This window comes from Gopherus flavomarginatus, chromosome 1, assembly GCF_025201925.1.
Source record: "Gopherus flavomarginatus isolate rGopFla2 chromosome 1, rGopFla2.mat.asm, whole genome shotgun sequence".
Taxonomy (NCBI): domain Eukaryota; kingdom Metazoa; phylum Chordata; order Testudines; family Testudinidae; genus Gopherus; species Gopherus flavomarginatus.
In genome coordinates this window covers 179,716,394-180,273,008 of record NC_066617.1, presented here as the reverse complement: position 1 = coordinate 180,273,008, position 556,615 = coordinate 179,716,394, and the positions used below count along the sequence as shown (strand labels likewise).

Sequence of the window (556,615 nt, the reverse complement as noted above, 5' to 3'; positions counted from 1 at the left end):
GCACTCGACTTTATACAATCTGTTTTACAAAACTGGTTTATGTAAAATCAGAATAATCCCATAGTGTAGACATACCCTTAGATTTATTATCTCATACTCTAAAGGAGTGGTTCTCAACCGGGGTCCACGGACTCTGCCTGAAGCGTCCATGAAAGACTGAAAACTGAACAGAATTCAACTATATATACAGAGAGTGTATTTCCAAAGGGGTCTGCAAATGAAAAAAGGTTGAAAACCACTGCTGTAAAGCTACAGCAAGCAGCATTATTGTTACTTCAAATCAGTTTGTGTACAATGATAGTGAATCACGTTAGCTAGACCCAGAACTCCCGGAGAACATATATAATCAGTGAGGCGGTTGACTCTAGTTCTTAGAGCAGGGAACTGGCAATCAAGACTCCTGGGTTTTGTTACCACCCCTAGCTCTAGCTCACTGAACCTGATCCAAAGTCCATTGCAGTAAGTGGGAGTCATCAGTGGCCTTTGGATCAAGCCCCAAGGGACCTCAGGCTAGTCATTTAAACCCTCTGTGCCTCCCTCCATGTAGGTAGACTCCTATTTGGGGCAAATTGCCAATGTTATTGTGATTGTGTGGTGGCAGTTTGGGTACAAGTGTTTCCTGTCAGCAGCCATGGTTGGTATTTTAGGTTACAGTTATGGGTGGGTTAGGGCTGTTGTTTTTAAGTCTGTAAAGCACCCAGATGTTAATGCCATGTTGGACACTAAAAAGTACCTTTTGAACAGCTAAACTGCCTACCTCACTGAGGGGTTTTGATGATGGATGAACGTTTTTAAAGTGCTCTCTGATCCTGAGATGTGAGGTGCGGTCATAATGCACAATGTTCTCTGTCTTTGCCACCCTAAGGTGTACGCCTCCCATCCCTTGCATTTGCCCTAAATAATCTCAAGGCCTTGCATAAAGACCGCCTGTCTTTTGACCAAGGATAAGCTGGATAGAGGTTTTAGTCTGTGCATTCTTTTGGGCACTTTTACCTTATGTTTTAAAAGTTGGGTTCTTCGAGCGATGTTCCTGTGGTTGCTCCACTCCAGGTGTTGGTGCATCCCTGCACCTTCACTTGGAGATTTTTACACCAGTACTCGTACCGGTCACGCACGCGCAGAGCCTGCCTCTGCCCCCTCCCCCCCTCGTGCTCTCAATGTACCTTAATGGTACGTGTGCCCGACCGGTCTCCTCAGTTCCTTCTCTACCATCCCTGGCCTGAGACGGAACTCAGCAGACTTGTTAGAGACTTTCTCTTCCTTTGTTCAAATTCCTTCCTAGTTAGTTTGTTACCAGTTGTACTTAGTTACCATTTCTCTCTCTCAATAAATAAATAAATACATAATTTTTTTTCTTTGTTCCTGTCAGCGGCAGCTGCTTCCGACATGTCTGGCTCCCCACGCTTTAAGCGCTGCTCTACCTGCAGTGATGCCATCCCTCTTTCAGATGGCCATTCAAAATACATAAAATGTTTGGAGGAGTCCCACATCCCCCCAAAATGCGCCCACTGCAGCAAGCTTAAATCCAGGGTACGGAAGGACAGGGAGCTGAGGCTAAAACTGCTTTTCTTTCAAAAATCCCTAAGATTAGCTTCAGACCTGAGTGCTGACTCTGCTGCACACCCCACCTCCACCCCTCCACCTCAAAGATTGAAAAACGGCACTTTCTCTCTCCCGCAAAGGGAACTTTGTGGGAGAAGACTTCCCCGGGCAGGTCTACAGCCTCCCTCCCAGCGCTTTCCCAGCTGGGCACTTTTGACACGCTGGGCTCCTCTGGCACTGCGCGAAACCCGCCAGCAGCGGTAACACAAAACTCCAGTGCCAAAGCTTCAGGCTTCCAGTTGCCTGCCTCTCATATGGCACTGTTCAGCACCACAAAGGAAGTGGGGCCGACACATTCTGACATGCCTGACCCCTCCTGCAGGCTGTTATTGCTCTCCCAGCACCGGCACCTGCTGAGCTGGCCAGCAGTGAAACAATGCTCAGGACACCAGTGCAGAGAAGCTTCACAGCAGATTCCTCTTGCACAGCCCTCACCTTACAGAGGAGCTCCAGCACCACAATTTAGACAGTCAAGGGACCGGCTGGTGTCACCTATCCTGCAGTCACCCCTACTTAATGCCTACTTCTCTCCAAATGCTTAGTCAGGGTCCGGACAGCCTTTCTCCAGTGATGAGGAAGCTGGACTGCAGGGAGAATTTTCACCATATCAAATCTCCCATCCTCAGACCCCAATCAATAGAGGTCATAGAAAAATTACTTCGTCCTACTCTCAGGATCCTGCCCCGTGGTGCGTAAACCCCTGGATGGCACCACCTATGCCCTTCCCAGCACAGTGGCAATATTGGGCTCCATGGGCATCTTATCTTTGAGACCACACTCGCTATGCCACCACAGCCAGGCATGACACCTGCCCGGCACCGCCAGCTGATGAACCTGCCTCCGATGTAATGCAACAGGCAGCACCGTCACAACTGCAGGATCAGTCACGACATGCCTCCAACCCAGTAGACCCACTTGTTATGCCTGATGAAGCCTTACTTCCTCCTCCCCTGACATCTTTGGATGACTTCTCAAAATTTCAAGACCTTTTCAAAGAGTTGCCAGTGAGTTAATTCTTAACTTGGAGGAGGTTCCTGGACAGCAGCATGAGTTAATGGACATCCTGCAGCCCTCTTCTAGGATTGCATTACTGATCAACGCAGCCCTTTTGGAACCTGCTACGGCCATCTGGCAGACTCCCACTGCAAGCCTACCTACCTGTAAACGAGAGGACGGCAAGTACTTCATCCCTTCCAAGGGCTCTGAATTCCTTTTCATTCATCCAGTGCCAGACTTGCTGGTGGTAGATGCAGTCAACCAAAAGACCAAACACCAGTTTCCCCGCTCCACCCCATCTGATTAGATCTGCTCGGACGTAAAGTATACGCATCTTCCATGTTACAATTTTGCATTGCTAATTAAACTGTCGTTCTGGCAAAATATGGCCACAAAAATTACAAAAAATTCATTGACTTTATTGATGACATTCCAGAAGAAAAGAGACAACAATTCATGGCACTAGTTTCCGAGGGACAAATCATTTCACATACCGCTCTTCAAGTGGCTCTCTATGCAGCCAGTACTGCAGCAAAATCCACTGCTACAGCAGTGGTCATTTGCCGAGGTTCATGGCTCTCCTCTTCTTCCTTTCCTTGAGAAGTCCAGAATACCATTGAAGATTTTCCCTTTGATGGCGACAAACTCTGCCTCTACAACGAATGACGTACTTCCATTCAATAAAGTACTCAAGGACAACTCTCCGGTCCTTAGTAATTCAAACCCCTACAACCAGAAAGCAACAATATAGATCTCAACCTTACCAGCGTCCACGCTACCCCGCATATACCCAGCACTTCCATAGATCACATGAGCAACAGCAACGCCAGAGACCCAGATACCAGTGTCGTCATCCCAATTGCTCAGCAGCATCTCAACCCCCTCCAACTAATAAGCAGATTTGAAGCCTTGGTCGAGGGTTTAGAAAACAACGTTCCCACTTCAGCACTTACACTGTATGTCCCTATTTTTGGACACTGCCTATGACCATTCTCCCATCAATGGCAGAACATTACCACCACCAAGTGGGTTATAGGGGTCATCACAATTGGTTATTCCATCCCTTTCCTATCCTTGCCTCCTTTCTACCCACCCACCCTCCCCTTCCCTCTTCAGGGATCTCTCTCACAAGCAACTGCTCCTCCAAGAATTACAACATCTTCTATTGGGAGCAGTGGAACTCGTGCTTGAACGACACAGAGGGAAGGGGTTTTACTCCCATTATTTCTTAACAGAAAAGAAAACCGGGGGATGGTGACTGATCCTTGACCTCAGGCAGCTCAACAAATTCATCAAAAAACAAAAGTTAAAAATGGTTACTCTCACCATCATAATACCAGCGCTGGAACAGGGCGATTGGTTTTCAGCCCTCGACCTAAAGGATGCATATTTTCGTGTGACTGTACATCTGGCCCACAGACGTTTCATTCGTTTTACCCTCGGCTTGACACATTTTCAATACAGGGTGCTACCCTTCAGCCTATCCACCACCCCCTATGTTTTTTCCAAGCTCCTACCCATAATCACTGCCTACCTCAGGAAACAAGGGGTCATAATATTTCCTTACCTCGATGATTGTCACCTCAACGCTCAAGGGAGAGCTTTGATTCACACAGCTCACTGTCACTTGCTTCCTATCCCTCCCCTACAAATAAAAACAATTCCACATTATCTCCTACCCAGCACCTGGAGTTCATAGAAGCACACCTCGACTCCCGGACTGGAATAGCATCTCTCTCGCCCGACTGCTTCAACAGCATAAAGCTATGGCAACGAAACTTCACAACAGTCCTCTGGTCACCTCTCAAGACTGTCACTAGGTCACATGGCTTCATGCACTTTCATGGTCCAAAATGTACAACTATACATGAGGTGCTTCCAAGCTTGGTTGGCTACAATTTACAGACTGAATATGCACACTCTAAACAAGCCTCTATCCATACCTTTCAGAGTCAAAGACTCTCTTCTATGGTGGACAGTTCCCTCCAACCTCTGCTCAGGAGTCCTCTTTCTCCAGGATGCTCCATCCCTCATAATGACTACTGATGCATCCCTCACAGAGTAGGGTGCACACATTTCCACCACACAGCCCAGGGGTTATGGTCTTCAATCGAAAACCTCCTTGCACATAAATGTCCTAGAACTTCGAACTATATGCAGTGCCTGCCATCACTTCCTCCTATTAATCCGCAACAAACGTATGGATAATGACAGACAACATCTCTTGCATGTTCTATGTAAACAGGCAGGGAGGAGCTCGCTCTCACTTGCTTTGCACAGAAGCTATGATGCTCTTGAATTGGTGCCCTGCGAACAACATCCAGATGTCAGCCACCTATCTTCCCAGAGCTATGAATACCACAGCGGCTGAATTAAGCAGACACTTTCCCTGGAATCATGAATGAGAGATAAATGAGACGATCATCTGCAACATACTCCACATTTGGGGCTACCCAACCATAGACCTTTTTGCAATTGCGAAAAACACTGAATGTCCCGAATTTTGCTCCAGAGTGGGACTGGGCAAACATTCCCTTGGTTGATGCATTTATGGTCCCATGGCATCAGGACTTACTTTATGCTTTTCCCCTGATACCTGCTCTCCACAGAGTTCTGACAAAGATAGGAACAGATCATGCTACGGTGATTCTGATTGCCCCGTCGTGGCCCAGACAACCGTGGTTTCCGTTCCTCCCCAGAATGTCACTTCACCAACCAATTTCATTGCCCCTCACTCCGAATCTCCTATCGCAGCAACACAGCCAATTTCTTCATCCCAGTCTGTCCATGCTTCATCTCAAAGCTTAGCTCCTATATGATTCTCCCAGAATGAACCAGCATGCTCTGAGCAGGTTCAAAGAGTGCTTCTACATAGGTGATGCTAGTAGATTTGTGTTCTGCTATCTCCGAAACTGGAAGCGATTCACAAAATGGTGTTCAGCTAAACAACTTCCTCCTACTTCTGCACCTCTTCCACTCATACTTGACTATCTATTAGACCTTAAGCAATCAGGCCTTTCCTTCAGCTCCATCAAAGTCCAGTTAGCCACTCTTACAACTTTTTGTGACAAGATCGACGATACCTCTGTTTTTGCTCATTCAGTCACCAAGCATTTTCTCAAACGACGCCAATCCTTATACCCAAACATTAGACCTCCTACCCTTCTGTGGGACCTTCACTTAGTATTAACCTGCTTAACTCAACAACCATTTGATCCCCTAGCCACTTGCTCCCTTTTACATCTCTCTATGAAAACAGCATTCTTAGTGGCAATCATCTCTGCCAGACGGGCAGGAGAAATAGCAGCTCTCGTGGTGGACCCACCATATACACTATTTTTTAAGGACAAGATTACCCTTCGATTACACCCCAAATTTCTTCCAAAGGTGCATTCGTCATTCCACATCAATGAGCAGATACACCTACCAACCGTCTTTCCTAAACCACATGCAAACTCTTTTGAATCCACAGTGCATATGTTAGACGTACGCAGGGCTTTGTGCTTCTACTTGGATAGAACCAAACCCTTTAGGAATGCTTCTAGATGTTTTGTCTCCATCACGGAGCGTTCCAAAGGGACACCTGTTTCTACTCAGAGACTTTCAAACTGGATTTCTGAGTGTATCTGACTGTGCTATCAGATAAAGAAAGTTACGCCTCCAGTCGGCATCAGAACTCACTCCGCTAGATCTGTGGCTACTTCCATGGCTTTTCTACGCAAAGTTCCCTTGGTTGACATCTGTAAAGTGGCCACTTGATCTTCTGAACACACATTTGTTAAGCACTGTACCCTTACTCACAGTCCTCTCTCTGATACACAATTAGGCAGAGCTGTATTATCTACTGCATTCCTACCAAATCCAAAGTCCCTACCTCCTTGAGGTACACTGATTTTAAGCCACCTGGAGTGGAGCACCCACAGGGACATCTCAAAGAAGAGGAGGTGGTTACTCACTTGGTGCAGTAACTGACATTCTTCGAGATGAGTGTCCCTGTGGGTGCTCCTCTATCCACCCTCCTCTCCTCTACTTCTGAGTTGGGGTAGCCTCCGTCGTAGAGAAGAAACTGAGGAGACTGGTCATGCACGCATACTATTAAGGTACACTCAGAGCGGGGGTGGGGGAAGGCTCTGCGCGTGCATGATCAGTATGAGTACTGTAAAAATCTCCGTGCAAAGGCATAGGGACGCACCAACACCTGGAGTGGAGCCCCCACAGGGGCGCTCATCTCGAGGAACGTCAGTTACTGCACAGAGTAACCTCTGTCTTATCCATGTACATTGTGAACTGTCCGTCTCTGTGAGCTGAGACTCTGTCTCCTTAGACCATGTGCATGCTGTGCTAACAGTACCAGCTTGCATGATTCTCAGCACATTGGCTTTGAATATGCAAGGTTGGATGTCACTGGAGCACTTCTTTTTGCAGCCCGTCAACATGGCTCCTTAGTTGTGTGGTGGGCTCACTGCAGAATGAAATAAAGTGCTAAGACTGTCTGAAAGCACAACAGCATAAGCAACTGCTTGGGGTCTCACTCTTTTGAGGTTCTTGCATCTCATGTGAGTACTGCAACTCGGCTGGCCATGTGCTACTTAGATAACTGGTGGGGTGGGGTGGGGAGTGGAAACAGAGGGGACATGGAGGTAACAACTTACCCCCTCCTCCTCCTCCTTTGGCAACTGAATCAGAGTAGTAGAAAAATCGTGACCTGATTTTTCTGACTTCTGGCAGATTGGGGTGCTGCAGAGTTCCCACACACAAACACACCCCAACATCAGGCCCCAGTACAGGGCAGGAAGAACTAGACATGACACGCAAACATCAATTTCCAGTGCAGAGCGCCAATTACAGGACCACTGGCTGGACTGCGCCAGCATGTAAAAGAATGAAATCAGGAAATGAATAGCTTGGAGTCAGAACTGTGTAATATTGGAAGACTTTTTAATAAAAGCTTGAATGACAGGTTTTAATGAGAAGATGGAATTATCTGAAATGATAGATTTATCTACTGTATTTTTAAATCCTTTTTGTTTTTAATGAAGTGCTTTTGGATTAAAAACAAAAAACAACGCTTTTTATTGGCTGAATTATTTCTCAACCAAAAGAATGATTCTATCATAATAAAGGAACTGGACAGTCAACAGCTGTCCTACCCAGCAGGATGTAGCAATATATACATTCCTTACTATTTGTTCTCTTTGAGGAGATGTTTTTCGAGGAATTGGGTAGCTCATGGGAATGGAATTGAGAAGTGGAGCCTCTTGCATCTAAAGCTATATCTGTACTTAAGGGAGCATGTAGAGTACAGGCACTACATGTGTTGCTACATGCTACAGTGAAAGACAGGCTGTGTCCACCTTTGTCACTGTGGTGTATAGCTACACATGACTGGAAAAGGCTCAGAGAGCAGGAAGGCAACAGGGCACTACCTTGTAAAAATAGTGTAGACATGGAGGGCACTCTGGGTGTGTAGAGAACCATGTTGGGTTTATACCTTGGGGGTTCAGGCATGGAGGGCATTCTGCTCACCTAAGCCATGTCTCCCCATCTGCACTGCTATTTATGCCCATGCTAGCTGGGCGTACAGTGTCAGTACTCTACACATCACCATAAATGTCGATACACTTTTAAATCTCTAGTTCAAATCTTGTCCAAAATTGGTAGAGATTAAAAATTGTTACCACCTGAAAGCTATTCAGTGGCCCATGTGAAATAATTTAGGGAACTAAGTTCATTTCCTTGTAGGCAGGTGGTCACATCGCTAAACCAGGTGCAACTAATTGGCCCCCTTGCTGCCTGTCTCAGCAGAGAAGCCAAAGATTGCATTGGCAGGAGGCTGAAGTCCCATCTCCATCGTAGGGGTGATTTCTCCCTCCAGAGTAACATTTGTAACACATTCTTGGGGCAGTGTGTTAAAACTGCCCTAGTCTGTGAGTATATCATTTGTAGTGCAACTGTGGTTTTGAAGCCCTCATTAAGGACCAGGATCTTACTGTGATAGGCGGTGTACAAATGCAATACAAAGACAGTGCCTGCCCCAGAGAGTTTAGGGCTTTGCTGCACTGGAGAGTTGCAGTGCTGTTGGTGGGCTTACAGTGCTGCAACTTACTCACCGTCCACACTTGCAAGGCACATACAGCACTGCATCTCCCTGGCTGTAGCGCTGGCTGTACTCCTGCTCTGCCTGGGGTATAACGATTGCAGCGCTGGTGATGCAGCGCTGCTCCGCCAGTGTGGCCACCAAAAGCGCTGTAATTGGCCTCCAGAGGTTTTAGGAGGTATCTCAGAATGCCTGTTCAGCCACTCCCAACAGTGCTGCAAATGTGGCCACACTGCAGCGCTGGTAGCTGTCAGTGTGGCCACACTACAGCGCTTTCCCTACACAGTTGTACGAAGACAGCTGTAACTCTCAGCGCTGTACAGCTGCAAGTGTAGCCATACCCTAAGACGAGACAACAGGTGAATATAGACAGAGACTGGGGAGCCCAAGGAAACAGTGAGCCAATACTGGTAAGTATGATAGGCAGAGGTCTCAACACATCAGCTGGCTAACTCTTGTCAAGTTTGTTGTGGGCATCGTGGCAAAGGGGAGCTTTAAGGAGGGATTTGAAGGAGAACAAGAATATAGTCTTGCAGGTGTTTATGGGGAGCTCCTCCCAAGCTTGAGGGGCAGCCTGGGAGAGAATATGAAAGTGCTTTTAAAAAATGTAACAAGTGGGTGATGAAGGCTGGCATCATTAGCAATGCAGAGGCAGGAGCCAACTCAACGGCGTATATGATAAGTAAGGTGAGGATTGGCTGGGAAGGGCTCTGAAAGTGAAGGTATGTAGTTTGTGCTCGATGAGATGGAGAAGGATGAGCCAATGGAGCGATAGAAAGGGATGATGTAGTCAGAGCAATGAGCCAGGCAAATTATCATTTCCAGCAGCATTTTGAATGGGTATAAGCAGCAAGAGCTCAGTCTCAGAGCATCAGCACTAATTTTCCAGTCAGAATTTAAAAAGAAGAGAAAAGGTATGAACATTAAAATACACAAGGACCAGCTCGGGACTGGAGATTCTGAGGTGTAGGGGGAAGTACTACTCCCTCTTTTATTTCTTCAGTTCTGGGTACTGCATGGTTAAGGTTTCCCTGAACTATATTTTTGCATTTTCAAAAAGGAATATAACTTTGGTTTCATTTCTTGTATTTTTTTAAAATATCCTTTTATCCTACTGAACCATACAGAGAACTGTAATGTAAGGAACCGTAAGCAGAGGCACTGGTGTGAATGACCTAAGCATCAGGATTGAAACACAACTTCCTCCAACCATACATTCAAATAGGGTGACCAGATGTCCCGATTTTATAGGGACAGTCCTGATTTTGGGGTCTTTTTTTTATATAGGTTCCTATTACCCCCCTACCTCCACCCCAGTCCCCATTTTTCACATTTGCCGTCAGATCACCCTACATTCAAATCACAATAGGGCTGAACCTGCCGTATCTCTTTTGGAAGTAGATAAATGGAGCTCCTTGCCCTTTACTGGGGAAGGGAGGACAATGAAATCTTACAAACCAAGGTCCTTTTTGTACTTTATGTGGACATGAAAGATTCCCTAGTAATTTTTGATAAAGTGAGGGTTGGAATATCCCATTTCTGGGCTGTCATACTGTGTGCTGGCTGCCATGTTCCACTTTGAAGGTGCTTGTATTTCAGTGGTGCTACATGTGTAATAGAAGTGGACCAGTATTGCCAAACTTTCTTCATAAACATTAGTTCAAATAAAAGCTACAGCTTTGCTCCAATGTTCTTGGTGACCCTTTTTATTAGTTTTCCACAAATATTTGTACATGTAATTTTTTTTTCTTACATGAATGTTGACAAAGTTTAAGTCCTAGGGAAACTTGTGCATGTGTTTCCATGGTCGTCATGAAATATTTTTGTTTTTCTTCCTCACTTATAAAATGCTCAGGCAATCAAAAGCAGAAACAAGACTGTACAAGTTAGATGTGCAATTGGACACCATAAATTGCAGAAGTGAACAGTTCACAATTAGCCTATAGGCTGAAATACGGTTGCATAAAGTGTTAAATGATTTTTAATAATGAACAAATGAGTTTTGGGATAATTTGAAAACAGGAAAAAAATATTACAATTCATCAAATTATTTCCTATGAGTAGATTGGCCCTCTACTGTATATTGCATGGTCTATTACTTTGGAAAGCACCCTGAGAAACAAATTTGTGTTTATCTTTGTGGGTTCTGTTAAGCTGGAATCCAGGTTTTCAGGATTTGGAGTTGGAACCCTTTGGGGCTTCTTGGATTTGAATAATCTAGTGCAGTTATCAGTCTTACCAACAACAAGCATTCAGGTCCCTACACTTAATGTGATTTGGCTTAAAAATAATAAATGGAGTGGGGGTATTTTTATTTGCTTCTGGTTTCTGAGCCCATGGGATCCTCTTGGGTCATGTTCAAGCTTTTCTCCACACCCATGAGGTCTACAAACGTACCTTTTTTTTTTTAATACAAGCTGCTCCTCACAAAAATCACCTGAGTCCAGGAACTGGGGTTTTGGGGGGTGGGGAACACAACTAAGAAGTTTGTGATAAAATGGTGAGTGTTGGGGTATGTCTACACTACGGGATTATTCCGATTTTACATAAACCGGTTTTGTAAAACAGATTGTATAAAGTCGAGTGCATGTGGCCACACTAAGCACATTAATTCAGCGGTGTGCGTCCAGGTACCGAGGCTAGTGTCGATTTCTGGAGCGCTGCACTGTGGGTTGCTATTCTGTAGCTATCCCATAGTTCCCACAGTCTCCCCCACCCCTTGGAATTCTGGGTTGAGACCCCAATGCATGATGGGGCAAAAATCATTGTCGCGGGTGGTTCTGGGTAAATGTCGTCACTAATTCCTTCCTCCAGGAAAGCAACGGCAGACAATCATTTCATGCCCTTTTTCCCTGGATTGCCCTGGCAGATGCCATAGCATGGCAACCATGGAGCCCGTTCAGCTTTTTTTTACTGTCGCTGTATGTGTACTGGATGCCGCTAACAGAGGCGATACTGCAGCACTACACAGCAGCATTCATTTGCCTTTGCATGACAGCAGAGACGGATATCAGTCATTCTGTACTGTCTGCTGCTGTCATGAGTGTCCCTGGCTAAGGTTGGCTGGGGGCGCAAAGACAAAAATGAGAATGACTCCCCGAGTCAATCCCTCCTTTATGGTATCTAAAAATAGAGTCAGTCCTGCCTAGAATATGGGGAAAGTGTATTAGAGAACCAGGGTGTCAAAGAACCAGAGAGCACAGCCTCTCCGTGTCAGATCCCACAGAAATGATAAGCTGCATGCTATTCACGGGGAGGGGTGCCCCTGCAACAACCCCACCCGTTGCTTCCCTCCTCCCCCAACCTTCCTGGGCTACCGTGGCAGTGTCCCCCCCATTTGTATCATGAAGTTATAAAGAATGCAGGAATAAGAAACACTGACTTGTTAGTGAGATAAAATGAGTGGGAGGCAGCCTCCAACTGCTATTTAGTCCAGGCAGGACATTAAGTGGTGTGGGGGAGAGGAGCCCAGCATCCTGCTGCTATGATAGTCCAGGCAGTACAGAATCTTTTCTTTACACATGAAAGGGAGGAGGCTGATGGAGCTCAGACCCTAGTTGCTATGATGAAGACGGTTACCAGCCATTCTGTACCATCTACTGGGAATAACCGGGAGTAATTCCTATTTTTACCCAGGCGCCCCGAGCCGACCTCACCTGAGGCCAGCCAGGAGCACTCAGCAGATAGCAAGCATATTGTACCGTCTGCCACCGGGGAGGGAAGAGGAGTGGATACTGCTCTTTACTGCTGCAGCATCACATCTACCAGCAGCATTCAGTAGACATAGGGTAACATTGAAAAAAGTCAAGAAACTATTTTTTCCCTTTTCTTTCATGGGGAGGGGGAGAGGGTAAATTGACGAGCTATACCCTGAACCACCCCGGACAATGTGTTTGACCCTACAGGTGTTGGGAGCTCAGCCAAGAATGCAAATACTTTTCGGAGACTGCTGGAGACTGTGGGATAGCTGAAGTCCTCAGAACCCCCTCCCTCCCTCCATGAGCGTCCATTTGATTCTTTGGTTTCCGTTATGCTTGTCACGCAGCACTGTGCTGTGGACTCTGTATCATAGCCTGGAGATTTTTTTCAAATGCTTTGGCATTTTGTCTTCTGTAATGGAGGTCTGATAGAACAGATTTGTTTCCCCATACAGCGATCAGATCCAGTATCTCCCGTATGGTCCATGCTGGAGCTCTTTTTGGATTTGGGACTGTATCGCCACCCATGCTGATCAGAGCTCCACGCTGGGCAAACAGGAAATTTAATTCAAAAGTTCGCGGGGCTTTTCCTGTCTACCTGGCCAGTGCATCTGAGTTGAGATTGCTGTCCAGAGCGGTCACAGTGGTGCACTGTGGGATACCACCCGGAGGCCAATACCGTTGATTTGTGGCCACACTAACCCTAATCCGATATGATAATACCGATTTTAGCACTACTCCTGGCGTCGGGGAGGAGTACAGAAACTGATTTAAAGAGCCCTTTATAGCGATATAAAGGGCCTCGTGTGGATAGATACAGCGTTATATCGGTCTAACGCTGCTAAAATCGGTTTAAACGTGTAGTGTAGACCAGGCCTTGGTGACATTATTCCTGAGATGTGTACTCCAATGTATGTATGTTCACTGGATCTTGGGCAGCTGGGCTGCCTTGTTTTCTACTTTCTCCTGGCTGAAATCTGCTGCTTGTGCTTAGCACTAGGCATTCGTCTTCCAAGCTGGAGAGAGAGAGGGAGTGAAAGCCTGCTGGGGGAAAGGATTTTCCTCGGTCAGCAGTAGGTATGCATCTTCCAAGCCATTGGGGGTTAGGGAGAGAGAGAAAGAGAGTGTTTGTGTGTGTGAAGTGCTTTCCTTGGTTAATGGAGAGAGAATGTGTTGGTGTTAGGCTGGTGGCTCGTAGGCCATGTCTACACTACAGTCTATAGCGGATGGAAGTTATGTGTCTGTACAGCTGCTGCTGTTGGTATTTTGCAGGGGTAGCCAACCTATCGAACGTGTGCCAAAGGTGGCACATGGACTGATTTTCAGTGGCACTCACACTGCCCGGGTCCTGGCCACCAGTCTGGGGGACTCTGCATTTTAATTTAATTTTAAATTAAGCTTCTTCTTCGAGTGCTTGCTCATATCCATTCCAAGTAGGTGTGTGTGCACCGCGTGCACATCCGTCGGAAGATTTTTACCCTAGCAACACTCGGTGGGTCAGCTGGGCACCCCCTGGCGCTGCTATGGCACCGAATATATTCCCCTGCCGACCCGTCCGCTCCTCAGTTCCTTCTTACCGCCCGTGTTGGTCGTTGGAACAGTGGAGTGCAGCTTAGCTGATCTCCACCTCCCTAGTTTTCACTCATTCTAATACTTACTGTGTATATAGTTTATTTTCTGTAGTTCTAGTTAATAGATTTTTGTAAATGTAGTTAGTGTATATAGTTTAGAGGGTCGGGGATTAGCCCTTTCCCTCTCCTGGTGCCCAGGCCCATGCCTGGCTCACCGGGTTTCAAACCATGTTCAACCTGCCGCCGGCCGATGCCCACGGGAGACCCCCACGTCTCTTGCCTCAAGTGCTTGGGGGAATCCCACCTTGCAAAGTGCCAGATCTGCAAATCGTTCAAGCCACGGACAAAAAAGGAGTGGGACTTTCGCCTTAAGCAGCTTCTAATGGAGGCAGCCCTCCTCCACCTTCAGCACCGCCTGCCGGACAGTCCGCGCCGGGGAGAAGTGCCTCATCGGCCACGGAGAGCACCAGCACTGCGAAGACAGCTCGTCACCAACCGGCACCAGTACAGAAACCAGCCCGGCACCGCTCTCTCTCCCCATGTGCCAAGAAGCTTAAAGCTCCTGCAGCCTCACTATCTGCACCGCAGTCTGAGCAGCAATCTAAGTCGAGCCGCCCGGCACCACTAACTGCCGAGGCACTGACAATCTCCACACCGTTGATTCTGGCCGTGCAAGAGCCATCGAGTCCGGTGCGTGACAGCTCCCTGGCGCATGCCTCGGTAGAGCTTCTCATTCCCACTACGCCAGAGACATTTGCTACGGCGAGGGAACTTATTGCCTTAACGGAGCCTGCTCTGCCTCAACCCCCGGTACCACCGGTGCGGGTTATTCAATCGACAGGCAAGCCGGCCATGGTAAGACCACCTTCCATCGGCACCTCAGGCAGACAGCACTCAAGATCGAGATCCCGTCAGCACTCTCGATCTCACCACCTCTCCAGATCCAGGCGCCGCTCACAGTCCCGGTACCGATCTCCTCCTCGGTACTGGTCGAACTCGCGGCACCACTCGAGGTCCCGCTCTCCGGACCAATATTCCAGGCTCTGCTCCAGCTCCCGGCACCGTTCGCACCGCAGCCGCTCTCATCACAGAGCGTCCAGATCCCGGTTGACCTCCGAGCACCGCGCCGGTCGCAGGTCCCGATCATGCTCTCGGTACCGATATGAATCCTGGTACCGCACCCTGGTGCGGCACGACATACAGTACCCTAGAGACAGGGCTTACCCTCAAACAGCCTCCGCTCCGCCATGGCCATCGAGGCACACGTCTGAGTCATCGCACGCGGATAGTGCTGCCTATCCTGATTCAGAGGCACACAGCTGGGTTCTCCATGAGGCTCAAGGTCCAGACCAAGATCCTCATCAGTGGTCCTTTTGGACGCCTTGGGCATATCACCAGCCCCAAGACAAGCCCATGGTACCATCACGTTCCGCCGTGTCGGAACATTGCGCACCAGAGGCCACTGTTAGCCACCCCCCTCCAGCGGGTACAGATCACTCCCCTCAGGTACCAGATCCTCAGGCTCTCCCGGACCCTGACATACCGGACCAAGAGTCCCTGCAGGAACCACTGGTACCGGGTCTGTCCTCCTCTTCGCCCGACAAAGCAGTGGCCGGTACATCCTCCTTGGGCCCGCCCCCTATCGACCTCCAAGCTCACCAGGACCTTTTACAGCGAGTCGCCTTAAATATCAATCTCCAGGTGGAGGAGGTCCCTGAGGTTGAGGACCCAGTGATAGACATACTGTCGGCGGATGCCCCAACCCGCGTAGCTTTGCCGTTTATACGCTCTATCCAAGTCAAAGCGGACACAATCTGGCAATCCCTGGTGTCTATCCCTCCTACGACCAGAGGGGTGGAAAGAAAGTACATGGTACCCTCCAAAGGGTATGAATACCTATATACACATCCTCCTCCATGCTCCCTGGTGGTTCAATCCGTCAATGAGCGAGAACGCCATGGCCAGCAAGCCCCCGCCCCAAAATCACGGGAGACTAGGCAGATGGACCTGTTGGGACGTAAAGTCTACTCTGCAGGGGGCCTCCAACTCAGGGTGGCGAACCAACAGGCCCTGCTCAGCAGATATAACTATAACACCTGGCAGTCGGTGGGTAAGTTAACTGAGCTGATCCCACCAGACTCCCGCCAGGAATTCCAAGCCCTTCTCGAGGAAGGAAAGAAGGTGGCGCGAACATCCCTGCAGGCCTCCCTCGATGCTGTGGATTCGGCGGCCAGAACCGTGGCCTCGGGAATTACTATGAGGAGGATCTCGTGGCTGCAAGTGTCAGGTCTACCTCCTGAACTGCAACACACCATCCAGGACCTGCCGTTTGAAGGCCAGGGCCTTTTTCTCCCAGAAAACGGACCCCAGGCTACAGAGTCTTAAAGACAATCAGGTGATCACGCGTTCCCTCGGGATGCACACCCCACAGACCCAACGCAGGTCCTTCCGTAGCCAACCCCAGCGCCCTTACCCCCTGCCCAGACTGTGTCAAGACTTTGGCAGGAGGCGCGGTCACGGGAACCGCAGGCAACAATCTGGGTCCCAAGGCGGACACAATACCGGTCCCGCCAAACCAGCGCCAGGCCCGAAAGCGAACTTTTGAAGGTGCACCCAAGAGCAGAGCACCAGTCCTTTCCCAGGATCCCCTTCAGTTTTCCAACCGCCTTTCCTCCTTCCTCCCTGCGTGGTCCCAGTTAACCGCGGATCACTGGGTCTTATGCACAGTGGAATTTGGATACCACCTCCAATTTATTTCACCTCCGCTCCCCGTCCCTCTTCAGGGACCCCTCTCACGAGCAATTCCTCTGGCAAGAGGTTCGCACGCTCCTCTCGATCGGAGCTATAGAGGAGGTACTGGAGGAATTAAGGGGCAGGGGATTTTACTCCAGATATTTCCTAATCCCCAAAGCAAAGGGAGGTCTTCGACCCATCCTGGACCTGCGAGGACTCAACATGTTTCTGAAGAAGTTGAAGTTCTGCATGGTATCCCTGGGGACCATTATCCCTTCCTTGGATCCCGGAGACTGGTACGCTGCTCTCGACATGAAGGACACATATTTCCATATCACTATTTACCTCCTGCACAGACGGTAGCTACAGTTTACGGTGCACCACCAGCATTTCCAGTTTGCGGTCCTTCCGTTTGGCCTCTCCACGGCCCCTCGTGTCTTTACAAAGTGCATGGCGGTAGTGGCCGCCTTCCTCCGTCGTCGGCGAATACATGTGTTTCCTTACCTAGACGACTGGCTTATTCAAGGCACCTATGAGGCCCAGGTCACCCGGCACGTAGCTATCATCACAGACCTATTCGAGAGACTGGGCCTGATGATCAATCGAGAGAAGTCCACTCTCGTATCCACTCAAAGAATAGAATTCACTGGGGCCATTCTGGACTCCAAACTTCCAAGAGCCTGCCTGCCACCGCCCCAGTTTCAGGCACTAGTCTCCGTTATAAAAAGCCTTCAAACCTTTCTGATGACCTCGGCTCGCACCTGTCTGAGCCTCCTTGGTCACATGGCCGCATGTACCTTTGTAACCAAGCATGCAAAACTATGCATGCGTCCCCTTCAAACCTGGCTTGCCTCAGTGTACCGTCCAGCCAGAGATACCATAGACATGGTGGTCACCATTCCTCAGAGCATCTTAGATTCCCTCAACTGGTGGCTCCCTCCCTGGTTTGTGTGGGACTGCCATTCCATCCAAGGCAGCCCTCGGTGTCCCTAATGACGGACGTGTCGTCTCTCGGCTGGGGGGCTCATCTAGACCATCGTCGCATGCAAGGCCTCTGGTCACCTCAAGAGCTAGCGTTGCACATAAACGTCTGGGAGCTGAGAGCAGTCCGCCTGGCGTGCCAGACATTCCTACAACACCTGCAAGGTCGTTGTGTTTCGGTGCTTACTGACAACACAATGGCCATGCACTACATCAACAAGCAGGGCGGGACTCAATCCTCCCCCCTTTGTCAGGAGGCGATCCAATTGTGGGAATTTTGCATAGCCCACTCAATAGACCTTGTAGCATTGTTCCTCCTGGGAGTTCAGAACACCCTGGCAGATCATCTCAGCAGATCCTTTCGGTCTCACGAGTGGTCGCTTTGCCCGGACGTCCTATATTCCATCTTCCAGAAGTAGGGCTTTCTCCATATAGACCTCTTCACTTCCCGTGACAATAGGAAGTGCCAGAAGTTCTGCTCCTTCCAAGGTCTAGCCCCGGGCTCGATATCGGATGCCTTCCAAATCTCATGGAAGGACCAGCTGCTGTATGCCTTTCCACCCTACCCACTGGTGCACAAGGTTCTTTTAAAGCTCTGCAGGGACAGGGCAGGGCTGCCCCGAGGATTCTGGGGGCCTGGGGCCGTTGGCGGCAGGCAGCTCCGGTGGACCTCCCGCAGGCGTGCCTGTGGAGGGTCCGCTGGTCCCGTGGCTCTGGTGGAGCATCTGCAGGTGTGCCTGTGGGTGGTCTACCAGAGCCGCGGGACCGGCAAGCGGCAGGGCGCCCCCTGCGCGGCGAAATGTCTAGAGCTGGCCCTGTTTGGCGGCGGAAGGCCCCTGCCGCGGGTCTTCGGGGCACTTCGGCAGTAGGTCCCGGAGAGGAAGGGCCCCCCGCTGCCGAATTACCGCCGAAGACCGGGTTGCACTTCAGCGGCAGGTCCCGCTTCGGCGGTAATTCACTGGTGGGGGTCCTTCTGCCCTGGAGCGGAAGGACCCCCCTGCCGGCAAAGACCGGGAGCGGAAGAAGCTCCAGGGCCCAGCCCTGCAAGAGTTTTCTGGGCCCCCTGGAGCGAGTGAAGGACCCCGCTGCAGAGGCCCCAAAAAACTTGTGGGGGCCCCTGCAGAGCCCGGGGCCTGGGACAAATTGCCCCTCTTGCCCCCCTCTCTGGGTGGCCCTGGGACAGGGCTCGCCTGATTCTGATCACCCCTGCGTGGGCCCGACAGCACTGGTACACCATGTTGCTGGACCACTCGATAGCCAACCCGATCCCTCTGCCCCTGCATCAGGATCTTATAACGCAGGACCACAGCAGGCTTCACCACCCAGACCTGCAATCCCTCCATCTCACAGTGTGGTTCCTGCATGGTCAACCCAGTCAGAGTTACGTTGCTCTGCCCCAGTGCAAGAAGTACTCCTGGGCAGCAGAAAACCTTCCACCGGATCTATATACTTGGCCAAGTGGAAGCGTTTTTCTTGCTGGTGTCAAGCACAAAATACATCACCCATGGAGGTTCCCATTCCCACTATATTGGACTACCTCTGGTACCTTAAACAACAAGGCCTCACTATCTCATCATTGCAAGTGCACTTGGTGGCTATTTCTACTTTCCATCCCGGAGAAGGTACTTACTCTGCCTTCTCCCACCCTATGGTCTCGAGGTTCTTCAAAGGTTTGGAGCGTCTATACCCCCTAGTACAACGCCCCGCCCCTTCCTGGGACCTCAACTTGGTCCTGACGAGACTTATGACTCCTCCATTTGAGCCACTGGCGACCTGCTCGCTCCTGTATTTGTCGTGGAAAACAGCCTTCCTTGTAGCCATCACGTCGGCTAGGAGAGTCTCTGAGCTTCGGGCTCTGATGGCGGACCCACCACACACGGTGTTCCACAAAGCCAAGGTGCAGTTATGTCCGCATCCAGTGTTCCTCCCTAAAGTAGTCTCGGCCTTCCATCTCAACCAGGACATATTCCTCCCGGTCTTCTTTCTCAAACCGCATACATCTCGTAGAGAACAGCAGTTGCATTCCCTCAACGTCCGTAGGGCGCTCGCCTTCTACATTGACCAGAGGAGACCCTTCCGCAAAATGCCCCAACTTTTTGTGGCAGTGGCAGATCGGATGAAAGGCCTACCCGTCTCTTCTCAGAGAATTTCGTCATGGGTAACGGCGTGCATCCGTCTAAGGGTTAATGTCTCTTTCACCTGAAGCACCTGACCAGAGGACCAATCAGGAAACCGGATTTTTTCAACTTTGGGTGGAGGGAATTTAGTGTCTGAGTCTTTTGTCTGCCTGCCTGCTTTCTCTGAGCTTTGGAGAAGTAGTTTCTACTTTCTAGTCTTCTGTTTCTAAGTGTAAGGACAAAGAGATCAGCTAGTAAGTTATATGGTTTCTTTTCTTTGATATTTGCATGAATATAAGTGCTGGAGTGCTTTGATTTGTATTCTTTTTGAATAAGGCTGTTTATTCCATATTCTTTTAAGCAATTGACCCTGTATTATATCATCTAAATACAGAGAGAACATTTGTATGTATTTTTCTTTCGTTTTATATAAAGCTTTCTTTTAAGATCTGTTGGAGTTTTTCTTTACTTCAGGGAAATTGAGTCTGTACTCACCAGGGAATTGGTGGGAGGAAGAAATCAAGGGGAGATCTGTGTGTTGGATTGCTAGCCTGATTTTGCATTCCCTCTGGGGGAATAGGAAAGTACTTTTTGTTTCCAGGATTGGGAACAGAGAGGGGGAGTCTCTCTGTGTAGTTTCACAGAGCTTGTGTCTGTGTATCTCTCCAGGAGCACCTGGAGGGGGGAAGGGAAAAAGGATTATTTCCCTTTGTTGTGAGACTCAAGGGATTTGGGTCTTGGGGTTCCCAGGGAAGGTTTTTCAGGGGGACCAGAGTGCCCCAAAACACTCTAATTTTTTGGGTGGTGGCAGCAGGTACCAGGTCCAAGCTGGTAACTAAGCTTGGAGGTTTTCATGCTAACCCCCATATTTTGGACGCTAAGGTCCAAATGTGGGACTAAGGTTATGATATGGTGTAGCAGCGGGTGGGATATAGACAGAATCCAGAAGCCAGTAGGAATATTATATTTTTCTTTTCTCTGCTAAGGGCTTTTTAGCAGAGAGAAACAGTTGGTTTTAAAGAGGGAACCAGAGAGAATTTTTTTTTTCTGCTCTCTCTGGCAGTTTGTGGCTTGCATGTTAAGCAAGAAGCCATTACCAGACTGTTAAGGGTCTTTTGTCATGCAATAGCCCTCCCATTAGGAGAGTCATTACCAGCACTATATGAATGCAAATAAAGTGGTTTTTCAGGTTTACTTAACATTGAAAATTAGCTAAAGGCACTGTTGCTAGGCAGACTTCAGGAGGCAACAGAGAACCTGCAGTTCAGAAGATAAACACCGGAGGGCACCCCAACACAAGAAAACAGGAACCATGACTTCTAAGGCAAAAATTGAGGCCGAAGAACAAATCAAAGAAGCTGAACACAGGCGAGAGATGGAAAAACACAAACAGGAACTAGAAATAAAACAAAAAGAGATGGAGCTGAAAGAAAAGGAAGAAAGCATCAAACTGGCAGCCTTCCAAAGAGAACAGGCAGCCAAAGAGGCAGCACACAAAAGAAAACTAGAAGAAGAAGAGGTGGCCCACCGCCGAGAAATGGAAAAACAACAAAAAGAAATGGAAAAACAACAAAAAGAGAATGAAGAGAAGGAAAAACAGAGAAAACATGAACTGGAGTTGGCAAAAGCTGGGCTGCATGTGCCAGCCAACCCTAACAACCCGGCGCCAATTATTGCTCCACAGCACAGGAAATTTCCCACCTACAAGGCAGGTGATGACACCGAGGCCTTCTTGGAAAATTTTGAAAGAGCCTGTCTTGGGTACAGCATTCCCGAAGACCAGTACATGGTAGAATTGAGGTCACAGCTCAGTGGACCTTTAGCAGAGGTGGCAGCTGAAATGCCTAAGCAGCAAATGAATGACTATAAACTTTTTCAAACCAAGGCCAGATACAGAATGGGGATAACCCCAGATCATGCCCGTCGGCGTTTCAGAACCCAAAAGTGGAAACCAGAGGTGTCATTTCCCAAACACGCCTACTACATTGCAAAAAACTATGAGGCCTGGATAACAGGAAACAACATTCAAACCTTGGAAGAACTGCACCTCCTCATACAAATGGAGCAGTTCTTGGATGGTGTTCCTGAAGACATCACACGGTACATACAAGATGGAAATCCCAAAGATATCGCTGAGGCGGGGGAAATTGGAGCCAAATGGATGGAACTGGTAGAAAGCAAGAAAGCTACTGTCAAGGGGAACGATTACCCCAGGGGGCACACAGACCATAAACCCTACAACCGAGGACAGCCAAAGACCCCACATACCACCCAAGTAAAGCCACAGATACCCTACCCTTCAACCTCACCAGTCTCCAATAACTCACCTCGGCCCAGTGACCCATCAGATGGAAGATGCTTTAAGTGTAATGAACTGGGACATATCAAGGCCAACTGTCCCAAGAACACCATGCGAGTGCAATTCATTACACCACCATCACCCCAAAGATCCCCAGGCCCGGATGCCTCTCAAATACCCTTGGAGCGAAGGGAAAATTTGAGAGTGGGCGGAAAGAAGGTTACTGCGTGGAGAGACACGGGGGCACAAGTGTCAGCTATCCACCAATCCTTCGTTGACCCCAAATTCATCAACCCAAAGGCCAAAGTTACAATTTACCCCTTCATGTCACAAGCTGTAGACTTGCCTACAGCTCAACTGCCTGTCCAGTACAAAGGCTGGTCAGGAATGTGGACTTTTGCAGTCTATGACAATTATCCTATCCCCATGCTACTGGGGGAAGACTTGGCCAACCAGGTGAGGCGGGCCAAGAGAGTGGGAATGGTTACACGTAGCCAAACCAGGCAAGCTTCCAGACCCATTCCTGTTCCTGAGCCGTCCACAGAGGCCCCGTCTGTGTTACCAGAGACCCAGACAGAGGTAGTGGACCCGGATTCCATGCCTACCACTGAAACAGCCACAGCATCTCCAGTCCCAGGCCCGGAACTGGAACAGCAACCAGCACCAGCAAGTGCAACCACATCTTCAAACTCAACGCCAGAGGGCGCCAGCGAGTCAGAACTGGCAGAAGCAAAAGACAGCCATACCCAAAAGGCTCAGCCAGAGCCTGAAATACCCTCAGGTGCACCAGCAACGGAAACAAACCCATCACCTACATCGCTTCCAGAGGGACCAAGCCCAAGTCCACAGTCTGAGGAAGAACTGGTGACCCCAGCCTCAAGGGAACAGTTCCAGACTGAGCAGGAAGCGGATGACAGCCTTCAGAAAGCTTGGGCGGCGGCACGGAGCACCCCACCGCCTCTCAGCTCTTCTAATCGATCCCGGTTTGTTATAGACCAAGGACTTTTATACAAGGAAATTCTTTCTGGTGGACACCGGGAAGAATGGCAGCCGCAAAAACAGTTGGTGGTCCCAACTAAGTACCGGGGGAAGCTCTTAAGCTTAGCCCATGATCATCCCAGTGGCCATGCTGGGGTGAACAGAACCAAGGACCGGTTGGGGAAGTCCTTCCACTGGGAGGGGATGGGCAAGGACGTTGCCAAGTATGTCCGGTCTTGTGAGGTATGCCAAAGAGTGGGAAAGCCTCAAGACCAGGTCAAGGCCCCTCTCCAGCCACTCCCCATAATTGAGGTCCCATTTCAGCGAGTAGCTGTGGATATTCTGGGCCCTTTCCCAAAAAAGACGCCCAGAGGAAAGCAGTACGTACTGACTTTAGTGGACTTTGCTACCCGATGGCCAGAAGCAGTAGCTCTAGGCAACACCAGGGCTAACACTGTGTGCCTGGCCTTAACAGACATCTTTGCCAGGGTAGGTTGGCCCTCCGACATCCTTACAGATTCAGGGTCTAATTTCCTGGCAGGGACCATGGAAAAACTGTGGGAAACTCATGGGGTGAATCACTTGGTTGCCACCCCATACCACCATCAAACCAATGGCCTGGTGGAAAGGTTCAATGGAACTTTGGGGGCCATGATACGAAAATTCATCAACGAATTCTCCAATAATTGGGACCTAGTGTTGCAGCAGTTGCTGTTTGCCTACAGGGCTGTACCACATCCCAGTTTAGGGTTTTCACCATTTGAACTTGTGTATGGTCACGAGGTTAAGGGGCCATTACAGTTGGTGAAGCAGCAATGGGAGGGGTTTACGCCTTCTCCAGGAACTAACATTCTGGACTTTGTAAGCAACCTACAAAGCACCCTCCGACACTCTTTAGCCCTTGCTAGAGAGAACCTAAAGGATGCTCAAGAAGAGCAAAAGGCCTGGTATGACAGACATGCCAGAGAACGTTCCTTCACGGTCGGAGACCAGGTTATGGTCTTGAAGGCGCAACAGGCCCATAAGATGGAAGCATCATGGGAAGGGCCATTCACGGTCCAAGAGCGCCTGGGAGCTGTAAACTACCTCATAGCATTTCCCAATTCCTCACTAAAGCCTAAAGTGTACCATGTTAATTCTCTCAAGCCTTTCTATTCCAGAGACTTACAGGTTTGTCAGTTTACAGTCCAGGGAGATGATGCTGAGTGGCCTGACGGTGTCTACTACGACGGGAAAAAAGACGGTGGCGTGGAAGAAGTGAACCTCTCAACCACCCTGGAACGTCTGCAGCGGCAACAAATCAAGGAACTGTGCACTAGCTTCGCCCCATTGTTCTCAGCCACCCCAGGACGGACTAAACGGGCATACCACTCCATTGATACAGGTAATGCTCACCCAATCAGAACCCCACCCTACCGAGTGTCTCCTCATGCCCAAGCTGCTATAGAACGGGAGATCCAGAACATGCTACAGATGGGTATAATCCGCCCATCTACCAGTGCATGGGCATCTCCAGTGGTTCTGGTACCCAAACCAGATGGGGAAATACGCTTTTGCGTGGACTACCGTAAGCTAAATGCGGTAACTCGTCCGGACAACTATCCAATGCCACGTACTGATGAGCTATTGGAAAAGTTGGGACGTGCCCAGTTCATCTCTACAATAGACTTAACCAAGGGGTACTGGCAAGTACCGCTAGATGAACCTGCCAAGGAGAGGTCAGCATTCGTCACCCATGCGGGGGTGTATGAATTCAATGTCCTTCCTTTCGGCCTTCGAAATGCACCCGCCACCTTCCAGAGGCTGGTAGATGGTCTACTAGCTGGACTGGGAGAATTTGCAGTTGCCTACCTCGATAATGTGGCCATTTTTTCAGACTCCTGGCCCGAACACCTACTACACCTGGAAAAGGTCTTTGAGAGCGTCAGGCAGGCAGGACTAACTGTTAAGGCCAAAAAGTGTCAAATAGGCCAAAACAGAGTGACTTACCTGGGTCACCAGGTGGGTCCAGGAACCATAAACCCCCTACAGGCCAAGGTGGATGCTATCCAAAAGTGGCCTGTCCCACGGTCCAAGAAGCAGGTCCAATCCTTCTTAGGCTTGGCTGGATACTACAGGCGATTTGTACCACACTACAGCCAAATCGCTGCCCCATTGACCGACCTGACCAAAAAGACCCAGCCAAATGCCGTTCAGTGGACTAATGAGTGTCAAAAGGCGTTTACCCAACTTAAGGCAACGCTCATGTCTGACCCTGTGCTAAGGGCCCCGGACTTTGACAAGCCATTCCTAGTAACCACAAATGCATCTGAGCGTGGTATACGAGCAGTGCTCATGCAGGAAGCAACAAATCACAACTTCCATCCTGTCGTGTTTCTCAGTAAGAAACTGTCTGAGAGGGAAAGTCACTGGTCAGTCAGTGAAAAGAAATGCTATGCCATTGTGTACGCCCTGGAAAAGCTACGCCCATATGTTTGGGGACGGCGGTTCCAACTACAAACTGACCATGCTGCACTAAAGTGGCTTCATACTGCCAAGGGGAACAACAAGAAACTTCTTCGTTGGAGTTTAGCTCTCCAAGATTTTAATTTTGAAATTCAACACATCACAGGAGCTTCTAACAAAGTTGCTGATGCTCTCTCCCGAGAGAGTTTCCCAGAATTCAGTAGTTAAAAAGTGTTCTTAAAATGTAAAAGTCTGTTAGTTATATACTTAGTAGTATATGTAAAGGTGCATGTGTTGTAGTAATCTGTTTATTTTAAAGTTCTAGAAGGAAATCGCCGCCAGTGAGCTTCCCCACTGTCTGCAATTTGGGGGGCGTGTCATAAACAGATAGCTAAGGGTTAATGTCTCTTTCACCTGAAGCACCTGACCAGAGGACCAATCAGGAAACCGGATTTTTTCAACTTTGGGTGGAGGGAATTTAGTGTCTGAGTCTTTTGTCTGCCTGCCTGCTTTCTCTGAGCTTTGGAGAAGTAGTTTCTACTTTCTAGTCTTCTGTTTCTAAGTGTAAGGACAAAGAGATCAGCTAGTAAGTTATATGGTTTCTTTTCTTTGATATTTGCATGAATATAAGTGCTGGAGTGCTTTGATTTGTATTCTTTTTGAATAAGGCTGTTTATTCCATATTCTTTTAAGCAATTGACCCTGTATTATATCATCTAAATACAGAGAGAACATTTGTATGTATTTTTCTTTCGTTTTATATAAAGCTTTCTTTTAAGATCTGTTGGAGTTTTTCTTTACTTCAGGGAAATTGAGTCTGTACTCACCAGGGAATTGGTGGGAGGAAGAAATCAAGGGGAGATCTGTGTGTTGGATTGCTAGCCTGATTTTGCATTCCCTCTGGGGGAATAGGAAAGTACTTTTTGTTTCCAGGATTGGGAACAGAGAGGGGGAGTCTCTCTGTGTAGTTTCACAGAGCTTGTGTCTGTGTATCTCTCCAGGAGCACCTGGAGGGGGGAAGGGAAAAAGGATTATTTCCCTTTGTTGTGAGACTCAAGGGATTTGGGTCTTGGGGTTCCCAGGGAAGGTTTTTCAGGGGGACCAGAGTGCCCCAAAACACTCTAATTTTTTGGGTGGTGGCAGCAGGTACCAGGTCCAAGCTGGTAACTAAGCTTGGAGGTTTTCATGCTAACCACCATATTTTGGACGCTAAGGTCCAAATGTGGGACTAAGGTTATGATAGCTCGCCTTCTACATTGACCAGAGGAGACCCTTCCGCAAAATGCCCCAACTTTTTGTGGCAGTGGCAGATCGGATGAAAGGCCTACCCGTCTCTTCTCAGAGAATTTCGTCATGGGTAACGGCGTGCATCCGTACATGCTATGACCTAGCTCATGCCTCTCTGGGGCATATTACTGCCCACTCCATCAGGGCTCAGGCCTCTTCGGACGCCTTCCTAGCTCGAGTTCACATCCAGGAGATATGTCAAGCAGCTATGTGGTCTTCAGTACATACCTTCACTTCCCATTATGCCCTGGTGCAAAAATCCAGAGAGGACGCAGCCTTCGGCTCTGCGGTTCTACACGCTGCAGTATCTCACACCGACCCCACTGCCTAGGTAAGGCTTGGGATTCACCTACTTGGAATGGATATGAGCAAGCACTCGAAGAAGAAAAGACGGTTACTCACCTTTGTAACTGTTGTTTTTCGAGATGTGTTGCTCATACCCATTCCAAAACCTGCCCTCTTTCCACACTGTCGGAGTAGCCGGCAAGAAGGAACTGAGGAGCGGACGGGTCGGCAGGGGTATATATTCGGTGCCATAGCGGTGCTACGCCAGGGGGCGCCCAGCCGACCCACCGCGTGTTGCTAGGGTAAAAATCTTCCGACGGACGTGCACATGGCGCACACACACCTACTTGGAATGGATATGAGCAACACATCTCGAAGAACAACAGTTACAAAGGTGAGTGACCGTCTTTTTAAAAACATTTTAAAAACCTTGTTTACTTTACATACAACAATAGTTTAGTTATATATTATAGACTTATAGAAAGAGACCTTCTAAAAACTTTACAATGTATTACTGGCACGCAAAACCTTAAATTAGGGTGACTAACTGAAGACTCCTGAAAGGCTGCTAACCCCTAGTATATTGTTTGGGCGCCTGTACACTTGGCTGCTTGCAGGGCCAGTGCAACCATTTAGGCGGACTCGGCGGTTGCCTAGGGCGCCGAGATTTGGGGGCCACAAAAAGCGCCCTCCAATTTTTTTTTAAATGGTTGAGCAGCTGCTGCTGCTGGGACAGAGAGGGAGTCTGAGCTGCCGGCAGCAGCTGACAGTCCAGGGTGTCCCCTGGGTCCGGGCGCCGCAGCGGCAGCCGGCAGCACAGGGTGTCCCCTGGGTCAGGACGCCGCTGGAGGGGGCGGCAGGCAGCTCCCGTGGAGCTCCCGCAGTGGTGCCTGTGGGCAGTCCGGTGCTCCGCAGCTCAGGTGGAGATGCCGCAGTCGTGCCTGCGGACGGTCGGCTGCTCGCGCGGCTCCAGTGGACCACCCGCAGACACCACTGCGGCAGCTCCACCGGAGCAGCGGGACCAGCGCGCGGGGCGGTGAAATTGCCGTCTGCCTAGGGCGCTCAAACCCCTAGCGCCGGTCCTGGCTGCTTGTGCTCCCTGGGGTGGTGGCGCTGAGAGCCATTGGACCCAACTGTCAGCCCTGGTATGCGATGGGAACCACCTCCAGGCAGCACCTGCAGCCCCTCCAGTTCCAGTGCCTGTGCCCAGGGGTCGGGATCCCAGCGAGCCGCGCGCCCCGCTCTGCTCACTCCCACTGGGGTCTGCTGCAGAGCAGACGGGCCCGCGTGGGTAGCAGCGCTGCAGCCCGGCCCCTGGCGGGTGAGGGGCGGGGCCAGGCCGTCGCTTGCGCGGCGCCTCCCGGGCGGCAGGGGGCGGAGCGGGGCCGAGCCGGGGCCGCTCTTGCCGCCGGCGAGGCGCGTTGGGGGGGGGCGGGGCCCAGGCGTCCGGGACCGGGCCGCGTTCCCTGCCGCGGGGCCGGAGGCTGGGCCGGCTCGCGGTTCCCGCGGCAGCAGCCGGGCATGGCGGCCCCCGGGAGCGGCCTGGAGCTGGGCTCGGCGCCCCGGCACGTCGGCACCGCGCAGCCCCCGGGCACGGGCTGGGAGCGGCTGCGGGAGCTCTGGCACCGCGAGTGAGTAACGCCGGGCCGGGCCTGCAAGGGCAGGGGTCAGGGCAGCCCGTCCCCTCCGCACGTGTGTGTGCGCGCGCCCCTCCGCGTACACTGCTGTGTGTGTGTGTGTGTGTGTGTCTGTCTGTGTCTGTGTCTGTGTCTGTGTCCCCTCCCCGACACACAGACACGGGCTCTGCTGTGGTTCTGTGTGTGTGTCTGTGTCTCCCCTCCCCGACACACAGACACGGGCTCTGCTGTGGTTCTGTGCGTGTGTCTGTGTCTGTGTCTCCCCTCCCCGACACACAGACACGGGCTCTGCTGTGGTTGTCTGTCCCCCCCTCTGTCTCTCTCTCCAGCCACACACTGCTGTGGTTGTCTGTTCCCTCTCCAGCACCGTGGTTATCTAGTCCCCCAACGCACACACCTTGTTGTAATTGTGCTTGTCTATGTCCCCCCCCCCCCCACATTCTGCTGTGGTTATCTATCCAGTCTTCCATCCATTCCCTCTCATCCAGTGCGCGCGCTCTTTCTCTCTCACTCTCACACACACACTCACACACACCCTATCTATCCATCTGCTCATCTCTCTCTCTCTCTCTCTCTCTCTCACACACACACACACTCACTCACTCTGCTGTGGTTACCTGGCCTTCTCATCCCAGTGCTCATCCTGCACAGCCATTCACACCTTTGCCTGATGCAACACCCGTTGGTGAATCGTTCACAGCCACATGGATGTGCACCCAGTCTGACCTGCTCACTCAAAAATTCATGCCTAGTGCATAAAGTAACACAGTTATAAGGGAAAATAGCACTGTTTCCATCAGGCAGGGAAACAACACTAGCAACCTGCTAATACTGATCTTGTTCCTCTCTGGGGTGAGCCTAACCTATGCTAACCCCTAGCACTGGAAAATCATGAGATTGACTTAAATACCATTTAATTTGCTGTCTGGATTCTGAGATTTTGGGGTGCATTTGAATCATGTTTTTGACCTTTTCTCCACAACCCGGAGGGCTAGAAACTTATCTTTTAAAAACAAAAGTGGAGATTCTCCTGTGATCACCTGACTCCAGGAACTGGGGCTTTAATAATAACACCCAATATCACAAAACTCACAATAAAATCATGATAACTGGCAACACTACCTTTGTGATATTCTGTATTGCCCTTTCATTCTAGGAGTGAGAAAGCACAGTTTCCAGGGTTCACTCAATCCTTAGCCTTTTTGCTGAGACTTCCCTTGAGTGACATTTGTTGTGGGTGTGGGTTTTTAAATATCCTTAGACCCACCAATTCATTTCACATAAATCTGCAGACAGCCATGCAATGGAATTTTGAACACTACTGATCTTGACTACAACAGAGCCTGTGAACAAAAGGTGAAAGACTCTGTGTCCCATTTGCTTTAGCTGTCCAGTTCTGTCTAAGAAGGATTTAAAAAAAGTATAAAGTTACCTGTTTGCTTAATGTTGATGGCAGATTATGAGTTAAATCTGTAAATGCAATAATTTTAAGAGTAGTGTCTGAAATGATACATTTTAGCCAGATTGACTCTTGTTAGGTTAGCAGTGCTCCCAAATGCTAAATCTCCCAGTAACATTGTTTCTTTGTGCTAGTGAACTACAGCACTACCCAGAAGAAACTCTCAACATTATCAAAGCTACGTTTTCAGCGGCTGTCATTGGCTGGATGTATGGAGGTTTGCCCGCTTTTCACCATGCAAAGACACAATATATTGAGCGGAGCCAAGCGGAGATTTTTCAGAACCGTCTGGATGCTGTGGTATGGACTAAAATCATGCATATTGGAACAAAACTGCTCCTATTTTGTAGAGCCTGTTTTCTGCAGCAAGGAGCCTGAAATAGAGGGATGCAGAGTGCAGCAGGGGGTTGGGATGTGGGTTCCAGCCCGGCGCTGCTTACCTGGAGCGGCTTCAGGGTGGCAGCAGGGCTAAGGAAGGCTCCCTGCCTGCCCTGGCCCCGCGCTGCTCCCGGAAGCGGCTGGCGGCCTCGGGAGGGTCAGAGGGCTCTGTGCACTGCCCTGTCCTGCAGGCACCTTGCCCTCCCCCTCTCAGCTTCCATTGCCTGCAGTTCCCTGTTCCCGGCAAGTGGGAGCTGCAGGGGCGGTGTCTGCAGGTCAGGGTAGTGCACAGAGCCCTCTGCCAGCCCCAGCTCCCCTAGGGGCCGCAGGGACATGGTGCCAGCTGCTTCCAGGAGTGGTGCAGGGCCAGGGCAGACAGGGAGGCTGCCTTAGCCCTGTGGCGCCATGGGAGTGGCAATTGCATGGGACAGATCCAAAGCCCTGAGGAGCTGGATCCGGCCTGCGGGCCGTAGTTTGCCCACCCTGCTGTACATGTTGGCTGTTAGTCAGGCCAACTTTTTCAGGTGACAGATTGACCTGCTGTGTTAGACCAAAATTTTAAAACTTGAAAGAAAAACATCCTTACTTAAATATGAATTTTTAGATTGGCACTGCTTGTGGTTGCAAATTTAACAAATTGGGCTGCTGCATCACTTACTGGGTGCTGCCATTGTAAAGTTATAGCATTGTACGGTACTTCTCATTTGGCTCTCTAGCGTACAACAGAGAATTCAGTTCCCATTAGCAAGATATTTTTAATACAGGTAAGTGTGCAAAATGTGAGTGTAATTACCTATATAATTTTCATGCACAGTTACTGTGATTGCATTTGAAAACTACCAAACTCTTTGATTTATATTCATAAATATATAGTTTGTGTAACCATCTGTGGTAACTATGTACCTCAATTAAGTGCTGAGTTATGCTCACATTCTGCATGCTTATGTACTCAAAGTTATATTTAAGCTATTAAATTAGGCAAAGTCTATTATTTCAAAAAATGACTTACAAAAATGTTGTCTCTAATTTCCAGTGTGTTTTATTGGCAACCAAGTTCTCTCATAATCTGCATCATGAGGCTGTCAGATTGGTAACTTCTCCTTTGCTTGTCAGCATTTTTTGTTTTATTTAACACTTGAATAATTGTAATTGTATTCTGTCATTACCTCCAGCTACAAAAAAGAACATTTTATATTTCACTGGATCATGCTTTTAAAAGGACTTTTTTTTTTTTGTTTTAAATCTTACCTATGTTAGTAATTTGGAAGTTAAAGTAGAAATGATTTCAACATACTTTTATTCATTTATAATATTTGTTTAGTTTTGGCATTTTGCTCAGCTGCCACAAAAAAACTAGAGCACCCAGTTTCTCTCTGTGTTTCTAGTCTGTTTCAGGCAATTATACGTTTGCACCCATGCTACAGCATGTGGGTTGCAGGCGCTGCAGAAGAGAGTGTTGGATTTAAGCAATCTTAATTGGAATGTTTTAAAATTTAATGAGATTTCTATTAATATTACATCTTGTAAAACCTAGTTTATATACAAAGCTTAAATGTTAGGCCTAAACCACACTGCTTGAGGGTCCTTAATGTTTAAGCCAAATGGTTATCATTTAGTTATTTAATGCTATTAACCCATAGTTAAAATCAGTTAGAAACTAGTTTCAAGTTTCTGTCCCAATAGGTTTCTGCACTGCCAGTGTCATAAAAGACATTACTTCTCTGAAAGATGGCTGCCTTCAGCTCAAGGATTGGAAATACCAATTGGAATTAAACATTTAAATTAGTTCTCAGGTTTCCTGTTGAATGGCTGAGAGAAATGGGGGCTGTTTCCCCTTAAGATGGAACCAGTGTATCAATTCCATCAGTTTGAGTACTATCAAGATGGGTAATCTTAATGGAATAGCCAGTGTCTCAAGTATCATTGTCAAAGTACTGCAAGTCTGTGTGCAGTGAAATGACAGTGAGTTTAAGACCTGTAACCTTCTCTCATTCTCCCCATAGCAATCTGCACATCGTGCTGCAATCAGGGGATTCATCCGTTACGGCTGGCGCTGGAGCTGGAGAATTGCTACTTTTGTGGCAATATTTAAGTAAGTTTTCCATATCTATGGTTGTGGGGAAACATCAGGATAAAAACCTGCAGAGATGTGTTTAGGTGGAAACAACAGCTGTAAGTGTTAAAGGGACTCTGTCATGTTGAAAATCATACTTTAAAAAAGCTTTTAAAAACAAATGTAATGTATTTTTCACCATTAGCACTCTGCTTTCTTTTGACTTCTCACTGAGCGTGGAAGATGAAAACAGAGTGGTTGGTTTCACTTCTGGGGCTAAATCCACAAAGAGGAATGTGGGCTCAAGATTGCAATGCCTAAATGTAGATGTTCTGCCACCTATTAGAATCCACAACTGCAAGTAAGGCCCGATGCACGGGGAGAGATAGGTGCCTAAAAGGGATATCTACAAAAGCCAGCAAGCTGAGTGGATTGTTGCCTAAGTTAGCCAATAGGAAAAGCTGAGGAGAGAGGTGTGGCCCAAGTCCCACTCCTCTCTGACTTTGGACTGGAGGAAGAGGTTTTTCTCAACTCAGGGTTCACAGCTGTGGTGCTTCAGCCAGGTCAATGCTTTTTCTCAAAAAATGGAGGTGGAGGTGGAGGTGACGGTGGTGGTGTCACCTCCTTTAGCCCTGAAGCCTCATGGTTAGAGCAGTCACCTGGCAGGTGGGAGATCTGCGGTAAGTTCCTGCTCCTCTCAGGCAGAAGTATGATTTGAACCTTGTTTCTGATGAAGCTGTTCCATTTTTCATGAAATAGTCAAGTAGTCATTGGAGCAGGAACTTGAACTTGACTTTCCCCCATGCCAGGTGAGTGCCCTAATCACTGGCTTATAGAGTCATTCTTCAGTCCAGTGAATATTGAATACAAAGTGGAACAGTTTCATCAGGAAAGATTGAAAGACCCACCTCACTAGTGTTTGCAGTTCCTCACAGTTTAGTACCATTTTCAGATTTAATTGATGTACTGTTTACTCCTTCTTCTGGAACTTTAATTGGGTTAACTATACTGGACCTAACACACATCCTTGTGGTTTCCCCACAGCTGTCTCCAGACATCTTCTGCACAACTTGAGACATTGCTCTTTTTCATTACCCCCTTGGATTTTTATTCTGTCGCCAGTTTTCACACTACATGACAGTGTCCACATGCAAACCATTTTATAGTCATTTTGGGAGTAAGTGTTTGAGATAATCAAATGCCTTCCTAAAATCCAAATACAGAATTTCTGCTGCATTCCTCCTTCCCACTAACTTTAAGCTTGACCAGCAATTACCTTCCTCACCCCTCCCCCCCCCAAAAAAAAAAACAACCAACAACTCACATTTGATGATTTTATCCTCACTCAGTAGCTAGAGACATAGGCTGCACTTTAGGAGTTGACTAGCCATGCTTGTGACTCCAACAAAATGTTCACGGTACACTGTCATGATTGACAGGTTCACTTTTGGGTCTAGCCTGCTTGCAGACTTCATATGGTTTTAAATTTATGCTTGGAAATGTTGGTTTAAAAAAATTACATAAAAAACCTTGGCGTTCTAGTGCTCTCCCACATCCTATAAGGGGATTGAGATCAATGCATTAGTGACTACCGTGTGTGTCCCAGACAGATCGGCTATAGGGAAGATGGGCTGGGCTGACTACTTAGCTCTCCCTTCTTTAGTGAAATCCTCTCTGATTTGGGTTCCATAGGGCTGTATTGTCGAGTGTGCTCTTTGTTCAGGTCTGCCTTCTGACTCTTTCTGTGCCCCACACTTGCAGCACAGTGAGCACTGGTCTGTCCGTGTACCGCAATAAAACCACCTTCAGTCACTTCGCTGCCGCAGGAGGTGAGAATACTTTATTTCTGTATTCTGTTCTGTTTGAGTGAGGAGATACTGTCTTTAATTTGAGACAGTGGGAGTCAGGGCTCCTGGCTTGTATTTCCTCTGCTGCCACTGACTCACTTTATGTGTGCCTGTTTCCCATTCCTAATACAGGGGTCATAAAACTTTCCTAATCCACTAGAGAGTTGCAAGGCTTAGTTAATGTTTGAAAGTTTGTTACCCTTCTTGAGTGAAAGGTGCTTGGGTAGTATAAGTGTGGCGGAACGGTGTATAATATCTCATCTCAAAAAATGAGAATTGAGCATTAGAAATCCATCAATGAGGGGGTGTGCATATTCTTTCCTTCTCTTCATAACAGCTTAATGCTGCTGCTTACAAATGTTTCCAAGGGAAAGATCATTTTTAAATTTGCTCTAGATACAGAACAGGGTCTCTTTCTGTATGTTATCTTTATACAAGCATATATTGCGGTTCCAGTTGGATATATTTTTCTTCACTTCCTGTTTTAAACTGTTAGGTAGTATTACTGGTTGTTGCTGAACAACTGCTGTGCTCCGTCAGAGGTCGCTCCATTTCCGTAGTGGGTGGGCTGGTTGTCCTCTCCAAGCATTTAGTTCTTACAGCTCTTTTGTGCTGTGTTTAGTGTTAGAGAAGTTACAGATTTTAAAAAAAGACGTATTAGGTTGCCACTCTCATCTTCCCTTCCAAATTGAATTGGAAATATGGCAACCGGGGCCAAAACGTGACTGTTGGGAGTGAAGCAGCTTTACTGAGTCATGTGACACCATATTGTGACATTCCCCCCAAAGTGGTGAACATAGAGTGCAGACTGTCACACATGTTCAGGCCCCTCAAGAGATTGGCAGAGCCACTGCTGGCTCAGTATTTGGTTTCTGTTCTCTTGAGACTGTCTTTTGGCATTCAGGGGATGGGGGTAGAACTGACAGAGCAGTTCCCTCAGTGTGTGTGTGATGCTAGGACTCTTTAGAGGCTCATGTCTGTGGCTTGTGTGTTTTAGCCTTTACAGGAGGCCTGTTCAGAATGCATTTGGGCCTGAGCAGAATGGCAGCTGGCAGTGTCTTTGGAGCAGCATTCGGGTAAGCTGCACACATACCAAATCAATAACCAGGGTCAGAATTATATTCTTTAGCTACTATATGTTGGATAATAACCTCCCAAGTCAAGACTTGAATCTTAGGAGGGGCTGCAGCCGACTTCCCAGACCTTCAGCAGCCTGCTGGATTTTCTGCATCCCTTTTTTGGACCATGATGATTTCTGTCTCCAGAAGTCCCCATCCAGTTTTTCCATACTTTATATTTCATTGTTCTTCCAGTGATGGCTGGATACATGGAGATTTCCCTTTCTCCTTAGAGCTGATCAGTGCTTGCGCCTTAAATGGCCATAGAAGATGCTAATTACCATTAAAACAGAAAAGTAACAATAGTGTTATGATCCTCTCTCCTCCTGCCCCTTCTCCCCATGTTTAATTTCTCTACTAATCAGCTATTCAGTTGGCTTCTCAGGACAATTAGCCAAAAGTAAAGAGGATTTAGCATTTTCTTGAGGAGCTGTGTTGTATACTGGTGACAGCAGGAGACTAGGAGCAAGGACTCCTGGATTTCCTTCCCAGCTTCACCACTGACTGCCCACATGCCCTTGGGCAAATAACTTAGCTTCTCTGTGCCTGTTTTCCCAGCTGTAAAATGTTAATAATACTGACCAACCTTGTCTGATAAGAGGCTTAATGAGTGCTTACAAAGCACATCAGACGGTTGTAGCAGGGGGATTTTGTTTCCGGATATGGGGAGTTGAGTTTCATGCAGTGATTGTCACAGCTAGTGAAAAGGAGGGTCTGAATATTGGAGATGGTTATGGATCACTGAACACGTAGTTGCCTCCACTCCCCCACACTCATTCCTTATTGCCAGTAAACTTCACTATTAGTGTCTTCCGATGGCTTATCTGTAACTTCCTCCTCCACCTCTTAGCATCCCTGCAGGAGGGCTATTGATGGCAGTGCAGAAGCTCTCTGGTGAGAGCATACAGGAGAAAAGACTACGTGAGAGAAGATTGCTGCATGAACAGAAGTTAGCAGAGTGGTAAGAAAAAATGTTGCACTATCTAAATTTGTGAATCTGTATCACTGATCATAAATGGCTGTAGTTCCGACTTTTTCATTTGGCAAACCAATTTGTAAGAGAGAGCATTGGATGGTACATTTCTGCTTCCAGACCCAGTTCCTCACTATTTGATTCTCAGGTCGTTTCAGGGATCAATCTAAGAACCACTGATCTAACCTCAGATTGCACCGTTTATTGTCCAGTGAAAGTCATTCTAGTCAATGCTGCAATTTGCTTATTTTGTAGTACAATAGTTTGAATTTATAGCTTGCCTCCCCTCAAGACTCTCCCAACATCTTCACTTCTCATGTGGCTGGGAAAGTAAACAGCAGATTTTAATATCTTTTAAAGAATGTGTGGACTTTACTGAGTCTTTTATTACAATATGCAGGCTGGGGTCGGGTGGAGTCAAACACGGTCACAGTTCTTCTCATGTAGCTTTCCATTTCCCTTTATTGGAAAAGGGATGCCAGAAGTCTTTGGAAGGAAGGCCTCCCCTAAAACTATTAATCTTTTGAAAACTGAACAGTATATATATTTATTATATTTTAAAAAAATCCCTAAAGATGGAAGAGAGCTATTAGTTCTTTGAGTGATTGCTCACCTGTATTCCACAATAGGTGTGTGTGCTCACCACGTGCACTGGTGTCAGAAGTTTTTCCCTTAGCAGTACCCGTAGGGGAGCACCCCAAGCAATCCCTGGAGTGGTGCCTCCATAGCGCGGTGTAAGGGGTGCTGCACGCTCACCCAACCCTCAGTTCCTTGTTGCCAGACAACTCCGACAGAGGGGAAGGAGGGATGTGGAATAGACATGAGCAACAATCTCGAAGAACACTAGTTACAGAAAAGATAACTCTTTTCTTCTTCGAGTGATTGCTCATGTGTATTCCACAATAGGTGATTCCAAGCTATATCTGTTGGAGGTGGGTAGGAGTTCACAAATTCTCAGGACAGAGCACAGCCCTGCTGAACCCGGCATCGTCCCTGATTTAGGAGACGATCGCATAATGCGAGGTGAATGTGTGAACTGAAGACCATGTGGCTGCCCTGCAAATGTCCTGAATGGGGACATGGGCTAAAAAGTCAGCCGACGAGGCTTGAGCCCTCATCAAGTGCACCTTCACAATTGGTGGTGGAGAGATTCCCACCACGTCCTAACAGGTACAGATGCACGAGATGATCCTGTTGGAGAGCTGCTGAGTGGAGATTGGCCAACCTTTCATGCGTTCGGCTGAGGCGATGAACAGCTTAGTCCACTCCAGGTAAAAAGTCAGAGACCGTCTCACATACAGCATGTGGAGGCAATGCTCCTCGCTGGATGCATGAGGCTTGGGGCAGAGGACAGGCAGGAAAATGTCCAGACCCATGTGGTAGGCAGAGACCACCTTCAGGAGGAATGAAGGATGTGGGAGGAGCTGGACCTTATCCTTATGGAACACTGTGTATGGGGGCTCAGGGGTCAGGGCCCTGAGTTCTGAGACCCGCCTAGCCGACGTGATTGCTACGAGGAAGGCCACCTTCCACGAGACCAGGAGCACTTAGCTAGCGGCTCAAACCGGGGACCTGTCAGCTGGGCCAGCACCAAGTTCAGGTCCCACTGCAGGACCGGGGGCCTAACGTACAGGAAGAGAAGATCCAATCCCTTAAGGAACCAGCCATGCATGGCATGGGAGAATACCATGTGCCCCTGCACTGGCAGATGGAAAGCCGATATGGGCTGCCAAGTGCACTCTGACGGATGAAGGCGCCAGGCCCTGGGCTGTAAGGTGAAGGAGGTAGTCCAAAATGAACTAGATCAGGGAAGCCATGGGGGAGACGCCTAGTTCAGCCACCCATCAGGAAAACCGAGACCACTTTGCCAAGTAGGCTCAGTATGTGGAGGGCTGCCTGCTTTTCAAGAGGACATACTGAGTCCCTTCCGAGCACGTCCTTTCCTCCTGGCCTAAAATTGTGATCATCTGATCAGACCTCCTGTATAGCCCAGGGTTCCCCAAAATAATTAGAGCTTTTAGAAAAATATCCAGTCTTGATTTTAAAACAATCAGTGATGAAGAGTCCATCACAACCCTTGGTAAATTGTTCCAATTTTTAATTACTGTAATCATTAAAAATTTACACCTTATTTCTAATCTGAATTTGTCTAGCTTCAACTTCCAGCCATTGGATCATGTTATATCTTTCTCTGCTAGACTGAAGAGCCCATTATTAAATATTTGTTTGCCATGTAGGTACTTATAGACTGTAATCCAGTCACCTCTTTACCTTTTCTTTGTTAGACTCCAGCAGCTCAATCTACTTATTTTATCACTAAAACATCAATTTGTAGAATAAGCAGATTACAAGCCCCAATGATAAATCCTCCATATGCAGTTTTTCACACGAATAGAGTAATTGAGACCACATCCATCTTTTATTGCAAAAGTAGTATCAGATTTTCATATCTATCAATTCATTCACTTACCATTTTTTCCCAAAACCTCACTCTTCATCTGCTGAATCTAAATTACATCCTCTAGATGTGAGAATATTGCCGTTACATTACATATAAAGAACTAACTCGTCATAACACTTCAAGACTTGTTATTGCTTACGGTAACAAACCAAAAGGGATGGCTATTTTTTTCAAAATGTGTATAGGATTGTATTAGAACTGTTCATGATATTAAGAAGATATCAAAATCAGAACTCACTCCACCAGACTACAAGTTGCATCAATAGCATGCCCAAGTCAAGTTCCAGCACTGGAAGTACGTAGAGCTCCTACTCTCTCTTCAGCTTATACACTTACAAAACAATATTCTTTACTCACTGCTTCAAGATCTGATGCCAACTTTGGAAGAGCAGTTTTGCAATCTCTTTCTAGATAACTCCTAGAGCTCACCATCTAGAAAGATGACTGCTGGCTAATCACCACAAGTTGGATCAACATGTGCAGTAACTGAAAGAAGAAAGATGGTTACTTACCTTATAAGAAACTAAGATTTGTTGAGATGTTCTGCACATCTGGACCCCATGACCCGTCCTCTGTTTCTGCAGCTCAGATGCTTATAAATAAGGATTCTAGGCAGCAAAGGAAGTTAGTGGTAGTTGATGTCACTCTGCCCTTTATCTACTTTGGGGAGGATGGGGGATTGAGGGCGTGCATGGCGCAGGTGTGACCCTGGTAGGGGAAATATTCCACACTCCTGTGCTGAGGCCCAATGGACATCATCAGTTGGATTCTTGTGTGTGGAACATCTCGAAGAATGACGGTTACTGTCATTAGTGTAAGGTAAGTAACCATTCCTTGTTCTTTTTTAATTCGAGCATTCATTTGACTGGCAGCTTGGGGAAGGAGTGTGTTCAAAGGGATAAGCCTGGTTCTTGTCAATGACACTGTTTGTGTGACTCATAAAAACTTACAAATAGTGACAAAACTAAACAGAGCCTAAAGTTTTGGGCTTTCAGGTTACTGGTGTTTGTTTTACCAATGAGCAGGAGGAGATAACTAAACTCTCGGGCTGCACGTTATATGCTTAGAGGGAGAGTACAGAAACTGAAATTATTTTATCTTTCCTCTCCCCTTTTAGGAAAGCTAGGCTTAATTTTACTGAGGCTGACTTGGAAGAAATTGTCAGTAACACTCAGGAAGGAACCATGGAGAGAGATATCGAGAAGATCCAAGAGTTGTTAAATCTTCCCAAGAACCCTTTGCCATCGAAAGATGGGAACTAGTCTGAGCTTTGACTTCAGTCAAGTCATCTTGGAAGACTGGCATGAATCTATTTCTGTATCCATTGTTTTCGGCAGCAGCAGTTTGACAACAATGTTGTGGATATGTATCATGATGGAGGGAGGGTTCAAGATCTTCAACTGAAGTAATGACCAGTGAGCTGTGTTTTGTGTGAGGGCAGCAACAGAACTCTTAGTGACTACTCCACACTTGAATGTCCTGGGCCACATCTTAATGCAATATACACAGAGAAAGGGGGGTTCATTAGTCCTGCAAGAGTGCACGTCCTTATGCCACTGTAGTGAGTGGCATGATGGCAGCATCTAGGAGCTACCACTCTCCCAAAGAAGCTTGTAATGACATTTTTATCCTTATTTGAAAACAGAATTCAGTTTTGGTGAAACTGGCTGCACTGATAGCACTGGAGTCCTGCCTATCCATTGGCCAGGTGCAGCATGGGCAATGCCCATGCTAGTTCCCTCCACTCTATTTCTTCAGCGTACTTCAACCCTGCTCCACTTGGAACAGTGCTACAGGCTGGAAGAGTTTGGTTACTGTGGCTTACTCAGGCTTTAGGCGTTTTGCAGAAATAAATGGTTCTCAGTTTTCCAAATGAGGCTTGTGACAGTGTCAGGATCACAAAGAACGTGCCTGACAAGGGCATACCTTGGGTTCCTCTAAAGTAGGGTGTCCTTCCGTGAGGAGGAGAGGGCTATAACAAGGATGACTGCATGTTGGCAGGAGAGCTTAGCGTTACAGACACATTTTAACCAAAAATTGTGATTGTGTTAAGTTACAAATTACAGGATCCTCTTGGAGGAAAACTATTGGAAATGCTATTTAACAGACATAACTGCTCACGTTGTCTAGACTGTTTTGTCTGGTAGAATTGCTTTCTCTGGTAAGAATATTGTAATTGAGCACACCAGCAAGATTGCTCCCAGAGACGAAGAGAGTTAAGTCTCGTGGCCCCATTCAGGCTCTTGAGACTGACAGCCCCAATTCTCAGAGCAAGAGCAAACAACTTTGTCATGAAAATCTAGGGCTGACTTTGAATTATAACAACCTGGGTTGAAATGGCTCTGTATCCCTTCACCACTTCATGCTGGGCTGAAACTAGTTTTCAGCAATGCTTGTAGTTTACTCCCTGTAACAGTGAGGTCATAGGTGCACGGCCTTGCTCCATGTTATGGAAGAAAGCTCCCAACAAGGTAAATACAGGAACCTGTTGACAAGTCATAACAAGAGCAGGGGCTAAGTATGTAGCTTCCATCCCCAGGGTTCAGCCAGGTACATGTCATTACATTCTGCCTAAATGCGTTGTTCTTCCACTTCCAGGTTGCTGTTAACATCTGCACAGCTCAGTCAGCAGAGCATGTACCACCCACCCAAACCCGGTTCCTCACACACTTGTTTAAATAAGGCACTGGTTTTCAGAAATGAGCATATTCTCTATCAACTATACTCTCGTTTTTCCATAGAAGGAAAAAAATGCATTGTTAGGGTGGACTTGTCTTGTTCCTTCACATACTACAAAGGGAGGAACGTGTACAGCCATGGCTCTGCTTTATTGTTGGCCTCACTCTTTCTCCACAGCTATGTGCAGGTCATCAGCAATGCTGCCGTGACCCCCTCTGCCCCCAACAAACGTGTGGGTTTGCCACTCTAGTTATGCTGAGTTGTTTTTCAGCCTTGCCCAGTTGTCAAATTCTTTCATGCTCATATACTTTCTTGCTTCCCCATTCCTTGTAAGCACCCCACACCATTGCAACTTTAATTATGAGCTATATGTTAATGTGGCTCATTGCTCCCTCTTCCTCTTTTAATAACTGTTCTGGGAGTGATGATTAATGAGACAACTTCTTGTGCACGGTGGAATGCGTGTTAGAAAAACCATCAGAGCAAAGCTAGTTTTATAGAGCTTTTTTGCAAAGTGAGGGTCAAATTCTGTGGTTTAGCATTAGAAGTTGATTCACTTGCTCTTTCAGAACCTTCCTTGATGCATTTCCTGCCCAGTCTGTTTTTCCGTGTACTTCCTCATTTTGTATAATCCCAGCCACTGCTTCAGTCATGGCTCAGAATGGGGAATGAGGTGTTGGTTCTGAACCGTGTCTTTTAAAAAGCATTTTTACTAGTGATAAGAACTGGCATGTTGCACAAAGACTGCAGGCCTTTAGTTATCAGACAGGTTTGAGGTGGAGGTGTGGGGGATGTGTGTGTGCGCTTAGCATACCTGTGGTGTGGCAATGCTTTCGTGGAGGGCCCATGGGCTCATAGTTGAAGGGGGATTAGGGAAGAGCCCTTCAGGCGGCTGCTGAGACTGTGCAAAGAGGCATCAGGTACCGCTGATGGAGTCTGTGCCTGCCAGCATGACTGACCTAGTCTTTTACTGCCTGGAATGCTGACAAAATGGGGGTTAACACATGCACGCTGGCTCTTGCCTGGTGAGAGGGGGTGCTGACCTGGCACAGGCCAAGTACTCTGGACTCCCACTGGCATTAGCATTGCACACACCTCGCAGGACTGGGCTTTAAGGTGCAGGCTCCCTTTCCAGCTCAGGCCCCTTTGGTTGAGGATTGTATTGGTGTAACTCACCAACCTTGCACATACTCTGTACTGTGGCAGCCAGCTGGCTAGAGCCTGACCTGACATAGGGCTAGAGCCACAAAAGGCTGCAGCACTGAACTTCCACTTTAAATCAAGTCCAACTGTTAGCGCCTCACAGCACTCACACAGCTACCACCTCACATGGTGCCTAAATTCCATGGGCACCAAAGCTTCTGCCAGTAACATCCTAATGCCACCACGTGGTTTGGTGCCTAAGCCCTGGCAAGCTCCTCACTAGCTCCGACCACTGGGCTAGTGGGAATAACAGAGAGGAGGGCTGGGGTAATGGCACCACTGCAGCCATGTTTTGCAGGAAAGGTTTGGCCTGGTACAAGTGCCTAGGGCTAGGAGACTGTTCATTGTTTGTGTAAGGCAGCACCTCCCTCTCCCCCAGGTGGCTCAGAGCTCACCGCTCGCAACTATTTCCTATTTACTAGCATAAATAGCTTCTGCTCAGCAGGCTGGATTTTGTGGAGCCCGTTCTTTGGTGCCTAACTCTGAGCCTGAATCCCCGTTGTAGAGCTAGACCGGAGCAGGTAAACTTTTTGGCCTGAGGGCTGCATTGAGTTTCCAAAATTGTATAGAGGGTTGGTTAGCGGAGGCTGTGCCTCTCCAAACAGCCAGGCGTGGCCCAACTCCACCCCCATCTGGCCCCCTCTAGCTTCTCATTCCCTGTCAGCCCCCCCAGGACTCCTGCCCCATCTAACCTTTCCTGTCCCCTGACAGCCCCCGGAACCCCTGCCCCTGACTGCCCCCTGCCACCCCATCTAACCTCTCCTCTCATTCCTTACCACCCGCGGGACCCCTGCCCCATCCAACCACCCCTGGAACTCTGCCCCTGACTGACCTCTGCTGCCCCATCCAACCCCTCATCTCATTCCTGCTTATGCCCCCCCCCCCGGGACTCCTGCCCCAATTCAACCCCCGTTACCTGCCCTCTGACTGCCCTGCCCCCTATCCACTCCCCTGACCACCATCCTGAATTCCCTGCCCTCTATCCAACCCCACCCCCACCCCCTGCTCCCTATCCCCTTACCGTGCTGCCTGGAGCACTGGTGGCTGGCAGTGCTACAGCCGTGCTGCCCAGAGCACCAGGATAGGCAGCCGCGCTGCCTGGCTGGAGCCACCCACACCACCACGCAGCACAGAGCAGTGGATCAGGCTGGGCTCTGCAGCTGCGCCGCCCCAGGAGCTCACAGCCCCACCACCCAGAGAATTGCGCTGGTGGCAGAGCGAGCTGAGGCAGCAGGGGAGGGGCCGGGGGCCAGCCTCCTAGGGCAGGAACTCAGGGGCCGAGCAGGAGGGTCCCATGGGCCAGATGTGGCCCGTGGGCTGTAGTTTGCCCATCTCTGACCTAGACCCTGGTGCTTACTCTGTGACTACATAGCGTTTAGCCAGCGTAGTAGCTAATGAGCTCCTGTAGTGTCCCAGCACATAGAGCAGATAGGTTTATTATTAAGAAAAGGAAACCAAATGCAGAATTTACTCTTTAATACAATTAAGGGGGGAAAAAAACCCCATAGAATATCTTAGCCAAAATTATGTTAAAACTGAAAGCAGTTCACCTGTTACATTGGGTCAGGTATTAAATAAGCTGAAAGGTCTCATGGAAACCATGTGCGTTTCACTGAAAACACCGTGAGACAGTAGAAAACATAAAACATGTTTTAGAGGGGGAAAAATCAAACCCTAAATGTCGGCATTTCTGTCAGTGTGAAATCCCTTCGCTCAGCTAGAAGGAATTAGTTACAGTGTCATAAGGGTATCTGGCGATTTACAAAAGCATGTGCCCAACAGAAAAACCCTGCCCCAGAGAGCTCACAGGTGTCAGTCAGGAGTGCACATTAAGTATAGAACAGCTGGAGGAAGAGGGTTGGAGGTAAGTACGGCACTTTTTGGTTTTGGTTTTATTTTAAACAGGAAAGCATTGTGGTACAGACACATTTCTAGGAGGCTTCGGAGGAGAGGGGGAAGTTACAGAGCAGTATGAAAGGAGAGACAAAGCTGAGAGTGGACAAGTAAGTACAGAGTAGCATAGCGGACAGTGGCCCAGTAGGCGAATGCAGTAGTTAAAGCTGGCAGTAGCAAGAGTACAGACTAGTTGCTGGGTAGTAGGAATGGGAAGAAAAGAAAAATGTGACACACCATTCCCACCATCCTAACTTACACTGGCTTCTCACCCAGAGCCTGAGCCTCCTTAAACTGCCTTTATTGGCTTGGTTTCCCTCCAGTAATTGATCTCATACACACCTATTTACCAGAAAGAGGAGTGTAGGCTTGGGGTGTCCCAGTGCTGCTTCCCAGCTGTGCACTCACTGGTGGGGGTCAGAGCATGGTTGCAATAATGTCAAAAAGTGACCAATGAGAACGCTGCAATGCACAACCAGTCTCCACAGTTAGTATCTATTGTGCACTGCTGCCGTGCGATTACTGGTTCCACGCCCCGAACAATGGCTGCAAAACAGGCTGAATGAAGCTGTAACTCTCAGAGCCTATAACCAGTTAGCTTTAAAGACAAAGCAGAAGAGATTGAGTAAGCAAGCAGGGGCAGAGTTATGTTAGTAAAGCCCATTGTGCAAGCAGCCTGTTGGGTTTTGGTTTTCCCCTCAAAATGAGAAATCGCGCTTTCCTACACAGTAGGCACTAAAACCATTCAGGCCAGATCTGGATAGGTCCTATCCAATGCTAGAGGCCAAGTCGGGCTCTTCCATGCTTCAGCTTCTGAATGGATACAGGGGACAGACTGAGAACAGCAGCCATAGACTGATCAACAGCATCCCAGGCCAAGGTAGTCCCATGCTGCCAAATTTCCTGCAAGAAACTAAAGACTCAGCCCACCCCAAGCCTTGTGGAGAAGCAATAGTAACAAGGGTGTTGTAGTCACACATCCCCACACACCATTAAGGGGAGCAGACCTGTGTTTTGGAGCTAGACATGATGAATTTTCTGTTTCTTCATGTTACATGCATGTAAGTTAGCTGCTGAGCAATCTGACCGCATGAGTGTTGACTAGGGGAAATACATATAAAAAGTACCAGTTGGGTGTGTCTGCATGCTGTCAGTTGGCTGGAATGTACAGATAGATGAGCTTTGGCATATCATCTTCCTCTTTGGGGTGAACTAGCAGAGCTGTATCTTTGATCCATTGGCTGGAGAGGTTTTTGGGACAAACAGGTCATGAGTGCTAGCATTAGTGCTGCAAACGAGGCATATAGCTGTATGCACATTAGTTAGCAAATGGCCAGGGTGTCAGTATATTGATGTCACTCCAGACTACACTAAATGTTATGGCTGCTGAAATAAGAATACAATGTATTTCCCCATTGCTGTTCAGTTCTTCCTTAAGGAGTGGCTGAACTTTGCATCCTTACTGGAAAAGGGACTTGAGACAGGAGACACCTGTGATTGTCAGGTCCTCAAATACATTCTTAATCCAAACTCTACTCCAAGAACTGTACTGGCAACATGCTCAAGCCCAAGGACCATGCATAGAATGAAACAGACTGCAGCTGCCCTCACCTGTAACAAAGAGGTGCAGCCTGTGCCTAGATCAAGATTGCACATTGGGACCTGTCATCTCCCAAGAGCTAGCCCCTCCTTATTAAAGATGGGCTACCTGGTAAAGCACCGGAGGCCACCTTTGCCTTAGAGACAATGTCAAAGCCAAACATCCCAAACTCTGAGGAGGCAGGTGGTGTACTGGAGCAACATTTCTTCTTGCAGCTCATCAGGAAAATGGAGCTTCCTTTGGGGTGGCATTGCAGACACAGGGCTCTGGTGTATTACTGTCCTAAAGCTTCGGTGGTGGTGGTTATTCACAAAACACCATCTTCCCAGTCCACTTGAGCAGATTTCTTGCCTGCTCCATCATCCTCTTCTGGAAGAGCCAAACAGTCTATGGAATAAGCCTTGGCCACAGAGGACAACGGGGACTGCAGTGCAGGGCATACGGGATACGAGATCTGAAGGGACACAAAGTTTAGATTTTTAACTCCTAAAACATCCATGAAAATGACTGTCAGAGACAACAGAAGCCATCTGCAGACCTCATGACGGCATCTAATCTAACAAGCAATAGCAGAGGGGTGCTTTGCCTGGGTGAGGGCAGGCACTGCAAGCCGCAAGCCACGCACCACTAGGGCATCAACTTGGGGTTGGAATCTGGGCCAGTCTTTGGTCCTTGTGAAAGCCTGCAGGTTGTCTGGAGAGAGGGTTTACTTTGTGCAGTAAGGATGCATCAACAGCAAACCAGACTATCTGACTTACAACAGGCTGTGGTTGGCACTACTTAGATAAACTGCATGTTAGTATAAGAGACTGTCTCAAGATCGGCAACAGATCTCAGCAGTTCTGACACCTGATTCCGGGTCTGCCCACTAGACAGTAGCTATTTCAAGCAACAGGAGTGAAAAACCAGGCATTTACAAAAAAGCCAGGAGGATTTTGAGAAAGAGGAATGCAGTGGAATGAATTTATTCAGTAGGGAAACTCCTACTATAGAATCTGTGCTGATAAACCCCCTCGGACTACTTGCTAACCAAGATTTAGTATCTGTTCCAGAAGGGGCCTTCCCCGTAGGACAGTGAGAGTGGGTGGCTGGGTTTGGACATGAGAGAAACTAACTATGATGATTTCCCCTTCCTTCATTCTCACGGCATGTCAAGTTGCGAGTCCATCCATTATCAGAACAGAAAAACAAACAAACGTGACCCCTAGGACTTCACAACTGTCACTATGCTGCACACACTGGCCACTGGGATAGCAGAGAGAGAACCCAGATCATTCCCCCCCAAATAATTATTCATTAATAATAATTAACTCTTATTGCACAGATCCTCTCTCCCCCTGTTCCTTCCCCTGACCTAAAGGAAAACCTTTGTTAGGAGAACAGGGTTTAAGATCCAAATGAGCAGTTCCAATTCCATCCCCAATCCCCAGGCATTTGGAAGCAGCATCTCAGCATCTCTTTTCCTCTGCTTTGATTCCTGTTTATCAGCCTGGGTCCTCCAGAGGAAGAGTCAGCTGTAAATCAAGTCAGGTATCAGGAAAAAGGAGAGAGACTCCCCAGTGCCCAAAGTCATTGTAGAAGTGTAACCAGAGTTTTTCCTCACTCTGTAATTACAGGGCAGTGACACACTTGTGCTTCCATTTTCTAACACCTCATTTCCATGCTGACCCTTCCCAGAAACAGCCCCAGCATCCTTCATTTGATCTATCAAAAATAAACAGCATTTTCAAGTCATCTACTTCCTGGGCTCCCAATGAAGCTATTTGATATCTCACACCCTGCCAGTCACCTCACTGCTCACATTGGAAATCCTCAGAGGGATAAATTCTCCTCAAGCTGCTGAAGAGGAGGGTTTGGAGGGAAGCCCTGGCTGGGATGATTTAGTTGGGGTTGGTCCTGCTTGAGCAGGGGGTTGGACTAGATGACCTCCTGAGGTCCCTTCCAACCCTAATCTTCTATGATTCTATAAGTGTCTCAAAGATGGACGAGCATTTAGGGTAGGTTGACTCAGCCCGCTGTGGTGAGCCTCCCAGCCCAGGTCGACAGACTCAGGCTTGCAGGGTTCATGCTACCATGCTAAAAATAGCCAGATAGATGTTGCAGCTCGGGGTCTGAAGTCTGGGGGGGCGGGTAGGGTAGGGTGGGCAGTCTGCACAGCTAGTTCTAGTGGGGTTGTGTGAGCCCCATGAGCCTGAGTCTGTCAACCTGGGCTGGGAAGCTCGCTGCTGGCAGCTGCGTAGCTAGACCTTAGGAGCCGATTATGAAAAATGGAGTTATTCACTCACAGTTGTGCCCTCCCTCAACACCTCTGGCCACTGCTCCTTCAGCTCTCCTCTCATCGTCCTTGTGGCCGTTATACGTAGCAGGAGAGGCACATGGTCTGTGTGCAGTTCACCAGAAATAGTTTCCAGGGGGCCAGGGTAGCACATGGGACTGGTGAGAGGTTGATTGCTGGTGAACAGGTCAAATCGGATTCAATTTAGTAGTGACTGAAAGACATTGCCCATGAGAGCTATTTGTTGGCCTGTTTGTGAAATGAACAAACCCATCTCTAAGGCAATAACCAGCCTCTTGGTCTCGAACCAAGAACTGTATTTATCAAAGAGCTTCTCTTTCGGCCCTACTGGTGTGAGCTCTGGAGGTGGAGCAAATTGGAGGGGTGGCAGGAAGGGAACTTACACTAATTATTATATTGCAAGAAGGACCAAGAGCCCTGAAGAAACTGAAGACCACTGGCCTCTTTCACCATTATTACATTCACTTTAAATGTAAACCAAAAAAAAACAAAAAAAAATCTCTGCAATTATCTGGCTGGGAGACACCCTCACTCCAGAAGACCATGTCATCTATCCAAATGTGAGTGGCCACAAAGCCCTACAGCCTTGACCCCAGAAAACAACAGAACACTTTGTGTGCTAATGTTACCAGCACATAGCATATGAGCATCTATTTTGCCATCAACAAACAGGAGAAAGTTACCTGCAAATATGGTGTAATCAGAAAGATGCTGCTTCTGATATTACTTCAGAGAGCTCAATGACACCTCTTACACCCTCTTTCATTTCAGTTCCCACTGCTGGATCTTGAGGGACAGGGTAGTGAGAGCACCGCAGTCGGTCGCAGCCTAAGGAAAGAAGACAATCTCTCTTAAGTGCTCCGAATTCCAGTGCACTCAACAGTACTGGATCCAAATGCTTCCTTCAGCCACATTTTGATCCCTTCAAATATGGTTACGGGTGGGGGTGGAATATCAGAGTATAAGCAAGGAAATCAGATGGAGAAGAGCTCTTACCTCTAGTGCCATCACTCACTTGGCAGGATTGTTCCCTTCAGCATGTTAGAGTGATTGTCTATAACCATATTTTCATTGGCTGATTTGGGCCTTTTAGGTGATGTCACAGATAAACATAGGGGTGAAAGTAACTTAAAGGATTTACTGGTACGCTGGAGTCCTGAGTGGGGGCGTGGCCACAACCAGAAGAGGTGAGGCCTTTCAAGATTTAAAGGCCTTGGAGCTCCAGCTGTGGTTGGGAGCCCCAGGGCCTTTAAATCCCGTCAGAGCTACCAGCTGCAGAGGCAACTGCTCGGGCGAATTAAAGGACCCGGGGCTCCAGCCGCCGTGGCGCTCCGGGCCCTTTAAATCACTGCAGGAACCCTGCCACTGCCACCCCGGGGCGGCAGGGCTCCGGCAGTGATTTAAAGGGCCCGGTGCTCTGCCACTGAGGGGAGCCCCAGGCCCTTGAAAATGCTGCTGGAGCCTTGCCATTGCTGGGGCTCTGGCAACTGGGCTCGGGCAGGAATTTAAAGGGCCCAATGCTCCTGCCACTGAGGGGAGCCCGAGGCCCTTTAAAACACACTGGCGCCCTCCTGCCGCTGGGGCTCTGGCAGCTGGGCTTGAGCGGGGATTTTAAGGGCCTGGTGCTCCCCACAGCGGCTGGAACCCTGGGCCCTTTAAATCACCGCCGGGGAAGCTGGTCCAGTCCAGCATGGCATACCGGCTTCTTGCCAGTACACCATACTGGACAGTACCAACTTACTTTCACCTCTGGATAAACACCAAATCTCATTGGTGCAGAACTAGGACTTCAGCACATGCAAAAAATTAACCCTAAATATGCTGAGAAAATTCAGTGTACATACACCCTTTATTGTAAGTTACAGGCCAATAAATGAGCCTAAGTTACACACCAAGCAGGCAGAAAGGTAGGGTCTTAGTAACACAGTTTCTTTTAAGGGTGTAGCAGGAGCAAGGTTCCCCATAGTTTTACACCCTATTAGTTGGTTTTCCTCCTATAGTCAATCAGTGTCCCCTTGGCATGCTACGCTAAATCAGGCTCACACCAAAGTCTCAGCATAAATCTGATGCTGCCATTTAAGTGAGCTCTGAATTTGGCCCATTCTGTTAAGTGGATTAACGAAAGCAGAGGAAAAATGTTTTGCTATCTTTCCCCACATCCTTTTTTTTCTTAAGCCTATTTTCCAGAACAGAGTTAGAGATTGTGTACTGTTAACACATAGCTAGGTGCAAAGGTTGCCCAGGCAGGCCTAGGATCGTGAGCTCCTCAGGGCAGGGAGGTCCCTTCTCAAATGTCTGGAGAGTGTCTGGCAAATTGCAAACACCGCCACAAACAACTAAAATCCTCAACCACCCACTCCAGCCCAACCCTCCCCTCCCCTCCCTTTTTCTGCTTGTTTTCACCCTGCTTCACCTTGAAGCAAAGCTTTTAAGCTAAGAAACTGGACTCCAAGGCTGGACCAGCTCCCAGTCCAGGTTTCCACCATAACATTGCACTTCTGAAGCATTTGCTGAGCTCTGAGAGGGAAGCAGCAATTTCCCTGTAGGAGCCCTGGCCTGAAGCACTTCACATTTCCCTTCTCACTGAGGTTTAACTCAACCTTAAACACTCGAAAGCTGGTTCGAGACTCCAGCATCAGCTTCTGAAAGTGAACTTCTAGTCTGATAAGTAACTAAAATAGCACCATCTTATTCAGCAACTCTGGTTCCTGGGGGGGGGGGGGGGATTCAGAGACATGTCTACTGACCTCAGGCTCAAAGCTAAGTTTTTACCCTTATTAGAATGACGGAGCTAAGAGTGTGAGCTGAACTCTGTTCCTTTGGGTTCAGCAACAGGATTGTTTACTACTGTACATTCCAAACAGCTGTGCACCCCGTTAAGCACTAGGGAGCTGAGCAGGTGCCACTGAGGTCATAAATTGAAGATAATAGGGGCTGTAGAGCTGAGAGCATAAGTTGCCTCGCAGAATCTCTCTCACTGGTGATGGTGCACAGTGGTGGATTAGCCACTGGGCCCATAGGGCCTCTGCCCAGCGGCCCCTACCAACTGGGAGGCCACTGGAAAAATTCTGCCACTGAAGCCACAGGATAGGGAAGCCCCCCCAGCAGCCCCCCGACCCTGTCCCAAGCCCGCTCTCCCTCCCCTGCAGTGGCCCCCAACTTTGTCCCTGGGCAAAGCCCCCCCCCCCAACCCCCCAGCGGCCCTGGGACTGGAAGAGCTCTCACTTCCTGCTGTGCCCCAGGGCTGTGGCATGGGGACAGAGCTTCTCCGGTCTTGGGGCTGTAGGAGGTGGGAGAGAAAGGAGAAAAAGAGGTTGCAGGGCTGCAATGAGGGGACAGAATGAGGAGTACCCTGGGTGGAACAGGGGTGGGCCCCTGGACCCCACCTCTGGGAAAGGGGCAGAATGGGGTGGGGCTGTGGGTGAGGTCACAGGCAGAAGGGGTGGGAAGGGACCCTCCCCCCCACTTGCTCTGGCCTAGGACCCCAGGAGACCTTAATCTGCTTCTGATGGTGCACCAGGAGGAAATAGCCTTGCTTGACTCTCAGAGCCTAGGCTGATTTTGCAGGGCAGGTGGATAGAAAACAAAACCCCAACTCCTCACTTGTAGACAGCACATTTGAAATTAGCTGAAGAAGCAGTGGTGCTCCCAAGCAAAATAAAGTTACAAATGCCCTTCAGGGATTTGGGTCCCAACTATGTTAGAAATAACCTCTCCCGCTGAGGGACAGCACTGCAACTCTGATCAGTTCAAACACGCAGGCCAACAGCGCTTGCTTTAAATAGGAGGGTGGCTACTGACAGCACATGTTCAAGGCGGGGTGATTCTGGACTCTGAAGCTCACTTCCCTTGTGCCCAAACCAGGGCCGTGTCCAGGGTTTTTGCTGCCCCAAGTGGTGGGGGGAAAAAAAAAAGCCGCGATCGCCACAGTGGCCGCCACTTTATCCTTCAGCGGCAATTCGGCAGCAGGTCCTTCCCTCCAAGAGGGACTGAGGGACCCGCTGCCAAATTGCGGCCGAAGAGCCCGACATGCCGTCCCTTTCCCTTGGCTGTCCCAAGCATCTGCTTGCTGCGATGTTGCCTGGAGCCAGCCCTGGACCGAACCCTACATTGTGCGATCCTTAGGACACACTGTAAGGCTCATATATTTTTCTTGGTCCTGATTTACAAAGGTATTTAGATACCTAGAGATGAAGAGAGGCTTCTAGGTGGATTTTCAAAAGTCCCCAAGACTGGTGCTTAACTCCTATTGACTTTCAATGGGAGTTAGATACCTACTCTGCTTTGGTAAATCCAACTAGGTACCTCTCTGCATCTTGAGGTGCCCAAGTAGCTGTGTAAGTCTGGCCCCAAGTTATTCTGGGGGAAGCAAGGGAATGGTGCAAATAGGAGCTTGCCGGTGGAGGGCTTGAGGATAAGCCTCATTTTGGGAGGTGGCAAGTCTTTTTAAATGGTAAAAACTCCACTGTATTTTGATAATTATACAGCAGTGACAGCCCTGGCAAAGGGCTCCTTTGTACACTTCAGTACATAAAAACAGGTCTGAACCAAACCGGCCCAGATCTAAAAATCATTCAACTTTGCAGAATTTTTGATCCTGACCCAAATGACTCAGTTGCTCCCTGCCTATAATGGACCAAACCAAAACCCTGAACCCACATAGCTGCCAACCTTTAGGAAAGTCCTGATATGAAACTATACTTTGTGACATTGGCTGTTACAATTAGTACAACTAGAGCATTGGATATTCTGCACTTCCCTCCACAATCTAGCAACAGAAGAGTTTCCAAATAGTACATTTTACCAAGTTTCCTATGAGGCATCAAAAAGCAGCCCATGAATGTGAGTCTCATTAAAGGAACTGTACTTACCATGACACCGGAAATATTTGAAAAGCAAGGCAATGGCCACAAGGAAGATGCAGATGAGAACCAAACTCGAGGCAATAATGACCCCCTGGGGCGAAGGTGTTGGAGAAGAAGGACATTCCTTTAGTTTTTCTGAGAAGAAAGGATTGACAAATATAACTGAAGGGCGCTTCACCATAGTGCCACCTTCACACAAGAGTGGGTGTGAGAATCCTGTTTTGTCCAAATTCTAATGCCAAGTAATGCCTTTTTTTTTGCCAGTAACATGCTTATTTGCAATATATTATCCAGCCACTCCTTATAGTTGCTGAACTATATGGAGTTCCAGGCAGGGTATGCTCCCTGGTACACAAAAGTGACAAAGCTGCAACTCAAGCTCTGAGGAAGCCTCCCATTCCCCAAGAGTATTTTTCTGGGTTTAAGATTTTTATGACATCTGTGTAGTTTTAAGTGCTGGATTTTCTTCCAGAACCGGGCATGGATGAACTGTGTTTCACATGAGTTCTGCAAGGCTGTGAACATCTAAAAGCAGATAGGCAAATTTGACATAAAGAGGTAATACACAGTAGCAACTAAGTATCATAACCTATCTGATTAACAGAGCAGGCACTGCCTGCCCTGAGGAGCCTCTGTTGGCCGTGGGTGTTTATGTGGGGAAGTAACAAAGCTCTTTCCCTGTAAGGAACAGTGGAGGTTGAGTGGGTAATTACGAGTCTGCATTTAGAGAAACTTCCCGTCATAGAGGCACTACTTGGGTTCTCTTGTTTCAGGCACATTTACACCTAAGCCAGGGTAGTATGTGTGCCTCCAAGTTTATACATAAAAGAGACCTCTGAATGCAAAAGGCATATTTGATCTATCATTCTCTGAGTAGGGGGCAAAGAGAGTGAGGGTCTGAAATTTTATTTCAGTGGAGTCAGATGCTCTTGCCATTCTCATCAGATGGTGGAAGTCCTGTCACTTAGAACATTGAAAAGACTAGACGTACTACCACTTCTGCAGTAAGGAGCTCTCCTGCTTTGGCAGGAAGATGGCCTAAATGTATGCTTCATCTCGTAGGGCTTTACCCTCGCTAATGGCTAGGAGTCTGAGATCGGGCTAAATTAAGCAGCGTTCAGCTTCCTGGACATTGGCTTTATTCTCCCCCATAATCTTGCCAGCTGCACATGTGAGCCCCGCTAGCCCGGAGCTGGGACTCCCAAGCATTTGTTGCTTTAAGGACTGTTCCCAACAAACTGAAGTGAAAGTGGCCACCCACTTTAAAAATCAAAAGGTGTTTTTTGTTCTTGTCACTGTTTTTTCCCCTCCCTGCCTTCAAAGAATCCATCATTACCTCAAGCTATGGTTTTATTATGATTATTTTGCTGGGATTTTTTTTCTCCTCTTCTATTCCACACAATATACTGTTGAGCCCTTCTCTTCATCCCTGTTTCCTCCTGGGGATGTAGCCATTCCAGCTATTAGCAATATTCTCTAAGGGCCAGGTTCGGAGCTCCTTTCTCAAGCTGAATGGTACCTTCACAAGTCCCATTGAGTTAGCAGGGCTATGATGAATAAGGCACTATTCACCTTGGATAAGGGTGGCCGAATCTCTCCTGAGCTTCCCTTGGAAATGCCTGGATCCATACAGTCAGAACAATGGGCATAGAAACGTTTTAAATGTTGCTTTTAATACAAAATGGGTTTTTTTTAACTCTCTGGCTTTAAGCGTCTTCTTGCAAGCTCCTTTGTGCTGTGAAGCACTTAGACTGTAACAGATACTTCATATTCAGTATACTGCCTTTCATCACTCTCCCTGTCTGTTTTCACTTGGCCCTTTCCAGGCACAGGCCCATTTATTGTATGATCCTCTATTTTGCACTGCACTGTGTACAGTCATGGTACATTACTACATACATATGTTAGGAATATTACTGAGTGTGGGAAGCTGGAATTTCTTCCTGATTATTGCAATCAGTAACAGACCTTGAGGCAGGAATGAGAGGGCTTGTAAATTTTTTGTTTGTGTAACTATGGACACTATTCTGACACGAGTAAATGCACCCTTCTTTCTGAGCTATGTACCTCAGCGAGTTCCACAAATTCGTTACACACTGCGTATGATTGGCAGAAACTTACTCAGAGTGTAGTTAGAGGACACTTTGTAGACATCATACTCAATGGTACACGTGAGGAAAATGTCTTCAGTCAGATTGAGCTGCAATTTGGCGGTGACATTATAGAGGCTGTCTTTTGAGTCAGATAAATTGGTTTGCCAGTCCACAGACATATTATTGAGGATCCCGGAGACTCTGGGCTCTGCAAAGCCACCATGAGAAGAACAGTTCACCATCACCTCAGTTGAGCCACAAGCATCTTTGGGTACATCCGCTGATATGACTGGCTTGCTGAAGTCAGCTAGAGCAAAGGTAGTGAGAGAGATTTAATTACCATTCTGTCAGATGAGGCAAAATTGCAGTCTTCCTGACCCCTTGTCATTAAAGAGCCCACAACACTTGGCATTCTAGTGCCTCCAAATTCCTTCTGAAGTTACAGGTGGACAGGGAATTCTAGTATTCACCTTCACTTCCTGGCCTAAACTATTGTGCAGTATTGCAGCGCACTGTTTCACCAGCTGCCACATTCAGTGTTGGTGCGCTGTCTCTCTAGCTATACGGTCATTTGTAAGGTGGTCTTCTTAATGGAAAGTGCTATAGAAATATAGGGTTTGTGGTTATTAACAGTCTATTGCATAAATGTGTAGAAAAGATAACATTGGCCTCTCTTCTGAGCCATCCAGCAAGGGAATGAATTAATTAATGATTTGTATTACGGTCATGTCTAGGGACCCACCTCCCCAAACAACTGCAGTTGGGATCCCATGATGCTGGGCTCTGTTCAGATGCATCGTTAGTGACAGTCCCTGCCCCAAAGAGCTTGCAATCTTAAGTAGACAAGAATCAAAGCATGGGAGAGGAAACTGAGGCATGGAAGGATGACGTGACTTGCCAAAGGTCACACAGCAGATCAGTGGCAGAAAGAGAAAGATCCCAGGCCACCTCAGTTCTATGCCAGCACCCTATCCACTGGGCCCCACTGCCTTAGTTAGCACAAAGGATTGTTTTGGAGACAGTCACTTCTAAACCAGAAACTGGACTGAAACCACTAGCTCATTTCACACAGGAGCATTGAGGAGTCATCACATGGTAACAACTTTCAGTCACTATTTTCCTAGTCAACTAGCAGCCTAGAAGTGAAAGTCTCCATATCCCATTACCAATCCTTCTATCCAAAAGGCCTGAAGCCCCCCACCAGCACCCAGCTGTTACAAAGGCTTGTTAGAATGCAGGGGGATGGGAGATGGCAGAATAGAAGAGAGCTGGGCTGTTTTTAGTGCTGTGCCACATTGCCCATTAAATTGATTTACCAGCCCTAGGATTATTCCTCTCCATAGGTGATGCACCCCACAAGAGGGGGTGTGGAGTGTTCTGGGAATACAGGAGGCAAGAAACTGGACAAGTCTCTTTTTTTACTTCAGTTCTCACTCTCTGATAGGGAGACAGTTCCTTCGGGGGAGGGGGGCTCCCTGCACACCAGGGGGTGTTATATACATGCTGCTGTAAGGCAGGCTGAGGACTAGTGATGGGAAAACCTCAGGAGAGATGCACATTCAAGATGTAGAAGATTCCAGTGCTTATTCATGGGCCTAGATAGAGGCTTCCCTGCAAGATCTCTGGGACTTTCTGCTGTCATATGGGTCAAAAAGAAATCAATGTCTACTCTCAGTTGAAACCAACTATCAGAGAGGCGGCCGTGCAAATGGAAAATGATGATGAGAATAGAATTTCTTCTAACTTCCACCAAAGGTTCAGATTCGTTTTGAGCAACGGCACTCCTGTTCCTCCACTAAACCATTTCCCTGGGGCAGTGCTTACAGTGCTCTGAAAAAGTATGTGTGTGTGGGGGAACAAGCATTTTCTACAGAAATGAAAGTGACATCATCAGCATCTGCCTGTCTCGCCTCCCCCGTGGCGCCACATCAATTTTGCTCTTTCCCAGTTTCATGTCTGTTCTTCCTGCAGCTCCTGGGGTTCTTCACTCCCCTCTCCCAGACCAAACGTGGCTGCAGTGATGTCCCCTCTCTCCTTTCCCATGCTGGTGTTGGAGGCAAGGGAGAGACCAGAGGCACCAGCCTGTCACCATTGTTCACAGGAGGAGCTGTGGGAGAAGGAGCAGGGCTATCCTGAGCTGCTGAGAATCATAGGGTAGAAAGGGACCTCAGGAGATCATCTAGTCCAACCCCCTGCTCAAAGCAGGACCAATCCCCAAATGGCCCCCTCAAGGATTGAACTCACAACCCTGGATTTAGCAGGCCAATGCTCAAAACACTGAGCTCTCCCTCTCCCTACTCCCCTCCTGGAAGAATAGGCTCATGAGGGGTGGGGAGTGGCAGAGGAAGAGCTCTGCCCATTCCCTGCATTAGCTCTGATTGGCTGCTTACACCCCAGCAGATGGAAAAGTAGCCAATCAAAAGGGGTTTTTCCCCATGCAGGGCTGACGTGCTCTCCTCAATGCCAGCTTGAATTATAGAATGTTTATTGGGTGGGTCTGGAACCCCTTTCAACCAGGTGCCATTTAAGCATGGGTCTGAGGTGAGGTTCATTTAACCCTTAGGGAATGGCGATGTCTGATCCCTAGAGAACTAGCCAGGCCCCTAGAATGTTGTGGAGCTCTCCAAGGGTGATGGGGCAAAACCAGGAAGGGCCTATGGCTGCTGAGAGGTGGGGCCTGGTCAGAAAGCAGTCTTCCCACCATACCATGCCTGCCCTTGCAGGGACCACTTCCTTCTGCCCTACGAGAGAGACCTGACTTCTCTGTGCCTCACTCTGGAAAGCAGCATGGGGCCAAATAGCTCAGAGCACAGACCAGTGATGGCACTTTCTGGAGTGGCTCCTGGAATAAACTCCATGCCAAAGAGACAACTAGCAGGCAAGGAAAGGGGGAGAGAGAGGAGACCCTCTTTCAATGCTTGAAGTAGTGTGGACAGGGCCAGATTTCCAATTAGGCACAGTTGACACGTGCCTAGGCACACCGGCATTCTAGGGGTGCCTAAAAGTTAAAAATGAGTTAAAAGTTAAAACATACACCAATGATTTTGAACCTGCAGCTCACGGGCTGCATCCAGCCCAATTAGCACACAGCTGCGGGTGGCCCAGCTGTGTGCTAAAACCAATTCAGTTTGCCACTCCAGTCCTGGCAACGGCGGGGCTGGCGGAGGGGGAGACGGCACCATGCAGCCATGCTGGAGAGCTCCTGCCAGCAAGAAAGGCAAAGCAGCCCCTGGTGGCAGGGGAAGGCTTCAGCAATGCAATGCAGGGGGCCCTGCTGGGCAAGTGGGTCCTGAAGGAGCCCGGCCTGGGCAGGTCTCACTCCTGCTCCAGCCTGGCTGATCGCGCCTCTCCTGAGGGTCCAGCGCAATCCCCGACTGGCCCTGGCTGTGCTGCCCATTCAGTCTGCTGGACACAGTCACCTCCCAGAGGGGCAGGTGAGTGTGGCCAGGGCGCAGGAGAGTGGATTTGTAGGGGGCTTGTGGGGGGGCTCTGGGCAGTGAGGAGTGCTAGGCCATGGCGGGTGCAGGAGGTCTGTGTGTGTTGGGGCGCTAGGCAGTGGGGTCTATGTGGGGCACTGGGCACTTGTGGAGGATTTGTGGAGGGGGGCGCTGGGCAGTGGGAGTCCGTAGGTTGGGACGGGTGCTGAAGATGCTGTGCCTAGGGGTGCGTAAGGTGTAAAATTGGCCCTAAGTGTGGACTGCCATGTAGCAGGATAGAGCTAATGAAGGGGGATGGCAGGTAATCCTATTGGAAATAGAATCCCAACGGCGAGTCTTGTCATGCTTACGCTTCTCAAGGATGCTATGGCCTGACTGTTCTGTGGTCACAGTGAATGGTACATCTAGTCGTCCATCTTAACCTCTTGGTCTTTGCATATTAATTAAAGGCTTCTGATGATTTGGGTCACACCACTTACCTACAACCACCAAAACCACACTCTTGGCACATGCACGCTTGTAAGCTCCGTTCTCTAGCACCTGAACTATGCATTCATATGTGTTGTTGTCTGATAGTTCCACTGGGGAGATCAACAGTGTGAGGTTCTGTAGGTCCATCTCTGTCCGGTTCACATACTTTGAATTGACTGGGACTGAGTCCGGGACTGGCTTCCCTGCTGAGTAAGCCTGTATTACTTCTGTTTGTATTGTTTGCCAATAAACACGGTAGTTATACAGGGACTCTGGGCTGGGTAGTTCATAGCAGCAGGGCAGGAGGGCACTTTCTCCCAGTTTGGCTTTGAACTCCTTTTTTTCCTTTGCAAAGACTGCAGGGAAGCAAAAAGGAAACAACAACATATGTCATGAAACAGTAAAGCCCATTCTGCCTACAACTCCATAACCCTTGATCACAACTCTGTGTACTCCCACTGACATGCCCCAGCTTTCCATTGTCCACTTTGCACTGAAAAATCCTCCCAGAAGGGACCTGTCTCGGTGATTGTTCTTGTGATGCTCCAATCTCATGTATGGATCTAAGTAACAGAAAATGGTTGCTAAGCATGTGGATTAATGAAAATGATCAGATGCATGGCAAGCAGGATAGGTCACAGTTTTCAAAACTCAGAGTAAGTAATCATCACTATTGTCATTGAAGGGGCGAGGTACGTTGTCATACCCATCAGGGACCAAAACATCTCCTCTTCTCTCTCTTCTTAGAGCTGTTTGTTTGCAAAATCCCTATAATTTTTCTGTGTGTTTCCCCAACCTCAAGCAAATGCAGCAATGCATCTTTTTTTGTAAAGGGAAGGGTGGGAGAACCAACCCAACACGCCCACAATCATAAGCAACCCTACAACAACAAGCCAGCATCATAGCCCAACATTCAGAAGCATCTCTACAATTACAAACCGAGACACACAGCCTATAGTTCATGAGCATCCCTGCAACAAATCTGGATACATACCCTGGTGCTCATAAGGAATTAAATCACTAAACCAAAACTGCTCATGAGTATCCCTATGATAACAAACCAGTGTCACAGCTTGGTGCTCATAAGCATCCCGTGACAATAAGCCAGCACACTTACGGAATTAAAAAAGAAAAGAAAAGAAAAGAAAAGAAAAGAAAAGAAAAGATCAGTATGGAAACAATGCACCTCTGTCCTGCAGTGGTTCCCCTGCTTTGCAATATCCCCTTTTGCACTCTGCTCCCGTGCTCAGTCCTGCAATGCAGCGCCACAGTAGCTCTGCTTCCCCGCCTCCATCTGGTCACACCATGGAGGTAGGACATCAGAGGCGATAGCAAGCTGGAAGGCTTGAGAAGACCCGTGACAGCAAAGCAGAGGCTAGCTGAGGACTGATTGGCCCAGACTGATGACAGATCAGTGTCTGGAGAGAAAGAATGATCTTGTGGTTAAAGCAAAATGTGGGCAGGTCTATTCACACCTCTGCCATGAGTTGCCGAGGAACTTTGAGCAAGTCATTTAACCTCTCTGTGGCCTAGTTTCCCAAAGTGGGATAATGATACTTACCAACCCAAAAGGGTCTCCTAAGGCTTAACTCGTTGCTTGTAAAGCTCTCTGAGATCCCCCGCGGAAGGTGCTAGAGAAGGAAAACAATCTTAGCCTGCCCTGGTGCTCCCTGATTTGCAGGAGGCATGCCTGCCATTAACCAGAGTTCACACTTCAGACACCAAACCAAACCAAAAGCATGAGATTTTATGATTCGAGTCTAAAATGCACAGGGAATCCATTGCCAGCGCACATGCCCCTGCTCCACCCACCTGCCTTATGGCAAATCAGTAGGAAACATATAGAAAAATGCCAGGGTCCGCAAATACAAAATTGTGTTTTCCATTTAATTGGGGAGCTCTTCTTTGACTCAGGCACTTCATTGCCCCCTCACTAGTGAGGGATCCCAAGGAGAGCTCTTTTTTATCAATCAGGTGTGTTACTCTGTGTAACACAGGCCACCTTAAGCTGCATGTCTTGCTGCTCCTCCTCTTTGTGTGTGTCTGTCTTCTTCCTGCTTGTGTCTCCTTCCAGCTCAGTTACTATCATTGCTAGACTTCCGATAACAACAACTGAAACTTTGGGATTCTGGCCGGATATCACCACCCAATGCTGCTGGTTGTTTTTTTTATTATAGAGAAGAGTGGGCGTAACTGTAAATGTCGACGAGACAACGCATCATGAGTTGCATGAGGTTCTCCACACTTTGCCACCAAGAGTCTCTTCTGCAACCAAAAGGAGAACAAAAACCTCCTGGGCAGTACATATGCAGAGGCTGGAAACTCCTGCTGATGTCACACCCGCCCTTAAAAGGCACTGCACCCATGAAACTGCAACCCGAACACTTTAAACCTGAAGCAGCCACAGACCAGGGAGAGTCATGCAACTCCACAAAAGTCCCCAGTTCATATGAGTTTACTTTAAAGGTGAATTGCAAAGCAAAAATGAAAACTGAATCCAATCCAGATTTACGTACCTAATGTTCTGTAGAAGGCATCTACTATGGAAAAAAGTTGTAATAGATCATCTAGACAAAAATTTCCTCCTCTTCCCAACCTGCCAATGAAATCCTCTTGGTTCTTGCTCTCTGTACCCAGAGTGGATACTTCATTTGACCCCATGGATGAAGGAGTCAGGAATAGAGGAAGGAATTTCAGTTCTCTCACTCGTCCCACAGAAGAGAGCAGGACACAGGGGTTTCTTTATTTGCTTCCTACAAAGGATACAGGAACTCCAACTCCATTTGCTTGGTGATTCCCACTCTACTACCTATTTGATCAGAGACACTGCTATGGTTAGATCTCTGCATGGGTCAGGAAGAAGGAGTAGAGTGCTGATCAGGAGAGGTGCTCTCAGCATAGCAAGGCAATGAGGAAGCATTAGCAGTAAGCTTGGCAGAATTCAATTTTTATATATATATACAATTTGAGTGGATAATATCAATGGTTATTTTTAAGCATTTTATTTTTTTTAAATTTAAAGTTTCTCAATTTTGCAAAATTATGGGTTCTAAGCATTTATTTTTTCTTTTTGTCTTTTTTTTAGCAGTTGTGGGGTCAGGAAATTGTTTAATGACAGCAGACCCTGAGGTTCAAAAAATTAAAGCTTTATAACCGTTAAATACAAACTGTCAACATCAGATATCAAAATATACAATACATATATCCTTAAGTCAACAAATCATACCTGTTTTTTACTATTCATTTGCTAGTCCATTTGTAATGCATCTACCTCTAAATTCTAAATCACTGGATTTCTCCAGTACCATTTTTCTTACTTTTGCCTATCTGTAAATTTCAGTTATCATCTATGGAAATATTTTTTCAGCAGTTTAAGTGTGTATGGCAAAATAGATGTTTACCGACATACACAAATCAAAATCTAATCCTTCCAAACCTAGTTATCAGGGATCAGGTTGGACTAGCTAAAGATGTCTCAATGAACCATTGCTTTCCCCTGGTTAGTGCATCTTGATTCCAGAATTTCAACTTGCATTGTGCATCTGCTGGTTGCTACTCCGCTGTTAAGGTTAAGTTTTGTTTTTGACTTAAAGCAGGGATTTGACCTCTTCACTTTATAGGAAAACTATGGCACATTCTCCCCAAAATTCTAGTACTTACTTCTTAAATACAAAGTGATTTTTCCAAGAATTTATGAATAAATTCAATAATTAGGTTTTGAATTAAAATTAGCTAAGTAGGTCTTTAAAGAAATTTGCACCTGCTTCATTATTTTCCTGTCCCAAATAATCTTAGCAATGGGATACAGATTTTTTTAAATTTCCATATAGTTCATATTGGGCATAGGCTATATTTCAGGAAATATGGTTGTATTTAAGAGGAATTACTGCTTTCCCTAATTGTTATGAGTATATTTGCTATGGAGACACTCCTGTCAACAGCTCAGGTAACTCTTAAGTGGAGTTGATGTGACATAGGAGGTAACTCAAGAAATCATCACCCTTCCTCTGCAGCTAATTTGCATGCAACAATTCTATTGGTTGTAGTGCCTCAGTGATATGAGGAAGACAGGGCATATGTGCTGAGAGTGGTCTGTATCAGATTTGGTCGAACCAGTAGTACGCTTTAAAGATTATGCAGCTATATAGTAGGTGGCTGGTTGCACATTAGCTTGGGCAAGCGTACTTGATGGGATTCCTATGGCACTTCTGTTTCAGTTCCACTGTGCACAGAGGCAGCACTGTACTGGGAAAATGAGGCAGGAGCACAGAGATACTGGACTCGGCAATGGGCTCTCCCTGAACCCCTTCACAAGTGTTGGAATCAGTAACAGAGCCCTGCACACCAATAAGACAATTGCAAATTAAGGGTCAGATTTGTGCTGCTGCTCTGAGAATGCAAAGCAGCTGTAAATCCAGCTCTTTATGACCAGGTACTCCTTGGTGGGCCAGGATCTCTTCTTACCACAGATGTGGTGGAGAGAAAGAAGACAGAAATAGAGCATCTCTTTAAAAAATAGATAGGTATTTAATTCACCAGCAGTTGTATTCAGTCCCATTTCCTTACATGTTTTCAGTGTATGTCAACTGTGCCCAAAGCAACCTTAATTCTACTCTATACTGATTCTATGAGGAAGAGAGGAAAGGTATGAAAGAAATCTAATTTGATTTAAAAACTCAATTTCCTCTAGTCTGAGACTGTACATGCAGATTCATAGATTCTAGGGCCAGAAGGGACCAGGATCATCTAGTCTGAACTCCTGTATAGCACAGGCCGCAGAACTTCCCTGATTTAATTCCTGTTTGAATGAAAGCACATCTTTTAGAAAAATATCCAATCTTGATTTAAAAATTGCCGATTGTGGAGAATCCACCTTGATCCTTGGTAAATTGTTCTAATGGTTAATTACTCTCACTGTTAAAAAAATGCACATTTTGTTTCTAGTCTGAATTTGTCTACTTCTAGCCACTGAACCTTATTATAACTTTTGTCTACTAGAAGTGTCCTTTACTATCAAATTTCCATACCGCACACAGATGTTTATAGACTGTGATCAAGTCATCCTTAATCGTCTCTTTGTTAAGATAAAAAGATTGAGGTAACTGTGTAGGACATGTATCGCTGTAGGACGTGTTTTCCAATCTAATCATTCTCAGGGCTCATTTCTGAACCTTCTACAATTGATCATCAACATCCTTCCTGAATTATGGGCACCAGAACTGGATGCAGTATTCGAGTAGCAGTCTCACCAGTCTCTATTACCAATATAGAGGTAAAATAATCCATCTACTCCTTCTCAGTATTCCCCTGGAATTCCAAGGATTTCATGAGCCCTTTTGGCCACAGCATTGCACTGGTAGCTCAGCTGATTATCCACCATAACCTCGAAGTCCTTTTCAGAGTCACTGCTTCCCAGAATAGAAGGGCCCAGCCTTTAAGTATGGCCTACATTCTTTGTTTGTAGATGTATAACTGTACACTTGACTGTATTAAAACACATAGTTTACTTGCACCCAGTTTACCAAGTGACCCAGATCAGTCTGTATCAGTAACCTGTCCTCTTCATTATTTACCACTCCCACAATCCTCGTGTCATCTACAAATTTTATCATTGATGTTTTATGTTTTCTTCCAGGTCACTGATCAAAATGTTAAATAGTAGAGGGACAAGAACAGAACCCCACTAAAAACTCACCCACTTGATGATGATTCCCTACATACAGTTAGCAGTTTTAATCCATTTAAAGCATGCCAGTGTTGATTTTCTTTCGTTCTAGTTTCTTAATGCCATGTGGTACCAAGACAAATGCCTTACAGAAATGGAAGTACAGTACATCAACACTATTGCCTTTATCAACCAAACTTCTAGTTTCATTAAAAAACTTATCCTTTTAGTTTGACAAGATCTATTTTCCAAAAAAACTATGTTGATTGGCATTAATTATATTACCCTACCTTAATTCTTTATTAATCACGTTCCATATCAGACATTCCACTACTTCGCCCAGGATTGATGTCAGGCTGACAGGCCTGTGGTTACCTAGATCGTCCTATTTATTCTTTTTAAATAGTGGCACTAATTAGCTTTCTTTAAATCCTCTAGAATTTCACTACTGTGCCAAGACTTATTGACAATCAACAGTAATGGTCTAGATCAGAGGTGGGCAAACTATGACCCGCGGGCCACATCCGTCCCACGCCCCCAAGCTCCTGGCCCTGGAGGCTAGCCCCCGGCCTCTCTCCTGCTGTCCACCCTCCTCCACAGCCTTAGCTTGCTCGCTGCACCACTGGTGCAATGCTCTGGGCTGCGGGGCTGTGAGCTCCTGAGGCAGTGCAGCTGCAGAGCCCAGCCTGACCCAGTCTCTGTGCTGCGCGATGGCAGCAGTGGCATGAGCCGGGTGGCATGGCTGTAGCACCACCAGCCACTGTCCTCCAGGCAGTGCAGTAAGGGGTCAGGGAGCAGGAGGGGTTGGATAGAGGGCAGGGGAGTTTGAGGTGGTGGTCAGGGGGCAAGGGGTGTGGACAGGGGGCAGGGTGGTTGGGGGGAAACGGGGTTGATAGGGGCAGAGATCTGTGGGGGGGGACAGTCAGGAAGGAGGAGGGGTTGGGGGGGCAGCATGGGGCAGTCAGTGACAGGGGTTCCGGGGGCAGTCAGGGGACAGGGAGAAGGAGTGGTTGGATGGAGCAGGGGTCCTGAGGATCAGAAATGAGAGGAAGGGCTGGATGGGGTGGCAGAGGTCCTGGGGCAGTCAAGGGACAGGGAGCAGGGTGTGTGTGGATGGGGTAGGGGTCCCAGAGGGACCGAAAGGAAACAGGGGGTTGGATGGGGCAGGAGTCTCGAAGGGGCAGATAGGAGGTGGGGGATGGGCCATGACCCCATCCCTTAACCAGCCCTCCATACACTTTACGAAACCCAATGCGGCCCTCTGGCCAAAAAGTTTGCCCGCCCCGGTCCAAATTGCTCCTCTGCAACTCTTTTAAAACTCTTGAATGAAAGTATTTGGACCTGCTGATTTTAAACTGTCTAACTTTAGTAGCTCATGTTTAACATCTCCAGTGATACTAGCGGAATGGAAAATATTTCATCAACACCACCACCACCACATCATATGACTACATCATCTAGCTTTTTCACTGAACACTTCTGCTGTTTCTGAATTGTAACTGACAATTCTACCACTTCCATCTAGTAAAGGACCATATCATTGTTAGGATTCTTTTTGTCCCTAAAATACTTGGACATCTCCTTAATGCCTTTCACATAATCACATGGCTCTGTCATGTCATCTCTATAAGGCAGAGTTAAGGTGGGTTGGAAGGTGCAAACTGTGCATTATTGCCTTACATTTGTATTTCTTTTAAGCATAACCTTAACCCTCAATTGCCTGGATTTAAAAGGCTTGGTTTGAAGACAATTACAACATCTTTACAATTTCTTTTATCCTTAAGTTACTCATACATACTCTCAATCTTAACACCATTTAAACTTTTTTCTTTTGGTTTAAATTTTTTTTTCATCTCTAGCCCTTATGATTATGAAGAAAGCCTGGAAAACATGAACCATGTGTAAGCGATGCACCGATGCTGAGCCTAAAAAACAGCATGAAGTCATAGATCTGGGAAGTGTGTATTACCTCTATTCATCTCAGTGGCATGCTAGCTCTGAAGCTTAATGATGGTAATTTAAATATCAACATTGTTCACTATGTTACTGATGATCAAAGCATGTCCAGCACCACGACTTCCCTCCCACCCAATTTAACCGAAGCCAGTCACAGGTAGTTCAAAGCAGAGCACATGGGGTGCCAATGAGCATGCTGTCCATTTTTGTAATTCTTACTCATCAAAAATTGGACTACAGTCATCTTGCTTTGCCTAAACTTGTTTGTGTCACTACAGTGAGCAGACATAACCCAAAGACTTGCAGTCAGGGAGCAGATACACTGAGTAAGAAGGGGGCATTTTTACTGACTTACTCATGTGACAATAACTTTGCTTATAAGAAAAACAGTTCAGCATTAGAAGTGCCTTGATCTTTAATTAGTAACTCCTAAGATGTGCCAGGGAAGCTTTAATAACCACGTAGTCCAGAGAGTGTCACCTTTGCAGCATCTCTAGCAACACAGTGACACCCCCACATCAGCACCATCATATTGGGGGCACACAAACATTGCCTTCTGAACTCCACTTCCCTGTGCAAGCCACCCATTAGGGTCTTCAAGTCCCAACTCTGCCTAGTTTACAAGATAAGAACGATCACAACTCACAACCCTCTAGCCAATATGTTACATCCAAACAAGAGTTGTGGGGACAAAACCCTGATGGTTTCTGCTTTCTTGGCTGCTGGGATCCAGGTGAAGACATTCAGACTGGATGAATGATTTTGTAAAGGTCTATTTGTCTTAAATTTTATTGTGCCCCTCCCCCTCGGGTTATTTTGAGACAGATGGAATATGTATACTGGGCAGGGGGCAGATTTCATGCATATCAGCAGAGCTGGGGTAGGATAGAAGGGGAGGGTTTTTTGTGAGGGGAGGCGAGGGAAGAGGGCGTGAGAGACCCACTGAAACCCTCTTCAAGCACTAGGAGCAGACAAACCAGGTTAGGATAAGAAAGGACAGAGTTGAACATTCACTCAGAATTCAAATCCAGACCTGGATCTTTTCTGAGGTTAGAGAAATGGTGGTTCCTTTAAAACAAAACCAACCCTCCACCCACCTCCAGACATTTCCTTAGCATTTTTGCACCTGCTGGTTTGGGGCAGGACCAGAAGTAAGAGTTGTGCAAGACCATTCAAGGGGGATGTGTGGAGCACAGAGATTTGGATGAATTTGTTAAGCTTTTTCAAGATTCATCTATCCCTGGTTGAAACCCAGTCCTGAATAGTATTTTCTAGTAGAATACTTTGCCCTTGTGTAGCACCTTCCAACTGAGAAGGTTCTCAAAGCATGTCTGTCACAAAACCCCGCCTGAGTATTATCCCCACTTTATAACTAGAGAAACTGAGGCACAAAGGTTAAGGCCCAAATTTTCAAGTGTCTACTAATTTTGGGTGCCTCAAGTTTTCAGATACCCATCCCAATTCTGATGTGAATAGATGCTGTTAAGTGCCCAGCACCTGTGAAAAGCAAGCACTACATGCCTCAGATTGCGTACCCCAAATTAGTGAACACTTTTGGTTTAAATGACTTCCCTAAAAATGCACAAATTAGTGATAGGGCAGGGAATAGAAACCCAGAGTCCTTACTCCAAGCCCTCAGCTCTAATGAGCACGTATTCACTACAGCACTGAGCTGGGAATCTTGGCAATAAGCCAAAATGTGAGGGATTGGTTGAGGAAATATTTTATTTATATATAGATAGATAGATTTAACCTAACAGGCTAAGTGATAAATAAAGAACATGATAGCATTCTATAAGTATATGAAAGGTATAAATACCAAGGATGGAGAGAACTTGTAGATGGCAGTCCCGAGGGAAAAAAGGTTAAGAGTATGAGTTGCTGAGAGGAACAAGGATGTTGACTCGCAAGCACTTTCTAACAGCGAGATCTCTTTAGACTGAAATAATTTCCCAAAGGAAGTGATGAACACCTCTTAGAACAGTCAAAGGTAGACAGGAGATCACACAGACTTCATAGAACAAGTTTGCAAGTTGCAGTGACAGAGTTTGACTAGATTATCTTTCCCACCTTTAATTTCTATTATCCAATGTTACGATACTGCAGAATCAGAGGAAAGTGAAATGTACTGTGTTCTGTATGTAGAAAACATCATCATTAGTCTCTGCCCAGCCAGCAGTCAGCACTTTCATTTTCAGTCAGGGAGTCCCCTGGGACCAATGAACTGAAGTGGTATTTGAAAAGGTAAGAGAGAAAAGCAGAAGCACAATCCGTGGTGGGTTCTGCATTTGGAACTATTTGCATATTCTCGAATGACCTTCTGAATCTCCCAGTGATGTTCCTCGGAGGGAATTGAATTATTACAACTAGATTTCTGCATCTTTGAGTTCTGAGGAGGCAGCAGCTCATCCAAAAAGGCAAAAGAGACCGGGGCGGCAGCAGCAAAAAGACAGAAACTGAATTTGCATGTCTTAGCCGCTTCGGCTGTGGCTGCTTCAGTGAAACATTTGCAATTTCCTCATTGCAGTCTGCCCCTGGTACAGCTCCTAGGCCTATTGGGAATGGCACCGAAACTGGCCACAAATGGACAGAGAGTCATTAGTAGCTGATGAAAACATTGCCAATGCCCACGGAGCATGCTACCCTTTTTTATTTTTAATCTCTCCTGCCACCCCCAATAGAAATCTAATAAAGGGCCAGCTCCTCCCTGAGCTGGCTATTGTCACATGCATTCGAGAGGGGATTCCCAGCTCTTGTTAGTGAGCAAACATTTTCTTTCATTGTTGAAGGAAGTGTATTTCCCCACCCTCCAATAACTCAAAAACGTTGCAGGGATTTTCCTCAAAACTTTCCAAAAAAATTCACCTCTGGACAGAGCCCATGAACCAGATCCTGAGCTTTGGCACCACTCCGGGCAGGCAAAGACGCTGCATAACCATATTAAAGGGGTAGTAGGAGCTTCTCCCAGCAAGTGAGAATAGCCACCTGGCCTAAGGCTGGCTCCATTGGCTCTATGTCACCTCCTCCTAGTCTTCACCAGTACCTGGGGTAGGCCAGGAGCACACTGAGATCTGGCAACCATTGGCTGGTATAAGAGCTGCTAAGGGTATGTCTAAACTGAAGCACAGAGCGAGCCTCCCAGCCTGAACTGACAGACTCAGGCTGCCTTGGCTCGAGTTCGTGTGCTAAAAATAGCAGTGTGGATGTTGCTGCACCAGTGGAGGCTTGGGTGGCTAATGCCCAGCTGCAGTGTGGACACACCCTAAGAGACTGTTACCAGCCAGCGTAACTTAGAATAGCTCTAAGATTACTCTAAGTCATACCAGGACTTGACGTGGTCCCAGGAAGCCCTGGGGAATTGAGGAAGCACAAAGATGGCTTGAAGCCACTTTTGCATCCCTTCCCTGCCCTATCCCAGGTCCTGTGCTGAGCGCAGCATGTTGGACCCTGAGAACTTGGACCCACGCATGAAAAATGTCAGCCACAAAGAAGAAATGTTCAGAAAGTTATGAGCATTTGGAAAGATAGAGTTAGAACGAAAGCCCTGAGGTTATGCTATCTATAGCAGTCACTAACGGTGACTATGTATATCTATATACTGTATCCACTATAGCCCTTAGCTTATGTGTGTGTGTGTGTGTGTGTGTGTGCGCGCACACACACAAGCTAATGGCTATAGTGGATACAGTAAATATTGCACCACAGGTTGAAGAGGAGAACAAAAATAGCTTCAGGAATTATTTCCCACTGGAGGTCATTTTATTCACCTCCCGGGGCAATAAACATACTTATTCAGATGGGTGATGCTGGTTTAAGTTTTATTATGCAACGTTCTGCTTCCTAAACATAGTGCAGTTTTAGTTAACCTCTGCAAAGGGTCCTTAATTTTACATCACAAGCTCAGAACAATTTTGTTCCATGTCATAGTAAAAGAATGACTGCCACAGGTTCTTCTAGGATGCCCATCATCATGGTATCTACCTGCTGTCATTTAGCCCTTAATCCATATGTCACAAAGTAGGGTATGTATCAAAACTTCTCTTTTGAAAAGGAGTTTGAAGCTCAAAAATAATCACTGATTTTGGGTGCCCAACTTGAGACACTTCAAGGTGCCTTGATTTGGGCATCCAAATTGAAGCAACTAAAAATCAGGCCACCTTTGAAAGTGTTGGCTTCAATGATTTGCTTAAAATCACCCAGCAGGTCAGTGGCAGAGCTGTTAAGAGAATCCTGGTCTCCCAGCCCTGTGCTATAGCCGCACTGCCTACCATACAGAAGGTCATGAATTTGGGATGCCCACCTTCCTAATGCTTGAGCTATGAGATCATCTGCTACGAGCCCCAAGGAAATCTTTAAAACCATGCCATGGTGTACGCTGTATAGGCTACGTAAGTATTTGTGGTACTGTAGCACTGAGGAACACCAGTGACAAACCAAGACCCCACTGTGCTAGGCACTGCACATACACACAGAACAAAAAGTATATATTGTACAGAAGAGTTAACAGAAGAATGTTCTAGAGAGATTTAAAAATGCAGATCTGTATTGTTTTCCATATTACTCTGCCTATAAATAATATAGGCTCCCTAATGCTATCTGAGTCCCACGGCTCAGAGAGGAGAAAAAATTATAACCAGTACATTTTAGAAAGCTCCAAAGCTTTTCTCTGCTTGTTATTGTCATAGCGTTCAAATGAGAATCTTGCAGTCTACCAGGATTAGAAACAAAAGCGCTGTTCCTTTGGAAAGGACAGTCCCTGGCTTTCTAATGGGATAAAGCTCCTGTTTCTATTGATCAGACCTTAAACCTGTCACTGGTGAAGGCCTGCATATTGTCTAGCTTGGGCCTATTATAGTTTTGGGGAGTAATATGGCCTTCTTGTGCACACATACATTTATACACATACACATGATGGTTTAGTGTGGCATCATTACAGCATGAGTGTGGATGGATGCATTACTCACAAATACATGTATTATGTTTATGACATATATTTAAATGCGTGGGTAGGAGGTTGGGAGAGGGAAAAGAGCCTTGAAAACGTGGTGGTTTGCTTTACAGGGGTCTGTGTGTTTAATTCCGTGTGAAATTCCCCAAGTTTTGCTTTGAGTTTCTGGTTTGAACAAACTCAGAATCTTAAAGTGAAACTCAGTGGAAATAACAAAGTTTTCCCCCATTTCATAATACTACCATGAAAAACTCAGAATTTTGAACAACTTTTGTGCAAAGCCACAATTCAGCACAGTTTGCTCTAAAGTGTCATTAACTCCACGGAAACTGTCAACAAGCCTGATACTTCCAATCTGTAAGGGATCCAAGCTCAGGAGAACTGTATGTGCTTTGAGCTTTTGGTGTTAACATTTCACACAGGTGTGACAACTGATCTCAAAAGCCTATTGAATTGAATGGGCCTTGCAGCAGACTCTTGGAGAGAGCGAGGGGACAGGATATATGATTCAGTCCCAAGACCAGTAATTTAAGCCTGCATTAGGGAAATTGTTGATTGTGTGATTTTGCAATGACCAGTTTAATGTACATTTCCCAGAGGAAAAATTACCTCTTTCTGTTTCTGCATTTCCTGAGAGCTTAGAAGCGTTTCTGTCACAGAAGCCCTGAATCAGCTTCTATCCTTGCAGTCAAGGGAAGACAGGACAGGGCAGAGCTCCCTTTAGGGCCTGTCAATGCTGGTGCTTCAATGACTGGAAAGAGCACTGCTGAGCAATGGGAGAACACCCACCCCTGCCTATCCTTGGGAGCACAGCTGGCTCTCAGCTTTGTGTGGCCCTATGAAAAGTAGTACTTGCATGGACCACCCCTCACACACACAGCCTTGGACCAGGCACTTTCCCACAAGTGTGTGTGTACTCATATCCCTTCCTGCCTGCCTTTGGTGCTCACTCCAGCTGTGGGGAGCCCTCACCCCTCACAATTTTCAGACTCAGCAGTCTTTAGTGACCCACTTGGCCTAGGAAGCCAAGAATGGAGCAGAAGTGCCACTTTCCAAACTGAGAGCAGACAAGGGTGTCTTGAGAATTCTCTCTCTGCTGTGGCCTGCACACACCACTCTGTTGGGGCCACGGCTATGGAATCGAAGATGCCCTTCTAGACAGCACCTCATGGGTGTGGGGAGTGGAGGGCCCAACACAAGCAAATAGGTCACACAAGCTTATGGTTGGCTCTGTCTAGAGGAGTGGGACCAGGATCAGAAATCCAGTTCTTGTGTGGAGTATTAACTACTCCCCCACCCCACCCCACCCCGGCCACCAGGGCTCTTCCCAGCACCCTGATATTTCTACTACATTTTAGCGACAGTGAAAAGCACCACCCTGGAAGCTGCAGTCCTCTCTCTGTCCCCATAACATGCAGCAGCAGTAGCTCCAGCACCCCAAGCTTCTGCCCCAATGCTCCTCACCGGCCTAGTGTGGGGAAAGAGGGAGTCAAAGCTCCTGAGATACAAAATGGAACGGAACTCGTCCACTTACCTAGACTAGTGAAGTGAAGCACAAAGAGCCCCCGCCAGAACCAATTCTTTAATGCCAGGCCAGACCACATCAGTTCAGCCCTGGCCACACACACCATTTTCTTAGAACTTCTCGGATAAAAAAAGACAGAGAAAAGAAAAGGAGTGAAACAAGAAGGAATTGATGAGTTAATAAATGAAGCCTTGAATTGACCAGAAATCTTGACTCTTTGGACAAGTGATACACTATGTAGTACTTCTACACTGTTGAGCATCCGGCAGGATCCTATAGCACAGTGATTCTCAAACAGGGGGTTGGGATCCCTCAGGGGGTCTCAAGGTTATTAAATGGGGGAGTTATGAGCTGTCAGCCTCCACCCCAAGCCCCGCTTTGCATCGAGCATTTATAATGGTGCTAAATATATAAAATAGTGTTTTTAATTTATAAGGGGGGGGGGTCGCAATCAGAAGCTTGCTATGTGAAAGCGGTCACCAGTACAGAAGTTTGAGAACCACTGCCATAGCACTTAACAAACGCTGGTTAATTAAGCCTCAGTATCAGTGCACTGTCCACTCTCCAGGAGTTTCATTCTGGACTGGGTGATCTGCTGTGCTTGGGAAATTCTAATGGCCTTTTCAAGGGTTAATTCTGGGTGCTATGGACGTTATTCTGAGGGAGCAGTTAAGTGACTTTCCCAAGGTCCTGGCCACTCATCAGTGGCAGAGTTGGCCATACAGCCCAGGAGTCCCAATTGCTAAAGCCTCTGCTCTATACATAAAACACACTGATCCCCATTCTCAGTGCACCAAGGCTCTGGCTGGTATAAAATCAGGAGGCTGGTTTTACACTATCTTATTGCCTCCCCCTATTATTCTGGAGTTGGCCAGGAGCCTAGAATAGCCTCCGGACTTCCCCAAACTGCACCCAGTGGCCTTGGCCATTCAGCATTTAGGAAGTGAATTCAGTGCGGAAGAACTGGTGGATTTACAGCTCAAGAAAAAGCTGTTTATTACAGAGGCACAGCACCAGCAACAGAGGGTCAGTTCCCTCCAAGCCTGCCTCCTCCCATCCTGCCTCAACTCATAACAGACGCCTTTTTGAAATCATCAGCTCAAGGTGTTCAGAGGTTTGTTTTCCAGCCCAGCAGGTTTCTGACCAATTTTAAGATGATACATTCTTGACCTCCAGCAGCCCACACAGCCCAACATTACCAGGCACATGCCATGCAGCCAGACAGTAGTGAACTGCTAGCAGAGGAAAGCAAAGGGCCAAACCACTCCAGTAGAGGTCCCCAGAGTCACCTGTCGCAAGGCAAAAACTGAGAGCACTCACTTGTGTTCCAGTGGCTTCTTCTCCCTCTTGCCGTAGGGTCTGAGTAGTCCTTAGCTGGCCACGTCCCCTGTGTTACGGAGCTCAAAGCAGCTCATTCTCAGTCAGCCGTGCACAACAAAAGAACAGAGCGTGTGCGTGTGGAGCTTAACTTTATACAGGCAAAAAGGATTGCCACCCCCACAACTTCCTCTTTTGCACTGATTAAGAATCTAAACCTTTCTGACCTTGATGTCCCCACGCTGCTTGGAAACAGTTGTTATGAAGGCTCTGGGACCAACTCGACAGGCTGTGTTGAGGGTTCCAACAGAGCAGCAGTCCCATACAGTTACATGGGGCAATTTCTCTGTGGCCACAAAAGAGAGGAAATATTGTTTCATAATGGTCTAAAATTGGACCAAAACATTGTTAATGCTCACGCTGTCCTGTAATCACTAGCCTTGCTTAATCTCATCCCATCACTTCCAATCCTAACCCATCTTCCCACTCCCACACACTGGTACCACCCAGACCTCTCACCCTACTGGTCCCTTCCTTTTTATCTGCCCCTCAGCCTTGCACCAGCCATTTTGCTTCCCCCTGCATTTGGAACATTCTTTCATGGCCTCTCCCAACACCCTTCGATGAATGCTTGGTACACTGGTCTAACATCATTGAGGTGTCTGTGCATTTTGCCTATTTTAGAGACCCGTCCTGCAAAGTGCTGAGCACTTTCTGAGAGGGTCTGAGCACACGACTCTAGGGCTGAGCACTTTTGTGTATGAACCTTTTTTCAGCAAAAAAAGTCCAAATTCAGTCACATCAAACTGTTTAGCAAATGCCTGTTGATTTTGCTAAATTGTTTTAACCAAGGGGGGAAAAAGTCAGAAAAAAGTTTTGTTTTGACTTTTTTCAAATGAACTGTTTTAATTTTTTTGGCTGAAAATGCGTTTTCATTTCAAAATTTCCTTTCCATTTATTAAAAAAAATGTAATGGTCAAAATTGAAACAAAACTTTCTGATGTGGTCAAAATGAAACATTCAACACCAAATCATTATTTTTTTTAACTTTTCAACGTGCCAAAATATTTGAAAAATATTGTTTTTGTTTTGACTTGCAATTGCTTTTTTTTTTTTCATTTTTCAGAATTCCCAGCAAACCACATTATTTTTTCACCCAGCTCTAGACAACTGCCATTAGCTCCAGTGACAGCTCAGGGCACCAGGCAGAGATGCTCAGTGCCTCACAGGATCAGATCTTCTTCAAGGCATGGATCTTCCCTCCTTATTTGTTTTGTTAAGTGGCCTGTATCTTTATATCCCAGTGGAAATAATGCCCTATCCATTAACCCACAATAACAATCGTTATAACACAAATGATTTAAGTATAAAATCACACCTGATTCATGACTGTGTTGCTCCAGTTTTAACTCTGTGTAACCCTTTGATTTCAATGGGCTTACAGTAGCATAGAACTGGAGTAAGACAAGGTGAATTGGATCCATTGTACTGTAAACAAATCAAAGTTCTATTTTGCTAGCTCATAGCTGGCCATATGCTAGCTCGTAAGGAAGTCAGATGTTCGCCTGGACACAATATACTATTATTCAGTTGAGGATTCAAGCAGCTGAAATGGTATGGAGGAGCTTGGCATCAAAGCAAACAACCACAAACTAAGAATTAATTAGGACTATTTATTTGGCTGTTGGTGGATTTCTAGCACATGTGTTTCATCAATTAGTTTCCTTTTCTTTTTCCCCCCTGTAAATTTGCATTCTACCTATGGATCATCAGCATAGTACATAAATACAGAGACTATTAGTAACAATAGATTTAAAGAACAGAAATTTGTTCATGGCACTTCAGAGGAAAAAAATAAAAATAAAACTTGGCTATCCTGAGTCCCAGTCTATTGCCCTAACCACAAAACTACCCTCTTTCCCTTTGTGTACCTAGTATGATCATACATGTCTATTAATGTTGTCTATTGTATAATATTGTCTATTATAGCCCTCCAGTATAATCACACACTATTTCATGTTTTATTGCCCTCAAGGCTTGAAGGCATCTCGGGTACAGTTTTCAGAAGTGCCTAAGCAGCTTAGGAGACAGTCTCATTTTGAAAAGCGACTTAGTGTTATGGTCACAGCATACACAGAGAAGAGTCAGATGTAGGGTTACCAACCCTCCAGTATTGCCCTGGTGTCTCCAGGAATTAAAGATTAATCTTTAATTAAAGATTATGTCATGTGATAAAACCTCCAGGAATATATCCAACCAAAATTAGCAACCCTAGTCAGATAGGAACATAAAATACTCTTGCTGGAAGGTTTCAACATAACTCTACTTTACTACTTAGAATTCAGAACGATAACACACAAGAACCCCAAACCAGAAAGCAACAAAGCAGGCTGCTCCCTGAAACAGAGTCACACATATTACCTCACCTTACTCTAGGTGTCTGTCTGCAGACTGACTGCTGATAGTGTGCTAAACCAGATCACTTCCTTTCCTAGGGAGCTCCCTAGCCTGCAAACAGCGCCAGGGAAAAAACGCTGACCATTTAAAGCGATAGTTTACAATTTTAATACAGTTTGCAATACACTACAGATAAAAGCCTAAATCTCATTGATTTTTAAGGGAGACCTAAGCTCCTAAGTCACTTAGGCACTTGAAACTTTGATTTTGAGACTAAACACACACCCTATATAGTAATATGGTACTGGCAAACCTTTTTGAGCTGTAAAGAATATTTTCTCACTTTCATTTTAAATTTAAATGATTAAAAAACAGTTTTGCTTTTACTATATTAAAGCTAAAAAGAAATTCCAGTCAATGAATGCAGATGTTGCGGTAGTTATTTAGGGCTCAAGGGTGCCCTGAGAAATGCAGAGTCGGTCTCCACCAGTCCCCAGAGAGGCTGACTTGTACTTGTGAAGCCATGACCCTCTTGTCACAATCCTGGAGGGCAGGATTGTTAGGTGCATAGGAGATGTAGTCACATTAAAATTGCAGCCCTGACAGTTTCACCTGGTGAACAGGTGTGGTATTAGGCGCTGTGCCTTTAATGGCTGAGCTTCCCAAACAGAAAGTCTAGGTGGGGCACTGAGAAGCCAGCTGGGACCAGACACTTGCAACTTCCTTGAGCACTGAGTGCTCACTGAACACTGCATGATCCCAGGAGTAAAGAGAACTAAGACAAGATCCTGAGTGGAAGGATGAAGCAGTTAAAAGCCCCATCCAACAGAGATGAAACTCTAGAAATGTGGAAGACAACTGGAAAAGGTTTAAACAGTGCTTCTCCCTGTATCTACAAGCAATGAGTGCTGGAAAATATAGACATAGGTGGAGGGTAGCCTTATTTCTGACAATAGCAGGTTCTGAAGCACTTGATGTGTTTAGAAGTTTTTAGTAAACTCAGGCAGAGAGGAGGCTAACTATGAAACTATTCCAGATACTTGAGGATTAACTGCACTCCACCTAAAAATGTTTAAAAACATCTCTCAGCTGTTTCAGAGAACAACAAGAAGGTGAAACCATAGCAGAGATTTTAGAGCTGAGTCCCTCATAAGAGACCAGCTTGCAATTGGAATCTGGAACAAAATGTCAGAAAGACACTACTGGGAGAGCCAGAATTAACCCTCGCTAAGGCCTAGTATACACTAAGGGGCAGGGTCGATGTAAGATATGCAAATTCTGCTACGTGAATAGCATAGCTGAAGTCGACATATCTTATTTTGACTTACCTCCCGTCCTCACGGCGCGGGATCGACGGCTGCGGGTCCTCCCGTCGACTCCGTTACCGCTGCTCGCTCTGATGGAGTTCCGGAGTCGACGGGAGCATGTTCGGGGATCGATATATCGCGTCTAGATGAGACACGATAGATCAATCCCCGATAAATCGATCGCTACCTGCCAATCCGGCGAGTAGTGTAGACATACCCTAAGGCAATTAGAATCTAGCAAGCACAGGAGGTGACCCACTCCAGACTGAAGCTCATGGAGGGTGGGCAGTGCCCTGATGCTGTAAACCAGATTGAGAACCCAAACTATCATAAGAAAATGAGATGAGAGGCAGAGAGACATATGGAACTTAAACTCGGAATCCACCAAAAGCAGCACATGGAGCTGCACATACTGTGGCAACCAACACAAGCCAGGACAAGGCCCAACATAGGGGAAAAGATGCAAGAGCTTAATGGATAACATCCCTTTGGAAGAGTATGCCAACAGCAGTGGAGTGGGCACAGTTTGGACAAAGAGCATGACAACAGCACTGCTGGCTCAGATGAATTCTTCCTGGGAAGAGTTGACAACATTGCAGTAGAAGATGATTGAACTATCAGCCTGAAAGCATTAATTTTCATTAATTTTAAGATGGACACTAGTGCACAAGCAAACAATGTTATTAATACTAAAAGAAAAGCTACAGGCACTGGCTATAAATGAGTAAAACTCAGGCTTACATTTGTGAGCTTATCCCTACTAAAGGTGTATGTGAACTAAACATATGGGTAAATAAACTGGAAAAGATACAATTTGTACTAGTGCCAGGGAGAAGTGCACCCATTATTGGGTTAAAAACAAATCACGCCCTGGTCTCATCAAGGAAGTGCATTCTTTGGAGGGGCAAGGGACCCAAACAATTAAGGAACAGTCTGAGGACATCTTCCACAGGATAGAGAAGCTCACAACAGCACACAGAATAGAGCTGAAAAAGCCCAACTGTCCCACAATTTATGCCCCAAGGAAAGTTTCCCTAGTCCTAAACCAGAGGTTAAAAGAGAAGCTGGATGGGCTCATTGCTTTGGGAATCACCCAGCTAGTAGAAGAACCAACCAAGTGGATAACACTTGTTGGTCATTGTGGAAAAGCAGACAGAACCCTTCACTTGTGCATAGACCCAAAGAATTCAGTATGTCAAAAGGGAACATTTTCCATTATCTACACATGGAGTAATTACTCAGAAGGAGGCCTGATGCATCAGCAGGGTTCTGGCAGGTGCCCTTAGAAAAACAGAGCACCTGTTTGTGCCTATTCAACACCTCCTTTGGGAGCCCTTGTTATTGCAGACGGCCATTTGGGTTTTGGTTTGGGCCCCCAGGTATTTCACCAGAAAATACCACAAAATGTGGTTGATATAGAGGGTACTAACTTACGGTTTGCATAAATTGCAGTATGATGTGGGGAAAAACAGTAGAGAAGCAACACTAGAGGCTCTGAGCTGCTTTGGAAAGAACCTCAGCTGCTGGGCTACAGCTAAACATACCAATGTAAATTCCATGTAACAGAAATAACGTAGCTGGGGACCAGTTAACACAGCAAGATGTACAGGTAGATTACGGTAAGGCTGAGACCATCACTAACATGCCTGCCCCACCAGATAAGGAAGGGTTACAAAGTTTCCTTAAAATGATGAGCTATATAGGGAAATTTGTGACTCAGCTGGCTGCCTGAACCAGCCACCTGCAAGTGCTACTGTGCAAAGACATGCCGTGGACATGCGATGCACATCTTAATGGAGAGTTTGGGGAACAGGAGGAGATAGTTAAAGAGGCCCCAGTCCAGAGGTACTGTGACAGTAAGTGCAAAACTAGGTTGCCCACAGACTCCTCTGACGAGGGTATTGGCTCAGTCTTCTTACAAAACTAGAGACCACTCATGACTACTGAGTGCCAATATGCTCAGATAGAGAAGGAGGCTTTGGCATTAGTCCATAGGTGTAAAAAGTTTCGTGTCTTTATTGGGGCGGGTGGAAAGGGGTGGCTGTGTCAACTGAAACTGACCAGAAGCCATTTATTGCCATCGCTGAAAGGGACCTGGCAGCCCTGTCCTGCAAGAATACAGAGATTATTTTTTCAGCTACTGCTATATGATTTGCAAATTGAATATAAACTTGGGAGACATTTGGTGGTCTCAGACATGCTCTCTAGAGCACTGGACAAAAGTGGACTGAAGCAAAGTCCAGAACTGGATTTTGTACCTGTCCATCTGATAAAAAAATATAGCTGGCCAATCTCAGATGAAATATGGACGGTGATGGCCAGAATTACTGCTGTGGATGAGACCTTGCAGAAAGTGATTAAGTCTATTAGTACTGGGTGTCTGGGACAGCATATTTCCAGCTCCAAGTATCATTTTAAGGGGGAGCACTAAGTACTAGATCAGATTTTGTTTAAAGACACCAGTGATGGTGAGTCTTAAGGTGTTACAGAAAAGTGTGTTAAAAAGATAATGATCACCTGAGGATTAAAAAAAAATCTAAGGACTAGAGACATTTTATACTGATCCCAAATGAACGGTGGCATTAAGGAAGCTGTCAGTGTGGGCTGTACATGTTAAAAACTCAGGCCAAGTCAAGTAAAAGAACTGATGCTGGTTGCTTAGGAAAAATTGCCCCCTTCCCCTGCCCCCCGAGAAAATAGACATTGATTTGTTTACATCTAGACTAATATTTTTACTTCCCTGAGATAGCCTTATTACAAGATACTACAGCTAAAGAGGAGATTGTGCAGAGTGAATCTACTTTGCTGGACATAGTATACCTGACAATGTGCCACAGTATAGTGAGCATGAGTTTAAGCAGCATGAAAACAACAAAGCGACCTATTGAAAAAGGTTGTGGAGTCAGACTTTGTTCTGTTTTTAGCATTGTTAAATTACAGAATGGCATCAGTGAAGCATGAGTTGTCACCAGCTGGCACTCTGTAAAACTGAAAACTCAACACAAGAACGTGTGCGCTGTTAGAGAGAGCTTCTGGAGGCTTGCAGATGGCTAAAGAGACAGAAAGACAAAACAAAACAAATCAATGGGACTTGGGGGTCACAAGAGCTGCCACCACTTCATGAAAATGACACTGCGTGACGGGAAACAATGGCCACAAACAGGACCAGGGTCACAAGTGGTAGCTCTGCGACTATATGAAGTTGTCATCCCAGACTGACATATACTATGGAGTAATAGGTGACACCTTTTCCAAATCCCAGAAGGGATGAAAATTAGGGGCGCTGAATCTGCTGCTTTGCCTAGGGGTCTCAAACAGGCAACAACCACAGAAGGTTGAGACAACAGAGCCCCAGGACACGAAACCACCAGAACAAGTGGACTTGTTCCCTCCTGACAGCAGTAGCGGTGAGGTTCCAGGGGAGCCCTGCAGGCCGAATGACAGCACAGCACACCTCCAAGACTAAATGAACACTGTCAGTGAATTTCATTATTGGTTTGGATGTAAGTGTAAATGTGTGGCACTAATGGGTTTTCAATGTTTTATTGCATTTTGGCTGGGAAGGGAAGATATGGTATTGGGACTGTGCCTTTAAGGGCTGAGCTTGCCAGACAAAGTCTAGGCAGGACACTGTGAAGCGCTTGTTCTGCACAGTCAGCAGGGGCGGCTCCAGGCCCCAGCACGCCAAGCGCCATGTATGGGGCGGTGAAATATCTAGAGCCGCCCCTGACAGTCAGTTGGAACCAGACTCAGAATAGAGCAGATCTACTGCAAGTTCCTTAAGCCTTGGCCCCTGTCTACAGAATACTGGAATGGCAGATCACAAGGAGCTTGCATTTAAAAGAAACAGCACAGCAAGTGCATTGCTTCACCTAGAGGCAAGAGTTATGATTCTAATTCACTTATAGCTTCTCTAACACACACACACATGACTTTGAAGCCCAGTGATTTAGTTCTTCACACATACACTAAGTTAGAGTGCATATATTAAAGCCCAAATTCAAAAAAGTACTTAAGTGCAGGCTCAATTTTAAGCATGTGCAAAAATCTAATTAGCTTAAGTGCATTCCTGAATCAGAGATTAAATGGGTAGAAGGAACACTGTAGTCTGAAAAGGAAATCTTATAATTTAATTAGAAAGAGTACATATAATTATACTAAAAACAATTGTCCGATAAAAAGAGGAAGATGCTGAAACATCAGATTTATCACAGTTTTTCCTCTTCATTTTCTTTTACATAATACAATAAGAAGAATGGAAAAGCCACTTCAACTTTGGCAAACTCAAGCACTTTGCAGAGGAATTTGATTTTACTGATCAGCACTTGTGGTGAGCATTAGAAATTCTTTGCGGCCCAAAGAGTGGTTGCTCACCTGGACTTCTAACAGAAATCTGTTGTATAGACATCATCAGCTTCTCCAGAACACAAGCTAACCAATGCACAAACAGAGTTTAAAACAGGGTTAAATCTTACTACTTTGCAAACACTGATTTAATGACTTCTCTTTTCATTTCTCAGAAAATACCTAATAGTAGACAAAGCCTGCAGGAAACAGAGCTGGGTGAATCCTGCAAAAGGTATTAGTGAAGCCTTGGAACTGTATTTAATTCATTTTGATCTTTTTTGTTTGTTTTATGAGAACACGCAACATTTTGTTCACAATACCATTCAGGCAAAGGGAAAGTGTTATGAATACTTGAGCTAATTTTTATTCTGACTAGTTTAATCATCTTGAAAGCTCTATGTTGATATAGTAATTAGCCAAATCAAGGAGCAGAAGCAATACCATAAGATATAAGGTAATATTTTCACAGGGCCTATTTTCAGTCTCTGACATCACTTGCTCCAAATGCTCTGTGTGTAATACGAGATGTGTTGGTGTATGAACTGAATATAAAAGCACAGACTCATCTGTCCCACCTGGAAAGTGATGCTTGCCTCCCAAAGTGTGTGTAGGGAAATAGTCCAAGTAATGGTGTTCCTATTGCTTGGAAGTTAGATGGCTTCACAGATTTCAGGCAAACAAATCAAAGATGACTCTTGAAGGTCCCAAGATCAAAGCACAGGCATGACAGGAAAGGGGAAAGTCCCAGGGTCTGAGATTACAGGAAATTACTTTCATTTAGGTTTAAAGGAGCAAAACAACCAACGCTCAGAACTGCAACTGAGCTGGTTCAGGTTCAAATTTTTCAGTTTCAGTTCTTTCATTTTTCCTCCCCAATGCACCCTCCCCCTTCACAATAGGAACCTGGCAGATTTTCCTGAAGTTTGAGGTTTCCGAGAGCAGAATTGCATCCTAGTGTTTTCTGTTTCCAGATAACAGAGGCGTTTCAGAAAACAAAGACATTTTTCACTTGTGCTAATTACTCTTACGGTCCTTCCTCCTGCTTTGGCCAACCACACCATATACCAGAGAAAGTTGGAATTTTCCCCCAGTCTCCAAGTTAGGTTCCCAAGTATAGACTCTTTTTCTCTAGTCCACTCTCCCTCCAACTCTTGGAATTAATTTAATCTTGGCCAACCTCAATAGATTCGGAGTTGGGTTGAAGTCTGGGGCAAAGTATCAAAGGAAAGTGCAAGTTTATTTTAACTCAATCCTTTTACCACTCAGTTGTGATGAAATCCTTAAATCCCCAGGGTTCTCCTACACTCAGTGGTCTCTGCAGAATCCCACAAATTATTTCCTTGTGCATCGGTGCAGAGATCTATTACAATGCTCAAGGTATTTCTCAAGTTAAACTCCAACTTCGAACAACTAAGGGTTACTTACATTAAGGCAAAGGGACAAATTCTGCTTCTCATGTGCAATTTGACTCACATTTATTTCAAAGGGAGCCATGTCTGTGGATGTATCAGTAAGTTCAGAATCTTTCAAAGTCAATGAATGTTATACCCAGCTGGTGCAACTCCCACTGAATACAGTGTTTTGTTGCACATATTGATCTGTGCACAGGCTAACAGCACACTTGATAACACTTTAAATTACTAATCAGCAGTGTTGAGTGTGCTGAAGTCTGCATTGTGTACAGTAAGAGAAATGAACAAAAACTAGCTCTAACATCTATGGTAATTTAGAAGCAGAGAGGGGCAAAAAGCTCCTGGCTGGGGGCAGGGGAAGAGGGTGTGGCAGCGGGGCAGGAGAGGAAGCGAAGGGTTGCTCAGGGTTTGTTGGGACAGGGGCTGAGAAAGGGGAAGGTTGATGATGTTTCACACATCTTTAGAGCTGGTCAGAAATGTATTTTGACACTTTTCAATAAAAAGGGACAAATTATTGAAAATAAAAGTCACAAAACCTGTTTTGTTTTTTCATTAGCTCTAGATGTTGCCATGCTTTTGGAATGTATCATGCATACGTTCCTGCTATGCTTATTTGCAGTGGTAAGACTGGATTTGGGGAATATTTTTTTTCCCCTTCGGTATCTGAGAATGGACCCTGGCCTTTAGCACCCTGCTAGTTCACACTAACAATTGGGAGACCCATCGTCTTTGATCCTGATCCTGCTGCTATCCATGGGAGTTTTGATGTTGCAGGCAGCAAGACTAGGGCCATAGTGAATTACTGAATGTATCGAATTAGAGAGTAAATGACAGAACATAATGAAAGAGAGAATGCACTTTCTTCACTCATTTGGACAAATGTAGCTTAGTTCTAATTCTCTGACAGAATTTCAGAATTCCCTGCTCTATGTAGCTTATTAAACCTTGTAAAAATAAAACACATTATCAATAACCTGGAACAAAGCTCCTAGAGCTGGGTGATCTAGTCACAGTAAATAATGTGTTAGATTCATTTAACCTTTTTGTTCTGTTATTATTTGTATCCCTGTAGTATCTACAAGCCCTAGTTATTGATCAAGACCCCACTGGGCTAGATGCTGTACAAGCACTGACTAAAAAGACAGTCCCTGCCCCCAAGGAACTTAGATTGTAAGAAAGAATCACCTGTGAATAAGATTCAGGTTTTTACATCTTTTCTGTTAATGTAGCCTATAGATTGCCTGAATGCCATTTGCCCCAATTTTTACTACACCACAACTCATTATTTATGCAATTTGTTTGGTTGACTTTGGGTAATATTTGCAAAAGGCTCCTAGGTCAGTGGCACTGGAACAGGGGAGCCAGGGTGCCCTAGTCCTCCCACTTCTTGAAAGTGGACAGGCCTGGCTCATCCACTTTTCACCACAGGCCCCACCTCTCCTCTTCCCCCTGAGGCCTCACCCCCAGGCCAAGCCAATACACCAGCAGCTGGAGCCCGGTTAGGGAGCCCTGGGCAGCTGTGGGAAGGGGGCCTGAGAGCAGCCCCCAGCCCTTGTCCCCACACCCCAAAATCCCTGGCCAGGGCAGATGGATGGTCTGTGGCTCCCTACAGCTGCCTGGATGGCTCTTACCATGGCTGGGCTGTGGCTCCAAGGCCCCACCCCTGGTAGGAGCTGAGCTGAGGTAGCTCTGGGGGCAGGGACATGGGCCAGGGGCTGCTTTCAGGTTCCTCCTGACAGGTGGAGATGCATGGACTCCTCGACCCCTGCTTGGCTGGGGGCGGGACCTCGGCGGGAAGAAGCAGGGAGGAGACAGGGCTACAGAGGAGCTTGGCCCTGGCCTTCCCACTTTTGGAAAGGCTCTGACGCCCCGTCCATTCATGCCAAGTCCCATTTTCAAAAGAGACTTGGGCCTAGTCTACACCTAAAAATTAGACCACCCTAGCTACGTTGCTTGGGGCTGTGAAAAATTTCACACCTTGTGATGTAGTTAGGTCAACCTAACCCCCACTGGAGCTGCAGCTAGATAGATGAAAAAATTATTTAATCGACCTAGCTACTTCGTCTCCAAGAGGTGGATTAACTACATCAGCAGAAAACCCCCTTCCGTTGACACAGGATACACCACGGGGAATTATGCACAGAAAAAAATATCAAAATCATGCAATTTTTTTTTACATATTAAATGAAATATAACACTATTTGAACCTTCTTTAGACATATATGCAGGTATTTTGTATTTATATAGCATATTTTATCACAGAATTTATGCTAGTGCTTTATCGTTCCTTGAAGAAAAAAAGTGACCCAGTAGGTGTGATTTTTAAAACTAAATAAAGTTGTTAAATAAGGACTTGTTCAACTGAGATTAGTTTTCCTAATTTTCAGCAAAATTACCCTTTTTCTGCAGTAGATTAGATGCTAATGTCTTTTCAAAGTCCAAGCGCAAAACAAAAAAACACTTAAAGCAAAGAATGCTTTGAGTCCTTGCAGTAGCTCAAGTACTGTGCAATGTAACACAATTAGTGTGCAGTTACACTGGGTTCTTCTTTCATACTGCTTATCAAAACACTAGTACAGTAAGTAAAAAAAATAAAATAAAGCATCAGTTCAACTAAACCAATGGATTTTTGATTAACATCAAGTCTTTTTACATTCCAAAATTGAAATAAAGGAACACAAGCTCTTTCAGTTTGTCTTCCAAAAGAGAATGCCTCTGGTTGGAAGATTATACAACGAGTTGCTGTGCTCACCATCAGCTGTGTTTGTTACAGTATTTATGGATCTGAAAGCTAATGTTTTCAAATTCAGAATATGGTTCGCTGTTGATGACCAAAACATGGCGATGTCAATTTCCCCTGACTGTAGAGTGCTCTTGATCACGTCGGGTGTCACCTTCCCTGTATATAACGCCAACTCCTTTGCCGAAATGTCACTGAAGCCAGGAATTGAAGCATGATTCTCCCTGGTATGAGACATTACAGGAACTCTTCTGGGGTTGGAAATCCTTATGCATTTCAGGAACTTAATTGCGGGCTGCCCACTCTCAATATCACAGATGTACTTCTTCAGCTTTTCAGCTGAATTGTCAACAGCAGAACAAAAGGGGTGCACCAACTTGCTATTTTCATCAGCTGTTACATTGTTGACATCTCCTGAGAAACCTTTTGAGTGGGTTGTTCCAAAAACTGAGTGCGTCTCTTCCATTTTCTCACCAGCCAAGAGAGTGCATGGTTTCGGACTTTCAAATGTAGCCATTAGGTCAATGATTGGCTTGCACATTTCATTGATAAAACACAATGCAATCTTTAGTGTTAAACACTGGCTTTCATCGGACAGCACTATTTCAAGTTCCTGCCATGAGTGTGGTGCTGAGCCACCATGCACACCCATTTCTTCTTCAACAAACCCATGATAATATTGAAAATGCTTTTCATGATACTGAACAGCAGCAAACCAGCTGTTCCATCTAGTTGCTACTAGGTCTGGTGCTATCGTTGTACTGGGAACTTTTTGCCTGAAGTAGTTTAAGTACCTCACCTTCCTGCCCCCTGCCATATGGAACATTTGAAAGAAAGCTTTTACCAGTGCAGTGACATCCTCGAATGGCTTACGAAACCTTTCCCCCACTAGATTGATTATGTGAATAAGGCCTGGATGCTAACAGGAAACAGTTCAGACAGTCCAGTTTTGTAAGTGTTTTTCATGTATGCGGTATTATCCATGTCAAAGACAACCACATTGTAGTAAGCAGTTTCATAACTTTGCACAGTATCTGACTGTTTGAGACACAGTGCTATGATTTGTTTTCTGCATGAACTGTGTGTCAGCAAAATAGAAGGACACCGTCCCAGTATGGTCTTTCACCAGCGGTGTGAGTAAATTGTTAAGTACAATAGTCATTTAATCAAATATAATTGACTTGTAGTTATCCTTCACTTTGTCCTTAAGTTTAGTTCTCTCAGTGTTGTGGACTTGCACCTTGAAGCTGGTAACCTCCTGGAATTGCATTATAATTCTTGACTCGAGTGTTTAGAAACTGGTGTTTGAAAGGATGGTCCATTTAGATAAAGGTATGTTTGTAGCGCACATGTTAAGACCCAGTCATGGAAACATGCGAACACTCATGTTGTGCTATTGTCGTTTTGCTGAAACACGTTGAAAGTATAAGCTGCATTTTTTGTGATTCTCCTTGCAATGTAGTTTCTCAATTTAAATGATTCTCTGATTTGGTTAGGTGGTTTGCAATTGTCAGTTTCCTCTGAGGGTCCAGAATTATATTGCACTTTTTACAAGACTTTTCAACCATCTTCAAATACCTGTCCAGGAAAATCTTTTACTCTCTCTTGCTGGTATATTTGCAATGTGGGACCTTTGATCGATTTTGATACAAATTGCCACAAAAATGTTCCCTTGACTCTCAGAGTGATACAACATTTCTCATGGTCTTTCTCTATTAAGGGATATTATGCAATATTATGCTACAATGTATGGTCATAAGTTTTATGCATAAAATTATGTGGGTGCATGTAGAGAGGTTAGCCGGGGCTCATCCGCAATGGCACAGCCTCGGGAAAACGGGTGGTATAATCAATGATGACCAGCACATACTGGAATCCCGCAGCACTTCTCGGGAGCAGGCCCACCAGGTCCATGGCCACCCGCTCAAATGGCATCTCTGCTATGGGCATAGGAACCAAAGGAGCCTTGGGTACCTGTGTGGGAGTCATTAATTGGCACTCCGGGCAGGAGCTACAATAGTTCCTCACCTCCTGGTGAACGCTGAGACAAATGAACTGTGTCAAAATCTGGGTGAGGGTTTTTTCATGGCCCTAGTGCCCTGTGGCAGGGGTGTCGTGTGCGAGCTTCATTACTGCTCATCAGTGGCACTGAGGCACCAGCAGCTGGATAGGTGGTTCTCCTGTGCGGGTATCCTGTTCCACCCAGTAAAGACAGTCATGGCATAACTCAAATTGGTGCCACCGATTTGCATGATGCAGGTCGATCATAGCCCCATCGACAGCGGCTAGTTGTCCATATGCCCGACTAAGGGTGGGGTCTGCTCTTTGATCGCAGCAGAACTCAGTGTTAAGTTGGGGTTTGATAACTGGCCCAGATGGGGGGGTCCTCTGGTTCCTCGGTCCCTCCGTAGGGGTATGGGGTGTCCTCCTCCTCCTCCTCTTATGGTCGGGCCTCAGGGCAATCTCCTTCCAGCACAGGGGTTGAGTGGACAGGGCCACCCAGAGGATTCAGGGGGCCTGGGCAAAGCAATTTTGGGGGCCCCTTCCATAAAAAAAGTAGCAATACTATAGAATACTATATTCCCATGAGCTTATTGCAGAATCTGGGATGGGCCTATGTTGTGAAAACTGAAATGCTCAAAATAGCACATACATGTGAATGGACACAAAATTAAATTAACCCAGGGGTTCTCAAACTGGGGGTTGGGACCCCTCAGGGGGTCACGAGGTTATTACTGGGGTCGTGAGCTGTCAGCCTCCACCTCAAACCTCGCTTTGCTCCAGCATTTATAATAGTGTTAAATATATTAAAAAGTGTTTTTAATTTATAAAGGGGGGGTGTCACACTCTGGTTTGCTATGTGAAAGGAGTCACCAGTACAAAAGTTTGAGAACCACTAAATTAACCCCTCTGGTGCCTCGGGGAATGCAGGGGATTGGGCGGGGGAGGTCTCCCTTGGTAGGGTTGGGAAGGAGGTAGGTGGTGTAGAATATTGCTCTTCTCATGTGATCCCTCCCCCCTGGCTCTCTTGACTCTATCACTGCTAATCTAAAGTGGCTAATTTTAAATGAAGCTATGTGCCCCTGACATGAATCTCCCTATGGCACTGAAATTAAATGTAGACTATAATTTGGCATTTGAGAAGTGAAAGGGATGGTAGCCCTAAGGCAGGCGTCAGCAACCTCTGGCACACGGCTCGCCAGGGTAAGCACCCTGGGGGGCTGGGCCAGTTTGTTTACCTGCTGCATCGGCAGGTTCAGCAGACCGCGGCTCCTACTGGCCATGATTCGCCATCCCAGGCCAATGGGGTGGTGGGAAGCCATGGCTAGCACATCCCTCACCTGCGCCGCTTCCCACCACCTCTATTGGCCTGGGACAGCAAACCATGGCCAGTGGAAATCGCAGTCCACCGAACCTGCCAAAGTGGCAGGTAAACTGGCCCAGCCCACCAGGGTGCTTACCCTGGTGAGCCGCATGCCGGAAGTTGCCAACCCCTTCCCTAAGAGAAAAGATAACTGCTTGGCTCTTTGTGTTAAATAACAGTCTGCAAGCCTCAAACTGCTGAATGAGCTTTAGGGTAGGGAAGGCTGTGCCTCCTAAACAGCCTGGCCCTGCCCCGTATCTGACCCCCATCCACTTCCTGCCCACCAACTGCCCCTCTCAGAATCCCCAACCCATCCTGTTCCTTGTCCCCTTACCACCCCCCCCCGAGACTCTCCCAACCACCACCCTGGGACCCACCCCCCATCCACTCCCCCTGCTCCCTGTCCCCTGACTGCCCTGACCCCGTCCACCCCCCTGCCGAGTCCTGACAGACCCCCAGAATGCCCACGAACTAACTCTCCATCCCCTGACCACCAACCCCAGAACCTCTGCCCCCTCCCTGACCCCTGACTGTCCCCAGGATTCCCTGCCCCTTATCCAACCTCCCCATCCCCGGCCCCAGCCCCCTTACCATGCTGCTTACCCCCACCTCCCCCCTCTCGCGGAGCCTCAACAAGCCGCATCCAGGAGCGGCCCTGGACAGCGCTGCAGCAACGTGGCTCCAGTGGGACCTGAGCTCCCGCCGCTCAGCTGCAGCTCACAGCCCTGTCCCCTTACCACACGGCTCCAAATGGCAGGAGCTCAGGGCCCACTGGAGCTACGCCGCTTTAGCTCCGTCCAGGGCTGCTCCTGGACACAGCGTGCTGAGGCACCAGTGGATGGGGGAAGGTGAAGGCGGAAGCAGGGGGGAGACTCAGAGATTCTCGTGGGGGCCCCTGTGGGGCCCGGGGCATGGGCAAATTGTCCCACTTGCCCCCCCGGTCACCCTGCCAGTGGAGGATCTCCTCGAAAGCAAGCCAGTCTCACCCCAGAATCACTGGGTAGGCTAGTTGAGGAACCAGGCCAATGACCATCCGTTGTGTGACCCTGGTCACCGTTAGTGGAACCCGGGCACTGGGATATGGCCGCATGTCACTGTGGTACATTGCAGCCAGATCGTCCCCAAGTGGGGGTTAGCCCAGGGCCCCAAGGTCTCACAGATTAGCGTCTGGTCACAGCCCGAATCGATCAGGGCCAGGGTTGGGTGGTCCCTGACAATTACCGGAACCATGATCTTGAGGACGAGGACTTGTAGCAGCAGGGCCCAGGTCTCTCCCACACAGACGTGGCCGAAGCTGCAGTCCATCTCAGTGCAGTCACGCTGTAAGTGTCCATATTTCCTGCATACAAAGCAAAGTCTGAGTTCTGGATAACCACCCTGGGTGGGCGCTCCCATCGGGCCCCTGGGGGTATTCCAACGGATCCTTGGGACACTCAGCACAGGGGGCACAGCTCCGTGTTGAGATGGGAGTTTGGGATGTCCAGCCCGAAGCCCTGAGTGAGCCTCTTGCCCGCGGGGGAGACTTCGCACTTTGGTCTGAGCCCCCCGCTTTCTTTTAGCAGTTAGGGCGCTCTGGTCCTGGGAGGTGGGCTTTGGTAGCTGGCTCCACTGGCGCTTTGGCCACGAGTAAGTCTTCCATCAAAGCGATGGTGGCAGCTAGCGTCGCTGGCCAATGGCGGAGCACCCAGGCCCTTCCTTGCATGGAAGGATGTGTACAAATTGTTCTAAAATAATTTGTTCTGTGACCTCATCCATGGTACTCCTCTCTGGCTGTAGCGACCACTTGCACACTTCCTTCAGCTCTTGGCCACCAACTGGGGTCTGGTGCCGGTGGGGTAGGTCTGGCTCCGGAACCACTGCCGAAAGGTTTCTGGGCTGATGTCCAGAATCACTGCTTTTACCTGGTTATAGTCCTGTGCATCTTCCATAGACAGCCCTCTGTATGCTGTTTGGGCTGTTCCGGTTAAGTACGGGGCCAAGAGAGTGGCCCATTGGTCAGAGGCCCACCCTGCAACCAGCATTACTCTTTAAAAAGTTACCAAAAAGGCTTTGGGGTCACCATCAGGTCCCATCTCGGTCAGCCGCACCGGCGCAGTGGTGCAGGGGGACCTGGCCGCATTTCCCAGCTGGGGCTCTGCGGGGCGCGGCAATACGTCGCCAGCTGCTGCAGGCATTGCTACTGTTGTTCCTGGTTCTGAACCCCCAGGTCCTGAATCAGCTGCTGTTGCTGTACTCCCAGCTCCTGGATGAGCTGCTGCTGCTGCTGGGGCTGGGCCGCATGCTGCCACTCCTGGTTCTTGGTCAGGAGCTTGATAAGTTGGTCCATATCCATGGCTCATTCTGGGGTACATTCTCCCCCAGATCCCTTCTCACAGGGGTCAAAGGATCGTGCCCACATTCTCCACCACAGAGGTTAGCCGGGGCTTGTCTCTCTCCGGGGCAGCAGGGAATCACACCGCCTCACTACCTTTTGGAATAGCTCTTGTGGAGAATTTGTCTGGCCACGGGAGTCTTCTTCTATGGCCTATGTGAAGGTAGAAATAAACACAGTGAGCCCAGGCCCTGGGTCACGGTGGGGAAATGGTGAGTCAGGGGCTGAGCAGTAACAGTATAAACACAGTGGGCCCAGGCCCTGGATCTGAAGTCCTGGGAGAGCGGGAGATGGTCACCAATGAGTTGGGTGGCAGGTGGGATGCAGGCCTTCCCACTCCACTGCGTCCCAGCCCGGGGCTCTAGCAGCAGCAGAAGACCCACTGCTGTGTCGGTGGGGATCCTGGCCGCAACACACTGACATCGGCTCTGGCAGTGCTGCAGCCAAACTAGGGTTGGCTGCCCCTGGGCTACTTCCTACCTCCCCCTCTTGAGGTACCTGGGTCAGGTGGTGTCCTCAGGAGCGTCCAGAATCATGGGTTCCTGGGGACAGCTGGCCAGGGGTAGACTCGGCAACTCCTCCAGGTAGCTGGTGTGGGGCAGGTCGGGCCAGTCCTCGGGTTTTCTGCACTGGGCCTGGGGGGAGGGGGCAAGTGGGACAATTTGCCCCAGGCCCCGGGTCTTGCAGGGCCCCCCACAACTAGAATATAGTATTCTATAGTATTACAACTTTTTTTTATGGAAGGGGCCCCTGAAATTGGTTTGCCCCAGGCCCCCTGAATCCTCTGGGCAGCCCTGCCTGGAACTTTCTACTTTCTTCATGAGTCTGTGATTTGTTTAGGGGAACCTTTAAGAGGCATTTCTGATTCATCTGCCTAGACTAGTCTGTGATGCTGTCTAACTTCCCTGGGAAAGGAACATCTTTACTTGGGCTGTTTCCTACCTGCATTTTGGGAGGCATCATTCACTTTCAAGGAAGGACAGATTAGTCTGTACTTTTGTATTCAGTTCATATACCAATACATCTCTTATTGGTAGGTGTTGCTTGTGGGCAAAGGTAAATGTGGTTGGCGCCGTAAGGCCTGAGCTTTCAATATACCTCTATAGTGTCACAAGGCCATGAGATGAGAGAAAGAAATCTGGCCAATTTACTGTGTGTGTTAACAAGACTGCTCTTTGGGCACCCCGTTCACCCTCAAAACTATACAAAATAAATGGCCTTTCTGAAGCCCAGATTCTGACTAAGGGCCTGATTTTTGGAAGTGCTGATGAGTGCCCACAACTCCAGTTGAACAGTGGGTGCTCTGCACCATTGAAACACGCGCCTGAAATGAATATCCCTCAGTGAGGCTTCCCCATGTGTCTGAGAGATAAAATGATGACTTCCCACAAAATTATTTCCTCCCTTGTGTCCTTTCTTCAGGCTCCCCAACTGAGCCCTGCACTCACTCTGGTGGTCAGACATCAGTCTACAGCCAAAGTTATTGTACCAGTTGGCTAGGTCATCAGTCCCTCAGTAGGCTGCCACATTTCCTTTCCTCCACGAGCATCACCTACCAAGTCTCACCTAAAGCACTGTATAGCCCTGGAACCTCAGTCTCTGCTTTCATCTCCCACTGCTGTATGGGGAGATTTTGGCAAACCAGTAAAGTGCCTGAAACCACTATGGCTTATTGTTAAAAGAAGCCTATTAGCAGTCTCAGCTTGACCAAGGCAGGAGGGGAGGAGGCGTTGGGGTACCACAGAAAGGGCAGCTTGACCTCGTGTCCTTCCTGATAAGAATTGTGTTAAGGTTGCTGATACATGCATTTTAAAAGAGCAGGATGTGCCCCAGGAATGTCTACTGGGGTCTCAAGGCTGCAAACTCCAGAAAAACCCACACCTGGTTAATCAATAATCAGAAAGAACCTCTTGCTTGACCATTGAAACTGCTTACTTAACAAGGTTTCTTTAAGGGACATGCCATTCTATTACTAATGTATAAATAAGAGGAAAAAGTTTGAGATAGATGGACTCTTTTTGGACTCTCCCTCTGGATACATCTTGCCGTCCCCATCAGCAGACGGAAGATTTGGCCACCAAAAGCCTGCTGCTGTGTCACCTGAGAACCACACTCAGCTTTGGTAATTATCAAGGGTTGGGGATGTTTTACTAATCTTGTTGCAGACGTGTGTAAGTGCTTGAGATTAGTAAAGTTTAGTTTTAAGTGAAAGCATTCTTGTGTTGTGCCAGCTGTCTATCGGTCGGACGGCCGTGTCTCCCCTGATTTATTTCCTGACACAGAGTAAAAGTTACCAAGAGCTTTGGGTTTAAAGGACCCCGGGTAACACTGCCTCTCCTGCATGTTGCAGAAACATGCACAGATCATCAATGGATTCCATGCTCCAGCAGTGTTATTTCTTGGTGGATGCACCTAAATCAACCCAAGTCTCTCTGCCGTGGTACAATATCAGGAAGCCAACAGAACATTAGCTATACATAGTCAGCATGTATCAAATACCGATACAGCAGCACTTCAGTAACAGTAATTGGAAAAGTAAAAAGTGGACGTATCCTGCCCTTGGAAGGCTCTGGAGACTGAGATGTGGAGCCTTTCACCTCTAGGGCATTGTCCCCATCCAGGTTTGATGGGATATGGCTAGGTGAGCAGGGAGGGGTTTGCAGGCACATGAATTGGGAAAACTCATAGATCGAGGCCCAAAGCTCCACAAATTGGTCTTGCAGTTTTCTAATCCAAGCTCTAAACTGCTCTGTGTCTTGAATTCCACACTGCACAGTACAGCAAAAATAGCCATGTAGGGAGCTGTTACTCTCATGCATGTTACAACCCTCCAGTTATTCCACAGAGAGGGGGCCGCTCCAACTGATAGTGAAACACGACACACTTCCCAAATTCAATTAACACACACTAAGGCATAATCTTAACGAGGAGCATATCCACGCACCACACCGGATGTCAGACAAGAAGTCACACCCCATGTCCACTGTTGACCTATGCTAACATGGCTGAGGGGGGAGGTAAGGTTTTTGAATTACAGCACAGGCAAGACAAGATGTGTGGATTGAAGGAATAAGGACTGTGCTGCATTAGCTGCTGGCAGCCGAAACTGTTTCCTTGTGGGAGTGTGCGTGTACAACAAGCAGCAGTCAGAGTATTGGAAACACCACATGAAGGGAAAAAGCCTTCTGGTTTCCAAGGTTTTGTACAGTTGGGTTTTGCCCTGGTTCACCCTTGACTGGATTTTAACAAGGTGTGCACAGAGACGGATTAAGGTCTCCAGGGCCCGTGGGCCAGAGCAAGAGGGGGGCCCTGGAGCCAGAATTGTGGCCCTGCCCACCCCCTTCCACCTGTGGCCCAGCCCGTTCCACCCCTTCTGCCTATGGCCCTGCCCACAGACCCACCCTGTTCTGACCTTCCCCTGTGGCCCTGCCCCAGTTCCACCCTCTCTCCTTTCTGCTCCCACCTCCTGCTGCAGCCCTGAGAATGGGGAAGCTTTGTACCCCCTGTCATGGCTCCAGGGCTGTGGCAGGGGCAAGAAGTCCTCCAAGGGCGTGGTGGGGGGAGATTTTTGCAGTGGTCCCAAATTGGCAGGGGCTCCTGGGCACAGGCTTCATGGATCTGTGCAGTAATCTGCCACTGGATGTGTGGTCTGGGATACAACACTGGGGGTTCCTAGAGTCCAAGGCCAGAAGGGACAATTGTGCTCATCTAGTCTGATCTCCTGTATAAAATGGGCCATAGAACTTCCCCAAAATAATTCCTGGAGCAGAGCTTTCAGAACAACACCCAATCCTGATTTTAAAATGGTCAGTGATCAAGAATCCACCACTGCCTTAGTAAATTGTGCCAGTGGTTAATTACCCCCCCAGTTAGAAATGTAAGCCTCATTTCCAGTCTGAATTTGTCTAGCTTCAGCGTCCAGCCATTTGATCATGTTATACCTTTTCCTGCTAGTATGATTATTCCCATTTTACAGATGGGGAAACTGAGAATTAAAGGGACTTATCACAGTCACCCAGCAGGCCAAGGGCACAGCTAGAAATAGCACCCAGGTCTCCTGAGTCATACGCCAATGCTATAGCCACCCGGTCATTCTGATCAGTTAGATTTGTTTAATTCTACACAAGTTTCCCCTGAAATTGTCACTATAGCCGTCTTATGCTCAGAGTGTCAATGACTGTGAATCCTCTCTGACCCAATGTAGAATATTTTTCTGGTGACAAAAGGGAGCTTTGGGTGACAGCTGCTTGTTCCTATCAGTGGCAAATGGCAGCAGTGCTAGGAGGGGAGAAAGCCTGTCTTTCAATCAACCATCCTTGTGGCATATTGAGAAGGCTTCATGCCCCTGTGAGCATGAACACCCTCGTGTGGAGAAAGGGGAAGGCTGTCAGAGGGTGTGAATGGTGTGCGGGGGATTTGGCAGTGAGTGAGCACACACTCCTCGTGGGAGAGCTGCTGTAGGCGTTAGGGTGGTGTCGTGGTTGAATAACATCAGACATAAATATGGAAGGGAAGCAGGAGGATATTTTTAGGGTTCTTTCAGATTGCTGGATAAAACGTACCCATACTATGACCCTGCTGCATTTGTTCCTCTTCTGATGCCAACCAGCACTTCCTAATTCTCTGAAATGCACATCATGGAGCATTCCGTCAAATACAGAAGTATCTGTTCAGGACTGCACCCTGCTCCCTTTTCCCTACTGCCCTTTATTTCCCAGGTGTTCCACCCTTTGGTGCCCCTTGGCTTCTGGTATAAGTCAAACCAACACGAAACACTCCCAGAATCAGAAGCATTTTACAATGAGCCAATCAAGGAAAAAAACAAAGGAACTCTGTCACTTAGAATATCAGGGTTGGAAGGGACTTCAGGAGGTCATCTAGTCCAACCCCCCTGCTCAGAGCAGGACCAGCCCCAGCTAAATCATTTCAGCCAGGGCTTTGTCAAGCCTGACCTTAAAAACCTCTAAGGAAGGAGATTCCACCAGCTCCTTAGGTAACCCATTCCAGTGCTTCACCACTCTCCGAGTGAAAAAGTTTTTCCTAATACCCAACCTAAACCTCCCCCACTGCAACTTGAGACCATTACTCCTTGTTCTGTCATCTGCTACCACTGAGAACAGTCTAGATCCATCCACTTTGGAACCCCCTTTCAGGTAGTTGAAAGCAGCTATCAAATCCCCCCTCATTCTTCTCTTCTGCAGTCTAAACAAACCCAGTTCCCTCAGCCTCTCCTTATAAGTCATGTGCTCCAGCCCCCTAATCATTTTGTTGCCCTCCACTGGACTCCTTCCAATTTTTCCACATCCTTCTTGTAGTGTGGGGCCCAAAACCGGACACAGAACTCCAGATGAGGCCTCACCAATTTCGAATAGAGGGGAATGATCACGTCCCTCGATCTGCTGGCAATGCCCCTACTTATACAGCCCCAAATGCCGTTAGCCTTCTTGGCAACAAGAGCACACTGTCGACTCATATCCAGCTTCTTGTCCACTGTAACCCATAGGTCCTTTTCTGCAGAACTGCTGCCTAGCGACTCGGCCCCTAGTCTGTAGCAGTGCATGGGATTCTTCCATCCTAAGTGCAGGACTCTGCACTTGTCCTTGTTGAACCTCATCAGATTTCTTTTGGCCCAATCCTCTAATTTGTCTAGGTCCCTCTGTATCTTATTCCTACCCTCCAGCGTATCTACCACTCCTCCCAGTTTAGTGTCATCTGCAAACTTGCTGAGGGTGCAGTCCACACCATCCTCCAGATCATTAATGAAAATCTTGAACAAAACCTGCCCCAGAACTGACTCTTGGGGCACTCCACTTGATACCAGCTGCCAACTAGACATGGAGCCATTGATCACTACCCATTGAGCATGACGATCTAGCCAGTTTTCTGTCCACCTTATAGTACATTCATCCAGCCCATACTCCTTTAACTTGCCGGCAAGATCATCAAGCTGGAGTGGAGGGACACGATCCCACAGTTGAGACTCACCTTCTGGATGATGTCATGGTATCTTCTTGAACTGAGGATATCCCTCCACGGCAGGGCCGGATTAACTTTTTGTGGGCCCCCAAGGGAATAATTGTAAAAGAGGCCAGGGGTAAAAGCACAGTGGGGCAGGAGCTAGGGAGGAGTCAGGGGTAAACTAAAAGCGCAGCAGGGCTGGGGAGGGGGTAAACAGGATCGCCCCTGCCCCTGCCCACATGGAGCGGGTACCTACCTAGTTCTAGCCCATTTAGCCCAGCCCCTAGCCCTCCGCCACCAGTGCGAGGTTGCTCTTGATTGCACTGCCTACCGATTGTCCAGTCTCAATATAAATGGCTCAAGATGTGGAAGACTGTCAGTCCTTACTTTGAAAAGAAACATTCCTAATGGTGGGGTCTAACATCCAGGCTAAGGTTCTGAGTTCTACTCCATTCCTCTCTGTTCTGTGCCCTGCCCCGCTCTAACCACTTCCTCTGCTGCTTGGTGCTTACATCCTTCAGATACTTGCAGATAGCTGGGCCAGCCCCACTTAGCTGTCACATAACCAAACTAGAAGTACTGAGCCAATTCCATGCCTATTTTTACTCCACGGATGTCAATGATGTTCCCCCTTTTAACTCTTTTATTCCTTCCTCAGAAGTCCACCCTGTTAATCATCTTTTTCTGTTGTGCCTCTCTGGATCCCTCTCAGCTGCCAGAGACCTTTGAGATGGCAGTGCTCACAACTGGTCCTTCCAGGCTGCATCTTTTTACATTGCCCTGAAAGCAGAAATTTAATGTGGTTAACATTTTGCAACATGCTTTCCCCCTAGTGTAGACAGACTCTAACACAATTGCACTAGCATGATATTAAATAACCACTTAACACTCAGTGTAGCCAGGGACAAGGTATGTTTAAAACATGTTAACTGATCATGTTTAAGACTTAACACCCTGTTAGTTAAGATGTTCTCCACCATGATGTTTGTCCCACAGTGTAGACAAGGCTGAAGAGACTCACAAGGTGTGGCCAAAGGGCATGACTTTAGCTCCTTTTCCAAGGGGCAGAAACAACTCCCATTTGTGTGTGTGTGTTAGGAGGCAGTGTCTTGACTTCTTTCCTCAAACTCAGTGAGATGGAAAGCCCTGCAGAATGCCACAACTACAAAGCATCTTAAATTAAAATGTCATTTTCTTTACATCATTTAATAAAGGGAAGGAGCTTGCTTGACAAATTCCCTCCATGGCTCGAACCCAAAGTCCATTGAAAGTCAACGGGAGTCTTTTCATTAACTTTGGGGAACTTTAGATCAGGCCTGGTAACTGCAGAAGAAGCTTCCCCTGTGAACCACCATACACATTGTAAACCTAATGGAAAAAGAGAGGAAGGATGTTTTTGTGGTCAAAGGCATCAAACTTGAATTGGGAGATCTGAGTTCAGTTCCTGATCCGTCACACACTTCCTGTGTGACCACAGGAAAGTGACAATTTCTCAATGCCCTGTTTCCCTAGCTGAATATCCTATAATAAGAGAGCTTTCTCCATGGTTCAGTACTTGTACTCCCCCCGTTTTGTTCTATACCAGCATGGAGGGGAGTTGTGTCTGCTTGAAATCTGTAGGCTTTTTCTTATAAGAACTAGAGAGGGGCCTGAATTCAGATACCAGAGCCAGGTTCACTCCTGAATTCATAGCTCAAACTAATTTCTATAAAGAACAGAATCCAACATTTGGGAAAGTTTGGATCCAGATTTCAGACACCCTGCAAGTTCAGGATATTTCAACCTACTGATTCAGGGAGGCACATCCTGGAGAGAGGAAGTTTGGGTCTATCTGGAATTTGATCCAAGACTTTCTTCATCAGTGTTATTTCAGTAAATACACCCTTTCCTCATTGAGTCACTTAATGTGCAGAGGACACACAGAGTCTGGGATTATACAGCAATACTTTGCACTTCCACAGAATCTTTCACTCACGTTGTTCAAAGCACTTTCTAAACATTAATCATTCAGTGTTGCCAAGTCTCATGATTTTATCACAAGGCTTGGGATATGTGGTGTTTTTTCTTAAAACCCCAGCTCCTGGAATCTGGTGATTATGAGAGAATCTCTGCTTCTATTTTTTTACAAATAATGTAAATTTCTAGCCTTTATGCTTGCAGAGAGAACTTGAAATTGTGACCCACAAAGGCTCCAAACCAGAAGGCAAATAAAAGAACCCCTAAATTGGTTATTTTTAAAATCTCAATTTTGAGGCCTAACTCATGATTTTTAAATGCTTGAGGCTGGCCAATACCACAAGCTTCATAATGTTCCATAAGGCAGGGTATAAATATCATCATTCTCATCCCTATTTTAAGAGATGGAGAAAACGAGACATAGAGAGCTGAAGTGACATGACCAGAGCGAAGGAATGTCAGAACCAGGAATAAAAAGCCAGTGCTGATTCTAAACTAAACTTCCCCAAAACTGCAGAGAGGTGCCTGGTCACATGGGGCTGCTTCTCTGTTTCCAGCTGCTAAACTGATCTGAATATCTAATTCTAGATATTCCCTCTGAGTAGTATTGATCAATTCACGGGTCGGCTTGTGCTAGAAATACTTTCATGATGTGTAAACGGCTAAAGAAAATAGTAAATTCTATTTAAGAGAAACCTTTTTTCAAAATACAAATAAATAAATAAATAAATAAATAAATAAATAAAAGTCCCCACTTGAGAGCTGCTGTGGGATGAAAAAGGAGCTCTTCCCTTTCAGTAATTGATATATGTGTATTAATAAATATGGACATGGAACAGAAAGGCTAATACCTTTGCCATGGGAAATGCTCCATTTTCTTCTGAGTTGCGAAGCACCCAGTGTCAGTACTTCTTGGAATAACACCCCATCTAAATTGTACTTACATCCAGATTTAAACCTGTCATTTGAAGAAAGTAGCGGTGACTGCTGTTCATTAGTATTATTATTATTTACTGGCCACCAAAAGAGGAAGCTACAACCCCTGCCTTACATGTAGGCTGCCAATATAGAGTTGGGGCAACCCCAGAAGTCTTCGCCTATTAAGAAACAAGAAAAAGTAATTGCATGTTATTTAAAAAGGTGTTATTAACTAATAGTACTGGAATTAGCACAAATCAAAATGAATTTGTAAGGCACACGCTGATGGGTTGAAGGTCCCTTGGAGGGTCAATTTTTAAACCTTGGGCCAAATTCAGAGGTGATAAATAAGGTGGTGAAAATTAAAACCCCTAATGGTCTCTTAAATTTCTTTCCACTAAGTTAGATCTACTCCCTGGCTATCTAAGGGGATCTAAATTGATGCTATTTGGATGCTTGAGATCCAGGAAAGGTACAAGTTAAAGTAGCTCCCAGCCTTCCAGCTCTTTAGCACGCAAATGACACCAACTTGGAAACTGGTGGAATTAAAGCAGTTCTAAGTGAGTCTGGGTTTCCTTCCCTCCAGCTGATGCAGCAGCTCAAGTATGGGGTGTGTTTGAAGAGAAAAGACCATTTCCTTTTAAGTAACACACCAGCTTGATCACACTTACAGAACTGCTCATCTAAAACTAATGATCATCTAAAAATAATGGCAGTGGGCACCAGCACCTCTGTTGCAATACAGGCGACTTCTTCTCCCACTGATGCTTCTGGTGGTGGTGACACATAGTGTGCCAGATGCCTCTAAAAACCCAACAAACAGAGATGCACAGACAAGCAGCACATCTTCAAGTGTGCAGTCAACATTAAACCACTGAAGTCCCAGGGGGCAGATGCCTGGCCCCTGTGCAGCACTCTCAGTTACCTTGAAATTCCCCAGGGACCATGTCCAACCCTGCATTCTTAGTTGCCCCAAAATTCCCCAGGGACTCTGCTCAGATCCACTGCTGAATTCTCAATTGCCCTGAAATTCCCCAGGGCTGCTGCCCAAAGCCACCACTGCATTCTCTAAGACAGGCAGGGGATTTTTAAATGTTATAGGTGCTGATACTGTCTCATGTGAATCTAGGCTCTCTTGGCATAAATAACCAATGGATGATGAAGGAGTCTTACTGGCCCTTTATTTGTACAATCAGGCAGAACCCCTCAGCCCTGGGTCATGTCCAACCCCATTGCACCTGAACCTGGCCTTATACCCCTATTTCCCTCCCTCTTTTGCCCATTCACCAGCCTCCATAGATTGAATCAATCATCATCATCATCTAACGTAGCTATTTATAGACTAATTATAAAACCTCTCACAGATGATGATAATGGCACTGGGCATGGAGCCACAATTTTAAAAAACAAGACAAAGCCAAAATAAGTCCAGAGGCACTGAATGGCCTGCGGGTAACAAGAGACAGAGCCTCTTCTCCAAGGATACTGACCTCAGCACAGCTCAGCATCGTGGTGGAGAGCGCTCACCATACAATGGCTGTTCAGAAACGCTAGCAGCACATGGGTGCTGCAGAAAACCAGAGACTGGAGGGAAAGATGAAGCCTTCAGGTAAGCACTGGAGACCAGGCAGATCCAGTTGGTGGTCTCAGCCCAGGTCACAGTGGATAAATGTCCAAAAAAAAAAAAAGAAAAAAGAAAGAAAGAAAGAAAAATGCACTGGTGCTAAATGACACACCGCTCTGTGATCTCAGCACCACAGCGCTTCCAGTCAGGGTTGAGAGTTGGTGAGGATGGAGGAGAGAGTTTCATTGGCCCAGCTTCTTCCATCTAAGGGAGCTTTGTTTCCTGGAGTTTTTAGGCTCTGCAGCAGCTTGGGGGGAAGAGAAAGGCATGTCAGAAAAGAAGGACACTCCCAAAGGCTGCTCCTGGGCAAAGGCAGGGACAAACCCTGCAGATGGAACAAGAGACAATATGGTCACTGGGTAGACAGGATTCCCCTAGTTATGCACATTGCCCAAAGATGATCTACTACAAGTTACTTCTTTCCCACGCTTCCCCAACAATATTTTACTACCCTTGCCTGGGAGTCCAGCAGTATTTGTAAACCAAGTTATCATGTACCATGGGCAGAATATCACACCATCTGGTGTGCACAGCGCTTTCTATAGAGTGAATAAAGGCATGGCCCCTGCCCCAAAGAGCTAAGCAGAGTATGGCAACATAGGTAAGGGAAATAGACAACAGACACAAGGGGGAAGGAGGAAGGAACATCCAGGAGAAGGTGATGGGATGCATAATACAGTGCACGTGTTAAGATTAATATGTACTGCCCCATTTTAAAAAAGTCACAGCTGCCAAAGTCTTTCAGTCATTGCCGTTAATCCCCACCTTAAGTGCCGTAATGCCAGTTTTAAAACATCTATGTACCAGTACAGATTGCAAGTTTCCTGAATTGCTTTGCTAACAAGAACCCAGGGCAAATTGTAATTTTATTCCAGCTGCAAGCTCAGTTTCATTTTAAATTGTCCTATTATGTCAGCCTTCCACTGGGAATCCCTGAAGCCATGGTATCTGCTCACCCATATGGATACGCAACTTCTGCTTTGGGGAGATATGCTAATCTGTCTCCTGATGAGATGTGTGAAGAGCTGTATCCAAGCTAAAGGATGACCATGATTACCACTTAGTCTTGTGCTTTAACCACAAGACCGGGAGTCAGGAGACCTGTATTCCAATCCCAGTTCTGATGCTGACTCACAGTGTGACTTGGGACAAACCTAGACAAAGATATAACCGTGGCCTCCTCTACTCAAAGAAGGGATTGATTACTATCAGTGGTCACTCTAAACTGCATCTGATGCCTCCTGATATTACCAATGCTGTTGAAAGTAGTTTAGTGATAACATAAGCAAGACAAAGTCATCTATAATATTGTTATAGGAAGCATGATTCACACCTACTGAGACCACTAGTCTGATACCACACTTTTCTTAACAGTGTTTTAAACAGTTTTGCCCCATCTACACTAGTAACTAGATCATTTTCACCAGAACTTCAGGGATCAGTGGAACCTGTTGCTGAAACCACAATCAGCAAGTCTTTTCATGCTCTTTGTGCCTCAGTTTCTCATTTGCGAATGAGAGATAATATATACCCAACCTGCTCAGGTGTGTGGTTGAAGTGAATTACTTTCCAATAGCCAATCACTATTGGTGCTAATATGTTATTATTTATTATTACAGAAGCACATAGGTGAGCCTGTCATGGACTAAGATCCCAGTGTGCTGGGTGCTGTACAAACAGCTGTCCCTGCCGCCAAACAGGCTTATGCTCCTGGCTCATGCTGGTCAGTGAGCTGGTCAGTTGTACAGGACAGATTGGTAGCAATTTCTTTGATGTTTTCAAAAGCAGAAGAGAAGCATAGAAATGCTGGGCTGGAAGGGCCTCTGAGAAGTCATCTAGTCCAGCCCCCTGCACTGAGGCAGGACCAGCTAAACCTAGACCATCCCTGACAGCTGTTTGTCCAACTGGTTCTTGACAGGACTTCCCCAGCCTCCCTTGGAAGCCTATTCCAGAATTTAACCATCCTCAGAGTTAGAAAATTTTCCTGGTATCTAACCTAAATCTCCCTTGCTGCAGCTGCTTTGAAAGCAATTCAGCTACAGGAAAAGGCTAGTGTCAGTTGGCACCAGTTAAAACCAGACTGACCTGCCTTGACATGAAGACACCCTGGTAGAACCCAGTCTGTCTTTGCAAGATGGAGAACTGCCTATTACTGCACTTGTCTGGATGGGGGATTTCACTGTTCTATAGCTCTAGACCTAGCTGTCCTTTGGATAGATGAATCAAAAAGAGACAGCCCAGAGTACATTCAACATACAAACCTCATAATTCCTTCCCAGTGTCTGGAAAGGAAGAGGAATTGCAAGGGGTCGCAGACCCAGCCCAAGCAATGTTTTTTAAAATCAAGCTGGGCACTGAAGGGTGCACTTTACCCGCTGTTGTAGCAAAGCTGCTGCTCCCAGCTTCATAGACCCACCACTTTTGTCACACCATTTTAATCACTGCTGAAGGCCACTATGCTCTGTCTTTTAGTTTAGTGGAGGCTGTGGAGCTGCACATCTCAAACCACACCTTCTGTTTGCTGTTCAAGAAAGCCGGGAGCAGAGGGAAGTATCACTGTTGGGTGCATTCAGCCTGAGTTTTAAAATCTATAAAATTATGAGCACACCACTATAAGTACTGCCCTCGCAACATTCACCCCTGGTATTACTGCCTGGGCAATCCCCTGTTCTACGTGGCTATAGTGAAGTCATCTGGGCAATCCTGCTGTGTGTGCTGTATACCGAAGTCATCATCAGTGCTCCGGGGAGACTTCCTCCCTTATCTCAAATTCATCGAGTCCTTAATGTTACTCCAAACGCTCACTAAGAAAACATCCTTCCACCCAGCTAGGAAGTTACAAGTAGCACTAGGGAAGAGACTCCCCCTAATGGAATATGCCTCCCGCATACCAATTTACCAGATGCTTTATGCGGAGACAGCTCAGCTACAACCGCGGTCAGCTGCTGCCTTCAGAAGCGGTTGCTGACAAAGGATTGGCTGCTTCATCTGCAAATCAAACCGAGAAGCTGCCGGAAGAAGGAACAGTCCGGTTCCGCGCGGGGGCTCGGCTGCAGAACTGCGAGTAATTCCTCCCTTTTAACCCCGTTCTTTGCAGCCTTTCTTACAACGGGACATAAGAGGTAGCTGCTGCATGCCCGTCTCTGCTGGCGCCAGAACGCCCCTGGCCTGCAGGTAGTTTGTAAACAAGCGATAGACGCTGAGGCTCGCTGTGGGCAGCCATCGCTCGCGAAAGGCACAGGCAGGGGGCCGTTTCTAATGGTTATCCGCGTCCTGACATTTAGGGATGGATGGATGAACCGGGGGGAAAAAATAGCACTCCCGCCTTCCACCCAATGCTGAGCACTTCGTACTTCTTCAGAGCACTTGCAAACATTAACTAAGCCCCACAATTCTCAGGATCTGCAACCTACAGCTGCACCCGCTAGTCCTCTGCCCGCCCTGCTGGATTCTGGGGCCTTCCTCTAACAAGGAGCTGAGTCTCCATGGCAAGGGGCCCTCTCTTTCGCTTAGGGTGACCAGACAGCAAGTGTGAAAAATCGGGACGGGGTGTGATAGGAGCCTATAAAAGAAAAAGACCCCAAAATTGGGACCTCTGGTCACCCTACGTCTCGCTGCCTCAAGCTGTTGCAATTAGATGGATTGTGCTGTGGCTAATACCTGCATCCTGGCCATCAGCCCCCAGCTTTAAAGAGACCCAGGGGACCCGCCCCCGCTTGTCACGCAATGCCTTTGCAAATCCCACAGCATTGCACCTGCCCAGCACTGGCTGATACTAGCAGGAGTTTCCCCATCCTGTCAGGCTTGCAGCCACTGGGCATGCTCCAGTTCAGAGGCGGATTAAGATTTATTGGGACCCTGTGCACAAAGAACATTTGGGCCCCCCACATCCTGGGGGCCCAGGGTGTCCAGAATCAGGGGAAGTAGGGGGCATCTCCCCCCTCCCTTTTAAAATTGAGAGGGCCATGCCTGCCCATTTTTTAACATAGGTGTAGAAGCCTCAGGCAGCACAAAGTGGTGGCTGCATGGGTGTAGTTTAGGGGAGGTGAAGGAGTGTTGCCCCCCAAACTGCAAGCCTCAGGCCAGAGGCGACAGGAGGAGTAATGCCGCATATGGTTGCTGCCTTGGGCATAAAGCCCAGGAGGCAGCAGTGGGGGCAGGCTGGCAGAAGGAGCCGGGCGCAGGCACTGGGTGGAGTGCAGCGGCCACGGAGGCTGGAGGAGCTCTCTGCCCAGCTCCTTGCTGCGTGTGACCTTCCCAGGGCTCCCTCCCTCCTTCCAGGCCAACTCAGGGCCTCCTTTCCCCGCAGAGCATGTCTGCAGGCCCTGGGGAGGGGGCAGGAGGCTGGACCAGAGCCCCTGCCCCATGGTCCCACCAGCAGCGGTGTGCCCCGGTGGGTGGGGATACAGGCTGGGGACTGCTCTTGGACACTCTGGCCCCCTGCTCAGTGCAGGTGCAGGGTCTCGGGCACCCCACAGTGGCCTGAGCTCCCTTGGCAGCTCTTACCACTGTCGGCTCCAGCTTCTGTCCTGGCCAGGGGGCAGGGCCTAAGGGAGGGAAGAGGAGGGGCAGGGACAGTTCCAGTGACAGTGGTGCCCCCCCCCCCTACACAGGTTCTGGCGCTCCTGCTCACGAATTGGCCAGGGCCCCTGGGCATGTGTTAATCCGCCACTGCCTGTAGATCAGCTACAATCGAACATAGCCAAAAATCCCATAGATGATTGTAAAACCAAAGACCCCATAGAAGAACTTGAACAAAACCAAAAGCTCAGTGGAAAAGCAGGTAAACAATGGAGCAGGTCAAAGCAGGCTTCCTGCTAGAATAGGGTTTGAAGTTCCCATCTGATAAATCACTTTCACGATTCAGTTTTATCACCGGAGCAACTGCGTATGCTTGATACAGATTGGTCCTTGCCTGCCCACTGTGATATGTGTGTGATATGCCAAACAGAGAGTTTCAGTTTTTCCTACAAGCTGCCATTTTTCCATCTTCATTTTACAGCATGATAAAAGCACTGCATGAAGATTTGCATGTCAAGTGGCTTAGCATGCTCATATCTTTCCGATTACACATACTGTCACATCTGGTGCTTGTTTGGGGATACAGAAGCTCAAAAATCAACATGGGTGACAGGTTTCAATGATGGGAAGAATATGCTAAAGTTAATGGCTGTCCATGGGAGGACCAAACAACTTCTGCAGTCACATGTGGCAGCTTTATAGTTTTGACCCTTCACAAGTATCAATGCATGTTTCGATAAACTAGCATCTGAAATATTAGGAAGTTGCAAGAAGTACTAAAAATATTGCATGACACAGTCAAAACTTTAGCTAATTTAGGTCCCCCTTTTCATGGCTTCTGTGAAGTATTGGAGAGCATCTGTTGTGGTATTTAGTTAATTATCGTGAAGCTACTTGCCTGACTTAATACAAAATTTGCCAGACATATCAATGACGCCAAGAGAATCAAATACTTGAGCAAGAAAATTACAGATGAACGTACGTCTTTTTGCTTCAGAAACCAGGAAGCACATACTTACTAGCTGCAAAGAAGCTAAGTTTTGTTTTTTACTGTTGTTGCAGATGCAAACATGTCGATCAAATGGCTTCATTTTTTTAATATTGATCATATCAAAGGAAAAGTAGATATAAAAGAGCATTTGTGGCAATAAGCGAGGCAGATGCTGCATCCATGTGTGACAAGTTAACTGAAGTTTTATTTGACAAGTATTGGATCAGACCCCAAATACATGTCTGGACAGGGTTCAAAAAGTAACTAGTTAAGTTCATGGAGGATAGATCCATGAATGGCTATTAGCCAGGATGGACAGGGATGGTATCCCTAGCGGCTGTTTGCCAGAAGCTGGGAATGGGTGACAGGGATGGATCACTTGATGTTTACCTGTTCTGTTCGTTCCCTCTGGGGCACCTGGCACTTGCCACTGTCGGAAGACAGAATACTGGGCTAGATGGACCTTTGGTCTGACCCAGTATGGGTGTGCTTATGTTCTTATGACAGGGATATGTTGGGGCCAGTGTTATGGCTGGTCCTCGTGGAGGAGTGCAAGGGAAAAAAGAGAGAATATCTTTCAGGCAAGGGAGGCAAAGTGTGTGCGCCATATATCCATTGCCTAGCACGTCAAATTAACCTAGTTTTGGTTCATGCTTCTGAAGATATGGCTAGTCCAGACCTGAAGATTTTCTTCACAGCTTTGCAGGAAATACATAAATATTTCACAGACTAGCCATCAGTGTGGAAAAACTAATGATTAAGTCTAAAAATAATCTTTATCTTCAAACTGTTGCTTGAGAGAGTACAGTTTTACAAAGAGAAGAGGAACTTGATGATGCACTTAAGGCCCCCGAGTAGCTGACAGGATTGATACAGCAGCTGAAATTGCACAGGCTTCTGAAGAATGAAGGAGACCCTTACATGTAACAGCATTCTGCAAGACTAGATGGGCAGCTCAAATGAAAGCCACTGAGGCAACTATAGTAAATTTTTTAGAGTATTATTGAATGCCAAGAAAATGAAACTGTGGCTGAATGCAGGAGTAGTGAGGACATACATTGAGCAAAAAGCAACATGTCTGATGGATTGGCTGTTCTACCTCAGTATGTTATGGTGGCATAGGATCTTTGTTATCATGGCTGCAGTCTCTGGAATCTTTTGGTCAAAGACTATTGACCTGATCCAAGTCCTCCAACACAGTGAATGAGCTCAGCAATCTCAGATCTGAAAAAAATTATGAGGAAAATAGTAAAAATCTCAGACCAGGTGGGAAGCAACGGGTTATGAAAATACAAACTATCCAAGCCACAGGAAGAGATGTGTACTCTGCGTGTATGATGCATTTGTACACAATTGTGTGTTAAAAGCAAAGGAGAACCATCGAAGGAAATACTTTGAGGTCTTGGATATGATGGGTGAACTAAAATCTCAGTGTGAGGGAATTCAAGAGGTAGCTGCTTGATTTGGTTTTATCTATCCCAGGTGACTTAAAAAAATATAACTTTGGCAGAGTCAAAGGAGAAAGTTCTTAAACTCATGGGGAAATACTCATTTTTCTTTAGACTTGGTTTACAAGATTGTAAAATTATTCATCTTGAAAAACAAAGGACACAGAGGTATTCAGTTTGTCCCTTGGAGTCCAGAGCTACTTGAATTTCATAGTGTCAAGTTATCCCGTTGATGTTTTTACCAGAAATGAAAATATTGTGTTGACTCTCACCCTACTAATTGGAGTGCCTAGCGCTGAATGTGAAATGAGCACATTAAGATGTGTCAAAAATTATGTGTGTTCAACACTGTCACAGACACGGTTGAGTGATCTTGTGCTCATTCCAATAGAGAAAGGCATGACAGTATCATCAAACAATTGGCAAAGGCATGACAGTATCATCAAACAATTGGCCAAGGAAAAGTATTGCCATTGGTGCAAGGTTCCAGTAATTGAAAATACGCAAGCCAGCACAGTTTGGGTGAGATTCCACTTATGTTTGAGCCTGTGATTTTTTTTTTAAACCTTTATATTCAAAAAAGCCTAAGGCGATGTGACTGTGCTGCATGTTGCTGACCATGTTCTGACCTTTAAATCTGCCCCTAAGTTTGGCCTATCCTGGTTCTCTAGTTTTGGATGGATTGTGGGTTTCATGTTGTGTTAAAGCACCTAAGGCTTGAGATGGGATTTTTTTTGTAATAAATCTAAAACCAAGTTTCTAAAAATCCCTTGACTCACTTAGAATGACTAACTCACAGAAGCTGATCTGATGCTGACTTCCTGTGTGATTTCTGCCAAATCGCCTAACTTCGCTGTCCTTGATCATAGACTGTCTTAGGTAAATTTTCCCCTAAATTGGTATTAAATTATACCAAGGCTTGGAGCACTAGTGCAGACAGACCACTGGTGTTTTAAGCAAAGAATTGTTTGACCATGCTCAGGGTAGATCTAGGCAACAGGCTGGTTAAAACCTCTGGGCCCTGTCTACACTACTGCTCTAGCCAATGCTTGACCTGCAATGGGAGGCTTGTCTAAAATTCCTGACACAGATGCAGCCTCTATGCTCCATCTGTAAGTTTTCCTACTTGTCCTCTTATTGCGTTTAAGCATCTTCAGTGATGTTGCACCTGTGCAACTGATTGGAACTAAGTATGCAAAGGCCTGATGTACACAAAGGAATAGGAGTCAGCTCACACTCTCAACTGGGCTGGTTCTGCAGGGATTGCAGAAGTGAAATGCAGCAAAAAGAAAGAGGTTGTCACTAAACTAACAGATCCAACTCTGAATACACACACAGGGTAGATCGAAGCAATAAGGTGATTTCTATAAAACTGAATGGCAAAAAACCTACATTCAGGCAGAGTTAGGGCTGCTTGGTGGCATGTCATCCCCTTGCAGAACGCTAAGTGGAGCAAAAGTCAAACTTCTAAAAACCAGGAAATATAGAATTAAGGTTGTCCATGCAACCTTAACTCTGCCCTCTATCAGCAATGCTCTAATATGCTCTGTTATCACACATACCTTTACTCTGCCAACCCCACAATTGCTGAAATGTTTAAACCTTTCACCTGCTTTTGCAACCCATGCACCTTCACCCACACGAATCCATCTAATGCTATTAAAGGACAAAAATGGAAAAAGTTGGATGAACACTCGCTCCATTAGATCCTAGCACTCACAGAGGGGGCAGTGAGAGGGATTCAGGTACCCCCAAAGCAACAGGGCCTCCCACACCTCAGCTCATGAGGGGAAAAGGTGGGGCTCAGCTCCCCCCCCCCCCGGGGCAAGAGCCCTTCAGATTTGGGAACACACACATGGAAGGGAAGAATGTGGGGCTGACAGGTGCCCATCGGTATTCTCCCCTAGTCCCATGCCACTCATCCCAACAAGCCAGTATCCCGCCCCTCCAATTCCCCTAACCCCCACACCTCCCTCAACTGCACCCCCAACCTCTCCTCCCTCCTGTATTACGCATTTCCAGCTATCCTTCTTCCCTTGCTGCAGTCCCAACCTCCTCTTCCCCCTCTGCTCTGCCCCTTAATGCCCATCCCTCCCAGGAAGCATTCATATGTTTAATTCCTCTCTCCCACTGTCATGGAGTGTATGTACCCCATGCTGCAACAACCAAGGGGTTAATCCAGGCACTGCTGATTAGCAGCCTCACAGCAGCTTGGAGGATAAAAGGGCTGGGAAGCAGAGGGGTGGGATGGCTAAAAGAAGAGTGAGCAGACTGGTGAAAGGAATTCCTGTCAGCAAACTGCTAGAGAGCTACCAAGCAACAATACCCCAGGAAGGATGGAACAGACCAACAGGCTAAAGAGCCTGCAGAGGCCTGGGGGAAGGTTGATGGTGCCTGTTAGGGGGCTTATTTTTTTACCCTTTTACTTCCCTGGTCCTTCTCGCAGGAACAGAGAGCAACAATACCCGAAGTTCGAAGGTGCAAACAATTCGATGTTTATTGGGGTGAACTTTCAGCAAACATGATTCCAGTTTCCTTCCTCAGTGTCCCCCTTCCCAGCTCTGACACCACAGAGCCTTGCCTGTGTCCCTGTTCCCATTCCTCCCCTTAGCAAAACATGATGCCAATTCCCCCACCCCCATTCCGTTCCCATTCCCCTCCTTACTTCCTGATTGACTGCACACTATATAGTAAAACTTAGTTTTGCTTAGCTATACCTTAACCAATCATTTTACTAAAATTTAACTAACCAATCCTAACACATTGTAACATAATTATTTAACCAATTATATCCCACCACCTTAATTGGTTTACACCCAACAAAATTAATTATACAGCAGAGAAAAACAATTACAAAACCAGACAGAGATTATACAGACAAATAATAGGAAAGTGGAGACTACAGTAATAAAAGAATACAGAAATGTGGATTTCACATCCCAGTTATTGATAAGTGAGCTCTTGCCAAACAGGATGCTATCAAACTAAGTTTCCTTTTACATCTTCTAGGCTCTTCCCTTTTTCTGGAGATGATAGGAATATCAGGACAGGAATGTATTCCTAACAGATCAATAGCACCTTATTTCAATGTAACTAGTTTGAAATGTAAGAATGTAACTGTTTGCTTCCCAGTTTATGCTGCCTCTGCTGCTTAGCCAAAGGCTTAGCCTAAAAACAGGGCCTCAGACTGTCACAGTAAAAAAGGTGCTTACACCACCAAACAGTAATTTTAATTCTCTTTTATACCCCTGTAACTAGCTAAGTGATAAAAATACACCTAAATTATTAAGGTTATAGGCCTTTGCAAACAGGCCTGAATATTTATATCCTAAAAGTGCCCTGAGCTCCTTCCTGAGTCAATGAACACTGATCCTGCTTGTCTAGCTTGAGGGCCCTGAGCTGGAACCTAGTGCAGTGGTGAGCGGGGATCCCGTACCAAGTCCTTGATGGCCTTGAGGACAGAGGGGTCTTTCAGATTCCTGGGCACTAGGAATTGGTAGAGTCCTGCTAATCTGCATGATCCAGTGCCACGTCCCACTTGGCCAGGAGAGGGCACTGTTGCACTGCTGCACTAACTCCACCTCCTCTCCACCCCCAAAATCTGCTACCCATGACTCTCAAATTGTAGCCACTCAGTCCAAACCTTTTGTTTTAGGTGGGGGTTTATGATTAACTTACTCTTAGTTATGTTAATTGAAGGGTGAATTCACAGCTCTTAGTCTCAATGAGATCTGTGATTCATCCAGTCATTAGTACCTCTCAGTTGAACAGTACAAGGCAGAAGGAAATCAGTTTTAGAAGGCGAGGGCTGTAACTTGGCAACCCCTTGGTCAAAAGATCCCAAGTATGGATCACTAACACTAGCCTGTGCCCCAAATTTCAAAGCAATCTGAGAAGCCGTTTGGATTTTAAAGCACTTACAAGCATCAGCCTTTAAAGCCTATAAACTGGAAGGAAAGGAAACACTCTGGTCATTTTTCTGTATTGGTGGGTGTGCACTGTAAACAATGTCCATTTTCTCAAATCCCGTCCTCAGTCTGTATCCCCCAAAGATTTAGTGGGTGTCCCCATTATCTTGGGTAAAACTGGACAGATTGAGACCATTTTGAACCGCCTCACATCAATAGTTTTATCTCTAGCTCTGTGCAAAAAGCCCCATCCTCATCAACAACACACAAAAACCAACCACAGATAGAAACTTTTTGAAAAATGGTTATTTTTTCAGGTCCTCAGTCTTCATAGCCCCTACCCTGCACTCTCTTGAGGCACACCAAATTTCAAAGGACTCCTACTAAGCATGTCAATTTTAGAAGACTTAGAAACGTTGGTCTTTAAATGGAAGATGTAATATAATCTTAACTCTTGGGCATTGCTGGACCACTATAATTACTCTTCAGAGTGCAGCTGGACTTCATTGTTGTTTTACATCACTTTCTTAATCTATAGCAATTGATTAATAAGTTAACCTTTCACTTTTGATATGGTTTTCTTTGTGCATTTTTCTCAATGAAAATAGACCAAACAATTTCATGTTATGGCTCTTAAGCATTTATCAAAATGCTACTATAACAAGGTGGCAAATCCTGCAGGGGGATAGATGTTGGCTGTTTTTTTAATAAAGAAATGTTGGGTTAGCTTTATTTAAGTACAGATTTAATACAAAACCAACTAGCCAACCAAGCTGAGGGTGTTATATGGAACACGCTTTAAAAAAAACAAAACAAAACCAAACAAACAATCTAAATTTTATATACTTACAAATAACTTTATTCTCAATTGCATCTGTAATTTACCTGGCCAGGATGGCAGCAGCTGAATATAGTTGGGAATGTGTATTTTGTCTGATCCTGAGAGAAACATGGTATAGCCCAAGGGTTGGCAACCTTTCAGAAGTGGTGTGCCGAGTCTTCATTTGTTCACTCTAATTTAAGGTTTTGCGTGCCAGTAATACATTTTAACATTTTTAGAAGGTCTCTTTCTATAAGTCTATAATATATAACTGAACTGTTGTTGTATGTAAAGTAAATAAGGCTTTTAAAATATTTAAGAAGCTTCATTTAAAATGCAGAGCCTCCCAGACTGGTGGCCAGGACCCAGGCAGTGTGAGTGCCACTGAAAATCAGCTCATGTGCTGCCTTCAGCACATGTGCCATAGGTTGCCTACCCCTGGTCTAGGCCTAGGCCTAAAGCTTGAGAGAACGCTGGTGTGGGATCTACTCTTGGTTCAGGATAGGGTTAGAATTTATATTTGTTTCCCAGTAGAACACCCACAGGCCATTCCCTACTGAGAAGCTAAACTAACTGTACGGATTGTGAGGCAAAGTGTGCAAATACTGGTGCCGAAAAGCTGAACGTTCCAGCTCTTAGGACTTTATGAGAGTGGCTCTTGCTTGACCAGATACACAGTGAAGCACCCTACCAAGCTAATAATACTCGTTTTCTTTTCAGAGTCCACGGAAGTGGAGCCACCCTGAGACACAGCATGAGTTCAGGTCTGATTGAGAACTACGTGGCAGCCATGGTGCTGAGTGCAGTTGGTGATACCTTGGGCTATTGCAATAGAAAATGGGAGTTCCTGCAGAATGGCCAGGAGATTCACAGGCAGCTTGCACAATTGGGGGGGCTGGGAAACATCAGTATAGCAGGCTGGAAAGTCAGCGATGACACAGTGATGCACTTGGCTACAGCGGAAGCTCTGGTAGCTGCTGGGAAACAACCAAGTTTTCCAGAGCTCTATTCCCTTATAGCAAAGCACTACAAGGACTGTATGGATGACATGGATGGCAGAGCTCCAGGTAATCCTTCTGAAATTGTATCTGTACCATACAAAACAATGTTTACTTCCTCTGTCTAATTTTCTCTATCTCATTCCCTCTTTAATTAAGGCTACCAGAGAGTGCCCCTGTTTTTAGTTGCTTATAACTTTACCAAACTAAGTGTTCAGGCTGAAATTTTCCATGTGAGTTGTCTGCATCGGACTGATTTTTCTGGAAAGTTTAAAATAAAACGGTTCTGCCATTTCCAAGAACAAGGTTAGGAAAAAGACATTGTTTTGCTAATATTCCTACAACAGTTTCTTTGAGAAGTTATAGCACCTCCATGTTTGGATCCGGGACTTGAAATTTGGCAGGGAGGTGACCTTTATGTTAGGGATGTGCCTTTGCAATTTCTGTGAAAAATATGCCCACATATGGCCCAGTTATAAGCCTTTGGAGGGAAAAATATCTCACTTTTACATATGCTCAGTAAAGACGTTGTAGAGTTTGGCAGCTAAATTCCCTGAAGATTGTATCTGCATTGAGCATGCTCCAGCCCAGGGTGGAAGGGACTAAACAGGATGTGACTGTCCCTGCTGGGGGGCCACTATAGGGCCTGGCACCAGACCTGAGAGCAGGAATCCTTTTTGTCCTGGGCTCTCAATGCCTCCCCATCCCTGCCCCACCGGCACCCTGGCAGTGTGGAGGAGAAGCAGCCTGATCCAAATGCAGAGTGGAAAAGAGCTGGATTGCGGAGAGGCAATGGAGGAAGTAGATTGGGACAAACTGCTCAGGACTGGGAAAAAAACTGGCTGGTAAATTGGCTGGATATAAGTAATACAATCGAAATAAAATATTTCAACATGATCAGTGACATTTTTGGAATTTCTGTTCCATGGGAAATTTCAGCTTTTCATTCTGATACAGAACTAGTAGGGTTGGGTTTTTTGGTTGTTTGTTTTGGTAATGTCTTGCGGAATTCCAATGTCCAGGCAGCTGTAGTGACCATGTAATTAAAGATAGTATGATATTTTATATGCACAAGGGGGCCAAAGTAAGGTTTCATGGGCAACTTTAATGCTGGCATTTCCTAACTTTTCAGTACTTGGCTTTGCATCCTTAACATTCTTTTAACATGCAGTAGAAACTCAGAATTACGAACTGACCAATCAGTCAATCACACCCCTGATTTGGAACCGGAATCACACTATCAGGCAGCAGCGGGGGAGGAGGGAAAGCTAATACAGTACAGTACTGTGTTAAATGTAAACTACTAAAGAATTAAGGGAATGCAACGTTTTTCTTCTGCACAGTAAAGTTTCAAAGCAGTATTAAGTCAATGTTCAGTTGTAAACTTTTGAAAAAACAATCATAACGTTTTGTTCAGAGTTATGAGCCACCTCCATTCCTGTAGTGTTTGTAACTCAGAGGCTCTACTGTAGTTTTTGGTCTGCAGTATACATCTTGTGCATACACATATACACAAAAATAAATATGCAGTGTTAAGGCTACAAAATTTACACAGATGGGATATAAAATTAAGCACAAGAAAAGAGATAAGCCACATCAAATATTTTTTAAAACCACAATGATCTTTATCGGTAACACCTTTAGTTTATTAAAATCTAAATCCCTTTGGACTAGTTCTGCTGTTTAATTTTCTGCATTTTTCCTCAGCTGGACAATGAAAGTACAGCAATCACAGTTTAGCCAGTTTTACTTAATAATTTTCCCACACTAGTACAATGCTGCAAAGTTTGGGTTGCAAACATTCCAGGGGAATATCTGGATGCTTGTGGAATGGGTAAATGGAGACATGAAATTAACCACGGATGATTTATACAATTCATGGAAACTTTGCAGTGTTAGGCTATAAATATTCTTTGGACCTAAACTGATGAACACTCATGACTCCAGGTAAGCCAAAGGAAACTGCAGGTGCTTAACAGCTTTGAAAATTAGGCCATCTCTGCTTAGGTAACAAAGTGTGGACTGACATACCTTATTTCAGGCATATTGACAGTTTTTGCCACTGTCCTAGGTGGTTAAGAGAGAGAGTCTCTCTGTAGTTACAGCTGTAGCTAGCTTTCTGTTACAAGACTGATTTTTTACCCTTATCTTACATGTTCAGAACTTCAGTCAAGCTATTTGAAATATGTCACATATATGCTCCTTTGCCAGAGAACAAGTTTTTAGGAGTTGTCTGACAAAATCTGTTGAGAGACAGAGTCTGGGGGTGATGGGGAAATCAAAAAGATTGTTTAACTTTTTTAAATTAGTTCTTTGCTTTCACACACTAAATTTGGCCTGGAAATGACAAATTTGTTTTATTTTGTTGGCCTTGACAAGGACTGAGACTTTGATGCTGTCTTATATATTACTTTTTCTCTCTCTCTCTCATGGGGGTTTTCTGAAGCTTTTTCATACTTTTTATAAATTAAGGATAGTGTGAGTGAGTTTGGTTTGGGATTATACAAGTTGTTTCAGCAGTTGAAGTCAAGGGAAGTCGAGACACATAAGTAAGAAAGGCAAATTAGGCTTTGACATGAAATTAGGAAAGGTATACGGGAAAGCACCTTCCCTTCCCTTCCCTGCTTATCCTCTGGCCTTCACCATTCCTCATTCTAAATGAACATTCTGGCCTATTGATCACGGCTTCCCTTTATTAGTCTGTTTCCTTCCTGCACAGGTTCTACCTGCGTTCAAAACGCACTGGGCCTGCAGCCAGACCAACCAGATGGCTGGAGGATTCCGTTTAACAAGCATGAGGGAGGATGTGGGGCTGCCATGCGGTCCATGTGCATTGGGCTGAGATTCTGTCATCCTGAGCAGTTGGACAGCTTGATTCAAGTCAGCATCGAGAGCGGTCGAATGACCCATCATCATCCAACTGGCTATCTAGGATCCCTGGCTTCTGCTCTCTTTACCGCCTATGCTGTGAATCGCAAGCCCCCTCACGAGTGGGGGAAGGGACTGATGGAAGTGCTGCCACAGGCTAAAGTCTACATCCAGAAGTATGGCTACTTTGTGAAGGAGAACCTGAAGCACTGGTGAGCCAGGCTGGGTTCTGCTGGTGAGATGACTGGAATTTGTATGCTCCCAAATGGCTGGTTACCAGTCTCTCCAGACTATCAAATGCAAGGCATTCAGCAACCTCAGCCACGGGGTCTCAACACCGTTCTTTGAAACGAGTCTGTTTCATGATCCCAACAAGGAGGGTTCACTTCATGGCCCCTTTACACTGCCTTTGTGTCAATTAGAATCAGGCCCTAGGATAGGAAAGGTTTCTACCCCATCCCACAGCTTTCCTCTGCATTGCCCACTCCTGCGTGTTCAGGCCTCCCTGCAGTCTTGTTGGAAGGTTATGAAAGTGCTTTACACACCCTAACGAACTAACGTTTCTAAACCCCTCGGTGAGGGAGGGAAGTATTGCTGTCCCTAGTGTTAGTGTGCAGGTGCTGGGGGCCTGAGAGATACAGATCAGGCTAGATGGTTTGGTGGTCACTTCTGGCCTTAAATGCTATGAATGTGACTTTACAGATGGAGAAAGAGGGGATTAAGCAAGCTGCCCTCCACCATACTTCAGTTCTCTAATGGGGCCAAAGAGAGAACCTAGCTCCCTGTATCTCAGCTACAAGACCATCCTTCCTCCCTAAAGCCTGAATGACGAGATTGGGGCTGTTACACTAAATATGGAGCACCTTAAATAGATCCAAGCCTAGCTCAACTCAAGACAAGTACTCAAGGGTTCTGATGTTTCTTTGCCAAAACCAAACGTAGAGTCTGCAAATCTTATGAGAGAACATGCTTCTCCATGAGCTTTCCACTGGACAACTTGCACAACAGCCTCTCTGTTCAAACTGTACCGCTGATGTCAGACAGAGCTAGGGAGCGTGGAGGTGATTGAAACAGAGAGGGAGGGAATTATTCATGCTTTTCAGAATCTAACAAGGTTCTTTCTAAAAAAGAGGTGGCTTTGGGAGGAGGAAGGGGATTTTAACTTTATCCAAGCTAGTTTGTTTATTCCTAATTAGCTTAAAAACACACTTGGGGTCAGTTCCTCAGCTGAAGCGATGCAGATTTACATCAGTTGAGGATGATCTTCAACAACAGCTCATTGAATACTAAAGTGATTTGTGAACATTTGTGACTAAGAAACAGCACGTTTGGTTCACTAGTCTTTGTGGAGTCATTCACTGGCTATTCAGATGGCTGACAACCATTTGTGAAAAAACCGTGTGAAATTTTCAAGAGTTGCATGCAATTTTTAACACCAATAATTATTCGTTATTCAGAAATTTCCTGTAATATTTGTCATCCAACTATGGAGCAGAGATACCATGACTACTACTGTGGCCAATCACACACCACCAATAAATTCTTGAGTGGACACTTCAAACAAACCGTAGGCTGAAATTTGGTTGCGTAAACTGGCAAATTCCAAATTGACAGTAATCAGGATTGGCTCATCAGTAATTCAGAAAGGGGAAAGGGGATGGGGGTGTTGAGCTCTATCTTTCATCACTAATAGGTTACCTCAGCTTGGAAGAAAGCCGTTCTGAGGCAGCAGGCAAATTTATTTTTAGAGCTGGGGCTGAGGTGGGAAGTACAGATACACATTGTGAAAGACCCCTCTGAGTTTCAGATGTTGATTTCTTTCCCTCAGCACATTAGGGCTTGGGGCAGGCAGCTAAAATATTCTGATCTGGATCCTGGTTTGGACTCTGAATCCATTCACACACAATTTGTGGAGATCTCTGAATGCAGGATTTTGGTTCTCTCTACTTACTTTCTGTCACTTTGAATCCCTTGCAATGTAATGGGTTATTTGTCCTTGTCAGTGCTCTATTGCCCTCTCCTGGACGGAAGAGACAAACGGTTAAGTTTTCCTCCCTTTGTGATTCTCATCCTCTCATAGCCTTTGTATTGTGATTCGTGCTGCTAATGTCTCCAATTAGACAGGAGAGGTTTGCTGTTTGGTTTAACAGTGGGGCTGAGTTCTCGCTCTCATGTTTTTTGCTAACAGCTGTGGTGTCCAACTATTTAACAAAAGTGCTGCTTACTGCTGCCCTCGGACTTTTGCTTACTTTTCTCTCCTGTTTTGTAGGTCCTACTTTGAAGAACAGTGGAAAAGATACCTGGAGTCCAGGGGAATTTCAGATGGAGTATCTGTTCCTACCTTCCCTCCCGTGTATGGTGTGAAAGAGCGAGATGAATTCTATGTCTCCCTGAGCTACTCTGGCTGGGGCGGCAGCAGCGGGCACGATGCTCCAATGATTGCCTACGATGCTATACTTGGCGCTGGGAACTCCTGGACAGAGCTCGCTCACCGGGCTTTTTTCCACGGTGGAGACTCCGATTCTACAGCGGCCATTGCCGCGTGCTGGTGGGGGGCCCGGTATGGCTTCAAAGGAGTAAATGTATCCCTTTACAGAGAACTGGAATACAGAGAGCGGCTGGAGAAAATAGCTAAGGCCTTGTATGAGGTCAGCCAGCCAGAGGGGTAGTCCAACTCCAAGCAGAGAGGTGGTTCTAGAATTCACAAGACAAAACTAAACTTTACAAAGTTTGTTGTATAGCTTGCAGGGCGAGGGGAGGGTTAGATTGATCTTGGACTGCACTTTACTGCCCATCTACCTATAGCTCCTGATCTACCCAGGAAATGCTTGTGCTTCAGCAGTCTATCTAGCCCCTGTTTAGAAGTAGAATAACAGGATTAAGGATGAAAGTGTGAGGGGGAAAGCTGGCATAGCAGCTGTGTTCACTCAGTCTTTTCTCCTAGCAATGGCAAAAAAAAAAAAAAAAAAAAAAAAACACTCGCAGAAGCACCAAAGAGCAATGCATGGTCAGCCAGGTTTGGATTTTGTTAGTAATAGTATAAGAATTTGGTACTGGGTTGAGTTTGAGTGAAATTTTATATTCCTCCACAGAACAGAACCAGCACAGAGTGCTAGTGCCAGTCTTCCCTTCTCTCACATCCCAGTGCACTCACCCCAGACACTTAGTGAGCACCTCGACAGCTGAGAGGGGAATACAGTCTGTAGGACCCTTTCAACCTTTGGTCCTAAGGATCAATTAGTGTGAAGCGTGAAGGTGGATTTTCACATCTTTAGTGTGGGGAGATGCATTTTTCTGCTTTAAGAACGGTCATTTGGCATCTGTTTAAAACCTAATTTCACAGTGTGTCTAACCAGTTGCAGAATTTCAAGACCTTTTATGATTAAATAAAAATGTCAGTGTTCTCTCTTGCCTACTGCTGTTAAGGGGGAAGTCAAATCCACATATAGGCTTAGAATTACCTTAAGTGATTGGTAACATTAGGGAGAGAATTTGCACCTTTCTTCATAATGAGATCCGGTTAGACGAAGTATTAGAACTAGGAAATGGCGCTTGCTACCATATCCCAATTAAGCGTCGAGACCTTTAGAGCTGCTGAAAGATGTTCTTTTCTTGAAATTTTATGTAACTGCTGATAACACCTTTGAAAGTTTCTTGCTTTTCTGTGCAAACAGCTGAATTCTGTGTGTCTTACTCCCACGATGGCAGCTTTCAAGCTGATCATCATTTATCCTATTTAAGATCCTTTACAAAAGAATAAAATTACTACAAAATGTAATCTGATAATGCCAAACAATTCTGTTCTATATGAAACAGTCTAGATTTGCAAATGAATAGAAGATAGTGGCTGCTTCTCCACATCAGAGTTTGACATTGTGCCTTTTGATGAATTTGCAGCAGATATCCAGGAAATGCTAGAAGCGTATGAACAAGTTTCCAAATAAGAGGGAAAAGAGACTTGCAGTTCTTTACCTTTTGCCTGGGGTGACCTCTGGTTTTTAGTGCTCTGCCTATAATTAAATAAAAGCATAGATTTGGCCAATGGAAGATAAAGCACATATTTCTCATATTAAACTGTTTATTGGTGTTCCATTTTGTCCTTTGTTCTCACATGAGGGAGAAGGAAGGAAGTTGTTGTATTCATCTCTGACCAAACCCAGTGCTCAGGTCACGGAGGGTACCTTTATTGTTCCCTCAAAGTGCTGCAAAGTAACACCAAGAGCTTTTGTGCTGGCTTTGATGAGACAGGACCACTGTGCCCAAAAGGACAAAGGTGAAGGCAAGGAGAAGATGGACAGATAGTGTTAGGAAAGTGACGGCCGCACAACATTGTTTATTAAGGAACTGTGCTGAAGTGACACAGAATATAAACTCAGAGCTGAGGTGTTTTGTTTTTGTAAGGATAGTGCAGATGTTCCCACCCCTGCACAAGTCTGGGCTCCCATCGCTATAGCAGTCATGGAAGAATGCATCTGCCCATTTATCAAATTCAGGACTTGGAAAACTGTTTCCTACCTCCCAAACAAGACTAAACTAGTACCCCAAGAGCAACATATCTTAGTACATATTCCCTCCTCTCCCGAGTCCTCAAGGTAACTGCTGAGGAAAACTTTAGTAGTGCACTTGGTCCATGGATCCAGAAGCCTTGCAAGTTTGCGTTTGCATTTACTCATCAAAATAATTTACCCTTAGGCCTAGTCTACACTAGGGGGGGTGGGGGTCAATGTAAGATATGCAACTTCAGCTATGGGAATAGCGTAGCTGAAGTCGACATATTTTATTTCGACTTACCTCCCATCCTCACGGCGCAGAATCGATGGCCGTGGCGCCCCCATTGACTCCCCTTCCGTCTCTTGCCCTGGTGGAGTTCTGGAGTCGATGGGAGCACGTTCGGGGACTGATTTATCACATCTAGACGAGATGTGATAAATCGATCCCTGATAGATCAATTGCTACCCACCGATCCAGCAGGTAGTGTGGATGTACCCTTAGCCTCCCCATCCCAAAAGAAAGCAAGGGGCTACTATCACTGGGAAAAGAGAATGACAAGAGAAGTCATGAGCCAGGGATGTATGGGGGAAGCCTCTGTCTTCTGAGAGATGCTTTATCCCAGTTACATAGTGGGTGGGGGTTAAACACATGCACAGGTGGAAAGCATACATTCAGCAGCTAGGCAACCTGGACCTCAGTGCCCCAACTCCCCCTGCCAAAGAACCTCAGGAGATGTGAGCAGGTCTGGCTGGAAAAAGCTAGTATTTCATCACCATTTTCTAAGAAAAAGTTTTGTTATAACTTGTGTTTTGTGTTGTTTTTTATACAAAAAAATGTAAGTTGTGTTACATTCTAACCTCCCAACCTAAACCCCCCTTTGTTTCAGTGTAAAAAACAAAATGAGTGTTTCTGCCAACAAAATGAAATTTAAAAACAAGCTTAGTTGAAAACCGAAACATCTCAACCAACATGAATTCATTTATTTATTTAGTGATAGAAGCCGTCATTTCTGACAAAAGCCCCCCCCCCTTTTTTTAAATTAAAAAAAGGTCTCTAGTCCTGAGTGTTTTAGGGGAAAGTAGCTGCACCAGGACCTCAGTATAGATCTCAATGGGCACATCCACAGTGTTCCAGGAGTAAGCAGGTCTCCAGGCCACATTGTGCAATTTGAGTACTGCCCAGCATAGAACTCCCACATGGTTTTCTGCTACACATTCAGCATCGCTGTTTATCCCACAGACTACTCCCCCTACATTTCAGTTGCCACCTCTTTTGAGCTGCAGTGGGAGACCCAACCCATGGGAATCTATCCCCATGGCCCTGCGCATACACCTGCCCATCTGTGCACGGCCTTCCTTCTGCAGATACTCAGTCCCTGTTTTAGAACATTCCATGCACTCCCCTCTCCTGCTTGGGTCCATTTAAGGAAACGTGGTGGGCTGAGGGAAGAGGAATTTGTATTCGTGCAAACTCCTGAAAATGTAATCCTTAAATGGGTGCTTCAGTTTCACCAGCCACAGAATGGAGGTGCTGACAAAGGAGTTTTACAAAAGGTTGGCCAGATTCTTGCACAGTCAATAAAAATGGTTTTAGTACTGAGGTGCCACCCATGTTCTTTCTGAGACTGCACACAAACACAGAACCAGGAACACAAGGCCCAAGAAATGGCTGGCTCCTTCCTGTTTTGAACTTTGATGAGATCTATAGGGGTGTGTTCTAAGGCAACCTCTGTATTAGCCAGCTCTCTGAGCAAGACAGGGCAAGTTATTCTGCCACATCACAGTGGCTCTGCACCCTGGGACCCAGAATGAGAGCATAGCTGTCAGCAGAAAACCTAAAGCCAGAACTCACCTAGAAGTGAGCAACTCTAGAAAGTTCTCGGAAGTCAACATTAGCCTTTCCTCTGACCCCATTATAGCTGCCACCCTCCTGGTTGCTTATTACATACTTTCCTCACCAAACTGCCAAGCACACGGTTAGAATCCAAAGGCCTGATGACATCTCGATTTGACACAGCTCAGATGCTATTCGGAAGCTCCCTCTTGGCTGGCAGTGTATGCGTATGTGTGCATGCATGAGAAAATAAAGCACATTGAAAACCCATATCACACAAAACCAGCAACAAACATTCATCACGATTTCAACACAGTTTACTACAGCTCTCAGGTGTGTTGTATAAAACATGTTTAGTGCAACATAGTACAAAGCTCTTTTTAAAAAAAAAAATCTCGAACAGTTTTCCACATCATGCATGGACAGGTTTTTCTCTTTGCTTCTTGGCTCTTTACAGAAAGTTAAAGCAGAGAAAAAGTTGTTTGAAAAACTTCATGATAAAAGTTGTTGCAGGAAGAGCCTAGTTTATAAAAAAAAAAGTGAGGCTGGGCAATATGTTGCCAGCACAACTGATAAGTCATATTCCAGGTAAACTTGTGTAACCACGAACGTTGCTTAGAGGGAAATCCCATCTAATGGCCCTCAGGAATGCATCTGCTTAAGAGAGCCAAGCAGTGGAAGGGAATGTTTCTGGCCACCGGAGGTCACTGTGGAACAGCTTTCCATGGAAAGAGAGAAGCAATGCTAGTCAGAAAGGATGGAGAGAGATGTAGAGGCTACTGGGTCAATACAGCAGATTTTCAGTGCAAAGCTGAGGAGCAATATTCTCTTACGGCAGGAAAGGCTCCTGTTGATGTCTTTTTTTTCCTTTTAAAACTGAAATGAGTTGCACTTCCTGCCCTGAAGCAGTATCTACAGGAGATTTTACATTTATAAAACAATACCCACTGGCTTTGGGGCTGCTGTTTGGGTTTTTTTGGTTGGTTCTTCATTTCCATTCTCTTTTCAATCCTCCCTTCTGAGCAGACCCTCTGGATATCCAAGGAAGAGGAGTGTCTGAGTGCATATTAGAGAGCAATATTATACATACAGAGGGGCTGCTAAGCAGTAACAATTTGATGGAGGGAGACACAGCAAGTTTCTTCCTCATAAGGAAAGGGATGTCTTAAAACTAACGTTAGGTGGACTCTCCCTCCAGTGGAGTGAGACTTTTATGCACATGTATGTAGTATAGACATACGCCCCCTCTCCTCCATCTATGGAGAGCTTCTACATTGTTTAGATTTCTGCAGGGGCTCTTCACCTGCACTGAAACATTAGAGCATCATGGTTTAACCTACTGGCCCTGCAGAATTCTCCGAGCAGGGCTGCTCTGTCATGGACCTGCCAGCTCCTTCTCTCTTGAGGAAGGAAGGTCCTATTGGCTTGGAGAGGGCAGAGGCTGCGGGAATGGCCCCCCACAGACACATGGGGATGGGGAAACAGGACGTGTGGTATATCCCCACTTGGATTTAGCCACTCCACAAAAGACAAATAACGGCCAGGTTTGCCAGGAAGACATCAAGGAAGACACTGAAAGGTCATTTTAGGCCATCACTCCACTCCTTCCCCCTGACATACGCCAAGGAGGTGTCAGAGGATGCCATTTCCTACACCAGATGTGCTGGGGTACTTGGCTTACTGGGTAGTGGAATTTGGGTGTTCCAATTATACAGAGCCCCCATTTGGTTTTTAACCGCTGTATCTTTCACGGAAAGAACAGCACTTACTACCCCAGCACTTGCTTCCAATGAAGATCAGGTAACTTTGGGGGGTTGCGGGGAAAAGGGTTGTTCTCCTAGAGAAATAAACCAAAATAACAGAAAATGGCACAAAAACACACAAGAGAAGGGAGAGAGGATTTGTTTCTTTCCAGTGGGCATAATAGCACCCAGGGAACAAATCCCTCCGGCAGCCTCTTTGCCTGGTTTCAACTTACATTGGTAATTAGTGCAAGTCCTTGAAAACAAAATGAAACCTGGTCATTAATTCCACACTCCCATTGCCCAGTGTGTGGCTGTAACATACCACCCTTGCAGAACCATTCAAATATAATGAATCCCAGTCAATGGAGCCTCCCTCTCCTCACTTCCTAAAGTCATTACTTTGGTCAAGTTGACGAGGTTGGATCCAGCTGTTTGGCCCCACGTGACGAGCTCACAGGCAGCCCAGCCTCAACCCTGCCACTTCTGAGAGAATGGCAGCACGGTTTAGTAAAACCAGGTGGGGGAGGCTTTTGTCCCTAGTAAGCTGGGCTATCTGGGGAGTCTTCTCCTTGCTAGTGGCAGGGCCAGAGCGTCCCATGCGCCCCAGGCACAAAAAGTCCTTTGGACCAAACCAGGCTGCTTTAGTCCTGACTGCAAGTTGCCTGAGTGTCCAATCCTGTCCAAGGGCAAGACGACGTCCACCAAATGAAGCCCTGCACACATGCTAAATCCTCAAAGAAAGGAGAAACATTTGGGATGCGGAAGTGGCTGAACTAGCCTCATCTTTGAGACGAATCTCGCCGAAACCCAGCTGCCCTCAAAGCGCAGTTCGGGTCCTGTTCACTTCAGAGTAGTGAGCAGCTGGCTCAGTTCACCTTGGGGAAAGATTTTGTTCACTACAACATGAAGTCCCAAGGAGGGGCAAACAAAATTGATTTCAGGAAATGAATACTTTTACTCCAAAAAGAGCCCCAGGACACCAGACCAGAGTGTCGAATGAAACTGCTCTTGGAACTGCTCATGGTGCGACGGGGAAGGGAAGACGACAGTCTTTGGGTAACAAAAGCACAGCCCAAAGGACAACTACTGATGAGAACACAATGAACCCAAGAGGAAAATCCACTATGTACAGCAAGCACGTGGACTGTCCATCCATCTCTGGACTAGTTTTGTCATCAGAGGTGCTTGAGGAAGACTCAGACCCTCCAATCCCACAGTTGGGGAACTCTGAAGGGCTCAGTTGTGGAGTTGAACAGATGCTGAAACAAACTAAACAAGACCATCAAAACCTCTCCATTCCTTTGGGTTCCAGGTGTGTTTTTGCCTCTGTCTCTCTCTCTGTGGGTCAGTCTCAGCCGCCCCCCTTTAGTCTATAGTTCCCGGGTGGATGCTGAGGACGGGTGGCTCCAGGCAGGTGGGAGAGTAGTTGAGGTGAGGCTCTTTGATCCACAGCAAAGGGACCCCATTTTTGCCCTCTGAGTTCTTGCTGGAGTTCCTGCTCTTGAATCGCACCAGTAGGATGGTGATGATCAGGATGCCGAAGATGGGGAAGGGGTAGAAGAACACGAAGTAGAAGAGGGCATCGTTGGAGCAGATGATGGACTGCAGAGTGGAGCCTGAAAGCAGAGACAAAGGAAAGAAAAAAACATGGAGCAATGAATCTTGGCCATTATCAGCATTAGCCAGAGAACTGCCAAAGGGACAGTGATAACAGACTAGTGTGGAGATGGGAAGGCATCAAGGTCAGAGTGGATTTTCAAATCTCTCCCTCCCCACAAAGGTGCTCTTTCCTTGCAGTAAATGTCAGCTGGAGGGGGCTTGTTTTCCTTGCCTGACACTTATTCCTTTATGTTAGACTCATATTCATCTCTGTACTTGAGAGGTGGGGTCAGGCCATATTTTACTCCTGATGTGCAACCATTCAAACCTAGAAACTTTTTTTTTTCTTTTTAAATGAAAGTTCAGATTCTCATCTAACGCCACAACTCTGGGTTCTGGGGCTTTAATAAAAACACCAAACGTTGCAAGACTCAGCATCACAAAGCAATATCATCTCAGGGAAAGTTTCACCTTTTATTCTGTTCTGAATAAAGTAGCTGAAGCCTGCAACTTTCATCAGGAGGACTCGCACCAAGCTAGCTTAGTATAAAGAGCCTCTGAGTTTGTGGATGATGGGGTTTGGCTGAAAGGGGACAGTGGTAGCTCTGCTCTCTCCAGCTCCAATCCCAAAGGCTGCATGCATCTACCTTCCAGATAGGGCTCAGATCCCACTCTACCACCTATTTTGGAAGAAGTTTCTGTTTAAAGGGACAGTGCTCCAATGCAATACAAAATCCTATTTATGGAGATTCCTATATGAGTCACACCCATGGCTGGGTGCTCTGCTTTGTTTTGCATGGCAGGGAGAGATGATGGAATAATGTGCAGGCACACCACAGCACACAATGCCACTGGCTCATAGCTGATATTCTAGCCTGATACTCTTAGCTCTGATTGAGCCAAACGATTTGGTGCATGAGGGGGTGATTTACCCACATTAGATATTTGTTGGTATATTTATATCCCATGTACTCCATGCCCAGGTGACAGCAATCCTCCTCAGGGTTAAATGGAGGGTTGGGGAAGGGAGACCGACTTCAAAGAGCGGTGCAGCCACATCTTAATTCTCCCTCCGCACCATACACATGCATTTAAGTCCCTTATTTGAAGAGAGAGACATGATATCTTCAGATCTTGGTCTCAGCGACACACAGGGTCACTGTGTGTCTCCCACCTACCACCTTCAGAAGTCAAGTGGCACCTTTTTTACTTCCCACTCCACCGGGAACAGAAAGGGCAGAGTGGCTCACTAGCGTGAGTGCCTAATATCCAGCCTCACTCATGCTTCCACCTCTGCAATCCATTCCCAGATCTTCAGTGGGCGTGTCCCTGGTGCCTCATTGCATTGCATATTCCAAAAGACAGGGATAGCTCGAACTGAGATTCCCCATCCTCAGCTCCGAAATGGGCCCTAGCTAGGAAAGCCAGCAGGGAAACCAGAAAGGATAGCTGGCATGCTCAAAGGGCCTCCCCTCTGTCCACCTGAAATGCCAGGAGTAACAAGAGAGCTGTCTGCAGCTCTAAGCACTGCAAAATCCACAGGACTTGCATCCAAAGCCAGTTTGCACCGTCTCACCCTGTGCATTGGGAAAGAAAACTGGAAATGCTGGACAGTTCAGCCTAGCACACACAAGGGGTCTCAGAATAGAAGAGAAGAAAGCAGCATGTGTGTCAAGCTCCTCAAAAGTTCCTGGCAAGTCAGTCAGGCACAAGTGTCTCCTCTATAGACAGTGAAGCCTCCCGCTGTGCAGCTGACCCTTAGGATGTTGGATTTCAGGCTGATGTCTCCACTGGGAGCGCCTTGGTCACTAGAGTTTGAGCAAGTGTCTCATCCTACACGCCTAGAGACATTAGCCCATGTCACATAGCCAGCCACCTCAATTCATTGCTTCTGGCTGTTACTTCTCAGGGATGCAGGAAGGGTCATGTGGGTCAGTGACAGATATTATGCTCCCAAGCTCCAGCACTACCTGACTTTTAATCGTGTTTCTGTCTTTTTTGGTTGTCAGCGAATACAGCGCTGGTGAAAGGCACCAGGGTTGGGCACTCTGATGAACAAGCCCCTCCTTACCCACTGGAAAGGCACAGCATGAGCCATTTCAACAGAACGGTTGCCTTGACTGCCTCACCCCTAACCTGAAGGAGCCTCTTGAAAGCAGGACAGGACTATTCAGTCTCCATGGCCCATTCAATCCTTGGCCTCTCTGCCTTGTTTGCCAACAAAGCGGGCCACTGGTGTCAAAGGTGGAAATGAGTCCCCAGGAACTAGGTTAAAACCCACCAACTCATGACATAGGGGACAACAGAAGAGAATGACTTTGGGTCACTCCACATCTCAGTCTATGGCAGAGGTGAAAGGCTCCATTATTAGTCCCTTAGCATGATGCCAGGAAGGTTGCAGGGCCTGGGGAAAACGGTCGCTTAGATACATTAACATCCACTTCTCCACACAGTCCCATGCCTCAGTCTCCCCAGTGGCCACTGCCCCACCTCCCCGTTGGAGCCATCTCACATCTTCTCACCTGTGTCTTGCACGTGAATAGTGACGGTGCCGGACTCCTCCTCAGCCAGCCTGTACCACACCCCCTTGGGGTCAGGCAGCCACTCCTCCACACGGCACGAGTAGTTACCAGCATCAGCAGCACCTGCCTGCAGCACTGTCAGTCGGTAGAGCACAGAGGAGAGCCTCTGGAAGCGCAATCTGCCTTCAAAACGACCTGCCTCCTGGCCAAACACTGCATCCAGGCCCACGCTTAGCAGGGCCTCCCTCTCCTCCTCTTCCTCCATGCCACGGCTAACCCGGCCTCCTCCCTCTTTCATTCTCTGGTTGTACCAGGTTACAGCGAAGCGGGACTCTTGGCTGGAGCGTGACAGAATGTTGCAGTCCAGAGGGAAGGACTCCTTTTCCAGCACCGTGAGGTTGGAGATGGCAGTATCTACCTGCAAGGTGGGATCTGACAGTTCAGAGACATTCATTAATGAAAGTGGAGAGAAAAACAGAACAAACACTGTCTGAAATAACTACCCCTTTCCAGCCCAAATGCACAGTCACGTTGGAGGTGGCTGAAGCACTGCCCACAGAGTAAACCAGCCTATCCATGGCCACTGTACCGTTTGTGGCCATCCTGTGCAAACATACCCCACGAACAATGCTCCACCTTGATCAGAGGGTTGAAATGGGAACTTTCCTACAGCACAGTTAGGCCTTGTTTGTGCTATCCGGACAGACCCTGACAGCAACCTTCCAGGAAGAAGTGCGCATGTGCATATACAGTCACATGGAAAAACTGTTACATCAGTGTAATTAATTTAGATGCATATAAAAATATGGAACTCCAAAAATTACAGTGCTCCTATAGTCACTCACATTGCGTATATTAACGAACAATACTGCTCCATCACTAATGTTGCAAATCAACTTACATTATAAGCCTGATTTTTTTCTCCTCAGCATTAAAATTTACGAAAGCCATCTATATTGGCCTCAGTACTGTTAAGTCTGATCTGGGGCCAAGGTTAATTTTTTCTGAAAAAGCACAAAGTGAACTGGACAATGGGTTCCTAAATCATGATGATCCCCTAAAAGAGTAGTGTTAAACACAGTTTCAAGATTCTCAGGGTTGTGGTTTTCTGGGTGGGAGTTGTTTTTTTTGGGTGCCACTTTGCAGCAAACAAAGGGGAGGGATAAACCTAGCTTGACCAGTTCAACTAGCTGAGATCCAGGGCCTAGGACCTAAATTTAGTTGATTAAAATCAGATTTCAAGAACAATTAACACTTGATTTAGTAACATCATCAGGGAACGTGGGCTCTCGAGAACCTACCACAGCACCTCATAGAGCTGCTGGAGATCTAAGTTTCCATTGAAAGATTTAAGAATGCAGTTCTAGCCCTTTTCTTTAAACATACTAAGTTCACAGTGAAACCAACTACAAGGGAATCTTTTCAATAGAAAAATAATTTATCCTCAAAAGCTTGGCAGGAGGTTCTACCTCATGCAGACCTCAGTGGGTTCAAAGGAAACAGAGGACTTCCCCTTTGATCTCTTCCTATGCCAAAACACACCCTTAAGCCCCACTCAGCTTTTCTACCCTGTAGACCACCTAAGTTCCATTCAAGGGAGCACTGCTCCTGCCTAGACCTCAGGAGGGTTTTTTGGCTGGCTCCTGGGATCAGGAGCTAATTTTGGATCATATTTAGTTGGGAGGCCTGTTACAGGTTGTGTGGGGATCTTCCTGGAACCTACCAAGGTCAGCAGAGAGCTCTGATGAGCAGCCGAAGGTCCATGGGATCAGGGAAAGCTCTGAGATTCCTAAAGGCCATGTCTACACTACAAAGTTAAGCCAAGTAGACATTGAACCTCCAATTTAAGCAAGTTGATCTTGCGTGTCCACACTATGCTCATTGCATCGGTGAAGTGCATCCTCACTAGCCGGGCTTGCATTGATGCACAGAGCACTGCATTGTGGGTAGCTATCCCACAACGCATGTAGCTGAGTGGAATTTTGGGTTGGGCTTGCAATGCCTTATGGGATTAAACATTTGCGCGGATGTTTATAGGAATAGGATGTTAGCCTTCCATGATGCACTTACCTCCCTCCCTCCCTGAAATCAGTCGCAAACAAACCAAGCCTTTTTCGCAGGTCTCGGTTACCTGTGCAGATGCCATAGCATGATAAACATGGACCCCGCTCAGCTGTACACTGTTGTTGTGAGCATTACAAAGCATGCCTTATCCTGCAGTATTTGCTCAGCCGAAACAGGAGCCACCGCATGGAACAATGAGATACCATGCAAGCAGCCCTGAAAGAAGACATACAGCGGAGCAATTCGCAACTGCTGGCAACAGTCACGCATCATCTTGACACAGTGGACTGACACTTCTGGGCCCAGGAAACAAGCACTGACCTGTGAGACTGTATGGTAATGTACCTGTGGGATGACTAGCAGTGGCTGCAGAACTTTCACATGCATAAGGCCAATTTCATGGAACTGTGTGAAGAGCTTTTCCCTGCCCTGGAGCACAGCAATACCAAAATGAGAGCTGCTCTGACAGTTGAAAAGTGAGTGGCGATAGCTCTGTGGAAGCTTGCAATGCCAGACTGCTACTGGTCAGTGGGGAATCAATTTGGAGTAGATAAATCTACTGTGGGATCTGTTGTGATCCAACCTTGCAGGGCCATGAACAGACTTCTGCTAAGAAGAGCAGTGACTCTCTGCAACGTGCAGGACATAGTGGATGGTTTTGCTGCAATGGGATTCTCTAACTGCAGTGGGGTGATAGAAGGAACACATATCCCTATTTTGGCACCAGACCACCTTGCCGAAGAGTACATAAGGGGTACTTCTCAGTGGTGCTGCAAGTGCTGGTGGATCATAGGGGCCGTTTCACCAACAAACGTGGGATGGTCAGGAAAGGTGCATGACGCACGTATCTTTAGGAACACAAGGCTGTTCAGAAAGCTGCAAGCAGGGACTTTCTTTCCAGACTGCAAAATAACCATTGGTGATGTTGAAATGCCAGTTATGATCCTGGCAGACCCAGCCTACCCCTTGCTCCCACGGCTCATGAAGCCGTACACAGGCAGCCTGGACAGCAGTAAGGACTGGTTCAGACATAGGGTGAGCAAGTGCAGAATGGTGGAGGAACGAGCCTTTGGACATTTAAAAGGTCGCTGGCGTTAGGCTGCTAACTAGGTTAGACCTCAGTGAAAGCAATATCCCCACTGTTATTACTGCCTGCTCTGTGCACCATAATATCTGTAAAACAAAGTGGGAAAAGTTTCTGGTGGGGTGGGGAGTTTAGGCAGATCACCTGGCAGTCAGTTTTGAGCAGCCAGACACCAGGGCAATAAGAAGAGCATACTGAGGGGCGCTGTGTCTTTGTGAGGCTTTGAAAACCAGTTTCAGCAATGAGCCAGAGTAATGTGACACTTATTTGTGTTGTTCCTTACCAAACTGTCCACTTCATTGCATTTTCTCCCTGTAAATTCCACCCCCACTAACCACTGTGTGTTGAATGAATAAAGAGCCTTTTCTCCTCAATTTGTTAAGTTTTATTATGTGCACAAACACACAGAGACAGCAAAGAAAAGTAAGATAACCTAGGGCAAAAGGGCTGATAACACTGTAGGGGGAGAAACAAGGACAGCTTGTTTACAGATGCACTGCAATAACAATCAAAGGTGCGGGAATGGGCACCTTCTGGTCCTTGTACCCTCCCCTGGTGTTGAGTGCAAGGCATAGCAAACTTTCCTCCCTCGCCTCATAGGACGTTTCGGAGAGGAGGATGTAGCACTGGGCGATGATGGCAGCAGGTTCATCATAGGCTGCAGAGGGACTCTGGCATCCAGCTGCCTTTCTTGAACCTCAACCAGATGCTTCAACATGTCTGATTGCTTCTTCATAATCCGCAGCAGCTCTTCCTGCTTGGCACGCTCTTGTTCCCTGCATGCTCGCCTGTCCTCCCTGTCCATGTCCAGATTCTCAGACTGCGTAGACCTCCATGCTCTGCACTCTGTCTTGTCACTCTCGAAGGCGCGCATTAACTCATTGAACATGTCCTCCCGAGTCTTCTTTTTCCGCCTTCTAATCTGAGAAAGTCTCTGTCCCAGTGTGGAAGATGTGCCGATGGACAAAGTTTCAGCTGCAAGCAAGACAAAGCACAAGGGTAGCATTGGCAGTGCATGTATTGTTTTGGTGCAAGGTTAATTTTTTTTTAAAATAAAAAAATACCCTTCAATGCACTTCCCTGCAAACCACAACATAATCACAACCACTGGCTACTGCAAGAGTCGGTTTGCTGCTCCAGCCATGGTGAGTAAGGTCACAAGGCATGGGCGAGAGGTCTTGTGCTGCAGCTTTTGTGAAGATATCCTTGGGATCACTCATTGGAACTTGAGAAAAGCCCCCTTGCCCCTAGCAACCTGGATGGTGTTTGAGGACAGGCCGCAGTGTAACCTCCCCCCAAATAGTTTGTTTTTTACAAAAGCAGCACTGGGTTGGAGGGGGGGCAGACAAATAGGAAGCTGCCCTCTCCCCCCTTTTAAAATACTGGTTGCAATACGCGGTGCTCCCTTTCAACCACAACCATGGTACGGCTGGCAAAGTGTGGTTGTATGACCCAGATTTCACTTGTTGGATTGTTTGCGGTTTAGGGGCTAGCGTTGAAAGCTTCCCCCATTTGCCCTAGGTGACCATATGCAATCACTCTCCTGAGGGTAACAGAGGCGGTAAGGGAGCAGATGCTGCAAGTGTCTGGGTACAGACCTGGTCCTAATGATGCCAGCAGAGTTAATACTGGAGTGCCGTGGGAAAGTGTCCTACTGTGGTGAACGAAATAAGGTAGCCCTTCCCAGAAACCTTCTGTGAAGGATTGCAGAGTACTTCCCTGAAAGCTTCCTAGAGATCTCCATGGAGGATTCCCGGGCCATCCCTGTGCACATAAACAATCTTTTATTTGCGTAGCTGGAGTGGTGATCGATACCCACTACACCTACCTTTTTGTTCAAATTAAACCTAAAAAATAATAGCATGTCACCCCTACAGTTTGATTGGAAATGTGTACTCACCAGAAGTGCCTTGCCCGGCATTACGTTCTGCCGCTGACAGGTCTGTGAAGGGATGGGCTCTAGGTTTAAAAACAGTTCTTGGCTGTCAGGGAGAATGGATCCTCCGCTTGCCTGCCTCACATTCTCCTCTTCAACAACATCCTCTCCATTGTTGCTTGAGGTTACTCGGGGCTCCTGGGAGGTATCCACAAAGTGTTTTGGGTAGTGGTGGGGTCACCACCGAGAATCGTATGTGGCTCCTCAGAAAGCAGCATGTCTCTGGGGCAGAACCAGATGACTGTTCACCTCCCTTGTCTTCTGGTATGCTTGCCAAAGCTCCTTTATTTTCATGCAGCACTGCTGCGTGTCCCTGGTGTAGCCCTTCTCCCCCATGCCCCGTGAGATCTTGGCATAGATGTCAATGTTTCTTCTGCTGGATAGGAACTCTGCCTGCACAGACACTTCTCCCACACAGCAATAAGATCCGCCACCTCCTGTGTACTCCATGCTGGAGCGTGTTTGCGACCTTGGGTCTTCATGATCAGTTGTGCTGACGAGCGCTCTATGCTGATCAAACAGGAAATGAAAATGTAAAAGTTCCCGGGGCTTTAACAGGGGAGCGACTGTTTCCTGCGTACCTGGCTGACGTGCACTGCAGTTGAAAGTGCTCTCCAGAGCAGTCACAGCGGAACACTGTGGGACACCTCCTGGAGGCCAATTCATTCGAATTCCACAACGCAGTGTCTACACTATCCCCATGTCGACCCATGGATGTTGAATCAAGTGCTATGCCTCTCGCAGAGCTGGAGTACGGAAGTTGACTTTACAGGCCACTTAGGTCGGTGGAATGGACTCAGTAGTGTAGACACATACATTACTAAATCGACCCAACGTGGTTTACGTAAACCTAAGTTTGTAGTGTAGACCAGGCCTAAGGCTGACAAGGGGGTGGAATAGGGAAGAAAGTCTTCACTCCCTGTGATCCCCTTCATGGACAATAGGGAGTAGCTGAAGTAGGAGGGACTTTTCGCCCCTCATTCTATCAACCCTCAAAGTCTTCTGAACCTGCATTTGCCTTGCCCCACTTCCTGCAGACGTTAAGTAGACAATAGGAATGTGGCTCTCCTACAACTCTCTACAGCTGTGGAGCCCCCATCCCAAGAGTCTAAAGAAGTTCACAGAAGTGGGACTCTTTTTTTGTGGACCTGAGGTCTGCAGCTTCAGGACTTCCTTCTAAAGGGCAGCAGGTGGTGTTTGCAGCTAGCAGGATCCCCTCCTCCAGGCCTCCCAAGCATTGCTGGATCAGAGCTCTTAGGGTTTGCAGGAACAGAACACCTTTCTAGCATTTCTTAGGTGTTTGAGATGGTCCTAAGGAAATTCCCATATAAGAAACTTCATGCAGGTGATATAAGACTGCAGATACAGGTCAATCGTTTGAGTTCATGTCCTTCAGGGAGGCCACAGGAGGAAATGGAGAAGACATGACTTGAGAGTCTTGATATTTCTAAGATAAACACAACCAAGGCAAATCCAGGCCTCCTCATAGAGCAGCAAATACAGGAAGGGCAAAAACCCAGTTTTCCTCCTTTTTGCAAGTTACCTACAAGATTACTTCAGACCATGCCCAGTGAGTATTTTCCGATTGCTCACAACTACTGATTCCCAAAACATAACAAAGATTATTTTTCATGGAAGAATGAGTGACACACTAAGTTTGGAGCTTTTGTTCAGCCATTTTTTAGTTACTTATGAGCAAAAAAAGTTGCTTTTCTTTAAACCTAAATCAGTGTAATCCTCTTCTGCTATCTCCCCCACCCATTCAATGCAAACACACACTTCCACAGCTTAAAAGGGGCTGAAGGGATTTCCTTCTACACTTTGCTAAATCATTCATCTCAGGGCTTAAGATCAGGTCTGGGAAGTTTCAGCCCAAGTGAAGATTTATATATAATCTTAGTTACAGTATGTGTAATCTACATTGTAATCACCTGGAGACATTAGGACCTTTCTGCTCAAGCCAGAACATTTGGAAAAGTTTCCCAAGCCAAGATTTCATGGACATGGTTTTCATAATCCCTGAGAGAGCATTTTCCCCCTGTAGGGCATAAACCCTCTCCACAGGGAATTACATCCCTGCTACAACCTTTCCAGTCTCCTGATATTATGCTAGCAGCATTGCACATCCCCAGGGAGAAGTCCCAATGAAATATCCTGGGGATCTGTGTAAAAACAATCAATGAATGTATTTCCCAGGGGCTTAAATCCAGAAGGGAATATCATGATGGGGGGAGGGATAGCTCAGGGGTTTGAGCATTGGCCTACTAAACCCAGGGTTGTGAGTTCAATCCCTGAGGGGGCCATTACGGGAACTGGGGTAAAAATCTGGGGATTGGTCCTGCTTGGAGCAGGGGGTTGGACTAGATGACCTCCTGAGGTCCCTTCCAACCCTAATAGTCTATGATTCTATGATTGTCCAGTCTGACCTTTTGTCTAGCACAGGCCAGACAATTTCAACCAGTGATTCTTTCATCAAGCTCAATAATTTCTGGCTGAATAGGAGCATTTCATTGGAAAGACATCCTGTCTTGATTCAAACACTTCAGAGGATGGAGAATCCACCACTTCCCTTGGTAAGTCGTTCATTATCCTCATTGTTCAAAATGTGTGTCTTATTTCCAGTCTGAATTTGTCTGGCTTCACTTTCCAGCCAAGGGCTCTTGTAATGAGTGAAAGGCTTCAGATATACACCTCCTGCAGAGCAGGCACAGCCTCTGGAAAGGTTCTGTTCCCACTGTCCCTTTGCTGTACACAGCACGAGCGTGCATTTGGCAGCAGCAGGGAACATAGAAACTGCTATAGCAGATCAGACCAGTGGCCCATCTAGCTCAGTACCCTGTCTCTGACAGCAGCCAGCACCAGGTGCTTCAGAAGAAGGTCCAAGAAGCCTCAAACGTGAGCAGTTATGAAATAATCTCCTCACAGGAGAAATTGCTTCCTAACCCCTTCATCAGGAAGAGGCCAGGAGTTCTGTTCCCAGACTGGACAGGTCACAATATTGCTGTGCTCCAGTTTCTCCATCTGTAGAACAGCGATGATCCATCTTGCTAAACAGCTTGGATAAAAGCTCTGATCTGAATGCCTGAAGAGGCTTTCAACCCATGTAATTATCTCTCATCAGATGCACATGCAAGACCATAAGGTCCCTTTAAACAGATCACGACGTCACACGAGGTCACATTTTAAACCAGAACATTAACAACGTGTAAAATATATGCAGCGCAAGTCATTGGAATGATTGAAATGAAAAAATATCTAGATATAAATTCCACGCTCTCCACCTTCATCCCCTGGCTGCACCTCGGGGTCAGGGTGGTGCTTGTGTTTTAAAAAAATTCATTGGCCCTCCAGCAATATCAGGGAGGAAGACAACCAATCCCCAAATCCTATTAGAGGACTGCTGTGTCTCTGGTACCTGTGTTCTCCCTCCAGATTAGCATGGTAGCAATAAAGGGACACAGAGACGTTAGCTCAAGCTGTTGCTGCTGCCAGCCATGCTCCCCTAGCTCAGCTGCAGCCCATGGGGAGAGGGAACAAAGCAGAGAAACAAGGAGGGAGCTGGCAACAGGCACGAAAGAGTCACACAGCAGCCATTCCCCTCCCTCCCTACCCATCATGCCCAAATCAGTCCTGAGCTGGTGGATGAACACGCAGGATGGCGTGAGATATGGCTCCCTCACATGCCTGCTGGAGATGGGGCTGCCAGGCTGTCATGTTTGAGGAGTGCTTTGAGATGGTTAATGTGCCATTATAACAATGAATAGTCAAGCACGCCGTTTCTCACTATGTGGGAGATTTCTGGTTTCAGGGGGGTGAGGAGAGGCCTGGCAAGCCAGGTTAGGACCCTCACAGTTTGGGAGGGAGAGGAAGGGTCTCTCTCTCTCTCTCCCTCTGATGCAGCCTCAGAGCCTGATGAATGTGCCCCAGAGGATCCAGTTACCTGGCTGTTTCACGGTGACAGTAGTCAGCCCAGAGAGGTCTTCTGCCCGTTTGTACCATTGGTTGCTGGGATCCAAGAGCCACTCCTCGACACGGCACTCATAGGCTCCGCTGTCTTGCACCATCACGTTCTGGAGGGTGAGCAGGTACAGGCCTGGGGAAGGGCTCTCCAAATGTAGCCTGCCCTTCAGGTCACTCAGTGTTGCCAGGTCTCCGTACTGCAGAGTGGCCTGGCGGTTCAGCCGTGCCACTGCCTCTTTCTCTGGGTGGCCAGATTTCCACACGTACCATTCCACCGAAAGCTGCGAAGCAGGGCTGGTCCGGTTCGTGACCGCACACTCCAGTGTCACCCACTGGTTCTCCAGAACTGTGAGGTTCTTCTGGGTCTGGTTCACCTGCAGACGATTGTCTGGGAGGGAGAAAACAGAGACCAAAAAAATAGCACAATGACATGACTGCAACAACCGCTGTCCTTCCTCACCCCAATCCCTTCCCAGCTGTGTGTGCCTCCCTACTCACATCTAATCTAAGCTTCTTATTTGTTCTGTGAACCATCTAACACAATTCTGAGTGTGGTAAAAAAGACAAGGCTAGGATTTTCAAAGGAGCCAAAGGAAGTTAGTTTGAATCCCTTTCAAATTTAATGGCATTTGGGCACCTGATTTTCTTAGGGCCCCTTTATTTCTCAGGTGAAATAAATACAAAGTCACCCAATCCCCATGGTGTGGGAGGCCAGAGAGGTACTGGAGACAAAGCAATCCTCTAACAAGATCTGGGGATTCAGAATGTGCCAACAAGACTATCTGGAACTGAAGGGGTCACACCTGGTGTCACTAGATTAGGATTTTCTCCTGCACCTGACCTACAACTTAATTGCCACCAATGGTGTCTGCAATCAGCTGTGCATGCACATAATGTGCGTATCCCAGACTCCTAGCAAGCTGCCAGTGCAAACCCTCAGAAAGGGCAGGGTTTGAGCTTCCCTGGTGCAGTAGATGCTCTGTCATGACAGAACAGAGATGGGTGCTAAAGGGTCTCATATAACACTTAGTGGCATAAGGTTTAGGGGTGCAAAGTTGATACTAGGTTACAACCCTCCTCCTCCCATCACACATAGGTCTCCAGGCATGTAACCCCTCTCAACCACCCTTTGAAATCTGTACATCTCTGGACCAGAGTCTGAGGATCCGTGCAGTGCTGTGAACAGCCGGGTCTGGTGACCAATTGGCCCTTGGGCCATGTACTTGAGTCTGTGGTGTTTCATGGCCTGGGTAAATAGACAAGGCAACACTTGACCTAGAGGTTGGAGACTGGCTGCACTACAGCTGTAGGATAACTGCTCTGTCCTGCCTAGGCCGAGACTGCTGAAACGCTGAAGGACTGTTTACCTGTCAAGTACTATGAGCTGAACCCCTCATCTGCAAGATATTATCCTTCTGCAGACCTGCCTCCCAGATAAGCTCTTCCCTCCTCCTCCCCTAGCCCTAGAGGGTATTCTTCCTCAGCTGCAGTGACCCCACAGGGTACTCTTCACATGAAGAGGAAGCTGGAGTCCTCTAGCTGTCTGGGCAAGGCAGATTCCTCCTCCAGGAGGAGGCCCCGATAATGTGTCTCTGGAATGAGACATGGATGGGGGAAGCTGTCAGCCTTTAAAGAGCCTCCCTCTCCCCACATATAAACAGCCCTCCTTCCCTGCATATTTATGGTTGATGACTGCTTTGGCAGAGAGGGGCAGGACCCTGATTAATTCAGTACATCCTTATTACCTCCATTTCCCATTTGTGCCAGTGACATCCTCTGCCATGGAAATCACCAGCAGAGCAGATTTCTCTCTCCCTGGCAGCCAGCTTCCCACCTCATTAAACTCATTACTCATCTCTCATGCAGAGTGCAAGAGAGCTGAGACACGCTCCCGTTGGGATATTGGCAGAGAGTAAAATCAAACTGGATATGAAAAAGCCCTGCATGCAGAGCTCTGCCAGGCACACACATGCCTGCCTCCTCTCATTAGGTCACTAGTAGTCATTCCAGCGGCAGGACACGGTCTCAAACAGGAGTTACACTGAAGGAGTTACATTCTTACTTAACATTGACATAGGAAGAGCCATCCTGTGTAGCTAAGCCCAGTCTCAACTTGACCACTTTTCCTTGTCAAGACAAAGCCATCGATAACTAAAGGCGTCTTCAACCCCTTTTCCAGAAAGATCCACCCCACGAGAGCTGCCGATCCCACCTCTCCTCCCCCCCAACATCGATCCTCTACTTTCAACACAATGTAAAATGCCCCAGCCTGTCCACACCTCCCTCTTCATGGCAGATCCCCTTCCGCTGTGTCCTCACTCAGACCCAATACAGCTTCTTCTCTCCCTAACCCTTCAGACATGTGCTCCCAATGCCAATGTCCATTTTGCTGGTTAATGACTCGACGGCTAAATCAAAACACACCAGTAGGGAGATGGGGTTGCATGGAGTGTGCAGGCTATGGACAGTGTGAGGTAGGGAATTGTGGAGACACGTCAGGTTAAGACGTGTACCAGGCAAGACTACTGCCCACCCCACTTCTGCAAACATTCCCCAACCCAGCATGGTGCCTCTTATCCAGTATCCTGCAAAACTCCATTTCCAGGTGCCAGCTATGTGGAAAATAGCCAGTTCTCAAAGGACTGCATGGAGACGAAAATCACACTTCCTTATTCCTGTGCAAGGCCCTGCTGTGGGAACAGGCAGGCTGCGTAATACCCTATACAGAGCTCTTTACCTCCTCCCTTTAAACACAACGTTAACGCTCATCCCCAGGTACATTCCTTATCCCAGCAGTCTGCTTCCATTCCTGAACCCCCTTGGGTTTTCCTTGTTTGTGTGTGGGGGGGAGGAGGCAGAGGGAAAACAGCCCTTGAGGACAGCGTCACCATTTGAAGGGGAAGCTTCCTGGAGGGGCTGGCCTGTGTCACTTCCTCATGGTAGGGAGGGCTGCAGAGCCCCACATGGCTTAGGGAGGAGACAGACATCACGAATGCGGATGATACAGATGAGAGTAAAGCAGACTCAGGCTGTGAACATGATACACAGGCACAAGCCCCGGGTGCTCCTGGGGACAACAGGAAGAGTGACAGCAGCTGTGAGCTTCAGCATGACAGAGCATGGCTGAGAGATTTTGCGGACTCTAGCCCAGCATGTATGTAACAGGCTCTCCGGAGCTGCCCAGGCCCAGTGGGGAATGAATGACCTTTATGCAGGAACACTTGTGCCGCTTGTTAACCACACATCACCGGAGCTGGAACAGAGGGACTTACCAGATTCCAGCACTCTGGCTGGGAGGGGAGGCACTTTCCAAGAGCAACAACAAGCAGGGGGATGATGTTTGGCAAAGTGGGAAGAGAAGCCTGGCTTCCAGTTTGGGGGCAAAGGCCCAGGCTGTGAAGTGAGGAAGGTGTGATTGAGTCCTGTTAGGGGACAAAGGCTTAGCGGGGGAGAGGGAGGAAGGGGAGAAGGATTTAACTCAACTGGGCAAAACTTGAGTGCGGACAAGATTTAGTTCAGCTGCAGTTCTTTGGCAAAGTTAACTGCTGGGGAGAGTCCATGTTACCTGGCTGCTTGACGGTGACCTCTGTTCGCCCAGACACCTCCTCCGCCAGCTTGTACCAGGCGTGGTTAGGGCTGAGCAGCCACTCCTCCACATGGCAGTAGTAGCTGCCGCTGTCACGGACCTCTGCTCGCTGGACAGTGAGGCTGAAGAGCCCGCCAGAGGAGGACCGCTCGAACTGCAGCCTCCCCCGTAGCCCCTCCTCCTCGGCGTAGGTGCCGTACTCGAAAGCAGAGCTGTGGGTTGTCTTCAGGATGAGCTTCCCATCGGCGTCGGCTGGCTTGTGGACATACCACAGCACAGCAAAGTGAGAGTCCGGGCTGGTCTGCGATTTCACGGAGCAGTTCAGTGGGATGGGCCTGTTCTCCACCAGGGTGATGCTCCGCTTTGATTTGCTGACCTGTAGCTTGGTCACTAGGAGGAAGGAGAGGAGAGGATGAGAAGTGGCAGGTCATTAACACAGGCAGGGGGGAGGAGAGAAAAAAAAAAAGACAACCCTCCCCCCACCTGCAGTCTCATCCATGATCTCCTTGCATAAGGCTAAATAGGACCCTTGATCAAAAGGCATTTAGAGAGCCCTGTATCAAATCTTCTTCCCAGTTTCCTCCTTCACCTCGGTGAACTCCTGAATCCTTCCCCCAGCTCTCTCAGCGAGAGGCTTGGTTTTTCACAGCTGCCTCAGGCCCCCTTAGAAGAATCCTGGATTAAGGCATCCAGTCTAGCAGGAGATTCACAGATATCATCCGTTCTCCAGGGACTTCAGATTCCTATGTCCCTAGAGCTGCACTCGTTAAATGAACACTTGTTTTTCCAACGCTTCCTGTGCAAACCTCCATGCTGCTGACCCAGCCCCCTAGAAAACCACCTCAGATAGAACGTACCCTGCCACGCCCCGTTCATCTTACTGAACTGAAAGCTTTTTAAAGGCTATTTGGTCTATATCAGATCAACAGGGACATTAAAACATGAGCAACATGAGAAACAGACACTCGGCTGGAATGGAAGAGGAGGGAAGCATAGTCTGGTTTGCAGTCAGAGCCCATGGCAGGGAATCGGGCGTTCTGCACCAAGTTTTGCCACATGCTTACTGTCTGACCGTGGGCAAATCAGAGAGACTGCAACTCTCTCAACTTCCCACCATTACCTTCACCAGGTCAGCTCCCCAAGTGGTAGTGAAGGCGGCTGCACTTGTGTATGCAAGGCACAGCACCCACTGCTATTTTAGCCACTGTGTTTAGACCCACTCTGAACAGGGTGACAATGGGTTTAAAACTTTGCTCCCCTCTCTATGCTGAAACAAGAATCATAGTGTCACAGTCTTTTTATTGTATGTGCATGGGCTATGTCTAATACGATAGGCCTTAACCCCTGACTGGTGCCCCTAGGAACTACTGTAACACAAACAAAGTAGTTCAATGTATTTACATTTGTATGAAGGTGCCCTTCTGCAATTTTGGGGTTGTCTGGGATTTGATATGCCCTAGATGACGATTTGAAGTGAGGAGCAGGGTCTGAGTAGACACACACCGAGGCCCGGGCAACTTGGACTCAGTCCATCTCCCTTCTTCCCTGGTCTAGGAAAGCGGGGCAGTTCCTCCCCAAGAAGTGCTGGCAGAGGAAATGGATTGGCATAAAGTAAGTACTGGTCAGGAGGATGTGGGAACCCAGACCTCATAGTTAGAAGTGCTTTACCCCAAATTTCAGCACAGAGGACACTACTGGATCTCATCACACCACACAAGCTAAACAAGATCAGACCCATAAGTACTCAGATAGGAGACCTCCAGATACTGCAGGGAGCGAGTGTTGGTGCTTCTGGAAGGTGGCATCTTTCCCTCTAAGTCAGCACTGAACTGGTTCCCCAGCATTCAGTTCTCTTTGCTACTGGAAATGCCATCAGATTTATAAATACTGCTCCTGATGCTTGTGAAAAGTGCCACTGGCTCTTTAATGGCCCTGAGAGTTGGAGTTTTAACTAACCCTGGTACCAAGGTCCAAATCAGGTAATTACAATCTTTACCTAAATTTCACCTGCAGTTTTTGTTGCCTAGTGATGATCTGCATGTCTTCTCCTGAATGGCTGTGTAGCACTGCTGTACAGCACTGCTGTACATGGTAATACCACTGCTGTGTTTCACTCCTGAAGCGGAAGCATTTTTGTGCTGGGAGAAGGGATTGCGTACACAGTTTGTAAATCTATTATTGCAGTTTACAAAGCATTCTGGGGACAAGAGGCACCACAGAAATATAGGACTGCAAGTCAGCACAGCTTCAAAGGAGTGCTGCAGATTTACACCAACTGAGGATCTGTCCCACAAGTTCTAGTTATTAGGATGCAATGCGGTCTCTTCTCACTGGGGCAATGGGTCTCTGTTTTGCATTACTTTTTACTTCACCAAACTACCACTGAATTCTATAGTCTCAATTGCCCTGTCAGCAGAGCCGAATGTGTGTGTGGAGGAGCCTGGGGGAGAGAAGGGTACATACAAACAGCATCAAATGGAAGAAAAAGGATCCCATGACAATGACACTTTTCTGCTCTAAGACAACATCTGAAGATATGCATCCTGGTAGCACAGAAAAGTTCCCCTGGAGCCTGTACTGCCTTTGGCTTTAATCAGTAAGCTAATAAAGACTAGATAACTCTGCTATGGAATGGCACACTGGGGGTGGGCGGAATAGCCCCCAGCTTTCCTCTCTGTGGACTGACTTAATGGCGAGGTTTAAGCTCATGCTGCTATGTTCTACCTAGTCCAATCCACCAAGCAGGTTGCACTGAGACCCACTTCACCTCCTTGTCTCATTCTAGATGGGAAAAGGTTACTTCAAGTCGCAACCAGTCCTCCAGTGCCTGGGATAAAAACCAATAGAAAAGAAAGGCAAATCTCAGCAGCTCTATTTCTCCCCCTTCAACCCCCTTTCCAACAGTTTATTTTTAATTGGTACGGCATTATTTTCTGCAACTGTTGCTAAGGAAACCTCAGTTGCTATAGCAACTGTATATGTTAAGTTGCTTGCTTATATCTATTAAAATGCACTATACGCACATGCTGTGTGTGTTGTAGGGGCATACAGTATCTGGGCATATACTGTACCTATATTTAGAAACATGAAAAATAGGAAAGAGATTTTAAAGAATCTCTCCTAATTTTTTTCCCACATTATAGCATTTCAAGGGGAGGGAAGCTGGAAGGACAAAGATGGGATATTTTTAAGCCTGGTGCTTCTGGGCAACAGACCCATGTCTCACATGGACATGATTTATTCCACTGATGTGGCAAAAGTGCACTCAGACCAAAATACATAGCGATTCTCAGCACACACACGTACACCCTGATGTTACAGAGCACCAGAGCAGCCCAGAGAGTGGATGTTCCTGCTTCCCTCAACACCTGGGAGTGTTGCCCAGCCATTGCCCTAGTTTTCAAAGCCTCTGGTCTGTTTCTTACTCCCCTCCCATAATCGAAAAGCCGTACACACTGCAGACTGGAGGGTATGCTTTGAGATGTGTGTCTGAAGGGCCAGACAAATAGTTCCACCATCAGGTAGAGAGCGAAGGAGGAGTCTGGTGCTATCCCTGACACAGGATGATAAATCCTCCACCCTACACCCTGGATAGAAAACAAAGTATTGTGGGGGTTTATTATGCTTATGTTACCAGGTGCAGAATTACTCTAATCATCTCCACTCCTGTCAGCCACCACCAGAGCAGCGCATAAGGCAACATTCGCAAGGCCCTTTTTGTACCCAGAAGGGCTTAAAATACTTTTTCTAGTGTTTAAATTATGCAATGGCTGACAGAGATGACAGAGAAGTGGTGGCACAGAGTACTCTGGGGTCCTGGCTCAGTCAGACAGGGGCAGGGAGATTGTTTCAATACAGATCTGGGCTTTGCTATTTCTTTTGTGGCTTTACGGTTCATCTTTAGATACGTTTGAGAGACACGGTAGTTGTATTGGCCTGAGATAGTTTTCACGTGGTTATGGCAACAGAACAGGAGTCTCAGGCACAGTATCCTCCATAGCCAAACCTCAAAGCCCTTAATTGGGCAGAACTCCCCACCCCTTCAATGTGAGATTGGCCTGAACAGAAAGACTGCAAAGAGTTTGACTTTACAATTCTCTCTCTACAATCTGGCTCTACAATTCCAGGTTCTACAACGCAGCCTATATGGGGCTATTCTGAGGGGTGTTGTGTGTGGGTGGAGGGGGTGGCTGCTGTACTGCACTGCAGAACATCATGGACAGTGGGAGCAGTGAAGTGGAGACTCACAGCTACACAACATTCTCTGCTAAGCTGTCAAGAGACCAAAGCTCTCTTAATAGGTCTCAAAACATCTGTTCGGGGAGCCCTGGGAAACAGGTGTGTGTTCTGGTGAAGATATCGTACAGATAAACTGCAAACCATAATTCAGTCTCCACTGTGTCTCTTGGATTCCCTGGAGGGAGGAAGGAAGTAAAGAGGATGGTAACTTCATGCACTGTTACTGGCTGTTGATACAACACTAACACATCATGTACACTGGCAATGAAACCATTCAAAATCAATCATTGTTAAATCTGGTTCTGCGAGCATTGCTTCCTAACCACCAATGACCAAGCACAACAGTGTAGTGTGTGTGAAGTGTGTGTTTAATTGACTTCTTGTGGCTGTGTTCTGTCAAACACAAGCCACTTAGCTCTGGGGTGGAACACAATTTAACAGCACAAAGCAGCACCACACACACCACGCACCCACCACACACACAAGTAACTTTATCCAACTGAAGCTGCAGAGGGAATTTAGGAAGGTTAAATGGGTAATTACCCAAGCTGGAATTTCAGCAGGGCACCAGGGTTTAACATCCCTCTTCTTGGGAAGAATATGGTAGAGGAATGTTGATAATCACAAGAGGCCAGCATTGCTCATGGCTCATGCAAGAGACACTCCTCCAGCCCCATGGTGCCCTTATATTACTGCCATACTGGGGCATTGCTTCAGCATCAACTCACAAGAAAGAGCATCATCTACTGAATCCTTTGCTACACTGGCGCTTTACAACGCTGCAACTTTCTCGCTCAGAGGTATGAAAAAACACCCCCTATAGCGCAGCAAGTTACAGCGCTGCAAAGCGCCAGTGTAAACAGTGCCCCAGAGCTGGGACTGCGGCTCCCAGCGCTGCAAGCTAATCCCCACAGGGAGGTGGAATACCTGCAGCGCTGGGAGAGCTCTCTCCCAGCGCTGGCGCTGCGATCACACTCACACTTCAAAGTGCTGCTGCGGGAGCGCTCCTCAGGCAGTGTACGGCTGCAAGAGTAGCCAAACCCTCAGTCACCAGCATAACTTCCTGCCGCACTCATCCTGCACTTTCCTTGAAGGTCTCCCAGCTCAGAGCTGCATGACCAGGCCTGACCCTCAGGGTCATACACAAGGTGATATGGCTGCAGATGTACAGCACGTACACACCACAGAAATGAAATCATTCTCTTTTCAGCTGAAGCCACTATGTAATGCATATAAACACAAATATACAAAAGGGAATGTATGTTTCAGGAGGCAATGAGTCTAGTAATTGCAGCAGGGAGTCTGGAAAAAGGACTGAATTGGCAGCTTTTTTTTTTTCCCCTACTGACTCGCTGTGTTAGTTCAGTCAGTTAATTTCTGTGCCTCAGTTTCCTTATCCTAAGAAATAAGAAGTTACCTACCTTTGTAAAGCACTTTGATAAATATGCTCCATAAAGGTGACCTATCAGCGCTGTTCTTTGTAAGGCTGTCTAAGACTCTCCTCTTGTAGAGCTCCCAAGAAAAATCAACACCAGAGTCCCACTGAGGACAGACGGGAGGCTTTGCTCTTCTATCAAAAATTCTAGGAACCAAACTAATTAACGTGGCTGAGAACGCTTCTGGCAGAGCGTTCTCTTTTAAAGAGGGGGGAGGGGAAAGTCAGCTAAGAAATGCAATGCTGCACTTCCTGAAAATTCACCACAAATGTGCAAGTACTGCCAAGGGCAGCTCAGGGAGTCCCAGGAGAGAGAGTGCTCATTTGCACAGGGAGGGGAGAGGAGTCAAGGGCTGCCTTGTTCCACTTTGAAGATTGTTACCCTTGAGGAGAGCTTCTGCAGAAACAGCTTCTCCTGGAGAGAACTTAAGAAATATTACTGAGTTTCCCAGCCAGTGCCCTAATTTTAAAAGCCTCTGATGGAATGTGGCTGTTTTGAGGTGAGCGGGGGAGAGTGTAGACTGGGAAACAAAAACAGAGGGCTTGTGCACAATATGCTACTAAAAGGTAGATCCACCAATGGGAGTGTGATTGCATGAGCTCATAGTTGATGCCCCATGGGGTCAAGATTTAATTCTTGCAAATAGGATGGGTTTAGGAGCTGCCTGTCCCCTTGGAGTGTTAGGCTCGCAGATCGTAAAGGGTGATTTACAGTCTGTGGACTACTGGAAAGGGTGGGAAGGAAAACGGGGCTGTGACTTGCCTCCCGATAAGATTCCCTGGCTAAGGGACAGGACAACTGAGCCGGTTCCACAAGAAGACTGTCACACATGATCTATGCCTCAGTTCCTGCAGCAGTGGGGCTCCCAGAACTGCAGCACCGTCCTGAGCAGTTGCTCAGGTGCTGTGTGTCATCCAAGGTGAACCCTGCAGAGTGGGCTGAGCCTCTTGCCTGAAGGAAGCCCTGTTCCCCCCCTCACTAGTGGCAGACAGGCACTCCCACTGGAATCCACCTCCTCCTGGTCAGTTCCTCCAGAGAGGAAGGACAGCTCAGCGGGCACTAGCCTGGGACTCGTGAGCCCTGGGTTCAGTTCCCTGCTTGGGCCAAGTCACTCACCTGTCTCTCTACCTCAGTTTCCTGTACGTAAAATGGGAATAACAGTCCCTCCCTACCTTATGAGGCACTCAGGTACTATGGTAGTGGGGGCCAGATAAGTACCTTAGACACTTCCTGACTCAGGACTGGCAGCAGGAAGATGAGTGGGTAAGGAGGATGTAAGTCCACTGAATTAGCTGGCAGGGAAGAAGGCAATTAAGAATAGATAAAAGAGACAGTAAAGGAAGGAAATGACAGCAGAAGGCGTAGTCAGGTTAGGGCGCTTACAGGACAAGGAAGGGGCCAGGAAGCAGGAGAGGTTCTCTAAGGGTTTAAACATTAAGTACAATCACAATGAAGCAGAGACAGAGTCTTCAACACTAGGGCCATCTGCCCAGAGATGCAAGGAATATGACAGCACAGCTCCTGCTACTGTTATTCTCTTTTAATAGAACACAATTCCTGCTGAAACTGGATTAGCAATGCTGCAAATTGCATTAGCCAACATGGGCGGCTGGCTGGGACGATGAGAGCATGAGAAGAGGAAATAGCATTAGGCTTTGCCTGCTATTATTACTGCCGTTATTAACTTGTCACTTTGCTCTAGTGTTCCTATAACAATGAATTATTGCCTGCAAACAGGCTGACACGATTGAATTACTGGGGAGAACAGCTCCACGGAAAGGTAAGGCAAGGCAGCCTCTTTCCCGAGGAGCTTTCAGTTGCTGCCCATTCTGCCGTCCAACACAAACATGATGCAGACAGAATAGCCACTGAAGGTAGCAGACTGGCCATTCGGACTTCAAGCAATGCTAGTTTCAGACCCATTCTCCTTACCACACAGAAGTTGGTTTAGTGTGTGCTGCGCTACATGCTGATCTCACTAAGATAAACACCTTATAGTTCCATGACCTTAACCACAGGGCAACAATGATTTGTTTTAATTCCAGTTTCGTTCCTCATGCAGCTAGCTGGTGCAGAGACAACTCAGATACTCAGAACTGGATCCTAAGACATGCCAAGCGCCCACAGCACCTGTTGCTGTAACATCAAAGGCTCTTGCAGAAGCCCAGTATTGCCTAGGTCCTGCTACATGATAAGCTGTCAACCAGCTCAAGCAGATAAATGAGGAATAAATAAGTAAGTGTCATGGGACAGTGGTAAAGAATGACAGAAAGAGCTGTTCTGTGTCCACTTCATTGAACATCTTCTGCCTAGAGTTTTCCTCTCATTCCTTCCTGCCTTGCTTGTTACTGATTTCAAGAAACAGCACACGTATCTTTGCCTCTGCCCTGATGCATACACAGTCTTCAAAACAAACAATTAGATATCCAGATACTTCACTGATGTGACCACTTGTCTAGAGAGAGATGGATTTTTTCTCCCCCCCGGCCTCCCAGATAGAGCCCTCTGTAGTTCAGAAATACGCTCTACTAACACCACTGTTCTCCACCATGAGTCTTCTCTCTCCTTGAGAGGCATTGGGACTGGCACCCTCCAGACTATGCTGCAAAGGAGGAATAGCCCCCTCTATCAATGGAATAGCACTGGTCCTCCATTTTCACCTAGTAGCATCCTAGGTTCCTCTATACATTTTACGAGGTCCCTCTCTATCGCCATGGTTGAATCAGAATGGCTGGGATTGGCTGTCTCTCCAGTAGCTCCTTGATTCACTTTACCTCTAACATTTCTTAAACCTTCAAGTTCACAATGCCTCTCCTCACAACACAACATTCCTGGATATGCAGCATAAACAATAACTGCGAGACCCAAGAGCAGCACAGCTGTGGCACTCCCATGGCCATGGGAAACACTCCTAGGATAGGATAGACAGGTGAGAATTGTGATCCATCCCACTTCCCTGAAAGAGAATTAATGACTGACAGACGCATACAACAGTGCCTGCCTCCAGCAGCATGTTACACTCTGCAACCCTCCTGCCTGCTCAATACAGCCAGTATGAGCCTAATACTTACATCCATATGTACCAAGCTCACCTAAATCCACAGCAAAACCCCAGCTATCCAAACATCTGCGTAAGCATCGATCTCAGCACTGGCAATTTTCCAGAAGTCAATTAATTAATATTATTTTTAGTGCCACGACAGTTTAGGCAATAACAGTTTAAACTCCTATGTTTCTCAATCTTTGCTGCAAAGTAAATATATCCTCTTCCTTCCTCCCCAAAACCCATCACATCTCAGAAGAATCCTGCTGAATCAGTGCACTCTTGACCACAGCTAATTTCTTGCATTAAGTGTGAATGTCACTTTGAAAGCAATCACAAACTGGGGGAAGGGTTCATTATTTGTATTACAGGATTCACCCTCTAGTTCCCCTCTGTTTCACCCCAGCCACACATCCCTTGGAATCCCAGTGTCTTGGACCATCCTTCCAGTCAGAGAAAGTTTGATGAAGCTCCTTCCGGAGCCCATGAGTATCACCCTTGAGTCAGCCAGAAGGATGCACTCAAGGGCTACAGAAGGCCCTCTTCTTCACTTGTCAAGGCTGAAAATGCTTTTGTGACTGACAGCAGATTTCAGCTAAAGGCTCATCAAGCCTCCATTAATGGCTGACCTGCTACCTTCCCCTACCACTCTGGGATTCTGCACAACTGCAACCCTGCCATAGGAGAATGAACAGATATTTAAGAGATTCCCATTGCTACATGGTAGAGGCTTGCAGTAACAGCTATAGTAAGGTTGCATATGATGTGGACTTCTGTCCCACTAGGAAATAGACTAAGACCCCAACTCGTTTCATACAGGTCACTGAACAGATATCAAATGTAAAAACTTTCAGCCACTGCCTGGGGACAGGTAAGAGTGAGTGACCAAGAAAGTTCCCCTCACCTCTTTGAAAGCCCTGTGTAATGAGGCACAAAGGAGGAGGCCATGTGTCCAGCTGATCAGCAGAAAAAACTGGGAACTAGAAGGCCCCAAGTTCCAATCCCTCTGACTGAGAAGTTACCTGATCTCTGTGTTCCCAGGCCAGTTTTGAAAAGCAAGGGCTTTATTAGATAAATGCTGAGCTTTCCTGGAGGAAACTAGTTGCAAAAATGTTAAAAGTTGAGGACAATTATAGTTTGAAAACTGCACATAATTTAACCCTCAGCCACTGAAAACAGAAGCCTTCATGTCATGTCAAAAAATGAAATAAACATAATATAAAGGCCATGGAAGAGGATTCCCAGCACTAGCTGTATCTGCCATCAGAACATAATATACGGCTCACTGATCATTTGTAAATTAAAATATGCAGATAGAAAAGCTGGAACAGAGAATCTGTAGCAAGCAGCAGACACAGCAGGTAAAACTCATACTGAGCAATTTAACCAATGCCCCATCAAAAAGGTTTCAAATTAATAGTACTGGCACAAAGAGAAAAACACTTAATTAAACTCTGCACAAAGAGCAAGTTACACACCCACACACCTGCCTATTTAATTTTGGAGATAGGTCATTAATGATCAGGGGCTCTGCTTGCATTGCACACACACAAACCAGGTAACTGGCTACCCGATTTGTGTACATTGTTATTTGATTTGCACACACCAATATATATGCGATTCAGAAACTTCTTTTGTGGCTTTACATGGCTTACAGATGGACTGACAAATAGAAGCTGGAATTTTGGTAGCGGTTAGAGAATTCTCCTCCCCACAATTAAGAAAGCAATTTACCATTATAGGAATAGCTTAGGAGTGGAGAGATCTAGGGCTATATCTGTGCCACACAGATGCTTCAGCAGCACAGCTGTAGCTATGTCACTGTAACACAGGTACTTCCTACATCCATAGAAAGGTTTTTCCCCCGTTGATGTAGGTAATCCACCTCCTCAAGAGGCAGTAGCTAGGTTGATGCTTCTACACTGGGGGTTAGGTCAACCTAACTATGGCACTCAGGGTGCAAAATTTTTCACACCCCTGAGCAACACAGCTACGTGGATCTAATTTTGGAGTGTAAACCAGGCCTAGAGGTTCCACCTAATAAGTCTGCAGGATTTCTAGTTCTGCCATCCTAGCAAGTTTCCTTGATTTTGTTGTCTTGGTAAATCATTTAATCAGGCATCTAGAACAGGAGTGGCCAACCTGAGCCTGAGAGGGAGCCAAAATTTACCAGTGTACATTGCCAAAGAGCCACAGTAATATGACAGCAGCCCTCCATCAGCTCCCCTCCCAGTGCCTCCTATCCACCGGCAGCCTCACCAATCAGTGCCTCCCCCTCACTCCCAGCACCTCTCGGTCAACTGTTTCGTGGCGTGCAGGAGGCTCTGGGGGAGAGGGGGAGGAGCAAGGGCAAGGCAGGCTCAGAGGAGAGGGCAGGAAGGGGTGGAGTGGGGGCAGGGCCCATGGCAGAGCCAGGGGTTGAGCAGTGAGCACCCCCTGGCACACTCCAGCCCCAGAGTCGGTGCCTATACAAGGAGCCACATACTAACTTCTGAAGAGCCGCATGCAGCTCTGGAGCCACAGGTTGGCCATCCCTGATCTAGAACATGTAACAAAACACTACAAATATGTAACTTCCCACAATACAGTTATCAGGAAAGTGTCATCCTAAAAGGGGACACATGGGACCACAGGAACAAACCAAAGGTCCATTGAATCAGGTACCCTGCTTTCCTGCTATATTATTTTCTAAATGGGTGCCTGAAATTATGCTTCTAGATTCATTTTTATGCACTTAAACATGGATTTGGGAGCCTAAACAGGTACCTATTTTGACAGATTGACAATATCCTGGAAAAACCTTATGGAATTAAGATAAGCTTTAACTAATAAGAGTTAATGTCTTTGGGTCCACTGAATAAAAAATGCAATTGTGTATGCATTATTGTGGAATTGTATGTCACTTCTCTAGAAGACTGACTAATGCAATCTCTGGAAAGTATTAGGAATTCCAAAGAACTGTTTGGGACAATACCTGTGAATTGGGAAATGTTAATTTTCCTTTCAAACCCAGCCTTTTGAAGCTATGACGTGGGAAGAGACACCCATTGTCTACTATTTACCTGCTCCTGCAAACTCCAGATCAAAGACACCCAAACTGTATAAAAAGGGACTAAACTGTTCATGAGGGTGCTAATTCTGAGCAGAGGATATGAACTTGTGACCACAAAAGAGAAGGAAAAGTGGGAGAAGACCCACCTGCCCAGTTGGAGACAGTTAGGGGAAATCTCTGGTAAACTGATTAGCATGTATGCAGGTTCTTTTAGTGTTTTTAATATGCTTTCTCTGTAATGCTTATACCTTAAGAATAAATAGGCTTGCATAGGAAGTGTTGCATAGTAACTTATAACTGTGACAAATGCACTGTTAACAGTCTCTGAGGAGAAAGGCAGAGCAGGCCTGCTTAGCTAGTCTGACTTTGCCGGTGAATTCACACCTTACAATCAGGGAGCTCTGCAACCTGGAAATATTCTGGTCAGGAGGGAGAGAGATGCATGTCTCCACCCAAAAGAGGTGAGGGTCCAGGGAGACAGAAGCCAGAGAATGGGTGCCCTTGCTGGACAAAAGAGGGGGAATATTGGTGCAGCTGTCCTGAACTGTGACACCTTTTTTTAAAAAAATTGGATCAGGTGCCACAACCAAATGGAGCAAAAATCCAGCTAGTCTAGTATCTAGCCTCTGACTGATGCCAGATGCTTCAGTAGAAAGTGAAAAAAAACAAAACAAAACCAGCCCTTTACACTTGATTATGAACCAATGCCCTGGAATAGCTTTAAAAGGAAAACTGCACTAATTTGGTTTACTCAGCACAGAGGTATTGAAGTTCACAGGGTAAAAAGAACTCGCTACTGGGAAAAACAGTGAATTACTTACTTTATTTACACAATTTTCCTTACAAGTGGTATTTCTGCACCTAGCATGGCAGGTAGCTGTCTGAGTGGAGAGTAAAGCCACCTGCAACGCTGCCAACTACATAAGCCCAGTAGAAAACATTGGAACGCAATGTGTTAAATCAATATTCAAGCAGACTGGAAACTGGTGTCACACTGCCAGGATGTTCAGCACCGACCTGAAGGAAAGGGTGGAAAGTACATTGACCATCTGTGCTGAAGAATAAAAGAGAGTAACAGAGGGGAACATTCAATGTGGCACAGTGATTAAAAAAGCAACTACAAATCTGCATTGCATATATAGGGGGAGCATACTAAGACAAGGGAAAAGACGGTTATTCACCTTTGTAACTGTTGTTCTTCAAGATGTGTTGCTCATATCCATTCCAAGTATGTGTGCGCGCGCTGCGTGCACGTTCATCGGAAGATTTTTACCCTAGCAACACTCGGTGGGTCGGCTGGGCGCCACCTGGCGTGGCGCCGCTATGGCACCGGGTATATACCCCTGCCGACCCATCCGCTCCTCAGTTCCTTCTTGCCAGATACTCCGACAGTGGGGAAGGAGGGCGGGTTTTGGAATGGGTATGAGCAACACATCTCGAAGAACAACAGTTACAAAGGTGAGTAACCGTCTTTTCTTCTTCGAGTGCTTGCTCATATCCATTCCAAGTAGGTGAATCCCAAGCCTTACCTAGGTGGTGGGGTCGGAGTGAGATACTGCAGAATGGAGAACTGCTGAGCCAAAGGCTGCATCATTTCTGGATTGTTGCACCAAGGCATAATGGGAAGCAAAGGTGTGCACTGAAGACCAAGTAGCTGTTCGACATATCTCCTGGATTAGGTACTCGAGCTAAGAAGGCGGCCGACGAGGCCTGAGCCCTGGTAGAATGTGCGGTAATATGACCCGGAGAAATATGAGCTAGATCATAGCAAGTACGGATGCACGCCATTACCCAGGACGAAATTCTCTGAGAAGAGACGGGTAGGCCTTTCATCCGATCTGCCACTGCCACAAAAAGTTGGGGCGTTTTGCGGAAGGGCTTCGTCTGGTCAATATAAAAGGCGAGCGCCCTACGGACGTTGAGGGAATGTAACTGCTGCTCCTGACGGGATGCATGCGGTTTAGGAAAGAAGACTGGGAGGAATATATCTTGATTGAGATGGAAGGCTGAAACTATTCTGGGGAGGAACGCTGGAGTGGACGCAACTGCACCTTGTCTTTGTGGAACACCGTATACGGTGGGTCCACCATCAGAGCCCGAAGCTCAGAGACTCTTCTAGCCGACGTGATTGCTACAAGGAAGGCTGTTTTCCATGACAGATATAGGAGCGAGCAGGTTGCCAATGGCTTGAATGGAGGAGACATAAGCCTCGTCAGGACCAGGTTGAGGTCCCAGGAAGGGGCGGGCGGCATACTAGGGAGTATAGACGCTCCAGACCCTTGAGGAACCTCAAAACCATAGGGTGGGAGAAGACAGAGTGACTACCTTCTCCTGGGTGGAAAGTAGAAATAGCCACTAAGTGCACTCGCAATGAAGAGGTAGTCAGACCTTGCTGTTTAAGATACCAGAGGTAGTCCAGTATAGTGAGGATGGGAACCTCCGTGGGTGTGGCATTCAGTGTTTGACATCAGCTGGAAAATCACTTCCACTTGGCCACGTATGTAGACCGAATGGAAGGTTTTCTGCTACCTAGGAGTACTTCTTGCACTGGGGCAGAGCAGCGTAACTCCGATTGGGTTAACCATGCAGGAGCCACGCTGTGAGATGAAGGGATTGCAGGTCTGGGTGGTGAAGCCTGCCGTGGTCTTAAATTATAAGATCTTGATGAAGAGGCAGGGAGATTGGGTCGGCTATCAAGAGGTTGAGCAACGTGATGTACCAGTGTTGTCAGGGCCACATAGGGGCGACCAGGATCAGGCGAGCCCTGTCCCTGCGGAGCTTTAGGAGAATCTTGTGCACCAGTGGAAGGGTAAAAAGGCGTAAAGCAGCTGGCTCTTCCATGGGATTAGGAAGGCGTCCGATATCGAGCCCGGGGCAAGACCTTGGAAGGAGCAGAACCTCTGGCATTTCCTGATCTTGCGAGAAGCGAAGAGGCCTATGTGGGGAAAGCCCCACTTCCGGAAAACAAAATGTACAATGTCCGGACGAATCGACCACTCATGAGACAGAAAAGATCTGCTGAGTTGATCTGCGAGAGTGTTCCGAACCCCTGGGAGAAAAGACGCCACAAGGTCTATTGAGTGGACTATGCAAAATTCCCACAGTTGGATCGCCTCCTGACAAAGGGGGGAGGATCAAGTCCCTCCCTGCTTATATATGTAGTGCATCGCTGTTGTGTTGTCCGTAAGCACTGAAACACAATGACCCTGCAGATGTTGCTGGAACGCCTGGCACGCCAGGTGGACTGCCCTCAGCTCTCGGACGTTTATGTGCAATGCCAGCTCTCGAGATGACCAGAGGCCTTGCGTGCGAAGATGGCCTAGGTGAGCCCCCCAGCCGAGAGATGATGCGTCCGTCGTTAGGGACACTGAGGGCTGCATCGGATGGAACGGCAGTCCTGCACACACCCGGGAGGGTGTTAGCCAGCAGTCGAGGGAGTGTAGAATGCTCTGAGGAATGGTGACCACCACGTCTATGGCATCTCTGCCCGGGCGGTAAACTGAGGCGAGCCAGGTTTGAAGGGGACGCAGGTGTAGTTTGGCGTGTTTGGTTACAAAGGTGCATGCGGCCATGTGACCGAGGTGAGACAGTTGCGAGGTGAGGTCATCGGAAAGCCTTGGAGGCTTTTTATAATTGAAACTATTGCCTGAAATTGGGGTAGTGGTAAGCAGGCTCTTGTGAGTCTGGAGTCTAGAATGGCCCCAATAAACTCTATTCTTTGTGTGGGCACCAGAGTAGATTTTTCTAGATTGATCATCAGGCCTAATTGGCTGAATAGGTCCTTGACGATGCCCACGTGCCTGGTGTTTGGGACTCGGAGGTCCTTCGAATAAGCCAGTCATCTAGGTAAGGAAAGACATGTATTCGACGACGATGGAGGGAGGCAGCCAGTACAGCCATACACTTTGTGAACACGCGAGGGGCTGTAGAGAGGCCAAATGGAAGGACTGCAAATTGAAAATGTTGGCGATTCATCATAAACCGTAGGTACCGTCTGTGCGGAGGGTAAATGGCGATGTGGAAATATGTGTCCTTCATGTCGAGGGCAGCGTACCAGTCTCCGGGATCCAGGGATGGGATGATGGTCCCCAGGGATACCATGCGGAACTTCAACTTTTTCATGAACATGTTGAGTCCTTGCAGGTCCAGGATAGGCCGGAGGCCTCCTTTTGCCTTGGGGATTAGGAAATATTGGGAATAAAAACCCTTGCCCCTTAATTCCTCCGGTACCTCCTCTATAGCTCCGATCGAGAGGAGCGTTCGAACCTCTTGCCAGAGGAATTGCTCGTGAGAGGGGTCCCTGAAGAGGGACGGGGAAGGGGGGTGGTGGGGAGGGGGCGAAATGAATTGGAGGTGGTATCCTAATTCTACCATGCGTAGGACCCAATGATCCGAGGTTAACTGGGTCCACGCAGGGAGGAAGGAGGAAAGGCAGTTGCAAAACTGAAAAGGATCCTGGGGAAGGACTGGTGCTCTGCTCTCGGGCGCACCTTCAAAAGTTTGGTTTGGGGCCCTTCGTTGGTTTGGCGGGACCGTTATTGTGGTCCCCTTGGGGTCCAGACTGCCGTCTGCGGTTACCAAGACCGCACCTTCTGCCAAAGTCTTGTCGTGGCCTGGGTGGGGGGTAAGGGCGCTGAGACTGGCTATGGAAGGATCTTCGCTAGGTCTGTGGGGTATGCATCCCGAGGGAACGCATAATCACCCGATTGTCCTTGAGACTCTGCAGCCTTGGGTCCGTTTTCTGAGAGAAGAGGCCCTGGCCTTCAAATGGCAGGTCTTGGATGGTGTGGTGCTGTTCAGGAGGTAGGCCTGACACTTGCAGCCACGATATCAGTCTCATTGTGATTCCGGAGGCCACAGTTCTGGCTGCTGAATAGGCAGCGTCGAGTGAGGCCTGGAGGGAGGTCCATGCAACTTTTGTTCCTTCCTCCAGAAGGGCCTGGAATTCCTGGCAGGAGTCCTGTGGGACCAGTTCAGTGAACTTGCCCACCGCCTGCCAGGTATTATAATTATATCTGCTAAGCAGGGCCTGTTGGTTCGCCACCCTGAGTTGGAGGCCCCTCGCAGAGTAGACTTTACGTCCCAACAGGTCCATATGTCTAGCCTCCCTTGCTTTTGGGGCAGGGGCTTGCTGGCCATGGCGTTCTCGCTCATTCACGGATTGGACCACCAGAGAGCACGGAGGAGGGTGGGTATATAAGTACTCATACCCCTTGGAGGGCACCATGTACTTTCGTTCCACCCCTCTGGCCGTGGGAGGGATAGACACCAGGGATTGCCAGATGGTGTCCGCTTTGGCTTGTATGGAGCGGATGAATGGTAAAGCCACATGAGTTGGCGCATCCGCTGACAGGATGTCTATCACAGAGTCTTCAACCTCTGGGACTTCCTCTACCTGTTGATTGATGTTTAAGGCGACTTGCCTCAGAAGGTCCTGGTGAGCTCGGAGGTCAATAGCGGGTGGACCCGATGAGGATGTCCCGGCTACCGCCTCATCTGGGGAAGAGGAAGATGATAGACCAGGGACGAGTGGCTCATGTATGGACTTGTGGTCAGGAGGCACGTCAGGGTCTGGGAGGATCTGAGGGTCTGGTGCCAAAGGAGATTCATTTGTACCCGCTGGAGGGGGGCGGCTAACAGTGGCCTCCGGTGCACGATGTTCCGACAGGACGGAGCGTGATGGTACCGTGGGTTCACCTTGGGCCTGGTGATATGCCCAAGGCGTCCAAAAGGACCACTGTTGAGGACCTTGGTCTGGACCTGGAGCCTCATGTAGAACTTGGCTGTGTATGTCCGAATCCCCGTAGGAGGCACTATTGGCGTGCAATGAGACAGACGCATGCCAAGATGGCCATGGCGGAGCGGAGACCGCTTGGGGAGGAGCCCTGCGTCCAGCGAACTGTTCTCCGTGCTGCATCGGAGAGTGGTACTGGGTTCCGTACCGGTACCAGGAGTAGGACCGGGACCTGCGACCGGCGCGGTGCCGGGAGGTCGACCGGGATCTTGAAGCTCTATGATGAGAGTGGCTGCGGCAGGAACGGTGCCGGGATCTGGATCGGCGGCTGGAGTATCGGGCTGGTGAGCGGGATCTCGAGTGGTGCCGCGAGTACAACCGGTACCGAGAAGGAGATCGGTACCGGGACTGCGAGCGGCGTCGGGAACAGGATCGGTGCTGAGATCAAGAACGCTGGCGGGACCTCGATCTTGAGTGGTGCCTCTCGGCAGTGCCGATCGAGGATGGTCTTACCATGGCAGGCTTGCCTGTTGATTGAATAACCCGCACCGGCAGTGCCGGGGGTTGAGGCAGGGTGGGCTCCGTTAACGCAATCTGTTCCCTCGCCGTAGAAAATGTCTCTGGCGTGGTGGGAACGATGAGCTCTACTGAGGTGTGTGCCGGGGAGCTGTCAGCCACCGGACTCGACGGCCCTTGCGAGGCCGGAATCAACGGTGCTGAGATTGTTGGTGCCGCGGCAGCTACTGGTGCTGGGCGGCTCGAATTAGGCTGCTGCTCAGAGTGCGATGCAGATAGTGAAGCCGCAGGAGCTTTCAGCTTCTTGGCTCGTGGGGAGAGGGAGTGGTGCCGGGCAGGTTTCTGGGCCGGCGCCGGCTGTCTTCGTGGTGCCGGCGCACCCCGGTGCCGACGAGGCACTTCTCCTCAGGGTGGTCTGACCGGCACCCAGTGCCGAAGGTGGAGGAATGAGGGCTGCCTCCATTAGGAGCTGCTTGAGGCGAAAGTCCCGCTCCTTTTTTGTCTGCGGCTTGAAGGATTTGCAGATCCGGCACTTGTCTGTGGGGTGGGATTCCCCCAAGCACTTGAGATAGGAGTCGTGAGGGTCTCCTGTGGGCGTCGGCCTGCGGAAAGCCGAGCACAGTTTGAAACCCGGTGAGCCAGGCATGGGCCTAGGCACCGGGTGAGGGAAAGGACTAATCCCCAACCCTCTGAAATATATACACTATGTTTACAAAAAAGTATTAAAAGTATTAACTAGAACTATAGAGAATAAACTATATACACAATAAGTATTAGAACGAGTGAATAGCTAGGGAGGTGGAGATCAGCTAAGCCGCGCTCCACTGTTCCAACGACCGACATGGGCGGTAAGAAGGAACTGAGGAGCGGATGGGTCGGCAGGGGTATATACTCGGTGCCATAGTGGCGCCACGCCAGGGGGCGCCCAGCCGACCCACCGAGTGTTGCTAGGGTAAAAATCTTCCGATGAACGTGCACGCGGTGCGCACACACCTAATTGGAATCAATATGAGCAAGCACTTGAAGAAGAAAAAGTTCTTTCCTTTTACACAGCATTGTTAGGTAACAGCTGGTGTTATCCTATTCAGCTTGTGAGTGGAAACCTTATAGCCTGCCTCATGTTTAAAACAAATGCCTGGGACTTAAGACTCAGACATTCTATTTCCTGTTCTGCCACTGCTTTAATGCATGTCATCTGGATAAATCACAACCTCTGTGGCTCAGTTTCCTCATCTGTAAAATGGATGTGAACTTTACCTCACAGTGGGTGGGGAGCTCTAAGGATTAATGTCTGTCAAAAACTTTGAAAATGGACAGTGCCAAGTATTTTGCGCACAATAATTTAGAAGTGATATGGGTGCTGACAGGGGAGAAATGAGGATGATAAAGCATAGGGAGGGAAGGAACACGAGAAGAGATTAGAGGAGTTAAGTATACACAGTCGGTAATGAAGGATGCCACAGGGGGATATGATTCTGGTTCCATATGTGCATGCTGTAGACAGGAGGGAGAAAAACTGCCCATTAGATAACAATAAGACGAAAAGACAATGATTTTAAATTAAGAAAGGAAAAAATCAATTTAAATAGCAGCCAAAAAAAAAAAAAGTCAATTTGAGAAAGGAAGCAAATTCTGGATTAAGTGTTAGAACTAGGGCTGTCAATTAATTGCAGTTAACTCAAGCGATTAACTCAAAAAAATTAATCGCGATTAATCGAACCATTAAACAATAGAATACCAACAGAAATTTATTAAATATTTTTGGATGTTTTTCTACATTTTCAAATATATTTGTATTCTGTGTTGTAACAGAAATCAAGTGTACAGTGCTTAATTAATATTTTTTATTACAAATATTTGCACTGTAAAAATGAAAAAGGAAATTGTACTTTTCAATTCTCCTCATACAAGTACCATAGTTCAATCTTTTTATCATGAAAGTGTAATTTACAAAATATAGATTTCTTTGTTGCGTAACTGCACTCAAAAACAAAACAATGTAAAACTTTAGAGCCTACAGGTCCACTCAGTCCTACTTCTCGTTCAGCCAATTGCTAAGAGAAATGTTTGTTTACATTTACAGGAGATAATGCTGCCTGCTTCTTATTTACAATATTACCTGAAAGTGAAAACAGGTGTTCTCATGGCACTGTTGTAGCTGGTATTGCAAGGTATTTATGCTCGTTAAAAAAATAATGTGTTAGTTAAATTTGTGACTGAACTCCTTGGGGGAGAATTGTATGTCTCCTGTTCTGTTTTACCACATTCTGCCATATATTTCATGTTATAAAGCAGTCTCGGATGATGACCTAGCACATGTTGTTTTAAGAACATTTCCAGCAGATTTGACAAAGGGCAAAGCTGGCACCAATGTGAGATTTCTAAAAATAGCTGCAGCGCCCAACCCAAGCTTTAAGAATTTGAAGTGCCTTCCAAAATCTGAGAGGGAGAAGGTGTGAAACATGTTTTCAGAAGTCTTAAAAGAGTAACACTCAGATGCAGAAATTACTGAACCCAAACCACCAAAAAAGAAAATCAACCTTCTGTTGGTGGCATCTGACTCAGATGATCAAATTGAACATGCGTCGGTCCGCTCTCCTTTGGATTGTTATTGAGCAGAACCCGTCATCAGCATGGACACATGTCTTCTGGAATGATGGTTGAAGCATGAAGGGGCATATGAAACTTTAGTGCATCTGGCACGTAAATATCTTGTGATGCCAGGCACAACAGTGCCATGTGAACACCTGTGCTCAGTTTGGAGGTGACATTGTAAGCATGAAGCGGGCAGCAGCATCTCCTGCAAATTGTAACCAAACTTGTTTGTCTGAGCGATTGGCTGAAGTAGGACTGAGTAGACTTGTAGACTCCAAAATTTTACACTGTTTTATTTTTGAATGCAGGTTTTTTTTGTACATCATTTTACATTTGTACGTTCAACTTACATGATAAAAAGATTGCATTACAGTCCCTGTATGAGGTGAATTGAAATATACTATTTCTTTTGTTTTTTATAGTGCAAATATTTGTAATAAAAAATAAATATGAAGTGAGCACTGTACACTGTGTATTCTGTGTTGCAATTGAAATCAATATATTCAAAAATGTAGAAAACATCTCAAATACTTAACAAAATGGTATTCTATTATTGTTTAATTGTGCAATTAAACACAATTAATTTTTTTAATCGCTTGACAGCCCTAGGAAGAGCCCAAGCCCCAGAAATCCTTAAGTCTTAGCCAGAGAAGCACCAGATGAGCTAGAGTTCCTGCAATAAGCCAAGCAGGACATGGACTTAAGTTACCCAGTACAGAGACTTTCTAGCCCCAAGAACTCCGATTCACTCAAAAAATATCCCAGATGCTTCCCAGACACTAAAGGACAAAATTTTGGCTCTCAGACTTCTAATGTGTTTTCTATACTCCCACTAAAATCAATGGAAGCCCCTCCCCCACTATTATTCTTATAAATAACTTTATTAATCCTGGCTCTTACAATGCTTTTTCATGATCAGATCTCGAAGTATTCCGCCAAGGAGATAAGTCATTATCCCCATTTTACAGATGGGGAAATTGATTGAGACAGAGATGTCTAGTTTGTCTGCACCATCCAGCAGGCCAGAGGAAGGAATAAAACAAGGTCTCCAGAATCCCAGGCCAGTGCCCTAAACCAGGGGTTCTCAAACTGAGGGTCGGGACCCCTCAGGGGGTCACGAGGTTATTACATGGGGGTCACGAGCTGTCAGCCTCCACCCCAAACCCCGCTTTGTCTCCAGCATTTATAATGGTGTTAAATATATAAAAAAACCTGTTTTTAACGTATAAGGGGGTCGCACTCAGAGTCTTACTGTGTAAAAGGGGTCACCACTACAAAAGTCTGAGAATCCCTGCCCTAGACACTTGACCACACTGGCTCTGCACAGATATCTGGAGGCAGAATTTGGGCCTGTATCTATAAACACAAAGTGAAGCCTGTGGATTATAGCGTATCCTACCAGCAGCATCTGTAGAAGAGAGAGGGCAAAGAGGAAAAAGGGCTCAACAGGTAAGTGGAAGAGAGAATGCCAGTAGAGGGGAGACAGGCAGGGGTGCAGAAAACAGGATTTGATGCATCATTCTGGGGATAGAGCGTCGGGTGTCGTAGGCCACGGAGAAGAGAAGTATCTCTGGAGGGAGAAGGGAGCCAGAGCAGGGAAGGTGCATATGTGAGCTGCATGGGAGGTACAACTCCCATCAGTAAATCTGCAGGTTTGGAGGGTGTCTCTGCTGCAGAAGAAGAGGGGTATGGAAAAAAAAGGAACCTCTTGTACTGTTGACAGAGAATGCAAGGCCACTGGTTTTGTTCTCTTAGAAATGGGCTGTGATAGAGCACAGTTGTGGGCTGCACAGAGGCTCAGTCACTAAATTTTGTTGTTAAATGTGAAAGTGACAGAGAAGTAGCAGCTCAGTGGCAGGACAGAAGGTTTTATCACTCCAGTGATGAAGGGAAAGGAGCAAGGCCCTGAGCATCCAGCAGAGAGAAGGCTATTCTACATCGCAGTTACAGTCACCATTAATCAGCCCCTTCCTGCTGTTTGGTGCCCTGGCATTCAGAAGTAGGGGTCTTCTAAAGCATCCTTTAACCCCTTCACCACTGAAGCACGTGCACTGCTGCATACAGCTTTTCAGAATAAATGAGTTAAAAATGACAGAGTAAAACTGCTTTAAGATCAAAGCAGCAGAATAAAGATTGTATCCAGTCATGATCTCAGTTATGGTAAGAGGGCTTTAGATCAGTGGTTCTCAAACTTTGGGTCAGGACTCCAAAGTGGGTTGCGACCTGATGTTAATGGAAGGCAACGTGCAGGGGGGGCAGGGGGTCATGGGATCATGTGCCCGCCACCCCCCCCCACCCCAATTTCTACCTTCCATTTAGCACAGAGGTTTTCAATCTGCGGAGGAGCACCCTCCTAGGGGAGCACACCCCACAGTTTGAAAACTGTCACCTCCTGCCAGGAGTGGGTGGATCAGAAGCTGGTGAGAGCTGCCTGGCCCACTTGGGCCCTTGGCTCTTTGCACTGTGGGAGCCGGGGTGCTGGCTAGCTGGCTGCCCAGCAGTCCTCCGTGCCCTGCTCCCCAAGCCAGGCCGCCTCTGCACAGCCATGCACTCCCCAGGCAGAGCGGGCAGCATAGCTTAGAGTTGAACCCCTGATGCGCTCTTGCCTCTCCCCCAAAGGATTCTCGTGCTGGCAGGCGAGGGGCCCCCTGAAGCTGGCCCCCGCCTGCAAAGCCCGGGGGCTGTGAGCGGCTCCCCGAGGCGCTGGCTCGCCACTGTCCTGGTGCTCCTGGCTCTATGGCTGCTCCTTATGACAGAAACGCAGTTCAAGTTAAGGGCTTTCAATTCTTCAGCTAAAATTAATCCTTTAAGCAAAAAAATATGTGCAAGTGACTTATTCTGTGGAAAGTTACAGCATTTAAACTGGAAACTCTATTTCACATTTGAAAATAATTGGCTATTTAAACAGAAATCATTATTGCACTGTTTTAAATAAAAGCTGTAGATGCTTACAGTCATTAATAAGTATTGATAAAATATAAGTGCCTTGTTTTTTCAGCTCAAAGGACCAATGATGAGCTACTAACGTGAAGTTCTACAGTGAGAATTAAGCTTGTCCTCAAGCGAATTACTATTTCTTGTTTAATTGCTAGGTATAAGGTCACACAAGCTGACTCATCCTCAGAAGTGATGCATGGAGAAGTTACGTGACCCCCCCACACACACACCTTTAAATTGTGCCTCCTCCCACTGAAAACACTGCCTCTGCGAGACACTCTATAGAAAGGCAAATGATTAGTACAGTAGCAGTGGGGAGTACTCAATACCAGTCTCAGGATCCTTGCCAAGACAAAGCATGGCTCATCACTGTGAAGCATGCTCTCAAAGTAACATTAATGGACTAGCTTCCCTTTTCTTTAGTTCAGCTCAGCAACCTCCCCTACCCATTGACAGGTTCATCCTGACAGCTCCTAATAAACTAAACTTAATGGAGCAGTCTCCTGAGAGCTCCTGGCCGCTAATGAAGAGCCTGGCTTTCTTGTTTGCTCAACAGCTCCCAGGTCAATTAATCTGCCAGGGCCAGGCTTGCGAAAGGGACTCCTGGAGACTGCTGGGGTATCATCTCCCTCCACCCCCCTTCCCCTCCCACATTCCTTGCTGTCAAAACCCAAGCAAAAGGGGGAATTTATAGAGGAGGAGCTCAATCACCCCATGTGCCTGCTTCAAGATTAGTCATGAAAAAACAGACAGGCACAGACAGGAGTACAGGAGGTGGGAGGGGGAATGGGAAGGGCAAGAGAGGACGGTAAAAATCAATCCACAGAAGCAGATGCTGCTGCACTTCTATTAGAAGCTAATGGCCCACACGTATTACACAGTCTCCATGTCCAATCCAGTGGTGAAAGGGGGCATGCGTCTGTCAGAAGGCAAAGGACACCGTTAATTGTTTTCAATTTCAATGACCCCTGTACACAGGACATAAAGAGCAATTGTGCTTCCTAGTCCATTTTGTTATGCAAGGTCACTGTGGTAAGAGGAAGAGGATGGATTGATAGCAAAGAGTTTTCTACCACTGGCATCCAGATACCAGTAGAGTCAAATGAAAGCCATGGGCATCAAGCAGTCCGAGCATAGTGGTGTGAGGGGAGGGTGCAGGAAGGCATAGGTCTCTTGAGCTCATGTTTGCTGGGACCAGATAAAAAGAGGATGTGTAGATAAGAGGAAGGGGAAGTCATTGGCCACCTCTGCAAACCAACCTCCTTCTTAAACCAGTTCCTGGTTAACGTTGTGGCCTTTGCCAGCCTTCCTACAATTCAGAGTTGCTAGCCTGGATGTCCCCACAGGATGCATTAATGTACTCACGTGCCCCTGGGCAGACCAAAATTCCCAGTGGCCCCCATTTCTTCCCTTTGGATGAAGGGGCTCTTACCCTGGCTGCTGTGCAGGCTCAGAACTTCCCTTCCTAGGAGGAGAGCAGAGGGCCTTTCCCCCTGTGTGCACACGCACTTGTGTGACTAAGGACAGGAGTGCTAGTAGGATTGCTACGACCTACAGCCCTGATTTGCATGGATCTGTAGCACAAAACACTTCCTGATACTCAAGTCCTCAGTATTCTCAAAACCAAAGGAACTCATCCTTCAGCCGCAGAGGAGAAAGTTAAGTAAGTGTGTTAATGCATACGAGGACTGTGGCAATTTAATGTCACCACAAGACTTTTGACAACCTTCTTGCCAGGAGTCATATTCAAATGTCCTAGACTGTACAGACTCCAACACAGCCACTCATTGCATACTGCACTGACAGAGATCACCCGCCATCCTTGTCTGATCCCATAGACATGTCGCATCTGCATGCTGCTCGGAAATGTCGCACTCTGAATCAACAGTTCCCTTTGCCAAAAACTTGGCAGAAAGAGGCACAGTTTGAAAAAGCAATGGGAATGGAGAGGAATCTCCTTGCATCTACTAGCCTTGCCCTCAAGTTCCACCTTGCCCGTCCCGAATCTCCTCTCTCATCCAGAAGTATATCCACCTCTCTCTCCTGCTCCTGAAAGCAGGAGGTTGGGTCTTGACAAACTTCACCTTCAAAGCCGCATAAAGAAGAGGGATTGGAATGGGGTAGGGCTCACTCATCTCGTCTCCTCAGCAAGTCTAGCTGGGCCAATACTCAGCCTGCATTGAGTGCCATGGAACTGCAGGAGGGTCACTGGGGTTCACAAGGAACCTTAAGACTCCTCTCTCCCACTCAAGCCAGAGAGATTCAAGTGTGACAAAGAAATACGGTGCCTGGGCTCTGTAGGGCTGACTCTGCCCTGAATGATCACTTGCTGGCCAGCCTGGCAGTGCTGTCAGAAGGGATCAGTCATCACCTCCTTCCAGCTGGAAAGGGGAGGAGGCACTGGAAGTGAGTGCATAAAGGAGAAGATGGAGTGGAGCAGGGAGAGAACACCTTAAGGGACCTGCCTTTGGGACAGAGAGAACACACGTTTCAATAGCAGGAGAGAGCCAGTAACAAGCGGAAAGTCCCATAGGAAGGGCACAAGTGAAGAGAAATCCCCATGTGCACAGTCAGGGCTTGTTTCAAGTTGGCAGGAGCGCTGCATGCTGTCTTCGGGGAAGGAGCTAGCCTGAGTTGTCTTGTTTTATTGTTCTTTCCCAACCATTGTACAGTGGGCTCATGCCACTGGAAAACAAAGGGAGCCTTGAGAACTGTGAGGAAATGAGTGGAGCATTTGCCATCATTGGCAACACAGCAATTGTCATAGTGGATTCACCCAGTGGGTCTGTCCTGTCTCTGACAGGAGCCAGAACCAGACTGATTTGAACTCTGGTCTGCAGTGGCAGGCCAGTGCTGAGACTGCTTTACATTACAGGACCTCCTCTTCTCAGAGAGGGATATTTAGTGTCTTAACCTGCTCACTTGACTTGCCTATATGCCAACTGGGAGAGAGTGCCTGCATGGGAGTGCAACCCTCCTGTTGCTTTAGATCTCAGAACAAGATTTCCTGTGCTGTGTCATTGCACTGAACCAGCCCAGCCCAGTGAAAGTAGCACAACATCCTGAATCTCTCACAATAGGCCTGTAGAAGCAGGCAGCCCATACAGATTAGTTAATGAGTTTCCACTCTACCTGGCAATGCACCCTAGAGCAGCGTTTCTCAAACTGGGGTCTGCAAGGGCACTCCAGGGGCTCCGTGGGCCCCACTGATCAACTCCTCTCCTTCCCTCTTTCAACTCCTCCCCCTCCCTCCCAGCACCCCCTGCACACCCTTCCCCGGTATGCAGGAGGTGCTGGGACAGAGGGGAGGAGGTGTGCTCAGGGGACAGGGCAGAGAGGTGGGGAAGAGGAGGGGCGGGTGGAGTGGGAAGAGGTGGGGTGAGGGGCTTTGGGGGAAGGGGTGGAATGGAGGCAGGGTCTGAGCGGGGGAGCTTTGGGGTCCACAAAAAAATTTAAATAAAAATGGGGGTCCTCGGGTTGCTAAAAAGTTTGAGAACTGCTGCTCTATAGTGCAGGTGTGCCAGTCAAGCTGGAGAGCCCTTAGCCTAAGCAGAATTAGTAACATGGGGCGGTACAAGCCCTTTAATACTGTTGCTGCCACTGACAATCCCTCAGCCACAAACAGAAGACTAGCATCACACTCTTCTATTAGTGATAACAACCTCCTCCACATACTCTCTCACACAGAGCCAGCAGGCCATCTCCCATACGGCCCACCTCTCTCATAGCCAACAAATCTGTACTACTGTCCCTCTCTTGAGGGCAGCCATACCGAACCAATACCTGGCCTCCTTGTGGCTGTGGGTCTTCATGCAAAGGGTGGTGCCTATGCTGCCATGGATAGCTAACTCTGGGTCCAATTTCACAACCTCTCTGTATGCAGGCCTCTCCTCCAGACCTCTGTTAATGCTGCCAATTATCTGCACCCACTCACCTGAACTCGCCCTCAAGAGCTGCCTGCATTGTTTCTGAAGCATTGCTAGTTCCTTCCAAAGAGTGAGATGTGGGTTAGTGTTTAAAGGCATTGGCCTCACCTCAGTAGATAGTTCAGTGTGTTATCTCTTGGCCACTTCAGACAGCTGCCTACCAATCACATGACATACATTTCATTGAAACATTCTGTAATGAAGCTGAGATACGCTCAGATAACCATGCTGCCATTTGTACAACCGTCCACGAAAATCAATTATTCCTGCAACATAAAGTCAGGGAAGCACCAAAAAAGCTGGAATAAGAACTGGACTATCAAGCTAACGTAAGAGAAAACGGTACCATCTGACCATAGTAGAGTACCACATGGATGCGTGCACTCTGCTTTCATTATTTAAATACACTGGCTGCTGCAAGCCACACTGAAGAGGTCTTGCATCTGGGAAGCGACAACTGCACAAAGCGATAACCTCCCTCATCTTCTTAGCTCTCATGAGGAAGCTGGGCTGGGCCCGGACACTAGCTGGTCTGGCACCATCCCAGGAACATTCAGAGCACTGCAGATTTAGTAGCTGGCATTCTTACCTCTGCCAGCAACAAACCAGTTCCCCAGTGTGCTGTTGGTAGGATCATCTTTAGGATAAGACACACATCCCCATCTCCCCAATGAAACAAAAAGTGAGATCCTGACCTCCTTTGGTCATTAAAGATACCACAGTCCCTTTCTACGCTAACTTTCCTACTCCTATTAATCACCCACATTAGACAGAACCCCAGGGCTGTCTTCCTGAATTTTCAGTTTGATACAGCATTCTTCACTTCATGGCCAACATTTCTGGAGTGATTCCATGCATCGATAAACAGCATCTGTTATACCTCTATATCCTTTATCTACCAACTCACATATTAACTGTTTAGAAAGTGTTTTGAAACTGCGCTGAATGGTAAAATTAAGGCCAGTTGTCAGTGGTTTAGCGTTGTTGACACTTGGCTTCTAAGAACTGAGCTGAGATCACTTTTAGTCACTAGTGGACTAGCTGGCTTGGATCTGAACTGATGACATGGAGATTAATTTCAATGTCACATTATTAAACTTCTGAGCCATCCTGGTTTTGCACTTCAAGTTTGTTTCCACTAGGCCAGCAGTCCTCAATCAGGAGTTCCTGTGCCCCTGGGAGCATGCAGTGGTCTTCCAGTGGGTATATCAACTCATCAAGGTATTTGTCTAGTTTTACAACAGGCTACATAAAAGGCACTAGCGAAGTCAGTACAAACTAAAATGTCATACAGACAAAATGGGAAAGTGAGCAATTTTTCAGTAATAGCTGCTGTGGCACTTTTGTATTTTTGTGTCTGATTTTGTAGACAAGTCATTTTTAAGTGAGGTGAAACTTAAGGGTAGGCAAGACAGATCAGCCTCCTGAAAGGGGCACAGTAGTCCGGAAAGGTTGAGACGCATTGCACTAGGCCAAGCAGCTCTGCTGTAAAAAAGCTGTTCCTCCATACGTGACCTGATGGTAACGAGCCATCCACAGCCACATCTCAAAGTGGAGAAACTGCCTGACATTGCCACATGCTTATGAATGGTTAACACTGCAGCCACACACAAGTTATCTGAGTCTGCCAAGACCTGAGCAGCAGCCAAATCCAAACAGCACATTGCCTAGCGTTTAGCTGTATTGCCTCAGGTGTACTCTGCTGATCTCTTGCCTTTCTATAGCACCCCACCTCAACACACTTGAGGGACTTATTTATATATTGTTCACAACTCCCATTACTGCAGACAGTCACTTTTGGGGAGGAATGCAGCCGCCATTTAGTTTAGGACACGAAATGATAAATAGGATTTATTTATTTTTAAATGTAAGGTCAGCTGGACAAATACAGAGCTGGAATGTTGTGATATCAGAAAACTAAAGTTCAAGATTAATGCACAAGCTGAAGGATCTTGGAAATACATACTAGCCAGATTTGCACATGACTCATAGATAAGACTTCAGTAAAAAGTGGCATTATATTTAAAAAAAGGATGGTATCCTGTTGAATTTAGGTAAACAGAATTATTTACTTGAGTTAGGATTTGTTCAGGGCACTGTGACTGATGCCCTCTCTCTTGTACATAAGTAGCCAGGGCTCTGTTTTACTGTTACCTGAAAGCCAGCAGCACCTCAGCAGTGCAGGTCTCACTAGCAGCAGGGTGAGACATTGGTTAAGAACTGACTGAAGGAAGAGGGCTACCTACTGAATCACGTGCCCCACCTGGGTTTTCTCTGGAGATCATCCAGCCAAAGAACCAGCAAGACCTGACCCTATTTAGCTGGTAAGAGCGAACAGAACCACAACACAAACAACTGTGGCTTCAGGTAGCAGTTAAGGAGGCAGCTTGTGTCTTGGAGGCTGCCTGAGGCACAGAAATGAAATGTATAAGAGAATGCAAGGTGACACCAGGAGCTCAGCAAGAGGAAATGGGAGAGAAGGGACACGCCCACCTTCCCTTTTTATTCCCCTATGGGCCATAAACCCACAAACATTACACAATGCTCGTTAGACCAGACTTACGACTTGCCTGGGGATGTTTGCCAAGCAGCGTTCCGGCTTCAATTAGGAGATGGGGTGCGGCACAGATCACAGGCACACATCTCATTCGCCCTATTAATGCACCATTAGAGCTCGAGCGCCGCAGTAAGGAGGTGGTGGTTCCATCATGCAAGGCCTCTAGCTGACCTTTAAATCTCCCCCTGTGCGTGCTGTGACGCGGGCTTCTCTTCCCAGATGGCATTACTAGGGATTCGCTAACACACAGCTGCATTACAGAGAGGTGTGTTACTTCAGGGAGTATCTCCAATCAAACTTGCTTCCCAGGAAAATGAACTAAGAAGATTAGAGTCCCCATCCTGACCTCCGGAGCACCCCTGACAATAAGACACTTACTACAAGGCAGGATAACAGTATGGGAGTCAAGACAAAAAAGGAAGGAATTACTTGCAAGCAGAGAGAGGGATAGTGAAGATGAGAGCAAAGGCACTGCAAAAGCAGACTCTCATACTGCAGAGTGTCTGCTGACTCTTCCATGGATAGCCACACGCGAGTCGCGGAGGAAGGAGGGAAAAAACCCCACAAGAGCAAGGCATCTGGCTGTAAAGGAGTCTACGGGAGAGGGTGAATGAGTGGAAAAAAATTTCCAGTGCAAGAAGAACCTGGGCCATGATTTTCAGAAGTGACTAGTGATTTTGAGTGGCCAAGATGAATGAGCCTGATTTTCAGAGGACAGGTGCCCAGCATTTTCTGAAAATCAGGCTGCTTTTTGACAAGGTAAAGCTGGCACCCCAAAACTGAAGTATTCCAAAGCAAGCATCACTTCTGAAAACACTGGCCCTGCTCTCTAGCAGAGCTTGGCTATAAATGTAACATGTAACCGGAAAAAGCTACAGCACATCACTCACTGAGAAGTGCATGCAGACAAGTCTTGGTGGGTGTGTATACATAACATTCATAATGTCTGACAGCATGACTATGATTAGTACAAGAATAGCCAGGATCAGGGCCCCACTGCACTAGAGTAAGATACAAGATGCAACAGGTGGGAACAAACAAACAGAGGGAGGAAGAGTAGCAGTGAGAGGAAGGCCGGGTTACACACACTGACAGTATGTAAAACGTGCAGTTCTGAGGTGCTTTTTCTTATACATGTAAAGAGACAGTAATGTTAGTAGTACTTGCTGGCAGCCATAGCTGTACCATCACATAGTTGTTAAAGGAGTTTAGAGCTAGGAGGTTCTTGTCTCTGCCCTTTGGGGAAGGAAAGAGGGCAGAATTTGAGTCCTGTCACTTTCATGAGTTCTAATCCTCCAGGACATTGACCATCAGGGCTCTTACCTGGCCGCAGGACTCGGATCTCTAGTAGGTTGGAGGTTCTGTCTGCCAGTCGTGTCCAACTGCTGTTGTAGTTCTTCCGCCACAACTCGGCCACACACTGGTACTTGCCGGCCTCAGTGTCACTGGCCCGGCTGATGCTGAGGCGCACGTTGTTGCTGGACTCTGCCTTTTCAATGGCAGTGCGGGTCCGGAAGCCCATGTACCTGTCTCCCCACTGGACCCCACCATCCCGAGTGAAGGTGACCAGGTCATGGAATTCTGTGCTGCCCGCTGGCTGGAAGCGCCATGTCACAGACACTGGGACCCAGGACGGATAGTGCGGTTTGATGATACACTGGAGGTCAAATGATTCATTGTAGGTCACTCCTGGGGTTCGGGATATAGCTGTGACAGCAAAACCAGCCTCTGCAGAAAGAGAGAGAAATGAGTGAGACTGAAGAGAGTTTGGAGAACTCTGTCAAATGAAGCTTGCCACAATGCTGTGAATGAGAAATGGCTACAGCAGTGGTTTTCCAATTACACTCCCTGGAAAGCTACTGGTGCTTCTTGTTTCCCCTTACTAAGTTACCTTAAAAGCACCTAAAACACTTCAAATACAGTACTTGCTCCACAGGAACTTTCCAGGTAAGCCACTGCTGCAGTGCGACAGGAATAGTATTTTATTTCCAACAGGAGGGGAGGTGGTTCCTGCAGCCCTGAATGGGAGGGGAGGTGTCTGTGAGAACCTCTCTTCTAACACATGGTCCACTTGCATACCAAGCAGCACACAGCTGTGGCCCATGTGGCATCCTCATGGCCATACAGGTAGTAAATATATTGTGTAGCCGTGGCCCACATAACACACAGAGAAGCTGCATATGCGGCCCACAATGGTAAATAGGTTGAGGACCACTGGTCCACACTATCGAAGTACTGAAGAAGACCTGGAACACCGAGCAAATACGGAGGAAGCTGGTAATCACAGAGAACCTTCACAACAGCCAGACCTACACTGTAGAAACTGGATGAAAGTTTGACCATTAATCTCACAGCATTCAGAGCTTGATTCAATACCCACCTCTTGGCCCAGATTTTCCTGCAATAGTAAAATTTTGTATTCATAATTTTTTCCCTGCCGCCAAATCCAAGCCTACCTCCTGGTGGCACTGAAGGGGTGACGGGAGGGGAAAGAGGGGACACCTTATTGGCATTTATACCCTTGAGAGGTGCCCATTGCTCTAGTATTTGAGCACCAATATAAAAACCTTGGATAGAGAACCCTTGAGTTAGAGTGAGGACTCTCTGGTTTTAGTCTTTATGTGACTCAGTCACCTAGGCCGTGACTCTCATTGTCTCTCAATTACAGCTATATTTGTATAAAATATATAGTGTGTGGATGGGTATATAAATGTATATAATACATATTTTCTGGATTACATTTTATAGAGTTTTTTGTTTTGTTTCAGGGTGTTTTAAAACTAACACAACATTAAGGTGTGAGGACATTATATTCTTAATTAACTGTGGTAAATTCAGAATTTAGAAATTTTATGAAGCCCTCAGTGTAGCTCTGATGATGCAGTTCCATGCATGGATCCAACCGAAGCAGAAATATCTGATATGTGAGAATAGATTATCAGCCTACTAAATTCTGTAAATTACTGCCAAAGAGAATTCTTCCTTGCCTTGAATGCAATATCAAGACAGATTACAAACCCATGGAAAACTGGCCAGGCAGCAAAAGGAGGGAATAGTCCTTGTATTCAGACTACTCAGGAGATGGTACCTTCTGACCTTCGGGTTAAACAGACATTAATTAACAATAGTAGGCAGATGGGACATTAATTGCAGTGAGCAGATTAAATTCCACATGCCAGCCTTGCCACAGAGCAGCCACTGAGATCTCTGCACACTTATAGCAAATGGGCTCAGGAATCCTAATAATCAAAAGACGTCACCATGGCAGGGTTCTGGGCCATGTAATTACTGCAAAAACAGGTCAGTCTTTGGGATTCAGGCTTTTAGAAATGTGTTTAGCGATTATCCAGGAGAAGAGGAAGAGGCCCAGTGAGCTGCCCGCATTGCAAGATCTTTGTATCTCATCACCACATGAAGCGTTGCAGCCACCCTACCCAGGGAAGTACATATCAGGCCCAGTTCAGAGCATAGCCAAGATGTCAGAGGTGCCAGAGACTGAAGGTGTAGAAAGCTGGTTTAATTTTTACAAGGTCATCTGGTCTTGTAAAATTAGGATTGGTCTGTATTTAAAAATTAAATGGACCAAACTTGGTCTCTAAGGGCTGTGAAAAACATTGTGAGCCATAGTTAGATTGGCCTAGCTCCCAGAATAGATGCAGCTACATTGAGAGAAGAATTTTGCTGTTGGCTCAGCTATCACCTTTCAGAGAGGTGGCAGAAAACCCCTTCCGTTGATGTAGGAAGTGTCTACATTACAACAGCACAGCTGCACTGCTGTCGTGGCAGCTGTAGTGCAGACATGCTCCTTTGCCTAGACTAAGGGTATTACGAAAGGATTTCTCGACTGCCATGCAGGAACCAGATCTGCATTCTCAGACTCTCAACTCTCATGTGTACATTACATCCAAGTTAACAAGCAAACAGCTTTTTTTTACAGCAACCAATTGCCCTGACAAAATACAAAAAGTGGGGACGGGGACGTGGGGCTTCCTTTAGTGCCATGTTTTCTCCTCCCATCAGTTCCTGACCCAATGAATGAGCTCTGTAGAAAGCAGTACACTTGATTTGTTCACTGACTTAGGATCAAGGAACTATGATCCTTGCTAAGCAGAGAGGAGACTTTTTTTAGTAACTAGGGGAAGACTGCCCCCACCACAATATCTCTCTCTCAGCAGATTTTGTGAAAGCTTTTCCCCTCTCCCCCACACTGATCTACCAAGAACACCTCAATAGTGGCCTGCAGCACACATGCTATTTCAAGCTCTGGGACTTCTCACAGCTTTCCCTGTGGCCCCTTAGCTCCAATATGCAGCATTCCTTATTATTCCAGCTCTAGGAGTACCCTTAACACAACTCTGCCCATGTACACATCATCAGAGGACAGCTATTCCCCAATGGCTTGCAGGGCCAAGATCCCTAGCACTCTGCAAAGTGGCAGGGCCCTCATGTGTTCAGAGGCTTTTAGTCTCTGGCTGTAGTAATAAAAAACACTACCCTCTTTAGCACATGCCATTCGAGTATCACAAAGCACATCACAAATATTAAGAGGGGGGGGAAATATCAGACTTAGCAAAAGGATGTCGGACATTTTCTCCTTCAAATTTTATTGGGCTGTAGTAGCACCTCTTGGTTATATAAATAGGAACTAGTTATGACCTGTCAAACTGAGATTTCTCTGGGAGAGGGAACTGCTGTGGAAGGTCAATTTATTAATTTTTAATTGCATTTTCTGGAACTACTGGGAAGTTTTACACAGCTAACTTTCAACAAGTAGAATGAATTAATGAACGTGACACTCACATTTTAGAACTAGGTCATTCCAATTACCATCTTGCTAACTTCCCCCTGCATCCCATTCCCGCTACTCTTCAATTCTGGCATGAAATTAGCTGCCAGCTTCACCAGACTACACAAAATAAAAATTAAGATCTTCAGCTGATTCTCAGCTATGCTGATTTACACCAGCTGAGAAACTGACCGTAATGCTTTATTACCCAGGATTCTTGCCAGCTTGTATAAGATCGAAAGCATTGATTTCTAGCTCTAGACAGAATAACTCTTAAGAACAGGTCAAAACTGAAGGGGAGGAGGGAAAAGCAAGATGCTAATCAAAATGTGACATGATTTTAAAGGTCTTCGTTAATACTGTATTGCACTGGAAAGCTGCGAATCCATCCCAACTTTCCAATCACAACATACAGCAATTGTTTATAGCCCTGGCATTTTTCAGGTTATCAGGCTTTCAAGAACAGTCACTAGTTCTTCAGACCTGCATGGCATTTTTGGCACTGGTCTGGCACTTAGTATAGCAAGATGTAGACAATACCAATGAGAGTCTACATCCATGCAGTTGCCAAAATACCCTTGGTGTGTTTTTTACTCTATTCAACACTCAGAGGGATTAGTTGTGAGAACAGGGCACTAGCAATCAGGACTTCTGGGTTCTAGTCCCACTTGGCTAAAACACTCAACTGTGTGGCCTTGGGCCAGTCGCTGAGGGCCTGATTTTCAGATGTGCAAAGGGCAGCTCCTGCCAACATCTGATGGAGTTGTAGGTGCTCAGAATTTCTGAGAGTCAGGCTCACAGTCTCCCTGCCCTTCACCTTCCTCATCTGGAGAATGGAGATAATATTTATCTAGTCCACAAAGAAGTCAGGAGGCTTAATGTTCACAAAGTGTTACAGAAGTGCCAAGTGCCATTAACCAGCCTATTTCCCACCCTGTCTCTCTAATGCCACACGCTGGAGTTCCTGGGTAATGTGACCTGCTGCACTCCTAGAGCGAAGCTGTCTACAGGTACATTGATTCCCACTCAGAAACAAGCTTCCCCCACCAGAAGCATGCCCCTCCCTCTAACTCTTAGCTCTGTAGCCACACAGCACAAGCCAGCAATGCCTGTGACCACCTCCTGACTCGCTGTAATCAAAACCCCATGAGGGTGAGGTGCTGGAAAGCATTGCACAGACACCACAGTGCCACTGGTACTCACCCAGAGCAGTGACGGACACGGGCATGCTAGCGTGCCGCTCCCCAATCATCTGCCACTCCCCATCTTGTGTCCGTGTCCACTCAGTCACATGGCACTCATAGTGGCCCTCATCTGCCTTGACACTGTTGAAGATCTCAAGGGTGAAGGAGCCAGGCCGCACCTGCTCCATCTGGATGCCCCCATAGCTGCTACGTTCTGAGTAAGAGGGACCCGGCTGCAGCGTGCCGTCTCGATCCAGCCGCACAACATCACTGCGCCTGTTCTGCTTGTCCACAAGTTGCCAGGTGACGGAGAGATGGCTTTGGGGCCCAAATCCCGAGCGCACACTGCAGCCAAAGCGCAGGCTCTCCCCCTCTAGGACATTGCTGGCATTGTTGGTCATCTCCACGGAGATGCTGGTCTCTAAAGAGACAGAAAAGAAATGTGTGCACATGGAAGAGATGATTATACTCATCCATTTGCCAATATTCAAGAAAGGTAGAGACTTGGGAAGGAGTTCTTCCAAACTTAGGTGCATGAAACCACACACACATTGGATCTGTGTGTGGCTAACGTGTGTGCGCAAATATCCAAAGCATGCACATGGGCAGTGACTTGCTATTGAGGGACTTGTGTGCCTAAGCTAGAGGAGGGCCAAACTTTGAAAATCTGTCCCATTATTGCCTGTGACGAGTCACAATGTCTTCTGATCACAGGTCCAGGACAAGACCGCAGAAGAGGAATGTGCTGAAAGCACGAGTGTTACTACTGGTACTGTAACTCCGGTTCTGCCAAAAGGCTTCCAATCCATTGATTTCCAACAATCACAGAATTCTGATCGTCATCTTGCCATTTCCAATTCCTACCCAGTTTTCACAGCCGTTCTCTCACAAACTACTAGAGCTCATTATCAATGCTTTATGCCATCAGAAAAGTGGGATCCTGAAGTTTCAAGAGATATAAAGAGGTATGGCATGATTTTCACAGGTGCCAAGTGCTGGTACACCCACTGCTTTTTGTGGGAGTTGCAGATGCTTAGCACCTTTGAAAAAAACATTAAGTCCTGTTAGTTTGTTTCTAGCACTGGTGGTTATCAAATCTCACATATGTAATCTGTTACAGTTCTAGTCTAGAAGTGCTACTTTTTAAGCATCAGTCCAATCCAGGACTTCTGGCTAGTGTAATTTTTAATCCCAAATGAATGAGAGTCTATGCTAAGAAAGTAAAGGACTACAATTGACCCTTACTTCAGGACAAATGGCTTCAGAATAAGCTGCATCTCACTACATGGTTAATAAATGGGAGGTAAAAATTACACAAAAGCCTTTTTCAGCTACTCCTTTGTTTGCTCAATATATATTGTTGGGTTAACTTTGATGATACTTGTGTGGCTTGTCAAAGTTATCTGAGTTGGAGAGAAAGAGCAAGACAAAGGAAACGAATGAATCAGAGGGCTAGCTCTTCTTGCCCTGTCATTTCTGTATTTATCACACCCCCTCCGACACAAACAAGGCGTTCAAACAGGGTCAGACAAGAATGTTTTCACTAGGCTGGCTGAGTGAAGCATCCAGTGACAGAGTTGGATCTTTGTGCTAAAGAGTGAACGGTGGCTTGGGAAGGATGCAATTGTTTCTGTTTCTTGGCCCAGGGCACATCCCCTCCGATCTGAGGAGCTGATGGGATCTCCTGCAAGAGCACCAAAGCAAGGGCATCTGAGCAGCAGGCACTAACATATTTCCAGTGGCTGGGCTGCATCCTGGATGAACTGGGAGCTGGTTTAGGAGCAGCAGAACTCCCAATTCAGCCTTTTAAGATGGGGCAACACCTTAAAGTTCCCATATTCCTGCTGGGAGATGGGAAGAGTAGGAGAATAAAGACAAGGTTTCCAGCAAAAATCCCAAACTCCCTTCTCTGCTATCAAAGAAAGAACTACAACCTGGGGCAAACACCAAGGCAAGGGCCAATTTTTCCATCCTAAGAACGTGAGTAGTGGATACCTCCCTCCCCAGCCTTTGAAGATCTTTCTAGCTGGGTTTCTAAGCCTCACCAAACAAACCTTCACTGTGCATGAACTTCTCCGGTTGAGGTCCCACCCCAAGTGACCAAAGCTAAGTTTCTCAGGCAGTCTGCTTTGCATGGGAGGGCACACAGAGACAGCACCATGCAGGAGCATGCCAATCTCTACTTACTGAGGGGCAAGACTGTGATGGGCGTGTTCTTCGGCCGCTTGCTCTCCTTATCAATGAAGTCCCCTGTCACCGTCTTCTCCCGCTCTGTCACCCGGCAGTTGTATTTGCCGCTGTCCTCCAGGCGGAGGCGGTAGATCTTTAGAACAAAGACATTGTCGCTCTCCTTGGCTACCTTGAGCTGCCCCAGCGCCTCGCGCTGGGCAAAGTCACTGTTGAGGACAGGCACAGCGTTGGGCCCTAGGCTGGCTATCAGGGAGCTGTTGAAGGCCCACGAGATGGAGAAGTAGCGTTCTGGGACGTTCTGTGCCTCCAAGATACACCGGAACTCCACAGGCTCACCCACTGTGTATGTCCGCTTCTCTGTATCCAACCGGACACTGAACTCCTTATCTGGAGACAGACAGACCAACGCGCAGCAGCGTCACTGCAGCATTGCACCTTTGGAGGGGACTCTCACCCAAGAGCCAGACTGGGTGGCAGGACACTTCCATGCTTCATTTTAACCCACTTCTCAGCGCCCCACTCCCACACCCCCATGTACACTGCTTTCATGCCCCTGCATCCCTCTCTGTTACCTCTGCCATTAACACACTGTCAACACAGTACTTAAGCAGAGGTGTACAGTGCATGCAGTTGCTACCTGGGAGAACACAGTTCATCTCACTCTCAGGAGGAGAAGCAGCCAGCTGCTTGGTGTGCAAAAGCTGCAAACACAGTCAAACCAGGAGCAGGGGAGAGGAGGAATAGCTCATTTCTTCTCAGCGTTTTTGTATTAGAAGTGCTTTTATGGTCAGAAGAATGACTCCAAAATATACTTTCTCAATTACCCTGACCCCTTATATAAAACTGTACAGACACCCCTTTGAAGTGAGTACTAGTTCTGTTTTTCAGAAACTGGGATCAGAGCAGGGGAGAGGGGGTTAGGACACGGGAGGGGGTGCAAGTTCCGGCCGACACTTATATCAGGCAGCTCCCGGAAGCAGCAGCATGTCCCCTCTCTAGCTCCTACGCAGAGGTGCGGCCAGATGGCTCTGCGTGCTACCCCATCTGCCGGCGCTATCCCCACAGCCCCCATTGGCCACAGTTCCCGGCCAATGGGAGGTGGAGAGCTGGCACTTGGGGTGGGTCCAGCACGCATAGCCCCCTGGCTGCCCCTAAACCTAGGAGCTGGAGAGGGGACATGCTGCTGTTTCCGGGAGCTGTACAGGGCCAGGGCAGGCAGGGAGCCTGCCGTAGCCCCTCTGTGCCACCAACCAGACTTTTAACGGCCCGGTCAGCAGTGCTGACCGGAGCCACGAGGGTCTCTCTTCAACTGGACGTTGTCATAAACAGATAGCTAAGGGTTAATGTCTCTTTCACCTGTAAAGGGTTAACAAACAGTGACCTGAAACACCTGACCAGAGGACCAATCAGGAAACAAGATACTTTCAAATCTGGGTGGAGGGAAGCCTTTGTTTGGGGGTTTTGGGTTTGTGAGTTGTTCTCTCTGGGCCCTGGACGGGACTAGAGGTGCAACCAGGTTTCTGACAATCTCCCTGCTACAGTCTCTTATCTATTCAGAATTGTGAGTAAGAAAAAAAAGCGGTTATAGTCTTTTAATTTGTTTTTCTTATTTGCAGATGTGTACTTGCTGGAAGTAGCTTAAATTGTGTTTCTGCTGGAGAAAGCTTCTTTCTATTGTCTATAAGCTATAAAAAACCCTGTAACTTTTTACTATCTAAATTGCAGAGATAGACCTTTTATTTTTTTCTTTCTTTTTATTAAAAGTTTTGCTTTTAAGACCTGTTTGATTTTTTTCTCCTAGTTAAGGCTCAAAGGAACTTAGTCTGTATATACCAGGGAATTGGTGGGGAAAAGAGAAAGAGAGCAGGGAGGGAAAGGTAAATTTCCTCTTTGCGTTAGATTCACAGAACTTGAATCTGTATTGCCTTTGGGAGAAGGGGGAGAGAAACCTGATCTCTCTGTGTTGTATTTCAAGGAGTTGAAGCAGGGTATCTCCTAGTGTACCCAGGCAGGAAAGATCTGGGAGGAGGTAAAGACGGGGGAGGTAATGGTTTATTTCCCTTTGTTGTGAGACTCAAGGAATTTGGGTCTTGGGGTCCCCAGGGAAGGTTTGGGGAGACCAGAGTTTATCAGGCGCTCTACTCTAAGTCCTGATTGATGGCAGCCTATCAGATCTAAGCCGGTAATTAAGCTTAGGGGAATTCATGCTAGTACCCATAATTTGGATGCTAAGGTCCAGATTTGGGAATTATACTATGACAGACGTTCCGGTCGAAAACCAAACACCTGCAACACTAGGATATTCTATAACTGAGAAATCCTGCAGAAGGGAACACTGGTGCAGACCCCAAGCCTCACTAGTGAGAGGAGTGCACTCCCGGGGAGAGGGAGGTCTCTGGACACTCCAAGGACATAGGCCAAAGAGATTAGCCACTTGCAGTAGGAAATGTAGCATGATAGGAGGCCTGTTTTTAGAGGCCTCTGTTTGCCAGAAGCTGGGTATGGGTGACAGGGAATGGAACACTATTACAGCACATCTATTGACATTTGTCCTTCCTACCAGCAACAAAGCTGTTTAGTGGCAGGACATTCTCAAGAGGGTCACCAGGTCACCTGAGGTTCCTCCCAGGAAACTGTTAAGGAGATCACCTCAGATGATTAAACACACTGTGACAAAGCACAGGGAGAGAGCTGGATTTTGAGGTAGCCAAGGCCCATAACATCCATGGCTTTCTCCTGTCTAGTGTTAAGAATGACTCTAGCAAGAGGGCTTTCATGACTTTCCTAAGGAGACTCTTCTGTAGTCAAACCAAACTTGCCTGATAGCAGCACACACAGGCAGCAAGGCAAGGAAGGCTGAGCTAGTCACCCACTGGCCTGCTCAATACTGAGAAGTCTCTTGTAAGTGGAACTCTCAGACATTCCCTGCTCTCTCCCTTATTGCAGCACTCACTGCTCCTCCTGATACCTGTCCAAGAGAAAGAAAACCCTGCAGATACCGACCAGTAGCTTGGATGTTGACGGTGGTGCCCTCAGAGCGCTTGCGGGTCATGGCGTACCAGGACTTGTCAGGGTCCTGGATCCACTCCGCTGCCTCGCAGTAGAACTCGCCCTGGTCCGATGGCTGGAGGTTGTAGACGGTGAGCCTGGAAGTGGTCTCTCCCACCTTGTCTAGGCGGACATTGCCGGTGGCCTGCCTCTGCGCGTAGGTGCTGCCTGCCCGCAGGACAAAGTCGCGGCTCAGGGAGATCACCTCCACTGGAGGCTCGCCCACTTTCTGGCGGTACCAGGAGATGGAAAGGTGACTGTGTTGAGCTGTACTCTTAGACACCTCGCATTTCAGCTCCAGAGAATCACGCTCCACTTTGTTTAGTGTCTGTGGAACTGAGGTCACTCGCAAGGAGTCTGGAATAACTGCAATAAAGAGAATGAAGACAGGGAGGAGATGAGAAAAAACAAATCTTTAGCGGTAGCAACATTAAGAAACCTCTGAGCCAAGGGAACGACTAAAGGCTGGATTCTTTAAATGAGCACTGCAAAGAAGGTTTCTATTTACAGTTCCAATGGACTCAGACATTAGAGATGCAAAGCCCTATTAGGCCACATCTAGTCCTCCCCAAAGCCCTCAGCCCATGCAGATTGTTACCGACAGCATATTTTCTGGTGCTTCGTTTAGTCTACTGCTAAATGCCCCCAAGCTACCATACGGGGGGCCTTCTATCACTTCCCTTGGGTTACTGTCACATAGCTTAATAGATCCTACTTACTGTCGAGGGCACTTATCAGATGCAGCCTACATTGTCCTCTTAATTCCATGCCTTCACTCTTTGTCATATACCTCTGGACCATCTTTAATAATCACTTCTACCTCTCAAAATATTTATAAGTCATTGCTAGGACCTTTGCCCCCTGTAAGTCATTGTTTGGCCAAGTAGACATATTTAAGATCTTTCAATTTTCCCTCTCAAAAGAAGTCAAGAGACAATTCTTCTCTCCCTTATTTAGGTCTGTCCACATTTTAACTCCCTCAGCAAAATGGTGTTACCGCATTTAGAGGACGCTGGCTCCTCTGAGGGCAGCAGTGCAACTACACAATAGTCAATTGCCTGTGTCCTCCTTGGACAGACAGACATCAGGGAATTGGCAATAAAGCTATTAGACACATGTCAAGTTGATTTAGCAAATGGACAGGAAATAAATGCCATGTATCCCATTAAGAAATAGGAGTCATTTCCCCACTGTTTATTTCTACAACAAAGATTAGCCATGAAAGCGAAACACAGGGAGAACCAGGAAGAGGGAAAGATAATTAACAAAACAGGCAAAGAGTCCAACTTGAGAGAGAAAAATCTGTTTGCACAGAACCCACATCTTCTGGCTACTTAACAGAATTTCTCCCACACCTCCCCTTGCCCTCCTTTCCCTTTATGCCGAAGGCATGGGTTGGGGATGGAGATGGGAGGAGACCACTGGATTTGAAGGGGCACCAATGCCAAGCCCAAAAGCACAAAAACATGTAGGGCAATGCAGGGGCACCGTATTAGTACTTACATCTACTTTTGAATTCATTTTTTAGAAACAGACTATTTCAAATTGACACGATCCTGTTTTAAAAAGGGAAAAGTTTCTAGACTGTCTGCAAAAGCAAAGTATCAAAGATGAACAAAAGGTAGAGTGGTAACAGAGTTATCTTCTGGAGCCTACAGATCGGCAGCACCAATGACTCTGCTGCTGCTCATAGCTTTCATAAGTACCAGCAGAGTTAAATTAACACGTCTCTGGCCAGTTCTACAGCCGATACTGTGAGTTGCAACCAGTCAGACACTGAAGTTATTTGTGGGTGAGGACTCAAATAATGAGAAAAGGGAGGGATTAGCAAGGACGTGGAGAAAATGAAGGAGAGAAAACTTCTCCTGTCCAGCAGGGAGAGGGGAGGTGCTTCCACAGTCATTAACTATTTACTAGCCAGAGACTTATGAAAATAGAATCCCCAAAAGTAGGGACAGTACTGTGGTAGAAATCCCTTTCTTACCAGATCACTGCCCCAGGATATCAGCAGCATATCTCCCATTATTTTCTCACACATTGCCCACTAGGTAGCAGGTGTGCAACAGATTTTTCAAGTCCTGTCCTACCCAGGTGTCTGAGAGTGAATTAGTCGGTTTCCCCTTGTCTTTGCCTTTAAGCTCAGCAATGGCCACTACAGGCAGCAACTAACTTATTCACCACACTTTCCTGATGAGATTTAAATTTCTCATTTAAAACTCATCTGAATAAATTTCCAGAGCAGCTCAGTTCCTCTCTTGTAACTGTTTTATATTATTAAATAAATTAAATCTGATTGTCGTCTTGCTCAAGTCTCCTTCCTGCTCTGCTGCCTCAAAGGAGGATAGCTTTGCACTGGCCTCCATGGGATACAGATCAAGAAGTGGAAATGGTTTGGAGAAAAAAGCTCATGACACTTCTACACTAACTGTGACCACTGCAGTACCTCATGACATCACTTTCCCGAGTCCTTCCTTTACCTAGGTATTTCCATATTTATAACATATCCATCACTGAGCTTTGAGGGCTCTGCATACCCCCCATTATGACATTCTTGAGTCCCCATACAACTTTGCCAATGCACCTCAATCCTGACCAGCTAAATACACTGCTGTTCCACTCCCTGCCTATGAGGGCTTGTCTACACTTACGACGCAGCTGCTTAGAGAAGACACTACCCCCGCTGATGCAGTCAGTGTGACCCCCACCTGCCTGCAAAGCAGTAGCTATGTTGATGGGAGAAGCCCTCCTGTTCACACAGCGCTGTCTACATGTTGCTTAGGGGTGGGGATTTTCCACATTCCTAAGTGACGTGCTTATACTGACAAATTTGTAGTGTGGACCATGGCTTAGTGAAAGCCACTGAAAGTCCTAACATACAGGAGTTGCTCAATCTGTGAAGTGAGCCAGATTACACTCAGTTAGGGTGCATGGGCTGGGCCTATAAAGTTTGGGTCATGCTCTCCTCATACACTACAGCAGATCTCCCACTGGAAAAAAAAAACCCAAGTGGTTTGTAAAAAAAGACGGATGCTAAACTTTTATATTAGTAGCCACACTTGAAGCTACTGTTGCATTCAACATCAGTGAGAAAAGGACAATACATGGCACTTCTAGGACCATGGGCGTCCTTTGTTTATTAAGCCAGAACAGCAATGGACCTGATTCCAACATGAATGCTGCAGTGAGGAACAATGGTGAGGGAATAAAGGCAGGACACAGCGACAAGGCAGCTGGGCAGCATATTAAGGGGAGCAGGGAGAATACAAGACCAGGTGGCCGGGCAGCATGCCCAGGAGAGAAAGGAAGCAGAAAATCATGTGCAAGGGGGGAGGACAAGGACCAGGCAAGAGAGGAAAGAGGGGCTAGGCAGCAGAGAAGTGTGTACAAAGGAGCATGGACAAAGAGATTAATCAAACTGATTGAGATCTCCTACTGCCATTCTGGAGCCAAAAGATACTTGGAATTGCTAGAGTTGAAAGTGTCAATTTTTTTATTGGAAAAAAAAGCAAGACAGCTAAAAATACAGGGCTCCTTAATATTTTCCATGCCAGTAGTTAACATCAGGAGGTATATAAACCACGGAGAGGAAGGGAGATGGTCCCTGAGGCACTCTCAAAGACACAGTCCATATTATGGAAAAGTTTGAAAACCAGTGTAATAATAGGAGCCGCCACTAGGTGGTGTCAAGATTTCTGCAAGAATTGTGTAGGCAAGAGATTCTGGTAAAGCCCCTCTGCCCGACTGATGAGGAGTGCTGCCGAGACAAATGCTTTAGCTTCTCTTGCATTTGGATAAAAATATCTATCTCTTCCCAATAAATCTGGAAACAAACTTCATTCACAAAAGCATCTAAACACTCCACAGAAGTGTAAATATTAGCCCACTGTGGGATAAAACATTAACCCTATTTCACAGCTAGGAAACTGAGCTACTGAGAGGTTAAGAGACTAGTTTAAGGTCTCACAACAAGTTAGTTGCAGAACTGGGATTACGTACGAGTTCCTGGCTCCACTGCCTGTGCTTAAATCACAAGACCATGGCATCTCTCGGATATTAATCTCAGAAGGGAAGAATATCATGTATTTTGCTACCAATCCCATCTGCAGCAGCGCCCCTCGTCCCATGCTGAGACATTGGCTCAGTACTGATAGAGCTATGGCCACCAGAATGGCCATTCTTCCACATTTTCGCTCATGACTCCACAAAAGATAAGTCATCTACAAAAGAGGTGTGATCATGTGATCTGCACACCAGAGGGAAACCGGGAATTCACCAACATTTTGCGGATTTAGGCAAATCAATAAACCTCAACTTCTCCCTCTGTAAAATGAGGATAATGCAACTCTAGAAGCAGCGTGGGTTGGTGGACGAGACACTGGACTTGGAGGCAGGTCAGAGGCAGAACCAGGTATCGAACCCATATTTCCTGTGGGTGACTGTGGGCAACTCCCTTCACCTCTCTGCAAATTCCATTTTCCCTCCCACACTTTGCTGTCCAGGGCAGGGACCTTCTCCTTACTGTGTGCATGCAGTGCCTAGCACACTGGGGGGGCCTGATCTCAGTTGGGGGTCTATGGGTGCTACTGTAATACAAATAAACTGACAACCACATCACCTCCTGTTTTCTGCAACATAATTACTTAACATTTTTACTAAACTTCAAGACCTTTGACAAACAGTGTAAAAGTGGTATGTACTCTAGGACACTATCCCAGGTCCATGGCTGCATATTCCATATAGCATGGATGGGTCTGAGTTAGCTAAGAGCTAAGCAAGGACTATTTAGCCAAAACATAACCCTCCTTCCCTACTCCTTGGAAACCACTCTCTGCCTGAGGAATACTAGGGAATTAACGTGAGTTCAGTTCCCATCTGGCCCATTACATCCTGCTGCCCCACAGCAATCCCATCTCAGATTTACTAACCTCCCCCCGATCTCTCAGGTTGTGCTAGCAAGACACAACCAAGCTGTTCAAGATGAACTGTAATTCAAACACCAATTTAGAGGGCACAGACATAGGCTGAGTCACTTTATTAACCACAGCATAATACAACTGGCACAAAGATTTAACATTTAGTTCTTAGCCCCCGAAAACTGCTCACCCTTCTGTGACCACCAGAGATGTCCCACAGTGCAACACTCTGTGACATCATGGATATCAGAAGAGTTTGCAATAGTATGAGAATAATTGGAAGGACACTATTCCTGGGGGCATTCTGTGCAGAAATCTGTGCTTACCTCTGCTCTGAAGCTAGCTTTACAGTTTGCCTTAATGGACTTCAGCAGCCCTCACCACTCTAAAATGAGAGCCATGAGGGATGATGTAGCTGCCTTATAATGGCAGAGAGGTTCAGAGGAGACAGGGCTCTGGCATTTGAAGTACCTCAAGGTAAGCAGCAGACATCAGATGCAGCTGCCTGCTCCTGCCTTTCTCAGACACAATCCATACATCCATGGTATTGACTTCCATTCTACACAGTTGTCATAAACAGATAGTTAAGGGTTAATGTCTCTTTTACCTGTAAAGGGTTAAGGAGTTCAGTAAACCCGGCTGACACTTGACCAGAGGACCAATAGGGGGACAAGATACTTTCAAATCTTGGTGGGGGGAAGTCTTTTGTTTGTGCTCTTTGTTTTGGGGGTTGTTCGCTCTTGGGACTAAGAGGGACCAGACGTCAGTCCAGGTTCTCCAAATCTTTCTGAATTAGTCTCTCATGTTTCAAACTTGTAAGCAATAGCCAGGCAAGGCGTGTTAGTCTTATTTTTGTTTTCACAACTTGTAAATGTTCCTTTTTTGCTGAAAGGATTTTACCTCTGTTTGCTGTAACTTTGAACCTAAAGCTAGAGGGGGTTCCTCTGGGCTATATGAATCTGATTATCTTGTAAAGTATTTTCCATCTTCATTTTACAGAGATGATTTTTACCTTTCTTTCTTTAATTAAAAGCTTTCTTTTTAAGAACCTGATTGATTTTTCCTTGTTTTAAAGATTCAAGGGGATTGGATCTGAACTCACCAGGGATTGGTGGGGGGAAAGGACGGGGGATGGTTAATTTCTCCTTGTTTTAAGATCCAAGGGGTTTGGATCTGTGTTCACCAGGGAATTGGTGAAGTCCCTCAAAGCAACCCAGGGAGGGGAAAGTTTTGGGGGGGACAGAGAATGCTCCAGACACTAAAATTCTGGATGGTGGCAGTGTACCAGATCTAAGTTAGTAATTAAGCTTAGAAGTGTCCATGCAGGTCCTCACATCTGTACCCTAAAGTTCAGAGTGGGGAAGGAACCTTGACAACAGTATCCAAAGACTTGCATACATGTAGGAGGGACAGTGAGGAGAGAGAGATACCTAGATTAGCATTGTAATCCTCTCAGCCCTTGTTTCTGGTAATTAGTTGTTTGCGTCAATCTATACCAGCTACAGCACAGCAGACAAAACTACTGCTCCCCCTCCCTAATCAATCAAAAGACATACGCAGTGAGGAAAACACAGCTGCTTACATGGAGAATGTGATAAACTCCCTAGAGGTCCCCACTGAGAGTGGACAAGATTGAGCAGAACATTCTACAGGGACATGCACCTGGATTGATTTTTTTGGTTTGTTTGTTTGCTTGTTTTTAAAAGTACGGCCCAACTAAAAAAAGATGGAACAGGAAAAGCTGGGCAGTTAAAAGAAAGCGTTGTTCCTATTTCTGATGCACTAAAGTAAAACTGTCTTCACATGCAACATGAGTCCCAGCTTAGCTTACGCTTCAGAACCCCATAATCCAGGCAAGGGAAAACTATGGCACGTGGGCTGGATCTGGCCCGTCAGGGCTCTCGATCCAGCCTGTGGGATTGCCAGCCCATGGCACAGGGAGTGCTAAGGCAGGCTCCCTGCCTGCTCTAGCCCTGCGCCGCTTCCGGAAGCGGCAGGCACCACGTCCCTGCAGCCTTGGGGAGGGAGGAGAAATAGAGGGATCCATGCACTGCCCTTGCCTCCAGGCACTGCCCCCGCAGCTCCCATTGGCCGGGAATGGGGAGCCGCAGCCAATGGGAGCTTCGGGGGTGGTACCTGCAGGCGAGGGTGGCACACAGTGGAGCCGCATACCCTACCCCACCCCCTGGAGCCCCTGCAGGACATGCTGGCCACTTCCAGGAGCGGCATGGGGCCAGGGCAGGCAGGGAGCCTGCCTTAGCTCCGCTGCACGCCGCTGCCATCCTGGAGCTGCTCGAGATAAGCGGAGCCAGGCCAGAGCCCGTACCCCAACGCTCTGCTCTGAGCCCGCTAATCCTCTGCCTTGAGCCCCCTGCCACATTCCTCCCTGCACTCCTGCCCTGAGCCCCCTCCTGCATTCTGCACCCCAACCACCTGCCTTGAGCCCCCTGCTGCACCCCGCACCTCTCCTGCACCCTAACCCGTTGCCCTGAGCCCCTTCCTGCACACCACATCCTCTCCCACACCCCAACCCCTACCCTGCATACAATTTCCCTACCTAGATATGGCCCTTAGGCCAAAAAGTTTGCCCACCCCTGCCATAATCCTCCTTCCCCAATCTGGTCTTCCAGAGTCTGGAAACACTGAAAAAAAGCTAATGCAGCAGAATATGGTAGGATTATACAATGTAAGAATTGTCACACCAAAACCACCGATTGTGCATTGAACTGACTACCCAGCCTCCTCATTGTACCAAAGCAGACCACCAGGCCATCAAGCCTAGTATTCTCTAACAGCATTGACACTGGACACTATTTTTTTTTAAACCCCTCACTTCTCTACAATGCTATTCCACGGGGTATAGGAGGGAGAATTTCTCCCCAATCTGGTAATTAGCTTAATACCTGAATGCAGATACATTTCATTTTATCCTAGCTATCACATTATATATTGTGAATATTGTGTATTTCCCTACACATATGCAAACCTAACTTTAGGAGTTAGGCTATTGAGACAATTAACCCTCAAGTAGATTAAATAACTACACAATTATTATATGGAACCCCTAAGCATGAAAAACTTGTATTGACCCGTTAAGGGATGTAAATATTCTATTAGCCTTATATTCATGATTCAGTGAACGATAAGGACATGTGAAAATTTACCTTGCAGGTCCCAACAGCCCTAACTTTGACTAGCAAATACATTTAGGAACTCTTTCAGTACATACATCACTAACATATGTGTAAGTTGGACTACATAACATAGTATTAATGATATAAATGCAGAGTCATAAGTATGTCTTGCGGGAGACTTAAGATTATTGGGGTGTTCAAGATGAATTATCATTAACTGAATGCATAAATAACAGAATATCTGTGTAAATTACCTTAAGTGATCATTTTGATCCTTTGGCCCTTAGGTTGCCAAAGAAATGAATATATCCCTTATGCATAAACTAAAGAACTATCAGCTTAAAAAAAACTAACTGTGCAAGTTTTCTGTCTAGGATTTCCTTCTTCTAATAAGTAAGGAACCCTGAAAAGCGGAAGTCTGGTTGGCACAGGGAAACGTACATGCTTGGTGCACAATTTTCTCTATAGCGATCAGTTCCCCTGTGCTGTGCAGCAGAGGCTTGCTGGATTGACATTCCGTACCCGTGCATTTTGGAGGTATGTAGCAGCAAGGCTGCCCTTCAGCACGCTGGCCTCCAAAGGCCAGAAGAACAGGAGCTCTACATTTTATGTGCCTCCCAAAGTGCACAAGAGGGAAGCCCTGCTGAGAGGTTTGCAGGACAGAAGCTCCCTTTCTTCACTTCTGAGGGGTTGTGTGCTGCTAAGCTGCCTACCTTGCGAAGCTGTTGGACCTGGGAGCTCTCCTGAATTGGTACCATCTCCTGCAAAACTCCCTCCTATCTGGCCCCAGGACCTACGTGTAAAATTTCACGATTGAGTTTTGGTAAGTAAAGTTTTATCCATCCATGTGTGACGACTGCCATTTTCTCTGTGACTGAGACAGAAATATTAATGAGGAGTAATGGGGTGAGTTTTGGAATATTTTGTTCATAAAAGCCCAACCTTATGCATGAGTTTTGCATAGAGCCAGAAGAGTGTTACAAAACAGTTCTTAGAAGTCTGAATGGAAAACAATGCAGCTTTTAAAACAAGCCAACCAAGCAAAAGAACCCTCCACCCTCACAAATACTCAATAGATTCACTTCAAACACTCACAAAAAGTTCAACTTCTATTTTAAGTGCAAGTGCTGTAATTTTGGTGATGGTCAAAAACTTTGTTTTCATTCCTAGCAAGGAAGGTTTAAACGAGGGGTCGGCAACTTTTCAGAAGTGGTGTGCTGAGTCTTCATTTATTCACTCTAATTTAAGGTTTTGTGTGCCGGTCATACATTTTAAATGTTTTTTAGAAGGCCTCTCTCTACAAGTCTATATATTATATAACTAAACTAGCGTTGTATTGTAAAATAAACAAGGTTTTCAAAATGTTTAAGAAGCTTCATTTAAAATTAAATTAAAATTCTGATCTTACGCCACCGGCCCACTCAGCCCGCTGCTGGTCTGGGGTTCTGTTCACCTAGGCCAGCAGTGGGCTGAGTGGGGCCTGCAGCCGGGACCCCAGCTGGGAAGGGTCTGGCAGCCAGAACCCCAGACCGGCAGCAGGCTGTGCGGGGCCAGCAGCTGGGACCCCAGACCAGCAGTGGGCTGAGCCGCTCAGCCCACTGCCACTCAGGGGTTCCATCCTCCGGCTCCTGCCAGCCGGGATCCCAGCTGCCGGACCCGCTCAGCCCGCTGCCAGTCTGGGGTCCCGGCCCTGCCCACATACAGTGGGTACCTACCTTCTCCCTGGTTCTGGCCCATTCTCTTCCTCTCTCTGCACTGAGCTGAGGGTGGGAGTGGACCGAGCACAGGGCTGGGGGTGAAGGGTCTGGCCAGGAGCTAGAATGAGGAAGGGGGCTCAGGGTTGGGGCAGGAGGTTTGGGTGTGGGGGCACTTACCTGGGCAGCTTCCATTTGGTGTGAGGGGTGCAGGTGGGAATGTGAGTGGGGGTGCAGGAGCTCCCGTTTGGTGCTCAGGGTGGGGGTGGGGATGTGCAGGGTGTATGGGATGGGGGGGCTAGGGATGGGGGGGTGCAAGAGTCAGGGCTGCGGTCATGGGGGGGTGAAGGAGTCAACAGAGGGCTGGGTGGTACAGGGCTCAGGGCAGGGGCCTGGGTGTGTGGGTGGGTGGGGGTCAGGGCTCGGGGCAGAGGGGTGGGTGACTGCCGCCCCCAGAACCCCCCCCGGCTCCTTGTCCCGATTACCCTCTCCTGGGACCCCACCCCCTATCTAAGCCTCCCTGCCCCTTGTCCCCTGACTGCCCCCCAGGACCCTACCCCCTACCTGTCCCCTGACTGCCCCAACCCTTATCCACACCCCCACACCCAGACCCCCTGAACTCCCATGCCTATCCAACCGCTTCCCACCCCCTGACAGGACCCCCAGAACTCTGGACCCATACAACCCCCCCGCTCTCTGCCTGCCCCAACCCCTCTCCACACCCCTGCCTCCTGACAGCCCCCCAAACTCCCAACTCATCCAATCTCCTCAGCTCCTTGTCCCCTGACCACCCCCTCCAGAGACACCCCCACCCTAACTGCCCCCCCCCAGACTCTCCTTGCTCCCTGTCCCCTGACGGCCCTGACCCCTATCCACACCCCCACCCCCTAACAGACCCCGGGACTCCCATGCTCCATTCAATCTCCCCCCCGCTCCCTGACTGCCCCCTCCAGAGACCCACGCCCCTAACCAGCCCCCAAGGTCCCTTCCCGCCATGGTCCCTGTCCCTTGACTGCCCCCACCCCTTACCCAACCCCCACGGCCCCGGACTCATTACCATGAGGCTCCTCGCTTATCTGGAGCTTTGGCGCCACGTGCGCACGCGTGAAGCCCCACCCCGCCCCGCCCCTCAGAGCGCTGTGTGCGAGACAGCAGGGCTCCGGATGAGCGGGGAGTGTCTTTCCCTTCCCACGGACCCAAACACTGCCCCACGGAAGCGTGCAGCCCCGGCCCCCAGAGCGCTGCGTGCGTGGTGGCAAGGCTTCAGGGGAAGGCGGTGGAGGGGCCGGTGGCTTGCTGCGCTCGGCCAGACACTCTGGCCCGGGCGCATGGACCCTGCAGCCTGCCGCGTCGGCAGGATTTTTAACGGCATGCGGAGTCCCAGCAGGCAGCCACGTGCCATTAAAAATTGGCACGCGTGCCATAGGTTGCCGACCCCTGCTTTAAATTTTGGCTCTAACTGAAACAGCTGAATTATGGATTCATTACCAATTCCTTCATTATGGCAAAAAAGGACTCCACTATTGGGGAACCACCATTACCACTTACAATCATGTTACTGCAGCATTCCATGGCAACAGTAAAATAATGCTGCAGTTTATTTTTTTATTTAAAGGGCAGGGCGTTACCTATTCAATTTCTGGCAAAGAGCAATGGGGATTGAAGAGTTAAGTGAGACAGCATGACAGTTGTTTCACAGCAGTAGTGATAAATCCTCAGATTACTATAGCATTGCTGTTTGTGCATTAATGACTGATTGGAATGTTTATCTCAATAGAAATGCATCAAAGCAACTGCATTATTCATACTGCCAGCAGGGAGGGAAACAGGAAAAAAGAGAGGAGGAAAGGACAAGTCAGTGACATTTTTTTAAAACAGAAAATTAGGTCAGCCTTTGACTCAAGGCCTGCACTCCTCCTCACATGATGCACAATCCCTTAGTCACGCACTCTACCTGATCTACACGCCTGTCAGAGACTGTTTCCTACACTCAGGGGATTCAACAGGAGACTGCATTGAACAGTCTGATCCAGCTCAAGAAATCAGAAGGTTCTTTGCTGAAGACAGGCCCATGAGCTGTGCACTCACCTGTTAACGGTCCAATGCTGTAACATAACAGATGCTCACCTGCCACCAGCAGGTCAGAACAATTCCTGCCAACACTTGGGTGGATGGAATGTGGATACACCTTTTTACAATCAATTGATATATTAGACTAGGAGAGCTTGCAGCAAGGACAGTGGAGAAACAATAAGCAATTAACAAAATTCTCACTGGCACTAGGGGCCCCAACTAAAACCAGAATCCTACTGGGTCCTGTGACAGGCACCATAAATACACACAGTAGGGAATAGTCCCTCCCTTAAAGAGCTTTCAGTCTAAACAGATCACACAGACAAAAGGAAGAAAAGTTTATAGTTGGCACTTCTCTCTCCCACATCCATGAATGGCAGGCACACCTTCCTAGAGAAATTTAGATAAAGCCAGTGCCCCCTTCTGGAGCAGTGCTAGTAATCCCAGCAGAACACCCATTGCTATCCGGCAGGAATACTCAGAGACCAGACAGGCAACTTATGCAAAGCCCAAGGGCTGTGTGTAAGCGTTTTTAATATGGAAATAAACCCACAAAGCCCTAACATCTTCCCTGACAGACTGGCAGGAGCTATTTGTTTCAGTTTCCACCAGATATAAACTTGCAATTGATCAGCTGCATTTGTACACTATGATCACGTGACAAGCTACACTGGATGCCCCATGAGCTGCATTTGGCTCATACTCTGGCTTCTCCTCTATTAGTATGACCACACAGCGCACTAATGCCCTGACAACACAAAGCCATGCGCGCGCTCCTGGGAAGTTTCTCCCACTGATGAGCGATGGCTGCATTCAAAGCTTTGCCCTACTTCCCTTGAATGCCTCCGACATATACTGCAGCAGGTGCTGGGAAGCAGGGGGTCAAAAGCAACATTTATGCTTGTCAGCAGCCAGAGCTTTTCCAGTTCACTTAACACAGCAGTATCTCACTCCCCTCTTCCCAGCTTAGGGAGCTATTATTCCACAAGGAGTCTCCTAGAGGGGGAAAGGACAAAACAAAAAACTTGTCCTTCCTTCTGCGCCCATGCCAAGGGCACAAAAAGAGCATGTCTGGTTATTAAGGGTCTAAGTTGGGCACAGCAGTTCAAGTGACCCAATAAAGAAATCTGGGGAAGGGGCCATGGCGAAGGGAGAATGTGGACTGGCAGAGGAATCTCTGAATCATCTCTTGCTGGCCTAGCAAAAATAAACAAACATTTGAGGAATTAACCCTGAGGCAGAAGCATCTAAATGATAAGAGATGCCTGGTAAGCAGAGATTGTCAAAGGGCAGGTGTGTCACCCATCCCTGGGGACACAATCCTATGAGAGGGGCAATGGCAGAGGTAGGGGTGTGTAAATAAAATTCACTTAACCCAGGGGTTCTCAAACTGGGAGTCGGAACCTCTCAGGGGGTCATAAAGCTATTACCTGGGGGGCTGTGAGCTGTTATTCTCCACCCTCAAGCCCTGCTTTGCCTCCAGCCAGCATATATAATGGTGTTAAGTCATATAAAAAGTGTTTTTAATGTATTTGGGGGTGGAGGGGTCGCACTCAGAAGCTTGCTGGTGAAATGGGTCACCAGTACAAAAGTTTTGAGAACCACTGACTTAACCCCTCTGAGCTGCACTGAACTGTGAACTAGACCCTCTGCAGCAGGACAGCATAGAAGCCAGCCTACTGTCAGGATGCATGCACATGTCTTTTAGAAGGGAAATGGCATACAGAGCATCAAGACCAAATCCTAAAAGGGGTATGATAGAATTAAATTAGCCAAGAAAAACAGTAGGCTGAATGACAAGGGAAGGGTTTGCTACCATAAGAGTTATAATGATCTCTCATGCTGACTGCATTATGGAAAGATGGTTTCTTCCCCAGAATAAAGGAAGAGACCTGCTTTTCATATAAGCCCTCTTCCCAAAACTCCTTAAAGAGAGTCCTTTGTGCTTCACATTTTGCATTTGTGCACTGTAGGAATAATTAATATACAGCTCTTAGACAGGCATGGCCTGAATAAAGGAATAACTAGATGAAATTCTAGGTCTCATGTTATACAGGAGGTCAGACTAGATCAGGGCTTCTCGAGCTTTTCAGGCTGACAACCCCTTATTTGCTGCAAACATTTTTTGCAACCCCCTTACGTTTGCTATGAAAGCAAAAGTAAAAACTGTCTCAGCAATAACAATGTTAAGCCTATATAATTTGTGTGCGCATTTCAAGGGGTTGCAAGAATGCTTGACCTTGAAGGATAAGGTATACAGGGAGTGGGGAAGCGAGATTCTTATGTTTTAGAATAAACATAATAAAATTGTCAATGTCTCACAACCTGTCACCCCTTATTACCTTATGTGAGCCCTTGAGGGTCACAACCACCATTTGAGAAACACTGGACAAGATGATCTAATGGCTCCTTTTGGCCTTAACAACCTATGAATCTATAGGGCATAACAGCAATTTTGCCTCAAAAACTGAAGGGAGAGCCAAGCTTGGGATACAGACTTTTATGAGCATTATTATTACTGATTATTTGTATTACAGCAGCACCCTGAGACTCCAACAGAGATCAGAGACCAATCATGGTAGGTGCTGAACAGATACAGAGGCTGCACCTAAGTGTTTCATTGTAATTTGACAAGAGACAAAAAAAAGATGAGAGGGAAACAGATACAAAAAAGGGCAAGGTGCTTGCCCCATGTCACTACACAGCTCAGTGGCAGAGCTGGGAAGCGAACCCATGTCTCCAGTGTCAAAATTCAAGGCCCTATCCACTGACCCATAATGCCTCCACAACAAGGCCAGTGCAAGGAGGTTTCGCGCCCTAGGTGGAACTTCCACCTTGCCCCCTCCCGAGGTGTCCCCCTTGCGGCAGCTCCCCACCCCCCACCCTCCGCCCTGAGGCACCCGCCTGCCCCAGCTCACCCCTGCTCTGCACACAAGCACCCTGAGCACGCCATCGCTGCTTCACTTCTTCTGCCTCTCAGGCTTGCGGTGCAAGAAGTGAAGCAGCCATGACGTGCTCGGGGAGGAGGCGGAGCAGGGGTGAGCTAGGGTAGGGAGTTCCCCTGCGTGCCACCCCCCATCTCCCGTACTTGCTGCAGGCGGCCCTCCCCGCACTCTCCTGCCCCAGCTCCCTCCACCTAAATGCCAGCAGTGACCGGGGTGGCCGAAGATCCGGCCGCCGCGGTCGCTGCAGAAGAAAATGGCGCCCCCCAAAATCCGAGTGCCCTAGGCAACCGCCTAGGTCTCCTAAATGGTTGCACCGGCCATGCGTCACAAGCAGCATCACAAAACTACTTTTCTATTGTTCACACAAGACTAGAGTCCTTTGGAATTTACTATGCGCCGCTACGTCTTTGGCAAAGACTGGGGAGCAAGCAACAACCAGCATCAACAGAGCTCATGAAAGGCAGCTGGAATTCTGCCAGGCCAGGGAGGGGAGAGAAGAACAGAGTTGAACCTGAACCTGTTTGTCTTTCAAATATCAGCTAAGGGTGGGTAACGTGAAAGTGATGGCAAAAATCTTTAAAACTGAAACACACACATGTACTGGGCATTTAGAAAGTATTTTACTTCCACGAATAGTTTTGTTTAAACCTTAAAAATGGTTTGTAACATAGGATTCCATGACCATATGTCTTCACAATGCAACATACCATTTTCTGAATGGCAAGGTCAGTGCTTGTTGACAGGTTTTCTTTTTTGTTCTGTTCCATCGGTGCCGATTTTGGCAGCTCAAAATTGTTGCTTTGAGCAAACTTCACTGCAATGAGCAAAGGGAAAAGTCAGAGATGACTCCGTGGCTCTCTCAGAATGGAGTTTGGGCTTTCTCAATCATAACGCGCACATGCTGTGCTACTGCATTAAAGAATTAGGATAAGTACAGCAATCTGACACAGTTTCTCAAATAACAGCACCAGACCAAACTAGTGTCAGCAGATGTAACCAGGTAATGTCCATCGGGACAAATATATTTTCATGAGCTTCTTTCTGTTGTTCTTCCAGGATTTCACCTTCCTTGACCAACTGATAACAGCCATACTCTTGGGGAAGTACTTCACACTCATTTTTCGACATACAAAATGCTCAGTACTTGAAAACCCTAATCTTGCTGCATTCTTACAGGCAGCAAGTTTGCAGTTCACAGCTGGTCGATTTTTTTAATGGATAGGTTGTTGAGAGCCTACTGGGCAGCCTTCATGTATACTCTGGCTGTTCCAAAGAATACTCCCGTCTCTCTCTGAGGTGTGACTTTCATTCTGACCTTTCTTGAGCTAATTGGATATAATCCCAAGGAACAGGCTTCCATCATCAACTTGTTTTCTTTGCAAAGGGTACAGCCCACAAAGTTTAAGCCACACCAATTCTGATGTTTTGTCAACTGTTTCACAGACATACTGGTATTAATTTCTTAATTTAGAAGACTAAGGAAAGAAGCTGCTCCCTTCATGAGTTTGTTAAAGATTGCAAACAATGGGATGGTTGTCCGATGGGAAAACAGATGGATCTCAGTCACAGGGGTTTGGAATGACTGAGACAGGCATGTGAAACAATCTGTTTTGTCACTGCTTGTAAAGTAGTAGCTCTTCAGAAAGTCATACTGGACGACAGCCCCCTCAACAGCAAGCTCAAAGCTTAGCCAGGACCCACTAATGTGTTTCAAGATTTAATTTTTTTTGTATTAGGAGTCAGAAAAAATTCTTAAATGCTCTTTTCAGTGAGTTCTTGCCAAATCAGTGGAATATGCCTATAGTGAAGTCTTCCTCACCAGACCCAGGGATGCTGGAGTAGCCTGGCAGCTGTTGTTATGGGGGGAGGACGACATAGTACAAATATTTAACATAAGAAACATGCTTCATTCTTATCCCGCATCCAGCTCTTCACTGAATTTAAGTGAACGCATACTGATGCTTGGTTTATCCACAGATAACCCAACCGAGTTCATAGACTCATAGACTTTAGGGTCAGAAGGGACCAATATGATCATCTAGTCTGACCTCCTGCACAAAGCAGGCCACAGAACCTTACCCATCCACTTCTATAACAAACCCCTAACCTATGTCCGAGTTATTGAAGTCTTCAAATTGTGGTTTGAAGACCTCAAGCTGCAGAGAATCCACCAGCAAGTGACCCACGCCCCACACTGCAGAGGAAGGCAAAAAACCTCCAGGGCCTCTGCCAATCTGCCCCGGAGGAAAATTCCTTCCCAACCCCAAATATGGCAATCAGCTAAATCCTGAGCATGTGGGCAAGACTCACCAGCCAGCACTCAGGAAAGAATTCTCTGCAGTAACTCAGATCCCATCCCATCTAACATCCCATCACAGACCACTGGGCATACTTATCTGCTGATAATCAAAGATCAATTGCCAAAATTAAGCTATCCCATCATACCATCCCTTCCATAAACTTATCAAGCTTAGTCTTAAAGCCAGATATGTCTTTTGCCCCCACTACTCCCCTTGGAAGGCTGTTCCAGAACTTCACTCCTCTAATGGTTAGAAACTTTCGTCTAATTTCAGGTCTAAACTTCCTACTGTCCAGTTTATACCCATTCGTTCTTGTGTCTACATTGGTACTAAGCTTAAATAATTCCTCTCCCTCCCTAATATTAATCCCTCTGATATATTTATAAAGAGCAAGCATATCCCCCCTCAGCCTTCTTTTGGCTAGGCTAAACAAGCCAAGCTCTTTGAGTCTCCTTTCATAAGGCAGGTTTTCCATTCCTCGGATCATCCTAGTAGCCCATCTCTGAACCTGTTCCAGTTTGAATTCATCCTTCTTAAACATGGGAGACCAGAACTGCACACAGTATTCCAGATGGGGTCTCACCAGTACCTTATATAACGGTACTAACACCTCCTTATCTTTGCTGGAAATACTTCGCCTGATGCATCCTAAAACTGCATTAGCTTTTTTAATGGCCATATCACATTGGCGGCTCATAGTCATCCTGTAATATGTTGTTATACTCAAGTGCTGCATCAATTTTAGAAAAATATTGACTCTGCTGTTCTAGCATTTGTCACTCGTCCATCCACTTGTCCCTTCCTCCCTGGTCTCCTGCTCACCAAAGGAAATGAGTGCCCTGATGAAGGCAGCAGAACAGTGGAAAGATAAAAGCTCCTTGCAAACATGGCCATCCAAAAGGGTCAGCAGGAGAGGTGCTCATATGCATGAGAGTTAAAGCTTGATATATTATTGAGTTAGATGTAAAAGCCAAATGCTTCAGTCACTTGCAAAATGCTGTAGAATGGTAGGTCTACTACGGACCTGGAGAGCCAGGATGCATGCAGACCTGTTCAGATGCAGGATACATACCTTCTGGAGCTTGCCTCCTAGTACCTGTTGTATATATTTCAAAAGTGCTAAAAACACATTCCAGATTAGAAAAACTCTTAAAATCAGTCATAAGTGAAAGTATTTATTCCTTTAATTTATTTGTAAAAATGTTATTAAAGTGATGCCACTCACATACTGGCAAATAGAAAGATTTATATGTTGTTAGAGCTACTCTGTTCACCAACATCAGCTACTGCAGAATCCAAGTTTTGTTTTTTTTAAAAGCCTTCAGAATACAAACCGTACGTCACTGATGCAACATCTTCGTGAGTCTGCAGACAATTCCAGTTGCTTCTGCTGCTGCTCATTTCAAAGTTGCATCAGAGCACAAAAGGACCAGAATTCTGTCAGCTTCAGATATGCTATCCAGAACGCTGGGGTCAACAGTGAAACTGACAAGCATCAAACATTCCAGTCCATTACTGCTTCTTGAGAAAGCTCAGTAGCGTGCGCAGTAGCAGTCTCTCCTTCACCGCGGCAGCCAGGAATCTGGGGTAGGCTGAGCGTAATGGAAACACTTGTGCACCCTCCTCAATTCAGAGAAGCCAGAAGGCTCTCGGATGGAAGAGAGGAAACTTCTTTTCAGCAGTCAGAGGTGCCTGGAAGCGTCAAATTTATTAGACACTTCCCAGATTAAAAAGTCAAACCGCACTGTGGTGGGTCTCCTAAGGAGTACTCAGGGAAGGCACACTAATGAGAATCCCAGCTGCTTGCCAGGGCACTGCTCCTTGCCTATGCCCCCCACACCTCCATGCTGTGCATTGGTCTCTGGCTGGTAGTTGGCACTCTGGTTAACATACAGCTGGTAAATGTTTCAAGCCCTGAGAGTGATTAATGTTTTGGGAGATTCAGGACTCGTGTGTTTCACTCCCAGCTCCGTTGTTGACTCTCTCTAGCAGTGGTTCTCAAACCCACGTCCTGGTGACCCCTTTCACACAGCAAGACTTGGAGTGCAACCCCCCACGTATAAATTAAAAACACTTAATTTTTATTTAACACCATTATAAATACTGGAGGCGAAGTGGGATTTGTGGTGGAAGCTGACTGCTCATGACCCCCCACATCATAACCTTGTGATTCCCTGAGGGGTCATGACCCCCAGTTTGAGAATCCCTGCTCTAATCCTTGGTTAAGTTGTAACTAATCTGTGCCTCAATTTCCCCTTCCCAACTACTGCACTAAGCTTACAAGCCTTACAGATGCCAGTTAAGTCCAAGATCTATGGCTGAAACCTAATGTAGATGCAGAGCATATTAGGATGCTGACAGGAGGCTCGTTCCCAGCCTCAGTCTGTACTGACCGCGGCTATGTCTACACTGCGAGCTAGGGGTGTGATTCCCATGCCTGTGCACACCAAGAGCTCCTGCAAGTATAAATGACAGTGCAGCCAAAGTAGCATAGACAGTACTTGAAACGATAGGGTATGTACTCGGCATGGCTCAGCTGTGCCTCTGCTGCTGCGATCTGTACTACTGTGGCCAGAGACCGCTATTTCTACTTGCACTTCACAGTTGCCATTGTTTGTTGAGGAAGTGCTATTAAAACTGTTGGTGTGATACTCACCTGCCACATATTAAATAATTAATAGTTTCCAGCCATTTGCCCCTGCTGCAGCTTGAAGCACTGGCACACACTGCCTTCTCTAAGGAGATGATCACTCAAAGTCACTAATAAGTCACCAAGCTGCAGACTTCCTGTATCGATTTCCAGAGGCAGTTCTCTTGACACAAAAGGCTGTGGCCTTGGCTACACTTGAGAGTTACAGCGCTGGTGGTGGCTTTACAGTGCTGTAACTCACTCCCCGTCCACACTGGCAAGGCACATATAGCAATGTATCTCCCTGGCTACAGCGCTGCATGCACTCCACCTGGACGAGAGGAATAAAGAGAACAGCACTGCAGTGTAAACAGTGATTAATCTTACTTCGCTGTAACTGACCTCCGAAAGCTTCCCATAATTCTTTTAAGTAAAGATAACACTTTTTGTTTTGTTGTGATGCCTCTGTTTGTTTTGTTGTGAACTCAGGGCTCCCGGAGCTGCTTATCTAAAAAACAAACACAGCTACTGTTTGCTCGAGCAGAGGCAGGTAGGGGGATCCCTTTGGACCGTCCACAGCTTGTGTTTGCTTGAGGAGAGAAGCAGCACGGTGGGGGGGAGGGGGGGGGGTTCGCTTCGGAGCAGCTTCTTGTCTGGTCTGTGAGGAAAAAAACAAAGAGGGCTATTTGCATTTAGTGAATGAGAGAGGGGTCAGGGAGGGGGTCGGAACTTGCAAGGCAGGGAGCTGACACAGTGTCAGCTCCAAAAATCCACTCTCTCTTTCTCCCCCATGCTCCCTGTCACACTCCATCCCACCCTCCTCTTTTGAAAAACATGTTGCAGCCACTTGAACACTGGGATAGCTGCCCATAATACACCACTCCCAACACCGCTGCAAATGCTGCAAATGTGGCCACACTGCAGCGCTGGTAGCTGTCAGTGTGGCCACACTGCAGTGCTTCCCCTACACAGCTGTACGAAGACAGCTGTAACTCCCAGCGCTGTACAGCTGCAAGTGTAGCCATACCCTGTGACTCAGACTGTCCTGAGAAGTTCTTCCCCCTAACCCCAAGGTCCTGCTCAGGCTACATCTACACTACAAGCGAGGGGTGTGATTCCCTGCTCATGTCCACATACTCATGCTAGCTGGTTGAGAGCTGTCAGAGATACCAGAAGGCTCCCAGCAACATGTGGGCATGCTCTGAAATGGAAGGATATTCACAGTCTCTGCTCTGAGCAGAGCTGCATAACGTTTAAAACGGCAGGGGCTGCATGGATCTCTGTCTACAGTTAGGCTCCCAAAACAATGGAGTTGAACTGGGGGAACCAACTCTAGTAAGTTTTGGTGGGGTTAAAAAGGCTAATGCAGCCATTGCTTAAAGGAAGGAAGACGCAGCCTATATGCTCATATATAGGGCCACTTTATACTTGGAAATCGGCTGACATGTGAATACAGTCTTAGAGACGTAAAATTCCACCTGTCCTGTAGACAGTCCTCCCCTCCTCCTCCGCCCCCCCCCCAAAAAAAACCCCTCAGTTATTTAGTATTCATATTACCATAGTGTACTGGTCAGGATTGGGAGTATTTATACTGAGCCCTCGTCCAGACTAACCCGCGGCATCGGCGGGTTAAAATCGATTGCTCGGGGATCGATATATCGCGTCTAGTCTGGACGCGGTGTATCGATCCCCGAGCGCGCTTACATCGATTCCGGAACTCCATCAATCCGAACGGAGTTCCGGAATCGACGCGGAGAGCCGCGGACATCGATGCCGCGCCGTCCAGACTGGTGAGTACCTCGATTTTAGAAATTCGACTTCAGCTACGTTATTCTCGTAGCTGAAGTTGCGTATCTAAAATCGATTTTAATTCCTAGTCTGGACGTGGCCTGAGGCATGTACAGTACATTTCCAGCTCTCACATTCCCATTGTTTTACCCCATATGCACTACTGGAACTTTAAATGACAATGAAAGGCAAATCACATTTTAGGCCTTACATTACAGTTACACTTCCTTAATAGCGACCTTCAAAAGGGGGGAGAGAAATGGGCGTGTGTCTTTTCCCACTTTCTGTTGTATAAAAGAGACATGAAAGATTGAGTTTTTTCCAAACCTTTTTTTCTTTTAAACGCATTAGAAATTCAGGTTCTTTTCTGCCCTAGCAGACTCAAGGGGGACTGAAGAACTAGTGGAATTATGACATCACAAGAGCCTGAGTAGAGGAATCAATAAGAGGAAGAGAGTTTTAGTCAGACTGTTAGAATGTAGTAGTCTTTGCTTGTTTTTATCAAAACTTACTAACACACACTTGGGAAAAAGACCTTTGTTAGAGACTGAACATCCCCAACTCTTTCAACTGAGATGTGAGACGATTCCCAGTATACATCTGATACCCCAAACAAATCTTCCAGCAAAGCCAGACTTGCCCTTCTGGGTACTATTACTACTGTAAAGAACAAGCAGAAAAAACCCCCACCTCTTAGAGAACTTTCAATCCCCTTTTCATCACAGAAAGACAGAGAGCACAAACCCATTTTTCTTAGAAATTCTTTGCTGATCACCTGAGGGCTTATTTCAGTATTTTAACATCTCACATGCCACAGATGTTCTGGATTCTCTAAAGGCTGGTGTATGCACAACACTAGCACTGGTTTAATGAAAATATGTTTTTAAGGTAATTTTATTTAGCCTGATGTGGACACTTAAAGTGGTTTATGACTGGCTTATATCATTTATCAAATAATGTTACATTGCTTATATACCAGTTGTGTCCATCAAGAAGTCTGCAACAGTTTAAAGTCACTTTAAAAAGAGACATTTGTTAAAATGGTGTAAAGAAGGCCTAAGCCTCACTGCATCACAAGATCTGACCTGCTCCAGTTTCTTGTAGAATTTTTGTATTGGTTAATTTACTTCATTTTTTAAAATGAATCACTCTCTGACTTTTAGGTCATCACTTCAAATCCATTCAGTGGCTACATGAAATGAGTTTGGGTAAACTCAATGCAATTCCTGGGAGAAGGACAAGTGTCTGCTATTATCTATTAAATTTCTGCGGTGGTAGAAATGGTTTGACACTGCACCCCATATTCTTCACAGTCATATTATGATTTGATTATTGCATAATCATGCTACATTTTGTACAAGATAGGTCATGTGAGGTGTCATTGGAAAAGTTATATTTGTTGAATATGATTATCCTATTTGTATGCAAGTATAATTTTTGTATCTAAAGTTAGAAATCTTGACTATATTTATATTTCAATCATGCTTACTCTGGGTGATACCCACAACTAGCCTTTCTGATACAACAATGAAGAAGTTAGAGAGCTCTGATGGCCCATCAGCAAAGACAATGGACCCTGGAAGAACTTAACTTTCCTGAAAACATTCCAGACAGTCTGTAAGTAATGGCAGCAAAGACTCATCAAGGTATGCAAGGGCATGTGACCAGGCCACATGACTCTGGACTCCATCTTGGGATGACATTGTTTTTCCAAATTAAGTTTGGGACAAAAGGGTTCCTGCCATATGTTAAAGCTATATAAGGCAGGGATTGACATCATCTGTGGTTCTTCACTCCCTACATAAGAGGACTCCTGAACTGGGCAAAGTGCTGGACCCAGGCTAAAGGGATTTCTAGCCCGTGTATGAAAACCTGGGGATTCCAAGCTCCAAAGCAAGTGCTGCTTGTGCCTTAAGAATCTGCAACCTGCTTGTGTTATCAGCCAGGGTGAGAATTTGCTAATTTAGATTGTATCTTTCTGGTATTTTAGGCTTAGTTTGCATTTTTGTTTATTTACTAGGTAATCTGCTTTGATCTGGTTGCTGTCACTTAAATCTATCTTTATATAATTAATAAATTTATTTTATGTTTTAATCTAAACCAGTGAGTTTGGAGTGAAGTGCTTGGGAATCTTGGCTCAGGGGCTGTAGCATTTCCTCTCCACATTGATGAGGAGGCGAATTGGATAATAAATTCATACTGGTGGGGTTTTGATCAGAGCGGGATGGTACAGCTCTGGGGTGCATGCCTGTTGAGCTCGGGTTTACCTTTGTTGGTAGCCTCTCTATTGTTGGTTCATGCAGCTGCTGGTCAGAAAGCCTGCATGTAACTGCATTTGGGTGTGTCCCTATCTGTGTGAGTGCTGGAAGTGTAGGACCAGGAGCGAGTCTGCAGTTTGTCATGCCAGCCTAGTGAGAGAGGGAGCCCAGGCTGGTGGGTCAGAGGGCTCAGGGGTACTCCAGTTCCAGGTGGCACCCCAGGGGGAACCCATCACAGTGGTATCTAACCACTTCTTGCCTTGTTAGCCTCCTAAATAATGAGGTCGGAGTTAAGTGGGCCAGAAAGATTGTTTCTTCAGAAAAAATTCCCTCTGGACAGAGATGAGAAGGCACATCAGTAGGCAAGGTGGGGGAAGCTTGCATTGCCACTGTCCATGCTTTACTTGGTCTGGGGATAAGATAGGAGACTTCAGTCCCCAGGCCTACCAGTTTGGCACATTCACTAGTTCTACATTCACACTTACTGCCATGTTTGACTGCAATTGGAGTAATTCCTTCCCCTTGTTTTTAAAGGAAATTGTTTGTTTCTAAGGGCTGGTCCACACTATGGGGGGGGGGGAGGAATCGATCTTAGATACGCAACTTCAGCTACGTGAATAACGTAGCTGAAGTCGAATATCTAAGATCGGATTACTCACCCGTCCACACCACGCGGGATCGATGTTCGCGGCTCTCCCTGTCGATTCCGGAACTCCGTTGGGGTTGATGGAGTTCCGGAATCGATATAAGCGCGCTCGGGGATCGATATATCGCATCTAGATTAGACACGATATATCGATCCCCGAGCAATCGATTTTAACCCGCCAATACAACGGGTAGTCTGGACGTGGCCTAAGTAAGAACACTGAAAGGTATAAAGTGGAGGTGGAAGCAGTTGTGATCTCAGTGTTTTATATTAATAAACCTCTCAAAGCAGCTTGAGAACCAGAATAAACTGACAGCCACATGGATATGACGTGAGTTTTTTTTTATTTTTATTTTTTTAAAAGCTTCCTCATATGTTCAGGATTGCCAAGCGTATGGGACCCCACCCAATATGCAGGCACATGGCCACATTCTCAGGATGGAGAAGCTATGCTTCCATCTGCTTCCGTTAAGCTGGGAGCAGGGGACAGACCAGCCACTACACACAGCCTGGGAACTGTCAATGGGCTGGAGAACAAATACAATGAGATCTGTTTAGGGAGGAGATGTGGCAGCAATATGCTTTAAAAACATACAGGGCCCAGGTCATTCCTAGTGCAACTCTTTTGAAGGTGATGGAGCTACACCAGGCTGGATCTGCCTCTTGTTATCTAATTAGAGCTCAAACGTAATGACCATCTTGAAAATTCCCTTCATTGGCACAGTCGTCTCCCAGCTCTTATTTATTTAAGAATAAGATCACAAGCAAGCAACCAGTCTTTGTGATTCAATTTTTCCCAGATAAGGAAGGAACTGCCGAGGATTTGTTCTCTGCACGAAGCATTCGTTATGCCAGATGGTCTCTTAATCCGGCCCTGGTCTGAACACAACAGTCTCGTACATTTATGCTGGGATTTTCAAATAAGGCTGGAGCACTGGACCCCCTTGAAAATACCTACTAGACATGCACAGAGATGCTTAGTGCACAACACTTCCCAGAGACTAATTCAGTATCACAGGACCTTGAAGTTTATCCTTCTCTCAAAATACAATAGCTGCTACTGGGGGGCAACTATTCAGAGTTGCCACTCTCTCTCTCTAACACAATGAACGTGATATTGGTGAATAGTGCTGCCAAAGTGACAGCTCTGTAGCCGCAGCATGGACCCCAAACACTGCCTTGTTAATATGTCACTGCCCTGCCAGGTGTGAGGGGAGTTTGGATTAGTCAGTCCCTCACCACTCTGCTAAGACAGCCAATAATGAGTCAATTAGTGCTGAAGGTCCCAGACAGCTGTCTGTTTCATGTTGGTCAGTGAAATGCTGTCTCTCTCTACTTGCCTAGGCCTGGATTGGATCTGGCAATTTAGGAGTGAAAGACTCTGTACCTTGTACCCAGCCTCTCAACATAAATTATTAATCTGCTGTCCCCTTCCACAGCAGTGATGTGCTACCAAGAAACTCTGCCACAATACTGTCCCCTACACTGAATTCCCGAGGCTGCATGCTTAAGGAGCAGAAGGTCTAGCTGGCTCCAGTTGCTGAAGAGAGCCCAGATAATCTCACTGCATCCAGACCTTTCAGATGAAGAAATGTGGTGTTCTCAGTATCAGTATAACCCTGCAGTTGAGACAAGACATCTTACACCATCCTCTGAAATCCACATGCCCTCTCTCTCTGAAATATACAAAGCAGGATGGACTTTGTCATAATATGCATTCTAAAGCACTTGAAAAGAGTGCAGAAATTGCTCTATTTTAGAGAGTTTTCAGTGCTTGTGCAATCTGGAAGGCAGCACTGGCTATGGGCTAAAGGGGGAGATCGAGCCAGAATTGAAACTAAGGGTATGTCTGCACTACGGGATTATTCCGATTTTACATAAACCGGTTTTGTAAAACAGATTGTATAAAGTCGAGTGCACGTGGCCACACTAAGCACATTAATTCGGCGGTGTGCATCCACCTACCGAGGCTAGCGTCGATTTCCGGAGCGTTGCACTGTGGGTAGCTATCCCATAGTTCCCGCAATCTCCCCGGCTCATTGGAATTCTGGGTTGAGATCCCAATGCAAAAACAGTGTCACGGGTGATTCTGGGTAAATGTCATCACTCAATCCTTCCTCCGTGAAAGCAACGGCAGACAATCGTTTCGCGCCCTTTTTCCCTGGATTGCCCTGGCAGATGCCATAGCATGGCAATCATGGATCCCGTTTTGCCTTGTCACTGTCACCATATGTGTACTGGATGCTGCTGACAGACGCGGTACTGCAGTGCTACACAGCAGCATTCATTTGCCTTTGCAAGGTAGCAGAGACTGTTACCTTCCCTATTGCACAGTCTGCCATTGTAAATTGGCGATGAGATGACGGTTATCAGTCGTTTTATATCATCTGCTGCTGTCATGGGTGCTCCTGGCTGACCTCACTGAGGTCAGCCGGGGGTGCATGGACTCCCCAGGTCATTCCATTCTTTATGTTTTGTCTAAAAATAGAATCAGTCCTGCCTAGAATATGTGGCAAGTATACTAAAGAACCAGAGAGCACAGCCGCTCCGTGTCAGAGCCCCAGAGATCCCGCAGAAATGATGAGCTGCATGCCATTCTAGGGGGTGCCCCTGCAACAACCCCAACCGTTGCTTCCCTCCTCCCCTAACCCTCCTGTGTTACCGTGGCTGTGTCCCCCCATTTGTGTGATGAAGTAATAAAGAATGCAAGTATAAGAAACACTGACTTTTTAGTGAGATAAAATGAGGGGGAGGAAGCCTCCAGCTGCTATGATAGTCCAAGCAAGACATTAAAGGGTGGTGGGAGGGAGAGGAGTGCAGCCTCCCACTGCTATGATAGTCCAGGCAGTACAGAATCTTTTCTTTAGACATGAAAGCGGGGGGGCTGATGGAGCTCAGCCTCCAGTTGCTATGATGAGGACGGTTACCAGCTGTTCTGTACCATTTGCCAAGAATGACCGGGAGTCATTCCCATTTTTACCCAGGCACCCCCGGCCGACCTCACCGAGGCCAGCCAGAAGCACTCACGAGCTGATGATGACGATGGATAACAGTCATATTGTACCATCTGCCACCGGGAAGGGGATGCTGGTGTTCAGCACTGCAGCACCCCATCTACCAGCAGCATGCAGTAGACATAGGGTGACATTGAAAAAAGGCGAGAAATGTTTTTTTCCCCCTTTTCTTTTTGGGGGGGAAGAAGGGTGTAAATTGACGACATATACCCTGAAACACCCAGGAAAATGTTTTTGACCCTTCAGGCATTGGGAGTTCAGCCAAGAATGCAAATGCTTTTCGGAGACTGCGGGGACTGTGGGATAGCTGGAGTCCTCAGTACCCCCTCCCTCCCTCCATGAGCGTCCATTTGATTCTTTGGCTTTCTGTTACGCTTGTCACACAGCACTGTGCTGTGGACTCTGTATCATAGCCTGGAGATCTTTTCAAATGCTTTGGCATTTTGTCATCTGTAACGGAGCTCTGATAAAACAGATTTGTCTCTCCATACAGCAATCAGATCCAGTATCTCCCGTACGGTCCATGCTGGAGCTCTTTTTGGATTTGGGACTGCATCGCCACCCGTGCTGATCAGAGCTCCACGCTGGGCAAACAGGAAATTAAATTCAAAAGTTCACAGGGCTTTTCCTCTCTACCTGGCCAGTACATCAGACTCCAGATTGCTTTCCAGAGCAGTCACAATGGTGCACTGTGGGATACTGCCCGAAGGCCAATACAGTCGATTTGCGGCCACACTAACCCTAATCCGACATGGCAATACCGATTTGAGCGCTACTCCCCTCGTCGGGGAGGAGTACAGAAATTGGTTTAAAGAGCCCTTTATATCGATATAAAGGGCTTCATTGTGTGGACGGGTGCAGGGTTAAATCGGTTTAACACTGCTAAATTCGGTTTAAACGCATAGTGTAGACCAGGCCTAATTTGCTGTATAGCCTTGCACAAGTCACTTAACCTCTGCCTCTTGGGTTTTCCTACCTATCAAATAAAATTAAAAAACAACAAACAACAACAAAACCTTACTTTTCTATATCACAGAAGATGCTCTATTTAATATCCGTAAAGGACTACATACATGCCAGCATTATTAGAGAGGAAGCGCTGAATCCCAAACTCACAACTGGGCAGACTAGCAAAGGAGGGACACATTCATACCTGTCAGCTTTACAAAAAGAACATGTAAGTAATTTATACCAGCCAAAAGAATTCAGGTCTGGAGACATCCTTCCAAAGCTAGCAAAAAAATCAGTGATAGTTTTCTGTGTGCATTTTAGAACACTCAATTCACCATTAAATTCTAGAAGTGGTTATCAAGTCACCTTCTACACAAAAACCCACCCATTCATTTCCCTTCTTTTCCTATTCTTTACTTTTCCTTCTATCTTGATGCCTCTTTTTTTCCTAGCGTTTCCCATGTCCCAATTGTAGAATAAGGACAAATGAACTTTTAGTAAGAGGTTTCTTTCTTCATTCCCCTTTCGTCAAGATGTTTCTCTTTCTTACTTCTGTGTTTCTTCTCACACCCCCTTCCAATTATTTTTACCTTCAACAATTTCCTTTTGGTCTCTCTGCTCTAATCTCTCCCACTATCCCTTCCATCTCTAACCCCTTTCATTCCTTTTCTTGTCCCCCAGCACTTCCAGTATTTGGCCTAATTAACTAATCAGATGTGCGGGAGATAGAAGCAGGAAATTTGGCATAGTCTTAGGGCATGACCTAATAAAGATTCAGATATGAGGCCAATCGCCAACTCATGCCATGTTGGGTGTGGCAGACATTTTAACAACATTGTCATAACACTGCTCTACAGCCAAAATGCTTCTGAAATAAATGTAGTCCAACTTTACTAATTCTGGGTCACTGAGAACGAAAATGATGCTTAAAATTGTTGATTGGCTCTAGTTTTCAAGATATGCTATTGGGTCAGTATATACAACCCTTGACTTGGGAATGGCAGAGGATAAGTGAGTTATAAAGGGAAGGGATCTCAATTTAAACCAGAAATGACTAAAATACATCTTTGACTGGATCTATGAATAAATCTATGACAGTTTGGACAGTACTTGCTTTTTAGGCAAAACAATGAATGATGCAATCTGAAGCTGGTATTGCATCATACATGATATGAATTGCATCGTTATTCCTAGAAGTCATGGATGATGCAATCATAAGGAAGCCTACATCACTCTGCTGAACAAATTGCCCTATATCAGCTCTAGAAATCATACAGTGTCGTGCTCTCTTATTTGTCAGTGTTTGATTTTGCAAAGGGACACATTTCTGTTTAGCCAAAGTGAGCAGAGATGCCTCGTACTTGTGTGAACAGTACAGATAACTTGGTGAAGTGACTTTTGCATCACAAAAGTGCAGTATAACCACTATGGTTAAGAAAGCCTATCACCTTTATTTTGGCTGCAAAATTGGAGATCAGGACAAGAGGTGGGCCCCACACATATGCTGCAACACTTGTGCAACAAATCTTCGCCAGTGGTTGAACAGGAAAAGGAAATCTATGCCTTTTGCAGTGCCAATGATTTGGAGAGAGCCAACAAATCATAGCAGCAATTGTTACTTCTGCATGGTGCCTCCAGTTGGGAAAGGTGTCTCAAAGAAGAAAAAGTGGACTGTGTATTATCCAAACATTCCATCAGCTATACGCCCAGTACCCCACGGAGAAGGACTGCCAGTTCCTGATGCACCAGAATCATTCTCACTTGAGTCAGACGAGGAAGAGGAAGAGGATGAAACTTCTGGTCCTGAACCATCAATGTCACAGGACCCACATTTTCTCCCCTCTTCCTCCTCTGAACCATACCTCATAACACAAGATGAACTGAATGACCTTGTCAGGGATTTGGAACTACCCAAGAGTAAGGCAGAGCTGTTGGGCTCCAGACTACAGCAGTGGAATCTCCTGGCAGGCTATCAGGGCAAATGGAGCCCATCAATGCTTGCAGACTATTGCTGGACAGTGACAAGAGATGCTCCATTTAATGAATACAAGAGACAAGCCAAGAAGTGCCGAGTAGACACTGAATAGGACTAAACTATGTACATAATAGTTTTTTGCCTTTTGTTTCATAATAAATTTTATTTATATAACCCTTTTGCTGATTTTTAAAGTGTTACATAAACAGGACAGGTGAAATATTATCATGTAAAGCAACCATAAACACATGAAAAGACCTAGGTTTACAATTTATGATTAAAACTCTACTATCTACACAATATACATAGACATAAAATGTAAAAACTTAAATATCTTAGAAACAGTAGCCAATCAGTTGTTTTAATTGTCATATTCGAATTCAGCACATCAAAATACATAATAAATATCACCTTTTCTCTCTGAAGCAGACGACTTCTCAAAAATTGTAGACCAGTGTAATCAGCAAGTAATGTTGTTTTACAGTTAGACATATATGGGATGTATTTCGGTTCTGCTTCAATGAGACCTTAAAATTGGTGTAAGGACACATTTTGCACTAACACACTGTTAATGTGGCCTTGGCAGAATTTAATCACATCTCTCTTTTTTTCTTTCAGATGCTACTTTGGATAAGTGACAGCTTCTTGGTGACTGGGTAATAATGCTGGATCCGGCTATCTAACTCTAGCAGAAAATATCAGACGGCTCCGTCAGCTGACTTCCCATACTCAGACATATGTAGATTAGAGGATGGTGATGGTATTGAAAAGACTTCAGATAGCGGGACATTTGTTCTGAGTGGCTCACAACTATGAGTGCCTACCTCAGGGCAGACTGTCAAAAACAGGGCAGACACTGCCCCCACTGGTGCTATGTTCTTTCATTAGATCTCACCAAGTCCGTAACAAATGTGAACTCCTGACCCATGCATCCATCTTACCATGGAGTCACAGTTAGTCCGTCAATACTCTCCACTCTATCTTGCTACCCAGACAAACTGGGCTTAGTCATAAATGGTCACTTTCATCAAAAAAATAAAAATAAAAATCACAAAATAAATATTCAGGTTGTTTCTGGTCCCAACAGAGGAGTCATCCCAGACCACTGGTACCCTAAATCTTACACCAAAGACAACATTCGTATCCAATCCTGTAATAAACTACCTAACCGTTTATTAACTAGGAGACAACAATATGAGAGTTGTTTGCAGGTTAGAGCACACAAACACACACAAATGAGTTACCATGTAAATCATAAGAGTTGCAGTGATCTGTCAATTCAAAGGGTCTTTCAGGGCAAACCCAGGGGTAACCTCTGGGGATCTCTGCCTCAGTTTAGAACCTCTGGCCCTATCAGAGTTCAAACAGCGACGAAAGAGATGGAAAATTTTCCCGTGACTTTGTTTTATTCCCTTCATTCTGCTTCCAAGTCCACATAGTTTCCTTGCACATAGCATTTCCAAGGCGCTATGATAAGGCCATTAACCAACCCTTTGTATTGCGATGTTCCTTAATGGCCCAGCTGATTCTGATAGTCCTTCTGAATAAGTGAGGGAGGAATAGCGAATGATTCTCTTGCCTGGGTTCACAAATTCAGAGCAAACATTCTCAAAAAGTTATAAAGAAAAACTTATAGTTTGTTATTGCATGGAATTACAGACATTACAAGCAAGATTCATGCATGCAGCAACTTACAAGCATTTCAGAGAGTCTGAACACTATATACATTCTTATAAGACTAATACATATTCTGAGCAAAACTAACGAAGGTGATCTGGTCCACTGTCCAGCTATGAGTCTGTCAGTTCTTAGATAATGCCTGGAGCCTGGGCAAGTGCCAGCAGATGCATCACAAGGCCTGCAAGCATCACAACAAGAACAATGGACCTTGGCACAAATCCTGCTACATGAAGTTTAACAGGACCAAACTTCAAAGGGCTGAGGAGAAAAAAGAACTGAGAAAACTGTGGATAATCCCGATGAACTAAAGAGGAAATACCCACATATAAGTGACCAATACAAAGGCCTTGGCTACACTTGTGAGTTATAGCACAATAAAGCCGCCCACATTGCTGTACCTCACTCCTCGTCCACACTGGCAAGGCACGTACAAAGCTGTATCTCTGTGGCTACAGCGCTGCTGGTACTCCACCTCCCTGAGAGGAATAAAAATTATTGCGCTGCTGCTGCTGCGCTGCGGCGCCAGTGTGGCTGCCCAATGTGCTCTGATTGCCCTCCAGAAGTATTCGGCAGTATCCCACAGTGCCTGTTCTAGCCACTCTGGTCATCAGTTCGAACTCTACTGCCCTGGCCTCAGGTGACCAACCATCAGACCCGCCCTTTATACTCCCTGGGAATTTTAAAAACCCTCTTGTTTGCTCAGCCAGGCGTGGAATGCTATCAGTGAATCTTTCCAGGTGACCATGTCTCCACATGCCAAGCGAGCCCCAGTATGGAGCAATGGTGAGTTGCTGGGCCTCATCAGTGTTTTGAGGGGGGAAAGCTGTTCAGTCTCAGCTGCACTCCAGCCGTAGGAATTATGATACCTTCGGGCAGATATCAAGGGCCATGACAAAAAGGGGCCATGACCGGGACGCGCTGTAGTGCAGGATTAAAGTGAAGGAGCTGCAGAATGCCTACCACAAAGCCCGCGAGGCAAACCGCCACTCTGGCGCTGACCCCACGACCTGCCGTTTCTATAAAGAGCTGAACGCAATACTTGGGGGTGACCCCACCTCCACTATGAGCACCACCATCGACACTTCAGAGCAAGGGGAGGAGGAGAAGGAAGGTCGGAGTGACGATGCTGGGGTGGTGGGAGACATCCCAGAATCCCTGGAGGCATGCAGCCAGGAGCTCTTCTCAAGCCAGGAAGAAGGTAGCCAGTCGCAGCAGCTGGTACTTGGTGGAGGACAAACAGAAGAGCAGGTTCCCGGTAAGCAGCTTTTTTTTCTTTTTCCGGGACAGAATTTTTTTGGTGCAGGCTCTTTGGGAGAGGAGGGTTAGGGCTGCATGCATGCTTAGATGCGGAATAGCGCATTGATGTGGTCTATCACATCGCGGTAATCGGCCTCGGTAATCTCTTTGAAAGTCTCACCTAGAACATGGAAAATGCACTTGCGCAGGTTTCTTGGGAGAGCCATTGTGGTCCTTGTCCCAGTCAGGCTAACATGTCCGTGCCACTGTGCCATGAGGGGCGGAGGGACCATTGATGCACACAGGTAAGCTACAGGTCACCCTCAGCAGCGAGATATCTTCCAGGACAAACTCCTGTGGAAAATGTTGGGACAGTGTTCAGTGTAGGTGCCCCCTGCAACTGTTGGCTCTCCCGAAGGCACAAAAACCCAGAGGACAGTATAGTCATGAAACAATCAGTCCCCCTTACTCACCATTTTGGGGCTCCTGTGCACTCTCTTTGGGACGGGAAAATTATGCTATTGTGTAGACTGCGTGCCCCCTCCTTAAATGCGGGGGAATCATCACTCTGTCTGGTATAAACAATGCTGCCTCTGTTAAGTGTTGCATTTTGCCTTTACAGATGCAACCTTGAGATCTAAACAGTCTGTGTTATCACCGGCTGAGAGATTGCAAAGACTCAGGAAGAGGCCGTGAAAAAGCAAAGAAGAGATGCTGCAAGAAGTGATGCATCAATCTCTTAAAGAGAATCAAAAAGCACAGGAGTGGAGGGACAGCAAAAGTAGGATCCACGAGGAAAATGCAGTGCACCGGCAGCGAAGCACGGAGCACCAGCAGCAAAGCACAGATTGGCTAATAAGCATCATAGAGTGCCAAGCGGACTCTATCCAGCCACTCGTAGCCATGCAGGCAGAGCACTACTGCCCGCCTGCCCGCAGCCCTTGTCCCAAAACTCTCTCTCTTGTGCCCCCATGTCACATCCAGCCCACTTTCCCCAACATCCGGGTTCTTACGGCCACCAGCTGCCTCCAACACCTGTATCTTCACCACCCAGCCCTGAAAACTACGACCCTTTCATCTGCACTCAAACCCGATCACCATGCATCCTGAAGTGCAGCAGTCATTGCGCAGCACTCCAGACAGGACATACGCAAATCTGTGATTGTACTGTTTCCCACCCCACCCCCTTCCCTTTCTGATTCCCAAGCAACTGTGTCTCTTTTCAATACATGAATTTTCTTTTCAATAAATGGATTCTTTGGCTTTGAAAACATTCTTTATTATTGCATAAAGTAAAAGATACCTTAGCCCAGGAAAGAAACAGGCACTGCAGATCAGCTTAGCAAACACAGATACCTACTAACATTGTAACCACTGCACTTCACTCCCGTACTGGGAACCTCTAATAGCCCTGCTCTCTGGCTGTGCAAATTCAGCCTCTAGGTGTTGAATCTCGGAGGTCCATGCCTGACTGAAGCTTTCACCTTTCCCTTCACAAACATTATGGAGGGTACAGCACGTGGACATAACTGCAGGGATGCTGTGTTTGGACAAGTTCAGCTTCCCATAAAGAGATCGCCAGCGGCCCTTTAAACGGCCAATAGCACACTCCACAGTCATTTGGCACTGGCTTAGCCTGTAGCTGAACCGTTCCTTGCTCCTGTCAAGACTTCCTGTGTAGAGTTTCATGAGCCACGACATTAACAGGTAAGCGGGGTCTCCAAGGATCACAATGGGCATTTTGACTTCCCCTACTATGATCTTCCGGTCTGGGAAAAAAGTCTCAGCCTGTAGCTTCCTGAACAGGCCAGTGTTCTGAAGGATGCGTGCATCATGCACCTTTCCGGGTCAGCCTGCATTAATGTCAATGAAACACCCACGGTGATCCACAAGCGCCTGGAGAACCATAGAGAAATACCCCTTCCGATTAACGTACTCAGATGCTAGGTGGGGTGCTGCCAGAATAGGAATATGCGTCCCATCTATTGCCCCTCCACAGTTAGGGCATCCACAATGTCCTGCACATTACCTGGAGTCACGGTTCTTCTGAGCAGGATGCGACTAATGGCCCTGCAAACTTGCATCAACATGATTCCAAAGGTCGACTTTCCCACTCCAAACTGGTTCACGACCGATCGGTAGCTGTCTGAAGTTGCCAGCTTCCAGACTGCAATAGCCACCTGCTTCTCCGCCGGCAGGGCAGCTCTCAATCTTGTGTCCTTGCACTGCAGGGTGGAGGCGAGCAACTCACCCAGTCACATGAAAGTGGCTTTTCTCATCTGAAAGTTCTGCAGCCACTGCTCATCATCCCAGACTTGCAGGACAATGTGATCCCATCACTCAGTGCTTGTTTCCCAAGCCCAAAAGCAGTGTTCCACTTTGCTGAGCATGTCTGTGAATGCCACAAGCAATTTTGTGTCACATGCATTACGCGACTCGATATCATCGTTGGACTCTTCACCGTCACTTTGGATTTTAAGGAATAGCTCAACTGCCAAACGTGACGTGCTGGTGAGACTAGTCAGCATACTCCTCAGCAGTTCGGGCTCCATTCCCACAGACTGAAACGGAACACAGATTGCACGCACAGAAACCGTTGAAAGATGGCGCCAAATGTGGACAGAAACACAGGGATTGCTGGGATGCAAAGCGATGCATCACGGGGCATTGGGACAGGACCCAGAATGCCCCCTCCCGCCCCCCTCCCACAACCCATGGCACCAGAACGGGAAGAGGTGCTCTGTGGGATAGCTGTGGGATAGCTCCCCATAATGCACCGCTCCCAATGCTGCTGCAAGTGCTGCAAATGTGGCCACAACAGTGCGCTGGTAGCCGTCAGTGTGGCCACACTGCAGCGCTTTCCCTACTCAGCTGTACGAAGGCAGCTTTAACTCACAGCGCTGTACAGCTGCAAGTGTAGCCATACCCGAAGTATCTCCAGAAAAAGCAGCGTGCTTTATTTGTGAAATGAACATACCATCAGAAGGCCTCCATGATGCTTCTACCCTTGGCCTCGATAGTTAAGTCTGCAAGTGTGCACTTCAGCTGCAAGACCAGAGCTTGCTTGCAAAACTAAGTACAAGGGACACAGTGGCACAAGAGGCGAAATATCATGCTAGATGTTTGGTCTCTCTCTACAACAAATTCAGGGAGAAAACAGCAAAGCAACATAGAGAGGATGTTGCATGGGACTGCTTTTGATGAACTAGCATACACAGTATTGCCAACTCCAAATGTTCCAATATCATGAGTCGGACTCACCAAAAATCATGAGATTGGCTTTAAAAATCACAAGACTATATAAAAATAATAGGTGTGGTGTTCTTTTATTTGTTTACTGCTTTTGAGACTTTAGGATGCAGTAGGGTCACATTTTGAAGCTTTCCCCACAGTTATTAGGGTTAGAAACTTACGTTTTCTCTAACAATGAAGGCTACTGAAATCATCACATATCCACTTGCCCACAGGAGCTGGGGCTTTAAAGGAAAACAGTAACTATCATGATACTCATGACACAAATTATGAGAAAATATCGGCAACTCTGCATACACTGACGAGACAAGACTGAATGAAGACATGGCTCCAGTCTTTAAAACTAGCAGACCCGACAAGGCTCTATACAGCTAGACAACAGCAGCAGGGGGTGACAGTGGCTGGGCACATTCACAGCACTGAACTAAAATCCCATATCCTTTCACATATTCCAGATCTCCCAGCACACAAAGAAGGACATGATGTGCTCATTGCCTTCAACCAGGATACTGGACCTGCCTGCCAAAAGCATGTGAGGAAGACCGTGACAAACAGCACTTCACTTGTCCCAACCAGCAAAGGGACATGTTTCAAATGAAAATACAGTTTACTGGATCATTTGACCCAGGATGCCCAGCAAAATCTGCGCTTGGCTCACTACTCATGATATTGGATGGTCCAAACATTAAAACTCAGTCTTGTCATCCAGCTACCCTTATTTTGGAAAAGAGATGACTAAGGGGGGATATGATAGAGGTCTATCAAATCATGATTGGTGTAGAGAAAGTAGATAAGGAAGTGTTATTTACTACATCTCATAAAACACAAGCACTAGGGGTCACCAAATGAAATTAATAGGCAGCGGGTTTAAAACAAAACAGAAAGATTTCTTCACACAATGCACAGTCAACCTGTGGAACTCTTTGCCAGAGGATGTTGTGAAGGCCAAGACTACAACAGGGTTTAAACAAAACACACTAGCTAAATTCATGGAGGATAAGTCCATCAGTGGCTATTAGAGGCTAGGGACACCACCCCTGCCCATCCTGGCTGTTTGCCAGAAGCTGGGAATGGGCGACAGGGGATGGATCACTTGATGATTTCTTCTGTTGATTCCCTCTGGGGCACCTGACATTGGCCACTGTCAGAAGACAGGATATTGGGCTAGATGGACCTTTGGTCTGACCCAGTATGAACATTCTTATGTTCTTAGTAATGAATTCTCCACTAGGCCCCAGTGAGATACCGCTGCTTGCCACTCATTCACTTCGGCCCATGGCCAGGAGATCAAGCCAAGCTTTATTGCAATTGAGTGCACACAACTGAACTGGGAGGCAGCTGGCAGAGCCATGAGGTTCTACTCTGATAAACTGACACAGTTTACCAAAGAGGTCAAGTATAAAAATTACCTTGAAACTTGATGTGCAGGACCAGCTGGCCAAGGTCTGACTCATTGGTCCAAAAGCAGCCATTCCTATTTACTACAGGCCCCAGGTGTTGGATGCCCATCGCTGCTCTACAGACACATTCAGTGTCACAAATCATCCAGCTTTGGAGGTGCATTGTTTTGTGCTGTAAGGCGCTCCTGTCACAGAGGTGACCACTATCACAGGTTGAGTCAAGACCAGATATCAGCTATAAGTAGATTGATAGTCATCCTCTGCTGGATTAATGCTAGCAAGTAGTGCTTGTGTCCTTGTTCTGTGTGGCAACTCTTACGTGGAGTCTGTTTGTTAGGAAAACTACTCATGCTTGTCACCAGCGGCTACCCCAACCCCCACTCTTCTACCAGGCAGTCCTGAAAGCAGTAATGCTGTTAACGTGGACACAACTCTTTTCAGCATCAGCTACGGGGAGGCCAAGAGGACCCGCTGCTGGCAATCATTGTTAGCAACAAGTTATTTCCTCACTGCCAACGGACCCTCACTGAGGAATATGTTCTGCCCCAAAGTCTGTGAGGATGTTCTAAGGGGCTAGACAGATCATCTCTCTCCTTAGAGAGACCTGCCTGGATTGTGAGATACCTGCCTTGAGCAGGCTCACCCACCAGGATCCTGAACTGTTCCTGTGAGCAGATCGACTCAAGAAGCCACCACATTTCCAGGAGAGAGCTGTGTCCTGTCGCAGAACACCTTTGATTCCAAGAGACAAGCACACTGTGTGTTGTGCCTACTGCCACTGCACAGTGCAGGGCAGCTCCACAAAGCTGCAACGCTTTAAGAGTGCCTTATTCCACCGCAGCCAGCTGGTATCTAGACTATCAGCCCCAGCTGCCCAGAGCCCCATTGTACATACTACAAATGGATTCCTGCTGTTCAAGTCTGGAAGGAAAGATTAACCTTGCATGCCTAACAGTTCCTGAGGCTGAGCGCCTTGGGGACATCTAATCATATAAACATTCTCTGTGCTCCCCAATACACAGGCCAAAACTCTGAGGCTCAGGAAGGCAGGCTCTTTGAACCAGACCAGCCTGACAGAAATACCATGGCTAGGGAGGAACAAAGCTGGAGGAAAATACTTTGCATATACATAGATCCTCTCAGAGCACATTGCAAACATCAATTTAATTCATGCCTACAGGAGGGGAGTAAGTATTATCTGCATTTTACAGATTGGGTATAGAGAGGCAGAGAAGTTAGGGACTTACCCAAAGTCAAGCCGTGAGTCAGTGGCAGAGCCAGGAATAGAATCCAGATCTCCTGATTCCCAGTGAGCTACTGCAGCCATTCTACAACAGTGCCTCAGCATCAGAGACTACAACAGGGCCGGGGGGGGGGGGGGGGGCAGGGAAAATAGGACGTTTTCCTCCGATTATGGGAAGAGCTGTACATTCAGGAGGGATCAGAGGAGGGCATGGGAGGCTGCTTAAGCACTGGCAAAGACTTCAGTTTTTGCAAAGCAAAGACAGCAGGAGAGAAGAATTTTTTACTTTTAGTTTTATAATCCAATGTAGCCGTTTGTCTATAATGTTTAGATTCCATTACAAATCCAGGAAGCCCCGGACAAAAGACGTGTAGATTACTGTAGAGGAACAAGCACACTTGCCATATCCTTTGGATGTTCCTAGAAGCCAGAGAGTGTAAGCAAGTTTTATTTTGTAACCAAATCAAATTTCACTCCATCCTGACTAGGTGGTATGCTGCTGGCAGTTAGTATGGTACCATGCCACAAGGGACTGTCTATTTGTAGCACGCCTATAGGAAAAGCAGGTGTTGCCAGCCCTATGGCAGAGACTGTAACCCATACATATGAATAGTTTTTAAAACAATTTGAATCCCTTTCCCCACTTCCTTTCCTTAGAAAAGAGTCACCTCATCAAATCTCAAAATGTTCTCTTGTTAAAGAGGAAAAAAAAATACACACCAGCGTCGCTCATGCAATTTTAATCAAACTAATGTCTGCAAAGGGGCCAGGGATGGAGGGAGGGAAGAGTGAGGGGAAAAGGGGAAGATTATGGTGCTGCTCATTCAAAGTGCTCCCATTTATTCCACATCTGTGATCCCTTTGTGCTCACAACAGCAGCAAGGAGTACAAAATGTACAAAGCGAACATGTCGAGCTGTCTCTTTATTTTAGTCACCGTCTGCTGCTAACGTCAGAGGGAGAATCTCCCGGGAGAAACACTTCGCTGGAAGCACCAGCTAATTACACACTGACAAAAGCACCAGGAAAAAATCCCATCCCACAGATAACTTTTCACTGGGCCAGGAGTGGGGGGGCTGAGAATCACCACCAGGACGATTCAGCAGAACAAGAGGGATATAAAAGGAAGGCAAATAGTTGCACTCTGAACTGGCTTTACATTTAGAGGTCTTAAGTGGGATGCAGAGGACAGAAGACAAGATGAAAGCAGTCTTCAAAAAGCTGGAAGCCCAAACAGCTGAATTTACTGGAACAGCAAAGCACAGGCACCTAAATGGTGGGGGGCAATGCTAGAAGGCACCTGTAGAGATCTGCACCTATGCTTGCTATAAAGAGACAGCAGCACTTTCTATACAAGTACCAAACCTAAACATTTTTTGGAACGCCAGACTAAAAGCTGGCACCCTAACATCAGGATAAAGTGAGGAGCTCTAGGTGTGGCAGTCATGTGCCAGCTATTCTAATGACCACCATTTTCTAAAAACTGACACACAAAGAGGAAATGAACTCCTAACAGCGTCTTTATACAAAAGGGGGAGAAAAACATGGCCTTTTGGTTAGAGCAGGGAAACAAGCAAGAATTCTGGGGCTTTATTCCTGTCTGTCATTGTCATTGCTGTGTGATTCTGCAAGTCACCACTTCTATGCCTCTGCTTCTCCACTCATAGACTGGGGGTAATGATACTCATCTACCTCACAGAGGGAATCCAAGGCTCTAATATTGTTTATAAAGCATTTCATTCATCAGACCACTCCCTGAAACACAGACACACACACACCTGGATCTCGAGCCTCACACGCACTCCACCAGCATACTGATTATCAGGAGACTGAAGGCACAGTGGTTTCTCACCATGGCTCAGGTATTAACCCAAAGCCACTGAGATGCATCAGGGAACTGGCTACGACTTCTAGAAAGGGATTAAGGCACACAAAATGAGAATTTCAAACAAGCAGCAGGGAAGCACATGTGCACACCCAGAGCAGCAAATAATCAGGTGCCAAGAAGATTAACTCCATGGTACTGGAGTTGACAAAGGAATAAGAGTAATTGCGTTTCAAGGGAGGTTGCTCCTAGACAAACAAATCCAACAAGCAGGAATGAGGGTACAATCTACGCAAACCTCCTCTAAAATACAAATGTTTATTCGCTAGGAATGAAAGTCTCTGCTTTTATGTAGTCCACAAAAATGGTGCAGACTTCCTGCTGCTGGCCCAGCAACAGCTGGCAAGATAACGGGGAGCCTGCTAGACTTCCTACAAAAGTATGGTCCCTGTACATTTACATTAGCTAGCAGTAGTTTTCTCGTGTATGTGAAGCTGCTCTTCCTCATTCCCTGCGGACCAGGGTCATTGAGCACCGAGGTGCCAGGCACTCTGCATAGAGCATGTTGGCAAAGTGCAGGTCACAAAAGCACCATACACTCATTGCACTGATACACATGCATCAGGCACAGCAGGAAGCACTCCAGTGAGTGCTCTCTGTGAGTGGAACACCAAACCACTGGGCAGGGACCATCATGCCACTGACAAGTGGGAAAATCAGTTCTGGTTCTGCATCGAAATTCCACAATTCAGTGCTGGTACTGCAGTGCCCAGGGGAATTAGAAGGGAATGCCCCTCAGCAGGTTGTTAAAACAGAACATGCCTGTCTCTAAGGACCAGTTCAGACGGAAGTTTTAAGCTGTCATGACACCTGTTTGGGATAGAAGAATAAGGGGGAACCCTGGGGTCTTGACCAACATTCACTCATTCAGTAAAAAAGCATGCTGAGTCTCAAGGCTGTGAGAGAGATACGGTCAAGTGCAGAATACCTTGTCCCTACTTTGCCAACACAGACGTTGCTGGTACTGTGACTGTAAAGACTTTTGCAGAAATATTTGAAAGAAGAGGCTCTCAGCAGAATCCATTTGCAGTCTAACGACTAAACGAGATTTTCACAGGAGCACATGGCAGAAGAGCTACATTCAGTGGAGAAAAAGCACATTGTGATGAGGTTTAAGTGATAAATCCTAATGCTAGTGCTGCTACAGTGCGAACAGTTCCCAGGTAAATGGCCTGCAGCAATTATCACCTCAGGATATGATAGTCAGATTTCTTACGCTTAATCAGGTTCAGCATAGGTCTGTATTCCTGGCTTTACTTGCAGGTCTCCTGCCAAGGAGTTTCAGGGAATGACAAGTGATTCAATAGGTGGTTCTCTTTTCTAGTACATCTGTATCTCATACTATTTCCCTCACATTGGTCACTTCAGCTAAGAAGCAATGGTTGTCTGGGGGGCTCAAGTGACTGGTGATGGGATAGGGTCACTGGTTCAAATCAAACACAGGTGGGTAGTGACCAAAAGCAGGTAATAATTGATACTTCTGCAGTAGATTATGAAAGAACATTTGAAGATTTCAGTCTAACTCCTAGTGTACAAGTGACCACATCAAAAGCCATCCCTGTAATGGGTACTATGCAGCTTGCTCGTTGCAGTCTTAACGGAAGCCCCAAGGACTGAATGGGCTATGGAAAACAGTCCCTCCTCTTGAACCCCTAAAGGTGGTCAATGATATAGCGACAAAGAGAAGCTTGCACTTGCCTGTTCCTTGGCTAGATAGGGAACCTCAGACTGGCACCTTTCACTAGGGTGACCAGACAGCACATGTGAAAAATCGGGATGGAGGTTGGGGGTAATAGGAGCCTATATAAGAAAAAGAACCAAAAATCGGGACATCTGGTCATCTTACCTTTCACCAGCAGTGAATTCACTTGACAGGAGAAGCCCTGGGAAGAGATAGGAGACCTCAATGGTGTCTTGCCAAGGTTCCACTCAATCCCCACACCACATCTATGAGCTTTTAAGTTCCATCCATCCTTTCATTTCATTCTTTGTTCAGCTACAATCCCATTATAGACCACGACAAAACACTGGAAAGAGTTAGATGGGACCTTTGGTAGGATCCTCTTGAAGTAGATGACATCTGACAAGCATCACATCTCTGAGGTGAAAGACATTGCACTGTCTGACCTAGCCACAAAAATAAGGTAGAAATCATCTAAATGAACTAAACTAGTACAGCGGTTCTCAAACTTCACTGCATCGCAACCCCCTTCTGACAACAAAAATTGCTACACGACCCCAGGAGGGAGGACCGAAGGACTTCAGCCTCAGACGGGGGGGCCGGTAACCTGAGGCCCCTGCCCCCATGCACACACTCAGTACTGAAGCCCTTGGGCTTCAGTCCCGGGCAGTGGGGCTTGGGCTTCAGCCCTGGTCCCCAGCAAGGCTAATGCTAGCCCTTGGCAACCCCATTAATACATGTGCACATTAAGGGGTAACCAAACGGCAAGAGACAGCATGGAGGTAATCACCCCACTCCCTCTATTCTAGCCCAGAGGATGGGCCTTGCCAAGCCTATTTGAAGTCTTGCTTTAATTATACCAGGTACAGAGTCCAGCTTTGGATAGTGATGCCTGGATACAAATTACCCCACCCACAAACCACTGTCTGAAGGGAGAACTGGTCCCATGGAAGTGGTTCCCAGGTGAGGATGTTCCGCCTCTCAGCCACCGTAGCCAACAGCATCCCCACCAGTGAGACAACTACTTCAGATGCAAATTCACTTCCAGTGCCCCACTAAGGAACTGCTGCTTCCTCCAGACCTACATGCAGGGGAGTTCTACTACTGGACAGGTTGACTAGAGCAGTGGTGTGCAAACTGGGGTGAGAGGCATTCTCTGAGGTGACACGAAGAAACGGGGATCCAGCAGATACTGCTGCCATAATAGCGAGATTAAAATAGACTGGGTATTGTGGGCAAGAGCGAGATTATTAAAAAAAAAAAAAAGTCCTCCCACTCTGCAGACAACATGAATGCTTCTGCCAGCAGCTGCCACTCTCTGGACGCCTACCTCTGAAGGCAGCACCGCTGCCAGCAGCAGTGCAGAAGTAAGAGCAGCAGCTGCTGCCTGGTGCATTCATGTTGTTTGTGGTACAGGAGAACCATTTTTTTAATCCCAATCCCATACTATCCACTCCCGCTGTGTTTGTTGAATTTTTATCCTGCTCCCGCTATTATGGCAGCAGGATCTCAGTCCCACTGAAGAGTAGAGCCCCTGGGGAAAAAAACAAGGCAAAACAGTTTCAGATTACAAGTACTGGAGGGGGCACAACAAATTCTGTGAATGGTAAAGGGATTGCTACTGTAAAAAGTTTATGCACCACTGCTCTAGCATGTGGCCCTTGGTATTACTTGTGATGCCTCCATAGTTTTATTTGTTAAACAAGCGCTGCGAGCACCAGTCCACAGCATTTGTTTGGACAAAGTCTTGCAACCGTTGTATGCAGATGGACCCAAAGTGGCATTGTTGTAAATCTGAACGATTCCTGGAAGCCCTAATGTTGCTACATCACTGATGCAATGGGTCCTCCCAGTCTTCTCAAAATGTCCCACATCACCCCTTCTGGTGACTCTTCTGTTCAAGGCTGTGCACTTTGCAGCCTATAGGCATCTCTGGCAGGCTGGTTCAATAGTTCCTGACATATATTATGGGCCTTCTGAGCCTCCAGCAACTATAGCTCATGTCTCTTTGCTAGCCTCTTCCTTCATGAGATCCATGTACTCTTGTGCAAGCTAGATAACCTTCAAGGAGCTGTGCTAGGAACTGTGGGATAAGCACCCACACTGCTGTGTTATGTCAAGGGTGTGCAGGTAATTGTTCAAGAACAGTTCTGAACAGCAGAAGAGTCATGCTAAGCTAGTAGAGGTTATTTATGTTTGCTCACATCCCTAAGGCAGTTTTTCTATAATGAAGTACATTGAAGAAGAGAAGGAAGAATAGGACAGGAGGGACTTAAAGTTGTTTCTTATAGACACACAGCAAGTTATGTGCTCTTGGAAAACAGATCTGAAAGATAAATAAGGTCATGCTTTGGGCTTCTTGCCCTCAGACATCCTGAAATATAAGAAACCCTGGGAACACTATTGAAGCAAATTTAGTAGAGAAAGATCAAGGGACCGTCCTTCGTATGGTTTGAAAAAAAAAAAAAGATAGATTTGAACAATCTTTCCTTCAACTTTCTGAAGACTGCCTGGCTTGCCTTCCTTTGTTCCATGTGGGCAGTGTAGGTGGCATGAAAGCCACAGTGAGTACCATCAGCTTTCAAGATGAAAGGCGTTCTGAAGTATCCAAAAGCACTTTTACAACATGTACATGTGCATGCACATACACAATGCACCACTGAAATGCAACCATGTCTAAGATGGAATGTGACAGGGCAGCTGTTCCAGTGTATGGTAACACCGCAGAAGAACAAACTGAGGACAGGCCCAACAAAGAAAGTAACAGAACGCCACAAGCAATCACCTTCAGCCCCCAACTAAAACCTCTCCAGCTCCTCATCAAGGATCTGCAACCTATCCTGAAGGATGATCCATCACTCTCACAAATCTTGGGAGACAGGCCAGTCCTCACTTACAGACAGCTCCCCAACCTGAAGCAAATACTCACCAGCAACCACACAACAAAAATACTAACCCAGGAACCTATCCTTGTAACAAAGTCCGTTGCCAACTCTGTCCACATATCTATTCAGGGGACACCAGAGGTCCTAATCACATCAGCCACATTATCAGAGGCTCGTTCACCTGCACAACTACCAATGACTTTCTGCCATGTACCTTGGCCAAACCGGACAGTCTCTACGTAAAAGAATAAATGGACACAAATCAGACATCAAGAATTATAACATTCAAAAACCAGTTGGAATATATATATATATATATATATATACAGACACACACACACACACACACACACACACACACACACACACAGAGGACATGAAAAAAATGGGTGTCGCCATACTAACTATAATGAGGGTAATCAGTTACAGTGGGCTAATATCAGCAGGAGGAAAAAAACCTTTGTAGTGATAATCAGGATGGCCCACGTCCAACAGTTGACAAGAAGGTGTGAGTAACAGTGGAGGGGAAAAGTGACTTCTATGGTCACTTGATTATAGACCTCAAAGTCACAATACTCTAACAAAAAAACTTCAGAAACAGACTCCAATGAGACACCGCGGAATTGGAATTAATTTGCAAACTTGACACCACTAAGTTAAGCTTGAATAAAGACTGGGAGTAGATGGGTCATTACACAAAGTAAAACCTATTTCCCCAAGCTAATTTCCCCCCCTACTGTTACTCACACCTTCTTGTCAACTGTTGGAAATGGGCCATCCTGATTATCACTACAAAGGTTTTTTTTTCCTCCTGCTGATATTAGCTCACCGTACTTGAGTACCCTCATTATAGTTAGTATGGCGACACCCATTTTTTTCATGTCCTCTGTGTGTGTGTGTGCACATTATATATATTGTGATGGGGCAAGGCCAGATGGCTACAGTAAAGTACTGAGGAACAGGTATGTTAGCCCCAGGCTAAACAAATCCCTAGGACCATGGTAACCAAATGGCAGTTGCTCCAGGTTAATCAAGGCACCTGGGGCCAATTAAGATCTTTCTAGAAGGCAGTGGAGATAGCTAGATTGATTAGAACACCTGCAGCCAATCAAGGCAGGCTAATCAGGGCACCTGAGTTTAAAAAGGAGCTCACTCCAGTCAGGTGGGGAGGAGCCAGAGGAGAGGAAGTGCCTGTGAGGAGCTGGGAGCAAGAGGCGCATGGAGCTGAGACTGAGAGGGTGTGCTACTGGAGGATTGAGGAATTATCAGACAATCAAGCATTATCAGACACCAGGAGGAAGGTCCTGTGGTGAGGATAAAGAAGGTGTTTGGAGGAGGCCATGGGGAAGTAGCCCAGGGAGGTGTAGCTGTCATGCAGCTGTTACAGGAGGCACTATAGACAGCTGCAATCCACAGGGCCCTGGACTGGAACCTGGAGTAGAGGGCGGGCCCAGATTCCCTCCAAACCTCGCAACTCCTGATCAGACACAGGAGGAGTTGACTCAGACTGTGGGTTCCACCAGAAGGGAAGATCACTGAGGTGAGCATATCCGCCAATAAGCGCGGGACCCACCAAGGTAAAGGAGGAACTTTGTCACTATATATATATTCCTACTGTATTTTCCAGTGCATGCATCTGATGAAGTGGGTTTTAGCCCACGAAAGCTTATGCTGAAATAAATTTGTTGGTCTCTAAGGTGCCACAAGTACTCCTGTTCTTTTTGCTGATACAGATTAACGCAGCATGCAGCTACCACTCTGAAAACTAAGGTGTGTAAGTGAAGAATACCATAGTGCAGGGGTCGGCAGCCTTTCAGAAGTGGTGTGCCGAGTCTTCATTTATTCACTTTGATTTAAGGTTTTGTGTGCCAGTAATACATTTTACCTTTTTAGAAGGTCTCTTTCTATAAGTCTATAATATATAACTACACTATTGTTGTATGTAAAGTAAACAAGGTTTTTAAAAATGTTTAAGAATCTTCATTTAAAATTAAATTAAAATGCAGAACCCCCCAGACCGGTGTCCAGGACTCGGGCAGTGTGGGTGCCACTGAAAATCAGCTCGCACGCTGCCTTTGGCATGCGTGCCATAGGTTGCCTACCCCTGCCATAGTAAGAAGTTTGGGGAAAAAATAATGTAATTACATCAAATGGCACTTGGCCAAGATACCACAGTTAAACCCTACTCTTAAGAAATGTACCATGTGATTACTAACAATCCTCTAAGTGGCCAGAGTACTTCAGCTTCACACTTCATCAAAAGACAGAACCTGCAGCAGCCAGGGCCGGCTCTAGCCATTTCGCCGCCCCAAGCACGCTCGCCGGTCCCGCGGCTCCGGTGGACCTCCCACAGGCGTGCCTGTGGATGCTCCACCGGAGCCGCAGGAGCAGCGGACCCTCCGCAGGAACGCCTGCAGGAGGTCCACCAGAGCCGCCTGCCGCCCTCCCGGCAACCGAAAGAGCGCCCCCCATGGCATGCCGCTCCAAGCACGCGCTTGGCGCGCTGGTTCCTGGAGCCGGCCCTGGCAGCAGCTTAGCACTTCTAACACTATACTAGGTCACTGGTTCACTAGTGAATTATAGGAGGGGACACCCCTACTGAAACATTATGCAGCACTTGAGTTTTTCTTGAGATCCTCCCTTCCACAATACCTCCAACTTATCAACAGATGGGTGACAGTATTACTAGTCAGCGTTTTGTGGAATGAGGTTACATTTATCCACATTGCTGCTTTTACTTTCTTTGGTCTACCCCAGATATCTCTTCCCTCCCTTAAGAACAGTCTAGAAAGCCATAATACCTTCATTTTTATCTAGATTCTATTTTTTTTAATAGTGTAAACAATTTACTTACAGCCAATGCAAAAAAAAATTAAATACAGTTAAACCCACTTAAAATAAATACTTTCTGAAGGAATATCAGCTGGAGACTGCTTGCCGACTTATTATAATCCACCATGCCCAGGGAAATCCTCTTAAACCTATATCAGATAAAGATTGTAAAACTGTTATAGGACTAAGCTGACTGGGCAGCCCCAGTATCAAGATGGAAAAATGTTTCCTCTTAGCCACTCAAAACCACAAGGCAGTTCGTTACTAACTCAGGTCTAGGTTTCTTTCTGAACACCTCCCCTCCTAGGATCATACGCTTCCTATATGAAGAGCCCAAGCTGTTCAGTATTTCAGGATCTATAGAAAACATCACAGGCTTGTTTGACAAAACAGGAGAAATAATGTTGTGAGCATTAATCATTCAAACTTCGTAAAGGTCTCAGAGATGCCACTGGTGAAAGGTGTCAGCATGTGCAGACACTTAAGCCTCAAAAAAGACCCTCTCCTTTTTAGACACTTTATTATTCCCACTTTTACAGATGGGAAGATTGAGGCATAGAGATATTAAGTGACTTGCACAAGGTGATAGCATGTCAGTGGCAGAGCCAGGAGCTCTTAAGTTACTGCTTCAGCCTCTTGATTTTGCTCTTCTCCATTACAAATCCCACAATTTCCCGTAAACCAACCTTATCACTCACTCCCTAAATCACCAGCAATTAGAAAAGTCATTTGAGTACTTGAATCAAATAACCTTGGGCAGAAGTCTCTTGATTACCGTACAAAACGGCAAGAAAACTTTTTCCCCAACCTCACCTTCTGACTTTCACACAACAGCCAATGTTTTGGATAGAAAGCATCATCCCCGTGAAGTAGAAAAAAAAACAAACAAAAAAAACCCCAACAGTTGCCCTAGGCTAGGACTTGAGAACCAAGAGTTGAAAATGACCCATTTAAGTTGGTTCTCCAAGTTTGAGTGATGTGGAAACAGTACAAACAGCATCAATCTAGAAAGTACATTAGATTTAAAAAATACATATATATAAAAAAAAAATCACACGCACAATCTGATGTATTATTAGAAACATGGTTAGAATTATTTGTTGCTGCAACTATTTCTAGAGTTTACGTGGTGCCCCTTTAAAAAAAAAGGCAGCAAAACTGTAGTCACTATTGAGAGGGAACACTGACTGGTGACCAGAAGGTATACACAAGCAGAGACACAGGCAGGCTAGCTTTACAATGGGCATTAAACTTCTCCTGCTATGCTGGGACGTGGTTCTTCCTTCGCATGGGGAGGGGATCAGACTTATTTTGTGCATCAAAGCTGGCAAAGAATAGCACTGGCATCAGCTGCAGAAACAGCTGCCCCTGCCTCTAAAGAGCAGACAGACAGACAGATGCAGAAAAACCAAACCTAAGAGACTGGAGATGAAGAAAGAATGAAGTAATCCTAGGCCATGTCTACATCTACAATTTTGCAGCGCTGGTTGTTACAGCTGTATTAGTACAGCTGTATAGGGCCAGCGCTGCAGAGTGGCCACACTTACAGCAACCAGTGCTGCAAGTGGTGTTAGATGTGGCCACACTGCAGCGCTGTTGGGCGGCTTCAAGGGCGGTTCCGGGAACGCGAGAGCAAACCGCGGCGAAGCTGGTCTTCTTTCCCGGTTTGCTCTCTCGTTCCCCGAACCCCAGAACAAGCAGGTCTCCTTCCCTGCGGTTTGCAGGGTGGTTCGGGGAACGCGAGAGCAAACCGCGGCGAAGCTGGTCTCCTTTCCCGGTTTGCTCTCTCGTTCCCCGAACCCCCGAACAAGCAGGTCTCCTTCCCTGCGGTTTGCTGGGTGGTTCGGGGAACGCGAGAGCAAACCGCGGCGAAGCTGGTCTCCTTTCCCCGGTTTGCTCTCGCGTTCCCCGAACAAGCAGGTTTCCTTCCCTGCGGTTTGCAGGGTGGTTCCGGGAAACGCGAGAGCAAACCGCGGCGAAGCTGGTCTCCTTTCCCCGGTTTGCTCTCGCGTTCCCCGAACAAGCAGGTTTCCTTCCCTGCGGTTTGCAGGGTGGTTCCGGGAAACGCGAGAGCAAACCGCGGCGAAGCTGGTCTCCTTTCCCGGTTTGCTCTCGCGTTCCCGGAACCACCCAGCAAACCTCAGGGAAGGAGACCTGCTTGCTCGGGGAACGCGACAGCAAACCGGGGAAGGAGACCAGCTTGATTACCAGAGGCTTCCTCAGGTATGCTGGGATACCTGCTTATTCCACGGAGGTCAAGAAAAGCGCTGGTAAGTGTCTATATTTGATTACCAGCACTGGATCACCAGCGCTGGATCCTCTACACCCGAGACAAAACGGGAGTACGGCCAGCGCTGCAAACAGGGAGTTGCAGCGCTGGTGGTGCCCTGCAGATGTGTACACCTCCTAAGTTGCAGCGCTGTAACTCCCTCACCAGCGCTGCAACTTTCTGATGTAGACAAGCCCCCAGAGGGAAAATGAATTAAAAAAAAGAAGAGTGGGAGGAAGGCAGAAACGTAGCAAAACATCCCCAAGAGAGGCAGCAGGAAAATTGGAGATGTGAAACGCGAAATTTTTGCTGGTAATAGAATAATGGCCTGCTCCATTATAGGATTTCTCAGAGCTGCATCTGGCTGGAGCTGCAGGGACTGTATTTCACTTTGAGTTCACTGAGCAATTGCTAAGGCAGGGGACGGGTGCCATATGTTAGCAGCTGCGCTCACAGTTACCACTTTCCCCATTTAATGCTGAGAGACTCTTTTGAAGTACAGAAGCGGAGAAACTGCTCTCCCCTGCCACTCATTATTCCAGCAAAGCAGCCAGAAACACCAACAAGGTCTGTCAGCAAGTCAAAAAACAGGTCCCAACAGAAGAATTGCCAAGCTGCTTTGACCAATCAACTCCTACTGCACCTGTCACTGGGAGACACAGAAGCAAAAGAGATGGATGCTTCTCTGCTGCCCTTTGGCAATGCAGCTATGGCTGCAGAAAGTTCAAGAAAAGGGACTCAAATGATTTCCCTCTGTCTGGAGACATCTCTATAAAAAGAGACTTGTATGCACATACCAAACTCTGTTCAATCTCAACATTAGCACCTACCTCACTCCACCACCTGCTAGCCCAGTCTTTCCAATCTTCTCTTGCTCTTTTTATATAACATCTTCTGTTTACAACTGTTAGAGTGCTGCACCAAAGTTTCCTGCATATAGCAAACAGGGCTTCATCTGAAAGAGCCCCCCCAATGTACGGAACTCAATTCACCTACCTAGGAAGGATAAAAGGATCAGTGCTGTGGTTCTAAGCAATCTAAGGGCTTAGACACTGAGACTTCGCATGCAGCAAGACAGGGTGTGAACGTACAGCACGCTAGCTTGGCCTGCACTAAGTGGCTACATGGACCCTGCCAGTGTGCGCGCGCGCACACATACACACACAGTTCTGCAGTGTGTTCTGACCATTTCAAACAGGAGTGTGTCAAAGCGCAGCATGAAACTTTTAGTGCATAAAAGGTACTGTATACACTAAAACATTTATTACATGAGGATTCCTATTAAGAGGTAAATGCAGAGCCATGGTGCATGAGAGATTAAAGAGGGACGATTCAATCAGCAAAGCAAAGGGAGCAGGCAAGGTGGCTGAACTAACTGCTTCTGCTCCAGAACCAAGGTCAGTGCAAGGCTGTGGCCAGCAGACAGCTCAGTCCCTCTGAACTGATACTTGTAAGGCAGATGGGCATGAAAGAAAAAGCTAGTCAATGTTCCCAACAGGCCGTTAGCAGCATGGACACCTGCAGGGAGCTATCAGCAGCTTGCAAAAGTCAAGCATCAGTGGAAGCAGTGACAGAGTTCAAGTTGATGCTTGTGAAAACAGCATCATGCTGAAGAGATTATTTTAGCATCAAAGAGGTATGTTTGAGCTGACCCACTGGTCTGGTTTCACTACCTAAACTGAACATGAAACAAACATGACAGAAGTCCTGCATGTTAAAGTCAGGTCCAGCATTTGGGCTTTGAGTTTCCTCCCTATGTCAGATAAAAAGCATCACAAATCAAACAAGTAGAAATTGGCAGAGGGCTTGTTATAAAGACTGAATTATGTTTGGAGGGGAATGTAACCTGAAAATCTTTTATTAATTTCTAAAAATGCACCTAACTATTACAGAAGTGTAAAAGTAGTACAGAGATGCACTCAAAAAAAATCCAAAGATCATAACATTAAAAACCTCCTCCACATGTTAGCTAAAACAAAAATTAGCCCTACCCCCATCAGGAAGAGTCCAGGATAATAAATGGAACTTTATAATGTGCTTTAGATGACTGTATCTCCAGGTTCACTGGGGTTGGGGAGAGGGACAAAAATAGATTAGTTCCACAACTGAGGTCCTCACACTGAAGAGGTCATACCACCAACCCCGCCCTCCTACACACACAGACAGACACACCACCACCTGCTTTCAGTGGAGTGGAGCAGGTGTGCCAGACTATTTGCTGTTAGGAACACGTTCTAGCTGAGGCATTCAACTTATTTAGTTTCCTATGTATATGTTGGGGTAGAGGAGGGATGTCAAATCCTACAATAATAAATAAGCCAGGCATGTAATTCCAATCTGATAGAATAGCAGATGGCATACTGCAACAAAAGGTGAACAATGGACTGTTTAAAGAGGAGATGAATAATAGAGACATGATAAAGATATACAAAATGAATGGAGCAGAGAAGGTAGGTCAGATGCTCCTATTTGCTCTCTCTCATAAAAAAAAAAAAAAAAAGCAAAAGGGATATCAAACTGAAATAGATACCTTTCAGTGTAAAACTGAAAGGAAGTACTTTAAAAAAAACCACACACGATGCACAATTAATCTGCGGAACTCTTTGCAGCAGGATATAATTCAAGTCAAGAGCTTAGCAGGATTCGAAATGATCAGCCATTTCAATAGATAATGAACATCTAGTTATGGCAACTGGAATTCTTTTAAGTTTGAAAGGGATATGAAACCCTCTTGCTTCAGAGCACCAGACATCTAAATGATGAGGACGAGGAGGAAACATCCTTTTCTAGAGTTATGTTATTCCACTGTTGTCCACTTTGGGGTTTCTTGCATCCTCCTCTAAAGCATCCAGTTCCAATTCCTATTGCCCTAATAATTTTAGAAAATATTAGAAGATGTTCTCAAGTGGTTATACAACAGTTTCAAGAAACTGGGAAACAGGCAAGTAGGACAAGAAGTTAATCTACGTTCAATATGATTTATCAGGGACAGCAGAAACTTAATATTCTGCTTCTTCTAACACCTTTCATTTGAAGATCCAAAGCTACTCTACAAACATTTAGTTCAAGTCCTTGTAACACACCTGTAGAGTATTATCTCCAATTTACTGATAATTGAAACAGTGGCAGATGAGAAGTGATTTACCTAAGCAAGTTCACGTAGCAAGTCAGTGGCAGAGACAGAAATGGAACCCAAGAGCCCTGTCCCCCAGCTTCCTCCACCAAAGTGCCAGAATCAGACCAAGAGCCCTCGTTTGCTGAGATGATTCTCACAACTGAACCCACTGCAGCTGAGACATAAACCCATTTGATGTATGCCACCTCTCACCTTTTCTAGACCCAGAAGGAACGAGGAACAAAAGATGAGGGTGGCATGTCAAATGTATTTACAAAACTATTAAAACACAATATGATTCTGTAAAGGAAGGAGGGTTGCAAAAAGGTCTTGGCATGGATACAAGGAAAGGAAGACGAAGAAGAAAAACACAGACTCCGAGGACTAGAGGAGACCAAGCATTAAAGTTCCCAGAGCTCTAATACCAGGACGACAGGGGCCATGTAAACTGATACATTATAGTAGATATTTTATTAGACCAATTATAAGGGAGTTTGAGAGCACAGGATGCTGCAACTCTGAGGGGACTAGCTACCCACACTGCTGTGGAGCAACAGATGTAGCCCAGTGAGCAAAGTGACCTAGAGAGCTCACTATCCCCTGGAAAGCAGAAATTCTAGCCTGATGAGAAGTAATTCCGGACCTGACTGTTACCCATCAGCTGCTTTGCCGGAAGAACCACACCTGGGTGTGTTGGGATAGTCAATAATGAAGTCTTCAGGACACCCCAAAAAGTCTGTTAAACTGAAGTCTAGGAGCCTCTCATTCTTCCCTTCTGTACGGAGGCTCTGTCTATACTACAAATTACTTCGGTATAACTCACATCACTCTGGGGTGTGAAAAATCCACACCCTGAGCAACGTAATTTACACCGACCTAAGCACCGGTGTGGACAGCGTTATGTCAGCAGGAGATCTTCTCCTGCTAACATAGCTACAGCTTCTTGGGGAGGCAGGAGTCAGGGCCATCCTTAGGCATACACAGCATACACAGCTGCGTAGGGCACCTGAAAATTTGGGGGAGCCCCTGGGTTTTAGTGTCCACCCTCCTCAGCCCATCTCTTTCTATCCCTGTTCTAATCTGACCCTCTCTGAGGGCTTGTCTACATCAGAAAGTTGCAGCGCTGGTGAGGGAGTTACAGCGCTGCAACTTTGAAGGTGTACACATCTGCAGGGCACCACCAGCGCTGCAACTCCCTGTTTGCAGCGCTGGCCGTACTCCCGTTTTGTCTCGGGTGTAGAGGATCCAGCGCTGGTGATCCAGCGCTGGTAATCCAATGTAGACACTTACCAGCGCTTTTCTTGACCTCCGTGGAAGGAGGAAGCCTCTGGTAATCAAGCTGGTCTCCTTTCCCGGTTTGCTCTCTCGTTCCCGGAGCCCAGAGCAAGCAGGTCTCCTTCCCTGCGGTTTGCTGGGTGGCTCCGGGAACGAGAGAGCAAACCGCGGCGAAGCGGGTCTCCTTTCCCGGTTTGCTCTCTCGTTCCCGGAGCCCCGAGCAAGCAGGTCTCCTTCCCTGCGGTTTGCTGGGTGGCTCCGGGAACGAGAGAGCAAACCGCGGCGAAGCGGGTCTCCTTTCCCGGTTTGCTCTCTCGTTCCCGGAGCCCAGAGCAAGCAGGACTCCTTCCCTGCGGTTTGCTGGGTGGCTCCGGGAACGCGAGAGCAAACCGGGAAAGGAGACCCGCTTCGCCGCGGTTTGCTCTCTCGTTCCCGGAGCCACCCAGCAAACCGCAGGGAAGGAGTCCTGCTTGCTCGGGGCTCCGGGAACGAGAGAGCAAACCGGGAAAGGAGACCCGCTTCGCCGCGGTTTGCTCTCTCGTTCCCGGAGCCACCCAGCAAACCGCAGGGAAGGAGACCTGCTTGCTCGGGGCTCCGGGAACGAGAGAGCAAACCGCGGCGAAGCGGGTCTCCTTTCCCGGTTTGCTCTCTCGTTCCCAGAGCCCAGAGCAAGCAGGTCTCCTTCCCTGCGGTTTGCTGGGTGGCTCCGGGAACGAGAGAGCAAACCGCGGCGAAGCTGGTCTCCTTTCCCGGTTTGCTCTCGCGTTCCCGGAACCCCCCTTGAAGCCGCCCAACAGCGCTGCAGTGTGGCCACATCTAACACCACTTGCAGCGCTGGTTGCTGTAAGTGTGGCCACTCTGCAGCGCTGGCCCTATACAGCTGTACTAATACAGCTGTAACAACCAGCGCTGCAAAACTTTAGATGTAGACATGGCCTGAGGCTCCAACAACAGCTGGCTGCTGCAGCCTGATGAGTCTTCCTCTGGAGGGGATCTAGTACTTAAAAACAAAAAAGCCTTCTAGCTTGCCAGACCTATTAGCACAATACTGAAACTGTTAAAGAGCCATTCAAGTGGTAATGAAGCCATTTAACAGGCATTTGCCAACCCCCAGGTACATACTGTCAGTTTCTGAATTTACTGACAAAAACAGCTGTGAATTAGGCCATGGCTACACTGGCACTTTACAGTGCAGCAACTTTCGCACTCAGGGGCGTGAAAAACACACACCCCTGAGCGCTGCAAGATACAGCGCTTTAAAGCCTCAGTGTAAACAGTGCCGCAGCGCTGGGAGCGTGGCTCCCAGCGCAGCAAGCTACACCCGTAGAGGATGTGGAGTACGTGCAGCGCTGGGAGAGCCATGGCAGCGCTTTGAAGTGCAAGTGTAGCCATACTCTTACTGTAATATTTACTCAGAACATGTTAGTCTACAGGACCTTATTTTAAAATTTGCTTTAAAATATTTCATTAGTGTGTTGCTGAAGACTATAAAATGACATCTCTAAAAAATCCTTGCATAGATTTTTAGATGTACAATCTGAATATTCATCTTTAGCCTTAGGGTATGGCTACACTGGCACTTTACAGCGCTACAACTTCCGTGCTCAGGGGTGTGAAAAAACACCCCCCTGAGCGCTGCAAGATACAGTGCTGTAAAGCCTCAGTGTAATCAGTGCTGCAACGCTGGGAGCACGGCTCCCAGTGCTGCAAGCTACACCTGTAGAGGATGTGGTTTACGTGCAGCACTGGGAGAGCTCTCTCCCAGCGCTGGCGCTCTGACCACACTCACACTTCAAAGCGCTGCCACGGCAGCGCTTTGAAATTTCAAGTGTAGCCATACCCTTACATTTGTGCAGCGCTGGGAGTTACAGCTGTGTTCGTATAGCTGCGTAGGGACAGCGCTGCAGTGTGGCCACACTGAAAGCTACCAGTGCTGCAGTGTGGCCACATTTGCAGCATTTGCAGCACTGTTGGGAGTGGTGCATTGTGGTCAGCTATCCCACAGAGCCATGGCATTAAGGGGTAAGCGGGGTCTCCAAGGATCACAATGGGCATTTCGACATCCCCTACTGTGATCTTGCGGTCTGGGAAAAAAGTCCCGGCCTGCAGCTTCCTGAACAGGGCACTGTTCTGAAAGATGCGTGCATCTCGTCCCATTTTGGTGCTGTGGGTTGTGGGAAGGGGACGGAAAGGTGCGGGTCATTCCGCTTCCTGTCCCAACGCCCCGTAGTGCATCGCTACAGATCCCAGCAGTTTGGCACCATTGTGAGTCTGCAGCGGGATTTCTGTTAGAAATGGAGCCCGAGCTGCTGAGGACCTTGCTGATGAATGTTGCCAGCACATCACGTTTGGCAGTGGAGCTATTCCTTCAGCTGCAAAGTGACAGTGAGGAGTCAGACGATGATATTGATTCGCCTGACGCGCAAGACACTAAATTGCTTGTGGCAGTAATGGACGTGCTCAGCACAGTGGAACGCCGCCTTTGGGCTCGGGAGACAAGCACTGAGTGGTGGGATCACATCGTCCTGCAAGTCTGGGATGACGAGCAGTGGCTGCAGAACTTTCAGATGAGAAAAGCTACTTTCATGGGACTGTGTGAGGAGCTCACCCCCACCCTGCGGCGCAAGGACACGAGATTGAGAGCTGCCCTGCCAGTGGAGAAGCGGGTGGCTATTGCAATCTGGAAGCTGGCAACTCCAGACAGCTACCAATCAGTCACGAACCAGTTTGGAGTGGGAAAGTCGACCGTTGGAATCATGTTGATGCAAGTTTGCAGGGCCATTAATCACATCCTGCTAAGAAGAACCGTGACTCTGGGGAACATGCAGGACATTCTGGATGGCTTTGCACAAATGGGTTTCCCTAACTGTGGGGGGGCAATAGATGGGACGCATATTCCTATTCTGGCACCACCCCACCTGGCATCCGAGTACATTAGTCGGAAGGGGTATTTCTCTGTGGTTCTCCAAGCGCTTGTGGATCACCGTGGGCGTTTCACTGACATTTACTCAGGATGGCCTGGAAAGGTGCATGATGCACGCATCTTTCAGAACAGTGCCCTGTTCAGGAAGCTGCAGGCCGGGACTTTTTTCCCAGACCACAAGATCACAGTAGGGGATGTTGAAATGCCCATTGTGATCCTTGGAGACCCCGCTTACCCCTTAATGCCATGGCTCATGAAACCGTATACAGGGAAGCTTGACAGGAGCAAGGACCGGTTCAACTACAGGCTGAGCCGGTGAGAATGACTGTGGAGTGTGCTTTCGGCCGTTTAAAGGGACGCTCGAGGTGTCTATATGGGAAGCTAGACTTGGGGGAAAGCAGCATCCCCGCTGTTATATCCGCGTGCTGTACCCTCCATAATATTTGTGAAGGGAAGGGTGAAAGATTCAATGAGGAATGGACCTCCGAGGTTCAACGCCTAGAGGCTGAATTTGCACAGCCAGAGAGCAGGGCTACTAGAGAGGCCCAGCACAGGGCTACAAGGATTAGGGATGCCTTAAGGGAGCAATTTGAGGCTGAAAGCCAACAGTAATGTTTGGTGCCTTGCACGGGAGTGAAGTGCAGTGCTTACAATGATTTGCAGTGCCTGTTTTTCCCTTGGTGTACAGTATTCTTCACTTTCTGCAATAATAAAAATTTTTTAAAAGCCAAGAAATCATTTATTCAAAATACAGTACATAAAAGTCAGGGGGTTAGGGTGGTGGACTGTACATTCAGAGGTTTGAATATGTCCTGCCTGGATTGCTGTGCAATGCCTGCTGCACTTCAGGATTAATATGCTGCATGGTGATGGGGGTTGAGTGCATAGGGTAAGGGTCGTAGTTCTCAGGGCTGGTAGGTGAACCTACAGGTGTTGGGGGCAGCTGGTGGTGGTAAGAACCAGGCTGCTGGAGAAAGGTGTTTTGAGCAAACACTGGGGCACAAGGGAGAGAGCTTTGGGAGGAGGGGGGGTTAGCACAGTACTGATCTGCCTGCATGGCTACGAGAGACTGCATACAGTCCGTTTGGCGCACCAGGAGGCTTATCAGCTGCTTTGTGCTTTTCTTGGTAGCCAATTCCTTTCTCTTGCTTTGTGTTTCCCTCCACTGATGCATTTTCTCTCTCCAGTCCTGCAGCCTCTTACTCTCTCTGGCATACTGATTCATAACTGCTTTCACCAAATCTTCTTTGCTTTTCCTTGGTTTACACCTCAAGTTCTGTAATTTTTCAGCAGGCTGTGATAGGGCCGGAGGATTCAAGGACACTGAAAAAAACAGAAATAGAAACATTTAATACAGAGGCTGCATTGTTTATTATCACAGTGAAGGAGTTTGTAGACTATTTGTAGCATCATTTACACATAGCAAACATAGCACAGAGAGGCCACAGCAGCGAAGACATGGTGAGTAATGGGGTGAGTGTTTCTGCTGCGACTCACCTGGGAAGAGGAGCTGCTTGAGTCAGGGCTCACTGGGGTTTCTGTGCATTGGGGAAAGCAGAGAGCAGCTGGGGGGGACCTGCACTGAACACTATCCCTACATTTTCAACAGGATTTTCTACTGCCAGATATGTCATTGCTGCGTGTTACCTGGAAAGAGAGGGAAGGTCTTCTACAGCAATGTGGATTCCGCCCTGGCCCCTATGCAGCTTGCCCGTGTGCAGCAATGGTCCCCCCCACCCCTCGCGTCACAGTGGCGCAGACGCGTTAGCCTGACTGGGACAAGGACCACGGTGGCTCTCCCTATAAACTTGCGCAAGCACATTGCTCACGCTCTGGCTGAAACTTTTGAAGAGATTACTGAGGCCGATTACAGAGACGTGATAGACCAAATCAATGGGCTATTCCCCATCTAGGCATGCATGCATGCAGCCATAACCCCCCCCCCTCCTCTCCCAAAACATTTCCATCCTTAAAATAAAATCTGCTTACCAGAAACCCGCTCCTCTGCTTCTTCCTCACCAACAAGTTCCAGCTGCTGCGACTGGCTAGCTTCCTCCTGGCTTGAGAAGAGCTCCTGGCTGCATGCCTCCTGGGACTCTGGGGTGTTTCCCTCCACCCCAGTAGCCTCGCTCTCCGCTTCCTCTACACCCTCCCCCACTTCCCCCTGCTCTGAACTCTCCATCGTGCTCCTCAGATTGGCAGTGGGGTCACATCCAAGTCTGACATCCAGCTCCTTGTAAAAACAGCAGGTCGTGGGGGCAGCTCCTGAGCGGCGATTTCCCTCACGGGCTTTGCAATAGGCACTGCGCAGCTCCTTTACTTTAACCCTGCACTGCAATGTATCCTGTTCATGGCCCCTTTGCAGCAAGGACTTTGATATCTGCCCATAGGTATCATAATTTCTACAGCTGGAGCGCAGCTGTGATTGCACAGCTTCCTCACCGCAAACACTGATGAGGTGCAGCAGCTCGGAAGTGTTCCATGCTGGAGCTTGATTGGGGCGTGGAGGCATGGTCACTGATTGATTGATTGATTGCACTCCACACCTGGCTGAGCAAACAGGAAGAGGATTTTTAAAATTCCCGGGGCATTTAAAGGGCTGGTCACCTGAGCCCAGGGCAGTGGAGTGCGAAACGATGAGCAGAGTGGCTGAACAGGTATGCTGGGATACCTCCTAAAAGCCTGGAGGCCAATAAAAGCGCTTTTGGTGGCCACACTTGATGACCAACGCTGCATCACCAGCGCTGGAATCGCTACACCCCAAGCAGAACAGGTGTACAGCCAGCACTGCAGCCAGGGAGTTGCAGCGCTGGCTGTGCTTTGCAAGTGTGGACACAGAGTGAGTTGCAGTGCTGTAACCCCATCACCAGCGCTGCAACTCTCCAGTGTAGCCAAGCCCTTAAATGCTTGGATCTTCAGATGTATTGAAGGATTTATTTAAAAAACAAAAGATCACTCTTATCTAAAATACGCATGTGAACCCAGGCTGCCGTCAGGCATAGGGACACCAGTTTAATAATACTGCATAGGGCCCCGTAAATCCTAAGGACAGCTCTGGCAGGAGTTAAGCCAACAGGAGAGCTCTCTCCCATCGGTTTAGAGCAGGGCAGATGTAATATAGACACAGCCTTAGAGATTTTTAGACAGAGTCCCCTGCCCACCCTAGTACCAAAAAACAGTGAGGATTTGGGGGGTGGGGGAGCTGGAGGAAAAAGCCTCCATTGTGTTAGCCTTGCTGAGGTCTCATTTTATGCAATTTTACAGCTTTCACTTTAAATAGCTAATTGTCACAAGCTCAGCAATATTTGTTTCATTTTGCTGGAGCCAATTGCACTGCCTCCTAGGCATCTGCCTCTCCCCTGAAAACTGGGGAAAAACTCCATTCTTGGAGGAATGGAAGCTTTTAAAAAGTCTGCAGGAACCATTCCTGTCCTCAATTGCACACCATGCTCCCCCCTCATTACCAGTCTGTGCAGGGCCGGCTTTAAGCCGATTTGGTCGATTCCGGGGAATCAGGCCCCGCGGCTAAGGCACCTTTTTAATTTTTTTTTTTTTTTTTTAAACTTACCCCGGTCCCCGGCTGTGATCTGCTCCTGGGTCTTCCATGGTCCCGCTCCTTTGCGCCGGTGGGAGCGCGGCGTGGCCCCGCTCTCTCAGCTACAGCTCCAGCCAGGGCGGCGGGGCTTGCTGCGCTCCGTCCGGGGCTCCAGCTGGGAGAGCGGGGCGGTGGGGCTTTGCAGCTCTCTGGCCGGGAGAGCGAGGCCGCGGGGCTTTGCGGTGCTCCGGCTGGGAGAGCGAGGCCGCGGGGCTTTGCGGCGCTCCGGCTGGGAGAGCAGCAAGCCCGGCGGCTCCGGCTGGAGCGCGGCAAGCCCCGCTCTCCCATCTGGAGCTCTGGCCAGAGCGTGGCAAGCCCCGCGACCCCGGCTGGAGCTCTGGGCCCTTTAAATAGCCCTCAGAGCCCTGGGGCAGTGAGGGGCTCCGGGGGCTATTTAAAGGGCCAGGGGCTCCAGCTGCCTCTGCCACCCCAGTCCTTTAAATAGCCACTGGAGCCCCGCCTCCCCCATGCATTCCCCAGCGCTCTCGCGGCTATTTAAAAGGTCCGGGGCGGGGTGGAAGGGGGTTTGGGGGCTACTTAAAGGGCTGGGGTTCCAGCTGCCTCTGCTGCACCCCCTGACCTGCCCACACCAGTCCAGCACCCCCTGCCTGCAGCCAACTCTGCACCCCGTGCCCACAGCCAGCCCCGCCAAACCCCCTGCCCTGTCTCCAGCCAGCCCCTGCCACACACCCCTGCAGCCCTGCCCAAAGCCAGCCAGCCCCCCACACACTGCTGCCCGCACCAGCCCTGCACACCCTGCCCAGCCCGCACCCCCTGCCCTGTCTCCAGTCAACCCCTGCTGCACCCCACTGCCTGAAGCCAGCCAGTCCCGCACTCCTCTGTCTCCAGCCCTGCAAACCCCTGCTGCACCCCCCTGCAGCCCTGCCTGAAGCTAGCCTTGTCATAAACAGATAGCTAAGGGTTAATGTCTCTTTCACCTGGAAAGGGGTAACAAACAACACCTGACCAGAGGACCAATCAGGAAACAAGACTTTTCCAAATCTGGGTGGAGGGAAGTTTTGGGTGTGAGTTTTTTGTTCTTGGTCTGTTCTCTTTCTGGGCTCTGAGAGTGACCACAGGAATGTCCAGGCTTTCTAATCTTCTGTTTCCAAGTTGTAAGTACAAGGATAGTAAGACAATAGGTTTATATTGTTTTTTTGTATTTACATGTGTGTAGTTGCTGGAATGTTTTAAATTGTATTCTTTTTGGATAAGGCTGTTTATTCATTTTTTCTTTTAAGCAATTGACTGTATATTGTCACCTTGATACAGAGACCATTTTATGTCTTTTTCTTTCTTTTTTATATAAAGCTTTCTTTTTAAGACCTGTTTGAGTGTTTTTCACTGGTTAAGGCTAAGAAACGAAGGGAGGGGGAAAATCTCTTTGTGTTAGATTTACTAAGCCTGACTTTGCATACCCTCTGGGTGAGGGGAGAGAGAGATTGATCTCTTGGTACTTGTGTTTCAAGGACTTGAAGCAGGGAATATCCTACAGTACCCAGGGCGGGGAAATCTGGGAGGAGGTAAAGAGGGAGAAGGGAAGTGGGTTATTTCCCTTTGTGGTGAGACTCAGGGAATCTGAGTCTTGGGGTTCCCCAGGGAAGGTTTTGGGGAGACCAGAGTGAGCCAGACACTGGAATTCTGGCTGGTGGCAGCGATATCAGATCCAAGCTGATAATTAAGTTTGGAGGTTTCATGCTAGCTTCTCATGTTCTGAACTCTAAGGTTCTGATCTGAGTAGGAGAGTTATGACAAGCCTGTCCCACACCCCCTGTCTCCAACAGCCCCACACCCCTTGCCCTGCCTGCAGCCAGACCCTACCTCCAGCCAGCCCCTGCCCTGCCTCCAGCCAGCCCCATGTCCACTGCTGCCCTGCAGTTTCCAGGGCAGTAACCCTGCACACCTGCTTCAATGAGGGGGGCAGGGAGCAGCTGGGACCAACACATGTGCACACCCCCAGGGAGTGGCGGGGACCCACACATGTGAAACGGCAGTCATTAATAGCCAATCAACAGCATATACGATGCAATGTATATAATATATAATTTTATTATTCATATAGTTATGGAAAGTAAATAATACATGACAGAAATGAAAGGCTTTTTTCTCCCCACTTTTTTTTTTTTAAGTCATCCCTGCCAGGGCCCCGCCAAAAATGTTCGAATTGGGCCCCGCACTTCCTAAAGCCGGCCCTGAGTCTGTGTTACAGTCCTCTCCAAGCTCTAAATCCCTCTGGAGTGAAGCCACCTGTGCCCCAGCTGACAGAATAAAATAAGAGCTACACAAGGTGACAAGACCCATTAGGGCATAGTGATTGCTCAGCCACATGTTAATGAGAAGCCAGGAGATATGAAGCAGGAATACAAGGGAGAGGCACGGTTTTTTCTTCTGCTTTGAGCACAGATTGTCCATGGTTGAACTTCTTGGAGGAGGAACAAGATAGAGGATGTCCATCAGAGAAATCCACCGTAGACAGATATGTTCTCTTCCTTTTTCTCCTCTGCCACAACACATTCCTCCCATCACTACCCCACTTTCACTTTGCTCTCTGTGTGAAGAACTTGCATGCCAAGCCAAGGAAAGAGGCCAACTCCCTTCTGTCTAAAACTGACTACAGATGTTTTTAGTGTTCAGTACAGAGGAAAATGCTAGATCCATGCAAAATGCAAGCACATGTAAAAAGTGTTTCCCCCTATTCCCAGCTCAGTCAATGCACCTTAATCCTGCTCCACACCTCTTATTTGAGTCCTGAGGCCCCCATACACAGGTCTGTCTCAGTCCAGATGGGGCAGGCATAAATCTTTAAAAAAAACCAACAGATTTTTAAAATATATTTTCATCAGCTGAAGCGATTCATCCCCCACAGTTCCTTAATCAAGTCCCAGCAGCAAGAAGAAAGGGATTGGCTTTGGTGCTGGCTGGCCAGGGGAACATGGCACAGAACATAGATTACGTGCCAATCTGCACAAGGTGAGGTAGGCTTACTTACACTGGACTGGCTGGGCAGGTATAACTGGGTTAAGAAAGCATATGAGGGGGCCACTAAATTGTAGTTAGCCCTATTCCAACCCTGCTAAATTTTTACCTAAACTTGCCCAGCCTCCCAGGAAGGAGAAGTCACCAACACTCCCAGTCTTAGCTCTCTTTAGCATGAACTAGCCAGGTACCTGGGGACTTTGCATTGCAGATTCTACATTGGAGACAACTGTGCTCAGTTGCTTTTCGTTTTTCAAGTCAGAACCAAGACACAATCTTCAGAATGCCCCTACAGTGCCATCACTTTCAGAGCAGCAAAAAAAACAAACCAGGATGAAACTAGAGGATGAAGGCAAGAAGAGTTCACATAACTCCTATGCTATAAGGCAGGGGTGGCCAACCTGTGGCTCCAGAGCCACATGCGGCTCTTCAAAAATTAATATGCGGCTCCTTGTACGGGCACCAACTCCGGGGCTGGAGCTACAGGTGCCAACTTTTCCCATCTCTAACTTCTATGAACTGGGGACTCGTGCTGCAGCCTGCCTGTTTTTCATAAATTCACAGCACCTGAAGATAAACGTCTCAAGGCATTTTAGGAGCACCTCATGTTGTGGGCGTCAGGAAATACCAAGGAAAGCTGAGGGCGGATCCAGCCCAAACCCAGATTCCCTATACACACAGAGGAACCCACATCATGCTGTGTATTGAGCTATAAAACAAAATATAAAACAAACAATGTCATGATTTTTATTAAATGGGGGAAGGAGTGACCCTTCAAGCGTGAGTGACGCGACTTTAAAAATATCAAATCAGTCCAACAGTTAGCAATTGAAGTGTCTTGGCTTCATAGCACAAGGCACCTGTTCCGAGTGGGAGAGAAAACAACCACCACAATAGCTCAGGGTGCAAACAGTGGCCAAAAGGAACAGGATACATTAGCACAGCAAGACGTCACTGTGCTGACAAGGAGTCAAACAGCAGCTATCAGAGGCAGGCTGCACTAGAATCCCACCTGACCTCAGAGACAGATGGCTCCAGAGCCCTCAGACCTGTTCAGAGAGCCTTCCCTGATCGCCAGGTCCCAGAGCCACCTTTTGTAACTAACAGGAACAGATTGTTCAGTTACCATTTACTATCAACCACAATAGCACTAAGTAATCCAAAAGTCCAGACAATGCAGTTTCTAAAACCTCTCCATGCCCCCCTGCGCACCCCCACCTGTCCCACATAGGTATTTTTAGCATCTCTATTCTCTCTCTCTCTCACCAGGCCTCTCTACCACCAAAAAGAGCTGTTCAACCTAATGAGGAATTTAAAAATTCATAACGTAATGAAAGGAAAAATGGTTGGTTCCACTTTGGAGAAAATGAGAACAGTAACTCACTCAAGGCTCAGCAGCTCTTCTTGAACAGATATGCTTTACTCCTGCATGGGTTAAAGGAAACAGAGGACACATGTGTGTGCTAACAAGAATCCAAGAGGAGGAAACCTGGCTGCAAACCTCACTCCCTCCAGTAACTAGAAGCATCCCTCACTCACCCACAAGGAGTCACTGCCCTGACTCACAGGAGGATTTCTCACGCTAGCTAACAGAATGCTCTGCAAGATGCCAGGAGAGACTATTGCATTTCAGGTGGAAAAACCACCATTGAGCAGAAGAAACAGTTGATTGCTCCACATGACCGCTACTTTGCCAGCTTCCTCCTTGGGCTCCATTCATGCAGTCGAGTCCCATACTGCCTCCCTCAGGAAGGGAGCTCAGGGCAAATTTGAACATGCTTTCCCCAAAAGGCAGGATGGGATGCAACTGCTGTTTAGTGGTGTTTAAAAGGAAGGCAGAGAGAAACAGCCAATGTTTGTTAGCCCCAGGTCAAAAGCGGTCAGGCAGGCAACACATCTAGGATTTTCAAGGCAGGTCATATCAGCTTCTCTAGGAGGAAGGGACAATTTTACAAAGCTCGTGCACATCTGCCACAAAAAAAAAAAAAAAAATTGCAAGCCACGTTTTCCTGTAGGAAAGCAACTTGCAGTCCCGGTTGCCTTTGAAAGCTTTTTCTCCTATTTGTCCCCTATCATTAACTTCTTAACTGGCCATCTCTCACCCTGCTTGGCCATTGTCAAGGTCCAAAGTATTTCAACAACATATCCCTTCCCTCTCTCATAACCACCAAGTGGAGGCCCTCATCCCAGGCAGAACCTGAACTCTGATCCCCCTTGCAACACACCCAACCCCCTGGGCAAGACGGCCCCAGTTCAAGGACTGGGGTACTTGGCCTAAGTGACTGACTGGAGCCAAGTCATCTCTTAGTTCTTCACCATCTGCCCCAATCTAGGAGACCCTCATCCTTTCCCCTCCAAAGAGATTACTTTCCACCCTCATAACCCACTTGCAACTGGTTCTCTTCCACCCCAACAGGCAGAATGTGTCCCACTCCACACCCATGCAACAGTACAGCAGACTTTGTCTTCCTTCATGGAGTCACCTGGCAGTCTCTTACTGATCTCTCCCCTTGACCAGATAGCCTCATGTCTCCATGACACAGCTTCTCCAGTTAGCCACCTTCAAACTTTAGAAACTGGCCAATCCACAAGGTGGTCATCCCTAACCCCAGCACACCATTAGACTGGCCTGCTAGAAAGAGTTTGCTAGTTCAAAAGCTTACAGTGCTCCCGGTGTGCAGCTCTCCGCTTTCTCCGAGAGATAACTCCCCTCTTCCCTACCAGCAGCTTTCTGCTTCCATCATCATTTCAGATGCACGAGTCATGCAGCTACTCAAAATTTCTTCTTCCACTCCATGGATCGCTCTGCTCCTCCACCTAGCTCTCCTACTCCAGACTCAGGAACCTCTGATATTTCTCACCCCCACAGTCACTATCCCCTCCCCTATCCACCATCTTCATGTTTAAAATAATTCAGGAATTAAAGTTGTTAAACTCCAGGTTAACATCCATAATCCTAAAGGGTTAAAAGCCTTCACAAGAGCTAGTGATTGCTCAGAGTTGGGAGAGGGAGACAAAATGATTTAGAAACCAGTCTATTTTCTGCATTTCTCTTCCCTTGTTACTTCAGCTTCTAGGGACAGTTTGTATTAAAAACCAAGATCTAGGTTTCTTAGGAGTCCATCTGCTCCTGCTATTTATATCCCCACCAGAGGTCAGAACCCTCTGTTTTACATGGTGACAACTGAGATGTCACAAATATGTCACAGGGAGATGAATGTGACTTCTTGTGAGGGAATAAATACCAGGGAAGATGCACTTATTTTCATATAAGATTTTGGTTATTTACAACTGCTCCTTAGACATTAAGGAAATGAGGAAAGACATGCACAGAAAACACAGAAGACAGCACTGTCCAAAGAGATTGATTTGCAATGATTCCCCAAGACACCTTTGAACACTTTCCTCCAAAAATTTAAGTTTGTAAGGAGAGAGAAAAGCCCAGTCAAAGCACTGTTGCATGATCTCTGACAAGTGGAATATGTAATTATTATATTATTATATTATTTCCCAAAAATATCAATCCCAAGTTGGTTTTTTCTAAGGATGAAGTCCTCTAAAATGCCAAACTCTGCACATTCAGCTATAGGGTGAATAAGCAGCAATGCTTTGCCATGCTACAGCACTTTTTGTCCCAGGATGTCAATAAGCACTTGATGTATATTAATTGATCTGCACGGTCCTGCAAGTTAAATCACTATTATCTTCATTTTACAGATGGGAAGACTGAGGCACAGAATTTAAAGTGCCTCATACACAGTCACAGGGCAGAGTCAGAAGGAGAACACCTTTGTCCTTGCTTCTAGGCTCATGCTCTTTAGCAGAGGACGTCGCACCACCTGCTCCAACCACAAAGCCATGCATATTCTGATATACCCAGGGTGGGTAAGAGTAGATCAAATCTCTACCCACAGCAACCCCCTAGTTGTTATTCCACTCACTTATTCTAAAAAGGGGGAGCATAGTGAGCTGATTATGGCATGGCACTTGGAATCAGGCATTCTGGAGTCTGCTCCCAGCTCTGTTTAAGATTCACTGAGACACTTCAGGCAAGGCATAATGTCTATGCCTGAGCTCCCTCATTTGTTAAATTGGGATACCACTGACCTAAACCTGACAGAAATGTGCAGAGGCTTTAATTAAAGTTTGAAAACAACTCAGAGATCCTTTCTCTGAAAGGTGCTAGGAAAATGCCAGAACAAAGCAGCTCTTTCTGATTTGTCTAGTACAAAGGAAAAGACAACCTCATCACCCTCACCACAGGAAGCTCATCCCACTCCTTGTTCATTTCAGGATCCATTTCAACATTTCCCCTTTGTTTCAGGCCTCATGAACCTTGCCTGTGATTGTCTTTATGCTTATCTAGCACTGGCTTTCTCTCTTCCCTGCCACACAGTTTTGCCCCCTTTGGCATGAAAGCTCTCTTCTCTGTACTGTCATCTGGAACAGGCTTCCTATTTTCTGCACACAAATCAATTCTATGTTCTGCTTTCAGCCAAGATTTGAAATGCCTTTCTCCCTTGCCTACACCTCTTGGTTTCTCTCCTCTTATAAAGTCTTATTACTGGAGTCTTAATTTATTCTCTTATGCTGTCTTTACACCATTGTTTCATATAATTTATACTATACACACATTCTCTTCTCTTGTACTTTTTCCTTAGTCAAGCATTTTGGGACACAGCATGCATGGGACATACCACACAAGGGGCTTAATAAATTCTAGCACATTTAACCCAGGATGAAGCCAATACTTAGCGATCCGGGTTCCAGACGACCGAGATAAAGCAAACGCCTTACCCATCAGTTTCATCTTGGCGCTGTAACTCCCAAAGTACCTCTCATCGGTGGTGGGTGTGTGGCACTCGTACTCGCCAGCGTCCCGGTCCTGGAGCTCCATGATGTGCAGCAGGACAGAGTCCCCCTGTACCCTCTCTACGTAGATCTCCCCACTCCGCACACGCTGGGTGTAGATGGCGTAAGGGAAGGAAGGATCCATGGTGCTGATAATCTGCACTTCCCGCTCTAGGGCAGATGGCAGGTAAATGGACCACTGGAAATTCTGCTCTGAGGGACCCTGGTAGCCAGTGACCTTGCACCAGATGGTGATGTGGGAGCCCTCAGTACGGTATAGAGGGCCTTCCTGAACAGTGACCTGACGCTGTGCCAAGGCCATGCCTGTAAAAGAGGAAGGGCAAAAAGTTACTCCAAAAAAATTAAAGAAGTAGTCCACAGACTTTGCTATTTAGCAAATTAATACCACACACATACACACTCCTTTCACTTAGATACCATTCAGTTTTCATGACAGCCTTAGGGGATGGTTAACCTAGTTACTAGAAGGGCACACAGATGAGTCATTTGCCCAAGGTCAAAAAGGAAGCCAGGAGCTGAGCTCTGAGTAGAATCCGGGCGCCTTGACAGCCAAATCACTGGACAGCACTCAATGTCCCACCCCAGTTAGCAATTTTCTTATGCCTGCACTCTGTAAATCGCTATTGATATGAAAATTGTTTGAGAGTCTGAATCAAAACACTTTGGCCTTTGCCAATGCATCCTCCTAGCTGCTTCACAGTTGCTGACCAAAAGTAAAGCATTTTAAGAGATTCGTTGAAAGAAGCTTTACGTTGGACTAAGACCTTTTCCTGCAGTGCTAAGAACCCAGACACAAGACTACTGTGCTAGCTCAATAAGAAACCAGATCGGAAAGTGAAATGGATTATGCCAGGGTTACCGTTCAAATGGGGTCAAAACCAAAAACTAACAACATCATCAGAGGCGAAAAGCTAGGATAATGATTTTTAAATTTTGGTTTTAAACATCTAAGGTGTTTATATAGGTGAGGGATATTTTTAGCATTGCTTTTTATCTCGGCAGTGTTGGGGTGGGGGGGAAGAGGACGGACAGACAAGGGGAGAAGAAATAACAGCATTTAGCATAATGAGACACATACACTGGGGCTAGTCACCCCTCGCTGCTTGGATCAAGATGGAGCAGTGCATGGTGGGACATGTGATCTCTGCAGGCTGTACCACTGTTGAGAATAGAGAGGATGACTGCAACCTGCTACATTTTATACCAATTATTTATGATCTGGCAGCCCCAGCATATGGATAGCACAGCCCTCAATGGGCCAGTGTTCAAGAGCTCCAAAATTACTGAAATCTGGTTTGTTTGCATCTACATCCAAGGTTCTGGGGTCTGCCAATCATAGTGGGTACTCAACAGTTATTGCGTTACCAGCAGTATGTACACATGGCGAGGTCAATCACCCTGGCTCCTGTTACTGTTTACTTGTGATCATAAAACAGCAATAAGCCGATTTAAAGCAGTCCAGCATAACCATATTTGCAAATGTTATTATTTTATTTTAAAAATGGATAATAATGATGATGCTGAATTCCAGAGGGGAATTTAATCTTTCCAAAAACTAACCACTGCAAGTGAAAGAGGCAGTTTGCCGTCTGAGGATTATTGACTCAAGCCCTCCCCTCCTTGAGGGCAGCACAGTCCAGATATGAAGTTTTCCCAGCAGAAACCTTGGAACGAATCCAGAAGAGATTGTTCTTACCAGCTCTAAAACAAATTGTGAAAAATGGCTCAGCATATCCATCAGGCCATGCAGCTGAACAGATGGAGTGCAATTCAAACTATTAACTTGGGCTCAGCTCACTGCTGCTCCAAATTATGTTTCTTTTTCCTCTTTATAAAATAATGTGATTTAAGAGGAAGAAAGGAATGGGATCAGGAAAAGCAGACACAAAGGCTCCTGTGCTGCTAGTCATGCCAGTATCTCCATCCCAATGGTGCCATAGCACAGGTTACACTGTTGCCAATGATAACAATACCCCAATTCCCTGCCCTGTGGAGTCTGAGGGATTTGCACACACAATGGGAGCTATGCCCTTTGACATGAAGAATTAAATGTCAAGTTCTATATTACATATTATATTAAAGATTGCAACACCAAACAAAAGTCTTGCAGGAAAAAAACAATGTGACCGTGTAATTAAAAACGGTATCATAATGCATACGCACAACGGGAGAAAACTAGTGTGGCCCAGACAGCCTAATTCTGGCACTTCCTAATTTCTTAGGAATGCATCACTTTATTATAAAGTTATTTTAATGCAGTGCATTTGTTGGTTCTATTTGTTTTAAAATGTAATTTTCTAGTTTGGTCGGTTTGTTTTAAACAAATTGAAAAACAAGTTTATTGTGTGTAAACCTTTTGACCCCCACATGGGTCCTCAGCAAAACTGGGAACTTTAGATCCATAGCACAGACCTCTGCCACCTGAACTAGAGAAGTAACTGCTAGCAGTAGTAGGCCATTATCACCTGTGGACCAGCACTAGAAGAGAATGACAGTGTCTGTTGTTAGCAAGTATTTGTGAAATCCATTGGCATATGAATGTGGGGGCTCAGGAATCTTGGTTTCTATTCTAGGGGTATGGCTACATTTGGAATTTCAAAGCGCTGCCCCGGCAGCGCTGCGGGAGCGCTGCCGCGGCAGCGCTTTGAAGTGTGAGTGTAGTCAGAGCAGCACGGAATAAGGGATAAGATAGGTCTGCAGACACATGTACCTTCATCTGGTTCTTGGTGCCCAGTCAGTCAGTCTTATTGTCCTGGAGGGATACCGTAAAACATGGCCATGGATACATTTAATAGGGATCTTCTCGGGTATCCACTCTGGGATATCCATTCTGGGACGAACATCTGGTCAGACACCACATCTATGATGGTTATAGCCTGTTCTCCCTCTACTTCAACTGGTATTGTGAATTGCTCTGGGCTTTTCCTCCCCAGTCCACACCTGCCCGAAGTTACACTCCCCAGAAGGGCAGTCTCGAAAATTGATGCCCCTGTTGTCCACAGGAATAACAGGTTATTCTGTCGGTCCTTTGTTTTCTAGTACCTGTGTCATCTTCTCTCTGGGTGTGTTCTTCGCTCCTGTGCAGGTTTGGAACAAGGAGTCAGTGGGGTGTTTAAGGGTGTGGATCTGTTGTAGTGGGGAAATCTTACCCCTTGGCCCTGAGGTGCACCCCTATCCCTTATGCTATCCATTGACTAGCTAGCTGCATGGGCTTTCTTGACATTTATCCAAGAGAGACCACCACTTTTGGGTCTCCAGCCCATCTCCTTCCCTAGTGTATCTGGAGCCATCATTTCCTCTTAGCAGGTCCCCGAATGACTTACATAGCCATTTAGTCCTCCATGAGGTGAGTGGCCTCAGCTAGGGTTCCCAGCCAGTGCCTACAAACCCAGTCTTGGCCAGCGAGTGGAAGGATCTGTATAAATTGTTTGAGGACTATGAGTTCAGCTGTCTGGGGTCCTGTTTGGGTCTCTGGGTTTAACAAATACCCACAGAAGTCCTTAAGCCTTTAGATGAGCACCTGGGGTCATGTTTTGGCGAGGGGAGGGAGGGGGGGAAGTACTCATAGCAAAAATGCTAACAGTAGGCTTCTTTGTCTAGGCCTAACCTCTCTAATATGGCTGCCTTCACTAGTCTTGGCCTACTATGTTGATGAGTCCCCAATATGCAGCTTGGGCTTCCCTCATGAGGAGTAGTGGTGACGCAGATCACCCACTGAGCCTGAGGCCAGTGCGAAGCTGTAGCTACCCTCTCAAAAGTTACTAGGAATGATTCTGGGTCATCATCTGTCACCTTAGGAATCACCAGGGCTGAAGCGTTTCCTTGAATGAAGGGGGAGGCATTTCCCGCAGGGGTGGGAATCTAAGGGGTAGCGGCTGCTACTAGCCCTGCTACTCATAACAACTGTGGGCTGCCATCTGTTCGAACAGCTGTTGTTGCCGGGTTTGAGAGTCTGCCAGCCATTGCAGGTGCTGATTCCCCTCCTAGTTCTGTGGCATATACGGGGGAGAAAGAAAAGAAAAGGGGTGGCAGGGGGAGTTGGGGTTTTGTTTGTGTGGTTTTGGTTTTTTGCTTCCCTTCTCTGCAGGGATGGTCTGCTGCACAAAATCCCATTTCAGGTACCACGCTGTCACCGGTCTCTGATGTAGTCTTTCGAGGGATCTCTACTGCCCCTGACTGTCTTCCTTTGGTTAGTCCCTGGTCAGGACAGTTTTGGGCCCTGGCCTCTAATTAGGCCTAGGGGTTTGCTCTAGTCTTTTTGGCTGTGTTTCAGGAGGTAACTTGGTGCAGGGGTGTTGCCCCTTCGCTGTCCCAGAACTTGCTGCCTCCTCTTCCTTCTCTCCTTTTATAATAAGTATTGTATCCCCCATTGGTTGCAGCTGGGGGTGCCTGCCTTCGTGATTGGCAGTTGTGTGTGTAGTCTGGAGAGGTTCCTCTCCCCCCTTCTGCTTCTGCTCGGTGGGGGGGGGGGGTTGTAGACCCCTTTGCAAGCTCACAGAGGGAGTTTTTCTAGAAAGCATTTGGAACAGTCAGGATTGGCATGTGGCTGATATTTCATTGGTACAGCTGGCATTTAATTGCAAATCCAGTATATTTTACGGACAATACCAGGACTGGTAAAGAAGAGGTAGAGGAAACAATGTAGTGCTTTAAAAAATAAAATAAAAAGAGGTTTGGGCAGCTGGTCTTCACTGGTCTAAGCTAACAACAGAAACAATTTCCATTCAGACAGCTTAAGGAGTTCAGTGTTGAAACGGGATTTTATGGTCTGTATTACAGCCATTTGATAGGCTATTCCCCTATACAAACAGCACTAAATTGTGAGCGTGTGCCTGTGTATATATCGGATTTAGCAACAACAGATTGGCATCTGCAGCAGACCACAGGCCCTGGCAGGAATTCTCCAGTAATTAAGACAATTAAGACATGAGAGCTAAAAAGCAGTTAAACTAAACACAGATTTGCAATGCCGAAAAGATGCCCTGGGCTCACATTACCCAACAGCAGGTGCTAGAGCCAAGTGAATAACCTACGATGCCTACCGCTCTTCCCCTTCAGAGCTGAGATTCATTCAGGGACTCTCATACAGGAAAGAATGGCATAGCAGCCAACCCCCAGCACCAGCCCATTAGATCCACTCTGCCACCCTCACCAACCACTCAGGGCTTTGTCTCAAGGCAAACTACAACAAAACCCCACAGGCGCCTCTGGCTTTACTGCCACAGACTGTAAGAGATCTGGAAGAAAAAATAAAGATAATATAGGCTGAAGGGGAGGAAAAGGCAACCCTGGGGAAAAGGCAGGAAATACTTATTGGTGTTAGAAAAATCAGTTTGCAGAGTCCATGATTTCTTTATATGGTTCTTACTTAGTGCCCCTCCCCCACAACAACACTATCCCTCCCCCAGCCAGCAAAAAATTAATGGGTCTGTTATAAACAGATAGTTAAGGGTTAATGTCTCTTATCTGTAAAGGGTTAACAAACAGGGACCCAAACACCTGACCAGAGGACCAATCAGGAAACAAGATACTTTCAAATCTGGGTGGAGGGAAGCCTTTGTTTGGGGGTTTTGGGTTTGTGCGTTGTTCTCTCTGGGTCCTGGACAGGACTGGAGGTGCAACCAGGTTTCTGCCAATCTCTCTGCTACAGTCTCTTATCTATTCAGAATAGTAAGTAAGTACAAAGGCAGTCATAGTCTTTTAACTTGTTTTTCTTTATTTGCAGATGTGTACTTACTGGAAGTAGCTTAAATTGTGGTTTTGCTGGAGAAAGCTTTTTTCTATTGTCTATAAGCTAAAAACCCTGTATATTTACCATCTTGATTACAGAGACAATTTTTATGTTTTTTCCTTCTTTATTAAAGTTTTCCTCTTTTTTAGAATCTAATTGATTTTTTGGGGTTATCTTTTGTAAGCAGAGGCGTAGCGAGCGCCCTCCGTACCCTCTGACCGGAGGGGGCCCCACAAGGAAGGGGGCCCCTAAAAGTGGCAAAAAAAATGTAAGGTATAACTAGGTAAGTGACATTTATTGATGCTATTGCACAATCCATGTCGGTTTTACTGACAAAACCGTGAAGTTATTATGATACATCATAATGCGATTGGCTACATCAGTTGTCTGTCGGTCAGTTTCTAATTTTAATTGGACTCATTCAAAGAATGTGTATTTGCGTTCATAATGGCGGTCGGCGGATAAATGTTATTAATTTAGTTGTTTAGTTTATCGTTTCCAATGCAGAAGCGTGCTTTGTGATGTCTAAGAGAATGTATAAGAGCGGAGCTAGTAAATGAAAGGCAGCAAAAGATGCCGAGAAGGAATTTGAGAAAATTCCAAAGTTGTCAACGTATTTTCCGCTGCAATCCAACATACAGGTACAGGCACATGAAACGGACAGCGCTAGCAGCGACGAATCATATCCAGAAGTATCCAGAAGTGCTTCAAGTGAGGTCGAAGGTGAAGCCAGTTGTTCTACCAAACAAACTGTGACAGATATTCCAGCTGCTGCCGGGAAAGAAGTATCTGAATCTGAACCACTGACTGATGATCCAGGAGATTGGCCGTCTATAATATCGGACAGACAAGTGTGTGACATTGTTGCACGTGGCCCGCCGCAGCAGAATGAAAGTTACGAATTTCCATTTAATGAGGAAAGACGGAGGTTCACAAGTACTCATTTCTATCGAACCATGGCAAATGACAAGAAAATAAGACGTTCATGGTTAATGTACTCAGTTCAGAAAGATGCCATTTTTGTTTTTGTTGTAAATTATTTGGCACTGGTGACATACCGCTACGTCGCGGAACATCTGCTTGGAAAGCACTGTCAGAAAGACTTCAGCAGCATGAAACAGGCAAAGGTCATCAAGACTGTATGGTGAAATGGTTTGACCTTCGGTCAGGCATAGTAAACCGTACATCTATTGACCAACTCGAATTGCAAGCTTTTCTGAAAGAAAGAGATTTCTGAAGAAATGTTGTCAAACGCATGGTTGATGTCGTTATTTTCATGTCCGAAAGAATACTTGGCATTTCAAGGAAGTACTGAAAAGCTCGGCGATCCTTCGAATGGCAACTTTTTGGGACTGTTTGACTTGCTTGCAAAGTACGATACTGTCCTCAGCAAACTTTTACAGAGGATTAAGAAGGCAGAGACACATGTTCAGTACCTCAGTCCACAGATCCAAAACGAGCTGATTCAACTTGTTGCCAGTAACATTCAAGAGGCCAACATAGCGCAGCTTAAAAAAGCAAAATATTATTTAGTTATTTTGGACTGTACTCCCGACGTGTCACATGAAGAACAGATGTCTGTGGTGTTACGCTTTGTTGAATGCAACGGTGAAGATGGTGTCAATATTCGTGAAGCGTTTGTTGGTTTTCTTAATGTTCATGATACAACTGGTGAGGGCTTATTGAAAGTGTTTCCTGAAGAGGCAAACAACTTAGGACTAGACATTGCTGACATGAGAGGCCAAGCTTATGATAATGGCGCAAATATGAGAGGAAAGAATAAAGGAGTTCAAGCCCGCATGCTAGAAATAAAATGACCGTGCCTTGTATGTACCATGTGGAGCTCACACTTGGAATCTTGTGATCTCAGACACGGCAAAGTCATCAAAATATGCCGTTGACGTTTTCAGTCTGATTAACAGAATATACGTTATCTTTTCTTCTTCACCTTCATGTTGGGATATACTTCAAGAACATATGCCAATATCTGTTAAAGGGTTATTGGACACTCGTTGGGAGTCGAGAATTGATGCTGCGAAGCCATTGCGTTATCACCTTGAAGAATTGTGCAATGCTTTGTCATCTTTGCGAGAATATGCGCTCGAAAAGAAAAATGGCAATACAGCAACAGAAGCCAGTGCGCTTTTAGACCATGTTACTACGTGGCCTTTTGTTCTGACTGTGTACACGTGGTACGATATACTATTTCACGTCAATAAAACTAGCAAATTAATTCTGTCACCAGATGTGTCAATTGACGTACTGCAGGCAGAAGTCGGTGCTACAATGAAGTTTTTGGAAGACTATCGAAATACAGGATATAACTCTGTGGTCACAAATGCACGTGAAATAGCAGAGCATATGGGTATTGAGCAGGTGTTTCAAGAAACCAGGGTGCGACGTAAGAAGAGAATGTTTGATTACGAATGTGCTGATGATTTGAATTTTTCTTCGGCAGAAAGATGACTCAAATCACAGTTCTTTCTTGTTCTCACAGATCAGGCCATATCTTCTGTTTCATCGCGATTTGACCAACTCGTGGAGTGGTATAAGTTGTTTGGATTTCTGTACAACGCTAACGGCCTGAAGCAGTGTCACAGAGAAAATGAACTGGAGAATCACAGCAAAAATTTTGAAAGAAAAATGGGATACATTGATGCCAACGAACTCATAATGGAATTGAATTGTTTTATTTATGTCATCGAGAAAGAGAGAGGACTTGTCACGGCAAACAATTTTTTAACGTACATATACAAGAACAGCCTTCAGGAGATACATCCGAATCTTTGCATTTGCATCAGAATTCTTCTGACCATGCCAGTTACTGTCGCTGGTGCTGAAAGGAGCTTCAGCAGAATGAAACTAGGGGCTTGTCTACATCACAAAGTTGCAGCGCTGGTGAGGGGGTTACAGCGCTGCAACTTAGGAGGTGTACACATCTGCAGGGCATCACCAGCGCTGCAACTCCCTGTTTGCAGCGCTGGCCGTACTCCCGTTTTGTCTCGGGTGTAGAGGATCCAGCGCTGGTGATCCAGCGCTGGTAATCAAGTGTAGACACTTACCAGCGCTTTTCTTGACCTCCGTGGAATAAGCAGGTATCCCAGCATACCTGAGGAAGCCTCTGGTAATCAAGCTGGTCTCCTTCCCCGGTTTGCTCTCGCATTCCCCGAACCCCCGAGCAAGCAGGTCTCCTTCCCTGCGGTTTGCAGGGGGGTTCGGGGAACGCGAGAGCAAACCGCGGCGAAGCTGGTCTCCTTCCCCGGTTTGCTCTCGCGTTCCCCGAACCCCGAGCAAGCAGGTCTCCTTCCCTGCGGTTTGCAGGGGGGTTCGGGGAACACGAGAGCAAACCGCGGCGAAGCTGGTCTCCTTCCCCGGTTTGCTCTCACGTTCCCCGAACCCCCGAGCAAGCAGGTCTCCTTCCCTGCGGTTTGCAGGGGGGTTCGGGGAACGCAAGAGCAAACCGCGGCGAAGCTGGTCTCCTTCCCCGGTTTGCTCTCGCGTTCCCCGAACCCCTGTGCAAGCAGGTCTCCTTCCCTGCGGTTTGCAGGGGGGTTCGGGGAACGCGAGAGCAAACCGCGGGGAAGCTGGTCTCCTTCCCCGGTTTGCTCTCGCGTTCCCCGAACCCCCCTTGAAGCCGCCCAACAGCGCTGCAGTGTGGCCACATCTAACACCACTTGCAACGCTGGTTGCTGTAAGTGTGGCCACTCTGCAGCGCTGGCCCTATACAGCTGTACTAATACAGCTGTAACAACCAGCGCTGCAAAATTGTAGATGTAGACATACCCTGATCAAGAATATCCTGCGCTCAACCATGACAGATGACAGGCTTTCTGCGCTTGCAGTTATCTCAATCGAAAACAAGATTGCCAGATCTCTGGATATGACGCATTGATTAACCAATTTGTGGAGAACAAGGCTCGAAAGAAGCGCTTTGCGTAAATACGAAACACATGTACACTGTAGGTCTATGTATACATAATATGAACCCTGTATATTGTATAAAATAAATATTGCATTCCAGTTTCTGCATTGTAAGGGGCCCCGGACATATGATCGGAGGGGGCCACGTTCTTTGTTGCTACAGCCCTGTTGTAAGACTACAGGGAAGGGAGTCTGCACTCACCAGGGAATTGGTGGGAGAAAGGAAAGGGAGGAGGGAAGAAAAACCTGCTCTCTGCGTTTATTTCTGTATCTCTCTGCGGGGAAGAAGGGAGGGGGAAGGGAACATTCCTTTCGGGTGGGGATTCAAGGAATTGAATCACGGTGGTCTCCTAGTGTACCCAGGGCGAGAAGGAGCAAGGGAAATGGTTTATTCCCCTTTGTTTTGAGACTCAAGGAATCTGGGTCTTGCGGGTCCCCAGGGAAGGGTTTGGGGGGACCAGAGGGTATCAGGCCCTGAAATTCCTGATTGGTGGCAGCACTACAGAATCTAAGCTGGTAATTAAGCTTAGAGGAATTCATGCTAGTACCCATATTTTGGACGCTAAGGTTCAGATTTGGGAATTATACTATGACAGGGTCAGTGTGGGGAAATCACACAACAAACCACATTGTTGAGGGTGTTGCGTGGGAAACGAAGGATCAGAGAAAAAGCTGGCTTGTTTTGGCCCCAGCAAAAGCGGTGTGTGCTCCTACTCGTGCAAATAAATGCGCAAAGGCAGGCTCATGAAGAGCTTGTCTTCACTTTCTTTAAAAAAAAAAAAAAAAGTGTTTACACCTAGGGGTTACTCATGTATGTGAGCTATCCTGAAGTAAAAAGGCAGAGCGAGCACCAAGCACCTGAGTTTTACCATGAGGTAAACTCACCTAGATCAGCACAATATCCCTGTCTAGAGCTGACATTGAGGTAAATTCACCACACAGTGAAACTAACGTTAACTGGTCTTTATTATTCTTTTTTTTTTAATTTCAGGATAGCTCACATGCATGAGTTACTCAGAGGTTTACAAAGGCAGATTTTTTGAGCAGTGAAAATCACCCATAAGTAAGCACTACACGGGGAACAATTAGACAATCTTTCCCAAGGGATTGTTGATCCCTGCCCAGTGTCTGTCAGAGTGTAAAGCCTGAAGCTGCAGCCTGGAGCAGCTTCTTCATCCCATTTGTATGAAAGGGGAAAGAATTCCAGGTCAGATTTAAAAATCTTGGCTTCTAGAATGACTAATTCTGGGCTTGCAAGAACCAATCTTCTCCATTCACATACAAATCCACCACAAAACAGTCATCTTCTTTTCTCTGCAAAATACTGAATTGTGTTATATGGGAGCCCTACTACTGTTGCAGGACAATACCAGAATGGAGACAAACCTCTGTAGCAATCCTGCATCTGCAATTCTCATGAACCTCCAATTAAGACAAAAATGAAAATGAGGCTTGAGCACAATTTTGGGATAAGTGAAATACACAGCAGGAACCGCCTCAAAACACATTAATCTGGTGGCAGGTTGCAAAGACAATGCCATAAAAATGAACACTTGGTACAAAACTCCATCTGCATTATTCTAGTCAGATACTTGATTATACCTGATGGCACCATTTGTATTTTGTCATGCCAAAACAGTTAATTGAATCAAAAAGCAGACTGAACCACCTGCAGGACAACTCTGCCCCTCTTCTACTTTTCTGCCCTTGTTTTTTAATTGCATTGCCTCTCCCTGCTTTATCATTAATTTCCAGCTCAATATCCCTATTTGTCTGCTCCTACCACAGTCACACTACTTTTTTCCAGGCCACTCTCCATACATGGAATACCCTCCCAGAACTGATCCTAGAGGCCATTAACTTCTCATTCAAATTCCTCCTTAGAGATAAGCTAACTGGGATGCTTAATAATAATCAGCATGGAAATATCAAAGCATGGCCTTGCAAAACAGGATCAACCCATGAAGTTCTTTGTTCTTCCAATTCAGCTCCTCTCAATTCACTCATCTCTGCTAGTTGCTCATTTTCACAGCAGATGTTTATGAATCCTTTACAAAAATGTTTCCACTTTGTGATCCATAAATATGAAAGAAGTGACATTTCTTTTAATCACTATAGTGTGTTCTTGCCTGTGACTGGCTTGCCAAATTCCAACTGTGGCAAAGGCCTTGCGCTTCTCTTATAGTTATGTATTCATTTTGACACATCTAATCTCTGCCAAGATCAGAGTTGCTTGTCATCCTTTCATTGTTTCTCAGATCTGGTAAAAAAGTATGCATGTCTGTTATACAGACGTTCCACTGTTGAGTTTCCATATTGTGATGTTGTTGCTCAGTAGTTGTATAGTGTTAAGTCCGATCATCTCGAGACAACAGCTTTTATGAGCAAGTCATTCACTATATGGATTTCACATTCTCCTAATCCATTTGCTTGAGGGTTACTAGGATTACACATGTTAAAATTGGTAAATTTTATAGGAATTTATTCTTGAACTGCAGCCTATTGTATGTTAGTCCTTGAATTTTCCTGACATGTAACTGGATTTAATGTATTTGATCACAGTTGATCCTGACCTACCTTCAATAGTAATTACTTTTGGTTTTAACCCATAAAGCCCTAAATGGCCTAAGATCATACTACCCAAGAGACCATCCCTCTCCCCTCTATACATTGCAATTGCTGTGGTCGGGGATGTGCTGATGAAAATATAATGGGTGGTGGGGAGGTGCTACTGGTAGGACATTTTCTGAAAGAACCTCAGAGCTCTGGAATGCCCTCTTGACCCTGGTCCAAAATAGTCCAGATTTGGCAACTTTCAGAATACACTGAAGGGCCTGTACATTTCACCTGGCCTTTGAAGAGAGGTAGGTGGACAGAGGTAATAGCTAATGTAGAAGATGGGTAATATTCAAGAACGTGCTGAGGCTTCGTAGAAGGAGTGTGCTGATGTAATACATTTTGGCTTTGTAATTTTTAACAAGTGGTAGAAGGCTCAGAGTCTGTGTATGGGCACTCTTTCTAGAAGAATTTCTAATTTTTGGAATAAAGTTGCTAAAGTAGTCCAGGACAAACATCAATTCTGACTCTGTTCATGTGGCATTAGATACTTCCCACTGTACATCTCTCTACTTTAGATAGGTTTCACACATGCTCATCACAACCACTTAATCAGAAGCCAGAACAGGCAATCTATTTTTAATACTTAGTTATGTCAAGATGCCCTTCATAAAGCCTTTCCAACATGACCCTTATCACTGTGGGATAGCTGCACAACAGCAGTTCATTGACAGCTTATGTTTATATTGGGAACATGCAGATGGAAAGCATGGATTTGTCCAGCCTTTACTTACAACTTGTATTACTCTTTGTGTCTGGAATGTTTCCTCTTCCCAACTCATTCCATGTTCCTGACAATACTGTAACATTGTGCTTCTATCATGTTTACATGTGCCATTACTAGAGTGGATAAAAATGCTTTGTTTTTTTATTTAAAATAACTTTTTAAAATTAAATTAAATACAGGTTTATTTAAAAAATAAACCTATTTAAAATTAAATTTACAATTGTCAAGGCCTAAACGTCTTATAATCATTAAAAATTAAATACAAAAAAGTATACTAAGCAGTATGTTTGCTGCCAGGTTTTAAAGAAAGTTCCAGCAGTTCAGTGATTCAAGTCACTGATTAAGCACCTGGAACCCGTGTTTGCTGAAATGCTAAACCAGCTTTTGACATCAGTAGCCTCTTCTGCAGGTGCAGAGAGACTATTTTCTTCATTTCAGTTCATTCAACTAATTCAGTTCAAAGCTGAGAAACCAGTTAGGTGTTGAAAACAGCAGGAAAGCTTGCTTTCCGCTTCCAATTTATGACTAGAAATTAGGGGAGAGGACGTGATCTACTAGTTCTAAAATCTTGACGGACGTGGTGACCAGAAACAATCACAATTCACTAACTACAGATAATACTTCTTTAGTTTAATAAATTAGTTTTAAATGCAACCCATGTTTTGATCAGAAAAAAATTCAAGATTATGTATCTAGCACATTTAAACAAAATTTTAAACTACTGTTTTTGTGCATTTTAAAATTGCATTTTTATCCATATAAATGTGACAAGCCCAAAAAAATGTTAACCTGGTAAGAACTACATCATTCACCATTTTCTTATATAAGAAATGTAAAAATTAAGAATCTGAATAAAGGTGCATTGATATTGTGCATCTTTCTGGTTAGGAAAATGAAGTATTAAACTGAGTGTGACTATTATATTTAATTGTAAATCAACGTGTTTTAATGGTTACTAACCAACAAGAATCATCCTTTCTTTAGGAAAATAAAGTACAAACACAAAACATGATTAAAATTGCCAATTTATTTTTCTGCTTGTTTAAATTAAAATCAGTGATTTAAAATCTGTGATTTAAATTGTTTTGATTTAAAAATCAATCCACTTGGCTGTTTCTGCTTGCCTCAGATCTGGCTGTGCATCATCAAGTAGAGCATAAGTTCTGACAGCACATCTGAAGTTACAAAGTGACATCCAGACTGGAACGAACCTGCAGCCTGCCGCTTCCTGTAGCTCCCATTGGCCGGGAATGGTGAACTGCAGCCACTGGGGGCTGCAGAGGGCCATATCTGCAAATGGTCAACATCAGTAAAATGTCTCACGGCCTGCAATCAGACTGCCCTAATGGGCCGCATGCAAGGGTACATCTACATTGCAATAAAAGACCTGCAGCACAGATCAGCTGGCTTGGGCTCAGACTGCAGAGCTATGAAATTGCTGTGTAGATGTCCAGGTTCAGGCTCCAGCCCAAGCCTCAACATTTACACCACTGTTCTCAACCAGGGACATGTGTACTCCTCAGAGTATGCAGAAGTCTTCCGTAAGTACATCAACTCATCTAGATATTTACCTAGTTTTACAACAGGCTACATAAAAAGCACTAGTGAAGTCAATACAATCTAAAATTTCATATGACTTGTTCATACTGCTCTATATGCTATACACTGAAATGTAAGTATTTTATAAAAAATATAATCAACTGGAATATAATTATATGGTAAAAATAAGCAATTTTTCAGTAACAGTTGCTGTGACACTTTGTATTTTTATGTCTGATTTTGTAAGCAAGAAGTTTTTAAGTGAGGTGAAACTTGGGGGTACACAAGACACAATTCAGACTCCTGACTGGGATACAGTTAGGGTGACCAGACAGCAAATGTGAAAAATTGGGAGGGGGGGTGTTAAAAGGAGTCTATATAAGAAAAAGACCCCAAAATTGGAACTGTCCCTATAAAATCGGGATATCTGGTCACCTTAGATACAGTAGTCTGGAAAGGATGAGAGCCACTGATCTATACTGCAGTTTTAGCCCCACAAGCTCAAGTCAATTGACCTGGGCTCTGAGACTCATTACTGCAGATCTTTTATTGTAGTGTAGGTGTACCCATAGCCTATGTTTGTTCTTTCCAAAGCCGTCACTGTGTCCATTCTTGGGTACTGTAGTCAAAGCTTGAGCTTTGAAACTATGGACCATAGAAAAAACTTGTAATACTTAGTATTTAACTATATGCCAAGTCTAGCAGATCTAATAATTTATGTATATATTCTCTGCTATCATGGCTCTTGCAGCATATGTTCAATCTTTCATCTCTAGGAGTACAGCTCCCAGACCTGCTTTCGAAGCACCTGTGGAGAACTTGATTTTTTAGTGGGTCAAAAAATTGCAACACCACTGCCAATGTCAGTATGTGCTTCAAATCCTTGAACTCTGATGCTGTGGTCCATGCTGTGTGAGAGAGAGAGAGAGAGAGAGAGAAAAAAAAAGAGAGGGGTGAGGGTTTTTTCTTTAGGCAAAGTTGTTAGAGCTGGATAGTTGGATATGAAATTTATAACATAATTCAATGTGCCCTACAGCCTCTGATTTTTTGTGGGAAGGGGAGTCCTACCTGTTCTGTATTGCCTCCATCTCACAACATTATTCAATTTATGGTCAATTTTCCTCTTCAGTAGATAATATCAGTTGTTTGACACTTGGCCTTGTTCATTTTCCGGCTGCTTCTTGCATTTTGCAGCATGCTCTGCAGCCACCCCTGATGTTAAATAGGAGGGCCTACCTAGAGTATTCCAGGTATATCAGTGCACACTTTCACTCAGGAGACACTGTTCAGCATGTGGGGCATTGTGCAGTGAAATATTCTTGATGCCGACCATATTCTGAAAGCAAGACTAAGGAAGCAGTATTTACTAACCAGTATATTAAAGGTGCAAGTCTTGGAGTTTTCTGGGTGATGGGAAGTCTACCAAAACATTGTTGATATAGGTAATATATTGAAGAATTTGGTTCCTGACATCTCAAACACTTTGTTCCTGAGGAAACTGAAATTGAAATGTTCCTGTTCTGCTCATTATAGGGAGGCAGGTTCGTCCTATGCCCGTTATACCCTCCACAACTGCTGAACAGCAAATCCAGTCTGTTGGTTCCTCTTTCTCTACTCATTACAGTTGCTATGCTGTTATAATTGGTTTCATGTTTTTACCACCTCTGTCATCTTTTTATTTTCTGTCAACTATGGTGTTTAGAAGTTATGTGCTCTGTGACGCTTTCTACGGCTTTTATTTGCATTTGTTTGTTCATTGGCGTGGCATATGGATATTGCCTTTTCAAATGTCCAGTCGAGAGTAGCCTTTTATGTACTTTTGAGTTGCTGCATCCCAAAATTATTTGCTCTTTAAATGAAAGAGACTTCGTATTCCAAAGCCACAAGATAGGCTTTTTAAAGTTTTAGAACTGTGAGATTCCTCTATTGTTTCCTCTCCTTTCTGCATCTTCACCTGGAAGAGATTTCTCATCAATTAGATATCCCAGCTCAGGACACAATCCTCAAGATTTTATTCATTATAACATTTAATTCTTACCTCCCAAACCTTAAATATGAAGTGCACTGTATACACTCAGTGCTTCAGCAATAGCTACTGTCACAAACAGTGCAATTTTTTGCTCTTCTTCCATTTACTAGCCCTTCCAACTTTCATACTGCTCAAAACTGCTATTTGAACCTCTCAAGTTATTTCAGCATTCCCCATGGGTTTTTAAGGGCGATGAGAGAGTTTCATTTTACAGAACCACAGTCTTTGTGGCAGTCATTTTGACTGTATCTTTCTTGTTTCAAACACTTGAAAGCAATGTTGACAGCAATCTGTTTTTTTTGTTGTTGTCCCCCCTGCCCAGGATTCACTGGGAATCAGCCTTTCCACTTCTGGTCACATGCCATATTTCAGCTTTAGGATAACATTTATTTGACTAACGACAAGAACCAATTTATAAAGGTGAACAGAGAACTGATATAGTGGAGCCTCAGAATTACAAACAGCAGAGTCACAAACTGACCAGTCAACCACACCCCTCATTTGGAAACAGATGTACACAGACAGCAGCAGAGCCAAACAGAAAAAAAAACAACAAAAACAAGACAAATACAGTATATTACTGTGTTAAACAAAACTACTAAAATATAAAGGGAAAGCAGAATTTTTCATTCAGTTGTAACTTTTAAAAGAACCACCATAGTGTTATGCCCAGAGTTACAAACATTTCAGAGTTACAAGCAACCTCCATTCCTGAGGTATTAGTACAGTAAAGCCTCAGAGTTAAGGTCCTAATCTAGGCTGGCTGTATTGTCACCTCCAATTCTGCAACCTGTTCCTGTCTCTGTGCATAAGCAAGTCTGCAAGAATAAACAAGAAGTGTAGCATTGTGTGCTGTTCTGCAAAATAATGTCAGTTTCTTCCAAGTTTAACTTGAGTTGTAGTATTTCTGATGAGAAGCCCAGAAAGGAAAGTAACTGAAATACTTCCCTGATAGGATAGGTTGTCCATTTAGAAAATACAATCTAATTCTAAATTACTGAGGGACAATCGTCATTCTGATATATTTTGCTTTCCATAACCAAGTCTCTGTACAACTTTTCATGAGTGATGTACCTGAATACTTGGATACTAATATTTAAAAACTGTATTCTTAAATTTATTCACCTAAATTTGGGTTATTGCTGATAATGTACTATATGTATCATGACTTTTAAAAACAAAACTTGTATTTGTTGATAATCTAGCATTATACCCAGATGCACACTTTTCTCAACCTGTGTATTATATAATTTTAACATTAGCTTTAATAAAATTTGTATTTCTGCAGCAAATTCCAGAAACCAAGGTAGCTTTTCCCATGCTCACCACTCACCCATGCACTGCACCCACAAATAGTCGCTCAGACTCCCATTGACAGGAAAGAGAAACGCTATCTCAACCACCCCGGGGCCACCAGAATGGGATCTTCCAATTTACGAGACAGTGACAAGGCAAAACCAAGACAAAGTGGATGCCTTCCCCACCATTGCCAAAGGGGTTCACAGTGGGAGCACTCTTCTAAGACACACCACAATTCCACAAGTCAATCCAGATAGCCAGAAGCAGAGGTATTAGAGGCACATTTCTCCAACCTTGCTCTAGGGGTTATGGGTAAAAACAATAAACAAAATACCAGCAACAGTAAACAATGAAAGTCCACAATAGCTTAGCTAAAGAGAGAGCCTGACATTGGCAGGAGTTCCATTTCAACTGAATCCTTAAAGTGAAGTAACTAAACAATTGCTTCTAGCCTTTGTCTCTGTTCTAGAGTTTCATCTCCCTGGGGAAAGATTCAACAAGATTTTCCCTTCTACGCTACCCTACATGATTCAGAGTCCACTTACACACAGAGATTGTGCCTGAAATAGGTCTAGAGCTATTTCTCACCCCCACTGCTACTGCCTCCTATTGTTAATTAAGATGAGTCCAGAGATACCACAAGACCTTGGCTCCTTGCAGAATGCAGCATGATTTATTAGCCTGCGTTATTAGAGAGATTTATAGAGATCATCGCTAGACAAGCATGGCTCCTATTTCGCATTATACAAATGCAGACCTCTGCTTTCTTTGTTAGGAGGAAAGGCTCAAGAAATGCAGAGGGGTTTACATTTAAGTAGCCGGTGTACTGACGATTTGGAAAAGAAGGTATACACCAAGACCCATAGTTTTACCTCACATTCAAATAATATTACCCAAGAATAAAGAAAAAATTGAGATGTGAAGATAGCCCTATGGGGTAACCTCTCTCACAGCTGTTACTTATGTTTTGCTAAGGCACAGATAAGCTGGGCACACAGAGAATGGGTACATGCCCCGCATTGCTATATGGCCTTTACTGTCGGAGTTTCCAGGATTAAAAGTGAAAAGGCAACTTTTCTGAGAATTTAGCAACATGACTGCTTATGGGGTTCTCCCTGATTGTAATAGGAGCTGCTGCCTCTGCCTGACATTCAGATTCTGGAGAAATTAAGAGATGGATTTGTAGGCCTCTGCTGCACTACTCCAGGCATATGGCCCAGCACCCATCAGCCTCCAGAAGCAACCCTTTCCTCTCCCTCTACTACACCTTATCTCTTGGAAATCTCATCCACAACCACAAATTCAAACAGCTCTATGCTTGGGACTCACAGATCTACCCGTTTCCTCTACACCTGTCTCCTTTTGTCTAAGCTAAAATCTCAGGCTTCTCTTGGACATATCATAGATATCTAGCCACCAGCTCAAGCTAAACATGGCTAAAACAGAGCTCCTAAATTCTCCCCCTCACTCCCCATCACCACCTCCCAAGTCCTTCCCACTGCCTCCTTTTTCAATCACTGTAGACTACACTACCATCCTGCCTATCACTGAAGCCTGTAAACAGGGCATCATCTTCAACTCAGTCTCTCGCTAGGTCCTCACATCCAGGCTATATCTAAATCTTGCTGATTTCTTTCTATACAAGATCTCTAAGGCCTGGGCTACACTATGCGTTTAAACCGATTTTAGCAGTGTTAAACTGATTTAATGCTGTACCCGTCCACACTACGAGGCCCTTTATATCGATATAAAGGGCTCTTTAAATCGGTTTCTGTACTCCTCACCGACGAGAGGAGTAGCGCTAAAATCGGTATTACTATATCGGATTAGGGTTAGTGTGGCCACAAATCGACAGTATTGGCCTCTGGGCGGTATTCCACAGTGCACCACTGTGACTGCTCTGGACAGCAATCTCAACTCGGATGCAGTGGCCAGGTAAACAGGAAAAGCCCCGCGAAATTTTGATTTTTATTTCCTGTTTGCCCAGCATGGAGCTCTGATCAGCACGGGTGGCAATGCAGTCCCAAATCCAAAAAGAGCTCCAGCATGGACCGTATGGGAAGTACTGGATCTGATCGCTGTATGAGGAAACAAATCTGTTCTATCAGAGCTCCGTTACAGAAGACGAAATGCCAAAGTGTTTGAAAAAAAAATCTACAGGCTATACAGTGGTGCGTGACAAGCGTAACGGGAAGCCAGAGACTCAAATGGACGCTCATGGAGGGAGGGAGGGGGTACTGAGGACTCCAGCTATCCCACAGTCCCCAGCAGTCTCCAAAAAGTATTTGCATTCTTGGCGGAGCTCCCAATGCCTGTAGGTTCAAACACATTGTCCAGCGTGGTTCAGGGTACAGCACGTCAATTTACTCCCTCCCCCCACCACGTGAAAGAAAAGGGAAAGAAATTGTTTGACTTTTTTCAATGTCACCCTATGTCTACTGAATGCTGCTGGTAGAAGCCATGCTGCAGCAGCAAAGAGCAGTATCCGCTCTTCTCCCCTCCCTGGTGGCAGACGGTACAATATGACTGTTATCCGTCTTCACCATCAGCCCGTGCTTGATAACTGCTGAATACCCCTGGCTGGCTTCAGGGGCACCTGGGTAAAAATAGGAATGATTCCTGGTCATTCCCAGTAGATGAGACAGAACAGCTGGTAACCATCTTCATCATAGCAACTGGGGGCTGAGCTCCATCAGCCCCCTCCCTTTCCTGTGTAAAGAAAAGATTCTGTACTGCCTGGACTATCATAGCAGCGGCATGCTGGGCTCCTCTCCTCCACACCGCTTAATTTCCTGCCTGGACTGTCATAGCACCGGGAGGCTGCCTCCCCCTCATTTTATCTCACTAACAAGTCACTGTTTGTTATTCCTGCATTCTTTATAACTTCATGACACAAATGGGGGGACACTGCCACGGTAGCCCAGGAAGGTTGGGGGAGGAGGTGTGAAAGTAAAATAAATTATATATTAAGAATAGAAAGGATTAAAGAAATGCTGTCTGTATCTGTAAGCAAAAATGTTGGAATGTTGCAACCAGGTGTCAGGAATACAGACATTAACATAGAACAATTGCACCGTTTAAGGGCAAATGGTGAAGCGTTAGCCTTAGATCGATAACAGTTAGTAAGGAAATAGGATATGCATGCTGTGCCCCAAATGAATTTTCCTGTTTTGCTTTCTTTGTTCCTTTGTCTAATTCCCGCTCTTTTATCTGTATAAATAAGACTGTTTGGGTCTTGCATGGCCACTCACATATTCTGAATGTTATTGGCGGAGCGCTGCGCTAATAAACAGAGTGGTCTGACAAATTGTGAGTCTTGATTCTAACTTTGACAATTTGGAGGTTCTACCGAGATGGCAACCGTCTTCACTGGGGCTGTGTGATTCCTGACCGTTTGTGTAGGACGACCGTGGCAGCCGGCACCTGGGCACTTGGCCCAAGCGGTCCTCCACTAAAACGGAAAGGCGCATGACCACAGTGAAGACTACGCCATCGAACCTGTTGGTTCCCACTCTGTTCTGGTAGGGATCCCGGGATCTGACATCAGGATTCTGGTCAGGTAATTATTTCTGTGTTCTGTCCGGACTGAGGACTGTCCTGTCTCTGTGTCTATCCATCCCCCCTGTGGAGTGTTTGAGTCTGGGTGCCGTCTCTATCTGGGGATCGGCCGACCAAGGGGTTCCCGTCCCTGCGGTCTGAGTGATGAAATCTGCACAATCGCAGCCGCACCACACCTTGGGTAAAACCCTTAGTGTGAAAGCAAGGGCGATTGAGGCAGTAGCCTGTGGGCTCCTTTTCTGTGTTGCACTGGGCATCGCTCTGACGAACCCTAATTTCCTTCTTGTGTGATTGGTGTGTGAAGTCCTCCTGTATGGGTAACCAGACGTCTAAGCCGGGGCAGTTCCCTAAAGGAACTCCGGCTCATTTTATGTATTTTAGGAAAGGTCTAGACTCCTGTAAGTTTCTGGAAAAATGGTCTAGGCTAACTCAGGGAGATCCCAAAACTCAGTGGCCACTGTTAGGATCTTGGGATAAGGATCGAGTAGACGTCTTAAAAGACAAGCTCGGCCAATCTAAAACTAAATTGGCAAAAGGAGAGGTCGATTGTTTCATGCAATGGTGGGAAGAGGCAAATCATAGATGGACAGAATCGAAACTCGCCTCTCTCAAAGATTCAAATGATAAGTTAAAATCTTTATTGGAAACCTCCTCTCCCACCACTAGACCGAGCGCTCCCCTTTACCCTGTTCTCCAAGCAGACCCCCCTTCATACTCCTGTCTCCGGGTGGGAAAAGACGAAGAAAACCCCTTGCTAGATTCCGGGGATGAGGATGAAGAAGACGCATTAATTGGCCTGGCAGCCTTGCGTCGAATCAATAGACGGCCACCCACGCCCCTAGCTCAGGAACAACTGTCACCAGATCTCCCAGATCAGGAACAATTCCCAGAGATCTCCAGTTCGAACCCGTCTGGACCATCTGGTAATGCCGAGGCCCATTCCTCTGGACTAATTCTGCCTCGTAAAAGTTCACGCTTAGGCCTTAAAAATATCCAGGCTCCCCTCCGAATCCTGCATACTGGGGGCCAGGACGGGGGTCCCACTTGGAGCTATAAACCCTGGACTCGAACTGAGCTCCTTTCAATTATAAAAGGCTTTCCAAAGCCCCGAGAAAATCCTACCAAATTTGCAGAGGAATTTTTGTTGGTGTGCGATACCTATGAACCCTCTGAGGCAGACCTCCTGCAGCTGTGCAAGCTACTTGTAACAGCCCCTAGTGAGCATGATAAATGGCTCACAGCAGCAGATTGGCCCGCTGCTGACCGCCACTCTACTTTGCCAGACACTGGTCCTACTGCTGAATACCGAAAAAAGTGTAAGGAACGAGCTAAAAATCTATTTGAAGCCATCCCTCGGGTATGGACTCCTAAAACCAACTGGACTGCCATAAATAGCTGTAAGCAACGACAGGGAGAAAACCCTGGCGACTATCGCACCCGGCTAACTGACATTTTTCTGCAACATTCTGGTATACAGCAACCAGATACAAATGGACAAGGTGCCCTGGCTAGTGCATTTGTTAATGGCCTCCTGCCTGCTATTGGCAATCTGCTAAAACGCATAAGTGTTGGATGGGAGACCGAAACCATGGACAAATTGCAAACAGTGGCAGAGCATTGCCAACGTACTTTAAAAGGAAAGGAAGAGCAATCAGCTCAGCAGTTAATGGCCTTGCAAATACAGCATTATTCAGGGCAGGGCAAACAGTACCGGGGACGGGGAAAATACCAGGGACGAGGACGGGGGGGACGTGGTCGCGGGAGGGAACAGGGAACTGGATTTTCGGGTTATGGGGATGTTTGTAATTACTGTAAACAGCCGGGACATTGGAAAAATGAGTGTCCAAGCCGGCCTGGTAACTCTGTGAACAACCAGTTAAACCCCCTGCCAGCACAGCCAGTCAGCCCCCAGCCTTACTTTGCCTCACAACAATGACGGGACACCGGGGAACCTCGGGAAATTTTAGCCCCTTTACTACCTCTCACTCCCACTGGTGAGTGTGTGTTAACTATCAATGATCTTTCTCTCCCTTTCCTTGTTGACACGGGAGCTTCGCTCTCTGCAGTTCGTACTACCGACCTGCCTGAGGTTCCCCGCTCCGGAAAAACCGTGTCCGCTGTGGGCATTACGGGAGTCCCAACCCCTTATCCCCTTTCAAAACCTCTACCGGTCCAGGTTGGTCCCCTTTCTGCAGATCATGCCTTCCTTCTCTCTGATTCCACTCCGGTAAACCTTTTGGGTCGGGATCTGTTATGTAAGCTTGGCTGCACCATATACTGTTCCCCGGATGGGGTCTATTTACAAATTCCCCAGTCTTCCCTGAGTGATTCTGTAGCCTCCCTGCTGTCTGAAACGTCCCTTTCTACTCCGGTCCCTTGTTGCCCACTGGTCCCGTCCCTTGAGCACCTAATTTCGCAGGTCCCATCCTCTCTGTGGCCAACCCATCCCTCTGAGGTGGGCCGCTTAAATACTGATCCTGTCTGCATTACTGTTGACTCTTCCAAACCCCTGCCTCGCCTATCTCAGTACCCTTTAAACCCTGAGGCAGAGGCTGGCATTGCTCCGGTCATAACTGCCCTGCAGGAGCAAGGCATTATTGTTCCCTGTTCCAGTCCCTGTAACACCCCTATCCTCCCTGTTCGAAAAGCTGATGGCAAATCATGGCGATTTGTTCAGGACCTTCGAGCCATTAATCGTATTGTCATACCTGTTTTTCCTGTTGTCCCAAACCCAGCAACGATCCTGGCTTCTATTCCACCAGCTGCAACTCATTTTACTGTTGTTGATTTGTGTTCTGCTTTCTTTTCTGTTCCGGTTCACCCTGATTCCCAATACCTCTTTGCCTTTTCCTACAGGGGACAGCAATATACATGGACCACACTCCCTCAGGGGTATACGGAAAGTCCATCTTATTTCTCCCAGGCATTAGCCCGAGACCTAGCTGACCTTGTTTTCCCATCTGGGTCCACTCTAGTCCAATATGTAGATGATCTGCTCCTCTGTTCCCCCTCGTTATCTGCCTCAGAAACTGATTCTTTAGTGCTCCTTACTGCCCTAGCAAACAAAGGTCACAAGGCTTCTCGCTCTAAACTACAGCTTTGTCAAACCTCTGTCACATACCTTGGTTTTCTCCTCTCCCAGGGTTCCCGTACACTTTCTCCCACCCGCGTCCAGGCTATTCTTAGCTTTCCCCGACCCTGCACTCCACGCCAGGTCCGAAAATTTTTAGGCATGACTGGATTTTGCAGGCAATGGATTCCCCAATACGCCTCCCTTGCAAAACCTCTACAGGAACTCACTCGACTCTCTGTGCCTAATCCCATGCCATGGTCACCTGAAGCAGACTCTGCCTTTGTTTCCCTCAAACAAGGTTTGGCTTCGGCCCCCGCTTTAGGGCTGCCAGACTATTCTAAGCCTTTTACCCTTTTCTGCCATGAACAATCTGGATGTGCACTTGGAGTTCTCACTCAGGTGCACGGAGGCAGGAATCGCCCAGTAGCTTATTTCTCTGCCACTTTGGACCCCGTGGCCCAAGGCCTGCCCCCCTGCCTGCGTGCTGTGGCTGCTGCAGCACGCTTAGTCGAAATGTCTGAATCCCTTGTCCTTCGCTCCCCCCTTACTCTCATGGTCCCTCACTCTGTAGAAACTCTGCTGTTACAACGCAATACAAGCCACCTCTCCTCCGCTCACCTTACCAGGTATGAACTTCTACTGCTGTCGGCCTCATATATCACTATAAAGCGCTGTTCTCAGTTAAATCCTGCCACTCTCCTTCCTTTGTCTAATGACGGTGATCCTCATGACTGCCTTGCTACTGTCTCTGCTATCACCGTCCCGCGCTCTGACCTTTCTGATGTCCCTCTCCCTAACTCTGACCTTGTTTTGTTTACTGATGGTTCCTGTTTTCGAGACAACCAAGGTTGTCTCCTTGCAGGATACGCTGTAGTGTCACTCTCTGAAACCCTAGAAGCTGCACCTTTACCTTCTGTAACCTCAGCACAGGTTGCTGAATTAGTTGCCCTCACCCGTGCCTGCTTTTTGGCTGAGGGACGCTCCGCCACCATTTACACTGACTCTCGCTATGCTTTTGGGGTTGTACATGACTTTGGTACCCTCTGGCAAGCTCGGGGTTTCCTTACATCTGCCGGTACCCCTATTAAGAACGGCCCCTATATCGCTGCTCTCCTGTATGCAGTTTTACTTCCCTCTGCCCTGGCTATTGTTAAGTGCCCTGGCCACTCGATGGCAGACACTGATGTTGCTAAGGGTAATGCGTTTGCTGATGCCTCTGCTAAACATGCTGCTGCGATAGAACCTTCCCCAGATGCATTTCTAGGTTCCCTCTCTGTTTCTATACCACCACCCTCCCTCACTGACCTCACCCTGCTCCAGGACTCTGCCCCAGAAACTGAAAAAGATTCCTGGGTTGCCCAGGGTTGCTCTCTACATCCTGATTCCCTTTGGCGTTCGCCTACTGGTACCTTCGTAGCCCCCTTTTCATTCTACCCATCGCTGGCCGCCCTGCTACACGGTGTTTCGCATGTCGGAAAGGAGGGAATGGTGTCTGCTCTAACTAAGGCGGGATGATGGGCTCCCCATTTCAGCTCTTTTGCAGCCCGCCACTGTGCCGCCTGCACCACTTGCCAAAGCCACAATATTGGTAAACCTGTAAAAGTGGCTCAGGGATTCCGGGGCTTGCCCCAAGCACCCTTCTTGCATTGGCAACTTGATTTTGTACAAATGCCTAAGTGTCAACGATTTGAATTTATTTTGGTTATGGTATGTTTATTTTCTGGTTGGATTGAAGCCTTTCCTTGTTGCAAGGCTGACTCACTGTCCGTTGCTAAATGTTTGTTAAACCATATTATGCCTGCCAAGGGAATTCCTGCCACTCTGTCCAGTGACCGGGGTACACACTTTACCGGACAAATTGTTCAACACCTGGATCGTATATTACATGTCACACACCTGCTGCACTGTCCCTACCACCCACAAAGTGCAGGTGCTGTGGAAAGGCGAAATGGTGTACTTAAGAATAAACTTGCTAAAATTTGTGACTCCACAGGGTTAAGCTGGTCAGCAGTTTTACCACTAGCCCTTATGGAAATGCGATCCACTCCATCCCAAAGGCATAAACTGAGTCCTTTTGAAATCGTTATGGGACGCCCTATGCGAACTGTGGCTACCATTACTCCAGTCCCAGACTTGAATTTGACTCACAGTACGCTCCTTCAATATTGCAAGGGATTAATGCAAGCTGTAAGTCACTTCCATTCACAGGTTCGAGCCGCCTGGCCGACGGAACCCACCTCTGACGCCTGCCACAACCTTGAACCAGGTGACTGGGTCTACGTACGGCATCACTATCGAAAACACGCCTTGGAACCTCGCTGGAAGGGTCCTCATCAGGTACTGCTTACTACCCAGACAGCTGTTAAGCTATCTGGCATTGCAGCATGGATACATGCTTCACAGTGTAAGAAGACACCCTCCCCGGCGAACCAATCAACACCTCAGGACTGCGCAGAGTCAGTTTTGACTCCAGAAGAAGACGTAGAGGAACAGCCTGCAATACCTTACAATCTACGCTCTCGTAAGGGTTGCCAGAAGCAGATGACGATCTAAAGCAAGGCCCAAGAAGCAGCAGCAGTGAGCCTAGCGCCTGCTGTCTGGTGGACATAAAACTGTGAGTGCAGTTCCCTCAGTTGAGGTTGTCAGAACCAGAAGGGCCTTGCCTCCAACATGCACCTCTGGTAGCGCCTGTTCCTCGGCTGCTGGTATCTTAAGGTCTGGGGTGCCCACAATGACAATTCTTTTATCCAGCAGCAAGTGTGGATAGCCCAGACCCTTAATATTTCTAAATGCTGGGTCTGCAGCCACATCCCAGCCCACTCTCAAGCTGGTGTTCCTGTCCTGGCTATCCCACTGAATTCCCCAGACCTTACTGGAGGACCTCGTCCATTTAACAAAACATGGAACAGCAATGACACTTGGGAAGCAGTGGGAATAAATGTATCTAAATGGATAAGTGTGGTGGAGGGGAAAGGTCATTGGTGTTGGGTGTGTAATGGGATAGGGCTGGATCTGGGAACAAGCCATTGCCTTCAGCATATTGTGGCAAATGGTGTATGGGATTATTCAAACAAAACTAAGAAGTGGCGGACTGGGTATGGGGATATGAATTTTTTCTCAACCTGGGATCAAACAGAAAAATCAATCTCATGTTCCCCCTACAGTAATCTTAGTAAAAATAATACAATCTTCCAATGCCATACAAATACTACCACTCTTCGTAAGGAGGATTACCCTGTGCCCTTTGGAGGATATTACTTCTCATTTGCAGATACCTATGTAACAAATGGATGCAATCGACCTTTCCCGGCCTTAATAGGCCATCATTGGGTTTGTGGAACCAAAGCTTATACTGTATTACCAGCTAACTGGTCAGGTATCTGTTATCCCGCCCAACTCTTCCCACAATTCCGGGTGCTAGAGTCCCTTCCACGAGAACGCCTCCGTAATTTCAGGCGAAAAAGAAGGGACTTACTAGATGCCCAATGGTATATACATAACATAAGCCCCTTAACTTGGGAAGAGGCCATTGGCACTTCCTTTATCCCACTTGGGGGAGTAATACACCACGCAAAAAGACTCCTAAGGTTACAAGCAGTGGTTGAAATAATGGCAAATGAAACCGGAGAAAGTTTAAAAACCCTGGCCAAAGAAACAGGGGTGATCAGACAGGTTGCCCTCCAAAACCGTCAAGCATTAGATATAGTGCTGGCGGCAAAAGGAGGAACCTGTGCTCTCATTGGAAAAGAATGTTGTGTGTTTATACCTGACAATACCAATGAGGTAATAGATCACGCTAGCCACTTAGAACAAATCGCATATCTTCCTCATGAAGAGCTGAGTTCTTTATGGAAGTGGCTAAGTAACCTGTTCAATTTCTCTGGCATAGGAAACTGGTTGTTTCAGGGAGCCCTAACTATCCTGTTTGGAATCTTAGTGATTTTTGTATGCTTTCAGTTAATCTCCTGTTGTATTCACAATTGTGTCACCCAGATGACTACCCCAAAACAGAGCGCTAACATGATGATTTTGAATATCGCTGATGAACTAAAAGATAAGGAACGGTTAATTTGTGGAACCCAGTAAGGGTTGGTCATGGCGTACGCCTGACCAAAAGGAGGGATTGTGAAAGTAAAATAAATTAAATATTAAGAATAGAAAGGATTAAAGAAATGCTGTCTGTATCTGTAAGCAAAAATGTTGGAATGTTGCAACCAGGTGTCAGGAATACAGACATTAACATAGAACAATTGCACCGTTTAAGGGCAAATGGTGAAGCGTTAGCCTTAGATCGATAACAGTTAGTAAGGAAATAGGATATGCATGCTGTGCCCCAAATGAATTTTCCTGTTTTGCTTTCTTTGTTCCTTTGTCTAATTCCCGCTCTTTTATCTGTATAAATAAGACTGTTTGGGTCTTGCATGGCCACTCACATATTCTGAATGTTATTGGCGGAGCGCTGCGCTAATAAACAGAGTGGTCTGACAAATTGTGAGTCTTGATTCTAACTTTGACAGAGGGAAGCAACGGGTGAGGTTGTTGCAGGGGCACCCCCCGTGAATGGCATGTAGCTCATCATTTCTGCGGGATCTGACACGGAGCAGCTGTGCTCTCTGTTACACTGCTTCTCTAGTACACTTGCCCCATATTCTAGGCAGGACTGACTATTTTTAGAAACCATAAAGGAGGGATTGACTCGGGGAGTCATTCCCAGTTTTGCTTTTGCGCCCCCGGCCTATCTCAGCCAGGGGCACCCATGATAGCAGCAGACAGCACAGAGGGACAGATAACCGTCATCTCATTGCCAAATTACACTGGCAGCAGATGGTACAGAACAACTGATAACCATCTCTGCTATCATGCAAAAGTAAATGAATGCTGCTGTGTAGCACTGGAGTACCGCCTCTGTCCGCGGCATCCAGTACACATACGGTGACTGCAAAAAAAAAGGCTGAACAGGCTCCATGGTTGCCGTGCTATGGCGTCTGCCAGGGCAATCCAGGGAAAAAGGGCGTGAAATGATTGTCTGCTGTTGCTTTCCCGGAGGAAGGAATGACTGACGACATTTACTCAGAACCACCCGCAACAATGATTTTTGCCCCATCAGCCACTGGGCTCTCAACCCAGAATTCCAAGGGGCAGGGGAGACTGTGGGAACTACGGGATAGCTACGGAATAGCTACCCACAGTGCAACGCCCCAGAAATCGACGCTAGCCTCGGACCATGGAGACACACTGCCGAATTAATGTGCTTAGTGTGGCAGCGTGCACTCGACTTTATACAATCTGTTTTATAAAACCGGTTTATGTAAAATCGGAATTATCCCATAGTGTAGACTTACCCTTTGATTCAGCCTGTCCTATGCTTCAACACAGCTAAAATGCCTGTCTCAATTATGGCTACATCCTTCCCTTTGGTTTTGACAAATGTACTCGTGTCCCCACTCATATCCATTCACCGGGCTACTGCACAGATCATTCTTCAAGTCCATCACTTTGACTAGGTCACCCCCTCTTTGAATTCTTCCACTGGATCTCCCTTCTCTATGGCATGAAACATAAGCCACTTGTCTTCACTTTCAAAGCCCTTCACAGTCAATCCCGACCCCACCTATCATCTCATTTTCTATCAAGCTGTCGATGCTCACATCTGATCGGCCTCCACTGCCCACTTGTTAAATTTTCAAACACCTTCATGCTTTCTCCAGTGCTCCCACACACACTTGTGAGAGGCACTACCCAAAGATACTTGCAAAACTACATCATTATCCATCTTCAAATACCTCCTCACCGCTCTGCTTTGCTGAAACACTGACAATTATGACATTGCTGATCTGCAGAGACATTTATGCCAATTATGCTGACCAGTACTCTCTCATTACTTCCTTGTACTCCCCTATCTGTCTGTATCTACCTGCTTTGTTTTATTACTTCAATTATAAATCACCATCTTTTTGTTCTGTGTTTGCAGAGTGCCTGTGGATGGTCTACACTGGCATAGTGTGAAAAATCTACACTTCTAAGAGATGTAGCTATGCCTACCTAATGCCCAGTGCAAACAGCGCTAGGTCAGTGGAAGAATTCTTCCACTGACCTAGCTACCACCTCTCAGGGAAGCGGATTACCTACACCAACAGGAGAACCTCTCCCCTTGTCACAGATAGTGTCTACACTGAAGCGCTGCAGCGGTGCTGTTGTCATGGCTTAAGTGCAGATATACCCTACCACAATAGAGTCCTGGTCCATGATCGAGGCTACTAGGCACTATGGGAAAGCAAATAATGCCCCCACGCCCAGGTCAGTCAATTTATCCTCTGAACCACTCCCAAACAAGTGAATGAGAATTTTGCCTCTCGCTGCAACAGGAGCAGGATCTGTCTTTCCACATGATTCCAGAGATATTCACAGGATTATGCTTCCTGCACACTCCTTGTTTTATGCAGATGGGAGATGCAATTAAATGGCAAATGGATTTCAGTTGTTTTTGTTTTGTTTTAGAGGAAGACACTTTCCCAATCAATTAAAAACCAAATTCAAAAGGGGAAACCCCACAACAAAACATTGATTGTTCTCTTGTCTAAACTCCCTGATCAAATCACGAATACACACGTTTTGATCTTCAGCGGTTTGCTTAGTATAGTCTAGTCCCTACTGATTAGAAGCTAAGGGAAGGGCTATGTAGCTAGCAGAAAGAGAGGCTTTTCTATTTATCTGATTTCAACATGCCTGAGTTATCAGACTCTAGAGGGATTCATTAATGAGAATAAAACTCTTGCTTGATGCAAGTCTGGAAGGTTCTTCTCTGTAAATATCTATGCTCCAGAGACTTTACACTGATTACATGCCTTAGTGCCGACTGAGTGACGCACATTAAACTGACACAGTCACCACACCAAAAAACTCCCCACGCTTATCAAGGCTGACAAATCCAGAAGTTAGTAGTACAAGATAGGAAGGGGGAGGGGGAAGGGCTTCACGCCCCTAAAAGGGAGACAAAGCCAAGGAGAGGACTAAGAGCACTAAAAGAACGCATGAGGTAGATGTTTCCCCCAACACTCGACTTGCCATAGCAACTCTGTTCAACAATTGACACTAGTGGAATGTAAAAAACCCACTATTACATCCTCACAGACACCCATACAAGGCGGGTGTGAGGTATTATCCACATTTCATAGATGGAGAAATGGAAGCAGAAAGCTTAAGTGACCTGGCCAAGGTCACACAGGAAGTCTGTGGCACAGCTGGGAACATAACTCTGCAGTTTGGCTGCTGAATCTGCTGTTGGTAACTCTTCCAGGGAGGGGGGAAAACATGCACAAAGCAGGCTTCTCTTCCAGAAGCTGCTGCCACCTTCCAGTGACAATCCATTGACAAGTTGCCAAGATCAGAGGGGTCCAGTCCAGATCCTTTCCAGACATCTGCTCTCCTTCTAGCCATAGTAATGCCGCTGCACACACCCTGCACTGGCATCTTCATTTCGAGCCCCATGCGCAGTATGCCACTCTGGCCACCAGTCTGACTTGGCCTCTCAGTGGGAGAAGCAGCCATATGGGAAGAAAGGAGGATGGCAGCAAAGCGAACAAACGTTCTGCCAGACCCACCAGCCACTGGATGTTGTGTTGTGCCATTAGATCTGTGAACGGTGACCTGGCCTACAAAGTTCATGTCACCCTCTCTGAGCTGCAACCTACAACCATCTATACACTTTTTGCATGTGGCTTTTCAATACATCTGCATAGGTTTCCATATTTGTCTCTGATGATCCTGTGCCTGAACAGTCCTCCCTCCAAGAGAAAACCTGTTTGTCATGGCTGTAAATGTCAAATGCTTTGAACTTTCCTTGGGAGAGGAAGGCTTCCTGGCAGCTGTTGAAGTGCCTCAATAAGAAGCTTCTATAGAAACCCCTATCTATATTCCCCTGAGTGTACCACCTTAAAGAATACAGTCCAGCCTTCCCACACAATGTTTGTGCAGTGCCCAGGGCTCCTCACCACCAAAGTGAGTGCAATAGGGAGGCTACTTTATTCCAGGAGTCTTCTTGCTTCTTAGTGTTCGTTTTGGGGAGAAGACTGTTTCTGGGATGCGAGTGCCTCTAATTGGTGTTGCCGTTAACAGCGCAAGCAGAAGTTGTCAAAGGAAATTATAGATGGTTTGCTTGGTTGCCTGGCTGGAGACCATAAACATTTTAATAAAAGCTGAAATGAATAAACATTGTATAAATCTCCTAGAGTGAGCACGGCATGGAAGCCTATGTTCTGAATTGCATTTCCCTTCATAGCAGGATTTAAAAATATATATATTTGTGCATGAATTTTGCAGTGGACTTTTCTGGGTTTCTATTGGCTATGGTGGTCGTTCTGCTTGCCCCTCTATTTCCTTAAAATGCCAACACCCCCTCTAAATAGCTATGGCAGTGCACTTCAGTCCTGACAGCAACACCACTGTTAATCTGGTCCTGGGCTCAACACGTTGCTCTGCTAACATGCACAGTCTTTTCTGCAACATCCCTTGGCGTTCAGTCCTGCCAGTGCCTCTCAGTCCTGACCTGCTGTTCTTATCCTGATAAGAGACTGGCAGTGGTACCAGTCTCTGGGTGACTTACGCTTCTCAACAAGATTGGAGTGAGGCAGCAACTCATAACCTAGGCCATTAAGGTAAACGTGACCATAAGGGTTTCTGCACTTCCACACAACACCAAATGAAGGGGAAAGGCTATTGCCCCTCTTGGCGTGGAGCAGCGGCTTCAGTTTTAGTTCTTACAGCTGTTTGTTCCGGGCTTGGCTATCTTGGGTGATTGTGCAGCTTCTGCAGTCCTGGCTTGAAAGCTCTTTGAAAATATATGGGGATGAGGTAAGAGCATGCTTTCCTCACCTCTTTGGTAAATTTGTGATGAAAGAATGGGGTGTGTTGGGGAAGAGGGAGCTACTCCTTGATTCTTGTGCCCTACAAATGATTCATATTGGTAATCCCCATTCCTCCTCCCATCCCTCTAACACTTTTTTTTGGGGGGGGGGGGGTGGCGCCGCGAGGGTAGGTAGTTACCTACTGGTTCATTTAGAGAGCTGATTTTTGCCTAGGAAATTTGTTCCTGCTTTCCTTTTATTATTCACTTTTTATCTTCCCCCTAACTCCACATTCCCAGTGGAGATTTCTAGTCTCCCCTTTAAAAGACAGTAAGGAATTTTCTTGCACTACGGAGAAAGATTCTAGCTCTTAAGAGAGCTCCTCTGTGATAACAGAAGGTTTCACGGCTGTTTTATCTCTCTGTGATGTGCCTGACCTCCTTGCCTTAATTTCTTCTCATGACAACTCTGTAGTTGTGTTCCAAGGATAATTTCCCTTGGCGCAGACTCCCCAGCCTGAGCACATCAGGCCTTGGAACACATTCCTTCCAAATGCTGCATGGTAGCACTGTTATTAATAGTGTGACCATATTTCCCAAAGGGAAAACAGGACACTGTGTGGGGCTAGTCCAAGCTCTCCCCTGCCCTGTGCAGGGCTAGCCCGAGCCGCTCTTCCAAGCCCTCCCTTCCCCACCGCATGGGGCTGGTATAAGCTGCTTGCTTGAGTCCTGCTTCTCCTACCCCCCACCCCCACAGGGGCTGGCATTGCCACTCACCCCCTACACACTGCTCCACATCCCACTTTGTTGACAAAAGTGGGCACTTGTCCCATTTGCTCTTGCCAACTGAGCAAACAGGACAAATGCCCACTTTTGCCAAAAAATGGGAGTGACCGGGACAGGACTTAAAAAAGGGACTGTCCCAGCCAAGATGGCATGTATGGTCACCCTAGTTATTAGGCAGCTACTGTCCATTATGCATCTTATACATTACAGCAGTGGTCCCCTAACTTTTTTGTCTGTACTCCTCCCTTACCTGGTCTGCCCCCCTTCCCCCAGGAGCCACAGTCGGGTGCTGCAGCTGGGGCATGCGAGGGCCGGAGTAGAGATGATGGCAGAGTGGTGCTGGATGGTGCTCCCTTCCTGTCTCCTGTAGGGGCTGGCCTGCGCCCTGCCATGCCCCACCCCCCCAAACATTCCTCCATGCCCCGGGGGGGTCATGCCCTCCAGTTTGGTGACCAATGCATTTGTGGGTTTTAAGTTGCACTCTTGGCCTGGATCTGGTTAAAATGCAGTATGGCAGGGGTATCAACTGACTAAGCAGTTGTGGCCTATTGAGTAACAAATATTTAGCAGAGATGGGCACTCATTCTTCCTGGCTGCTAATCATTATTCTTTGGTTATATGGCATATGAGCTGAAAGCCCTCAGGGGAAGGAGTTCTTGGAAAGGGGAGAACTTGACAAATAAAAGCATAGTGGGACTGGCACTCTTCTAGCCTCATGTTTCAAAGGGAATCAGCTGATTGCCCCCAGGGACCAGGAGGGAATTACTTCCCTTCCCCTCTGCCACAACATCCAGCATTGCACAATTGACCGTGTACTATGTCTCTTACCTTACAATGCATCAGATGAGGGCCACTCCTAGAAGAAACTGGCTCCCATCCCATCCAATCCAGGAATTCCTGACTCTTTAGTCCTATACATTGATAGTTCTCAAACCCAATCTCTATCAAAAGTGCAAACTGCTTAGTAACATGCCTCTTGTGCCTGCCCTGACACCAGAGACCAGGAAGTCTCGTGTCAGCATTTTCATCTCTGGTGAAAGATAGTTCTGCTTTAAGTGTATCTGTCCAACAAAACTGTCCTTGAACTAAAGGAGGAAAACTAGTCTCTGAGCTGCAAAACTTTATATACGCTGTTGTAGTTCTTAAAAGTAATCAGAGGTGCTTCTTTATTCAAGGGATTGTAAGATTCCTAGACTGTTTAATATATATTACACACACACACACCTACCCCTCTACCCCGATACAATGCAACCCGATATAACACGAATTCAGATACAATGTGGTAAAGCAGTGCTCCGGGGAGGTGGAGCTGCGCACTCCGGCAGATCAAAGCAAGTTCGATATAATGCGTTAAGTTTTTTTGGCTCCTGAAGACAGCATTATAACGGGGTAGAGGTGTGTGTATATATATAACAGCTGTTTCTTCTCCTCAAGGTGACATATTTACAGACTGTGGTTGCTACAGCTTTGATGAGATCAGCTAATAGGGTTGATGTTGGTAACTTGCCAAGCTCCAATCACAATGCCAGAATACAATTTGGGAGGACTAGGAAAGGCAAGATTTGAAAGCACTGTGTGTGCAAGAGAAAATCAACAACAGTACTTTGTAACCTGTGAGCAGAACCATTGAGTGTGTGAAAGTACTAATAAAAACCTTACTTTACTGCTCTTGACCTTTACTCCGTCCTCCAATAGATCATTCCACTTAACTCCGCATGCTTCTACCTTCCCTACCAACACTCCTCCCACCAACCCTTCTGTTTACACACGCAGATTCCTGCAATCTACTCTATCATGGTTACCTCTGCTACTTGTGCAATGTAAAATAAGAGCCAAAAGGTATGCTGTCTAGACAAATTGGGCCCAAATTTAAGTTTAGCCAAAAATAAAAAAAATTAAAAAAAAAAAAGTTTAGCTACAAGACTTGAGATCAATATAACTAGGGTCCTATCAAATTCATGGTCCATTTTGGTCAATTTCACGGTCATAGAATTTTAAAAACCTAAATTTCATGATTTCAGCTATTTCAATCTGAAGTTTTATGGTGTTGTAATTGTAGGGGTCCTGACCCAACAGAGTTGGGGGGGAAGAGGGCAGGGTCACGAGGTTATTGTAGTGGGGGCTGCAGTTCTGCTACCCTTACTTCTGCACTGTTGCTGGTGGTGGTGCTGCTTCAGAGCTGGGCAGCTACAGAGCGGCAGCTTTTGGCCAGGAGCCCAGCTCTGAAAGCAGAGCTGCTGCTAGCAGCAGCAGCACAGAAGGAAGGATAGCATGGTATGATCCTGCCACCCTTCCTTCTGTGCTGCTGCTTGTACAGCTGGGCCCTCAGCCAGCAGCCACCACTCTCCGGCAGCCCAGCTCGGAATGCAGCAGCACAGAAGTAAGGGTGGCATGGTATGGTAATAACACCCTTACTTCTGCGTGGCTGCTAGCGGGGCACTGCCTTTACAGCTGTACGCCCGGCCAACAGCCACCCTTCTCCACCGCCCAGCTCTGAAGCAGTGCAGAAGTAAGGTAGAAGAAGATACAATGACTTTCTTGCAATATTGCTACTGCAACCCTCCAATATAACCCTGTGACCTCCACCCTGCAACTCCCTTTTGGGTCAGAAACCCCAATTTGAGAAATGCTGGTCTCCCCCTTGAAATCTGTAGAGTATAGGTTAAAAGCACACAAAAGACCAGATTGCACAGGGGGAGACCAGATTTCACAGTCTGTGACGTGTTTTTCATGGCCATTAATTTGATAAGGCCCTAAATATAAATACCTCAGGGGGAATTCTGCACTACTCCAAGCTGCCATTTAAAGATGATCAGGATGTCCCATTCAAGGCTCCCCCAGCAAGCAAAAGGAATCCTCACTGGAAGCCATTAGAGAAGCCTTCATAGATTCATGTCTTCAGTGGCGCAAATCAATGAACTTTAAGAAGCCCATAGACACAAGCAGAACTATTCATCTTGAGTTTTTCACTAATGGAGTTGGGGGTTCTAGGAGGAGCAAAAAGTCTAGGACAGTCAAAAGAGTGATCTGGGAGGCAGGCAAAAGAGGTCGCCACATAAAGAAAGGGAAGGATTCAAAAGAGTGAGAGTGAAAGGGGCATGGTAGTAAAAGCTAATCAGAGAAACAGGAAAGGGTTAAACAACAAACAGGAAAAAGCAGACTTAGTTTACATTCTAATATGAACAGAATTATAAACAGTACATGCCAAGCCACCTCCCAATCGCTCTATTTACATTATATCCAGCCTTGCAAAAAAGTCTACCCTTCCAACTCATGCCAGGACAAGATGCTGGGGAGGAGGGGAACTTTTACCGTCACCAAACTAAAGGGCAGGTGAGTCGTTTTGTACCTGAAATGATGAATTTTCATACAATTTTGCAAGGCTAGTTCCATTCTTTCCCTTTTTGTCTCTAGAGACAAAATTTGCTAGGGCAGGGACCTGTCTCTGGAGATATCTAGAACACCATGTATACTTTGGGCACTAAATAAACAAAGACAATGGCTTTCTGGCCTGCCCTTGTTTCAAGGGAAGTTTTGCCTGGGCTTGTGCCAGCAAGTTTGAGAGTCTCTTTGCTCTGTCTGGCTAGTGGCTACTCAGGGGAAGAGACCTTGAAGAAAAAGATTCCTCTCTGCAGGAGTCAACTTATTCCCAAACATAGCATCCAGCATCTTTCTACAGTCACTGAAGACAGGAGGGGACTCGAGGAAAGATTTTATGGGAAAGGACCTGTGAGAAATACAAGGCAAGGGAGAGAAATGTGGGAAGGGAGGAGAACAAGAAATTGGATGAAAGACTGAACAGAACGAAGAGCGAAAAACAAGAGGAAAACTTTAAGGTTAGAAATCTGGGGTTAAATTTTTGTGCTCTCACACTGTGTCAGCAAGGACTATCCAAAGAGAGAGAGGCAAGGGTGCATCCACTAAGCCTGTAGGCAAGGGAGTTAGTCTATACTCCACCTGAGCCTTGGGTGTGAAACATAAGCTTCCATCAGCACACTCCTTCCCTGCTTTTCCCCCCAAAAATCCCACCTCTGCTTTTGATAGGTTATATCTTTTTTGTGTATGTTCATGTAGCACCTCAAGTACTTGAATGGAGAAGCACATTATGTGGACAAGTTCTCTCCTTAGAGGAAGGTCACCTTTTGCTAGGTTTCCCCCTCCGTGTTACTGCTCCTTCTCCCCAGTTCTTCCTTCCAACTTCCAATATATACATCTATATCTATACATCTCAGAGCTGGAAGGGACCCCAAAAGGTCATTGAGTCCAGCCCCCTCCCCTGCCTTCACTAGCAGGACCAAGTACTGATTTTGCCCCAGATTCCTACGTGGCCCCCTCAAGGATTGAACTCACAACCCTGGGTTTAGCAGGCCGATGCTTGTGAGGTCTTCTCTCCCCATGTTATTTCTGCAGCATATCCAACTCAGATGCTGAATGCCAATTACCTACAAGGCAACCAACTACAACAGTACTAAACACCTAGATTCGCTTTTTTAACATCAGTCTATTTACATTAGAAAAGTCAGTGATGTGGGGGTACAGCAACTTTCCTTAAATGATGCTGCTATTATACACTCTGGATTAGCACAGTCTCCCACAGCCCCTGGCACGAGACTGATTTGACACATTAGAATAGCTTCATATAGGCCAGCGATGCAGAGAAGGATGAGATCAATGATAATGGCTCCACATGAACTACAGATTAAAGCACCACACTTCTGTATATGAGCTATTCCCGTATAGGGGTGTGGGAAGGACAGGGCTACACCACATATACAGAGAAGCACCTTTGCATTGAATTATTCTGGGGTGCGTAACACTAGGAAGCAGGAAGTAAGATCAGTTTCACAGCTGGAATTAGAAAACAAGAAAAATCAGAGTACAAGAGCCTCCCTCACCCCACCTCTAGCCCACACCCCATCCACACACTATCTAACCCTTTAAAGAGTGTATTTTACAAGAGAAGGCAAAATATCAACCCTGACAATAATACAAATACTTCACACTTACATGGCACCTCTCATTCAAAAATCCCAAAGCACCCGTAATCATTAAGTCTGTAAGGCACTATCCCTATTTTAAGGAAATGGAAACACGTGAAGTGACTTGCCTAAGGTCAAGCAGAGCAAGGAATAAAACCCAGGAGTCCTCTCACACACACACACCCCTCCGATCACTGGACAACCTTTCAGGCACACAGGTTACACTAGGGTTGCCAACCCTTCCAGGACAGTCCTGGAGTCTCCAGGAACTAAAGATTTTTTTTTTTTTTAATTAAAAAGATGTCATCTGATGAAACCTGCAGGAATACATCCAACCAAAACTGGCAACCCTATGTTCTCAGATGTTGTCCGCAGACCACTGGCAGCCAGTGGGCGAACTGGCAGGTTGCATGGTGCTGGCTGCTCCTTGTTTCCAGCTACTTCTATAGGTGTCCAAGCTGCAAAGAGTTTTGGCACCTGTAAGAGGTGACAAGGAGCCAGCCTCCACCACGGACTAATGCTGCACAAGAGAAAAGGAGAGAAATCTCCAGAGAAACAGTCGGACAGAGCAGGCTAACCAAGAGGTGAAAAAGAAGCAGATGGCAGAGAAGTGTAAAGGGTGAGAGACAGGAACATAAAGGGCAGGAGAGAGGGATGAAGTAATGAGAAAGCAGAAAAAGAACACACTATTTCTTCTGAAAGAAACACTTACTGTATCAAGGAGAGCTAAATATACTCAGATACCTACCTAATAAATATTTTTCCTGCTAAGCAACTGCCATAGTTACTATAAGAATGGTGCATAATTGTAAATGGAATCATAATTAGGAGAGGAGATGCCCCACGGATTTATAGGGATGGGGGGAGGGAGAAGATGGCAAGGAAACCAATACGGTCCATGAGATATTTTATTAAAATGCAGTCCACAATGCAAACATGGGAGAAAAACTGCAGCAGACACGCAGCTAGACGTTTCAGTGAGAGCCACACACTGAAGTGTTAACAGCTTAGTTCTCAGAAGGGCATGAAAAATGCAGTTGGCCACTCACCCGGGGCAAGGGCCACCGGCTTCTGCAGTACCTATGCTTTCACTTATTTTTTTTAAAAACTAAGTCTCTAACCCTTGTCGGTGCAAAATGAGAGCTTTCCAAACGTGAGCAATACATAACTGATGCAGGGATGTCTGCCTGAGTCTGCAGTGACAGCTCCAGTGCCACTGCCTCCACCATTAGGGAAAGGACAGAACATAGCTGTCACCACCATTGAAGAGGCAGAGGAAGACTGGCAGCTGCTGCTGCTGCTGAGAGTAAGGTGTTGCAGATAGCTGCCACTCCCACCCGTTGAGCAGGGGGTCAGTGAGAAGGGGGTGCCAACACTTGAGGAAGGCTCTTCACATATGGGGTTTGTCTTCCCCAACCCTACAACACTACCCCATTACCCCAGCAGAGGGCTGCATGCCTCTGAGGGGGTGGGGTGATGGGGCAGGACAGAGATTTTTGTCTCTGGTCATCAGGCTGGCTGGGGACTCCTGCTGCTCCCCGTTTTGGGGCCAAGCTAGGATCCCACATTAGAAGGTGGCACAACTTCAGCCTCCGCAGAGGATCCTGCTTACTGGGGACCAGTGCAGATTGACTTATTGAGGGGATGGAGTTTCCAGACATTAATTGGTTAGGGGCCTAGCACTGGTCGAGTGCATATGTTTGCTGGAAGACAGCACTAAGTACAGGCGTGCCCATCTTCTCCGGGCTGAATTGTATTGGGACCAAGCGAGGGGGCACCAAACCTGTAAGAGACCAGGCATGGATGTGGGAGTTGGAAGAGAAGGGACATTTTTGGTTTGGTGTATAGCCCTACTCCTTGGGCTAGCAGGTACCGGGTAACTTTTCCAAGTCCTTTTCTTCAGTTAACATTAGTGCCTGGTTCAAGCAGTATGGTTTTCCAAAGCAGGACATTTCCTGCAATGGAACAAGCTATTGACTCTTGCAAAATGAAGTGTACTAGCTTTTATCCAGGGTCTAGATTTACGTTCTGTAGGGCCTTGAGCATTGGAGGGACGAGGAAGAGTCAGATCAGTTTCCTCCCCAGTCTGGTGATGCTACTGCATGGAAAGATCAAGACTTGTCCCAAGAACAAACTGTTCTCACACCCTACGTCATTAGAATGAAGCCTGCCACACACAACAGCTCCAATCTTGCTCCACATATCTGTCCTGGAAGTCTCTTTGTAACATATGTGCTGCCTTTAGTGATAAAGAGTTCACTTCTCTACCCTGACTAGAGTCTATTCTGCCTTGCATTTCAGAAGTTTCAACTCATACCTGATTGCAGAATCTCTATTGTTGGTGATATGAGAGACTGAAAAAGTATTGTGTGATTTTTCAAACCTCAAATAGAACTGAAAGCTCATTAGCTAGGTGTTTTGTTTTTTTTTTTGGGGGGGGGGAGGGAATCACTTGGCTGGAGTACATTGCTCTGGAATGATTGAGAGAATAGATATGAATTCCTACAATTCATTTCTCTCATACCCAGAGTCTATTTCATGACCTTAAACACAAGCCTTTACCAGCAGACCCAGGTCTTTTAATGAGCCAACACCTAGTTGCTGAAAGTTCTTGAGACCCCACCTTTTACCCTCCCACGACTCTTCCCCTTTTTGTTTAACCACCCAGCTTCTTTTATTTAGCATTCTACAACCTATCCAACACACCTCAGCAAGACTCCCCTACATCCTCTGCTGCCCTCCACTCTCCCACCTCCCTCCAAGACAGTGGTGCACCTGGAAACATCACAGAAACACGAGCCACAGATTCGAATTGAAAAAAAAAAAAAAACCGAAGAAGGTATAGACAATGGGTTCGAAAAGGGGGATTCAAAAAAAACAGAACAGCCTCTGTTAAAGCGACTAAAGCTAAGATTACCAAACACTGATCAGTTCTTAAGTCATTTCATTGCCTCTAGGCAAGGAAGAGGAATCACAGTGATTTTTCCAATGTGCCACAGTGCCAAGGCGCAATGTGGTAAGTCATGTCGTGAAAGGGCTTTTATCACCATTTGGCTGAAACAGTATTTTCAATTTCTTTTGGATTATTACTGAAGTTATATTTTCATAACTAGAAAGGCAAAAATTCCTTTTATGTCATCGTGTTGTTCCAATTAAACCTTCTAATGACGAAAACATGCTCACATCCATCATTCTGAAACATGGTCTCTGTGTATTGACGGAAATGGAGTGCTTGGTAAGGTTAGCAACAGGACAGAGACAGAGAAACAAGGTGGGTGAGGTAATACCTTTTATTGGACCAACTTCTGTTGGAGAGAGAGAGAAGTTTTCAAGCTATACAGAGCTTGTCTTCAGGTTTGGGAAAGGTATTAAGAGTGTCACAGCTAAATACAAGATCAAACAGATAGCACATATTCTAACTAAGTGACCATTCAAAGTAAAGTGACCTAGTAACACACTTATAGGACTAAAACAGGTGTTGTTGGGGTACAGTGTTGTAATAAGCCATAAATCCAGTGTCTTTATTAAGACCATGATTTTTAGTGTCTAGCAAAGTTATGAATTTAAGCTCCCTTGCTCCTCTTTTCAAAGTGTTGTACAGGTTTCTTCTAAGGATAACGACTGATAGGTCAGAAACAGAGTGATAGCTTTGTGAAAAAAAAAAGTGTTCACCCACAGGTGACAGAGTATTGCTGCCTTTTATCATTTTCCTGTTTGAGCTCATTTGAGAGTGTAGCAATTGTCTGGTTTCACCCACATAGTAGTTGTTGTTGGGGCATGTAGTGCACTGGATGAGGCACACCACATGTTGTGATGAGTATTTGTAGGACCCATGGATCTCGAAAGGTGTGTTGCAGGGAGTGTAGATCATTGTAGCAGTGGAAATATGTCTGCAGGTTCCGCATCTGTTGTTCTGGCGGTGCCTGGTGCCCCTTTGAGTTGGGCTGTCTTGGTCTGTGGGGAGTTTGCTTCCAATGATGAAGCGCTTGGAGAGGTTGGGGGGTTGTTTGAAGGCTAGAAGAAGGGGTTCAGGAAAGATTTTTAAGGATGAGGTCTCCATCAAATATGGGTTGTAGCTATTTGATGATACCCCATACAGGTTCCACTGTGGGGTGGCAGGTGACAACTGTGGGTGTGCAGTTGGAGGGGGCGGGGAATTATTTTTGTATTGAAGCATGTTCTCTCAGGGTATTTGGGTGGCCTGTTCCATGATGTGGTCTACTTCTCGATGGGGTGTCCTTGTTTGTGAGAGCAGATTTGAGTGCGTTTTATAGTAAATAACCTGGACTTTCTCCTTAGAGCATTTTCTGTGGTATGGTTGCCTGGCTGCAGATAACTGATTTCTTGGTGTGCTGGGGGTTACTGGATCTATGCAGGTAGGTGGGTGATGCATGGGTTTTTTGTATATAGTTGTCTATAGGGTTCCATTGCTGAAGCTAATTGTGATGTCCAGGAAGTTGATGCTACTGTGGGAAGCATTCCAGAGGGAGTTTAATGGATGTGGGTGGTTGTTGAAATTGTGGTGGAAACCCATGAAAGAGTTTAGGTTGCTCGTCCAGAGGATGAAAATATCAATGTATCTCAGGTACACCATTGGTTTGGGGTGCATTTGTCCAGAATATTTTCTTCAAGGTGGTTCATGAAGAGGTTGATATATTGGGGAGGCACGCTAGTATCCATGGCTATTCCCATAGTTTGTACAACGTGTTTGTTGTTGAATGTAAAATTGTTATGGGTGAGGATGAAATGGATGAGTTTGGCTATGTGTTTAGCATGGATATCTGAGAGTTGTCCATTGTCTTATAGATATTTGAGGCAGGCAGCTATGTCATCATTATGAGGCATGTTGGTATATAGGGAAGTGACATTCATGGTGGTGACAAGGCTGGTGTTCAGCAGGAAGTTGTTAATGTTGTAGAGTTTGTGGAGAAAGTTGGTTCCATCCTTGAGGAAGCTGGCCCTTTGTGAGGTGAGTGGTTTGTGAATGGTATCTCTTTACTGCTGCTAGGACCGCTACACAGTCACTGAAATCTAACCACCAGATATTGACCAAACCAGTGGACAAAAAAGGGCACCACTGTAGTCCTCAACCTTGATAACTACATTAATGAGTCCAACCGACAATTCTCCACCACCACCTACTATGAGGAACTCAAATAACACCCCACACCACAATTAACCCAGGAATTTATGGATATCATCAAATCCTTCTCCTAACAACTGCACGAGAAACTCCACAAACTCATCCCCCATGAACTCACCCCAGAGACCTTCACATCTTCCCAAGACACACAAAAGAACTCAGGAATACCCATCACATCTGGCCATGGCACTCTTACTGAAGGAATACTGGGACTCAGAAACCATTCTCAACCATTCACTGCAGCTGCAAAATGAATTTTAGATTCTATGAATCAAACACCTAACATCTCCAAACATTTAACCAGAGACCTATGCCTCAAGAGCATTGTATGGAGAAAGAGAGAGATAGAGAGAATGCCAATGTCAAAACAAACCTAACAAGTTTGTGCTAACAAAGGCATATTCAGCATTTTAAAAGCCAGGGGCAGTCATATGCATTGCAATTCATTCCAGACAATGACTTGAGGGCCTAAATGCCCTTGATGCAAACAGGCAAGTCAATCACATCAAAACAGTTGAGTCTGGAACGCTTTCCCCTTCCTCCCAGACAGCTTTCTGTATCAAGAAGTTATTGAGAAAGAGTTTGCAGATTAGAAATTACTCATCCAGCTAACGTCATTCATTCAGGGTATAGCATGGTTCGTGTCATATTGAGTTGCACTTCATTAGCTTACTACTAGCTTTTGTCATCTATCTCCAGGGCAACTATTTATACAGATTCTGTGATTTATTCTGTACATGCAGGAGAGGAGGGCCAGGAAAATTCTCCCTCTTCCCCCATCCAAACATTCAGAAACTTTCCAGACATGGAATGAATTCTCTCCCTCCCAGAACACACAAGCTCTATATTCCCCACACATCCCTTGCATTATTATTTATTTATTCAACCTTAAAATTTATATAATACATCTGTCAAAAGTGTTCTAGGTACATGAACAATTTACAATAAAATGTGATTTAATAAAGAAAGCTAACCTGACACAATGTCAACTAAATATCCAACCTGCAAAAACCAAAGCCCTCTGCATTAAAAGCTTAGCAAATAAGTAGGCTATGCAACATGCTTTTAAGTTCAACAAATTTCACAAAGACAAAGGGAGAAGGAGATTAGATTTCATAGTAGAAGTCCTTTTACCCAAAATGCATGCAAGAAATGGTCAATTCAGGTACCTCAACTACCAAGGTATAACACAATCAGCTTCCAAGAGAAATAAGGATTCGGATCATAAAAAAGCACTTTAGATACAAGGACTTCATCTGCCCTTGGAAACAAACTGGCAGCCGATGCTGTTCACAGGGCACTAGTATAATACGTTCACTGAGGGCAGGTCTACACTTAAATCTCTGCGGCTGTGCTGCTGTAGCGCTTCACTGAAGACATGACTACACTGATGGGAGAGCTTCTGTTGGCGCAGTTAATTCCACCTCCATGAGAGGCGGTAGCTATGTTAAAGGGAGAAGTCCTCTCGTCAACATAGGGCTGTCTACACTGCAGGGTTAGGCTGCAGGGTTAGGCTGATCTAACTACATCCTTCACACCACCGAGCAATGTAGTTATACCTGTTACCCTTTTGGAGTTTAGAAAGCATGGCCCCTTTAAATTTTTCCTAAGAGGTGAGGGGAAGCAGTAAGAGAAAGGAGGGAAACTCCAGGGTGTGGCTCTGGAGCTCCAGAGAGAAGGGCTGCAGCAGGCAGGTCCTCGCAAAGTGAAGCAGCAGAGAACCTGCCTGAAGCCTGGGAAGGACTGGATGGCCGATTGGGGACACCCCAGGACAGGAGCAGCACTGTGCCAGGGAGGAATCACCCGAGAAGGACAGGCCCTTGATGCAAACTGGACCCAGTATCACGGCTGCCCAGAGCTGCATGGGGCTGTAAGTACTGGGATTTGTGACTCTGCATTGGGAACAAGGAGTGAGACTGCTAGCTAGTTAAGTGGCGAGGTGGCTGCTCTGTGGGGCTTTGCCGAGAACAGCAGAAGAGGGCACCGGAAGGGTTTGTTGGAAAAAATTTATTGGCGCTAAAAATAACCATGAGCACCCAAGACTCACTGCCAAATTGAAACTTTGCTCAGGACTTCTGAACTCTGTGTGCAGACACATTGCTCGGTATCTGCCCTTTCAAATTGTGCTACCACTGGGCCTGTGAGGCCTTGGCTTGGATGCAGCCCTGTTTGACTGCTCCCCCTATATTTCCCCTTGTTGTTTTTCTTCTCTCATCCCTCTGTAAATAAATATCTCCCTTTCTTATATCTATTGTACTTTTCCTGTGGATGTTCACTCTGGGGGGTTTAAAACAAATGCCCCTGGGGTAAAAGTAATCTTTCCTGTTGCATTCCTGCATGTGCCTTCTCTTGGCCAGAGCTGCCTGCAGAGCGGACTCCATCTTGGCCACAAGGGTGCTAAAGTTATATACCCATGTAAGTTCGTAGTGTAGACCTTGCCTCTGAAAAGTTCCAAATAGGTACCCACAGCCTTTATTAGCTGAACCCCAAGCAGTATAAACCAATGCAGAGTGCACTGCAGTAATCCAGTCTGGAGGTGACAGAGGCACAAGTGACGGTGGCAAAATCAGTATCTAAGAGCAGTCACAGTTTTGGGGCCACTCACAAATGCAAAGAGCAAGCTCATAGACTCATCTGCTTCTGGATGTCTAGTTAGCAACAGTGACTGTCAAAAATCTTAGACTGCAAGCTTTGATAACAAGAAGTGGATGAACACCACCTCTGCTATTTTCTCTGGTTGCTTTCACTAACCAGAGAGAGCCCACTTATGTCCTGTCTAGATTTACTTTCAGCTACCTAGCTCTCCCCCAAGCCCCACTCTCAATCAAGCAATCCCAGCTAGCCAGCTCAGTTGAAAGAGAAGAGTGCAGTGTCAAGAGCATTCTGGTGCTATGCAAACCCAACAGTCTAAAGGAATGACAGAAAAGAAGCCTGCTCTATAAAAGGGCCTTTAAGGCAGATGAGCAATCATCCAATATTATCCTGCGAGTCCTCTTAGCATTATCATTGTTTGTTATATTGCAGCATGCTATTTACAATGATCTGAAGCAGAGGTTCTCAAACTGTGGCCCGTGAGCTCCATTGAGGTGGTCCGTGGATAGATCACTCTAAGGTGCATACCTGGGCAGCCACACATGAGAGAATGAAGGGCCTCCACCTAACTAGTGGAGCCGCGCAGGCATGGCTCCACTAATTAGGTGACTGGACCCTGGCAAAGACGCACATGTGAGGTGGTGGCCTTGGAGGAGGTGGTAGGGGGCAGTTGGGTGAGAAGAGGGGGTGAGGGGGAATTTGGGGTGTGCAGGCTGCAGTGGCCGGAGAAAAAGGCAACTTTCCCCAGTTCCAGGGCTGTGGCTGCCAGGGAAAGATGGCCCCCCTTCCCGGCCTCAGCTCTATGGCTGCTGTGGTGGGGGAGAGGTCCCCGTCCTTCCCAGCCCCAGCTCGGGGACTGCCACGGCAGGGGAGACCCCCATCCTTCCCAGCAGGGGCAGCTCTAAGTATTTTGCTACTTCAAGCACGGCAGGCAGGCTGCCTTCGGCGGCTTGGCTGTGGGAGGTCCCCGGTACCGCGGATTTGGCGGACCAGCGGACCCTCCGCAGGCATGCCGCCAAAGGCAACCTGCTTGCCGCCCTTGCAGCGACCGGCAGAGTGCCCCCCCGTGGCTTGCTGCCCCAGGCACGCGCTTGGTGTGCTGGTGCCTGGAGCTGCCCCTGCTGCCCCGGCCCAGATTGGGAACTCCCACAGCGGGGGAGAGAGGGCACATCCATAACATTAGAAAGGCAAGACTACTGATATTAAAATATGAGTGGTGTGCTTTTATTTGTAGAACAAAAAAATATTATTTTTTTCTATACAGCGCTTTTATTCAATTGAACAATAGTTAGCTAACGGTACAAACAACATTTGGGAAGATCATTAAGTAGTCTGAGACCCTCAGCAATTTTCAAGTAGTCCATGAAAGAAAAAAAAAAACAAACAAGAGTTTGAGAACTACTGATCTGAAGTTTCAGGACCTTTCTGTGGCTCCACTCCCCTCTAAGAATCAAAAATCACCCCTTATTATGTATGAATGAAGAGAAGATGTGTATATATCCCTACATGCATCTGGATATGTACATATACATATCTAATGTTTACAGCTCTCTGTGCAATTTACAGCTCTTTGTGTTCACTCACAGGTGGCATTGTTCATACTGCAGAAAGTCAAACGTAAGTAGGAAAAAAAAATACCTATTCATAGACCAGTGAGAATGAGTTTCGCATTCTGTAGACCCCTATTGTATTATGTTTCCTATATATTTATGTCTATAATGTAATAGTATCAGATTTTGCATCCCTGGAAGAGCAGGTAAATCTCATAACTACATACAAGATTAGTACTGCCTGGCAGAGGTATTAATAATCTTATTACTGCATGGGGATTATTTACAATACTTGCTCTGGTCCCCCATTTTATACTCAATGCGATGAAGTGCCACATGCTTAAAGCCTTGAAACTGAAATACTGCAGTAAAAGAAAAAAGCAGCAACTATCTCAGAGCGTGACACCCACATGCCAGCTGTGGGTTTTCAATCCTTTGTTCTGCGGAGTTATTCTGAATTTGTTAATATAAAATAGTAAATCAAGTACAAACTAGCTAAGTTGTCTTCAGCTTTTATCATAATCACCTCTCTTTTTACATTCTAATGGGTTTACAAATAGTAGAGCAATATGAACTACACTCCTTTTTAGTGAACATATCACCATAGTATCAGCACTATATATTATAGCACTAAAAACAAAAACAAAACAAAACAAAAATCACACTGAATCCTTATTTGGAAAGCCAATCAGAAGATTTCGGTTATAAAACAAGATAAGGCTTTTGACTCCCCACCCTCCTCCTTAGCAAGGCAAATCAAGTCTCTAGCTTTCAGAAACACTGCCCTAAAGAATTTTTGAGTAGCCTAGGCTTTCAGACAGAGCAGAAGCCTTCAAGGCACTGTCAGATCAGTTGTTGTTAAAAAACACCAGTTCAGCAAATATCATGCAAACAGTTTAAAGAATCTGAGAACCTAAACTCTAGTGATGCATGCCAAAATGGGACTAGCCAATTCCCCCCTCTAACTGTATTTTTTTTTTTAAAAGGAACATCTTACATGTATGCCTCTACTTGCACACAGAAAGATACTAAAATGCTTGACAAAACTAGACATGCACATAGGATTCTGATGCATACCATTGAAAAATAGCCCTTCTGAGATAGAAGGCAGCAGCTGTTTGATACCTTGGCAGCTTTTCTACACAACACTGACAGAAAATTAAGAACATTGGATCCAGTTTTAATTGGAGAAGTATAAAACATAATTCATGTTAACAGAAAGTAATTACCAAGCTGGAATTCAGCCAGGGCACTGAAGAGAACATCGAAACTCTTATATATGAGAAGAGTTGTCAAGATCTGTGTTTTATATATGATCCGAAAGACAGCTCCTCTAGCAACATAATGCCCCCTACTGCTATCCTGGGGTATCAGTTTAGTATGAACTTTGAAGGAAGAATAGACAGGCACCCATTCACTCCTTATTAGGAAAAGGTTATCAAGAACAATATTGTTCTTAATCCAAGCGGATTTAGTATTCAGGCATGTAAAGGTAACTCAATAAGCAGTTTCAATTCATTCATGTTGACTATCAGAATACAATAGATTCAGTTTGTAAATTATACAGCAGAGTAATCCAGGACAACCTTGGTTTCTAAGTGTTTTTCCAGAGAGTGAAGAGGAGGAGAAACCACCATTGTTTTTCAAAGTTTGAACCCTATCCAAAAAACAGTCCAAAGGTTCATCTCTCTCTCTCTTCCGGCAAAGGGAAGATAGCGTGAGAAACATGAAATCGGAGATGTGCTTGACTTGCACAGCCCTGCTTCTACAAGTGTTGTTTCGAAGCTATCCTGCACTTTCTTTGCCAGTTCTTATGACTAGACACAAAAGATGCTGCTAGCTCTGCTTCTTTTCCGCTAGTAGCTTAGAAATTAACTGAAAATCCTCACTTCTATAAGAGCAAAGGACGCTTCCACCATTGCAAAATATCTCCATTCACACATTTTTCTAGTGTGGAAACAGAGTCTGTGTTTTCACAAAGATACCAGTTTACTCAAAATGCATTTTGTTAACACTAGGTTAGATATATGGGCCATCACAAAGACACATGGGATGTTGCAACTAACTTGTATTCAGCCATTCTTGAAATTGTAAAGAGGTCTTGCATGCTACAGCATCTCTCTGCCAGAAAGATCCCAAAGCACTTTACAAGATATGTACATTCATCCACTGAGCTGAGACAGTCACTTGTGGGATGGAACACAACAGCTGTTCAACTGCACACACCACTTCTACAAGACACTTTAAGGCAGGAATTGAATAACACTGTACCCAACTGGAATGGTAGGAAGAATTCAGGGAGACAGAGTATACTTACACAAGTTGAAGTTTAACCAGGAAGCCACCTCTACTCTTGTAAAAATAGAGATTACATTACATTAATAAGAACCATAGGTGAGGAGGACTTTGCTTTTACGTTTTTTACATCCAGCAACACAGCCAAGACATCCCTTCTGTACTTACTAAGAGAAGTAAGTGCCACCTTACTGATTCACCAAAACTTAAGTTTCCATGAAGGTATCTCAGTCCAGTATTGACCAGGCTCAAATCAGCTTGTGAAATCTGACAAGCAAAGTTCAGAGCCAGAAACGGTACAGCTGTAGGCACAACAGAGAAGGACCATTAATTGTTTCCCTTCTCATGCACAGTTTGCAAGTTCTGAATGGATCCCAGTACACAGGCATCAGGGAACACCTTCCTGTTGTGTGTTTGTACAATGCCTAGCCCCATGGGGTCCTCACCCACGACAAGGATTCCTGGGTGCTATGTTAATATGAGTAAATAATATAATGAATCTGTTCAATGTTGAAAAGGCCTTGGGTATTTTTCTCCTTCAATTCCAGCAATAGCAGTTGCTACTGCATTTCTTTTGGAAGAGCACAGGGTATTATCTGACACTTGGAATCTATCCGGAAACTGAATGGGTGTGATACAGTCATATTCCATATAAAATGCATTACTAGAAAGAGAAATGGTCCGTCAAACTTTTAATAGACTATTGATATAGATAGGCAGCCACTTACCCAGCAATAGAAGAGATGTCAGCTCTTGCAGAGGGCACCTCATCTTTGTAAGAGAGTGAAGATAAAGGGGCAGCTCTCCTTCCCTTCCTCCCTCACCTATTCTTTTATCTTCAGCTGTCAGACACCAATTGGCTTATATTTCCAGAAAAATATTTTGTTGGGAGTGGAAGTACAGAGCAGAGTAGAGGGGAAGGGGAAGGGGGGGGGGGGGAAGAGAAGGAGGTGGGGTGGGGGAAGAAGGGAAAAATAAAGTGAGGGAAGGGCTTAGTGGGAGGCGTGAAAACGTCCTCAAATGCTAAATTATGTTCCCAAATTGATGCTACTGCCTTTCCAGATGCTGACACACACTGTGTCTCAATGTCCACTTTGATTTTTTTTTTTTCCAGGTCCAGTTTCACCAGTGGCTGCGTGTCCTTTCCTTTTAGATTAGTGCTCCAGGGAAGAGGAGAGAAAAGAGTAAGAGAAATCCTTTCATCTGCTCAGTCTGGTAATGCTAGATCCTCCTCCCAGCGAAAATGTGCCTCCAGAATAGTTCCCAAGAGTCAGTTCCCGGCTCCGCAGCTGAAGATATAATGGGGGTTCAAAACCTCTGGCGCCCAAGCTTGGCTGCTACATGACAAGAGAGCGTCCGGGTCGGTGTCTTTGCTTCTCCAGCTGTTTTCTTCCTTGGGAAGGGATGAGGGTGAGCGGTGTCCCGATCTCCTCCACCCGCCAGCGGGGCTGGGCTGGGCTGGGCTGGGCTCTGCCTGACGGTGCGCTGCTTCCGACCGTGCAACCGGAGCCGGGATCCTACCCCCTCCGCAGCTGCTCCCGCTCCGCCTGGGCTCGGTTCCTCGTTCAGCTCCTCGCTGCTTTCTGCTCCCCCTGAGAGCAAAGTTACCAAGGCGTGAGAGGCGGCCTCCTGCCCCCCTCGCCCCCAGCCCAGCCGGGCGCCCGCGGAGGGCAGCGCTCCGGCGAACCGAGCCCCAGGGCTGGGCAGACACGATGCCCGCGCCGCGAGCCCAGCCCGCTATTGTCTCACCCTGGCGGCTGTCCGGGTCTCCAGCGGGGCTAATGCAACGGGAGAAGGCGCCTCAGACGGGGCGCTCTGAGGGGTGGCCCCTGGCTCAAGGGGGCGAGCAGCAGCAGCCAGCCCCTGCCGGCTCCGCTGGCCCGGGGCGGGCTGCAGCAGCGGGCGAGCCGGGCGGCCCGTCCCCCGCGGAGGAGGGTCCAGGCGAGCGCTCCACCTGCCCTGGCAGAGCCCGCAGCCGGCGCACCCCGGGCACCGCCACACACAGCAGCCCGGCTCCAGCCGCGCACGGCGCCTCCCCGCCCCGGCTCCAGGTGTCCGCGCTCCCTCTGCGCATCGGTCCCAGGAGCCCCAGTTCCCCGCTCGCTCACCCGCCCCCCGGGTAACCTACCTGCCCCGCGCCCTCCAGCCCGCACCGCCTGGCTTCCATTCTCCGCTCAGAAAGCCAGGGGGAGGCCGGCGCTTCCTCTGCGCCGGGAAACTCCGCCCTGCGCTCCGCCCTCTGCCCCCGGGGCCTCCCGCTCCCCGCCCAGCCCCTCCGCTCCCTTCCTCACCTCTACCCCGGGCAAGCTGGCCTCAGGGTCCCGCCCGGGGCCGCGCCTGCTCCCGGGGAAGCAGGAAGGGGTGGGGTTCTCTCCTCCAAGAGGGAGGGAGGACGGGAGGCTGCAAAGGGTTAAACTGGACACAGCAGCATTTGCTTTTTGAACCGGGAGCCAGCTAGGATGACCAGATGTCCCGATTTTATATGTACAGTCCTGATATTTGGAGCTTTTTCTTATCTAGCCATCTAGTTCCCCCTACCCCGTCTTCATTTTTCACACTTGCTGTTTGGTCACTTTAGAGCTGGCTCATATTACAGCCAGGCTGAGATACTCTGGTTCCAGTTCCTAAGGCTGTAGATCAAGCTCTGTGGTCTGGAGAGCTAGCGAAGCTTCCCGTCCTAAGGCTCCTTTAAATCCTTATTGCTTATTTGTTACTCATGCAAGCAGGGGTACAGGAACAGTTTCTATAATGGGAGTGCTTAGAGCCATTGAACTAAACTGTAAACCCTGCATACGATGGAAATCACTTCAAGTCGGGGGCTGCAGCACCTGTGCATGCACGTGATGGTTGTATGTACAATCAAGGCTGCCACTTTTTGTCTTCGTGGGACAAAGGCAGGCCTTGTTCCGTCCCCTGTGATGTTTATTGTTATTGCAGCATGGCCCTGTGACATATTGGTGCCTGGCAATCTGGCATCAAGACAGCTTGGATGGGAAGTGATTTGGATACTTGTTATTAAGGCCAAATTGCCAGATATATGTCGTCCCACACTACACAGATTAGATGATCACGATGGTTCCTTCTGGTCTTAAAGTCTATGAATCTATAAATTTACGGATCAAGAGTTTGATTGGATCAAGCTGTCTCCAATGGGGCAGGATTAACTTTTTGTGGGCCAAGCGCCAAACATATTTGTGGGCCCCCATTGGGGAAATAGGGCATGTGATGGGGCGTGGTCCGCAGAGCAAGGGGCCAGTTGGGGGCAATGAGGTGCAGTGCAGCGGGAGTGGCCCCCACTCAGCCCAGCACAAGGGCACTGTTTACAAACCCACAACTGCTAGGCACACACTGGGAAGTGGGGGTCCAGCATGCGGCCAGTATGTCCTTCGGCCCACACCACTTCCAGCAGCTCCCATTGGCCTGGAACAGCGAACCGCAGCCACTGGGAGCTGCAATCAGCCAAACCTGAGGATGTGGCAGGTACACAAACCGGCCTGGCCCACCAAGGGCTTTCCCCGCACAAGCAGCGGAACAAGTTTGGGAACCACTGTACTAGATCATGCTGCTATGCACCTTAAGATAGGTTTGGGAGTATTCTCACTATGTACAGGTCCATATTGATATACACCAGAAAGGGCCAGCTTCATGTTTTTTGCCGCCCCAAGTAAAATAATTTCCCTGCCCTCCACTCAGCCGCCCAGCCCCGCCCCAACTCAGCCCCTTCCCCACCCCATTCCAGCCCCTTCCCCAAATCCCTGGCTCCGCCTCCTCCCCCAGGCACACCGCATTTCCCCTCCTACTGCTTCCTCCCAGGCAAGCTTGGGAGAGAGGGGGGAGAAGTGGAGCGGCAGCATACTTGGGGTAGGAGGCGGAGGTGAGCGGAGGGGGGAGCGGTTTCTCTGCCCCCCCAGAGTTACTTCCTGCAGCCCTCCCTGCGCCCCCCGCCGCCGCAGCTCACCTCCACTCCACCTGCTCCCCTGAGCACGCCACTGCTGCTCTGCTTCTCCCCCTTCCCTCCCAGGCTTGCTGCAAAACAGCTGATTCGCGTGGCAAGCCTGGGAGGGATGGGGGAGAAGCAGAGTGGCAGCGTGCTTGGGGGAGCAGGTGGCAGTGGAGTGGAGGTGACCTAGGGAGGGGAACAGTTCCTCTGCCGCCTCCCCCAAGGTTACTTCCTGCAGCCCTCCCCGCACCGCCCACCACTGTAGCTTACCTCCGCTGGGGCTGGCTTTCTGGGCCCCAAGAAAAAAAAAAAAAAAAGGAGCTGGAGTGCCGCCCCTTGGAAAGTGCTGCCCCAAGCACATGCTTGGAGTGCTGGTGCCTAGAGCTGGCCCTGACACCAGATGAAGTCTAAAGAAGCATAAAATTGTGTGCACTGCAAAATACCAGAGATTCACTGAGCTTTCACATCCTCCTTTTCTCAAAGCTCTTTCAAGGTATTACATTAATGCATAGTAACAATAGTATACATAAAGGGACCATGCAAATGACATTACAACATTATAAGATTAATCCTATTTTAGTCAAATTAGGTTATAATAAGCACTGTGTGCTAAAGACTATTAATGGGAACCTATGTTTCAAAAGTTTCACCATCTCTGTGCTTGGTTCTCCTCCTTGACCCCAATAATAAACATAGCTTCGCATTCATAATAGCTCTTTTCACTCTCAGATCGCTTTACTTAAATTTAAAAAATGTAAAAAAAAAAATAATAAAAAAATATTAATAACAAATATTCTGTGAGGAGAGCAAGAGTATTATCTCCATTTCTTAAATGGGGAAACTGAGGCCAAGAATAGTCAATTGACTTCCCCAAAGCTGTAGAGAGATTTGATGTTACAGCTAGATTACGGGGGTCATGGGTCAGCATTCACGTTGCACTCCCCGTCAGTACTTGGCCTGGTCTGGAGAAGCTAATGATCCAATCAGCAGATTAAATTTGATGATGAATCTTGGTCATGTGCCTGAGGCCTGTTGTGCATATACTAAGAAGCAGCAGCTAGATTACAACCCAATGATTCCTACTACTCCATTCTGGGCTGTGACAACTAGGCCACATCTCTGCCTACGGAAATATATTTGTAGGCATGGTTTATTCACATAACTTACATGATGACTTAAATAAATACATACATAGGCAAAATATCCTCAAGCCCCAGGTCAGTGCAATGTACCAGGCCAGCACTGGGCTGTGTGGAGCTCTGCACAGATCCACGTATCCATATTCACTTACCTTTTCTTCAGGAACTGCCAGACCACTTTGTTCATACCACCTGGTTGCATGGTTTGGTTGTGGGGTTGCCATATTAGCTGGAGGCTGGTGGGTGTCCCTCTGATGGTACCCACGCTGCTGCCCACAAGGTGGGGATTCACTCTGCCACTGCTGGTGCACTGCTCAGAACTGCTTTTTATTTTGCTCACCAGATCCTCCCGCATGTCTACATCTCTGCCCTCAGCAGGCAGAAGTGAGACAGTGCTGGTGGACCCCTGGCATGAGAGAGGGAATGATCCAGCTCACTGCAGTCCCCTGAAAAGCAACTGTGGCACTGAATCAGCTATTCCAACCAATTCCCATGTCTTCCCTAATGAACAGGATTGTACCTGTGAGACAATTCAGCAGAGTTCAGCATCAGGCTCCCCCAAGCCTTTGTGCAAGAAAAGGAAGTGAGACAAAGCAGTTGCTGCTTGGATTAGGACTATTAGCAGTGGCTCTGTTGCCAGGGATCCCTCGAAAGAGTGGTTATGTTTAAATAAAACACCTTCCACTAGTTTTCCCTGAAACAGCATCCTTTGCCAGAGGAAAGCAGAGCTAAGTGACACAGAAATTCAGTGATGTATGCAGTGTAGTTGTAGCCATGTCACTCCTAGAATGTTAGCGAGACACCCACCATGTCCCAGAACTCCCGCTCAGATAGGAATCTATTCCCGCCCTTAGAAAGTTCTGCCACTTTGCTGAGGCACAGAGGGTTATACAATGAGGTCAGGAGATCCCCTCTTGCGTACATATGGTGGATCTCAGCTCTGATATTCTACTCTTCCTACACACACAGGCCTCCTGCGTTCCACCAGGGCTGGCTCCAGGCACCAGCTCAGCAAGCAGGTGCTTGGGGTGGACAAGGTTAAGGAACGGCATGTCGGGCTTTTGGGGGGCAATTCGGCGGCCGGTCCCTTGGTCTGTCTTGGAGGAAGGACCTGCCACCGAATTGCCGCTGAAGAGGAAAGCGCCGCGATGGAACTGCTGCTGATCGCAGCTTTTTTTTTTTTCCCCACCACTTGGGGCAGCAAAAACCCTGGAGCCGGCCCTGTGTTCCACAGATGGAGGGAAAGAAGAATGTCAGACTGCTATCTAGTCCTGAGAGAAGACGTCTGAATGCATCTCGTCTATGTTCTGGCATAATAATTACATTACTTAGCCATTTCATCTTCAAAGTGCTTTACAAACCTTGAATCCAATTATCATCAGTTACTCTGTTCCTGTACTTGTTACACAATGGAGAGGGAGCAAAGGTGGCCTTAAACCAGCTCTGTTGTCCATATATCCTGGAGCAGGCAAGGTCCTGCCCAGCCCTGGTGTAAATTAGAATAGCCTCGGAGCTGCTCAAACTTACACATCACCTCCCTTTATAGGGGGAGAGAAGCACAGAATGGCCATAGAACAATGCATAGTCATAAAGCCCTTACACTACTTCCACCCCTTTAAGTCACCAAAGTTGCAATGGGGGCCACAGTGTAACTGAGAACCAGGCCCGTTATATTATCCTCACAACAATCCAGAGAACAATGTGAAGTAAGTACTATTATCCTTATTTTACAGGAGGGGAAACAGACATAGGGGGCCAAATTTGGCTCTACTTGAAATCAACCCAAATTGCTTCCTCTTACAGCAAAACTGAATCTGTGCCAGAAAGATTAAGACTCACATTTTTTATAAATGCCACTGATTCGGGGTGCCTTGGTTTTTGTGTGTCCAATTTACCATACCATAAGTACTCTAAATCAGGCAACCAAAAATTGCATCATCCAGCATGAGAGACCACTTTTGGAAATGTTATTCTATTGTGCAAGGCCCACACTCTGAAAACCAGTGAGTAGGGAGGGTCTCGGAGCCCAGACTCCAGCCCAAGCCCAAACGTCTACATCTTTAGCCCCATATGTGAGCTTGAGTCAGTTGACCCAGGCTCTGAGACTCACTGCTGAGGGTGTTTTTTGCTCTGAAGCCATACCCACAGTGAATCAGCAGAAGTGGCAAGATTAAGAATGTATGAAATTATTCTGACTCAGAAGTTCTCAACCAGGTGGTCACAAAAAGGTATCAGTGGATCACAGCCACTCTGCTTTTTCTTTCCACATTGCTAAACCTGAGGAGGGGTCACAGCTACATGGTAGCGGGGAGTGTTCACAGTATGGAAAAGAGAGATCCTCCTAAAAAACGTGGGTGATATGATCTACTATGCTACCTGCTACTGAAGAGTGGCCAAACTTCTTGCTTAAACATTCACAGACTTTTCTTAAGCTGAGAACTTCTACACATTAGTTTCACCCCGTGAGATTTTTTTATGGCCAAGGTTCAAGTCCATTTAAAATGGGAGTGAGAGGTTGTAATGGGAACCAAGACATAACCCTAACTGCTGTGGCTTGAACAGTGATGCTGTCATTGCAGGAAAGATGACATCTGTAATTAGTCCAAGTGTTCAGGTTTATTTATGCCTAGTGTGTGCCCTGGGGTCAGTATGCCAACCTGTGGCAGATGCATGCACTGAGATGATGCCTCAGCAGCATAGTTGATGCCAAAGAAGTTTGGTCCACACAACAGAGGATCAAACTGACGGAGTGTGTGGGAGGGAAACTATTGTAAGATAAAACAATGTTTTCAGATTTTCAGGGCATCTGTCAGTACCACACCATAAGGCAGCTAAATCCTTTTGCAGAACTTCTTTTAACCGTTGCTTGACAGGAAAGTGTGTCACTGGATGTGCAAACCCCGGATCATTCCCATGCTCACAGCCATACTCTACCTACGCTTGTGAATTGGTTGCAAGGAAGGCTATCACACTACTAGCACAGGAATGGCTAAACTAATGTTATGGAAAGATAATATGTGAATAAATGCCTGTGTTAAGCCTCTGCTACTGTGAACTAGAGGTTTCCAGAAGCCTAAGCATTTTCAGGCTCAGCTGGCTGCTTGAGCAATTAATGCTAGTGTCTTCTCTTCAACCAACCTGCCATCTGACTACCCATTCCGCCAGTCAGAAGTCAAACTCTAAACAGGTAGTGAGTGCGATCCAGAGACTCCTTGATACCACCTGGCAGAGGACACGGGGTGCATAGGATTGTACAGGGATCCCCTGGGTCAGATATCTTTACAATAGTTTATCAATGGCTGAGGTATCTCCTGAGAGACAGTTGCCCATTCATCAGCATAATCATTACAAAATGTATGTGAAGGTCATATTTAAGAAGTTATGTATCTATATTGAAAATTATGCTCTTAATGCCTTGGAGACTCCTTTGAGGCAGGAGGTAACTGACATCTATTGCCTTGTCTGGCCATTCGTGAATTATATGCCTCTGTAGTTGGCCAGCTCTCAGCCTGGGATCAGGCGTCATCTCTAAGTCTCTTGCCCCTTGGTCCTCTCTGGCAACCCTACTTCTGGGTAAGCTCTTGGTTCCCTGCAGGAGTGGAGCTCCCTTCCAGGGTCCTTTCTAAGGCTAATTACCTCCAGTCCCTGGCACTGCTCCTCAGGTCCAGCTACAGGGCACTGACTGACAGCAGACATCCAGAGTCCCTCTCAGGGCTGCAATATCTGTCTGCCCTAATCAGGGGCGGGGAGTGGGGTGTGGGGGAGAGGGAAGACTAGTCATTGCCTTGGGCTGGGCTCTCTAGCAGCCTCTCTTCTTGGGTAAACTTTTCCCCCAATCTGTGGCCAGCTTCACCTTTTTAAGCTCCCCATTCTCCTAGGAGACCATGCTCTTCAGGTACTGCCTGGGCACAGGGACACTTGTTAGACTTGCTGTCAGTGGAATGGGGGCATGTCCCATCAGCCTCACATTGTATGTCTATTTGTATACTGAGCTGGGTGTAAACTGTGAAACTGCAAAATCTACGAGAGAGGAAATCTACAGGAAGAAACGTACAGCAAAGGAATGTCCTGTTTTTGAATAAAGACAAAGGGTTGGTCTGGACAGCAAAGAGACACGCTGAAATCCTTTACCTCAGCATGCCTATATTATGAAAGAGGGTCATAGCCAGCCTGGCTGTAAATCAGTGCAAAGATTTTGGTGAGTAACGCTTAGACAGACATAAGAGTATCTTGTTAATTAAGTCTAGGCTCTAGAATTTGCTTTGTGATTTTATTTAATATGTAACCCTTTGCTTCCACCTCTTCTAATTGCTACTATTGAGTCTCTATGCTTTGTTAAATAAACTTATATGTGATTTCACTAAAAACATCTGTAAGTGCTGTGTGTAAAGCGGAGCAGTGATCTGCAGGGGAATTGGGAAGATGGGGAATACTGTTTCTTTGGAAGCAGTAAATGGATGAATACTGTGAGTGTTCACTGGAACAGGGGCTGGGTACTCCAGGGAGATACTTGGAGGGCCTGAGTGTTGAAGTGTGCCTATTGCTAACCTGTAGAGTGACAGTGGTGCCTGTGCGGCCTAGAGGGGAGTTCTTGTGCTGCCTGTGGCTGATGGAATCAGGGACCTGAGCCGTGGCAGGCACAGACAAGGCTTCCCCATACTAAAGGCAAGTGGTGGTGAGATGCCTCACAACCCTGGGTATCCCTGAGAAGTATCACAGTGAGTCTCTCAAGTGCATAGATGGGAGACCTCTAGGTATTCCTAAGTGACATGGGAAGTGTTAATCAATGGCTGGTGCTCCCACCTGTTGGTCAGTACTGAACAAGTGCCATGTTTCATATGAGATGTAAAACCAAAGTCTCTGAAGGCACTTTTCACAAGATGGGATAGTTAACCAAAATGTCCTGCCCAGATTCTGTCTCCTTAAGTTCTCCCTACAGTTGCAAGTGGATACAATAGTCTCCACTTTCCATATTAACCTGTTATGTAACTTTTGAGTTTTACCCCAGAGGCAGATAAGATGGTACTTGTGTGTAGCTCAGATTGCACTTTTGATTCCTTAAGCATGGAAGGAATTAGAATAACACAAAGGTTTATTTATTACAATTTTTAAAGTGCTAACCCAGTAGGATCCAGGGTTTGAGTGGACTAATCTGCCAGGGAGGTGTGATAGATAGATAGATACTCTCCTTCCTTACTGCCAAGGTGATATGTCTTGGTCCTGTGGATAAACAGAGGGTTTAGCTTTCCAGAACAACTTCTTACCAGCAAGCAACTTAATGGAGAAAAGAATATATATACATTTGGTTATACAGATAGGACTTTTGTCTGCATCTTGTTGTGTGTGTGTATGTTTCTTAGCAGGCCTGCCTGTTTCACTATCCTAAGATCAGCACTGGCATGCTTAAACAGGCTACTGATGGATCATCCTGATGAAAAACAGCAGAATTTGAGATAACGCTGCACTAATCTGGAATACCTGGCTGCAGCACTGATGCACAAAACCTGTTGCCTCCTTTGAGAGAACACAGAAGCAGAAGAGTCAGAAACAATGAGTCACTTACTGAGTAGCAGAAAAACCCAGTGCCTGTCTGGCTCACAACTTTAAACAGGTTGTGCTGCGTGCTCAGATTTTACGTCAGAAGAACAAAAACAAAACCTTCACTACCTGGCAAATGTCTGTTTAAATTTCATCAGACTCCTTTCAGCATTAGATAGCAAGACAGAAGTGAAAGATGAAACAGTGAGAGAAAAAGCATAACCCAAATGCATCTATGGCCTGGTCTACACTACGCGTTTATACCGAATTTAGCAGAGTTAAACCGATTTACCCTGCACCCGTCCACACAACAAAGCCCTTTATATCGATATAAAGGGCTCTTAAAACCGATTTCTGTACTCCTCCTCGACGAGGGGAGTAGCGCGCAAATTGGTATTGCCATGTCGGATTAGGGTTAGTGTGGCCGCAATTTGACGGTATTGGCCTCTGGACGATATCCCACAGTGCACCATTGTGACTGCTCTGGAAAGCCATCTGAACTGGGATGCACTGGCCAGGTAGACAGGAAAAGCCCCGTGAACTTTTGAATTTCATTTCCTGTTTGGTCAGGGTGGAGAGCTCACCAGCAAAGGTGACCAGGCAGAGCTCATCAGCACAGGTAACAATGCAGTCTCCAGAGAATCGAAAAAGAGACCCTATGAGTCTTCTGTGTTTTGTCGCAGATTCCACCTCTTGCTCCTAAGCCTAAGCTTTCATTAAAAAAAAAAAAAGGTTCTAGTCTTTTTGAAAAAAAAAAAACCCTTCTGAATGGGAGCTGATGCAGAGCTATGTTTCCATGTCTGCAAAAATCCAATAGTTCAGCGAGAGGTGTGAGCTGTTCCCATTCACTAAAACAGAGGTGTTAGCTCTGAAACCTAATGATAACATGCATATTGCTATCAAGTCTTTTACTGCTGCGCAGTTTAGCCCAGTCCTTACAAAGCAGATGTATATATTTTTTCCCATTAATTCTGTGCTGGTGAGAAGTCGTTCTGGAGAACAAAGCCCTGTATTTACTCACAGAACACACTCAGCACAAAGATTCCTTATCACACTGCCCTTCCCATGCATTCTCCATCCTCTAAGGTGGAAGGACCACTGTGGATGGGGTGAAAGGGAAGTTTATTCTCTAAGGCTCACTCAGTCCATACCATCTCCGCTGAGGCTACTAGCAAGGTGCCAATTAATGTCAGCTGAGGTGGTGATTTGGGACACAGACACCTCAAGTCTGATTCTCCTCTGCCTGGCTCCTCATGTTGTCATTCACACCAACCTGTGAAAAGTGCTACCAAGTCAGAGCCATTTTACATACACTTAGCACAGTGACTACACGAGGGGCCAGGGTAGTGGAGAATCAGGACTGAAGTCCAGATACAAAGAGACTAAGACACATAAATCCCAAATTTAGGCATACTGTGAGCCCCAAAACCTCTGCTCAGCTGCCTCCTAATTCTGTAGTTGCCTTAATTCACTCAGTTCCTATATTTGTGCAGTAAAAGTCCTCTAGACACCTAGGTTTCTGCCTCTGGGCATGCACACTGCTCCCTCAGGGAGGTACCCAGGTGCCTATCACAAGCCTAAGACCCAGCTGGATCCCCAAACCAGGTGAAGATAGGCAGGGCAACACCTATCTCACTTGTGGGCTTGATCTGGTAGGCATGCTCAGAGCACAGCTAACACATGCAGAATGGCTGGAGGGAAGGAGGAGGCAGTGACCTCTCTTATAACCTTTAGTCCAGTGATTGGGGTACTCACCTGAGAAGTGAGAGATCCTGCTTCGAATCCCTCTCCCTCTCCCAGATGAAGAGACGTAAGGAACCCCTGTTCAAATTCCTTTTCAGCTGAGTGCTCTAACCACTGGGCTATAAAGTGATTCCCACTCCCTTTCTCTGGCCCCAATTCATATTTAATACGATGTGGAACAACTTCAACTAGCAAGACTAGGATGACCAGATAGCAAGTGTGAAAAATTGGGATGGGGGTGGAGGGTAATAGGCACCTATACAAGACAAAGCCCGAATATCGGGACTGTCCCTATAAAATCAGGACATCTGGTCACCTTAAGCAAGAATCACATCAGAGCATCCCAGTGACTAGGGCACTCATGTGGGAAATGGAAACCTCTGTTCAAATATCTTCTCATCGGGCAGAGGAAGAAATTGAACTGGGGTCTCCAGTCCTCAGTAAGTACCTTAACTGTTGGGCTAAAGGCCACATGGGAGGCCATTGCTGCCACCACATCCTTGTCAAATTGTGTATGGAGTTGGGAAGGCACCTAACCAAGAGTAGGTTAGGTGGGGAGCTATGCTAGGTTTTGTGGATTCCAGTCTCAGGTACCTCTCTCCCCCAACATGGCGTATAGGAAGGGCTGCCAATTTTGGTTGGATGTATTCCTGGAGGTTTCATCACATGACATCCTGGAGGGTTGGCAACCCTATGTTCTTAGGTACCTTTCTCAGGGTTTGTGGTGATTTTTCAAGGTGCCTACAAGCAGGGCCAGCTCCAGGGTTTTTGCCGCCCCACGTGGTGAGGGGAGAAAAAAAAAAGCCACGATCATGATCAGGAAGCAGCTCCACCGCACCAATTTCTTCCTTCCTGCTGCCGAAGAGCTGGACATGCCACCCTTTCCCCTTGGCAGCCTCAAGCAACTGTTTGCTGGGCTGGTGCCTGGAGCCGGCCCTGCCTACAAGTTAGGCATTAGAACGCCTAAGTCCCTTTATGGATCCAGGCCTAAGACTCAAAACTCCTTTCACAGAGGCTGCTTCACAGCCATCAGAAGGTTACAGCTTTCATTCACTACCAATGTGAGCCAACTACATTGGCCATTTATCACCGATAGCAATCCAGATACTCCCACTCACAGTTAAATATGGCTTGAAACTGGGTTGTATGATTTGCGTGCACACAACACGATTTTTAAACCATGTTTCAGTACAACCATATGCCAGATTCACTTTCTAGTTCTGTTTGACAGATGAATTTTGACAGAGCTTGGTTTTCAGAGGGAGGGATAGGGGAGCTGCCACATCCCCTAAAATGGCTTCTGGCTCTGTAGCGGGGAAGCACTAACTTCTTTTGAGAAGTTTTTGCAAATACCCTTTAACCTCATTTGAAGAAAAACAATTCAAAATAGTCTTGCATTGCGGTAGTGCAGATAGAATTGAACAAAACATTTCATCTCGTGCCTAATTCCTGGGATAACAATAAGGAACATCACAATGAGATTGGAAGCGGTATTGGCTAGTGACAACAGGATGTCAGGATTCCTGGATTCTAAATCCAGTTTTGCCACTGACTTGCTTTTTGATATTGGCTTAGATATTAGACTCTCCATGCCTCAGTTTACCCATCTCTAAAGTGGGTAAAATAATACCTAATATGATGTTTAGAGAGCATTCATATCTCTGATTTGTCAAGAGTAGGTATCACATTTTCATTAATTGCACAAGCACTCAAATCAGTCTTTAATTAAAGTCTGAGAAGGTGCTTACTCCATGAATTCTAAGAAGTACTTCAGTAAAACCAGGAAAAAGCAGACTTGCTATTCTTGGTATTTCTGTGTCAGAAAATAAGCAGAAAATTTACTCAGGTGTAACCAACATACACTTTCTGCCAACACGTCACAGAACTATGCTACAGCCCTATACAGATCAGGGCAGAAGTATAATTTTGTAACAAGGTTCTAACCTAGTTTGATCCTGCTTAGAAAATCAAGACAAAACCGTATTATAACATCATAGTCAAAGTATCGTCACATTATAATCATCTTCTGACAGGGGATAGGCCTTTACATTTATAATCAGAACTTTCCTTGGAGTTGGAAAAGTTTTAAAATAACATTTTTCTTTAAATGAAACCTTCTGTTTTGAGAGAAAAAAGGAAAATTGACAGAAATGGCCTAAAAGGGCAAGATTCACATCTCCCCTTCTCCCAACCTGTTTATAATTTCTAACAGCCTGTTCAGAAACAACCCCTAACTAAGGACCTGATCCTGCAAAGACATACACACGTTTACCTTTAACCACATGAGTAGTCCCAAAGAGTTCACTGATACTATTCGTATGCTTACAGTTAAGCACGTGCATAAGTCTTGGCAGGATCAGGCCTAGATCATGATGTAGCCTGAGAGTAGCAAGATGAGTATTAAGAAAGACACATGGCATAGAATTTTCCCATTTGCAGTACAGACAAGACAGCCCTTTCTGACAGAAAGCAGCATAGCTGGTTAGAGACCCTCAGAAGGAAATTACAGTAAGAATAAATTTTTCTTTACAGGAAATCCAAGAAAGGTGAAGAAAAAAGAAGCCCTTTATCTATATTTATAAGATGGAGCTTTTTCTACATAAATAAACCTCTTCAGACATTTCCTGGGGACTGAGGTTATATATTTAATAGGTTTTTCTGGTACAATTTGAAAGTAGATCACCACCATGCAATGATGCCTGCTTCACTTTGCTCCCAGCAGCCTCACTAGCTTCCTTCACCCTCAGAAATTAGAGCTCCAGGTGTTACTCTCTCTATATTGAAAAAAGCAGATTCCGTCTCTCCTTACAGACTTTAGAGCTATTTCCTCCTATTTTGGTGTTCTGTCTTAGCAGATTGCTTGCTTTCAATTTGTTGCAACACAATGGAAAAAGAATCAGCTCAGAAGCTAAAGGAAAATGTAAGCCCCAATGAAACCATCCTCCAAACTCTTCGTTCAATACCTTGGGCGTGATTCTCTTGTCCATTCCATCCATGAGCTTGGGATAGGGATTGAGGAGCCGTGCAGGGACCAGGCCATACCTCAGTGTAAATGAAGCCAGCCTCAGGGCTGTTCTAATTTATGCTGCATATCCCATGGTCTGCGCTAGGCTCTGGAAATCAGAGAGCAGCCATAGCACAGTGTGCACTCCTGTCATACCCCTGAGCCACTCCATATGCCAGTGGCTGGGAACAGAGCCAATGTGGAGCCTTTATACACCAGTTCTTCCCTGGCTGTCTGCACATGGGGTACTTTCAGGGGAACATTTCCACTCACTTTAAGACCATTTTATGTTACGAGAGTGGCATAAAAAGACCACTGGCATCTTATATTCTCGTCAGTGTGGCTAATCCAGCACTTATACTGTAATTTATACTTTCTAGGGATTCACAGAGTGGTGGAACAGCAGATATCTTCCTCATTTCCCTTCCTGAGCTTTGCTCCTTTCTATCCTTTCTCCTACCCAGCCACTGCTAATGGGCAAGTATTCTCTTCTGCAGCTTTTGCCATCTGGAACAGCCCTTCCTGTGTGTTTTCCTCATCACTGGCTACTCATCCTGGTGCTCCATCACTTGGAACATTTAAAACGAGACTGACTGGACAAAATACTGATGAATATACTATAGAGGGCAAGCCTAGTCCCCAAGGTGATACAGTTGGCATGAAAGAACTATACTTTTTGATCACATTTGGCCTCTTGACCTTGACTACATGCCCCTCCAAGCCCCCTTCTTCCCCCTTCAGTGGTTTTCACATTCTTATGCAAAGCATGGGGCAATTCTGCCCTTGAATGCATGAAGAAGTTACCGGGAGCCCTGCATGTGTGTATCCAAAGATAGAAACTGGCTCTTGTGTTTAGGGCTTGCCCTTTGGGATTAACTGCTATGCTACCACTGTGTTCCTAATTTCCATGTTGTTGACTTATCTCACTTCCTTCACTTTTCCATTAACTATGGATGCAAGTTTCATTTTGTTTCTTATCATCTTTTACATCTATATTAGATACAATGAGTTAAAGCTACTGTATTTACAGCCATCTCCCAGGAGGAACCAACTGAATTATGGTAGTGTCACATCTACACTCCTTGCTTGTACCTGTGAGGAGATTAAGTATATGATGGCTCTCCTCTAGCTCTGGGGGAAATAAATATATTGTATTTATATAGCAACTTTCATCCAGAGACTGTTCAAATCACTTCTACCATTACAATAACAGCCAACTCTGGGGTTGAACATTGTGGCAGTTTAATAGCAGCACTACACAGTGGTGCAGAACTGGAAGTGAAGATACTATATCCAGCTGAAACTACCTGTGGAATTAAAGAGAGGCAGAATGTAATTCACCGATTTGGAATTTAGACAGAACACCAGGAAATCTTTAATGACCACAAGAAGTCAGAACGGTGTTTTTATATCTCATCCAAAAGACAGTACCTGCAGCACAACACTGGGAACTGCATACTAGAGTACAACTAACTTCCAGAAGCACCCGTGTATTCCTTGGAAGTCCTTTCATTCGTCTAGAGCCTAATCCTGCATCTGCTTGCTTGTGAAATCAGATAAGTTCGTTGGCAGAAATAGAATGGCTGCAGATGAAATAGAAAAAGTACTAGTCACTGCCCTTTCTCAAGACCCAAACATTCAGACCATACAGTATTAATTCATGTATTTCTTGAGTTGATGCATTCATATCACTGAGAACACTGTTGAGCCCATTCACTTTACTTATATTCTTTAGACGAGGCAGCCTGCACTCTGCTACCTGTGTGAAGATAAAGTGTGCTAGCTCTCCTCTAGCTAGAGGAAATAAATATCTTGTATTTATATAACAACTATGAATCCTCTCCCTCCCACGCCCCCAAACATCTCTCAGAAGGGGGAAAAACCCTACAGAACTACAGCTGTACCAAGGGTGGATCAGAGAACAGAGTATGACCAGAAGCACACTGAAGTTAGAAGTTCCTGTATTTGGTTCCTAGATACTACACTGATTAGCAAAATATAATTATGTGGTTAAGATAATACAGATAATTTGGATGTTCTGACTTTATGAACAGTCAGATGCAAACACCTTCTAGACTATCAGGAGTTGAAGGTCATACCACATAGCATTGGAAAGGTATATTTTGTTAAGGCTGCAACAATGTCTTTGATTGGATCTATTATATCGGAGGTGTTATTTTTATGCACACAGTATGGTGGACATTCAGACAAATGGGTGATTTTTTTAGTGCCACAGATTTGCTGGAATCATATATCCAACAAACAGAACTCAATCATTTCTGAGTTTTAATGAATTATCTGGGCCTCAGAAGTGGAACGTGCCAGCAATAACACTTACTGATCCTTTTGTGACCTGGGGGCAAAATATGCGTATGGCCTTAGCATTAAAATGGGCTTTCCAGCTCCCTGCTTTTCTAGTGGAGCATCTGGTGGCATTGACACTAATGATACAAGTATGCGATGTCAGCTCACTGTTCCGCCTGACAGCAATAGTGTAGTGGATCTCTTCACCATGACTACATTTAGAGCACTTTCCTGCCCAGCAACCCATGTGGTGCAATACCAAACACTTACTAGTATTGCTTAGTGGCAGCAGGAGAATGAGAAGATACCCTCTAAAATAGGTAGCAGGGGCACAAGCTCAAGGTCACTGACATCACCCAAGGTATCAAAGCTACACGGAGGATATGCACTATTAAAAACAGCGGTCCCAGTATTCTTCCCATTGAAGGCAATAGGAGTTTTGCCCTTGACTTCAGCTGGAGAAGAATTAGGCTCAGAAGATACAAACCATGCCTTCAGACCCTCTGCATCCCTCTTCATTATTTCTTCACTTGTAACTGTTTCACAGTGGGAAACTCTGATTGACCAAAAGATACTAGTCAGAAACGGAGTCTGACCAATTCATTATGCAGCACAAATCAAAATTAGAGTGAATGATTTAGATCTGGAGAACAAAGGCAAACATTCCTCCCTGACATCTGTAAGACACCAAACATTCTCATGGAAATGTATAATTCCAAGCTTGCAGCACATCTGTGAAATCTTTCTCATGTCCTCCCTTAGTTGCACTGTGACCCCCAATTGAGGGCTGGCAGCCAAAATGGAAAAAGTCTGACATAAATATTTAACTAATTTGAGATGTGTGTTTCTAATTACTAGCTAATTATTTTATGCCAGTCATAAAAGATTGTTTGGGTCTTTTCAGAGGGTTACATGAGGATAACGCAGTTCAGCCAAATAAATGGTAAGTGAAACAAGTCTCCGTGCTAATTAATGTTAATAAATGGATCAAGAACCAGCATCTCTTTGAAAATACAGGATCAACAGGACTCCAAGTGTGATTCATTACAATTAGTGCTGTGATGACAAACATTACAGATCTCCTAATGTTAATCCTCTATTTCATACAGCATCTCTGGGAAGTGCTCTCTTGTTGGAGGGAGAAGGGAAGGTGTAATCCTCCACAAGTTGTAACTAACAAGATGATGGTTCCAGAGAAATCAGCAGGTAGCTAGGTAGGCATAACTCTCTGAATGGCAATATACAAAAACCTGTAGGAGAACACTTCAACCTTCCTGGCCACACAAGAGCAAATTTTAAGGTAGCCATCCTACAGCAAAAAAACTTCAGGACCAGACTTCAAAGAGAAATTGCTGAACTTCAGTTCATTTTCAAATTTGACACCATCAGCTCAGGATTAAACAAAGACTGTGAATGGCTTGCCAACTACAAAACCAGTTTCTCCTCCCTTGGTGTTCACACCTCAACTACTAGAACAGGGCCTCATCCTCCCTGATTGAACTAACCTCGTTATCTGGCCTGCATATTTATACCTGCCTCTGGAAATTTCCATTACTTGCGTCTGATGAAGTGAGTATTCACCCAGGAAAGCTCATGCTACAATACATCTGTTAGTCTATAAGGTGCCACAGAACTCTTTGTTGCTCTCTGAGTTGGCGTTTTGTAGCGAGGCGCCCTGGCTCGCAGCTGCACCCGAGAGGGCCGAGCCACTGCAGCCGCCAAAGTAGGCGGAGCCACTGCCGCCAGTTCCCACACCCCGGAAGTCAAGGGGTGGGACAGGAAGTATAAAAGCCCAGACCCGGCGCTCACTGGGAGGCCGGTCGCTGAAGAGGACAGAAGCGGGTGGCTGAGCTCCCGCCTGGCCTGAGCTTCCCCGTGCCCGGTATCCTGAGGAGCTGCCTGAGCTTCCCCGTGCCTGGTATCCTGAGGAACCCATGGTCTGGGACCCACCGGAAGACGCCAGCGAGATGCAGGTACCCGGAGAGGGGGAGATCGGAAGTGGCCCAGAGGTAGCCGACCTGGTTTGGCTCCCGGAGAGCCTGAACCAATGTCAGTGTGTTGCGGCCAGGATCCCCACTGACAGCAGCGAGTCTTGGCCGCTGCTAGGGCCCCGGGCTGGAATGCAGTGGAGTGGGAGGGCCTGCGTTCCCCCTGCCACCCTGCCAAGGGTGGCAGACTCCCCCTCTCGCTGGCCTGAGGAGGCCTTTCTAGTGGGCTTATAGACTATTTGTTTGCTCAGCCCCTGCTGAAGGGTCTGAGCCCTGAACTGCTTAGTGCCCCGCCCTGACCCAGGGCCTGGGCATATAGACTATTTGTTTGTTCAACCCCTGCTGAAGGGTCTGAACCCTGACTTATTTGCCGTCGGCAGCTAGGCGCCCTGGCTCGCAGCTGCACCTGAGAGGGCCGAGCCCCAACGCTGGACGTCTACACATGGTGCCTTCTCTGAGAAGTTCCGCCCAGGATGTAGGCGCGAGCTCTCAACTCCGGTGAGAAGGGGGCTGGGGGAGAGAAAGTTCCCGCCCGGGAGATGGATCTGTGGCAGCTCCTTGCCCTCGAGACCGAGAATCAAGAGCGACAGCAGGCGGCCCAGTCGCGGCAGCAGCAGGAGCAGCAGGCCGCCCACCTCCAAAGCAACAGCAACTGGTCGAGCAGCTGGGAACCCAGCAGCACCAACTGCTCCAAGAGCTGATCGCCCAGCATCAGGAGTTCCACCGCCAATGCATCCAGCAGTTCGCAGTGGCTCAGTCCGCCCCAGAGCAGCCCCAGCCAGGGGGCACGGATGGGGCCCCGCAGCCCAGTCCCCTGATCTGGCCGACAAAGGTGGGCCCTGGCGACGACCCCGAAGCCTTCCTCGTCACATTCGAGCAGATGGCGGTCGTTGCAGGGTGGGCCCGTGACCAGTGGGGTGCCATCCTCGCCTCATACCTGACAGGGACCGCTCAGGCAGTCTATCGAGGCCTGTCTGCGGAGGAAGCCCAGGATTACGACCGAGTGAAGGCCGCGGTCCTAGACGCCCTCGATGTGAGTCCAGAAACGTTCCGACAGAGATTTAGAAGCCTGGCCTACCCCATCGGGGCCCGGCCCCATATGGTGGCCCAGGAACTCCGCGAGACCTGCATGTGCTGGTTGCAGCCAGAACGCCGAACGGCGGAGGAGATAACGGAGTAAGTGGTGCTTGAACAATTCACCCGCATCCTTCCTCCGCGGGGAAGGGCCTGGGTCCTCCACCATCGGCCTGTGACCCTGGCCACTGCCATTTCACAGATGGAGGACTTCCTCGTGGCTGAAGTACTGATGGGCCCGGCAGTTCGAGCAGCCCCACCGGGGGCAGAGCGCCCTAGCTCCGAGAAGAAGACGGCACTCTCCTGGGCTGATGGACGAGTTGCATATCGGGGGGCGGAGGCCCGTTCCCGTACCACGACAGCTCCTGGGCGACCCGCTTGGAACCCAACTCCAATGGTGTGGGGGGGGCCCCAGAACCCTCCAGGGGACAACCCCAGGGCCCGGCTGTGGTCCGGATGAGTGGACCTGGGGCACTGTTTTTCCTGCGAGGAGTATGGCCATCTACAGCGGGACTGCCCTCGACTCAAGTGCACCTTTGGCCAGGTCTGTTCAGGGGAAGCCTGTGCCCGTCGATCCCAGGCCGCCAAGATCACCGTGCCCGTGATGGTTAAGGGATACCCCACGACGGCCCTCCTCAACTCGGGCTTTGGACAGACGTTGATCTGGCAACGCTTGGGTCCACCAGTGGATGCCCGTCTGGGAAAAATCCGGCTACAATGCATCCACGGGGACATCCGACCTTACCCCAGCACCCGCACCCAACTGAGAGTTGACGGGGTCACCCGCTCGATGGTGGTGGGGCTAGCACCGCAGCTGGCATATCTGGTGATCCTGAGCCGGGACTGGCCCGACTTTCCCGCAGTCCTACGCTGCCACACAGGGGAGGGCCCGGAGCCCATGCCAGCCTTGGAAGGGGAGACCCCAGGAGCCGAGGAAGACGAGCCGGAAGCACTTGACCTTGCCGACTGGCCAGGAGGGTTGGGGGACATCTCCCCGGGAGCGGTGGAGGATCCCTCAGCCCCCACGGATTTTTGCAGAGACCAAAAGGCCTACCCTAGACTCAAGCCGGCATACGAACAACTGGCCACCGTGGATGGAACCATCCTCAATCCTGACCAGGCGGCGCAGTGGCCGCATTTTGAGCTGAGACGAGAACTCCTGTATTGGGTCAAGAGGGACCCACACACCGGGGAGCCCCAGACCCAGCTCCTCGTGCCCCGATGTCATCGGCAGGCAGTCTTGAAGCTGGCCCACAAAGTCCCAGCAGCCGGACACCTAGACCACAAAAAGACACTGGCCCGGATACTGAGGCACTTCTTTTGGCCGGGTATATATCAGAAAGTAAAACGCTACTGCAACTCCTGCCCCGAGTGCCAGCTGGCCGCCCCAGCAAGAACTCCCAAGGCGCCTCTAGTGCCCATGCCTGTAATCGAGACCCCCTTCGAGCGCGTGGCTATGGGTCTAGTAGGGCCTCTCCCCAAGAGCATTTCAGGGTTTCAGTACATCCTGGTCATGCTGGACTATGCCACCTGGTTCCCTGAGGCGATTCCCCTGTGAAACATCACAGCCCACACTATCGCAAACGAGGTGGTGAAGATCTTGGCCCTCGTCGGCCTGCCCTGGGAGATCCTCACAGACCAGGGGACCAATTTTACCTCGCGATTACTAGGCCAAGTGTGTGACCTCCTGGGGATCAAGCAGCAGCAGACGTCGGTATATCACCCCCAGACTGATGGATTGGTCGAAAGGTTCAATCGGACCCTAAAGGACATGCTGCGCAGATTCCCCCAGCAGGACCTCCGCCGACGGGACCAGCTACTCCCACTCTTGCTTTTAGTGGTATGAGATGTCCCCCAATCGTCGACCAAATTTTCACCCTTTGAACTGCTGTATGGCCAACGGCCCCGGGGCCTCTTGGACCTAATGTGGGAAACCTGGGAGCAAACCTCATCCCCTGCCCAAGGCCTTTTGAAGTACGTGATCCAGCTGCAGGAGCGACTTAGACAGGCGGGGGCCCTGGCCCAAGAGAATTTGAAAGCCACCCAAGAAACACAGGCCCAGAGCTATAATCGGGACGCACAGACCCGGGACTTTCAACCCAGCGACTGGGTCCTTCTCCTTCTTCCCTCCAAGTCCAAGCTCCTGGCTCGGTGGCAAGGACTGTATGAGGTGGTGAGAAAAGTAGGCCCAGTCACCTATGAGATCAACCAGCCCGACCAGCAAAAGAAGCTACAGCAATACCACATTAACCTTCTCAAGCCCTGGCAGGAACAAGAAGGTCTTTTGATAAACCTCTACCCACCAGAGCCTGAGCTAGGACCCCAGATAACCTACATCAAGGACCCAGAGGGGCCCCATCTTGGGGCGACACTGATGGAGGCACAGCTTAAGCAAACCCGGTGCCTCCTACAAGCCTTCTCTCGCACTTTCACAGCTCAACTGGGATACATCACACTGGTACACCATAGGATTCAGACGGAGCCTGGAGTGGTGGTGTGGGGCGCGATCCGGCCTCTGCCCTATCATAGGAGGCGTATCGTTGACAAGGAGGTACGAAATATGTTAGACTTGGGGGTGACTGAACCCTCGCACAGCGAGTGGCGTAGCCCTGTGGTGCTGGTCCCGAAGCCCGATGGCTCCCAACGATTCTGCATTGACTTCAGGTGCGTCAATGCCCTCTCCAAATTCGATGCATACCCCATGGCCCGGATAGACGAGCTGTTGGCCCGGCTAGGAGAGGCCCATTATATCACCACCCTGAATTTAAGCAAGAGTTACTGCAGATCCCCCTGGATCCAGCTTCCGGAGAGAAGACAGCCTTCGCCACCCCTATGGGCCTCTATCAATTTACCCGGATGCCCTTTGGCCTCCATGGGGCCCCGGCTACATTTCAGCGCCTGATGGACCGCCTCCTCCAACCACATCAGGCCTACGCTGCGGCCTATCTGGACAACATGGTCATCCACAGCCGCCACTGGGAGAGCCACTTAGAGCGGGTCACAGCCGTCCTGAAGTCCCTGCGGGCAGCCAGGTTAACGGCCAACCCTAAGAAGTGCCGCATCAGCTGGCAAGAAACCACCTACCTGGGGTACACCATCGGGAATGGACAGGTGAAACCCTTCATGAGCATGGTTCAGGCCGTTGCAGCCTGTCCCCTACCAGCCACAAAACGCCAAACCCGTCAGTTCTTGGGGCAGGCGGGGTATTTTCGACAGTTCATTCCCCAGTTCACAGCGATTGCCGCTCCCTTGACGGGGCTCCTAACCAAGGACAGCCCGCAACAAGTGAAATGGACCCCCGAGTGTGACGAGGCCTTTCAAACGCTTAAGGCAAGTCTCTGCTGTGAGCCTGTCCTGTATAGCCCCGATTTTGACCAGCCATTTATCCTGCAGGCGGATGCCTCGGAGGTGGGGCTCGGGGCTGTCCTCTCCCAAGAGGTGGACGGGAAGAGCATCCGGTCCTCTACATCAGCCGGAAACTGTTTCCCTGAGAGGAAAACTATGCGGTGGTTGAAAAGGAAGCCTTCATGGTGAAGTGGGCCTGCGATGTCCTGTGGTACTACCTCCTTGGGGCCCCGTTCACCTTGGTCACCGACCACGCCGCCCTCCAGTGGTTGGCATGCATGAAGGACCATAACATGTGGCTGCAGCGATGGTACCTGGCACTGCAGCCCAATGCCTTCACCGTTCGCCATAGGGCCGGGAAGGATCACGCAAACGCGGACTTCCTTTCCCACCTGGGGGGTATGGAAGGATCTGGCCCCGCTGCACGGGAGCCAGCCTTGAGGGGGGGACCATGTAGCAAGGCACCCTGGCTTGCAGCTGCACCTGAGAGGGCCGAGCCACTGCAGCAGCCAAAGTGGGCGGAGCCACTGCTGCCAGTTCCCGCCCCCCGGAAGTCAAGGGGCGGGACAAGAAGTATAAAAACCCAGCCCCAGCGCTCACTGGGAGGCCGACTGCCGAAGAGGACAGACGCGGGTGGCCAAGCTTCCCCGTGCCCGGTATCCTGAGGAGCTGCCTGAGCTTCCCCATGCCTGGCAGGACCGGCGCTAGTGTTTTTAGCGCCCTAGGCGCATGGCCATTTCACCGCCCCGTGTGCTGCTCCCGCAGGCACTACTGCAGCAGGTCCACCGGCGCCGCCTGCCGCCCCCCAATAATCCTGCCGCCCTAGGTGACTGCCTAGGCCGCCTAAATGGAAGCGCCGGCCCTGGTGCCTGGTATCCTGAGGAACCCATGGTCTGGGACCCACCGGAAGATGCCGGCGAGACACAGATACCCAAAGAGGGGGAGGTCGGAAATGGCCCGGGGGTAGCCGACCCTGGTTTGGCTCCTGGAGAGCTTGAACCAATGTCAGTGTGTTGCGGCCAGGATCCCCATTGACAGCAGTGAGTCTTGGCCGCTGCTAGGGCACCAGGCTGGAACGCAGCGGAGTGGGAAGGCCTGCATTCCCCCTGCCACCCTGCCAAGGGTGGCAGACTCCCCCTCTCGCTGACCTGAGGAGGCCTTTCTAGTGGGCTTATAGACTATTTGTTTGCTCAGCCCCCGCTGAAGGGTCTGAGCTCTGAACTGCTTAGGGCCCCGCCCTGACCCAGGGCCTGGGCTTATAGACTATTTGTTTGTTCAACCCCTGCTGAAGGGTCTGAACCCTGACCTATTTGCCATCGGTAGCGAGGCGCCCTGGCTCACAGCTGCGCCTGAGAGGGCTGAGCCCCAACGCCGGACGTCTACACGTTTAATAAATGATTAGATTGCTTTTGAGGGAGGTGTCTGTGTGAGTGCAAGTGTGCACATGCATAGCACCACCTCAGTTGATTTGTTTATCTAGTAAAAATGGTTGGACTGCAGTTGAAAAACCAAGTACTTCCCCTTCCTGACAACCCAGGCCTAGCTCCTTTTCCTCTAGCAATCTACACCTTTTTCAGATGGAACTGGCTGGCCAGTTTCGCTCCCAGTTCTGAATGATCCTGAGCAGTGTATCCTTTCTCTGTACCCAACAGCATTATTTCAGAGCTAAGACCAGTTTCTCACACTCCCATTCTGTCTCCTTGTCACTCCACCTCTTCCCCTGCTAGGATGACACAGCATAAGGGCCTGATTATGACCGTCAATGTATGTGAATGGGGTGTGGGGTGTGTGTGTGATAGACTCTACATCTAAGCAGGCAGGTGTGTTGTACTGCTGTGTAGCTGTTGCACAAGTGCCTCAGAGGGGAGGGCTGCAGGATTCACATTCCTCCCCATGGCTGTGCAGATCCTTGCTGCAGATACAGGTAGAGCAGGGCTTTAGCCCCAGATGTATACACACTGGGCCAAATTCTACCCTCTCTCTGTATAATCCTACTTAATTTGTTCCAGTGAGTTCTCTGGGTGCCCCATACAGGCTTTTCTGTCCATGTTCATAAGTGACTGGCCATCATCCAACATAAGCTAGAACTTCCTTCTGCGTCTTGAAAGGCAGCGAATATGGAGGTCTGGGTCTCCTACTCCACCACTGAAGTGTTCTCTTGCCTTCACCCAAGGCAGCTTCTCTTCCTGTGTCATCTGTTTTTCACCTGCCTGGTACTAGCTGATAAACATTTCCTTTTCTTTGCCAATCTTTCTTGGCTAGATCTTCTCATCCTAGAAGGCTTGTAATACACCATCTCTAGAAGGCTTGTCTCTGCTAGAGCTTTTTAATACTAATTAATTGATTGCCTATTAATTTGAGTTAGCTAACACATTTGTACATGCTAGTTTGGACACCACAAATACCTAGCGTTAACCACAAACATGGGTGTCCTGCCACAGATGTTGATGGAATGTTCAAACTACCATGTACAAATGTGTTAGAGAACACAAGTTAACTAGCAATCAACTAGAGTTAAAAATCTCTTGGGGAGACATACCCTTAGCTGCAGGATAAGGTCCCCTCTTTCCCTGTCAGACATGGAGCTGCTTCCTTCACAGTTTGTGCTAATAGCATGCCTGTCTTTTCCACATGGAATGTCTTTCTTACTTGTGACTTTAGACCAGGAGTGGGCATACTTTTTGGCCTGAGGGCCACATCAAGGTGTGAAACTGTATGGAAGGCTGGGTATGGAAGGCTGTGCCTCCTCCAACAGCCTTGGCTCCACCCCCTATCCACCTCTCCCACTTCCTGCCCCCTGACCGCCCCCGCCAGAACCCTGGACCCATTCAACCTCCCCTGCTCCTTGTCCCCATCTGCCCCCTGCCAGGACCCCCCACCCCAAACCACCCCCCCAGGACCCCACCTCCTATCCAACCCTCCCTGCTCCCTGTTCCCTATCCATACCTCTGCCCCCAACAGGCCCCCCAAGGACTCCACCCCCTATCCAACCCCCCCTGCTCCCTGTCCCCTGAGTGCCCCAACATCTATTCATACCCCACCCCGTGACAGGACCCCTGGGACTCCCACGCCTATTTAACCCCCCATTCCCTGTCCCTTGACTGCCCCGCCAACCTCTGCACCATCCAGCCCCACCCTGGTCCCTGTCCCCTGACTGCCTCCTGGAACCCCCTACCCCTTATCTAACCCACCACCCCCTCCTTACCATGCCACTCAGAGCAGCAGGAGCTCTCAGCCACGCCACCTGGCTGGAGCCAGCCATGCTGCTGGTGTGGCTGCGGGGGAGGGTGGACAGCAGGGGAGGGGCCAGGGCCTAGTCTCCCTGGATAGGAGCTCGGGAGCCGGGCAGGACGGTCCCGCAGGCTGGATGTGGCCTGAGGGCTGTAGTTTGCCCACCTCTGCTGTAGACTGTATCACACTGGCAAAAATGGAACCCCTCATTCACCACCAGTGCAGCTCCACCTGTTGTAACTGTGATACAGAGACCCCTTGGCAAAGGGTCCCCTGTTCTTTGCAAACAGCTCTCACCTCAGACCTGACAAACTTGTCACAATCCAATGGCCCTCTCCTCTTCGGGAATCCCCTGGAAAGGCAGAGCAACACTGTATATTGCTAACACTGTTGCAAGCATTGCAAAGCATTTTGGGGAGAGTCAAAGGTGTGTGAATGGCGAGTGGAAGTTTCCTTACACAGTTCGAGAGGCTGAAGGGGATGTGGGGGGGAAAGAAGAAGAAGGGGTTAACTCAACACTGTAGGTAGCAAGTTCAGTCTGAAGATAAGAGGCTGACTCCCACCCACAGCCAGTTGCTACCTGCCAAGACAGAAGTGGGGAAGCCCAACCTCCCCAACCGGCTATGAGAAGAGAATGAAATGCAGAGTTGCATAGATAACAATGAGAACAGTGAAAGCAAAAGCGGAGGCCAACAGAAGGGAAAACAGTCTCCAGAGCCGGGATGTTTTGGGAAACAGGGAAGGTGACAGCAAACCTGTATGGACTGGTACAAAGAGCACCAGACACAGAGGGCCTATATGACGACACTCCCAAAGGAATCCAGGACTTAAAACTCTCCCGAGAACTGGAGCAATTCAGAGATTACAGCAGATTCCCTGGATGACCTGGGACCAAGGCAAGAGCTCCTGTCCACCTGTCCCCCTCTTATGTTACACCCAGGCCTGGCCAGCCTCAGGTAGTGTGTGTGAGAGTATGAAAGTGGGTTAGGGCTTGGGACTCTAATGCTTTCTTTCTTCCCCTGTGTGACGTGGGAGTGTTCCCAGCACTCTCTGCTGTATTTTATTATTTTATTAATAAAGTTTTAAAATTTAGACACTTGGTGTGCCTCATCAGCTCCTCCCCAGAAAAGATCCTGTGGCCCAGCATGATCAACTGAGGCCCAGGCAGATTGGTAACAAAATTCTGTCACAAACTCACTACTCCAGACACGTCTTACAGGATTGCTATCCATAGAGAGTTACATGGATGGTATCTACAGAAAGCTCATTACTTGACAAGACTCATAATCATTGTGAGATGAATGTACAGGTAGTATTTAAGGAATAATGTATGCATACTGACAGCATGCTTTATGGACTTGGAGTAGAAGTTAGTCAGCAGGGGTGATGTGTTTCAGTGATGACCTATTCAAGCCAGAGGGAGTTGTCATCTCAGCCTAGTCAGCCAGCAAGGTAATGCAAGGTTCCATAGAAGTGGTCCCCAAACTTTTGAGGGTCATGCCCCCCCTTACCTCTGTCCGCACCTCCCTCTCCCCCAGAGCTGGGGCTGGGAGCGGGGATGCGGCTAGCTGGGGGTAAGGGGGATGCAGACAGGGGTAAAGGGGCCGAGGCTGGAGCTGCAGCTGGGGGTGGGTCTGGGGCCAGGAGTCGGACCGACGGCGGTAGGATCATCAGAGCTATATACAGGATTAGAGGACAGGGAAACAAAAATTCCTGAACCCTTTCTGCACTATAGTTGCAAGAACATTGTTAAAGCTTCCACCAGTGGTGAATTAAAAGTCCTATTTCCCCAGGTTGTGGGACGGTCCCAGAGAGCCTGAGCCCAAATATCTACACTGCAGTTTTATAGCCCCACAGCCCATGCCCTGTGAGCCTCAGTCAGTTGACTTGGGCCAGCCGCAGGTGTTTTATTGCAGTATAGATATACCCTTAGCTAAGTTTCCCCAGGGAAATAAATGGTGTACAAAAACAAACAGCACAGTTCGAATGATTTCTCCCCTTTCTACAATCCTGAGATTTTATAATTGCTCCCTTCATGGCCATTGTGCTTTGTAATAGGCAGAGTAAAGATTTCCATTATAGTTGTGTTTATTTAATCACTATCATTTTTTTTAAGTGAAGTTAGAGCTGGTGATAGTGCCAGGCTGCCCACACTAAAGAATTTAATCACAGAATAGTGATGTTGGAAAATTCCCCAGTACTATCCCTTGCCAGTGTATCTGAGTCCTGTTCTAGAGTGCTCAACTCTAGGGGTGAGAAAGATACTCACTATCTATGGTCCAGTCAGTCCTTGGCCCTACTTTTGATGTGGCTTGGCATGGGGCAATTACTCCGAACTTCAGAGGTGTTTTTTGTGATATGGAAACCTGTCCTCTTGGCACTGGACTGAGACCCATCAAATTTCAGGAGGACGATTAATGAGTCCAAAGTTATTTCCCAACAAGGTTATATTGAACATTCTCCTCATGAACTCCACAACATCCTGGCATGGATATTTAATCCTGCAGGGGAAATACAGATAGGTTTTTATTCCAGATGGTGGTGACTTTCAGACGCCCTGGTCCAGACTAGCTTTTGTGAATTAGAACTGAAAAGCTCCATATCCTACGCCCAACCTCCTGAGCCATCCAGTCCTTTTATTAACCTACATTTAGAATTTTCAAAGACCAAAGCCCTTAGCTTTTTTAAAAAGATCACAGGATGACTGGGACACAAGGAAGAAAGCAAAAGAAAGAAATGAAATATCACTGCATGAAGCTGGTAGAATGCAGAAACTTTCTCCCTACATATCATAGAATGATAGAATATCAGGGTTGGAAGAGACCTCAGGAGGTCATCTAGTCCAACTCCCTGCTCAAAGAAGGACCAAGCACCAACTAAATCATCCCAGACAGGGTTTTGTCAAGCCTGACCTTAAAAAACCTCTAAGGAAGGAGATTCCACCACTTCCCTAGGTAACCCATTCCAGTGCTTCACCACCCTCCTAGCGAAAAAGTTTTTTTCCTAATATCCAACCTAGACCTCCCCCAGTGCAACGTGAGACCATTACTCCTTGTTCTGTCATCTGCCACCACTGAGAACAGTCTAGATCCACAGCATCATCTTTCAAGAAAGGGGTCTGCCCTCAGAATATTCAAATAGTCTTCAGCATCAGCGTTCTCCTGATCTTTCACTGTTTCTGGGTGCCCAAACAGCCCTGACTGGGGGAAAGAAACCCAACCCCACACCCTTCCAAAAAACCCTGTGCCTCTTTTCCCTCTATGGATGACAAGATGACTGCACCCTTTTGAATTTGTTATAACCTTGACCATCATGATCCACACATTTTACACCTCCAGTCTTTGTTATTGTAATGCTCTGTATCTAGGAATAAAACTGATGCTATTTGTTTTTAAAAGCTACAGTTGGTTCAGTAAGCAGCAACTTATCTGCTTGCAACACAAGCCACCAAAAGTATATCACCTTGATGCTGCATTATCTTCACTGGCTTCCAACTGAATACTAGGTCAAAGTCAATAGTTTGGTCTCATCTTCAAGGCATGATATGGGCAGATACAAGTTACCTGGGGAATCACATCATCCTATGTGAACATGACCTCCATGACAGCGAAGCCTCACTAGAACAATGGAACTGTCAAGCTCCAAAATGCAACTTGTGTGTGCAGAAGATTGGCCAATGAATCTTGGTGATTGGCTAATGGATCTGGAACTCGTTTCACTCCCAGAACAGATGAGGTGGACCATGAACCTCAGCTTCACAGAGCAGAATACAAAGCCTCCTCCTACAAATTAACCTTTCCTGTAATAACCCAATCACTGTCACCACCAATAAGAACAAATGCCCGTGCAGAATGCAAGGAAGAGGGATTGAGAAACAGGAAATTATATGTGCACACTTTGTAATTTTGAGGCACCCTCAGATACCAAGATAATGGAACCTAGTGTGTGGAGAGAGGAAGAAGATCCTACATAGATAGGAAGACAAGGAACAAATAAGCTGATTGCTTTTGTATTATAAGGTGAGGCTTCTCTGCACCCCTTGTATAAATAACTATAACTCATTTCATACTTTATGCTGCTATGAATGTAATTTAGTCATTTCAGTAGGGCTGTCAGACACTGTGACTGGTCCCTGAGTTGACAGCTCCAAGTTTTATCCTCCTTCCCCAGCGGGAAAGATTCAGGATGCAGACAAGTTTAATACCTCTATTTGCAGAAACAAATCTGCATAATGTGAAGTTACGACAAATTTTAGTGAAGAAGTTTGCATTATGTGGTGTCGAAGGGAGAAGGGACGCAGGATGAATCCAACTTCATAGACACCGCTGCTGTGAAGTCAGGCTGGAGGATATTTGGATGGACATTGCGGGTACCCAGTTCTCATTTATAAAGTTACTGTGAGTAATAGAGATGTGTTTGGGAAAACTTGTGGGCAAAGACACATTTAGAATTAATACCTAGCACTTCTCTGCCTTTGCTCAGAGGATCTCAAAGTACTGTGCAAACATTAATTAAGCCTCTCCAACACATCTGTGAAGGGGGAGTAGCATTATCTAGAAATACAGCCCTTTTATTTTCTTCTGAATTAAATACTGGCTGAATGGTGCTGGACTGACAGCCCTGGAGCCTGCAGTTTTCTGTTTCTGTAGGAGAAACAGCAGTATAAGTTTCCTTCACATTGCCCTTGGAAGAGAGCCTGTAAAGATGAAAAGTTAGTTTATCATCCAGGCCCATTCAGTCATTGGCCTTTCAGGTGAGAGGGACAACGGGACCAGTTATCACCAGTTTGTAATGGTGGTTTTGGTGATGGGGACATCTGTCCATTTTGAACTAGATAAAGAACCATCAATACTTTTGACATAGACTATCACTCAGTCACCCCATGGAAACTTCTTTTAGTCATTTCTGTCAGAATATGAATTAGCTACCTGGAGTGGAAAGCCTGTTTATCTATTATCAAGCCTCTGTGCTATGCATTCCCCAACATGAGGTTTCAGGATGAGCCTAAAAGCTCCAATCCCTGATCTCAAATATGTTGGGCACATCACTACATGCAGAAAATGGCAGCTGCACATGTAGCCAGATAATGGTTTTATTTCCATTGACTTCAATGGGCTTTAACTCTAGCTCATATTTAAGATACAGCAGCAGTTCTGAGCCCTGAATGGGGAAGATCTCACCCTCCTCTTGTACTAGCTAGATACTCCCATGGCCCCTCCACCATAGTATGAGCCCTTCCCAAGTATTTACAAATAACCATAATCTCTCTTTTTTCCTTCTATCTCAGCCTGTAAGAGAATGAGCTCAAGCAGTTCATAGTGGGTGTTTCTGTAAGTTTGTTTGTGAGAGAGTGAGTGGCTGTGTGGCATGTCTCTATGTGTGAAGAAATTGCTGAGGGAAAGTTAAGTCAAGCAGAGGAGTTCTACATGGAGTTCTGAGTGTGGTGCGGTCCAGGGTCAGTCTAATTTCCTGCAGGAGTAAATTTCAGTCTAAACGCAGCTGCTGTGGTTTCATTATCCAGTGAAATGTGGTTGTCATGGGAAGTCACGGGTGGTGATGGAGAGATGACCACTTGGGTAGCTATGGCCAGTTCCATGAGTGGCTTTGAACTGATCCCGGTGGCCAGTGACAAGTCTGTGCAGATAGCGGAGCACTGGGATGCCATGTTCACAATGGCCAGTGCTGCTGAGCAGACAGACTGTTACATTTTGTACCAGATGGTGCTTTTTCAGGGTGTGTGGCTTCATGCAGGTGCAAGACAGACTTCAGACATCCCCAGGCACTGAACCCTTCAAAGAAACTGGATACGAGCACAGATTAAAGACAACTTTCGCTGCTATTGTTATGACTATAATAATTACCTGTCATATAGCATACCATTAGAAGATTGTATCAATATACTGGAGACTTGTCACAGGATAATGGTCTCCTGCTGCTACAGCAACACACAGGCCAAGTGTTAATAGTTGTTTGCAAAAGAGCAGACGCTGATCCTATGATGCCTTCTGACCCAACAACTTTCTCCATTACAATAATAGTGCTAACATCATTTTATCAGCTAGATGCATGTGCAATAGTGGTGGCAGGTGCTTACCTTATTGTGTGCATTCCAGTTGGATTAAATAACAGGTTGATTGGTTGCCTGAGCCAGTTACACACCAGATTGTCCAGCAGAGGGTACTTTTTAAAATAGTATATTCATAAAAGTAGAGTAATCAGCTTTCCCATTGGCTGAAATGCTATTTCTCTTATTCACTAAATAATAGAGATGAGCTCAACCCAAATGCCAACATCCAAACTCAGAATGTATTTTTGAGCTATTTATGGAGAGGGGGGAGGAAACAAAGGTTAGTCACAAGAGAAAGTGGTCTGGGGTTGTTTCTCACCATCTCATCAGTCAGAAAAGACTGAACACAATTGGCTTTCCAGAAATTGTTGCCTTTCCATAGAGCCCATGCATGGGAAATTTAAGCCACCAAGGAGAATTGAGAAAGCTACGAGTGAGTAAAAGCACAGGGATAAAATCAAAACTGATTTGCAACCTTCACTACAGCAACTGCAGCTGTGACTGGTAGAATACACATTCCAAAATTCAACAACAGGAACCCTTGTTTGAGTTCAGTGAAGTAATAGTGGTTATGCTTAGATATAGTCCTGGCCTACGTAATCGGTCCAGTCCGTCCAGCAGGATTGGTCTGGGGATGGATTACTCACTTCAGTACCATTTAAAGGAGAAGTAAACTCAGTGCCCCCTGCTGCTGCTTGGTATTTTGCCTTATTACATCTATAACACTGATGGACCAAGCTGTGCAGTTAAAACAGCCCAATAATGGAAATTAGAGAGTCATAAAACAAGCCTTCTGCTTCAGCTAACTGCTACCCCAGCTGTGAAAGCTGCTACTGTCCCAGTAGACCATTTGGGAAGATGTGCAGTTCTTGGTGGTTTTAATTCCCAGGAGTTTGTGACACAGACATTTATTTCAATCCATCTGGCTTTGTACACCACACAGCCAATGCAGAGCTAGCTTCAATACTGCTGCCAAACCACAGGGAAACCCTTGAGAATCGGGGCCTTGCCAAGGACAGGCTGGCTCCAGCACAGTGGAGTATGAACGGTACCCTTGCTCCAGCACAGTGGAGTATGAACGGCTTCGTGCTGACCAAGAGCTCTTCACAACTAATACTAGAGCCCTCTGGAGAATCAGGACATCTTCCTCTTTTATGGTGGCCCTGGCTAGGACATACTGCAGACTCCCCTCTCCTCCATCTCCAGTCATGAAACAGTTTCCAGTAAAGCTCATGCCAGCTCTGCGCATAGTCCCTGCTGCACCCAAGCTTGTTAGCAGAGCAGGGTGGGGCAAGTTGAGAGGTGGAAGAAAGTTGCACATGCAAGCCCAGATTCTCTGGCTAAGGCAGATCGGCAGGACAATTAAGCTAGTTCTGGAGCTAGGTCAGTCCCAAGTGTAAGTTAGAGCAACCTCCAGGCTGCTCTGACATACAGTCAGCTATCCATAGCCCCGAAAGACGGTTATGGGAACCAGGAACAACTGAATTGCATAGGCTCTGCCGCTACTCACCCTCTCCCTTAGCTGAACTCCTAACACCAAGGGTCGTGAGGGGGTAGCATAAAGCCACAATGCTGACCCTATGCCACCTAGGGATTCTCCCTTTGCTGATGGAATTCCCAGATAGCTAGCTAAATTGGCTTTGCAGCCCCTTTGTGGCACCAGAATGTCAAAAGGAAGCCATATCATAACAGAGAATCAAGGCTTTGTACTAGGGATGAAGAGGGCACAGTCCATGGATGTCACAGGAAGCCACCAGCTCCAATGTCCCCTCCCTCCAAGCTTCCCTTGGAGTTTCAGGAAGTTAAAACCCCAAATCTCCTTATGATAAATCTCAGGGTGACCAGCCCTTTGGAACAAGAAAGGGCTTTGCACACCTAAGAGATGTCTGAACACTAGAGGTTCTCCAGCATTCTTTCCCCAAGCCAGTTTTGGTACAGCAGACGTGGCCAAACAGTGTGCACAGGAGGAACCCAGAGGTAGTTGTCCTATGCTGTGAAAAGGGAATGCCAGTATTAGTAGTTTTATTCATTTATTTTTCACTAACACCCTTAACAGGAAGCTCTAGGGGTCCCCAGGGCCCCAGCATTGATCTGCCTCCTCCCCTCACTGTCTATGATGGTATAAACAGTTTTCTTCTCTTGTGTGTTACTAAGATGGAATCCAGCCTCTCAGGGGAGGAGAAATCAGTATCCTCAGACATGGACAGGATTTAAATAATCAGAGCAGGAAAATCTTATGGGGGTAGGGGGGCATAGCACCAGCCTGGTAAGGCAGTCATGGGGATAAAGTGTCATCTCGTTGGAACTCAAAATCAGGACTTGTGAGGAGGGAATGCTGCTGTTTAATGAACGCAGGTGTCAGACAGTAATAATATATCACCCTGAGGGCCCAATTCTTGAGTCTATTACATTTTTCTTGCACCACTCAGTCTCCACACAGGGGCCTAAAAGCCATCTTAATGGACTACCCAGGAACTCCCTGGCATGGCTTAGATTGACTGTAAACACCTTGGGGGACAGACTGTCCTTTTGTTCTGTTTGTACATCAATAACAACATAAGGGAAATGTACGAGTGGCACAGAGCTGTGATGGGTCTACACCCCACCCTCTCACATCCCCTGTTGACTGGGGAATAGGGGTATGGCAACAATTCATGGTGTTCAGAATGGCCGCTTGGAACTGTGGGCAAATGAGCATAATTGAAAGCAACCCCAAGGTCTTTTGGTTGCTCCGACTTACACTGGCAGCCGCAATGGCCCCTGAATCAGGAAGCCATGGAGGTGATATCAGAATCTCTCCACTTGTTGAGCACAGCTCACTCGGACCCAAGAATCAGGGTGTGCATCTCGAAATAAAATGCTGGCTGGTCAGGAACAGATGGAGTAGACAGGAAGACAAGCAGTGCAGGGTGACTGCACTGGGAGATGCAGACGTAGGAGGAGGACAGTGGTCAGAAGTCATCGCTCAGAGAAGAAGTAGCTAACTGCACACCCTAGACCAATAGAACTGCACACTGAATTCAGGAATTTAGTTCACATCATTTGCTTCACTCCATTTAATCTGACCAGACTTCAGTGAAGCAACTCACTAACGATTACCTCCCTGATCCAAATCCAGGTTCAAGTGCAGAGGAAACAGACAGAGGGTAAAGAAGATAACACAGCTCATTTACATATGTGAAAATCAGGAGCAGAGGTCAATGCAATATAAAACTGGTGCAAGTGAGATGAGAAGCAGGGCCAAAATGTGGAGTGTAGGTGTGACGTTGCACTCCATATGATTTTATGAAAATACGCTAATGAGTGTGAATATAATGTAACTGGAATATGCTTCATGCAACAGGTTTCTTGTAAGGTATCATTATAAAGTTTATAATCTACTGAGTGTGGTCATCCTATTTGTATAAATGTGTCACTCTTGTATCTGAAACTAGAAATATGGAATATAACTCTGATGTTCTATTGTAGTCATGCAAAGCATGGGCAATTAATGGTGGTTTGGAAATCTCGATGACTCCCATGAACTAGGACAATTGGTTGTAAATGGCTCTGTTTACTTGCACGCCTTCCTGTGAGTCAGGCCAGAAAGAATGAAGGCTTGGGGTCTCACGGTGCATGTGACCATGTCACCTGGTACTGGAATCCATCTTAAACTTGGTGCTTTTCCATTTAGAATGAGGGGTAAGGACCCAGAGAGACAAAAGATTCCCACCTTGTGCCAAAGCTATATAAGGGGATGGAACAGAACAAAGGGTGTTCCAGTCACGAGAAATCCCCTAGTTACCACCTGAGCTGGAGCTAACAAGAACTGTATTGGGGAAAGGATTGGGCCTAGACAAGGAAAGAGTCCAGTCTGTGAAAGAAGCTTATTGGAGCATCTCTGAGGGTGAGATTTTATCTGTAATCCTTTTCTTAATGGATTAGGCTTAGACTTGCATGTTTTGTTTCATTTTGCTTGGTAACTTACTTTGTTCTGTCTGTTATTACTTGGAACCATTTTAATTCTACTTTTTATACTTAATAAAATCACTTGTGCTTATTAACTAACCCAGAGTAAGTAATTAATACCTCTGGGAGCAAACAACTGTGCATCTCTCTCTATCAGTGTTAGAGAGGGCAGACAATTTTCGACTTTACCCTATATAAAGCTTTATACAGAGTAGAACAGATTTATTTGGGGTCTGGATCCCACTGGGAGCTGGGTGTCTGGGTGCTGGAGACAGGAGCACTTCCTAAGCTATTTTCAGTTAAGTTTGCAGCTTTGGGGCACATGGTTCAGACCCTGGGTCTGTGTTGGATCAGACTGGTGTGTCTGGCTCAACAGCACAGGGTTCTGAAGGCCCAAAGTGGTAGAGAAAATGGGCTCAGAAGTAGTCTCAGCACATCAGGTGACAATCCCAAGGGGGTCTCTGTGACCAAACCCGTCACAGTAGGAACATAGAAATTGCCACACTGGATCAGATCCATGGTCCATCTAGTCCAATTCCCTGTCTCCAGTCAGCATCAGATGTATCACAGGAAGATGCAAGAAATCCCACAATAGGCAGATGCGGGATAATCTGCCCCCTACAAAGATTTCATCCTAAACCCTAATAGCTAGAGACTGAATTAAACCCTGAAGCATGAGACTTTTTATCCCTTCCAAAAGTTTTGTTAGCATTAACTATTATAAATTCTGAATAATCTTGATATCCATATAAAAGTCCAATTCCTCTTTGAATCTTGCTAAATTCTTTACCTCAATGACCGCATGTGGCAATGAGCACTACCGTCTAATTATGTGCTGTGGGTACTTTTTAAAGCAAAAAGCAAAAAAGATTGTAGAAATCCTTTACCCTATAGGTTCTCAACTTGGGGGTCTCAAACCTCTCCAAGAGGGTCACAAATGATATCAGAGGATTTCAAAGATTCTGCCCTTCCCATCCTGCTAAATGGGGGTGGAGGAGTGGGGAGTGTCCTGGTATGGAAAAGGAACTGCTGTTTTTCCCTTTTAAGAATCACTAAAATCATTAGCACGTCACTTAGATTTCTACCCTGTAGGAAGTCACCCAAGGCTGTGCAGCTCCAGAATCAAGGCTTTGTAATAGCAATTAAAAGCATATTAGCCATCAAAGTGCTCTAGCCAGACAGGACACAGCACTAGCCTTGGCTATTATTTTAGCTTTCTGTTTCTTCATTTAGCAAACAGTCTTTGTAGTACTAGTCATAACTGACACCTGAATATTCTTGATTCCTTCCTATACTCCTCACAGATGCTCCTATTTAACTTTAGCCTGAATTCCTCTGAAGGAGAAGTGCTGTCTCATGCTGCCTCTCTGGTTCAGCCTGCAAGAGGAAGGTCATTCCTACACCAAGTCTATCCCTCTAACAGGTATTCAGTTAAGTAGGGTCCCACTGCATTTAATGACCTCTCCCCTTGTAATCTACTTAAGTACTTTCTATATACTCATCATGCTGGTAATCAAGTATCAGAGGGGTAACCGTGTTAGTCTGGATCTGTAAAAGTAGCAAAGAGTTCTGTGGCACCTTATAGACTAACAGACGTATTGGAGCATGAGTTTTGTGGGTGAATACCCACTTCATCGGATGCATGCACCTGCATGCTGGTAATATTTAAGTTGAATGATATCTGACAGCTGCTCCAAACAGCGTCATGTGGCTCCAGAGATTACAAGGAGGGTATAGAGCAAAACTCTGAGTTTCATGGTAGAGGGTAGTCCTCCAGGTACCAAGAAAAGAGTAGGACAGTTGAAATCCTAGGGATGGCAGACAGGGGAGAAGATCTGAAGTTCATTGGGTAGCATGAGGTGCCGCAGAAGGTCCTAGTTGCAGTTGGTTAACATCAGGAGCATTAATGTTTGTAGTCTGGCAGGGTAAAGGTAATCCAGTCAATTTATGATTTTTCAGGACTTCTTCATGCTACCCCCTATTGTCTGGGACTCCTTCTTCTTCCCCAGCACAGCCTGTAGCTACCATCTCTTTATTCAGATCCCTCCTTGAAAGTGACAGCTGCTGTGAGGTCCTAACATACCAAACCTACCTCAGACATGGTCACTGCTTCATTACTTTGCATTTTAAAATGGAGGTGCAAAGGTAGAATCGTCCTCTGAGCATCCCAATGAATTTCTGGGTTTGATCTTAGTCTATTTCTGCAGTACCAACTTGGGGCAGGGATGGTGTCTTCTTTGGTATCTTGCATAGAATGGTAGTGCTGAATAATAGTGAGGGTGTAGATTTATCACTGGAAGGGTCAGGAAGGAAATTCCCACATACTCAAACATTCACTTGGCCAGAGGTATTAATAGTTGTTTGTTGTTGGTCACCTTCCTGGGAAGCAACCAACACTGGTCTAGAATGGAAGGAGGATATTGGCAGGATATTCTATATGGTAATGACCTTGGGTGGTTCTGATGGTACCACGCACGACAGTTAATTGGTGTTTAACATTGTATATCTAAGAGTGTTATAAGGCTTCCCAGCTGACTATCGTCTATACTTGCAGAGGTCTGTAGGGTACATCACAGCAAAGGCAGGCTTTTCTACAGAGATGGTAGAACTGAGATGGAGAGAAGAGTGCAACAGCCAAATTTCAGAGAAATTAACTGAGGGCTGGAGGCAAGATCAGGGAGCATTTGTGATAGTGGTGAGAAAAGGCAAGGAGAGAGAGAGATGGGATCTGGAGAGCCAAGAGATAGGGGTAATGCAAGAGAAGGGTTTGCCACTCAGCAGGTGGGGGAAGGATGGGAACAGAGACAACAGCAGTATTTTAACCACCACCGTACGGAAGTGTTGGATCCATTGCCATGGAGATGAAAGCTCCTATTTATCTGCAGAACAGGTACAGTATAGGAAGTGGCAAGCCAGGCTTCCCTACACTGGCTCCCAAATATGCCTCAACCCTGACCTGACAATGACCAGCCCTAGGGATAAGGGAGTTCAGTCTTCATTGCCTAGTCAGTCCTGAACTCTCTTGCTGAAGCTTCCACAACAAGAGTGTGTCTAGACTAGGATCAAAGGTGGGTTTTCTAACCCTAGCATAGACAGCACGAGTTGTATTTTAATATGGTAGCCAGTGGACGTGACCCCTAGGTGGAACCTGTTATCTCCCCTAAAACACAGTGTATCCTAGTCTAGACGGGCTTTAAGAGGGATAAATAATGGCAATGTTTTATTTTTTATGTGAACATTGGTCTACTGGGTACTGCAGTGAGATCCCAGACTCCCTTCACGTGGGCCAACAGCACACAAATGGATCTCACCGGAAAGGACCTGTAGTCACTGACCTGGGTGGGAAGGCTCTGAATCTCATTATCAACATGCTGAGCTCTCTATGCCCCTGAGCCTGCCCTTTGGGGCTAGGCAGGGAACAGGTGGCAGGGCCACCCAGAGGAGGGGCAAGTGAGGCAATTTGCCCCAGGCTCCACAGGGGCCCCCACAAGAATATAGTATTCTATAATATTGCAACTTTTTTATGGAAGGGGCCCCCAAAATTGCTTTGCCCCAGGCCCTCTGAATCCTCTGGGCGGCCCTGACAGAAGCAGGATGGAGGAGGTGCAACGTGGGCACTGCAGAGCAGACTGTGTCTGCACAATGCATTCTGCTCAACTCCACACAGAAAAATCCCCTCATGACAGAGTAGGATACACAATCAGAAGGGCTGGGAGGAAATGTGCTGCCACCTTCCCCTTTAAAAACGGATCTATATTTAGAGGCAAATTGTGAACAAAGAAACAGTGAGGTGCTGGCTACAAATTATCCCATTGAATGGGATGCAGAGTGGCTAGAAGACGCTGAATGTGTCTCCCTCCAACGTTTGCCAGGTCCCCTCACCGTCCCCCGCAACCTCTCCCCCGCTCCACCTTCATAATCAGCCCAGGCAGCATGAATTGCAGTTTAGCAGATGGTTGCCATGGGTTACCTCGGTGCTCCATAAATATTCCCTTCAGAAATAGTAGCATGAATTGAAAATGGGGCCCCGAGATTGTCACTGCCAGGTTTGCTTCTACAGTAGGATCAGGTCCATCCCGGGTGAGACAGTCAAATCGTGGCAAGCCAATCGATATACTCATGAAAATGACTTATCACTTCTCCAGCCAAGATGCCACCTCTCTCAGAGGGGCAGCAGAGCTGGCTCTTGAGCTGATAACAGGGTTCAGTCTCTCACCCTAAATGCTGAGGGTGAAAACTAACCTGTTTTTGCTTAGTACTGTGGGCAGCCACAGCAGAGAAGCCTGACACTCAGCTGCACCTTAGGAAGAGAGCGGAGCAAGGAGAGTTGGGGGAAGGAAGTGGACTATATTCCCAGCAGTGGCAGTGCACAGCAAATCACTCTGGCTTGTTGTTCTTAGTATGATCTCTTCCCCCGCTTCAAGTTATAGGGTACATGCATTGCCTGGAATTCAGCCATGTCACACGGCACATCATGGCCCTGTGTCTTGTCACAGCTACCCACACCAACTTTCCCATTTCCAGCTTCCCTCACCCCCAGCTCCTTCTTCCCACTCCAAGCTAGAGCCTTTGCTCCCACTTCAGCTCCTCCAAAGGATTCTGATCCCCTTCTCCACCAGCCCTACATCCAGGCTCCTGCTAGCTAAAGTTGCTCAAAGCCCATTCCGACAACCTACTGTGTGGAGGAGTCAGAGAACACCTGAGCCATTTCATCACCTACTTGAAAGCATGGCCAAACACTTGATAACTATAATCTGAAATATGGCCTCATTACACAGGTCACCAATACAAATGCATAGCAAGGGACAGTCGCTACCCTCAAGCATTTGGAGTCTAAACAGACAAGATATACATTGCATAGGGGCAGCAGTGAGAAAGGCAGAGACAGATGAAGAGACTTGCCAAAGGTCACTGTATCAGGGCAATGCTCACCTCTATGGCGCCTCCTGCTGGCCTCCTGGGGAATTAGCTCACCAGCCTTCGGAACACCATCTGCAGGCTGGTGTCTCACCTTTTGCTGGCCCCCATGTCCCTCCAAGACCCTGGTGCCCCTTTCTCTTGGGGGATGCCCCCTGCCAATACCTTCACAATTTCTGGGTCTCCCCACCCAGGGGAACCTGCACCCACTATCCCCACCTCACCTCAGTTGTGGGCTACTGACAGTCACCATCTAGCCACTGTTCACTGAAGCAGACTGCAGTGTACAAGCCACTCATCACAGGCAAGGGGGTTTGGACCTGCTGCCTGTGCCTACCCTTGGGCTGCCCTCTGCAACCCCAGTACCCCTTCTAGCCTTTATCAAGGCCTGCAGCCTGGGGTTTTCCAGACCAGAGCTCCCCAACTCCTCTGACCTTCCCCCTAGCCCTGCTCCACTCTGGGTACCCTGTGAGCTCCTAAGCAGCCAGGCCCTTCCCTCTCTAGAGGCAGAGAGAGAGTGACCCTGTTCCTGGCCCACTGCCTTCTTACAAGGGCCAGCTAAGCCCTGACTGGGACGAGGCCACAGCTGAGCCTGCTTCCCCAATCAGCCTGGGAACTGCTTGCTCCCAGCCACAGCCCTTTACGGCTGGAGCGGGTGACCACCCCGCCACGGTCGCACAACTGGGAATTAGTCAGCATGCCTAACTCCTAGTCCAATGCCCTAGCCCCTACACCACACTTTCGCTAATGAAACAGCCCTTGAGAAATTTATTTAAAGTGGATTTTCAATGAGAACTGTTACACGGATAAAAAAAACTGGCTGAGTGACCCTAAGGCCAGAATCATGATGATTAGCAAGGCATTATATTAGGGGAGATATTTAATGGGGTGTCACTGGGATTAGTGGTAGGTTTCATCTTGTTTTAATCTACCCAAATACCTTGAAGAGGGAGCAATGAATGTGTTTGTTCAGAGATCCGGTTGCATAGGTCAGCCTGCCTAAAATTGTATCTTGACTCTTCTAGAATTCCTGGCTGAATCTTTAACTCCCCTCAGCCCCAAACCCTAGATCCTTTATATGAAAGGGTTTTACGTGCCTGGATGCTCTGCAGGGACGAGGCCCACACACACAGGTGAGTTAATTGGCTTTAATAAAGGTTAAGTGATACACCCACAACGGGGACTCCACGCATTGCTGCCACTGGCTTGGGGAATCCAACATCCGAACAGCTCGGTCAGGTGTGAAGTCCAAAGCGCAAGCTCCAGCCCTTAGCAATTATAGCATCATGCTAATATCATGCAAAGCAGCCTTTACATATGCAATGGGGGACTTTCCAGCAGCAATGGCCGCCTCCCCTGGCCTCGGGCCAGGGACTTTCTGCAGTTCCCCAAAACACCGGGGCTTCCCACACAAGGCAGTTCTAACCGGTTAGAAGCAGCGGCTGCTAGCAACTTCTGTCCGCTAATAACCTCTCCTTGAGAAAGCGCAAGCCCTAGCTAAACCGTAACAATATTTTCCGGGGTCCCCTACAGAGGGTCTCTTATTTTGTTTTGTGTTGTGGGTCACCGAGAGATCTGTTCATGGTCCATTTCCTCTCCCAGCAGCCCACTATCCCATTTCTGTAAAATCAACATGTTTCTACTCCGCAGACTGCTAGGAAGGTGTCCAGGAACCTCTCTTTAAACGCTCAAATTACTCTGGGCTTGTCTTGACGTAGCGCTTTAGTGAAGATACTACCACACTGGGAGAGCTTGTCCGCTCAGCGTAGATAATTCCCGAGGGGCAGTACAATAGTGCTGTCTATGTGGGGGGTTAAATTGGTATAACTATGTTGCTCAAGGATGTGACATAATTATACCAATATAAGGCTGTAGTGTAGACCTGGCCTCTAGTGGGCTGTTGAACAGTCATTCGGGTCCTTGCAGGGTTTCTTTTATGCTGCGCTTGCACAGAAATCCTCTTTAGTTCATTTGTGCTCAGAACATGCAAACCTGTCAACAGATTGAGAGCTAGAGAACTAGAACATTAGGGTAACAAAGTCATGTTGTGTAAAACAGTGCCATCACAAACATAACTACCTTTAACATTTGGGTGAGTCCCATTGCCACTAACCCAAAGCAAAACAACTTTGCAGTGCCATCTAATGAAGCCAAAAGGTAACAAAACTATGCTCTTGGAGTTTTTGCAGTAACTCAGTATTTTACTAGGTGGGGAAGACGCTAATGCCAGGGAGACAAACAGTAATATAAATAACAAAACATGATTCCACTTAGAGAAATGAAAAAAAAAACCCACCCTAGTGTTCTGGGAAAGAATAACCCAAAATAGTTATTGAATGTGCTTGATTCTCCCCACTCTTATGCCTTGTGTAGCACTCATACCAGGGCAAAGTGGGTGTAAAAATGGTACCGAATCCGCATGGGAGCACTTTGCACAGGTGTAAATGATTACACAAGACAGTGGAGAATCAGACCTTTGGAAAACAGTAATGCTTAAGTAAACCTAGGGTGATAGTGGACAGCAAATTGGAAAGGAGCATGTAATGCAATGTGGTATCACAAGAGTCAGTAGAATTTTGGACTTCATGTCACAGAATACAGGTTGATAATCCCTTTCTGAATGCACATAGGGTACCACCCACAGTCTGTGTATCACATTGTCAGAGCGATGTTAATACATTGGAGAACTGAGAGAAGGGTTTGATTTGGCTGAAATGAAAAGAACTAAATGTATACATTTTGGCTAAATGACATGGGATCCCAGCCTACAAGCATCTTTAAGATGCAAAGGCCAAGGAGGGACAGGAATGGTATAGAATGGTCCATGGGGATAGCACTAATGGGATAAAATCAAGTAACAGAACATGGAAGAGGAATATTAAGAAGAATTTCCTAACCATGAGATCTATTAGGCTATGGAATAATCTCCCAAGGTCAAGATAAAGGGTGAAGCCCCACTGCTTAGGACATGTAAAACTGGATTAGAGAAAGTGCTGTAGAGAACTGTCCTGAACTGGGGGGCAGACTAGATGTCAACTAGTAAGTCTTTTTCTCAATATCATTTCTCTGCTCCTTTGATCGCCTCTTTATTAAGGTAGCATTTTATTTTTATTTGCCATGATCATTGGCAAAACCAGAGCTGGATTTCCATGATTAGCTGGTGAGATACTGGACTGTGCATGTACCTGGCAGGCAGCTAGCAGATTTTAGGGAAAGTAGCCAGATCTGACAGTACAATATTGCAGCTGCATCAGTGGGACTCTTTCACTCGCTGGCAGATGCAGGAAGCACAGTTTGGAGCTGTGAGCAGAAGGGGTATTACCGGTCTGCCTGCTGGCTGGATAAGTGAGCGAGTCTTATTAACAAGGATTTATCAGGGCTGCTTTTAATAATTCAGGAAGCATTTGTCTCTGGGGATGCTCCACAGCAAAACTTACATTGCCTTTGTACTTCAAATACAGCCTCAGCTTGCAAGACAGGCTTCCACTCTGACAGAATGATTTGGTTACTTCAAATTAGATTTGTTAGGAGCTTTACCAGAAGATGGCTCCTGTCACAGTACAGGGATCCAGCCTGGAGCTTAGTGGGGCTTGCAGGGACCCTGATTTTGAAGCTGCTCTTAGGGTGTGTGTGATGTGACAATGGGTGGGGGAGGCAGGCTACCAATCTCTCACTGAGGCAGGGGGCACTCTGGATTGTCGTGGAGCGGGGTGTACCAGGTCTTGGTTTGCTAATGATTTCAGTACCTTCCAGCAGCAAATGGGACAGTGGTTTATAATCCCCTACCAAGCTGTACAGAGGTCCTAGTTTACAACCTCCTCTCCAGGAACATGAGAGTGGTCCAGGTTATTAGCCACAATCCTGGACTGCAGTCAAGCTAAGATGGAGAGAGTGGAATAAAGGCTGGTGTCTGTCCCCTTTGTGCCCCACCTACTCTGGGGCTGGCCAGGAACCAGTACGAACCCTGATGAAAGGACTCACCCAACAGCCATTCTTGCAGACAAAAATGGCAGAAGCTCAGTAGCTGCTCTGGCTCTGCCCCAGATCCCTACATTAAGGGTTGTGAGGGGGGAAGCACAGAGCTGTTTGGCCAGTTCTGTGTCATGCAGGAGATATCCTCCCAGGGGGCCACTTCCCCTTGCTCTGCAGTCTCTTTACATCAGTTCTGTCAGCATAAAAGGAGCTGCAGTTGGGGCCAGAATCGCTACATGCTTGAGACCATAGAGTTCTAGTCCATTAGCGGGGAGCAGGTTATAATCCCCCACTGGAGCACGCAAAGGCCTTGGTTTATAATTATAACCACCTATTACATACAGCGTGCGAGGTGGGGATTGATTTATAGCTTCATATTGGGACTTTCACATCACACAGTCTATACTATTGATCCACCTGGCTCTGGTCTATAATCTCCTATCCTGGTGGGTGGCTTGATGATTTTATTTAACATTTCTTCTTGCAACAACGAGCTAAAGAAAATGCTTCGCTTTCGAATCTCTAAGGAAGGAGAAGCCTTGAAAGTGGGCAGCCTGATAAGTGCAGCAGCAAATATCTGTCCTTCCATCACTGTAGGTTGTTCTCCATCCTGAACACTTTGGGTACTCACAGCAATATCATAAAGAATTAATTGCCTGGGGCTCTGCCAATGGCATGTGCAGCCCTTGGCGTTCTCTGGAAAGCATTAGGAAGGGGCATTAACTTTCAGCACAAACAGTATCCCCTCGTAAGAGAAAATGTTTCATGTCAAGTTAGATATCACCATCTCCTGGGAGGACTGAGAACTTTGGGAGATGCAAACAGGCCTGGGGTTTCTACGTGGCTGCATGGATGATCACGGGGCTGGGATCTAATCGTCCATGGGGAAGGGAAATCTGATTGTGCTGGCATTGCAGGATGGCGCTATCTCATTAGGGTGTGTGCACACCTGTGGTGTTTAAGGCAGAGAAGTGACCTAGTGCTAGGAATATTACAGACTCATAGAAAGCGGATTCTGCCATCATCAGCATGTGTAACCAGTTGCTGCTGCCAGTTCTTATCTAGATGGCCAAGTGGGTTAAATTTAAGATTCTCAGCATCTGCTTCCCCCTCCTTCCTTGATTGGAGCATACACCCCTTCCATCCACACCCTTCTCTCACTGCTCACAAGGCACATTTGAAAGAGGGGTTCTTAACACTGCATCCCACAACCTCACAGCTTAAGAAAGAGGAACGGATTCAGTTTAACCAACAGTTTGATTTATTCATTGACTGTAAGGTCCCGGGGCCTGCTCCATTTGATCCCTAGGTTCACCACTTGGTCCCTAGAGAGATCAGAACTCCCACACAGGCCTTTTGGATCTACAACCCTCACTGATGACTCATATGAGAAGGCCATGGATTGATTGGTTTCCTGTAGAGGGCCTGGAGGCTGAGTAATCATATGCCAACTTGGAGACACTACCCAGCAGATAGGGTTTCACAGGAGCTTTGCTCAGGGACCATACAACATTAGCCTATTCTCACTGGGCTGGGCAGCTCTCCAAAGCGGTGCACCTTCCCGCTCTTAACCTCTTATGAAGGTGTCAATGTTTGCTCCGGTGATACTGCAAAGCATCTATAGCCCTAGACCTGGGGTGGCCAACCTGAGCCTGAGAAGGAGCCAGAATTTACCAATGAACATTGTCAAAGAGCCACAGTAATATGCCAGCAGCCCCCTATCCGCTGTTTTAATGCATTCAAATTAAAATGCATTAAAACAGCCTCCAGCACCTCTCACCCACCCACAGCCCCGCCAATCAGCGCTTACCGTCCCTCTCCATGCCTCCCGCCCACCCCAATCAGCTGTTTTGCAGTGTGCAGGAGGGTCTGGTGGGAAGGGGGGAGGGGTGAGAACATGGCAGGCTCAGGGGAAGGGGCAGGGGCAGGGCCTGGGCCTTGGGGGAAGGGGTGGAAGGACTTGGGACAGAGCAGAGGGTTGAACAGTGAGCTCCCTACAGCACATTGGAATGTTAGCATCTGTAGCTCCAGCCTCAGAGTCAGTGTCTATGCAAGGAGCCGCATATTAACCTCTGAAGAGCCGCATGCAGCTCCAGAACCACAGGTTGGCCACCCCTGCCCTAGACCTTCAGAAGGAGAGGAGAGCATTCCTCAGAGTCCCTTCCTAGGCACTAAAGCTTTGGAGGATGGGAGACAGAGATGGAGCCCTATTCTACGACCCAGCCTCCAGTTACCTTCCTGCCACGGCTGTTTCACACAATGTTAGGTAGGAGTTGTCTAGGAGTCAGTAGTCACTAATTTGCTGTGTGGCATTAGATAGGTCACTTAGCCTCCAGACTTTATCCTTCCTCTCTTAAGGCACTTGCCTAGGACTTGGGATACCCAAGTTCAATTCCCTGTGTGCCCTTGGGCAGGTCCATATCTGTAACATGGAGATAACAGCACTGCCTCACCTCACAGGGGTGTGGTGAGGATAAATACATTAAAAATTGGGAGGCGCTCGCTCAGCTACTATGGAAATGTCTCACTTTATACAACCTATATGGCCCCTATTACCAAAGAAACAATGCCATCATACTTGACACTGGTGAGACCTCAGCTGGAATGCTGTGTACAACTCTAGTCACCCATGTTCATGACAGATGAATTTAAGCTGGAGCAGGCGCAGAAAAGAGCTACAGGGAGCTGAGGGCCTGTCTCTTGAGAGGACACTGAAACTTGAGCTGCGCAGCAGAAAATAAGGCAGAGAGCAGCAGCTGAGGCCAACTGGCTAAACAGGGACACCTGACCAAAAAGCGAAGTGCCATCACTAGAGGAGGTGCTTTTTCAGTTCTCCTCCTTGGGCCGCAACACTGCTTACCACAGAAAGCTCTCCTTGCTTTCACAGGTCTTCTCTGGGGAAGGCAGCCATGGGGGACTGCCAGTTATTAAACCAGAGAGATGCCCCTTCTTTGCTTTAGGAGCAACCTTGCCCTGCCTCTTTGTCTGTAAGCAGCAGTGGCCAGCAGCAGCCCTAGGTGAACATGCAGTCGGTGCCCCCCACCACCAAACCCCAAGGGCAGATCTAGGCTGAGGTGTTTGGTAAACTGGGGAACATTTTGCACCTTTTAATGTTTTTTAAGCTTTTTTTTTTTTTTTTTTTTTAAACAGAGGCTTAATTATTTGGTTTGTCCATCTGTCCGTCTGTCCAACCAATGTTTCAAAGATCAGATAAAACAGAGACACAAATTTTTCAGAATAGATTTGTACATGACAGCTAGATGATATTTCAGTCCAATTTCAAATAAAAATGCATTAAAACATTAATTATAATTTTTATTATTACAAATCCAAAATCATCCATTATGCTAGCCTGCTTTAACTGCCATTACCACCACATCCAATATAGAAAGAAATAAGAAAACTGTTCAGTGAACATTAACCTGACTCTAGCTGCTGCATCTGTTGAAATCTTTCGTCAACCGAGTGAATAGCAGTATCAAGGACTGAGAAGTAGAAATTCACTTTGAACCTTTGTTTTGGGTTCTGAATGGGTGTGTCTCATCCTTCATTCAAAAACTGCTGTTTCTTTTGCTGAATGTCAACTGGCTCTGGTTCAAATTCTGTCAGAAAGTCTATTTCTTCAGCAAGCTCAAGAGAATCTACCAGTGTTCTTTCAAACCCTTCATCACTTCTGAATTCCTCCAGAATATTTTTAGTTTGCTGTAGTTTTTGAATAGCAGAATGTATGTTCAAGTTCTTTTCCTGAAGCTGCTTACTAGTGAGGTTAATCTAAAAAAGGATATTATACCACAAAATGAATGAAGTCACAAATTTAAACTTGGAAAGGCCATTTGCAAGAGCTTCTGCATCTGAATGTGCTGTATTGCCAGATGATCCAGTAAAGGTATTTTTGAAAATTTCAATTAGGGCATCATAAATGTTTTCAAGTTCATAGCGAAGAGTCTTCAAAGCATCAGTGTGACTCTCCCATGTCTGACTAAGTGGTTTCCCAGTTAGAAAATTCACATGGCGAGTCAGAATCTCCCAATGGCATATTGAGCTTGAGAAAAACACATTGCACCGGGTCAAAGAGACTGCTTGCCCCCAAATAGCATCTAGCAGCATCATTGACAACCAAATTCAGAGAATGCGCACTGAAGAAAAGAGGCCCTAGGATTGATTTCCATCATTCTCCTTTGCACACCATTGTCTTTACCCTTTGTATTACTCCCATTATCATAGCCTTGGCCATGTAAGTTTTCAACAGATAATGACTTTGTTTCAAGCTCTTGTAGAATAGTTTCAGTCATAAATGTTCCAGCCATCTCCTTCAATGGTATGAAACCCCAAAAACGTTCCTTTATGAGCACTTCAACATTAATCTTCATCTGCAGACTTTTCCATAGCCACAAAATGAATGATCATCATCATTTGTTCAACATGACTCACATCTGGTGTACAATCCAGTATTATTGAAAAGTATTTTGCAGAATGGGCAGCTTCTACAATTTTCTTTTTAATGGCATTTGCTAGGATTTGAATCAGTTCATTCTACATATTTTTTCCTAAGTAATAAATCTGTATTTCTTGATCAGTTATTTTATGTAGATGCTCCTTCATGATTGGATCAAAAAAGGCTACATATTCCAACAAATTTTAAAAAGTTTCCATTACCTGGAGTGTATAATTTTTCATTTCTTTCATGGCTGTGGAATGCTAAATTTTGTCCACCGAGAACTCTCACTAAAGCAATCAGATGCTCTAATATCTGTTGGCAATATTCTTCTTTTTCCTTGATCACACGTGAATTTTCTTCATTGATAGTTTTTCCTTTTTTCAATCATAATTCAAGTTCTTTCCAATTTTGAAAACATTCCAAATGTTCCGTACTTCTTGCATGTGAAGAGAGAATTGAAGAGATGTTTTTCCAGTCCTTCAAACCATTTTCAGTAAGTGATGAACCAATTGCTTGATTTCTAAACTTGCAGCAAAAGCAAAACACAGAGTCCTTTGACACTAAATATTGTAACCAGTTTCGATGAATTTCTTCCTCATTAATGAGTTTCCTCTTGTAATGCTAAGCAGAGAATTTTCTTTTATTTCCATCCTTAGGGAAGGGAAATTCATGAACTTGTTCGGAGTCCATGTTCCATGAGAATTTGCCACACACTGTCATCACATCTCGGCCATGAAGCTGGGTCCCCATACTGTAACTTCCTCATCCTTTCTTCCTTCTACTTCATTTACTTCAATTTCTGCATGTCTCTCTGAAGGTGAATAAATTTTCTCCACTTCCATATCAGTCAGATGCTGTGAGCTGCCTTCATCTAGAAGTAAGTTTCCATCATCTTGAGTTTCCAAACTTCTTTTTTTGCGGATGCGAGCTACCCTCCTCTCGAAGTAATATACCTTCATCTTGATGTTCCAAACTGCTTCCATGCGGATGTGAGCTAACCTCCTCTCCAAGTAAAATTCCTTCATCTGGATGCTGGGAACTGCTTCCGTCTTTATTTGGATTAAAGAAGATATTTCAGGAAGGATCCTTGCTGTTCTGCTTGGTCCTTTTCCTTCTCAGCATTTAGTTTACGATACTCAGCTCCTGAGGGTTTTCTTTTTCCTCTTTCTGCCATGGGGCATCTGAATATTGTTATGTACTGTGCTCCCAACTGCAAGCATTATAGCATTAAAGATGTCTGACACACCACATGGTTGGTGATTTAAACCACATTACAGCCATCCCAATGTGTCTTTTCACTGCTTAAAGGTTCAGTGATTAGTAACATACACTCACTTATGTATGGGAACAGGCAGTTACAGTGTTTACATTGAAACAAAGTGACCTTTTTTAACGTTATAACCTGACACTGGTTGTTTGGAGAGTAATCCCCTTCCTCATGGTTACCCGCTTTGAGTGTGACATCACTTTCCTTGTCTATTAAGCGTTACTTTTCTTTTATAGACCTTATTTATTACATGTGAACCAGTTATAACAAAGAATAGTTCATAATTACACAGCCCAATAATAACACCAACATTTAATAATGTTTAAAGATACTCACATTTTGGATTTATAATGCTGAAAGATGTTATTCTTTATTCTTTGGCACCAAGAAACACAATTTTCCACAGTATTCACTCAATTCTTAACCATCTACCTGCAACCTGTGTTAAAATGACCTTTTGACATGTATCAACTCGCGATATCGCTGCTCTACATGAATTTCAGGCTACGCGACCTTGATGTATATTTGAGTTAGGTGTCATTACCGTTGGAGCTCTTGCTGCTGGCAGATGTGTTTCATTGTGGCTGAGTTATTGCTTATCAAAATTGCGGAGTGGGTCATTTTGACCCTATGTCGCAAATTGAAAATTTTTTTTGGCTAAAATATTATTTACACCTCTACCTCAATATAACATGACCCGATATAACACGAATTTAGATATAACGTGGTAAAGCAGTGCTCCGGGGGGGGCAGGGCCGTGCACACCGGTAGATCAAAGCAAGTTCACCTATAACCGCGGTTTCACCTATAACCCGGTAAGATTTTTTGGCTGCCAAGGACAGTGTTATATTGAGATAGAGGTGTATTTTTGCAGTAAATAAAAGATTTGACATATTAATACATTCTCAGAACTGTAGAGAAATTAATTATAATTCATATTACCTCCATTCACACACAGGAATTGAAATAATGACATCTTCGTTATTTTATTTGTATTTATTTTAATCTTTTTCATTTTTTTACATTTGATTTTTTCCCTCAAATTTGGCACGCCATTTAATTTAGCACCTTAGCTGACCGCCTAGTTCACCTATATAGACGGGCCTCCCCAGCAGAGGTGGCCCTCCCTATTTCATGCCTGATTCTACTCCCAGCCATTCTTTTTTTCCTCCAATATTGTATGCTCATTAAAATAAGAGGCTCCACTCCTGCGCTATTCCTTCACCACAGCCCTGCCAATATACCTCAATTCTGACCAGCCACATTCTTTGCTATTCCTGTCTTAAAACCCCCTCTCTCTCTCGGATTGCTCTACCAATACCCCAAAGTCAATCATCCCTAGTGCAGACACATTAAAAAAATCCCTACAGCAGCCAGGGACCCAAAGGCAATTTCTTTGCCATTCCAGTTAAAGTGAGGGGAGCATGGGATGGAGCAGCTCCAGGTAGAGCCTCTGGAAATCTAGAATTCAAAGCCTTGTATAAATCAGAGACAGCATGTAACAGAGAATAGACTCTTCCATGCTCGATACAGAGAGCTGGATTTATTGAGGGAGAGCTCAGAGACCCCAGTCAGAATAAAAGCCTGTTTGTGCTAAGACTTGACATCCACAGAAGCTTCTGCCAGCCCGGGGAAGAAGTGGGTTACACAAGTCTGAGCAGAGGCTTGAGAGCTAGAAATTCAGGGCCAGATCCCCAGCAGACATTAATTGACATAGCTCCAAATCAGTCTCACTGATTTCTACAGTTTCTTTTTCTGCTCAAGCTAGAGATATTCCCATAAGACCTCGTCTTTTGCAATAGCATTTCACCGCTCCAGGTTCTGGAACAAGGATTCATAGAGTCTAAGGCCAGAAGGGATCCCTGTGATCATTTAGTCTGCCCTCCTGCATAGCACAGGCCAGAGAACTTTCCCAAAACAATGCCTGTTTGAACTAGTGCATAGCCCTTAGAAAACCATTCAATCTCAATTTTAAAATTGCAGAACTGGTGAATCTACCATGACCCTTTATAAATTGTTCCAGACATTAAAATACCCTCACTGTTAAAACCTCATACCTCATAGCAAGTCTGAATTTGTCTAGTATCATCTTCCAACCATGTGCCAGGGCATCAGTGAAAATGGAAAAACAAAACAAAAACCAAGCCCTGGCCTGACCCTTCCTGCCCAAAAAAACCCACCAACCCAAAACACAACATAAAAGTGACCTAAAAATCTCAGAACCCTCCTGACAGTTCTAGGTTTCTTTGGATCCGGATACATGTAAAGGTTTGGAGGAAGGGTCTTGTTTTCCCTAAAACTGGTCTACTCTCCCTTACCAATGGAGTATTTCACAGCCCTTGAATTCAGTCACTTTTCAGGTCCCCGAAACAAAGTCAAATTTCCCCTGGGGACTTTCCAGGTCAGTGCCAGGAGGTGGATCCAACCTGCTTCCTGATTCAGTCAGGCCCTGGAATTCACCCTCTACACCAAACCATCTCCATGAAAGCAAAGCAGACTTCCCTGGGGAGTTTTCCAGGTAGTAGCAGGAGGTGAACTCTGCTGCTGCTACTGGACTCCACAACCACAACCTCTAGAGCAACCAGTGAGACAAAGCACAGGCAGTCTGCCCCGCCTAACGCCACTGCTGCTTGGAACCATACATGTGTCTTACAGAAACCAGATGCTGCAAGGCAAACAAAGCTCTCTAACATTTATTTTAAAGCTTGAGGGAACCTCTTGGGATAAACAGACTAAATTAAAGATAAAAGCATGGCGGGTTTACCAGCAGCATCCCCCTCGCTGGAGGATAAATCCTCGCCTGAGCCATATAGATGTTGAGCTGCTAAATTCCATGCATCCCTTCAGCAGATTTTAACACTGTCTGGGCAGTCTGAGCAGGGAGAGAAACCCACCTCTCTCCCGGCTCAGCTTCCTCTAAGCTCACCTGTTGCAGTGTTCCCCATTTTTAGAGTTGCCTGGGAGAATGTGAAATCCAGGCCAGTGCTGGTGGTATTTAAAGTGACTGAAACTCACATGGATTGGGCCATGGTCATAAGCTGAATTACATTCCAATTTAGCAGCAGGGATTAAGTCTCTGCATTTTAATTTATTAACTCAACCCAAGTGAGTTGAATTCTCTTATCACCATGCTGCTGAGCTCCAGCACAGGCGTGTGCATGGCTGCACAGGCAGGGGATGGGTGAGGCATGATCTCGGTCAGGTCAGGGGTGCACTGAAGCTATTGCCCATAGGCAGCAGGAACCCTAGTGAAATGGAAGAGCACAGAATGGATTTCACCCCACATTTTGCATTCCTTCCCTGTGGGGGGAAGACTTTCTGTGGGGGCAACAGACCCTCCCCTCCTCTCTGCTCCAGGCAACATGATGTGTGTGATAAATCATCACATTACACACACACTGCTCTGGCTGTGTAAAAGGGGCCTTTGAGTGCGTGAGTGGCTGTGCACACCCACCTGATGGCCCCTTTCCATTGCCATGTAAAAGGGTCATAGTGTAAATGAGACTAAGGCCCTAATTATCTCCCTCCTTGGAAGTCTCAGCAGAAATGCTAAGAAAGGGCTCATGGAGACTGAATTCCCCCATCCCTACCCCTCACCAGTGGTTTGGTACAGGTCTGGGGAGAGACACATTAGGAAGATTCTACATGTGGGATTGTCAGGCTGGAACCTTTCCGCAGCATAATATTCACCTGGTCACCCAAAGGCATCACCATCCCCTCCTTTATTGCAGGGGTTTCACCTCGGCCACTCCAGAGGTAGCTTGTTAAGCTACTGGCATCTTTGTGTTGGAATCTGACAGCGAAAAGGAGAGCGGTGCTGCCACACTCCTGCAAACGTCTCTCCATCTAATATTTTATGAAACCCCTATGTAACTGTCATGTCTTTTTCTGCATTTCCTTTCCTGGTGCTTCTGACTGCTAAGGTATCTGTGTATAAACAATCTGTTTCCACTCAGTTGCATCCTCTAGCCTAGGGCCTGGATTGTGATACCATTATTCAGGACAGTCCTGCTGAAACCAATGGGACTACTTGCATAGTAAGGATGAGGATGAATATCACAAGTTAGTCCCAAGAGATTGAGTGATGACAAAATCCAGAGTTTCTGACATCACATCCATGATGATGAACTCTGACATCACAGCCACAGTATGACAACCACACTTCCAGAGTGAGGAAATGACATCACGAGCCACATCACTCTCAAGTAAAGTTGCCAACCCTCCAGGACTGTCCTGGAGTCTCTGTAATTAAAGATTAAGCTTTAATTAAAAGATTATGTCTGGTGATGAAACCTCCAGGAATATGTCCAACCAAAATTGGCAACCCTACTCTCAAGTCTAGGGCATCACAATTCCTTCTTATCAGGGAAACACCACACTGGATTGTGGCATCATACTTCTTCCCTGCTGAACTGTCATGTCACAGATGCATCATATTTGCTCCTACAGTAATGAATTGTGACTAGAGTTGGTTGGAAAATTTTCCTGTGCCAAAATTTTGACTTTCCAGTTTAAAAAAAAAATGCAGCAAGCTGATGAAAACTAATGAAAAAAAATCAAAAGTTAGAGGAAAGCAGACACCTACAAAATGTGTATGCAGGAGGCAAAAAAACCAATTTTCCATTAAAAAGTTGGGGAAAATTTCCAACAAGCCCCAATTGTGACATCACAAATACTGTACTGTGAGAACATTGAATTATTCAGGCAGGAGAATGAAGAGGTGGCCAGTTAGGAAGGAACTGCTTTCGGATGGTGTTTTTGGCCATCTACCAACAGCAGTGCATGCTACCTCTTGCAGGTCCCAGATTGCTGTTTCTTTTTCTCGAACTAAGGAGGATGCAGAAATGTTGAGCTCTTTGCCCAGGAAAGGAAAGGAGGGATTCACATCACCTGCAAGGAGCTGTCTCCCTCCCTGAACTGAGAGTGCCATGGAAGGCAGTGCTCTGAGCCCAAGGAAAGGGACAAGGAGTACCTGGTATTGCTCTGTACCAAACCCTCTGTTCTTTGATCTCTAGGGCACAGGGACAGATGGACCTGTGAAAGCTGTGAACCTCTCTGCAGCAATCCTTCTAGTCTCTTGGGCCCAGATCTACAAATGTATTTATGTACCTAACTCCCAGTCCAGTGCTCCCTGGACTGAGTGGAATAAGGACTGTTGGAGGACAGGAAGGGAGTGCCTCAGGTCACCTCACAGCGACCCTTTCCACCAACCCAAGGAGAGAGTGCCCTAGGAGCTGTACCTACATCCCCCTCCACGCCCTCCCCCACACTCTGCAGGGTGGAGAACTCCTGCAATATGGAGCTTTTGTGTATGTATTTGTACAGCAGTTTAAAGAGAAACAGAACTAAGGAATGCCTGTGGAGGAAGAGCAGCTGTGCCCCTAGCACCTAGGAAGTGCTTTAAAGACTGAGTGGTCCCCATGTGGCTTCCATTCCCTTGGACTCTGATGGGAAGGCTCTGCATGCAGGTTTAACTCTACTGAACTGCAGAATCCCATTAAGGAGGAGGAAAGCTGGCACAGGCTAGTCCGCCTCTTCTTCCAAGTGCCTGGCATTCAGACACTCAGCATCTTTGACTCTCACAAAAATGATGGCAATCCCCTCCCCCACTAAGGTGATTTAACTTGGGCAAATGGATGGCTTGGGGAAAAGCAGGTGTATGGGACACAGACCTCTCATCTCTAGGTCATTGCTTCCAACCCTCTCTAGGGCCAATATAAAAGTCACTCATCTAATGGCTGTCCAGTGGGGCTGATGGAGCTGAGCGGGTGGTTCAATCTATTACCTGGTGGCAGTGCTTAATTTGCAATGAAAGAGGTGCTAGGGCACAAGCAATTTTTTTTTACATTCATAACGGATGCAGCAAGCCCAGAGGTGCCAGGGCTATGAACTGCCAAGTCCAGAGGTGCCGGGGCTCAGCCCTGGCAAGCTTCGGCACAAATTACGCACTGCCTAGTAGACACCCGCGCATGTCAGAAAACAGCCACCAGAGCAGAGACTAACCAGCTCCCTCGTTGACAGTCTCAGCTGAAGAATCAGTGTCCGAACTCTCTGCCATCTTCCTCCAGATTGTTGCTGCAGGGTCAGGGCTGAGCCACATGATCACGGCGTGGTCTGGGCTTTGGGCTGCTAGTCCTGCAGCTCCGCATGCTCTGATTAACTACAGAAATTCAGTCTCCATGACTGTCAATCTGGTATGTTTCATCAGCAGTAAATTTACTTAAGAAGAAAATGACTTAGCTAATCTTTGGTCACTCATCTTCAGTTCCTGCCACAACACAGCAGGAGGTACACACAGCCCAATCGCAATTGTTCTATTTAAGTGTATTGATTTTAGCCTAGATTGGAAGAAAACAAGCAGATAAAGGGTAGGAAATTCCCCCAGCTGTGAGAACCACACGAAGTGCTCGAAATCAGAGTTCAGCTAACAGATGAAAACAAAATAAAGTAATGAATCATTCTGCAACAGCCCACAGTTTTGGCCAAAATCCATACCCCACCGTTTTAGTCTAAGCAATGATTTGGAATATTAGTGGCCACTGTATTATTATTAATGACTACTATTTCTGTTGTGACAGTTCCTGATGGCTCTATGCTGGGATCGAGGCCCCATTGTGTTAGGTGATGTACAAATACAAAGTAAAATATGACTCCTGCCCCAAAGATCTCACTATCTAATTGAAGATAAAATTAAACGAGTGAGACAAAGGAGGAGAAAGGACAGATTTATCAGGAACAAGCTTATGTGGCTACATTTGCTAAGCACATGCAGAACGGGATGGTACTGAATCACTGAAGAACACTGGGAGATGAGGGCAGCCAGGGGTTGTTTTTGTTTTGCCTGTGACAACCAGCCATTATTAGCTGGCTAATTTCTGTTGGGCATCCAGTGATTGAAGTAGCTCAGGAGAGGTTTCCAACTATGTTGACTAAAACAATGAGGAGTCCTTGTAGCACCTTAGAGACTTAAGACATTTATTTGTGCATAAGCTGTCATGGGCTTATGCCCAAATAAATTTGTTAGTCTCTAAGGTGCCACAAGAACTCCTCATTGTTTTTGCCGATGCAGACTAACACAGCGACCACTCTGAAATTTTGTTGGCTGTTGTCATAGGTTTTGACATGTGTTAATGCAGCATTACATCATCTTGTGGAGACAGGACATTGCATGTGGAAGAGAATGAGGGATGAGAAGCAATGCACCAGAAGTGAGGTCATAGCCATAAAAATGCCTGTAGGTAGGAAAACAATTGTGTGCAGACAGTACATGGGGCTCACTCAGCCCTGGCCCTTCCCACTTCCATTTCTCCCAGAATGGAGAACCTGAACTGATGTAAAATAACACACAAATGGGGAGTCTTCTGTGGATTCATGAACTTCTGTGGAAATTTCTGAAGTACCCCAAAAAATTTCCTGTACTTGAGAAGATGCAAAGACATTTAAAAAGAGATTATATGCTACATGCATGTATCATTTGGTTTGGAGGGGTAGGGATGGGTGGGAGGTTTCCGTCCCCTCTCCCATTTGCAGTGGTGGGGAGGCAGCAGAAGTGGCGGGTAGGATAGCTTCCTGCAAAGGTGACTCCCAGCTGGGACTCCTCTTCTTTTTCCATTAAGCAAGAACTGTTACTCCTCCCTCCAAAAGGTAAGAAAGGCTGGCAGCACCAGCATAGCCAGGTGCCAGCCCCTGTTCCTTCTTCAGATTCTTTTGCATCATGAGTCCTAGTTTCTTCAGCTAGTGAGGAGATAGGAGGAGGTGGAGCTCCAGGAGACATAAGTTCCTCATGGAGATGGTTGTGCTTCCCTTTCCATTAACTAAGTAGGCACACAGCAGCGGTGGAGATTGGGGTGGAGAACCTTATAGTCTAGTCCAGTGAGGTGTTCCCTATGTAAGAGACAGCAAGAAATGGTTGTAGGAGAATCAGGTAGCTAAGGCTGGCACCATTGGCCAAGCAGACAGGGCAGGAGGGGCAATGTGGTAAGAGACTGGGACAGATAAATAGGGAGCAGCTCACTTGTGAAGGGCCTTGAAGGCAAGTGCCTGTTACATGCAGAGATAAAAGATCAGCATCTTGCAAGGACAGAAGGGATTCTCCCAGGCAAGGTCAATCAGCTCTAACATGCACCCATAAACATTCTTTACCTGCTGCCCAGGGAGCACTTGAAAGGGTCAAATTTGTTCCTTCTGTTGAAAACAAAGAAACATCAATCAATCTGACCCTTGCAACTGAAAGCCTCAGTGATCTATGTAAGCCTGGGGCAAACACACCAACGGACGGGCGCGCGCGCGCACACACACACACATACACACACACAAGCTTTGGGAAAGTGAGATCTGCTCTGTAGAGGGAGGTGATCACTACAAGCTGAGATCTGCCCGACCACATTCAACAATCTGTACCATGAACCATCAGAAGCAAAACTCCTTTGAGCCTATTTTAGGTACCAGACTAGGTTATTGCAAAGGTAATGCTGCCTAGATACGCAGCAGGGTCAGATAGTTGGCCATTTGAACTATTGGGAGAACTCACTGTTTGGAGGCATTAGCAATCCCTAGACAGGCAACAGAAAAAGAAAATCAGTTCGGTTCAGATTTGCTTGAGCTGTGTTTATTTTCAGAGATAGATTGTATGCTTCTTGGGGCAGGAACAAGTTCTTCCTCTGTGCTTGGAAAGTGCCTAGCACATTTTGGATGATACTGCAAATCCAAATAATAAACTCAAGTAGGGGGATCTCCTTAAAATGTTACATTTTAAAAATTAAGCCTCAATATTCATGCCCCAGGGGGAGATAAATAGCAGGTGCCATGCTTTTTAGCTATGTGTTAGAAAACCCATATGCTGCAATTTTTAAAAAGTATTTCCTTTAGGGAATTATTGATTTTTTTCCTGTTAAACTGCAGGTGAAAAGCATCTAGAAAAGCACCCTGTTGAGTCACAGAGGAGGCATCACATGGGCAGCAGGAGCGAGGGCTTCCAAATAAGCACTGTCCTGCCATTGTACCTTGTCACCTCTGGGGTTGAAAAGTCAGTTCACAGAGCATGGGGAATCTCCAACAATCATTTAACAGAGATTTGCCCAAATGTCATTTCTGATCCATATGGGTTCTCAACCTCCTGCATTTTGATCTGGGCCTAACTGAAAGCAAGACCCAGCTAGAACTGAAGTTTTACCTGGTTTTGAATCAAACCAACACTGAACTGCAAGTTTCCTGCAATTTCAGTGAAAAACACCATGATCCCAATCTCTACTGTAAGTCTTGCATGTTGGGAGTCTGGTTGCAACACTAATCCATTGATATGGTTAAAAACCAAAGTTCACACTTGAAGTGCCAGTTTGAAAGTTTCATTAAATAGGGGTATGGTTCTGTTAAGCTTCTCCCCTACACATCCACTTCCCCCCCCAAACAAAGACATAATGATGGTCTCATTTTCATAACTGCTGAGCACCCCCAACTCCAAATGAGTCAGTGAGAGCTGTACCATTCAGTCCCTCTAGAAAGTCAGGTCTCCAGGACTCTAGCAAGGGATTCAGCCAGTCTACACTGCAGCACCAAAGTGTTTCAACCATGTTAGGGGTCACTATCCTGTTGTAAATGGTTCCTCCGAAGTGTTAGAGTTTGTAAAAGATTTAAATCTTTCCAGTATTGGCTGAATCCAGGCCCAGGTCATGCACCTTAGCAGATCTTCAGGATAAACCATGGCCAAGTTTGACTTTTTAAAAGAACTAGCTGTTTTGTTTTAAATTTTGTTGATCTCACCCTTCAAGTTTGCTATTCAGACTTTGGCCATTCGGCAGAGATTGACAAAGGGTCAATTTGATGCCACCATGCTTAACTGTGAAAGATGTGACTGCTACTTAATAATGGGAAAGCACCAAAGCTATTTTAACATGTGCTGCTGCACAATGATATGGCACAATAGAAAACAGAGGGCCCAATTCTCATTTACACTAAGGACTTTTTACACTGCCAGAGCACCAGGCCCAGTGCCTGAAAGGGAATCATATCTGGAGCAGACAATTCTGAATTCAGCAATCTGATTAACCACTGCAGCACTCCCATTTGATGGTGGTGTAGCTTCAACTTTAGCGCCTCTGAAAAATCAGGCTCTATGTGTCTAAACACCCACAGCACCTGTTGAGTTCATCTGGAGTCGTGGATGCTCAGCACCTTTAAAAATAAAGCCCAAGGTGTCTCAAGTTGGGCACCCAAAGGTGTAATCATATCCGTCAGAGGCCACTTTAGATTCTAAGGGACAAAATTATCTTAAAGTCCAAGTTGTGACTTTTTAAAATCACTTTTCTTGGGTGTAGAAGCCAAAATTTTCTAGCGTCACTTCCAGGATATCTGCAGCAATAGCTTCATCAGTTAAGTATTTCTGTGTAGGAGTTTCACTGGGCTCTCAGCAGTCTGCTGAACTCTTCTGTGGGGAAAAACAGCTTTATCTTTACTAAGACCGCAAAGCGCAATTGAACTCTTCACAGTAGTCCAGATTTCAGATCATCAGGGAAAGCATCAGGTACTGACAAACTGACCATACTGGTTCTCCTGGGTCAAAAATGGGCAAAAGCAATCAGGTTTGCTGAACAGCAGTGAAGATCCCAGCAATTTAGCCCTCTCTCTTTCTCATTTACTTTCAAGTAATGTTGACATCAGCAATGGACAGTTTCCAAACACATTGCATAATGGTGGTGAGATCAAGAGAAATTTGCTACTGCTGACTCAGCCTGACTGGGCCATAACCAGCCAAGGTGGAGTCCACAGACTCATCCTACGGCAAGGCTGATGCAGCCAAAATTGATTCATTTGTCAGAGTGTTTCCAAAAAGCATGAACTCTACACCATACTGCCCCAGAATTTGGAATCTGCAGCATTTCCTGCTGCCTCTGGATCTTCCCAGACTCCTCATTGATACTGGACCCCAATTAACAACAGCTGCTAAAATAGTGTTTTCTCACCTTTCCCTGAAAGATATGGGCTTCCCCACAGCTATCCACAAAACAAAGCCTACCTGGGTTGGAACTCCAGGCACGGAAAACAAATCCAGCTGGTGCAGCACACAGCTGCTCAAATACTAAGCAACACAGTTTGCCATGAGCTCATCCCTCTAGAGCTCTGATCACTATGCTGGTGCGCCATTTGATACCAGATGAAGAAAAGGTTGAGAGGTCTTGATTCTTGAAGCCTTCAGTGGGTTAGTCTTACATTCGCTCTGGGCCTGTCTACACTGGGGAAATTGAAAATGTCCTAGTGTTGCTAGAACCAGTTCAGCTCCACTAGTGTTAATGTAACACTGATGCGCCGGGAGGGCGGGGGGGTCTTCAGCTGTGGGGACTGAACCCGAGACTCGTGGATCTTAATGGATGAGCCTCTGCTGCATGAGCTAAAAGAACCAACTCTTAAGCAGCAGGCTCATCCAGCTCTAGTTGGCCTACCCACCATTAGAGAGAGACAGTATTCCACACCAAGAAGGCATAGCTTACGTTTGCAAATTAGGCCCCTAAAGTAGAAGGCCCCTGGCTGTTGACACTGTTTTACAGAAGCCTACATGACCCCTCACTTGGAAGGGTCTCAGTAGACATCAGGATGTCTACTGCTGTTAGACACAGTACGAACATTTTTGAGAAAAAAAATAATCCCTGGTGTAGACAGAGCCTGGGCTAAACACATTTCCCTCCAGGACTTAAGATCTACAACAGTGGCTGCTTTACTAAGGAACAATGGACCTACCAAGGACTAGAATGAGACAAGCAGGAAACTGAACTTGCAGAGAATAGCCCACAGCCTGTGCAACTCCTTTGCATATGAGTCAAGACAGACCCTAAACCTTATTGTTATCATAATGATAGGTAATACCCAGCTGTTTGCCATGTCCTCCCCTCTGTTAAAGAGTGATCCCTACTCCCTCAAACAGACTCCAAAAATCCCTGCCTGTTCTTGGAAAGGTCGGCTAAAAATCAGCGACATAATCTATGTTTAGCCTACCCAGCTGGGTTTACATAACTCTGCAAGGCACTCGGATAGCACAATACTTCAGTGCAAGATAATTAGACAACATAATAGGAGGTATGACTTCCATGGCTTGTGCTTATTCTGTACAACTGTCAACTAGCAGAGCATGGAAACGTTGCATGAATAGAGTGGGGAAGGGCCAGTGAATAAGGAAAGTACCAGTGGCACTTGTCTAAACTGCTGTTTGTATTACAGTAATTCCTGAGATTGGGGCCCAGCCATTGTGCACATAGCCACAAGAGTTAGTCCCTGCCCTGAAGAGTTTGCAATCCAAAAGTCAAACCACCCTCATTTTACAGAAAGGGAAACTAAGGCATAGATTATTGCAATGTGCTTAAGTTACACAGGAAGTTGGTGACAGAGCCAGGAACCAGACCTAGATCATCTGAATTCCAGTCCAAGGCCTTAACCACAAGACCACCCTTCCTTATTCCTGTTTATAAACATGGCTGTATGCTAATGCATTGTTGAACAGCTGCCAGGTTTCCACCCAGAGGCAGCTGCATCTCAGTGACACATGAAACAATTTGTGAGTGCAGAGCTGGCTCTGGACAGCAACTTAAGGACATTCATACATGTGTTTAATATCCAGGGTTCCTGCCATGTTTATGAACGTAGTAGAAGTCTCATGGCACCCGGGTATATCTCTGCACATTTCCTTAGTGCCCAGCAAGAGCCAGCGTGGAGGGAACGACTTGGTAACTCACTGGTTACAGGCAGCACTGGACAGGCCTATTTTAAGAAGCAGTATATAGCTGGAGAGTCAGCAGAGGTGATTAGGCAGGAGCCTTGTGATCCAGGCTCTGTGGCTGGAGGAGGGAGACAGAGTAGCAAGCAGCAGCCTTGAGTACAGCTGATGGGTGAGGTGGGAGCAAGAAGACAGAGTCTATCCAGGGGAAGATAGCAATGGGCTGGGGAGTAGGGGAATCCAAGGAGATGAAGATTTACACTAGGCTGGGGGAGAGTCTGTCAAAGTAGCTCCAAGCCTTGTTTAGCTGCAACCAGGCCTGATACTCAGAGGGGAGGGATGGTTTTGATAATTTATGAGGTGGCCAGCAGCAAACTCGACTAGAGGAGAATTTATCCTCTAAGCTCGTTATCCTATCTAAGAAGGAGATGAGGTTAATTTAGGATGATTTGTCTGTGACCAACTCCTGTCTCTTACTATTTATCACCGCACATGATTACAAACTGATGGAGGCGAAACGAACCATCTCTGGGGCAAGAGGACTGGTGGCAGTGGGGTCAGGCAGGAAATACTTCCTGAAGGCACCACCTCCATGTTGAGGGAATCCTCATCCTTGGGGCCTTTCTAGAATGGCTTCTTAGCCCAGCTCTCACCACCAGCACGATCCATATATGCCCTGAAACTACACAACATTTTCATAGTTATCTGGAAGTAAATATAAAATCACTGCTGATAAAGTTTACAGACGACATAAAGCTTGTCAACATGATAAACGATGAGGCTGGGGCAGTCACACAAAGCGATCTGGATCACTTGGTAAACTGGACCCATTTAAACAATATGTATTTTATATGGGGAAATGAAAAGTTAGACATCTAGGAATAAGGAACGCAGACTATGCCTACAGAATGGGAGACTGTGTCCTGGAAAACAGTGATTCTGAAAAGGATCTAGGGGTCATAGAGGATCCTATACTGGACAAGCAATTGAACATGAGCTCCCTGTATGATGTTGCCGCAAAAAGAGCTAATTACTTCTGCGGATATAATAAACAGGAGTAATGAGTAGGGAGGCGATTTTACCTCCATTTATAATGTATTGGTGAGATTGATACTGGAATACTGCATCCATCCAGTTCTAGTGTCTACATGCTCGGTTGAGGAGGAGTGGAAGTGTGCTGAAAAGATCTAGAACTATTAAGGATGGAGTAAAGCCATCCAGCCCGCACTAGTATCTGTAGCAGGTGAATCTCATTTTCATCAGTGATTGCTCAGGTCCATTATGAGTTAGATGAACCTTAATCCTTTTCTTAAACTCATCCATAGACCTCTTTCATTGCTTATTTCAGAAGGTAATTTCAAATTTCAGTGCCTCTCTGGGAAAATAAGACCTTCCTTGTAATTAATCTGAACCTTAAAGTGCACTTATTGTCTGAAAAAAGTGAGCACAACTGGATAACTTGAACTCAACTCACACTTGGGTGATGTGCAGGGGAGGCTCTAGCTTTTTGCCACCCCAAGCCATGGGGCACCCTGCTGGTCCCTGCGAGGGCAACAGTCAGGCAGCCTTTGGCAGCTTGCCTGCAGGAGTTCCGCTGGTCCCGCGGCTTTGGCGTACCCCGCCGCCGAATTACTGGCAAAGCCGTGGGACCGACGGACCTCCCACAGGCAAGCTGCAGAAGACTGCCTGACTGCTGACCTCGCAGGGACTGGCAGGGCGCCCCCCGTGGCTTGCTGCCCCAGGCATGTGCTTGGAGCGCTGGTGTCTGGAGCTGCCGCTGGTGATATGCAAGGCAGGAGAGAGTTCATCTCCCCCTCCCGCAGCCACATTGGCTCTGTAGGGCTAGCAAAAGTCAAATCTTTACATTGTTAGCAAGGGAACGGAAGTTTCATCTTCCTGCCAGAGCAACATTGTTCCCTGCAGTACATTTTCTAGCATTTTGTCTCACTTCTTGTTACTGTATTAGGGTTGAGCAGATGTGACTCAAAGGAGCAGATGTGTATGACTGTTTAAAAACCAAATGCTAACTCCCAGTCATTCACACTTGCAGGCCCATCGTCCTGGGGTCTGAGAAGGTCTCTTACCAAATCTTGGTTTGTGTCATCCCCTTTAGACAATTATATAGTGTAAGAAGACATCTCAGCACATGTGCGTGCACACACACGCACACACACAGAGTGAATTTTTCCTCCAGGCTAAACAGTCAGTTGCTCTAGCAATTCCATGGCTGCTACACACTGCCTATTTTTCATCTACTTCTAATCCTCACCTTAAAACTGCATGGATTTGATGTTCATCAACTATTTCCCATGCTGTGTGTGCATAAACCTCACGGACACCAGGGAGGATTGACCTTGTGACCTGCTCATCCAAAAACCACAGGCCATAGTGTTTAACTACAAGATAGTGCCAAGCAACCACCATTTAGGACATAAATTAGGAATAACACTGCACCCAAATTAAATTACAGGGGCACATACAGAGGCAGGATAGAATTGTCCCAGTTGGAATCAGGCCATCAACATCACCACACTTCCTGTTGAGAAAGTGCATCTTTCGGTACCACAGATAGTCAGGACTTCAGTTTTACCTCCCATCTGAAGGATGACATTTCCAACCACAGAGTGGTCTTTAGCACTAGAATGGGGCATTGGTCCTGTTTTGATCCAGAGGTAAGAGTGCTACCTTTGAATTAACACTGCTTCCTATAGCAACCTGATACAGTAGAGATCTGTCTACATTGAATCTAGTGCTGTAGAATCTGTGCCTATAGAAATGGGCCTTAACTTTAGAGTTTGGATCTGAACTTCCATAACATTCAGATGTTCAGATCCAGGGGTTTAGTTTGTATTGATATCTTGGAACATGTCTACACAGCAAGCCAGCAAACCACATAGGAGCAAGTCTCAGAGCCTGGGTCCACAGATTCAGACTCGTGCTATGGTGCTAAAAATAACTGTCCACGTTCCTGCTTGAGCTAGAGCTTGATGCACCTTGGGTGACCCAGCGCAGCTTGTGACAGCGGAGCTTGTGATGGTCTGGCTGTAGATTGCATTCAGTGCTGGGCACAAAGGCTGTGTCCCAGTCCTGTGTGTCTGGGGTGTGTTGATAGCAAGGGGAGAAGATGAAGGTTGAAACATGGTGCGCAGGCCCAGGGGCAGCTATTAGCACAACAGACTGTTGTTGGGAGGAGGAATGACAAAGACGCTTATTGAGGATTCCAAAGGCGGGATGCCAACATCTGTGTCTTGTACCCCTGTGGATGTAACTCATCCTCACTCAGTCACATCCCATTACCCTTCTGTAATGAGTCACACGAATCCCCTATAGAAGAGTGTGACCAATGCTTGATGCTTTGGTGTTTCACTTCCTGTGAAACAGTTTTTGCCTTCCCTTCCCAAACGGAGGATAAAAACCAAGAGTGAGAGGATTTAGACCTGCTGGTCAGAGTGCCTATGACTAGGAGCAATGCAATGAGACCTCACAGTGAGATCTATTATGCTGTGAAATACACTCCCAAGGGAAGTGGTGATAGCCTCATCACTTGGGACATTTCAAAGCTGGATTGGACAAAGCAGCACATTGAGGGCTTTATATAGCCAGACAAAGTCAGCAGAACACATACATATGGCATCAAGGATAACAATCGGGACCTTCTGCTCCTAAACCCCCCACACCCTCTACCATTTGTGCTCATTATGCTCACATTTATTAGGGCTTTTAGCCTCCAGGGGCTTCCAGTCAATGAGCAACATGTACAAGTCACTAATCAGATGCATTGCAGCCACAGCTGATGGAACTAATAAGTGAAACTAGTAAGCTAATCAGGAGTCAGTAACCCTGTTACTGAAGCTCTCTAGCCCTATCCCACCCTGGCATGGCAGTGAGTTTGGTGTGGAATCCATGGAACAGGCCTGGTGAGTTCTGCTGCTTGATGACCTGCACTCACAAACCACTGAAAAAGTACAAGTCCCTGATATGATTATCTGTAATCTCCAAGGTGCCTTGTATATGCTTAGTTTTGCCTTAGACTTTTCAGAGCCCTGGAGGACAGAGTCTCTGCAAAGCAAGAATTAAATCCTTTAAAAAAAAAAAAAAAAAGTTTGCATGGGTTAGGCAGTGCCAGAGGTTATCACATCAGCCTTTCCCTTCGAGAGAAGGGAGTGACTCTAGCCAAATTATTGATGCCTACAGGGGGAGAGGATGTGGCGAGCCCCTTCAACAGCCCTGGCCTGGTGGCAGCTGGAATGTACCTGCCTGAGCTCCATGAGCACTGAAAGCAGTGGTCACTGTCACAAAAGGAATTTCAGATATCAGGGGGCTGTGAACACTCTCTGTTGGTAAGTGGTAGGGATCTCGGCTAGCCTGGGGGAAAGGGGTATGGAAAAGGTTGAGATCTACCATATTAGAAAGTTGGCTAAAGGTCTGCCCTAGGGAGAGAAAGTGCTCTCTCTTTTCCAGCTGTGAAGCTGGGGAAGCACACCTTACTGCTGAGAGCACTTAGGGCTAGAGATGCTACATCTGCTTCTCTACCACCAAGAGTAACACCTCCAGACAGCACTACTTGGGCAGGAGGCTTCTTTACCCTCCTCTAGGGTGACCAGATGTCCTGACTTTATAGTGACAGTCCTGATAGTCAGGGCTTTTTCTTATATAAGCGCCTATTACCCCTCATCCCCATCCCGATTTTTCGCACTTGCTGTCTGGTCACCCTACCTTCCTCACAGTGTGGCTCCAGTTCAGTGTCATAACTGAGCCTTCAGTATGAAATAGCAGACAAGCCTGAGCAGTCACACTTTCTATCTCTCTTATGCTGACAAAGCTTCTTAAGAGATGGGATTAAACATTTTGTAAAAACCAACTGCTAGACCCTCCCTAGCATCCTGGGTTTGGATTACTTGGAGCTCACAACGGGACATGGACAGATCTCTAGGGGTGAGAACTGAGTTACACCTGTTGCCTATTTTGTCCTGGGCCCCTTTGCACATACAGTCACCAAGTAAGCAGGGTGGTGTTTTTTGGATTGAGGATGCTTTTCCACTAGGAACTAGGTGGAGGAAACCTGACCCCGTTACACCACCACCATTGTCCAGTTAGAAATGGCCTGGGCTGGATTTTAGCCAATTACATAAAGAAACCAAAGAAAAATTCTATATATAGAAATATAGCCCTTATATTAGATTGTACAAAACACAAAGGTTTTAAAGCACACCTGTTGCTTCTGCGGCAGCAGCTACTATAAAACATACACATCCCATCATCGGAGCACTTCGGAACATGACTACAGACTGCCTGGGGGAAATATTAGGTGAGATGTGACAGGAAGTTGTTAATAAAAATCAGTTCACATTTGTTAATTTCAGCTCCATGCATTCTCAGGAATGAAAATCAAATGAGATTTTTTTAAGATGAGAAATAGAGACCATGTGAAAAGCAGCCAGGGGGCCGGCGTAAGGGGGAGCGAGACAGCTGGAGCCATTTGGAGGAAGACAATTTTCCAAACTTCTCAAAAAGTTTATAGACAAAGGAGAGTAAAATGAAGTTAAAAGCTGTAAAACAAATACCTTGGCAGGGCCTCACACACTGCTATGCTCTATGTCCTACTTTATCTCCATGACCATTAAGTGTTTAAATGACAAAAAAAAACATACAAGCCAGAGAGACAAGGCAATACGAGCTCCTTCCTACAAGAGCAGCACAGCTGCTGCTTAGCTCATTGCAGACAGTTGGACTCTATAACTCTCAGCAGGTCCTTGTATACCCACAGGAGCGGTGGTGCTGGAACAATTTGTATAGTTGGGGTGCTGAGAGCCATTGAATCCAACTGTAAACCCTATATTTGATGGACACAACTTCCAGCCAAGGGGTGTGGCAGCAGCCCAGGTTCCAGCACCGATGCGTAGGAGATGCCAAGTTCAGTGCCAGTGCAGCTCACACATGCAGCTCAGGTGTGTTCCTTCAGAGGAAGGGGAGGAGCAGCAGTTTAAACAGCATGCGTATAATCCTTCCATTATGGTAACAAGGAGTCACACATGCTCCGAGCCTGGAGCTCAAAACATGGGATTCAAGGGCAAGCTAGGGAGCCCTCCACCGGCCCATGTGCCTCAGAGCATCAAGCGGCCAGTGTGGAACAGTTGCAGAGCTGAGTTAGGAGACCGATTCCAAAAGTACCCAGCACCATCTGGCAGATTTATTGAGATGACTCTGCTCCCCAGACAGCTGCTTTGGTGGCAAGGTCCCCCTAGGACATGCCCTGGGGACTGACTGTACAGATGGATATTAATGGTCTCCAGTCTCCTTTTTTCTTCCAAGTCCTGTATCCTTTTGGTTTCTTTCTCCAGTGTGACTGATTTAACAATGTGTCTGGCATATCCTCCCTTCTGCACACACAGGCTGTAGTTTGCATTTTGGCATTTGTTTTGCTGGTCTAAATCTACCAGGGTTATTATTTCTTACCTTAGACCTTAGTCCATCCCGTGCTTTGCTGCACATTGGGCTACCCACATTTGCCATCCTTGTCTGTCAACTGCCCTTTTCTCCAAATCTTCCCCTTTCATGTTGAGGTGCTTGACGTCATTCAGAACTGTTCATTTCCATGTTATTTGCGGTCTTCCTCTCTTTCTTCTTGCATTTTCTAGCTTCCATTCAAGGGCAGTATTTGGTAAGCATTCTTTTTCCATTCTCAGCATATGTCCCAGCCACTGATGTCTTCTTTTGTAGATTATTTGTGAGAGGGTGCCTTGTCCAGTAATTTTTTTGCAAAAAGAACAGGAGTACTTGTGGCACCTTAGAGACTAACAAATGTATTTGAGCATAACAATAATTTTTCTGACTTCTTCATTTGTCTTCCTATCTCCATATGTTATTCCTAATATTCTTCTCAGACATTTGTGATGAAATGCATCCAGCTTTTGTGCATCTTTCTTGGTAAGTTGCCATGTCTCACTGCTATATGTTGTGATGGCAATAACAATTGCTTTGTACACATCCAATTTTGTCTTGAAGGAGATGTTTTTGAGTCTTCCAAAAGCAGCATTTGCCTTCCCAATTCTTCTTCTTATTTCCTCGGAACTAGTACCATCTTGGCTGATGGGACTTCCAAGAAACGTAAAATTGTCCACCTTCTTCAGTTTCTCCTCTTCAGTTTTGATTCTGTCCCCATAGTCCCCCATTAACATGACTTTACATTTCTTTGCATTGTATCTCAAACCTATCTTCTCCATTACTTCTTTTACTCGGTTTGTGCATTTCTGTAGTCCTTTGGCATCTTCACTGATAAGAGCGATGTCGTCAACGAAGTCTAGATCAAATAGCTTTGAATTGTTCCATTTTAGGCTATATGTATCACTGTCGCATTGTTTTAATCCATACTCAATGACTAGCATAAACAAAAAAAAAGGAGACAGGACGCATCCCTGCCTTACACCTGTCTTGATGCTGAATGGCTTACTCAATCAATTTTCCATTTTAGTTCACCATTTTGAGTTGGTGTAGAATATCTTCATAATGATAATTAATTTTGTTGGAATTCCATATTGTTCCACAATTTTCCACATTGTTTCTCTGTTTACACTATCAAATGCCTTTTGAAAGTCCACAAAATGATGGCAAGACTGCCTTGGAATTCAATCATGTTCTCAGTAATCTGCCTCAGGGTGAAAATAGTGTCTTTGCACAATCTCCCTTGTCTAAATCCAGATTGTTGTTCACGTAGGATGGTATGTCTCTTTCTTTTCATTCTGTTCAGGAGAACTGCTGAACAGTCTGCAAAACCGTAATTGCATGTAGTAATTTACAGACAGAGGGCAGGTCCCTGTCCCACAGAATTTACACTCTAAGGGCCAGATCTTACAGGATGCTGAGCACTTTCAACTTCCATTGACTTCTGTGGAAACAGAGTTATTAGCATCCTTGTGCAGGTACTCAGCATTTAGCAGGATTAGGAATAAATAGTAAGGGATGACTATAAACACCTTGTGAGGAAGGGAATGGGTATGGGATGAGTAGGGGTACAACAAGGGAAGGTCAGGAGATACAAAGTGGAGTCCTAAGTGCATGTTTTACAAATGAATCTATTAACACTTGGGGACAAAATCTGGAGATGAAGCTATTGATAGAGGACAGGATGAAAGCAGTGGTTTGCAGAGGAATTTCAAGGAAGAGCATCAAGTCATTTTATACACAAGAGGCCACAAAGATAAGGCTCAGAGCTGCGTGTTGGAGAAGGGGACAAAGGGAGCATCAAGATGGAAGAGCAAATAGGGCACCAACAGAGCAACATTTGGGTCAACTATTCTCCCTCATCCACCTACCTCTCTGCTGTCTCCACTGTATTTCTCAGTTGCTTGTATCTCCTCAGCTATTGTGTCTACTCTATCTATAGCTTAGTGGCCTAAGTTTCAAATACCTCCCAGAAGCACAGATTTGAATGCCTGTAGTGCTGATTCTTTTCTGTCACCATAACTTCAATTTCATGCAAGTCACTCTATATGGTTCTTTTAATGGAGACTCTAAAAAAAACTAGGTCCTCTGTGATCAAATAAAGATCCCAGAGAACTTTTCATAAGAGTAGGGGTTTGCCACAGTATCTCTATCCAAACCAAAGCTTCCCTCTTCTTCCCACTTGTGTGCAATACAGGGTCTGCCTGAGTGCGGCCCTCCTCCCTAGAACTGGCTGAATTTCAGCAGTGTTCTGTAGTTTGTGACACTGCTTCAAGATGGATTGTGGTCCACCAGGAAGAGCACAGGACTGGGCACTAGAATACTTGGACTTCTCAGAGTGGCTTCCTGTGTGATCATTGGGTAAATCACCTAACTGGTCTGGGCTTCAGCCCCCCTCCCTCATACAATGGATAAAGATTTGCCCTCCTTTACAAAGCACAGAGTTGCTGGGAAGAAGAATGATACATATTCAAAGAGGTTACAAGAGCATAAAATATTGTGTAGCTACCTATTTGATGAAGACAGAACATTTACCAGTGTTAGTTCAGCCAAGTGATTGCTGGTATTATAGATCTTATTCCAGATCCTCTGACAGGTGAATGGGTGTGCCTGTTTGACAGGATTCTGAAAAGGCATCTACATTTATCTAAGTGACACCTGCATCATCATCATCATCAGTGCTTATGTAGTATTTCTTCTCCATTGCTCTCAAGGTGCTCCCAAAGGCAGCAAAGCATTGTCATCTTCCTTTACAGTGGGTATGGTGAAGAAGTTAAAAGAGTTGCCTAGGCTCTGACAGCAAAGCAAGAGCACCTATGGTTGAGAGGTACCTCACCGGTCCCTGCCTTTAGCTTGCAGGGGTGTTCTCGGCCTGCTGCACATCAGTTCCCTGAAACCACCAGTCTCTGGAAGCATGAGCACTGCTTTTCAGGCCTTGCTTTCTCTGTACAGGTTAGCAATAGGCACACACCAATCCCCAAGTCCTCAGAGCATTTCCTGCAATGTCCAGCCACTTATCCACTGGACAGAATTACCAGGCTAACTGTTCCCACCGGAGTCCCTTACCCTAAATTCCTTGTTGCAAACAGTCCTCACATATTCCTGCATAGGTTCACCAGCACCATGTGTTTAATTTATTTACAGTGTGCTATAAAAATCTTTGTTCCCCCACAGCATAGGCCCTTTACCTTCTCCCTAGGCACAGGGGGAGAGAGATCCTTCCTGGGCTTCTCTGGCCTTTCCTTCTGTCCTTCCTCTCCTTCTTCCTTTGTCTTTAACTATCCTCAGCTGAAGCAATGAATCACCTTGCTAATTAGTTAATCATCCATCCTTAACCAATTATCTCCTCAGTTTGGGTCATGTGGGGACACTTGCCAAGTGCAGGGAGTGGTGAATCAGCCACTCACACACTGTCACAGAGTGACTTACAGAAACTGACAATTGCTTGGCCATAGGCCTTGTGAGATGAGGTGTGTCTGTTCTCCCAAGGGCTAATAAGATATTCAGAGTACACAGTTTAAGATCTTCCCATCTTTTGGCCACCCCTGCTGCATTAAAAGTTCATAAGGCAGCAAAAAGCTGCCTCTGCAGACATCCACCAGCTGTTCCTCTGCACACAGAAACTGTTCCAGCCTTCTGAATAACTCCAAAGGATAAATTTTTCAAAGCAGACCTTGGGTTTTATCCATCTCTCCCACATTAAAATCTGTGGGGCCTGCACAGCTAAACCATGACTCAGTAGGGTGACCAGATGTCCTGATTTTATAGGGACAGTCATGATATTTGGGGCTTTGTCTGATATAGGCACCTATTACCCCCCAGCCCCTGTCCTGATTTTTCACACTTGCTATCTGGTCACCCTATGATTCAGCACTTTGAAATGGTGCCCTATGGAGTTCTGCTGGTAAATCAGTGTGGGGATAGCAGTACTGCAGAGCAGGCATTGGGAGTGTCAGATGAAGTGCTGCTATGGGAACAGCTTCCTTATGAACTAGGGAATGAAACTGTTGCATGTGAACCTCTGCCTTTATGGCGAGCGCCATCTGCCTGCCCTCACACTCATTACCTGCACTCCCTGCTCTTGGCTCAGCAGAGTCTGCTCTCTTGAACAATGATCCCTCTTGCTCCTACGGATGGCAGAGAGGGAGATTGCAATCTGCTTAGACACCTCACCCTCTGCCCATTTTTGGCTCACACCAGCTTGCTTAGGGCAGGCCACAAACACCATCCCCTTGAGGCTTGATCCAAAACCTGTTGAAGTCAAGGGGTGTGTGTGTGTGTCTGTCTTTCTAGTGAATCCAATGGGCTTGATCAAGCCGCTGGGGAATAGGTTTGTGAATAGCCAAAAGTAGGAGACTTGCTGGGGATGGAAGCCTCTATATCCCCTGTCGTTTGAGTCCCTCAGTTACCACTGTGGGTCCGACTGCATGGCAAGAGTATCCCCACTTTGTCCAACCAAGGACCACATTAGCAAACTGCCAAGAGTAGGGCTGCAATTAGCATATAGAAAATGGAGCAGGTTGTGGCCACCTTCATCATGCCAACATACTGTGTTCTATCATGGTCAGAGCAGCTTGACCACCCTGCAGGCCAGGGCCTAGGATCTCATGGGCCACAGTTTTATCACCAATGGCTTATGGACCAGCAAATGCTGCGGAGATAGATAACTGCACGACTCATGGTTCCATTCTCCTCTGCACTGTCAGGACTCTGCAAGTTCTTGCTTGATAAAGAAAATGTAGCTCTTGGCAAGCCCTTGCTATTTCAGCTATGGCTCATCAACCATCCTTCTGTCATTATATGCCTTATTATGTGCAATTAATGGACTGACTGAGAGGAGCTACAAAGTCATTCTCTCTGTGAGCTGACTAAGGCAGCTGGGTTACTTCTAGTGACTTTTTAATGTTGCAGCTGGGTAAGTGAAAAGGGGAGGAAGGAAAGACTCAAAGCAAATGAGTTAGAGAATTCAGAAGTTATGCAAATGTGGCCTTTGTACACCTCCAGGGTGCAGTGAGACATGAAGCTTCTGCCTTCCCAAGTTTACATAACTTAAAGGGACACAAAATCTAGTCAATTTCAAAAACAAATTAAAATTCTTGAGGTTCTAGCCCCGACCCATTGCCAGTTTGTAGTTGTACCACTACTTTTCCTATTCAGGAAACTGATTCTACACAGGGAAAAACTGTGAAACTGACCATAGCGAGAGAGTTGTCAAATGTAGAAAGTAACAAAAAAGAGGTTTTTTTCCCCTTTCTGATCTTAGTCATCTTAGATATTACAAGTAATAGACCCATAAAATTTGTTTTAAAATATGGTTTAAGTTGGCATCCCTTTCTAACTTACCTTTACCTTAGCAATAAGCCACAAGAAGACTTGTATTAGTTATTGGTGCATATCCTGGATGCATAGTAAGTCCAGAAGCCAGGGGTCTTCAGTTGCCCAAGATGTGCACTGATCCCAAACTAAATGCAATGTTTGGATCAAGCAGTTTCTCTCACCCCACTGGTGGTTGCAGGTAAAATATAGTCCGTACTATACAGGCTTCCCCTTAAAGCCTGGGTCCAGTCTCCTCAGTTCAAGTCTGTCTTCCCAGCTTTCTTGTTGCTTCCAGCACAGGTGTGGGAGGAGAAAGGCAAAATCATGATGACACTGTCACTTATTTTATATTCTTAGTCTATGCCCCTGGAAAGAAACTAGCCCAGGCATGCCTGGCAGGCCTTGCTGAGTCACAGGGTTGAGCAATCCCCATTGTGAGGTGCTTCTCTTACGGCATTATAAATCCCTTGTCTATAACTCCCCTGCTGATTAATGGTCATTTTATGCCCACCTGGGTGTGGATCACCTCCTTTGTTGCCACTGAAGAACTAGCAAGGGATGGCTCTCAACTTTACAACATTTTTCCATAACAGCCATACCACAAAAATCTCATAATTTCATACACACTAATGATATACATATTTCGACAGAACAATCGGTTTCAGCAGCTTTCCTATATCTTACATGGCATACTTTGTACAAAACATATCATAAATTCATGACAATGGTGAATATGGGGGTTCCAAGGTGCTGCTTTGAGGTACAAAGTGCCACAGTAATGCTTTTTTTTAAAATGGTACCTAGCTTTCCCAGCATTCTCATCCATCCTTTCAGACCATTCCCACCACCACCACCGCCACCACCTCCTTGAGGCATCATTGCCCCAGCAGATACTCAACTGTTTCTTGGACTTTGCATGTGTTGCACAACCCCTCTCTGTGCTTGTTTAGTAAATATGAATCCCCATTCTGGTCACAGTGACCTGTTATCCCTCTACATATGGGTACTTCGCTTCTTCTATCATAGCTATTAAGCATACCATTATCCTCAAGTTTAAGACATATTTCATAGAACCTTTGCTCTTTTTTCCTCCTTGGTCCAGTTCTTGCCATTCCTTCTCAAGTTCTCTCTTAATCAAACTTTGGAAGTCCTGTTGACTCCAAGACATCTTTATGTCAACCTCCTTATCTATGAGGTATTTTTCACTGCTATATCTGCCAATTCATTGTCATTCATTTCTGATATGTGCTGGAATCCACACACACACACATATTATATATATATATATATATATATATATATATATATATATATATATATACATACACACACACACACACACACACACACATAGTGAAAAACAATGTTTCATTAAGTCATTCCTGCTTTCTGAGGCTCTGTTTCTAATTGCTGTTATACTCAATCAAGAGTCAGATAGGATAGCGGTCATAGTTGGATGTACATTTCTTATCCAAGTCAGTGCCAACACCATGCTCATCAATCCAGCAGTCAGAATGTCCACAAAATTGGATAGTTTGATATCCCTGAATTTGGAATTAAGATCTATGAAAGGCCATTCCCACTCTGTTGTGATCTCTAGAGCAGTCAGCATAGATTTAGCAATCCTGACTTCATTTGCCATTTATAAACTCATAAACCTTCATCACCATATTTGATGGTCCTGCTCTTCCTGTATCATTCCAAATCCACAACTGGAGAAACAATCATCAAACTATAGTTTGATTTCCAATGACTAAGTATTTTCACCCAAGTCTTTTACTCACCTTTGGCCTTGTCATAAACATACAGCAAAGGGTAGCATACAATCCCTCTTTACCCTGTAAAGGGTTAATTCCTCTTTTACCTGTAAAGGGTTAAGAAGCTCAGAGAACCTGAGTGGCACCTGACCAAAAGGACCAATAAGGGGAGAAGATGCTTTCAAATTTGTGGGGGAAGTTTTTCTGTCTGTGTCTCTCGGAGACAGCCAGGAAACAGGACAGGGAAATTACATCTCCTTAAGCGTATCTGAACTAAGCATCTAGTATTGCAGAAATAGTAAGCAATAGGAAAGAAATGCGTTAGGTTATCTCTTGTTTTAGCTTGTGAATTTTCCCTGTGCTAAGAGGGAGGTTTATCCCTGTTTTTGTAACTTTAAGTTTTGCCTAGAGGGGAAATCCTCTGTGTTCTTGAGTCTTTTGTTATTCTGTAAAGTATTACCATCCTGATTTTACAGAGGTGATTCTTTTACCTTATCTTTAATTAAAATTCTTCTTTTAAGAACCTGATTGATTTTTCATTGTTCTTAAGATCCAAGGGTTTGGGTCTGTGTTCACCTGTACCAATTGGTGAGGATATTATTCTCAAGCCTCCTCAGGAAAGGGGGTGTAGGGACTTGGAGCCCTACTTTCTGCAAATATCCCCCCAAGTGGCCCTCCCTGAATGTTTGTTTAAATCACTTGGTGGTGGCAGCGATACTAAGGCAAGGAAGGAGTTTGTGCCTTGGGGAAGTTTTTAACCTAAGCTGGTAAAAATAAGCTTAGGGCGTCTTTCATGTGGGTCCCCACATCTGTACCCCAGAGTTCAGAGTGGGGAAGGAACCTTGACAGGCTCTATTAGCATATAAGCATTTGCGGCGCCCAGTTACTTCTTGTCTACTTAATTCCCAATAGTTGACATATTTGTTTAGTACTCTTATCTTCACCATTTCCATTAACCTTAGCTCAAAAACTAAATCTAACAATCTCATTCTTAAGTTTATAGGCATTTCTCCAGTTGCTACCTGCAGCACATGCAACATTTATAATAGATTCATAGATTCACAGACTTAAGGTCAGAAGGGACCATTATGGTCATCTAGTCTGACCTCCTGCACAATGCAGGCCACAGAATCTCACCCACCCACTCCTGTAACAAACCCCAACCTATGTCTGAGTTATTGAAGTCTTTAAATTGTGGTTTAAAGACCTCAAGGTGCAGAGAATCCTCCAGCAAGTGACCCCATGCTGCAGAGGAAGGCGAAAAACCTCCAGGGCCTCTGCCAATCTGCCCTGGAGGAAAATTCCTTCCCAACCCCAAATATGGCAATCAGCCAGCAACGTATTATCGCCTAGGCCAACAAGGCCTAGGCCTAGGGTGGTAAATTTGCAGGGGCGGCAAATTTATATAGTAATAGCAGCATTTTTGAAATCATGGCATCAGTGATGCCGCGATTCTACCAATCACAGCGCGTATTCAAACCACCAATGACAGTGCAATGCCATTTAGTAAACACACTCGCCAGAATCCTAAACATTAATAGAAAACTAAAACACGTTAATGTGGGGCCAGGAGTGGCAATTATTTCAGGGCCTAGGGGTGGCAAAATCATTAATCCGCCACTGCAATCAGCTAAACCCTGAGAATGTGGGCAAGACTCACCAGCCAGCATCCAGGAAAGAATTCTCTGTAGTAACTCAGATCTCACCCCCATAATACTCACACTAGATGTGAATCGCAGAGCTTGGGTTCTCATTTTTTAAGTGTTGATTTAAAAGCTGAATTTAAAAACTTGGCATCCATAATCTATAACTGGTCTTATTAGTGCCCCACACAGCATGAGCAACATATTCTTATCTGCACTCTAGTTGTTCCTAGCAATACTTAAGTAGATGCATCCTATCTTTATAGGTGGTCTTGATATTATCTATATCAATGTTTCTCAAGCTTTTTGATAGCAGGGACCAGCTTGCTTTCCTAAACTGTGTCAGGGACATCTCAGGAATCAGCACCACTCCATGGACTAGAAATGTTGGTCTATATGATCCTTCCAAGTTAGTTTATCATCAAACATAACTGCTAAGAGTGTAAAATTTTGAGCTACCTGTATTTTTTCCTGTATAGAGATATAAGTTCCATTCTTCTCCAATCTTCCTTTTTGTGAAGATCATTCCCTTTGTTTTAGCAAGTGAGAATGTAAATCCTCAAGTACCTCCCCATTCTAAAATCCTCTTGAGCACCTGCTTGGTTCTCGACACAGTTATCTTAAATCTTGCATGTTTGGCCCATATAGCACAGACATCCACAACTAGAGCAAAACCTACTTCTATCCGTACACTCTCCCGGAGACCATTAATCAAAATGTTAATGGGCTGATAACACTCCCTTATGGAGTGCCATGAGTAAGTTTATAAATATATGACAAAGCCGCCCCCACCCTGACTTGTATGTTTTTAATCACTTAAAAAGTCTCTTGTCCACCAGAATATTCTTCCTCTTATTCCAACTATGGTTAGTTTATACAGAAAGCCTTCCCACCTTAGCATGTCATAAGCTTTATCAGTGTCCAGAAAGACAGCTATCAAAAAATCTCTGTTCCACATGTTCTGAGCTTTTTTGTATTTCTGTTTCTAATCTTTTAATATGATCAGCTGTGCATCTTCCTTTCCTGAAACCACTCTGTACACAGTTTACAATTTCATTTGTTCCCAAGTATGCTTTAATCTCTTATTTATCATTCTTTTCATAATTTTGTCCATACACGATGTAAGGGCAAAAGATCTACATGCATCAGGTCTTGCACATAATTTGCCAGGTTCTCCTGTTGGTGTAACCACCACTTGCTTCCATTCTGCTGGTGGTAGTACATTGCCCCCACATATTACGATATAATTTCAATACAACTCAAACTCCCTTCCGGTAGCTGCTGAAGCATTGCATTACATGTGCTATCTTTATCTGGGGGCTGTATTTTTACTTTTATCTATAGCTTTGAGTTCCTGTATACTGAAATTTTCATCCACTACGTCATCTTTATATTCTTACCAGCCATGTAAGAGCTCACAGTTTTCTTCAGCAGACACTTTATTTGGTCACAAAACTTTAATTTGATTTGTATCACTACTTTTTGGAATTAGGCTAAAATGGTCACTTTTCCTAAATTAGAACTTTCAACTTTATCATTTACTGTAAGAACAGATTGATTTTACTTCTTATCCCATTCATTCTTTTAACTTATTAATATCTCTCTGAAACCTTTCTCCAACTTTCTCAACCTTCTATGACAGACCCAGGCCAGTGGGGTACAGGAGTCTGGTAGAGGGCAAATATACTGGTCCTATTGGCATCTAGCGGGGGTGGGCGGGCGAAGCCCGCCCACTTCTAAAGGGCCTCCCCCCAGCCTAAGGGGAGGACCCACAGGTCTGGGACACCAAATAATTACGGGGGACAACTAATGAAAAAAACAGGATCGGGAGTGAGGTCATAGGGCTAAACAAAGGGAACCCGATGGGGACACCGAGCAGAGAACCCCGGACAACGCCCACTGCTCCTCGAAGGCGTCAAGGGAGCCAGTGGACGCCGCCCAGAGGAACTCTGCCCGGATGCGAGAGCAGACGGAGGAACGGAAATAGGCCCCACAGTCGCAGGAAATCCCGTCGGCCAACCTCCTCTCCCTGGTGTTGTAGATGGTCAGTTTGGCCAGGGCCAAGAGGAGGTTGAGAAGGAGATCCCGCGACTTCGTGGGGCCACGGATGGGGAGCGTGTAGATAAAAAGGTGAGGGGAAAAGTGCAACCAAAAACGCAGGAAAATATTCAGGAGGAGCCGGAACAGGGGCTGCAACCTGGCGCACTCCAAATAAACGTGCGCCAAGGTCTCCTTCTCACCACAGAAAGGGCAGGTGCTAGGGACAGATGTGAACCGCGCCAAGTACACGCCCGTGCTCACGGCTCCGTGAAGGAGCCGCCAACTGATATCCCCGGCGGGCCTCGGGACCAGGGCAGAGTACAAGCTGGCCCACCGGGGCTCCTCACCCTCGAGAGGCGGCAGGAGGTCCCGCCATTTGGTATCGGGGCGGGACGCGAGGGTGAGGTAGTGAAGGGTATGGAGCACGAGCGAGTACAGATGTTTCCGTGGCGCGGTCTGGAACAAAACCGGCTGCAGATCATGTAGCCGGCTGGCAGTGAAAGGGTGAGGGGGCCGATTGGGTCCACGGGGCAGGGGCCCGATAAAAATGTCCACGGGGCCTGGGGTGGAGGGTGGGCGGGGCGTGCCCTCTCGCAGGACCCGGTCGAGGTAAGCCCGAGCAGCGGGCAGTAAAGCGGCCTTCACCTCCTGAAGTACGCGCTGGGGATTACGAGGTCTGGAGAGCCCCATGCGCTGAGCGAGCGTCAGGGGATCCAGCCAGTCTCCCCGGTCGTAGTCCAGGAGGTCTCCGACCCTGGTGACTCCTGCTGAGACCAACCTCTGGCACACCGTTGGGGACTCCGCCACCTGCACACGAAGCTGGGGATTGTGTAGCAGGGGCTCCGCGAGGAGATCAACCCCCACGGTGGCCGCCACGGACCTGGTTATTGAAAAGAGCTTCCAGGTCCGGAGGAGGTCTTGGTAGAAGACCGGCAGCTTGGAGAGGTCTCGCGGAAGACCTCTCGGATGGAGGTAAAAGAGCTGCCGGTCGTATCGGAGCCCTCGGAAGCGGCGGAGGAAGGCGTGCGCCAATACGCTCCACGCCGGACTACCCGCACCAAACAGGAGCCTCTGCAGGGCCTGGAGGCGGAAGACATGGACCTGAGCGCGTAAGCACTTCAGGCCCTGCCCCCCCTCCTCCAGGGGCAGGTGGAGGACCCCTGCAGAGACCCAGTGCGTCCCCGGCCAAAAGAACTCCAGAATCACCGTCCGGAGGTTGGCCAGGAAACCCGGGGCCAGGACCAGGGTGTTGAGTCGGTACCAGAGCATGGACAGGACCAGTTGATTAAGCACCAGTGCCCTCCCCCGAAGGGAGAGGCACCGGAGTAGTCCTGTCCATTTCCGGAGCCGCTCCGTCACCCTGCCCTGCAAATCCTGCCAGTTCTCCGGCGGAGACGGATGCGTGGCAGAAAGGTAAACGCCGAGATAGAGCAGCGGACCCGCGCTCCACCGGATGGCCTGAAGCGCAGGTGGGAGGGAGCTCGCCTGCCACCCGTCCCCGACCACCAGGCCAGAGCTCTTGACCCAGTTGACCCGGGCGGAGGAGGCCGCCGAGTACACAGCCTGGCAAGCCTCCACCCGCGCCAAGTCGCCCGGGTCCTGGACCACGAGGAGCACATCGTCAGTGTATGCCGACAGGACCAGCCGCAGCCCCAGCTCCTGAAGCACCAACCCCGTCAACCTCTTGCGGAGGAGACAGAGGAAGGGCTCGATCGCCAGAGCATACAGCTGGCCCGAGAGGGGGCACCCCTGCCGCACTCCCCGCCCGAAGCTGACCGGCTCGGTCAGGGTCCAGTTGAGCCTGACCAGACACTCCGCAGAAGCGTACAGCACCTGCAGAAAACCCACAAACAGGGGTCCGAAGCCGAACGCTCGCAGAGTGCCCAGGAGATACCCGTGATCCATCCGGTCGAATGCCTTCTCCTGATCCAGGGACAGGAGGGCGAACGACAGACCATCCCTACACCCCAATTCCAGAAGGTCCTGGACCAGATACAAGTTATCAAAGATGGTGCGACCCGGGACGGTGTAGGTCTGGTCTGGATGGACCACGTCCGCCAGCACGGACCCTAGCCGCATCGAGATGGCCTTCGCAACAATTTTGTAGTCCGTGCTGAGGAGCGAGATGGGACGCCAATTCCGTAAGTCGTGGAGGTCCCCCCTCTTCGGCAATAAGGCCAGCACAGCTCGCCTGCACGAGAGAGGGAGGACCCCGCTATGCAAAGCCTCAGCCCAGACAGTGACCAGGTCTGGGCCGAGGACGTCCCAGAACACGCGGTAGAACTCCACGGTCAGCCCGTCCAAGCCCAGAGATTTATTGGTGGGCATGTGACGGAGGGCCTCCGAGAACTCGGCCAGAGTGAGAGGCAGCTCTAGCCGGTCCCGGTCGCCCGTGCTGACCGTCGGGAGCCCGTCCCAGAGCACTCTGCAAGCGTTAGGATCGGTCGGATCCGGGGAGAAAAGAGTGGCGTAGAAGGCCCTGGCCCTCTGGCACATCTCCGCCGGATCCGTGAGGGGGGTGCCGTCCTCCGCCAGGAGGCAGGTGACGTGCTTCTTGACCCCCCTCCTTTTCTCCAGGGCGTAGAAGAAGCAGGAGCCGCGATCCATCTCCTGAAGGAGGTGGATGCGGGATCGAACAAAAGCACCCCGGGCCCGATGGTCTTCGAGGGCCCGGAGCTCCTCCCACTTCTCCCAGCATGCTCCGCAGAGGGATGGATCCGTGGGGTTGACGGCCAGACGCCTCTCCAGCTCCAAGACCTCCCGCTCCAACTGCCCTATCGCCGCATCCCTCCGTCGGCTGGCACCCCGAGTGTAGTCACGGCAGAAGAGCCGGGCGCGCACCTTCCCCAGATCCCACCACCGCCGCGCCGAGGAAAAGGCACGCCTCTGCCCTCGCCAGGCCAGCCAGAACTCCCGGAAGGACGCCACGAAGCCCGCATCCTCCAGCAAACTATTATTAAAGTGCCAATAGGCCGGCCCCGGCCTCTCCGCGCAGAGAGAGGCCGTCACGGTGGCAAGGTGGTGATCCGAAAAGGGGGCCGGCCGAACGCTGGAGGAGTGGGCCCGTGAAAGGTGGAAACGTGACAGGTAAATACGGTCCAGCCGGGAGTGGCATGACCGATGGGCCTCCACCCGGACGAAGGTGAACGTCGAGACGTCGCCTGGGTGGTGGTCGCGCCAGACGTCCACCAGGGAGTGGCGGTCGACAATCTCCCGGAGGACGTCCGCAGCTGCCGGGCACTGCTCGGTCCCCAAGCGGTCCCATTCCTCGAGGGTGGTGTTAAAATCCCCTCCCAGGACCAGGCACTCACGAGGGTCCAGGGAGCCGAGGAAGGCGGATGCCTGCTGATAAAAACGTAGCCTCTCCGGGGCCGATGTCGGGGCGTAAACGTTGACGAGATGAACCACAAGCCCCTCCATGCGGACCCGGAGGTGCAGCAGGCGACCCGGCACAGCCTCGGCGACCCCTAGCACCTCGTGCCGTAGGTCGGGGGAGAACAGGGTCGCCACTCCAGCCGCGCAGACAGAGAAGTGGCTAAAGTAGGCCCCATCCCCCCACTCCAGCCGCCAGCTAGCTTCAGCGGCTGGATCCGTATGGGACTCCTGCAGGAAAACCACAGAGTACCCCCCCTCCCGGAGGAAGGAGAGCACCTGGCTCCTGCGGAGACCCATCCTACAGCCTCGGGTGTTTAAGGTGGCAAGGATGATCGGCGCCATGAGGAGGGCTGGGGGGGATCCTCGCTGGCAGACACGCCCACGGCCTCCGGCAGGCCGCGCAGCAATCCGTGACCAACCCCGAAGGTGAGTAAGGAGTCACGGAAGACACGGACCCGCCGGTAGGCCGCGGCGGCCTGCTTCCCGGTCCTCCTACCCTCCCCCATGAGGGCCCTCGTGGCCCGGAGGACCTGATGGAAATCCCCCCACCGCTGGAGCGCAAGATGGACTTTGTTCCGGGAGCCACGGACGTCCTCAAGGAACTCCCGCAGCTCCTCCCTCAGCGCATGGGGGGGTGGGGTCACTGATCGATGACTGGCCCCCAGTGGGGCCCCCGTCACAGCCCCGTGGCCCACCAAGGCGGGTAGGCAGGGGGCAGATCCCCAACGTGGCAGCAGATGGACCGACGCCACACGACCCGCCCCGCTCCCAGATTCAAGAAGGGGCGGTGGAAGGAGAACAGCAGCCCCTGGGGGGTCGGGACAGGAAAGAACTAGTGAACCCACTCCCTGGGAGGTATTGCCAGGGGCGGCACTGGCATCACAGGAAGTGGGGGGGACAAGGACAGAGCCAACAGGAGTAGGGCGGGGATCAGGGAGAGAATCCGGGAAGGAGGTAGAGGCAGGATCCGGAGCCTCCATAGGTGAGACGCCAGAAGGTGGCTCCTCCTGGCCAGGCTCAAGGAACTGGGAAGTGGGCAGGGGACCCCTAACGATGCCGGGCTCAGCCACTGTGGCACGTGCGGCAGCCTCGGCATCCAGAGAGAGATGGTGGTCAATGGGGTCCCCGCTGAGGAAGGAGGGCGGGTCCTCCACACCCAAGAGGGACACCCCCTGGGAAGCGGGTCTCGGCAGCGGGGCACTGGCCGTCGCCCCAAGGGGCTCGGCAGCTGCCAACAGAGTGCCACCCGCAGCCGAGTCGAGGGAAGATTCCAGGGGACCCTCAGAGGTGAGAGCAGAAACAGCAGGTAGGGGAAGGGAACCCAGGGACAGGGGGGATGTAGTGAGGTCGCCCAGATCGAGGCCCGCCGGCAGAGGGTCGTCCTCCCCCTGCGTGACCGGGGTCAAACCCAGGGCCTCGATTTCTGCGTAGATGGGAGGGAGATCACAGTCCACCACCCCAGGGCCTTCCCCGCCAGCACCCGAGGCGATACCCACCACGGCGCTCTCAGAGGCGCCAAGTGGGAAGGGGGCGAGAGAGGCTCCCTCGGGGGCATCCACGGGAAGGGACCCCGGAGGAGGGGCGGTGTCACCTTCCGGTGCTGCCACGGCATCCCCAGCCGGCACCACAAACTGGGAGTCATCAGGGGACAAGGCGGAAGACTCGACATCGGTGCCCCCCTTCCTGCTCTTCCGGGGGGCCTCCGAATCCGAAGTATGTAAAGAAACTCGAGCCTTCCGCTTGCCCCGCTTCCCCTGCACTAAGGACCAGCCCTCCATGGCATCATCCGGGGGCTGGCTAACAGGGGTCGGCTCGGGGGGCAAGGGCAATGGCTCAGGGACTCGAGGAGGCAGTGGTGGGACAGCAGAAACCGGGGAGGATTCCCCCTGGGACGAGCCCTCTCCCACGGCCGGCGGTAGCCCCGCCACACCCTCCTCCACAGAGGTGGACCGAGAAGGAGGAGGAGGGGCAGCTTCGGGTGCCGGGCAGCTAGGGGGACCGGCGATGACAGGGCCGGCGCCTTGCCGGGGCTCGGGGGTCCCGGACGCTCCTCCATGCTGGGCCAAGGGACAGTCCCTCCGGACGTGCCCCATCGCCCGGCAGAGGTAGCACCGGGCCTCCCCCGTTGAGTAATGCACCCGGTAGTGGGCTCCCTGGTAAGGGACCAGAAAGGACCCCTCGAGCGCCTCTCCGCCCCGCGCCGCCAGCGGCAGTTGAAGCTGCACTTGCCGGCGGAACGAGAGAACATGACGGAGGGCGGGGTCCTTGCAGCCCAAGGGGAGAGGGCTGATGACAGAGATGGGGCGTCCCAGGGCAGAAAGGGCGGGCAGCAGGGCGGCATTGGGCAGGAAGGGAGGGACGGAGGTCAAGATCAAGCGGACCCCCAGGTCTTCTAACGGCTCCAGGGGGACGAACACGCCCCCCACCGCCAGGCCCGTCTCTACCTCCTCCTGGGCGGCAGCCTCCGATGCCAGGAAGAAGACCACCTTCCCGTACGTTTTGGAGGCCACCACGATGGCCGTGGGCCCCACTACCCTGGCCAACGCCCGCACGTAGGTCTCCACGTGGGGCGAGGCGGGCACCAGGAGGCAACGGACGCCGTGCTTCCTGGTCAAAGCAGGAAAGGGGCCCCGGCCGCTGTAGATGTTGGCGGAATCGGCGGGCGGAGGAGCAGCGGCAGGCGGGGGGGCCGCCACCACCTGGGCGTACGCCCTGGGGGCCGGGGGAGGGGGACCTGCAGAGCTGGTGGAGGGAACAGCGGGGAGGGACGCCGCAGCCGGTAGCGGGGCTGCGGCAGCGGGGGCAGTCTCCGCCATGGAGGGCCTGGCCTTTCTAGCGGGGCCCTTACCCTTCTTCCCACCCCGACCCTTCCCACCGGCTGGGGGGGGCTCCCCCCGAATCAGAAGGGGCGAGAGACGTGGCAGCAACGGAGGTCTCCCCAGTACTCGCTGCTGCCAGTGCCCCAGCAGGGGCGGTGGTAGGTGGATCAGCAGCGGCGGTCGAGGTAGAGGCTTGGGCAGTGGACATGGGGGCAGGTGGAGGAGGGGTAGTGGGAGCATCGCGAGGGGTCTCCCCCGCCGCATCCCTGCCATAACGAGAGCGGGGAGGGGGACAAACAGCGAGGGGAGGGGAAGGAGAGGAGGCGGCCACCCCTCCCCGCTAGGCTGCAGGCGGGGGAGGAGGGCGCCAGAAGGGGAAGGCTAAAGGGGCGTAGGGAGCAACCAAGGACTACGGGTGGGATTGGTGCAGGGCACCAACGCAGAGGGGGGTTCCGGCTCCTCCAGTTGCACTAGGGGAGCGGGGGGGCAACGGCAGAGGGGGGAGTGCAGTGAACAAGGGGAAACCAAATGGGGAAGGGCACAAGCGCCTGAGAGGGGGCGTGGGCGCATGGGGGGGACCAATCAGGGCTGGGGAAGCACAGGGTGGGGGGAAAGGGCGAGCTGAGATTGGGGTAGAGGGACCACGGGGACAGCTACAGGGCCGGGGCAGAACTATCAGGCAGCAGAGGGAAATAGGTGGGGTGGACAAATGTGGCAAAGGGGAGGGGGTCAGTCCAGTATGAGGGGGGAGGTGATGCACCCACAGGCACTTGTGCCAAAAAGTCAATGGTTGGCTGCTGCTGCTGCAGGCCCAAATGGTGGAAGTGGGCGTGGTGAGCCAGGCGAGCAGCTCAGACCCAGAGGCAGGAGTCCAAAGCAGAAGGAAAACAGCCAGCGGGAGTGGTGGAGGGGGCAACGATGGTGGTGGGGGCGAAGGGGGACACGGATGGACTGGGGGCAGGCTCCACGCCACACCCCCGGAGCCCCAGCAGACACAGTCCAAACCCCCACCACAATAGCACAGTTTGAAAAAGACTCAGTCCAGAAAAGCCCCCTCCACAGTGGTCTTCATACTGTCTCCAGCAGCAGGTGGTCCTCTTCTCCTTCCTCTCCTCCTCCGGGCACCAACAGCTCCCCAGCAACAGCCACAGTAGCCCTAGCAGCTCCAGGTGGTGGTGGTCTGGCATCCAGGCAGGAGGGACCCCGCTCAGAGGGTGGTGTCCTTAGCAACAAGAGCTGGGGTCCCTCACTCCCCTCCTCTCTGGGAAGCAGGCCAGCACCCCCCCCAAGGGGCTGTAGGTGGAATAACAGCAGTAACTGAGGTGGGGGGGAACCACCAGCCAGCCAGCAAACAGACAGCAGAGAGAGGGGTAGGTGGTGGTGTCTAGCCCAGCCAGGGAAGCAGCAGGAACAGCAGCAGAAACAGCAGCAGCGAGGGCCCAGCGCCCAGCAGGAACAGCAGCAGCAGCAGCCCGCTCCCTCCTTCCTCTACAGCAGAGTGGCAGAAGAGAGATCTCTGGCCCCAGGAGAAGCAGGCTTCTGCTCCCTGAGTGACCAGAGCAGGGGCTGCACTAGAGTAATCAGGAACCTGCTAGAACCAATTAAGGTAGACAGGCTGATTAGAACACCTGCAGCCAATGAAGGCAGGCTAATCAGGGCACCTGGGTTTAAAAAGGAGCTCACTCCAGTCAGATGAGAGGGAGCCAGAGGAGAAAGAGAGTGCGTGTGAGGAGCTGGAAGCAAAAGGTGCAAGGAGCTGAGAGTGAGAGGGTGTGCTGCTGGAGGACTAAGGAGTACAAGTGTTATCAGACACCAGAAGGAAGGTCCTGTGGTGAGGATAAAGAAGGTGTTTGGAGGAGGCCATGGGGAAGTAGCCCAGGGAGTTGTAGCTGTCATGCAGCTGTTACAGGAGGCACTATAGACAGCTGCAATCCACAGGGCCCTGGGCTGGAACCCGGAGTAGAGGGTGGGCCCGGGTTCCCCCCAAACCACCTCACTCCTGATCAGACACAGAAGAAGTTGACTGAGACTGTGGGGAAGATCACTGAGGTGAGCAAATCTGCCAATAAGTGCAGGACCCACCAAGGTAGAGGAGGAACTTTGTCACACTACTTTCTCCAAACCTCTTTCTTTGACTTTAATAATTCTTTGTGCCACTGCTTTACATCTTTTACAGTTCATTAAGTCCTTGCTATTCATTTACTTTTTGCTTGTTTGTATGCCTTCTTTCTTTGCTGGTTTAGAATCTTCATTCCACCGGGGACCTGAACTTCTGACTTTGTGGCAATTCAATGTCTTATGCATAGCTAGGGCTGGCTGCTTCTACAACTCCCTTTCCTATATCATCATGAATTCCTCTAGGTTATCACTTATACAATTGGTACTTGGATACGCAGCACACTTACTCTTGAAGAGTCCCCAGTTTGCTTTTCTAAGACTCCAGGTAGGAATTCCTTCAGTGTTTTCAACATTACCTTGGCCTTGATATGTAATTAGCATAGGGAAGTGATCGCTTCTCATTCCGTCTTCTTTATAGATTTTCTAGTTGCAATTACTTGTTATAGTCCTTGTTGCAATTCCCAGATGTAAATATGAAATGGTTCCTTCCACCAAATTAAACCTAGTAGGTGCTCCAGTATTGAGCAATGCCAGTGCGTACAAGTCAATGAACTGTTCCAGGCATTTGCCATTACAAGGAGTTTTCCTGCTTTGCCATAATTCATTATAGCTATTAAAGTCTCCACAAATAATATATGGGCTTTTAACACCCTTATCTAACTCTACGAATTCTAGATTGTCTAGTTTTTTACATGGGTTGTAAACATAGATTTGTATAAACATACTCTAATTTTGCAGAAGAATCTCACTGTTGTACTCAAAACTTAAGTTTGGTGTATCTATTTCATCCATTGTATTATAAATATACAGACCCTTCCTCCTCTTATTTCTCTATCATGTCTGCTTACATCATATCCTGAAAGTCTAAACATGAGCTCTCACTACCCATGTTTCTTGTACACATCGCATCAGGTTTGTTTTCCATTTCAAAAACAATTTTCTTTAATTCCTGACCATGTGTCATTAAACTATGTGCATTCCAGGAAAAAAAGTTAGAAGCAGGTTATTAAACTACATTACCATCTTCATTTAAAATTGCATGAATGCAGTCTATCAAGAACTTGCCTATATACAAATACTTTTTTGCCACTTTTGTTATGTTTATTCTTTCAGTTTTCATCCCTGTCTGTGAAGTGCAATAACCTCCATCATAAATGCTATTAATCTCTGCCTACAAGCAATACATCTTCATCTATTCCGCTTATATTATCTCTCCTGCCTTGAGCTGCGTGTTGGTGTACCAGTACTCTCCCCTCACTGCTATTTTCTTCCTTGGCCACATTTCACTGTAAACCTCATTTAGTAAATTCTGCATAGGATATTTTATGGATAGTTAATTTTCTGTATCTCTCTAGGTTGTTCCACTGCTGCACACCCTTTGTATGCTGCACTATGCTTATCTCAGCAACTGCTGCATTTTACTGCTGTTCCTTCCATACAGTTCTTATTTGAGTGGTCTCTTCCATATTTACCACACCTCATCTTTCCTGTGTAGACAGCCATCAAATGCCCAAATCTTTGATATTCGTAAGATGTGAAAGGAGCCAAGATATAGTATATCAGCTCTTCTGGGTTAAACCATATATTAACCCCATCAGGTAACACTGACCTTTAAATGTTACTCAGATGGCTGTGCACAGTTTAGGTTCTCCCCCTCTCATGCTAATCAGTCGCTTAACAAACAACACACGGTCCTCACCTATTTCCCTCTTAATTTTGTGCTCAGTTGTGCCTAGTGGAACCCCATACGTTACCCCTCTTGCTTCTGTCAGACATTAGGTGGTAGTCAAATTACTTTTATTTTCCCTAAAATTGTACTTTTAAGAAGTTTTTTTTTAGCCTGTTCCTTATATGTACATTCTATTAAAAAGTCTCCACCCTGCATTCTTTTATCTCTTAGTATCTCTCTGATACTTCACCTAATCCATTCTGCTGTTTTCAAATGATTAACATCTTCTGCTCAAGATTTGATATAATTATATTAACAATTTCCCTTACTCTTTTCCATCCCTCTGCTCCCTCTTCCTCAGAGATATTTCTATTCCCTTTTTCTTCTCCCCAATCTGAAGCCATCTTTATCTCTTGCTTTTTTCCATCATTTTCCAGCATAACTTCCAGCCTCTCCCTCTTAGCCTGTATTTCCAGCTCTGTTCAGCGAGCCACCAGCCCAAACCACCCCCTGAGTTCCCAGCCCCAAATCTCAGTCCCGCCGGCCAGCTGAACCTGGCCCAGCCCCCACCCCTTCTGTTCTCAGCTTTATCCATTTGTACAGGCCCAACCTGCTGCTTCCCAGCTGAACTTCATCTTCCATTAGGCTTTACTGATCCCTGGCTCCACTCCAGGTGCAGCATGTGAGATTAATTGACCTAACAACCTGCTCTGCCTTGTTATGTTAGTTAAAATCATTGGGCCAAATTCATATAAATGGGTTTAAGCTCTCTGGAATGAAGGGCTTTGCGTTTGCTTACACTGGTGCTGGATTTGTACTAATGACTGCAACCCGGAAATCTGCCTTGCGGAACTAACCCCAGCCAACCAGCTGTTACCAGATTTGAAGCCAAAGGGAGACCACAGGAATCTGCCTAAAATAATCTGCACCCATCTCAACAGCGAAAAGGGTTTTGCGACTGGAGTTTTAACTAAAAGGTTGGTGGGGCCTGTCACGGCTGCAGGGCTAGCTGCACCCCAATCTGACTATGCCCCCTCAGGCATCAGGCTTCATGCTTTTGCTTCTCCTGGGGTGGAATTCCACAATTCTTCCACTCAGGCTGAGTGGAAGCGAGGCCTATGTCTACATTACATAGCTTTTAGCGACATGGCTATGTCACTACAACCATGCTGCTAAAAGTCACACAATGTAGCTGCTGTTTGTCGGCTCTCCTGCTGACAAAAAACTTCCACCCCCAACGAGCGGCGTTCATGTTGTCAGCAGGGGAGCGCTCCTGCCAACAGTGTGGTGTTCACACTGGCACTTGTCGCAGCAAAACTTTTTTGTTTTTCGGGGGGGGAGGGGGGGGAATTAACATCCCTGAAAGACAAAAGTTTTGTTGTTCAATTGCCAGTGTAGACATAGCCTTACACTAAGGGGTTTATGCTGCTATTGTTCGGTGACCCGTATAGTCTCCATAGTGCCGCCATAGCCTTAGATCAGGCCCTGTGCTACAGCACCTCGGGTATCAACTGAGTTTGCCCAGCAGGTTCGAGTTTGGACACCTGCAGTTCATATCTTTGGTCATCCATGACCAATGGTGTCCAGTGACAGACATCTTAAAAACACTGTATTGTTTATTGCAACAATAGGAACAAATCATTCAGGGAGAGGATTTTAAAAGCAAACAGTCTACATGCCCGTCTCTCTTATCCGAGGCTTGCCATCCCCTGATGATGATAAACTAGGCAGGCTTAACTTCTTCAGACCCTTCTGTGGGGGCTTGTGCCTTTTGTCTGGTTCTCCAGAACAATGACCTCCCTCCCCATCTCTCGAGAGAGGCCTGTCAGAGTTCCTGTGTTCTCCTGGGTTTTGGCCCTTCTGGACAAAACTAGAGTTGCACATTATCTGGGGAGAAGGTAAAGCCTTGAAAGTCAACAGTCCTAGCACTGTTCCTTAACCCCTCTCGCATTTGCTATGAGGCAGCGTATCTTGAATCATTCTTTCACTTTCTTATAGCTCCCTATTAAACTAAACAAACAAGTTTATACAGTAAGCATCCCAATAACCAGATCAACATACAGCATTCATAAGTATTACACAGCAGCTCCAAATCCATCACTGGATCCGTTCACAATTAATAGAAAAATATGGATTTATTTCCATGTTCGAGCCCAAGAATAGCTTCCTGTTACACAATGCAGAAGTGCTAGCATTACCAGTGCACAGAAGGGGTCAGAAGCTAATACAAACAGGTAGCATTCACAGAAAGGGAATGTATTCTCGTGGGTACAGAGCAGAATTAGAAGCTGGAAAGAAAAATCTCCCCTTCTTAAAACGCTTCTGTGCTCTCCGTACATTATTTTCCATTCAGAGTCTCATCCTATAGTCTAAATTCTTGCTGGATTTCAGAGTAGAAGCCTCAGGATAAGGTCTAAATGCTGCCTCTAGGTGAAAAATCCCTATGGAGTGATAAGTGCAACTGAGGAAGCCTCTCTGACCCACCTACCCCCCAAACATCACTTCAGCAAAGGTCCTCGGCAGGCTAGGATTTCCAAAGACTTTTAGGAGTATTTCAATGAAAGCATAATGGTTATATTCCATCTGAGGGCCAAATTCTGCTCTCAGTCACACAGGTGTAAATCCAGATTGATTCTACAGATGTCAATGGCGCTACTCCAGATTCACATCATTTCAACAGAGAGCAGAATTTGACCATAAGGTAAAGTTGCACAATGTCAGCCCTGTCTTTCCCCATCCTCATTCACAGCTTCTTTTTTCAGCTGAGGGGGATTTTTCAGTGCCAGACAGAAAGAAAAGCAAAAGCATCTGTCTTCACATTAACCCAAAGGAAAACTTGAGACAGAGTTTTCCACTTCAGCCAAGACATCTTCTTAATACTATTCAAGCTGGGAGCATCTTCAGGGCTTTGTTGTCTTAGTCAGAAAGAAATGCTCTAAAGGTTGAGTTTTAATATTAAAAAAAATTCTTTGAACTCCTAAGATTTCTTGGTGTGTGTGTGGCTCCTGATAGAGATACTTATTTGAAGAAGAAGAAGGAAAAAAAAATCTATTCCCTCTTGGTTTGTCTCACTGCTTGATTGCGCTGCAGTTTTACCAGGGAAATTATCGGTGGGGAAAGGGAGTTAGACAGCATTTCCCTGACAGCGGCTTGTCAGCCCTGTTCATTTAGTGTCAGGGAAAGAGCTGCATTTCATGTCTTCAAAGCACCATTCTGATACCCCAGAGGAAAAACACACACACACACACAAGCCCTACTTCCTCAGCACAGATACAGCTATACATCCACACAGCCTACTCTTAAACAACAAAAAAATACAACCACACACTCGCTACATGCACACCTACATCCTACTTCCTCACAAACACCTTCTGCACACAGCTGAGCAATTATAGAGCTAGAGAGTTCTTTAAACCAGTGTCCTCACTGAAAGCTCGTCAGTGGCAGCTCCCAGAGCTGTTATGCTTGAAGTAGGCAACATGCCCTACCAAACACTGGGGAAGTACACACAAAAGGGAGTAGTAGCAACAACTGTTGTAGGGTGCAACATATGCTCTCAACCTCCACAATCATTCAACATCATTGGTTGGTGCTGAGGTGTGGGGAAGTTGGGCATGGTTCTCACATATCCTTAACAAGTTATGTGTACTCTCAGTCCTTATAAATAGTAGACTTTTAAACAACTACTGACACCAAGAGGCTTACACACCACTTGAGTTCCACCTTTGTCTCTTTTGTTTGTCTGGAAAGCTAAAAAACACTAAGAGGCATTTAGTGGCTGAATAATGTACTGCAAGTGAATAACACAATTACGTACCCTGTACCCAGTCAGCCCCCTTGTGCATATACATTATTACACAGTCTTCAATTACATATCTCTTTGTCCCAATTTACTTCCCTTTCCTCTCAACATTTGAATCACGCAGCTCCTTCCTTCACATTGCCTGGGCCCAGCATGCAGGGTACTGAAAGCACAGGAGAGACAGGGTAGCTGCTCTCAGTTCTGGTACTTGACTCTGGTATGGCCTGCAGCAGCCCAGACTCCAATTGCAGAGAAAGTACTGCTGAGCCCCAGGTTGGAGTATGCTCCATGTGAATGGAATCTTTGGGGCAATATAGCTACACACTAATGAGTTTGTAATGAGGTGCTACTCCTGAGGGAATTCTGTGCCACTTTGCGTGCACAGAATTCATGTTCCATGTAGATTTCTTTGCTTCCTTGCAGAAAATGATGGGGAAGCAAAGGGAAGGTGCAAAAGCGGTCACATGCCTCTCCCCAGTAGTGTGGGCATGTCATTTCAGGTGCCAGGAGTAGTTGGCAGAGAAGTAAATAACTGCAAGGCAGCGCTGGGGACACCCCAGCTGGTGGCTCCTACCCTGTACCAGGCTCAGCTGCTAGTCCCAACTAGGCTGGGGGCAGGGGAGGACAAGACTTCCTCTACCTCTGCAAGGAGCAGCCGGGCCAGGGCTGGATCATCCCCCCACACACACACACAATGAAACCTCTCCAGCTGCAGAAAGCTCCACACTTCTCAGCTGCAGGGGGAGGAGTCACTGTACAGGGAGCTGCTCCACCATCTGCCCAACCCCCATGCATTTTGACCTCCCCATACCCAGACCCCCTCCCCAAACCCCTACCCCATCAAGTCTCACCCCCTGAATCCAGAGCCCCCCATATTCAGACTCCCTGTGAGCCCCACCACTCTGCATCCAGACCCCTCCATACCCAGACCCCCAACCCCTCACACCACTGAGCCATGTAGACCTGAACCCTCATCCCACCAAGCCTCATCCCCTTCATTTGGAACCTCCAGCAACCAGATCCTTCCCCACTGTGGAACCCCATCCCCAGATTCCCCTTGCATCCAGATCCCCACAGATGTAGCTAGACCACCCCTTGCTGAGCCCCCCACAATCAAACCCCTCCCCAACGAACCCCACCCCCTGCATCTGGACTACCCTTATGAACTCCTTGAACCCCCATTCCACTGACCCCAACCAGCTGCCCCCAGACCTCCACACTGCCATGCCCCACTCCAGCACCCAGACCCCCCTGCTGAGCTCCCCACACCTATATACCCCCTGCCAAGCCTCATCTCCCCATACCCAGACACCTCCCCTCCCCCTGCTGAGCCCCAACCACCCTCATCTGGACCCCCTGCAGAGTTCCATTCTCCCTGCACCCAGAACCCTACCATCCCAATGAGCCCCTGTGCATCCAAATCCCTCTGCAACCAGACCCCCAACCGAGCTGCCCACACCCAGATTGCCCCATACAGAACCCTCTCACCCGACCCATGAAATGCAGTCATTGCTATAGTGGAAGACAGCAAACCAGCATATTGCACAACGGCGGATGGGAGAATAGTTCTGCTGAGAACCCTGAGACAGTCTCTTTTTCTTGTGAGAAGGGCCATACTGGTTCCCTGACAGCTATTGATTGTGTCAGAGCAGAGCATTTTCCTGCACTCCTACCTTGCTTCTCAACTGCTGCCCTTCCCACACAACTCTACACTTGAGGACTTGGAGCTCCCCTTCAGAACCGTTTTCTTCTCAAGTGAAATAGCTGCTTCATCTTCAATACCTTTATTTTTATACCCACCCATTTCTCTCTCCCTCAAAATTAAGAACCAAGGAGAGACAAAGTGGGTGAGGTAACATCTTTTATTGGACCAACTTCCGTTGGTGAGAAAGACAAGCTCTCGAGCTTACGCAGACCTCAAGAAAAGTCCTGTGTAACCTTGAAAGCTAGTCTCCCTCACCAACCGAAGTTGGTTCAGTAAAAGGATATTACCTCACTCACCTTGTGTCTCCAATATCCTGGGATCAACACAGCTACAACACCATTGCATACATACACCCAAGGATCAGCATTTGTTCAAGACCTTTTAGGGCTGGTGGAGACAGGGACCCAGTGAGCAGCTGGATTCAGGTCACCATACACTGGGTTTCCCAGGCAACCAGGCAACCAGGATGCTTAAGGTCCAGGTGGCAGTTACAAGGAGTAATAGTTTTTGAAACCAAAAATATACATATTTTGTCAATTAGCATCAGGACTTCTCTTGAGAGAGATGGGTGGATCAAAAGGTAACTCTGTGGAGGGTTGATTAGTCTGTATGTAAACAAGGTAGGCTAGGGACTACGATGAACATACTCTGCTACTTGGGGACTTGCACTATTTTTCTAAGCTCTTATAATAATTTTTCTAGAACCATCTTTCATCTAGGACCTTAAAGGGGTATGCAAAAGAGTAATTAAGACACACAACACCCGAGGAGATGATCAGATATCACGGCAATAGGAAGGAAAGTAAATGGTGTCGGACCTACTCTACAATTGGGGAAACCGGAAGCAGGGGCACATGACTTCCCTCTGGCTATCCTGTGAGCAAATGGCAGATTGAAGATAAAGAGACACCCTGTAATTCAGAACTCTAGGATTCTAAACTGCTCAAACCAATAGATAATACTGATTCCCTGGCTAGTCTTTTCTGTAATGTTTTGTGGGTCTTATGGCCAAATTTATCCCTGTGCCAGAGTCAAGCTCAGCAGAGGGACAGAGGTGTGTGTGTGGTGACAGAGGGTTTACATCACCTTTGTGCCTCACCTATCATGGGCTGGCTGCCTTGTGCCCAGCTAGCACAATCCATAACAGCTCTTCTGGTAACCAGGAGTAACTAGGACATTGGATGATGCTGGCCATACCTCTCTGCCAACTCCCTTACCTCTGTCATCCCATGCTCCACCCCCCGAAGAGAAGGTTCCTACAGAAGGTGACCCAGAGCCAGTTATGCCTACCAGGGACTTCCTCGGGGTAAAAGTGAGCCTGTAGGGGCCAGTACTCCATACCAGTAAGAACCCACACCGGCACATACCCTGCCCACATTAAAGTGCTGCCGTGGCAACACTTTAATGTCTCAGTCCCTTTTACCTCCTCTGTCGGGGACCCTGCTGGTAGGGTCTGTACTGGCAGGGTCGCGGACGGGGGAGGTGGGGGGAGGAGGGGAAGGGGCAGCAACGTTAGGGTGCTTTAATGTTGCTATGCTCCCCCCTCCCCGTTGGCGGGGCTGCTGATGGGGGGGACAGCAACGTTAAAGTGCTGCTGCAGCAAAGGACCCTGCAGCGCTTTAATGTCCCTGCCCCTTTTGTCCCCCACAGCCCCTGATGGGTGGCGGGGGGCAAAGGGAGCAGCTGCCCTGCGGCTGGCAATTTAAAAGGGCCCAGGGCTCTGGACGCCATGCAGCAGCAGTCTCCGGAGCTCCAGGCCCTTTAAATCAACACAGGAGCCCTGGGAGGTGCAGGCCAAAGGCTGGCTGGGGGATGCTGACCCCACAGCCCCGTACCGGTAAGTGTCCAGTTACTTTCAGCCCTGGACTTCCTCCTAGGTCAGGAAAAAGGCTGTTTTCCAAAGTGAAATTTCCCTTCTATTCTCAAACAGTTACATGGGTGCAAAGATCCAACCTCTAAACAACACTGGCATAACAGGTTTACTCACTTCTTCCTGGAAGAGGAACAAAGGTGTGAGGTGTGTCTTACAAACCAGGAAGTTTTTAACACAGGCCTCTGAGACTTACAGACAAAGCATTGCTGCGGTGTGGGCCGAAGGTGGCTGTAGCAATCAAACATGTCCATGTTTATTCTCCTCCACCAATTTTTTGCCTCAGAGAAGCTGGACCATGGAGCTGTGCATGTTCATCTTCTCAAAATGGAACTTCTGCATTTTGTTTCACAGCAAAGTTGTTTGGAAATTGAATATTATATTATAATAAAAGGAAAAAAGTGAGAATTGGGAAAAAATGTTTTATGTGTTGATCAAATTGAAATGTTTCAATTAACATTAAAACAGCATTTTTGGAGTTTCATTTCATGGGAAAATGTAGAAGTTTTGTATGATCCAGAGTGAAGACAATTTTCAAAACATTTCCAATCAGAGATAGTTAAAATGCCTAGCATGTCAGAAAGCTGGCGGCGCTGAACATGTGAAGATGTAGCACTTTTGGACGTTGTCAGCCTCAGCAAGAAAGATAAACAGGCTCCGCACCCTGTTTGTTCTGCAAATAAACAGGAGCTGAAAGTAGGGATGGGGAAAGCAGTTGGGAAAGCAGTTTGGCAGACAGTAAGACTCCCCTTTAGCCTATTAAATACTTCACTGTGTAGTACCACTGGCAACAGCGGAGTCTGCAACTTCTCCTTGGAAACAACTGAGATAACTTTAACAGTCTCCATCAGAGAGGCTGTTCTCATGATATTTTGAGATGGTAATGAAGTGCCAGAATTCCCAACAAAAAGCCTGTTCTCCAGAGATTACATCCAACGTAGCTATAACGCTCTGAGCACACTTGGTTCTGGGACAGAAGAAGTTTGGACAGTTTGGAGGCACATCCCAACAATCTAAGATAAACTCTGAACAGGACCGGACTTAGGGAAAATAGCGCCATGAACCCAGCTGCCTCCCCACCCAGCCCTCATTGCCCCTGGCCCCCATTGCTTCCCATAGCCCCCCACCCATCCCCCATTGCCCAACATCCATCTCCCATTGCCCCTGGCTCCCATAGCAGTGCTTAATTTGTGCTGCGACTGAGTCCTGGCATCTCTAAGCTTGGCAGTTCATAGCCCCAGCACTTTGGGTTCCTGGCCAGTTGTTTGACTGCCCCCTGCCCCCATTGCCCTGAGCTTCCTTCCATGACCTCACACCCCAGGCCCATCCTGCTCATTGCCTCTTGACTATGGCACCCTCCTGACCACAGTGCCCTGGGTGGTTGCCCACATTGTCCAACCATAAGGCTGGCCTGACTCTGAACTTCTTGGGGTTCACCCATCACAAGCAGGAAGTGCTGCAGAGCTGAAGTGTTATAGTGCTAGGCGAGAGGTAGATAGCATTAGTGAACTTTGAAGAGAAAAGGACTCATTTATGGCTCCTCAACAAGATGGAAGTTTAATCCAGTGTGAGGCCAGTGACTGGAGCACAGTGAGGGACCCCAAGGGAAGCAAAGGGCACCTTCCCCCAACTGCTGGCAGCTATCCAGAAAAGTACATTAAAAGACCTTTGCAATGAGTCCAGGTGACCAGACCCTGGACAGGCACCTTAGTATCAGAGTAAGGACTAGAGAGATTTTTGTTAAGGGCATGCACCGTATTCCCACTGGAGAAGTGGAGTAGGATGGGAATGGATCAGGTGTTCAAGTCCCATATCCTGACAGCCGCTGCACAGATCACATCAAAGCCAGCAAACAACGTAGGAAGTGCAATCTCCTTAGAGCTAGGCCCCCCAGTTAGTAATTAGCTCCTACTTAGAAACACAGGCCTTAAAAAAGTCCTGTCACACCCAATTCTGAGCACCTGTACGACCCGATAACCATAACCTCACTTGAGCAGCTTCAGCAGAGTCAGGTGGCAAAGTAAATACCTCAGCAGCAGCAGAGGATGATCAGTCTCTCCCTTGGAGTTCAAACCATGGCATCAAGGCTGGAGGAGCTTTTTATAGAGGTTATTAAGTGAGAGTTCTGTAAGGATATGTCAACATTGCAATTAAACAGCTGCGGCTGGCCATGCCAGCTGCCTCGGGCTTGCTGGGCTCAAAGTTAGAGGCTGATTAATTAGGGTTCAGATGTCAGGGCTCAGGCTACAGCCTGAGCTCTAGGACCCTCCCGGAGTTCTGTAGCCCAGGCTCTCGCTCAAGCCTGAACATCTACACCACAATTACAGCCCCTTACTCCGAGTCCCATGGGCCAGCTGCTGGTATCTAACTGCAGTGTAGACACACCCTAAGTGAATCCAGACAGAATCTGAGTCCAAGCAAAGTGTCACAAACAGATACCATTTAGATAGCAAAGATTAAAACCAAGCGTGGACCAGGGTTGCATCAGCCTCCCCTGAAAAGCCTCTTATCAACAGCACCTTGTTCTTATCAATGTCAGGCTCCAATTAACAGTATGCATCAGTGATAGAGGGGTCTGCCATTTAGTTATTTTCTTCATGCCTTAGAAGTTAGGTCTGCACACAGCGATTTGTAGCACAGGACTAATAGTGATACATTGTGCTTCTTAGCCAAAGAACCATAAAAGTGCATGGCAAACATTAACTGTAACTGCAGCTACCACTGTAAAATATTATTACCCCGACTAACAGGTAGGCAAGTAGGCATGACCAGCTGAGATGGCATACCAGCTAGGGTTCCTCCACTCTAGTCACTAATATGCCCTATCACAAGTCTTAGTACCAAGGACATGGACCTGCTTTGTAATGTCTGAATACTATGTGACCTGGCTAACAGCATTGTTACTGCATGGTTATATAGTTATTGGGGTAGTTACTGTCTGAGTACATTGGGTGAAAATCAGCAGGGCTGCAAGGAAACAGGAAGGCAAAATAATGACTCTAGATAAGACACCTCCAAACAATGATGAGGGCTGTTACAGGACAGTGGGAGAGTCATTGGTGCTAAGGAGACCAGCTTAGCCTCCCTGTGAGCCCATCAAACTGGTTTGGACAAGCAGGGCAAAGAGGCCAGGAACCTCTACACTGCAATTAAAAACCTGCAGCTGGTCTGTGCCAGCTGATTTGGTCTCATTGGGCTCAGGCTACAGGGCTTTCTAATTGCAGTGTTGATAGGGTGACCAGACAGCAAATGTGAAAAATCAGAATGAGGGTGGGGGGTAATAGGAGCATATATAAGAAAAAGATCCAAAAATCAGGACTGTCCCTATAAAATTGGGACATCTGGTCACCCTAAGTGTAAATCTCTCGGCTCATGCTGGAGCACAGGCTCTAGGACCTTGGAAGGTGGGGCTGCAGCCTGAGCCTGGAAGTCTACACTGCAATTCAACAGCCCCTTAGCCCCAGCCCTGCTAGCCCGAGTCAGCTGGCACAGGCCAGCTGCAGGTTTTTAATTGCAGTGTAGGCATACACTGAGAAAACAAAGGAACTCTGGCTGGATACAAAAAGAAGGACTGTCAGCTGTGTTTATAGACCACAGTTCTGTTTAGAGGGGGAAAAGTATAAACAGCATTTACACAGATCATAAAAAGATTAGCTTACTTAGAACTTAAAAAACTCTTCAATCTGTGTTCACTCTAGGGAGGCTCAGGGCTGTGTTTCCCAAGTTTCCATGCTGATGCTGCAGAGTGGGACAGAGAGTAAGGGGAAAGGCTTGCTTGGCCACCGTTGGAGAAGCAAAGTGGAAGACAGGACTATTGAGTCCCTGGCAGGCAGGAAAAGAACTCACTGTGTGATCTCAGGCAAGTCACTTTGACACTCAGGCAATTTATTCCCATCTTATAGACGTGGACAATGATCCTTCCCTATCTCTGTGACGAACTCTGAGATCCAATTGAAAGGCACTGAAGAGGAGTTATTTTTATTATAACTCCTTCTGAGTCATGTTCTCCACTGGCACAGCAGAAGCAGTAGGTGGCATCAGCAGATTGCCCTCCTCCTGGTGTCTTCAGCCAAGGGATTACTGCCATTCTCCACCCTGAGTGGTCCCAGGGAAGATGGAGTGAGTACTCATTAGCCAATGTAAGGGAGCGAAGAAAGGAATCAGAACATTTCATTTACTGTTATCTCTAATCCTCGGCTGGTTTTCTTCAATAGGGCTTCACATTTTGAAGATTTCTTCTAATTCCTTCCCCATAAGAAACCGTTGTTATTTTTAGATCCCACGTATAGTGGCATTTTTAGATCATCCAGATTCCCACTCCTCAGTCCCTCTGTTTTTTCCCCAATCTCTTCCCTGCTTATGCTCTCCTCACCCCCGTAGTTAGGGGTGGGTGAGCTGCTTTGGATACAAGAAGCCTCCTGCCCCTTCATCTGCTTTTGGGCCCAGCTTCAGGTCAAACTTTGAGACTCAGAGAGAGCTTGCAGGGTTTGCAGCCTGGAGTGGAACCACAGGTGAGAAAGCACTATGGGCAAAGCTGGTCTCATGTTCACTATTTCCAATCACCTCCAGAGGGGGAGTTGAGGGAGAAGGAAAGAATGATCCTGCCAGGCTGCCTACTGACCATTCCCCGGAGAAGGGGAGCTGGCCTCCAAGACTGATTCCAGAATGGAGTGGAAGAGAGGCTCTCTAGGGCACCCCAAAAGGGGGAACTGTTTTTCCACAGACTGCTCCCTGAACAAACCTCAAGAAAGTAACAATAGCAAGCCAAGGGATCACAGGAACTGCCAAGGGGCAGGAGGGGCAATTCTTGGTGATTTGAATAGGCAGAGGTTCACCTAACTCTCATATGCCTCCCCCCAATCCCTCTCCAGTCATACTCTTCCTTTCTGCCTTTCCCAGGAAGTCTCTCTCTTCTCCCTATAACTTCTTCAGTCTGGTTTTTCCAACTGTCACTCATTCTCCTGCCATGATATGGCTGGTTGCTAGAAAGCCTATTCCCTTCCTTCCACTTCAGTTTTTTTCCTATGGTAGCATCTCCTCTTCCATCTTTGTGCTGCTTGTTGCGATAGCAGCAATCCACCTTCCTTCCCAGGGCACTTTGTTGCCATGGAAGCATCTTCTGTTCCCTTCTGCGACTAGCAAGTTGCTGTGGCTCATAAGACTACAATTGCCAAACTTCTCAGTTACAGCGTCCCGCTTCCCGTTGTCTCTTCGTCGTCTCAAACCACCCACAATGCTGCTTGCAGCATTCCTGTTCCCCAGCTCTTCTTCTCAGCCCTCCATGGCTGCTCTGCTCCCTCCCTCTCAAAATATTGGTGCCAAAGTGCCCACAAATGCTATGGCTAGTTTACACCTTATCTTCCACTGCCTGTCATGGTGTTAGACCAGCTGCCCTAAGCTAGATTTACTTGCTGCCTAGGTAAGAAGGAGTGACTCCACCTCGCATAGCGTGGTGGGTACACACATATTAGCCTCACCAACAGCAAAGGATGCTGATGGAGACACCCACCACTTTAATGGAAATGGTACAAAACTTTGGGTGCTTCCAGGGCATGTGCAGGGAGGAAAGGCCAGCCTTTCTGGAGCTTCTTGTCATCCTGGTCCCCACACATCTACTTCTGGCCAGTTGGCAAAATGCCCATGGGAAGCCACTTTCTGAAACAGGTTTGCAAAGGAAGGAAATACATTGCAGAACAGTGATGGTGGTGTAGAAGGACTCAATGCAGGCAGGCAAGAGGCAAGTGAACTCTGCAATACATGCAGTGCTGTTTGCCCAGGTAAAGAGTTTTCAAGGCATTTGCCCCCAGGAGTAACAGACCTTCACACAGAGTTCCTGCCAGCATGATGGCAACTGTGGGGATGGAGCTCTTGGTGTCCCTGCAGTGCAGTTTTACCAGTGACAGAAGACAGTGTTCTCTCTCTGCAGACTTAAGGCAGATTATAGTATGAATATCAACTGAATCAAAACTATACTTTTCTTTCGCTAGCTCATTTCTTCCAAGGATCGCAGAACACTTTATGCAATACTTGCAATGAAACTATTCTGGGTAGTCTACACTCTTATCTTATTGTATATGGCACCTAGATAGCGCCATGACTGGCATCCCAGAAACACACAGATAAATGTAAACATAAGAATTGCTATATCACATCTGACCAACAATGCATGTGGTCCAGCAGCCTGTCTGACAATAACCATTACCAGATGCCTCAGAGAAAAGTGCAAGCAACCCTATTATGGAAACTTTTTTTGTAACCCCATCGTGTAGCAATTGATTTATGTTCTGACACATGAGGGCAACAGGCACTATAGAAATACCTGAACGTTAAATTCTGTTTATTACCTTTGCTATTTGTTCTGTTGATCACAGAAACAAGATCTGGTAGCGGTGAGTTTCACAGGTTAGTTACGTATTGGGTTGTGGTGCATGGCTAGAAAGAGTTAAACATTCTGCAAAATAAATAACCCTCAAAAGACATGTGGAGAGATAATGTTTGTGTTTTTGTATATTTATATACATATGAGTAGGGTTCCACAATGTAATCTACGGTCCAGATCTATGCTGTATTCTGTTATTATTTAAATGAATTGTAAACACGGGATATCTCTGTATTTATCTCTCTTTGAAATGTGCTGTGAATGGTGGAGGAACAAGCAAATGGCCTTATGTTAATTCGTATAGCTAAGTACTGGTGATGGACCTCCTTCAAAGTCATTCTAATTACCTTTTGTTCCCTGAGGAAATCCCAACTTCTCAAAGAGGACATGAAATTGTATAAAAGATCCTTGGGCCCTGATGCTGTCATCTCAGATCCACTTAGACTTCATCAGGGGAAGTTTGAGTCGCAAGACTGAGGTCCCAGTTATGCTGGTACACCCTGAATAGGATATTTGGATATTGGACTTGACCTATGAACTGAATTCTAAAGGAACTCTTTGCAATCTCAAAGCTCACCATCTCTGCTATGAATCTGCTCCTCAATGAATTGAACTCATGTCAGTATGCATATAGATCTTTTAACCACTTAATACTCTCTCTCTTTTGTTTTTTAATAAATTTTAGTTTAGTTAATAAGAATTGGCTGTAGCATGTATTTGGATAAGATCTGAAACATTCATTAACCTGGGAGGTAACGTGTCCGATCCTTTGGGATTTGTAGAACTTTCCTTTCATATGATGAAATAAGCTTTACAGAAATGTTCATCATATTTGACATGGTACCTAGATGGAGGCCTGAGGCTGGATCACTTTAAGGGAACTGTGTTGTTTGGACTGCTGAATGAGGTAATAAAGAAGCTATCTATGCTGGCTTGGTAAATATTGGAATATCCAGCAGCTTTGTGGGGTCTGGCTGCATCATTCTTTGCAATTCACCCTAATTAAGTGACCACAGCTGGCTCCCCACTAGGACCACGGTCACACGGGTAAACTAATATTTCCTCCCCCCCTAGTTTTGTGGTATTAAGATGGTAAATAGTTGGCCCCTGATTTACCTTCTATCTTCCATTTATTTTGTTTAGCTCTATATCCCCTCAGTTTTCTTTCTAAACAGTCAGTCTTTTCGCTCTCTCTCTCTCTTTATATGGAAGTTTCTTCTTGCCTCATGTCATTTGTGAACCTCTGTTTATGAACTTCTGTTTCTGCTCTAAGACACTTCTGTTTCTGTTACTGTGCACAGTATCACAGATGGGAGCGAGGAAGGAAGGGAAGGCACCCCATCAATTTATGAAGTAGCAGGACAATATTTTCAGTATCATTTTCAGTCCCATTTCTTATACATCCTGCCATTTGTTTATTTTGAGCCAAAGTTTTCTCTGAATAGTCCACAAAGATGCCCAGGTCTTAATGAGTATATACAGTTAATTTGGATCCCAATGGAGGGGTCGTATCACTTGTGTATTTCCCTCCAAACGTGCCTTACTTTGTGACTGACAATACTGAATCTGCCACGATGGTGCCTATTAACTTAGCTTGGTTAGGTCATTTGAAATTCCTCCAATCTTCTCCGGTCTTGACTAACCTAAATAAATGGTTGCAGTGTTGTTGTAGCTGTGTTGGTCCCAGCATATTAGAGAGACCAACTTCGGCTGGTCTAGTAAAAGATATTCTCTCACCCACCTTGTTACCTACAAGTTTTGCAACCTCAGTGTTCCCCCTTTTCCTAAACAATATGTTAGACTCACTGTGGAAGCTTGGCCGCTCAGAAGTAAAGCCCTCCCCCCCATGTGGATTCACACAAAAAGGTTCCATCACCAGGGCACTTCAGAGTCTCCTCTTGTGCCAATTTTATAAACACATGAAGGAGGATCCGAGACTAGTGACATAGATGAGGTCATACAGGAAGTCTGGGGTAGAGTAAGGAATTGAACCCATATTTCCCCACTCCCAGGCTACCACCCTAGCTACTTGGCCATCCTTCCCGTCCCATAGTCAGTCTTCGCAGAAGGGTCTACTACCTCTCTAGTGAAACTGCTAACAAGAGGACCAAATAACAGCGGTGGCTTCTGATGTGCACATCCATCCACAAGTGGCTGGGTTGGTACCAACCAAGATCATTTCACATAGGCCAGCAGATATCAGAAGGCAATGCCTTTCGGTCATTACCAATCAAGTCTGGATTTGATCCTGAGAAACAAGCCAGTATATTCTTCTACCAGTCCCCTGAGCCATTTGGTCACTGCAGTGCTCACTCAGTTTCTCTTTTATATGACAGCTGACCCACTTCCCTCGTGCAGTCACCTGCCCTACTTTCAGAAGTGCCAGGAAGCAGCATGCTGGCTGGAACCCTCTTGCCTGACTTCAGACAGCTCATGGTTAATGAATTGAAGCCATTTCCAACGAGTTCTTTTACGTTCAGTCACCAACATACTGTGGCTGGCATGAGCAATAAGGGACTGGCCTGAAAGCTAGTGTATTATAAATGATTTATTGGTCTAATAAACAGTCTCAAATTATCCACCTCCTTCCCCTCCCCCTCACCCCAAGGACTAATACAGCTACTGTACAAACATTTTGTGTCTCACATTATGTAATGTTACAGAGAAGAAAAACAAGAATATGGCCCCCTCGAGATTTTCTAACGCTGACAAGTTCCCTTCCCCCATCCATCCAGCCTGCCTGCCAGTTAAACAACAGCGTTTGAAAGTATGGCAGACACATTTTAGGCAGATCTCAGACATGAACAGATTGCTCCATTCTCTATCAGGGAAAACATTTTGCAGCTATTCTCTTCTTGGTAATGCTTTTTCCTCAGGCATCACAGAGAACGCATTAATTACCTTCCTTCCACCCACTGCCCTCTCCTGGCCCTGCAGTTTTGCTCCTTTAGGGGTTAATTTGCCAGTTTCTCACTATGTCTTGCTTTGCAATAGCTAGAAACAAGGCAGACAGACAGTCTGAAAAATAGTCTCTCTGCATTCTAGAGCGCTTACTAGATGGCCATTCCTTGCCTGTAATACAGTGTCTCACTGGGGAACTTGCTGTTCACAGTTTGTTCCACTGTAGTGTTGCACTGGGGGTGAGGGGAAAGAGAAAGACATTGTCAGTTGTAGAATTTTGTCCTACTAGATAAGATTTGTGGGCCTAGTAGTCTCAAATCCTGCCTCCTACCCCACCAGAACAGATATTTGGTCCATCTAATCCAGACCCCCAGATGCCTCACCCTATTGGACAAGGCCTTTGATTAATCTAGTACAATATCCCATCACCCACTGTGCTGGATCAGATTATTGGTCTATCTAGTCCAGTAGCAACCCTCTTGTCTTCTGTTTTCTGTAATTCTCCACACTTCAGAAGAAGGCAAAACTTATTCCTAGGACAGCTATCCAAACAAGCAATCCTGTGCATGGACAGGGGCTAAAGTACCTTCCATCCTGACATACACTCATCTAATGACCTGAAACAGGTTTATGATTAGAAAGCAAGTATTCAGTGGTTAAATCACAGAAAATTCAGCAGAACTCCGTTCTCTTTCCAGGTACAGCACTGACTCACTTGAGCAAGTCACCATCTCTGTGCCCAAATTTCCCCACTTGTAAAATGAGAATAATAAACCTATTGCAGATGGTCTGAGAGAGTTACCTTATTACCATTTTTAGGTTGCTCTGAGAGCCTCAGGCCAGAGTACAATAGAAAAGCAGAGTACTATTACTAGAGATCTTTATCCTGAATGCTAAGAGGTATGATAAGGTGACCGGATACCAAGCTATGAGCTGCCCTAAATATGTGTCCCAGATTTAACCATTTTTGAGCTTTGAAAAAGAGCTCTGGTCACTTTGTTTCCTCCTCGCATTGTGCAGTCTAGCCTCAATTCAAACATTAGCACAAGTGCCAAAACACCAATACAGCCCATTCCCTGTTCTATTTCCAGCTCAGCCAGGCAGTTTGGGTAATGTCACCAGAAAGGCAGATGCTGGAGCTCATGAGTGCAGTTTGCTTACCAAAGAGGTTTGGGCAAGTGTGTGTGTGTCAAAATCTAAAGTCCAGGAAGTTTCTCCAACTCAGCCTTTGGAATAGGATCATCTTGTGACAATAGGACCAACAGATCCTGCTTACCTAGCTAAAAGGCGACTAATGTGTTTTGAGGTTTATGGACTAATGAACTCTTAGGGTTTGTGTACACTATGGAGTCTATGCTGGCATAGCTATGTTGGCATAGTCCCATAGGATAAACTCTGTGTACTCTGACAGAAACAAGTGTTCTAATGCTGTAAGAACACCACCTCCTCAAATGATGTTAGCTGTGTGGACAGAAGCACTCCTCCATCAACATAGCTGTGTCTGCAATGGGGCTTTTGTCAATGTAGCTGGGTGTGTGTTTTTTTCATACCCATGACCTATGTAGCTATGCCAACATAACTTTTAAGTTAGACCAAGCCTTACTATGGCAGAGTCCTGAACCACTTAGCCATTATGAAGAAAGGATCAAACATTCTTTTGTTTATACAGTCCTGCACTGTCTCAAGGTTGCTCTGTTTACAGACTAGTACTGCTTGAATGAATACAGTTACTGGAAAAACCTGGTAAAGATTCTTCTAAAACAGCCTGGAGTTTTCCCATGTATGAAGTGAAAAGTACAGAGACTAAAGGTGACTGCAAAGCGGTCTTCTACTTGGTGTGTGTTTCATACATGTCCACCCTTCACTCAGTAACCACATAATCTCAGGGATGTTTGTGACTTTTCACTTACCTTTGCTCTGAAGGGATTCAGCTGTGTGTCAGTTTCCCTTTCAGGGGTAGGAGTCTCTCTTTCCGGCTAAGCAAAGGACTCCACCTCCTTGGGCATAAGGAAAAATCCAAATAAAAGAAGAGTCCAAATGAGAGTTGAAAACCTTCATCCAGTTTCTTTTGGTGGGTCACCTCCTTCTCCAAATTATAACAGTCTTTCTTCTCCCACTTGCTACAGGGAAGCAGAGGGAAGCTCACTCTCAGGAGCTGAGACAAAAGTCCCAGGTCTTGGGCCCTCCCAAAAAGGAAACAAGCCCCTGATGTTCCCAAGTTCTTTACACCATCTCTTGCCCTGCTGCACATTTTGTCTCCCTTCAAGATCCTCTCACAAACAGCCTCAATAGCAACCTTTCATCCCTAGACTTTTCCTTTTCTAGCCACCCGGATCTCTATGAGACTCTTCCAGTAACTGGCCAGACTCCTCCTAGGGCTCTAACACTTTCCCCCCAAAACCCCTATAACAAAACACCACCTCTCATCTTAATCTCAACTAGGGAGGAAGGGGTTGCTTATATCCCCAGACATGCCTTCCCAGCATTCTTTCCTATCACCTCTAACTCCCTCATATGCCTTGAAACTGCAACTTCAGAAATGTTCCTGTTCTGGTCAGAAATCCTAGATCAGAATAGTGCTGAGTCTGTAGTCTGCCTTAAAGGGCCAGTACACCATGTTACCATGTAGCCCCTGCCCTTTCCCTTCCCCCTCGCCACTCATTCTACTTCCTTGTTACCCCCTTATTGCATCACCTCTGAAATCAGTTTGTAAATTCCTTGGGGCACGGACCATGACTTTTTATTTGAATTGGTTGGTGCTTAGCAGACATTTGGGCAAATTGTTAAAACAGGAATAGGTAGTGGTCTGCATTTCCCAGGTGGTTAAATCACCTGGCCCAATAACACCAATAAGAGTTGATTGCCCAGCCCAGGTACTCACTGCCTGCTTTGCCACGTTTACAAATGAAATTAGTGTAGTGAGAAGTGTTGGATTGGACCCAGAAGTATTCTGTTTATCCATAGAGCAGATACACCGAGTGGAGCCTTCTGCCGCCCATAGGCCTCAGTATAGGTGGAGTTCACCTGATTTGTTGGGACAGGGTGGGGGAGATGCTTAAATTCCACCTACCCTCAGAAACACCTTATTCCTTCCAGACCACAGACACTCTTACCTCAGTGCAGGCTTCAAGAGGATTCTTCCCTCAGGGAATGTAGACAGACAGGGGTGGGTTCCTTCTCTATTCACTCTAGAGCCCTGACCACCACTGCCTGTGCTCCTAGCTCTCATCTGCTATTGATATGTCAGCTCCTACCTCCGATCAGGCCATGACTACCCACTTGTTAAATTTTCAGATGAGCACCTTTATCCTTTCTCCCCTGCTGCCCTCACACATGGGAAGAGCTCCATGTAGATGTCCATAAAGCTAGTTCATTATCCATCTCCTTAAAACTCTTATTTTTCTTGATGATCCCAAAACAAGTTTCAAGTTTATGGGTGACTTAGAACAATGCTTCCTCAGTTCTCGTCCCCTAGCACCCCTCCTCTACTTGTGCTACATTGATGACATCTTCATCATATGGACCCATAGGAAGGAGGCCCTTGAAGAATTTCACCTGGATTTCAACAATTTCCACCCCACCATCAACCTCAGCCGACCAGTCCACACAAGAGATCCACCTCCTGGACACTACAGTGAAAATAAGTGATGGTCAAATAAACACCACCCTAAACCGGAAACCTACTGATGCTGTACTTATGTACGTGCCGCCAGCTTCCATCGAGGACACATTACAAGATCCATTGTCTACAGCCAAGCCTTATGATACAACCAGATTTGCTCCAGTCCCTCAGGCAGACACAAACACCTACAAGATCATTATCAAGCATTCTTAAAACTACAGTGCCCACCTGGGGAACTGAGGAAACAGATTGACAGAGCAAGATGGGTACCCAGAAGTCACCTACTACAGGAGAAGCCGAACAAGAAAAATAACAGAACACCCCTGGCCATCACATACAGCCCCCAGCTAAAACCTCTCCAGCATATCATCAACAATCTACAACCTATCCTGAAGGACAATCCCCCACTCTCACAGACCTCAGGAGGCAGGCCAGTCCTCGCTTACAGACAGCACCCCCAACCTGAAGCAAATACTCACCAGCAACTACACACCACACCATAGAAACACTAACCCAGGAACCAATCCCTGTAACAAACTCTATTGCTTGCTCTGTCCCCGTATCTACTCTAGCGACACCATCATAGGACCTAACCACATCAACCACACCATCAGGGGCTCATTCACCTGCACACCTACTAATGTGATGTATGCCATCATGTGTCAGCAATGCCCCTCTGCCATGTACATTGGCCAAACCAGTCTCTACGTTAAAGAATAAATGGATGCAAATCAGACATCAGGAATGGTAATATTCAAAAGCCAGTAGGAGGACACTTCAATCTCCCTGGACATTCAATAATAGATTTAAAAGTAGCCATCCTGCAACAAAGAAACCTTCAAAAACAGACTTCAAAGAGAAATTGCAGAGCTACAATTAATTTGCAAATTTAACACCATTAATTTGGGCTTGAATAGGGACTGGGAGTGGCTGGCTCACTACAAAAGTAATTTTCCCTCTCTAGGTATGGATATCTCCTCAACAGTTATTGGGAGTGGACCACGTCCACCCTGACTGAATTGGCCACGTCAACACTGGTTCTCCACTTGTAAGGTAACTCCCTTCTCTTCATGTGTCAGTATATTTATGCCTGCATCTGTAATTTTCACTCCGTGCATCTGAAGTGGGTTTTTTTACCTATGACAGACTTATGCCCAAATAAATCTTTTAGTCTTTAAGGTACTACCAGACTCCTCGTTGGTTTTCCAAAACAAGGTGACAACAATTAGCCAGCTGGTGTGCTGAGATCACTGCCTATCACGCTAACCAATATCGTCTCATTGACTCCTTTGTACTCCCCCAGCTGTCAGTCTGCAGACAGCCATTGTCTCTTGTCTTATAGTTAAATTGTAAGCCCTTTGGGGCAGGGACCATCTTTCTGTTCTGTACTTGTACAGCACCTAACAGAATGGGGTGCTGGTCCATGACTAGATCTCTGGGGCAATATGGTAATAGCCATTGATTAATAATAACTCACTCCTGTCCACTCTCTCTCCTGGCACTCCCGCATATTGTACTAAGTGGGGAAGGGTGGGGGAACAGCGTCGGAGGAATGAATACGGTGCCGCTGCTATTTAGTAGCCACAAGCACGGAGTCTAGTGGCCAGAGGACAAAATACAGCATGATAAAACTTTTTGACCCCTTCACTCCCTCTCATGGGAAGGGGAAAAGGAACTCAGTTGAAAGGCAGCTGGTTCCAGGGCCTCATTCACCCCTGCCCTGCAGTCTTTTACATTAGGGCAAAGAGACTGCTAAGTTGGTGCAAAATGCTACCAACCCAAGATGGCAGCATATTACCTTCTTGTTGTGCAGGTGTGTCAGCACCAGGTGCTGTAGCATCAGGCCTGAGAGCAAAGGCGAGACAGCACAGCACAGCAAGATGCTCCCACTTACAACAAATGTTCCTATCTAAACTAGAGGGACACTATACCCGCCAAGATCCACCACTGCTTCCAATAATAATGGCTAAGCCCATGAGCTGGATGTTTCAGCTACAATGATTAGCCGTGATGGATGTTGACATTTCTCTTCAAAGTCAACAGCACTTGAGGTGGATAGGCCAGTTCACACCTCTCAGTGCTATTGTTTCAGGCTATCTGCAGACTCAGGCATCCAAATCAACAACCTACAGGCAAACAGCCCTGAAAAGCCATTCTCATGCCTTCCCAGTAACCCCTATTGTGTCTTATTGTTTAATGACAGCCCTCTGGCAACTCTCATTAAGAGCTGGGGCTGTGGATGTGAAGCCCAAAATTGGAATGGGAGATTTTTATCTGAAACAATTTTAATTGGCACAACATTGAATAGCAGTTCTGTAAATAGATGCATAATGGAAGCTGCAGGATGGTTGTTATTATATGCACTTCTGTGTTTATGCTTTTACCAGGAGGGCATCTATCATATCATGCTCTCCTTGAAGTCCCTCCCACTTCACTAGCAAAGGAGTGTTCGCCTGTATTCATATTACCTAGTGTCACGCTGAATTATGTCACCTCCCGCAATGCTATTCGACATGCTGAACAGCAGCAGAACACAATGCAACGGACCCCCAACACAAAGGAACGTCATTCTTCACTGCACACATACGGCCAGATTTGCTACCCACAAGAGGCAGGTATTCCAGCTAATTGGTCTGTTTTGTGACAGCTGGAATCTTAATGCTCATTTTCCTTTACATAACTCATTCACTATGAAACCCTCTACAGCAGGCCTGGGAGAGCTCCTGCAAGCACTGATGCTAGTTTATTAGTATGATTGTTATTATTTATTTGTGTTATAGTAGTGCCCAGAGGCCCCGATCAGGATCAGAGTGCCATTGTGCAGAGTGTTGCACGCACATAGCATGGGATATTAGTTTTAATGGAAGCTGAGTGTCTAAACCCCTTAGTCAGCTGTGATACTCTCAGCCATGAATAAAAGCTAGTCTCTGGCCTCATGAGTTTACAATCTGACCCTCTGCCTTCTTTCGCTAAATTTCCACGGCTTACAGAAGGCACCTCTCTAAAGTGTGCCCACTCATTCCTGGAAGGGCTGCAGCTCTGAAGCCAAGTAGACAGTCCTTTATTTTCATTTAACCCCGCCTTTCGGGAGCTCCAAGAGATATTGGCCTTATATACACAGTCTCAGCATCAAAAGACAGCCTAGAAATCCTGGCGCTGGTTTAGGGAAACCCATCTCTAAATTAGTGGGAACTCTAAAACTGGAGCAGGCCTCAAGTTAATAGTTAGGCCCTGATTCTCCCCTGTGAGCCTCTCCTTTACATTGCTCCAGTAGCACCAAGAAGGCAGAAGGCTGGTGAACATGGATGCTGGGGAATATCCCCCTCTCGAGATCATCTTAAGTGTGCTAGGAGAGCCCACTGTCTGGCCCCAGCACAGAGGACATGTCAGGGAAGGGAGAGAGCATTCTGAGGGAATGGAGAGAGCATGCTGCCCTCTGGCTATTCTCTGCTTCCTGTGGCTCCCATAAGGGCCTTAGGAAGCAAAGCTGCAGCCCTGAGGTTGCTCTAATTTACACCAAGAAGATGCTGGGATCACTCAAGAATACCAGAAGCAAAATGTGATTGATTTAACAGCACACAACAGCACCACACTGGTTTAAGAAATGAGGGGACAAACACTGTTTTCCACTATCATTGTTCTTTATTATTTGTACAGCACCATTGGTGTGCAGGGCACTTTATAGCACATTGAGAAGGCAAGGTTCTGCCCTGAGGAGCTCAATGTCCAGTTCAGACATAAACAACAAGGATTACAGTAAACAGCACGGGTGTGGTATTGGATTGCACCTGAAATGGCAATGGGATTTGATGCAAATAGAATGTAATTACACAAATTAGAATTTGACATGGGCTAATACCATTATGCATCAAACATTTACTATGGGATTGTTAATGACCAGCAACATTTCCTGTGAGCTACTGCAGCGTGCCAGTAGCACAATGCCCCTACTAGGAGGCTGGGGCACTGATCAAAGGGAAGAGCCCCACCTACCGAATCACTAACAGAACATCCCATAGCAAACTGGCTTTTTCCTTGGCTGTCTCTCCCATCCAAATACTAACCCACCCCTGATTAGCTTATGAGAGCTAACGAGCTCATAGGCTGAGGTGAGAAACATTTGAATTTTGTGGCTTTTTTTTGCCATATGTAACCCAGACTATTTTGTGGTTCCTCCATCAATATGTAGAACTCCCCTCTACCTTTAAGAAGTCCAGTTGTGCCAGTGCAAGCAAATAAAGCTGATCTGGCTTCATTTCTAATGGCTGTCTGTATCATAAAAGTCCCATTTTGCACTCCCAGGGCATGCACTCTGGGACTAGTGTATACCTCTATAGTGCAGACCATTATGAAATGTTTAACACTGGGATCTACCAAGCAGGAAAAAAACACCACTGACCTGCTAGGGTCCTTGCAGGATGGACTTTGCAGGGCCGGGACATTCAAAGTGATCCAGCAGGAGAAGGACAAGCTGCTGGCACGGGGGGAAGGGAACCCAATATCCATCCAAACTGAGGTTTCCATAGCTTCCCCTGTCCATGAACCTTAGCTGGGACTGTGCATTCAGCTTTCAGCCAGCCAGTTTCAGCATGGACTAAATGAAGCTCACTGGATTCAAAGAGACATTCTCAAGGGTTTCGTTTAATCTCTTCCATGCTTGTTATGACCCCATAACAGTTTGTGAGCAGCATTTCTTTCCCCCTCAGGTGTTGCTCTTTTCTTTTCAGCAAGCATGGATTGCCACCCCCCTTGTTTCTCTAACGGAGCTTGAAATTATAACACAGTGATTCAGCTGCCGTCTGTGTCTGCCAGGATGTCAGTGGCACAGCACTGGGAATAGGGCTCACTAGTTAGCTTGTCTTTCCTCAGCTGGCTCTCCAGGAGCATATGTGCACTTACAAGGAAGGAGGTGACTGTACCACACTCTCTTTGGGCTTCCACAGTGGGAAAGGAGGGCTCATTTCCCATTCATGTTAGTGTACCTCATGTCATGCTGAATTATAGCTCCCTGGGTGATGCTATTCAACAAGCTGAATAGCGCCAGAACATAATGCAATGAACTACGAACACAAAAGAATGCTGTTCCTCATTGCTCACACACACACACACACACACGGATTTGCTACCCACAATAGGCAGGTCATTGGTCTAGTATTGAGATAAGTGGTATTGTATCACTCACTCTTCGTTGCATAGCCTGGTATAGTAATTGTAGCCAAGTTGTGGCAGGCCTAGAACCTGAACCCATCCCCTTCTGCCTCCTGAAGATCTCTACAATCACCAGGGATCTGTGCCCAGGAGGCTTGTAGCGCTGAAACCAAAATATTTTCAACCCTACATAAACAATGGTCAGTATTGTCTTTTATTGTCTTTTTAACGTTATAGTGAAAGGCTGGGGGGATGTTTCCATTACAAAATCTGAAGGAAATTCCTTATTCAGCTGAAAGGTCAGTCCTTTTCAAATGTTTGGTAATGAATGACAGTGTATTGTGTGCATGTGGAAAACTGTCCCAGCCTCTCCACCTCTGGGGCTCTGCACCTGACAATCTTCCCACCTCCTGCACTGCCCCTTCCCCCTTTCTATTCTCTTCCCTCTCAAAGTCCTGCTCCAGCTCCAAAAACCTCTCTCCCGATGCAGGACCGCCTAGCTCCCTTTCCTAACACTCACATGAGTCTAGTCCCCTCCCGCTGACATAGTAAACCTGTAGGAGAACACTTCAACCTCCCTGGCCACACTATAGCAGACCTTAAGGTGGCCATCCTGCAGCAAAAAAACGTCAGGACCAGACTTCAAAGAGAAACTGCTGAGCTTCAGTTCATCTGCAAATTTGACACCATCAGCTCAGGATTAAACAAAGACTGTGAATGGCTTGCCAATTACAGAACCAGTTTCTCCTCCCTTGGTTTCACACCTCAACTGCTAGAACAGGGCCTCATCCTCCCTGATTGAACTACCTCATTATCTCTAGCTTGCCTGCATATATATACCTGCCCCTGGAAATTTCCACTACATGCATCTGACGAAGTGGGTATTCACCCACGAAAGCTCATGCTCCAAAACGTCTGTTAGTCTATAAGGTGCCACAGGACTCTTTCCTGCTTTTATAGTGTCTGCTATGGCCCTTGGCTTCTCTCATTCCCTCAGAGGTGACATCTGTGTCTGCTCACTAATCCTGCTCCCTCTCCCTCCTCCTCTGTCCTATCACTCGTTCTTTTTATGATCGCTTGTCAATTGACTAGCTACTCTTAGCCATCTCCACCCCCCACTTCTATTGATTCGAAGGTCTATATGTGTCTGTGCCCCAACCATGCTCTCTCAGTGCTCTATGTGCCCTCTAGTTCCCAGTCTCGACTCCCTCCCCAGTTCCATTACCTTCATTCTCATCCAGGGCACCGTCGAAGGAAGCCTATGGTTAGCCACAGCATTTTTTTGTTGTTGCTTTTAAGCAGCTTAACTTCTCCTCATTACCTAACTCTTATGCTACCATCTCTTCTTTACCCTTGAGTCTCTTTGACTGACAAACCCTCACCTAAGCCCTACACCTCAGCTCAGATAGGTCCCCCTTAAAAAAAAAACAAAATGGCTACTACCATGAAGAAACCTCTTTTCCCATCCCTGCCTCTCTCCCAAAACTAATTCCACTCTTCCATCCTTGCCTCCTTCACCCTAAACTCAGATCCTGTGGTCTCCTTTCTAGATGACTCTGCTAAGCATCATCTCTTATCACCGTCTCTTCACATCTCTCTCTTTCTTCCAGCCCCTCCCTCTGCCTTACCTTTTGATGCTCTGGCTCCTTTCCCTTTGCCTACAAGTTTGCTCATGTCTCAGATCCTGAGAAAAGTTTTCTGTGCCCCCACTTGCCTCTCTAACCGCCATTTTAGCTCCCAGCTACCCTTCAGCTGCAGAATCCTAGAGTGTGTTGTCCACTCACACTCCTACCTATTCTATACTGCTAATTCTTGCTGTGCTCTCAAGAATAACTTCACAGAGAGAGGCACTGCTTCCTCTTCCCTCTCCCTCCTGAACGTTTTGAAACAGATGGGAGACACTCTGGCCTTTGGTCTTTCCAATGGTCTATAACTTAGGATGGTACATATTTGCTATGGGACGACTAGACAAGCCACCTTCATGCTTGCTTGCTTCACTGCAGTTCAGAGACACTTCCTTTTAGACCCCAGGCTGAATGGAAATTGTTAGGACTAGCCATGATAACTTCTGTTTATTGCCCATTTACTTTTAATGAGAGTTATGCCTGTCAGCGAGCGTGCAGTGCCATGAGCATGAATGGACAGGCAGTAGATGTGTGGCTATGATGGTCACCATCTTGGCTGACATAGGGCCTTGAAGCAGGGCCCACCAGAGCTGAAAGCATGAGCTTTCATGGCTTGAGCGAAAAAGTCAATGTCTTTAGCAGCAAGTTGTAATAGACTCAGACGCTGTGACTCAGGCACAGAGGGGGAAAGTAACGTACACTGGCCGGGGGATTAGCTGTGCATGTCTGTGTGCAATTGTGTGTGCACATGTACAGCAGTGAGCATGTATTTATGTCTGTGGCTATGCAATGGGGCACGAGTGAGGAGGCAGTGAGGGTGGTAACTCGAGGGTCTATCAACACGGCAGCAAACATGTGAGGGGACAATGAGGGTGGCTGTGCGTACTATGGCTTTATGCATTGCTCTGGAGTATTGCAGTGTGTGCATGTGCATGCTTAGCTCTGTGTGTGTATGTAGTTTGGCCTTTCAGGTTAATTGATTTAGGAAGTAATTAGGCTTTGCCTCCATTAGTGAGACAACAATTCTTCCCTAGGGCTTACCAAGGGACACTTTCCAGTAACTCTTCAGATAGTTCATGCATCATTTATTGCTAAAGTCACTACATCAATAAGTGGAGGTTGTATTATAAACTGCAGCTATATGAAGAAAGAAAACTGATTCATAAAAGCAGGCTCCTCCTTATTCAGTTAGCACGCGTCAGATTTCTTCAGTACAATTGGCATAGTTATGAAACAAGGGTAGTCACTCCATAGTTGCTACTGAGTGTCTGTTAAAAACCAGATTTTAATCCCCCCATTTGAAAGCCATAAAAGAGTTATATTGGCTTTAAAATGGATACCTCAGCTCAGGCATTGAGGTAGAATTTTTCTATCTGTAGTGGGTAGTATCCCTTTAAATAGTTTGTGAGACCTGTAGTGGTGCTCCCTGTGACCTGGGATCCGCCAGAAGCCTGCAGAGTAGCAGTGTATATGTAGCTAGGCCTTGGCTTAAAGTGAGTAAATTTGATCATGTGGACTCCTCAGTACATGGGTGGTTCCTTCATATTACATGGCTGAGTAAAGAGCAACACCCACACCACTATATCATTTGAAGTGAATCAGACAAGGGATCTGTAGTTATGAGACCCTAAAACTAGATTGGTTAAACGGAGATGCCAAGTCCTCTCAAGTTTTCTTTCCCTTTGTTATAGCAAAAGGAAAAAAACAAAAAAAGGAAAGTCTAATGCTTTCCCTGGACTCCCCTTGTTGAGCTCTAGGGCTGAAGCTCAACATCTCAGTCACTGGAAAGGAGGTTAGTGTAGATACTCGCATGGCTGCTGGAGACTGAATCCTCAACTGTTTGAGGGAGTTGCACCAGTTTAACTTTACTTATACCAGCATAAACTGCTCTGTGGTATACAGGAGCGGCGCCAGAGTTTCTGACGCCCTAGGCAGAATTCTGGAGGCGGCTTTTTGTGCGCTCCTCACGGGGCGCATGGGAGTTTCCAGTTCCACTCCCATCACGCCGCCGAAGAAGGACCCTCCGCCGAAATGCCGCAGGCGACAGCGGCAGTCATTGAGCTGCTCGATTATCTGCCGCTGTTTTCCGCGGCACGTTGGCAGAAGGTCCTTCTTTGATGGCGCGACGGGAGTGGAACCGGAAGCTCCCATGGGGAGCACACAAAATGCCGCCCCTTGAATCCTGGCACCCTAGGCAACCGCCTAGGGTCACCTAATGGAAGCGCCAGCCCTGGTGGTATACACAAATTGTCCATACATGGTTAGAGCTCTCTTCTTACATCAAAATCATCAGCTTGAGCACTCACCAGGTAATCTACCCCCTAGACTTCCCAATGGAAGCAAGAGAACCTTGCAACAAAAATGCTTGCAGGGCTGGGGTCTATTAGCCTCCCACAGTTCATGGAGACCTCTCCTGTCTTGCACAGCTCAGCAAGTCCTCAGGAAGGGCGAAATGCTCCCCGATCCCCAATGTTCCCTGTTCACCCAGTTCTGACCCAAACCCAGTCCTCTGAGGGCGGTAGGAAGAGAGTCCAGCTGCTCCAGATCTGAGGGGATCTGCAGGGAATGTGACTGGAAGCAGCAGGGGCTTTGTGGGGAAACCATGAGAGCAACCTGCTCCTTCCTGTGAGCCCACTGGGAAGGAGAACCCTCTGTTTCCCACTCACTGTGAAAGACTCATTGTTGGGTAGCATGTGCTATTGTGACAGCACAGATGCAGTCTCTCCTTCATACACCCTTTTCTCTCCTCCCACCTTTTCGCACTGCTGGGGCTTCCCTTCGGCCCCATCAACTGCTAGGACTGTCTGGTGTCCTCCCCAGTAAATGATAAGGAGCTGATCAACAGGTAAGTCGCTCAATCACAGTTCACCTCTTCCCCTGTTCCATTGCCTGTTGCCTTCTGACGACATTCCTTCCCTTTCTCTTCCTCTCTCATTCCCTAGTGCCATTGACATTGCCCCCTCCCTTCTTCCCCTCCTCTCCCAGGGTGCAAGTGTGGAGCGCTGGGGGGATTGGTTGTGACATCAGAAGAAAGCCCCCTCTTGACCAGCACTCCAGAAAATCTGATTGCTGATGCTTGATGCTTTTCCAGGTTCCACAGTGTTGACATGTTTTAGCCCCTGCCCACGTGGAGTGTTTCCATACTAAAGTGACAGGAGACCAGTTCTCATGGGTTTTTGGAGGTTCCTCCATAGAGAAACTGCTTACACTGTTTGGTGCTGCTGTTCTCTTTTACTCCACCTTGCACATGTCTGCTATACTCTAGTGAGTTTGCATTGCCCTGTACTAACTGGATTTTTATATTAGAAGACTGAAGGCCAGATTCTCAGGTGAAAAATTTGCCAGAACTCCACAGACTTCAGTGGAGCTAGGCTGCTCCATACCAGCTGAGGTTCTGGGCCTTTAGCCTTGTTGTAAATGTGGGATGATCTCCCAAGTCCCAGGCAAGCTTTGCTGAGACTCTCTCTGTGTACTGAAGGTCAGTGAGTGGCTTGTACATTTCCTATTCCTGACAACCCATAACACTATTGCCATTTAATCTTTAAATAATTTTTCATGCCTACAATGAATGTGGCAGTAGAAAGTGGGTGTGAAGCTATTGACCAATATATTACTACTCTCTGTGAATTTTTTACAGCGCGTTAGAGGTATATGTCAGATGAGATGAACTGAGACTAGCTCATGGAGAAGACATCCTTACCACGTAAGCAATTATTACTGAACCAGAACTAACTTTATAGTATGCTGTACTTATTGCTAGTCAAATAGAGTCTGCAATGGCAGAGGCTAAATTAATTTCTCAGGGGGCCTGCAGACTAGAGCGAGACAATAATGCACAGAAAGTATTTGTGAGCATTCATTTGACCAAGAAATATGGATTTGCTTTGATGATGTTCCCAGCCTTTTAATTACTTTTTGATGAATATTCAAAGGAGGTAGGTTTGTCTTTTTCACCAGCACGTTTGCAAAAGCAAAAGCAAAAGCCCCTGCTTGTGAGAATGTGGTCACCTGAAGGGGCGGGGCAGAAGAGTGGACAAAGGATGTTAAATTAGGGCACTGGCCTGGGACTCAGAAGACGTAGGTGAAATTCCATGCTGCGCCGTAGTCTCTCTGTGTGACTGTTGCCATGCTGGGGAGTAACTGAGGAACAATCTCTTCCTGAGCTTCCTCTGTGGCAAGGAGGCTTCTCACTAATCCCAATGCAGGGCTGGGGCCTGCAACATTCACTCTCCTGTGTGAAATCACAAGGCCAATGCTCATACACTTCCCTGAAGGCAATGAGGTTGCCTCAGTGTAACAGAAAGAATTTGGCCCATTGTCCCTGATGCTAATGCCCTGAGTGTTGGGCAACTGCAGTTCACCTCACCCTGTTTATGAACTGTTTTGCTCTGCTGACATTTGCTCTGCTGGAGGACAGGCATACCCAGCTGAACTGATGCTAGAGACCAGCTGTAGCATTTTGGCTTGAATCTACTTACAGCTCCTGCACTAGTTTAAGAGTGCCCAGCCAGCAGATGGCTTACGGTTGTGGCTTATTTGATGAAAGCAATCATTGAGCTTGGTTAGCCTCTTGCACTAATGTTGACGCCATCCATGCAGTTTTGTACTGTAAAACCTGGAACCCCATTCTTTCAATAGACCTTTTTATTGGTTGTTAATGGATGGTGTTCCTTCCATAGTTCCACAGAACAACACTGCTCATTTCATCTTGGCCTCCACGGGATGCATTGCGTCCGACACACAGGGCCATGAGATAGACTAAGATGGGGAGTGGCTTACATGCAACAAAAGTTCTGACAACTGCCTTTGTAACTAAAGCTGTGCCCAGGAGCTATAAAAACCTGAATCTGATAAAAAAGATGCAGTGTAATCCAGCACAACAGACTCTATAGGACACAGTTTAGCCAAAGCAAACGGCACACAAACCAGCTCTGTAACATGAACACTATCCAGAATTCCAGTTTGAGCTGCTTTTGTAAGAGTTTTGTGAACCCAGGTTGTATAAAATAGACTACATGGGGGATTGTAAAACTGGAACAGCTCACTTCAGACTGCAGAACTAAAAAAACCCTCTCCGCATATAAGTTACCAGTTGAGAAAAACTTGAAGTGCTAGATATATTGCACCTGTAAATCTGCCACAAAGGGGCAGTGTTCCTGATTCGCTTTTTGGACTAAACAAACTATGATGTTGTCTCATAAGCTACAAATGTCCCACAGCAAAATTAACTTGGACCACAGAAGTCTAGCATCATTATTTGTTTACATGGGCCAACATTTTCAAAAGTGGCCTCTCATTTTGGGTGCTTAACCTGAGACAACATGGGACTGTTTTTCAGACCTGCTGAGTGCCCACAACTCCAACTAAAGTCAATGGGCTCATCAGGTGCTCAGCACCACTGGACACCAAGCTTAATGGGCCTGGAACTGGGCATACAAAGCCAGAGGCCACTTTTGAAAATGCTGGCTGTAGTGCCAGAGTGTGCTAGTCTTTGTATGGACAAACAAGTAGACATAGTCCTTGCCACAAAGAAGGGCTTAGTGTCAGAACACAAAGAGCACCTATATGGACCAGGGATTAGATTATGTAGTCCAAGACTGTAAATGCCTAGGAACAGTCTGGCTGGATTACTGTATTCATGGTGCATTTACTGCATTAGGCTGCTTTAACCTTAGAAACAATGATTTTGGTAAATTGTAACTATATACTGATGGCTATTATTGTGCTAAGAACTGTTCTTTCAGTGAGGACAGATGTAAATTACATTGGGAGCTGGTTAGATGGCACTAAGCACTTAAGATGTCTGTTGCTATATTAGTGTGACTGTCTGGAGTACAGTCCTACTTATTAGTTACACATTCCTACCGTGAAGTAGATCTTTCAGCTATAAAGTGCTGTTATGCTATTTTAGACCTTGTCTGTATGATAAGTGTTTTGTAGTATAACCCCAGCTATGAATTTAAAGTGCTATATTTATACTGGTACATCCCATTGTATAAACAAACTTTTTCCAGAATAAAAGAGTGCCTTTTCTTTAGGTTAGGCTTTCCTTGCTTGGGAAGAGATTTAAGTTAAACAAAACACTGCTCTTATACCGGAATAAGAGCTCTTGGCAAATTTCAGTCACTATTATCATTGGTCTTCCTCATTTGCCCCTCTTCATTTCTGTCATCCTCTATTACAAGACTGTCTACCGAGTCATTGATTTGAGGTGCCGTACACAATGAAGGTTCCAGGGTACTGTGGGCTTGGAGGACAGAGAGCAGCTGAAAACCAGGAACTCCTGGGATCTATTCTAAGCTTTGTCACTGACTTCATGTGTGATCTTGGACAAGTGACTCAATATCCCCACCCATCCAGGGAAGAAAGTAATACTAACCTACCTCCCAGGGCTGTTGTGAGCGTTCAGTAACAACTGTACAGCGACACTGAACTGCTCAGCATTATCATCATAATTGTTTTACATTATACTCTTTGATGCCGTGTGAGATTTGACACTGAACCCCTGTTGCCGTGCCTAACAGAGTCCACCCACGGTCCCCTGCCAGAGTCGACTTTCAGGGGGCCAGCTGTCATTTGTTTTACATTCTTCCTTTCAAGAGGCAGATGTAACAGAGCATAGCAGCAAAGGCAAAAAAGGGCATCTGGAGAGATGGAGCAGTACCAAGGGAGCGAGGAATAGCAAGGGAGGAGAATTCTTCAAAGAGGAACATCAAAGCACCAGAGAGACAGGGAAAAGCTGGGAATGACAGATCTGGTTTAAAGAGTCATCTATCTCCCAGCTCTTGCTATGTAAATTACACTTGCTTGCCTGACTCCACCACTGCAGCAGTAATTGTGAATGTTTTTTGGAAGCAATTCCACACTGCCAGGGCGTTCGGCTCTTCCATGGACAGTGGTGGGAAGACAGGTTCCTTTGCCATGGGGATGGCACCTTGGCAGCCATGCATCTAGGGCTTTGGTGCTGGCACTCGGGCTGAGACTAATGGACAGTTAACCTGAGCAGACTACTCATTGCCCGTGATTTGATCCCCAAACCCCTTTCTCCTTCTGCCCCCTCCTGCATCCCAGCCTTCTCCCTAGACCCCTTTCCAGTCTGCTGGTCTCCTGTCCCCTTCACACAGCTCTCTTTTCAACTGTCCTCCCTCCTGCCCCCCCACTACCACCAGGCCCCTTCTACATCTCACTTCTTCCCCGGATCCACTGCCAGCCTGTCCCCTTCCCAAATTTTCTGTTCTGCTCTTTTTCTCTAGCCCGCTCTCCATCCTACCCTTCCCTCCCAGCCCCCTCTCCCCCAGGACCTTCGCCATCCCATTCCTCAGAAAATGCTACAGTGAACATGCAATTGTCAGGCACCAGGTCCTGCAGCAGAGTCAGTCTCCTGGCAATCCAGAAAGCACAGCTGGCCTGCAGCAAGCTACCTGAGGGACTGCACCATCTGATTGGTCAAGAAGGGCACCTGGCTGGCTTTTCAACCCAACAGCAGCTCTGCAGCTTTGTGCAATGTGTATCATGCTTGCAGCTGTGCTTGTCCTTGTTCCAGCCACTGCTCTGCTCCAGCTCTGGTTCCCCTTCAGCTCCTGCCTCTCTGGTACTGATCCTCAGCTCCACCCTGGCTTGCAACTCTGGTTGATCCTCTGTCTTTGGCAGTTGGCATCTGTGTCTCTAGTATTGATACCTGGCTCCGCCTCTGATCTATGACTTGGCTTCTGTCCCTCTGGCACTGAGCTTTGACTTGTTTCTGGACTCTGCCTACTCTGGACCCAGCTCTAACTGTTAGATGGAACTCTTGCTTTAATCACTAGACTAGACCGCCCACAGCAGTTCTCTAACAGCAATCTCATGCTAATTGGCGGGGTGATGGGGGCAGGGGAAGCAGGAAAGACTAACTAGCAAGTCCAGGTCCAACAGGATTGAGATGGAGAAGCCGGGGAAAAGACCCGCCACACTGTTTGGATTGACAGCTCTTGGGATCCAGTTAAAATGGAGGTGGAACATTGTGTTCCGTGTCAGTGCTGGATGTGATTTCAAACACTCAGCACTTTGGGATTTCTCAGCCAAGCTGCATTCCAAATGCCAGAGCCTCCTGCCCTCCACAGACAGCTTGGTGTCCTAGAAATGATGCTGCTTTGGAGTGAGAAGGCACCAGAAAGATCTCTTGTCCCTTCAAACACTGAGTGGGAGTAAACTCAGTTCTGGGCTAGTCTCTATTCCTTCCTGCAAAGATCAACACTGAGATTTCCCCTTCCATGTCTCTAGCATCCCCACAGACCCCATCGCCTGTGCTGAGCAGCCAAAAATCCCTCCCCATTCCCAGCTTCCCCAGCAGCCTAATGCCTGCACGCTCCCAGCACACCATGCCTTGGCCCCCTCCATGCCTGAAGCTGCTCTAGAATCAGTGTCGGTTCTTCCCAGATTGACCAGGATCTCTCCTCATACACCACTTAACCCTCTGCACCTGCTGGCTCTTGTCCCGAGGGAGAGCTCAAACCAGCAGTGAGGATAGCGAATGGAGAGCAGGGGAAGGGAGGGGTGCTTGCTGTAGAGGGCACTAGAAGCATTAGCCCTGATTTACCCAAGAGTCCTGACCCATCTGTGACAGTGTACCCCATAAGGTTTTATGGGGGGTGCTTATAAATGTATGTATGATATAACTGAAATAGAGTTTTGCTACATATGCCATCTAACACATCTATGTAAAGGTTATAATCTACTGGTTACGTTCATCCTAGTTGTATGCAGGTACCATTTGTGTGTTCAGAGTTATGAACATTGGCTGTATAATTGCTTGATTTCTAAGGGCTTGTCTACATCACAAAGTTGCAGCGCTGGTGAGGGGGTTACAGCGCTGCAACTTAGGAGGTGTACACATCTGCAGGGCATCACCAGCGCTGCAACTCCCTGTTTGCAGCGCTGGCCGTACTCCCGTTTTGTCTCGGGTGTAGAGGATCCAGCGCTGGTGATCCAGCGCTGGTAATCAAGTGTAGACACTTACCAGCGCTTTTCTTGACCTCCGTGGAATAAGCAGGTATCCCAGCATACCTGAGGAAGCCTCTCCTTCAAGCAGGTCTCTTTCCCTGCGGTTTGCAGGGGGGTCCGGGGAACGCGAGAGCAAACCGCGGGGAAGCTGTTCTCCTTCCCCGGTTTGCTCTCGCGTTCCCCGAACGCCCAGTGCAAGCAGGTCTCCTTCCCTGCGGTTTGCTCTCGCGTTCCCCGAACCCCTGTGCAAGCAGGTCTCCTTCCCTGCGGTTTGCAGGGGGGTTCGGGGAACGCGAGAGCAAACCGCGGGGAAGCTGGTCTCCTTCACCGGTTTGCTCTCGCATTCCCCGAACTCCCCTTGAAGCCGCTCAACAGCGCTGCAGTGTGGCCACATCTAACACCACTTGCAGCGCTGGTTGCTGTAAGTGTGGCCACTCTGCAGCGCTGGCCCTATACAGCTGTACTAATACAGCTGTAACAACCAGCGCTGCAAAATTGTAGATGTAGACATACCCTAAGTAGCCTTAGTTAGAACATTTGGTCACTTCTTGGGAAAGGAACGTGCAAGTTAAGTGCTCAGTCAGGAAGCACTTAACAGACAAAAGAGCTTGAAAGACTCCAATCCACATAAGAAGTTTACCTGAGCATGTTCAAAGTAGCATGTGGGTAATGGCTGCTACATGCAAGTCTTGAATCATGCATGGGCATGTGACTTGCCCATGTGATTCAGAATCTACATTTTGTGACTGGATTCTGCACAGGGGGAGGGAGGGGTGTCTACCCAGAAGAAAGAGTCTATTTAAACCCTGGGGAGACTCCTCCATTTTGTCTTCAGCTGGCTAAAGAGGGAGCCTCTCCACCTCCCAGGATACTTGAAAGGAACTGGAACAAAGGACAGTAACTACAGGGGGTGTGAGTGATTGCTGGACCCAGGCTAAAAGGAGATTAGCCTGTAAAAGGGAGCATTCTGGAATTGGTGAGGATCTTATCTGTATTCAGTTTGATTAGACATAGATTTGCGCATTTTATTTTATTTTGCCTGGTGACTTACTTTGTTCTGTCTGTTACTACTTGGAACCACTTAAATCCTACTTTCTGTATTTAATAAAATCACTTTTTACTTATTAACTCAGAGTATGTATTAATACCTGCGGGGGGGGGGGGGGGAGCAAACAGCTGTGCATATCTCTCTATCAGTGTTATACAGGGTGAACAATTTATGAGGTTACCCTGTATAAGCTTTAGACAGGGTAAAACGGATTTATTTGGGTTTAGATCCCATTGGGAGTTGGGCATCTGGGTGTTAAAGACAAGCACACTTCTGTGAGCTGCTTTCAGGTAAACCTGCAGTTTTAGAGCAAGTAATTCAGATCCTGGGTCTCTGTTGGAGACGACACGAGTGTCTGGCTCAGCAAGACAGGATACTGGAGTCCTGAGCTGCCAGGGAAAACAGGAGCAGAGGTAGTCTTGGCACATCAGTTGACAGCTCCCAGGGTGGTTTCTGTGGCCCAACCCATCACACAATCCCTGCTAGAAGAATGTCCCTCCTCCATCCAGTCCTCTAGGAAATTTAGCTACTTTGCAGACAACAGCCAGCTAAGGGTTAAAGTGTCACTATTTTTTTCACGCTCAGCTCACTCAGAAAAGAACAACCCTGAAATTCACCTTTTGGGCAGAAAAGCAGCATGGGAAATTGCAGCCCAAAGGGTGAATGTTTCAGTAATGTCTAAGTGCCTGAAGCCAGGGGCTCGGCGTAAGCCCTCGCAGCAGCAGTGCTGTAATCAAGGTGCTTTTCATGTAAGCGACCTATTTTCCAGAGAAGCCAGATCTCCAAGTGTGGAACTGGAAAATGACTAGTGCAAGAGTTTCTTTCTTTAATATGTTTCCATTCTCTGTGAGCAACAAGCAGCTACTGTACCTGGAGGACCGAGGACCTGTCTGCTTTCATCAAGGGAGCCTGCATCCTGGTACCCAGTTGCGACAGGACAGATGGAGGAAGGAGTGGCTGACTGGGTGGGGCTCTGCACAAACCCGCACCCGAGAGCTCTGAGGCAGAGATTTCCATAAATGCTCTGCTGGAAAAAAAAGATCTGCCTTTTGGTGCTTTTGCCAGTCGCCCCACAGCCCCCTGCTGTGTACCTGCTACAGACACTGCCAAGAGACTGTGCTAGGGCATGGTGACAAGGTGACTGCACTCACCGGCTGGGTCCCGAGCTGCACTGAGGGGAAGGAAGAGGCATGGCTGTACAGAGCCATGGGCATGCTGGCTGTGGGGAAGGTGGAGCAGAGTCCAGGTTGGGGTTCCTGAAGGGGTTGAGGGGATGGTTATGGTGGGGTGAAGGGGAGCAGGTTAGTGATGGCAGGTAAGGCAATACCCCTAAGAGGTCAGACAGAAATAGGTAGGTGCACTTTGAGTTCATTACATGTTTCAGTGCAGCACAAGCACCAGCTGTAGAGGGATGGGTCACAGGTGTTAAGTGAGTGCTCTGGGAGGAGGCCTTAATGAGCTCCCAGACACTGCATTGCTTACAGGGACACCAGAACATCAGACTACCACTGAAAAAGATTCTGAATGCTCCTTATTCAGAGGTAGCTGCCCCAGGGACTGAACTGTGAGGGCCACTTTCCAAAGGTACTGAACCCCTGCAGCTCCGCTGATTTCATGTGAAGGAATCTGAGGAATCAGCCCCTTGCTATCTACTTCTAAGTAAAATGACTCAGTAACAGTGGTATTGACCACGAACACCATGGACCCAATTCCTCCTGAGTGCAATTCCACTGAAGCTACACCAGGGATGAGTTTGGCATCTCTTGGTCAATGGCAGCAATTCCACATAATGCTCAAGTCAAGCAATTGTTCATAAAAAGTTAGCTAGTGAGAGACCCTGCTGGAGTCCCGATCCATTCCCACAGCCCTGAGAGGACTGCTACCAAGAGAAAGAGCTGTGTGAAACTGCACTGGAACAGAAAACACTTGGAATTCGCTCCTTTCAAGTGTGTCGCTTGCACGGTGTTGCTGTGAAAACCTTGCAGCATTTCTGCTTGGGATGTCCTCGGCCTCTGTGATACTTACAGTGAACGTGGCACAGCATTTTGTCACCGCCTGCTTGCTGCAGAAATGTCAGCTCAGCTTTTTGCAGTGCACTGTGGAGTTGCAAGCTGTGTGGATTGGGACGGGTCACATGGTTTAACTCACAAGCTATTGGTTCTGGTTCCCTGAATGGTCCAGTAGCTCCCATTTTGACTCTCTAGCTCTGAAGAAAACTCTATAGTTAGGCTGCTCCCTTTTGAGGCTCAAATTGGAAAAAATGTATTAGTGGTGCTCTCCTGAACATTGCCCACAACATATGTACCATGCCCTAGTGAGGCTGACATGGGAGATGCCATTTATAGCAGGTTGTGGAGATCATTTTTGATTATTCTCCTCCCTGGAGTGAAGGGTAACTACATTAACCCTCTGTAGGTCTGTGTCCCCTGCTAGTAGCTGGACTACATATAGAGATTTGTAAATCCACTAATGCCTCCAAGCAAAGGTTCTTTGGCTTAAGCAGCTGAAACAGCTGTTTTTTGATTCAGAAATCCCTGGTTCAGTCCCTGCAGAGGACCCAGCCAGGGACGTTGTTTCACTTTAAGCAGCAATGAAATCGTTAACAATCTTAACATTTTAATCCTCAACCTAAGGCTTCTGAGCACCTTCAAGATGAATGGGAGCAGTCAGAGCTCTCTCAGCAGCGCCATTTCAGGCTCTCTGCAGACAGCACTGCAGGGGTTACATGGTTCACATTTTGAAGGTTCTCTTTGCTAAAAATTGTATTAATATTGAAAGCGGAGATTCTGGCACGGAACGTGTCTCCTCTGAGGAGAAGTCCCAGATCACCGAGCTGCTGTGAGTCAGCCCACTCTGCCCCACGGCACTGAGAGAGATTAAAAACCATTAGAACAGGGGAAACGCAGTGCCAGGATAATCAAAATATCATGGGAGCAAATGATGATGATTGTTGTTAGACAGTATATTACAGTTTCTCTTTGTCCATCATTCTAGGGTCCATACTTGAGCAGCCTGTGACTGAGTGTTTGCTTTCTTGAGCCTGTACCATTAATACAGGCCTTATGGCTCTGTTATATGAGTGAGGCATGACTGGCCACATGCCTCATTTAATTCCCCTTGCATTTATTGCTTTGGTTTAATGTTGCTGATTTTTAGCCAGGCTGCTGATTGCAGCTTCCTCTATATGCTGATTTTCTTTTCTTGTATTTGCAATTCTAAATAAGCTGCATGTTTATTATTAGCCTGTCATTTCCTAAGGGAAAGAGTCTCCCTGAGCTGGAAAAGGTCTCTGCCTGGTTTTGCTGCAGTATCGGACATTCTTCGTGTCTTAAAGAGGGTCTCTAAAAACGGCAGCTTTAAAAGGCCAGAACTGGACTCGCTGGGCTGGGCCCAGAAGATGCAGTAGCTTCCTTAGCTTTGACTCCCTCCCAGCCAGGATGTTCTGCCTGCAGACCTAAACAGCGTCCACCCAAAAATATAGCTTTAATTCACACACATTTGCATAAGGACCAAGAAGGCAGGGAGGCACACAGAGCCAGAGGCCGGGTTGCAGGCAACCCTCAGAGAAAATGGTATATCTGCTGCTCCCAGAGACCTCTGCTGTGTCAGTTCACCTGGAAATACAAGAGCTTGCAGCCATGTGGTGATGAGGAGGAGGAGGAATAGGAACATAGTGTGGCCAGAAGGAAGCTACAAATGGAAGAAAATGTCTTACCCCAATCTACTGTGTCAAGACAAGCGCCTCCACTTCTCATCGGACAAAACAATCTGCTGCTGATACAGTTGTTGCTGCCTTGTAATCATGGACATTATGACATCAGTTAACAACATCAATGGAAGGAGTGCTCATTCTCTAGGCTGTGACTAAGGTGACTGCAGTGCACAGGTAGATACAGCAATTCTTTATTAACAGTGGGACCCTAATGTTGGATAAGGCCTGGTCATTTTTCTTCCACAGGGGAAAAGAGACTCCCTGAAATTCCAGGCTGGGATACCATGCCAGCAGAAGAGTTTGATCTCTGTAAGGAGATCCTGGCACTGAACCAAGTAGGCAATAAAATAACAGATTACCTGGAAAAGACCTTGGCATTGTCTAGCAGAGTACCTGTGAGAGAGCTCCAAAGATGGTTGAGGTAGCAGAGTGGGCTAAACCTGAATGCAGCCAGTGCTGAGACAGAATGCAGCATCAGCAGGCACATCCACTTATTTTTTGATCTGCAGGGAGGCCTTTCACAGGCGTGCAAACGTACCAGCTGGGAAGGAAAAACACAAGGCCCAATTACAAACCACTTTACATCCCTTTCCTCGGGGCTTGCTTTACTCAAGAACAGAGTATGTCAACTCAAATGCCTGGATAATGATAACCACCTCTGTGACTTCAGCCAGCGAGGCAGATAGGAGACATACCTTCCTCAGTCTAGCTTCTTTTGCACCAGATTTCCCTTTCCTTTTATAGCCCCATCCAGCCCAGTCATGTGACAGGCAGAAGACCAGTAACCCCTTACATGCCAGAGCACCTTTACATCTTGTCACAGCACCACAGGCTGTGGCCGGTATTCCTCAGCTTGGAAAGAAGCACATTGTATTCATTATATTTTCAATTCTGGTGTCTTAAAAAAAGCTTAACAATTAAAAAAAGATGGCTATTGCATGGGGTCAGAATGGATTGAGATAATTAAGACAGTTAAGACTACTGCAGAATTTAGGGGGTAATGTCATAGAACATAGAGGTTCTTGCCTCAGAATGCAGATCCCTACTGCCACCATGTACAAGAAGCTTTGTGTCTAAGCTGACACCAGGTGATGTGCTATCACCCTGTCCCGTGCAGATATGCTCTAACTGCCTATCTTGTCTTAGTGTCATCACCCTGAGGTGAGCTGGCACTCAACTGAAGACGGCTGTTGCCCCTAAAGCATAAAGGTGTCATGCGCATTGCTTCATGGAATGAGAGGCAGCAGAAAGAAATCAAACAGGACGATGGATCCCCGGGGGGGCTTGACTGCACCTAGCACCCTGCTGGCTTGGCTAAAGCTCTGCATGCTGAGTTACGCCATCCCACACACATCTTTCCTTGACGAGCAAAGCCCTCTGCACACTTCAGGGACTTGTCTCATGAAGCAAGTAGGTCATTCTCCTAATCTCTTCAGCCGCATATTAAAAAGCTCATCCAAATTTAAGCCTGGGGTGTGTCAGCCTTATTACTTCTACCAGCTTTGCTGTGCATCTCAGAGGCTAGATCCAAAGCCCATGGAAGTCAGTGGGAGCCTTTCAGTGACTTCAGTGGGTTTTGAATCAGACTCTAGGGACTCTCCTTCTAAGATGCATACAGAAAAGAACCAAACTGGCCCTGTAAAATGTGCTCAGAGCAAGAAATTCATGAGCTGTTTCATTTATTTCAGAGAACGTGGGTCACTATTTTCCTACAGTGCCTGGCACAATGGGGTCCTGGTCTATCACAAGCCAAATCAATAATAAACATAATTAATAATGATTGGAAGCAGGGGATCTCAGCCGAGGGTCACAACCGCATTGCCCTTCCCATGTTGCTAAGTGGGAGCAACATCTTGTCCCAGTCTGGAATGTATCTGAAGAGAAGACATTTACATTCAGGTGTAATGCTGACCCGTTACTGCAGTGGTCCCCAAACTTTTCAGGGCCACGCCCCCCCACTCTTGTCCATGCCCCCCACTGGAGCCAATGCCGGGAGAAGGGCTGTGGCTAGGGGTGGGGTGTGATGCAGACAGCGGTAAGGGGGCCAAGTAGGGTGACCAGAAGTCCTGTTTTGTTTTTTTTTTCCTTATATAGGCATCTATTACTCCCCACCCCCGTCCCAATTTTTTACATTTGCTGTCTGGTTACCCTAGGGCCAAGGCTGGGGCTTGGAGAGGGTCTGGGGCTGCAGCTAGGGACTGAGGCTGGGGGCAGGGCCAGGGCTGGGTGTGGCGCTGCGGCTGGGCCACAGCTGAGGGACGATGCTGGGGGCGGGGCCAGGAGCTAGGACCGCAACTTGGTGCAGGGCTAGGCGGGCGCTCCCTTCCCATCCTACCCCCTGTGAGGGCTGTCCTGGGCCCCATCATGCCCCCCTGAATGTTCTTCCACGCCCCTCACAGGTTGGGAACCTGTGCACTACGGCATGAGCTAAATGATACATATCTCTTAGCTAAGGCTGCAGCAGGCTCATCAATCTCCAGTTGGCCTGGAGGGGAAGATAGCGCCACTCCCAGCCGCAAGGGGTTACACAGGTGTGAAGCAGTCTGACCATACCATTGCCCTAGAGGCAGTATGTGCAAGAGGGGATACTCAGTGTTGGCCTACTAGCCTCTGGAGACCAAAGCCCATCAGCCAGAGATGAGTGAAGACGCTATCACAGAGTAAATGGAAGTTACTTGCTGTACACAAAGTAATAAGTATATCATAGGCTAAATAAACTCAGAGATTAAGGTTTCTATCACTGCACGATACCCTTATTAAAACTGAGTTAATAGAAAACAAACAAGTACCCTGAGATGTACTCTCTCACCCAGTTTCCTGACAGGGTACTATAAATCGCTCTGCTGCTAGCAGTGATTACCTCCCGAAATCCCCATCTATCTGCCCATGACAAACATGACTGTCTTGTCTGTTGACACCCCACCTCACATTGTCAGTCCACCTCAGATCTCTCACCTTCCCAACCCCCCAACACTTAACAGAGACCTGCAAAATAGGTAGCAAAAGCCAAAAATCATAGCGGCCATGTTTTGCCAAGCATATCTACAACTGGATGCTCACTCTCTCTCTCACACACGCACATTTTGTATATATGCTGCAGGCCACCAGACACTGTAAGTGACAAGCAGTTTTGTATTTCCAAAGAAGTTGCCCAGAAAATGGTTCTGGTGCTTTATTTTCTTATCATAAAGCTGATTTCCCGGATCTGTCATTTACAATGACACGGCGCTCAGCCTGGCTAACAATGGGTTCAGCCGCAGTAGAGGGAATTATGTAATCCAGTTATTCAAAAGTAAGTAGGTCAGCATCATTATCTCCCTTTAACAAAGAGGGGAATTGAGGCACAGGGCATGTATATGACTCGCCAAAGGCCACAGAGTGAGTCAGAGTCAGGATTAGAATTCCCAGCTTTCAGTTCACTAGACTGCACTGCATCTCTTGCTGCTTTTCAAAGTTCATTTTAAATGCATGATATCACTCAAGCAATTCATGCCCATTACAGGGAGTGCCTGATATTTCAGATGAAGACAGCCCAGAACATATTTCATGTTTCAGATTAACCCTTTAAGGTAAATATTGACTTGGACAATATACACATCTTTCTAACTACTGTCATTTGTCTCAACAATAGTACATATCTGTTTACTGAGCAGGTAGCTGTGCTCAGATGTAGAACCACTTTAAAAGCATTCAGACAGCAAGCCATTACCCTCTGATCCCACTGAGGGTTACCAAAAGAAACTATACCATCTGCTCAAGAAACTTCCTGAAAAAGCACAAGAGCAAATCTACGCAGACACACCCCTAGAACACTGAGCAGAGGTATTCTTTCTGCTACCCAAGATCCATAAACCTGGAAATCCTGGACGCCCTATCATCTCAGGCATTGGCATCCTGACAGCAGGATTGTCTGGCTATGTAGACTCCCTCCTCAGGCCCTACGCTACCAGCACTTCTAGTTATCTTCAAGACACCACTGACTTCCTGAGGAAAACTACAATCTATTGGAGATCTTCCTGAAAATACCATCCTAGCCACTATGGATGTAGAAGCCCTCTACACCAACTTTCCACACAAAGATGGACTACAAGCCATCAGGAATAGTATCCCCAATAATGTCACAGCAAACCTGGTGGCAGAACTTTGTGATTTTGTCCTCATCCATAACTATTTCACATTTGGGGACAATTTATACCTTCAAACCAGCAGCACTGCTATGGGTACCTGCATGGCCCCACAGTATGCCAACATTTTTATGGCTGACTTAGAACAACACTTCCTCAGCTCTCGTCTCCTAATGCCCCTACTCTACTTGCACTATATTGATGACATCGTCATCATCTGGACCCATGGAAAAGAAGCTCTTAAGAAATTCCACCAAGATTTCAACAATTTCCACCCCACCATCAACCTCAGCCTGGACCAGTCCACACAAGAGATCCACTTCCTGGACACTACTGTGCTAATAAGCGATGGTCACATAAACGTTACCCTATACTGGAAACCTGCTGACCGCTATACTTACCTACATGCCTCCAGCTTTCATCCAGACCACACCACACGATCCATTGTCTACAGCCAAGCTCTACGATACAGTCGCATTTGCTCCAACCCCTCAGACAGAGCCAAACACCTACAAGATCTCTATCAAGCGTTCTTACAACTACAGTACCCACCTGCTGAAGTGAAGAAACATATTGACAGAGCCAGGAGAGTATCCAGAAGTCACCTACTACAGGACAGACCCAACAAAGAAAGTAACAGAACACCACTAACCGTCACCTTCAGCCCCCAACTAAAACCTCTCCAGAGCATCATCAAGGATCTACAACCTGTCCTGAAGGATGATCCATCACTCTCACAGATCTTGGGAGACAGGCCAGTCCTTGCTTACAGACAGCCCCACAACCTGAAGCAAATACTCACCAGCAACCACAAACCACACAACAAAAACACTAACCCAGGAACCTATCCTTGCAACAAAGCTCGTTGCCAACTCTGTCCACATATCTATTCAGGGGATACCATCATAGGACCTAACCACATGAACCACACTATCAGAGGCTTGTTCACCTGCATGTCTACCAATGTGATATATGCCATCATGTGATAGTAATGCCCCTCTGCCATGTACATTGGCCAAACCGGACAGTCTCTACACAAAGGAATAAATGGACACAAATCAGACGTCAAGAATTATAACATTAAAAAAACAGTCAGAGAACACTTCAATCTCCCTAGTCACTAAATTACAGACCTAAAAGTCACAATATTACAACAAAAAAACTTCAAACACAGACTCCAACGAGACACTGCTGAATTGGAATTAATTTGCAAAATGGACACCATTAAATTAGACTTGAATAAAGACTGGGAGTGGTTGGGTCATTACACAAAGTAAAACTATTTCCACATGTTTATTTCCTCTTCCCCCGTCACTGTTCCTCACACCTTCTTGTCAACTGCTGCAAATAGACCATTTTGATTACCACTACAAAAAGTTTTTTTCTCTCCTGCTGGTAATAGCTCACCTTAACTGATCACTCTCATTATGGTAACACCCATTGTTTCATGTTCTCTGTGTATATATGTATATCTTCCTACTGTATTTTCCACTGACTGCATCCGATGAAGTGGGCTGTAGCCCACGAAAGCTTACGTTCAAATAAATGTGTTAGTCTCTAAGCTGCCACAAGTGCTCCTGTTCTTTCTGCTCCATTAGGGGCCAAAGCAAAACTCATCCTGTACGAACAGTTCTGCTCTTCTTATAAAGGAAGCAGAACCTCACTTCGCCCATTAGACACTTCAGCTTCCCACAAGATGCGGAATCATTGTGAGATTTACAGGAAAGGGATAGGCATGGAGATTGCTTAAGTGCTCTCTTACATTTAATTCTCCTCCACAACAGCTCAGGGGGGCAGGAACTATTTGTATAGCGGAGGTGCTGAGAGCCATTGAACTAAACTGTAAACCGTGCGTATGATGGACACCATTGTCTGTCCTATCTACCAGTTCCTAGAGTCAGAGAGTGAAAAAGGCAGTGGTGGGGCAGAGCCTTTCCCATCTGAATAGTCCTCTTACCAATCCCTGTCATGGTAGTGCCTTAACAGACATGTATCAGAAGGGTAGCCACAGGGCCGTCCTTACCCATACACAAAGTACGCAGCTATGTAGGGCACCAGGAAATTTGGGGCCTGCCTTGCACAGCTGCACGCTGCTCCAACCCCTTCTCCGGCTCTTCCCCATGGCACCCGCCCCTGCTCCATCCTGCCCTGCCTTTTCCCCACCTCCACTCCCCTGAGGACTCCAGAAGCAGTCGGGCCTGCACTCACCGATAAATGGAGCGAACCGGCCCCAGCCTGCTCCGCTCCTCTGGCTCCTAGCTGAGCCGCTGGCGAGTTCTTGGGGGCGGTTCTCCCCTCCCCCCAAGCCTGGGAGCCAAGGAGGCTGGGACTGGTTCACTCCACTTCCTGCAGGAAGTGACCAGCTCCCCTCCCCCTACACCTGATAGAGGCCTGGGGCAGGGCCCACATAGCCCCCTCGTGGAGGCCTGGGGCCACACACCCCCAACTCGTCCCCACAGAGGCCTGGGGCCCCAAATAGTTAGGGATGATCCTGGGTAGCCATGTTAGGCTGTATCCACAAAAACAACGAGGAGTCTGGTGGCACCTTAAAGTCTAACAGATTTATTAGGGCATGAGTTTTCATGGATTATTTACCCACAAAAGCTCATGCCCTAATAAATCTGTTAGTCTTTAAGGTGCCACCAGACTCCTCGTTGTTTTAACGGGCATGAGTTCTTGTTAGTTAGGGTTAGGAAACTAACTTGCAACAAGAAGATACAAATTTCAACAGTCTCTTCATTCTGTCCAGAGGAGCCCCGTACAGGCAGATCACTCATCACATGCACTACGGATGCTCTTTGTTAGACGATAGAGAGACAAGATGGGTGAGGTAATATCTTTTATTCAACCAATTTCTGTTGGCGAGAGAGAAGTTTTTGAGCTACATGGAGCTTTTCTTCAGGTTTGGGAAAGGTACTAACAGCGTCACAGCTAAATAAAAAGCGGAACAGACTGTTTAGCTTAAGTAGTTAATACATTTCAAGGGACCATTCAAGGTGAAGTGGCCCATTAACACCACACCTGGGGAGGAAAGGGAAAAAAAAGTTGTGGAGGGAAGCTGGGTTATAAATCGATGTAACAAGCCATATATCCAAGAATTCTTCTACCAACTCCATCTTTGAATTCTTTCACAACAATGATGACACCACCCACAATTACCATGTCCCCACTGACAGTCGTAAGAAGAAAGCTTAATCTGATTGAACACCCTACAGTGGACAAAACGACACTCTTGATTATTACATTATTTTCCTGATTCAATCAATTACCTGCGAAATCCTTAAACTCCACATCCACTACAATCTCTCCATCCCCAAGAGGACAGCTACACTGTGCCTGAAATCCAACCACCAGATAGTGATCGAACCATGGTAGTCCTCAACTGTGATGTGCACTGACCTCGTTAAAGCAATCAACTCTCTGAAGAACTCAAAGAAGCCCCCATACCACAATTTACCCATGAATTTAAGAGTTGTTGGGTGTGAGTGGGAGAAGTATGGAAAAGGGATTTTAGTTAGGGAGTACAAAAGCCTACCCCATGCCGCCCCTGACTGACCCCATGTGTCCCTACAGCCCCTACCCCCTCTCCCTCATGTTGCCCTGCAGCCCCCTAACCCCCATCCCCATGTGGCCCTGCAGCAGGGATGCTGGAACATGGAGGGCCATGCTTGCCCCTCCCCTCCCACTTTTTACCAACCATAAGGGCAAGTGACAGGGAGGAGAGGAGCAAGCAGGTGGCAGGGTCTTGGGGGAAGAGGCTGTGCGAGGGCAGGGTCTTAGGAAAGGGGGCAGCGTGAGGGTGGGGCTCAGGAAGAAGGGGCAGTGTGGGCTTGCGGGGGGCACAGTTTGTGCACCTGTGTCCCCCCCACACACTTTTAGAGTGCTTCTGCCCTCCCTTCCCTAGACAACTGCAAAAGAAACTCTACAACCTCATCCCCCAAGAACCCTCCCCAGGGTCCTTCTTCTACGCACTTCCCAATGTATACATACAAACAAAGGAACCCAGACAGACCAATCACATGTGGCCAAGGCATTCTGACGGAAGGAATATTGGGACTTGTAGATGCCATCCTCAAACCAGTCACCACACAAATGGCCAGTTTCCTGCAGGACACAATTGACATCCTCCAGAAACTTTGCAATGTTAACAATTTCCCTCAGAACACCATCTTTGCCAACATGGACGTCACTTCCCTAAATACCTATATCCCTCACAATGATGGCTTCTACAAGACAACAGACAACCCACAGATATCCACCCCAAACACATGGCCAAACTCATCCATTTCATCCTCATCCATAATTTTATATTCAACAACAAGCACTTTGTCCATACCACAGTGTCATAACATTTCTTCCCAGATCTGGACCTTAGCGTCCAAAATATGGGTGTTAGCATGAAAACCTCCAAGCTTAGTTACCAGCTTGGACCTGGTAATTGCTGCCACCAGCCAGAAATTATACAGTGCCTAGCTCACTGTGGTCTCCCCAAAACCTTCCCTGGGGGACCCCAAGACTCAGATTCCTTGAGTCTCACAACAAAGGGGAATAAACCATTTCCCTTCCCGCTCCTCCCCTCCAGGTGTTCCCTCCCTGGGTTCCTGGAGAGATATACAGACGCAAGCTCCGTGAATCTAAACAAAGGGATTCTACCCTCCCTGTTTCAAGTCCTTGAAACACAAGCACCGAGAGAGCTAATCTCTCTTCCCCCTCACCCAGAGGGTATGCAAAGTCAGGCTTAGTAAATCTAACACAAAGAGATTTTCCCCCTGACTTCTTCCCTCCCACCAATTCCCTGGTGAGCTGCAGACTCAATTCCCTGGAGTCCCCACTAAAGAAAAACTCCAACAGGTCTTAAAAAGAAAGCTTTATATAAAAAGAATGAAAAAAGGACATAACAGGATCTCTGTATTAAGGTGACAATATACAGGGTCAATTGCTTAAAGGAAAAAAATGAATAAACAGCCTTATCCAAAAAGAATACAATTTAAAACATTCCAGCAACTACACACATGTAAATACAAAAAAACAATATAAACCTATTGTCTTACTATCCTTGTACTTACAACTTGGAAACAGAAGATTAGAAAGCCAGGAGATAGAAAAATCACTCTCAGAGCCGAGAGGGTCAGACCCAAGACAAAGAACAAAGAACTCACGCCCAAAACTTCCCTCCACCCAGATCTGAAAAAGTCTTGTTTCCTGATTGGTCCTCTGGTCAGGTGTTTGGTTCCCTGTGTTAACCCTTTACAGGTAAAAGAACATTAACCCTTAGCTATCTGTTTATGACACACAGGAACAGCCATGGATACTAGGAGTGCTCCCCAATACACCAACCTTTTTATTGGCCACCTTGAAGAAGAATGTATTGACAAACGCACCACAAAACTAATCAGATACCTGAGATACATCAATAATATTTTCATCCTCTGGACTGGCAACCTAAACTCCCTCATAGACTTCCATCACAACATCAGCTACCACCACTCTTCCAGTAAACTCTTTTTAGAACACTCTCACACTCACATCAACTTTTTGGACACCATGATCAGCTTCAACAGATGACAACTATATTCAAGAAATCCTCAAATCACCCACCTCCCTTCATAGATGCAGTAACCATTCCCAGTACACCAAGAAATCTGTTATGTACAGCCAAGCAGTCATACCACAGAACTGGACATGCCAAACCTGTGAAAAAAAATGCAGAATTGGGCTTGTTTTTGGCTTAATTGGCTTGTGAGTTGCTTGTTGGCTAGTGTTTGGCTTGCAGCTTATTGCTTGTTTGGCTTGTAGCTTGTTGCTTTTTTTTTTTTTTTTTTTTTTTTAAATCAGCTCCCGGCAAGCAGGGGCAAGGGGCAAGCAGGGGGAGAGAGTCAGGGATGCACAGTGGGCCTACCACAGTCCCAGACTGCACACCAGGGGGATCTAGTCATGTAGAGTGTTGGGGTTCTTAGGGATTGGCTTGTTTTGGCCTTGTTTTGAAGTGGGATTAGCTTGATTTTTGGCTTATTGTGAAAGCCAGGGTGCTTATTTACTGAGTGAAAGTTGGCAACTGTGCACAGAACATGTTTGAGGAGAAAGTCCAGGATACACACCTTAACACAATTAAAATCACCTTCACAAACAAGGACACTCCACCAGAGAAGTAGATTGCACCATGGAACAGGCCACCCAAATACCCTAAGAGAACTTGTCTCACTACAGAAATAAAACACGCTGCACACTGCTAGTTGTTACCTACCACTCTATTCAGAAACCCATACAGGTTATCATCAAACAATTACAACCCATACCCAATGGGAACCCCATCCTGAAAGAAATCTTTCCTGAACCCTCTCTCCTAGCCTTCAGACAACCAAGTTCATTCCAAGATCATCATCAGAAGCAAGCTCCCCACAGACTAGGACACACCAACTTAAAATGGCATCAGATCCTGCCAAAACAACAGATGCAAAACCTATGGACAATCTCTGCAGCACACCTTTCAAGAGCTATGGGTCCTGCACATGTCTATCACAACACGTGGCGTGCCTCATCCAGCACATTAAATGCCCCAACAGTAACTACATGAGTAAGGCCAGACAATCACTATGCTCATGACCAAACTCTCACAGACAAATAATAAAACAAAAACACCCTCTCACCTGTGGGCAAATGCTTTTCACAAAGTAATCATTCTATATCTGACCTCTCAGTTCTCATCCTCAAAGGAAACCTGCACACCACCTTCAAAATAGAAAGCCTGGAAGCTTAAATTCATAACTTTATTAGACACTAAAAATCATGAACTGAACAGTGACACCAGATTTATGGCTTATTATAAACAATCTAAAATCCACTAACCCCTCCCCCCAGCTTTTTTTATTCCTTCCCTCCCTACGACTGGTGAAGTGTTAGTCGGTCATTTCACCTTGAAAGATCCCTTGAAATATGATTTAACTATTTTGCTAACCAATCTGTTCCACTTTGTATTAAGCTGTGACACTGAGTACATTTCCCAGACCTGAAGAAGACCTCTGTGTAGCTTGAAAACTTGTCTCTCTCACCAACAACAGTTGGTCCAATAAAAGTTATTACCTCACCCAACTTGTCTCTCTAATATCCTGGACCAATATAGCTACAACACCACTGCACAGAACTTCGTTAGATCTAACATTTTCCCTTTTTTACCGGTACAGACAATTTTAACATCCAGCTTGGCTTTCTCTGTGGATACTTACCTGCCCTCATTGTAGAGGATGAGTGTTATTAGATTTACTTTGTTAGTTTCGAGTGCTAATTTGGTAACCCAATTTGGTTATTTTAATTACATTTAAGCAGAGAGGCGTCATGCTCTGATTTTACTGCAGACCACAACTGAGTGTCTATCACTTGCTGAGTTGGGGAAACACCAGGCTGATAAGGCAGGCTCTTTTATTTTCCTAGCACACAATGTTTTTGAGGCACATGTCTCTAGGGGTCAAGCTTCTATTTAGCTAGGATGTGCTGCAAGATTGTGACCAAGGAGATGATTATTGTGTTGTCTGAATCTGGCCTTTGTTACTATGCAAAACTCAGTGGTGTGATGTGACATATTTAGTCAGGCATGCAATTCTACACTTGCCTGCAGAATAGTGTCCTCCAAGCAGTGTGACTTCACAAGTACAGTGCGTTCCAAGTCACACTGTGAAGAGGAGGGTATTTTGTTCCACAAAGTGGCACCCTCCATGTGCATTCGAAGACTGGATGGAATCATCCCACGGGTACCGGTGGTCCTGGTGCGTGCCATGCATGCCTTGCTTACACAGCCAGCACACCACTGCCAAAATCTCCTGCATTGAGCGTGTGCGATGAAGTAAAAATGTTTCAAGTGTAAAAAGTTCAGAGAAGAAAGAGGCTGGTGATTTAATGCATATGCACCTCATACAAACAGCCCTCAAGCTCATGGCAGAGTGTGTCACAACTGGCCAGCTCTGCTCAGGACGGGTCCAGGATAGAGCTAGCAGCGGTGTTATAGGGAAGCATCTAGGTGCCTTGGCTGATCTGTGGGTGTGGACAACCCCAGCCTGCAGTACGCCTGGCTGTGAGCAGCATCAAATCCCTCACAAAATCACACTAGCCCCTTGTACTCCAAGACCCAGCAGACTGGCATAGCTGATACAAAGAACTTAGAGCTGTTAGGATCTCAGAGGTCAGCCTCCATTGTATCTAGCGTAGTGTATCCCCTCCACTGTTCCCTGGAGCCTGTTAACTAATCTCCTTCTGAGCCTTTCCACTGACAGTGCCTCAACGCCCTCTCTTGGTGGCTAAATTTGCATTTCCACAGTTGATTTCTCTACCTTTAGGAACAAGAAATCCTTCTCCGTATAGCAGCCTCCGAGTAAATGGTTACTGCCTCTTTAATAATGTGTATGAGCTGGAACTAGAAGTTAGGCGTGTGTAAGTCCTGGCAAGAATCAGAGAGACAAGGATAAAAGTGCAGAGCAGTGATGTGGGGAGATGCAGGACTGTTTGCTGATGGCTGGTAGCTGAGTGGAAGCAAAGGGGGAAAACTGAGGGTTGATTCTCCACTGCCTGGCACCTTGGGCAAAACATATTCACCTGTGCATACTGGTTGTAAAATGCTACCATCCAAAAAAGGTAGCATTCAACCCACTTTGCCTAGGCTTCAAACACTGCAGTAAGTGAAAGGCAGTGGAGACCAAGTCCCTGGCTAAAGAGCATTGGAAACTGCAGCTGGAGGAACTTAGAGCAACAGGAAAGACTTTTATACCTTGTACGTAAAGGAAAAGTTTATCCGAGACTTGTTTGCTGCTTCCCCCAGTTAAAAGTTGATGAGTCACTGTCAAATAGGCTTGCACCAACCCACTGCAAGGGTCCGCAGTATAATGGAATCAAAATGTCATGCTGCCAGAGCCAATGCCTTTTTATGGTCCAGACTGCTGCATCCCGGCACTTCAAGAATACAGCAAAGTTCTTTTTATGGCTCTTGGTTTTCCCATAACATCTCTGAATAGAACTGGCTGGAAGCTGCCAGCAGACCTGTCTGTGAGAAGCATCAAAATCACTAGCCCTTTGTACTCCAAGACGTGGGGATATGACAATTCAGGGGTCACTTAGTTCATAGATTTCCTCTGCAATATAGATTCATTTTACGGGAAACTGTGCAGACATTCCACAGCATCTTCTTAACTGAGACTCAGGTAATTTAAGCAGAACCTAAGGAACCAAATAATTTGTATTAGCAGCAACAAACTTTCCTCTACTTTGATGGGTTAAGGCAGGTGGTTAAGCACTGGAATAAATTGCCCAGGGAGGTTGTGGAATCTCCATCATTGAAGATTGTTAAGAGCAGGTTGGACAAACTCCTGTCAGGGATGTTCTAGACTCTAGATGACACTTAGTTCTGCCATGAGTGCAGAGGACTAGACTAGATGACCCCCCATCCAGTCCTATGATTATATGAAATCTATCAGACCAGCCAGCTATTCAAATCAAAGTGATAGGAGTGGACTTGACTGACACAGGAGTAAGGCCCTGTGGTGAGAACTGCACTGCTCTTATCCTAGTTAGATTTCTTTCTCTGGTTACCTTGGGGTATATCTATGGGTTGGGGAATCATTTTGATAAAAGGGTGATTGTTGCTTGACAGTCCATGTGTTCTTGTTGCTCATTAACTCAGCTGGAGTCAGAATTCTCAGATATCAGTGTTATTTACCATGAACTGCAAGCGGGGAACTAGTAGAAAAATCCCTAAGGAACTAAATTTCATGGAAACAACCCCTTGTAATAAAGAATGAGGGAAGTGAAACAACAGTTTACTCATATAATATTTTTCATATCCACAGCCCTTTAATGGCATGCATGAGTTTGCAGCAGCCCTGGGATGGATTATCCTCATTTTACAGACATGAAAACAGAGAAATTAAGCGATCATCCCAAGACCGGAGAGGAAATTGGTATTAGAGCTCAGAAGTCTTTGTTCCCCTTCCTGTGGTCAGAGCGCTGTGCTACACTGCTCTCTAGATGAGCGGCAAAACCAGATTGTTTCCAAGCAGAATGTATAATCAACGTTCTTCTCTGCATAGACTGGGATTAGTAATGGCAGATAGAGCCGTTGTACTCAGCTCTTAGTGTAGCTCTGGCCTATGTGACATCCATTAAACTGGCAAACAGTTCTGAGACATGGATCCTGACTGCAGGGTACCTTTAGTCAATGCATTTGCTTTCTACTGTGTAATGCTTGTAACTTGATATCCTTGCTAGAGTGTTAAGTGGATGGATTTCTGTTTAAAAAGTAAAACTCCTATTTAAAGCACCCTGCCACTCTTTAGTCTGCTTGTGTGATTTAAATTAAGCTTCTTATTAACACAGTTAATTCTCCACTTTGCCTTCTGCTTCAATGTCTGTTACTCCAAATACCAACAGTAGTGAGTGCAAATTGTTACCATCGGATGCTGGCCATTGTGTGTGTGTGTGGAAATGAGTTGTGGAGGAGGGGACTTAATGCAGGTCCAGTGGGCAAGTGTCTTTGCAACACAACCATCCATCACAGCTGGCTCTAGTTTTTGCCAAGGATAGCTGTCTCTGCAGAACTCTAAATGGGCCATGAAGACTCCCCCTTACAGGTGGTGGCTTCTCTGGAACAGAGCCAGGCAGTACTGAGGGAGTCGCATTGCCATGTCCTAGTCCTTGATTACCTGGATTGCAAACTCACCCTGTGTATTTTGTAAAGCACTGTGTACAAATGATAATAATGAACAACGCTTTCACTTATCAAGGCTTGACTGTTGTTACTGTTATGCTGGTGGAAAGTCCTGTAACACCTATGAAGAAATTGCACTCCCCAGCTCCCTCCAAAATAAAATAAAGTTTCTCCACAGGATGTCAGCTCTCCTCAGCCTCTGTATAGCCTTAACCTGGCCATGACAATGCAGAACAGAATCGTTTTATTGCTGTTTGGATGTGGTGCTGTTCAGTTAGGAAATGCCTTTACCTTTTATAGCATGTGCAGTTTCCTCCCAGTAAATCTGCCATTCCCAGGGGCAGAACACAGTAATCGCTGCCTTTAATTCAGGCCTTCTCTGGAAAAAAAAATGGAGGAAAATATCAGGTTGGCAAGAAGGATGAGAAGTAATTGGGACCTCAGGCTGATTTGTAAACCATCTAACCTCTAGCAGGAGATTCTCCTGCACTCTGCACTCTCTCCAGCCTGTGTTTGGGGAAATCGCAGAAACTGCTGACTTACCTAAGAATCTCTAAACCACAGGATCTAGTATAGCAGCTGAGGAATTGCCGGCCATTTTTCGCCATCTGCCCTTACACCCCCCACACCTCCATATTACAAATATCTCTCATTGCCTGAAGGTTCCTTATTCTCATGCTGCTTCTGTGAGAGGGAAGCAAAAGCTGATCATTAGACATACAGATGTGCTTTCTGACCAGTATGTATGTAACCCTACTTCCAGGTGTGGTCAGCAGCAACAAGGGTTCAAATAGCCAGAGGTCCCTTTTAAAATTAACAGACACCATCATCTCAAGCCCACACCAAGGATTTCTGGGATCACTAAATACCATCCCTGGATGCCCTGAATAGGCAATACCTCCCCGCTCACAAGCATTGAATCTGTGTATGAAACAAGGGGAACTTTATTAGGGGTAAAGTGAACACAGCATCAGCTTGACAAAACACAGCAACACTATAGCTATAAGAATAATAAATAAAATACTCCCCACATAGTAACTTTGGCAATAGTCCTTTAACTCTGTTCCGCACCAGCCAATGTGAACAACCAATGGTTAAATGTCTCTTCACCACTTCACTTCCCTCTTCTCCATCCACTGCACCCCACTCACAATTTGGTGTCAGTGAGTAGCATAGTCCTAAGGTGCAGTGGGGAAACCTGTCTCCCATCCCCTGGGAAATGATGCCTGGTTCCATCATGAGGTTCTACCACCTACTCCACTTATACATCATACCAAATGGACTAAAGGTGAAAAATCCACTGCTATCTACATACTACACAGACCACAGTGAGAGATTATGCCATACTCTATCAAAGAAACTGAGGAACCACCTGATCAGCATCCTATACAGCAAACAGGAAAACATCAAAAAAGAGCTCTCCAACCTGGAGACTCTCATAAATAACCAAACTTCCATACAAACGGACTTCACTAAAATAAGACAGATCTACATTACTCACTTCACCTCTCTACAAAGGAAAAAGGAATGTAAGCTGTCTGAAATCCTACCTGCCACATGGGGCCACAACAGTGGTACCCCAACACACCCAGCAATATCGTCAATCTATCCAACTACACACTCAGCCCAGCACAAAAGTCTGTCCTCACTCGAGGACTCTCTTTCTGCCCTGCCACCCACACAAACATGATACAGTTCTGCGGTGATCTGGAAGCCTACTTTCGCCATCTCTGACTCAAAAAATACTTTCAGGAAACACTCAACAGCCGCTGATACACAGTTACCATCCCACCAACAGCACAAGAAGAAGAACTTCACATGGACTCCTCCTGAGGGTCGAAATGACAATCTGGACCTATACATAGAATGCTTCCACAGACATGCACAGGCAGAAATTGTAGAAAAACAACATCGCTTGCCTCATAACCTAAGTCGTGCAGAAATTAATGCCATCCACAGCCTCAGAAACCACCCTGACATTATCATCAAAGAGGCTGATAAAGGAGGCTGATAAAGGAGGTGCTGTTGTCATCATGAACAGGTTTGACTACCAAAAGGAGGCTGCCAGACAACTCTCCAATACCAAATTCTACAGGCCACTTCCCTTAGATCCCACTGAGGAATACACTAAGAAACTGCACCATCTACTCAGGACACTCCCTACACTAACACCGGAACTAATCAACATACCCTTAGAGCCCCAACCAGGGTTATTCTATCTACTACCCAAGAGCCACAAACCTGGAAACCCTGGACGTCCCATCATCTTGGGCATTGGCACTCTCATTGAAGGACTGTCTGGATATGTGGACTCTCTACTCAGACTCTAGGCCACCAGCACTCGCAACTATCTCCGTGACATCACTGATTTCCTGAGAAAATTACAATGCATTGGTGACCTTCCAGAAAACACCATCCTAGCCATCATGGATGTAGAGGGTCTACACAAACATCCCACACACAGATGGAATACAAGCTGTCAGGAACAGTATCCCTGATGATGCCACAGCACAACTGGTTGCTGAGCTCTGTGCCTTTATCCTCACACACTATTTCAAATTTGATGACAATACATACCTCCAGATCAGTGGCACCACTAGGGCACCAGCATGGCCCCACAATATGCCAACATTTTTATGGCTGACCTGGAACAACGCTTCCTCAGCTCTCATCCGCTCATGTCCCTTCTCTACCTACGCTACATTGATGACATCTTCATCATCTGGACCCATAGGAAGGAGACTCTGGAAAAATTCCACCACGATTTCAACAGCTTCCACCCCATCATCAACCTCAGCCTGGACCAATCTACACTGGAGGTCCACTTCCTAGACACCACAATGCAAATAAGTGATGGTCACGTTAACACCACTCTATAACAAAAACCTACCAACCGCTATGCCTACCTTCATGCCTCCAGCTTCCATCCCGGGCACACCACACGATCCATTGTCTACAGCCAAGCACTGAGGTACAACCACATCTGCTCCAATCCCTCAGACAGAGACCAACACCTACAAAACCTCCACCAAGCATTCTCAAAACTACAATACCAACACGAGGAAATAAGGAAACAGATCAACAGAGCCAGATGTGTACCCAGAAGCCTCCTACTGCAAGACAAACCCAAGAAAGAAACCAACAGAACTCCACTGGCCATCACATACAGTCCCCAGCTAAAACCTCTCCAAAGCATCATCAGGGATCTACAACCCATCCTGGACAATGATCCCACACTTTCACAGGCTTTGGGTGGCAGGACAGTCCTCGCCCACAGACAACCTGCCAACCTGAAGCATATTCTCACCAGTAACTGCACACTGCACCATAGTAACTCTAACTCAGGAACCAATCCGTGCAACAAACCTCGATGCCAACTCTGCCCACATATCTACACCAGCTACACCATCACAGGACCTAACCAGATCAACCACACCATCACCGGTTCATTCACCTGCACGTCCACCAATGTAATATATGCCATCATATGCCAGAAATGCCCCTCTGCTATCTACATTGGCCAAACCTGACAGTCCCTACGAAAAAGGATAAATGGACACAAATCAGATATTAGGAATGGCAATATACAAAAACCTGTAGGAGAACACTTCAATCTCCCTGGACATACAATAGCAGACTTAAAGGTAGCCATCCTGCAGCAAAAAAGCTTCAGGACCAGACTTCAAAGAGAAACTGCTGAGCTTCAGTTCATCTGCAAATTTGACACCATCAGCTCAGGATTAAACAAAGGCTGAATGGCTAGCCAACTACAAAAGCAGTTTCTCCTCCTTTGGTTTTCACACCTCAACTGCTAGATGGGGGCATCATCCTCCCTGATTGAACTAACCTTGTTGTCTCGAGCCTGCTTCTTGCTTGCATATATATACCTGCCCCTGGAAATTTCCACTACATGCATCCGACGAAGTGGGTATTCACCCACGAAAGCTCATGCTCCGGTACGTTTGTTAGTCTATAAGGTGCCACAGGACTCTTTGCTGCTTTTACAGATCCAGACTAACATGGCTACCTCTCTGATACTCCACTTATAGTGATTTCAGCTGTATTTAGGGAGCAGAAGGAGCCTCACCAGAGTTCACTCAGTTCTGCTGATGTCTGCTTCAGTTTCAACAGAGAACTGCATCGGTACCATTTCCTGTTGATGAGTCCTCCCAACAGCACAGGATCTTCAGTTGAGGAGAACCACTAGCAGAGAGGACCTTTGAGTAAAGTCTTTTACCGCTATAGATATACTCCTTACCATAAGATAGGAACCTTTTCTTCTTTGCTCCTCCCTCTTTCAGTTCATTTAACTACCCACTATATTCTGAGTTTGTGTACAGTTATGGTGACACTCAAAGTGTCACTGGAGGAATTTTGGGTAGAAAACTTGTACAAATGAAGCTCTTGCTGGAGCTATATATCCCCCTTGTTTACCAATAGATGGGGACAGAATGCTTCTTCCCTGTTGGAGGGTCTGTGCATCTGGAATTCTGGGTTGCTAGCCTGTGCAAATGAAGCAGCTTAATGGCCATTCCCCCCCCCCCCATTCACCAAGAGCAAACCTTACCCTCTAGATCTTCAGAGCACAGGGCTTACATGTACATTTATTATCAATAGGCTTGGCAGAATTCAGATTTTATTTTTTGATAATTTCAACAGATATTGATGTTTATTTTTAAGCATTTTTTTTATTTTTATCTATTTAAACTTTCACAGTTCCAGGAAATTATGGTGATGTCAGACAATTATTTAATAACAGTAAATGTTGTGATTCAAAAAGTTATAGCTTTGTTAAAACACAAATTGTCAATATCACGTGTCAAAATATACAAAGTAAATGTACTTAAACCAAACTTGAATAATTTCCTAAGCAGCATTTTCCTTACTCTGCCTATCTGTAAATTTGGATTATTATTGACAGAAATATTTTGTCTACAATTTGTATGTATGCAGTGAAATCAATATTTTCTGATAAAAATTGAATCCTTCCAACCTTTATTATAAAGCACACATGGCACACAGCTTTCCCCCAATCCTTTGTGGTGCCGGGTGGCATCAGCAATATCTGCGTAGGGATCCAGGAAGCACAGACAGTGCCCAATTCTTCTCACACACAAGTATTTTTGGAAACAAAGGCCCAAGGTGCCACCACCCATTGCACGAGAGTGTGATTTAGGAGTTGATTAACTTTACATAGGCAGCCAAGGCTTGGTTACAACATGCAATCAATCAGTCTTTCATCTTTTGCTTTTTCTCAAAGATATGAAATGCAAAGAACTGCTTTAATGCAACCGTGACGCGGGCTGACCAGGTGTCAGCTCATGCCAAGGCCATTGGGCCTCACTGAATACTGACAAATGCATAGCTGGAAACCACTCTGGCTTGCCTGTGTGTTAGCTTTGTTGAAACAGATATTAGAGTTATGAGAATGTGTTTAGGCTTTATGAAACATTGGTAGGATGCTGCATGTATTAAGCTTACTTATAATATCTGTATCCATGTAATAAGGTAATGTTTAAGTGTTTGCTCTGTAACTATAACATTTTTTGCTCAGACTGTAAACCTCACCCATGGCAGGGGAGAAGTATTACTAAGCGTTAAATCCTAGTTTACCACAAGAGGTGTTATCTCCTCCCCACAAAAGGAAGGCTTACAACTACCAGACAAGCCACTGTGGAACATCAGTAGACAAAAGACAGTTGCTTGCTTCCCCAACACCCCAGAAGAAGGCATGTGCACAACTCTTGTCCCATCATAGCTTGAGTGCTGGGGGAAGGGACTAAAACCCCCATTAAGGACACTTTGTTAGCCCTATGCCGCTTGAACTCCAAAAGAGAGAAAATTTCTAAGCATAAGCAAGAGGTCCCCAGCTGTTAGCTTGGGTTAGCCCTAAAGGTCATATAAAGCTTGCATATTATAGCAGCTACCATCGTCTTTTGGAATCGAAGACTGTAACTCATTTGTGTGTGCATGTTTATCTCCATTAACCTTGTAAATAACTCATTTCTTTTTCCTCATGAATACACCTTTAGTTAGTTAATTACAGATTGGCTACAAGCATTGTCTTTGCTGAGAGATCTAGGGCGCACTTAACCTGGGGTAAGTGACTGGTCCTTTGGGACTGGGAAGAATCCAAATATTGTGATTTTTGGTGTAAGGAACCATCTATTACAAAGGCAGGCTTGCCTGGGAGGCGAGCTAGATCAGAGTGCCGCAGGGGACTGTCTGTGACTCCATGTTAAAGCTTGAGGAGGTCACACTTGGTACTTGGTTAGTGAAATCTTATTACGGATTGTACAACCAGTGTGGGGTTTGTGCCCTGGTTTGTAACAGTCTGCTTTGAGGTTGGCACTTGTGGTTGTGGGCCACTCCAGACAGCAACATTACAGCTGCGATTCAAATAGCCCAAATTTCAAATGTAACTGAGCCATGGTGCCTAGTAACATAATAGCAAATATGGAACTAGAGCCAGACAGAAAAGGCCAGGTTCTCCAGCATGGGGCAGCCAATTCTACCCAACCATTAGCAGGTGCAGGCCCCAAAGCCAGCATATCCAGCCCCATTCAGATCGCTGCAGTGTTGGAGGAGTGTCTTCTGGTTTACCACTGGAATAGCCTCAGGTTGCTCTAATTTATGTAGGAACAGTGGGCTAGTACATAGCTAAACCAGGAAATGGGGGAGACAAAGGTGAGGTTTAGATCACCTTCATACCAATCATCCCAAACATGCCCTGTGTGCATCTCCATCATGGCTCTGGCCCAGAGGGAAGATAATTATGGGACATAACTATTTTTATTGCTAAGATGTGGGTTTGGACTCTGCCTCAAACACCCCCCTGCACATGGGGCTAATGATTTAGTCTCCCCAGCTGGGATTACACATGGCCAGGAAAATTCCCTTACCGTTTGCCTGCTTATGCTGAACTATGTCAAAGGCGAATATGAGAGTAAAACAGGTGTAGGACCACGTCTACCTCCCATACACTGGTCTATAGCAGAAAGAATTGGAGCTGCTCATGTTTCAGTGGCTGGAGGGCTACAAGGAGAACAGAATTAAGCCCAGGTAATAGTTCAGCTAATCGAAATTCACCAGCTAGGGACCTGTGCTTTGGGGCAAAAAGCGATGAGTTCTATTTTTCTTTCTGTCACATGCTTTCAGTTTATCTGGTGGCTAGTGTGTGGGTGTCTCTCCATGGCTCTTTTCACAGAGAGAGCTTATTAGGCAGCTGGCACAGTGACACTTTGACTCAAGCGTAGCTGATGGAATATTTATGTATTCATGGGGTGTTAAAAATATTTTGTAGAGCCTGCCCAGTTTGATGCTAAGTCGCAAACTGGAAATGTTGGCCAGCTGCTGTGAAAAAGAGGGAGAGTAAGAACCCAAGTTCCAGAGTGTGGGGAGAGTCTCTATTTACAACTATATTCATGTGACTCTAGCCAGATCATGGGTAAATCATTGGTCAGGCTTCCTTGAGGGATGCTGCTGCAAAAGAGCTGGAGAGAGACGGAGCCTTTCACCTCGAGGCAGCTGTTCCAGCTTGCCCATATTGAACATTACCAGGGAACAATTTGTGAGTCTCAGCCCAGTTCCTCCCAGATAAGCGTTCACATCCCAAAAACTGTGATCTCCTAAGTATTTCAGGGGTCTAGTACAGAGGTTTTTAACCTTCACTTGACAAGATCACAGAGACTGTATGGACTGAATGGGCTCTGGAAACCGAACTGCCCTCTGATTTCTAGAAGTGCCCTCCAAAATAGTGCGGAGGCACTCTGGAGCAGACTTTACAGGGGAAGCTTGCACCGGTCCGGGACTCCCAGTGCTGTACCATCACTGTATAGAAAGAGGACTCCATCCTGGTAGCTTTCTCACCAGCACTACATTCAATGAACTTGAAGCTAAGAACAAAATCTGACTACAATGCATCTAAACCCCTCACTAGTTCTTCCCAGTCTCTTGTGAGTAATTGCAACAGCTGAGGCTCAGACCTTCAGTGCAAGACTCTGACCCCATCCAGGCCTCCCAAACACCAGTGTAAATTTTGCTTATATGGCATCTGTCATGTGAGGCTCTCTGAAGTTTTTGAAAACATGAAATTCACACAGCACTCTCATAAGACACTAGTAAGTATTGGACATCTGAGACTGAAGCCACGGTCATAAAGTGAGTCAGTGGCAGAGCCAGAAAGCTGAAGCCTTGAATTTGCATCCACGCTTCTAAAAACACTGGGCCTCATTTACTTTGCTTTACAGCAGCTTAACACTGATGTAACTGCATTGATTTTAGGAGAGTTTCTCAAATCCATGGTTGTAAGAAGAAAAGCATCTGGCCCACTGTTTCTATATACAAACCAAAGGGAACGATGTGTTACATGTTTGAGCATATTCTTGAAGAGAAAGTTAGCAGCTACTGAACACCAGACCAGACCCTCAGCTGGTCTAAATCACTCTAAATCCATTGGGATTCTGAAATCCTTTAAGGTGACCACCAATGAAGTCAGTGCCGGAAAAAGCTTCCTTAGGCCAAGTAATCCCACTCATCCAGCTGGTGGTGCGGAAGAGAGAATTTGATAACACACTTAGAAGTCAGCCAGGCTCTGCTTTACAGCAAACATCTGGTTGGGTTTTGTCCAGTGACAAAAAATTACAGCCGTGGGTGTGAAGAGAGAGTAGTGCTGACTACTGTATAGTCCTTTGTTCAGGGGAGAGATCGCTCCCAGATGCTGCTACATACCCAGAGCAAGAGGATTGTAGGCCATTTTAAACTAATGCTTTCTCCTGATTAGCTTTCTCCAGCTACATCCCAGAGAGCAGTGCAGGATGTTGTTCTGGGGGCTATGCTCTTGTTCAAACAAACATTGTTTTGAGGAAGTTCTCTGGCCTGTGCTGTAGATGATCACAGTGGTCCCTTCTGGCCTTGGACTCTATGAATTTCTGATCTAGCAGCACATTGCGCCGTCTTCTGCAGCCCTGGCCTGACAAACCCTGTGGATAGGCCAGCACACACTGTGAGATTAACCGATAGTGACACAGGCAGTGCTCTCGGAGGGCAAGGCAGTTAGCCGAACCTGAACTGTCAGAAGCAGCAAGTGGGGACAGCTGCTCTTTAGCTCTGATGGTGGGAAAGTTACTTAGCAGAAAACAATGGCAAGGCAATCACTTGCTATACTGATGTGCCAAGCAAGACATCTGGCCACCACTTGATCTGCGTATGCTGAAAAGCAAGGAAGCATAGCATAAAAGCCAACAACTCCAGGGTCCTACACCCGCCCCCTATTTCTGCAGGACATGAGAAATTCTCAGGGAGTCATTCATAGGCTCCGACTTCCTCTGTTCCTGGGAGGAAGAGGGGATACTAGACCCCTATTCCGCCCCAGACCCTGCCCCCACCTCTTTCTGCCCCTTCTCCACCCCAGGCCCCGCCCTCACTCCACTCCTTCCCCCGAGCCCCGCCTCTTCCCGCCCCCTCTCCCACCTCTTCCTGCCCCTGCTCTTTCCCCTACCGTCCTGCACACCGCTGAAGCGCTGATTACAGTGGGTGGGAGGCGCTGATCCATGGGGCTGTCGGTGGGTGCTGAACACCCACTATTTTTTTTCCATGGATGCTCCAGCCCTGGAGCACCCATGCAGTCAGCGATTATGGACTCATTCATGTCCCAGGTGGGGAGATTTGGGCTCTTGCACTTTTAGGCCCAAGCCCCACTGCAATGCAGTTTTGTCACAGGTTAGAGCCACGTTCAGATTAACTGGTTATAAGAAACAGTTAACCTTGCATCTGCACAGTGGCTTTTGAGCATCACAGCTGTCATGGACACACTTAGAACTACGGTTAGGTAGCATGGTGGCAGTGCAGTCCGGGAAAATCTAAGCAGCTGCCCCACAGTGCTTCCACAGAAGACTGTCTGGAGCACAGGAGGAGAGATTTGCTCCAGTAGCAGCCCATGAGACAATAGAATCACAGAAATCAGGGTTGGAAGGGACCTCAGGAGATCATCTAGTCCAACTCCCTGCTTAAAGCAGGACAAATCCCCAACTAAATCATCCCAGCCAGGGCTTTGTCAAGCCTGACCTTAAAAACCTCTAAAGGGAAGATTCCATCACCTCCCCAGGTAACCCATTCCAGTGCTTCACCACCCTCCTTGTGAAAAAGTTTTCTAATATCCAACCTAGACCTCCCCCACTGCAACTTGAGACCATTACTCCTAGTTCTGTCATCTGCCACCACTGAGAACAGTCTAGATCTATCCTCTTTGGAACCCCCTTTCAAGTAGTTGAAAGCAGCTATCAAATCCCCCTTTATTCTTCTCTTCTGCAGACTAAACAATCCCAGTTTCCTCAGCCTCTCCTCATAAGTCATGTGCTCCAGCCCCCTAATCATTTTTGTTGCCCTCTGCTGGACTCTTTCCAAGTTTTCCACATCCTTCTTGTAGTGTGGGGCCCAAAACTGGACACAGTACTCCAGATGAGGCCTCACCAGTGTCAAACAGAGGGGAATGATCATGTCCCTCAATATGCTGGCAATGCCCCTACTTATACAGCCCAAAATGCCGTTAGCCTTCTTGGCAACAAGGGCACACTGTCGTCTCATATCCAGCTTCTCATCCACTGTAACCCCTAGGTCCTTTTCTGCAGAACTGCTGCCTAGCCATTTGGTCCCTAGTCTGTAGCAGTGCATGGGATTCTTCCATCCTAAGTGCAGGACTCTGCACTTGTCCTTGTTGAACCTCATCAGATTTCTTTTGGCCCAATCCTCTAATTTGTCTAGGTCCCATTGTATCCTATCCCTACCCTCCAGCGTATCTACCACTCCTCCCAGTTTAGTGTCATCTGCAAACTTGCTGAGAGTGCAGTCCATGCCATCCTCCAGATCATTAAGGAAGATGTTGAACAAAACCGGCCCCAGGACTGACCCTTGGGGCACTCCGCTTGATACCGGCTGCCAACTAGACATGGAGCCATTGATCACTACCTGTTGAGCCCGACGATCTGGCCAGCTTTCTATCCACCTTATAGTCCATTCATCCAGCCCATACTACTTTAACTTGCCGGCAAGGATACTGTGGGAGACCATATCAAAAGCTTTGCTAAAGTCAAGGAATAACACATCCACTACTCTCCCCTCATCCACAGAGCCAGTTATCTCCTCATAGAAGGCAATTAGGTTAGTCAGGCATGACTTGCCTTTGGTGAATCCATGCTGACTGTTCCTAATCACTTTTCTGGCCTCTACGTGCTTTAGAATTGATTCCTTGAGGACCTGCTCCATGATTTTTCCAGGGACTGAGGTGAGGCTGACTGGCCTGTAGTTTCCTGGCTCCTCCTCCTTCCCTTTTTTAAAGATGGGCACTACATTATCCTTTTTCCAGTCATCCGAGACCTCCTCCGATTGCCATGAGTTTTCAAAGATAACAGCCAATGGCTCTGCAATCACATCTGCCAACTCCTTTAGCACCTCCTCCCTATGCTGTGCTGCCCAGTGCAGGAGTCTGGGAGCTGACCTTGTTCGTGAAGACAGAGGCAAAAAAAAGCATTGAGTGCATTAGCTTTTCCACATCCGTTACTAGGTTGCCTCCCTCATTCAGTAAGGGGTCCACACTTTCCTTGACCTCCTCCTTGTTGCTAACAGACCTGAAGAATACTTTCTGGGAAGTCCTACTGCACAGAGAGTGGGGAGAAAGGATGACAGACCAAACCAGTTACATTTTAAAAATTCCTTTCCCCTTTGTTTTCTCTTCTTTCTGAAGGTGGGATCCAGCTAGTCTGGACACTGTGTCATGCTGTGGTGCAGGCTGGAGCCAAGAGCAGAGGGGATATGTGGTTTCAGAGCTAAGTGCTTTATCAATAACAACCTGGAAACAGAGTCTGGAGGTAGTGAGAGCTACAACGTGAATGGCCAGATCTGCAGAGGTTGAGAGCTACAGCTCTCGTTGATTTCAAAAGGAATCATTGGTGCTCAGTGCCTCAAAAATCAGGCCCTAATCCTTTCCCACACCTTCTAGCACAAAGTAGAATTTCTGGCATTGTCCCAGCTAAGCAGTAGCCTGCCATTTGTTGTTATTAGCTACTCTGGATCCCTAAAATACATCCCTCATGGATACCCTGATGGAGCATATGCCAAGTGGAATATACTCTGCGTTTGATCAGTAATATTGAGGAGTGGACAAAGCTGGGCGTGTTATGGTTCTGCAAAAACAATAGCTGTCAGATTTTGGGCATTGTAAAACCAAGACGTTATTCAGATCTAGGTCCCATTTTATCCAACCCCTAGAGTTCAAGAGGGTCCAGAGAACCGTTTCTGGTTATGCACCTACATGGGTTTACATATCAGCTAACCACAAACTCCACCTCTCTCTCTATGTAATATCCTAGCAGCTGAAATCAGGTGGGACACCGATGATGAAAAATGCTTCTTGCTCTGGACTTGCTGCTGTTCCCATCCAAGTCAATGAGAGATTTGCCATTGCCTTCTGATGGGTTCAGCATTCTGTGAAGGTACTGAGCCTCCACAGATGCTCCTTCTGAAATCAATGGGAATTGTGAGCACTCAGTGTATCTCAGGCTTGGACCCAGAGGGAATGGCACTGGACCCTCAATGGGTGACACTTTTCATTGTCCGATGCTATAGCAATGAACTTTCCTGCCCCTCTCTCTTTTCTGATATTTCTGTTCCACTGCATGCTATTCTTCCTCCCTGCTTACAGAAGACATTTGCAATCCTTTTAGCTTTGAGCTATGTCAGCTGAATATTGAAGCTGAAATGCTTTACACAGATGCAAGTTTTTTCTCCTCTGTATTAATTTTCTCTGGAATCTCCCAGGCCAATTGTTTGAGAGTATATTTTATAGTTGCACATGACAGTAAGCAGAGCAAATATGCTAATAAACTCTAAACAGCGAGAGGGAGAGAAACACGGCGCCTGACTACACAAGGTTTCAAAGAGCCAGCAGCCCAGTGCAGAAAATCAACTTTGTGCATGCAAGGAGGGCAGGTCACATTCCCTGTTCTGTGCTACGGCATGCTAGGGAGAACCAGCCTTGTTTTTTCTATGGCCTATCAAAACACCTGTTTCTCATTGAGGGGAAGGATGGTTTTATGATTAAGGCATTGGCCTGGGACATCTGGGTTCAATTCTCACTTCTGCCATAGCCCTGCCATATGACCTTGGCCAAGTCTTTTCATCTGTCTGTGCCTCAATTATCCAGCTGTAAAATGGGGACAACTGTGCTTCCTTTTCTCTCACCCTGTGTCTGCCTATTTAGATTACAAGTTGTTTGGGGAAGGGATTGTCTCTCAGCAGGTGTGAATGGTGCGTAGCACAGCAGACTCCCAATCTTAATCTTTCATAATAAAAATAGTAATTTAACACAACGGATTAAATTAGATCCTTCTGGGATTCCAGGCTTTTCAAGGAATGAATTTGGCCCTATGTATTTTAAAGGACACTGAGTGGGTAGTTGGTCTTATTTTAAATTGTTCTTTCTATTTGGTTTTATATACCCAGCCCTAGGATGCTGCAAGCAGGAAATTGTTTCCTTACTGAAATGCTTATAGGCCACCAAGAGGATGCCAGAGCTGCTTAGAATGGTTTCTGACTGCAGCGTTGGGCTAGGGAGATTGGTTCGGTTTTAGAAAATCCAATGCGATAGCATTTGTTTTGAAAATATAATTATTAATAAATTGCTAAATTACTAATAATGGACTTTAAGAAGAAATCAAAGAGCGCCCTGGGGTTCCCCTCTGATCAGGATGGGACACTATGTGCTATGATACGGGTGTCACAGGCCACACCTCCTTCAGAGAGGAAAGCGGAGCAGGTCACACATGTAGGCGCCCCTGTATTAGTTACCCCTAGTCAGCAATGAGCACATTTCACAGTGGACTGCAGCAAACCTGATTGCCTTGCTTGCATTACCCGGCGTTTCCCCCTGGCTTCGCTTAATGCACCGAGATCTCAGATTCCTAAGTGGTCTGCAGCTACCAGTCAGTTTTGCTCAATCTCTCTCTCATTATGGGCCAATTTCAACTTATAAATTGATTTATAAGCCAGTCCATTTGTGCAGTCAGTGCCACTAGAGACACAGCACTGCATCCTCTCTGACAAGCTCCCGGCCCCCATTACAGTTACTAATAAGAATGGTGGATTAGCGATGTCTGCAGTCTATTGCCTAAATGAAGTAAGGAGACCCTGCCAAAAGTAAGAAGAGACCTAAGTGCATAGTTTTCAACCATGGGTTCCTCCACTAGTCTCCATCTACTGCAGGACAAGGCAGTATGTCAGGCAGTTTCTTATTAGACAATGGCAGAGATTCCCACACCCCTGTGACAGATATCGGGGAAGGTCCCTCCTCTTTCCTTCAAAGTGAGGACAAGAGTCTAATTCAAGGAGCTGGAGATGAAAAGAAACCATGATGTATGTTTCTGCACCATTTTCTCTCACCCTCAGCTTGGTGTGGTTGATGCAAGCCCTCAGGGAAGGGGTGCTCCTAGAACTGAATTTGCTTATCTCAGTGTGTCTAGGTCTTTCAGTCTAGACCCTCCTTCCACAGCAGGGTAGCCCTGGGATAGGGAGACCAGGCGTTTCTCCAGTGATCGGAACATTTTTGAGTTTAGGCAGAAAGATGATTGAGGACAGACAGGTTCAGAGGGGTAGGAACAACTTGCTAGCATTATCCCAGTGCTAGCAGTAGATGGCACTTCATTTAGACTAGGAGGAAGATGTTAAGCACAGAATATAGGGGAAAGCAACACAAAGAGAAATAAGATTAACCAACTCATTTTCCCTGGGTGTGTTTGTCCATTACACTCCAAACCAAGGGTATTAGAATGATAGCCTTGGTGGAGCTGGGCAATCTACCATTCACCCCATCCTGTGTGATTACTAGGTTCAACGGGTGGAGCTCAACGAAACAATGGCAGGGCTGCCCCTTACCCTGAGGAGGGGGCCACTGAACCCAAACATCCACCAAGTATTGTGGTCATTTTAAATACTAGAAAATGCCACATTTCTAACTAGAAATGGGCCAAGATCTGTAAAGCACAGACTCAGAGTTGAACTTCCTTCAAGTTCAGAGAAGGTCATTGTCAGGATTTTTGCTTAGGGCCCATCTCCACTTCTGGAGCTGGATGGCTCAGGGGACTGTTAATGAGATCTGGTGCTTGCTGGCTCTACATCACCAGTTCACTTGCAGCCCTGCCAGGTAGAGCGCCTAAGTTGCTGCCATGGGCTGGGCTAGTGGAAATGCATTTTGGAGCTCAGTCCAAAGCACAAGGTGTCCACAGCACATAAACCACCACCCCAACTCATTGGCCTGATAACTTCAGGAGGATGAAATGGGCCATGAAGACCAAACTCTTTTCTGGTCCGTGGAAGTCAGGATTGAGGCCTGTTGGTGTGATTAGGAAGTTTGCATTGCTGGTGCATATACACTGTACCTGCTTTCTGTAAATAGAGGCTGTCAATCTCCTGGGCTGTCAGCCTTTCACCAGGAATAAATTGACCTGAAAAGAGAAAGATGAAAATAAAATAGAAAGGATGCTCCCAGTGGGTGTCAGGGAAAGCACTATCTGATTCTCAACTTTTTAAAATTTACCATAAAATATCCAGCAGATGGCACTGGACTGTCAGATAGAAACTCCACTGTTTCCAACTGCCTATTTAAACACCATTTTAGTACGTCTGAAAATACCTTGAGCATTTCCATCATGTGAGTTTGTCTTTCTCTTCCTGTTTAGGATGCATGGAAAGGAGGATTTTTCTTATATAACTTGTCCTTTTATTTTTAAAGCCCTTGAATTACTGAATCTTATAGCAGAATATTATTAGACTCAGAGAGATGAGAAAAACCAGATAGGTCATATATAGCCAATCCCCCTCAGCTAATACAGGACTGTTTCCAACAATATAGTGTAGTACTGGGTGTCCCTAGCAATGGATATTCTACCATTGCTCTTCACAGACAGAACTGGGCAATTTCTCCCAATCTTCAGAGTAATTTCATCCTATTATGCCAGAATAATCAGGACTATTTCCCTACCAAACATCAGCTGCAGAGCACCAGAAGAGGAAACATTTCAGAGCTGATAGCAAGTAAAAACAAAGTTAGAATGAAAACTACTCTTCACAGTTAGAGTGGGAGTGATCCCATTATAAAAAACTATGCATCTCTCATCTACGGATCTCAAAGTACTTCGCAAATATGAATTAACCCTCACAACACCACTTCGTTGTGAGGATTTTGCCCATTTTAGAGATGTGCAAACCAAGGAGGAGAGACGTTAATGCCCAAAATTTCAATAGCTTGCACAAGCTCGGGAAGCTATTTGAGTACCTGCTTATAGGCAGAAATCAGAGCTGGGTTTACTTGGGGATTTGAAAGGCAGGCGTGGGTATTAACCAAGTACCCTGCATATTCTGGATTGCCTGTGTTCCAAGGGGTGGGGCTGAGGCCTTGCTTTTGGGGAGGAGTGCTCCATTAGCATTTTCAAAAGCCATCAGAGTGCAGAGAGGCTGCTTCGGGTGCCCCAAACTTAGCCCTTGCCTCCTGACTCAGTCATGCCTCTGATTAGACTTAGGTATTTCAGCAGCAGCCCCTCACTGGCTGTGCCCCCTGAAAATGCTCCAGGCAGACTAGATTCCCTTCACCACTGCCAACAAACAACTGAGCCGGGTGAGCAAGGGATATATCCAGGTTTTGATAAGGGTCTGGGAAAGGCTGACAGGGATGGGGCACACACAGGTGCAGGAGAAAAGGGAGTGTTGGGGGTGTGGATTTGGGGCTGACAAAGCAGCTTGGGAAGTCTGGCATTATTGCATCCAGCCACACTGGGCTTGTATAGAACAAGGCAGTTTAGGGAGAGGCAGAGGCTGCAAGAGAAACAATCAGAGGAGACACCTGGACCCTCCTCACAGTTGAAGCAGTGTTCAGCAGCGGTTTGAATTGTCAGCAGCAGATGCGTAGCTATATAGATCTAACTTCCAGGCCACGGGAGGGCGGCGTCCTACTGTCCTGGGCCCATTAAATACAAAATGTCAGATCAACAGCTGGTGCCCTTGGAAGGTGCTGTATTAAGGGGGTCACAGCCAGCCAGTGCTCAGCATTTACCCCTACTAATCCTTTCTGGACCTGATTTACAGAGCAAAGTGTGCCCACAACTCCAGCTGAAGTCAGTCGGAGCTGGGGCTGCTCAGCAGCTTTGAAAGCAAGGCCACATTCACCTAGGGCTGGGACCGCTGGATCGCCCAACACACAAGTGCAATATGGGTTTGCCTCTTTTAGCTAGCAGAACGCTGTTGCTGCCTGGCACAGAGCCAGCTGCTCGGTCTAGCAGCCAGAGACATGCCTAGGTTTGGTCTGGAGTGCAAACCTTGTGGGCTTGCTTCTGGCCAGGAGCCTGGGGTTCACATTGGGCATTGCTAGCAGCAGAATCACCCCCTGAACCGTTGGAGACTCCCAGGGCATCAGCTGGCTGTGCACACTGAAGAAGCCCCCTAGATTTCTGACTTCACACACTGTTCTCAATCTAGCCCTGTGCTCTGAAATTCCCAGGACAGTCCACAGTCCCCACACCCTCTTGTGCCCAGCATACCCCTTCCTCTCTTCTGGCGCAGTGATCCAGGCATCATTCAACATGTCTCTCTACCTGCCAGCCCCTCCACGGCATGCCATGGAGACACCACCACCTCACAAGTGAGTGCCACTCCCTGGCATCGCAGTGGCACTGGGACATCCATAACCCTCTAGTTTGTTTGGCATTTCTGGGGCACGCGCCTGAATCTGCATCTCCCTCCTGAGGGCTGCTCAGGGTCTCTTGGTTCCCACATCAGGGGGAGTCTTGTTCCCTTTGGCCCCTCTCAGCTGACATGTCTCATCAAGGGCTCAGCTGCTGAAGCAGCCTCTCCGTGGTGTGCTGCACAGACCGTGTGTGCATATTAGTGCATTCAGTCGGCTCACCGGCATTAATCTGGCAGCAAGCAGACAGCGCCGGCAAGCATGGCATGGATAGCGCCCCAGCGGCATCCACAAGGCGTTAACAGTCACCCCGTGATCCCTCATGGAACCAACCTTAGACATATGCTGCTCTCTGAGGAGAGCTGAGGGCACAGTGCTAAGCCACTGCAGACATTCTGGCACGCTCAGAGCTGAGCATATGTGATCTCTCGACACGGAGTGATCCTCCAGCATGGGGACAGCTAGCAGACAGCGCTTTGCAGCAAACTTTGCTCTGGTCCCCCCATGGGCAACCAGGGAATTGCTGCAAATTATTACCTGGTGTCACATCTCCTTAGCACCTTCCAGACACGGATCTCAAAGCACTTTACAAACATTAGCTAATCAAGTTGCACAACATCCCTACATGCCATTATTATGTATTGATTGTATCGCAGTAGCTCCGGGGAGCCTGTAAACTGACTGTGCCTGCCCTGTTGTGTCCCCTGCTGGCGAAGCATGGCTCTGCGGCACCCTGCCTCAGTTTCCTCTCCACAGGAATAATCCATAGAGGCTTATGTTCAACAACTCCCCCTCCTTGTGGACTGGTTTACTAACATGAAACAAACCCAAACTAAGCCAAACCCAAAATCTCTTCTACCCCAGCTTCCCACTGCACAGAGCCCCTCCTCCTTGAGGTCTGCCTGGCTCCAAATCTCTCTGCTAGACTCAGTTATCAGCCTTTCTCCGGCTCTGCTCAGTCTTTCCTCTGAGGGCCAGGAGGTAGCACAGGCCCCCTCTTGGGCATGTATCTTAGGCCACTCCTCCAGCAGCTTCCCCAACTGTTTCCTTCCTCAGCCTTCTTGGCAGCTCTTCTCTCTGTAAGGCCCAGGTGCCTTCCCTTAAGCCCAATTGGGCAGCAACTAGTCAGCAACAGGCACACTGGGCCCCGCTCTTGAGATTAAAGGGCCCATTTTGAACATTGGAGCATAAATCGCACCTCCAAAATAGTCAGGGTAACCATGTGCTTGGTGTAACCATCAGATAACACTATGCCTAACTACAAATGTGTGCAGCTGCCCAGTCTGAATTCAAGTGCATGTTGTGTGAGAACAGTGAACACATACATCTCCTGGGGATGCAAATTAGACCCCACATCCAAAAATTGGGACTATGGGGACAGTTCATCAGCTGATGGAAATTGATGTGGTCCATTAATTTCAACCGAGCAACCTCAGATTACACCACCAGAATGTCAGGCCCATAGTAACAGAGGTACCTGACTTTATAGCCACAGAGGTACGGAAAAGAGTTAAGGGTTTAAAAAAACAACCTCTCCCCCTGACATTCCTGAAATAGTTTCCCTGTAACATACATGGTACAGAACCCTCCATGGTACGCTGGGACACAGGACTTAGTGACATGAGCTCAGGGCCGCCCAGAGGGGGGGGGCAAGAGGAGCAATTTGCCCCAGGCCCTGGGCTCCGCAGGGGCCCCCACAAGAATTTTTCGGGGCCCCTGAAGTGGGGTCCTTCACTTGCTCCAGGGGGCCCAGAAAACTCTTGCGGGGCCGGGCCCCAGAGCTTCTTCCGCTCCCAGTCTTTGCCGGCAGGGGGGTCCTTCTGCTCTGGGGGGAAGGACCCCCCCGCCAGCGAATTACCGCCGAAGCAGGACCTGCCGCTGAAGTGCAACCCTGTCTTTGGCGGTAATTCAGCGGTGGGGGGCCCCTCCGTTCCGGGACCGAAGAGCGGGCTGCACTTCGGCAGCAGGTCCCGCTTCGGCGGTAATTCGCTAGCGGAGGGCCCCTGCCACAGGTCTTCGGGGCACTTCGGTGGCGGGTCCCAGAACGGAAGGGCCCCCCACCGCCGAACAGGGCCAGCTCTAGAATTTCGGCGCACGGGGGGAGCCCTGCACTTGCCGGTCCCGCGGCTCTGGTGGACCTCCCGCAGGCATGCCTGCAGATGCTCCACCGGAGCCGCGGGACCAGTGGACCCTCCGCAGGCATGCCTGCAGGAGGTCCACCGGAACCCCCTGCTGCCGATGGCCCCAGGCCCCCGGAATCCTCTGGGCGGCCCTGCATGAGCTTGGGAGGAGCTGCCTAACTCAGGGTTTGGCTACACTTGCAGCTATACAGCGCTGGGAGTTAAATCTGTTTTTGTACAGCAGTGTGGCCACATTTGCAGCATTTGCAGTGGTGTTGGGAGTGGTGCATTGTGGGCAGCTATCCCACAGAACACCTCTTCCCATTCTGGCGCCGTGGGTTGTGGGAAGGAGGCAGAGGGTGCGGGTCATTCTGGTTCCTGTCCCAACGCCCCATGATGCATCGCTTTGCATCCCTGCAATCCCTGTGTTTCCATCCACATTTGGAGCCATCTTTCAACGGTTTCAGTGCAGCGTAATTCTGTGTTCTGTTTCGGTCTGTGGGAATGGAGCCTGAACTGCTGAGGACTATGCTGACGAGTCTTGCCAACACATCACGTTTGGCAGTTGTCAAGGGGGTTGAGTGCAGAGGGTAAGGGTCGTAGTTCTCAGGGCTGGTTGGTGAACGTACAGGTGTTGGAGGCAGCTGGTGGTGGTATGAACCCGGATGTTGGGGAAGGGGATTTGGAGCTGACATGGTGGCACAAGGGAAAGAGCTTTGGGACAAGGGGTACAGAGTGGGGACGAGGGTGGTAGTGCTCCACCTGCATAGCTACGAGCGCCTGGATAGAGTCCGCTTGGAGCTCCAGAATGCTTATCAGCCGCTCCGTGCTTTGCTTCCTGCGCGCTGCATTTTCCTTGTGGATCCTGCTTTCCCTCTCCTTCCACTCCTGCGCTTTTTGATTCTCTGTGAGAGATGGTGCACCACTTCGTGCAGCATGTCAGGGAGCCCCGAAATGGTGAGTAAGAGGGACTGATTGCTTCAGGGCTGTACTGTCCTCTGGGTTTCTGTGTGTTGGGGAGAGCAAACAGCTGCAGGGGGCACCTACACTGAACACTATCCCAACATTTTCCACAGGAGTTAATCCTGGAAGATATCTCGCTGCTGTGGGTCACCTGGAAAGCACAGGAGGGTCTCCTACTGCAATGCCGATTCCTCCCTGGTCCCTATGCAGCTTTCCTGTGTGCAGCAATGGTCCCCCCACCCCTCGCGGCACAGTAGCGCGGACACGTTAGCCTGACTGGGACAAGGACCACAGTGGTTCTCCCTATAAACTTGCGCAAGCGCATTGCACACACTCTGGATGAGACTTTTGAAGAGATTACCAAGGCCGATTACCACAATGTGATAGACCACATCAATGGGCTATTCCACATCTAGGCATGCATGCATGTAGCCCTAACCCTCCCTCCTCTCCTGAAAAATTTCCAGCCTGAAAATAAGAGCCGCTTACTGGGAACCCACTCCTCTGTTTGTCCTCCACCAAGTACCGGCTGCTGCGACTGGCTACCTTCCTCCTGGCTTGAGAAGAGCTCCTGGCTGCATGCCTCCTGGGACTCCAGAGTGTCTCCCTCCACTCCAGTACCCTGACTCTTGCTTTCCTCCTCCTCTCCCTTCCCCCATTCTGAAGTGTCCATGGTGGTCCTCAGAGTGGAGGTGAGGTCACCCCTAAGTATCGCATCCAGCTCTTTGTAGAAACGGCAGGTCGTGGGGGCAGCACCGGAGTGGCGGTTTCCCTCGCGGGCTTTGCAGTATGCACTCCACAGCGCCTTCACTTTAACCCTACACTGCAGTGCGTCTCGGTCATGGCCCCTTTCCATCATGGCCCTTGATACCTGCCCAAAGATATCGTAATTCCTATGGCTGGAGTGCAGCTGGGACTGGACAACTTTCTCCCCCAAACACTGATGAGGTCCAGCAACTCACCGTTGCTCCATGCTGGGGCTCGTTTGTCGCGTGGAGGCATGGTCACCTGGAAAGATTCACCGATTGCACTCCACACTTGGCTGAGCAAACAGGAAGGGAATTTTTAAAATTCCTGGGGAATTTAAAGGGCAGGTCTGATGGTTGGTCACCTGAGGCCAGGGCAGTAGAGTTCGAACTGATGAGCAGAGTGGCTAGAACAGGCATTCTGGGATACCTCTGAATACTTCTGGAAGCCAATAACAGCACTTTTGGTGGCCACACTGGCGGGGCAGTGCTGCATTAGCAGCACTATAGTCTATTCCTCTTGTCAAGGTGGAGTACAACCAGCGCTGCAGCCAGGGAGATACATTGCTGTATGTGCCTTGCCAGTGTGGACGGTGAGTGAGTTCAAGCACTGTAAAGCCACCACCAGCGCTGCAACTCTCCAGTGTAGCTAAGCCCTCACTCATGGCTTCACCACTCCTGAGAAGTGCACCCACCCCAAGTACATGTCAGTGAAGTCTTTATATCCCACACCAGGAGGGTGTCTGTGTACAACTTGACATTATAAATGAGCAGAGACAATACTTCCCATCAAGATACCCAGAGAGACTACAGTAGGTATCTACAGCATCTATAGTCCAGATTTATAAGGAAGATACACAATCAGTGTTGGCAAATATCTCTAACAGTTACAAGTGGTAAATGTTTTCAATAATTAACTGTTCTTTCCCTATTTCCACCACACACACACACGCACCCATTTCCTGGGACACAGGCCCCTTCAAGATGTTCCTTTCCCAGAGTCTTTCAGAATACTTCTTTTTACTCAGTCATCCCATAATAATGCCCTACTTACAGAGTTCAACAAAATCCCCAGCAAACCCCTCTCAGCCGGCTGACATACATTTAAAGGAAGGTGTTTCAGTGCATTTTGAAGTTTCCCACAGGGTCTGATGCCGGCTATTTCATGCTCTGAACAGGATCCCTGGGGCTAGGTGTGAAATGAGCAAAAGGGAAAAAAGGACAAAGAAAACAGCCTTCAGCAAAACAAACAAACAAACAATATATAAATAAAGCAGGGATCTAAGGGATTGACATAGAAGGAGAGACTGAGAGTACTGCTATTGTAACCAATTGTAATGGGGTTCATGCTGCGCTCCTGAGTATTCGGCCGCTCGGCCTCCCTCATCAGTGAGTCAGGGACACTTCAGTCTGGTGCAACACCCGTGCTTTTTATTCTCAGAAGGTTTCCCACCACCAGTTCCTAACTATATACAGGATTCACAGCTACTTTGCCTATAACAGGCCTGGCCAGCAACAGACTAGGCAGCTTCCACGTCCTTGTCTGCCTGGCCTTTCTCTTCTCTCTCCCCCTACCCATCTCTGGCTTCCCCCAGCCTTTATAGCTCCAGGCTAATAAGACTGGCAGGCGCGGCCAGTTACTAGGCAGGCACAGGGCTATTCAGTCAGCGCCAATCCATCCCCCTAGTTTGGGGCTGGAGTGGCAGGAGCTGATTATGGGCTTCTCCACCAGCACCCTGCCACACCAATCCATGCACCGAACATCTGTAATTGTCCAGCCTCCCTGGTGACTCAGACCTTCATGACAGTGGAATACAATTCAGGAAGGGATCTAGTGCAGACGGACCGAGAGGTGTCACAGACAAAGCAGGACAGCCTGCAGGTACATTAGCTTTTCTGCAGATTTCCTCTGGGGTGAGAAACCAAGGCCCAGCACAGAGTATACCCACCCTTCTGCTTCACATGCTGTGCTGAGTAATGACCCTGTGGTCTGGTCCTTGAAGGTTGTGTCTATAACGAGCACTTCCCTAAAACGTCCTAGTTGCTGTCCCACAGCTGCTAGCTGCGCAGTGCAAGACATGGCCAGCCACGCCAGGCTAAATGAAGTGGGATAAAAATGTAGGCTGCTGCCAGTGTTACAGCTGCACTCGCACCAGTGGGGCTACCCCAGGGGGGCAGAGGGGAAGAGTCCTAAACAAAAAATTCAGGGTAGATGCAGCATTGTGACCTCAGATTTTTAGATTGATCCTGGAATTGTTCAGCCTTCATCCCTCCCTTCTGCCCACCCTAGGAGTAATGGAGACTTCTACAGCCTGCAGACAATAACACTGTATTGATCTATACTTGTGCACATTTGGAGGGTTTCCTTTGCAGTCATGAGGGCCACAAACCTTTTCTATTTCAATGAACATGGAGAGATTATAGAATCTGACTGTCCCGGATGGGCCACATAAATAGATCCCCGTAGGCATCTAACATCACCGTGCTACTGGCTCCTCTGCAGCAAGCCGGAAAAGACTGTAAGATAACATTTACAACATGAGCACAGGAGGTACCTGGGACAGGTCTGCCACGTCTGATAACAGTACTTCACAATGCTACATCATCCTTCCTGAAGGACCTCCAAGCACTTTGACACACAGTTAGACTCAGCTTCTTTGTGAGGTGGGTATTTTTAGATCAATTTTGCAGCAGTGTCAATTGAAGCAGAAAGGTTAATGGGTCAAATTTGGACTTAGGGGCCTTTGGAAATTTTACACTAAATGACTTGCCCATGGTCACACTGAGTCAGTAGTGGAGCCAGGACCAGATACCCCCTGCCCCCAGCTCTGTACTCCCAGCTGCCTGGCCAAACCACTATACCACACAGCCTTCGTTTTTCTGAGTCCTTCTTATGGAACATCACCACTAGGTGGCAGCACAGCAACACATATCTTCTCTGAAGTCCCACAATCAACGCACAAGTGCTTCAACTTCATTCCTCTCCACGGTCATGCTGGCACTACAAATATCCAGAACAGACCATGATCTTTTCAGAACCAAACCAATGGGGCGGGGGATGAAGGGGGAGGAAAGGGGAGGGAATTGTTAGTGTCAGATGATTGAATTCTTCTTCACAAGAGGGGGATGCTCTAAAAACTGTCTCAGTCTTGATGCAAAGTGAGGAAGCCCTGCCTGCACCCTCTCCTGCTTGAGGGCTTTTATTTGTGTGAATTACAGAGTTGCTGTAGTAATTTGGATTCTCTGAGGTTGTGCTAGTTGCTCCAAGTAGAAGCGCTCCTTAGTATAAACCCTCTGACATTGACCCTGCTGAAGGCTGGTTTGGTTCATATGTATGTTTTGTTTTCAACCAGGGTCTGAAATATCCATCTTAAAACGGCTCTGCTTCCAGCAAATTACATGCTCCAGCATTAGAGACTGGAGGTGGGTGAGGTAATATCTTTTATTGGACCAACTTCTGTTAGTGAGACAGACAAGCTTTCATATTTCAGCAATGGTAACAGTAACACTGCATGCCCTAAAGTGAGTTCTCAACAGCAGAGATTGAACCTGAGATCTCTGCTTGAAGGGATGCCCTAAAAGCATGAGCCTCTACAGCCTGAGCTAAAAGACTCAGCCCTTCTGCAACCTTACTAACCACTATATGTGGGTCAGCCATCACTAGAGGGAGATGGAGCCACACTTGAGTTGCTACACAACTACCTACTCAACAGGTCTATCCCCCTCCTGGCTGCTGAAAACCAGTGAAGAATAACTATGGCTACTAATAACAAAAATCAATTGCGCCCACTGGAAAGCAAACCTGCCAGCCTCCTCGAAAAATGCAGTAGTCCACTCCTCAAAAAGCCAACACTCAGTGCAGGAAAAGGTACAGCTATTACTCCATAATTTGGTTATTAGGCTCGTGGAGCTCCTAACTTTCTTGGTCTGGAAGCTGTTTAGCTTGATACCTCTTGAACCAAACCTTCTATAACTGGAATTACCCATGTTGTTAACATACGCTAAAAAGCAACGACATTCACTGTTTTTTCCCCCCAGTGATTATGTCAATGACACTCTTGGATGGGGGCACTCACAGGGATGGAAACTAGAGCACCTTGATCTAAGAGCATGAAATGCTGCCACTTGAGCTAAAAGGACCAGATCCATCAGCTTGGAGGCAGTAGCAAAATCATACGCCTCTTACATGGTCCAGCCACTAGAGGGAGACAAAGATCCACACAATGCCAGCATGGATTACCCTCGGAATAATCAACTACTAATAATCTAGCTTGGACAACAGCCCAATCAAGACCAGGTTTTAAGATTCAGGGTATGGCACAGCTAGTGTGCTGCTGGCACAGCCAACATTTTGAGCAACACTAAAAACTTCTCAAAATAGAAAAAATTCTAACACGGATGTACAGTATTCCCCAACGTAGATGTTCATTACCTTAAAACTATAGAACTCTTCCCCCCAAAACAGTTGGTTTGATTCTTAGAGAGCTCAGTGAGAACATAACAAGTCAAGTTTAATACCTCTACATCCCTTGATCCATGTATTTGTTGTCCCCACATATGTGATTGGAACATATGGGAAAAACAAGATTAGTTCATGTCAAGAAAAATAATTAACTGTGCTTAATTTCTCCAGAATTTATGCTGAGACCAAGCATGGAAATTTTCAGCCAAAACTGAATTTGAGAAATTTACAAGCCACAGAAAAATTGGAGCTGGACTAGAAATTGAAACTCAACCTTATATTTATTGCAGTCTGCCCATGTATAGTGTAATAAAGGACCCAGGAATTCTAAATCAAACACATACAAAATATAAAGCTAGGAAAAAAAACAAACAGTTCAGTCTCATGAAGATGAAATGCCAATAAAAACAGCCAGGCTAGAAGAAGGGTAGCTGTTTAAATGTAGCAAAGGGGAGAGAAAGGATTTCTCAAGGCTTCAACAGTGACACAAAACTCCACTCACAAAAATAAATGCTCTTGCTATGGATTTTTGGGACAGCACAATCGCATATTCTACAGTATGTTCTTATAGTCTCACAGGTCAATAATCTGCATTTAACAAAGTCCCTTCAGTGTGTGATGGGCCATAATGCTGGCAAAACAGCTGCTACGTGCTGAAATAATAATCAAGGAAGCTGAGGGCAGAGCTGATAATTGACTGTGCTAATGTGCCAGTTGAGGCGTTGAGTTATTGATCTGCTGAATTTTAACGGCTCAGTGAGAGCTCACAGTCTGCTTTTGGAATTATTCACTTCATCGTTACTGAGATTGGGATCTTCCCCACTTCAGATTTCCACCTGCTACAGGTCTCTCTCTGCCCATCTCCTTCAGCTAGAGTCCTTGAGGACTACTAGCGCAAAGCAGCTCTCTGCATCTCTCGTTCATGACTGCTGGTTTCCTTCACATTGATGCCTGGAGGGATGGGGCCTGAGCCTTAGAACACCAGGAAAAGCTACACTTTCCTGCAGTGTATTCGCTTCAAGAATTTATTTCATCCTCATTCTTTCTTCTCTCCCCACAGCAAAAGCCTCAATCCCCTTCTGACTATTGATCCCTCCCTTCTTCTCCCCTCAGCCTCTATCTAAATGAAACTTCTCACCCTTCAGACCTTCTACGGCTCTCTTCCCCTCCTCCCTAGGCATCCTCTCCCCGCCCCCCCCGGCCCCGCAATCAAATCCTCTGGATTGGGAAACTGACAGCAGGGGAGTGGGAAATGTGGATGTGTCCAAGCATCATGCAGGCTTTCTGGAGATGAGGACACGGACTAAGAATATTTCCAATCTGTCCTTTGTCCCAGCTGCCCATGCCCACTTCTCTTCCCAACATTCAGCCAACATGGCATTTTTCCAAGCTCTTGATCATTTTTGTCCCCCTTCTTCAAACTCCTGCTAGCTCTGTAGCAGTCTTTTGAGCCGGGGTGTCCAGCACGGCATGCAGGATGCAGAGGAGGCTGCAGCACTGGTCTATATAATGCCATAATATGTTCTCTATTGGTTTCCATCCTATTCCTTAAGCTTCCTCACATCTTATTTGCAGTTTTGACCACACCTACAGACAGAGCAGAGATCTCCAGTAAGCTGTCCACTATGACATCCAGGTCCCTTTCCTGAGTTAAAGCACTTCATTTAGACCCTATGCCATGTGTGCATAGTAGTTCAATTCCCACCCCCCAGGTGCATTTATCAACATTAAACTACATTTGCCATCATATTGCCCATTCATGCAGCTTGTTTAAGTCTCTCTAGGTTGCTCACTCTCTAGATTTAAGTAACCTAAATTACTGTGTCGACTGCAAATTTTGCTGCCTCATGACTCCCCCCTTTCCTGGATCAGTAATAAACGGCTGACACCAGCCCTAGTAATCAGGACCCCCAACTCCAATCTCAAGGCCTCCACAGTTATCCCTTTGTCAAGATGAAAATTGACTATAGAAAAGGGAAATCAGAAGGGATCAAATGGATTTCAAAGAGCAAAATGCTAACGGTGTAAAACCAATTTGACTTACAAATTGACTCGTAACCAATTTTTGTTCCACGACAATACTTTGCCTCTCACTCCATGATTAACTTAGCTTCGTTAGTAGCCTCTTGTGCAGTACCCATCAAAAGCCTTTTGAATGTCTCAGTTATGTCTACTAGTTCTCCTTTATCCACTGCTTGGACATGTACAAAGAATTCTAAGAAATTATTGAGATGCATTTTTCCTTTGCAGAATCCATGCTGATCTTTTATTTTTAATCATTTCTACAAATTAGCCAGGTACAGATGTAGGTTTACTGATCTAATGTCTTGGATCACCCCAAGAGCCCTTCCTATAATATATGAACTATATTTGCTGCTTTCCAATCCTCTGGAACAATAGGGTTCTTTAAAAAAATGAGACGTATATTTTTGTTAGCAACTCAGCTGACTCACGCATCTGTTCCCTCAGAATTTTTGGATGTACCATCTGGACCTAGTAACCTACTGCTTTTTAAATGACCAATTTGCTCTAGTGCCCCTTCTTTTACCACCTCAGTCTCTGAGCAGATCTCATTTTTATTACCATAAAAGAGCAGATCCTGGGTAGATATCTCCCCACATCATCTGCAGTGAAGGTAGAGGTGAAGAAATAAATTTAGCTTCTCACTTATGTCCTTATCTGCTTAATTGTTCCTTTTTAATTGCTGGTGATCCAATGGACCCACTAATTCTTTCGCAGGCTTCCTGCTTCACTGTAGACTTAAAGAAGCTAGTTTGGTTTTACACTTTTAGTTTTTTATTCTTCGAAATCCATGTTGACCCTTCCGATTTCCCTTTTATATACTGCCTGCAATAGTCAAAAAGTGATTAGGGGGCTAAAAAAATCCTTCCAGTGAGACTTCAAGAGCTCAATCTGTTTAGCTTATCAAAAAGACAAAAAGTGACTTGATTACAATGTATAAGTACCTTCATTCGGAGAAAATACTGGGTTTCTAAAGGGCTTTTTGATTTAGAGGGAAAGAGCATAACAAGAACCAGTGACTGGAAGTTAAAGCCAGGCACATTCAAGTTCTCAGTAAGGCACACATTTTTAACAGTGAGTGTGACTGAGAACTGGAACAGACTGCCAAAGGAAATGGCAGATTCTCCATCTCCTGGTGTTTTCAGATCAAGACAGGATGCCTTTGTGGAAGAGTTGCTTTAGTCGGGCAACTTATTGGGCTCAATGCAGCAGGGGCTGGTGAAATTCTCAGGCCTCTGCTATACAGGAGGTCAAACTAAATGATCTAATGCCCCCTCTAGCCTTAAAATTCATGAATTCCAAACACAACTTCTACCCAACACACACCCATACTCACAAACAGCTGCTTCCGAGGTGTTATCCAAGTGGAGGCTGTCTGGTATTCTAAGGATTAGTGTAGAAATGTGATCTCTGCATAGCATCTAGCTATCCTGAAACAGCAAGAATGTCCCTAACCCATGTGCCTGCCCTGAACTCATGATTAATCAAGATTCACCGGTAAAAGCAGCAAAGAGTCCTGTGGCACCTTACAGACTAACAGACATTTTGGAGCATGAGCTTTCATGGGTGAATACCCACTTCGTCGGATGCATGTATTCACCCATGAAAGCTCATGCTCCAAAACGTCTGTTAGTCTATAAGGTGCTACAGGATTCTTTGCTGCTTTTACAGATCCAGACTAACACGGCTACTCCTCTGATACTTGACAAGCTTCACCGGTGTCACTCTTATCCTGGCCTCTGAATATCCAGCTGAAGGTGGCAGGCAATTCTCCACTGCTTCTCTCTCTGCTACTGGTACAGCTACACAGTCAACTCATGTTTGTGCTTATTGGAACTAAACAAGGGGGACGCTTCTTTCAGTCTTGCGTACCAGTCAGCCCCCAGAACTCCTTAGGACTAGATTTCTAAGAGGATGTGCATGTGCTATGAGCAAAAATCTACACACACACCCCTTCATGCACATTCAACAGAAGGTACAGTAAGTACATACTTGCACACACATAGCCAACACCAGCTTCCAAGCCAAAGGCAGAATCAGAGGGGACGTTAGTTGTTACCCATAGTGTTGTTCCAGTGTTTAATTGACAAAAAGCCACAGAGACATTGGGCACTTGCCCACTCAGAAACTATTAAGAGGTGACTAACAAAGCCATGGCATGTTGCCATGCATCTGCTGACAGAAGGGGTGGAAATAGTGCTGAATTTTTGAGCAAGTGACATTTGGAAACATGGCTTCTGCAATTCGGGTCTTGTGGTGACTGCAGCCATTCATTGTCTCATGCAGTGGTTTCCTGCTCTGCGTGCTACTTTGTGCCTCGATGTTAGCACACATGTCTGAGTGGCTGTGGTGGTTTTTCTGTTTGAAAAACATACTGCAGGCTTCATGAGAAAGTCAGCTCATTGGAAAGGTCACATGGTAAGAAGTTCTGATGTGACATAAATGCTCTAATGTGTTTGACATGAGAGATCTTAATGTAGCTGGGCTAGTCTAGAGATGCTGATTGGCAGCCACAGTTATACAGAACAACTAACATAGTTTGGAACAAGAGTAACACCAATAGCAAGGAGACAAGTCTGCATCCTACAAGTGCCATCTTGGTGTCCTGAGATCTTACCCAAACTCATATGTTAAGCAGGCTCAGATCTGGGCAAGACTTGGCTAGGAAAGTCCAGGAAGTGTGTGATTCAGCAAGTGAATCAACCTGAGCTGCATGCCATTCTAGGGGGTGCCCCTACAACTACCCCACCCCTGTACTTCCCTCCTCCCCCACCCCTCCCAGGCTACCTTGGCAGCTATCCCCCCATATGTGTGATGAATTAATAAAGAATGCATGAATTTGAAACAACAATGACTTTATTACCTCTGCAAGCGGAGATCAAAGGAGGGAGGGGTGGGTGGTTAGCTTACAGGGAAGTAGAGTGAACCAATGGGCCGGGTTTTCATCAAGGAAAAAAACCAGAAATTTCACACTGTAGCCTGGCCAGTCATGAAACTGGTTTTCAAAGCTTCTCTGATGCACAGTGTACCCTGCTGTGCTCTTCTAACCACCTTGGTTTCTGGCTGCATGTAATCAGCAGTTAGGTGATTTGCCTCAACCTCCCACCCCTCCATAAACATCTCCCCCTTACTCTCACAGAGATTGTGGTGCACACAGCAAGCAGTAATAACAATAAGAATATTGGTTTTGCTGAGGTCTAACTGAGTCAGTAAACTGTGCAAGCGAGCTTTTAAACATCCAAAGGCACATTCTGCTACCATTCTGCACTTGCTCAGCCTATAGTTGAACTGCTTCTTACTACTGTCCAGGCTTCATGGGCCATGGGAGCAGGGGTAGGCACGACCACACGGTGCTGTCAGCTAGGAGAGCAGCCTGAGGCAGAAGCCTCCAGCTTGCATGATATTCCAGGCAGGACTTAATCTCCATTAGACAAAACTTAAAGAAGAGAATGACCTGGAGTCATTCCCACTTTTGTCCAGACGCCCCTGACCAACCTCACAGAGGCCAGTTAGGAGCACTCATGTCTGCCCAGGTGCCCCCGACTAACCTAACCGAGGATGGCCAGGAGCACCCACAGGGCAACGACAACGGCTAGTAGTTGTATTGTACCGTCTGCAAGGCAAGGCAAGGGGATGCTGCTGTGTAGCACTGCAGCACCATGTCTGCCAGCAGCACCCAAGAGACATACGGTGACAGTGAGCTGAGTGGGCTCCATGCTTTCCATGGTATATGGTCTGCACGGGTAACCCAGGAAAAAAAGGCGAGGAACAATTTTTTGCCATTGCTTTCACGGGGGGTGGGGGGGGGGGGAGAGACGGGCACCTGATAACATGTACCCAGAACCACCTGCGACAATGTTTTTGCCCCATCAGGCATTGGGAGCTCAACCCAGAATTCCAATGGGCAGCAGAGACTGCGAGAACTGTGGGATACCTACCCACAGTGCAACACTCCGAAAGTCGACGTAGCCTCGATACTGTGGACACACACCGCCAACTTAATGTGCTTAGTGGGGACACGCACAATTGACTATCAAATTGAGTTCTAAAAAAATCGACTTCTATTAAATTGACCTAATTTCGTAGTGTAGACATACCCTTCAATGCTTCTCACCACAGACTGGTGGGTTGCCCTTCAGCCAGGCTCTCCCCTTTGATCAGCACTTCAGTTGCTTGGTGGTGATGTCTGTAGATGGAGGTGGAAGAGAGAGGAAGAGCATGGAAAATGACTCTCCCTTTTATCATATCCTTTCTTCCCTCTTGGCTTTGCCCCCCTCCACCATTCAGAGTCAAGTAAACACTATCTCATTGCAGTCCCAAACTGACTAAAGGAAGGGAGATGACTCACTCGAGAGTCCAATAGATCCTTTGTTGTTGCCTAGGCCAGTGTTCTTTGTTCCTGTGAGGTTGGGCTGGGTTTGTCCCATACATGCCCTGATGAGGTGTGAACTGCCACTCTGCTTCTGGAGAGTTTTTGCCTGGGCTTGCTTTACGCCATGAGGACACATTTTCAGCCTCATAACTATATACATGAAATTACAACCTATAACAAACTTTACTCTAACAATGATTACTAAAATATTACCATAACAACAACGCTCAGTACGTCATGAGCCTTCCAAAGACACCCGACATGACAAACTTTGCTTTAGATGCCACATAATCATATTATAAGGATAAATATGGGGGTGCTGGGAGTTTCCCCAAAGTACAGAACTTCACAAAAGAGCATTGGCTTTGGTGTCTAGGCCAAACTTAATAAAGATCAGTACATTCTGCTTCACTAGATTTCCTTTAAAGTTTCAGTTGGCTACCGTGTATATCTTCAGTTCATTTTAAACAGGACTTGAAGTTAACCAGATACTACTTCCCAGGAAAGGGGTACACAACAAGGTTCTGGCAGGGACAATACCATGGTTAGAAGCTAAGCCCCCTTTCCCATCCCTGGCTGTGGGGAGTTGGACCCCTGAGCCTGGTTTGAGGACTCCATCTTTATCACCCTCCTGTGGCTACTTGGTGTCTGATCCTATGAAACCTCCACCCCCTCTATCTGCTGGAAAAGAGAAGGTGCTTCAGTCTCTTCTCTCCCCTCCACAACTCGCTGGCTGCTACAAGATGGATGGAGTCTCCTTTCCATTACTCTAGCCCTCCTCCTTGCCTCCAATTTCTGTGTTCTTCTCTGCAGTAGATAGATCCAGTGCCAGATGTTGCTCTGCTTCCTGAGTCTGCAGCAAACCAGCTCTAGTGCCTGACTTTGCTGGTGCTCAGAGTTTTCACAAAAAAATGCTAAAATTAACATGGTTTTTGGCAGTGTTCCAGCTGCCCACAAGGATCTAGATAGTGGCTATTGAAACTAACCAGGCTCTTGTCAATTTCAGGCTTCAGTGGTTGGAAAGGTAATAAACAACTGGAAAGGCAGACCCAGGACTGGACTCAAGAAGATGACACTGTAAGGCTTGCTATGCACTCATAAAGGATACAGAATTGGGTGAGGGGCAATTAAATGAAAGCTTAGATTTTGAGGAAATGGATGGTTTAGGATCACACACATTCTGTAGAGGAAACTTCTCAGATGCCACTGCCAGTTGGAGAAATATTTTCCAGCCCAGTTCTAAACTTGCATAACACTGATGCATGCTAGTGAACCCTTCCTATGTTCCCATCTAAAAGGTGGTTGCATTTCACAGAAGGGTGACGCAATTCTTGTTTATACTCGCATGTCAGATTCTCAGCTACTGTAAACAAGCATAGTTCTGCTGACTTCAACAGAGATGTCGATTTACACAAGCTGAGGGTCTGGCCAACAATCTGTAACATAATGTGCTTTGAACCCCTTTAGGTTGAAAAGTGCAATATGAAACTTCAGTGGGCAGAGGTCTGCACCATCTCAGCACAGGCCTGTCACAACAGCAAGTGGCAACAAATGTCCTGTGCCACAAAAGTGAAACACCATTTTGTCACACACAGTGTTTCATACCAGGCACGCTTCTGCCAGTATTAAATATATGGGGATCTGGATTTAAGATTCCTGAGCCCATTCCTCACAGCTGATGCACCCTGATACTGGAGGGATTGCCCATAATGAGAGAATAACTCAGTGTGGACAAGAAACTAGTTTGGCATAAAAGCAGTACAGTTCCACTGATTGTTACCCCAGAATTCAGGGTGGGTGGGAGCAGACAGCACTGACTACAAGCTTCAGGAGTGGTAAGCCACAGCCAGGCCAATGCTGCAGCATGAGGCCTGGGGCTCAGTTTAATCAACAAGCCAGTTCCTCAGTGCTGGAGCCAAGGAGCCAGCTGCTGTCTGCTGTCCTGACCACAAGCTTATGAGACTTCCCTAAAAGTTGAAGGAACTTTTGAGTAATCGTAGATTCACACATTTTGATTCCCCCCGGTGCCTGGGTCAGCCAAGATTTTCCTGACCAATAGTGCGACTTACCTCATCCGCTGTCTGAGTACAGCTGTGCCTCTGATTCCCTTCCCTGGTCACTGTCTGCTCCGGGGCTGGTAGGCTGCCTGATTTAGCGCTCCAGCCAGTAGTTTCCCCAGGAATTAAAATTAGGGGGGATGTTCGAATTTACAGGGGTGTGTGTGTCAGGACTGATGAGATATATAAAAGAGATATGAATAAAATAAATGTTTTGTTAGGATAATTCAAATTTAACAAAGATAATGCAAGTTACACCAAAACACATAACAGGTCTAGATTTCTAAAAATATATAATTTAAAAAAATGTATGTAATTTAAATTGACTTTTGAAAAGTAAGCCATCATGGGATAAGAGGGAAGTCCTCTCATGGATCAGTTAAAAGATGGGAAACAAAGGGTAGGAATAAATTATCAATTTTCAGAATGGAGAGAGATAAGTAGTGGTATCTCTGAGGGGTCGGTACTGGGACCATTACTGTTCAACATACTCATAAATGATCTGGAAAAATGGGTAAACAGTGAGGTGGCAAAATTTGCAGATGATACAAAACTATTCAAGATAATTAAGTGCCAGGCAGACGGCAAAGAGTTACAAAGGGATCTCACAAAACTAGGTGATTGGGCAACAAAATGGCAGATGAAATTCAATGTTGATAAATGCAAAGTAATGCACATTGGAAAACGATCTCAACTATACATACAAAATGAAGGAGTCTGAATTAGCTGGTAACACTCAAGAAAGAGATCTTGGTGTCATTGTGGATAGTTCTCTGAAAACATCCACTCAATGTGGAGCAGCAGTCAAAAAAGCAAAAAAATGTTGGGAATCATTAAGAAAGGGATAGATAATAAGAAAATATCATATTGTCTCTATATAAATCCATGGTACGTGTACACCTTGAAAAGTGTGTGCAGATCTGATCACCCATCCTAAAAAAGACATACTGGAAATGCAAAAGGTACAGAGATGGGCAACTAAAATGATTAGGGGTATGAAACAGGAAAAGAAATTAAAGTGACTGGGAATTTTCAGCTAAGAAAAAAGACGAATAAGGGGGGATATGATAGAAGTCTATAAAATCTTGGCTGGTGTGAAGAAGGTGAATAAGGAAATGTTATTTAATCCTTCACATAACACAAGAACTAGCAGTCATCTAATGAAATTAATAGGCAGCAGATTTTAAAAAAACAAAAGGAATTACTTCTTCACACAACATAAAGTCAATCCGTGGAACTCTTTGCCAGAGGATGCTGTGAAGATCAAAATTATAACAGGATTAAAAAAAGAACTAGATAAATTCCTAGAGAATAGGTCCATCAGTGGCTATTAGCCAGAATGGGGAGGGATGCAACACCATGCTCTGAGTGTCCCTAGCCTGTTTGCCAGAAGCTGAGAATGGGCAACAGGGGATGGATCACTTGATGATTTCCTGTTCTATTCATTCCCTCTGAAGCACCTGGCCTTGACCACTGTTGGAAGACAGGATACTGGGCTATATGGACCATTGGTCTGACCCAGTATGACCATTATGATGTAAAAAATAATTATAATAATAAAAATGTTTAGTACAGAAACTCCCCAACATAATGATCTCTCAAGATAGCAACAATGTGAGATAACAACCTTGACAAATAATGCATTTTAAAAATCTTGGCCTACTAGGAAACATATTTATGTAAGTTTCCATTCCCAGTCACAGATCTAGCATTCTGGAGCAAAGTCACTAAAATATAGTCCAACAAACAAATGTTTATTTAACATGCCCCTCATTTTTCCCTCCACCGCACCCCACTCACCGGTGTTGTCCTTGGTCAGTGGAGACTCAGAGTTCAGAGGTGCTTTCACGTGAGTACACCTCCCAGGTAGGGGGCAAGAAGGCACCTTGCTCCTTCTTCCAGCTGCTCACTGTTCGCTCTGGCCACGGCTGTTTGTTGTGCCACCATTCACTCCACCACTCTGTTGCCAATGGCCCTGCACAGTCACCTTCTGCTGTCACCTGCCACTGTGACCTCTGCGAGTTGGTCTCTTGAGGTTCTACCCAGCTCTCAGTGATTTCAGCTGAGCCCTCAATGTGGGAACCTCGCTTCTAGTGTCTCTTACACAAAAACACTGTACCCACAGGAACACTGTCCCCACAGCAGGACTAAGCACTTAGACCTGATTGTCAGTGATTTCAGCTGCAGTGGTCACTTAGCAGAACAAAAGACTATCTATGGAGCCTAATCAGCTCTGTCTTTACACAGTGGAGAGGGACAGGTCCCCACCCTCTCTCGATGCCCTCAATCAGCACAAGCTAAGTACAGTTCTACTGCCCTTTACTCATACAATAAGAACTACATTTCATTCCCCTCCCCGCCCCACACACACAAGTGGTTTGTAACCGAACCCCAGCCAAAATCTATCACTTGGACAACACAGCTCTGTTTGCTGGATACCTAGGTAGATTAGGTGTGAATGTAAATACAGTCTGGTCCTGAAGCCTTTCCCGCCAGCCCCCAGCTCATAACTAGCTGTCAGGGACAGCTCATTTAGACTTTGCTTACAAATCATCATTTAAAATTATTAGGTTGGCCAACATCACCGAAATGAATGCACTGACATTGTCATAAAAAAATCAGCTGTATAAGGAAGCAGGGAAGCTAGTCTATGTTCATACTTTTCAAATCTATTATACTTCTTCAGATACACGTATTTTATCATATACTGTATATGCTTTTAAAGGGTATATTAATGTTTCAATTTCAATTCAGATTTCCAAACAGTCACTAAATTGGCATGTAACTAGTTCACAAAACTGGGGGGGTGGGGAGGTGTTGGGAAAATTCAGCAGGGGTGTAGGGAAATCACTGGCTCCAGCCAAACCAAAAAACTCCTGTGTTCAGCAAACAGATGTCCAAATACACCTCAAGGGCTTTTCACAATGAAATTAATCACCCTCCTTGGGCTATAACTCACTAGTCATGGCCCTAGCATGACCTTTCTCTCAGACAGTTCCTTGCTGTTTGACCATTTCCCCTCCAAGTTTTTGCCCTTGGTTGTGGGGGTTTCCATGCCACCCGTCAGTGGTGCGCTATAGGGAAGCCCATTCCTTCCCTCTGCTACAGGCCCAGGGACCTGAAACAGCAAAGCAACTGCCCAGCCCAAACTCTAAGCCACTTTGCTTCCCTTTTCCTCAGGGCCACTTCTTCTGCCGTAGAGCCAAGCCCCTGCCAGACTCCTTCCCCAGCACCTAATCAGCAGGGAACAAGGGTGGTCTTGGTATAGACCCCTGGTCACAGCCTTGAGAAAATGGCTTGGCTTTTATCCTGGTTCTCACTTCCCAACAGGCCTTGCTTTCAGCCTACCAAGGGGAAATCAGGCACAGGTGAGAGCTAGGGCCTGAGCTCCTCTCAAAGGCCCAGTTCATGCTGTGACACTGACCCTTGTCACATGTGGGCAAAACTCCCTCTGTATGTTGTTATCGTCTATCAAAACCCTGTTCAACTGCCACATTTTTAAATCTCCTGTCTCTCGTCATTCCTCATGGATGATCACCAAGATTACAGGTCTGTAGAGAGATGCTGTCTCCTTTAGAACTGTCCTTTGCCTGTCTGATCCATTCTGTGGGAGATCAGAGATGGAAAAGATCTCTCAGGACATCTGGCTCATTGGCTTCATTCAAAAAGAACATTTCATTTTTGTATGGTCCCTTTCCTGCCTCACAAGAGCTTTGCACACCATATGTACATCATCTCTGACACGGAGGGTAGCACCTAGCTGGTGCATGACATAATGTGGGAAAATAAATTTTGACCAAGGACACTGGATATTCTTCCAACAGGGGCTGGGGAACCTCAGGCCATGGCTACACTGTTCTGCAGTCCACATTATGGGTGTCAAGTATCAGAGAGGTAGCCGTGTTAGTCTGGATCTGTAAAAGCAGCAAAGAGTCCTGTGGCACCTTATAAACTAAGACAAACCCAAGAAAGAAACCAACAGGACTCCACCAGCTATCATACAGTCCCCAGCTAAAACCCCTCCAACGCATCATCAGGGATCTACAACCCATCCTGGACAATGATTCCACACGTTCACAGGCCTTGAGTGGCAGGCCAGTCCTTGCCCAGGCAGAAGACAACCTGCCAACCTGAAGCATATTCTCACCAGTAACTGCACACCGCACCATAGTAACTCTAGCTCAGGAACCAATCCATGCAACAAACCTCGATGCCAACTATGCCCTCATATCTACACCAGCGATACCATCACAAAACCTAATCAGATCAGCCACACCATCACCGGTTCATTCATCTGCACATCCACCAATGTAATATACGTTATCATATGCCAGCAATGCCCCTCTGCTATGTACATCGGCCAAACTGGACAGTCCCTACGGAAAGGATAAATGGACACAAATCAGATATTAGGAATGACAATATACAAAAACCTGTAGGAGAACACTTCAACCTCCCTGGCCACACAATAGCAGATCTTAAGGTGGCCATCCTGCAGCAGAAACACTTCAGGACCAGACTTCAAAGAGAAACTGCTGAGCTTCAGTTCATCTGCAAATTTGACACCATCAGCTCAGGATTAAACAAAGACTGTGAATGGCTTGCCAATTACAAAACCAGTTTCTCTTCCCTTGGTTTTCACACCTCAACTGCTAGAAGAGGGCCTCATCCTCCCTGATTGAACTAACCTCGTTATCTCTAGCCTGCTTCTTGCTCGCATATATATACCTGCCCCTGGAAATTTCCACTACATGCATCTGACAAAGTGGGTATTCACTCACGAAAGCTCATGCTCCAAAACGTCTGTTAGTCTATAAGGTGCCACAGGACTCTTTGCTACTATGGGTGTGTTAATGACAGAGTGCCGCAAAGTATTGTGCTGTCACTACCTGATGTGGGTGTGGCTGGCACAAAGTAAAAGGTAACTAGTTCAGGTTAGTGTAGACCTCTTTCGTTCAGGACTACATTAATAGGAACTAGTTACCTTGTAGTTCGCACCAGCAACATCCACAGAGGACAGTTGCAACACAACACTTTGGCGCTCTGCACTTCGCACCCCCATAGTCTGCAGTGCAGTGTAGACACACCCCTAGTATCTACTCAGAGCAGACAAGAACTTGCCCTATAGTATAATAATCCCCAGTGTTTCAATGCAAATGTAAATGTCTCAACTGATGGGATTTGACATTTCCAGCCATGACAGCTGAAATTCCTGCTGCTCCCACTCACGGGCTCCATTATTAGTGTTCCGTGATCATGTATGACTCTCAAGCCCATGTGGCTTTGATGCCCACAAGAATGGCTGCAGAGTACAGTGGTCATTTTTGTTGGAGTTGAGGGTGCTCAGCGACTTCCAGGATTAAAAACATGAAATCCAGGCTCAATATTTCCATAGAGACCTGAGCTTTGGTAGCAGTCCAACAAACTAGAGGTGCTACTTGCTCAATGAGCTCACAAAAGTCTTGGAACTTCCCAGCAAAGTAGACATGCTGAGCTGTTGACCTCACAGAGCCCTGCCCTTTGACATTAGCCCAGCACCTAGATTTGCTCAATATTTGTTATGAGTTGCTGGTGGTAAAGCAGAGGGAGACCCATCCTTTCCTCGGCCCCTCCCTCAGAACTCCCCCTCTACCAGCCTCTATTGGCTGCAGAAGTCAAGGCCCATCACACAGGGCCCATCACACAAGAGCAGCAGGAGATGGTACCTGGCTGGGGAATTTATGGCACTCCATTGTCTTCTCACAGGTCAGTGGAGCTGCACTGGCACCTGATGAGAGAAGAGCTGTCCAAGCTCAGAGGCCCCCTTTCTGCTGTTTGTCTTCTGCAGGAAGATTTGCCCACCTGCTGATTCCCCTCTTCTTCAGAGAGGGAAAGCAGAACTTGCCTCTTTCCCTCCCCAGAATGGCCCAATCAGTTCCCTTTTTCCTCTTGGCACACCACTGGGTGAGGAGGGTGTTTGGGTGCACAGAGGATATTCCCTTCCACAGCATCTCATTCTACACAGGCACATGCACTTACTTGTGCTTGGTTGGCTATGGGCCCGACTGTGGATCTGGACTTCTATGAAATACAGGGGACAGATTGGGAGGGAGGGAATGAATGTGCCATGTTGCATTGTGCTGCCTGAAGGGAAGTCCCATCACCACATGACTTCACTGCCCATAACAGCATCCAACCATTGGACTTGGCATGAGTCCTGGCCTGTTTCAGCCTACATAAACCACTGCTGACCTACCCAGGGTGCAGGAGTAGACAATAAGTCATCCTTCACCCCAGCACAGCCAGTGCACAGAGGAGGTGGCAGCAAAACAGCCCCATCAGCCAGCATTAGCAAAGGTGTAGTAAACAGCTCCCATATAGCAAAAATGGAGGCTTAAGCAACCAGGGAACTCAGAACATTTGGGGGTTAGTTCTGAAAAGTATCCAAAAGTTTAGGGCTGATCCAAATTGTCCCAATCTACAGGTCCTACAACCCTTCAGCAGGTCTGTGTGGTCCATGACTGGAGTTCACCAGGAAGTGATGCGCTCTGCAGCATTTTCTGGAGACAGGGCTGTCCTAAGCACATTTGGAAATAGCCTCCAACTGCTGTTCTGCATCCAGCCTCAAACCAGAGAGTACTTCAAGGACTCTCCAATCCAAACTCCCTGAAAATTCAAGGGGTGCAGATCTGAAGGTTTTTATTCCCAGGGCCAAATCTCCCCTTAGTGTTTGTACAGGGACAAATCACACTGACAGCCCTCAGCAAATTGTAACAATTGACATGGAGCTGGGAAGGTCTGATCCAGATCTCACTTGCCCCAATGGTTGGGGGAGTGTCAAAATCAGGTTTTTGGTGGAGATCCATCCCTAAATACTAACAAAAAAAGACCAGAGTGTCTTATCAGCTTGCTAGCAAGGCACAAAGGAAATGCTGCATGGATAAAATATGAATCCCCTTCATTGCCAGAAGTAAATTCAATTCTGGAAAGAAATGATGTTTTTAACTCTTAACATCTCATACTTGCTTGGTTACAGACTGCTGTTTTCCTCATTTAATAGGATTTTACCGGTGCTACCTACCTCATCAATATTTCACTCCATTTAAGCTGGGATTCCTAGACAATCCATCCCACTTCCACATACGGTAAGTCATTTTATCACAAACAACTCTGCATTTTCCCTCATGCTCTCCAGTGCGAACAACACTTTTAATCTGATCCCATAATATCAATTATCAGAGCAACACTTTACGGCAGGAACAGATGCCGCATTTCAAACAGTTAGCGGGAAACAGAACTAATTACAGAAAAATGGCTAAAAATAAGAGATCTCAGACTGTTAAAAATAGTTTTTCCTTACAGTGACTTAAATTTCTTATGCAAATAATAGGTCCTGTAAATTCAGGATGGAAATCTACCTGACTAGGAAACCATAAAATGATATCTGAGAATATATAGCCTACATAAAATCTTACACACAATCTCTTGAATCATGCCTACTTAGAGAAAGGAGTCTGCCCTCTCAGAATTTCAGAGTACAGGTTGTTTCTTGCAGATGTGGCTAAGGCTCTAAATGTAGATTACAATGATGGGCACTAATATCTGCCAGATATTTGGGGCCAGATTTTTATTCCCTTATTCATACTGAGTAGCAGACTTGGAAATAACCTTCATCTGCCATTTTGGATCTCATCCAGAATCACAGAGAGCACTTCTGCTCTGTGCCTTCCAATCTGAACAACCTGAAAATTCCAAATCTCATATCTTTTTTCATGTCGAGCTACATGAATAGTGCCCCTGATTTTAGTTCATCCACTTATGGGGTGGAGGTGCTACTCTAACTCAGCATGAGTAAGGGGATGAGAAGCCGGCCTTTGTCGAGTACTGTAATACTCACTGATAGAACTCTAAGGATTTATTGGGACACTGCAAGTAACAACTTCAGTACACACCAGTAAGCTTCACATTTACTACAAAAAACCCTTTTCTGATCATACAAGACAACATCACTAAAATAAAGATATAGCACCTCCTGTTGGTGGAGTTGCTGCCTACACTGATCATTATAACTCCCACCCCTCTAGTTAAATAAGAATTTAAAACAATAATGAAAGTTTTAATATTGTTGCAACTTCTAGAAATCTAGGTAATCTGCCATCCACACAGGTTTCCATTTTGGTCTGCTTACTTGAGTCCTATATTCAATCATGGAGCTATCACTTATAGTTGGATCTAGATTATCAATATATACAGGTTTCTTGTCCTCCAGGTTAGGCTTATCCAATTGTGGACAGACTTTCTGTTGAAGACTGCAGTGGGTTGAGGTGCCAGTGACACCCCAGCAATTCTTCATCCACAACTGGTATCCCACTATGAGCCAGTGGATTCTGCTCGGCTACCTCCAAATCTTCTTCTGCATCCCTCTGGGATGGCTGTTAAGCATCCTCTGTGGTTGCCCTCCCATTTCTTTCAGTGGATCTGTGCACTTGTTCTCAATGCACCAGAAAGGGAGGAGCTTTTGCTTTTTATATGAGCAAGGATACATTGTTTCTTTTCTTAAACTCTTTTGTAAGGTCCCCTCCAAAAAGGAGTAAGTTTGGGATTTTGTTTTTTTTAACCAGGCTGCTTTTTCCAGTTACGTAGCCACATCTTATTTCCTTCCTGGATGGGCACATAATTCTTGTTTTTCCTGGCATCCTATGCCTGGCATACTTGCTTCCAGCTCACTCTTACTCGACCCTTTGGAATGCTCTCCCCAGGTCACTGATGTAAGACTCCACTGCATTACCCACCTATGTAGGTACAGGAGGCCTAGTTGGGTCTTGCTTCCTGAAGATCAAGTCACAGAGAAGCATGGGTTTGCAGAGTCCAAAAATAATCTCACAGGGAAAGTAATGGAAGGCTGAGTGCCAGCTGGTGTATATGCAAAAATTACAACAAAAGATGTAGTCATAGCTGTGACGTTCCCCTCTGGTGTTATCCGAACCGGTGATCTGCTAGGTCACTCTAATTCTTGACTCTGGGAGCCAGCTTTACCTTGCTCTGCTGTGAGAACCCCCTTCCTGGGCTGTTCATGCACAGCCTCTGGCATGTAAGCTGCTCCCAGCTGCTTGCAGGTGAATGACGCTAGCCCATATCTCTGATCCCAGATATAACCCTAAGAACCTCCGTCTTGCAGTGTCCAGTTATGCTGCAAGCTTATATGAGTTCATAGATTTAACAAAGAAATTGATATGTACCAGTCTTTTTCTCCCAAGGGGAGCCTCTGACATGCTTCAGACCAAACACACTGCTTCAAATAGAATAAACAAACAGATTTATTAACTATAAAGATAGATTTTAAGTGATTATAAATCAAAGCATAACAAGTCAGAGTGATTACCAAAAGAAAAGAAAATATAAACACGCAGTCTAAACTCTCAACTCTATTAGACTGGACAGCAACTAGATAAAGCAGTTTTTCTCACCCCACTAGATATTGCAGTCCTTAATATACAAGTTTGTTCCTTAAATCTGGGTCAATCTCCTGTGCTAGAGTCTTGTTTTCTTGTCAGTGTCTTGGTTGCTTGCAGCAGAGGTGGGGACAGGAGAAGGGCCCAGTATGTCTCCACTCCGCCTGTTTTATACTCTCAGTCCATGTGCTTGGGGAGCACAAGTCCAGGCATGTCTAGTGGGCATTGCTGAGTCTCTCTAAGCAAGGTTGAGCAATTCCCCTGGTGGGGCCTCATGTAGGTGAATCATTGCATTGTATCTCCCTTGCTGGACAATGGCTGTTGATGGGTTGTTTGACACCCTGTCCAGGCGTTGGTTACTTTCCTTGCTGTTGCCTCTGGGAAGCTAATATCTGGCTGATTCTCCAACTTACAGCATGCTTTGGTGACCACCATACAACACCATTCTCATAACTTCATATGCATTAATGATATACATATATGGATAGAGAAATCACTTTCAGCAGATCATAACCTTTCCTCTGTTTCCTTATAAGGCATGCTTTATATGTGAGATCATGATTATAAGAAAAGAAGGAATATGGGGGTTACAGTACAGTACACTCCCCCAAGGGATAGAATGTCACAATAGCGCAGTTTTGTTTGCCTTTGCTGACTAAGGGCTTGTCTATGCTTGCACTGCTCCACCAGTGCAGCTCCACCACTGTAGCACTGACTTGTCTACGCTACACAGTTTTGTTGACAAAAGTCAGCTTTTGTCAACAGAACAGTGCAGGTGTACACACTGCAATGCTCCTCCCACCTGTGCAACTCCCCTGCTACACTGACATAATAGAACCACCTCAACGAGAGACATAAGGCTTATGTCGGTGCAGTTAACTCCTTACATTGGCTGTTGGCTGTCATTCTTGCCAATTTCATGGCTCCAGTGAAGATGGCTCCTGAGCTGGGCTGCTGTCCAGTCTCTGCTCCAGGCTGGGCTGTTGCCTAGGCTCCCGGCTGGGAGCCCTGCCCCCTTGCCTCTGGGGTCGCAGCTCCCCACTTCCCACTGGGGGCACGGCAGCCAACCAGACTCTGGGCTCAGATCTCACGCTGAAGGTGAGAAGCCCTGGGTGGCTGTCCTCTGCTGGGACTGTGGAGGTAAGAAAGCCTGGGGGGTGGGGGAGTGGGGACAGTAGAGCTCCCAGTGGAGAGCTGCGTGGAGTTGAGAGCCCTGGTTCTCAGCCCCCCACACTGCCCCTCTTCGATTGCTGGAAGTACTCCTGGTGAGTGGTGTGGATATCAGCCACCGCAGTAATTCATGTGGTGGCTTTAAGGCCTAGTCTACACTACGCATTTAAACCGATTTTAGCAGCGTTAAACCAATTTAACGCTGCACCCGTCCACACAACGAGGCCCTTTATATTGATATAAAGGGCTCTTTAAACCGGTTTCTTTACTCCTCCCCGACGAGAGTAGCGCTGAAATTGGTATTACCATATCGGATTAGGGTTAGTGTGGCCGCAAATCAATGGTATTGGCCTCCGGGTGGTATCCCACAGTGCACCATTGTGACTGCTCTGGACAGCAATCCGAACTCGGATGCACTGGCCGGGTAAACAGGAAAAGCCCCACGAACTTTTGAATTTCATTTCATGTTTGCCCAGCGTGGAGCTCTGATCAACATGGGTGGTGATGCAGTCCCAAATCCAAAAAGAGCTCCAGCATGGGCCGTACAGGAGATACTGGATCTGATCTCTGTATGGGGAGACAAATCTGTTCTATCACAGCTCCATTAGAGAAGACGAAATGAGAAAGCATTTGAAAAAATCTCCAGGCTATGATAAACAGAGGCCACAGCACAGTGCTGTGTGACAAGCATAACGGAAAGCCAAAGAATCTAATGGACGCTCATGGAGGGAGGGAGGGGGTACTGAGGACTCCAGCTATCCCACAGTCCCCGCAGTCTCCAAAAAGCATTTGCATTCTTGGCTGAGCTCCCAGTGCCTGTAGGGTCAAACACATTGTCCAGGGTGTTTCAGGGTATATGTCGTCAATTTACCCTCCCTCCCCCGCCATGGAAGAAAAGGGAAAAAATCGTTTCTTGACTTTTTTATATGTCACCCTATGTCTACTGCATGCTGCTGGTAGACGCGGTGCTGAGGCAATGAATAGCAGCATCGTCTCCCCTCCCCTCCCCGGTGGCAGACGATACCACACAAAAGGACTGATAGCTGTCATCATCCTGTGAGTGCTCCGGGCTGGCCTCAGATGAGGTTGGCTGGGGGCGCCTCGGTAAAAATAAGAATGACTTCCGGTCATTCCCAGTAGATGGTACAGAACAGCTGGTAACCATCCTCATCATAGCAACTGGGGGCTGAGCTCCATCAGCCCCTCCCCTTCATGTCTAAAGAAAAGATTCTGTACTGCCTGGACTATCATAGCAGCGGGATGCTGGGCTCCTCTACCCCTCATCGTTTAATGTCCTGTCTGGACTATCATAGCAGCTGGAGGCTGCCTCCCCCTCATTTTATCTCACTAAAAACTCAGTGTTTCTTATTCCTGCATTCTTTATTACTTCATCACACAAATGGGGGGACACTGCCACGATAGCCCAGGAAGCTTGGGGGAGGAGGGAAGCAACGGGTGGGGTTGTTGCAGGGGCACTCCCTAGAATGGCATGCAGCTCATCATTTCTGCGGGATCTGACACAGAGCGGCTGTGCTCTCTGGTTCTCTGATACACTGGTTCTCTAGTACACTTGCCCCATATTCTAGGCAAGACTGACTCTACTTTTAGATAAACCATAAAGGAGGAATTGACTCGGGGAGTCATTCCCATTTTTGTCTTTGCGCCCCTGACTGACCTCAGCAAAGGCCAGCCAGGAGCACCCCTGACAGCAGCAGATGGTACAGTACGACTGATAACCGTCATCTCATCGCCAATTTACAATGGCACAGCAGACGGTACAGAACGACCGGTAACCGTCTCTGCTACACCTTGCAATGGCAAAGGAATGCTTCTGCGTAGCACTGCAGTACCACCTCTGTCAGTGGCATCCAGTACACATATGGTGACAGTGACAAAAGGCAAAACGGGCTCCATGGTTGCCATGCTATGGCATCTGCCAGGGCAATCCAGGGAAAAAGGGCGCGAAATGATTGTCTGCCGTTGCTTTCACGGAGGAAGGAATGAGTAACGACATTTACCCAGAATCACCCGCGACACTGTTTTTGCACCATCATGCATTGGGATCTCAACCCAGAATTCCAATGGGCGGCGGAGACTGCGGGAACTATGGGATAGCTACAGGATAGCTACCCACAGTGCAACGCTTCAGAAATCGACGCTAGCCTCAGTACATGGATGCACACCACCAAATTATTGTGCTTTGTGTGGCCGTGTGCACTCAACTTTATACAATCTGTTTTACAAAAACAGTTTATGAAAAATCGGAATAATCCTGTAAGTCAACCTAACGTAGACATAGCCTGAGTGAAGACTCTACCTATGCAGATGGCTGTATGCTGATGTAAGTTAGGTTGACATAATTTTGTAGCTAGACATGGCCTTGGACTCTAAAGATGGAACCCCGCCCCTTTTAAAAACATAGCTACCAACAACTGACGCTATTTACATCTATTCATTCCAAAAGCGAGAGTCCAGGGAATGGGAGCAAGATGGTGCTGAAGTATTTTGAAGGCAGGAAAACAGGAGTCTAGGGACTGCTGTAGAGCAGGATCTTTTATAAACTTGAGTCCTAGAACACTGAAATCCTAACTAGGCCCGCGCTTTACTACTGGTCATGGCTCTGTGGCTCCCACGCCTGGTATGAGACTGCTACAATGGAGATCTGCAGAGGCAATTCAGGGGGAAGGAAAGTTCTGAGTGCTGAGTGACTGTCTGCAGGGTTGGTGAGCAGATGTATTAGTTTATTAAGGTAAGTTGCTCTTATAAACCAAACAGCAAGTTACTAGCAATCTCATTTTAAAAGATGATACAGCTTAAGCGCACTGTTTTACTGTCCTGCAATTTAATACTGGCCACTAGACAATGTCACCGTTTCTGTAAGCGTCATGCATAAAAAAAGCTTGTCTATGAGACAAAGGAACTCAGAGGTAGGAAATAGCTGGGATCAAGGGTAGCTGGATCCTGCATACATATAACCTTTTTCTACTCTTAGTATATCAAATGAAAATAAAACTCTGAGTCAGACCTTATTTGCCCTATTCATTCAGCTCGATATAAACCACAACAGAGGGGAAAAACAGGTCCTACTAGCTGAAACAAAACAATTATATACAGGCACATAGTCATAATAAAAGCAATTAGCATGCAAGATATTAAGAACCTATCCCATCTTAAAAAGTCTGTGGGCCATAAATAGAGATGCACAAAGGATAGATTAAGAGCAAATCTCAACCTCTTCTGCCATCAATTCTCAAGTTAATTATCTGATAATTACCACAGCGTACATTTGCAAAATAAACACCCCGTGTAAATTTAAATCTGCATGTAAATAGAGTAAGAGTTAATTAACGCAACGATCAAATACTCAATGATGTGAGCACTCCAGTGACTCTACTCCCCATTAAAGGGGAGAGTCTATTAGAACTTTGTGCTCAACTCCCTGATTGAACCACTCAGGCCTGTAGGGTTAGCAGCAAAGCACCAAGTAGCACCACAATGAACAGGGCGGCAAGTTGATCAGTGATCAGAATTCTCAAGCAATTTTAGGCCCGGATTTAGCAAAGCATTTAAAATCAGGCTTGGGTCTATCCCTATTTAGCAAAGCACTTTACACCTAGGCCTGGTCTACACTACGAGTTTATGTTGAATTTAGCAGCGTTAAATCGAATTAACCCTGCACCCATCCACACAACAAAGCCATTTTTGTCGACATAAAGGGCTCTTAAAATCGATTTCTGTACTCCTCCAGGATGAGGGGATTAGAGCTGAAATCGACATCACTGGGTCAAATTAGGGTTAGCATGGATGCAATTCAACGGTATTAGCCTCCGGGAGCTATCCCACAAAGCACCATTGTGACCATTCTGGACAGCACTCTGAACTCAGATGCACTGGCCAGGTAGACAGGAAAAGCCCGGCGAACTTTTACATTTCATTTCCCATTTGGCCAGTTTAGCGAGCTGATCAGCACAGGTGACCATGCAGATCTCATCAGTACAGGTGACCATGCAATCCCAGAATCGAAAAAAAGCTCCAGCATGGACTGTATGGGAGGCACTGGATCTGATCACTTTATAGGGAGATGAATCTGTGCTATCAGAACTCCGTTTCAAAAGATGAAATGTCAAAATATTTGAAAAAATCTCCAAGGCCATGATGGACAGAGGCCACACCAGGGACTCAACACAGTGCTGCGTGAAACTTAAGGAGCTGAAACAAGCGTACCAGAAAACCAAAGGATCAAATGGATGCTCTGGGAGAGAGCCGCAGACATGCCACTTCTACGCTGAGCTGCACGCAATTCTTTGGGGGCGGGGGGTCGCCACCATTCCCCCACCCCTGTTCGTGGACTCCAATGATTGGGTATTCTCATCAACATGCCTGAGGATTTTGCAGACAGGAAAGATGAGGAGAGCAAATAGCACACCGTTCTCCCCAACAGCCAGGATTTTTTTCTCACCCTGACTGAAATACCCTCCCAACCCTCCCAAGGCAGTATCCCAGACCATGAAGCCATAGAAGGGACCTCTGGTGAGTGTGCCTTTGTAAATATAAAACAGTTTAAAAGCAAGTGTTTTTTAATTATTAATTTTCCCCGAGGGCTTGGGATGCATTCGTGACCAGTACAGCTACTGGAAAAGTCTGTTAATGTGTCTGGGGATGGAGAGGAAATCCTCCAGGGACATCTCCATAAAGCTCTCTTGGATGTACTCCAAAAGCCTTTGCAGAAGATTTCTGGGGAGAGAAGCCTTATTCCATCCTCCATGGTAGGACACTTTACCACGCCAGGCCAGTGGCAAGTAATCTGGTATCATCGCATGACAAAGCCTGGCAGCGTATGGTGACGGTGTTTGCTGGCATTCAAGCAACATCCATTCTTTATCTCGCTGTGTTATCCTCAGGAGAGTGATATCGTTCATGGTAACCTGGTTGAAATATGGGAATTCAATTAAGGGGACATTCATAGGTGGCTGTTCCTAATGGGCTGTTTTCCTGTGGCTGAAAAGAAATCCTCCCCGCAGTTAGCCAAGCAGAGTGTGTGTGTGTGTGTGTGTGTGTGTGTGTGTGTGTGTGTGTGTGTGTGTGTGTGTGTGTGTGTGTGTGGAGGAGGGGCACTGGCACTGAGCTGTTTGCGTTTGGCTGTCAGGGATCTTCCCTGATACCAACCACACGGTTGGCGGAGGGTTAAAGAGATCATCCCAGAGAAAAGGATGAGGGGAGAGGGCTTCACGCTGAGCTGTTTGTGTTTGGCTAGCAGGGATCTTCCCTGATACCAGCCACGAGGTGCGGTGGGGGGAAGGTTAAAGTGATCATCCCAAAGAAAAGGAGGGGGGGGTTAGTTTGGTTTCTGCTGCTGCACGTTAACACACAAAACCGCAGCCCTAAATGGACAACTCAATGGGCTTTGCTCGGTATGGGAAAGGAGGTCGCTGCTGTTATGAAGGTTGCAGAAGCCTAAAGACTATGGCTTATCATGGCTGCCTGCAAGCCAAATTCTGTTGCCCAGCCCTGCGTCTGTGATCTCTAACACTAAAGCCGCAGGTACTCAACATAAGATGCAAAAAATGACCTTGTACCAAAATCACATGTGCTATGTAATGTGGATAGTGGTGTTCACCATGAAAGAGTGTATACCCATTGTTCTATAAAATGTATCTTTTTAAATATTTCTTTCCCTTTTTTCCTCCTGCAGCTGCAAATGTTTCAAGCCTCCCTCCTCCATCCCAAAGGCTATCTCAGATAAGACGGCGAAAAAAACGCACATGCGATGAAATGTTCTTTGAGCTCATGCAGGCATCCTGCACTGAAAGAGCTCAGCAGAACGTGTGGAGGGAAACAATAGCACGGTACAGGAAAGCGGCCAGTGAACGTGAGGCGAGGTGGTGGCAGGAGCATCAGAGGAAGCAGGATGCAATGCTGGGGCTACTGTGGGAACAAACGGACATGCTTTGGTTTCTGGTGGAGGTTCAGGAATGTCTGCAGGATTAGAGACTGCTGCTGCAGCCCGTTTAACCACCCTCCCTCCTCCCCAAGTTCCATAGCCAGCTCCTCACCCAGACGCCTAAGAACGCAGGGTGAGGGGAGCTCCAGGCACCCAACCACTCCACCCCCGTGGACTGCCCAAGCAACAGAAGGCTGTCATTCAACAAGTTTTTCACCTTTTTCTTCCCTCCTCCCACACCCAACCTGGGCTGATTGTATATTAAAGCAATTAGTTACCAGGATAAGCCACTTCTTCCTAAATTCATTTTAGATCCATCAGAAAGAGATTCCATTTGGTTCTCCCTGCTATGGCAGAGCTTTTTTTTTCTGCATCTTCTTTTAAGGTCTTCTGTAGCGAGGAGGAGGGATTCCTAGGTTCTTTGTCTAACTCTGCCACTGACTCATGGGTCTTTGGCAAGTCATGGTGTCTCAATCTCCCCATCTGAAAAATGGGGATAATATTCATCTGCCCCATCAGTGTACTGGGAAATTAAATAGCAGGTTGCAAAGCACCTTGAGATCCTAAAATGGAAGGTACTATAGAAAAGTGAAATATAATTCTCTCAGACCTTAATCTTGCCTAGTGATCTACAAACTATGATTCCTTACTTTATGCAAATAGGATTCATATTCAAATGAAACCTTTTAGAAAGGGAGACAGAGGGAGCTGATATACCACTGCCTTACACGGTGTGTAGTTATTTATGCCAGTACAAATCCAATGCAAAGTAGATGTAACACGCTACCCTGACCTTGCACAACAGCTCACAGGTCTATTCAAGACATTGTGTACTGCAGTAAAAAGGAATTGTAGCCTGATTCTAGCTCAGAGCCCCTAACAATGCAGAGTGTGATGTAAATACTTAGCTAGGCTGTCTAATACCCTACAATTCTGTCTTCATACAACTTGGACCTTTGCCTAAACAAAACGCAAAAAGGTTTCATCCACCCATCCTACAACATGTGGCTGAAACTTATCATGCCCTCAGAGCCCTGCATTTTGGTCTCTGTCTGGCTAGACATGCCAGACCCAGTCTGATGCAGCAGCAAAAATGACTCAGTAGCCACTGAATACCCCCTGAAGCCTGGGTAATCTGCTGTAATGCACACAGGCTTCCAGCAACCAGACACAGCTGCTTTCACCTTGTTCACATTTGAGTCCTAAGTCCCTGTTACCCTGCAGAAGTCTAATGAAGTGATCTAATTATTATAAGACTGCACCACCTGGCCTTTGCTGCCTAGACTTTGACATATGGGATCTCCTAGCATTGCGACAATTTCAATCAAAATAGTATAAATTGAACAGAAGGCACAAGGCTGCTGCTTGGTGAATGGCCTAGTATTGAGGGCAAGGGACAAGGCAGCAGCCAGACTGCCCACTCTCACTGTCGCCGGAACATTACTCTGCACCTTTCTTACTACGCTTAACAATCTAAGATCCATCCATTGGCAGAAGCTGACTCCACAGCATGTCCCTACTAATATTAGGAAAAGCATCTTGAAGGTTTATGAAAAACCAGCCCTACGTCCCAGGTGCCCAATGCCTTATCAGCTAGAAACAGAAGGCGAAAGCGTTCTTGGCTGGTGAACAACACATCTGGCAGACAAGGCATCTCAGTCTCAGGATAGGCAGTGCTGAGTGCTCAGTGCCATAGGGCACTTGTCTTTGGGGAAAGTCCAGAGCAGCCCTAAGTACCAGGACTATGGAGGCAAGGACCTGATTCACGAGGTGGCTGGCATTGCCTGCAATCCCCATGGTTGTTCCCTGAAACAAGGGGGAAATCTCGTTTCTCAGCTGGGACTGAATCCCCAGCCAGTCTCCTGCCAGCTATCCAACTTCACTGCAGGCAGGTTGAAATAGTGCTAAGCAGCGTTCATGCTCTGAGCCAGAAAAGCTGCATTGCCTCCCTCTGCTAACATATTGCAGCACAAACCGGTATCTGCATAATCAAGGATAAGGCAACAGGACCGTAAGCTCTGAGATTCGCCTCCGGCACAATGGGATTGACTTGGTGCACAGGAGTGAATTTTCAGAGTGGTGAGGGGGGATGTGTGTGACACAGCCCATGCTGATGCCAATTGGAGCTACACTGCAGAGTTCCCATCATTTCAGACCTTCAGTCATTCCTCTCTGGATTTCCTGCCTCTCATAACGTTATCTGACTGAAGTGTATATCTCACTTCATTAAGTCCATAAGCCAGTGGCTGGATGGTATCTGACTGACAACCGTTTGCAATTTAAAACGGACATTTGCCTCAGATCAAAGCAGCAGAAGCAGGAACAGCAATTAGAATCTCACAATCTCTCTTGCTCCAGTTTCATTGCCGCAGAGTGTCTCACTCATTGCTGGAGAAATGAGAAGTCTTACCGTTCAGCCTGGCGCGGCCTTTTATCCCATGGCCACTGCATGAGGCATTCTTGCCATGTTCCACACTGATTGGTCATGGCCCTTCTCTTTCAAATTCGACAGCATGCCTCTTGTTGCCATTACCACCATGTAAGGAGGACACAAAGAGTTGGTGCCCCCGGTATCTTTCCATACCGCTCTTGGTATTCACGGATTCGTTCCCATGAGCTTTTAAAGAAATAATACAACTCTACCCCACCTGTCAGTTTTCATGCTCTCTTGACACCCGTGGAAAAAGCAGTGCTTACTCTGTCTGCAGAACTGGTACAGAAAAGACAGTGCTGGCCCCATTCATCCACAGGACTCAATCCTGACCTGTGAATTCAGGCTACCTGGTCCATTCAGTCTCCCTGGTCCTGCAGAGAGAGTGCTGACAAGAGTTATAGCTTAGCCTCAGATATGGTGCTGGGGTATTTTCTTGTTATAAGAAATCCTGCCCACTAAGAATTGGACAGAACCCCACCAAATTCATTTCACAGGCCACTGAACAGCCATTAGATAATAACTTTTGGTCACTCACTGCCACCCTGGGCCACATCCAAAACTCTGAATACTTGGCGTTCTCTTCTGCCCTCCAGACCTGTGTACATTTGTGTTGAGCAAAATGGAAGCAGAGAAGCATTTCTTTCCTTCATAGTTTACAATTGATATGAGATTGCTGTTTTCCATTTGCATAATTCTGAACTGAATTTGGTGTTCATGAAATTGAGAGGCTAACAAAACTCTGGCAAGATCACACACATAGCTCCACACACACATAGCCTCACACACATAGCTCTATCAATGCACCGTTATCCTGAACTGCAACACATGCTGCCAAAAGCTGGGAATGGGCGACACTTGCTGATTGTCTGGTTCTGTTCATTCCCTCTGAAACACCTGGACAGGATACCGGGCTAGATGGACCATTGGTCTGACCCAGTATGGCCGCTCTTATGTTCTTATGCGATCCCAGGCCTTGGCCCTCACTCCAGCTGTGCCAGTGCCTCTCAGTAACTCCCACTAATTCAGGCCTGAGAATAATCATCACCCAGCTTTGTCAAATGGACATCAGTCCAACCTCACAGTATTCTCTGCTGTTCGAGTCCTTTTGAATTGTGCCAGCCAAAATACTGGGTTAGCTGGGCAATATTTTCAAATGAAGAGATTAAGGCCTGAGCACTAAACTCACTTCATGTGAGCTGAGGTCTCCAGGGGTGAAAGGAGAATATATAAGGCCCTTTGTGCCAGCAGCCCCTCTCCAAAAGACTTCTCCTTTTGGAGCGTCTCTGGCACAAAACGTGCTCCTGTCAGGTAACTGAAGTAACAAGCACATTGCCAGTTATGAACACACACTTGCATTACTTTCAATGAGGTTGCAAATGGAGATGAATGTTTTGCAATTGTTTGTACTGCTTGCCAGCACTCTCATCATCCCAGGGCTTTTGGGAAGGAGCTGGTTGTATCTGGAAAGGACCTTTCCCTCTGCAGTCATTTATAAATGTGTACATCTCCCTCACAATGTAAATGACAAGGTGTCAAGCAACCATCTAAGTTGTGCAAAGTATAAACAGATGCTCGTTGTCAAACTTCTCATTTGTGGTTTTGAGTTCCCTGTTTGGATTTCAGAAGCTTGTGCTGCCTGGCCTCAGAGTGGTTTTCCTGTTTGCACTTCTAGCTGGGAACCTTTGGGAGACTGAGACCTCTGAAGTGGTGGATTTTAGAATGTATTCAGTTAGAGCAGGGGTGGGCAAACTTTTTGACCTGAGGGCTACATCTGGCTTTGGAAATTGCATGGCGGGCCATGAATTCTCACAAAGTTAAGGGATGTTACCGAGGTGTGGCAAGAGGACTCATGGAGTGTGGCGCAGGGGTGGTGCCCTATAAGGATGTTACCAAGGTGGGGGGAGGGGGACTCATGGGGTGTGGCCCAGGGGGAGGGGTGGCTTTACGGGAGTGGTACTGGGGACTCCTAGGGGTCCTGCTGGTACCAGGCACCACCATGGACAGAGGCACCCTAGCTGGGAGGGATATGGCCCCTGGGCAGTTTCGAGATTCTCGAGGGTGGGGCCGTAGGAGACCTGGAGGGTCCAGGCTGTGGTGATGGGCTGATAAGGAATGAGGCATGTCTCTCAGAGGAGTGGGGCCTCAGGGATTGGTCGATTAAGTTTGCGGTTCCTAATTGAACTCTATTAGGGGCGGTATCCTGCAATTCTACTGCCTTGATCATTGGTTCGTTTGGGCGGAGGCTGGCTCTTCGGGGATTGGGCGCGGTGCTGGGTAGGGGCAGGGTTCCAACACAGAAACAGCACAGTGAAGTCTTGGTAAGTGGTGCCTGTCATGCCTGTGCAGTATGGCTCTGAGTGTGGGAAGATGGTGCTCATCTAGGAAGTGTGAGCCAGGGGCTGGGGAGCACTGGGCAAGTTCCTGACCCTGCTCCTTGGTGGGAGTTTGAGGGCTGGATTAAAAGGTGTGATGGGCTGGATGCACATCCCTGAGTTTGCCCACCCCTGAGTTAGAGGGCATTAGTCTAGAGATGCGGGGAGGCATCATAGGGTGGGGCAGAGTGAGAGCCTTTTCTGGTTTAGCTCCACCACCTTTCCAATGCCGGACATCTTCCCAACCACAACTAGTGGCAATGGCTCCTAACTCTGTTTACTTAAGAATCTGAACACTCCTGATGACAACTTTAAGTCTTCTGCCCAGCTGCTGTGGAACCAATGCCTGGTCGTTCAATAGGCCATGTCCTGATCTCACCAAGGTCAATGAGAGTTTTGCTACTGAGTTCAGTGAGACCAGCTAATGCAATGCCACAGGGAGATAGGCAAACAGAAATGAAAACATCACTGCACAAGTGTGCTAACCCAGTGTTTCTCCATGGCCAGTCCATGGACCGGTGCCAGCCCCTGAGTTCTCCCTACCACAGTTTAGGAAAGCAGCAAGCTGGTCTCTGGTATCGAAAAGGTTGAGACTTATTGTGCTAACCCACTCACAGTGCTGCTTGCTGGTACTCAGGATGGTGCAAGACAGGACAAAGGTCATAGGAAAATTGTCATTACCAAGCTGGCATGTAAGGAAAGATCAAATCATGTTCTTACCACCCTGAATGGACATGAATGTCATACATCAGAAACACATCACTTCTTTGACTCTGCCAATCTGCTCGCCCTGATCTATTGGGAACACAGGAGACTAGCAGCAGATCAAAATGCACCCATGATTTGGGCACTTCCAAATCCTGCCTCCTGTGAACCAGGAGAGCAACTAGTAGCAGCAGCAGGATTTCCTGTTGGACCAATAGGAGCCGGTATACTTGCACCAGGGCTGCTTTCAGGGACGGTCTGGAGAACTAGCAGCTGGAAAGGAGCCTAGGTCTCTGGTTAAGAGGGGGCGCTCAGCAGCCTCGGAGGGGAAGATAGGAGAGCTTGCTGTGGAGAGGGAAGGTAAGCACCTGTGGATTAGTATTCTCAGGACTGTAAAAGAAAATCAAATCAAAGGGATAGGAAACAAAAACGCCCCTTTCCCTCAGTTTTCCAGAGACCAATGCCAATGTGTATTGAAGCATCACAATGCTCCCATCAGGATTCCTTTGCCGTATACACCTGCCTTTTAGTCATCGCAGAGAGACAGGTTTGCAGGGAGCGACCCAGAGCTCTATGTTATCAGTTTCCACAAATAACTTCTCTCTGCTCAGGAGCACTTCTCAGCCCTCTCTGCTGAGGTGCAACACTATCACCACTTCATCTGTTTGCAGGCATTTCTAGCCAATAGGAATAATGTGCCTGGGCTGCAGTTAGGCCCCTGTGCACTATGTGAGATTATTTATTGGAAAAAGACACACTGCCAACAACATCATGGACAGCTTGGGAGCTTGAGCACAGCCACAAGGCAGTTATTTGCAGCTCATCTAGCCCTCTTAGGCTCTCACACTTGTGGCTGTGGCCTGTTCATTACTAGATACTTGAGCCCCACAGACATGGTCTCCTGACCTCTGTGTTGTTGATGCTTCATCTGACCAGCAATGGGAGGTGAGCCAGGAAAGAATTGACAATGGCTAGGTGGGTGGTGAGCTAGGACCTCCTGCGTGTTGTCAAAAACTAGGGTACTTTCCAGTCACTGCATCTTCTCCCCTCCTACCCTGTTTGTGTCCACTGGTTACATCTTGTCATACCCTAGATTGTGAGCTTGCAGAGGCAGGGACTGTCCTGTTACTGCATGTGCATAGAGTGCCCAGTGCAATGGTGCTCTAATCGGAGGAAAAACAAGAACATCAGCCGGGTTGGTAGGGCAAAGTGACAGAGAGTTGAAATAAGTTCTTTCTAATTCTCCTCCAGCAGCAGGGAGGAAGGGAGCAGCCCTTGCGAGGGGTTGAGGCATTGGTGGCCAAAAGAGTGTTGGAGTCTCAGGAAAGAATTTACTTGCCTTGGTGCTCCAAGGTCTAATAAACAGAAGGACTCACTGAACGACAGACCAGTGGGGGCTGAGGAAACCAAGCCCAGGATGTTGAAAGTCTGAGTAAGACCAAAGCAGACTCCAAACCATGCCCCTGTTTGTGATACTTTAGCTGCAGTTTAAAACATTTCATCACAGGAACGAAAACAAACCCTATTTCAAAATACCCAGAGAGCTGATGGGAAGGAACCAAGAGACCATACTTGGCCTAGGAGCTGAGACAGGCCCAGAGGGACACACTGCAAGGTGGGCAATAGGCAAACCCCTGGGACATTTCTGATAAGTACCTGAAGGTTCAGCAGTGTTGTATCAAGCAGGCAAGGTACTAACAAGCTTCGACAAGACTTTATTTACAGTGGAAACCCCTTTATCAAGCTGCTGCTGCACACTCTGTAACTCTCACTCAGCCTCCTCAACTCCTCCCCCCTCCTTCATGTTTCCTTTCCTTTCAGACCCCCAACAGCCAGTGCTTCCAGTTCTAATAATTACAAGCAACATCTAAAAACCACAAGCAGCTTTTCCAACAGCCCTGGGTCTGGCACTATCATGGAAGCATGCTGGTGACATTTTCACTGTTTCCTGAACGTGGCAGCAGTGCTGGTGCTCAGGGTCGGATTAACCTTTTATGGGCCTGGCGCCAAACATATTTGTGGGCCCCCATGGAGGCAATGGAGCATGGCACGTGGAGGTCAGTCCCCAGAGTGAAGGGCCAGCCAGAGGCAGTGCGGCCTGGCATGACAGGGGCGGCCCCACTTTTCCCAGTGCCAAGGCACTATTTACAAACTGGCAGTTGCCAGACACACAATGGCCTGCCCGGCCCTGTGTTGCCAGCATGCCCCTTTCCCTCAGGGGCAGACCCATGCCATACCACGTAGCTCCCCCTCCACTTAACACCCCTCAATTCCCTATGTCCAGCGCCCCCCCAGACCTACCCACAAACGCACAGCTCCCTGCACAACACCACCCCGCCCACAGCCCCACCACAACTGCCCAGCACCCCCCACAAAACCCCCACTGCCTAGTGACCCAACACACAGATCTTCCCTGCCCCTTCACGGCCCAGCCCCCTGCCCTAACCTCCAAGAGACCCACTCCCCTACACTCTGCCTTGTGGCCACACTCACCAGCCTTCTGGGAGGCAACTGTCTGCTGGGGTGAGCCAGCAGCACATCCAGAGCTGTCCCCAGGGCGGGGAATCGCTCCAGCCCCTTGGGAGTGGCGTGATAAACCAGGCCAGGTCCTGCCCTGGCCAGGCTCTCTCAAGACACACTTTCCTGGATGGGCCCAGCCAAGCCCCCACCATTGTCTTCTTGTCCCACCTCTGCCACCTCACTGAGACTGGCCAGGCTTCTGCACCAGTCCCAGGCAGCTCAGCTCCGGGGAGATGGGTGAGGACCCACAGGTGGTAGGAAGCAGAGACTGCCCAAAGCCAGAGTTGCACTGGGGTCCAGCCAGAGGGCTGAGAGGAGCAGGGGTGGGGCCAAGGGGCAGATAGGAGCCCTCTGCCCGGCAGGCAGGTCAAGAGGAGCAAGTGGTGGGCAGGGGGAGACAGCGCAGTCTCGGGTCGCAGTGCAAGCGGAGCAGGCCGGGGCCCCTACTGAGCATGGGCCCAGCTCCATGGAGCCACTGGAGCCATTGTAAACCTGTCACTGCCGGTGTTAGCCCATTAGGGCCCTAAGCAGGAACATTTTGCACTCCTCCCCTCAACACAGGAAAGTTCTTATAATAAAAAGCGAATGGGGGGTGGGGCTTGAGCTGCTGTAGGCCCTAAGCAATTGCTTAGAAATGATGCCTAGTGCCAGCTCTGTATGGCAGGGAAGCAAATACTGATCTATCAGCTCCAGGATGCACTACCTGCCTACCAACTCACCAACATGGCAAATTGCACCCAGCACTGCCCCTGCCAAGTGCATGACCCTCCCCATCTAACTCCTCAGGTTTACAGTCCAGGGCACCCAGTGCCCCTGTCATAAACAGATAGTTAAGAGTTAATAGAACAGAAGTGCTTCATATCTCTTTTGCCTGGAAAGGGTTAACAAGAACAGTGAGCCTGGCTGTCACCTGACCAGAGGACCAATTAGAGGACAGGATACTTTCAAATCTTGAGGGAGGGAAGTTTTTGTGTGTGCTGCTAGTGTTTGGTTGTTGTTCACTCTGGGGGCTCAGAGGGACCAGATGTGCAACCAGGTTTCCCTCCAATCTCCCTGATACAGGTTCTTATAGATCCAGACTAGTGAGTACGAGGTAGATAGAGTGAGTTAGGCTTATGGTTGTTTTCTTTATTTGCAAATGTGTATTTGGCTGAAAGGAGTTCAAATTGGTATTTGGCTGAAAAGATTTTAATTTGTACTTGTATACTTAGGCTGGGAGGGTATTCCCAGTGTCTGTAGCTGAAAGACCCTGTACCTATTCCATTTTTTTTTTTAATTTGCAAAGACAATTTTTACTGTTTTTTCTTTCTTTAATTAAAAGTTTTTCTTTTTTAACAACCTAATTTTTTTTTATTCTGGTGAGACTCCAGGGGACTGGGTCTGGATTCACCAGGGAATTGGTGGGGATAAAGGAGGGAAGTGGGAGAGAGAGGCTAATTTCTCTCTGTGTCAGGATTACTTTCTCTCAGGAAGAGTCTGGGAGGGGGAAAGAGAAGGAGGGAGGAAGGTAAATTTTCCTCTCTGTTTTTAAGATTCAAGGAGTTTGAATCACAGTGATCTTCCAGGGTAACCCAGGGAGGGGAAGCCTGGGAGAGGCAACGGCGAGGGAAAGGGTTTACTTTCCTTGTGTTAAGATCCAGAGGGTCTGGGTCTTGGGGGTCCCCGGGCAAGGTTTTGGGGGGACCAGAGTGTACCAGGCACTGGAATTCCTGGTTGGTGGCAGCACTACAGGTTCTAAGCTGGTAATTGAGCTTAGAGGAATTCATGCTGGTACCCCATCTTTTGGACGCTAAGGTTCAGAGTGGGGAATTGTACCATGACAGCCCCACAGCTCCTTTCTAACCCTCCGTGATCATCTGCCCCACCCTGAGAAAGATCCATTGGGGTAGCAGCATGTAAAGCTGATCTCCATTGTGGCATTTCTGCTTCTCTCCAAAGGCAGCTTGCCTCTAACAACTGTAACAAGGGAACGCAGCTTGCAAATCGTTAGCTGAACTTCAGGGTTGACCATTGAAGAGCTGGGTCTGTTTGTTTGATCCAAACTGGTTCTCTCCTTCCCACCACCATTTCCATCTCGCTTCCTTGGACATCCAAGCCCCCTTCCTCACACCCCAGGAAAGAGAGCTTAGAAACAGGGAATCGCTCACTGAAGAAAACCTTCCTTTGATTTCTTCCTTTTCTACCGACAGACAAGTCTAGAGATACAGGCTCACTTCCCATCTTGCTCTGATGAGCTTATTTCTATGGCAGCTTTGACGAACCTGACTAACAGCTGACTGATTTATTCTGGCCGCACTCTCCATCGCCTTCTAACATCCCCACTGTTATACTGCTTTGTGGTGTCAAAGGGTCATAAAGGCAGTAGATTGGCCCACCGTGTTATATCCCTAGCCCAGGGAATTCCCAAGGCAGGACAGAAAGCAAGGAGGGGCAGCAGCACTGTTACACTCTCCGATTATTCTTAGTTGCTGCAATGCTCCCTATGGGGCAGGTGCAGCTAAACATAAGTTAGAGAAGCCTGGAGGCTAATCTAAGTTACACCTGGGGCCAGAACAGAGGATACACAAAGTTGGCTCCTCCCCCATTTCCATTCCTGTGCTAAGTAGGTTTCTGGCAGCCCCCTGTCTCTTTCCTTCTCACACAGTGCTGGGCAAAAAGGTCACTTTAAAAACAGGAAAACTTGGGAGTTTTTTAGGAGTGATAAGTCAGTTCACTCATGGAAGAAAATCAAATGTGTTAAAATAAAGTCAAAGGTTTGGCTGAAACTCAGCAAAGCCAGGAAATTCAAAACAACAAGGTGCTGTGCTTCTCCAGCCCCACCTAATCAAGGCTCTCAGAGCACACTACAAGCTTTAATTAAGCCTCCCAACCCAGAGATGAAGGAAGTGCTGTAAGGATCGGCCTGTAGCTAGTCAGGCAACGGTGGGGCAGCAGGAGGAAGGGAATAATCCCCCCCTCCCCCGGAATAAACACTGATATACAAGGTGCAATCGGTTTTATTTTAGCAGATTTCAAAACATTTTCAACAAACATCTGGATGACAGCAAAGAAGCCCACCCAGCCTGGCTGTGGAATTCTCCAGGAGGCTACTGTGCCAATGGGATGTTAGGATCTGCTATTTAAACACCAATAAAAATGCAACAAGCTCAGTGGTCACGGGGCCTCTAATGCCCTCATGACCCTCCCATCAGAAACTGGAGACTGGAACCTATTTGTCTATAAAATAGGTATAAGCATGTGTAGCAGCAGGACAGGCTGCCCCCAGTACAATCCCCTGCTAATGTGCCTCACCCACTGGGACCCAATGCCAACCGAAGTTAACGCAAATTGTGATGAGGGGTTTGGGAAGCGGGCACACTTCTCCACTAACGACTGGACTGAAATCTCTCTCACACACACTCAGTTCCTAGCATCAATCAGATGGCAGAGACTTTCAATCGAGACCAAATGGATCTGGATTGGAGCCAGCAACCTAGAGAAAAAAGGCTGCATATTCCATTAGTACCAGCCCCCTGAGCCAACCAATCCTTATTTGGTTTTAATGCTTATTTGAGTGTATGATTTGAAAAATATAATTGTAAGGCAAATATAACAACTCATTTGTTCATTTTTAATAAGAATTAACACTAACTGCGGGGAATCAGGGCATAGGTGATACTGCAGGAGAAGAGAAATCAGTGATCACATATACACGGATAGTGTTCCAAGACCGTAGTTCTGTGGGTCCGTCTGTCCATTCAGTGTAAAGAGCAGAGACATATTCTCTAGATTTAGGTTAGAACCTCTGGGATCTCTCACTTCCTTGTGCTGACGGGCTCTGAGGCATGCCCGACTGGCTCTGAAAACTGCTGTCCAAAGAACCAGTGCAGCCTGGTGGGAGGGGCCATGTGGTAGCAGAATCACAGTTGAAACACTACCACACAGCTCTGGGATCTCCCAATTTCCCACTTACGTATTAGTTATGTGCGCAGTCCCTGCCATAAGCAGCTTACAGGCTAGTCTGGACACATACAGTGCATTGCACTGAAAGAACTGGAGATGAATTTTGCCAAAGTCATTGCTGAAAGGTGCTGCATCATCCCAGCCGTCCTGCCAGCCATGGAGAGTTAGATTCAGCTTTCTCCAGAGTCAACCAATAAAAGGATGGAAATAGAAAGTGCCACATCAAAGGGATTACTTGAGTGACACTGAGCTAGCCTGGCAGCTGCTGTTTCTGTGATCCCCAGCTCCATATAACTCCCTTGCTGGGACAATAAGACCTTTTCTTGGAAACCTTTCCAAGGTGCTTGGTGTTTTCCACATGGACATCTTTTCAGTATCAGCCAGCAGTCCCCTAATATAGAGCCTATCAGCTCTGTTCCATGCCATAGCTGGTGCAACTGGGGTTTAAATTAGCAGGTGGAGCAGGGTAGTCAGGTCATGTTTTGCACTATGACTAGCGGAATGAGTGGTATTCATAGCATGCATTGGACAGAGGTGTTCTAGTAAAGTTGAGGGTGGGATGGGCTGGGAAATAGAGGGGCTTTTTACATTTACGTTTTTGGAATGAAGTTAATGCTGGTGAAATACACTAGATGGACAGCATTGGAGAGTGAAGGCCTCTACTTATGCACTGCAGAGGCCCAGCAATAGGAGCGACTCTAGATTCTACCCACCACCACCACCACCACCGGTCTGCCACTGTGCCTCCCTCCTGCCCTTGAGGGACCACTCTCTGAAAGGGGAGGGGAGTCCAGTCACCAGGACCCACTCAGATACCATTGCCAACAAGAAGGCCAACTGGTGCCAGCTGGAGTTGTGATTATTGACGTGAGAACTCCTTTCCCCTGAGAACTGGATTAAGATCCACCAACTCATCTCTCATAGACCATTCAAGAAGAAGTTGTTAATGACTTTTGGCCACTAGCCACTGACCACTACACCAGAGCCAGCCAATGTAAGATGAAAGTTGGCTAAGGCACTGGACTAGGACTTGGGAGATGTGGGTTCAGGTCGCAGTTCTACCACAGCCCTCCTGTTGGACCTTGGCCAAGTCCCTTAGGCTGAGATTTTCAAAGTTGCATCTTGAATTTAGATGCCTTATTCCCATTAAAGTTAACAGGAATTAGATGTCCAAATCCCTTTGAAATCTCAGCCTTAATCTCTCAGTCTCAACACTCCATCTGTCAAATGGGCATAGTACTTTCCTTTTTCACAGGGCTTTTGTAAGGATAAACTGATTAATATTATCAAGGCCTCGGAAACTACCATTATGGGAGGAGAGCCACAGAGGCACCTATGCAAGTAGAAAGGCAAGAAAGCTCCAGTCCCAATTACCTTAGCCTTCCAATCTGTCTCTTATCACTTTCTTACTTTGCCACGTTAAGGTGACTGAAGGAAAATGCACATTTTCAAAGTTCAGAGCATGTGATGCTGAACAGCAGCACACGGTTCCTTCCCCACGCATGCCGCCTGAGCATTCAGTCCATCTATTCCTCCTTCAGATTCTTCATCTCTTCCTCCACATTATTATGGTCAGAATAAGTGGGCTCAACATCTCCAGCCCCTTTAAAATCCACCCACAGCTCTTTTCCTTTCCTTTGATAGATCGATTCCTTGTGGGCTTGCCTGTTCTTGACATACAAGTAGAGGAGAGCAGCTGTCAGGCCAAGGAACAGAATCAAGGGGTAGATTAGGATGAAGTGGAGCAGTGATGGAGATGAACAGACCCTGGAAGAAATTGTTGACTCTGCAAAAAACAGAAAACAATTGAACACAGCAGCTAATTGTACTTACACCTCCTGCTGTTCAGTATTCACAGCACTAATGGGAGATTATAGCTAATAGCCCAGTGGTTATGGCACTCACCTGGGATGCACAAGACATGGGAGAACTACATTCATGTCCCTGTTTTTCCTTATTCAGAGCAGGGGCTTGAATGTAGGTCTCCCACATCCCAGATCAACCAATCGGGTGAGTCTCTCTTTCCCACTCACAATCTTAACAATAAACTTTCAAGTTTGGCAAATCAGCAGTTTCCAACGTCCTGCATAACACAGGCCACAGAAATGTCACCTCTGGCCCGCTTTAGCACAGATGATCAGAATGGTCCCTTTGGTATATTCTAAGTATCTTTGTTTGTTTCCTTTAGTTTTCCCCTTTATCCTATAAACACCCAGGCATGCTGCTATAGGGTTGTTCATGAGTTTGGGGCTGTATATGTTGGTTTTTTGATTTAGGATTTTTCGGGAAGTGATTAGCCTGGAAGCCCATGAGGTCTAGTGAGTTAAGCAGGACCTAGGAGTCAAGCAACCTGATGTCAAGTCTTGGTTCTGACATTGACTTTCCGTGTTTCACTGGGAAAATCACTTCATCACTCTGAGGCTCAATTCTCCCATCTGTAAAATGGGAGGAATTTACCCTACCTCGTAAAAGTAAAAGTACTATGTAAGAATTCTTCAGGCCAGGGAGTGTTAGCAGAGGGTCTAGAATTTAAGATATCCTGGCTCATTCCTCTAGATCACACATCCTGTGGGATGCAACCTCACCAGTATACACACATTTTTCAAGTGAGTGTCACTTCCAAGTCTGTGCGCTTCTCTGTGAAAAATATCCAGTCTCTTGTAATTTTGTGGAAATCAAAACAGTGAGGATGCAAAACTACTTGGCAAAAATACATAAGCAAATTCCATGGCAATTTTTCAGCAATTACTATTTCACTCAGCAACAGCGACGGTTAATAAATAATACATACAAAGGAATAGCTAGTGAAATAAACATCCTAGTACAACAGAAAGCTAGCATCCAGTTACAAGGATGACTGAGGATCCTAACCACAGACGGGTGATGCATTTTACAAATCTTCAGCACCTCCCTAAACAAGTTTGAAATCTTTGGTTCTGTTTATTCAGTTTCATTGCTGCAGAATCCCTCTGCGTTTCTGAATTTTATCCAGGCCTTGAACACACTCCATTTTACCAGGGCCACCAAGAGGAGGGGGCAAATGGGGCAATTTGCCCCAAGCCCTGGGCCCCCACAAGAATATAATATTCTATAGTTTTGCAACTTTTTTTTTATGGAAAGGGCCACCAAAATTGCTTTGCCCCAGGCCCCCTGAATCCTCTGGGGGGCCTTGCAGTTTACTCCCCAAAGGAAGGTTGTTCTCATAGTTGGCCTCACTGGAAACAGACAGAACTGGAGGCATCACCAAGAAAGCCTGTTCCCAGGGGATTTCCAGGGGCTTTTTACAATCTCTAGAGATTCAAATGACCACCCAAGAGTTCATCCAAATGGAATGAAAGCCCTGGTTTTTCTGATTTTTTCCAAAAGACTGAGCCTAATGAGAACCCAGGTTCAAACTCCAAGATTCAAGTTAGGACTGTGAGGGCCTGATTTCACAAGGCACGAAGCGGTCGGTCCCAATCCAGCAAAACACTTAAGCACAAGAATAGTCCCTTGGAAGTCAGTGGGGTTGTTCACATGCTTCAAGCTCAGCATGTGCTTAAGTGTTTTGCTGGATTGTAGTCAGTGCTCAGCACCTTGCAGGCCAAACCCCGAAATCCCCTCCCTTCCAGAGTCTGCGCTACCCAGCTCCTACGTACCAGCCAGCAGTACTCCATGCACTTCTTAGCCTAGCTCCCTTCCCTGCAGCAGGCTATTCCTGCAACAGACAGCACAACTGATACTTAACTTGCAGTCATCTCTGCTATTCCAGTTGTGCTCCCCTTTCTCGACCCTGCAGCGACCCTGGCTGCATGGGAATGTTGCAGAGACGCAGCAAATGTTTGCTGAGATGGGGAACGTCATATGCAGGGGAACTGGGAATGTCCCGGGGGGTGGGGAGCGTTACCTGGAGGCAGCGCAGTGAGCCTCGTGTACCCTGACAGTTCTGATGCCCAATGAACCCAAGCGCCACTGCTATCCTGGTGCCACTCCTGCACCTGGCAGCAGTACACCCCAGTGTCGCCTGGCTCCACGCTCCGCAGTGTCAGGCTGAAGTCACCGGAGGATGTGCGGAGAAAGTGCAGCCTGTCTACCATCTCCTCCTCAGCATATTCCACCATGCCACTGGTGTGCACTTTCACCAGGGTTTTCATCCCAGAATGTTCCAAACCATGGAACCAGATGGCAGAGAAGAGAGAGGCTGGTTGGGAGGGGCCCTGCAGGAGGCAGCTCAGGGTCACGTCCTCATTCCCAGTGGCTGTGATGCTGCGGTTTGTTTTTTCAACATGGAGCTTGTTTTCTGGTGTGGGAGGCAAGCAGAAAAGGCCTACATTTAGGGGCTGTGTTCCACAGCTCGAAGACACACACACAGGCTTGTTCGAGGCTGATCTGGGTCTCCATACAGTACGTGTGTGGAGGGGAGGGGCGTCAGTGTGGATGCCTGTTAAAGGGCCCCCATTTCTTTTCAGGGTTGATGGGAAGTCACGTGACCTGCTCCTGTGTGAGGCGCTTGGGGCTCCTCCTACCATACATCCTAACTCCCGCCCATAGTGCTCAGCCAGGGCTCCAGCCCCTGCCTCCATAGCCCCACCTGCTCCCTTGGGCAGGTGACTCCTGCACCACAGTGTTCCTAATAGCTGGCTCAGGGCTCCAGCCTGCAGGACACACCAGGCCAGGGAGAGGACATGATGGAGGTTGGAAGAAGCAATCCCTGCGTAATTGATCAAGGAAGGCCTCCCACCGCAGCCGTGTCAAGCATGAGCTCAGTGCAGCTGGGGAGCCAGCCTTTGCTTCTTATGGCCATACATGCTATGATAAATGAAAGCCGAGTTCATGCTTCAGGGATCCGTTCTGGGACAGCATATTTACCTGAAACCTTGAACTCCAGCATCGTCTTTCCTGATTCCTTCTTTCCAAGATTGTACCAGCCACGGTCTGCTGACCACAGCCACTCCTCTACCAGGCAGTAATACCTGCCACGGTCACCATGATTCACAGACAGAATACGCAGCCAGAACAGGTTGCTGGAGACCCTCTCGCTGTGGAATTTAGATTTCTGCATAGCAGAGCTGAACTCTGCCCCGTAGTCCAGGATGTTGCTGTAGTTGGTCCTCACAATTTGCAGTGGGGCTGCATCAGCTGGAGAAGGCGGTAGGAAATACCAAGTAATGGCTAACTGAGAATCCCTCTGGGTCAGTGATATGACATTGCATTCGATTTCTGTGTCTGCGCTACCAGAGATCTCCAGGGATCTATCTTCTGTGTTTACTCTTAGCTTGCTCTCTAAATCAAGAGGGGAAAAAAAAAGAAGTTACTATGGTAGCTACCAGTACTAGAACACCAGCAGGAAAGGGAAATATTTCCTGAAATGATGGCTTACGAAGCCAGGGGGAACAAGTCTGAAATTACACATAAAAGGCTCTGTTCAGGTGTTAGAAATCCCACATTCTGAAAGACGCCCAGCCCCAATTCCAATCTCCTTTCTTTTAGAGTCCTTGCAATGTTTAGGTAGTTGTTTAAAAAAATCTTTGAACTTGCTTTTCCTTTGCAAAGCTGTCATACACCTAGTCCCAGATTTGGACCTTAGCGTCCAAAATATGGGGGTTAGCATGAAAACCTCCAAGCTTAGTTACCAGCTTGGACCTGGTAAAGCTGCCACCACCCAAAAAATTAGAGTGTTTTGAGGCACTCTGGTCCCCACAAAAACCTTCCCTGGGGACCCCAAGACCCAAATCCCTTGAGTCTCACAACAAAGGGAAATAAACCTTTTCCCTTCCCCCCTCCAGGTGTTCCTGGAGAGATACACAGAAGCAAACTCTGTGAATCTAAGCAGAGGGATTTCACCCTCCCCCGTTTCCAGCCTGGAAACACAAGCACTTCCCTCTTCACCCAGAGGGAATGCAAAGTCAGGCTAGTAAATCTAACACACACAGATTTCCCCCTGACTTCTTCCTCCCACCAATTCCCTGGTGTGCTGCAGACTCAATTCCCTGGAGTTCCCCACTAAAGAAAAACTCCAACAGGGTCTTAAAAGAAAGCTTTATATAAAAAGAAAGAAAAATACATAAAAATGGTCTCTCTGTATTAAGGTGACAAATACAGGGTCATTTGCTTAAAAGAATATTGAATAAACAGCCTTATTCAAAAAGAATACAATTCAAAGCACTCCAGCAACTATAGACATGTAAATACAAAAAAAACATATAAATCACTATCTGATCTTTTGTACTTACAACTGGGAAACAGAAGATTAGAAAGCAGGAAACAGAAATCACTTCTCATAGCTGAGAGAGAGTAGGCAGAAGACCAAGAACAAAGGACTCACACACAAACTTCCCTCCACCCAGAGTTGAAAAAATCCTGTTTCCTGATTGGGGTCCTCTGGTCAGGTGCTTCAGATACTTATTTCCAGGTGAAAGAGACGTTAACCCTTAGCTATCTGTTTATGACAAAAGCCCTCATAAGCAACCTTACAATAACAAAGCTGTGTGTCCAACTCAGCCTTCAGAAGCAACCCTACAAGAACAAGCCTGTGTACACACATTGAAGCACGAGCAATCCTACAGCAAACCAATCTGCACAGACCTACCTATCCGACCACCAGGGCTAAAAGAATGCCCCAGTGAGAGTCACAGGTCAGAGACAGAAGAGCTCCATGGTCACTGTCAAAGGACTTGCCTGACTTGCAGCACCTCCTGCTGGCCAAGTGTGGCTCTGCAGTACCCTGCTTCTGTTCTTTCAGACCAGATCAGTCAGTTACCCAGCCTAGAGGAGTTTAAACGTTTGTGGAAGCTATTTTATTAACTCATTCTACAGAGGGCAACTTCTTTAGTTGCTTAAGTTCACACCCACTCTGGGCTCATGTAAGTGTCCTGGAGGGCAGTTTTTTCCCTGCTCAGAAGGCCCTTGCCCTTGTCCCAGAGCTGGCTTGTACTTCAGATTCTGTCTCTCTCTCCCCTTAAAACAGGAGCTGGAGTTATAACTGAGGCCAGCTGTAGAGCCACAGCCAGCTTCTCCTCCAGCTGGCCCTTCCCCAAGTCAGTCCCTTTATCCGCAGACTAGGAGAGTTCATCAGGCACTACCTTCTGACCTTGGTAGAAACTGAACATATCCAGTCCTCTTCCAAGAGCGCGTCCCAGTTCAATGGGAAAGAGCAGAGCCCTGCCTCGCCCACTCCGTAAGGCTCCTGGTCCGAGGCCCTTAAAGAAACAAAAACCTGGGTTTTCCCTAAGCCTTAACTATTGTCCTGGGATCATCTTCCTTCTTCCAACCGCTAGCTCTGTAGAGTGGATGAAGATCTAGGGAAAACAAAGTCCCAGAACTTAAAGGTCATACCACTGAAGAGGTGTTGACTGATCACTACAGTCCTTACTACCCTTAAAGGGACAGTCACCCTGTTACAGTCACCCAGCCATCTCCCTGCCCAGGCAGGATTGTTCCTTTTCAGGCATATTTCCCATACTTTCATCACGCCAATTTTCTCAAGCGATGGGGCTTCCAGTCCTTCCCTTGGGAGACTGTTCAGCTATCTCACTGTCTGTAAATTTCCCCAGCTAGTCAATCCCATTACTTCTAGTTAGACCCCTGTGTACCATCCCAAACAATTCATCTGCCTTCTTGATGTTTATTCCCTTCACACAGTGGTAGGTGGGCCCTCCAGGTGGCATTGCTGGCATAGGACTGATGCCACAAGCTGAAAATGGAGGGGGACAAACAGGGAATGAAGATCCCCACTGGTGCCCGTTGTCTTTGGTGGAGCAGTGGGGTGGGGATGAGAAGATAAATTAACACAAAAGCGCAGCTTTGGAAACTGAACAATGAGGGCCTTTCATCTCAGACAAACTAAAGAGCCAGCATGGGTTTCACTAACACTTCCTGCCTCATCTGTCTGCCTTGGTTAATAACTAGAAATGTGGTAATGTGTTTCTGAATGTCCCTAGTCATTATACCTGGTAATTGTTCAATTAAGTGCTGAATGGCTCTAGTGCCGACAAAAGAAACATCTTAATGCCTTTTCAATTCTGCAACCGTCTCCGGTTGGAATGATACTGAGGTGTATCCTACTAAAGCAGTCTCTGTTTATGGGGCTTAGTTCTGATTGCATCACCTGTTGCTAAATCAATTGGGAAAGCAATAAAATGCAGTCTCTCGTGTAGTCCTCCCATCCTCCTTGCAAACATACCCCACTGTCATAAAATATTCTGGGTCCTTTCCCAAAAAAGACGCCCAGAGGAAAGCAGTACGTACTGACTTTCGTGGACTTTGCTACCCGATGGCCGGAAGCTGTAGCTCTAGGCAACACCAGGGCTAACACTGTGTGCCTGGCCCTAACAGACATTTTTGCCAGGGTAGGTTGGCCCTCCGACATCCTTACAGATTCAGGATCTAATTTCCTGGCAGGGACCATGGAAAAACTGTGGGAAACTCATGGGGTGAACCACTTGGTTGCCACCCCGTACCACCATCAAACCAATGGCCTGGTGGAAAGGTTTAATGGAACTTTGGGGGCCATGATACGTAAATTTGTCAATGAACACTCCAGTAATTGGGACCTAGTGTTGCAGCAGTTGCTGTTTGCCGACAGGGCTGTACCACATCCCAGTTTAGGGTTTTCACCATTTGAACTTGTGTATGGTCACGAGGTTAAGGGGCCATTACAGTTGGTAAAGCAGCAATGGGAGGGGTTTACGCCTTCTCCAGGAACTAACATTCTGGACTTTGTAAGCAACCTACAAAGCACCCTCCGACACTCCTTAGCCCTTGCTAAAGAGAACCTAAAGGATGCTCAGGAAGAGCAAAAGGCCTGGTATGACAAACATACCAGAGAACGTTCCTTCAAGGTAGGAGACCAGGTTATGGTCTTGAAGGCGCAACAGGCCCATAAGATGGAAGCATCATGGGAAGGGCCATTCACGGTCCAAGAGCGCCTGGGAACTGTGAACTATCTCATAGCATTTCCCAATTCCTCACTAAAGCCCAGAGTGTACCATGTTAATTCTCTCAAGCCTTTCTATTCCAGAGACTTACAGGTTTGTCAGTTTACAGTCCAGGGAGATGATGCTGAGTGGCCTGACGGTGTCTACTATGACGGGAAAAAAGACGGTGGCGTGGAAGAGGTGAACCTCTCAACCACCCTGGAACGTCTGCAGCGGCGACAAATCAAGGAGCTGTGCACTAGCTTCACCCCATTGTTCTCAGCCACCCCAGGACGGACTGAATGGGCATACCACTCCATTGACACGGGTAATGCTCATCCCATTAGAACCCCACCCTACCGGGTGTCTCCTCATGCCCAAGCTGCTATAGAACGGGAAATCCAGAACATGCTACAGATGGGTATAATCCGCTCATCTACCAGTGCATGGGCATCTCCAGTGGTTCTGGTACCCAAACCAGATGGGGAAATACGCTTTTGTGTGGACTACCGTAAGCTAAATGCGGTAACTCGTCCGGACAACTATCCAATGCCACACACCGATGAGCTATTGGAGAAGCTGGGACGTGCCCAGTTCATCTCTACAATAGACTTAACCAAGGGGTACTGGCAAGTACCGCTAGATGAACCTGACAAGGAGAGGTCAGCATTCGTCACCCATGCAGGGGTGTATGAATTTAATGTCCTTCCTTTCGGGCTACAAAATGCACCCGCCACCTTCCAGAGGCTGGTAAATGGTCTACTAGCAGGACTGGGAGAATATGCAGTTGCCTACCTCAATAATGTGGCCATTTTTTCGAACTCCTGGCCCAAACACCTACTACACCTGAAAAAGGTCTTTGAGCGCATCAGGCAGGCCGGACTAACTGTTAAGGCCAAAAAGTGTCAAATAGGCCAAAACAGAGTGACTTACCTGGGGCACCAGGTAGGTCGAGGAACCATAAACCCCCTACAGGCCAAGGTGAATGCTATCCAAAAGTGGCCTGTCCCAAAGTCAAAGAAACAGGTCCAATCCTTCTTAGGCTTGGCCGGGTACTACAGGCGATTTGTACCACACTACAGCCAAATCGCTGCCCCACTGACCGACCTGACCAAAAAGACCCAGCCAAATGCAGTTAACTGAACTCATAAGTGTCAAAAGGCCTTTACCCAGCTTAAGGTGACGCTCATGTCTGACCCTGTGCTCAGGGCCCCGGACTTTAACAAGCCATTCCTAATAACCACGGATGCATCTGAGCGTGGAATAGAAGCAGTACTCATGCAGGAAGCAACGAATCACAACTTCCATCCTGTCGTGTTTCTCAGCAAGAAACTGTCTGAAAGGAAAAGTCACTGGTCAGTCAGTAAAAAGGAATGCTACGCCATTGTGTACGCCCTGGAAAAGCTACGCCCATATGTTTGGGGACGACAGTTCCAGCTACAAACTGACCATGCTGCACTAAAGTGGCTTCATACTGCCAAGGGGAACAACAAGAAACTTCTTCGTTGAAGTTTAGCTCTACAAGATTTTAATTTTGAAATTCAGCACATCTCAGGAGCTTCTAACAAAGTAGCTGATGCACTCTCCCGTGAGAGTTTCCCAAAATCCAGTAGTTAAAAAGTGTTCTTAAAATGTAAAAGTCTGTTAGTTATATACTTAGTGGTATATGTAAAGGTGTATGTGTTGTATTAATCTGTTTATTTTAAAGTTCTAGAAGGAAATCGCCGCCAGTGAGCTTCCCCACTGTCTGCAATTTGGGGGGCATGTCATAAACAGATAGCTAAGGGTTAACGTCTCTTTCACCTGGAAAGAAGTAATCTGAAACACCTGACCAGAGGACCAATCAGGAAACAGGACTTTTTCAAATCTGGGTGGAGGGAAGTTTGTGTGTGAGTCCTTTTATTCTTGGTCTTGTGCCTATCTCCCTCTCGGCTATGGGAAGGATTTCTCTATTTCCTGCTTTCTAATCTTCTGTTTCCAAGTTGTGAGTACAGAGACCATAATACAATAGGAGTTATTGTTTTTTTCTTTTGTATTTACATGGTATAGTTGCTGGAGTGTTTTGAATTGTATTCTTTTTGAATAAGGCTGTTTATTCATATTTCTTTTAAGCAATTGACCCTGTATTTGTCACCTTAATACAGAGAGACCATTTCTTATGTATTTTTCTTTCTTTTTACATAAAGCTTTCTTTTTAAGACCTGTTGGAGTTTTTCTTTAGTGGGGAACTCCAGGGAATTGAGTCTGTGCTCACCAGGGAATTGGTGGGAGGAAGAAGTCAGGGGGAAATCTGTGTGTGTTAAATTTACTAGCCTGACTTTGCATTCCCTCTGGGTGGGGGGGGGGGGGAAGAGAGATTAGCTCTCGGTACTTCTGTTTTCCAAGGCTGGAAACGGGGAGGGTGGAATCCCTCTGTTTAGATTCCCGGAGTTTGCTTCTGTGTATCTCTCCAGGAACACCTGGAGGGGGGAAGGGAAAAGGTTTATTTCCCTTTGTTGTGAGACTCAAGGGATTTGTGTCTTGGGGTCCCCAGGGAAGGTTTTTGTGGGGACCAGAGTGCCCCAAAACACTAATTTTTTGGGTGGTGGCAGCTTTACCAGGTCCAAGCTGGTAACTAAGCTTGGAGGTTTTCATGCTAACCCCCATATTTTGGACGCTAAGGTCCAAATCTGGGACTAGGTTATGACACCCACACACCCACATTCTGCTTTCTAAAGGACTGTTTACTTGAGATAGGGAAAGCAGCAAAGAGTCCTGTGGCACCTTATAGACTAACAGACGTTTTGGAGCATGAGCTTTTGTGGGTGAATACCCACTTCGTCGGATGCATGTAGTGGAAATTTCCTGGGGCAGGTATATATATGCAAGCAAGAAGCAGGCTAGAGATAACGAGGTTAGTTCAATCAGGGAGGATGAGGCCCTGTTCTAGCAGCTGAGGTGTGAAAACCAAGGGAGGAGAAACTGGTTTTGTAGTTGGATGTTTTTACAGATCCAGACTAACACGGCTACCCCTCTGATACTTGAGATAAGGAGACTAGCCACAAAGCAGGATCTTTGGGGACTTTTCTCCTTCCCTTATTTCCCTTTTCAGGCTCTCATTCACTCTCTTAGACAGCAGGTGCCAAGGATATAGAGAAACTATCCCATCCCAGAAGCTGTGGGGCTGGACTGGGGAGCTGTTGCCTTATGGCTGGGATCTGATAGTCATTTTGGGGTGGGATAGAGGAGCTGGCAAGGGAGAATCTGTTGTCCGTATAGATGGTTCCTGCATCCTGTCCTAGAGCACCTCCCACCCCCGATAGCAAGGATGAAAAAATCAGGAAGGGGGTGGGGAGTAATTGGCACCTGTATAAGACAAAGCCCCAAATATCAGGACTGTCCCTATAAAATTGGGACATCTGGTCACCCAACCCCGCCCCCCATACATTCAACTGGGACAGCTGTACTCTTTGCTGGCCACCATAGCAGAGAAAGCTGAATGGCATTGCCATATTTTGAACATACAGAGGACTGGGGAGGATGGAAATCAGCTCTAGGATCTTTAATCCCAGCTATGATGGTCAGGAGAAGCTCAGGTAGGCAGAAGCATTTGTCTGTGAAGATGTAGATTCAACATCCTGCCATCCAGGGAACAGGACAATTTTACAAACACACATGCACGCACTTCAGTGAGAGTCAGGAAGGGGTGCATCAAGGAACTTAATTCATTAGGTAAGAATTATGGCTCTGATCACATGAAGCACTGTGTGTCCTCAGCTCCCACTGATGTTATTGGGAGGTGTGGGAGCTTGGCACCTCCCCCTATTCCTCAGAAGCAAGGCCTTTGGCCTCAAGGCCTGCTCCTGCATCCTCCCTTCCTTCCCCACTGCCCTGAAGGCTCCTCTAATATCCTTCTCTACATGTGGTGTCCCCCACAGCCTATATTCTCCCAGAAGTCCCTCACCATTCAGAGCCCCACACACACATTTCCTCTTTCCTTTGGGGATCCCCTTAGCACCTCTATTCCTTCTCAGAACCTCATGGACATTCCTTGTCTCCAGAGGTCCCCTCACATATGCCAGCACCTCATGTTTCCCCTCCTCCTCCCCTTCCCTCCCAGAGTTCCTCTGAATGTCTGCCAGTGCCCCACAGAGCCTCCCATTCCCCCTAGCCCCACCGTTGTGTGCCTCCTCCTTCTAAACCTAGGTGCTATAGCCCCTCAATTCTGCAGCCAGAGAGGAATGTCTCCCTTCAGAGCTCATTGTTGCTGCTCCTCGACTCAAATATTCTTCCTAACCCCTTTTGGGGCTTGGGTAGTGCCTCTGCCTCTCTCTCACATCTGCCAGCCAAGTCTCTCTCTCCCTTATCCCTGTCTTCCTTTCCCTATTCAATGCATCTGCATCCCCCTCGTGCGGCACACGAGCTGATTTTCAGTGGTACTCACACTGCCTGAGTACTGGCCACCAGTCTGGGGGGCTCTGCATTTAATTTTAAATGAAGCTTCTTAAACATTTTAAAAACCTTATTTACTTTACATACAACAATAGTTTAGTTATATAGTATAGACTTATAGGAAGAGACCTTCTAAAAACTTTACAATGTATTACTGGCACACAGAACCTTAAATTAGAGTGAATAAATGAAGACTCGACACACCACTTCTGAACGGTTGCTGACCCCTGTATTATTCTATATTTCTTACACTCCTGTGCCCCCGCCTCCCATCTCAAATCCCACTGGAGACATTAGCACATGTCGCTCTGAAATTGAAAACGCAATCCACCGGGATTGGCCTCATAAATGTTTCAGGCAGGTGGAAATGGCACATTCCGCAGCCTGGCTCTTTGCAGGCTGCCACGTGACAGTGAGAACAGCAGCGAGGATTTGGGTCCTACTGCAACAAGAGTCATGAAGGAGTGATGGAAAGAAAGAAGACAGCTGCTTTAAATGGGGTGGCAGGATGTTTTGCTGCTCTGTATTTCCCAGCAGATGACATCTGTGCTTTGAAGGTACTACATGGGCTGTGAACACAGGGACAGTTCTAGGGGCAGGCAAGCAGGGCAACTGCTCTGGGGGTGCCAGCTTCCAGACCTATCTCTAGCCTTCTCCCCCCGCCACCCCGACTGGCTGACCATTTTAACTCTGACTTTTTTGGCTCGACTGCTGGCGGGGGTAGGGGTTGGGGAAGGGGGAAGATAGATTGTTGCCAAAACACATTTTCCACCCTGTCCAGCAAAATGGCTAGGGCTGCTCCTGTGTGAATGCATGGAATGGCTAGGCAGTGAAGAGGAGCAAGTGAATTTCTGTCCCAAGGGTCACCCGCTTTAGTCCTCTGTTCTGCTGCCTTGCACCCCCCTCTGACTGTTCCACATCAGATCCCACGGGCTAAGCAGAGCTGAGCAAGGGCAGGACTTGGATTTGACTTCATTTCTTTATTTCTCCATCCTTAAAAATGCACCCGTCAGAGCCAGCTCTGAGTATTAGCACAAATCTAATGCAACATATATTAGCTCTTCATAACCTAAAACAGATTCAACCCCAGAACCTAACTGCTAAATATAACTAAAATGGCACCTGCCTCCAGTCCAGATCCAGAAATCTTATTCTGTGCCCTAAAGGCCAACACAGACTCTGCCTCCGTCTGACTAAAAGTGGAAGGAAATTCCAGGGTTAAGAGAATACCTTACCAGCAGGCTTTTAAATCTAGACTTGAGCACCAATGGATCTCAGCTCTTATGGCAGAGCAGAGGGAAGGTGTTGCTTCCTGAGGCAGCTAGGACCCAAACCATAGGGCTTTCAAAATTATGCCGGTGTCAATGGCATGAGAACACCTGGATATCAGAGGAAGTGATGTGATGGCTTAATAGAGAGTGCTGTTCAATACTGAGCTAATCCCCTTAATCTCAGAGTAGTGAGCCATTTCTTAGATGAGACAAAGGCAAAGGCCATGATATCACTTGTGTTCATTAAAGATACTGGGCTTCCTTATTCGAATAAGGCTATGAATTCCAGACTCCTAGCCTAGTTATACAATCGCATTCTGATTCCCTCCATTTCCACCTCCACTTTCAAAGGGTTACACTAATTGTTGTAATTTCTTTTCCTGAAAGGCTGCAACTTTTGTATCCTGCTGGCCCATGTGTTGTGTCCCGTGCTTTGTCTGATCCACAGAAGATACAGGCCCATTACCATTCTCAGCTTGAGAGGCAGCCTCTTTAGCTCAAACTATAACAACTCATGGTTAGCACCGAAGGTCCCTGGCTCAATCCCCTGTGATGGCCACCATAGCTGTGGTCTCATAAGAGTAGGCTCATCATCTGAGATTCAAACTGTTAGTCTCTAAGGCTATGTCTACACTACAGGATAAATTCGAATTAGCTTAAACCGATTTTATAAAACAGATATTATAAAGTCGATTGTGCGCGTCCACACTAGGCACATTAATTCGGTAGTGTGCGTCCATGGTCCAAGGCTAGCGTTGATTTCTGGAGCAGTGCACTTTGGGTAGCTACTGTAAAATAATGAGGCCAATAACTTCAATTTGCGTCCACACTAACCCTAATCCGATATAGTAATATCGATTTTAGCATTACTCCTCTCGTTTTGTAGGAGTACAGAAATCGATTTAAAGAGCCCTTTAAATCGATATAAAGAGCAGTGTAGTGTGGACAGGTGCAGCATTAAATCGATTTAACGCTGTTAAAATCAGTTTAACAGTGTAGTGTAGACCAGGCCTAAGATGCCACAAGTACTCCTGTTCTTCCTCTAGATGGCAGCCTTGAGCATGGTAAAACAGCTGCCTGTGACCCACACCAGAGGGAAAGCTATTGCAGTAGTGGCAAATCGACTGTTGCATACAATTTGCAATGCACTCTGAGACCTTTGGAGACAAAGAGCTATAGCAAGGTCAATCATTTTAACTGAAAGAAGGAAAAAGGTGCACCACGCTGTAACACAAATTCACGCTAACCTGCATGGTGGCCTCATGGGTTTCCAGATGAACTCATGAAAACTGTGACCTTTCCCCCCCAAAAAAAAGTCAGGATGGGTTGTTAGTCCTAGCTAGCATTACAGCAACCTGAGACGGGGAGGGGACCTCACTTTAGTGTGTGTGGCTTGGCAGTCTCCTTCCAGGAAATGTTCCAGAGAAACTGATGTGGGTCAGCAGAGCTCACAGGGGCAGAGCTCACAAGGGGAATGAGCTCACATAGCCTGCTATTAACAAGGGACGCTTGATTCCCATGAGAGGAATTTTTGTTGCAACTTCTCTAAAGATCATCCCCAAGAGGAAGTACAGTGCTTGCTAAAGCCCCACCCCTTTTGCTTTAAACTTCTGTCTCTCACCACCACACTGCTAAAGTTCAAATACTCTGAAAAGCAGACAGGCCACTTCCTTCTACAGAAAGATATGAAAGCAAAAACAGAACCAATTTTAATTTAATTAACTAAGCAGAATCTCCCATTGACTGTCTCGCTTTGAACCCTATCTGCTGACAATGCACTTTCTGCTTTGACAAGCTGGAGAACAGCTGGAGTATGCAAAAGAACCTACCTGCTCTCTCTCACTCTCTCTCTCTCTCTCTCTCTCTCACACACACACTCACGCTGCAGCACCAGAAGGACATCTCTCGGGGTTCTGGAAGTATCGATTTGGGCAAGTGCTAGAAAGGAGCTTTATCCTTTTCTCCAGTACAATGTTAAGGTGCATTATGGGTAGATTTAAACTTCTTCTGAAGCAATGGGTATTGGCCACCCTAGGAAAGTAGGATGCTGAACAGTCAGGGCCTAAGTCAGATATGGAAGTGATCTGTTATCTTATAATCGAGCCTCCTCCTGCAAAGGAATGATTGTTTCTTAGGGCTTGGCTACACTCGAAACTTCAAAGCGCTGCCGCGGGAGTGCTGCCGTGGCAGTGCTTTGAAGTGTGAGTGTGGTCGCAGCGCCAGCGCTGGGAGAGAGCTCTCCCAGCGCTGCATGTACTCCACCTCCCTATGGGAGCGCTCCCAGCGCTGCGGCACTGTTTACACTGGCGTTTTGCAGTGCTGTATCTTCCAGCGCTCAGGGGGGGTGTTTTTTTCACACCCCTGAGCGAGAAAGTTGCAGCGCTGTAAAGCGCCTGTGTAGCCAAGGCCTTAGCCTACATTTTCTAGCTAGTTTTGCCCAGTCTCCTTTTAAAGTGTCCCAAACAAGTCTCCCACCTGACAATATTACTTAGCCTAGTAGTTTTCATTGTCAAAATTTTTCCTGATTTGCAGCCTAATTTTTCTGTTACTCAATTTCATTCCATTATTTCTAAGTTCATTTCCCTTCCCCAAACCCCTGTACCATCCTCTCTGGGACTTTTGTCCACCAGATAGAATCATAAGCCTATGACCTTCTTACCAAAACAGTACATAGCTACCTTTCCAATCAATCCCGCCATCCCCCTGATCATTTTTGTTCTCTCAACTTTAGTATCTTTCCAGTACTGCAGTTTCCAGGAATGAATACAACATCCTGGGGGCATACAGAGCAAGCCTAGCCTCTTTCAGCTCCATGACCAAGATATGTCTACCTAACTAACCTTCAGCCTCCCACTGGTGTTTTTGGCTGCCATTTTAGATTAAAAATTTAAGTTTGCTGTTCACTGTCACCCCTTGTTCCCCTTCAATGTTACTGCTTCCCAGGGTCCTCACGCTTACTGAAAGGCTGTATTCCAGATGCAAACCAGAGTGTCACAATGGCCAATCCTCGGGGAAAGGAAAGCAGCAATGATGGATGGTGTCCCTAGCCTCTGTTTGCCAGAAGCTAGGAATGGGCAACAGGGGATGGATCACTTAAAGATTTCCTGTTCTGTTCATTCCCTCTGGGGCACCTGGAATTGGCCATTGTTGGAAGCAGAGCCATCCCTTGGGTATGGCAAATCAGGGCAATCGCCCTAGGGTCTGCACTTTAGGGGCCCCTGTGCTTCGGTAAAATTGGTAAAATATTGAGGAGGCAGGCGGGGAGGTGAGGCAGGCAGGCAGGCGAGCAGGGTGAGAAGGCGAACAGGGAGGCAAGCAGCAGGCAGACAGGCAGGAAGGGGGTGAGAAGGCAGGCGGATAGCAAGGAGGAGAGCAGCAATTGGGCAGGGGGGAGGGCGAGGAGGTGAGCAGTGGCCACTGGCAGCCCCCCTACCAGAACCTTCCCATCCCCTCAGTGCCTCCTGGCCACTGTCAGGCCCTGCTGATCAGCACCTCCCCCTCCTTCTCAGCACCTACCGCCTGCCATGCATCAGATGTTTTGCAGCATCAGGAGGTGATGGGGGGGAGGGGAGAGAAGCAAGGGCACAGTGCACTTGGGGGAGGAGGCAGAACTGGGCAGGAAGAGGTGGGGTGAGAAGAAGCAGGGCAAGGGTGGGGCCTTGGAGGAAAGAGTGGAATGGGGGCAGGGCCTGGGTGGAGCCAGGGTGGGGGGGGAGCACCCCCTGGCAGATTAGAAACTCAGTGCCTATGTCCTGGGCCCAGCACCCTCCTAGGAATGACCCTTGTCAGAAGACAGGATACTGGGCTAAATGGACCTTTGGTCTGACCTAGTATGGCTGTTCTTGTGTTTTAAGGAGTGATGGACCTATAGAGAGTCATGGCAGTGGGGCTGAACAGGAGGGGACATACACTACAGCAAGCCCATCACTTATGGCCGCAGAAAGCTCAAGGTTTCAGTTTTGGGGACTGCATTCCCTATAAACCAAAGACCAGGTCTACACTAAAAAGTTGGGTTGACCCAGATATGTTGCTTAGGGGTGTGAAAAATCCACACTCCTGAGGGACGTAATTAAGCTGACCCTACCCCCTGTGTAGACAACACTAGGTTGACCAAAGAAGTTTTCCATCGACCTAGCTACTGCCTCTAAGGGAGGTGGAATAACTGTAGCGATGGGAGAATCCCTCCTATCCTCACTAAAACACTACAGTGGTGCAACTGCAACGTTGTAGCTGTGCTGCTGTAGCAGTTTAAGTGTAGACACAGCCTTAGGTTAAGTGGAAAAACTGGAAATATATCATACAAAAAAAGACTGATTTTTCATGAACAGAACTGGTACTGGGAAAGCCCCATGGCAATAGGGACACAGTCCTAGGCTTGTGCTTCAATGGCCTAGTGGCTCAGGCCTGGACAGTCACCATGGATTCTCAAGGGGCCAGATAATTAGCTGCTGTAAATTCCTGTAGCTCTATCCATTTCAATGGAGTTACACTGACCAGCTGAGGATCTGCGCCAGGAATTAAATTCATTAACAACGTTGTATAGTCCCATATGGGGAATTTCAGTCTGTGACTCCCTACAAGATACTGGGAGACTCTTGAGAGATACAACACAGATTACAGATCCCCATCAAAGTCCTGGTTACTGACAGAGAATCAGATATACAAATGTTGTTTAATTCAGGATGTACCATGCCTCAGAGGGATCCTTCCCAGCCACAGGAGTCAGAAGGGTAGAGAGTACCAGAAACAAACCCGCAAACACACTCAGCTTCTTTTTCACAAGCCATGACTCCTCCCAAGTAGGCTATATTGGCCTCTAGTGTATATAGGCTGGTAAGAAGAGAAGAACGTGTTGTTGATACATTGGACAAGTGGACACTGAAAGACTCAAGGGATTGGTAATAGGGAATGGAGCTTTTTACATCCAAGTCACTGGTTCCTGTCCAACCCAGGGCAGTAGTGACCGTATGGTAGCCATTTGGGGGCCTAGTATAGATATGTAGCCTGGAAGGAACCTCAACAGGTCATCTAGTCCAGTCCCCTGCACTGAGGCAGCACTAAGTGTTTTCTAGTGAAATAAGGGGGTATTCATGTCTCAGACACTCCTCCACTGGCCCCATTTTGTAACAGTGTGAGCAGAGAAGCTAAAGACCGAACAGGCCACAGAATGAACTCCCACTTTGACCCAGAGGTTAGGGTTAAAGCCCACCAGCAAGCCTAGGGGGTGGTGGTCGGAAATCTTCAACAGCCATTCCCCACATTGTACTTATTCAATGGACAATCAGAGGCCTGCACTCGCCAGCACTAAGTTCACTTTAAAAACCATGCGTAACAGCCACGCTGGATGAGGCAGAATTAATACAAGCAGTGCCTGCTGCTGTGGCCTTGGTGCATGATCCAGCCCGGAGAGGTTCTAGCAGTTTTAGGATCATGGAGACAAACTAACTGCTAATTACATTCTTTTTGGATTTATGCAAGTCACACAGCAAGAAGCTGCTCCTGAGAAAAGCATTTGCTGCAGCTCACCTGGTGGATTGACCTTTATCTCCACAACGTTAGACTTCACAGAAGCAGCTGCTGCCATAGCTGGGTGTTGTGCTTGCTGGGAGCTTCTCCTCCAGACCTCCACCTCACACCTGTACCTGCCTGCATCCTGCTCTGTGGCACTGTGGATTAGAAGTTGAGAGGAAGATGCAGCTTGTGTGACTCTGGTCTTCCTCTGAAAGTGAGGTTGAGCAGCCCCCCACTCGATGGTACCACCGGGCATGATTTTGATCAGCTTTTGATAGCCACTAGTCCCTAAGATGGGCTGGAATTGCCAAGTTACTGATATTGGCACTGAAGTGATGAGATAGGGGACAGAGACCTGGCAGAACAGTTCAAAATCCTGAGTAAATTTGACATTTGCTGTTCGACTTATCAGCATGGCTCTCAAATCCAAACCTGTTAAGAAGGAAGCACATCATTGGTACTGGGTTTGTAAGGTTATAACAGAGATTGTACAACCAAATCATTCTCCGAGCTTTTATCCCTTCACATGCAGCACTATCCTCCCCTGCCGGGAGCTGTTCCCACACTGATTGGATGATTTGGGGGTTAGCTGTTTATTTTACAAGTGAACTTTAGGCTCGTAATATCAGGGAAATAATAGCACGCTCCTGATCATTATGCAGGAAGCGTTGACCCAGCTTCCCTGCCACTCCACAGCTCTAATAACATACCTTGCTCCTTCCTTACCCCTCAATGCTATTTCAATCTGGGCTGCTCCGCTCTGTCAGTGTGCCTCCATCATGACACAGAGCCCCCAGGCTATTCTGGATCATACAAACATTGCCAATACAATTCAGTCCTGATTAAAGTCATCCATCCCCTGCTCTCCCATTCCTGTGCCCCTCAGTTCTGTGAATGCATCTCGCTTCTGACGTGTACCCTGTTATTCCACTCCTGATTCCATGCTCAGCTCTGGCATTGTGCGTAAATCCTGAGCTACAGCATCTCCTGCTATTCCAGACTCAGGCCTGAGCTGCACTTTTATACTGGCATAGCTGTGTGGATCAGGATGTGAAAAACCATACCCCTTAGTGACAGAGCTACACAAACAAACCCCCAGAGTAGACACAGCTACTTCAACAGAGGAAGGCTCCTGTCAGCACAACTACCATAATAGGGAGATGGTATTCCTGCACCAGTAGAAAAACTCTGTCAGCATACACTGCCTCTACACTAGGGGGTTCTGCCAGCACAGGCTCTGCAATGTAGATAAAGCCTTAGGTCCCCAATACAGCTCTGCCAACACCAGACCTCAATCCTGCCCTGCAGCACAGTCTGGAATTCCACCACGGCTCTACTAATGGAAGGGTCTGTTTTTGGTTAACGACAGGTGCTTCATTTTGCCAAGCACGCTTGGTCCCACTGATCAGCTGCAATATTTATTTACGTATTTATTTCACTTTTTAAAATACAGTGGCCCATCCAGTGCTACAAGCGCCTATCCCATAAACTAAAAGTCACAACGTGGACAGAAAGAAAGGTGCCTAAATATATCCACTTCAACCCACACCCTCCTCAACAGCCAAACGGGAAAAAAGAAAAGGGACTTGCCTGGAAGAGTTAACCAAGCTAGGCTCTAGTGGGTAAAGAGTGTTCCAAAATCAAGGACCCCTCTCTGAGAATTCTTGTAGTACAACTCAGCAAGACCTTTTGTTCAGTTTCATTTCCATAAACAATTGTGGCAATAGATTAATCACTTCATGTTTCAAGAAGCTGAGGATCCAAAAGGATTCCTGCTAAGTACTAATTGGTATTTACACAGTGCCTGGCATTCAGGGATCTTGGAGCACTTTACCAGTTTTCATTGATAACTTCTCAAAACAGACTGCATGGCAGTCAGGTTGTATTCCCCCCATTTTACAAGCGGGGAAACTGAGGCACACAGCTGTTAAGCGATTTCTCTAAGGTCACATAGTAAGTCAATGGCAGAGCTTGGAGCAGAACCCAGATCTCTTCCTTCTCAGGCCCAAGCATAATGTAAGGAAGGGATTCTATCAACTTACTGAGAGAGCTAATGGCTACTGATGTTTCCTGTGCCTGTTTCCAGCTCCTGTCCATGGACCACTCTGTCACTTCACATTTGTAACACCCTCCATCATTGGTGGCTGAAGTGTTGTAGATCGCCAGGGTGAATGTGGTAGAATTAATCTTCTCTAGTCGGAGGTCCCTATTAGCGCTGCGTTCCTGGTAGGAGGGGCCCGGCCTCAGCATGCCATCCCGTTCCATCCCAACTATGTGCTCCAGTTGATCTCCGCTCTTTTGCAGATGCCACCAATTCACAGACAGCGGGCGTGTTGCTCCACTCACCTTACAGTGAAGGATCAAGGTGTCTCCTTCCACTATCTGCCTTTCGCTGCTGAGCACAGACACTTGCATTTGGCTTTCTGTGAAAAACAACAACAGCAATTACCTTTCCACGCTAGCCAGGCATATTCTTCTGTTACACAACGTGACAAGGTAAATCTCAACATAAAAGGTAGGGGGAATTGTCCTGAAATTTGGAGCCATCTTTTCAGTACCCTGAAGTGCATTTCTTTCTGCCAGTGGCCTTCCTGGAGCCATCGCATTAGGGAATGTTTCAATGAACACACTCAACTGGCAGACTCTGACTTTCACTCTGCCTGCTGCATTGAGACAGGAGAATTCCAGGCTCCAGTGTGGAAACATCTCTTGTCACCTCTTCAGAGCTGAGCCAGATGCATTTAACTTTCATTTTAAAAGGGTTTTTTTTTAAAGTCACAAGAAGAGTTATGACAAATATATTCAAGAAAACAAATTATTCTCTTTAGGTTCTTGTACTGTGCCCGTCACCCTGGCATTTGAGCACCTATGGTATTAAATAGAGTATATGAGCTGTCATGGCTACAAGAGACCTGCAGTAAAACACGTACTCCACACGCCAGTCAGATACCTATTTTCACCTAGCACAGTTGCAAAATTCACACAGCATCATTACATGAACAAAGCCAAGTCAATACAGAAACAGCAAGTACTCATCCAGCTTGGATATTTTTCTAGAGTAGACTCCTGACTTATATGTGCATGGTCTTCATTATTATTTGTGTTCCAGTGGTACTAGAAGCCTCAACTAAGACAGGGGCTTCATTGTGCTAGGCACTGTGTGTACGTACACACGCACATGCACACACAGCATAAGAGACAGCCCCTGCCCCAAAGAGCTTCCAATCTAAACAGGCAGACACAGGATGGAAAGAGTAGTATTTATTGTCCCCATTTCACAGAGAGATTAAAGTCACTGTGGCAGGGCTGGGAATTGAATCCAGATCTCCTGAGCCCCAATCCAATGTTGTAACCATCCCTGACAGTTTATTCACAGGTACACCATGGTGATGGTTGTCGGCCTTTGCAATGTTGGGTAGAACAGCATGTCATGGTAGGAGAAGTCATTGGGAGTGTCGGTAAAGCTCTTTTAGCCATCCTGGCCTTAAAACAAATAATACTGCAGTTTTCTACAATAATAGCCCCGAACACAGCAGTATTAATACTGGAAGCTGTCAGACTTTGGACCATTACCACATAGGCTATTGTAGCCAAAAGCTTCAAGTGGTCTGAAAAAAGTATGTGTGTGAGGTGGGGGGAATGGAGTAGCTCATAATCTGGGAGCAGCATCTTTGGTAAGACAGTGCTTAAAGTCCATCTCTCAACAACCAAGCTTGACTTGAACTTTTTTAGGGGGGTGGGGGAATCTGCCCCTCCCTCCCCCTGCATCTCCCCACATTTTAAGCACTGATTGCACCATGCATAAGCATAGGCAATAAAAAGGGCAATAAGTAGAGAGCCTTGATGAAATTGAGAATGATCCTATCAAACGTAGGATCCCAGTCACTAGGTGTGCACAGGCAGCTGCCTCAGACAAGGGGGTGGAAACTGCAAGAGGGATTGTAGGTGAGAGGCAAAAGACTCTTATGCCTACTGGAGAGAGGATGCAGTTCATCAGGACACACTGTGGGGTGGCTCGGTGAATTATGGTGCACACTTCCCTTGCTGCAGTAGAAGTGTTATGTGTGCCTTCGTGAATTCCTTGGTTTGTACCACTGTACCAACCACTGCATCCCTCCTGCCCCTTTTGGGGGAAGCTTTCTTGTGCCAAGGCAGGAGGCCAAATAGCAACGGAACCCAGACCAGGGACCTTTTTCAGATTTCATTTAGAAGAAAGGGCATTTAATTTCACTGACCTATTGGCTTCATGTTGACATCAATGCCTGATGACATCTTGGACTGGATGATGGAAAAACCTGCAGAAGCCTTCTCCATCTCTGAAACCTCACAGCTGTATGTTCCTTTGTCTTTCAGCCCCACCTGGTATACTTTGAGGATACACATCTCATTGCTTTTCTTCACCACTTGGAGCTGTCCCAAGGCAGCTCTCTCTTCATACTCCTTCTTCAAGGCCAGTACCCCATGTGGGTCAATCCTAGCTACTTCTACTCCTTTGAAGAGCCAAACCACTTGGAACCATCGGTTCTGGGTATTCTGGGCTTTCACAGAGCAATTTACCTGCAAGGGCTTCCCTTCTGCAAGGGAACTTTCAACAGCAGCAATATTAGCTTGGAAATCTCTGTCTGTGGAAAAACAAAAGCAAGGTAAGTGTATGTCAAGAAGCCCTGGTTCAATTATCCCTTCCTATTACTAGCTTCATTAGAGTCAGGAGGGACCTCTATCAAATGGGTCCTTTAGTTTATTTCCTCTAGATAAGATTCTCCCTTCTTGTAGGGAGAAGTATTTTTAGGTCTAATACAACATAGACTAACTTCCACCCTTGCTGAGGCATCAGCCAGGCATTCTCAGATTTGAAACAAAGCCCAAAAGGTGATTCAGAACAAGATTTTAATAGAAACTGGTCACTGCAGAGTGAGCCGGAAATATGGTCCCCTACCAAACTCCCATGCATGGAACTCACGAAAACAATGAGAATTCTGCGCAAAAATGAAACGCAGAAAATCTCTGTCTGTACACAGGTCGCATTTTTACATGACCATTGCGTTGACTATTTAGATCAATACTACACAGACAATGCCTAGCTCCAAGGAAAATACCATACACTATTCTCCAAAGGTAAAATACAGTAACTCCTGAGATTTACAGCTGCTTTAAGTATTTATTGCAAATAAGTTATGCTATGGTTTTAAATGTTTGGCTCATAAACAGTTCAAGAAGAAACATCCTGATTCCTGCACATATGCTTGGTATTCCCAAATATTGGCTGAATTGTTTATAGGAATAATCAGGGCTAGCTTTAGGCCTATTCCATCAATTCCCCCGAATCAGGTCTCACGCCTAAAAGGGCCCCACGCCCAGTGAGAATCCCTTCCCTGGCTAGAGGCGCTTTTTAATTTTTACTCATCTGGTGGCTCTTTGAGTCTTCAGCGGCACTTCAGCAGCTGTTCCTTCACTCTCTCCGGGTCTTCAATGGCACTTCAGCGGCAGGTTCTTCGTTTACTCTGGGTCTCCGGCAACACTTCGGCAGTGGGTCCTTCAGTGCTGCTGAAGACCGAGAGCGACTGAAGGACCCACCGCCAAAGTGTCGCCAAAGACTCAAAGCACTGCACGGTGAATACAAGCCCCATGTGTTATGCTACATGTGTTGTTTTTTTTCTTTACGTCATCCCTGCCAGGGCCCCATCAAAATTGTTTGAATTGAGCCCCGCACTTCCTAAAGCCGGCCCAACCCTTAGGAACTCTAACTCTAGGGCGGGAAGCCCTACCCATAGGAACCCTAAACCGAGCTCCAAGTACTCTACTCATAGGAACCCTAACCCTAGGGCGGGAAGCCCTACTCATACAAACCATAACCCTAGCTCCAAGTGCCCTACCCAGAGAAACCCTAACTCTAGGGCAGGATGCTGTACCCACAGGAACCCTAACCCTGGCTCCAAGTGCCCTACCCATAGGAACCCAAACCATACGGCGGGGCACACTACCCATAGGAACCCTAACACTAGCTCCAAGTGCCCTGCCCTTAGGAACCCTAACCCTAGGGCGGGACGCCGTGCCCACAGTAACCCTAACTGTAGCTCCAAGTGCCTTGCCCTTAGGAACCCTAAACCTAGGGCGGGACGCCGTACCCACAGGAACCCTAACTGTAGCTCCAAGTGCCTTGCCCTTAGGAACCCTAACCCTAGGGGAGGAAGCCCTACACTTAGGAACCCTAACCGTAGCTCCAAGTGTCTTACTCGTAGGAACCCTAACTCTAGCTCCAAGTGCCCTACGCAGATGAACCGTAACCCTAGGGCAGGGTGCCCTATCCATAGGAATCCTAAGCCTAGCTCCAAGTGCCCTACCCATAGGAACTCTAACTCTAGCTCCAAGTGCCCTACCCTTAGGAACCATAACTGTAGGGTGGGAAACGCTACCCATATGAACCCTCACCCTAGCTCCAAGTGCCCTGTCCATAGGAACCCTAACCCCAGCTCCAAGTGCCCTAGCCTTAAGAACTCTAACCCTTAGGGTGAGAAGCCCTACCCATATTAACCCAAATTCTAGCTCCAGGTGCCCTACCAATAGGAACCCTAACCCTAGGCCGGGAAGCCCTACTCATAGGACTCCTAACAGTAGCTCTAAGTGCCCTACCCTTACAAATCCTAACCCCAGCTCTAAGAGACCTACATTAAGGAACCCTAACACTAGGGCGGGAAGCCCTACCTATAGCAACCCTAACCCTAGCTCCCAGTGCCCTATCCTTATGAACCCTAACCCTTAGAGCAAGAAGCCCTACCCATATTAACCCGAACCCTAGCTCCAAGTACCCATAGAAACCCTAACGTTAGATCCAAGTGCCCTACCCATAGAAACCTAAACCCTAGGGCCGGAAGCCCTACCTATAGGAACCAGAACCCTAACTCCAATTGCCCTACTCATAGGAACCCTTACTCTAGGGCTGGGCGCCTTACCCATAGGAACGCTAACCCTAGCTCCCAGTGCCCTACCCTAAGGAACCATTACCCTAGCTCCAAATGCCCTACCATTAGAAAGCTTAACCTTTGGGCAGGAATCCCTACCCATAGGAACTCTAACCCTAGCTCCAAGTGCCTTACCCATAGAAACACTAAACCTAGAGTGGGATGCCCTACCCATAGGAACCCTAACCCTAGCTCCAAGTGCCCTACCATTAGGAACCCTAACCCTATGGCAGGAAACTCTACCCATAGGAACACTAACTCTAGCTCCAAGAGCCCTACCCATAGGAAGCCTAACCCTAGGGCACAGTGCCCTACCCATAAGAACACTAACCCCAGCTCCAAGAGCCCTACCCTTAGGAACCTCAACCCTAGCTCCAAGTGCCCTACCCATAGGAACCCTAACCCTAGCTCCAAGTGCCCTGCCCATAGGAACCCTAACCCTAGGGCAGGGTGCCCAACCCATAGGAAATCTAACCCTAGCTCCAGGTGCCCTACACATAGGAACCCTAACCGTAGCTCCAATTGCCCTCCCCATAGGAACCCTAACCGTAACTACATGTGCCCTACCCTTATGAACCCTAACCATAGCTCCAAGTGCCCTACTCTCTCACTAGGGCGGCACGCCCTTCCCGTAGGAATCTTAACCCTAGTTCAAAGTGCCCTACTCTTAGGAATCATAACTGTAGGGCGAGGCGCCCATCCCGTAGGAACCCTAACGTTAGATCCAAGTGCCCTACCCATAGCAACCCTAACCCTAGGGCAGGAAGCCCAACCCATAGGAACTCTAATCCTAGCTCCAAGTGCCCTACCCATAGGAACCGTAACCCTGTGGCGTACCTGTTTGAAACCTAACCGTAGGAAGCGAAGTTCTACCCATAGGAACCCTAACCTTAGCTCTAAGTGCCCTGGCCGTCGGATCTCTAACCCTGGGGTAGGGTTCCCTACCCATAGGAACCCTAACCCTAGGGCAGGGCACCCTACCCATAGGAACTCTAACTATATATCTAAGTTCCCTGCTCTTAGGAAACCTAACCCTAGCGCGAGAAGCCCTACCTATAGTAACCCTAACCCTAGCTCCAAAAGCCCTACCCATAGGAACCCTAACACTAGCTCCAGGTGCCCTACCCATAGGAATCCTAACCTTGGGCCAGGAAGCCATACCCATAGGAATTCTAACCCTAACTCTAAGTGTCCTACCCTTAAAAACCCTAACCCTTAGGGCGGGAAGCCCTACCCATAGTAAAACAATCCCAAGTTCTAAGTGTCATACCCATAGGAACCCTCACCCTAGCTGCAAGTGCCCTAACCATAGGAACCCTAACCCTAGGGAGAGTTCCCCTACCCATCAGAACCTTAACCCTAGCTCCAAGTGCCCTACCCTTAGGTACCCTAACCTTAGGGTGGGAAGCTGTACCTATAGGAACCCTAAACCTAGCTCCATGTGCCCTACCCTTATGAACCCTAATTCTAGGTCCAAGTTCCCTACCCTTAGGAACCCTAATCCTAGATCCAAGTTCCTTACCCTTAAGAACCCTAAACATTGGGCGGGGCGCCCTTCCCGTAGGAACCATAATGGCATGACGCCCTACCCATACAAACTCTCCCCCTAGCTCCAAGTGCCCTACCCATACGAACCCTAACACTAGGGCGGGAAGCCCTACCCATAGGAACCCTAACCCCAGGGTGGGGCGCCCTACCCATAGCAACCCTAACTGTAGCTCCGAGTGCCCTACTCATAGAACCCTAAACCTAGCTCCAAGTGACTTACCCTCAGGAACCCTAACTCTAGGGCGGGAAGCCCTACCTATAGGAACCATAACCCTACCTCCAATTGCCCTACCTATAGGAACCCTAAACATACCATGGGGCACCCTTCCTGTAGAAACTTGAACCCTAGCTCCAAGTGCCCTAACCATAGGAAACCTAACTCTAGGGTGGGGTGCCTTAACCATGGGAACCCAAAGCCCAGCTCCAAGTGGCCTACCATTAGGAATCCTAACCCTAGGGCAGGGCGCCTTTCCCATAGGAACCCTAACTCTAATTCCAAGTGCCCTACCCTTAGGAACCCTAAACATAGGGCAGGGGGCCCTTCCCTTAGGAACCCTAAGCCTAACTCCAAATGCTCTATGAATAGGAACCCTAAACCTAGGGCAGGAAGCCCTACCCATAGGAAACCTAACCCTAGGAGAGGGTGCCCTACCTATATGAACTCTCACCCTAGCTCCAAGTGCCCTACCCATAGGAACCCTAACCATAGGGTGGGGTTTCCTACCCATAGGAACCCTAACCCTAGCTCCAAGCTCCCTACCCTTAGGAGCTGTAACCCTAGCTCTACGTGCCCTACCCTTAGAACCCTAACCCTTGCTCCAAGGCCCTACGCATAGGAACCCTAACCCTATCTAAGTGCCCTATTCATAGGAAACCTAACCCTAGTGCGGGGTGCCTTTCCCATAGGAACCATCACCCTACCTCCAAGTCCCCTACCCGTAGGTACCCTTTCCCTAGATCCAAATGCCCTACCCTTAGGAACCCTAACCCTAGGGCTGGAAGCCCTACATATAGGAACCCTAACCCTAGCTCAATGTGCCCTACCCTTAGGAACTCTAACCCTAGGGCGGGAAGCTCTACCCATAGGAATCCTAGCCCTAGCTCCAAGTAATGGGTCCTGGTAATGGGTCCACACCTCCATTAGAAATGTTTTAGGTGTTTGCAAATGAAAAAAAAGGTAGAAACACACTGATTTAGCTATTTGTTTCTTTGGTTTCCTGTTCTGTATCAGGGTCTTTACCAGATACCAGCTTCCGTTACCACACACACTAAAACTGGATATTTCCTGCCCACCCAGGCCATTAACTTTTTCCCAAACCATGGTCATTTCTCACTTCAACACCCTCTATTCCTCACTCTCAACACCATCAACACCCTCCTTTCTTCTGGCTGCCTTACATCTCAAATCAGCCCCCCTTTTCCAAAATATTTCTGTGATAACCTTCCTTGTGCATGGTTCCCACCTCATCACTTCCATAGTCAGACTTCTTCACTGCATTCCCCAGCAAGCTCCAGCTCTTTGTCCTCACCTTCAAGGGCCTGTATCCTCCATTAAGCTCCTTTTCCTTTCTGCTTTAGCTTCCCCACCCCACCCCAGGCCTAACCTTCTGCCTTTGCTCCCTTCCCACCTTCCTCCATGCTACCTCTGTGCTTGCCATAATCCTCTTTGTCTTGAGGAACAATGCCTCAATGCTGTACCCACTGCAGTCAATGGGAGCATTGCCTTCACTTGTATCTGGGAAGGTGTTGGTGTTGCCATCTCTCACAATTTTATGAAAAAAGTCTCACAATATTGGGTGTTTTCAGTGGAATCAAGTGATTATATGAGAATCTCAGCTTTCAATTTAAAAAAGAAAAGTATTTCTAGCCCTCATGGTTGCAGAGAAAAGTTTGGCCTCTCTGCTCACACTGTCACAAAACGGGGCCAGTGGAGGAGCATCGGAGACATGAACACCTCCTTATTTCACTAGAAAATATTTAGTGCTGCCTCAGAGGAGGAGACTGGACTAGATGACCTATTGAAGTTCCTTCCAGGCTACATATCTATATGGGGCCCCCGAATGGCTACCATATGGTCACTACTGCCCTGGGTTGGACAGGAACCAGTGACTTGGATGTAAAAAGCTCCATTCCCTACTACCAATCCCTTGAAAGTTTGAAAACTTGAACTCTAAAGGCTCAGATGCCCAAAGGCAAATAACCCAAAGTTTGTTTTAAAAGGTCATGATTTTTAAGCTGATCTTAAAATTTGTCAGGGATTAACTCATGATGTGTGATTTGGGGTAGGCAATATTGAGTCATCCCTCCCCCTCACTCAAGCACTTCTGATCAGCAAACATAGGATTTTTGTACATCCGGAGCCATTCTGTCTCCTGCCTAGAGCATCGGTCAATCAAATGTGACAGGACCTAGAACTTCAGAATTTTCATTCACGTTAATGCTGTTGTGTAAAGTGACATTTTGCGCAGAGGCTTAATGACTGGGTGGGTGAAGAGGCTTTAGAGACACACAACAGGCCTGACTCATTTAGAAAGGGTAAGCACATGAGTTAGGATCCCTCTGCAGCCCCTCAGATGGGAGCTGTGGTATTTTATAATGATAGTGCATCTCACCGATGGGCTATGGGCATCTTACCTTGGCTTCTGACAGTCAGCAATGTCTTTTCTGTTTGTTTCCGAGTTATATCTTTCCAAGACCCACCAGGATCCTGAATCCACTCAACCGCCTCACAATACACTTGGCCCTGGTCAGAGGGCTGCACTTTGCCAATAGACAGCTTGTATGTGGTGTCCCCAACCTTGTCCAGCCGGACATCTGATAAAAACCTCTGCATGTAGGAGGAGCCAGGAGTCAAGACGAAATCCTTGGACAGGGAAAGGATCACTGTGGCCTGAGGATCTTCTGCTCCCTGGAGATGGTACCAGGCAACAGAAAGGTGGGTGTGTTGAGCTGTGGATTTTGACACCTCACAGGTGAGCTCTAGTGGATCTCCTTCCACTAGGGTGAGGGCCTGAGGTGTCATGGTGGCAGAGAGTGTGTCGGGGATCACTAAACACAAAAAAAAACACAGCCATGTTGGTCACAAGAGGAACAACTCTCTGTCTAGACATAGCTACCCTGCTTATCAGCCACACCCTCTCCTCCTGGTGCAGGAATTTCCACTCTGTGGCATTAGCAGCTTTGTCTACTGATTGCTACCGACACAGCAAAGGAGACAAGCTCTGCCCACCCAGGTGCTGAGCCCCTTTGTGTAATGCTCTCTTGAGCCCTCTTCAGTCAACCTGGGCCAGTGTTAACTGACTCCAAAGAGAATCAGGTGTAGGCGAAAGAGTATGGGCTGGTACACCACAAGGATAAAGGGAAAACATGTGGAGGGGGGGTACCCCAGAGGCCCCACCAAAGTTACCACAGAGCAGCTCTCTCCAGGGAATGCTGCACCGTCATTTACATAGGAAAGTGCAGAATAAGGCATTTTCCTTTGCATCTCCCATCCAGTCATGCTTCTACCTCCTAACTCTCCCCCTTCCCAAAGATGTCCCTTAGGATGGTCACCCTTTCCAGAATGTCAATGGGTATCCCACATGTGTCAGAGTGACCCTGTGTCCTATAGACCTGGCCTAAAGGATGCTAAGCATCAGTTTTGAGGGCCTTTGTACCCATGGAGATATTTTGATGTGATCTGCTAGAGCTCTATCATGACTAGGGGTTCAAGAAATGAGGCGTGGAGAACACAGCTCCTCTTCCTCAATGAAGAGCAGAATGGCAGCTTCCCTTTCTTTCTCCTTTTCTGGCTCGGGGGAGGGGGACTGGGACTCAGCTCCTCCTCCCTAGTGGAAGTGAAGGTTCACCAGGAAAGGAACATGAAGTGGGAGCCACTGGAGGGGTTTGTGTCTGGCTGAGGCCCTCCCAGCCTTCTCATCACTTGGTGGAGCAGCAACAAAAGCCCCAGATGAGGAAGAAGAGAAGGCCCAGCTAAAGGCCCTATTCACCTCCTCTCCCAGCTACCACACCATCTGCCCCTTCCCTCCAAGAGAGAAGACACCTATCCCCACCATCTCTCTCTCTACAGAGGGAGCAGCCATCTGATGTCCCTGTGCTTTTTAGACACTGCACTTCACTGGCCTCTCCCTTCACTAAATGGGATGCTGACATCAGGGGCAGCGCTATGTATTTTGCTGCCCCAAGCACAGCAGTCAGGCAGCTTTCAGCGGCATGCCTGCGGGAGGTCCCACGGTCCCGCGCCTTTGACGTACCTGCCACCAAATTGCCACCGAAACCACAAGACCGGCAGACCTCCTGCAGGCAGGCTGCCTTTGCCCTCACAGCAACCGGCAGGCAGCCTCAGGCACGCATTTGGTGTGCTGGTGCCTGGAGCCACCCCTGGCTGACATACAGGGTTTCACTGCCAACATGGGACCACCACAGCTGGACAGCATCAACAGCAAAAGAAAAGCCAAACCTGAACCATCCTATCTGGCCACCCTCACCCAGTGCCTCAGAGCAGCCGACGGAAGCTGGCTGAATGGCAAGTGTGAGGCTAGCAACCTTCTCTAGCTCTTACCTGAGAGGTTCATCTTGGCACTGTAACTCCCAAAGTACTTCTCGTCAGTTGTGGGTGTGTGGCATTCGTATTCACCAGCGTCCTGGTCCTGGAGCTTCGTGATGTGCAGCAGGGCAGAGTCCCTCTGTACCCTCTCTATGTAGATCTCCCCACTCCGCACACGTTGGGTGTAGATGGCGTAAGGGAAGGAGGAATCCATGGTGCTGATCATCTGCAGTTCCCGCTCTGGGGCAGATGGCAAGTAAATGGACCACTGGAAATTCTGTTGTGAGGACCCCTGGTAGCCACTGACATTGCACCAGATGGTGATGTGATAACCTCTAGCCCGGTAAAGACGTCCTTTCTGAACCAACACTATTCTCTGGCCAACGCAGAGGCCTGCTTATAAATAATGAAACAGCAGTAAAGTTATGTGGCAATGCAAGTTCTTCTAGAGGCACATCCAAAAAGGGGAGATTTGGATTTTAAAAATACATGGAATTTGAGTTGCAGAAGTGGGGTGCTTGCAGTCACAGGCTTACTTCACTTGTGCATTTACCTGATTTGCTCTCACAATTGTGGTATCAGCACAACTGTCATTTACATGTGCTGATACCCAGGTGGCACATATAGCTGCAGTAACTGCATGTTCAAACCGAGAGCCTCGCATTTTAAGGATCAGTGTCCTTTTAATAATTATTCTGCCCTCCTTGGTGCTGCTTAGACCTCTGTTTGGAGGGGAAGAGCAGAGCAACAGGGTGTTGAGATGGATGCCCCACAGTTCTAACGAGGTATGAAGAGGTTAAGAGAACTGGGCATGATTAGCCTGTAGATAACACAGCTGGGGTGAGTGGATATCAGAATTGACTATCAGTATGATAAGGGATGTTAGAAAGAGGGCAGAGAAAACTAATCTCACTAGCCAGCATGGACAGTTGATAGGCTGCAAGTGCAGTGGGGGATAAGGCTGGTTTGCCATTAGAAAAACAGCTATAGGAACATGTCAGCTGATGCGATGTGCCAAAGGAAGTCTCATCAGAGCAGGCAGATAAGGACATCCTTGCAGAGGTGAATAGCCTGCAAGGGCAGTTCACCTCTCAGCTGCACGGCCCATCCCCCTTCTGTCTGCATGTGGCCTGGTGTGGGAAAGGGAAGCAACAGGGTTGTCTACTCAGCAGGCAGTTTTTCTCCCCTCATTACAAGTGGAGTTCTCAGAGCAAGTTGTTTTACTCTATGTTTTATTTGAGAGTCCCAAAAAGGGATTGTCTATACAGGGACATTGACAAGAATGGCCATTCCAGAGTAGCTCCCTGTGTGGACGCTATGCTAGAAGAAGAGTGCCTTCTTCTGGTTGGACTTTGGAAGTAGATTACACTAACCCAGAGAAAGGCGTTTGTATTCTGGAACACAGTGTCCACCTGGGGAATTACATCAGTGTAACTACAGCCCTTATAGCCACACCTTGCGCTACACTGGAATAGCTTCCCTTGATAGCCTTTAGTCTCCTGAGTAAAGTACAAACAGCAACATAAGCAAAACGACCACTAACAGCAGGTACAGCTCCCTAGGGAGGCTGTGGGCCAAATTAAGTTGGGATGGAATTTTTGGTGCAACATGCAGGTCCAGTGTAAGCGCGTGATAAATGAGGGTATGCAGCAAGGTCACATACCACGTGACCGTCAGACATTCAGGGGTTGTACAAAATGAGTCAAATCCGGCCCCACTGAAACAGACAGGAGTTTTGCCATTTATTTTGGAGAGATCATCATATTAATCAAGGCCAACCAGGAACAAAGCCCCAATGAGCTAGGCACTGCACAGAGAGTAGTAGGGGGTCCTGCCCTGGAGCACTTCCGAGCCAAATAGCCAAGACAGGGCAGGGGAAGGGCTGTCACACACAAGCAGTGTGAATGATGGGATGGCAGCAAATGTCACATTAGTGCCACAAGTTTTTGTTTTTGCTTTTTCAGTCAGGAGAGGACCAGGCAAATGGACAGAAAAGGGAAGGGAGCAGGAACTTTGAAGGGGGAGATCAGGAGTACCTCAGCGAGGAGAGCATAGCAAGAGGAAGCAACTAAGGAGAGTGACAGAAAGCAGCCCCATCTGTCCATGCTCACGTACCTCCACAGTGCTGTCAGCACCCCTATGGCCATGCTAAGCCCCTGAGAGGGGGAATCTCTGTCCATTACTGAGCCCTAGTGCACCTCATTGCCAGCTGTAGTGGCCAGTGCGACAGAGAACCCCAGACACACCCAGAATCCCAGGGGCCAAGCTCTCTCCCTGAGAGGAGCCAAAGGAGTGGGTGAGTTTGACAAAAATCAGCGAAGGGGGCTGGATGGCTTGCACTTCTAAGCCCTCCCTTTGGCCTTTACTTACACCCCTTCTACTACCCACCCACCCACCCACAACTGCTGAACGGAGAAGAAAACCAACAAGCTCCATGACACTCACCGAGGATGAAGAGAAGCAAAGCGGCTGAGCGCTCGATGGACCCCATTACAAACAGGGGCAGACAGGTCCTTCCCCTGCAGGTGGCAGGAAGTTCTCCTCAGACAACTGCAGCCACCAAGCCACCAAGCCCTGCAAGAGCCACCGGATGGAAGGCGGCCGGCTCACGATGTGGTTTCCCTTTTTTCAAAGGGTGGGGGGGCAGGGGCAGAAAGAGGCTGGCAAAGTGACTTATTTCAGAGCTGCAAAGGCAGGGTCCCAGTGCACAGCCACAAAACCAAGATGTTGCGTGCCAGACACCCCCACTACCTCGCCCTGCTTTGGTTGCATCTCACTCAGTGCTGAGGTGCAGCCTGCTTAGACTGTATGCCTCTCAGTGCAAGGACTGTGGTTTCTCTGCTGTTCCTACAGCACCTAGTGTGCTCTGCAACGGATGATAGAGATCACCCCCCTCCTTTGTCACTGTGGCCGCCATTAAAATGCCTACCCTACAGCCCCATGTGCCCAACACTGGGGTTCACACCACTGTGTTTGATTTTGTTATTAAATAAAAACAAAACCTAAAAAGAGACCCCAAATCAACCAACCAAAACAGGCTCCTCCACACACACACACACCAGCAGAGGGAGAAGAACCAGCGATTCCATAGACCACTTCGGGATTTGGATACTGCCCCTCTATTGTGCACGGAAGGTGCTGAGGAGCAATACAAAACCCTTACCTAGATCCACTGGGATTTACATGACCACGTGTGGCCAAGAGCTTGGCATCACATCTTACACAACAGGCAGCATGGCACCTCCATTACAGTGTAGAGGCACAGACTCCACGCTGGCTCCATTTGATTGAGTCACCAACACCACTCTTGGCAACCTCATTTTCCTCATGGGAGAAAGGAATCTCTCTCATATCCAGATGCTGAGTAGGCCCAACCTGTGCGGCTTATTAGCACTCACAGGATTGCAGCCCCCTTAGTGGGACAGCTGAAGGTCTGCTGATGTGATAATCTCCACCATCAGCCCCACTCCGCTTTAAATCTCAACACAGATGTCGTTTCATGGCTTCCGGGGCCTCATTGATGAGGGATTTCTTGAAAGCCTCCCCTCCACTTATCTGCCCCGCAGCTAGGAAACAGCTGCTCCCCCACAGCTCCCTTTAACACCATGAGGCAGGTTAATGGGAGAGGAGAGCACCTGCCCCACAGTTCTCTATGACATCATTAAAGGCTGCATGCCAAAAGCGGGTGTTTGCTTCAATTAACTTTAATGGCCAGGTATTGGAAAGCCCTGAACAGGCCTCCTGCTTCCAAAGCTTCTGGGATCCCTTTCTGCAGTTGCTGAGGAAATGGTGTCCACAGAGTAAAATGAGCTTCCGCCCCACCGCTCAGCAGTCTGCACACACCCACGAAATGCACCTGAGCAAAGCAAGGCTGGTGGAAAGGCAGCCGCATGCAAGAGGCTCAGCAAAACCCATGGCATCGGCAAACATTTGAAGAGACCCAGAGAGGGGTCTGGGGGGGGGGGAGTGCACTGGAAATTGAGACTCCTGGTTTTTGGAGCTGTGGCAGCAAGGTTCAACATACAGTTACAGAGGGGAGCACTGCTGCTTCTCTTTCCTTCTGTGAGAGAGAGGCAAAAAGTTGCATACTGGCCAGTGCTGCTTTCCCATTCATTTCAATGGGATGGTTTGGAACACCATGACCTCTCTGGCTTTCAGCTTCAAGCTGCCCCCTACAGGGCATCCTGGGGGCTGTCCACACCATCTCTATGCACACCTGGAATGTTGCAGGAGAGCAACTGCCCAGGGGAAATCCAGCCCCCTCAGGCATCTGGCTAACCCACAGAAAATGGTTTGAATTAGGGGGACTTTCTGAAAGGAGTTTTCCGTAGGAAGGATGTTGACACAACATGGTTAGTCGAGAGTTGTGTAGCTCCCCATAGCACTGCTGGGGTAGCAGCTGAAATAGAAGATTGGTTCAGGGACATGCCATTGGAATGCCGATTGTAAAACAAACGCTGTTAGCGTGATCCCACCAGAGTGAGAGAGGGAGCAAGGTTCATTTAAAGAACAAAACCAAACATAAGATCTCTATTTTCTCCTTTTAACAAATTGATTCATATGACACAGCCTGCTCTGGGAGATAAAGACAAAGACTGCTTGCTGCAAGACTCGGTACGTTATTAGCTCCTACTCAGGCTGCTTGTTAGCCTGCTTGAATGATTTCAGTACAGACAAGCAGCCTCAGCTACAGAGACCAGCCTCGGTCCTTGGTGACACACCCATCAGAGCTCCCCACCAGGATGTTGCCTGCCTCCTATGTGCAACCATATAAAAGCAGTGTGTGCTTTCAGGGATCTGGAGGAGTAATTTTGCCTTCTGTTTCCACAAATGGCAGGAAGTAGAAAGTGGCTGATCATGACAAGCAGCAGCGTGTCTCTCTATAGGTATATGTATATAGGGAGAGGGGATAAGCTCTGTGGGATGTTCCCCAATTGCCCTTCCTCACAAAGCTGCAAAAGCCCCTCCATTGTGACAAAGCATCATGGGAGATGACTGGCAAGGTGTGAGAGTCAAGCAAATGGCTGAAGCCCATGGCATTGTTCCTGGACTAGGTCAGTCCTTAACACATCTGCTTTAGCTTACCTTAGTTCTTCCACTCCAGCATGAAACCCCCTTGGGCAGGGGTTAAGGTGCATTCCGGGAGCATTCTACTGCCATGGCTCTCTGTAGATGACTCTGGCCTCCAGGGGTGGATTAACCTTTTGTAGGCCCGACTCCAAACATACTTGTGGGCCCCCATGGGGCAATGGAGCATGGCGCAGGGAGTTCAGTCCCTGGAGCGACGGGCCAGCCAGGGGCAATGGGGCATGACATGGGGCAGCCCAGCATGAGTCAAACCAGCAGTTGCCAGATGCACAATGGCTCACCTCGCCCTGTGCTGCTAGCATACCCCTTCCCCTTGGGGTGGGCCCATCTCATGCCCCCACCGCCCCGATTCCCTATGGCCAAAGCCCCTCCCGGACCCGCTATGCCCAGCCCCCTGCCACACCCTGCCACTAATGTACAGCGCCCTGCACAACACAACTGTCCAGTACCCCTTACAGAACCCCATTCCATGGTGCCTCAATACACAGATCTTCCTTCCCCCTTCACAGCCCAGCATCCCCCCAGGCCCTCCACAGACCCACTCCCCCGCACCCTGCCTCCTGGCCCCACTCACCAGCCCTGCTGGGAGGTGACTCTCTGCTGGGCTGAGCTGTCAGCGTCCTGGGGCACGGAATCACTCTGGCCCCTCTGGAGTGGCATGATCAGCCAGGGCCTGCACAGCCCGGGCTCCCTCAAGACCCACGTGCCTGGAAGGGCCCAGACAAGCCCCCCTGCCCTCCTCACAACTGGCCAAGACTGGCCTGGCTTCTGCATCAGTCCCAGGAGGCTCAGCTCTAGGGACACAGGTGGGGCCCCACAGGTGGTGGGAAGCAGAGACTGCCTGGAGCTGGCAGTGCACTGGGGTCCAGCCAGGAGGCAGAGAGAAACCAGCGGGTGAGGCCAAGGGGTGGAGCCCTCAGCTGGCTGACGGGCAGGCTGAGAGGAGCAATGGTGGGCTGGGGGGTGGAGGGAGCCAGCAGGCTGGTGGGGTCTCAGGGCACAGAGCAAACAGAGCAGGCCAGGACCTTCTGAGCATGGGCCCGGCTCCACGGTGCCCCTGGCACCATTGTAAACCCAGCACTGCTGGCCTCACTTACTTGAAGATTCCAGGTCAAACAATTCCCCTACTAGGTCCGTGGAAGAGCAAACTGCCATTGCTACCCCAACAGAGCAATGAAAAGAAAAACAGAGGTCAGACTCATGGAGTTTCCTTCAGTCAGGGTGGAAATAATATACACAGAGGGACAATCTGGCTTTGAGTCTATAAGGCAAATGATGTGTTAACTGACCTTTGCATTTGCAAAAGAAAAGAAAAACAGGATACACTTGCTTTATCCAGCCACATAGGTGTGTGTATAGAGCTCTCTAAACAAAGGGCTTGTCTACATCACAAAGTTGCAGCGCTGGTGAGGGGGTTACAGCGCTGCAACTTAGGAGGTGTACACATCTGCAGGGCATCACCAGCGCTGCAACTCCCTGTTTGCAGCGCTGGCCGTACTCCCGTTTTGTTTCGGGTGTAGAGGATCCAGCGCTGGTGATCCAGCGCTGGTAATCAAGTGTAGACACTTACCAGCGCTTTTCTTGACCTCCGTGGAATAAGCAGGTATCCCAGCATACCTGAGGAAGCCTCTCTGGTAATCAAGCAGGTCTCCTTCCCCGGTTTGCTCTCGCGTTCCCCGAACCCCCATGCAAGCAGGTCTCCTTCCCTGCAGTTTGCAGGGGGGTTCGGGGAACGCGAGAGCAAACCGCGGGGAAGCTGGTCTCCTTCCCCGGTTTGCTCTCGCGTTCCCCGAACCCCCGAGCAAGCAGGTCTCCTTCCCTGCGGTTTGCAGGGGGGTTCGGGGAAAGCGAGAGCAAACCGCAGGGAAGCTAGTCTCCTTCCTCGGTTTGCTCTCGCGTTCCCCGAACCCCCCTTGAAGCCGCCCAACAGCGCTGCAGTGTGGCCACATCTAACACCACTTGCAGCGCTGGTTGCTGTAAGTGTGGCCACTCTGCAGCGCTGGCCCTATACAGCTGTACTAATACAGCTGTAACAACCAGCGCTGCAAAACTGTAGATGTAGACATACCCTAAAAGAGAAACAACAGCTCCCAGCCTGGAGGAATTTGCAGTCTTTAAAAACACGTCTCCTCTGAGGGAAAATGCTAAAAGGGGAGGGCTAGCAAAGGCACAAAGCAGAAAGAATCAGAGTCCTTTAAAAAGCTGGTTAAAAGTTGCCAGTTCTGTTAAAAACCATTTCAGTGAAAACAGATCAGTGGAGAGAGATTGAGCGATTCTATCTTCCAGGTAACTGAACAAAAAAGGAGGGATGGGGAGAGAGAGAGAGAGTGCGGAAAATGAAATAAACTAATCCAAGACCAGGATAATACATAGACCAGCTATGCACTAGCTCCCAGGGAATTGATTAGATATGAAATTAGAGCTGGGGAAAAAAATTAGGGCACAAGTAGATACTTACTTGTACCTTGAATGATGTGTTACAAGTGTTACTCTAGCACCCTCTGGGGACAGATGATGTTACCTCTCACCATTTTCTCAAAGGAAGCCTGATCAATGTAAGATTTGGAATAGTGGAGGCTTTTTTAATCTATAAATACCCATGTAACACACACAATATGTTAAAAGAACATTAAGGTTTCATATTCTTACTTGAGTGCTTGACATTGCCACAATAAAAGCTGTCGTTACAATCTTCATTCAGCCCCCTTGTGCACGTGCATTATAATACAGTTTTTAATCACATGAGCACATACTTCCCTCCCCACCCCCATCCAATGCCTCTTCTTTACTCTCCTTGGAAATGGCTGAACAATTTTGGCTGAAATTTTCCAGAAAAAAATTGCCAGAGAGAAAGTTCAGCCAGAACAGTTAAAGCTTGGTAAAGCAACTGAAAGCAGG

At 47.0% G+C, this 556,615-nt stretch overlaps 5 protein-coding genes and 1 long non-coding RNA gene across 17 annotated transcripts; 2 read left to right on the top strand and 4 right to left on the bottom strand.

Annotated features, from left to right (window-relative positions):
* The first annotated feature begins 28,540 nt into the window (after nucleotides 1-28,540).
* Nucleotides 28,541-41,144, top strand: TIMMDC1 (translocase of inner mitochondrial membrane domain containing 1). Of its 2 annotated transcripts, none has more exons than XM_050961478.1 (7): nucleotides 28,541-28,720; nucleotides 30,320-30,485; nucleotides 32,567-32,655; nucleotides 34,309-34,445; nucleotides 35,461-35,539; nucleotides 36,432-36,542; nucleotides 40,133-41,144. In XM_050961478.1, the coding sequence occupies exons 1-7, from the start codon at nucleotides 28,611-28,613 to the stop codon at nucleotides 40,275-40,277; spliced, it is 837 nt and encodes a 278-aa protein (XP_050817435.1). In that variant the 5' UTR covers nucleotides 28,541-28,610; the 3' UTR covers nucleotides 40,278-41,144. The 2 variants fall into 2 exon arrangements, with proteins under 2 accessions (XP_050817435.1, XP_050817443.1); XM_050961486.1 differs by having other exon boundaries at nucleotides 28,545-28,720; nucleotides 34,378-34,445.
* An 8,182-nt stretch (nucleotides 41,145-49,326) lies between these two features.
* CD80 (CD80 molecule) lies at nucleotides 49,327-75,061 on the bottom strand. The gene is made up of 6 exons (XM_050960934.1): nucleotides 74,967-75,061; nucleotides 73,656-73,762; nucleotides 59,561-59,908; nucleotides 55,673-55,951; nucleotides 53,558-53,686; nucleotides 49,327-49,514 (listed from the first exon to the last, which is right to left on the bottom strand). Exons 2-6 carry the CDS (start codon nucleotides 73,750-73,752, stop codon nucleotides 49,387-49,389), a joined length of 981 nt encoding a protein of 326 aa, XP_050816891.1. The 5' UTR covers nucleotides 73,753-73,762; nucleotides 74,967-75,061; the 3' UTR covers nucleotides 49,327-49,386.
* A 24,425-nt stretch (nucleotides 75,062-99,486) lies between these two features.
* LOC127055756 (uncharacterized) lies at nucleotides 99,487-106,278 on the bottom strand. Of its 2 annotated transcripts, none has more exons than XR_007775609.1 (3): nucleotides 106,257-106,278; nucleotides 103,224-103,604; nucleotides 99,487-99,639 (listed from the first exon to the last, which is right to left on the bottom strand). It is a non-coding gene; the product is annotated as an uncharacterized LOC127055756 (long non-coding RNA). The 2 variants fall into 2 exon arrangements; XR_007775608.1 differs by lacking the exon at nucleotides 99,487-99,639 and adding an exon at nucleotides 101,782-101,912.
* A 6-nt stretch (nucleotides 106,279-106,284) lies between these two features.
* ADPRH (ADP-ribosylarginine hydrolase) lies at nucleotides 106,285-122,998 on the top strand. Of its 4 annotated transcripts, none has more exons than XM_050960294.1 (4): nucleotides 106,285-106,421; nucleotides 115,766-116,112; nucleotides 118,763-119,123; nucleotides 121,181-122,998. In XM_050960294.1, the coding sequence occupies exons 2-4, from the start codon at nucleotides 115,800-115,802 to the stop codon at nucleotides 121,578-121,580; spliced, it is 1,074 nt and encodes a 357-aa protein (XP_050816251.1). In that variant the 5' UTR covers nucleotides 106,285-106,421; nucleotides 115,766-115,799; the 3' UTR covers nucleotides 121,581-122,998. The 4 variants fall into 4 exon arrangements, with proteins under 4 accessions (XP_050816251.1, XP_050816233.1, XP_050816226.1 ...); XM_050960276.1 differs by having other exon boundaries at nucleotides 106,390-106,479; XM_050960269.1 differs by lacking the exon at nucleotides 106,285-106,421 and adding an exon at nucleotides 106,428-106,531.
* Nucleotides 122,999-125,452: 2,454 nt separating this feature from the next.
* Nucleotides 125,453-402,197, bottom strand: IGSF3 (immunoglobulin superfamily member 3). Of its 4 annotated transcripts, none has more exons than XM_050956908.1 (11): nucleotides 402,181-402,197; nucleotides 305,821-306,684; nucleotides 254,338-254,715; nucleotides 184,930-185,340; nucleotides 181,924-182,313; nucleotides 179,756-180,157; nucleotides 175,090-175,494; nucleotides 143,711-144,121; nucleotides 140,126-140,533; nucleotides 131,102-131,533; nucleotides 125,453-128,596 (listed from the first exon to the last, which is right to left on the bottom strand). In XM_050956908.1, exons 2-11 carry the CDS (start codon nucleotides 305,861-305,863, stop codon nucleotides 128,346-128,348), a joined length of 3,531 nt encoding a protein of 1,176 aa, XP_050812865.1. In that variant the 5' UTR covers nucleotides 305,864-306,684; nucleotides 402,181-402,197; the 3' UTR covers nucleotides 125,453-128,345. The 4 variants fall into 4 exon arrangements, with proteins under 4 accessions (XP_050812865.1, XP_050812848.1, XP_050812857.1 ...); XM_050956891.1 differs by lacking the exon at nucleotides 402,181-402,197 and adding an exon at nucleotides 307,221-307,275; XM_050956900.1 differs by lacking the exon at nucleotides 402,181-402,197 and having other exon boundaries at nucleotides 305,821-306,725.
* A 112,312-nt stretch (nucleotides 402,198-514,509) lies between these two features.
* Nucleotides 514,510-551,187, bottom strand: CD101 (CD101 molecule). 4 transcript variants are annotated; one of them, XM_050957198.1, is made up of 9 exons: nucleotides 551,075-551,187; nucleotides 548,645-549,025; nucleotides 546,718-547,131; nucleotides 539,812-540,198; nucleotides 537,619-537,999; nucleotides 535,592-536,008; nucleotides 520,318-520,731; nucleotides 519,356-519,748; nucleotides 514,510-517,255 (listed from the first exon to the last, which is right to left on the bottom strand). In XM_050957198.1, the coding sequence occupies exons 1-9, from the start codon at nucleotides 551,118-551,120 to the stop codon at nucleotides 516,996-516,998; spliced, it is 3,093 nt and encodes a 1,030-aa protein (XP_050813155.1). In that variant the 5' UTR covers nucleotides 551,121-551,187; the 3' UTR covers nucleotides 514,510-516,995. The 4 variants fall into 4 exon arrangements, with proteins under 4 accessions (XP_050813155.1, XP_050813158.1, XP_050813159.1 ...); XM_050957201.1 differs by having other exon boundaries at nucleotides 548,645-549,022; XM_050957202.1 differs by having other exon boundaries at nucleotides 548,645-548,869.
* Between the last annotated feature and the right edge of the window lie 5,428 nt (nucleotides 551,188-556,615).

Coding starts and splice junctions, on each gene's coding strand:
- TIMMDC1 (XM_050961478.1), top strand. CDS start 28,611: ATGGCGGCCCCCGGGAGCGGCCTGGAGCTGGGCTCGGCGCCCCGGCAC. Junction 28,721..30,319: donor CGGGAGCTCTGGCACCGCGA/GTGAGTAACGCC, acceptor TCTTTGTGCTAG/TGAACTACAGCACTACCCAG. Junction 34,446..35,460: donor TCACTTCGCTGCCGCAGGAG/GTGAGAATACTT, acceptor TGTGTGTTTTAG/CCTTTACAGGAGGCCTGTTC.
- CD80 (XM_050960934.1), bottom strand. CDS start 73,752: ATGGTGTGTGTGGCCAGGGCTGAACTGATGTGGTCTGGCCTGGCATTA. Junction 59,909..73,655: donor GCTTCACTTCACTAGTCTAG/GTAAGTGGACGA, acceptor GCTTCCCTGCAG/TCTTTGCAAAGGAAAAAAAG. Junction 49,515..53,557: donor CAAATATTTCCGGTGTCATG/GTAAGTACAGTT, acceptor TTCTTTCCTTAG/GCTGCGACCGACTGCGGTGC.
- ADPRH (XM_050960269.1), top strand. CDS start 106,491: ATGCCCGTCTCTGCTGGCGCCAGAACGCCCCTGGCCTGCAG. Junction 116,113..118,762: donor CATGGATGGCAGAGCTCCAG/GTAATCCTTCTG, acceptor CTTCCTGCACAG/GTTCTACCTGCGTTCAAAAC. Junction 119,124..121,180: donor AAGGAGAACCTGAAGCACTG/GTGAGCCAGGCT, acceptor CCTGTTTTGTAG/GTCCTACTTTGAAGAACAGT.
- IGSF3 (XM_050956908.1), bottom strand. CDS start 305,863: ATGAGGTGCCCTCTGCAAGAGCTGACATCTCTTCTATTGCTGG. Junction 140,534..143,710: donor GGTCACCGTCAAGCAGCCAG/GTAACATGGACT, acceptor TCTCCCTCCCAG/ACAATCGTCTGCAGGTGAAC. Junction 128,597..131,101: donor TATTCACGTGCAAGACACAG/GTGAGAAGATGT, acceptor CTCTGCTTTCAG/GCTCCACTCTGCAGTCCATC.
- CD101 (XM_050957198.1), bottom strand. CDS start 551,120: ATGGGGTCCATCGAGCGCTCAGCCGCTTTGCTTCTCTTCATCCTCG. Junction 547,132..548,644: donor TGCCAAGATGAACCTCTCAG/GTAAGAGCTAGA, acceptor TTTTGTGTTTAG/TGATCCCCGACACACTCTCT. Junction 538,000..539,811: donor TGTCAACATGAAGCCAATAG/GTCAGTGAAATT, acceptor TGTTTTTCACAG/AAAGCCAAATGCAAGTGTCT.